Here is a 550,702-nt window from a genome sequence, read left to right on the forward strand (position 1 = left end):
ATTTACAAAGTTAAGTGGAATACACAGATTACAAATGCCTTAAGGCTTACAGAATCTGAAAATGATCATATATTAACCCATTCTTGATTTATAGCTTAGCTGGATATAAAATTAAAATTAAAGATAATTTTTTCTACATGCATTGAAAATATTACATTTACATTATGTAGAGAGAAATGAGAGAGGGAAGTGGGTGGGGGTATGAAAGATGGTGGACTGAGATAGACATCATTACCCTATGTACATGTATGATTGCACAAATGGTATGAATCTACATTGTGAACAACCATAGAAATGAAGTTGCACATCATTTGTATACAATGAATCAAAATGCAGTCTGTAGAAATAAAAAAAGCATTTTTCAATTTGTTCATTTAAATTTAATTTTTATTCCATTGCAAGGTAGCTTTAAACAATTTTTTCATTTTGACATTTTACAGTTTGTAGTATTTCTAGATATGTATTATTTATTTTACTTACTCAGAGTTACTTGATCTTATAACTCATTATTTTCTTCAGTTTGGGAAAATTTTTAGCAATTAGCTCATCAAATATTGCTTCTTTGCCATTCCCTCATCTCTATTTCTCTTAACTGCTTTTCCATTTTTTTAAAATTTTGCTTTCTAGATTCATTCCTCCATAACATCTTTCAATTTGTACTTTTTTCCTATAAAGTTTATTCATTCTATTATTATAATAGAGTGTATGTCCAAAGATGATCACGACTCCCATCTCACATGATTTTTGCAATGAGACTGCCATTCACATCAGGAAGAGGTTGAGTCCCGGTTTCTTCGCCATGCATCTGGGTCAGTCCCATGATTTGACTGACTGATGGACTATGGCAGAATTGTCACTGTGACCATTCCAGTTCGTTAAGAGGTCTGGCACTGTTGCTTTCACACTTTCAAAGAAACCAGCCACTCTGTCCTAGAGAAGCACAGTCTAGACTATTGAATGCGGAGACATCATATGGAGTGGGGCAAAGGCGAATAGTAAAACTCTGAGGCAAGTGAATGGAGACTTCCGGGGCTGGATTGTGGCTCAGTGGTAGAGCACTTGCCTAGCTTGTGGGAGGCACTGGATTCGATTCTCAGCACCGCATATACATAAATGAATAAAATAAATGTTGATCGACCTCTTAAAAAAATATTTAAAAAAAAAAAGACTTCCAGAAGCTTCTAGCCCAGCTTAGCCATCAGTGAGAAAACTGCTACTGTCAGAAACCACTACATTTGGGGATAGTTTCTACACTAAATAACACAAGTAAATGACCTATGCAATAGATAATTGACAGAATTACATTTTATTTCAATGACTATATTTTCATTCCTAAGATTTCATATCTAACTGCTGTTTCATTTCATTTTTGTCTATGCAGATCAATAATTATTGCCTTTTTAAAATGGAAACCATACCTCATTCAACTCTTTGATGATCCTAAACATACTTATTTTAAATCTTTCTCATAAGGAGTAAATTCCTGCTTTGACCATTAATTTTGTTGTCTGTCTGTTCTAGCATTTGATTTCTTCTTGACTTTGGGGGGATTTAAAATACACTCTGAAAGGCTTTTTCCTTCTCATTTTAAACCCCACTTCCATATTTCTTCTAGTCTACTGATTTTTCATTTGCCTCATGCAGCGCTCCAGAGCCCCATCACAGAGGTTTGGGTCCTGCTTATAGAGCTATTACAGATTTTGCAGATTTGGTCACAAAATGAGGGCTAACTTGGCTCAGTTATTGGTCATGATTTTGTCTGTTTCCTTTTGCCTCACTAAGCCCATAGCTTCCTCAAATTCCAAAGCAGAGGTTAGGTACAGTGTTTCTATTTTTAAACCTCCTTTCATAAGGAAGGCAATCCCATTCCAGTCCCTCACCTCCTTCCCCATGGACCCCACACTTTACCCTACAATTTCCCAGATTCCAAATATAAATGCTACTAGACCAATAAATTTGGAATTCATCCCAGTGTTGTGTTCTTAATACATTCCTGGTTCATAGACACTTTATATTTTTGAATATGGCTCTTTCTCCTTCTTTTTACATTCTATTATTGAAATTTGTTTGGGCCACAGGGAATGATCAAATCATACATTTACTATGCCTCCTGAACTAGAAATCCAAAACACATGTGAATGGAAATATCTTTGTTGTACAACAAAATTCTTTCTATGTTAGGGTCTTTGGCAAGACTTTCTTTACTATTGACCTCTGTTTTTCAGGACTCACATGATTTAATTGATCCTACATGGATCATCAAGGATAATCTCCTTACTTGAGGGTCCAGAATCTTAATACCTTTGCAAAGTTCCTTCATGGCAGTATGTAGATTAGGGTTAGATTGAATAACCATAGGATAGGAATCTTGGGGGAACATATTTGGGATTCTGTTTATCACAGTAATTGATAACTGAAGATGTGTAGTAGGATGAAGAAAATGTTAACTGAAAACCAGAATTGAATGTAAGAGGTTTTGTCTTCTAAAGAGGGTAGAGGTAAAAAGGAATGAGGAGATATAATTCATATTAAAAAAAAAAAAAAAAACTTTATATGCCACTAAATTCCTTTAGAAACTGATAACAGAAGATTGCTACTAAGAGGTGAGCCAAAATGGATAGAAATCTAAATTACTTAGCATAATTACATGAGGATAATTGAGGTGTTGAGAAAGGTCTTTGGGGCAAGAGAAGGTTCAGGAGTTGGAGTTTACAGGAAAATTGCCCATGACCTTTTGCTTTAACGTGAGACCTTCACATTGACCCAAACCTTCAGTAAAGGCTGCCACCATAAAAATATCTTCTGGTATGGGTCATAGAGATGGCAAAGAAAGAGGTCTAGTTGTTCATCTTGGCTTGTGTGGAGCAGTGGCAAAAGGAAGTCAAGAGACAAGATGCAAGAGATACAAAATGTTGAAATTAGAAACTTGGAACTTTAGAATGACAACCCTCAATATTCAGTTATTTATAGAGGACCTGGGGCTTACCATAGGATGGGAGTTTGATCCCATGAGCTTCAGAGAAAACTCTAGCCTCACATAAAATCTGAGCTACAGTTTTAGTTCTCAGTCCTAGCATAATGCTAGAATCACCTGGGAACTATTAATTAAAACTCCCAAGACTTGGGCTACAACCCAGAACAATTAAATCAGAAACTCTTGAGGTGAGACTCAGGCATCATTAGCATTTAAAGTTTCCTTGCTAATTCTAATATACAGCCATGGATGAGAACCACTGATTTAAACTGTGGAATTCTCTTTAAGGAAATCTTTTGTACAATGGTGACTGGAAGAGAAGTGAATCAATGAGCTGTTCAAAGAAACGGGAAAAAAAGCAACACTGAATCAAAGGTACAGAAGATGATTCAATTCTGCAGTAAAATTGAGTACATGAGAACATAAAAGAGACCTGTGATTTTGAATAATGTGAAGATACCATTTTTCTTTATGAAGTTTGTTAGTAAAATGGTGAAGACAAGATTCAGGTTACAAAGTTTTGAAGAGCTAATGGAGAGAAGGAAGTAGAAGTAAATGTAGATTACTATTTGAAGATATTAAAAGGGATGAAGAGACAAAATAGAGATAATGACTACAACTGTGACTTTGAGCAACAAATTAAGCAGACAGCACAATGCCAGGAGTAGGCTTTAATAAACCCCAAACGAACCCTAATAGCAATTCTGACTATTCTGACTATTCCTCACTCTACACATAGTTTTATTTTTTAATTAACATCTCCTTTATTTCACATACTTATCATTTTTTCAGACTATATATATACACATATATATATTTGTTCTAATTGGTTATACAAGGCAGTAGAATGCATTTTCACACATTGTACACAAATGGAGCATAACTTCTCATTCCTCTGGCTGTATATGGTGCTGAGTCACACCCGTAGTCTAATCATACATGTACATAGGGTAATAATGTCTGTCTCATTCTACCATCCTTCCCAAATCCCATTTGGGTTTTTAGGATTGGCTTATTTCACTTAGCATGATATTCTCTAGTTTTATCCATTTACCTGCAAATGCCATAATTTTATTCTTCCTTAAGGCTGAATAATATTCCATTGTATATATGTACCACATTTTCTTTATCCATTCATCTGTTGAAGGGTATCTAACTTGGCTCCATAGTTTAGCCATTGTGAATTGAGCTGCTATAAACATTGATGTGGCTGCATCACTGTAGTATGCTGACTTTAAGTTCTTTGGGTATAAACCAAGGAGTAAAATAGCTGGGTAAAATGGTGGTTCCATTCCAAGTTTTCTGAGGAATCTCCACACTGCTTTCCATAGTGTGTGCAACAATCTGCAGTCTCACCAGCAATGTATGTTTTTCCCCATGTTCTCCCCAACACTTATTATTGCTTGTATTCTTGATAAATACTTATTCTAATTGGAATAATAATTGCTCTAATCTTAGAGCAGTTTTGCTTTGCATTTCTCTAATTGCAAGAGATCCTGAACATGTTTTTGTATATTTGTTGATCAATTATATTTCTTCTTTGAAGTGTCTGTTCAGTTCCTTAGCCCATTTATTCATTGGATTATTTGGTTTTTTGGTGTTAAGTTTTTTGAGTTTTTTATATATCCTGGAGATTAGTGTTCTATCTGAGGCACGTGTGGTAAAGATTTTCCCCCATTCTGTAGGCTCTCTTTTCACTTTATTGATTACTTCCTTTGCTGAGAAGAAATTTTTTACTTTGAATTCATCCCATTTATTGATTCTTAATTTTACTTCTTGTGCTTTAGGAGTTTTGTTAAGGAAGTCAGGTCCTAAGCTAACATGATGAAATTTTGGGCCTACTTTTTCCTGTAGTAGGCACAGGGTCTCTGCTCTAGTGTCTAAGTCTTTGGTCCATTTTGAGTTGATTTTTGTGCAGGGTGAGAGATAGAGGTTTAATTTCATTTTGTTGTGTGTTCATTTCCAGTTTACCCAGTACCATCTATTGGATAGGCTATCTTGCCTTCAAGTATGTTTTTGGTGCCCTTGTCTAGTATGAGATAACCTTATTTATGTGAGTTTATCTCTGTGTCTTCTATTCTGTACCATTGGTGTACATGTCTATTTCAGCACCAATATCATTCCAATACCTTGCTTTTTTTTGTTATTATGTCTCTGTAGTATAGATTAAGATCTGGTATTGTGATGCCTCCTGCTTCACTCTTCTTGCTAAGGATTGCCTTGGCTATTCTGGGCCTCTTATTTTTCCAAATGAATTTCATGGTTGCTTTTCCTAATTTTATGAAGAATGACATTGGGATTTTAATAGGAATTGCATTGAATCTGTACAACAATTTTGGTAGTATGGCCATTTTGACAATTCTACCTATCCAAGAACAAGGGAGATCTTTCCATCTTGTAACATCTTTTTTAAAATTCTTTCATTGGTATTCTGTAGTATTCATTGTAGAGGTCTTTCACCTCTTTTGTTAGATTGATTCCCAAATATTTTATTTTTTGAGGCTATTGCGAAGGGGGTAGTTTTCCTAATTTCTCTCGCAGTGGATTCATTGCTTATGTATAAGAATGCATTTGATTTATGAGTATTGATTTTTTATCCTGCTACTTTGCTGAATTCATTTACGAGTTCTAGAAGTTTTCTGGTGGGATGTTTTGGATATTCTACAATGTCATTGGCAAATAGTGATAGTTTGAGTTCTTCTTTTCCTATTCATATCCCTTTAATTTCTTTCATCTCTCAGATTGCTCTGGCTAGAGTTTCAAGGACTCTAGAAGAGGTGAAAGAGGGCATTTCTATCGTTCCAGTTTTTAGAGGGATAGCTTTCAATTTTTCTCCATTTAGAAAGATGTTGACCACGGGCTTAGTATAGATAGCTTTCACAATGTTGAGGTCTGTTCCTACTGTCCCTAGTTTTCCTAGTGTTTTGAGCATGAAGAGGTGCTGTATTTTGTCAAATGCTTTTTCTGCATCTATTGAGATAATCTTATGGTTCTTGTATTTAAGACTATTGATGTGATGTATAATCTTTATTGATTTCCATATGTTGAACCAAACTTTCATCCCTGGAATGAACCTCATATGATGACATTTTCTATTTCATTGCTTGAAATTTATCTGTTTAAATTCTGTATGTCCTCCTGTTTCAGTTTGGGTAGACAATATATCTCTAGAAATTTTTTGTTTCTTTGAGATTTTCTATTTTATTTGAGTATAAATTTTCAAAATAGTTTCTAATTATCTTCTGTATTTCAGGAGTGTCTTTCATGATATTTGCTTTTTCATCATGAATTTTAGTAATTTGAGTTTTCTCTTTCTCTTTGTTAGCGTGGTTAAGGGTTTATCAATTTCATTTATTTTTCAAAGAACCAACTTTTTGTTTTGTCAATTTTTTCAATTGTTTCTTCTATTTCAATTTCATTGATTTCAGTTCTGATTTTAATTATTTCCTGTCTTCTGCTGTTTTTGGTGTTGATTTTTTTTTCTTTTTCTAGGACTTTGAGATGTAATTTTAGGTCATTTATTTGTTGACCTTTTATTCTTTTAATGTATGAACTCAATGCAATGAATATTCCTCTTAGCACTGACTTCTTGGTGTCCCAGAGATTTTGATATGTTGTATTGATGTTCTCATTTACCTCTAAGTATTTTTTAATTCCTCCCTTATTTCTTCTTTTATCCATTCATCATTCAATAGCATACTATTTAGTCTCCAGGTGTTATAGTAGCTTCTATTTTTTGTTTTATCATTGATTTCTAGTTTCATTCCATTATGATCTGATAGAATGCAGGGTAGTATTTCTGTTTTTTTGTATTTGCTCAGCATTGCTTTGTGGCATAACATATGGTCTATTTTAGAGAAGGATCCACGGGCTGCTGAGAAGATAGTGTATTTGCTTGTTGATGGATGAAATACTCTATATATGTCTGTTAAGTCTAAATTGTTGATTGTATTATTTAATTCTATAGTTTCTTTGTTTAGTTTTTGTTTCAAAGATCTATCCAGTGGTGAGAGAGGTGTGTTAAAGTCACCTAGCTTTATTGTGTTGTTGTCTATTTTATTCTTGAAATTGAGAAGGGTTTGATGTATATAGATGCTCCATTGTTTGGGGTATATATATTTACAATTGTTATATCTCGTTGATGTATGATTCCCTTAAGCAGTATGAAATGTTCTTCTTTGTCCCTTCTGACTAACTTTGGTTTGAAGTCCACTTTGTCTGATATGAGGTTGGAAAATCCTGCTTTGTTTATACAGTCCACGTGAGTGATATGTTTTTTCCCAACCTTTCACCTTCAGTCTGTGGATGTCTTTTCCTATGAGGTGAGTCTCTTGAAGACAGCATATTGTTGGGATTTTTTCAAAATCCAGTTTTCCAGTCTATCTCTATTGAGTGATGAGTTTATGTCATTAACATCCAGGGTTATCATTGAGATATATTTGTACTCCCGGTGATTTTGGTTTATTTTTGATTTTTAACTTGACTTACTTTCTCCTTTGCTTGACATTTACTTTGATGTAGTTCCTCTCTTTGCTGGTTTTCATTGTTTTTTCTCATTTCCTCCTCATGGAATATTTTGCTGAGAATGTTCTATAGTGCATGCTTTCTAGTTGTGAATTCTTTTAACTTTTGTTTATCATGAAAGGTTTTTATTTCATCTTCAAATCTGAAACTTAATTTTGCTGGATATAAAATTCTCAGTTGGCATCCATTTTCTTTCAGAGCTTGATATATGTTATTCCAGGACTTCCTGCAATTGACAGTCTGGATTGAGAAATCTTCTGAAATCTGAATTGGTTTCCCCCTTATGTAATTTTTTAAATTTTTTCTCTCATGGCCTTTAAAATTCTGTCTTTATTCTGTGTGTTAATTGTTCTCATTGTAATGTACCTTGGTGTAGGTCTACTGTAATTTTCTACATTTGGGGTCCTGTAAGTCTTTTGTAGTTGATTTTCCATTTCTTGCTTTAGATTTGGGAAGTTTTCTGATATTATGTCATTGACAAGATTGTGCATTCCTTTGGTTGTATCTCCAGGCCTTCGTCTATTCTGATAAATCTTAAATTTGGTCTTTTCATGTTATCGCATATTCCTTGTAAGTTCTGTTCATGGTCTCTTATCTTCTCTGTACGGAAAACTTTGTTTTCAAGAATATATAGAGTATATACTTTATCTTCATTGTTTGAGGTTCTGTCTTCTGAGTGGTCTAGTTGGTTGGTGATACTTTCTTTGAATTTTTAATTTGGTTTATTGTTTCCTTCATTTCAAGGATTTCTGCTTGATTCCATTTTATGATGTCTGCCTCTTTATTGAAGTGATCTTTCACTTCCTGTATTTTCTCTCCAGTACCATTTTTTATTTCAAAGATCAATATGTATTTTCTAAACTCCTTCTCTGACATTTCTTCTACTGTGTTGTCTATGGGATTATATTGTTGGAACATCTTGGTTTGTTTGAGGTGCTTTTTTCCCTTTTTTTTTCATGTTGTTTGTGTGTCTTCTCATCTAGTGGTATGGATCTGAAGCAGTACAGTTTCTACTTTGTAGTCTTATAGTGTCCCTGAAGGCTTCCAATACCTCACATTTAAGGGGGAGAACAATACAAACAATATACCACCTTAAACCAGATGGCTCTTATTAAGGGTTTTATAGTTCTGTTGCCATAAACAGAAATGAAGTATTTAATTTATTGTCTACAATATAAATAGTATGTTTGCTAAAAGAGTTTACCATTTCAAATGATGGACAATTAGGGAACAGTAATATAAAATTTGGTGTTCATGAGAGAGAAGGAGAGAAGATAGGGTAGAAATTTATTGTAAGAGCAAGGGAGGTTGGTTATTAGTATGGGAGAAGTGAGAAAGAGAATCCAGGGAGACAGATAGGTGAAAGAAAAATTATATACTGATTTAAAAAAACAGTTAAAAATATAAAATTACACAACAAAACTGTAATATGCTATTCAGACATCCCATTCCTCAATAAATTGATGCATGAAAAATAGTTGGATTCATAAATGGTAGAGGTGTGAGAGAAAAAAAAAAGGAAAGTCTCAATGGAAATTGAATGATTGCTTCTTTTGGTTTTCAAATATTTTCTTAGTTTCCCTCCTCTGTGGATAGGGGGGATGTCTGAAGTCTGATGTTAGCTCCAGTCCCCTGTGTGCCAGACCGGTTGGGAAGGTGTATGGATAATAAGAGGCCCTTCACACCCTTTTCCATCTTTCCACCTGATGTAGCTGGCCCCTTTTGTCATTGCACTTCAGGACTCACTGAGCAAGAGAAAACCCAGTTTTCTACAGATTCTTCAACCTGTACTCCCCACAGGGAACTGTTCTAGTCCCCAGCTTTCCATAGGCTTGCCAAACCCCAACTGACCCACACAAACCCAGCTGCAATCTGATGGACCTGTGCTTCAGCTTCCCCAGGTCCTGTCTAGCTGCAGTCCCAATATCTCAATGTCCTTTCAACTTGCAGAGAGCCCACCAGGGACGCACTCACACAAAGAAGCAACTCTGCAAAGAGGCAGACAGATAAAGACCTGAGGTGCCACCAGACCTGCAGATACCCCAGTATATCTCCAGGCCCTGACCTGTGTCCCAAGATGAAGGTGCACACCCCAAGATGGTGGTGGTGTTGGCAGCAAACCTGCTAGTCCTGGTCAGTGTCCCAAGATGGCAGCAGTCACAGGTAACCCAACCTGCGGGCACTGTAACAATGAACTTCCAGGCAACAGCAGGTAGCGGGTGATCTAATGGCAGTCTGTGGGCACTCTGCAGGTTAACAGGGAAGGGTGTGGATGTCAGGTGGTGGGTGATGGGTGGGTGAAAGGCCAGTGATGGGCAGGCAAGAGTGGGGCAAATGGAGGATAATAGGCAGCAGTCAGTAAGCAATCTGTATTCAAAAGGCAGGCAATATCTTGGCAGAGGGAGAGTGATCACAGTGGAAGAATGGAGGGTAAACCACGGGGGATTGGTGGGCAGTGATGAGTGTCTTGCCGAAAAACGATATTTCCTCTGTTTGAATCCCAGGTCATCAAGTGACAAGGAATGCATCTTCCGTGTAGTCCAACCCACATGTTGTTTTTAATAGTCATAAATGAAATGGTTGGGAATCATGTTTATTCAAGAATGAAAAAATGCTTTTTTATTGTTCTTCATAGGAGAAGAAGAATAGATAACAATAGTTTTGCAGCACAAAATATATTTAGCTTTAATTTAACCAGCATAACTAGTATTTATAAGTGTTGGTGGTTTCTGTGATTCTGTTGAATCTATCACAAATTTGTATAGATTTCATAATGTTGAACACCCATCAGTAATAACTTACTGAGTGCAAGTAAATAATTTATGTCAATATATGAAAGACTTGAGTTTCTAGACTTCTAAAAGAGACTTTCCTCCTAAAATACAGAGCCTATTAATATAAATGAAGCTCCCTTTGACAATGTGAAGAGCAAAGTTGCAGCAGAAGGTCTTCAACCAAGTCTGTGATCTGGTTAGACATGAGTTCTTCTTTGCAGTCACCTTCTGTAAACAGGCCCCTGACTCATCAGTCTCTGCTCTAAACTCCAGATTATAGAAGATGCCAGTTCCCTCTTGCTGGGTCTCAATGTATGTATGGGCCCTGAGGGAAATGATGGGAGGAAGGCAGGAATGACAGTAACTATGTACTTATGTGAGGCACTGGTACAAACAACTGGACTCAGAATGTCAATCAGGAATTTTCTAAAAAAAATAATTATTCACACAAAACATGCGACTTATTTGTATTTCATGATAAGATTTTCTTATCTCCAAAAAGCCCCTTTGGAACTCTCTCTGCCACCCAGGACCCACTGGATCTTGCCCACCCAGAAAGACTTTTCTGGTTTCCTCTTGAATAAATTTGTCCTTCTGGAGAGGAAAAAAAATTGTCATTGGATTTACAGTTTCTTACTGTCCTCTCTAGTTTTATGGAAAAAAGTCAAAGAGCCCTTGGGGAGAACAACTGTTCTTGACAGACCCTGGAGAAAGGACACTCAAGGTTTCCCAGAGGAAGTAATGAGATGCGCTTAGTGAATAGTCAGCCATAGCCAGTCCTTGCCTGTGGGTTAGAATTCTAGGGGCACTGAGTCACACATGAACAGCAAACAGCCTCTCAGGGATGCTCATTGTATAAGAGAGATCCTTTAGATAATATACAAATAAGGGATCTCACTTGAAAAATCAATTACCAAAAATAATTTGATATTTGATGGAGACACTCAAGTGGAATTTAAACAGAATGTCAGAATATCTTTAGTGTCCACAATACCATAAATCATATTTTATAGATAGTGTCAGCATGTAGACTCTAGAAAGGCCTCTTTTTCTGAATTTGCAGTACTTTTCTCATTTTCCTTTGTTTTGTGGTGATTGACACAATCTGTGTCCTGGGTACTATACATAACCTGTCTTATTTGATCTCCTTACATGACACCATGTAAAAATGTACGTCATTGTTTATAGAAGAGTCAATTGCGGTTTAGATGTGTTGAATTGTTTACTCAAGGCAGCAAATTAAAAGCAAAGGTAAAATTTTACCTCAGTTCTATTTTGGCTCCAAATAGATTGTTTCAGTTCTATTTGTTATATTTCATTACACATATTACACTAATTTTCTCTATATGTAAAGGAGCTTCACAAATACATAAGAAGGGCTATTTTCAATCTGCTGTGGCAGCAGAATTTCAACTCAGTGCTGAACAAAGCTGTTACATTACTGAAAAGGTTAAAGGAAAGCTGAAGGTAGCTGCTGGTGAAAATAGAGTTACAAAGAGGATAAGAACCATGGTGTATTAGTCATATAGGTGCATTTCTAGAGAGATAAGGCACACCGTTATTCTAAGAGTAGGGGCACAGGGAAAGGAATGATAGGAGAGTGAAACATACATTATTACCTCATGTACATGTGTGACTGCATGACGGATGTGATCCTGAAATATGTATAATCAGAAAAATGAGAGAGTACACTCTATTTATGTATGAACTTTCAAAATGTATAAATGCATTCTACTGTCATGTACAACTAATTAGAACAAATAAAATTTTTAAAAAATTTTTTAAAGTAACGGGTCAAACATAATACCCTGGATTGACTGAAGAAGCAATTTTCGGAATATTAGTCTGAATTTATGAGGTTGATAGGGAGGCTGCAAAGAATAAAAGCCATCTTACTGACCAACATCAGAAACCGGAGAGGATCCCTGTTCTTTTCATCCTGTGACCCTTGGCAGAAAGTGCAATAGAAGTTTAAGAAACTGAAATTGTTGTGAAGTGGGAGAATAATAAATTGCAAAATCTTAATAGGGTAAGTGAATTCATGACCTGAAATAAAAACAATATAGCTCTTTATTTTATATTTTAAATGTGTTATATGTTAAATTCCTTCATATAGTCAATACTGTTAGGTGTTGTGTAGGTGAACGAGATAAGCAAGGCACAACACTTCTTTTCCAAGAGACTATAATATCATTAGTAGGCAAGACATAAAATACCACAGTGCATAATTTAATGCCAAAATAAAATGTACCAATCATAAAAGCTATAAAATTCAGAGAAGAAATAAAGAAATGAGAATTGAAATATTCATTCACTCAACTAAAATACTTATTGAAAACCTCCTGTGGGCCAAACACTGTATTATAATTAATGCTATGACTAACCAGTAAAGACTTTCAACAGTTTGGAGGATTGAGGTGAACTTGTAAAAACACGAAATATTTAGTTAGGTAGGTAAAAGTGCAAGTGCTTTTCTAAGTTAGTAAAAATTTTAAAAGTACCAAATATATTATAGCTTTAAGTACTTCACGTATTAATTCATTTACTCCTCACAAGAACTCAATGAAGTATCTACTATTGGTGTTCTCATTTTACAGAATGAGAATGAGAAATGAGAAGACTCAGAGTTCAAGCAATTTACTCTTTAAAGCACACACATAGAAAGTAATATAGCCAGATTTCAAATGCAGCAAGTAGAAGATTTAATGACTTTATTATATAACTTTCAGGTCTCCATGTTAGGAAGACCTTATTATACAAAGACTACAGTATTAGCAAGCCTTAGTAAGTGTATCACCAGAAGTTTGAGTAACATCCAGTCTCTTTTCTTAGGGCATGGTTGTTCTGATTAATCTCTAAGGCAATGGCTCTCCATTTTATGGTGCATCCAATAGCATCAATACTTCTTAAAACACCCAATAGTTGAAATCAGTCCCTAAAGTTTTCAAGTCAGTGGCTCTGGTCTAATACCCAGGTGGTGCTGATGCAATTGGTCTGAGGATTATATTTCAAAAAACACTGATTAAGAAAACATATTTCGGGCTGGGGAGATAGCTCAGCTGGTAGAGTGCTTGCCTCACAAGCACAAGGCCCTGAGTTCAATCCCCAGTACCGCAAAAAAAAAGAAAACATATTTCCTACCTCTCCTATAAAAATTACATCTGCCTTCCAACACTGAACATAGAATTGGACACCTCTGTTTGTACATCTTGGAAATCTCAAGCTCCCATGGCCCATGCTGTGTTCTCACTGAAAATATACTCTTTGTTTTTTGCCATCTCTTTACATCATAGCACAAGTTAACACTTTATTACATTAGAAGCATTCTTAATCCCTTTCCCATCTGCCCACATCCAAAGTATTGTCATGTTTATTTTTTCATAACTTCCAATAGGCATTTAAGTGCTACTATGCTCTAGGCTGATTTAGACTGAAAGATGTCAACATCCACAAAAATCACCACCCGAAGATCTCTCCAACTGCAGTAAGAGAGAATGCCACCTTAACAGGCTGGCAGTGATAGAAGAGAGGGTGTTCACAGGGTTTGAGGGTCTGGTTCAAATACCTTAGGAATGAACCTTCAAAGCAGAAAGTGTATTACAATTAAAGGACTGTAATGACATAACTGTTTAGGATTGGCCATCATAGCAAGATGAGGGACTTGATAAGTAAACTGCAGTTTGATAGGTAAGCTATTCATCTAAGTGAACAGACTGTTATCTCAGATAAATTGATTTACCCTAGGCAAATAGTGCAACTATTTATTGGTTTGCTGTCTTATCTTTCTTGGGCAAATGTTTCCTGTAACAAAACACTAATTCATGTCAACACAGGTATCCTCTGTTCTCAGTCCTAATGACTATGTCACACTGATGTAGGTGATCACAGTTCTCAAAGACATCGTGTCTAATATTTAAGGAACCTACCTGCTGTTGAGAAAGCAGTCAATCCAATAAACATTCCCTTGTTAAAATTAACTTATTAATAAGGTAGAGAATTACCAAAAAAAAGGGATTACCTGCATTTTCTTGTGAAAGTCTTCACAGTGGATGTAGCACAAACTTTGAATGAATAAGGGAATGAGGAAAACACAGTCAAGGTAGAGTAAGAGGAATATGCAGAGTTCCAGATAAGAGATATCATGATTCATCTCCTTCTATCTGTACTCTGGAGCATCTGTTCAAGTCCTTCTCTTTTTTAGAATTATTTTGAAATTCTTCAAACTGATCCCACTGTGTCTAGTGTTATGCATACAATCTCACTTCATCCTTTGTTCTCCTGTATGTAACCCAGACATATTATCTTCAGTTCATGGTGAAAGCAATGTGTAGAACTCATCTGGGGAGGGGAGAAAATGGTCAGAAAAGTATGCTGGCTGTGTAGAGCCCACAAGGTGGCTCCCTTTGTTTCCCAGTCCTCACAGGAAAGGTGCAGAGACGTCTGCTACTCCAGGGTAGAGCCATGGTATTTACCCTTCTTTTTCACTAGTGAATCCAAATGTAAGGAATACCAAGAAGACTTAAACAGGTCTTTACTTTAGGTTTTAGATGGTAAAATACAATTTGTACAAAGGGACAAAGTAGGGACAGGATGAACTTTGGATTGCTTTGCCTCCCTTATTTTATCTATTTTCCATGCTTGTAAAGGAGCAATAGGGATCCCTTGCCTAGACCCTCAGCATATCTCCATATAGACATTCCCCGTCATCGATCCTAGGGACTCCTCCCTTCTTCTTCATGCTATCCTCTTCTCGCTGCTCCTGTGCTTGGAGTTTTAACTTCCTCTTCTTTCCTCCTATCAGATGAAGACCTGCTCCCAGCAATTACTACACTTCTTGGACCTCGGAAACCAATGTGGTCTCCCAATTGCATACTAGGGTTGCTGGTTTTGAGTTGCAAGTGAGTGCCTATCTATTTCTTTACCTGTTAAGGAGAGAAAGGTAATTTCCATTTCTGAAGAGAAGGAAAAGATATTGGTTTGAATATCTGCTTTGCCCTGTAACTTAATTTTATTTATTTATTTATTTATTTTAGAGGTATATCTGGGGAAAAAAAAAAACTTCCTGATCTGCATGGGTTCATCTCCAGCCTCTAACAGTCACCACCAGGTCTCTGTATGAGATTAATTATCCCCTCTTCTAGAGTAGTAACATTTAACTTTATTTTGGTTTTGCTTTATTAAAAATATATATGTGTCTCCCTACCAGGCCAAGTAACATTAGAAATACTTCTTCCATTAACCTAGCTTTGGAAGGTATCTTATCCAATCATCCCTTCTCAATTCCTGACTTCCTATCCTTCAAGTACAATGGGAAAAAATAAGGACAGTCCTCACTACATAAACAACCTTTAAAACTCTCTGAGCTTTCTCATTGCCTGTGAAGAGAGCATAAGGCCAGCCCCAACAGCAGTCATTACTCATCTCTAACCAATTTCTTTATGAGGAAATAGGCTTATTATAGCAAATATTTAAGAGAAGTCAAAAATATATGGACTTAAGCAAAATATTCCTATTTTTAAAGCTTGGAACAGAAAGTTCATAAAAAGAAAATCATGTCTTCATTTAAAATCATCTAAATTTATTAGAGTGCAAGTTCCTAAAGAAAAGTCCCCTCCCTCTTCTGTGCTATCACTTCTGTGCCTTCTACACATTTTTGTTATTATTGTTAGCTTTCATTATTGAATGCCTACTTTGTGCCAAAAATGATAAAGCAAAAATTTTTTAAGAAGAAAAAAGTAGTACAAAAGTGTACGCCTGTAATCCCAGCGACTCAAGAGGTTAAGGCAAGATGATCACAAGTTCAAGGCCAGCCTCAGCAACTTCATGAGACTCTCTCTCAAAATAAAAAACAAAAAGCCTGGAGATGAGGCTAGTCCTTAAGCTCCCCTGGTTTAAAACAAAACAAAGAAAGCAAATCAAGAACCAGGATTGTAATCAAAACCTGCGTGACTCCAAATTCTAGGTATCACCCACTACCGTATTCCTCCTCCCATTTCTGCATGAATTATTTATTTACAATAACTTCCCTCACCCTTTAATTGGGATTAACTGGCAATAGGAGCAATGATTTATTCATCTCTGCATCACCAATACCTAGAATTTGCATTCAACAAATATTTGTTGAACTAAAGCAAACCGTATTTTAAATGCAAATCTTATCAGTTTCATTCAGTATTGCTCTATCTTCTTTTTATTGGTTACTTCTTGGTATTCATCTAAATATATTTTCTTCATTTTACATCATTAAAAAGAGGTCCAATGTGATGCTTTTCGAATTCAATACCCTCTTTTGGTAAGAAAACAAAGACAGGATTGTCATCATTTTAATAGTGATATATTTGATTCAAGCAAGCATTTTCTGGGCATGCTTTAGGAAGCAGAATATTAGCTCTCCAAATCCTAACTTCCAAATCTTAATTTAGTAAGAAGAGATCTCAAATTTGGGAAAGAATTTTAGTCATCAAATTCAAGCAAACATACTTAAGTTATAGTTGGCATGTTCTATGTCCTGAAAAACAATTTACAGTTGGGATCTAATTATAATTGTTTTATTCTACGAGCTATTGATTATATGTGTGTTCTTTGTGTATGGGAAGGTGACCCAACTTATCCACCATTGCTAAGACATAAATACTTGTGTTGTTTTCAACTAGGAGGAACAATCTGTGCTCAATCATTAAACTATCTCCCCAAGTTTCCTACAAGAGAAAAGACCTGACCTGAAGGAAAGAGAAAATCTGACTTGATGAAAATTCTCAAGTGAATGGAATCTACGCCTGTAATCTTAATGCACTAGGCTCAAATCCAGTATTTTATCACCTTTACTCTGCCTCTGTGCCCCTATGAAATCCAGCATATTCTTATCCATAGGTTAGTTAGGATTCTCAGCATAGGAGGAAAAGGGAATAGGTGAGGAGAAGGAGAGACTCTCAATTAAGAGGCCATTCTGAATATCAGGAGGACATACAGAGTTTTTCACCATGTGATTCTGATCAAGCATCTCCTTGATGGGATGACTCCCAGCCTCTTTTTTCCACTGTCCATGCCCCATAAAGAAGTTTTATTTCAGTGGAGGATTTAGGTACAGAGTTCTCTAGGGGACATTCATTTCTGAGATGGAGTTGAATTACATGTGACTAGATTACTTCTAAGAGAAGAGATTTGCTTTGAAGTATTTTTTAAGAGTAACTCTTCTGAGATACTATAAAATACTTCAGTCTCAACATTTTGGTAAAAAGAGGTAAGAACAAGTATTACATTCCAAAAATGGAAAATGACGTTCTCTAGGAGTGTGACAAGTATTACTATTCTCATTGCAATATCACAGGCAGAAGCCTTCCTTCTTCTTCTTTCCTCAGAAGGCCTAAGTATGGTAAGAGTTTGTCCCCTAGCCCACCCACTTAATCACCAAGAATGTCCCCCCAGTCTTTTATCTTTTTATGCTGTTCTGAGAATCCTCAGAAGGAAGACTTCCTTACACATAATGAGTCATGTCTGGAACACTGCAATTTTGCTGTTCTAAATTTTGTAAACTAAGGGGCAGGTGAAGTCATGATATTGAGATTCAAGTAAAATTTGGTTTGAACAAAATGCAACATCTTCAGATAACTCCAGGAATCCTTGCATTGCTACAATCTTAATGTTACTGCTACTGCTTGCAGTGCCTCATCATCTCAGCCTGCCTGCAGGTGGTCTATGCTCCAAGCCCCATTAAGAAACTCCTTGGACTCCCCACACAGTGATGGTGGCTCCCACTGAACCTCCTTGCTTTGGAGAAGTGGTTCTGAAAGTGTGGCCCAGGGACCCCAGCATCACATGACCTGTAAACTTGCTAGAAATGTAAATTACTGGGACAGAGACCAGACTTTCTGAGTCTGAATCCCTAGGGGTATGTCCAGAAACCTATGGTTTAACAAACCCTAGTGAATTCTGATGCTCAATAAAATCTGAAAGTCTCTGCTTTAGAGCAAAACTGTTCAAAGTGTAGTCCACAGATATCAGCATCAGTTTGACCTGGGAACTTATTACCATTTAAATTCTCTAAGTGGATTCTGAGTTTACAAAATCAGAATCTCTAGATTTTGGTGTAACAAGCTCTCAGGTCAAGAGAGCTAAAGTTTGAGATGCAGTTCCTTAAGGCAGTTCCTTCTGTTACCCACTCCTGAGGTTCCTCTTTTGTCTCTTCGTAACATAGGAACAGAGGGATGGAGACCACAGTAATATGGTTCTTCCTGATAACTTTATCCCTTTCCTTCACCTTCCCACTGCAGGTAGATGCTGCTAAGTTTCATATGATGGTTCAAACACTAGTAGGTCTTGCAGCTGAGTCCTGCCTATCCTGATGTTTCATTTTTTTTCTCATAAAGAAATATTTCTCTCTAGAGACCAATAGTTTCCCTAAAGATTTTTTGACAGTTGAGAAGGCTTTGCCTGATCAGTGCACAAAGAAAAAAAATTTAATTCTGGGATAGACACTAGGAGATAAAGTTTGTCAAATCACACACAAACCACATTCATGAGTCCCAGTACTGACTGAACCAGAATGCACTGTTACAAATTGAAGGCTGGAAGAAATATTCAGAAAGGAATTACCATAAGTGAATACACTGAGTTTGGTTTGACTTTGAAAATTGTATTGTATTTGCTGAGAAGGCAAATTTTCAACAAGAAGAGAAAATATAGAAACAATAAGAAGCAAAGAAAGAATTCATTATGGCTCCAGTTTTTCTTTCCAAAAGGACACAAAGTGGAAGAAATTCATTCAAAATAACCCCGGGGACTTTATATACATCAGGAAAAGAGACTATTGATTTGGAAGGCTTGGAGGGCTACTTTGAGAACAGGTACAAGATAATCACGTAAGAGTTAAAACAAGAAGATAGTCTCCTCTGAGTCAAAAGAAGGCCATACAGAGATTGGGATTGAGTCAGCCTGGAGAATTTCAGTTCTCAAATGCAATTTATTGAAATTATTGCTAGTTATTTTCTAGTAGTTCATTTCCAGTACAGTAATCTCATAGTCAGCTTCATCAATGGCTAACAGACATATTCCATCATTTTTCAGTTATTAAGTGTCTTTCTTGGAGGGAATTTGCCAAATTTAAAGATACTTTGTGCAGTCTGTCACCTGGAGAACATGTTGATATCAGTATTGGCATCATGAGTACTGACTTGGATTATGACTGTGTTCCCCATCAGAATTCTGGGCACACATTAGGGGTATAATAAATAACGAAAAATAAAGGTATTATTTGATGTTTATTGAAGACAGAGAGAAACACACACACACACACACAAAGAGAGAGAGAGAGAGAGAGAGAGAGAGAGAGAGAGATGTGAAAGAAGTTTTCTGAGCAAACTCCAGTCAATATTTTATCAACTCTATATTTCCTTAACTGCTTTCCCTATGCTTTTCCATATTACATAAAGCTTCTCTAAAAATTTTTCAGACTCTATTTCCTTTTCCATGAAAAAAAAAGCCTTCTTTATCACAGTTAATCTGATTTAGGAAAGCAACAGTGTTGCTTGTCACACAAAATGGTAGAATCTGTGGTCTAAGCACATGCTGTCTGTTTTTATTAGCACAGTAATATAATTATTTGGGATATAGGAATGATTAAAATTTGCATAATTGAAGAAATAAGGCAAAGATGGTCAATTAAGATACACAAATTATTTTCCTAGAACTCAGAAGAAACAGGAATTATTAAAACCAACCACAACAGCTAAATCAACTGCTAATGACCAGATGACAGAATAACACATCATTAATACACGTTGGGTTTCACTACAGTCTTTAAAATGTGTTCTCTTTCTTTCATTTGTATATTCTTGATGATATGTGCAAGTAGACTTCTGAAATTTTTTCTTTAGAATATGCATTAGTTTCAGTATTTTGGGTCCCCAGAGTCTCAGGTTCATTCCCTGGGAGTAGTAAGTTTGTGCACCATTGAGAATAGAGAATTGGAATTGGGAACATGAGGAAAGGGAATAAGTCATAGCACTGTTCTCTAAATTGTCAAGAACTGAATCTGAGTACACAGTTTTAATTCTATCTATCCCCCTAAAATGTACTACATAAGTCTTACACACTGACTTTTTATATATAGGGGTCATAGCCTAGTATTTTTTAAACTTTTACTTATCAGAGATGGGAAATTTATTATAAAATGTCAAACCTCAGAATTCTTCAGGAACCACATACCAACAAATTTCTTGCTGAAGAAAAGCGTCCTCTAAGGAAAATTTAAAAGGGGACCCAGATGAACAATTTTTTTTCACTTTGGTCAAGTAAGTCCTGATTTCAACATGTTCCACAGTTCCCCAGAGCTGAGAAACTAAACAGTTCTACAATATCATATTTCAAAAGAAGCACAGGGCTTAGTAGCTAAAGCAGTAATGCGATTTTTATCTCACAAGTGTACATCTCCTGAATAACACTGTTATCCAAAAACAATAAACTAGTAGGTACCATTCTGTGTAACTCAGTAGGCTAGCTTGATTGTAGATGCAAACCTACCCACTCCACTTCAGTTGACATTTTGTATGGACTAGAAGAATTGTGTGGTGTGAGATCAATAAAGAAGTAATTAAAAGTAAAAGGCTCTTAATGATTGTAAATGAAGCTGAGAACACAAACTTGAATCTCAATAACCTAGACTTATGACTCTTAGAGCCAAGGTCTGTTAACATCTGCTTCTTGGGTAAGAATGTTTTTCTCTCAAAATAACAGTGCAACATGAATCAACGGCTTCCAAAGGAACTATTTCCTTAGGTCTCAGACTTGAAAAATCTCATTGATCTTTGGTGAAATCTCAGTTATATAAGTAGGAAGTTATTTTTAAAGCCATGCCAGATGCTACAGTTCCTTCTCATTGCTCCCACATGGATGTGCCCTGTTTATTTAGAATGGAGCCAAAAGCTAGCTCTGAAAAAAGAAAGTTAAGCAAGACTCCCTGACAAACCAAGAGAACATATTTGCATGGAATAAATCCGTAAATATTCTTTTTAGTTTTATTACTTGAATGTTGGCTTTGAACTGAAAATACACACATACAGACACACCACCACCACCACCAGAAAAAAAAAAATCTCTTCAAGAGAATTTGTTTAGGAGACACATGGTTTTCATTCTGGAATTGACAATAGGAATTCTTCTTAATTTAAATCATTTTTATAGTCTCCTATTGAGACTAAAACATTAACAAATACACTACAATTCTAGCTCTTCATTTTTCCAGGAAAAATAAATAAATAAAGTAGTCCATGCCATCAGAAATAATATTTAGTAACAACAACAACAACAAATGGTAATTGATTTAGTGAAATTTGAACTCATGGTTTGAATACTCATGGTTTGAAATACTATGCATTTTTTCTATAGCTTGGGATTAATATTTGATCAATAGTAAACTAAAGAAGTGCATGGTTACCAGATCTCATTGAGAAAGTAATATCTTACTTTAGTGTATGTCAAAGATGAAATATTAAAATTATATAGACTTGTCTAATGTTTCTCCAACAACCATATTTATTCACTGTTGTAGCTCTAGTACCTATAAGAGTAGTATGTATAGCTTAGAAGTGTTTGACAAATGAATAAAATGAGGGACAGTACCTCAGTGACCAGAACAATCTCAGTTTCTAAAGCCATAAGATATCCCTTTTTTCTTTTCTAATAAGTCAGTTGGTAAGTATCTTTGCTGTATAAATCCCATCATTCTCCACTATGAAGTTTTGTTATATCACCTATTGCTGCCTCAGACATACATGTTATGATTAACAAACACCATATCATACCATCATTTCCTATCTATTTCTGTGTAATACTACTGATACTATAATTTATCATATTTTCATTTAGCATTATCACTGGATTTTTCAATAAAATTGAATCACTTCTTTGCTTAAGAATTTATAATACCTTTATATTCTTAGGATAAATGTCAACCTCCTTACAGAGGTCTATAAAGCCATGCCTGATTAGATTTTTACATATATTCCTCCTTGATATCTATGCTGATCTTTTTCACTTTATAAATTCTGGCTTCCAATAATGACCTAGTAACTTCTATCAGTTTATCCCTCCTGCTGATAATACTTAGAAACTTGGGTGGGAAAAAACTAGGGTTTGAAGGCACTGAGAAGTGACAAAATTGATGTAAACTAAAGGAGATTCAATCTCTGAAAGAAGGAAGTTGAATTGTTGAAATGCACAAATATATACTTTTCCCCCATGGTACTACCCATTCTACAGCCCAGGGTTCATAGTACTCAAGCAAAATACTATTAGCTTGAAAATCAGAGGTGAGAACTAGGGGCTGCCAGAGTGACTATATACTGAGAGAATAAAATTCTGGAAAGGAAGAGAAAACCCCACTCCAATCCTTGGCTGATTCCTAAACTTTAGATTTGTAGAATCTGACTCCAAGGAGTTTGGGAGAAGGCAACTGTTACAGACTTTAGTGAATGTCCACTATAGGACAGTTAAGATTTAGGAATTAAGGATTCTGCCCAGTGGCTTGATAAATACATTAGAATTTTTATTAAAATTCCACAAGAACCACATTTTAGTATTAAAGACAGAAGTCAGGACTAAGTAATTCACCAATAATTAAGCTACCTGATGAGGGAAATTTACACTCTTCAGAGGAAGGAAATTGAACCCAGAGTTTCTATAATGTATTAATACAATATCCAGTATGCAACTAAAAATGATTAGACATGAACAATAGGGAAAATATGCTCTGCATCAAGAGAAAAAGAATAGTATAAATATATAAACCAATTGCCTATTATAGTCCATAACAATTTCAAAATAACCATAATAAACATGTAAAAGGTTCTGAAAGAAAATTTGAGTATAATGGATAAAGAGACTAGAGAATTTCAGGAGTTACATGGGAACTGGTATTTTTTAAATGAACAAAAATTTTGAAACTGAAACACATACCCAAAATAAAAAAAAATTATTGTCTGTAACTCATTATCATTGGAAAAAATAGAAAAAGAATCATTAAACTTGAAGACAGTCAAGAGGAATCAGTCCCACTAAAGCACAAAAGGAAGCATAATGGAAAACATAACAAACTCAGAGAGAACGGGGCAAAAACGTATGTATATATTTATTATTTGTTTATATATATGTTTAAATGCAGTTATAAACTTAGTCCAATTTGAAAATCTAAGTATATTATACAGGTAATTGTGTTCGATCTTTTCTGAAAGTGATGCCTAGATGCATACTGGGAATAGTTAATTTGTCTGTGGCAGGGGGGATAGATCAGGGTCCTTGGGCACAGAGTTCTCCAATCTGTGTGGCGATCATCCTTGTCCACCTGAATGCAGTCATTCCTTCTGGCACTAAAGAGTAGCCTGTGTTTAGTGGAACTCAGATCTGTTATGGGCAGACCTAAGCTGATGAGGCCTTGCCTCAGCTCCGGCTCCTACAAACTCTCATGGTCTGCCATGTTTTCTTCCAGGCTATGTGTCTATTGGCTCCATGTAGCATCTGCTGCTGGAGTAGACTTGCTGACTCAGTTCACATAAATACCACACTGGAACCTGAACTTCACAGCCTCCTTCTGAGCACAGAATGGTCTGACTGATGTGGTTCTGGCTCCAAGATTATATAGGCACAACAAGAGAGGTGACAACCTTTCAGAGTCCCAGGTAGGGAACTTCTTTCCACTTCCTTCCTTTTTCTCCCCAGCACCTCCTTTACTGGTTTTTGTTTGTTTGTTTGTTTGTTTGTTTGTTTGTTTTTGTTCCAGGGATTTAACACAGGGGCACTTAACCACTGAGCCACATTCCAGTCCTTTTTTATATTTTATTTTGGGACAGGGTCTCATTTTGTTGCTCAGGGCCTTACTAAATTGCTAAGGCTGGCTTTGAATTTGAGATCCTCCTGCCTCAACCTCTCAGCTGGGATTACAGGTGGATACCACCATGCCTGGCTAGTATCTGTTTCATATTTCTTTTCCAGCAAATTCTGATCTCTTCCTAGACATATGAAACTGACTAGGACAAAAAATAAGAAACAAACAGAAACAGAGAAAATAAAACAACAGAAAAAATGCACAGTAAGACTTTTCAAAATGTTACTATTACTCAATATTTTATTTTAGTATGCAGTATGGACAAAGCTGTAGGGTATAAATCTATTTCAGGATAATTTTGATAGTCAGGTAAATCTTGAAGCCCTTGGCTGCTACCTCCCTGGTATTTCAGTATTTCCTCCCTGGGATTCTCTGTTTGAGAAAAGGTATAGCTATGGTCATGAGCCTCATATTGGTTTATGAAAATTATTCTTTTCCCAAACTCTGAATCTGTCAACATGTCAAACTTAAGTTTCTTAGGAGAGAAGTGAGAAAAATTTGGAATAAATAGCATCTTAACCTAGAAATTTCTTTTCTCAGTCCTTAACTGTTACCTCCTCTGGGTCATTATAAGCTGTATTCAATTGCATTTGTATCAAGCCTTGATTTGTAGGTCAAATTATCAGACTAAATTATGTTTGTTTTAAATTCCCATGTATGTGTTTATTATTGAAGTAATTCTTGTTTTCTTTTAAGAATATGTTGTCAAATGAACCTAGTAATAAAATTTCAAAATTTACTTATGGTAATCAAACAAAAAAAGATTAAGCATAATGATTAATGGTATACTCATTTAGAGACAGGTGTTCATGGGATTTAACTCAAACAAGGAAAGATTTCAACTTACTCGTTTTGATTATATATATGTATATATCACAGAACACACCCCCTCAGGAGCATTGAATTTCAGATGCATTGTCTTTGCTGTTTTATTAATGACACTATCTGGTGGGCTTCAATGAGTCACACAGGGATGCAGCAGATTCCTGTCTTTCCTTAATGTCTTGCTCTAGTTTCCATCAGTATAGCTGGGTTAGAAAACAACACATGCACATAAACCTTAGGTTGATGTAGCAGCTTAGTTTTATGTTTATAACTAGTTCTAAATATTTAATGTATAGGGTACTTTCTAATTTCAGAAGAAATGTGAAGGCAATGTTCCTGAAGTCCTGCAAGTTGGTCTACCATTTTACATCCTAAAGTGAAGGATTATGGTTCAGTTGACTTCAAGTTGACATTAAACGGTTCAGAGGAAATGAAACCCTTTCAGAGAAAACTTTTTTTCCTGAAAAAGGATAACTTTTTAAACATGGATTTTATTTTCTATATGGTAACTATAATATTTCCTGTGATGACAAGAACATGACACAAAGTTCAGTGGCACTACAAGAAACAAAGTTATTTCTCAGAAATAAGGTATAGTATCTTTTATTAGATAAATTGGAACTATTAGAAAATATTGAAAAACTTTTCCTATTATAAATCTTTTCCTATTATTAATATATTATTGTGAAAATAGTTATTGTTCTCTTCCTGAAACTTTGACATCTATCACCATTTGTATTCTATCTTCACATAGTTAATTTAATAATACTAGACTAAAAAAATTAAATATTCACTGAACAAATGGCCTAGGTCAAAAAGGAAAAGCAGAATGAGTTTAAAATTCACTATAATAGCTCTTTCATCTCTTAACGTTGTCAACCTGGAAAACCAAAAGCTCCAAAGTTTATATAAGAAAAAAATTATTTTAAAACTGGTTAGAATTGTTTTAATGAGAAAAATCCATATCTCCTTAAGATAATAGGACCAATTAGGCATAAAAAGTGGCAGAAGACAGCCAGTTTCCCTCTCTAAAAAGCATTATTATAGTACAGGTCCTGAGGGGTCTTTGACTAACACATGCAAAATAAGAATTTATTTAGGTAACATCAAACTTAGCTATCCTGGCAGAATAAACAGTAACATTTCAGTGCTTTAAAAAAAGGGAATTTCCCCTTACATTATTAAAAACTTACATCTCACAAACAATTCAGGAACCAGTTTTCCAACATTTTTCTTAAATCACATTTAAGGCACTAAATCCTACAAATAAGTCTAATTAGCATAAAAGGAACACATTTAATGACATTTTAAATATAAAACATCATTGAAATCTGAGGTCTGGCCAGACACGTACTTAAAATTGACTAAACTATTTCAAATGCTATGTCTTTAAATTAATTTATGTTGAACACAGTGGGTAGCAGAGTCAATTCTGGTTGCCATGACAACAGACACTGAAAATTTAAAGATCCAGCAGCAGGCTCAATTCCCTGCAAAGAAGACTATTTTACATTAAAATTACATGCCACTGCAACAGTTTCAGTGAAACATGTTAAACAGATACACATGCAAGCCATCTTTTTTTAAGACAATTTAATTAGTATATGAGATACAATGTTTATCATTTTAACTTAAATTTCCTCCTAGTTAGATTTAAAGGGTGAATTAGAATCTAAATTTCAGAAAGCAAGCAACTAATTATGAAAATGCTCCACTAGGGGAAAAAGAAAGATAACTGAACTGATCATGTAGCAAAAACACTATAGAATATCAGTCTATAATATTTGCTTTGCAAATTTGTCCGTGGCTGGTGGGCCATTCTCATAAGATAGAAACTCAAAAGAACAATCATGACAATAAAAAAGGTAACATTCATTCACATGAACACAGTGAATTTTTTTAGCTTGATAAGATGCACAATGATTTCTCTAAAGAGTCCTTTAATTGGCTGTAAAATTACTGGATTTGAAAACGATTGTGTTTTGCATCATTCCAATACAGTTTTTATGAGGTCAAGGCTCATCAATTCTACCAGATAAACATACCCACTCATGTAGCCCAAAAAACAGTCACCTTGTGCATATAAACCAAATGGAGGGAAACGAGATGTGAGGGCCTGTCAATCAGTGGGTGCCTAAGAGGAGAGGAAAGTGGAGATCTCTGGAAGCAGCACTCCTCCCTGTCCCTCCTTTCTTCGGAGTAGGAAGGGCAAGGGGAATGCCTGCTGGGTGATGGTTAGGCAAACATCATGATAGCCCAGTTTCCCAGTCAGTGTTTAAACAGGTACACACAGACACACACACTCCCATACACACAGACATTCACACACACGCACACACACTCACAGAGACACTAACACACACTCACAGTCATACAAACACACTCTCACACATTCACACATTTTTTCAGGACTGGCCATTTTCCTGTTGTTTAGTCTGTTAAAGTTTAATGTCATTCTTGAGCTGGCTCATTCTGAGCCACTGATTAAAATTGGCTCACTCTGTGGTGTCCCTGATGATAAGAGTTAATTCCATTTGAAATACAGATTTCCTTTTGTATGTTCATTTTATAATTCTCAAATTAGATTCTTTAATCAAGTTTCATTTTTTAAATGAGGAACAGGAAGTGGGGAATATTATAGAAAGGAAAGATCTACCTTAAGTAAGTCCCCTACACTAAAGATTTCCTGAACACATAACCAATTAAGTCTATGAAAGATCTCCATCATGTAGAGGATATTTATTCAGTTTGTTTACTCTATTATTTTTAACAGGGATGCCACAAAATTCTATTTTATTTGCCATCCAAGCTTTCCTATTCTACAGAAGACAAGAACTGAAAATAAACACTATTTGGATCCAAAATGTATGACATCCTTGGAATACAAACTATATACACAAAAATCCATGACATTTTTAGAAATGGAAAATCAAACTCAAAATTGCTTCTCCACCATGCAATTATAGGATGTTTATTAAGTTGAAAACATGTTCATCCTTAAAATAAATATTACCCATGGTGATTCAGAGGAAGAAATATCTACTAGAAAAATATATATACTATCAAAATATTAAAACTCATTTATGTAATGTAATTTTTCATTTGTTCTTTTCAAGTGGTTTGAAAATAGTCTGCAAAAATTCAGTAAATTCAGAACTACAAACAAGATACTAATTTTGTATTTTTAAAACACTCTGTGTAATCTAAATGGAACAGTTTGTTCCATCAAAACCATTCCTCAGTCTTCAAGAGTCCTCTTCAGATACTTAGGGGCCTTGGACAGGCTCCAACTATAATAGTTTACAATGACTTTTCACACTTATCAGTGAGAACATTTAAAGATGTGCTACATGGCATAAGAAATTATTTTTATCTAATTTGTTCCTCTTAAAAATCATCCAGTGTCTATGTAAAGTAAATAATACAAAGCTGTTTAACATTACTAATTAGATGTTACTGTTGAAAAGATAATGACTCCCTCTAATCATTAAGAAAAAATCAAAATATTTTGAATATCTGAACTAGCGAGGCTTTGTAAGGAATACATTCTCAGAAAGGGTATAGAACTATTCTAATACTGACCATGCAAACAGAGTGAGAAGACATATTAAAAATAATTTTTAGGGGGCTGGGGAGATAGTTCAGTTGGTAGAGTGCTTGCCTTGCAAGCACAAGGCCCTAGGTTTGATTCCCAGCACCGCAAAAAAATAATAATAATAATAATAATTTTTAATGTGTCAGGAAAGATTTTGTGAAAGAGGTTGCATTTGTTCTAAAGCTTGCATTTTCAAGTATGGGGGCTTGCACAAACAGAAGAGTAGGAAGTGAGTTGGTACAAAGACATGAAGTGGGGACATGTATGCTGTCCCAGAGATCCTAAAAGAACCTGTTGGCGAACTGAAACCCTACCCAAGAAATTTTCAATTCCCAGAATGAAGAACATGAACTTTGTTGTTTTAGCAAGATTTTGGAGCCAGAAATGACAAGATATGAGGTGCTCTTTGGTAAAAGAAAAAAAAAATTCACATGACAAAAATCTATAGATAGCCTATAGTGGGAAGTCATGAATTAAAGACACATGTTAACACAAGTGAAGCTAAAGCATCTAGTTTAAGGAGAAGATAGCAGAAGGAACAGGGCAAAGGGAATTTACAAATATTGCAGAGGTAGAATGAAGAGGATTTGGTAACGGCCAACTTAAGGTTCCCTTCTCTGAGGGTTAAGAGAGCTAGTGTGTTAAAGGAGATGAACCTATCAGAGTAGAAAATGTTCAGTCACTGCATTCTGGAAGTGCAGAGCAATGGGTAATGTCTTCATTCTGTCTTTAGCTTGTGTAAACTTCCTTTTGATTCCTCATCCCCACTCCTCTCCTAAGAAGGCAAAAAGTGAACTAAATAGACAAATATTTAAAGCTTTGAAAAATTCAATAATTTAATAATTTAAATAATCAATAATTTAAATAGAACCCCAATAAAGCTCTTTTTCTTAGACAATCTCACCTCCCTTTACTCCATAAATGGTGAATGGGTGTATGACAGAGAGTCATGGGGAACTTGTTATAAGTTTTGTGGTATTGGGGATCTATAGGAATTCTTATGCTTTCTTTTCAATCTCTCATCATCCTTGGGTGAGGTCCCCAGCTATCTTATTAAACTCTGTGGACCTCCAGTGTAGAAGCTACAGAATTTTTAAATTTGATTTTAATTCTCTTGGTTCAAATGATGCTCTGGTGATGGTTCATAATTAACCTGGGCTGCTTTAAGCATCTACTATGGAGTCTTTAGAGGTCTGTCTTGGGCTTTGGCTATCCACTCAGCAACTCTTGCTATGGAGTCACCCCCTGCATTGCACTAATCCATTTTAGAAATTTCCTAAATTAGATTGTTGTGACACAAAGAAAACAGGACAAGTTGAGAAAGCTGACCATTAGGACTCGTGTCAGTGATCATGAAAAAGGCATCAAATATATTTGAATATGATTCAGCTTATGTCAGTACAGGGAAGTCTGTTAGATGATGGAGGAAACAAGAGTCCTTCTCTATCCCTATAGTATGTATCACACTTACAAATAAATCTGCCCCTCTCTAGATCAAGTCCAAATAAGTGATAATCTGAGAAGACATGTAAATGTTTCACTCTGTTTCTGAAATTATTCCTCTCATAATATTCTAGGGTCAGAAAGAGGCAACTTTTCACTTGTATTTCTTAATCATTAGAAATTAAGGAAGAGTTTCTTACATCATAGCCTCCTTCTAGGCTCCATCTAAGCTCCATGCAGAGCAAAAGCTGAGGCCTCCATCTTGGGGGTAAATATGGCAGCATATTGACAGGATAGTACAAGATATTCTGACATTAATGTGACAACAGAGGGAACCAAAGGAATTTATAAAATCTTTCCTCAAGACAACAATCTGGCTTGCAAGGATATTAATTTGCTGTACAATCCTATTTTGCATGGCAAAAGCTAAATAATACCTGAATATCTTAATCTCCCAGAGAGAAGGGTGCTTCAAGTAGACTAGGTGGAAGTTTCCTACTAGGAAAATAACAGATACGGCATATGCTACTTGAGAATGACTCAAAATAACATCTTAGTCTATTCAAACAAAGATTGAAAAGCACAATTGTGCTGTATTTAAGACTAGATGTAAGAATAGGAATAGAGAGCTTGGTTTTCTAGTCAGCAGGTTAAATAACTTAGTAAATTTTCATTGTCAATGAATTGACTGACTAGTACACAAATTGAAGTTATTAAAGAGAAAGGAGAAGATTAGGACTGGAAATACTTAGTTCATGTTAATAACATGTTCATGCCTCCATATCCTTTATTTCTCTTTGTTTTGTTTTCTTCCTATATGTCTTTATTTCCTTTAAAATCAAGTTACCTCAAAACTAATCCTTAATTTCTCATTTACCTGTGTTTCTCTCCAATATGAAGATAGAAAACATTGCCCAAGCTGAAAAATTTAATTGTATGAGCTCCCACAATATTTCAGTGCCATATTGGAAGCACCACAAACCACCAACATATTCAGTCAATTAAAAAAAGAAAAAAGCGTGTTGACATACTTCACTTCTCTATGCCTTCATTTCCTCACCTCTGAAATAAGAGTAATAGCATATGTCCTTGTCCCACTGAACAATTGTAAGAATCAAACTAAGGTCAGGTATTGCTTCTGAAAATATTTTGCAAGTTTTTAAGTTCTGTAGCCATGCTTGGACATTATTATTTTTGCTTCTCTACCTGTAGCTGGTGCTGAGTACCCTGCCTACATGCCTTCAGGTTTTTTTTCATACCCAAGGTGATGGACTCAAAATACCTCCTCTGGGAATAAGAGAAAGATCAGTACACTCAGGGAAAGGATGAAGTGCCAGTATTGATCTTAGACGTAGCCCTCAATGACAAAGGAGAAGCTGGTGGTCAGAGTATCTCACCTTCCTGAATTCTGAGGTAAACCTACTGCATGGCCACCCAGAGCTCCACAGGAGGGACGCACCAGTTTAGCCACTGTAGTAGTCTGTTTGGTGACAGAGTCTCCTTTGACTTCCTTTACTTCCTGCCTAGTTTTCCCACTCCCTTGCTGCTATTTCCTGAGACGACCGCATGTTCTTGAACCTTTGTTTCAGTATGCTTCAGGGGCAAACCAAATAGAGGCAATTCCTCTTGATCATGCCCTGCCTTCTATGTCTGTCCAAGAGAAATCTCTGATGCCTGTAGGCCTAAACCATGTAGAAATTCAAATCTGAAATGGTCTCATTTCTTCTTTTTTAATCTTTCAATTAAAACCAGGATGACAAATTTTCTGCTAATAAAATACCATGGGTGGTTTTTTCCCCTGAATGACTCATCCTTCTGCCTAGCTGACAGCAAGATTTCCCAGACCGCTTTGAGAAAGTCACCGAGCTCTGAGTCAGCCCCCTCTTCCCAGATAAATAATGAGTTATCAGGTTCTTCTGCTCAGACCTGTTTATATAAAATAATAACTTCATCTGAGTAACCAAACATCTTTGTTGTCTAAGGGTCATGGAATTTTAAAAGAATCAAGTTTCCTAGAGTCATTAGTCCAAACTTCATATTGTTTTCATATTTCTATGAAAAGGAATATTACTAAGTCCATTCTTTTTATCAATAGAACACACTTTCTCAAAATATGTTTTTTAAAGTATTCATTTTAGATAGCCAGCTTCTCCAGGTTCTCCGAACGGAACTGGCCCACTAGTGAGAGCCTTTCTGACCAGAACAAGCTCCGAGTCCCGGAGCCACTGCAGCGCAGCGTACTCCGGCAACGAACCAGCGGAGAGCCTCGATCCATAAGCAGCCTCTGGGATCAGGGCAGGGCAGCCAGAGACCTCTTCAGGCGGCTCTGCCCACTCCGGCTGCAGGCTCTCTTCACGGGGCGATCCAAGATGGCGGCCTAGAGGGAGACTGCACCCCCAGTCGCTCCAGAACCCAGGAGTTAAGAAGGGGAGGCATTGAGAGACTCGGACTGAAATAGAGCCACAGGTGAGTCTGCCCACTGGGTAAAGCTCGGCCCGGGTGGCAGGCCCAGATAGAGGTGGCTTATTGGAGCCGGGCAGGGCAGTTAGAGTCTTCCCAAGGTAGCCTTCAACACTCCAGTGGTGGGCTCCTCCCACACGGCCAGCTGCACGGTGCAGGACCACAGTGAGAGCATTTCCGCACAGAGCCAGTTCCAAACCGTGAAACCAGTAGGGGGCTAGGGGCAGTTTTCTTCGGATGAGCTGCTTTATCAGATTCCTCCAAGACATCAGGCTACTGAAGGCTGGGAGGTGATACACTGGAAATCTACCGGGACACTATAAACCAATAGCGGAAAACTGCAATATCTCAGGGTCCCACTGACATCTGACCAATATGAGAAAACAAGGGAAGAAAATGTCCCAAACAAACCAGATACTACATCAATAAAACCCAATGACAGCACAGCAGAAGAAATGTCAGAAAGGGAGTTCAGAATGTACGTAATTAAAACGATCAGGGAAGCTAATGAGGAGATGAAAGAGCAAATGCAGGCATTGAAGGAGGAGATGAAAGAGCAAATGCAGGCATTAAATGATCGCACCAATCAACAGTTAAAAGACCAAATACGGGAAGCAAGAGATCATTTCCATAAAGACTTAGAGATACTGAAAAAAAACCAAACTGAAATCCTTGAAATGAAGGAAACAATAAACCAAGTTAAAAACTCCATAGAAAGCATAACCAATAGGATAGAACACCTGGAAGACAGAACCTCAGACATTGAAGACAAATTATTTAATCTTGAAAGCAAAGTTGGCCAAACAGAAAAGATGGTAAGAAATCATGAACAGAATCTACAAGAATTATGGGATATCATGAAAAGGCCAGATTTAAGAATTATTGGGATTGAGGAAGGCTTAGAGAAACAAACCAAAGGAATGAACAATCTATTCAATGAAATAATAACAGAAAATTTCCCAAATCTGAAGAATGAAATGGAAAACCAAATACAAGAGGCTTATAGAACTCCAAACATACAAAATTACAACAGACCCACACCAAGGCACATTATTATGAAAATACCTAACATACAAAATAAAGACAGAATTTTAAAGGCCGCGAGAGAAAAGAATTAAATTACATTCAGAGGGAAACCAATAAGAATATCAGCAGATTTTTCAATCCAGACCCTAAAAGCTAGAAGGGCCTGGAACAACATATACCAAGCCCTGAAAGAAAACGGATGCCAACCAAGAATCTTATACCCAGCAAAACTTACCATCAAATTTGACGATGAAATAAGATCCTTCCATGATAAACAAAAGCTAAAGGAATTTACAAAAAGAAAGCCAGCATTACAGAACATTCTCAGCAAAATATTCCATGAGGAAGAGATGAAAAACAACGATGCAAATCAGCTAGCCTAAAGGAATAGCCAAATAAAGGAGAAACCAAATCATGCCAAAAACAAATATGAGTCAATTGACTGGGAATACAAATCATATCACAATAATAACCCTGAATGTTAATGGCCTGAATTCATCAATCAAAAGACACAGACTGGCAGATTGGATTAAAAAGAAAAATCCAACAATATGCTGCCTGCAAGAGACTCATCTCATAGAAAGAGACACCCATAGACTAAAGGTGAAAGGATGGGGAAAAACATACCATGCACACGGACACAGCAAAAAAGCTGGAGTATCCATCCTCATCTCAGATAATGTGGACTTCAAACCAAAACTAGTCAGAAGGACATTAAAGAAGGACATTACATGCTGCTTAAGGGAAGCATAAATCAGCAAGACATAACAATCATAAATATCTATGCCCCGAACATTGGCTCATCCACGTACGTCAAACAAATCCTTCTCAATTCCAGAAATCAAATAGACCACAACACAATCATACTAGGCGATTTTAACACACCTCTCTCACCACTGGATAGATCGTCCAAACAAAAATTGAATAAAGAAACTATAGATCTCAACAACACAATCAGCAATTTAGACTTAACGGACATATATAGAATATACCATCCAACAAAGAACGAATACACTTTCTTCTCAGCAGTACATGGATCCTTCTCTAAAATAGACCATATTTTATGCCACAAAGCTACTGTTAGCAAATACAAGAAGATAGAGATACTACCTTGTACTCTATCAGATCATAATGGATTGAAATTAGAAATAAATGACAGAATAAAAAACAGAAACTTCTCCAATACCTGGAGACTAAATAATACACTATTATATGATGAATGGATAACAGAAGACATCAGGAGGGAAATAAAAAAATTCTTAGAAGTAAACGAGAACAAAGACACATCATATCAAAATCTCTGGGACACTATGAAAGCAGTACTTAGAGGAAGATTTATTTCATGGGGTGCATTCAAAAAAAGAAGTAGAAATCAACAAATAAACGACTTAACACTACAGCTCAAAGAACTAGAAAAAGAAGAGCAGACCAATACTAAAAGTAGTAGAAGACAGGAAATAGTTAAAATCAGAGCCGAAATCAACGAAATCGAAACAAAAGAAACAATCGGGAAAATTAACAAAATAAATAGTTGGTTCTTTGAAAAAATAAATAAAATTGATAAACCCTTAGCCACACTAACAAAGAGAAAGAGGGAAAAAACTCAAATTACTAAAATTCGGAATGAACAGGGAAACATCACAACAGACACGAGTGAAATACAAAACATAATTAGAAGCTATTTCGAAAATCTATACTCCAACAAAACAGAAAACCTCGAAGACATCAACAAATTTCTAGAGACATATGAATTACCTAAACTGAACGAGGAGGACATACACAACCTAAATAAATCAATTTCAAGCAATGAAATAGAAGAGGTCATCAAAAGCCTACCAACAAAGAAAAGTCCAGGACCAGATGGGTTCTCAGCCGAGTTCTACAAAACCTTTAAAGAAGAGCTCATTCCAATACTCCTCAAACTATTCCATGAAATAGAAGAGGAGGGAACCCTCCCAAACTCGTTCTATGAAGCCAATATCACCCTGATACCTAAACCAGACAGAGACACATCGAGGAAGGAAAATTTCAGACCAATATCCTTAATGAACATCGATGCAAAAATTCTCAACAAAATTTTAGCAAATCGCATACAAATATATATTAAAAAGATAGTGCACCACGATCAAGTGGGTTTTATCCCAGGGATGCAAGGTTGGTTCAACATTCGGAAATCAATAAATGTCATTCACCATATCAACAGACTTAAAGTTAAGAATCACATGATTATTTCAATAGATGCAGAAAAAGCATTTGATAAAATACAGCATCCCTTCATGCTCAAAACACTAGAAAAAATTGGGGTAGTGGGAACATTCCTAAACATTATAAAGGCAATCTACGCTAAGCCCATGGCTAATATCATTCTAAATGGTGAAAAACTGAAAGCGTTCCCCCTAAAAACTGGAACAAGGCAGGGATGCCCTCTTTCACCGCTTCTATTCAACATCGTCCTTGAGACTCTAGCCAGAGCAATCAGACAAATCAAAGAAATTAAAGGGATACGAATAGGAAAAGAAGAACTCAAACTATCCCTGTTCGCTGATGACATGATTATATATTTAGATAACCTGGAAATTCCACCAGAAAACTTTTAGAACTCATAAGTGAATTCAGTAAAGTAGCAGGTTACAAGATCAATGCTCATGAATCCAATGCATTTTTATACATAAGTGATGAATCTTCAGAAAGAGAAATTAGGAAAACTACCCCATTCACAATAGCATCGAAAAAAATAAAATACTTGGGAATCAATCTCACAAAAGAGGTGAAAGACCTCTACAATGAGAACTACAGAACACTAAAGAAAGAAATTAAAGAAAACCTTAGAAGATGGAAAGATCTCCCATGTTCCTGGATAGGCAGAATTAATATCGTCAAAATGGCTATACTACCTAAAGTGCTATACAGATTCAATGCAATTCCAATTAAAATCCCAATGATGTACCTTGCAGAAATAGAGCAAGCAATTATGAAATTCATCTGGAAGAATAAAAAACCTAGAATAGCTAAAGCAATCCTCAGTAGCAAGAGCGAAGCAGGGGGTATTGCAATACCAGATGTTCAACTCTACTACAAAGCAATAGTAACAAAAACGGCATGGTATTGGTACCAAAATAGACAGGTAGATCAATGGTACAGAATAGAGGACGTGGACACAAACCCAAATAAATACAATTTTCTCATACTAGACAAAGGTTCCAACAATATGCAATGGAGAAAAGATAGCCTCTTCAACAAATGGTGCTGGGAAAACTGGAAAACCATATGCAATCGAATGAAATTAAACCCCTATCTCTCACCCTACACAAAACTCAACTCAAAATGGATCAAGGACCTCGGAATCAGACCAGAGACCCTGCATCTTATAGAAGAAAAAGTAGGTCCAAATCTTCAACTTGTTGGCTTAGGATCAGACTTCCTTAACAGGACTCCCATAGCACAAGAAATAAAAGCAAGAATCAACAACTGGGATAGATTCAAACTAAAAAGTTTTCTCTCAGCAAAGGAAACTATCAGAAATGTGAAGAGAGAGCCTACAGAGTGGGAGAATATCTTTGCCAACCATACCTCAGATAGAGCGCTAATTTCCAGAATCTATAAAGAACTCAAAAAACTCTACACGAAGAATACAAATAATCCAATCAACAAATGGGCTAAGGAAATGAACAGACACTTCACAGAAGAAGATGTACAAGTAATCACCAGATATATGAAAAAATGTTCAACATCCCTAGTAATAAGGGAAATGCAAATCAAAACTACCCTAAGATTTCATCTCACCCCAATTAGAATGGCGATTATCAAGAATACAAGCAACAATAGGTGTTGGCGAGGATGTGGTGAAAAAGGAACACTCATACATTGCTGGTGGGGTTGCAAATTAGTGCAGCCACTCTGGAAAGCAGTGTGGAGATTCCTCAGAAAGCTTGGAATGGAAACACCATTTGACCCAGCTATCCCACTCCTTGGCCTATACCCAAAGGACTTAAAATCAGCATACTACAGAGATACAGCCACATCAATGTTCATTGCTGCTCAATTCACCATAGCCAGATTGTGGAACCAACCTAGATGCCCTTCAGTTGATGAATGGATAAAGAAACTGTGGCATATTTATACAATGGAATATTACTCCGCAATGAAGAATGATAAAATTATGGCATTTGTAGGCAAATGGTCGAAATTGGAGAATATCATGCTAAGTGAGATAAGCCAATCTCAAAAAACTAAAGGACGAATGATCTCGCTGATAAGCGGATGAGGACATATAATGGGGGGTGGGAGGGGCTAGCATTAGGTTTAGGGTTAGGTTTAGAGTTAGGTTAAGGAGGGTGGCAAGAATGGAGGAAAGAAGGACTTTATAAAGGGAAAAGAGGGGTGGGAGGGGTGGGGAAAAATATAATAAACATCATTACCCTATGTAAAGGTAAAAAAAAAAAAAAAAAGTATTCATTTTAACTGGAAATCACAGCTCTAATTATGAAGTTATGAATATCTGGCTTCATATCCAGGCTATATCTCTCATTAAAAATGACATCAAACTTATCACTTACCATCTTACGCCTCCATGTCTTCTTTCCTCAAATGAGAAATAATAAAGTAGTTGGGTTTTACAATGGTAATTAGGAAAAAATGAGAAAAGGTTTGTATAGTACATGTATAGTAAGTGTTCATATTAATTTCTTAAAGGTCTGCTAATTCTTCTTTCAATTATCTAAATAACATTTATTGAGCAGCTTACTGCTAGGCCCTATGATGAATACAATTTTCTATCCTCTTTGAATTATGGTCTACTGGAGAGACAAAAACACTTCTTTAAGTTAGTAAATAACTGAAACACATAAATCATATAACATTCAATATATTACTGCATATTAATATTAAATTGGATAATAATTCTAATGAAACCTGTTTTATTGAATATAGCAACAATCCAGTGCTATCTATAATTTCTATGCTTTACAGACCATAGTAGTATTCATATACTTACTCTATACTCATCAGATGAAATTCCATAACCTTGTAATTCTTAAAAACCCTACTCCTTTCCTTGACTAGAGGGTTAATATTTGGATGGTTGATACTGAAGAAAATGAGAATGAGAGTGATAGTCAGCCCCGCGTCATGGTAAACGTGAAGATAAAATTATGGCCATGTAAAGTTTTATAATTGTCCTAGAGAAGTGAAGTGCTGAACTTCCTAACTTATCATGCCATTTCACTAATTGTCATAAATTGACACCAACTGGCCAACTGAGGGCTGAGAATTTTAATATTCTGCTGCCAAAAGTATCCACTAACATATTGCGTTGATGACTGTAGCAAAAGGTCACCCTGCTTCGGGTACTAAAAGTATCTGGCCTGTTTCATTCTGGTCTAAGAGAGCATTTTGTGTCTGTGTGGCATGCTCTTGACCCAGCTTACCCCAAACCTGCTAATTTCCATAGCTCATCCTCACATGCCATTCCTTAAATGGGGAGCACACAGCTTGCTCAGCCTCTGAGACCTCTCTCACACCCTTCAGGATAAGCAGGGTGTGATTTGTGGGATCATTCATCAGAGGATGATTCTGTTGATGAAGTGGCTCAGGCTCCACCACCAGGTTTAGTCAGGTGTTTAATTAAGACAAGAAGAGATGTAGCTGACACTCGTAACTCAACCATAAAGCATTTATCATATTAACAACACCCAGCCCTCAGACCTAATTTTTAAACTGTTTGTTCCTGATGCCCTATGAGAACATCACCAACCTTATTGGAATGATAAAGGGATGTGTCTCAGCACTTAGAAGATTCATAAAGCTTTTGTGCTAACCCTGTCCTCTTACCCTTACAAAATGGAATGCTTAATTTTTCTAAGAACCATTTACCTATAATACATGCATTTTAAGAAGTTATTCTTACTCTGGGAACAATTCTAACCAACTTAATCTCAATTCTTCAAATCTCAGGTACATCTTTCATAATGACAACCATGACTTTATTTCTACCCTTGAATAAGCATTACATTTTTTTTTGTGAATAAAAAAAGATCAATTCCACAATTAAACATAAAGCTGATCATTTTAATTCTAGAAGGAGCTTCTCTCAAAAGACATTAGAATATTCATGTTTGAAGAGACCTTAGGCTTTTTCCAATTATAAATCCAACCTATTTTTTTTTTTTAGGGTGGATAAATACCAAAAGAATAGGAAGAGGTGACAAGAGCCAAGGAACCAACACCACTGACTCAGGGTTGTTATTGTTTAAGCGACAGGGATCAAGGGAAAACACACAGCCCTGAGAGACACAGGACCAGGAGGTGCCAGTTGGTCTGCACAAAGCAACAGGTTGTTTACATCCCAGACCAACCCTCAGGATGTCCTCCATGGAGTCATCGTGTTGTCTCTCACAGGTGGCTTTCACAGGGTGGCTAAGGATCAGGCTCACAGTGTCTTACCCCAGTTGACTAGTATAGACAAGAGAAGGTGCATCTGACAAGTTTAGGTATGTACAGGGAAGAAATAAGATTAAATAATTCAAAATTATCACTGGCAACTCAATTGTAAACGGGTAGAGGGAGAACTGCAAAGGGACAATGGGTCATAGAGACTGAAGATTTTTAATCAAGTTTTTAAAAATTTATGCCTGTCATGCCTGTCACCTACATAGCACACTACATAGACACACTACATAGACACACTACATAGACAACTACTATGATTCACTAGCCATACCTGCACTGCTTAAATTTTAAGTCCTTCATTTTACAAATTAGAAAACTGAAGCTCAACTTTCCTAAAATCTACCTACTTTTTTAGTAAGCAGCAGAGCTGGATTATAGTCCAAATTTTCCTGTCTCAGGTCCCTTTCTTACTTGGCCTTGGCTAAGGTACAACCAGGACCTGAATTATTTTATAGTTTCTGAAAACAATTACTCCTTTTAATTTATACAGTCATCCTAGTGTCCAGGCATTACAATAGAAACTTTCTATAATATCCCATGTACTTTCACAATGGTTTAAATGAGATGGATGCTATTTTATCTGTATTGCTTGAATAAACCATGGTTGGTGTGTTGAATTATGTGCAGCATAAAATCAAACAACTAGTAAGTGGTAAAACCATATCTTTACTTACATCTGTCTAAATTCCTCTAGAAGAGTCAAGTTGTGAAAACTGTGGCCAAAAGATCTTACTTCACTCTTTCTTTCTTCATCTCCATTTCTATTGTCTTGGCTCAAGACTAATCTCATTTAGGCTATTGCAATAGCTTCCTAGCCAATCTACTTTCATCTGTGTTTTGCTAGTCCAGTTTCTATAATTCAACACTGTGGTTTTAATATGCATAACTCATTACAAAATTCTGTTGCTTCCAAAGTCACATAGTTAATAAGTGTCTGAAAGAGAATCAGAGACCCTGGTCTTTTGAACTTTAGCAAACTTAAATTGAAAAGTACTTGTGATTCACTTAGGTTTATTCCATGAATTCAAGGATGGTTTGCCTTAGAAAATCTATTATTGTAACCAAACACATTAATGGATTGAAAAAGCAATACAATAATTTCAATAGAGTAAAATATTTTTTAAAATTCAACCTCAAATCATAATAAAACTTTTAAGCTATTGGAGAGACATCTCCACTTATATGGTTATTTCAACACTATTCACAATAACCAAGATAGGGAATCAACTTAGATGTCCATCAACAAATAAATGCAAAAATAATATATATATATATATATATTTGTGAATATATATAATGGAATATTGTTCAATCATAAAAAAGGATGAAATTCTGTCATTTGCAACAACATGAATGGAACAAGAGAGCATTATATTAGGTGAAACAAGTCAGATACACAAAGATAAATGGTGAATGTTCTTATTTTTATGTGAAAGCAAAAAATTGTATCTCATAGAAGTAAAAAGCAGAATAGTGGTTATCAGAGCCTGGGGAAGTATGGGGCAGTGTGTAAAGGAAAGAAGATGGTTGACAGTGCAGTTGGGTAGGAGGAATTACTTCTAATGTTCTATAGTACCGTAGGATAACTATAGTTGATAAGGAGTTGAATATTTCAAAATATCTAAGAGAAAGGTAACACAAACAAAATGATAAATGCCTGAGGTGACACTACTAATTACCATGATCTGATCATCACACATTTTATGCATTTATTCAAAGGTCATAATGTATCCCCATAAATATGTGGATTTATGGGATACATTAATTTAAAAAAATATGCCTTAAAGCATTTTAAAATTTTGGGGAGTAACCTTAGAATGAGCTGGAGTTAATGACTTGAAGTTTCATTCTAGAAATCAGTGACTAAATCTAAATATTTAAGAAAATATTTCATTGAGAATTTGATAGTGTTCTAAGTATCCTGTAAAAGTACTTTTACCTGGTAACAGTGCTTTAAATCACCCTCCACATGAAACAAATTATTAAGTAGTATCTTGCAGCCCAGGTTCATCACCCTGTGAGTCTACACAGCTTAGAAGTTCAACTTCCCTATGTAAGTCAGTTTTATACCTGGGGGCTTTAGTCTGATGTGATGGACATGAGACAAAAACAAATACATAAGAGAAAAAGGGATGGGGAGAGGAGATATGAAGATACACATAAATTGTGCGACACTTTCTTAATGGGGCAGAGTTGTTACCAGACCCAGGTCTGGCTGCTTGCCACTTGAAAGCCAAGGCTCAGGAAATGAGAGTTGGTGGACAGGAAATCAGTTTCATTCAAGGAACAGAACCTGGAAAATGGAAGGAGCTATTAGCTGTCATCCTCAAAGCTCCATCTTAGAGAATGCTGGTACATGACAGGGGTTTTATAGAGAGTGGAAGGAGGTGTAGGGGGAAATGAGCAGGAAAACTACAAGCTGGTCAGCATCTTCATCACCCAGGTGTTGCTCCTTTTTATTTTTCTTCCTTCTTTTTCAGCCAGAATATGCAATGGTCATCAACCTCCTGAAGCCAGTTCCTACAGGTCTTTAGAAAGATATTATTTTTCTGCAAGTTAAACCTCATAGCAATTTACATGCTCTGTGTTAATTGATGCACGAAACTAAAAAATAAGGAGGGGCGTTACAGATTCTGATGTAATCTGAAGGTCAGGAGATGATCTGGGTTCATAAATCCAAAAGAAGTTTATTTAGCAGTTATCATCTTAATCATTTGAAGTGGAACTTCTCTTCAGAATTTAGAATGCTGAGGAAAAGAGAGGGAAGTAACTTTGCCAAGGACAACTCACAAAGGAGTGGTTGCTTTTATAAAGTCACACAAACTACTTTTTGTCACTGTTTACTTATGACTTTTTAAGCAGTCATAGTCTAAATCCTATAGTTTGATCTTAATTTTTACTTCTCAAAAAATAAATTTCAACAGAAAGATCACATCTAAGGTTCAAAAATGCAATCCTCCTTAGGGATAAAGGAGTTTTTAAAAATAACACCTGTTTCAAAATTATGAACCTAATTGCAAACCATGGTAGGGGAGAGTTGGCAAGATGGTGGAGTGGAGGTACATGAAGGATCTCAACTCTTCCACAGTTTGAAATCAAAGCAATGACAAAAAAGCTGATTAGGGAGGTGGTGACAAGGGAATGCACTGAGATACAATATTAGACAGTCAGAGACTTAAGGGGGCTCAGAAATTCTCCTTCCTGGAACACAAAATGCAAAATAATTCAATAACTCTGAAACAACTAGGTTCAGGTCTGGATGGAGGGTAACTAAGGGGCAAAGGGAGAAGCAAAGATGACAAGCTTGCCTCAGGAAACTAGCAAAGAGAAAATCAAACTGAGTTAATCTAGGGCAGGAGCCACAGATCCACTTGGTGAACAAGAAGTACCCATCTTCTCTCAATTTACTGGTAGAAAACTGTTAGAAAGTAATGTTGTAGAGACCATGCCTAAGCTTACAGCTCTGGAAGGAATTTAAATCTCCTAGCTTCACCCCCTAGATAAACCACAGAATATTGTTAAAGGGAACACTTTTGAAATGGTCCATCTGAATTACCTGTTAGTTGGAATCACTGTGAACTGAAGGCTGCCCATCACCCACCAAAAAGTCTCACAGGGCACCCCAACCACAGGCCACCCCAAGTGCCCTACATCACCATGCAACTTAGCTAAAACATCTCTGTTTCTGAGGTCAACATACTGTTAAGTGATAGGATTCTTCCTGAGTTTTTCATGTGAGAGACATCATGCTCAGTAACAACACCTTCATATGTAGATCCATCACTTATAGAGGGTTAAGCACTTTTGTAAGACATTTATACGTATCATTTCATTTAAGCCTTGGGAAAATTCTCTGAAACAGATATTATCCTGCCCACTTCCCATGTGAGGAAATGAGCACAAAGAGTTATTTCCAGGACTTCTAACTGGAAAATAATACAGTAAAAAACCAGGTCTTCAACCCATAACCTGCCTTTTAACTGCTAGCCTATGATGATGCCTGATGTGAACAGTGACCAAAGTGACTGCTTTTCATGTTCGTTTGATGGCATTTTTGTTGCAATGCAATTTCTAGCACAAGATCCAACCTAGACCTTTCTGAGTACATAGTAGGTGCTCTTCTGGTTCCTTATGTCAATAGTGCTCCACGCACCCCTAAGATGTATTCTCAGATGTTTCTAAGATAATTTTCTCTTATGTATATCCCTCAGATGGTAGGATATTCAAGAAAAAAAAATTGTCATGATTCTCTAATACGCCTCTGACCTAGAAAATCAGGTTTTACTTGATATATAAAAGGAAGCCTGATTCTGATCCCTAAAGATATTGACATTGGGATTCTATCCACCAGTATTGTCCAGGCAGATAATAGAAGTGGCTTTGACGTTGTGTCAGCTAGGAATGCTTTTAGCTACCAGTAGCAGAAATTTCAACTGACAGAAGCATAAACAATCAGGGTTATTTTTCCACCATTGAGATATCTAGAATTATGTGGTTCTGGCATTGTTAATGTTGCTCAGGGATGCCATCAGGCATATAAGATCTTCTTGTCTTTCAGATTTCTAGCTCAAATATATTGATCTCAGTCAAACCTGTTATTTCATGGTCTCAAGATGGCCACAAGAGTTTCATATCATGCTGTGTTCAAGAGAGAAAAAAAAAGTTTTAATCTAACCCTTCTTGCTTCAGATTTTAAAATACATCTTTTTGGTCACCTCTAGCCAAGAAAAGTATGTGGGTTACCAGCTTCTAAGAGGTAGACAGCAGAGATGAAGGTGGGAATGTTTGTGGGGTTGGCCAACCAAGCATTCGCCATGGGAAACAAGAAGCACCACCACATGTCTCTATGTTGATGTGAACTCCATCCTTCCTCTCCACAATTAGGTCTGGAAATGCAGGAAATAGGGAAGGAATATGTATTCTCCATAATCTTACAGACACAGTGTTTCTTCCTCACTGCAGCCCAATATGTCATTTTTCACAGAGACCAGTATTCATCAAATCCCTCTTTACTGTTTTTTCCAGCCCTGTAGTGAATGTAAAACCTCACCTTCCTCCTTTCCCTTCCTTCACCAACAACATGAGAAGGTTCATATTTGAAAGTCCTTATTAATTAATAAGTACATAAGAAGTATGAAAGAGAGATCCAAGATGGCGGACTAGAGGGTGACTGCATCGCCTGTCGCTCCAGAACCCAGAATTCAAGAAGGGGAGGCATTGAGAGACTCGGACTAACATAGAGCCGCAGGGCGAGTCTCTCCCACCAGGTGAAGCTCAGCCCGGGTGGCAGACCCGGACAGGGGCAGCTTCTCAGAACAGGCCAGGGCAGTGAGAGTCTTCCCCAAGCAGTCCTGCTCCCTCCGGCAGCAGGCTCGTTCCACAGCCAGCTTCTTGGAGCAGGCCGCCCAGTGAGAGCCTTTCTGCACAGAGCCAGCTCCAAGTCCCGGACCCAATGGTGGGTCCCAGACTGCAGGCAGCTTCTGGGACTGGGGCAGGGAAGCCAGAGACTTCCCCAAGCAGCCCTACTCCCTCCAGTGGCAGGCACGATCTACAGCCAGCACCTGGGAGCAGATCTGCCCAGTAAGAGCTTTTCTGCACAGAGCCAGCCCCCAGTCCTGGAACCAGTAGTGGGCTAGGGGCAGCTTTCTTCAGAAGCACTGCATTATCAAGTTCCTCCAAGACTTCAGGATACTGAAGCCTGGGAGGTGATACACTGGAAATCTACAGGGACACTACAAGTCAAAGAGGAAATCTGCAATATCTCAGGGTCCCACTGACATCTGACCAATATGAGAAAACAAGGGAAGAAAACGTCCCAAAAAAACTTAGATACTACATCAATAAAACCCAATGACAGCACAGCAGAAGAAATGTCAGAAAGGGAGTTCAGAATGTACATAATTAAGACAATCAGAGAAGCAAACGAGAAGATGAAAGAGCAAATGCAGGCATTGAAGGAGGAGATGAAAGAGCAAATGCAGGCATTAAATGATTGCACCAATCAACATTTAAAAGAGCAAATATGGGAAGCAAGAGATCATTTCAATAAAGAGTTAGAGATACTGGAAAAAAAAAAACAAACAGAAATTCTTGAAATGAAGGAAATAATAAACCAAGTTAAAAACTCCATAGAAAGCATAACCAATAAGATAGAACACCTGGAAGACAGAACCTCAGACACTGAAGACAAAATATTTAATCTTTTTTTTTCTTTTTTTTTATTATAAGCAAATGGGATACATGTTGTTTCTCTGTTTGTACATGGAGTAAGGCATACCATTTGTGTAATCATAAATTTACATAGGGTAATGTTGGTTGATTCATTATGTTATTTTTTCCCTTTCCCCACACCCCTCCCACCCCTCTTTTCCCTCAATACAGTCCTTCCTTCCTCCATTCTTGCCCCCCTCCCTAACCCTAACTATAACCCTAAAACTAACCCCTCCCATTCCCCATTATGTGTCATCATCCACTTATCAGTGAGATCATTTTTCCTTTGGTTTTTTGAGATTGGTTTATCTCACTTAGCATGATATTCTCCAATTTCATCCATTTGCCTGCAAATGCCATAATTTTATCATTCTTTATGGCTAAGTAATATTCCATTGTATATATATGCCACAGTTTCTTCATCCATTCATCAACTGAAGGACATCTAGGTTGGTTCCACACTCTGGCTATTGTGAATTGAGCAGCTATGAACATTGATGTGGCTGTATCTCTGTAGTATGCTGATTTTAAGTCCTTTAGGTATAGGCCAAAGAGTGGGATAACTGGGTCAAATGGTGGTTCCATTCCAAGTTTTCTAAGGAATCTCCACACTGCTTTCCAGAGTGGCTGCACTAATTTGCAGCCCCACCAGCAATGTATGAGTGTACCTTTCTCCCCACATCCTCGCCAACACCTGTTGTTGCTTGTATTTTTGATAATCGCCATTCTAATTGGGGTGAGATGGAACCTTAGGGTGGTTTTGATAGGCAGAATTAATATTGTCAAAATGGCCATACTACCAATAGTACTATACAGATTCAATGCAATTCCAATTAAAATCCCAATGACGTACCTTACAGAAATAGAACAAGCAATCATGAAATTCATCTGGAAGAATAAGAAACCCAGAATAGCTAAAGCAATCCTTTGCAGGAAAAATGAAGCTGGGAGTATTGCAATACCAGAACTTCAACTATATTACAAAGCAATAGTAACAAAAACGGCATGATATTGGTACCAAAATAGAAAGGTAGATCAATGGTACAGAACAGAGGACATGGACACAAACCCAAATAAAAACAATTTTCTCATACTAGACAAAGGGGCCAAAAATATGCAATGGAGAAAAGATAGTCTCTTCAACAAATGGTGCTGGGAGAATGGGAAATCCACATGCAACAGAATGAAACTAAACCCATATCTCTAACCGTGCATGAAACTAAACTCAAAATGGATTAAGGACCTCAGAGTCAGACCAGAGACCCTGCATCTTATAGAAGAAAAAGTAGGTCCAGATCTTCAACATGTCAGCTTAGACCAGACTTCCTCAACAGAACTCCCATAGCACAAGAAATAAAAGCAAGAATCAATAACTGGGATAGATTCAAACTAAAAATATTTAATCTTGAAAACAAAGTTGACCAAACAGAGAAGATGGTAAGAAATCATGAACAGAATCTACAAGAATTATGGGATATCATGAAAAGGCCAAATTTAAAAATTATTGGGATTGAGGAAGGCACAGAGAAACAAACCAAAGGAATGAACAATCTACTCAATCTAATAGTAAGAAAAAATTTCCCAAATCTGAAGAATGAAATGGAAAATCAAGTACAAGAGGCTTATAGGACTCCAAATATACAAAATTACAACAGACCCACACCAAGGAGTATTATTATGAAAATACCTAACATACAAAATAAAGACAGAATTTTAAAGGCTGTGAGAGAAAAGAATCAAATTACATTCAGGGGGAAACCAATACAGATATCAGCAGATTTTTCAATCCAGACCCTAAAAGCTAGAAGGGCCTGGAACAACATTTACCAAGCCCTGAAAGAAAACGGATGCTGACCAAGAATCTGATACCCAGCAAAACTTACTTTCAGATTTTTACAACGAAATAAAATCCTTCCATGATAAACAAAAGCTAAAAGAATTTACAAAAAGAAAGCCAGCATTACAGAACATTCTCAGCAAAATATTCCATGAGGAACAGATGAAAAACAACGATGCAAATCAGCAACAGGAGAAACTAGCCTAAAGGAATAGCCAAATAAAGGAGAAACCAAATCATGTCAAAAAACAAAAATGAGTCAAATGACTGGGAATACAAATCATATCACAATAATAACCCTGAATGTTAATGGCCCGAACTCATCAATCAAAAGACATAGACTGGCAGATTGGATTAAAAAGAAAAATCCAACAATATGCTGCCTGCAAGAGACTCATCTCATACAAAGAGATACCCATAGACTAAAGGTGAAAGGATGGGAAAAAACATACCATGCACACGGACACAGCAAAAAAGCTGCATTATCCATCCTCATTTCAGATAATGTGGACTTCAAGCCAAAACTAGTCAGAAGGGATAAAGATGAACATTACATACTGCTTAAGGAAAGAATAAATCAACAAGACATAACAATCATAAATATCTATGCCCCGAACATTGGCTCATCCATGTACGTCAAACAAATCCTTCTCAAGTCCAGGAATCAAATAGATCACAACACAATAATACCAGACAATTTTAACACACCTCTCTCACCACTGGATAGATCGTCCAAACAAAAATTGAATAAAGAAACCATAGATCTCAATAACACAATCAACAATTTAGACTTAACCGACATATGTAGAATATACCATCCAACAAAGAACGAATACACTTTCTTCTCAGCAGTACATGGATCCTTCTCTAAAATAGACCATATTTTATGCCACAAAGCTGCTGTTAGCAAATACAAAAACATAGAGATACTACCTTGTATTCTATCAGATCACAATGGATTGAAATTAGAAATAAATGACAGAAAAAAAAAAAAAAAACTACTCCAATACCTGGAGATTACATAATATGCTATTATATGATGAATGGATAACAGAAGACATCAGGAGGGAAATAAAAAAATTCTTAGAAGTAAACGAGAACAAAGACACATCATATCAAAATCTCTGGGACACTATGAAAGCAGTACTTAGAGGAATATTTATTTCATGGAGCGCATTCAACAAAAGAAGTAGAAATCAACAAATAAACAATTTAACACTACAGCTCAAAGCCCTAGAAAAAGAAGAGCAGACCAACACCAAAAGTAGCAGAAGACAGGAAATAGTTAAAATCAGAGCTGAAATCAACAAAATTGAAACAAAAGAAACAATCGGAAAAATTAACAAAATAAATAGTTGGTTCTTTGAAAAAATAAACAAAACTAATAAATCCTTAGCCACACTAACAAAGAGAAAGAGGGAGAAAACTCAAATTACTAAAATTCGGAATGAACAAGGAAATATCACAAGAGACACGAGTGAAATACAAAACATAATTAGAAGCTGTTTTGAAAATCTATATTCCAACAAAACAGAAAACCTCGAAGACATCAACAAGTTTCTAGAGACATATGAATTACCTAAACTGAACGAGGAAGACATACATAACTTAAATAAATCAATTTCAAGCAATGAAATAGAAGAAGTCATCAAAAGCCTACCAACAAAGAAAAGTCCGGGACCAGATGGGTTCTCAGCCAAGTTCTACAAAACCTTTAAAGAAGAGCTCATTCCAATACTCCTCAAACTATTCCATGAAATAGAAGAGGAGGGAACCCTCCCAAACTCGTTCTATGAAGCCAATATCACCCTGATACCTAAACCAGACACACATCAAAAGAAAGAAAATTTCAGGCCAATATCCTTAATGAACATTGATGTGAAAATTCTCAACAAAATTTTAGCAAATCACATACAAAAATATATTAAAAAGATAGTGCACCACAATCAAGTGGGTTTTATCCCAGGGATGCAAGGTTGGTTCAACATCCAGAAATCAATAAATGTCATTCACCATATCAACAGACTTAAAGTCAAGAATCACATGATTATTTCAATAGATACAGAATAAGCATTCAATAAAATACAGCATCCCTTCATGCTGAAAACACTAGAAAAAATTGGGGTAGTGGGAACATTCCTAAACATTATAAAGGCAATCTACACTAAGCCCATGGCCAATATCATTCTAAATGGTGAAAAACTGAAAGCATTCCCCCTAAAATCTGGAACAGAGTCTGGACCCCTGCGCTGGGAGGTGCCGTTCAAGGCTAGCCTCTCGGAGCTGAACGCCCAGTGAGAGACTTTCTACATAGAACCAGCCACAAGCCCCCGAACCAACGGAGAGCCTCGATCCGCAAACAGCCTCTGGGATCAGAGCAGGGCAGCCAGACACCTCTTCAGGCGGCTCTGCCCACTCCGGCTGCAGGCTCTCTTCTCGGGGCGATCCAAGATGGCGGCCTAGAGGGAGACTGCACCCCCTGTCGCTCCAGAACCCAGGAGTTAAGAAGGGGAGGCATTGAGAGACTGGGACTGAAATAGAGCCACGGGTGAGTCTGCCCACTGGGTAAAGCTCGGCCCGGGGGGGCAGGCCCAGATAGAGGTGGCTTATCGGAGCCGGGCAGGGCAGCTAGAGTCATCCACAGGCAGCCCTGCGCAATCCGGCGGTGGGCCCCGCCCACACAGCCAGCTTCTCCAGGTTCTCGGAACGGAACTGGCCCGCTGGTGAGAGCCTGTCTGACCAGAACAAGCTCCGAGTCCCGGAGCCAGTGCAGCTCAGCTTACTCTGGCACACAAGCAGATTCAGGGTCCAGACAGGGCAGCCAGAGACTTCCCCAAGTAGTCTGGACCCCTGCGCTGGGAGGTGCCGTTCAAGGCTAGCCTCTCGGAGCTGACCGCCCAGTGAGAGACTTTCTACATAGAACCAGCCACAAGCGCCCGAACCAACGGAGAGCCTCGATCCTCAAACAGCCTCTGGGATCGGGGCAGGGCAGCCAGAGACCTCTTCAGGCGGCTCTGCCCACTCTGGCTGCAGGCTCTCTTCTCGGGGCGATCCAAGATGGCGGCCTAGAGGGAGACTGCACCCCCTGTCGCTCCAGAACCCAGGAGTTAAGAAGGGGAGGCATTGAGAGACTGGGACTTAAATAGAGCCACAGGTGAGTCTGCCCACTGGGTAAAGCTCGGCCCAGGTGGCAGGTCCAGATAGAGGTTGCTTATCGGAGCCAGGCAGGGCAGCTAGAGTCTTCCCAAGGTAGCCTTCCACACTCTGGCAGTGAGCTCCTCCCACACGGCCAGCTGCATGGTGCAGGCCCACAGTGAGAGCATTTCAGCACAGAGCCAGTTCCAAATCGTGGAACCAGTAGGGGCCTAGGGGCAGTTTTCTTCAGATACGCTGCTTTATCAGATTCCTCCAAGACAGCAGGCTACTGAAGGCTGGGAGGTGATACACTGGAAATCTACAGGGACACTATAAGCCAATAGTGGAAAACTGCAATATCTCTGGGTCCCACTGACAACTGACCAATATGAGAAAACAAGGGAAGAAAATGTCCCAAACAAACCTAGATACTACATCAATAAAACCCAATGACAGCACAGCAGAAGAAATGTCAGAAAGGGAGTTCAGAATGTACGTAATTAAAACGATCAGGGAAGCAAATGAGGAGATGAAAGAGCAAATGCAGGCATTGAAGGAGGAGATGAAAGAGCAAATGCAGGCATTAAATGATCGCACCAATCAACAGTTAAAAGACCAAATACGGGAAGCAAGAGATCATTTCAATAAAGAGTTAGAGATACTGAAAAAAAAACCAAACTGAAATACTTGAAATGAAGGAAACAATAAACCAAGTTAAAAACTCCATAGAAAGCATAACCAATAGAATGGAGCACCTGGAAGACAGAACCTCAGACATTGAAGACAAATTATTTAATCTTGAAAGTAAAGTTGGCCAAACAGAAAAGATGGTAAGAAATCATGAACAAAATCTACAAGAATTATGGGATATCATGAAAAGGCCAAATTTAAGAATTATTGGGATTGAGGAAGGCTTAGAGAAACAAACCAAAGGAATGAACAACCTATTCAATGAAATAATATCAGAAAATTTCCCAAATCTGAAGAATGAAATGGAAAACCAAATACAAGAGGCTTATAGAACTCCAAACATACAAAATTACAACAGACCCACACCAAGGCACATTATTATGAAAATACCTAACATACAAAATAAAGACAGAATATTAAAGGCCGCGAGAGAAAAGAATCAAATTACATTCAGAGGGAAACCAATAAGAATATCAGCAGATTTTTCAATCCAGACCCTAAAAGCCAGAAGGGCCTGGAACAACATATACCAAGCCCTGAAAGAAAATGGATGCCAACCAAGAATCTTATACCCAGCAAAACTTACCTTCAAATTTGACGATGAAATAAGATCCTTCCATGATAAACAAAAGCTAAAGGAATTTACAAAAAGAAAGCCAGCATTACAGAACATTCTCAGCAAAATATTCCATGAGGAAGAGATGAAAAACAACGATGCAAACCAGCAACAGGAGGCACTAGCCTAAAGGAATAGCCAAATAAAGGAGAAACCAAATCATGCCAAAAATAAATATGAGTCAATTGACTGGGAATACAAATCATATCACAATAATAACCCTGAATGTTAATGGCCTGAATTCATCAATCAAAAGACACAGACTGGCAGATTGGATTAAAAAGAAAAATCCAACAATATGCTGCCTGCAAGAGACTCACCTCATAGAAAGAGACACCTATAGACTAAAGGTGAAAGGATGGGGAAAAACATACCATGCACACGGACACAGCAAAAAAGCTGGAGTATCCATCCTCATCTCAGATAATGTGGACTTCAAACCAAAACTAGTCAGAAGGGATAAAGAAGGACATTACATGCTGCTTAAGGGAAGCATAAATCAGCAAGACATAACAATCATAAATATCTATGCCCCGAACATTGGCTCATCCACGTACGTCAAACAAATCCTTCTCAATTCCAGAAATCAAATAGACCACAACACAATCATACTAGGCGATTTTAACACACCTCTCTCACCACTGGATAGATCGTCCAAACAAAAATTGAATAAAGAAACTATAGATCTCAACAACACAATCAGCAATTTAGACTTAACGGACATATATAGAATATACCATCCAACAAAGAACGAATACACTTTCTTCTCAACAGCACATGGATCCTTCTCTAAAATAGACCATATTTTATGCCACAAAGCTACTGTTAGCAAATACAAGAAGATAGAGATACTACCTTGTACTCTATCAGATCATAATGGATTGAAATTAGAAATAAATGACAGAATAAAAAACAGAAACTTCTCCAATACTTGGAGACTAAATAATACACTATTACACGATGAATGGATAACAGAAGACATCAGGAGGGAAATAAAAAAATTCTTAGAAGTAAACGAGAACAAAGACACATCATATCAAAATCTCTGGGACACTATGAAAGCAGTACTTAGAGGAAGATTTATTTCATGGGGTGCATTCAAAAAAAGAAGTAGAAATCAACAAATAAATGACTTAACACTACAGCTCAAAGCGCTAGAAAAAGAAGAGCAGACCAATACCAAAAGTAGTAGAAGACAGGAAATAGTTAAAATCAGAGCCGAAATCAACGAAATCGAAACAAAAGAAACAATTGGAAAAATTAACAAATTAAATAGTTGGTTCTTTGAAAAAATAAATAAAATTGATAAACCCTTAGCCACACTAACAAAGAGAAAGAGGGAGAAAACTCAAATTACTAAAATTCGGAATGAACAAGGAAACATCACAACAGACACGAGTGAAATACAAAACATAATTAGAAGCTATTTCGAAAATCTATACTCCAACAAAACAGAAAACCTCGAAGACATCAACAAATTTCTAGAGACATATGAATTACCTAAACTGAACGAGGAGGACATACACAACCTAAATAAATCAATTTCAAGCAATGAAATAGAAGAGGTCATCAAAAGCCTACCAACAAAGAAAAGTCCAGGACCAGATGGGTTCTCAGCCGAGTTCTACAAAACCTTTAAAGAAGAGCTCATTCCAATACTCCTCAAACTATTCCATGAAATAGAAGAGGAGGGAACCCTCCCAAACTCGTTCTATGAAGCCAATATCACCCTGATACCTAAACCAGACAGAGACACATCGAGGAAGGAAAATTTCAGACCAATATCCTTAATGAACATCGATGCAAAAATTCTCAACAAAATTTTAGCAAATCGCATACAAATATATATTAAAAAGATAGTGCACCACGATCAAGTGGGTTTTATCCCAGGGATGCAAGGTTGGTTCAACATTCGGAAATCAATAAATGTCATTCACCATATCAACAGACTTAAAGTTAAGAATCACATGATTATTTCAATAGATGCAGAAAAAGCATTTGATAAAATACAGCATCCCTTCATGCTCAAAACACTAGAAAAAATTGGGGTAGTGGGAACATTCCTAAACATTATAAAGGCCATCTACGCTAAGCCCATGGCTAATATCATTCTAAATGGTGAAAAACTGAAAGCGTTCCCCCTAAAAACTGGAACAAGGCAGGGATGCCCTCTTTCACCGCTTCTATTCAACATCGTCCTTGAGACTCTAGCCAGAGCAATCAGACAAACCAAAGAAATTAAAGGGATACGAATAGGAAAAGAAGAACTCAAACTATCCCTGTTCGCTGATGACATGATTATTTATTTAGAGGAACCTGGAAATTCCACCAGAAAACTTTTAGAACTCATAAGTGAATTCAGTAAAGTAGCAGGTTACAAGATCAATGCTCATAAATCCAATGCATTTTTATACATAAGTGATGAATCTTCAGAAAGAGAAATTAGGAAAACTACCCCATTCACAATAGCATCGAAAAAAATAAAATACTTGGGAATCAATCTCACAAAAGAGGTGAAAGACCTCTACAATGAGAACTACAGAACACTAAAGAAAGAAATTCAAGAAAACCTTAGAAGATGGAAAGATCTCCCATGTTCCTGGATAGGCAGAATTAATATCGTCAAAATGGCTATACTACCTAAAGTGCTATACAGATTCAATGCAATTCCAATTAAAATCCCAATGATGTACCTTGCAGAAATAGAGCAAGCAATTATGAAATTCATCTGGAAGAATAAAAAACCTAGAATAGCTAAAGCAATCCTCAGTAGCAAGAGCGAAGCAGGGGGTATTGCAATACCAGATGTTCAACTCTACTACAAAGCAATAGTAACAAAAACGGCATGGTATTGGTACCAAAATAGACAGGTAGATCAATGGTACAGAATAGAGGACGTGGACACAAACCCAAATAAATACAATTTTCTCATACTAGACAAAGGTTCCAACAATATGCAATGGAGAAAAGATAGCCTCTTCAACAAATGGTGCTGGGAAAACTGGAAAACCATATGCAATCGAATGAAATTAAACCCCTATCTCTCACCCTACACAAAACTCAACTCAAAATGGATCAAGGACCTTGGAATCAGACCAGAGACCATGCATCTTATAGAAGAAAAAGTAGGTCCAAATCTTCAACTTGTTGGCTTAGGATCAGACTTCCTTAACAGGACTCCCATAGCACAAGAAATAAAAGCAAGAATCAACAACTGGGATAGATTCAAACTAAAAAGCTTTCTCTCAGCAAAGGAAACTATCAGAAATGTGAAGAGAGAGCCTACAGAGTGGGAGAATATTTTTGCCAACCATACCTCAGATAGAGCGCTAATTTCCAGAATCTATAAAGAACTCAAAAAACTCTACACGAAGAATACAAATAATCCAATCAACAAATGGGCTAAGGAAATGAACAGACACTTCACAGAAGAAAATGTACAAGTAATCAACAGGTATATGAAAAAATGTTCAACATCCCTAGTAATAAGAGAAATGCAAATCAAAACTACCCTAAGATTTCATCTCACCCCAATTAGAATGGCGATTATCAAGAACACAAGCAACAATAGGTGTTGGCGAGGATGTGGTGAAAAAGGAACACTCATACATTGCTGGTGGGGTTGCAAATTAGTGCAGCCACTCTGGAAAGCAGTGTGGAGATTCCTCAGAAAGCTTGGAATGGAAACACCATTTGACCCAGCTATCCCACTCCTTGGTCTATACCCAAAGGACTTAAAATCAGCATACTACAGAGATACAGCCACATCAATGTTCATTGCTGCTCAATTCACCATAGCCAGATTGTGGAACCAACCTAGATGCCCTTCAGTTGATGAATGGATAAAGAAACTGTGGCATATTTATACAATGGAATATTACTCCGCCATGAAGAATGATAAAATTATGGCATTTGTAGGCAAATGGTCGAAATTGGAGAATATCATGCTAAGTGAGATAAGCCAATCTCAAAAAACTAAAGGACGAATGATCTCGCTGATAAGCGGATGAGGACATATAATGGGGGTGGGAGGGGTTAGCATTAGGTTTAGGGTTAGGTTTAGAGTTAGGCTAAGGAGAGCGGTAAGAATGAAGGAAAGAAGGACTGTATAAAGGGAAAAGGGTGGGAGGGGTGGGGGGGAACGGAAAAAAAAAGAAACATCATTACCCTATGTAAACGTAAAAAAATAAATAAAAAATAAATAAATAAATAAAAATAAAAAAAAAATAAAAAAAAAAGAATGTTTCCTCTTTATCTTTTTTATAAGTTTCAATGATAAATGGATATTGAATTTAATGATACTGTATCTTATATTCTGGGAAAATATATCTTGGTCACAATGCTTGTTTATATTTTATTTAGAACGTTTTTCATCTATATTCATGAGTGAGAATGGCTAGTAGCTTTCCCTTCTCTGATTGCTCTTGTCAGGTTTTGTTATCTAGGTTATTCTAGTCTTACAAGGTAATTTTGGCACTGCATCTTATTTTTTTATTTTCTGGAAGAGTTTTAAACCTGTTATGATTTACTCCATAAACATTTGGTGTAATCACCAAATATCCGAGTGTACCTAGAGTTTTATATCTAGGAAGAATTTTAATTGCTGAGTCAATTTAATGGGCCTATTCATAGCCTCTGTTTCTTGAATGATAAGTTAAATTTATCCAGAAATTTCTCTATGTCATCTACATTTTCAAATGAAAATACATGAAGTCTCTAACTTCTTAATATCTATATAATCATCCCTGTTCTCATGCCTGATTTTGGTGAGTGTTTCTTCCTTCTTTTATAGATCAGTTTTTGCCAGGACTCTCTCTCTTTCAATAACTTGTTCAAAGGACCATCTTTTGACTTTCTTGATTATCTCTCATGTATGTATTATTTTATTGACTTCTGTTCTAATCATTATTTTTCTTTCTAATTTCTCTGGGTTTAGTTTACTATTCTTTAATAATTTCTTAACAAGGATGATTATTAGATCATTGATTTTTTTAGTCTTCTTTTCTAACAGATATATAAATACTATATCAGCAGCTACCCACAAGTTTTGCTTTGTTGTATTTTTAACATTATTCGGTTCTAATTTTTAATATCCACTGTGATTTCATAATTTACTCATTAGTTATTTAGCATTGTTTTTCTTGATTTCTGAACTTATGGGAATATTGTACTTGTTTTTTATTACTATCTAATATAATTTCACTATTGAAAATTTTATGGGATGTGTGTTTGAAAAGAATGTGCACACATTGGCTTCTGGTTAGGTCAGTTTTGTTAATTATATTGTTTAAATCTTGTATATTCCTTCTTTTTATATTTTATTATTCTATTAGTTACTGAGAGAGATGTAATAAAAATTTCTCACTACAAAAAATAAAATAAAATAAATAAATAAATAAATAAATAAATAAAATCTGGAACAAGGCAGGGATGCCCTCTTTCACCGCTTCTATTCAACATCGTCCTTGAAACTCTAGCCAGAGCAATTAGAGAAACCAAAGAAATTAAAGGGATACGAATAGCAAAAGAACTCAAACTATCCCTGTTCGCTGATGACATGATTATATATTTAGAGGAACCTGGAAATTCCACCAGAAAACTTTTAGAACTCATAAGTGAATTCAGTAAAGTAACAGGTTACAAGATCAATGCTCATAAATCCAATGCATTTTTATACATAAGTGATGAATCTTCAGAAAAAGAAGTTAGGAAAACTACCCCATTCACAATAGCATCGAAAAAAATAAAATACTTGGGAATCAATCTCACAAAAGAGGTGAAAGACCTCTACAATGAGAACTACAGAACACTAAAGAAAGAAATTCAAGAAAACCTTAGAAGATGGAAAGATCTCCCATGTTCTTGGATAGGAAGAATTAATATTGTCAAAATGGCCATACTACCTAAAGTGCTATACAGATTCAATGCAATTCCAATTAAAATCCCAATGTTGTACCTTACAAAAATAGATCAAGCAATTATGAAATTCATCTGGAAGAATAAAAAACCCAGAATAGCTAAAGCAATCCTTAGCAGAAAGAGCGAAGCTGGGGGTATCGCAATACCAGAACTTCAACTCTACTACAAAGCAATAGTAACAAAAACGGCATGGTATTGGTACCAAAATAGAAAGGTAGATCAATGGTACAGAATAGAGGACATGGACACAAACCCAAATAAATACAATCTTCTCATACTAGACAAAGGGGCCAAAAATATGCAATGGAGAAAAGATAGCCTCTTCAACAAATGGTGCTGGGAAAACTGGAAAACCATATGCAACAGAATGAAACTAAACCCCTATCTCTCACTCTGCACAAAACTCAACTCGTAATGGATCAAGGACCTCGGAATCAGACCAGAGACCCTGAATCTTATAGAAGAAAAAGTAGGTCCAAATCTTCAACATGTCGGCTTAGGATCAGATTTCCTTAACAGGACACCCATAGCACAAGAAATAAAAGCAAGAATCAACAACTGGGATAGATTCAAACTAAAAAGTTTTCTCTCAGCAAAGGAAACTATCAGTAATGTGAAGAGAGGGCCTATAGAGTGAGAGAAAATCTTTGCCAATCATACTTCAGATAGAGCGCTAATTTCCAGAATGTATAAAGAACTCAAAAAACTGTACACCAAGAATACAAATAAACCAATCAACAAATGGGCTAAGTAAATGGACAGACACTTCACAGAAGAAGATGTACAATGAACAGATATATGAAAAAATGTTCAACATCTCTAGTAATAAGAGAAATGCAAATCAAAACTACACTAAGATTCCATCTCACCCCAATTAGAATGGCGATTATCAAGAACACAAGCAACAACAGGTGTTGGTGAGGATGTGGGGAAAAAGGTACATTCATACATTGCTGGTGGGGTTGCAAATTAGTGCAGCCACTCTGGAAAGCAGTATGGAGATTCCTCAGAAAGCTTGGAATGGAACCACCATTTGACCCAGTTATCCTACTCCTCGGCTTATACCCAAAGGACTTAAAATCAGCATACTACAGAGATACAGCCACATCAATGTTCATTGCTGCTCAATTCACCATAGCCAGATTGTGGAACCAACCTAGATGTCCTTCAGTTGATGAATGGATAAAGAAACTGTGGCATATATATACAATGGAATATTACTCAGCCATAAAGAATGATAAAATTATGGCATTTGCAGGCAAATGGATGAAATTGGAGAATATCATGCTGAGTGAGATAAACCAATCTCAAAAATCCAAAGGACAAATGATCTCGCTGATAAGCAGATGATGACATATAATGGGGGGTGGGAGGGGTTAGCGTTAGGGTTAGGGTTAGGATTAAGATTAGGGTTAAGGAGGGTGGCAAGAATGGAGGAAGGAAGGACTGTATGGAGGGAAAAGACACGTGGGAGGGGTGGGGGGAAGGAAAAAATAACAAAATGAATCAAACAACATTACCCTGTGTAAATTTATGATTACACAAATGGTATGCCTTTACTCCATGTACAAACAGAGAAACAACATGTATCCCGTTTGTTTACAAAAAAAATAATAATAATAAAAAAAGAAGTATGAAAGAATGTACAGCCAGTGAGTTAACCTTGGAGGTTGTCACTAGCAGATAACAGGGATCCTTTATGCACATACATTTCTGTAGCACTTAAATTTTTATAGAACCATATATTATTTTTAACTTATGAAAACAATGAAGATATAAACAGATAGCTAAAAAATTTCTCATTAGCTTTCCGTGTTATCGGCAGAGTAACCCCAATTCAATTATGTTCCTAAAGGCCTTATTTTCTAACTAACTTTATGGTTTATCACTGTGCCTTCATCAAGATATTCAGATATTCTTTAGTAATGAGCAAGTTTGTGTGACTTAATCCACTTGCACTTTAGATTACTATAGTGTTACAACATTTATAAGCATTCTGATCTCTTGCAAATTAAATGCAATAACTTACTCTGTTAAGAAGTGTTTGAGTATCCCAAAACATTCTGACCTTGCCCAAATTTTGCTTGCATTTAGCTGTCAGTTTACATAGTTGCAGCTTATAAAAAGTGATTTCATTGGGCTTCAGTATAAAACTGGGTCTTCTTTAGGGAAACATCCTAAACCCTGTGCATCAAGTTGGATATATTTATTTTGATTGATTTACCTGGTAATTTTTCCTAGAGCTTTTCATTTCAGTGAATTGCATATTAGTATATTCTCTAGTCTTTGGTTTCATATGACAGAAACAACTGCAAATTTTGTCTAGTTTCCTCTTCCTGGAGATATGGTGGGGCAACCTCATGAAGTCACAAATTACCTAAAGGATGAAGGTAAAGGGTGGGTGAGGTGGTGCATGCCTATAATCCCAGTGGCTTGGGTGGCTAAGTCAGGAGGATCTTGAGTTCAAAGCCAGTCAGCCTCAGCAAAAAACTATGTGCTAAGCAACTCAATTAGACTAATTCTCTAACTCAATTCTCTAAATAAAATATAAAATACAAAATAGGGCTGGGGATGTGGCTCAGTGGTCAAGTGTTCCTGAATTCAATCCCCAGTACCCAATCCCTCCAACAAAAGATGGATGTAGGGAAGAATAATGCTATTGGCCACAAAAGAATTAGGGCATATGTGTTCAGCTATAAATACACAAGGATCACACCAAAAAACAATAACATGGTTTTGTTTAAAAGGCTATTCCCAAATTTGTCAAAAATCTTTTCTTTCACTATCCATACATGAATAACTTTGTTTTTCTTGTTTTCATGCCAAGGGGATACCAGATTCATACTTTCTTATTTCTATGGTGAATGTAGGAGGAAAGGTGGGGATGGGGAACATTTCTCTGACTTGCCAAGAAAAAGAAGTTTGACAATCTCCTCTTAATACTTTCTTCTATATTCTGTGTAGAAATTTTATTTTCCTTGTCACCATAATCTCTAGTGAAATTTTCTTTTTCTTAATATTTTGTGTTATATTTTTATAATACCCACATGAAATATAAAGACAAATGTACCATAATAAAACATTTCTAGTAATTTTAATTATTCTAAGTAATTGAATAATAGAGATTATAAAATAAAAGATTTCTGAATGTCCAAAATAGATACTCAAATATTCAAACCCGCTCTTTTTTGATGTTGTTGTTTGTGGTGCTGGGGATTGAACCCAAGGCCTTGTACATGTTAGGCAATTGCTCTACCATTGGGCCACATCCCGAGCTCTTTAAGTTTCTTCTAGACTTCACTCAGATGCTATTTACTCTATCTGACACCTACTTCTTTTTTTTTAATTTATTTTTATTGTAAACAAATGGGATACATGTTGTTTCTGCTTGTACATGGAGTAACGGCATACCATTTGTGTAATCATACATTTACATAGGTAATGGTGTTTGATTCATTCTGTTATTTTTTCCTTCCCCTCCACCCCTCCCACGCCTCTTTTCCCTCTATAGAGTCCCTCCTTCCTCCATTCTCGCCCCCCTACCACCCCCCATTATGTGTCATCATCTGCTTATCAGCGAGATCATTCGTATCTTACACCTACTTCTGTCTCCATCAGTGATGATGATAATGATAGTAAGGAAGATTCTGACAAAAGCAATACATCTAAGCACTATGATAGTAAAGTTAGAGTACTTGTAATCATCCTAACAATCATTTTAATTACACTAAGACTAGACATTACTTACCCTTATTTTACAGATGAGAAACTGAGATTGAGAAATTAAGTAACTCACCCAAGCTCCTAGAGGCAAAGCCTGGCTTTACCAGGGCTCTAGTGTACCACACTGCCTTCCTAATCAGCATTATTATTCCACATTTGTGCCCTTTGTTTTCTGTTTTTCTGATGCATTTTTACTCATAAAATGAATGGTCTCTTCCAAATTTATGACTATAACCACCATCCGAACTTAATGATACTGGAACAATCTTCCAGTTCAACTTTCTGTCTGAGCTTTTACAGATGTGTTATCTTACTATCTCTGAGGACCTCTCTATTTCGATGCCCTACCTCTACCTCAAACTCAACATTTTCCAAATTAACACTTTATATTCTCTCTCTCTCTCTCTCTCTCTCTCTCTCTCTCTCTCTCTCTCTCTCTCTCTCTCTCCTACTCCATATCTTTCTTATGGGCAATGTCACATAACAAGTTGCCCAAGACAGGAGATACCCTTGACATATCTCCCTCCTTCAATCTTCACATTCAAACTGAAGTCTGCTAACCTACCTCCTTAATGGTTCTTGAACACCCATATCCATTGTTTCCTCTCCACTTCCACTGCCAATGCCTCAGTAGCCTGGTTTACTGCAACAGAGTCAAGATTTTACTCCTGATGCCCCTCCAGACTCATCCTGAACTTTATAAAACTTTGTTTAAAATTGCCGTGATGTGACAGATGGCTGATTAGAGGTGCCTGGATCACTTCCGTACACACAAAAGAGCACCAAACCAAAGAAAAAAAATGGTTTCACTAGTGTTTGAGGCAGAGTGCTACAGTGCAGTGTGGACATGGCAGAGACATTGCAAAGCATGGAGACACACGATGGTCTTTAAAGAAGGGAACTAACCCCACAGTGTCTCCCATCCTCTCTCTCAGCCTCAGCTCTGAACCAAGAGGGATTTCACACTATAGAGGAACGGTAAACAGACATTCTCCACTAGGCCCCAGTCATGCCACAGACATGTGAAGCATTTGCTGCTGGAGAAGTTCGCAGCTCTCATAGTCCCTGAGCCAGGTTTGAAAAGCTACAAGGTACCACTGCATTGCCCCAGAGAATATAGTCCACATTGTACCCTTCCCCAATAACTCCTGCTTCTGGATCCCAGTAGACCCCTGAAGGTCCTGTGAAACATCCAGGCAGTTGCCCCCAACAGCTCAGTCAGCCCAGTCTTGCAAAACCAGCCAGGTGGTCCTGCCCAATCTCCCACCATTCCAGAAGCAGACTTGAAGTCCCATTCATTCATCTTCAGCCCCAAGAGGCAGCCAGGCAGTCATTCCGAAGAAGGTTGGCTCACAGAGGCTCTGGACTCTGCAGGTATTGTGCCCACTCACCACATCCCCAGGAAGCAGCTGAGCAACCTTCCCCGAGTGACTCATCCCACCTAGGAACACAGAAAACATTCAACCAGTCCCCATTCTCCTGTGGTTCCAAGAAGGATCCAGGCAGCCAATTCTCAGAAACTCAGTCCACTGAGGCCATGAGAAACACATGGGTAGTATGTTATCCACCTATTCTCAGTCCCAGGAAGCAACTGGCCAGCTTATCTTAAGAAGTTTGATCCTAAGAGTCCCCAAGAAGTTTCCCACATAGCACTCAAACAGGCATTTGAGTGGGCTCACTGGTGTAACCTAGCCCCCACATGGCCCTCAGAAACTGACTGGCACCCCACCCTGCACACAGGTACACTGGGTTGCACTCTCTTGAGTTCCATCCCAACTTGGCCTTAGAAACTGACAAGCATCACACTTTTGTTGGCATATCAGCTGTGCTTCACCTCCACAGGCCCACCAGAGCAATCCCACTTCCAGGCAACCACAAACTAGCAGGTGCCCAACATCAGCAGTCAGTTGCATTACACCCAGAAACACAAGCAAACTTGTGCTCCTAAGACATTCTAGCTAGAAGCATAATCTCACTACCCCTGCCTCTTAGGCACTAAGACAGGCTCAAATATCACAAACACTGATTACAGATGACTAACATGTCAACCTTCAACCAAAACCAACACAGTCTAGCCAATCAATACCCTAGCACACATTACCAGGATGAAAATCCACCCTATAAATTTAGTAGAGGCACCTGATCTGCCAGATATACAAATACCAATGTAGAGACAGAACAAGCATGAGAAAATTAGGTAACATAATATCCCCAAGGAAAAAGAATAATTCTCTAGTAACAGACCTAAAGAAGAGAAAATGAATTAATTGCTTAACAAAAAAATCAAAATATTTTAAGGAAACAGAAACAAGATGATATGGAGAAGGAATTCAATGAGGTTGGGCATGGTAGTGCATGCCTGTAATCCCAGTCATGTGGGCGGCTGAGGCAGGAGGTTCACAAATTCAAGACCAGTCTCAGCAATTTAGAGGACCCTCAGCAACTTGGTGAAACCCCCACCTCAAAATAAAATAATAAGGACCAGGGATATAGCTCAGTGGTAAAATATCCCTGGTTCAATCTCCAGTCACAAAAAGAAAAAAGAACAGAAAATAAAGAAATTCAATGAAATCAGGAAGAGAATTCTTAACATGAATAAGAAATTCAGCAAATATATGGAGATCATTTAAAAGAACCACAAAGAAACCTTTAAGTTAAAGATACGGTTAAGAGCCTTAACAGTAAACTGGATCAGAAGAATTTCTGAGTTTAAAGTCAGGCTTTTAAAATAACCCAGTCAGACCAAAAACAAAAAACAAAAAACAAGAAAGCCTATGAGACTTCTGAGACACAACTAGGCAAGCAAACCATCACTTTATTGGTATTTCAGGGGAAGGAAAAAAGTCTTAGAAAATGTATTCAATAAAATAATTACTGAAAAAAATCCAAAATCCCAGAAAAGATAAAAACATCTGAGTCCTGAAAGCTCATAGTATCCCTAATTGATCTGGCTAAAAAATATTTGATTCAAAGACATATTATAGCCAAACTGTCAAAAATACAGAAGGGAGAATTCTAAAAACAGCAAGGAAAGTTCTTCAAATCAACTATAAAGGAATCCCTATTAGAATAACAATTGGGGACTGGGGTTGTGGCTCAGTGGTGGAGCTGGCCTAGCATGAGGCCCTGGGTTCAATGCTCAGCACTACATAAAACTAAAATAAAGGTATTATGTCTACCTACAACTAAAATATAAATTTTAAAAAAAGAATAATAATTGATTTCTTAGTAGAAACCTTCCAGATCAGGATAGAATGGAATGACATATTCAAAAGAGAGAGAGAGAGAGAGGAAAAAAAAAAAAAAAAACCTGCTAACCAAGTATACTATGCCCACCAAAACTATCCTTTAGACATGAAGGATAAAGTCTTTGCAAAGCAAGCAAAATCTGAGGGAATTCATCACCACTAAACCAGCCTTGAAAGAAATGCTTAAGGGAGTCACATATTAGAAGTGAAGAATGATGACTACCATCATGAAAAAACAGCAAAGGACAAAACTGGCTAATACAGCAGATACACAAAAGAGAAAGGCAAGAGGATCACCTCATCAGTGGGGAAAATCGCAAACCACAAACATAGATGATAAAAGAGAAAGAAATTAATACGGGATATATAAAACAACCCCCCCCCAAAAAAAATAACAATGCCAGAGGTATGTTGTCACTCATCCATAATAACCTTGAATACAAGCAGAGTAAATTCCCCAATTAAGTTATAGACTGAATGGATATATTTTAAAAAAAAAGACCCAATGTCATGCTGCCTACAAGAAAATCACTTCAATAAGAAAGCACCATATACTGAAAGTGAAGACAAGAAAAATATGACATAAAAACAGGAACCAAAGGCAAGCAAAAGTAATTATACTTATGTCAAATAAAATAGACAATAAGTCAAAAACAGTAAAAGGAGATAAAGTAGGTCACAATTTAATGATAAAGGGATCGATTCAACAAGAGAAAATAACTATTATAATTATATAAATTCCCAACTCTGGAGCACCCAATTACATAGAGTGTGCCTGTATTAGATCTAAAAGGAAATACAGATTTATAATACACTAATAACTGGGAACTTCAACACCCTACTTTCATCAATAGATACATCATCCAGATTTAAAAAATCAACAAAGAAACATGGGAGCTTAACTATTCTATATACCAAATGAACCTAACAGACATTTACAGAGGTTTCATTCAATAGCTGTAGAATAAACAAAACCTATGAGATATAGCAAAAGCAAGTATGTCCTATGGGATATACCAAAAGGTAAGTTTATACTTACAAGGGCCTGCATTAAGAAAAAGAGAAATTTCAAATAACTTAAGGAACTTAAAAACAAGAATAAACCAAACTCCAAATTAGTTGAAAGAAAACAATAACAAAGATCAGATCAGAAATAAACAAAATTGAGACTAAAGAAAAATACTAAAGATGAATGAAGAGCTTTTTTTCAAAGATAAAATTGATGATTCTTTAGCTAAAATAACCAAGAAAGAAAACACTCAAGTAAATAAAATCAGAGATAAAAAATTAGATATTACAACTGATACTACAAAAATACAAAAGATCATAAGGAACTTTTACAAACAACTATATGCCAACAAGTTGGAAAACCTAAAAGTAATGGGTAAATTTCTGTACTTATATAACTGGCCAAAACCTAAACATGAGAACATAGGAAACCTGAATAGATCAATAACGAGTCATACGATTGAATCAGTAATAAGTCTCCCAATAAAGAAAAGTCCAGGAATGGTTGACTTCACCGTGGAATTTTATGAAACCTCTGAGGAATTAACACCAATTCTTCTCAAACTATTCCAGAAACTCAAAAGGTAGTGAACTCTTCCAAACTCACTCTACGAGGACGTCATTATCCTGACACCAAATCTGACTAGGACACAACAACGAAAAAGTAAATTACATATATCCTTGATGTACATAATACAGAACTCCTCCCCAAACTCCTAGCAAATAGAATCCAACAGCAATAAGTTTATTTACCATGATCAAGTGCAATTTATCCCACAAATGTAAGGATAGTTCAAAATATGCAAATCAATAAGTGGAATATGTCATCTCAATGGAATGAAGGACAAAAACTATATGATCACCTGAAGAGATGCAAAAAGCATTTAATAAAACTCAATTTCTTGATGAAAAAACTCAAAAATAAAGGTATAGAAGGAATTTACTAAGTATTTTATATGACAAATCCAGAGCCAACATCATACTGAATGGAGAAATGCTGAATTAACTTACTATAAGACCAGGAAAAAGACAAGAAGATCCATTTTCACTAGCCTTATTCAATATAATATTGGAAGTCTTAGCACTAGCAATAAAGAAAAAAGTATTTTTAAAAACACATGTAAGGAGGAAATAAGAAGGTCAAATTATTCCTTTTTGCAGATGACATGATTTTCTGTATAGAAAAACCTAGTTTCCACCAAAAAAAAAGAAGATAAAACTGGTAAGTAATTTTAGTAAACTCAGTAAAGTTGCAGAACATAAAATCAACATATAAAAATTAGTAGCATTTTTATACTCTAATAACAATCTTGCTTAGAAAGAAATTAAGAAAATTATCCCATTCACAATAGTTACAAAGAAAAATACCTAGGAATAAATTTAACCAAGGACATGAATAACCTATAGAATGAAAAGTATAAAGCACCAATTAAAGAAATTGAAGAGAACTCTAAAAATTGGGAAAACATCCATGTTTACAGACTAGAAGACTGTTATTAAAATCCCTGTACCACATAAAGAAGATACAGGTTCAGTGCAATCCCAATCAAAGTATCAGTGTCTTTCCTCATAGAACTTGAAAAAATTCAAGTTGAGTAAAATTCATTCAGACTCACAAAAAAAAAAAAAAAAAAGGAAGGAAGGAAGAAAGGAAGAAAGAAAGAAAAAAGAAAGAAGACAAACAGCTAAAGCAATCCTGAGCAAAAAGAACAAAGCTAGAGCAAACCAATCCCTGACCTCAAGACACACTATAGGGTTATATAACCAAGATGTCCAGAATAAAAACCAACACATTGACCAATGAAAACAGAACAAACAACACAAAAATAAGCCCACACATCTACTGCCAAGTGATTTTTCACAAAACCCCCAAGGATATACATTTGGAGAGAATACAGCCTCTTCAATAAATAGTACTGTGAAAACTGGATACCCATATGAAAAAAAAAGACTAGACAGACCACTATTTCTCGCCCTAAACAAAAATAAACTGAAAATAGAGTAAAGACTTAATTATATGATTTACAAAATGTTTAACCTTTGAAACTACTAGAATAAAACCGGGTAAATGCTTCAAGATATTCATCTGGGTAAAGATGTTTTCGATATGCCCCCCAAATCCACAGGAAAGAAAAGCAAACATTTACAAGTAGATTTATATCAAACTAAAAAACTTCTGTGCTAGAAAAATAATCAACAGAGTAGACAACATATCAAATGAAAATATTTTCAAATTATTCACCTAACAAGGAATTAATATCCAGAATATATAAAGAACTTAAATATCTCTATAGCAAAATAATGATAATAATATGATTTAAAAATGGGCAAATATCTTAGAAGGCATTTCTCAGAAAAAATGACATACAAATGACCAACGGGTTTATGAAAGAATGCTCCACATCACTAGTCATTAGGGAAGCGCATATCAAAACCACAGTAAGATATCATCTCACTCCAGTTAGAAGAACTATTATCAAAAAGACAAAACAACAACAACAACAACAAAAACTGGCAAGTGTGTGGAAAATGGGAACTCACATATGTTAATGGCAACATAAATTAGCCTAGCCATTATGGAAAGTAGTATGGAGTTCCTCAAAAAGCTAGAAATGAAATTACCATATGATCTGGTAATCCCACTACTGGATGTATATCCAAAGTACTTGATATCAGTATGTCCAGGAGACATCTGTGCCACGTTTATTGCAGTACTATTCACAGAAGCCAAGATATGGGATCAGTCTTAAGTGTCCATCAACAGATGAATGGAGAAAGAAAATGTGGTATATACACACAATGGAAAATTGTTCAGCCATAAAATGTATGAAATTCTGTCATTACAACAACATGAATGGAACTGGAGGATATATTATATTAGATGAAACAAGCCGGGCATAGAAATATAAATACTGTATGTATATGTGAAAGTTAAATTTTTGATCTCACAGAAATATTGAAAATAGAACAGTGATTACCAGAACCTGGGAAAAGCATGGGGAGGGGAACAGATAGAAGATGGTTAATGGGCACAGAGCTGCAACCTGGTAGGAAGAGTAACTTCTAATGTTCTATAATACCGTAAGATAACTATGGTTGGCAACAATTATTTGAATATTTCAAAACAGAAGGATTTTGAATGCTTCCAACAGGAAGGAATGATAAATATTTGAGATAATAGATCTGCCAATTGCCCTGATTGATCATCAGACATTGTATACATGTATTGAAATGTCACACTGTTCCTCCTAAATGTGTATAATTACTATTGTGTCAATTAAGAATAAAGATATAATATATTAAAAATATTTTTAAATATTAAACCTCTTATGAAAATGTTTTCATGTCTTAAAATCTGAAAGTACTGTGGAACAAATTTTCTAAGTTGATTCTTAAACTGAATATAATATAATTGCACTATTACTAAATGCTTTCATAAAACTAAATTTTACAAAAAATATTTGTCATAAGAATTTTTAAAATAGAATTTTTCTTTCTGGTTATTTGTGCACTGTGTACCTATAGTCAAAGTATCTTCATGTTTTATTTTTTACATTATCTGGCCTCTTGCCTCACCCTTGAAAAGTCCTTTTGCTTCAAATGGCTGCCAGAACAATGTTTTCTAGAATGTTAACCTGATTTTCTCAGAGTCCTGCTTACAATTTTTTGATGACTCCTTATTACTCCATGACCAAAATCCAAAGTCTCTAAAGGGAAAATCTGAGACCAGTTTCTAGAAAGATAACTGATAACCAGCCCTGAATGACAACTCCTGGGTGTCATTACTAGATGATGTTCAAAACAATGATCTAAAATCATGCAATAAAGTTGGAGATCTATTTGACATATAGAACCTCAGATATGAAGAAGATCTTTTACAGAGATTTCCTGCTGAAGCATTTTATATTTGTGAGTTCTTAAGCAAGTAAACACCAATAAGTTAGAAAATTATGTCACTGTACATTTTTGTGTGCATGTGAGATGGAAAAACTTACATGGAAAGCTACATGAATTATTTAAACTACATGGATTAGACTGGAATAGAATAAGAGATTAAATCCATGTCATAAAGAAAAGTAAACATTAAAAGATTTAGACAATTATTTATATAGCACAGGAAAAGTGAAACTATGAAATGTAAAAAAACAAAATGTTCCCCAGTCATTATCTAATCTAAATGTCAAAACTAGAGGCTAAGTTTCAGATTTCTTCAAAGGTAGATTTTATCTCATCTGCACATATTTTTTAAAAACTTCCAAATATTAATATTCTAAGCCCTTTCTAAATTTTACTCACACACTGGTATCAGTTCATTAACTTTTGTTGGTCTGCAGCAAGACAAATACAAAATTGAGCATAAGCTTTTAGAAACTTTCATAGCAATTTGGTGATATTATCAAATGTGTATATAATCCAAGAATGAAAAAGTGGGAGTCCTATTTCTGTTTTTGAGTTTCCTATTTTATTTAGTACTTCATTTCTATTGTACTTTACAAAATTATTAGCCACAACCCACTGGAAATTTTTTAAAAATCAATCTTTATCACAGAGAGTGAAATGCATTGTTCTGATTTAGAACAATCCCCACTCCTCCCCCATTCTTATTCTGTGCCAATTTCACTCAAATGTCAAGACTCTGGTGACATGAATATGATCCCTCCTCTCTCATTTGATTAAAATTCATTTACAAACGAGGCTGCAGACCAACAGCAATTATTCTAAGCATACTGCCGAAGTCTCAAAGAACCTTATATCTCTCCGAATATGAACTCACCTGGTGATTTAAATTTCTATATCCCTCAACAGACCTGCAGCAAAACAGATGTCTAACTGAAAGTTGTTGTTAGTGCATCCTGGCTACACTTAGACACACATCACGATCTGCCTTCTTCCCACTGGACAGTGAGGTCAGAATTCATGCAGTTGCAAGGAGGCCTAGAGAGGGCTAGAAGAAAGTTCAAACAGCTGAAGGATGTTGCAGGTATACGTTAAGAACCATTCTAATTCTACCCTTCTTTTCTTATCCATCCTCCAAACGAAGCAATCATCTAATTCCAGGTGCTAAGGGCTTGGTTATAATTTTCTTTACCATTTCAGCTTACTGAAGCGTTTCACATCTCTGAACACCACGGTGTCCTGATCTTCCAGAGCAATTACCTCATCCACACCCAAGACACATCCCTTACTTACCTACCAGCAAAGCTGAGAGCAGAAACCTCCCCTAAAGATTTCCAGGTCTTCTCAACAGCATTAATTACAAATGTAATCACCTGGCTTTTCTCCCTGACCTGTCATCATCATGATTTTTAAAGTCCTCTTCCATCACTCACTGAATTCATCTCCAACTATTGCAAGTAATGAGAGTGCAGAGTTCAGATTCCTGGCCATACATATGGCAGTTGGAAAAAACAAATCAAGAATAAGGAAGAGCCAGAATACTAATCCTTCAACCTTAATTCCAGATCTAAATCCATGGGTGTTTTGGAAATGGGTTATGAATTTTAATTCTGGACAAATAGCACCATAAAATATTGGGCTCTCAATTCAGAATGAAGACATGGGGTGGGGAGGGTTCCCACATAATACCTCCAAATATGCTAGCACATAGAGGTTCATGAAAAAATATTTATTTGGTGAATGAATTGATGACTGAATGAATCAATCAATAAGTGAAATTACTGTAGGACTTGATTGAAAGTTTTCTCAAGGAGATTATTTTCCCAAACCGTCCCTACTCTACTGTATCAGTGCCCACTTCATGTCTACCATGATAGACATTTGCTGTCATTTCACCATCAGTTACCAGAGTGCCCAGTGTACTGTGGAGCACTGTAGACCTGGGGCACAGAGGGCAAATGGGACTCCACTGTGGCTGGCAGGGGACCCACCTTGGGAGCTGACAAGTACATGGAACTGACTAACAATCTTCTCCAAGTAGACACAAAGCTTATGGGCCAACTTCACCCAGTCTTGCCAAAGTTGTGTAGATAAATAGCATGGCTAAATAAAAAAGTCAACAAATAAATAAATGTTTCATATCTGAGATTTTGTTTTTATCTTCTTTATTTCACACAATTGTCTGATTTCAAGGGCATATCACCTAGGGGAAATTAATTTCATTTTCACTGATCATAATAAACCCACATTGTGAGGAAAGTCTAAAAGAGTTACCCTAACTAAAAAGTTGGTCAAACAACCCTGGCAAAGAAATGACAGATTTTATGGCCACACTGCTTTCATATACTGCCAGGAAGCTCAGTTAGGATTGTAGACAGATTGCAACTGTTTATACAATATAAATGGAGTCATTCCTTCTTCCAACCACTAATAGTGCACTAAAAGTGTTTTACAGAGAGAACAAAAAACTTCTAATGCAGTCTAGGTAGCCTGGAAGACTAAGAATTTTCTGATGAACCCATAGAATAAGATCACAGTGTTTTCAGAGCTACAAAGGTTTCCATACTTGCATACCATTATAGGTTTGTATCAAATGACCACAGGGAAGAACGTAAAGTTATTTGTTTCCATCTTGTTCTAAGGTGTTTTTATTACAAAGTCACTTGTAAGTTGTGCGATTTTTACTCAATTGTGTGCAGCCAGCATGGAAATGGCTGAAAAGGTAGGAGGTCAATTCTCCATTATCCTTCCCACTTCATCCAGCATTTCAAAACTGACCTACATATGATACTTTCTTGCGCATTGAACAACAAATTGATTCAATTTCTGAGGGTACCAGCAGCCAGGCCTTCCACCCATCCCTAAGGTAAGCCTCATCCACAGCTGAGGAACTTCTGTAAAGTTTGAAGAAGTCTTTAGAATCTCTGCTACAAAGGAATTGCAGATGCCTGAACTTTTAAAATGTGTTATTTTGTTTACTCTATGTATATTTCAGAATAATCCAGGATTTCTGCCACAATTTTTTACAAAAAAAAAAAAAAAAAATAGAATGAAAACACTGGACATCAAATAGTCTTCTTAGTTATAACTCAAACTTAAGTTATCAGATTCTTACCAAAAATTGGTCTCAATGGCATTTGAAGAGACTCTGAGTATATTGGTCACCAAAGTGACTGTCAGTTGAAAGGGGCGGGGGTGGTGCTGCAATGTTAAAGATAAAACAATGTGCCTACCCTATGTTAGCTGTCTTCAGTGAAAAGACTCTGGCTAGAATTCCCAAACCACAAATTCTACTAGATAGATGCCCCAGAAGCCCACGTACAAAAGACACTGGAGGCGAATCAATTCTTAATTTCCAGCTAAGACTACAGTTCCACACCTCTGGGTCATCTTCTATTTCCATGAGCCCAGTTGGGATTTAAGGCCTCTTTTGGCCCTTCAGGTACATAGTCTGCACAAGCCATGATCCCTTGGCTCTACTGGTTCCCACTGCAGAGGAAGGGCAGATCCCAAGCCAGGGTATGTTGCACATCTGACTACACACCTTAGGAAGAACCCAAGCAAAAGGGGGACCTGCAGAAGACACATCATTTAACTTCTTTCCTAGCCTACACTCACTAAATCTTTGTTTAACTTACTTCCGTAATCAAACGCCTTAGAACTAGTAAGGGCAGTAAGAGGGAGGAATCTTGATGGGGAGGTAAGAAGAGGAAAATAAAGAGATGGAGCAAACTGTAGATTGAGAGTGAGCACTCTCGTTTACTCTCCTCTCTGCTGACACACTTTTACAGACTTGAGAGCAAACATTCCACACTTTTTTTTTTTTTTGCCATTAAGCAAAACTAGTGTAGTTTCCTCAATAATTGCAGTAAGTGAAGCAGAACTGGCTTAAAACAGACCATCCTTAAAGTTTGCTGAATTGAATTAAGCAATACCCAATAACTCTAAGCATAGTGTCCCCATCAGTAAAAAAGGTACGTTGAATAATTTTCTAAGATCCCTTTTTCCAAATTTTTTAATTCATAAATTCTATAATGTATAAATTAGTAATCTTTAAAATAACCACAAATATAAATTTAGAAGTTTTTAATCATTCTGCAACATCATGCAATAAATTTTAATTTTATCCTCCTTAATTTATGCATAAGTGTTACAGATGTTTCCCGATTTTCCTCTCTCAACCATAATTTGATTAACATCTCCTGTACGGTTATCTTATTAGTAAAACAGCCCTCAATAAATGCAAGATTAAAAAAAAATTTTTAGACTTCGATAGACCTTCATTTTGTTCATTTATTTACATGCGGTGTTGAGAATCAAACCCAGTGCCTCACACATGCTAGGCACCTGCTCTACCACTGAGCCACAACCCAGCCCCTAAATGCAAGACTTTTAAAACTCATAATATATTGTCAGTTTCCAATGAGTATCTGGACAGTTGTTTTATGATTTAAAGCATGGGCAACAGGTATAGTATAAAGTCTAGAGAGGAAGATATTGATTTCTCCTTCCAAATGCCTGATCTCTGAACAGCAGCTGTATGAGGACTATCTGTAAAGTCATTTGAAATTTTCCTGTGCTCAATGATCCTACTATAGAGACGGTTCTCTGGATAACAAGAGGAACAAGAAATTTTAACAGACTTGTTTCACAATAATTTTAAGAATTAAGAAAAAAGACCCAGCATTACCTCTCTTCCAGTTTAGGTTTGCTTTTACAAGTCCTATTATGCTGTGGAGGAAGTAACACACAGATCGGGAAGACCAAAGGCTGTACAGAAAGCAGTAGCTATATATATGCTTTCCTTCTCCTTGGGATAGTAGTTGTCCCAGGCCCACTATAATCATAGAACACAGTTATGAAAGAATCGCAAAAAAAAACAGAGTGAGCTTAGCTCAAATACTGCCAACTGTTAACACTAAACGCAACAGATTCTAATGGCGTGCTCACTCCTAGAAGTACTAGGAATTTTAACGTAATATCCCATTTTTAGGTAAATAGTAGACAGTAGATAGATAACCTCTTTAAAAATAACCATTGAGTCATGCACAGTGGCATGAACCTATAGTCCAAGCTACTGGGAAGGCTGAGGTGGGAGAATCACTTGAGCCCATATGTTCGAGACCAGTCTGGACAACATAACAAGATTTGTCTCAAAAAAAAAAAAAAAAACAACATAAAATTAAAAACAAAATTGTAACCTTTATATAGAGTATTGTGGAAATATTTGTCAGATATATGATTAGAGGAGAGGGAGTTTTCATTTATATTTTGTTCTACTGTTGTAATTTTTTAAATGCTATCGGTTTGGTCAACTTTGCTTTTATTTTCAGCTATCTTCCTCTTCTCCCATTTTTGTTCAAATGCAACATCTGAGGTGGGGATCTAAAGCACCTATGCTGGTGCTTTTCTTATATAGAGACCAGCTAGTATTAAAAGGGAGGAGGGCCCAGTGATGCAACTGAATCCCACATTCATTTGCAATTTAAACTTCAGCAAAACCTAAGGCAAGAAAATTATTCTAATCTTGTCCACAGCAGCAGCATAATTTCCTATCAGCACTCTAACTCCAACACCATTGGCAGCCTCTGATAACAAGGCATGGACTCTACAGTATGTGCAAGTCTTTGGTGATAAGATATTACTGAGCATAACACAAACTTTTATCGTTATGACTACAGTTACACTTTCATTAAAAGACTATTCTCATCAAATGTTGAAAAAGTAAGTCACATTGGCTGGTTAAAAATTTAAAAAAAAAAAAGTGGTAGTGCAAAAAGGTCTTTGTCCTGAGCTCTTTCCTTCTGTTTATATTTAACTACTGTGTATTGAGGGACTCACATGTGTTGTGACAATGCTAAACACTTAACATGCAATTCTTTTTAAATCCTCACAACAACTCTCTGAGGCTACTAGTGCTATCACTTTATTTTTAGATGAGGAAATTGAGGCCCAAAGTTAAAGAACAGAGTAGTAGTGCCAGGGTTCTCTGTCAACCACCCATTCTCTTAATGTTTGAGCTGCTTTCCAAAAGAGAGTGTATTCAGTATCAGGCTTTGAGCTTTGGATGGGCCCATTTAACTCACATTAGCTCTGAATGACTATAAATGGATTTGTTCAAATTCAACTGTTCACATTTCTCAGGACCTGAGAAAATTGGGATGTTCCAGATGTAACAATAAAAGTGAGCTACCCTGGTAAGTGCCTAGCAATCTTAGTTTTTCCTAAAAGGGAAAGACAGGTATATTTTTATGAACCTTAATTTTCAAGGCCTTCACTTGTATGAGTATTTTCATGACCCTGAGAAGTTTTTAGTGAGACATTTGTATGAGTTCTATATTTGAAAATTTGCTAAGTAAGTTATTTTAACTACAAACAAGTAAATCAGTTGTCTCTTTCCCTTCCATCTTCCTTTCTATCATATTTTCCTATGTGTTTGGTGGCACAGAAGTAACCATGAGTATTTTGAGACTCAGCTAAAAGAACTTTCAAATGCAAATTCATTTAATATAGGTTCCTACTGACTTCTGTGTATACATACTTCTGATGCATTGCTAGTCATCTTTGTGCAGGACTGACTGAATGATGATTCATCTGCAGGAAAGTACAGGGCCAAAGGTTTATTGTGGTTTAAGTATATGTGTAATAGAGGAATGAGATTTTAAGGTCCAGAGTCAGAAGTTAGTCTATGAGACATTCTTCTAATCATCAGACATGAAGAATTATAATAAAAGGAATTGATCCTTATGCATGAGTAATCAAAGCTAATAACCTCTCCTGTTGTTATGGTTTGAATGTGAGGGATCCCCCAAAAGCTCTTGTGTTAATGCAGGAATGTTCAAAGGTGAAATGATTGGATTGTGAGAGCTGTGACCTAATCAGTCTAGCATAGTTAGAATGGACTGACTGGGTGGTAACTGTAAGCATGTGGGTAGAGGAGGTGGGGGAGTGGGGGAGTAGCTGGAAGGGTTTATCTTCCCTACAGCCCTCGTCCCTTTTTGCTTCCTGGTTGTCATGAGGTGAGCAGCTGCTCTGTTGCACCCTTCCACCATGATGCTCCACCTCACCTCAGTCCCAAAGTGATAGAGTCTATCAACCATGGACTAATGAAAATGTGAGCCCAAAGTAAACTTTTACTTCTCTAAATTGTTCTTGTCAGGTCTTTTGGTCACGGTGACAAAAAACTGATTTACACACCTACCATAAATGTACTTTATAATGTAGTATATATAATTATAAATGCATACTTTTATAAAACAGTGCAAAAAAAGAATATGTCAGAATTTCTGTGTTTGTAATGGCAAAAAAACTGGAGCGGTACTACAAGACATCAATATCCATGAATAAAAAGTCTTATGTTTTATATATCCCAAAGTATGAGGTAAAATAACAATAAAAGTGATGCCTTGTCCTAATGAAGACCAGAGGTTCCAGATGAAACAGTAAGCCAAAATGCTACCAACGCAACAAAACACCCTGAAGATATATTTATTTCTATGACCAACCTCCAACACATATTTATTCAGTACATGTTATATGAGAATAATTGGCTTATGCAATTATGTAGCCCATTACAGCATAGCATCAATTCTGAAATGCATTCCAATTCCTCCTGTATATTTCTTAGCTTCAAATTACTGTTTTTTTTTTCAGAATTATTAAGCACCAAAATTAACATAAAGAAGGAGGTATTCAGGTAAATTCACACACATACACCAAAAGAAAATATTTGTGATATTCATTGGTTAATTTTTTATTATACTTTTTCTTATTCTTTTATCCTTCTAAATAAATGGTCATTTTGAGACTTAATATTCATTCATAATTTTAAATTACTTTTTTTTTTTTTGTGGGGTGGGTGTTCTCACCAAATTAAATTTCAGACCACACAAAACCTAGAAAACTGCATCTGCCTTTGGATGAAACCAATTCTGTAGGTCATTACACCTGACCTGCAGGGGTGGGGTTAGAATGGAACATTTTATGTGAAGACAAGTTCAGAAAATTGTTAATCCAATATGTACTTCTATAAACACTTATCCCAGTAATGAAATTCTAAAATCTCTGAAAATGTAAACGTTATAGCTTTTATTTGGCATCAAATTTGTTTGGCCTCAAAGCCTACCTAGAATTGACATGAGGTTATTTATAATCTTAATTGATCACACTTAGTATGAATATTTATATAGCTCAATCCCAGTGCCTCACAGGTATTCCTATAACTGTAGCTCTCTTGTACCAAAGTGGAATTTTCCACCACCTCCCCTGCCTGGTTCTCTAATTTAATAAAGCTTATAACAAAAGCATCCAGCACACATTGCTGCCAGATTCTTTTATTTTTACTCCACTTGTCTTTACCAGTAGGATCCAATATGGACTCCCAGTTTCACTGCTTCTTTCTGGGGAAAACATGGAGCAGGAATAAATATTAGAGGGGTAACTGAACAATTTTATAGTGAGTAGAGGCCAAGATATGTGTATATAGCAATTTTTCTTCTCTATCTTCCAGCTCTATCTTCCTCCTGTCTGGTAAAAAAAATATGCCAGATTTTGACATTAGTTTCTTGACAATCTTAGTTTTCAGGAGTATTATCTATCTTCTTTTTTGTTTCTGCTACTCTTGGGAAATGAGATGTCCCCAAAGCCCCTGTGAGAATATAGAAGGTGAAAAGATTATGAAAGCTATAACCTAATCAGTGGAAGGATCCATTTGATGGATTAGTAATTTAAATGACAGGTGAGGCATGGCTAGAGGGAGTGGGTCACTGAGGGCATACCTTAGAGATTATGTATTTTGCCCCTGGCTCTTCATGCTTCATCTGCTTCCTGGCCATCACAGACTGAGCAACTTTCCTCTGCCACACCCTCTACCTTACCTAAAGTCCAAAGCAATGAGCTGGCCCAAGGAGTGAACCTCTGAAACTGTGAGCCCAAATAAACTTTTCCTCCTCTTAATTGTTCTGGTCAGAAATTTGGGTCACAGTGAAGAAAAACTGACTAACACAGTCTCTAATGACACTTAGCGGAAACATGAAAGAAGTTGCACCAAGTGCTTCAATTCAGATATCATTTGAAGTGAAATTTCTTCTCATTTTTCATCACCCTGCAAGAGACTATAAATTCCTATCTTGTAAACTTATTCATTTTTTTATTATCTGACCCTAAACTCACCCTTTCTGATAATGCTTGACCCAACTAGTCAACTTTGTCTTTACAAAATTTTGCATTGACACTGCTCTAAATTCTTATGAAATCCATAGACTTTTTAAAAGTCTGACTCATTCCATTTTCTTCTGGGAAAATTGATTCTTTCTGCATATATAACTAGGCTGTACTGTTCTAGCCCTTGTCTTTCACACATTTGTAAATAGAATACTTTTCCAAGTGAGATCTCAAGACTCCTTCTCCAAGATGTATATTGTATTATATTCTAATCTTACAGTCATCTCTCTTGCCTCATGGAAAGACTGTGGTTCTACTTTCTTGAGTAAACTAATTTCCTAAGTCTCTTTTCTTTCTTCCCTGTTCAACTAGCTGATACATTTGACAGGTGATGAGACATTTATGCTTCCCTTTGCACAGCGCTGAATTATTGTTGGGTCAAGGGGATAAGAAGTAGGTGCACCTTCCCCATGATCTTTAGTTTCCCTTCACTAGTTGAGTCAAGATCTCTGAGGTCTTTTCTTAGAGTAGAACCATGAAATGAAGGGAGCCTAGGTCTCTGAACATTATGTGGAGGAAAGGTCCTTGCCTGAGTAAAACACCTATATTGGACTAGTAGGAGGAGGAGAATTAAATTTCTATTGTATTATTTGGTATCGCAACTATCTTTAACTAAGTTAGGTGTTGAGGCTCTTTCTATCCTTTACCTTGTATCTGGATGCCATGTGCCATAGATACCAGGCATAATTATCTCAACAACCTTACATCCAGCCCCAGCAAATTTTCATCTCTTATTTTGAAAACATTACTCGATTTTACCTTATTTCAAGCTGTATTTCCAATGTGAGGTTGAATAATAGAAGGTTCCAACATTCCAAAGAATAATGGCCTATCAAGTCCTTGCTGTCTGAAATCTTTTATTTCACCAATGTCTCAATTACCCCTCAAGGATGCCACTCATCAACCATTCCATGAAGGAGAAAGACCTTTTACAACATTAAAGTGTGTTCAAACCACAGTAGTAACAACAGGCTCAATTTCCATTAAAAGATCAAGACAAAAAACAAACAAAAACACTTCTCCCTTGCCTTTAGTAATTTGAATATTTGGCAGTGCCTCAATTGTTTAGATACTCAGGGTATCCCTTTTGTCTTATGATGGTTACAAGAAGTTATAATTAATACCCAAAAGGTATTAATATCATGCTTGCTCCTTTCTACAAACCAAATTCAGATATGCTAGACAAAAGGGGATGGCTTAGATTTGTTCATCCTCACAAATATTTTTTTCACACACATAAGTTATAGAGCAAAGGATAATATTCACTTCAATTTTAAGTCATGGCTGTGTCCCAATACCTTACTCTTGAAATCTGGTCTCACCATTTGATACTAAAGTTGATGTGTGAGTGGTGCTACTGGAATTTTCTCACCAGTCAACTGTGCTTGTAAGGGAAAAAAGAAGTCAAGTAAAATCTTACAAGCTTTGATTATCATCCAGTGCTTCTGCCACATAGCTGCCCTTCCCTACTGCTCAGCCTTCCAAAAGACACCGTGGCTCCTATTAGGCAAATGTGGCGCCACAACAGTTATTATAGGACGGAAGAGGCATTCATCCCTGGAATATTTTAGCAAATGAATCACAACAGACTGATGCTGATGGCATAACTCACGTTCTAAGGCCAAGAACAAGAATTACATGGTTTATTTTAAGACAGCAGAAGAGTAAAAAAACAGACTGAAAAACATATGATACCCTCTAGCTCAAAGCTCCACAAACAGCAATGGCATTTGCAAAGTTCCACGTGTCTTCTCAAATGTGGTTTGTTTTAATGTGTGTTGACATCTTTCTCTGTGTGCAGAATAACTGGAAGAACAACAGTGTGTGTCCCCCTCCTCACCTCACCCTTTCACTACAGCGTGTGAATAATAGGGAATGAACCCAGTGTGTGTATTTACTTTAAGCAACTATCCACCATGAATGGACAGTACGATATGGTTTTCCTTCAGTTATTCCAAATTAGTATATTACATGCTTATTTATTGAACCATTGAACCAGAATAATGAAGAAATGACAATAACAGAGGCTCCTTATATTCTTTTCTGGAGAAGAGGCAAATGAGATAGACAAAATTTTATTTTCCAAAACAAATAAATGGTAAGCAAACTGAATGCAGAACTTATAGCTACACAAAGAACTAGAACTTCAACATGTCATTTTAAAAATAATGGAGTGAAAAAATTAAAGGGCTCTAACATGAAACAAATTTGGGAAGAGAAAGAAACAACATGCCAAGAACTGTACTGATTAGGAAGTGGGCAATTTAATTTCTTCAGGAGAGTAAATCTCCAGCATGAATTAATTTGCTTCACGCTGAGTCCTGCTGGTTTTTCTTCTTTCCTCAATCACTGTTTATTTCACAAAATCAGCACTCACCTATCTTCTCTGATTATTTAATTTCAGGAGGATTTTCCTTTCACAAAGCAGTTAGCACAGCTAAACCTGACTCTGCATGCAATGTGTAAACACATTATAATGGCCTGCCTAAGTGTCGGGATTATTTATTTCATTTTGGAGACAACATTGTTTGGATGCTCTGCTTCCCCTCCAGTGAAATCTCTCCATGAGATTCCTGACTCTACTTCCCACTGTGTGCATCTTTCATTGACATTTACCAAAGGCACGGGCTCTAATAAAAAAAAAAAAAAAAGTCAGGAAAGTAGTATTCAAATCATGATATATATATTCTTATTTCTAAAAGAGATGGATCTTGGACTATCGATGATGGAACTAGTAAATAATACAAGAGACAGCATTTTCAAATGAAAACGATCATTGATTTCTTCATTCCTAACATCTCTATGGATGTTACTCTTCTAGGTTCCCATTTTATGCATAGGGGTCAGTAGAAAAGCAAGATTTATTAAGATTCAGGCATATGGCATTTAAAAAACGAAGCTAGTATCTCAATAGATTTCTCTTGAAGAATACTTAAATAAAGTTAATTTGAAATACTGTACAAGCACTTAGAAATAAACAACTAAAAATCCTCTAAGAATTGTCACATAGTTTGTTTTTCACTTTGCCTCAAGGACAAGCATGACGCATAGAACCTTTTCCTTTTATCTTTATTTCAGCTTCTTTACTGCTTCTGATTAGTGACCTCAATTGAGACTCATTTCTCATTGCAGAGACTGCTAATGGATTGTTTGAGCATGAATGTGTCAGGATGGAATATTCCTTGTTCCCAGATCCAAAACAAGATTTTTCTACCCCTGTCCATCCTCCCCAGAGTTTTAGAGGACAATGATCAGGTTATTCAAGATGATAACTCTGTTTTCCATAAGACTTAAAAAAAGTTCCACTTCATTATGTTTCATGCAATGATATTTGTAGTTTTTATATTTAATCACAGGCTGTCAGCCTGCCTCAAATTGTGCCAAGGCATTTTCTTATCAAAACTTATCACAAAAAAGATATGATCATGAAATCGAAGATTCATATAGATCTTTACAGTGAACTTTAACCATGAGATAAACTTTCTGATTATTAGCCTATTTTGATTACACTTGTATTTTTTACACCATGCTTTGTCATTTTAAAGACATGAAAATGCTGCTCATTGTTGCTAGGAGATAGGTGGCTATGGCAACAGTGTGGGGCAGAGCCAGATGGAGCGCCTCAAGCATAGTCAGGTTTAGGCTCTTTCTTGATCTTCAAATGTCTCCATGGCAGTCCTGAGCAAGAAAGCCCCAAATCACTGCCTCTTCAGCTTGCTTCAAAGATCTGCCACATGGTTTCTCCTCACATGTCAGCTCTCCCCATTAACAAGTGTCTTTTTGTTGCTGAACTATGCACTGCAAGGTTGTCTGAGAAAGAAAAAAATCGCTGCATAACAAGGGGGATTATCACTACTTAACTGTGTTTTCATACTGTTATTAATTTAGTTCCGATCTGGTGCCATATGCTTCCCTTCGTCATTCCACTGCACTCCTAGTGACTCTCATGAAGTTCCATGCAAAGAATGAAGGCAACATATGGTTCTAATAGTGGTTCATGTGTTCCTCAAAGATTTATGGCTGTCCTAAAGTCGTTCATCATTATCTTTAAGCCACTCCCATTTCTTCAGAATGGCGCATCTTCACTGACTCAAAGGACTCCTTACCACGGTCATACCTAGTAAGGAAATGCTTCTTTTTCTTTAAAAACTTGGAATGAGGTGAAAAAGATGAACTTCTTCCTCTCATAATCAAATAAAAAGGTACCAGGTTAAAGTAATTGATGTCTATAGAGATTTACCTAGTTTTCTAAAAATAATCTGCTTGTTAGACAACAAAAAAATCTAACGAGTTTACTCATTTTCATCATGTCACTTCTCCTCAAATAACTAAGACTCTCTATTACCCACCACCTCAGATCCAAACTCCTGGGCCTGGTCATCCTCCATTAGCATAATTTAATCTGCTCCACCAAAGGAATAATTACCTGTCCCTTCCCACCCCTGCATAATCATTTACACAGATTATTTCTGTATCTTTGTTGCTGTCATTTCCCAAAATGTCTTCTCCATCATGAATATTCATTTTGGTTCAAATACTTATCAAGTACCTATTAGTTACCTGGCACCTCTGCTAAGTGCTATTTTCTAAAGAAGAGCATAATGAGAGCTCCACACAATCCAGGAAGGGTAACAGATTCATAAAAATTAGAAATGGATATTACTTTTTAAGTGCTTGCTCTATGTAGTACTTATTTAAACACTATTCCTTATTTGATGCTCTTGACAACCCTATGTCAATATTATCATTTGCAGCTCACAGATGAAGGATTCAGGCTCAAAGAGTTGAAACAACTTGCCCCAAATCAGAGAAACAGGTAACAGTGAAAATTAGACTAGAATCGGTCTATCTCACTTCAAAAATGATAACCACTCCAGGCACAGTGGCACATGCCTGTGATTCCAGTGGCTCAGGAGGCTGAGGTAGGAGGATCACAAGTTCAGAGCCAACCTCAGCAAAAGTGAGGCGCTAAGCAACTCAGTGAGAACCTGTCTCTAAATAAAATACAAAATAGGTCTCGGGATGTAGCTCAGTGGTGGGGTGCCCCTAAGTTTAATCCCCCAGCACCCCCCTCAAAAATATAATTACTAATCTGACACAATATAGCATTCTTACTAATATAACTGTGTGGTGTTCCAGGCTAGGAGCTGCTAAGGAACAGCTCCATCCAGGAATAGAAGGGAGAGGGGAATCCACAAATAAGAAGTTTAACAGTGAACATAGTAGGAAGAGGACATTTTAGTAAAAAGAATAAATTTAGAACTTGAATTTTTTTAGCTTTTTTTAATATTAGTCCTCTCAACTTTCCCACTTCTCTCTTTCAAAGTGAGATCAATGTCTACCTCTTCCTCAACATCAAAAATCCTCACATTTCCATGGCTCATGTCATTCTCTGCTAAACTCCAATGGAACTTATTGTGCAGCAGCCCCTCAGGCCTGGATTAGTATGATCTTATGCTGCTCTCAATTTTCTGGACCATATAAATTTTGAGGGTAAGGGACATACCTTTTATCTACTTTGTATCTTTCAAAGCACCAAGAACTATGCCAGAGACACACAGATGCTCTGCACCCACAACTTATTGGCCATAGTAGCCTTTCACATCTGTATCATGCTTTAGTGTGTAAATTCTTTGATTTTCGAAGTCTCTGTAGATCCTTATGATAACCCAGTGAAGTATGCTGACTTGCTCTTTTAAGTTCCCATTTTACATATCAAAGGAAACTATAATTGAGTAATTAATTAGGAAACCCAGGGTCACTAAGGTGATAAATCAATCTAAGTTCTCTCCCTACTATGAAAATAATTGATAGATGAATTGACTGCCATGTTTTAACAAATATATCATTTCATGTTCACATTAACAGCGCTATACCTAGAATGCAAGTTTCACTGTCTTTATATAGATATCCAACCAATTTTACCTCAGAGAAAGGAACTATAAGATATTTTACTTAACTAAGTCAACCATTTGGTACTTGAACCTAGAGCAAAAACAGAGATTTTGAAATTCTGGGTCAATTTGCATGGTAGCTATTCTCGTCCACATGAAATTCCTGGATGAACCAGATTAACAAGCTTCATACTGATTGTAAACAGCAGGTGGGTATTTCCCAGCCATCTGCTGATTTCTCCAGTTCAGAGCCCTTGAGAAAGTCACTACCGTGCTCATGAATGAACTGAATGGTCCTGTGTATTAATCAAAGACAGCAGGAAAGTAACCAAATTTGACCCTCCCCACAGAACGCAGGGTGCACTGTCAAAGCCCAGAGGAAGGGTACAACATAGGATTAAAAGTTTCCTCAAGGCACAGTTTGCTTTTCCCACAATGAAAATGTCCCTTATCAAGTGACCCTAGGACTGATCACTATAAACACACATGTTGAATAAAGACCAGAGCCTAAGGGAGGCCTTCGTAGAACTCTCTTACCAAAACACAGCTTTATCTCCTTGAAAGTCAGACTTGAAGTTTCCTTGCCATTTTTAACTCGTGATCTAGCAGGTTAACATTATAATGCATTCTCTAGGCTCAGAGGGCTCCTTGATCTCCCATCCAGCCTGTTCTTCTCCCTTGACCCAGAAATAATCCTTCCACATGGACCACTGGGTCAGAATTCAAGGGAGGCACATGAGTGCCACTCGTTGGTGATTTTGTTCAGAACCTTATGACCCTCAGTATCACAGTGGGTCTGTGTTTAGCATTCCCTCCCCCAATTCCCTCCTCCCCTAGTTCACATTGTCCTGCACCTGCTGTTCTCCCCACTCAGTAAAACAGCTTGAGTGAAGGAATTTGTTGTTGTTTTAGATATTTTTTAGTTGTCAGTGGACCTTTATTTTATTTATTTATATGTGGTGCTGAGAATCAAACTCGGTGCCTCACACATGCCAGGCAAGCACTCCACCGATGAGCCACAACCCCAGCCCTGTTGTTTTGATCTCTTCATCGCCTCCAGAATATTGACACACTATTTAATACATAGTATCTGTTCAGTAAAAATTAAGTATTTACTAAAGGTAAGGTACTGTATTCAATTGAAGAAATATAAAACTAGTTAAGATTTCATTTTTTAAAACTTTTTTATTTGGCTTTTATTTATACAGACTGCATTTTGATTCATTGTACACAAATGGGGTACAATTTTTCATTTCTATGGTTGTACACAATGTAGATTCACACAAATCATACATGTACATAGGGTAATGATGTTTCTCTCATTCCACCATCTTTCATACCCCCACCCCCCAATTTCCCTCTATGTAATCTAAATTTTCTCCATTCTTCTCTTACCCTCAACCCGAACCCCTATTATGTATCAAAATCCACTTATCAGGGAAAACATTCAGCTTTTGGTTTTTTGGGATTGACTTATTTCACTTAGCATGATATTCTCCAGTTCCATTCATTTATCTGCAAATGCCATACTATCATTCTTCTTTATGGCTGAATAATATTCCATTGTGTATATATACCACATCTTACTCCAATTAGAATGGTTATTATCAAGAACACAAGCAGTGATAGATGTTGGTGTGGATGTAGGGAAAAGGCACACTTTTACATTGCTGGTAGAATTGCAAATTGGTGCAGTCACTCTGGAAAGCAGTGTGGAGAATCCTTAGAAAACTTGGAATGGACCTACCTTTTGACCCAGTTATTCCACTCCTCAGTTTATACCCAAAGGACTAAAAATTAGCATGCTACAGTAACACAGCCACATCAATGTTTATAGCAGCTCAATTCACAATAGCTAGGTTGTGGAACCAACCTACATACCCTTCAACAGATGAGTGGATAAAGAAAGTGTGGTATGTAAGATTCAATTTTTTAAATGTTTGGCAAATATTCAACCTCACTACCCAATGACAAAAAAAAAATCCTCTTTCTTTTTTTTTTTTTTTTTTTTTTTTTTGCTGCTGAAGCAACAGCAACAAAAGCTATATCATCTTATTTTTCACCTATATGCTTAAACATTTTAAAATTTCTGCTTCTTCCTGTTTTTTGCATCAGTTTTTTAACTTACAATGGGACTTCTCCATAGTCCACACATGAGATCTACCACTCACCATTTCAAGAGTCACTTTATAAGAAAATTGCCATAGCTATTCAATTCTGATCAAATTCTTAATGATAAGCTTCATGACCTGCTCTGGAGACAGAAGTTCATATCTTTGACTTATCTCAGCAGTTTTTCATATTTCCCCAGCTCCTGCTTCTTTGGTCCTAGTAACAATTTCCTCCTATTTGGAATCTCTCAGCCCTCCTCCAGTCCACGCAGCAGGCCCCATGGTCCCAGGGCAGAGCATCCCCCTCTGTTGGCCATGCTGCTCATGACTGTTCTCTCCTCAACCAACTTTGAATGGGACTTCGCCCTGTCTGATAAGTCTTCATTTTCCTCTATTATACTAAGTAAAAAAACAGCTTACATAAAAGAATTCTGATGTTTAAAAAGTACCAGGGTTATTCTTATTTTTTCCATCAGTGTATTCCTGGTTTTATTTTATTTTTTGAAGGGTGAATGGGTGAAAATCCTTTCTGGATCCACACTCCTTATCGGAAGAAAGGCATTAATTTGTCTTATGAGCACATCAGTTTTCAAAATGCATTTTTCTTACACTGGATTCTCTGTCACTTTTTTCTGTGAAAAATACATTATTTTCTCTGTGGGAAGGCCATGGCGGTAGGAAATGTAGTTAAAGAAGAACACACAGTATGCATCCATGTCATCCTGGAAGCTATTGATTGTGCTTCTCTCTGAGCTTCCACTCTTTCAGTTTCAAGCTGTTATAAAAGTTACTATCCACAGATTACTAAAGAGAGTCCCTTGAAGTGGTCTGATCACTTCCAAATCAGTCAAAATCTGTCTTTTAAAGATGATGGGAATATTTTGTCTTAATATTTAAAAATATATTTTATTAGAACCAACTTTTATAGTAGTATGGATCTGTTTTGTAAATTGTATTCTCAGACCCTTTATTTATGACAAACTGAAAATAGAAATAGTAAATATAAATGAAACTGCTATGGTCTGAATGTTTGTTCTGCCCCACCCCCTGCAAATTTATATGATGAAATTCTAATTCTCAAGGTGATAAGTATATTGGGATCTCTGGGAGTGCCCATATAAAAGAGACTTCAGAGAGATCCCTCATCCCTTCCACCATGCGAGAACACACTGAGAAGATGCCATTTGAACTAGAAAGACTTTCCAGCCTCCAAAACTCTGAGAAATAAATTTATGTTGTTTATAAGCCATACTAGTCTGTATTAGTTTGTTACAGCAGCTCAAACAAAGACAGAACCTTTAGAAACTCCTTGCATCACATTGTGTATCTATTTCTATTTGTTTCCCTATCACCATCCTATGCAAGGACAGAATAAGCACTAAGTAAATCTCTATGTTCTTTCATTTTCCTGTGCAATCTCTGATCATGAAAAGTATAAGCAGAAGAGATTACCTAAGAGCAGATAAAAGATGGAAATTAGGCAAAACAAAGAGGTTGTATAATCTTTACAACAGACTGATTGATTTAAAATTAGTAATATCTTTGTTATTGTTTTATAGATTAATACATCTATCTGATTTAAAAAAAAAAAAAAAAAAAAAGAGTTCATTAAGGGCAGGGAGATGGCAAACAAGAGTCCCTGGGTTCAATTCCCAGTACAGGCGGGGGAAAAAGCAATAGTACATTCTAAAACATACATCTAGAAAAAGTACTTTTTAAGTTATCAGGTCTTACTGTTATTAATCACATTGATTTTATGTAACCTCTGAAATGTTTGGAAAAATAATCACTATAGGTGTGAGTGTGTTTGTTTTGCTTTGTTTTGTTTTTGCTTTTATGTGGTATTGGGAATTGAAACCAGGGCCTGCTGAGTAAGCTCTCTTCTACTGAGGTACATCCTCAGCCCTTTTTATTTTGAGATAAGATCTAAGTTGCTCAGGCTGGCCTCAAAACATATGACCCTTTTGACTCAGCCTCCTGAGTAGCTAAGATCACAACTCTGCGCCACTGTGCCCAGCTACTACATATTTTAATCTTTTTTGAAAATGATATACAAAATGGTCTTTTGAGGAAAGCCATCCATGGCTTGTATGAGAACCAAGCTTGGCTGAGCCATTAACCAGTAGGATCTGGCCTCAGGAACTCACAGTTATTTACAATAACCCAGTCATGTGGTCATCCTGCCTTGGCTCACCACTGAAGTTCAAATACAAAAGAATTAGATGTGGGTGTGACCTGCTAGAGGTCACTCCCCATCCTGTTTTTTGCAGAAGCTCCTCCATGTCCCTTTTTGATCTGTGCTCCTATAAATAAAGCAAGCACGGGCTTCTTTTGTTAGAGCCAGACCCTTTTGGATGGCTCAATCGGTCATGCCCCTGCTCTTAAGATAATTCTGTCTTCGTCGTTATTTCTGGTAAATAAATTTCATAGCTTTTATTTTGCAGCCAGCCGATCCCTCTGACAGGAACCCTTTCCCTCACACACATAGGACATGCCATGAGAGTCTTTCTAGCACAAAAATTGGGTTTTAAACTGGTATTGATTCATATGAATGACTTTGATTTTAAAACTTAAGTTGGAAGCTAGGCATGGTGATGAGACCTGTAAGTCCCAGCTACCCAGAAAGCTAAGCCCAGAAGTTCAAGACCAGCTTGGTCTCAACAAAAGGAAAAAGAACATTGGTGTGTTTGTTGACCTGAACAAAATTTGTTTTGATTCCTTTCAATGTAGTGCTTAAACTATTTTACTGGTAAGAATTCCAGGACAGTCTGTAGATTTTCTAAGAAAATGAGCTTGGCAGGTAAACCACTAAGTCAGTTTGTACTCTACTAATTGATTAAAAACTAATAGATTCTATTTGCCACCTAATTTTCTCTTTACTTCTCAATAAAAATGAAAAAAAAAATGGGCAGATTCATTCTGTAAAGGATTAAAACATATTTCCAAATGAATCTTCAGGACAATCTAATTTTAAGAAAATACAAAGTGGACCTCTTTAATCCTGAGTAGGCTAACCATATGTTCTGAATATAAAAAGTCATAATTTCAAATGATTTATTTCTAGAGGTATTCGCATTTTTGGTTTAATATATATGATTACTCTACCCATGATTGTGTGGCTTGATTTTGGCTGCCTCATTTTCAATTAGAGCAGAAATTTTTATACCCAATAGCTAGAGAGTAACATGTGCCAACTATGAGATGAGACAGATCTTGGATCATCTTGTAACTTTCTGTACTATAACCTTATTATCCTCTTATATTGACAGTTTTTGACCATACAAATGAATTAAAAGCTTTCTAAAGGCAATTCATCTTCACTCTGCATACTAAAAACAAGCAAAGTGGTAGGGTACAAAGTTACATAACACCCTTAAAGGAGTTTAATTCAAAATGGTCAAACAACTTTTTAATAGAACAATTAAAGTTATGTTATTAAAATGTCAAGTGGTTTGGCAACTTTTCTCTCTCATGCACCAAGATATCAGACTTCAAAGCCAGTGAGTTAAGACTCCATCAATAGTTAGCCACAGGAACTTTGTGAAACAACATCTAGTCCTTTGTTTCCTCAATGGCAAAATGAAATAAAGAGTTTATAAAATTGCCTGCAACTTTGAAATGAGATGAAGAAATGTGAAGAGGCCAGAGACACTGCCTGGCATATACTAGACACTCAATAAATGTTAGTTTGACTTTCCCCATCTCCAAAATACTTTAGTAATATGTCCTGTAAATATAGTTCTGACCTTGAATTTTGAATAAACCCCTAACTTTGGAATACTTTTTACAATTAGAATACCAATCTTGTCAATAAGTCGAATGCCCTTCTGTGTGATTGCAACAGCAATGGAGGCTGAGGCAGGAGGAACACAAGTTCAAGTTCAGCCTCAGCAACTTAGTGAGACTCTTGTCTCAAAATAAATAAATAAATAAATAAATAAAAAGGAGTAGGGATGTAGCTCACTGGTAAAGTGCTCTTGGGTTCAATCCCTAGTATCAAAAAGAAAAAAGAAGTCCCCTTGGCTTCCGAAACAATTTTGTTTGCTACACTCATGCACAAAGTTTCTTTTACAGGAAACAAAATCTAGAAGATAAATCCAGAAGTATAAATCCCTGAAGAGAGATAACACCATAACTTGAATTCATACCAGGTTTAGAGGATTGATAACAATGACCACTTTTCTGATTGATGTGGGACGAGCAGGGTTGATAATAGCATGAGGGAATTGCAGAGAAGTAACCTGGGCCCAGAGGTGGGTCTAGAAGGGTAGAAAATGATCTCAAAATAAAAGATAAAGACAAATTTTCAACAATTTTTCCTTCAGCCCAAACTCTGCAAAAGGAGATATGATATACATCACAATGGCTTTACAAAAACAAAAACCTTTTGTCTGATTGTGGTAGAGAATCTAGTTTAAATGCAGACTAATTTTGATAGTCACCACATTTTCTGTTGTTGGTCATCAGACCAGAACCTCAGTGTGATTGGAGATGGCATAACTGGAAACATGCATGTGTCTACAGTAGAATAGGCTCTGCCAGAGGCTGCATTAGCAAGTAGAGTTGTGTGTGTCTTTAACATCATAACCCAGTGTTACAAAAGGGTGCTTCAGGTCTGCCTTCCCCAGGGTTTAAGGAATAAACAGTAGACTCTTCAGTGGGATTTGCAGAGAACTCATGGAAAGTCTTAGGTATCAAGGCTTCCAAACCAATTGGTGTTTCTAACCCTTGACACTGTGAAATTGCTAGTGGTTCCCCTGGATGCTCTGAAATTATTCTAGATCCACCACAAAGGTAGCCAAAGAAAGAAGCAAAGGAAGGAAGAGTTTTGTATTGTTTTGTTTTCAAACCCATATCAATGACTGTTTGTGGCATGCTTCAGCCCAAGACACATAACCCACTGATTTAGTCAAGAGCAGTAGCCTGGTGGGAAAATATCAAATGATTTAAGCAAATGCTGAAAGCACCAGTCTGTCAAACTTGAGCATTTATGGTCTTTGATTGCAAACTTACAAAGAACAAAGACCATGTATATATTCTGAGCCAGCATTCTATGGATACTCAGGGAATATTAAGCAATAACACTTGATTGTAGAAAGTCTTTAAACGTCCTCTCTGACAGTCAGGCTAGGATCCTTAAACTATAATGCATATTTTATATTCATTCTTAAGTCAAGTGCCTTCCTGGTGGTAAAATATTCTTCCTCTTACCCCCTGAAGTTAATAAAACCTTAGCTGTCCTTCAGTTGGAAGCTAAATATAATTTCTTCTTCGAAACTTTCTCTAGCTGATTCAGCCCGCACTTACAATTTCTCTTGTAATTAAAGACAATATGATGATTTAGTGCTTTGCACTTGCATTTGTTACTTTTTGCTGTTTCTTCTTCTTGACCTTAGATCCATTCTCTCAGCCATGTTTTCATTTCATCTTGGTGTGGACTATGCCTAATCATTCTAATGCCAATATCAATCCCATTCATTCTCGACCAGTAGTATATGATCATTTAAAAAATGTTTTTAAATTGATAATTTAAAATCTGTTACATTTTCCAGGTCCACATCACCATTGGTTGTAGATGGAATGCCACTGGTGCCCTGACCCTCAGGAGATAGAGCCTATGGGGAGGTGAAAAGTTAAATGAGATCATACAGTGAGGCATGAAACCCATAAGACCATTGTCCTTATAACTAGAGCTGTCCCTCTCCACCATGTGAAACACAGTAAGATGGCTGCCTGCAAGACAGAAAGAGCACCCTCATCAGAAATCAACCAGCCATACCTGATCAAGGACTTCCAACCTCCAACACTGAGAAAATTAATTTTTGTTGTTTAAGCCTCTCAGTCTTACAGTATTTTTCTCTGATAGCCCAAGAAAAGTAGTATGCCATTAAAGAAAAATTTTAAAAGCGTGTTTTAAGGAAGCAACCCACAAATCCAATATGTGTGTTTTCAATATGCATAATGTTCAAAACCATAAGAAATCAATTCTTTAGCTGAAGTATAATAAAGAAAGAAAATATTTGCACAATTTTGTCTTTTACTTTCCGTAATGTAGTGCCAATTTTAGAAAAGATCATGAGAGTAGCTAAGGATAGCCCTTAAAAATGTATGAAAACAAAATCAAAATAAAAATTTAAAAAAGAAAACCACTCGTTGTAAACAAAAATCACTATATAACATTTATTTATCTTAAGAATAACTTCTAAAAAGTTCTTATAAGAAATACTTCTCTGACATTGGTATGAACAACAAAAATCTAAGATTGTATTAGAGCCCCACACCTAACAGTCTTTGGTGACCAGTAGGGGGCAGCAAGGCACATCAGATCCTTCCATGACTAGAACTTGAAGGAGGCTGGCTAGGGTACCTAAAAAGTGTCTGAGATCAATATGAGACATGGCAGCATCAGATATGCAGGAAAAAAAAAGTCAGGACCTGGCACAAATAGGAGGAGATGGTAAAGAAAGAAAAAAAAAAAAAAAACACACATGTCAAAATTTCATGCACACCAATGTAAAGCTTGGAACTGTGAAACTGTGAACATTTATACTTCCAAAACTCAGTAAGTCTCGGCAATTCCTAATTCTCCTACTAACTTGCTAAAATTATCAAGGAAGTTTAGAATTATCCTACTCTGATTTCTCACTGTTTAAACAGTGATTTTTATTTCTCTTTTACTCAATGCCTCCAAGCTTGCATGAAAAGTAACTCCACAATACTTTGAATAGTTCGGTCTATGATGAAGGGTAGTTGACCATTTTCCCCCTATGTAAAGAGAAGAGGCATTTCCAGTATTGCTTAAACTACACACACACACAAAAAAAAAAAAAAAAAATTGTTTGGTTCAAAAGTAGACTAGCCTTTACCTATCAGTGTGTGCCCAGAAAACTAGATCCTGAAGGAAATTAAGCCAGATCTAAAAGATCTGAGGTAATATAATTCAGAAATAATTAATTTCTTATTTGTTCTACTACATTAGAATAAATTACTATGCATTTGGTACATGAAAGAAGTCACTCTTTTGCTAATCAGTCAAAAAGCTTGTGATCTGATAAATCAATTTACTCACCTTAGCCACAAATTAATACTTTTACTTTAAATTGAGCCAACTTTAAATGTTTCTGTGTATAATGCTTTAGTGCTGAAAAAATTATATATGTCTGGTAGCAAAAGAGGGGTCAGAGCCTATTTTCTGCAGTATGTATGTACAGCTCTGACTTTAAGTAGAAATTGAAATTCCTTGCTCTTTTGCCACTGAACAAAATCCAAATGCTGCTCGTTAGAACAATCAAATTCCACTCATAATCATGATCAAAAAAAAAAAAAAAAAAAGAGGAGGTGGGAAGAAGAGAGAAGAATACATGGAAAGGAAAGAAAGGAGAAAGAGAAGAATAGGAAGGAGAAGAAGCAAGCCAAGAAACAAATACCATACCCATACATATTACATCTCACTATATTAGAACTGATGCTAAATTTTTAGAAACAAAGTTTACAGGTGTAGTGATGTTAATTTTATGTGCCAATTTAACTTGACTAAAGGATGCCCAGATAATTGGTAAAGCATTATTTTTGGATGTTTCTGTGAAAGTGTTTTGGGGAGAGATCAGCACTTAGACTGAGCAGAGAAGATCACATTCACCAACATGGGTGGGCACCATCTAATCCATCAAGACCTGACAAGAATAAACAGGTGGAGGCAGGGCACATTTACTCTGTTTGAGTTAAAAAAAAAAAAAAAAATCTACCTTCTCTTATTCGCGAACATCAGTGTTCCTGTTTCTCAGGTCTGCAGGCCCAAATTGGAACTTTCAGCACTGGTCCCTCTGGGTCTCAGGCCTCAGCTTTAGGCTGAAAGTATACCACTGAATTTCCTGGATTCCAGCTTGCAGATGGTACATCATAGCACTTAGTATCCCTAATCATGTGAGTCAATTCCTCACCATAAATCTCTTTATCTATCTATAAAGATCTGAATGGATGGTTAGATAGATAGATAGATAGATAGATAGATAGATAGATAGATAGATACTCTTTTTCTCTGGAGAACTCTAACACACATAATCTCTCATCTCCCTTTTCTGATGTCTGACCATCTTAGTCTCAGGAACATGAACAAACTCTTCTGTTAGGACTAAGAAAAAAGATTTCCTTTCAAGACTTGATTTCAGCCTGCAGTGAATTTTTATGACCATGTTATTAACCCCTGAAAAATGGGATTTATAATGGAAATACTGATAGATTCTAAATGGTAGCTGTGCTGGCAGGCACCTATATATTAGCCTTAATAGTATTGAATTGTGAAACTAAAGTGATTGAAAACCTACTAACTTTCACTTAAGTAATCCCTGCTTCACTAGTTTTTGATATTACCCTCATTTGAATGATTTTTCAGGTTGTTCTAAAGACTAGTGTCCTATATTTGCAGGAACAAGAGTTACAACACTATAGGGTTTTGTGAACATCATAAACTTAGAACAGCATATTTATTTCTGAATGGCTCAAGATTCTGTGGTCCTTTTCTATTTAGGAAATTAACCTGCATAAAAGTATCAAGTTCTCCAGCCATAAATTCTATAGCCTGAGGCCTTTCTTCTTTTCCTCCCTTTTTTATACATTTTATTCATCCTTCTAGTGGCTCATTGAACAACTGAAGGGGCTAACAATGTAATTTCATGAACAGTGACCAAAAAGAAAAAAATATATATCCTTGACTTGGGTGGATAAGCAGACTCTTCACACTGTTAGTAGAATTACAGCTGGATGCCAGACTTTCATTGGCTTGATCTTATTATATAACCTACTCCCTGCAACTGTCTTCTATTATGGTCTCCTTTATGCAACCTGACAGCCCGTGTACAGATGTAGCAGTAAATAAATGCAACCAATGCTTAAACAAAAATTTTCCCTATCATCATGTTTATCAGGATAAATGTGTTGCCAGATATATTCTTCCTGAGTTGATATTAGCAGAGCATGGCAAATGTCATCTCTCCTTCCTCAAGGGGCTCTTCTGAAGCTCTCATTTGGCATTTAAAAACATTGAACATGGTTGAATGGATCCAGATGCATTCTCTAGCCGAACTTACAGAAACATGAAGAACAGCTTCATCCTATCAAGTATTATATTGTTTCAGGGCTATTCTGATACAGTAGGAAATCCAAAAGCACTTTGTCCCTGAACCAATTGTAACATACAGCACAGCAAGAAAAATCAAATCAATCATTAGAGAAATTTTTGAAATTCCATACTTAAAAGCTTTGGGGAAGAGGAAAGCCATTTTTCATTGATTGTTACATTTTTCAAGAACTACGAGAGCAAAATCATGTAAACATCATGGATTGAGAAATATGTGAGTTCTGATTTCAGATGTATGTGTTCACAAATCGAACACAGCATAATCAGAAAAGAGCAATAGTTCCAGGATGCAAGAAGTATGTTTATAAAGCTCCATGACAAATACTATCCTAAAGGGAATTTGCATGGGTTAAATTTTGCCTTATCCTTTATGAGCCACTAGGAACAATACAGGAATTTCAAGTAACCACCCAGCTTTCCATTTTCCATCACTGAAAGGCTTACCCTTTGCGTGCAAACCTCTAGCTGTGGCTGACGGCTGTAAGCCCATTATATTTCAACTGCCATCTGGCAGCAGAGATTCAATCCATTGCTTCAATCACAGTGGCCTGGCTTTTCTAGCTCTGGGAATTGCTCTAAAGTGCATGATTTAAATGTCTTCACTGTCAAATTACTGTTGTTTAGTTCATCAAGATAAATTTTAAAACCCATGGGAAAAAAATATGCCCTAAAGAGTATTATTTGTTGTAGGGAAGAAAAGTGTTTGAAAATCAATGGTTGCTCAGAGCCCTCAAATTAGTTTTATTCATAATACTAGGTTTTCTAAGTGTGAGGTAACAGAATAATAATTACCAAATAAGCCAAATGCTTAATGTGTAAAAGACCCAATTCAAACATTTCTGTAGGAAAACACAAGTTTTGAATAATGAGATGCTTATAAAATCCTCACCTTTTTGTTCATTAACCTCCCCAAGATTATTTCTCACTCATTTTGTATTACTTTTCTTGGGCTACTGCTTTGTATGAGGTACCGTTAAAAGCAGTGAAAATAGTAAAACATAAAATAAGATGCAGACCTTGCCTCATAACTAGTAAAAGTAAGAAAACAACCTTTGATTTGTAGCATATTTTAAGTCACTACTTTTTTATTGGTGAATATTAAACACACAAAATGGTACGTTTGTTGTGGCACATTGGAACATGTACATAACAAATCGGTCAATGTCCTCCCCAGTACCTCCCTTCCTTTTCCCTTCCCCCTCCTCATGCTCCTCTTTTTCCACCCTGTTAGTCTCCCTTCTAAATTCGTGTTCTCTTTTTTCCTCCACTAGCATTGGCATATGAGAGAAAACACATGACACTTCATTTTCTGAATCTGCCTCACTTTGCTTAACATAATATTCTCCAGTTTCATCCATTTTCATACAAATGACACAATTTCATTCTTTTTTTTTTTTTTTTTTTTTTTTTTTTTTTTTTTTTTGGTACCAAGGATTGAACCCAGGGGTGCTTAACTACTGAGCCACATCCCCAGTCCTTTTTATTTTGAAACAGAGTCTCACTAAGTTACTGAGGCTATCTTTGAACTTGCAATCCTCCTGCCTCAGCCTACTGAACCACTGGAATTAGAGGCATGTGCCACCAGGCCCAGCTCATTCATTGCTGAGTAAAACTCCATAGTATGTATGTACACACATAATACATATATATGTATGTTTATGTCATATATATTTTTCACATTTTCTTTATCTAGTCATCTGTTGATGGACACCTTATCTGGTCTAATTCCATAACTAGCTATTATTAATTATGCCAGAGCAATTAGGCAAAACAAGGAAACAAAAGAGATACAAATAGTGAAGGAAGAAACTACCTTATTCCTGTTTGCAGATATGATCCTATACTTAGAAAACCCTAAAGATTCTACCAGAAGACTTCTAAAGCTGATAAATTCAGAAAAGTAGCAGGATACAAAATCAATATACAAGTGTCAAAATTTTTTCTATACACCAATATTAAATCCACTGAAAAAGAAATCAGGAAAACAATTCCATTCACAATGCCATCAAAAAAATAAAACAACTAGGAATAAATCTAACCAAAGAGTTGAAAAATCTCATCAAAGAAAATTAAAGAAAACTGAAAAAAGAAATTGAACTCTGGAAGTTAGACAGATGCCCCCATGTTCATGTATAGGCAGAATTAATATTGTTAAGATGGCTTTATTAACAAAAGCAATCTGTAGATTCAATGCAATCCCCATCAAAATATCAGTGCTATTTTTCACAGAAAATCAATGATTTTTTCACAAAACTAGAGAAAACAATTTGAAAAGTAACTACATCTTTATCACAAAAAGAAAACACCTGACAGTGGGGAGCCAAGAAAATCATGGCAACTAACTTTGTACAATCATGCCCTGTTTCTGTTCGGTCCCCCTGAATACCAATAGAGTATACCACCAGAGGACACCTACAGTTGTTCTCAGCCTTTTATTTACACAGATGTGTCTGAGAGATGTGATACACTCCTATCAGTAATTGTAACGCATTGACTTTCATGGCATGCAAGAGTAGGCAATGGGAAAGTATCAGACTGTTCACAACACCTGTGTTTGAAAAAGGTTGGAGAGCTGGTTTTGTACCCATCATCTCCCCTAGGAATCACTGGTCTGCCAGGTAGGACTGAACTGTGTGAAAGGGATGAGTTTATATGTGTGCCCCTGGTATAATTAAGAGTCACAGTTATAAAGTTAGCTATAAGTATAAATCTGTCTACTTCCCTGTCTCACTCCAGGGAATCCATATTTTCTGTTTGTGAAGAACATATTCTCTCTCTTATCTCCTCACATTACTCCTCTCAATAAGCTTTTTGGCTCCAGTATTTCCTAGGTTTTACAGAGAACAATACAGGCAATTTTCGGATTTGGGATTTGGGGGATTCTTATTCCACTTCTGGGAGAACTCCTGAAGAACATCTGGAAAAGCCCAGTACTCTCAAGTTTACATGGGCCAGATATCTAGGGCTAGTCAGAAAATGAGCCTAAGATATAATATAGGAGGCAAGTTTGAGTAAAATAAATATACAGATGAAGGACTGGAAAAAGAATAAAAGAAGAGATAAAAACTATCATAAGTTATTACATTTAGTTGTTAAATTGGAATCTCTCCATTGGGTTGTAGAAATAAGGAAGGGAGAGAAAATAAAGAAAAACATAAGTGAATGAAAACCTTCCATGAAAGACATTGTTTAATAAAAAGATATCAAGGAGATAAAATATGTCCCTGACTGTCTTCACTCTCCATGTAGAGTTAGGAGGGAGATTTGACTATTTCATTATTTCTTAGCCCTTCTGTAGTTCTCAAAATCTATTTGGACAATGGCAATCAACTGGACTGTTTAGTGACAGGTCACATGGCAGACCATGTGCCAGCTCTGATCACAAGTCTGCCCCCCATGTACGTCTGGCAAAGACCAATGGCTTGCAATTTGGTGGACCCCTTTGACTCCCATGTCCCCTGTTGTTTTATGCTTTTGACTTTTGCTGGCCCCTCTGATAGGACAGCTTCTCTACCTTCCTTTCTGGCTGTTTCTTAAATACCAATCAAATCCAACTACATGACATCTCCTCTAGGCAGCACACTGTTTCACCAGGGTGAAAGTCTTCTTTCTTTATATTCCACAGCAACCTAGATTCACCTGTGTCTCACTCCTTGTTTATATTTAAATTATCAGTTTGCACATTTGTTTCTTACTACAGACCTGAAGCTCTTCAAAGCTAATGAGCTGACTGCAATGCCTAGGACATAACTGACTTCAGAAGAGCTGTATTTTAGTCTTTTTTCCTACTAAATTAAAAAACAACCATTAGGGGGAAAATTTTCCCATTTTAATGTTGAAAAAAATTGTGCATTAGATAATGTTGGACATATTAATGAGATTCTATGACCTTATACTCCTAGGCATCACAAAAATGAAAACTCAGATATTCTCAAATCTGAAAATTCTCAAGCTTATACAGCCCACACCCATGTCTGCAGTTATAACCTCGGGAGGGGTTCTGAACTAGGAGTTGAGAGAATTCTCCGGAAAATGCTCACTGACTTCACCTCTTCCATCAATTGCTAGTTGAACAGCCATGAGCAAGCTATGGAGCCACTGTTGCCTCAGTTCTTTAGCTATAAAATGGGGGGGGGGATTGATTTATTGTGAGGCTTAAACAGGATAACATATGGAAAGCACTTATAAACACTTATTACTATCACCAATGTTGCCTTTATTTTCCCTTACAGCAATTTTCTGCGTGTTGTTTCCATTGATTATAGCAATCAGCTATTTCCACTGCTTAAATTACTACACATCCTGGTAATCGATGTATTGTTAGCTGCCATTTTATAGATGATGATATTGATGTTCAAAGCAATTAAATATATTACACATAGTGACACCACTAGTAAGTGATGGAGCCAGGAAATAAAGCCAAAACTGGGCAGTTCCAAGTCTAGTAGTGCTTAAAATGCCCAGTTGCTTTCTCAACTCCCTACAAAAAATAGAATTATGCAGGTGTTATAAATTCTAGAGACTCCTAGAATGTGGCTATATGATTTCAACCAACCTAGAAAATACTTCTACAAAGCACCAGCTCTGAAACTTGACAGTCCTAAAAGAGATAATATTTGGTTCCATGATCAGAAATGAAATTAATTGTTTTAGTCAGCTTCTTTTGCTGCTATCACTAAAAGATCTGAACAGAACAATTTTAGAGGAGGGCAGGTTTATTAGAGGGTTCACAGTTTCAGAGGTGGTAGTCCATAGAAGGCTAGCTCCATTCCTCAGGGCTCAAGGTGAGGCAGAACATTGTGGCAGGCGAGTGTGGTAGAGGGAAGTGACTCATGTGATGATCAGGAAGCACAGAGAGAGAGAGAGAGACTTCACTCTCCAGATAAAAAAATATATACCCCATAGCCATGCCCCCCCACCACTGAACCACTTCTTCCAACCACACCCCACTTGCCACCAGTTACCACTCAGTTAATCCCACTAGGGATTAATTTACTGTTTGGGTTAAGGCTATGACCCAATTATTTCTCCTCCAAACCATCTTACATTGTCTCACATGTGAGCTTTTGGGGGAAACCTCACATCCAAACCATAAAATTAATGAAGAGCAAATATTTCTAAGAAGTAACACATTCATGTTTACACTGAAGTGTTAATGACAAATTTCAAGCTCTTTTTTGAGAGCAATCTTAGTAGAAAGCATCAAGAGAAAGAGGGAAGTATAAAAAACAATGTTAAAGCTGAAGACATAAAAGTGAAAGGTAATTTTTAAATATCAAAATAGTTGTTTTTAACGTCCCTTTTGAAATTATTTCCGATGGTTTGCTAAATCTATGAAAACTCTGCCATAAGCATGCTCAACAGCACACATATCCATTCATTCCAAATTTTGAACATCTTATCAAGGAATACAACTCTTTTGAAGACCAACTATGTACTAGCCCAAGGATCCCTGGGTCAGGGCTAATGAGGCCATCACAGAGATTTTGCAGCAGATATCAACATGGGGAAAGTAAGGATTAAAAATATGAAGGAGAATAGTCTTCCCATTATGGTTTTTGACTTTTTTCTTCTAACTTCCCCATGACCAACAGGTTAGGAACTAGGGACCTGAAGCAAATAATAATGCACCTCCCATAACCCTAATACTCTTTCCATTGTGCTTCAAAATGCAGGATTAAAAATGGCTTTGAACAAGTCTTACTTGACCACGTGTTACATTCTAATGAAGCTTAAGAAAGGGAGTATAGCACTGAACTTTGCAGATTATATAGTCACTAATTGTCTTGAAAATGTGAGCGAACCCTCAGGATTCCCTTTGTTAGATATAATAGAGTCTTTTTTCTCTCACCATGAGCCCCCTTTCCCTTTCTCTCCTCTTCTAGTCTCAGTCTACATCTGCCTTAGTACTACTATTGAACAGGGATCACTAACTCACTCTTCTGCACTTGTCTGCACACTATGAATTCTAAGAAAGATCTCCATTTATTCATTTCATTAGACAAGCCAAACTCATATGACATAAGAAGTTAAGGCTAACTTCCTTCTATGTGGTCTTCCTTAGAAACTTCAAAGTTGAGTAGATTGAAAGAACAACTTCTTATCCTTTTAAATTCAGGTCATGGAACTTGTCTAGTGAGCACCCATGAGGATTAAGATGAAACCATTGATTCCAAATATAAGACATTACTCTTCAAATACTTTGATACCTGTCCTTAGTAACAAAAAACTGTGTCACAGCCATCAAACCATGGTAAGCCACAAGCCAGGCTGCTGTGGGGGGAAAGAAAGCTAGCCATATGGTGATTCTGGTTTCAGTGCAATTTTGCAGTCTTAAAATTATAATAAATAGAGTTGTTCCATTTTTATTAATAATTTGTGACTTTGCTCTGAACCAAAAGACAGATGGGCAGGAATGGAACAAACAATGTAGCCATTTAATAAGTGAAATGGCATAAAAGCATGCGCTAGAATTTTGCATTTTTCTTGTAAAGAACATTTATATGAAGCATTTACAAAGTCAGAAAAATAATGCCCTAATTTTTTTAAGAAAAATCACAGTTCAAGAAGCTGTAGCAGCCTGTCATTTAAAGAAGCATCAAGCAGATGTTTCCCTTATTTCCAAATATATTTAGAATTCTGAGGGAAAACCACAAAGAGTGTTTTATTATGCACCTGTCATGGTCAACATCTGGCACCAGCTCTCACCAATCCATCAATCCCAGGATGTGGTGCCCCCTTCCAGCTCACAGAGATACTGTAAATAAACACACAGTATAGAGCACTACTTTTATTTTTTTTTATTTTGTTTTGTTTATAGCAAGAAAGAAGCAGCAAAGAAATCAGAAAAATTCAATTTGTACCATTTGTGAACTATTTGGTAACTGTGCCTCCTAAAGAAAAATTATAAATGTAATTAGAGGCAGTAGATAAGATAATTTAAATCAATCTTAAGAGAAGATAAGTTGTCTGGGACTGCCAATCCACCAGTTACTCTTTTGACAGTATTTTTTAGCTGTTAGATGTCCAGCAGTGGGTCCTTGGTTATACAAGTAAAATATGCATGGTCTTTATTCTCATGCATTACAAGGGATACACTCAAGAAGCTGTTATAAAAGTCTGTAAATGAGAGGTCAAGACCTACAGCTGATCTTATTTATGAGACTTTCATTCATGTAAACTGGGAGGAATATTTTTCAGGCCCCAGCACAGGAAATAAGGGAAAACTATCTACCAATTATTCCAGGAAAAGAGAGATAAATCAAATTTCATTACAATGAACATAGTTGTCATTCAAGTTATTTTTTTTTTTTTTTTGGAATCTGAATAAGTGGGACATTGACTGAACCTCAGAATTTTCTTTTTATGAAAGAAAAAAAATTCCCATATTCTTTATTTCTTTGCCACAACAAATGTTTTAAGGTTACTTTTTTTGATTAGCTAAAATTTTGTTGGAAATTTCAAGTAAATTAAAGAAACTAACTTGCTTTAATCAATCGTTTTTCCATTGGGGGTAAATTATTTGCAAATATATAAGTGGTATTCTAAATATATGTTCAGGACATACAGAAGTGGAGACATCGTTAACTCATAACAAAAGCAAGGACAAGTATGGCTGGAACAAGAGACCCGTGCACCACTGGAACCCCTTTGTTCTTTCATCTCTGTTTCTTTCTGTAGATTGGCCACCACACGATTTCTTCTGAAGCAAGCAAGTCTTTTAATGCTTCAGGACATCGAACATTGACCAGCTAGCTCTCGACTCATACTCATTAAGGTATTCACCTCTGACTCATCCAAGAAAGAAGCCATGAAGCAGTGTCAGGAAGGAAGCTCAGTGGAGATCAGTGGTGATAGCTGAGGTGGAAGTAGGAGAGAGAAGTTCTTCAGAGGTAAGAAAAGTTGACTCTCCAAAGAAAAAGATGCAAAACAGACAAGATAAGAAATGTCTTGAACACAACTTAAATACCTTAACTTGTTTTCTGGTATTGCAACTACTTTTATCAGAGCTTTATAGTTTCTATGCACAGTATAATTTCATTTGTCTTTTAAAAAAGAGTCCTCATTTCCTCTTACTTTGCTGTTTTAGCACAAAGTAGATTACTTGTGATTGGAAGTAATAGAAACTCATCAGGGGTTATTTGATTCTTCCTATTTTATAACATTTTATTTGTTCTTATTTTAACCTCAATAATAGTGTTAAAATACATTTCAGATTCTTAGCTATTGTAGTGATAGTTGTGTAATTACTAAAAAATATGCACTGATATGCTGGTAATTAAATACAACATATTAGCGATTTGGGCCATCTCCAGTATAGCTTATTTCTTCAAATGTTTACAGTGAACCTAGATAAGGAAATGTGCTCCTAAAGTATTCGAACAGACCTCTTTTTATAATGGGATTTCTTGCTATTATTGTTATAATCAAAATGTCTTGTTCAAACTGTATTCTCTGCCATGATTTGGAGGGGAGAGAATATACTTGTGGATAATTTTGGGTTTCCAAATGGCAATTCTGATTCAAGTTCAAATTAGAATTGACTCAAATGAGTGAAAATCAGTCCCATTATTTTCCTTTCTACAATGCTGTTCACTCCCATGTTTTTTATATCATGAACTATTCATTCCCTATTTTCTTTACTTTAATTCCAATTAGATTCATATGCTTAACTTCTAATTTCCCAGATATGCCATTTTTAAATTCTTAAGGTCTAGATTAGATTTCCAGTTTTGAACCTTGCAGTATAAAAACCTGTAGGGGGTCAAGACAGCTGAATACAATTAAGAGTGATTGGCCTGATTCAACAGTGCAAACAGCAAGCCTGATAAGAGGTTGGTGGCTTTGTCAAGCAACTAAAAAAGAATCAAATTACTTAGTAGCTGGAATGAAACACATTAATTTGGAAAAAACGAAGACTGGTGATAAAATAAGCTCAAAACTGAGGTGTCAACATTTATTAAGATGTACCACAATGTGCCTTCTTTGGACCCCAAAAGATACAATATGCCTATTAGAAAGATCTGGGGAGACATGTTCACCTACAATGAACCAAAGCCTACCAGATATTGAGTGGGGATTGGAAGAACTCCCAGTGTAACTACAGAATCCCTGAGTATCAGAATTTACTGAGAAAAATGGAAAACTCTTACAGATACTTTTCAAGGATGTCCCTTGCCACTGTATGAAGACTAGATCATAGTAAAACAGGTGTAAAAGCAGGTGATGATGGCAATACAGGAGATGAGTGTTGACCAAGTCTGGACGGTACTGTTCTAGCACAGGGCACTGTTAGTCCTCTTGACTGAGGATGGTTCTAGCCAACCCCTGGAGTAGGTAGTGGCAGGATAAGCCCAATAGGTTTGTTCCACATCCAAGAGATTTACTTACTTACTATTGAACTGGCTATAGAAATAGAAAAACAGAAACCATACACCTGAACTTAAGAAACTTGGTTGGGGAAGTAGAACATGTATTTTACTGATAGATAATACAGACTTAAAGATTATATAGCTTGGCAATACCACAAGCCCAGTGGAGATACTCTCCTCCTGAAGTTAGAGGACGAGGGAGAAAAGACATTCTGGGATCACTGCCAGTTAACTGTTGTAGAGTCAAATCCCATTTCTCTTCTTCCTTCTGAAATTTCTGATAAACCACCCAAGAAAGTGAATCTAGTTGGAAATTTTGGAAAAGCTTCCTGTGTGATTATATCAGCCCTGAGGTTAAGCACCACAAAGTGACAGCACCTAGAATTGTAGGATATTCTTTTGAGAACTGTGTTCCTTATTTCAGAATTAAAAATCGATGTAAAGTTAACACCTCATTGTGAGAGACTAAATATAGGAAAACTGAAGAGTGGACAAAGAAAATGAGTAAAGCTTTCAATTGTATAAGAAAACATATGTAGATATATATACTTGCCATGTCTGAATTGTCCCCCCAAGTTCATATGCTGGAAACCTAATCCCCAAAATAACAATGCTGGGAGATGGGGCCCGGTGGGAAGTGTTTAGGTCATGAGGGCTCCACCCTCTTGAAGGTTTAATGTCACTTTAAAAAGTGCTTGCAGGAGTGGGTTCTCATTCTTCCACTTTTCTGCCATATAAGAAAACAGTTTGTCTTCTTGCCCTTCCTCCTTCCACCCCATTAGGATGCAGCAAAACATCCCACAACAGGTGCCTGCACCTTGACCTTAGACTTCTCAACTTGACCTCTATGAGAAATAGATTTCTGTTCTTTATAAATTACCTATGGATGGTACTTTGTCTTAGCTCTTACTGGAGGAATCTATGCTGAGGAAAACCATGATCTCATTTTAATTTTAGGAGAACCCCTCTAGCTATGTTGAGGACAGTCTGTAATCATGGAGAGAAGAAACAATGCCAGTTTCAGAGGCTATTTCAGTAAACCTGAAGTGATTGCATTCTGAAGAGTTCATTTATTAAGCAAGTGGGAACAGAATGAACTGAGACAATAGCTATAGATAGGTCTTGATAGTGATATATGTATTTTTTCAAGTGGGGTTGCTAAAACAAGATATGACAGACTGAGTGGCTTAAATAACAGACTGTTTCCTCACAGTTCTGAGACTAGATGTCCAAGATCAAGGTCTAGTGGGTTTCTGGTGAGGGCTCTCTGACTTGCTTGATGACCTCCTTCTTGCTGTCTTCACATGGCCTATGTGCATGCAAGGAGAAAAAGAGAGCACTTTGGTGTCTTTTTCTCTTCTTATAAGGACATTAATCCTATTGGATTAGGGTCCCATCATCAAGGCTTCATTTAACATTAATACCTCCCTAATGGTCCTATCTCCAGACACATCGAGGTTTAGTGCTTCAACATGAATTTGACAGAGACACAGTTCAGTCCATAACAATATACAACCATAGGCACCAACATATTCATGCCTGTTGAGATCCATATATGCCTGTCTATATAGATACTGATATTCCTACTATAGGTGACCCAGTAGGTGAATAAATGCTTTAAATCATTAGATCAAAGCTAATTGTTAAAATTTTTCTCACGCGTTAATCTTGTCACTCTTGAGGAGGAATCGATTTCACTTTGACTATATTTAATTAATATAAAACCCCAAGAAATAAATCTTATTGTGTGCTTGTCCAATAACTAATTTTGGGAGGAAAAAAAAACTGACTTAGGATGACTGCCAAGTTACACAGAGTCCGGGTGTACCTCAGGAGGGAGATTCAAGCAAAATCCACCTCTGTCTCAGGGTCCTTTCCAATTCTGGACAAATGTATTATTCCTAATAAATCTTCCAGTAAATGTGCCTTTGCTCACCTTCCTCTGGCACAAAATGATAATTTCAATGATCTCTGTCCCATTCCCCAAGTTCTCCTTTGGATTTTTGTGTCAGATGTTTGTACCATTCAATACTGTTTTCCTAATTTAAGTCTTAATTTCAACCTTAATTAGCTTACAATTTACTAAAACGAACTCAACTTGCCATTTTTAAGCTCTTGCTTTAAATTCATCTAAATCCTTTTGCATTATACATGTTATGCCTCTTTTTTCTTCCCACTGAATCTTATAAATTGATTATCATATGAATATTTAAAGGAAGAATTTCAGCATCTCTCTCTTTAGACTTTCTGTCTTATAGATAACAATGATTCTGAAATATGTTCATGATAAATCTTCCTTTGAAAGGAATTCAGAGAATTTTCATTTGGAAGGTATATTAAATTTAGAATATCAGCATTCTACATTTACGGATGAAGAAACTGTGGTCAACAGAGATTCCAAGGCTCACTCCAAATTACCCAGGCACTTAATGTCAAAGTGAAAACTAGAACTTGTGTAATTTAACTCCAAATCAAAGAAATGTTTTATTAAGAAGAGGATCCTGATGAATTGTTCTAAAAAATAATTACTAATTTCCTCTAGTAGAAATCTAGATATTTATATTTCATCCCATTAATGGATTACCACTGAGAAATTTTACATGATGTTTTTTCACTTTTCTTTTGTTGGCAAAGTGAAGGAGAGGCTTCTCAATCACCTTAAAGGAATTTAGAGATTTGTAGTCCAAATACTGTGGGGGCAGTAACAGTTACAAATGGCATTCTGTGGCCTTTTTTTTTTTTTTTTTTTTTTTTTTTTTTTGGTATACACTTCCTAAGAGCAGATTTAATAGATACTATTATATTAAAACACATAGAAAGTTGTTCAGGCAAATAACAATGTGGAACATACACAGAGATGATGTCCTGGCCAAAAATTCAATTCAAAAATAATGTTTATAGAAATTAAAATTTCACATACTATAGTGATTCCTGCATATCCATGATTATAGCAGAACAATTCAAAATAACCAAATTATGGAACTAGTCCAGGTGTCCACCAATGGATGAACGGATAAAGAAAATGTGGAACATATACACAAAAGAGTTCTAATCAGCCATAAAGAATAATAGAATTATGTCATTTGCAGGTAGATGGATGGAAATTGATAATGTTATGTTAAGTGAAATAAGACAAACTCAGGAAATCAAGGGTCATATGGTTTTTCTCATATGTGGAAACTAGAAAGAAAAAATGAGGAAAAGTGGAGATCTCATGTGAACAGAATGGAAACTGGCAAAGTAGAAGAAGGGGACTTGGTGGGGGAGGAGGAGTGGGGAAGGAGGAGGCCCTGGACTGAAACTGACACAATTACATTGTTTTGTTGTGTGCGTGTACAAGAATATAACAACAAATTCTGCTGTTATGTATCATGATTATGCACCAATAAAAAGAGAAAAACAGAACTAACTTTTTTTAAAAAACAGAACTAACTTTTCCACTCTAAAGAAAAGAAACTTACGTTTCAGTGAAGTTAAGCTTAAATTTTATGATCTGATTACTATAATAATTAACATGAAAATAATGATAGTAATGGAGATGAAATATACATGTATGGAAATTTCACAATGAAATTCATTCTTTATATGATTCATATGTACTAATAATTATAATAAATATAAATTATTAAAAATAATGAAATAGAAACAGTTAACACTAACATGGTGTGAGAGGCACTATTTAAACATTTTACATTTATCTGGTTCCCAGAAAAGCCATATGGTACAATGCTACGACCATTGTCCTTTCTTTTTTCCTTGAAAGTTTTGGGTTTAGTAGAAGGGGAGTAAAATTTTATAAGATCAGTGGAAAAGAAGCTAAGAGGAAGCTATGTACACATGAGAAGAAAATCCCACTCAAAACAGCTTAATCACAGTAGAAATATGTTGCCTCCTATAAACCAAAACCTGGTTTTAGGGACTCAAATGATGTCCTGAGCACTGGTCTCCCCATCTTTTGGGTCTGCTTTTCTATGAGATAGTTTAATTCATATCATCTCTTTCTGGAATTCCTACAAAAATCATTCACACTTATAGGTTTAGATTTCATCACTTTAGCAATCCCCCCAAAGAAAGAACTTCACTATTCCCATCATCCAATCATCAGGATAGCATTATCACATTTTCAGGAGTTTCACTGGGCCAAACCGGGTCCCTTTGGCAATCACTGTAACAATGGAGCTACAATATGATTCACCCCAAATAGGTCACACATCTATTCCTAATGCCAGTCATCCTCCACAGAAAAATCAGCTTCTATTACTTATGAAGGGAGAATGACCCTAGAAACAAAAAGCTGTCATTCCGTGCAGCATTGAAATTTGTGTATATAAATGTAGAGCAAGGGTTTGGGGTTGGGGCTCAGTGGTAGAGCCCTTGCTGAGCACATGTGAAGCACTGAGTTCAATCCTCAGCACCACATAAAGACAGAAAGAAAGTTATTTTAAAAAGCAGAATAAGATAGAAATCATAAAATTTGTATAAAGGCAGGAAAAACAACAAAGTTAGTTTAGCAGGTGCAGAAACATGTAGAAAAAAAGGAAAAATATAGAGTATTTTATAAAGGATACTCCTGTAGCCTCACAGTGAGGTTTAAGTAAAATAAGTTATGAATTTTATTATATGTTGGACTCTATGTAAAGTAAAAAGCCTCATTGTATTAGCTTCTTCACCTAACATGCTAATAACATGTAGACTAAGTTCTAAAATCCAATTCAAATTAACAACAAAACTATGAAGCACCATGTTAGTAACTGGCTGATGAAAAAGATCCACAACCAACCACAATTCAAAACAGACCATAATGAGAACAATAACAATAACCCTGATAAGAGTTCTGTAGGGTGAAAAATCTGAGTAGATTACTAAAGAGATACAGAAGGAAGGCCACAGAAGAAAGGTGCATTAAGAAATGGCATCTAAACTAAGCTTTGAAAGATGGGCAACATCTAGACAGGAGCGATCATGGGACAGTGTTGATGGTAAAGAGAACAAAGACAAAGAGATTTAAAGTGGTGAATAGTGACTTGATAGGATGCTTGAAGGAATTAAAAAACAAGATAATGTTGTAAGTATAGTTGGTGAATAGAATGTGGGTGAAGACCTTCAAGCACTGCAGAGGGTGATGATCAAAATTGTCCTATAGGAGAAACACTCCATATTCAGTGTGAAGCATGAATTGGAGGAAGCAGTCCAAAGGGAAGGAATCCCACTGAGAGTTTATGGAAGGTTTATGGAAGAATGTAATGGTAGTGTAAAATCAGAAGTAATAAAGCAAAGAAATGAGAAACTGGGAGCAGGAAATATTTTAGAGATAGACTCCAAAAGACTTGCTCATGATTAGTTGTGTGAATTAAGAGAGTGAAAGGTAAAACATTTTTAAAAGTAGGCACTCAGAAGTATGGTGACACCATTAATGCAAGTAGACACCATGGAAGGGATCATCGGGCTGTGTGTGTGTGTGTGTGTGTGTGTGTGTATGTGTGTGTGCATTAGTAGAAGGAATGACCCCACTAACAGTTTAGAGATGGTAAATGTATGCTGGGAAATTACTGCATGAGGCAATTGAAAAAGATACCTTTCTGCAAGGTACAAATGTTAGTATGCAATTTATGGCACGTGTAGGTGTTTTAAAACATTGTTTATGTTTTCTAGTCACTAACACAAGATTAGACTCATACAAAATACAGATTTAAAAACCAACTAAATCTGTCTTTATTTCCCTGATTTCATCTTCTTAATAATATTGGACCCCTGCCATTTAGACCTGCTGTTTTTTCTTGATAATAAGTCTAAGCTTTTAAGAACCAATTTTACAATCCCTACACAGTTTGGTTCATTTTGTATCATTTCTAGAAAACTAATTCTTGACTTGTGCAGTCTCCACTATTTTTTTTCCTCTAAAGACATTGGAGAAGTAAATATTTATTGAATATGCCCTTATCATCTGACACAAGCTCTCCAGTGTGGTTTTAAAACACCCCGTGATTTCTTTAATCTTAAAACTAGCCAGGGGGAAAAGAAATGTTGGAGGTGATTACTTGAAATTGAATATTTAAAAAAAAATACCAGGCACTTGTTTTGGATAAGACTCCAGCTGAACAAGGAAGGCAAGCAGAGGAACTGGCCATAGTATGCTTAGGGGATGATTTCAGTGACTACAAAACCCTAGCAAGGCTTTGACCTCCATGTTCTCCAATTGGGAATACTCCCTGAAGAATTCATCCCAGGTTTAACATGATAAACAGCATGACTGAGATGAGAATGCATTGGGGAGCCTGAAATGACTCTGGGTTAACTGTTAAAGCTGGAAACCTCATTAAAGCTGTAACTTCCTTCCCATGACTGAAGATGTTGGGGAATTAACTGAAGGCAGACGCTCTCAGCAAATGTGAGCACAATAGCAACAAAGACAAATCAACCAAGAAAGGAACAGGGGCCACAGGGTGTAGGGAAAACTATGAGACAAAGGGTCAAAGAAAGAAAAACTTCCCCTGATAAAGTAGGATTTTATTTTTTAAAAAGGAGGGAGAAATCATTATTCCACATATAACAGACCATGTTGGCTTCCTTTCCAATTGCCTCTTCCTCTTCATTCTTGCTCATAAAGTTCCAATTTTTTTAAGGTGCCCACTTCTCCTCATGTGACATATAATTAATCTTAATGAGTCTACTAATATGAAAAAAAGTTCCATTTTCTTCAGATTGATCAACTTAAAAATGAACATGTCACAAAATTCTGACCACTTGGGCAAGGAGAAATCCACTGAGTGGCTTCTGGTTGAGGTTTCCTTGCTGGTAAGGAGTACGTGAAAGGTTGCCCTTTAACCCCATATTGTTTTAGATGGCGTCAAGTATTACCTAGAACTTGAACATCATCATCTCATTACCATTAGGGATGTTAGTTAAAGTCAGAGTCAGATGGCAGAACACAAACCAGGGGAACTTGGGTTCTTGAGGATTCCATTTAATTGCTGCAATAACCCATTTGGAAGCCACCTGTGTAATGACTATAATTTACTTTAAAAGACTTTAATGCCTACACTGATACTATGAGTGTGTCGGAGATTCGCAATGAGCTGCAATGCAGGAGCTATAAGCACGCTCGCCAGATTCGCTGTCCAGGCGTGGTCAGTGAGCACGGCGATCCGGAATGCAGGAGCCCTGCGGGAATTTTCATCCCAAGCCTATACCCAGAGGCGCCCCAGTAAGCATTTCTGCTACCTCTGTCTTGCTCAATAGCCTACATTTTGCTAATTAGCATACCAAATGTCAGAAAAAAGCTTTTAGTAATAAAAATAGCAGCCCGTTGACTATCATAATGAAGGTTAAATTGGGCTTTTATAGGTGAAATTGAAGGTAGTCAAGTCATGTGAATTAGATAAAATAATTGCATACACACTTCCTACACTTGTTTGAATAGAAAATAAGAATCTAACAGGTCAATCACCACTTAACAGCATACTCTACAAGGAAACATTAAAAGACTTTCCTCTATGACTAAAAAGAAGACAAGGATGCCCACGTTCACCACCTTTATCCAACCTAGTACTGAAAGTCCTGACCAGAGTAATTGGGTAAGACAACGAAGTAAAAGATATCCAAATTGGAGAGGAGGACATCAGACTGTCCTTGTGTGCAGATGACATAAACTTGTATATTGAAAAGCCTAAAGACCCCATAAGGAACTGTCAGAACTAATAAAAAAAAATACTAGTAAAGTTGTAAGATATACAATCAACACTCAAAAATCAGAAGCATTTCCATATACTATTTTTTGTTTGTTTGTTTTTTTAATTTATTTTTATTGTAAACAAATGGGGTACATCTTGTTTCTCCGTACATGAAGTAGAGGCATACCATTTGTGTAATCATATATTTACATAGGGTAATAGTTTTTGATTCATTCTGTTATTTTTTCCTTACCCACACCCTCCCACCTCTCTTTCCCCTGTATACAGTACCTCCTTCCTCCATTCTTGCCCCGCTCCAATCCCCCATTGTGTGTCATCATCCACTTATCAGTGAGATCATTTGTCCTTTGATTTTTTTTGAGATTGGCTTATCTCACTTAGCATGATATTCTCCAATTTCATCCATTTGCCTGAAATGCCATAATTTTATCATTCTTTATGGCTGAGTAATATTCTATTGTGTGTATATATATATATATATATATATATATATATATATATCACAGTTTCTTTATCCATTCATCAATTGAAGGACATCTAGGTTGGTTCCACAATCTGGCTATTGTGAATTGAGCAGCTATGAATATTGATGTGGCTGTATCTCTGTAGTATGATGATTTTAAGTACTTTGGGTATGGGCCGAGGAGTAGGATAGTTGGGTCAAATGGTGGTTCCATTCCAAGATTTCTAAGGAATCACACTACTTTCCAGAGTGGCTGCACTAATTTGCAGCCTCACCAGCAATGTATGAGTGTACCTTTTTCCCCACATCCTCTCCAACACCTATTGTTGCTTGTATTCTTGATAATCGCCATTCTAATTGGGGAGAGATGGAATCTTAGGGTAGTTTTGATTTGCATTTCTCTTATTACTAAAGATGGTGAACATTTTTTCATATATCTGTTGATTGCTTGTACATCTTCTTCTGTGAAGTGTCTGTTCATTTCATTAGCCCATTTGTTGATTGGGTTATTTGTATTCTTGGTATAGAGTTTTTTGAGTTCTTTATACATTCTGGAAATTAGTGCTCTATCTGAAGTATGATTGGCAAAGATTTTTCTCACACTCTATAGGCTCTCTCTTTGCATTGCTGGTAGTTTCCTTTGCTGAGAGAAAGCTATTTAGTTTGAATCTATCCCAGTTGTTGATTCTTGCTTTTATTTCTTGTGCCATGGGAGTCCTGTCAAGGAAGTCTGATCCTAAGCCAACAAGTTGAACATTTGGACCTACTTTTTCTTCTATAAGATACAGGGTCTCTGGTCAGATTCCAAGGTCCTTGATCCATTTTGAGTTGAGTTTTGTGTAGGGTGAGAGATGGGGTTTAGTTTCATTCTGCTGTATATGGATTTCCAGTTTTCTCAGCACCATTTGTTGAAGAGGCTATCTTTTCTCCATTGCATATTTTTGGACCCTTTGTCTAGTATGAGAAAATTGTATTTATTTGGGTTTGTGTCCGTGTCCTCTATTCTGTACCATTGATCTACCTGTCTATTTTGGTACCAATACCATGCCGTTTTTGTTACTATTGCTTTGTAGTATAGTTGAAGTTCTGGTATTGCGATACCCCCTGTTTCATTCTTCCTGCTAAGGATTGCTTTAGCTATTCTGGGTTTCTTATTCTTCCAGATGAATTTCATGATTGCTTGCTCTATTTCTCTAAGGTACGTCATTGGGATTTTAATTGGAATTGCATTGAATCTGTATAGCACTGTTTGTAGTATGGCCATTTTGACAATATTAATACTGCCTATCCAAGAACATGGGAGGTCTTTCCATCATCTAAGATTTTCTTTAATTTCTTTCTTTAGTGTTCTGTAGTTCTCATTGTAGACATCTTTCACCTCTTTTGTGAGATTGATTCCCAAGTATTTTATTTTTTTTGAGGTTATTGTGAATGGGGTAGTTTTCCTAACTTCTCTTTCTGAAGATTCATCACTTGTGTATAAAAATGCCTTAGATTTATGTGCATTGATCTTGTAAACTGCTACTTTACTGAATTCACTTATGAGTTCTAAAAGTTTTCTGGTGGAATTTTCTGGTTCCTTTAAACATATAATCATGTCACCAGCAAATAAGGATAGTTTGAGTTCTTCTTTTCCTATTCGTATCCCTTTAATTTCCTTGGTCTATCTAATTGCTCTGGCTAGAGTTTCAAGGACGATGTTGAACAGAAGTGGTGAAAGAGGGCATCCCTGCCTCATTCCAGTTTTTAGGGGGAATGCTTTCAGTTTTTCACCATTTAGAATGGTATTGGCCATGGGCTTAGCGTAGATGGCCTTTACATTGTTAAGGAATGTTCCCACTATTCCTTTTTTTCCTAGTGTTTTGAGCATGAAGGGATGCTGTATTTTATCAAATGCTTTTTCTGCATCTATGGAATTAATTATGTGATTTTGACTTTAAGTCTGTTGATATGGTGAATTACATTTATTGATTTCCAGATGTTGAACCAACCTTGCAACCCTTATCCCTGGGATAAAACCCACTTGATCGTGGTGCATTATCTTTTTAATATATTTTTTATGCAATTTGCTAAGAATTTTTTGAGAATTCTGCATCAATGTTCATTAAGGATATTGGTCTGAAATTTTCTTTCCTCGATGTGTCTCTGTCTGGTTTAGGTATCAGGGTAATATTGGCTTCATAGAATGAGTTTGGGAGGGTTCCCTCCTCTTCTATTTCATGGAATACTTTGAGAAGTATTGGAAAGAACTTCTCTTTAAAGGTTTTGTAGAACTCGGCTGAGAATCCATCTGGTCCAGAACTTTTCTTTGTTGGTAGGCTTTTGATGACTTCTTCTATTTCATTACTTGAAATTGATCTATTTAAATTGTGTATGTCCTCCTGGTTCAGTTTAGGTAATTCATATGTCTCTAGAAACCTGTTGATGTCTTCAAGATTTTCTATTTTGTTGGAGTATAGATTTTTCAAAATAGTTTCTAATTATGTTTTATATTTCACTCATGTCTGTTGTGATATTTCCTTGTTCATTCCAAATTTCAGTAATTTGAGTTTTCTCTCTCTTTCTCTTTGTTAGTATGGAAAAGGGTTTATCAATTTTGTTTATTTTTTCAAAGAACCGACTACTTATTTTGTCAGTTTGTTCTATTGTTTCTTTTGTTTCAATTTCATTGATTTCAGCTCTGATTGCAACTATTTCCTGTCTTCTACTACTTTGGGTATTGGTCTGTTCTTCTTTTTCTAGGGTTTTGAGCTGTAGTGTTAGGTTGTTTATTTGTTGATTTTTTTCTACTTTTATTAAATGCACTCCATGAAATAAATTTTCCTCTAAGTACTGCTTTCATAGTGTCCCAGAGATTTTGATATGATGTATCTTTGTTCTCATTTACCTCTAAGAATTTTTTTATTTCCCTTCTGATGTCTTCTGTTATCCATTCATCATTCAATAGCATATTATTTAATCTCCAGGTGTTGGAGTAGTTTCTATTTTTTATTCTGTCATTTATTTCTAATTTCAATCCATTATAATATGATAGAATATAAGGTAGTATCTCTGTCTTCTTGTATTTGCTAACATTAGCTTTGTGGCATAATATATGGTCTATTTTAGAGAAGGATTCATGTGCTGCTGAGAAGAAAGTGTATTCGCTCTTGGTTGGATGGTATATTCTATAAATGTCTGTTAAGTCTAAATTATTGATTGTGTTATTGAGATCTATGGTTTCTTTGTTCAATTTTTGTTTGGAAGATCTATCCAGTGGGGAGAGAGATGTGTTAAAATCACCTTGTATTATTGTGTTGTGGTCTATTTGATTCCTGAAATTAGAAGAATTTGTTTGATGTACATGGATGAGCCACTGTTTGGGGCATAGATATTTATGATTGTTATGTCTTGTTGACTTATGCTTCCCTTAAGCAGTATGAAATGTCCTTCTTTATTCTTCAAAGTTCTGACTAACTTTGTCTTGAAGTCCACATTATCTGATATGAGGATGGATACTCCAGATTTTTTGCTGAGTCCATCTGCATGGTATGTTTTTTCCCATCCTTTCACCTTTAGTCTGTGGGTATCTCTATGAGATGAGTCTCTTGCAGGCAGCAAATTGTTGGATCTTTCTTTTTAATCCAATCTTTGAGTCTACGTCTTTTGATTGATGAGTTTGGGCCATTAACATTCAGGGTTTTACTATTGAGATATGATTTGTATTCCCAGCAATTTGACTCATTTTTGTTTTTTGACATGAATTGGTTTCTCCTTTATTTGGCTATTCTTTTAGGGTAGCTCCTCCCTTTGCTGATTTACATCCTTGTTTTTCATCTCTTCCTCATGGAATATTTTGCTGAGAATGTTCTGTAGTGCCAGTTTCCTTTTTGTAAATTCTTTTAGCTTTTGTTTATCATGGAAGGATCGTATTTCATCGTCAAATCTGAAGGTAAGTTTTGCTGGGTATAAGATTCTTGGTTGGCATCTGTTTTCTTCCAGCACTTGAGAAATGTTGTTCCAGGCCCTTCTAGCTTTTAGGGTCTGGGTTGAAAAACCTGCTGATATCTGTATTGGTTTCCCCCTGAATGTAATTTGATTCTTTTCTCTCGCAGCCTTTAAAATTCTATCTTTATTTTGTTTGTTAGGTATTTTCATTATAATGTGCCTTGTTGTGGGTCTGTTGTAATTTTGTATATTTGGAGTCCTGTAAGCCTCTTGTACTTGATTTTCCATTTCATTCTTCAGATTTGGGAAATTTTTTTATATTATTAGATTGAGTAGATTGTTCATTCCTTTGGTTTGTTTCTCTGTGCCTTCCTCAATCCCAATAATTCTTAAATTTGGCCTTTTCATGATATCCCATAATTCTTGAAGATTCTGTTCATGATTTCTTACCATCTTCTCTGTTTGGTCAACTTTGTTTTCAAGATTAAATATTTTGTCTTCAGTGTCTGAGGTTCTGTCTTCCAGGTGTTCTATCTTATTGGTTATGCTTTCTATGGAGTTTTTAATTTGGTTTATTGTTTCCTTCATTTCAAGGATTTCTTTCTGGTTTTTTTTTTCAGTATCTCTAACTCTTTATTGAAATGATCTTTTGCTTCCCACATTTGCTCTTTTAACTGTTGATTGGTGTAATCATTCAAAGCCTGCATTTGCTCTTTCATCTCATTGTTTGTTTCTCTGATCATTTTAATTATGTACATTCTGAACTCCCTTTCTGACATGTCTTTTGCCATGCTGTCATTGGATTTTATTGATGTAGCATCTATGTTTGTTTCGGACATTTTCTTCCCTTGTTCAGGTATCTACCCCTCTAGTAGTGAAACTCTATTGACTTATAGTATCCCTGTAGATTCCCAATAACTCACCTCCTAGACTTCAGTAGCCTGAAGTTTTGGAGGAACTTGATAATGCAGTGATACACAAGGAAGCTGCACTTCTAGGGATGGTAGCCTTCAGGTGGGGTATATTTCCTGCTGGTGGGAAGAAGCACCTCCATTTGTTGACTGATGGTCAGTCAAAAGGGGGACTAGACTGCAGGCTGGGTCACGTCTCGTCTGGGCCTGTGTCTCTGGTTCTACCACCCTGGTGGGAACACCTCACCTGGTGGGGAAGACTCACCAGTGGGGATGTCTTGCTGGGCAGCTCTCCTTTGAGAAGTTCCCTTGGGTCCAGATCTACCACCTGGGCTGTGCAGCCCTCCTCTGCGACATTCCCAGGGATCTGGACCTACCCTCTGGGCCAGGAAGCCTCACCCTGCAATTGAGACTCTCACTGGGCAGCCCTCCTCTGTGACATTCCCTGGGGCCCAGGGAACTACCTCCTTGTGTGGGGGGCCTGGTCCTGCGAGAGACTCTCTCTCTGAGTGGCCCTCCTCTACAACATTCCCTGGGGACTGGACCTACTGCCCAGGCCTGGGACCCTCGCACTGCGTCAAAGCCTCTTGCTGGGTGGTCCTCCTCTACAATGCTCCTGGTTGTCTGGATTCATAGCTGCAGTGGGGGAGTCTCACTGGGCCACTCTACTCCACGAAGCTCCCTCCATTCCAGGACTACTGACCTGTCCAGGGAGCCTCACCCAGTAGGAGAGACTCACCCAGCGGCTCTGAGTTAGTCCTGAGTCTCTCAATACCTCCTCTTCTTGAATCCTGAGTCTTGTCAAAGGACCTCCAGTCTCCTGTAGGTGTCTCAGGAAAGGAGCCACCCTTCCGATGATGATGGCCACACCCTCAGGAATAAATCAAAATCCTGCACCCTACTCCAAGAAGCTGGGGAGCCCCAGCGAGGGTGTGCTGAGTCAATACAGAGGCAAGCGCAGTGTCCCTCAGCAGTAGGGAGGCAGGCAGGCTCAACAATGGCATCTGACCTCAGCTTGGGGGTCAGGCGGACCAGCTAGCTCAGCAATGGCATCTAACTGCCTCCATACACTTTTAACAAGCTGTATGGAAAAGAAATCAAGAGAACAATCCCATTGACAATAGCTACAACACACACACACACACACACACACACACACAAACAAACAAATTAAAAAAAAAACACAAATACATAAGAAGGCAAAAGATATCTACAATGAAGACTATAAAACATTAATGAAAGAAATCAAAATGGTCACTAGTAAATGGAAAGATATCCCATGGACTACAAGGATTCATACTATTAAAATGTCCATACTACCAAAATTCATCTCCAGATTCAATGAGATTCTTACAAAAAACCAGTCATTCTCTACAGAATTAGGAAAAAAATTCTGAAATTCATATAGAACTGCAAAATACTGAATAGTCATTATCCTGAACTTTTTAGAGGAATAAAGCTGGAGGCATCACACTACCTGACTTCAAAATATACTACAAAACTAGAGTAACTAAAACAGCATGGTATGCACATAAAAAAAAAAGAATTAAAAAAAAATAAAAACAGAAACACAGACCAATGGAATGAAGTGGAAAGCTCAGAAATGACCCCACTGATTTGCAGACAATCAAAAATTGACAGAGGAGCCAAAAACACACAATGGGGAAAGGAAAATTTCTTCAGTAAATGCTGAGAATGCTAGATATGCACATGCAGGGTAATGAAGCAAGACCCTTATCCCTCACCAGTTACAAATGTCAACACAAAATGGATTAAAGACTTGAATTTAACAAGCAAAAATTCCCAAATGAGATGACAAACAGCTGAAAAGCTTCTGCACAGCAAATGATACAATCTATACAGCAAAGTGACAGCCTACAGAATAGCAACATATTTACAAACTACAACTCTACGACTGGGACAAGGGGCTAATACCCAGGATGTAAAGAATCCACACAACTCAATGGCAAAATAAGCACCAAATAATCCAATTGTAAAGGCTAAAGATCTAAAGAGACATTTCTCAGAAAAAGACACACAAATGACCAACAGGTTTGTGAACATGCTCAACATCAGTAATTATCAGGGAAATACAAATCAAAACCACCCAGGTTAGAATGGCTATATCAAAACTACAAAAAAAAAAAATAGCAAATGCTGGTAAGGATGCAGAGAAAGGGAAACTCTCACACACTGTCATTGGAAATGTAAGTTAGTACGCCATTGTGGAAAACAATACGGAATCACTACTGAGTAGGTACCCAGAGGAACTGAAATCAGCATGTAGAAGAAACACCTGAACTCCCATGTTCTTTGCAGCACTATTCACAATAGCCGGGCTATGGAATTAGCTGAACTTTTCATCAGTGAACAAATAGATAAATAAAATACGGCATACATACACAATAAATACTATTTAGTCACAAAAGGCATGAAAGTTTGAAATTTGCAAAAACATGGGTAGAACTAAAAGACATTATGTTAAGTGAAATAAGTTAGGTACAGAAAAACAAACATTGCCTGATTCACTCATTCATGGAATCTAAAAATGTTGGTCTCAGAGAAGTTGAAGCTAGAATAGTGGTTACCAGAGACTTGGGAGGGTTAGCAGGGAGAGGGATGAGGAGATACTGATTCATTTGTAATGATACAGTTACATAGGAGAAATAACTTCTGCTATTCTTTGGAACAACAGGGTGAGTGCAATTAAACATAATGCATTGTGCATATATCAAATAATCTATGTAATATATTACTGCATATATCAAAATAGAAGTGACTTTGCACTCATCATCAAGAAATGATACAGTGATAGGTAAATTAATTACGTTGAACATTAACCAATGAATGCATGAACCAAAACATCACATTATACCTCATAAATAACTGAAAATATTATATGAATACAAAATAAAATTTCTCAAACTTAAAAAAAAAAATCTAGCAGGTTAGAAGCTGTATTCATTGGAATTTAGCACTAGGCTAAATTCTTCAACAACATAGTCTCTAGCAACAGAATCTAAAATTCTGGTTGCCTGAAACCAGTTGTAAGGATAGCAGAATGCTGCCTCAGGAAAATTGGCAATTGCTTTCAGAAAACCTTTGAAACAAGATGATGGTCTGAGATGCTAAAAGGGGAGGGGGGGAGTTAGGACTTCCTCAAACCTGTCCAGCATGGTATACATGCTTACTAATAAATGCATAGTACAGTAAATATAAGGGTGCCAGTGTACTTAGGTCACTTGGCAACACCACCCAAACTTAGGGCTGCTTATTTTGAGAATAATAAATTTTATTTATCATTAAAGCCAATTGATTGAAGATTTCCTACTACTTGCTGATGAGAGCATCCCAGCATATGCCACACAACAACCAATTCACCAGTTATACTGAAATCTAGATTGCTGTTTGAGAGGCATGTGCTATATGAGAAACATGTTTTAAGAGAAAATGCCATGTCATGGGAAATCATGAAATGGAGCTAGAGACTCACCCTGCGACAGCTTTGTTTAGATCACCCAACTTCTCAGAGGTTAGAGTGACAGCAAACATAGCAAAATGAGGATGCATGCTAGCTCTCAAGTCAAATGATGAGGGCTAACTCTGGCTTCTTCTCCTGCTAGCTCTGCGACCTGTCTCTGTGTGTCAACATCCTTATCACAGACTATCATGGTATAGCAAGCTAACATTTATCTGTAGCATTATTATAAAGATTAGCTGAGACATGCCATGTTCAACCCTAGCACAATGTCTGGCATGGCAAGTAAAAATCATCATCATAATCTCCAAAATAAAAGCATTGATCACAGTGGCCGCTGAACTCTTCCTCTTTCTAAAATTTTCCATTTTGCTTTCCTTTTTGTACTCTCCAAAGAGAATATTAGTGAGGAAAGATAAAAGCCATCTACTCTAAGTCCAGTGTCAATCCCTGTGGTAGTCAATGCTAGTTACTCCTTTTCCAAAACATGCATTGAGTGCCTACTATGGCCAGGGTGGGCTATCTTCAAGAAGCTCTCAGTCTTACAAAGCAACCAAGAATACCTGTTTTTTTTTTTTTTTAATATAAATTTTCTGCATGTCCAGCCTCTCTCAACTTTCATGTCTTTCTCAAAATTTATCTTTGATGCAAAGGGGTACTCCACGTAACACAAATCCATATTCTAACTGAGCCCTTCATGCAACATGGAGATTAACTTCCATCCATTTTTTAATGGTAAGGGAAGAAAAGCAGTGACCAATGAAAAACCTTGTAGAGCATTTCAGGAAACAGGAAACTACTGGAATGGCTTCAGTGCCATTGTCCACACCCCAGTTACATATGACCTGACACAGCACACCAGCAAGACCTCTACTGGAAAAATTAAGTTTAAAGAAGGAATATCTAGGATAAGTAATTTCTGTAAAACGTGTGACTCTTTTTTTCCTTTCTTCTCCTTCAGGCCTCAGTTTAAATTTGCTCCTTAGCCAAGAAAGCCAATATTTTCCCCTTAATCATAAAACACTGCTTATAAATTGGTCTCTTTTTATCACATTCATTCTACTACACGTAAGAGCACAGTGAGTTTGGCAACCAGAACAAAGCCTGCATGTGTTTAGAGCCCACACTTGAAACACCATCTGTAGGCAGCTTTTTCCTCTCCAGCTCGTCAGGGTGAGCGGCAAGAGAGATTCATGAGCTGAGATGCTTCATTAACTGGTGGTGACTCTGCCAATACAAAGGAAACATCTGTATCAGCCAAACCTGGTAAAAATCAGTTAACTGAGACTGAACAAGTGCAAGCCAGAATCACAGAGTCCCTAAAACAAAACCAGTGCCTTCAAAACCCCCACTTGACCAACAGCTTAGCATTCATTGTAAGTGGGGTTTAAATCTGTAGCTGCATCTCAGAGATGATTCTTAGGTCTTTAGACTGTTAGTGAACAGAGAGGTTTGCAGGAGAAAACTGATAATCATGAGTCCTGAGCTTGTCCCGGGCTTACTTCACCTTTCCCAATAGTGAGGAAACAATGAAGTATCTCAGGATGGGCCATATTTTGAAATCTTCCTCTGAAATTCACTCTAATAAAAAACGTTTATGATAGGAGGTTTTGTGAACCAAAAATAAAGTTTTAAAAAATCAAACAGCCTACTTTTGCAAAAAATGGAAACATCTTGTTATTCTCAGTGTGGTGTCTGAGTTTATGTTTATAGGAAAATCTAGTTGAAGAATGTGTACCAAGACAAATTGGATAGGTAGAGTGCAAGTCACCCAGTGAATCATGGTGCAATAGTCTATATGAACTTAACAATGATGTATGCTAAGGAAAGAAGTTGGGGAGAGGGGGAACAGGGACTTGTGACTCAAAGTGTGACTAATGCTCTGAACATTGATTGCCAAAGTGCTAGGGTGAACTCTTGATCCAACAAGACCAGGATTAGAGTTAATAGGCTTAGCACAAGTGCTATGGCAGCAGGAGATTTTAGGCTGTGGGTGGCAATCTGAAAGAGAGATCTAGACCAGTTACTATAGGTACAGGAAACAAAAGTCTTAAAATAGCCAAGACATTCAGGCTCCAAAAGAAGAGAGCTGGTGTTAGGACTCAACTTCTTGTGTGCACCTGAAAAGCAAATGGAATACCCAATGGTAAGTGTATCGTTTTGTGGATTGTGAGGAAAGATGCATATGGTGATCAAACAGACACTAAGGGGTCCATTGCACACACCACCAGTTTACAGTAGCAAGATAAATCCCAAATCCCTTTTTGTAGAAGGTGGGAATATCCTAGCATATATATTGGCAGACTTAGCCACTATTGTCTCAGGAACTAGGTAGTTTTAAGCTATCTGCAGCCCCCAGGGAATGCTGCTGAGCAAAAGCTGGAAAGGGAAGGGCTGGCATATCCATCACCCCCAATCCCAGTTCTTATTCCACAATTATACTGACCCCACTCTCAGCATGAATATAATTAAATAACCAGCATAACAAGTAAACTGACATAATTATCAGTACATAGGAATAAGCTACAGTGAGTTCTTGCTTTAGAAAATCATTATGAAATTTTCTTCTCAAATAATTAGAGAAGAATGGAAAAATTTGGAAATAAAAATAATAGATTGAAAAGATCTCCATGTATTATTGGCATACCTCTAAAACTGACTCATAATAATAAGTTTTGAGCTCTAGAAATATTCATCTATTTAAAAACTGCTGGAAGAAAACATCAGTAACTTTTATAATGAGGTCAATTCTCTGTAAGTATGCTGTTCCTGCACCACATAATCTATTGATGATTCAATGTGCTTAACAGGGTGAGTAGCATATGATATATATATATTGATTTTAATTGGCAATTCTTTTGCATCTACCCCTAAAAAGGAGAAAATGGCGTTCCTAAAGTCACATTCAGGAGAGACTATGTCGATTGACTCCTAAGGAGGGGGAAGGGGTACGGAAGGGAGGTTTCAGATAGTGGCAAGATTGCAGAGCTGCCAGAGCCTGGAAGAATGGTTGAGTTTCCTCCTCACCCCCGAGCCCCCAAAAGATGAAATCTAGTTGGATACTGGCAATCTCATCACAGATCCCACATGTGAGTAGAGCAGGGCAAGAGGCAAACACTGACTGTGGAGTGTTGGATGGTGAGGGTCTTCTCACTGACCAGTAGGGAGCAAAGTTGAGACTATCTCCAAACTCTTTCAGTTTGGAATTACTCTGAATGAAAAGAAATCACATTAATTCAAAATAATGAACTTTGAAGTTTCATAATTAGATATGAGCAATTTGGCTCAAAAAATGAAGCATTTTATTTATTTATTCATTTACTTATTTATTTACTTTTGAGACTGGGAGTTCTCTCTAGTGTTGAGCTCTTGGGCTCAGGTGATCCCACAGCCCCAGCCTCCCCAGCAGCTGGGATCACAAGCACACTCCACAGTGAGATCATTTTCTTTCCGCCAAGTTTTAAGAATGTGAAATATACATCCAGTGTCCATGTTAGAGACTAAGAATATTATACACCTTTGTGTTTTAAAATAAAAAGACACTAATAAAGCACCTTAACAGGTAGTAGAAAAAGGGTTGGAGCAAAAGAAGAATTAGGAAATGTAGTAGGATGGTTCGCCTGTGATGCTGTGACAATTCCACACACCCACATAAATCCCAGGCACCAAGACTTGAATCATAGCCAACATGGATCTTGGCAGGATGCATTGTGATCTTCCCAGAACACAGGAGGATGGGAGGATGGCGAGGTGCTACTTGAAAGTTATCTTCCCCTTGCCTTTCTAGTTCTCCGGGAAGGCTGTCATGAGCATTTCTCTCACCATTTCCTGGTGGCATGGTATATGGGGATTTCTGCCCTGGCCCTCTCAGGGTATGGAGGCAGATTACAAAGCCTCCTTGCTGCAGTCTAGAGTCATCAGCCAGCAATGATACATTGCTGCATCACATTGCAGTCATTTTGTTCTTTGGTTTCCATGTTGCCCTTTCTGTTGTATGTAACAAGGATCTAGTAGCTAACAACTTCTTCCTTTTCATTGTCTATATGAGTAATAAACTAACACAAAAATGATTCATTTCTCCACCAGTTGATACAGTCAGGTCATAGCCTTGGCTTTGACTTGTCTTGTGTGCTTGAAAGGAAAATGTGCAGAATTGTTCGTTATTGCAACATCATCTAACTCATTCCAACTGACACAGTAGATGCTAGGCTGAGAGAACAGCTCATGCAAAAAGCATTAAAGGTAGAAGAACTTAATGTGCAGTCCAGAGAGAGTGAATTTGGTAGGATTTAAGTTCAAGTTATGTGAGTGACAAAGAGTAATAAAAAGACAAGGTTAAATAGGACAAGATTTGCTGGTATGTTAAAGGTTTTCTGTTTTATTTTATAAACAAAAAAGAACCCCAATTTTGAGGTAGGGATGGTCAAGTCATGAGCACATGTCCACCTTCATTTCTGTCCACCTGATCCTGTGCTAAGGAGACTCTGTGTTTTAAAAGATCCTTAGAAAAAGGTCTTCAATGATCAGTTATATCCTGTTAAAGAAATTATTAGACATGTTGATGAAATCACATTGACAACTTTTTGTTTTGTACTGTCCAAAGAGAGGTGTTATCCAAAACTTGAATCTGCAAAAAAAACAAAAACAACAACAACAAAAAAAAAACAGAAATGACTACCAAAGAAGAAACATGCAAAGCTATCCATAAAAATAATGTTTCAATAAACCTTCTGTCAAAAGCTGGGAAAAACATATTCAAGAAAATGCTCATTATTTAGAATGCCCACCATGTCTACGTACCTGAAATAAACGAGACACCCCTTGCTAAATGAACACAGTAGAGTGTTCCCTTGAGGCAATTCTGTGGATACTTATAATGAGCAATGATTGGCCGCAACTACCTGGGACTGGACGTTACAGTGTTTTTGTGGAACACACTGAGTGTTTTACCTATTCTTCAATTTTCATTATTGGTTTCTCTATTTTAATGTTTAACAAAATGTCATAGATATAAACTTTATTAAAAATAGAATTCTTTTTGTTCTTTTGTTGCTATATTCCAAATTAAGTCAATGAAAGTTGAGATCATGACAGGAAAACACTTTAAGTCAGGGTAAAGTAAAGTTTCTAAAACTGTGCTGTCTCCTGCCCACATAAACAGAGTTAATAAGCCTCAGAAAAGTACCTTGGATTTATTTTTTATATTATGTCTGCAGAAAACACTAAGACATAGATTAGGCACAATAACAATGAATGGGCAGGACTGAAATTTATAAACTATTAATATCTATTAAACTCCTATGTTAGACTTTGAGTTATGTGCTTTTCCAAAAAATGTGAACAATTTCATTTAGTCCTATGAGACTCTCCACATATTCTTTCACAATTTATTTCATGTTCTTTTAATTGGAAGATCTTAATACTAGAAATTTGAGGAGAAAGAGGAAAAAAAATAACCCTAGAAAACACACACCCTTGCATATAAAAACATGAATTTTGGCATTTGATTTGTCATAAAGAATGAGATGCAACTGTATTAATGAATTTAAGAAAACATCTAAGATAACACTTTTAATTGAATATCTGAGGGCACTTCCATAAAATATACTTTTCTAAAAGAAAAATTATATTTATACTGATTTTCCATATGAAACCATATTCTTTATTGTGATGCACAGTCCCAAAGATTTCATAATTGAATATGACCAAGAATGGACCTATTTCACACTTCCATTATTACTCTTTTAGAAAATTAAAGTTGTCACCATCATATATAAGGGTTTGTAGCAAGTTTGCATTGACCTATACTGAGAAATAAACTAGTACAGAGCCATCCCAACCATGACTGATCCAGGTAAACCACAGCAAAAAGAAATGAAACCAAAGAACACCGTGAACAGGACACTTTTTTTTTCCAGTACTAGAGATTGAACCCAGGGCCTCACACATGCTAGGTATGCACTCAACCACCTAACTATGTCCCCAGCCCAAGAAGAACAATTTTTCACCCTGCTCCTGGCACACTAGCCTCAATTAAGTGCTCTGACAGAGAAAAATGACCAAAATCTCACATCGGCCACTCAGTTGTTAAAATTTCCTTTAGTTTTAAATCAAATATCTTAGAAGATTACAGAATATTTATTCATTTATTCACTCAACAGCAGATTTTTATTGAGCCCCAACTATACACTGGGCTCAGCCCCAATTTAAAAGTCTAGGGACTGCTCCTGAGCTCATTTTTGACAGAAGTTCCAAAACCATGGTAAGGAGCCTAAGAAACCTGAACTCTCTGCTCTTAAATTCAGTGAGTTTTTAAGAAAACATCTGTGATTCAAGAAGACAAACTCCACTGGCCAGTTTCTTAGTATAATTTCCATCTTTTTCTAATTATCACTAGGTAGAGTATAAACACCTCCATGAGGTGAGTCAGCTGATTAGAATAAAGACGTGGTCTCACCTAGTCCACAGAACATGTGACAAAGAGATGATCACTGATCCAAAGAATTCCCTTGTATATGTTTGGTGATACTCCAGATTTCAGAAATGAAGGGAATGTGGAGTTCTATAATTTATTAACAATAAAAGCACAACAAAAAAGTCACTGTAATTTATTCAGTATTTTATTTATTTACTTATTTATTTATTTATTTATTTATTTATTTATTTCAGTCACTGTCAATTGCTTCGTTTATAAAGTCCTGACTTGTGTCAATATGGAAAGATATCCCTTGACAGCATCATATGGGCACAGCGCACTTTCACTGGAAGACTGAATATCTTTACATCTTCACTGAGACTTCATAGCATCCCCGTGGAGCAATGTAGGACCAGAGTTATCTTACATGCATGGCTAAATAAACACACGTCCATGAAAAGGTCACCTATCTATTTGACAAAAGAGTCATTCAAATATAGATTATCATCAAAGCAATCATTTAGAACAAGAGTTCTTGACCAAAAGTGTTTTTGCCCCACAAGATATTTTGCAATGGAAATGTTTTTGATTATCACAATTGGAATAGTATTACTGACACTCAGTTGCTAAAGGTCAGGGATGCTGCTAAACATCACAGGAGGCAAAGGACATTCCCCAAAGCAAAGAATCTTCTGGCCTCAAATATCAATAGGTCCATAGTTGAGAAACTCTGATTTAGACTAATGGCACCAAGAGTGCTAATTAACAAGACTCCATCAGTTATGTCCATCTGGGCTTCTGTGAGTGTAACTGGAATAAGGAAAAGTTATACACAAAGTAATTATTTTTCTCCTACTGAACATGTAACCATAGCAGTCACCAATCACAAATGGAAGTCTTACAAAAATTCTGTCAAAATTCAGCAGTAAAAAAATCCATTTTTAGGGGTTGGGGTTGTATCTCAGTGGTAGAGTACTTGCCTAGCATGTGTGAGGCACTGGATTTGATCCTCAGCACCACATAAAAATAAATAAATAGAAGTATTGTGTCCATCTACAACTAAAAAACATTTTTTTAAAAATCCATTTTTAAAAGGATATCTCATAGCCTTATAGCTATACAGTAAAAATTGTTGGGCTCCTACTATGAGAAACAGATTCTAGAATTTTTTATCATCTGTACTCATATGAGCAGCACATATTTGATTTATATATTGAATGTTCATGATGTACAGAGTCCTACAGCAATTTGGTTGAAATGAAACTTTTTAAATTATTTTTATTTTTACAGACTACCTTTTGATTCATTGTACACAAATGGGGTATAAATTTTCATTTCTATGGTTGTAGAATGTAGATTCACACCATTTGTGTAATCATAAATGTACATAGGGTAATGAAGTCTGTCTCATTCCATCATCTTTCATACCCCGTCCCCTCCCCTTCTCATTTCCCTCAATGTAATTCAAAGTTCCTCCATTCTTCTCTTACACCCCACCCCCAACATCCATTATGTATCATCATCCACTTATCAGAGAAAACACTTGACCTTTGGTTTTTGGGAATTGGCTTATTTCACTTAGCATGATATTCTCCAGTTCCATCCACTTACCTGCAAATGCCATAATTTTATTCTTCTTTATGACTGAATAATATTCCATTGTGTATATAGGCCCGAATCTTCCTCATGTTGGCTTAAGATCAGACTTCCTTAACAAGACTCCTAAAGTGCAAGAAATGAAAGGAAGGATCAAGAAATTGGATGGATTCAAACAAAAAAGTTTTTCTCAGCAAAGGATACAATCAATAATGTGAAAAGAGAGCCTACAGAGTGGGAGAAAATCTTTTCCACATGCAGTTCAGATAGAGCACTAATCTCCAAAATTTATGAAGAACTTACAAAATTTTACACCAAAAATATAAAGAACCCAATCAATAAATGGGTTACAGAACTGGACAGACATTTTATAGGCAATTAACAAATATATGAAAAAGTGTTCAACATCCCTAGTAATTAGAGGAATGCAAATTAAAACAATTCTAAGATTTCATCTTACTGCAATCAGAATGGCTATTATCAAGAACACAAGCAATAATAGGTGTTGGTGTGGATATGGGGTAAAAGGCACACTTGCGCATTGTAGGTGGAGTTGCAAATTGGTGCAGTCACTCTGGAAAGCAGTACGGAGATTCCTCAGAAAACTTTTGAATGGACCCACTTTTTGATCCAGTTTTCCCACTCCTCAGTTAATACCCCAAAGACTTAAAACCAGTATACCATAGTAATGCAGCCATGTCAATGTTTATAGCAGCTCAGTTCACAATAGCTAGATTGTGGAACCAACCTAGATGCCCTCAATGGATGAATGAATAAAGAAATGATGAAACTAAACTTTCAAAGAAAGGAAGTCATGTACATGCCACCACAGAGTCCACTACCCTCACCTGTGCTACATAGTATAATGTTGTGAGAAGAAAGTTAAACTTCTGCCACATGTCATTCAATTAAAGGTAGGGGTGATATAGCCTCATTGAAACCTCCAAAGCGATGTGACTATATCACCAACTCAGAGATTATTAAAGATTTGACTCAAGACTTGACACTTTCCAGACTGTTCAGGCTGCTATAACAAAATACCCTAAGCTGGGTAACTTATTAATAACAGAAATTTATTTTTCTCAGTTCTGGAGACTGGGAAGTCCCAGATCCAGGTACCAGCCAGTGCAGTGTCTAGGGAAGCTCTCTCTCTGCTTCATAGATGGTGCCCTATTGCTGAATCCTCACATGGTGGGAGGGATAACACTGCTCTCACACACACAAGAGGAAGGAGGGGCAAGGGAATTCCTGTGAGCCTTTTACAAGGGAAGTGATCAACTCCCAAAGGCCTCACCTCTGACACCTCCACACTGGGAACTAAGTTCTAACGTTCTGGGAGACACCCATACTCAAAGCAAAATCCAAGAAGGTCTTTTTCTTTGTTTAAAACCTAGGCCCAAATTCTCCCTTTTAGAATATGGGTAGAAATAGCATTTTAGGAAGGTTCTGGTGAATTTGAAAATGCTTCCCCTAAACACACATACATAAATTTGGAATTATTGTCATTTGTAGCACATTGCTTACATGCCAAGTTACTATTCTCACTCTGATGTCCAATTTTTGGTTATTACATAGATTTCCATTATCTGACTTCAGCATTTTAGAACTGAGAAGTAATAAAAAGATTTTAATTCTTCCTTCTTTATTTGGAAGTAAAAGAACATCATAATTCTATTTTTTATTATGAAGATTTCTAAACAACTCTAAGATTTCATCTTACTGCAATCAGAATGGCTATTATCAAGAACACAAGCAATAATAGGTGTTGGTGTGGATGTGGGGTAAAAGGCACACTTGCGCATGTTGACTGCTTATATTTCTAAATATAAATGCAACTTGTTTAAAAAAAACATAAAAAAGAGAGCTCTGGTTTTTATGGAGAAAAACTAGACGTTCAACTCTTTGTGTTCAGTCTTAGAAAAGAAGCTACCACCCTTTGAATGCTAAACCAAGGGTCAAATTTGTTTCTGAACCACAATTCACCATTAGATAAAATGCATTGGCAGGCATCATATTTGATTTCAGTTCTGGGTCAAGATATTTAATGGAATCTTAGAGATTAAGGAAGATAGGAATCATGTCATGTATATCAGAAATTGAAGACATAGTAAAAGGGATAAAATAACTTGTAGAAATACGGTGACTTTAATCTTTTTTGGATACAAGTATATAAAAATTGTGTACATATTTAACAAAGATTTAAACAAATATTTAGCCGTTATGAATAAATATTTACTAAAATGATTATCATCGTTGCTAAATTTGTTCAATGATCCACTGAGTAATTTTTCACAATATTTATATGTGTCAAGCCTAGTATATAACACATGCAGTACAGTACATTAATTCTCTGAAGTGTCTCGTAGGTCAATGGAATAATAAACCTCAGGCATGCATTATAAATATGGAACGCTGATGTGACTTTCTTGTGACTCTAAGCCATATGACTTCTACCCTGAAAATACTGAATGATTTACACTTCAAAGACAAATTATCAACGTACAGATTATGCTTCTCAATGTCAGGAAATGTGAAATAACAATAAGGCATTGGTCAGAAAACCATATTTCTCCATCTCATTCAGACATGAAAATAAACCCTAGAATTTAAAGAGGAAATCAGATTGTTTGAGAGCATTTATATTTGTGCCTCTTCTTTTGTTCCAGTTTATTTGGTTTTCATGAGATCCTCTTATAAGATATTCTGAGAACCTTTGCTGTAGAGTGTCTTTTGTTTTCTTGATCTAACGACATGGTGACCGGGGAGAAGAAACACAGTTCACTTAAGATAATGTAAAATGTCTGGCTTCCACAAATTATAGAATTAATGACTTTTGAAAACTAATTCCAGGACTAAAGAAATTCTTCAGTGACTGATAGGGGAAAAAAAAATGTCCGGTTGCTAAACTTGTCAGCATTTATCACAATCTGAAAGATTCTAATGATAATGGATAGATTTTGTTTTTTAATTCTACAAAAGAGTGGGGGAGGGTGTAAACTGCCTCTAACATGCCCTGTAAATGCTTAGTAGGAAACAAAGTAAGAAAGCTCAATACCAGCACATCCTAATATCACAGAAAGTTAGTGGATTTTTAAGAACACTGCACATGATTTTTTACACATTACATTCTTTTGATATCATTGTTATGGTCATACTCACCAGTTTATCAACATTCCTTCCACGATTTTTTACTGAACATCTACTCTGTGTCAGATATAATTGCTAGCCTTAGCAATACTTTCCGTGCCCTCTGTCTTACTTCTGATCTCTCACTTTTCATGACTTCTAGGAATGGTTGTCTTGTCTGTTTTCTCCACTAGATTTATATTTCTTTCTTTTTTTTTTTTTCTTTTTCTTTCTTTCTTTTTTTTTTTTTTTTTTGCGGTACTGGGGATCAAACTCAGGGCCTTGTGCTTGCGAGGCAAGCACGCTCCCAGCTGAGCTGAGCTATCTCCCCAGCCCTAGATTTATATTTCTTGAAAGCAGAATCACAGTCAGCAGAGGACTTGCCAGAAACAACTTCTCACTGAAGGAGATACTTAGACAAAATTTCAAAAATAATTAATGGTCATATAGTATCAACAATGATTAAAATATTTAGAAGGTGGAGAAAAAGAGGAAGGGGAAATATGAAGAGATTGGTAACTGTCAGCATTTTGTGCTTATTTTTCCCATGTAATCTTTATTATAACCCTATGAGGTGGGTAACATTACAAACCTTGTTTGAAAATTAATAAATCAAAATGAAAAGTGCTTGGTCAAAGTCACTCAAGAAGTAAAAGAGAGTGGATAGAGAGGTTGAAGAATGTTCTAGCCAAAGAATGAAAGCATGAGCCAATCATGTGGCCTCCAGCGACTTGCCATGACTGGACCAGCATTACCCCAAGGGGAATGTGGTAGGCACGTCATCGGATTACCATGAATGCTCTCCATGGACTTGGTTGTTGAGAATTTACTGTGAGTGACACAGGACCATGATCGTTGCTCTATAAGGACTACCTTTCTTCTCACCATTATTCTGAGAGAGAGAGAAGATACTATTTTTATTTTGGTTTTACAGATGAAAAGCTATCTTAGTTTAAAGAATTTGCCCAAAGTGACAAAGCTAACAAGTGGCAAAGCAGCAATTCGAGCCAGATTTGGCCAATTCCAAGGTCCATGATCCAAACCTGACTGTGTTTTAGCCTCTTAATGAGGCTAAGGACTTAGGGGAGGCCAGAGCAGGCAGTGCCTCCTAAGCCAACCCAAACAGTGAGAATTTTGTTTGAAAGTCACATGTAACAAAATGAAATTAAATCCCTATCTCTCACCCTGTGTGAAACTCAACTCAAAGTGGATCAAAGACTTAGGCACTAGAACAGAGACCCTGCACCTAATAGAAGAAAAGGTAGGTCCAAATTTCCACCATATCGACCTCGGATCTGATTTCCTTAACAGGACTCCTAAAGCACAAGGAAGTAAAATCAAGAATCAATAAATGGGATGGATTCAAACTAAAATGCTTCTTCACAGCAAAGGAAACAATCAACGTGAAGAGAGAGCCTACAGAATGGGAAAAAATCTTTACCACATGCACCTCATATAGAGCATTAATCTCCAGGATATAAAAAGAACTGCAAAACACCAAAAAAAAAAAAAAAAAAAAAAAAAAAACCCAAACCAATAACTGGGCTAAGGAACTGAACAAATGCTTCACAGAAGAAATACAATTGATCAACAAATACATGAAAAAATGTCCAACATCTCTAGCAAATCAAAACTTCTCTAAGATTTCATCTCACCCCACTCAGAATGTCAATTTTTTATTTTTCTACTTTGTTGTACATGATAGATCATAAAAAAATGGAGTGTAATTTCTCATTTTTCTGATTATTCCTATTGTAGGATGACATTGATCATGCAGTCATATATGTACATGAATGCTTTCTCTGAGATGTGGACACTAATTCACAATGGGTGGAGATAGGGAAGAATAGAGTTACTTTAGATTAGGTAGAGAGGAGTGAAAGGGAGGGGATCTGAGGGTAGAAAGGATAGTAGAAGGAATCAGACATTATTACCCTATGTACATATATAACAATATGACCCACTGTACATCATGTACAACCAGAAAATTGAGAAATTATACTCCATCTATATATGATATATCAAAGTACATTCTACTGTGATGTATAACTAGTTAGAACAAATTAAAAGAAAGAAAGTAAAAAGAAAAACCAAAGCTATGGGGAAGCAGTGATAACATGCAAGCACAGCAGTAGCATGATCATCTTTAATATGTTGAAAACAGCCAAAGGAGAACAAAATTTCAACAAAGTTATTGAAATGTCAAATTCTATAGGACAGATTAAGTAGTGTGAAGGAAGGAGTATTCACCTATTTGAAAATCGGGGCCTATTAATAAACTCATAGATTTGAGTGTGTGCTGGGGCAAACCCATCTGACACACTCTGACAATGTTATGAAGAGAGTGTTGGAGCACAGAGGTACTGCAGGAAGTAGACCAATTAGGAACCTACTACAATGTACCTGGTAGAATCTGCAGTGCCAGTTAACAGTGGAAATGTGAAGGAGGTAAAAGAGAAACAGCAAAGAAAGAAGGGAAAGTCTAAAGTTTGAAGAGAATAAAAGGAAACACCTTGGGTTGCTCCTGTATTCCTGGTTTGAGAAACTGTTGGAATGACCTGGTCATTCACTAATAGGAAATATAGAAGATTGGAGATTTAATATTGATAATATGTGTAAAAGGTGTCTGTGGCCCACCCACCATGTGGCATTTAGGGGTGGCATTCAGGCATGTTCGTCTGGATCTTGGAAGCCAGGGATCCGAATTATAGACATGGATTTACGAGTCCCTGACATATAGGCAGAAATCAAATGCTTGAACATGTTCCATGAGGACAACAAAGAAGAAGAAGATGGGGAGAACAGAACAGTTAAAGAATGCTGAAGGGAGAATATATTGAAAACAGCCAAAGGAGAACAAAATTTCAACAAAGTTATTGAAATGTCAAATTCTATAGGACAGATTAAGTAGTATGAAAGAGGGAGTATTCACCTATTTGAAAACCAGGGCCTACTAATAAACTCATAGATTTGAGTGTGTGATGGGGCAAACCCAGCCCAGGAATGTGAAAAGGAAAATTGGAGATGCAGAATGAAAATGGAATACTTTTCCTTCAGGAAACTTGACTGTAAAGAAAAAATATAAAAGAAAGGGCAATGCTACAGTGTGTAAAACAGAGATATTCTAGGGTGAATTATTAAATTCCAAAAAGCATAATGCACAACAGTGAATATAGCAGGCTTTGCTTGTAAAATTAAAGGGGGAAAGTGAAAATATGGATTCATACATTTGCATTTACATAAAGAAATACAAATAAGAAACTAAAAACAAATGCTTATCAAAAGTGGCAAGAAAGGAAAAGACTCGATGAGAAAAGGGCTGGAGATGAGACTTCTCAGTGTATATCATTTTATATCACAGTGATTTTTGAATAACCATGTCACTATTTATAAAAGAAAAATTAAACAAAACCTCGTAGTTTTACTCCTAAACTTTTCACCATCAAATCAGCCAATGTTTCAGAAGAGCTGTTCTCAGTCATAATACTCAGAAGCATTTGTCTCTCAGATATGGAGTATTCCTTATAATAATGTATCAAATTTTGAGAATGAATTTTAAAATAAATTATTGCAGAACCAGGATTTTCCCCAACTTTCTCGTGCACTTACTATGATGTTTGCTTTCTTGACTGGGAAAGAAAAAAGGAGACTTTACAGCTGCTTCCTAGGAGTTTGGAAAAGCAGCACTTTCCACCTGAGTTGTCTGCAGGGCAGTCCAGTAAGCTGGACAAGCCTTGGGATTATGATTCTCGTGTAAATAATACGGTCACATAAATCGCAGAAGGGTAACAAGTTTAGCAAATGTGCTCCAGGATTCTTAAGAAGAAGGTGTTTAATCTACACTTTTGTAATTTGTTTGTATTCAACGCTTAGAATGTGAGTGATCATCCCTAGGAATTTCCACTACCAAAACAGGAAGTTCAAGGGCTCACCAACACATTACACTATTTCAACAAGGACCTCTGCTGCCCGAGTCACTTTTGCTCCAGATCTGGGAAATTCTTGGACATAAAAGCCCAAGTCTTTGGAAATATATTTTGCTTTTTAAAGAAAAAAAAAGGAGGGTGGGTAAGATATTTACACTTGAAACCAAAAAAGTTCCACAAACATATAATATGTTTAGTGTCATTTCCAACTAAATTCTGAGGAAAAATACATTTTTTATAGATGTTATTTGCTTATTAGTCCCAAATACTGAGTGCTTTCAACTATGCTGCATACAACTCTCAGCTACTGAAATTTCTGTAGCAGACATTTTCCTCTAGAAATACAAAATAAATAAATAAAACCTGCTTCAGTTCGGTTTGAATTTATCCTAGGCAGTGGCCTTAATTTAGAACTACAAATTAATGTGTCTTTGTATTCCTATCCAAAATCTAAAAGAAATTGATCAATGAACAAGTGAGAATTTGCCCCATAATGGAAAAAATTGCTTTACAGTACCAGTTTTAATATGGCTACTTAACAAGTAAAAATTAAGGATTTGAGACTAGATTAATTCTATAGCTCTCACTGACTTAAATAGTCCATCTGGGGCTAAGAAACAAAGCTGCGTTTCTGACCCCAAGAGGTCCTTATTCATGAGATCAGCATATCAAGACATGGTATTCACTATATTGACAAGAAAATATGACCTTAAGCTATATGTCTTGCTAAAAATTTTCAGAAACGTATTCTTCAACATAGGAGAGCATTCCATGATGCAGAGTTCTGAGAATTGAAAATCTTTTTTGTTCCCCAAGTGTTCCTGAAATTCAGAAGTATTATCACAGATGGAGTAATATAAAGTTTCATTTCACAATCCAAGTTGAAAAGTACCACTGGGGTGAGAAGGGATAGGGAGGGATCAAAGCATTTAACAGTGTTCCTCTAAGGCAGTCTGCGACTTTGCCCTTTTTTAATTGAATATTGAAAAATCTTTAAAAAAAAATCCACACAGTTGGAAGAAAATAAGTTTTATCTCTTTATTAACTTTAGATGCTTCTCTCAGGAAAGAGAGATTGTTGGCAGAAAATAATGAAAACACAAGGGTTTGTAGCGTGTGCTAGAAGAATTGCTCATGAGACAATAAAGGTGAAATGCAGATAAGGACTGTCAAGATGTAGCCTATTTGCTTTTTTTATTTAAAGAAAATTGTTTCCATTCCATTCCTATCCGTCCTGGCTATGAAGAAACTGTCAACCCAGAGATCTGGAAACTCCAGTTAAATAATGTAGACTTAATTACTTTGGTGCCCTTTAGGCATCTAATGCATGCTGTAGATGATTGCACTGTCACTTTGAGACTGGGAGGTACAAAATAATTGGTCCATCTTCAAAAGACATGGCCTTCACTAAACTAGCATTCTTAACTTTTAGTATACAGAATACTGGCATAAAGGAGGTTGATAATCTAACTTACAGTGGATATGTGCATACAGTTAGTAATTGTAAGCATTGTGTCACTTTGGGGTATTTTAAAAGAAACAGATTTTCCTACATGAAATTGTATCTTAGTCCGTTTTTGTTGCTGTAATATAATACCACAGACTGTGTAATTTATGAAGAAGAGAATTTTTTTCCTCACACTTCTGAAGGCTGGAAAGTTCAAACTTGAGGTTCCAGTAACTGGTATGGGCCTTCTTGCTTCACCCTGGCACAGAAAAAAGCAGAAGAGCAAGAGAGAATGAGCTCTGCAAAGTCAAAGAGGAAAGGAGAGTGACTCTTCTCCCACAAACCCTTTTTATACCGTCATTCATTTGTTCTTGGGCTCTACCCTCATGACCTAAATACTCCCAAAAGACTCCACCTCTCAACACCACTGCATTGGGGATTAACTTTCACACACAATAATATTGGAAGGGACTCAATAAAATCTTAGCAAAGAGGAACATTTTAACAGTCAAATGATTAAAGGAAAAGGAAGGAACTTCCTGGGTCATCTCTATGAAGTACACTGAGATTACAATATCAGATATTTCATGTTTTAAGACACAAATATTTCATTTTAATACATATCAAGTTATAATGCATCTTTCACAAAAGAATCATTTTAATGGACAGCTTTATTTTTTTCTTACTTATTGATACCTAAAATAACACTACATTTTTGTGATCATGAAGTCTGGTAGATTACAGAATTTTTTTTTCCTCATGTGGCAAAAGTCATTCACAATAGAGTATTGCTTATTTTGTAGAATGGGTCAAACACCCAGGTGTTTTCTCCCTAAGGCATACTGATAGCAAAATACACCAATATCCCATGGTATGCTGAATAATGACTTCTCAAGGATGTTTGTTTTCTAATCCTTAGAATCTGTGACTGTATTACTTTACACGGCAAAAGTGATTTTTGTAGATGTGGTTAAGAATATTGAAATGGAAAGATTATCATAGACTGCATGTCTGGGTGGGCCCAGTGTACCAAAAGTACCCTTTTAACAAGGAAGCAGAATCAGAATTAGCAGGAGGCTTAGTGATGAAAGCAAAGGTTCAAGTGGGAGGAAGGGACCAGAGCCAAGGACTCGAGGGGTCAGTCAGAAGTTAGAAAAGGCAAGGAACCAAATTCCTATCCAATGCCTCCAGAAGGAACACAACTCTACTGACACAGTAACTTTACCCTGTGAGGACCAGTTCATATTTCTTACCTCCAGAACTGTGAGATAAATAAACTCGTGTGGTTTTAAACCACTCAGTTTGTGATAACTTTTTTCAGTGGCATAGGAAATTAACACAGTCATTTATAAGGAATATCCACTGAGAGGAAAATACTTTTCTGATCCTTCTAGTTGCTGTCAGTACACATGCACATACTGATAACTCTATTCCTATTTTACAAAATAATGAAGAGTATTTGTTTTGATTTGGGTCTGGAATGTCCCCCAAAGTTTCATGTGTTGAAGACTTGCTCTCCAATATAACAATGTTCCATAGGGGGCACTTTGGAGAAGTGATTAGATCACGAGGGGTCTATCTCAACAGTGGGTTAATCCACTGAAGGGTTCATAATTCAATGGACTGTTCAGAATAATGGAAACTGAGGAGGTGCTGCCCTAATTGGAAGAAACATGCACTGGAGGCATGTCTTTGAAGGGTATATCTAGTCCTCTGCCCATTCCTTGCTTTCTGTCTCTGCTTCCTGGCCACCATAAGTGAGCAGCTTTGCTCTACCTTGTGCTGCCTGCTATGATATTCTGCCTCACTACAAACTCACAGTGATGGAGCTAAGCAACTAGGGACTGACCCCTCTAAAACCATTAACCAAAGTAAATGTTTCCTCCTTTAAGTTGCTTTTCTCTGATATTTTGTCATAGTAATGGAGATTTGATTAACACAGCATCAAAAATAAAAAGGATGAAATGATAGGTAAATAGAAGGATAGGCATATCCATGTATATATACTTATATAATGTATGTATTTATAAATATATATATATATAATAAAACAAAATATAGTGGCATGATAATCATGGAACCTAGGAGATAAGCATATCCATATTCACTGTATAGTATTCCATTCAACTTTTCCATATTTTAAGTGCTTTGTAATGAAATGTTTGTGGAGGAGTAATGTATGTTTGACAGCCTTAAAATAGAGATGATGCCATTTTTCATAATTTGAGTATGAAGTGTCCCCCAAAAGTTCCTGTGTTAACACAGGATGTTCAGAGGTAAAGATTAGATTATGAGAGCTGTGACCTCATTGCTCTGTCCGAGTTTGAATGGACTGAATGGTAACCGTAGGCAGGTAAGGCATGGCTACAGGGGGTGATAATGGGGTCATGCTCTAGAAGGGTTCATCTTCACTGCAGCCCCTTTCCCTCTCTCTGCTTCCTAGTGACCATGAGGTGACTGGTGCTCTTCTGTCACACTATTCCACCATGATGTCCTCCCTCACCTTGGGCCAAGAGCAATGGAGTTTGCCCACCTTGGGGACTAAATCTCTGAAAGCCAAGAGTCAAAATAAACTTGTCCTCCTCTAAGTTGTTCTTTTCCAGTATTTTGATCACAGGGATGATGAGCTGACACACCATTGACAAAAGCAGTTTTTAGTCAAGTTACTTTTCAAAAATAAAATTCTATACACAGGAAATTGGGTTAAATTACAACTCTAGTAATTATTGGAATTTTTATATATGAACTAGTAAATTTTAATGAAAACTATGACTATTTGCCTTCAATAAGAATACAATAGGGGGTCTGGGGGTAGGAAGAATAGCAGAATGAATTGGACATTATTACCCAATGTGCATATATGACTACATGACCAGTGTGTCTACATCATGTACAACCAGAAGAATGAGAAATTATACTCATTTATGTATGATGTGTCAAAATTCTGTCATGTATAACTAATTAGAACAAATGAGAAAGAAAAGAATTGAATGTTTCAAAATAGCTAGTACAGAGAACTTTGTTACCAAAACAAAGAAATGATATATATCTAAGGTGATACATATGCTAATTAACCTGATCTTAACCTTATATTTTGTGTACATATGTTGAAATGTTACATTATGTCCCTTAAGGATGCACAATTACTATGTGTCAAAAATAAAAATTGGTTTAAAAAGAATAAAATACTTCTCAAAGTATTCCAGGAAATAGAAAAGGAGGGTACCTGACCGAACTCATTCTATGAAGCTAATATCACCCTCATACCCAAATCAGGCAAAGACACATCAAGGAAAGAAAATTTTAGACCAATATCCTTGATGAATATAGATGCAAAGATCCTTAACAAAATATTGATAAAACATATCCAAAAATATATTAAGAAAATTGTGCACCATTATCAATTGGGGTTCATCCCTAGAATGCAGGGATGGTTTCACATCCATAAATCAATAAACATAATCCATCATGTCAATAGACTTAAGGATAAGAATCATATGGCTATTTCAATTGACACAGAAAAAGCATTCGACAAAATACAACACCCCTTCATGCTCAAAACAATAGAAAAAATAGAGATAGTAGGAACATACCTGAACATTGCAAAGGCTACTTATGCTAAGCCCATGGCCAACATCATTCTTAATGGAGAAAAACTGAAACCATTCCCTTTAAAAACAGGAACGAGACAGGGATGTCCTCTTTCACCACTTCTATTCAACATTGTCCTTGAAACTCTAGCCAGAGCAATTAGGCAGACCAAAGAAATTAAAGGGATACGAATAGGAAAAGAGGAACTTAAGCTGCCACTATTTGCTAATGACATGATTCTATATTTAGAGGATTTAAAAGCCTCATCCAGAAAACTTCTAGACCTCATCAATGAATTCAGCAAAATAGCAGGCTATAAAACCAACACGCATAAATCTAAAGCATTTTTATATGCAAGCGACGAAACATATGAAAAGGAAATGAGGAAAACAACTCCATTTGCAATAGCCTCAAAAACAATAAAATACTTGGGAATCAATCTAACCAAAGAGGTAAAAGATCTCTACAATGAAAACTACAAAACATTGAAGAAAGAAATTGAGGAAGACCTTAGAAGATGGAAAGATCTCCCATGTTCTTGGATAGACAGTATTAATATTGTCAAAACGGTCATACTATCAAAAGTGCTATACAAATTCAATGCAATTCCAATTAAAATCCCAATGACGTACCTTACAGAAATAGAGCAAGCAATCATGAAATTCATCTGGAAGAATAAGAAACCCAGAATAACTAAAGCAATCCTTAGCAGGAAAAATGAAACAGGGGGTATCGCAATACCAGAACTTCAACTATACTACAAAGCAATAGTAACAAAAACGACATGGTATTGGTACCAAAATAGACAGGTAGATCAATGGTACAGAATAGAGGACATGGACACAAACCCAAATAAATACAATTTTCTCATACTAGACAAATGTGCCAAAAATATGCAATGGAGAAAAGACAGCCTGTTCAACAAATGGTGCTGGGAAGACTGGAAATCCATATGCAACAGAATGAAACTAAACCCCTATCTCTCACCCTGCACAAAAATCAACTCAAAATGGATCAAGGACCTTGAAATCAGACCAGAGACCCTGCATCTTATAGAAGAAAAGTAGGTCCAAATGTTCAACTTGTTGGCTTAGGATCAGACTTCCTTAACAGGACTCACAGCACAAGAAATAAAAGCAAGAATCAACAACTAGGATAGATTCAATCTAAATAGCTGTCTCTCAGCAAAGGAAACTATCAGCAAAGCGAAGAGAGAGCCTACAGAGTGGGAGAATATCTTTGCCAACCATACTTCAGATAGAGCACTAATTTCCAGAATCTATAAAGAACTCAAAAAACTCTACACCAAGAATACAAATAACCCAATCAACAAATGGGCTAAGGATATGAACAGATACTTCACAGAAGAAGATATACAAGCAATCAACAAACATATGAAAAAATGTTCAACATCTCTAGTAATAAGAGAAATGCAAATCCAAACTACCCTAAGATTTCATCTCACCCCAATTAGAATGGCGATTGTCAAGAATACAAGCAACAATAGGTGTTGGCGAGGATGTGGGGAAAAAGGTACACTCATACATTGCTGGTGGGGCTGCAAATTAGTGAAGCCACTCTGGAAAGCAGTGTGGAGATTCCTTAGAAAGCTTGGAATGGAACCACTATTTGACCCAGCTATCCCACTCTTTGGCCTATACCCAAAGGACTTAAAATCAGCATATTACAGAGATACAGCCACATCAATGTTCATAGCTGCTCAATTCACAATAGCCAGACTGTGGAACCAACCTAGATGTCCTTCAATTGATGAATGGATAAAGAAACTGTGGTATATATATACAATGGAATATTACTCAGCTATAAAGAATAATAAAATTATGGCATTTGCAGGCAAATGGATGAAATTGGAGAATATCATGCTAAGTGAGATAAGCCAATCTCAAAAATCCAAAGGATGAATGATCTCACTGATAAGTGGATGATGACACATAATGGGGGTGGGAGGGGGGCAAGAATGGAGGAAGGAGGAACTGTATAGAGGGAAAAGAGGGGTGGGAGGGGTGGGGGGAAGGAAAAATAACAATGAATCAAACATCATTACCCTATGTAAATGTATGATTACGCAAATGGTATGCTGTTACTCCATGTACAAACAGAAACAAGATGTACCCCATTTGTTTACAATAAAAATTTTTTTTAAAAAATGAAACAAAATAACCAAACAAAGAGGAAGTGCTTGAGAAAATGAGTTCAACCCTTCTGACCCTCAATCATGGGAGGAAACAGCAACAAGGTGCTTTGACCTAGAACTTGCCACTTTCCAGAACTGTGGGAAGTGGACTGCTATTGTTAATAAGTTACCCATTCTAAGGTACTGTGGTCACAGGGGCAGGAAGGGACCCAGGCATCTGTTAGGACTCCTTAGCTGGTTCTAGGTTCTTGGCTTCCGTATTTTATGCTTTATCACTTTGAATGTATCAACCCTGGGCCTTTGGCCATCCAGGGTTTCTAGAGCAAAATCTGATGAGAACCTTGTGGAGAAAAGCTGAGAAATGCTCCCTCCCCCTCAGCCCCATAGATGTTCGAGCCAAGTCCTAGAGCATCCTAGGTGACAGAGCATTTAGTGGGAGCATCACCATGTGAGCGAAGTGCTACCTCCCTTTGACACCAATCATTCTGAGATGAAGAAGTAGGAATTGAATTCTTGGAGTGTAGATATGATGAGGCCTGTAAAGCCCAAAGTGAGTAGAGATTTTCATCAGACTCCAAGTGAAAAGAGCCCTGAAGGATCTGCCAAGTTTGAATCTCTGAACATGTAACTCTCAGTGTGCACACCCCCTGCAACAAAAAGCTTGTGGGGTCCTTTCTTATTCTTCTTATGAGAGTTGGACAGGTCCTGGAGGCCCCGAAGTGAGATGACCACTGGGGGTTCCTGCCGGGTGTGACCGGGTCATTGCTTGCTGTGACCTCAAAGGGAGCCACTGTGATGGGAGTTCAGCCACTGGCCATATAAGAGGGTGGCTGCAACTGGGTTTTTTGTCCATAAGTACAGGAAGCTCTTGGTGGTGACCTGTTGGACTCCCAGATAGTGAGCATTTTTGGTGGTTGGTGGTTGGTGGTTGGTGGCTGGTGGTTGGGGTGGTGGTTGGGGATTGGGGGTGGTGGTGTTTTGCCGTTGTTTTTTTGGTTTGGGCTTTTGTTTGTTTGTTTCTTTTGTCTTTTGGTTGTGGGTTTGGGTCTTTTGTTTGAGTTTGTTATTTTTTTTTAAGCTAGCATCCTTAGTTGTCATTATGGCTTTAGGATGTGCAGCCAGTGTAGTCAGACTAGTGTAGGGACACAGGGGCCCAGCTCCTGCTACGATGCGGCCCTCACCGACCACTACCAGGTCGTGAGGGAGCTTGGTCAGGAGGGCTTCAGCCAGGTGCTTCTAGCCCGCCATCTCCTCACCGGGGCAGAGGTGGTGGTGAAAATCGTGCCCAAGACAGAGGGAAACCAGCCCGTCCTACTGGAACCGCAGTGGTTGATGGCCCTGGAGCACCCGAATGTGATCCGGCTGTTCCAGGTCATCGAGACCCCGAGCAACATCTACATGGTCATGGAGCACGCAGGTGGGGGAGAGTTCCGGTGCTGCATCCCAGCAGCAGGTGGGCTGAAGGAGGAGAAGGCCCGCAGGATCTTCAGGCAGATGGTGTGTGTGATGCGCCACTGCCACGACCAGGGCATCGCGCACCTGGACCTCAAGTCTGAAAACTTCGTGGTGGACAACAGGGGCGGCAAGGTCAAACTCATAGACTTTGGCCTGAGCGCCAGGGTCCAGCCTGGGCAGAATCTCAACAGCTTCTGGGGCACTCTGCCTTACCGTGCCCCTGAAATCATCCTGAAGCAAGAATACGAGGGTCCCCCGGCGGACGTGTGGAGCCTGGGGGTCACCCTCTTTCTTATGCTCACAGGGAGATGCCCGTTTAAGGCGAGCACGGCCAAGAGCCTGCAGAGGCTTATCGTGCAAGCCAGCTATGCGCTCCCCGCGCACCTCTCCCAGGAGGTCCGCAGCCTCATCCAGCAGATGCTGACGGTGGACCCCGCCCAGAGGCCCACCCTCGAGCAGGTAATGGGGCACCCGTGGCTGAGCCAGGGCAAGGAAGCTCCGCCCGGTCCTTGCGGCCAGCCACTGCCCACACGCCCCGACCCCACCATCATGACCATCATGTTTGACATGGGCTTCGACCCCTACAACGTCTGGGTGTCCCTGGACCAGCGGAAGTTCGATGAGGCCATGGGGACCTATCTTATCCTCCTGCACCAGCGAAGCCAGGGGGCGGGCTGTGAGCTCCAGGTGAGGCCTGTGCGCCGTCCAGTGGTCAGGCCTCGCCCAGGTCCCGCGGATCCCCCCAGCACGCATCCCAACAAGTGTGCCAGCGAGCCTGCCCTTCCCCGGCCCTGTGAGCAGCAGCAGCCCGAGGAGGCCAAGTCTTTGGGGCACAAGGGCACCGCAAGTGCCAGTGTGCCCGCGATTCCTCTGCGCTTCTTCCATGGGGACACACCCCCTCCCAGCCCAGCCTCCAGGCCAGACCCTGTGCCCCGCAGGGCTGACCACCCCAGGCCCAGGCCCTGGAAGCTCTTCAGCAGATGGGTAGCACAAGGCCCCAGCTCGTCCTCCCAGGGTGCCTCCTCAGGCCAATCGGTTGACGGCCGCAGGGGCTGGAGGGCCGTCACTAGGAGGATGGCCACCTGCATCCGGCAGCTGTGCTGCTGTGCCCTGCTTCGGCGAGCCCACCTCCAGAAGAAGAGTGGCACCCATGCAAGGAGGCCGCAGGCGCCCTAGGCTCTAAACCACAGTGGCTCCAGGGAACGTGCCCTGATCAGACAGACAGACCGACGGTCGGCCAGAAGACCCCCAGCTCTGAGCATCCTGACATGGTGGACGGGCACCTGTCAGGGCTGCACTCAAACAGCTTCAGCAGTGAGGCGTGCCACCTGGCTCCAGCTTCCCCATTCTCAGATACCAACCCACAGCGCATCTGGATCCCCCAGGACTCTCCTCTGCCCCCACCTGCCACATACATCAGAAACTCTCTGCCCTCAGACACTCCCCCCTGCCCTGCTCTTCCCTGGCCTTCCTCCATGGCTTCTGGGATAGCAGACATGCTTCTGAATGAATTTCTCTTCCTCACAAACTGTATAATAAAATTGATGTTCCAAAGGAAAAAAAAAGAATAAAATATGTTTTTAACTAAAAAATGAATTTTAAAATGGTAAAGCAAATCACATGAAGAACTTAATATTCACTGCAAGGTATGCTTGCAGATATTCTTATGTTAGAAAATAATTATAAAAGAAGTTTAACATTTTCCAGTCCTAGTGGGAAAACTTGAAGTAAAAATTGCCTTCTATACTCTTCCACTTTCTCCACCAGTTTCTACTCTCTCAATTCCTCTCCATTCATCCCAATTTTCTCTCAGAGTTGAAAATGAACACTTAATTCTTCACACCAGTTCTTTACCAAATAGATGGTTTCATTTTAACAGGCATATCTTAAAAATTCTAGTGCGGTAAGCACCTGCATTGAATGACTAAATAATGGCAGAGTTCCTGGTACTACGATGTGCCATAAGACATCTCTGAAACTTCAAACATTGAAGCCAGTCTTGCCTCCAAAATCTTTTCATACAGTCAGCAATGCAGCCTCTACAGCCAGTAGCTCCTGCTACCTGGTTAAAAAGTGAAATCCCACAGAAACGGTAAGGTAGGCTGATGTTCTCTGATTGCTTTCATGTCCATTTTGTCCTGCTATGTTCATAGTCTACAGTATTACTTCTTTGATTTTAGGAAAAGTAAAACATAATAAATAGGAACAATAAAGCATAAAACTTTTTATCCCCCTTTAAATTCAGTAAGTAATTTTAGTTACCAACCTTAGGTCTCAGTTGGTTAATTGCATTTACTGTTTTTCATATTCCTGCTACTGGTTTCATTGTATCTATCATCCCCTTGAAATTGCCTGTAACCTACATTAGAGTACCTTCAGAAATTAGCCAATTAAACAAAGGCACAGACCATTAAGTAACTTAATTGTTTATTCAATGGACTTTTCCAGTTTATTTTTTTTCTATTTTAAAAAAAAAATCACTTAGATGCACAACCAATATGTAAACTTCTGCCTCATCTCAACTGGAAACCATACTCTATTATTATAATACCTCTTCAGTATCATTCTTGATTACTCTTGACAAGTTTGTTTCTTCTGTGTTTTAAACTGAGCTCTTCTGAAAACATCCCAGTTAAATTTTCACTTTCATTACTAATAGAATGCCTGCCCCCCACACACCCACCCACCCATCTTTCCCTCTTTCTTTTTAATTGCATTGAAGTAGATTTCTTAGCTGGGCCCCAAATGCTGCTCAGCAATTCTTATTTCACTCTAACTGATACCCTTTTGCACTTACCAAAGTAACTGTTTGAAAATGCATCTCAAGGCACCTAACTCACACCTGTCATCCTTATTCTCAGTCAATAACTTTGTCATACACCTAAATCACAAATACCAAACCCCCTCTGAAGCGAATTCTTATTGTGGTATTTAGAATGATATTGCTGTCCTGTTTTCTAAGAAACTTATTCTTTTTAACCCCCCTGTGATCTTATGGCAGGAATATCATCCCCTTCGAAGACTAATTCTTCCACTACTTGGGGGAAGAAATGCTCTTTTACCTGCAACATTTAGTGTACATGAACATGTCTTCCCTTTACACCCATGGTACACCAGAAACAAGGCTTGTGTTTTTAACCTGGCATTGCTGAAGGACTAGGAATAACGAAAGATTAAAAAAAAAGTGTGTGCAAAGACAATGCAGCCACCCCTCCTTCAGTTGATGGCTCCCTCCAGAGTCCCACTTTCTTGGATTCCCGTTAAAGCCTGACAGCATTCAGGAGCACACACTTGAATGTTGCCCTACTAAAGAATAGACCAAACAGTGAGTAGACAGCAATGTTTTCTTTTCTTCCCAGGGTCAACTTCAGAGTATTTTTTCTTCTCTCAACTGGTGCTTGAATTGTTCACTCTACCATGACATCACTATGTGTTTTAACAAGCCACATGGTTTTTTTCTTTTCTTTTCTTTTCTTTTCCCCTAAGTTCTATACATACCTTTCTTATCCTGGTTGATCATCTTTCTTTCTTCTTGGAATGTATTTCCTCTGCTGCTGGTTCTTTCAAAGGTCTACCCTTTCCTGAAGCACATGTTCAACTTCCATTTCCTCTACACAAGCTTTCTGGCATCTCCCTACCTTCTAATTGGGCCTATTCATTTTTCCTCAAATGCAGAAAACTCTTGGTTTATGTTTTATTTAGTTGTGTATTTGGCTGCCCCTCTCACTAGACAGAACTCTTGGATAGTGAGGACTTTTTCTTTCTGTGAACAATTCCATATAACTTACCAGAGTTTGTACTTATAGGACATATACATACTAGAAAATCTGCTAAGAACTTTAAGTGCATTATCTCATTTTATTTTTACTATATCCATAAGAAATAGTTTCTATTATTAGCCCATGAATTGGTTAAATAAAGAAACAGAGAGGTTTGCCCACATTTGCAAAGACAATAAGGATGGAGTCAGGCTTTGCATGAATGTGTCTAGCTCATTTTCCTGCTTTTGTTCACTACATGAATCCCCTCTTGCACTCCATGCATGTAATTGGTCTTGAAGCTGGGTTGGTGCATCTTTTGAAAAAGCAAGATTAAATTTTCTCTCTTAGCCACATTCCAAAAGAAAGAAAGGATTGGACTTTTTTGAGAAGGTCACTTCAGATCCAAGACTGCAAGTGATTTACAGGAGGAAGCATGGTTTGGTTTCATTTGGAATATCTGCATAAGGGTTTTGACCCTTGATTGAAAAGCTACTGTTGAAAAAACAATTAATAGGTAAAAACTTAAAGATCATACAAGTCTACTTACATTTCATTATATACATATACACTGCTAGCCACACATTCACACATATACACACTCACTCACCCACAACTAAGTTATGTTAACAAGGCTCCAGTGGAGTGCAGCATGTTACCATTTTATGTTACATTATCAGAGTGACACTGTCCATAGTGTCCTACTTTCCAAGCTCTTAAGTTAATACAAAGCTATATTTTGCTGCATACTTATTTTTAAGCTGATACATAAAACATTAAACATATTACATTATACATATTAATGTGGTACCATGTAACATTTCCACACATGTATATGTTGTCTAATGTTTACACTAGGTTGAACATGTCTATCTCCTCATCTCTCATTTCTTCATGGATCTGTGGTATTCTCAATGAATGCCTTAGCATGTTAACCAAAACAATGTAAACCCTCATTTTCTTACTAAAAATAAAAGATGATTCATATACTTGATTGAAAAAATGTGGAAAGAAATGAAAACAAGCAAGACAAGTTGCTGGTGAAATTCTAAATTTTCTTTGAACACAAGGAATTGAAGTCAGGCACAGTGGTACATGCCTGTAATCCCTGGAGCAACTCAGGAGACTGAGATAGGAAAAGTACAAGTTCAAAATCAGTGTCAGCAACTTCGGGAGACTGTTTCAAAATAAAAAATATAAAAGAACTCGGGAAGTGGCTCAGTGGTTAAGCACCTCCAGGTTCAATCCACAGTACCAAAAAAAGAATCTTAAAATGAATTAAAATGTCTATTTTTTCTTGTCTCAAATAATTAGGGAAGAATATAGTATCAAGACAATAGCTATCAAGTCCATTCAGTTAAATTGAGCTTTATGAAACTGGAATACAAAAATATACAAGAGGCAGAAAATAAAGCTTTTTATTGAATGGGCAATTATAGTTGAATATCAAATGTTTTTAAGATATCTCATTTCCCAAATTGTTTCCATATAATTTTTTTAGTTTTCCTTTGAATGCAATTTAAAGCAAGACTGGAATTGTGAAAACTGCTATATCATGTGCTCTACAGAAAAATATTTTTTATAATCGTTTATGGTAGATATAGATAAGAAGCACTGTACCCTCTTTCCATCACCTTTCCTGTAGTTCCTTGCTTATGAAGATAATACAAAGATGTTATAGAATACAGAAATCTTAAACACTGCTTTAGAATTCATATAGTTTGTATTTTATTGACTTATAAAAATCAATTTGTTCCTCTCTTTAATATTAGTGCCTCAGCACATCAATTGAAAAGAACTGTGTCCTGATGGATGGAGAATTTGGGTCTCAGCAGGATTCTTTTTCTACTAGATGCAATGAAACTGTGAATGAACTATTAGGATTGGAGGGTGGACTGGGGAGAGGGTGGGACACAAGGGTGAGGGATTGCCAGAAAAGACATCATGAAGGGTTCTTAAGTCTGCAGGAATTGATGGGATAATTTCCATCCTTTAAAGAGGTCTTTGAAAATTTCCATGCTTTCTTGTTACCAGCAGGGTCTTCTGTTGAAATAAGATAATTTTTGTGTTTGTGTACCTCAGAAGAGCAAGATTAGAACACAACCAAATTGGTACATTTATTTTAAGGTGCCAACTAAACAAAATAACAGCCTAAGTGAAGGGCAGAGAGAAGTGGCAAACTTTGCAAATGACATGAATCGGATATATTGTTAAATATTATTATGTGGATGTTATTTATATGCTTAAAACAAGTATTTGTATAAGAAAATTACATAAAACATGGCAAAGGTGACAAAATTTTACTGGCCAGTACCTAGGGGAGCAGAACTTCCATTAAAAATTTCTGAGTTAGAAGCAATTTGTCAATTACATGACTAATGAGGTGCATGGATCTAAAAATATTCCCAAGCTTCATAAATTAAAGGGCTCATTTTTTTTCTGAGAAAACAACAAAATTGAGGGACAAAATTCAGGGCATGTAATGAAGATGCTGCTATCTAGTTTCATTAAATAAAAAGATTTATGCAAATATTAGATATTAAAATATACATATATTTCATGGGTTTCATTATCCAACCCTCCACATAGCCCAGTTTCCTTTAAAAATGTTTATCTTGTTGAGTTTATTATCCAGATTTATATCCCCATGTGGTTTAAGCAAAGGCCTAGAAAGTTTTATAAATGCTTAAAATATGGCTCATCTCACTGCAGTGACAAGAATGCCAAAAGAGAAAATAGAAACAGACATTGCATTTTTCATCAAATATTGAAATAGAGATTATCTATGAAATGCAATTTTTCCCCAGGAGCTTCTGGAAAGTGATTTGTATGTATTTGATAGAGATCTGAGCATTGTTCGCTGTGTGGGTGGGTGGTATATGTGTGTACACTTGCACATTTTAAACAAAACATGCCATCCTGTTCTCAGTGTTCTGGGCTTCCTGGAAAACTGACCACAGTCCCTCCCCCAGAAAGCGCTGTGCAGGCATATAGAGCACAGTAGCTTGCCAGGTGAAGGGCAGGCATTCTCAAATGCCCTCTTTTTTTCCCATTCCCTGCTATCCTTGGTGTTCTTTTAGGCCATTCATGTGAAAATTCTGAGTTGTCTCTTTTAGAAATACCACAAATTTTAATCACCTACTTATCCAATAGTGAACACCTGCTCACCTAACCAAGAAGCTGCCTCCCAGTTGTCTCGTGAGCTTGTCACCTTGACAACCTTCTGTGCTTCCCCTGTTTCCTCTCAGTTATGTATAAATTCCCAGCTGCTCAATATAGTGTGAGACATGACAGTATTTCATGTCTTATGAATTGCAGTATAGTTCTACTTAGAATATAAAAGTAAAAGGGGATAAATTTAAGCAGTAGTTCTCAAAATTCTTTCTCTATGAATCCCTTCTTATTCTAAAAAATTACTGAGGATCCCAAAGAGGTTTTGTTTATGTGAACAGTATTTATTAACATTGTCTTACTTTGTTTTCTGTGTTCTAACACAATATCTGAGACTGGGTCATTTATAAAGGACCGAATTTTATGTGGATTCACGGTTTTAGAGACTGAGATGTCCAAGATCAGGTGACTACATCTGATAAGGGCTTTGTACTGCTTCATAACATAATTGAAGTCAGTTGGAAGTGGGAACAAGGCACGTGCACAAGAGAGAAAATTGGGCTCACCCATTCTCTTAAGGAACTAATTAGTGTATTCAGGAGGGCTCTGCCCCCATGATCCAATCTTCTCCCACAATACCCTACTTCTGACATTGCTGCATTGAGGAATTAAGGTTCCAACACACGAACATTTGGCAGACACACTCAAACCATAGCATATATTTATTATATCAGAAAGTATAAGTGAGAGATTTTTTAAATACCTATTAATTCATTAAATATATCAATCATAAGCTCATTACATGATCACATATGTAATGCATTTATGGAGGCAAACTATATTTTCCACAACAAAAGAAATTTAAAGAAGAGTGTCACTATTTTACATTTTGGCTAATCTCTTTAATGCCTGACTTAATAGCTAGAATCAAATTTAAATTTTGGCTTCTCCTATCTCTGTTTCCATAGTTAATCTCTTATGATCATGTCATAGAGACAAAGGGAAAGTCCACTATACACTTGTGAGTGGGCAAATAAATGCCCATTATAGCTTGATCTCATTGATTATGGGGATTTTTATATTCTGTGCAACATAATCCAAAAAGAGTCTCAGAATCCCTCAGGTTTCCCTGGATTACACCTTTAAAATCTTTAGAATAAAGGAGCCTAAAAAAGGAACTATTGAGAGTGTAGTGCAGTGCCTCTTAAAGGCAAATAAAAAATGGAATTCTTTTGAAGTACAAATAATTTTATGGACTTTCCAACTATTATCTAAATCATCTCTAATATAATATTTGTTCAAACTAAAAACTAGGTGGACATTTCATTGCATACACATTTGGACAACTATTGAACTAAAATTCAAACTTATAAAGCAAGTATGAACAAAATTATAAGTATAAGATGATTCAGAGCTTTAACACTAACATTATCACAACTAATGTTTGGCTGAAACACAATCGTTGCTTACAATTTGAATATAAAGCTCACTGCTCTAATAGCAAGGTTCATAGGATATATGTGTACTATCATCTGCCAGGTGTAACACATCACCTTTTCTTTCCCTTTCTCATTAAAACTCAGGTACATCAAATTGAATAAATCATAATCCTTAATTAAAATCACATTCTTATTATTGGTCTATTCATGGTCCTCTTTCATTTAATTAGTTGTTTGTTAAGTAAATTTTTATAATGATCATAGTCTTACAGTAAATCCATCACTCAAAATAAAATTTAATTCGTTGACAATAGTTTACATTTAACAATATGATCTTCCCAATCTGTTTCCTAGGCTCCTTCTACTCAGGCAACCATCATTCAAAATTTTGAGCTTATCAAACATTTTGTGTTTGATTTTAAAAACATTTTAAACCTAAAATAGTTTTATATTATATACATAATTTTATATATTCCTAAAAAGGTGTATTTCTGTGTTCCAGAAAAGCACTATTGTTGTTTTATCTTCAAAGAAAGAATTATACACAATCTTTGGTGGTATCATTTTTTCAGTTAATATTATATTGCTATGATCTACCCATATTCATATTGATTTAGGAAAATGTTGCTTTTATTAGTAAATAAGAGAAGATTGAAGTATCTAGTTTCTGTGTTACATTTTCACTACTAGTTTAGAGTATGAAAATTTGATCAAAGCACCTTCCCTTTTCAACTTTCAAATATATTTTATTTTCAATTGGTACATGATTATACAATATAGCAGGTTTATCATGGCATATTGGTAGAAGCATATAATGCACTTTGACCAATTTCACTTCCTACTAGCTCCCCTTATCTTCCCCTACTGCTTTCCTCATTCCCTTCCTATACCTTAATAATCTTCCTTATGATTTCATGAAATCCTCTCCCCACTCACTTTTCCTTCTAGCTTTCAGATATAAGAGAAAACATGTGATGCTTGTCTTTCTGATCTGGCTTATTTTACTTAACATGATACTGTCCAGAATCATCCAAATTCCTGCAAAATGACATAGTCTTCTTTCTTTTCATGACTGAATAAAACTCCATTGTGTATATATACCACATTTTCTCCATCTGTTCATCTACTGGTGAATACCTAGGCTGATTCCATAACTTTTCTATTGTGAATTGTTCTTTGATAAATATGGATATGCATATATCACTAGAGTATGCTGACTTTAATTCTTTTGGATAAACACTAAGGAGTGGTATATCTGGGTCACCTGGTATTTCTGTTTTCAGCTCTTTGAGGAACATATATACCAATTTCCATAGTTACCTTCCCAGGGGCCAACTTTGTACCAGGTGAGAGATAGGGACCAAATTTCACTCTACAACATACGGTCATCCAGTTTTCCCAGCACTATTTGTTAAAGAGGTTGTCATTTATCTGACACATTTTTGGCACCTTTGTTGAGAATCAAATGACAATATCTTTATGGGTTTGTCTTTGTGTCTTCTATTTTATTCCAACTGTCTACATGTCTCTTTTCATGTCAGCACCATGTTACTTTTTGTTATGACTCTGTAGTGTAAGTTGAAATCACATATTATGATGCCTCCAGCACTGGTCTTTTTGCACAGGATTGTGCTTTGACTATTCTGGGTCTCTGGTTCGGCCATACAGAATTTAGGACTTTTCTTTTTCTTTTTTTTTCAGTTCTGTGAAAAATGTCATTGGTATTTTGATGGAGATTACACTGCATTTTAAAATTGCTTTTGGTGATATGCTCATTTTAGCAATATTAATTCTGACTGTTCACAAACATGGAAGGTCTCTCCATCTTTAACCATGTTTCCATATTTTCTACAGTTCTTTTATCAGTATTCTGTAAAGGTTTCTCTTTTCTTTGGCAAACTTCATTCTTAGGTTGGTTGGTTTGTTTCAAGTTATTGTAAATAAAATTGTTTTCCTGATTTTTTTCTCAGCAGGTTTGTTATTGGTATATAGAAAAGCTATTGATTTTTGTACATTGATTTTGTATCCTGCTAATTTGCTGAGTTTTTTTTTATCAGCTTTGAAAGTCTTCTTGTGCATCCTTTAGAATCTTATAGGAGTAAGATCATATAATCTGCAAATATACATAATTCAACTTCTTCCTTTCCTATTTGTATTCTTTATATTTCCTTCTCTTGCCTAATTGCTCTGGTCAAAATTTCTAGCACTATATTGAATAGAAGTATTAAGAGTATACATCTTTGCCTATTCCTGATTTTAGAGGAAACATTTTCAGTTATTCCCCATTGAAAATGATGTTGGCCATGGTTTTGTCATATAAAGCCTTTATGATGGTAAGTTCCTTCTAAACGTAGATTCTTCTGGGCTTTTATCATAATGTGATGTTGAATTTTGTCCAAGTCATTTTCTGCTATTGAGATGAGAATGTGATTTTTGTTCTGGATTCCATTCATGTGGTATTTTACATTTGCTAGTTTGCATATATGGAAGCATTCTTTTTTTTTATTGTAAACAAATGGGATACATGTTGTTTCTCTGTCTGTACATAGCGTAAAGGCATACCATTTGTGTAATCTAAATTTACATAGGGTAATGTTGTTTGATTCATTCTGCCATTTTTCCCTTCCCCCCCACCCCTCCCACCCCTCCCCTCCCTCTATACAGTCCTTCCTTCCTCCATTCCTGCCCCCCTCCCTAAACCCAACTCCAACCCCAACACTAACCCCTCCATTGTATATATATACCACAGTTTCTTTATCCATTCATCAATTGAAGGACATCTAGGTTGGTTCCACAATCTGGCTATTGTGAATTGAGCGGCTATGAACATTGATGTGGCTGTATCTCTGTTGTATGCTGATTTTAAGTCCTTTGGGTATAGGCCAAGGAATGGGATAGCTGGGTCAAATGGTGGTTCCATTCCAAGTTTTCTAAGGAGTCTCCACACTGCTTTCCAGAGTGGCTGCACTAATTTGCAGCCCCACCAGCAATGTATGAGTGTACCTTTCTCCCCACATCCTCGCCAACACCTGTTGTTGCTTGTATTCTTGATAATTGCCATTCTAATTGGGGTGAGATGGAATCTTAGGGTGGTTTTGATTTGCATTTCTCTTATTACTAGAGATGTTGAACATTTCTTCATATGTTTGTTGATTGCTTGTATATCTTCTTCTGTGAAGTGTCTATTCATTTCGTTAGCCCATTTGTCGATTGGATTATTTACATTCTTGGTGTAGAGTTTTTTGAGTTCTTTATACATTCTGGAGATTAGCGCTCTATCTGAAGTATGATTGGCAAAGATTTTCTCCCACTCTGTAGGCTCTTTCTTTGCATTGCTGATAGTTTCTTTTGCTGAGAGAAAGCTTTTTAGTTTGAATCTATCCCAGTTATTAATTCTTGCTTTTATTTCTTGTGCTATGGGAGTCCTGTTGAGGAAGTCTGGTCCTAAGCCGACATGTTGAAGCTCTGGACCTACTTTTTCTTCTATAAGATGCAAGGTCTCTGGTCTGATTCCGAGATCCTTAATCCATTTTGAGTTTAGTTTCGTGCGTGGTAAGAGATATGGGTTTAGATTCATTCTGTTGCATATGGATTTCCAATTCTCCCAGCACCATTTGTTGAAGAGGCTATCTTTTCTCCATTGCATATGTTTGGCCCCTTTGTCTAGTATGAGAAAATTGTATTTATTTGGGTTTGTGTCCATGTCCTCTATTCTGTACCATTGATCCACCTTTCTATTTTGGTACCAATACCATGCCGTTTTTGTTACTATTACTTTGTAGTAGAGTTGAAGATCTGGTATTGCGATACACCCTGCTTCACTCTTTCTGCCAAGGATTGCTTTAGCTATTCTGGGTTTTTTATTCCTCCAGATGAATTTCATAATTTCTTGCTCTATTTCTGTAAGGTACATCATTGGGATTTTAATTGGAATTGCATTGAATCTGTATAGCACTTTTGGTAGTATGGCCATTTTGACAATATTAATTCTTCCTATCCAAGAACATGGGAGATCTTTCCATCTTCTAAGGTTTTCTTGAATTTCTTTCTTTAGTGTTCTGTAGTTCTCATTGTAGAGGTCTTTCACCTCTTTTGTGAGATTGATTCCCAAATATTTTATTTTTTTCGATGCTATTGTGAATGGGGGTAGTTTTCCTAATTTCTCTTTCTGAAGATTCATCGCTTATGTATAAAAATGCCTTAGATTTATGTGCATTGATCTTATATCCCGCTACTTTACTGAATTCACTTATGAGATCTAAAAGTTTTCTGTTGGAATTTCCTGGTTCCTCTAAGTATACAATCATATCATCAGCAAATAGGGATAGTTTGAGTTCTTCTTTTCCTATTCATATCCCTTTAATTTCTTTGGTCTAATTGCTCTGGCTAGAGTTTCAAGGACGATATTGAATAGAAGTGGTGAAAGAGGGCATCCCTGCCTTGTTCCAGTTTTTAGAGGGAATGCTTTCAGCTTTTCACCATTTAGAATGATATTAGCCATGGGCTTAGCATAGATGGCCTCTACAATGTTAAGGAATGTTCCCACTATCCCTATTTTTTCTAGTGTTTTGAGCATGAAGGGGTGCTGTATTTTAGCAAATGCTTTTTCTGCATCTATCGAAATAATCATGTGATTCTTGACTTTAAGTCTATTGATATGGTGAATGACATTTATTGATTTCCTGATGTTGAACCAACCTTGCATCCCTGGGATGAAACCCACTTGATCATGGTGCACTATCTTTTTAATATGTTTTTGTATGCGATTTGCTAAAATTTTGTTGAGAATTTTTGCGTCGATGTTCATTAAGGATATTGGTCTGAAATTTTCCTTCCTTGATGTGTCTCTGTCTGGTTTAGGAATCAGGGTAATATTGGCTTCATAGAATGAGTTTGGGAGAGTTCCCTCCTCTTCTATTTTCTGGAATCCTTTGAGAAGTATTGGAATGAGCTCTTCTTTAAAAGTTTTGTAGAACTCGGCTGAGAACCCATCTGGTCCTGGACTTTTCTTTGTTGGTAGACTTTTGATGACTTCTTCTATTTCATTACTTGAAATTGGTCTATTTAAATTGTGTATGTCTCTTACATTGCTGGTGGGGCTGCAAATTAGTGCAGCCACTCTGGAAAGCAGTGTGGAGATTCCTTAGAAAACTTGGAATGGAAACACCATTTGACCCAGCTATCCCACTCCTTGGCCTATACCCAAAGGACTTAAAATCAGCATATTACAGAGATACAGCCACATCAATGTTCATAGCTGCTCAGTTCACAATAGCCAGATTGTGGAACCAACCTAGATGTCCTTCAATTGATGAATGGATAAAGAAAATGTGGTATATATATACAATGGAATATTACTCAGCCATAAAGAATGATAAAATTATGGCATTTGCAGGCAAATGGATGAAACTGGAGAATATCATGCTAAGTGAGATAAGCCAATCTCAAAAAACCAAAGGAAGAATGATATCGCTAATAAGTGGATGATGACACATAATGGGGGTGGGAAGGGTTAGTGTTGGGGTTGGAGTTGGGTTTAGGGAGGGGGGCAGGAATGGAGGAAGGAAGGACTGTATAGATGGAGGGGAAGGGTGGGAGGGGAGGGGGGGAAGGGAAAAAATGGCAGAATGAATCAAACAACATTACCCTATGTAAATTTATGATTACACAAATGGTATGCCTTTACGCCATGTACAAATAGAGAAACAACATGTATCCCATTTGTTTACAATAAAAAGAAAAATAAATAAATAAATAAATAAATAAATAAATTGTGTATGTCCTCCTCGTTCAGTTTAGGCAATTCATATGTCTCTAGAAACCTGTTGATGTCTTCGAAATTTTCTATTTTGTTGGAGTATAGATTTTCAAAATAGCTTCTAATTATGTTTTGTATTTCAGTCGTGTCTGTTGTGATATTTCCTTGTTCATTCCGAATTTTAGTGATTTGGGTTTTCTCTCGTCTTCTCTTTGTTAGTGTGGCTAAAGGTTTATCAATTTTGTTTATTTTTTCGAAGAACCAACTATTTATTTTGTCAATTTTTTGTATTGTTTCTTTCGTTTCAATTTCGTTGATTTCAGCTCTCAGTTTAACTATTTCCTGTCTTCTACTACTTTTGGTGTTGGTCTGTTCTTCTTTTTCTAGGGCTTTGAGCTGTAGTGTTAGGTCATTTATTTTTTGAGTTTTACTTCTTTTATTAAATGCGCTCCATGAAATAAATCTTCCTCTAAGTACTGCTTTCATAGTGTCCCAGAGATTTTGATATGATGTTTCTTTGTTCTCGCTTACCTCTAAGAATTTTTTAATTTCCTTCCTAATATCTTCTGTTATCCATTCATCATATAATAGCATATTGTTTAATCTCCAGGTGTTGGAGTAGTTTCTGTTTTTTACTCTTTCATTAATTTCTAACTTCAATCCATTATGATCTGATAGAATACAAGGTAGTGTCTCTATCTTCTTGTATTTGCTGACATTAGCTTTGTGGCATAATATATGGTATATTTTAGAGAAGGATCCATGTACTGCTGAGAAGAAAGTGTATTCGCTCTTGGTTGGATGATATATTCTATAAATGTCTGTTAAGTCTAAATTATTGATTGTGTTATTGAGATCTATGGTTTCTTTGTTCAATTTTTGTTTGGAAGATCTGTCCAGTGGTGAGAGAGGCGTGTTAAAATCACCTACTATTATTGTGTTATGGTCTATTTGGTTTCTAAAATTGAGAAGGATTTGTTTAACATACATGGATGAGCCACTGTTTGGGGCATAGATGTTTATGATTGTTCTATCTTGCTGATTTATTCTTCCCTTAAGCAGTATGAAATGTCCTTCTTTATCCCTTCTGACTAACATTGGCTTGAAGTCCACATTATCTGAAATGAGGATGGATACTCCAGCTTTTTTGCTGAGTCCATGTGCATGGTATGTTTTTCCCCATCCTTTCACCTTTAGTCTATGGGTATCTCTTTCTATGAGGTGAGTCTCTTGCAGGCAACATATTGTTGTATCTTTCTTTTTAATCCAATCTGCCAGTCTATGTCTTTTGATTGATGAATTCAGGTCATTAACATTCAGGGTTATTATTGAGATATGATTTGTATTCCCGGTCATTTGGTTCATATTTAAAATTTTTGACACATCTTGGTTCCTCCTTTATTTGACAGTTCCTTTAGGATAATTCCTCCCTTTGCTGATTTTCTTCTTTGTTTTTTATTTCTTCCTCATGAAATATTTTGCTGAGAATGTTCTGTAATGCTGGCTTTCTTTTTGTAAATTCTTTTAGCTTTTGTTTATCATGGAATGATTTTATTTCATCGTCAAATTTGAAGGTAAGTTTTGCTGGATATAAGATTCTTGGTTGGCATCCATTTTCTTTCAGAGCATGAAAATTGTTGTTCCAGGCCCTTCTAGCTTTTAGGGTCTGGAATGAAAAATCTGCTGATATCCGTATTGGCTTCCCCCTGAATGTAATTTGGTTCTTTTCTCTCACAGCCTTTAAAATTCTGTCTTTATTTTGTATGTTAGGTATTTTCATTATAATGTGCCTTGGTGTGGATCTGTTGTAATTTTGTGTATTTGGAGTCCTATAAGCCTCTTCGACTTGATTTTCCATTTCATTCTTCAGATTTGGGAAATTTTCTGATATTATTTCTTCAAATAGATTGTTCATTCCTTTGGTTTGTTTCTCTAAGCCTTTCTCAATCCCAATAATTCTCAGATTTGGCCTTTTCATGATATCCCATAGTTCTTGGAGATTCTGTTCATGATTTCTCACCATCTTCTCTGTTTGTTCAACTTTGTTTTCGAGGTTAAATATTTTGTCTTCAATATCTGAAGTTCTGTCTTCCAGCTGTTCTATCCTATTGGTTATGCTTTCTATGGAGTTCTTAATTTGGTTTATTGTTTCCTTCATTTCAAGGATTTATGTTTGTTTTTTTTTCAATATCTATAATTCTTTATTGAAATGATCTTTTGCTTCCTGAATTTGCTCTGTTAACTGTTGATTGGTGCGATCATTCAATGCCTGCATTTGCTCTTTCATCTCATCGTTTGCTTCCCTAATCATTTTAATTATGTACATTCTGAACTCCCTTTCTGTCATTTCTTCTGCCATGCTGTCGTTGGATTTTATTGATGTAACATCTAGATTTGTTTGGGGCATTTTCTTCCCTTGTTTTCTCATATTGTTCAGGAATCAGTGGGTCATTAAGATATTGCAGATTTCCTCTATCGACTTATAATGTCCCTGAAGATTGCTAGTATATCCCCTCTTATCCTTCAGTAGTCTGAAGTCTTGGAGGAGGTTGATAATGCAGAGCTCCACGAAGAAGCTGCCTCTCTAGGGGTGGTGACCCTCAGGTGGCGTATATTCCCTGCTAGTGGGCAGAGGTGCCTCCACTTGTTGACCAATGGTCATCCAATGGGGAACTAGACTGCGGGCTGAGGCAAGGCCTGTTTGTGCCTGTGTCTCTGGTTTTACCATCCCTGTGGGAAAACCTCCCCCAGCCAGGAAGACTCACTCGGTGGGGACGTCTCGCTGGTCAGTTGCCCTCCTAGAGGTTCCCCTCAATCTACAACTACCGCCTGGGCTGGGCTGTCTTCCTCTGCAACGATCCCAGGGGCCCGGACCTACGTCCTGGGCCTGGGCGCCTCACCCTTCGCAGGCGAGTCTCCTTAGGATGCCTCTCCCAGAGAATCTGCCCGCAGCCCTGGAAACTTCGCTCCGCCCCTAGGCGTGTCTCTGTGCGGCTCTTCCAGCAAGAAGCCACCTAGCTCCTGAGACCCTGCTCTGCACCAATCGCCTGGCTATGCAGCCCCTCCCCTGAGCCACCACCTGGAGCCCCGTACAATAGCTCCGAGACACAGAGACCCGCCACACACCTCCTCCTCTGGATAGCTGCCCAGTTTCCGACGCAGTCACTAGGAGTCCAAGCAACTCACTTCGGGTCTCCTCCTCCCACCAACCACCCGTAGCCCTTGGCAGTCACTCCAAGTCCAAGTGACCTGCCCTGTTCCTCCTCCTCCTCCTCAGGGTAGCCCCCCGGGTGTTCAGGAGCGGTGGCTCCGAGACCAAGGGACCCACCGTGCTCCTCCTCCAGGCAGGCCACCGGTGTTCAGGAGCAGTCGCTTTTAGTCCAATCAACTCACCACTCGCCTCCTCCTCTGGCAACCACCTGTGGCTCTGATGCAGTCACTCCTAGACCAAGTGTCCCACCGCTCTCCTCCTCCAGGCAGGCCACCAGTGTTCTGGAGCAGTCATTCTGAGTTCAAACAGCTCGCCATGAAGCTCCTCCTCTGGCAACTGCCTGTGGTTCTGATGGAGTCACTCCTAGACCAAGCGACCCGCCGCGCTCCTCCTCTTCCTCCGGGCAACCCCCCGGTGTTCAAAAGTGGTCGTTCTGGGTCTAAACAGCTCGCCATGCAGCTCCTCCTCAGGCAGCCACCCGGAGCCCCAATGGTTGCTCAGAGTCCAAGCGCTGTGCTGAGCCGCCTCCTCTATGATGATCCCAGTTGTCCGTGTTTACCGCTCCAGTAGGGGGGAGGGGCGTCTCGCCGAGCAACTCTACTTCACAAAGTTCCCTGCGTTCCGGGGCTACTGCCCCATCCGGGACACCTCCCCAATGGGAGAGACTCACCCGACGGCTTTGAATTGGTCCCAAGTCTCTCACTATCTCCTCCGGAAGCATTCTTGTATCTCTGGAATGAAACAAATTCCATCATGATGTATTATTTTTTAAATGTGTTGTTAAATGTGTTTTCACATATTTTATTAATGATTTTGGCATCTATGTTCATCAAGGATATGGTTTTGTAATTCATTCCTGATGTCTCCTTATCTGCTTTTGGTATCAGGGTTATGCTGGTTTCATAGAAAGAGTTAGGAAGCATTCTCTCCCTTTGTATTTCCTGAAATAATTTGAGGAGCATAAATAATTTTAATTATTTTCTAAAAATTTGGTAAAATTTGGCTGTGAATTCTTCTTGTACTGTGCTTTTCTTTGTTGGAAGGTCTTTTATTACTGCTTCAATCTTAAGGTTTGTTATTGATCTGATTAGGTTTTTCTTTACTCTCTTGGTTCAACTTTGGTTGTTTTATGTAGTTAGAAATTTATCTCTTTTAGATATTTCAATTTATTGGAATATAAATTTACAAAATAGTCCTGAAGGACCCTCTGGATTTTAGTGGTGTCTGTTTTATGCCACTTTTTATTCGCTAATTTTATTAATTTGGGTCTTTCTCGCTTGGTTAGTGTGGCTTAAGGTTTATCAATCTTATTTATCCTTTCAAAGAATCAACTCTGTTTCATTAAGCTTTTGTATTATTCTTTTATTCTCTACTTCATTAACTTCAGCTCTGACCTTCATTATTTCTCTCCTTCTACTGGTTTTGAATTTGTTTTTTTTTTATTTGTTCTATTTAGTCATACATGACATTAGAATGGATTTTGATTCATTATACACAAATGGAATGCAACCTTTCATTCTCTGGTTGTGTGTGATGTAGAGTTACACCATTCATGCCATCATACATGTATATAGGGTAATGATGTCCATCTCATTCCACTTTCTTTCCTACCCTCTTGCCCCCTCCCCTCCCCTCATTCCCCTATGCCCAATCCAAAGTTCCTCTACTCTTCTTTTACCCCCTGCTCCCCTTTATGTATCAGCATCCACTTATCAGAGAAAATATTTGCTTTTTTGGGACTGGCATATCTCACTTAGCATTATATTCTCCAATTCTATCGATTTACCTGCAAATCGTATTCTTATTTAAGGCTGAGTAATATTCCATTGTGTATTTATACCACAGTTTCATCCATTCATCTCTTGAAGGACATCTAGGTTGATTTCACAATTTAGCTATTGTGAATGGAGCTGCTATAAACATTGTTGAGGCTCTATCACTGTAGTATTCTGATTTTAAGCCTTTTGGGTATAGGCCCATGAGTGGGATAGCTGAGTCAAATGGTGGTTACATTCCAGGTTTTCTAAATAATCTCCATACTGCTTTCCAGAATTTGCATCCCCATCAACAATGTATGAGTGTACCTTTTAAGCAACTCTTATCTAATACAATAAAATAGAGATACTACCCTGTACTCTATCAGATAATAATGTAATGAAATTAGAAATCAAAGATAAAATAAAAAGTAGAAGCTACTCCAACACCTTGAGACTAAATAGTATGCTATTGAATGATGCATGGATAGCAGATGACATCAGAAAACAGATAAAACAATTCTTAGAGGTAAATGAGAATACTAACACAACATATCAAAATCTCTGGGACACTATGCAGTACTAAGAGGAAAGTTCATTACATTGAGTTCATTCATTAAAAGAATAAAAAGTCAACAAATAAATGACCTAACATTACATCTCAAAGTCCTAGAAAAAAAAAGAACAGATCAAAACCAAAAGTAGTAGAAGACAGGAAATAATTAAAATCAGAGCTGAAATCAGTGAGATTGAAACAAAAGAAACAATTCAGAAACTTGACAAAACAAAAAGTTGACTCTTCAAAAAACATAATTGAAATTGATAAACACTTAGCCACACTAATGAAGAGAAGGAGAGAGAAAACTCAAATTACTAAAATCCATGATGAAAAAGGAAATATCATGATGGACAGTATTGAAATACAAAAGATAATTAGAAGCTATTTTGAAAATCTATAATCCAACAAAATAGAAATTCTCAAAGACATCAACACATTTCTAGAGACATAAATCTACCCAAACTGAATCAGGAGGACATACAAAATCTAAATATATTAATTTCAAGCAATGAAATAGAAGATGCCATCAAAAGCCTTCCAACCAAGAAAAGCCCCGGACTAGTTGAATTCTCAGCAGAGTTCTACATGACCTTCAAAGAAGAACTAATATCAATACTCCTCAAAGTATTCTATGAAATTGAAATTTTTCCCTGTTTTTCTAAGGATTTGAGATGCATCATTAGGTTATTTATTTGAGATTTTTCTAATTTTTTCATGTAAGTATTCATAACTATAAACTTCTCTCTTAGAACTGCCTTCACTGTATCCCATAGGCCTCATATGATGTGTTTCTATTCTCATTTGATTCTAAGAATTTTAAAATTTCTCCCCTGTTTCTTAGATGACCCATTCACTATTCTAATGTATATTATTCATTCTCAGTGTCCTTATATGGTTTCTGTAATTTTGCTTACTGTTGACTTCTAATTCATTATGATCTGATAGAATTCAAGGAATTATATGAATCTTTTGGATTTGTTGAGGACTTGCTTTGTGATCTAATATATGGCCTATTTTGGAGAAATCTCAATTGAAAATGAAATTGTGTTCAGTTATTGTTGGAGAAAATATTCTGTAGATATCTTTTAAGTTCATTTGATCTAAAATACAGTTTAACTCTGTATTATCTTTGTTGATTTTTTTGTTTGGATGACATAAAGCAGACAGAAGTGTATTGAAGTCACCGACTATAATTGTACAGGGGTCTATGTGTCCCTGTATGTCAAATAAAGTTTTATGATATTGGGGTGCATAAATAATTACAATCATTATATATTAATGTTGGATTGCTTCCTTTAAAAATAGATACTGACCTCATTTGTCTCTTCCAATTTTGGTTTGAAGACTGCTTTATCATATGAAACAATAGCTACTCCTGCTTGCTTTCAGATTCCATTTTCATGGAATATCATTTACCATCATTTTACTTTCAGTCTGTGAAGGTCTTTGCCAGTGAGGTTGATTTCTTGCAGAAAACATATGGTTTGGTCTTGTTTTTTATCCAATATGCCAGTATATTTCTCTTATTTGGAGAATTAAGACTATTTACATTCAGTGTGATTATGCAGAGATACGTACTACTTGCTGTCATTTTGTTTTACTTCTAATATTTGATTTATTTCTATTTTACATTTGCTTGTCTACTCTTCTGATAACATTGTACTTTCCCATTATCTCCTAATTCTTTTTATCTTCTTTTTTTAGAGTATCTTCTGCAATTCTGGCTCAGTAATAACTAATTCCTTACATCTTGTATGGTTTGTATTTCTCTTTCAGTTCTGAAGGAAACCTTTGCAGGCTATTGTAATCTAGGTTGGTAGTTATTTTTCTCCTAGAGCTTTAAACACATAATTCTATGCACTCCTGGCCTTCAGTTTTTGTTGAGAAAACTTCTGTTATTCTGACAGGTTTGACTTTATAAGAGAATTGGTGCTTCTCTCTTTCAGCTTTTAAAATGTTTCCTTTATTCTTAGTTTGTTTTTCATTTTTGCATTTTAATTATAATATGTCACGGAGAGGTTGTCTGATTATGTCTATTTGAAGTTCTGCATGCCTCCAGTACCTTCATGTTAGTTTCATTTCCCAAATTAAGGAAATTTTCTGCTATTAATTTACTGAATAAGTCTTCTGTGCCATTAGTCTACCTACATTTCTTCTTTGAAAGCTATGGATCATATATTGGTTATTTTCTTGTTGCCCTACAGCATTTGTATATTCTGTTAATAGTTTATTATTTTTTTCTTATTACTATTGAAAGTTCTAGTTCATTCACCTTCTCTTTGAGCCTGATATTTTCTACTCTGCTTAATACTTTTATTACAGAAGCTTTCAACTGAGTTATTTATTTGACTTATTGTGCCTTTCATTTCCAAGTTTGGTTCTTTTTCAGAATCTCTATTGAAATGTTGTTTCATATTTTCTATGATTATCATTAGTTCATTCCTTACTTATTTCAAATTTATTGATCACTTTAACCAAAATTAAAAAAAAAATTCATTAGCATTTTCTCTACCTCTATATCTATAGATTCAATTGTTGGTGAATTTTGAAGTTTTGGGGGCATCTATTACCTTGATTTCTCATGTTACCTATACTTCTATTTTGAAATTGCCTCTTCTATTTGGATGGATATCTCTAGCACTGTTATGTGAGGGTCTTCTTAGTAAGTTGCTTTCTTTTTACAAAGTGTCGCCTGCTTATGTTTTATCTCAACCTCAAAGTACCCACTCAATTGTTTAAATGCTATGATCAATCCCTAACCCCACTTGGAAAGAAGAGCATAATCATCAGTTAATAACTATATCTTGAAAGCAAACCATATATCAACATACGATAAAAGCTTATTGAAAATGTGTTCTACAACTCTGTTAACCACAAGACCACAAGGGGAATAATAACAAAGAATAAAGCAAAAAAAAATTAAATAACAAAGAAAGTAAAATCAATATTAAATATTAATAGAAAATAGAAAAAAAAGAGGGAGGAATAAAAGTATAAAAATAATACAAAAGTGTGGGGAGGGAAAGAAATTAAAGAAAAATATTTAGAGAAAGACAAAAAGAAGGGGAGACAACAAAAATTAGAAAAGAAAAATCTGATTAATGAATTTTTTAAAAATAAATTATATAATATGAAATAACAAGTAGTGTCAGGAGGTCAAACAAAACAACATAGAAGGCAATACAAACACAATTAAAAACAAATATGAAAAATTCTAAAATCTCTATTCTCCAAGGTGTTCAACATGAATAAACTTCTTTCTGGCACTTCTAGTTTTGAAATTCACCAATTATCCCAGGTGTGACAAATGTTCAAATGTGTAGCCTGTGATTGGCTCTGGACTTTGAGGCAGGAACCAAACCACTGGGATGTTGGAGTGTGGGATGGGGGCTATAATTTTCTTCCTGCATCTAGATTAGGCTCTTGCTTCAAAAAACTGGACAGGGTTTAGATACAATAACCTATCTGAGCACCTAGCTTCCGCCCCTTTCCCCCTCCCTCTCTCCCCCTCTCTTCCCTTGCCCCTCCCCTCTCCCCCTCATCTCTCTTCTCTCCCCTCTCTTCTTCCCCTCTCCTCCAGTGCAAACAGGCAGTCTGTATGTTCTGCTGGGTATGAACTGGTGGGTCTTTTGGAGAATGTGCCACCCCAATCAGGTGGCTGGATTCACTCTGATGTGAGGGACAATTTCATGTACTTATAGGAATTTCTTGATAGAGGGGAGATTCACCTTGTTGGGGGCCATGGGTAATCACAAACACTTCCCCTGCCCTCCTCTGGTGTAGATCTAGACTGTTCAGGAAACTGTCCAGCCGGGAAGCTTGTGGGGCCCCTGGTATTGCAGAGAGACTGGTGCTCCCTGCCAGCAGACTGAATCCTCTCTGGTGTGTGCATTCAGGAATCCTCAATGTGCCAAAAGAAGCACCATGGGGGCTGGGAGGAGAGCAGTGGAATTGAACCCACTCAGTTCTCTCCAACCTGGGGGTGGGATTCAAGGCTCACAGCCGTTTCACTGAATAAATCATTAACCCAACTTGTTTACTAGGTCATTCCTCCATGACCACATTTGCCTCCATGTCTAAGGAAGATGAAGATGCAAGGAATTATGCTTCCCTAATGTACAGGTTCAGGCATGACTCCAACAAGATGGCTCTTCACCACAATTCTCCATTTATAAATTGAGAAAAGTGGAGTACTTTTCACATGTCAGTTATCTAAGCTTTTTCTGGTTTCTCTAAATTCTGATTGATTTTCTCTTCTGACACTGCTTCTGTAATAATCTTGTCAGGTATGCCACTTTTTCTCTCTGTGTGACTCCTCTCCCCTGACCTGCCCTGGAACCATGTTGCAGGTTCAGAAATGATTAAGTCTTTCTCACTCTGTGTTCCAGTAACCAGAGACTCTGAGTCTCTCCAAGTTCTGACTGTCTAATATTGAACCTTGGAACATTCCCTCAGTCATCTACCTTATGAGTAGCTATTCTCCAGCTATTTTGGCTATTTTGATTAGTGAACCATACAGGAGTTGGGACCTGCACCCTGCTTCTGCACTTCCATCTTGCCTCCCTCTTGGGGTTCATCCATATTATATTGCTGCATGGTACTGCACTTCATGCATTTTGCCTGCTATGTAATAGTCCATTGTGTGAAAACTCAGCCATTTTCCTATTAGAGAACAATGGGTTGTTTCTATTGTTTTTGCTGTTTGCTTTTCTGAACATTTTTATTCATGTTTTCTCTTGTACATGTGTAAAATGTTATTTCTTCTACCATTTTTCTCTATTCAAAGTATAGCATGCCCTTCAGTTGGCTCAAAATCACTATGTTGTATAAAAAAGAACAGATGGTAATTATTGTTTTCTATTGACAGACAATATTCAAATAGTTCTGCATATATCAATGCTTTAATATTTACACCAACCCAACCCTATTAAATGAGTACTAATATTTTCTCTATTTTACAGACAATGACTGGTAACCTTAGGGTAGAGTATGCTATAAAAGGTATTACCAGGATGTCCAGAACTCACATTCCAATTGTAAAGTACCATTCTTTCTTTCTCCTTGGCTCACAGGAACAACTTATGATAAATATAAACAGTAAAGTCACATGGTAGCTTGTCTTCAACCCATCCAGATAAGCTAAAATATTTTTGCATTAATTATTTTAAGTTATAATTGAAAGAAAAATGAAACTTTAAAATTCACATATAGTTTGTGGTCACCTTTAAAATACTTTCGTAAACTCTATTTTGAGAAATGATGTTATGGCATGTCTGATTGGGGTTTTTCTATTTATTAAATCAAATATCAGATACAGAACTAGTCAAGACTCAGTATTTTAAGGAGCCCAAATCCAGCTGAAGTTATCATAACAGTAAGTTAATTTATTTGCTTATACACTTGGATAGGATGTTGAGTAGATCAGAAGGAAAGAAAAGGAGGGAGGGAAGGAGTTGGTAGGAGAAATACACAAATCCACAAAATGACAGTTGGAGAATTTAACTCCCTTCCCTCAACAACTGACAGAAAAATTAAACCAAAAATAATCAGTAAGATTCAACGAACACAATCTGTAGGATCTAAACGTCTTTTATAAGACACTCCACACAATAGAACACACATTGTTTTCAAGTACTCATGGAACATATTCTAAAATAGATTATATCCTGGAAGTAAAACAAAGATCAACAAATTTAAGAGACTTGAAATTGTACAGGATATGTTCTTTAACCAGGCTTGTGTACTAGAAAACTCAAAATAAAGAAGTTAATTATCCCTGAATTAATATACATACTTAAAGCAATTCCTATCAAAATCCAAGCAAGGGTTTAATAGTCAATATTACTAATACATGTGTATAGAAACACACAAAGAATCTTTTTGTTTTAGTCATCCATGGACCTTTAATTAATTAATTAATTAATTAATTTATATGTGGTGCTGAGGATCAGACCCAGGGCCCACACATGCCAGGGAAGCACTCTACCACTGAGTCACAACCCCAGCCCCACAAATAATCCTTATGATTTTTCCAAAATATATATGGAGAAGCAAAATTATTGGACTAACTAAATAGAATTTTAAAGGAAGAATGAAATTGAAGAGATTAGTCTGCTTGAATTGAGGACTTATTTTTATTGCTGCAGTAATCAAAACTGTATGATAATGGCAAAAAGATAGATACCTAGATTCCTAGAGCATAATACAGAAATCTTAAATAAAAACACACTAATATATTCAACTTATTTTTGGCAAAATCAAAATATAACCTTTAAACAAATGGTGCTGGAGTAATTGGAAGTCCATAGGCAAAAACAAAAACAATAAAGGAAAAAATAAAAATCTTGATCTGTGTCTCATACCTTGTGCAGAATTAAACTTAAAATTATCAGTGAGTGAAACACAAAACATAAAGTTATAAAACTTTTTTTTAAAGAATAGGAGAAAATCTTTCAGAATGCAGAGCAAATAATTATTGAACTCAAAATCAAAAACAATTCATAAAAGGAAAATTTGATGAATTGGACTTCATCAAAATTAAAAAGTTTTCTCCTAAGAAAAACTCTGTTTAAAGGATGAAAAGAGTAGCTACAGCGTGTGATAAAAATATATCACTATTACCTGATAGTGGACTAGTATCTACAATATATAGAGAATTCTCTAAATTTAGTAGAGAAAAATCAAACAATTTCATTATAAAATGGACAAAGAAAATGAAGTCTTTTTAGTGAAGAATATACAGATGGCAAATAAGCACATTGCTATGGTTTGAAAGTATCCCCAAATTGTATGTGTCGGAAAGTTAATCCCCAAAGACATATGTTAATCGTGTTTGATAGGTAAGCCCTTTGGGAAGTGACTGGGTCATGAGAGATCTGCTGTCATGAATGGATGAGTCCAAGGTTTAATGTATTAGTAGATCAAAGGCTTATTGCACGAGGCTTTGTTATAGAAGCAAGCTGTTTGTGTCTTGCTTGCTCTGCCTCGCTCTGTGATGCCCTCTGTCATTTTATAATGCAGCAAAAAAGGCCTCGCCAGATGTTGAACAGATGCCAGTACCATAATATTTGTCTTCCCAGCCTCCAGAACTTTGAGTCAAATAAACTTGTATCCTTTATAAATCTCCAGGTCTTGATATTTTGATAGAACACTAGAAAACATATAAGACACACGAAAAGGTGTTCAACATCTGTAGACATTGGAGAATTGTAAATTAAAACCACAATGAGAAATTACGTACCTATGATAATGTCTAAAATAAAAACTAGTGACAACATCAAATACACAAATAGAGGGAAACTGGATCACTCACACACTGATGAATGGAATGTAACAGAAAAAAAATTGGCAGTTTCTTAAAAAACTAAACATGTAATTACCATAAAACCTATGAATTGTACTTTTTGGCATCTGTCCCAGAAGAATGAAGACATAAAATCACACAAATTCCTGTCCATGAAATGTTCATAGCAGTTTTATTTGTAATAGTCAAACCCTGAAAACAACCCAGATGTCTTCAGTTGGTGAATGGTTAAACAAACTAGGGTACACCCATACCTTGAAATACAAATAAAGAAAACAGAATAAACTATCACTACACCTGTCAACTTGAATGAATCCCCAAAGAATTACACCAACTGAAAGAAGCCAGTCCAAAAGGATTATATACTGTATGATTCCATTTGCATAAGCTTCCTGAAATACAAAATTAGACAAATGTAGAAGAGAGTTATGGTTGTCAAGGACTGAGCAGAGTGTGGAGTGGAATCAAGTTGGATGTGGCTATGAATGAGTACACATAGGATCTCCATGGTGATGGAAATGGTCTGCATCTTCATTGTATCAAAGTCAATATTTTAACTGTTGTTTTGCAACACGTTACCATCAAGGGAACTGGGTAAAGGACATATTAGTACTCTGTATTATTTCTTACAACTGAAAATGAACCTATGATCACTAAAATAAAAAGTTAAATTAAAAATTTTTATTAAAAAACTGACTTCAGGATCCAAGATGGTGGACTAGAGGGTGACTGCATCTCCAGTCGCTCCAGAACCCAGGATTCAAGAAGGGGAGGCATTGAGAGACTTGGACTAAAATAGAGCCACGGGTTGAGTCTCCCCCACTGGGTGAAGCTCGGCCTGGGCGGCAGGCCCAGATAGTGGCAGCTTAACAGAGTAGGGAAGGGCAGCTAGAGTCTTCCCCAGGCAGCCCTGCGCACAATGGCGATGGGCTCCTCCCACAAGGCCAGCTTCTCCAGCTTCTCGGAGCAGGCCTCCCAGTGAAAGCCTTTCTGCATAGAACCAGCTCCAAGTCCCGGAGCCAGCGCAGTGAGCTCCGGCCCGCAGGCAGCTTCAGGGACCAGGACAGGGCAGCCAGGGACTTCCCCAAGCAGCCTGGCTCCCTCCAGCGGGAGGCACCTTTCAAGGCTAGCTTCTCAGAGCAGACCACCCAGTGAGAGCCTTTCTACACAGAGTCAGCCACAAGTCCCCGAGCCAATGGAGAGCGCCGACCTGCAGGCAGACTCTGGGACCAGGGCAGGGCAGCCAGAGACTTCTCCAGGTGGCCCTGCCCCCTCGAGGTGCAGGCTCTTTCCACGGGGCGATCCAAGATGGCAGACTAGAGGGTGACTGCATCTCCAGTTGCTCCATACCCAGGATTCAAGAAGGGGAGGCATTGAGAGACAGGGACTAAAATAGAGCCACAGGGTGAGTCTCCCCCCACCAGGTGAAGCTCAGCCTGGGCAGCAGGCAGAGATAGGGGCGGCATATCAGAGCAGGGCAGGGCAGCTAGAGTCTTCCCCAGGTAGCCCTGTGCACTCTGGCAATGGGCTCCTCCCACAGGGCCAGCTTCTCGGAGCAGGACCCAAGTGAGACCCTTTCTGCACAGAGCCAGATCCAAGCCCTGGAACCAGTAGCAGGCTAGGGGCAGCTTACTACGGGAGCACTGCATTATCAAGTTCCTCCAAGACTTCAGGCTACTGAAGGCTGGGAGGTGATACACTGGAAATCTACAGGGACACTATAAGCCAATAGAGGAAATCTGCAATATCTCAGGGTCCCACTGACAGCTGACCAATATGAGAAAACAAGGGAAGAAAATGTCCCAAGCAAACCTAGATACTATATCAATAAAACCCAATGATAGCACAGCAGAAGAAATGTCAGAAATGGAGTTCAGAATGTACATAATTAAAATAATAAGGGAAGCAAAAGAGGAGATGAAAGAGCAAATGCAGGCATTGAAGTAGGAGATGAAAGAGCAAATGCAGGCATTAAATGATTGCACCAATCAACAGTTAAAAGATCAAATACGGGAAGCAAGAGATCATTTCAATAAAGAGTTAGAGATACTGAAAAAAAAACAAACAGAAATCCTTGAAATGAAGAAAACAATAAACCAAGTAAAAACCTCCATAGAAAGCATAACCAATAGGATAGAACACCTGGAAGACAGAACCTCAGACATTGAGGACAAAATATTTAATCTTGAAAAAAAAGTTGACCAAACAGAGAAGATGGTAAGAAATCATGAACAGAATCTCCAAGAACTATGGGATATCATGAAAAGGCCAAATTTAAGAATTATTGGGATTGAGGAAGGCTTAGAGAAACAAACCAAAGGAATGAACAATCTATTCAATGAAATAATATCAGAAAATTTCCCAAATCTGCAGAATGAAATGGAAAACCAGGTACAAGAGGCTTATAGGACTCCAAATATACAAATATACAACAGACCCACACCAAGGCACATTACTATGAAAATACCTAACATACAAAATAAAGACAGACATTTAAAGGCCGCAAGAGAAAAGAATCAAATTACATTCAGGGAAAACCAGATTTTTCAATCCAGACCCTAAAACCTATAAGGTCCTGGAACAACATTTACCAAGGCCTGAAAGAAAACGGATGCCAACCAAGTATCTTATACCCAGCAAAACTTAATTTCAGATTTGACGATGAAATAAGATCCTTCCATGATAAACAAAAGCTAAAGGAATTTACAAAAAGAAAGCCGGCATTACAGAACATTCTCAGCAAAATATTCCATGAGGAAGAGATGAAAAACAACGATGCAAATCAGCAACAGGAGGAACTAGCCTAAAGGAATAGCCAAATAAAGGAGAAACCAAATCATGTCAAAAAACAAAAATGAGTCAAATGACTGGGAATACCAATCATATCACAATAATAACCCTGAATGTTAATAGCCTGAACTCATCAATCAAAAGACATAGACTGGCAGATTGGATTAAAGAGAAAAATCCAACAATATGCTGCCTGCAAGAGACTCATCTCATAGAAAGAGATACCCACAGACTAAAAGTGAAAGGATGGGAAAAAACATACCATGCACACGGACACAGCAAAAAAGCTGGAGGATCCATCCGCATTTCAGATAATGTGGACTTAAAGCCAAAACTAGTCAGAAGAGATAAAGAAGGACATTACATACTGCTTAAGGGAAGCATAAATCAACAAGATATAACAATCATAAATATCTATGCCCCGAACATTGGCTCATCCATATACATCAAACAAATCCTTCTCAATTCCAGAAATCAAATAGACCACAACACAATAATACTAGGCGATTTTAACACACCTCTCTCCCCACTGGATAGATCTTCCAAACAAAAATCGAACAAAGAAACCATAGATCTCAATAACACAATCAACAATTTAGACTTAACCAACATATATAGAATATACCATCCAACAAAGAATGAATACACTTTCTTCTCAGCAGCACATGGATCCTTCCCTAAAATAGACCATATTTTATGCCACAAAGCTACTGTTAGCAAATACATGAAGATAGAGCTACTACCTTGTACTCTATCAGATCATAAAGGATTGAAATTAGAAATAAATGACAGAATAAAAAACAGAAACTTCTCCAATACCTGGAGATTAAATAATACACTATTATATGATGAATGGATAACAGAAGACATCAGGAGGGAAATAAAAAAATTCTTAGAAGTAAACGAGAACAAAGACACATCATATCAAAATCTCTGGGACACTATGAAAGCAGTACTTAGAGGAAAATTTATTTCATGGGGCGCATTCAACAAAAGAAGTAGAAATCAACAAATAAACTACTTACCACTACAGCTCAAAGACCTAGAAAAAGAAGAGCAGAACAACACCAAAAGTAGTAGAAGACAGGAAATAGTTAAAATTAGAGCCGAAATCAACGAAATTGAAACAAAAGAAACAACCAGAAAAATTAACAAAATAAATAGTTGGTTCTTTGAAAAAATAAACAAAATTGATAAGCCCTTAGCCACACTAACAAAGAGAAAGAGGGAGAAAACTCATTACTAAAATTCAGAATGAACAAGGAAATATCACAACAGACACGAGTGAAATACAAAACATAATTAGAAGCTATTTTGAAAATCTTTACTCCAACAAAACAGAAAACCTCGAAGACATCAACAAGTTTCTAGAGACTTATGAATTACCTAAACTGAACCAGGAGGACATACACAACTTAAATAAACCAATTTCAAGCAATGAAATAGAAGAGGTCATCAAAAGCCTACCAACAAAGAAAAGTCCGGAACCAGATGGGTTCTCAGCCAAGTTCTACAAAACTTTTAAAGAAGAGCTCATTCCAATACTCCTCAAACTATTCCATGAAATAGAAGAGGAGGGAACCCTCCCAAACTCATTCTATGAAGCCAATATCACCCTGATACCTAAACCAGACAGAGACACAAAAAGGAAAGAAAATTTCAGACCAATATCCTTAATGAACATCGACGCAAAAATTCTCAACAAAATTTTAGCAAATCGCATACAAAAATATATTAAAAAGATAGTGCACCGCGATCAAGTAGGTTTTATCCCAGGGATGCAAGGTTGGTTCAACATCAGGAAATCAATAAATGTCATTCACCATATCAACAAACTTAAAGTTAAGAATCACATGATTATTTCAATAGATGCAGAAAAAGCATTGGATAAAATACAGCATTCCTTCATGCTCAAAACACTCAAATTCCTTAACATTGTAGAGGCCATCTATGCTAAGCCCATGGCCAATATCATTCTAAATGGTGAAAAACTGAAAGTATTCCCCTAAAAATTGAAACAAGGCAGGAATGCCCTCTTTCATCACTTCTATTCAACATCGTCCTTGAGACTCTAGCCAGAGCAATTAGACAAACCAAGGAAATTAAAGGGATACGAAGTGGAAAAGAAGAACTCAAACTATCCCTGTTCGCTGATGACATGATTATATATTTAGAGGAACCTGGAAATTCCACCAGAAAACTTTTAGATCTCATAAGTGAATTCAGTAAAGTAGCAGTTTACAAGATCAATGCACATAAATCTAAGGCATTTTTATACCTAAGTGATGAATCTTCAGAAAGAGAAATTAGGAAAACTACCCCATTCACAATAGCATCGAAAAAAATAAAATACTTGGGAATCAATCTCACAAAAGAGGTGAAAGACCTCTACAATGAGAACTACAGAACACTAAAGAAAGAAATTCAAGAAAACCTTAGAAGATGGAAAGATCTCCCATGTTCTTGGATAGGAAGAATTAATATTGTCAAAATGGCCATACTACCAAAAGTGCTATACAAATTCAATGCAATTCCAATTAAAATCCCAATGATGTACCTTACAGAAATAGAGCAAGCAATTATGAAATTCATCTGGAAGAATAAAAAACCCAGAATAACTAAAGCAATCCTCAGTAGAAAAAGTGAAGCAGTGGGTATCGCAATACCAGAACTTCAACTCTATTACAAAGCAATAGTAACAAAAATGGCATGGTATTGGTACCAAAATAGACAGGTAGATCAATGGTACAGAATAGAGGACACAGACACAAACCCAAATAAATACAATTTTCTCATACTAGACAAATGTGCCAAAAATATGCAATGGAGAAAAGATAGCCTCTTCAACAAATGGTGCTGGGAAAACTGGAAAACCATATGCAACAGAATGAAACTAAACCCCTATCTCTCACCCTACACAAAACTCAAATGGATCAAGGACCTCGGAATCAGACCAGAGACCCTGCATCTTATAGAAGAAAAAGTAGGCCCAAACCTTCAATTTGTTGGCTTAGGATCAGACTTCCTTAACAGGACTCCCATAGCACAAGAAATAAAAGCAAGAATCAACAACTGGGATAGATTCAAACTAAAAACTTTCTCTCAGCAAAGGAAACTCTCAGTAATGTGAAGCGAGAGCCTACAGAGTGGAAGAATATCTTTGCCAACCATACTTCAGATAGAGCACTAATTTCCAGAATCTATAAAGAACTCAAAAAACTCTACACCAAGAATACAAATAATCCAATCAACAAATGGGCTAAGGAAATGAACAGACACTTCACAGAAGAAGATGTACAAGCAATCAACAGATATATGAAAAAATGTTCAACATCTCTAGTAATAAGAGAAATGCAACTCAAAACTACCCTAAGATTTCATCTCACCCCAATTAGAATGGCGATTATCAGGAACACAAGCAACAATAGGTGTTGGAGAGGATGTGGGGAAAAATGTACACTCATACATTACTGGTGGGACTGCAAATTAGTGCAGCCACTCTGGAAAGCAGTATTGAAATTCCTCAGAAAGCTTGGAATGGAACCACCATTTGACCCAGCTATCCCACTCCTCGGTCTACACCCAAAGGACTTAAAATCAGCATACTACAGAGATACAGCCACATCAATGTTCATTGCTGCTCACTTCACCATAGCCAGATTGTGGAACCAACCTAGATACCCTTCAGTTGATGAATGGATAAAGAAACTGTGGCATATATATACAATGGAATATTACTCCGCAATGAAGAATGATAAAATTATGGCATTTGCAGGCAAATGGATGAAATTGGAGAATATCATGCTAAGTGAGATAAGCCAATCTCAAAAAACTAAAGGACGAATGATCTCGCTGATAAGTGGATATAATGGGGGGGTGGGAGGGGTTAGTGTTAGGGTTAGGGTTAGGTTTACGGTTAGGGATAAGGAGGGTGGTAAGAATGGAGGCAGGAAGGACTGTATAGAGGGAAAAGAGGGGTGGGAGGGGTGGGAGGGGTGGGGGGGAAGGAAAAAAAGTAACAGAATGAATCAAACAACATTACCCTATGTAAATTTATGATTACACAAATGGTATGCCTTAACTCCATGGACAAATAGAGAAACAACATGTATCCCATTTGTTTACAATAATAAAAAAATAAAAAAAAACAAAAAAACTGACTTCACCAAGAACTTTTGCTTATGTATAAAATATCTCCTGATATAAATATATATATATATGTTATATATATAAAATATTGGAAATTATAACAGAAATTTAAAAAATATTTTTATTATGCCTTTAAAAAGAGCAATAATAAATCCACTGCTCGTTAAGATAAATTCCATGTTTTACGAAAGAAAATTTCTAGAACAAGAAGTTTAGTGAGAAGAGGGGTATTGTTTTAGGTATTTGCAAATCTCTTCAATGCTGAGTTAAAACAGATGGGTGAATTATCCTCTCTGCTTCTTCATTCAATTTCTCAACATACATTAATTTGGAGTATAAGAAGAAAATGTGAACTTATGAAAATATGTAACTGGAAAAGAACAGAGCATTTTCCTAGCTGTTGAAGTTAATTTTTGTATTCTTTCTTTACACTATACATAAATTCAACAGGTGTTAGCTTCTTAGAGTTTGGTGGTTTACTGATATCAAAAATAACATCAATGAATATTTACTACTCTTATGTGAAAATCTGTTGGTCCATCTTGAATTTTAATTGGATCTTTTACCCAAGAATGACCTCATAACATCATGAGTTATCATTTGAAAAATATCAGTGCATTAAATTCTGCAAATATCTCACATGTTGATATATTACATTATACAATATCAAAAAAATTGTTAATACCATCACTGACTTTTTAAAAAATGTTTTCAAGCATTGACAAATACAAGTTTTCAAAAACTCAAATTTTTAAAAAATTGTATAGCTGTCATTTTTCCTGAAATCACAGGTCCATATTGTTCATTTGCTTTAAAAAAATGTCAAATTCCTAAATTAAAAGCTATATTTTCTCTGCTAGTAATTTTTTTCAAGTAAAAATGGTGTTTTCTTTCATGGAAAAAGTTACTGTTTCAGCTTACAACACAATCATCCAAGTGTTTCTCTTCAAGACAATAGTTCTACATCAGTGTGCAGAAGTACTTCCTCAACACTTCACTTTTTTTTTTTTACAGTGAACGTTAAAAAATATGTATTTAGGGCTGGGGAGATAGTTCAGTTGGTAGAGTGCTTGCCTCGCAAGCACAAAGCCTTGGGTTCAATCCCCAGCATGGCAAAAAAAAAAAAAAAAAGTGTATTTAATAGCATCAAATGCAATAAAGATATTTTATTCCTGTGTCTATGTCATTCTTAAATAAAATAGTGTTAATTCATTTTAATTCAAGTTATGTAGGGCTATGAAGGAGACCATAATTATGAACACAGTTTGATGCTCTTATTTGATTCATGTTAAGGCACCAGCAGTTTTACTTATCATTTCTTTTGCATCATCATTGAAATTGAAACACAGCACAAAGGTTAAGTAGCTTCTTAACATTATTATTAAAGTGGTTTTGAGTTCATGGACCCCTGAAAGTGTATAATAGACCCCCAGTGTCATAGGGACAGACACTGTTCTTGAGAACATATATTTTGTTTCTTTGTTCCATCAGTGTTAGCTCTTTAATCTGTTCCTATTCTAAGCTCATAGAATAGTAATTGACACATGGTAGGTGTCCAGTAAATATTTGTTGAATAAAAAAATGAATGAATGATGCTTTGTTGAATGCTTTGTTGAAATTTCTTTACCACTCAAGCAGTATACAAAGATAATAACTCATTCATATATCAGTTAATTCACCTCAAATCATTCAAAAAAAGAAACTTCTTGTTTGAGGGCTAGTACATAAAGTCAGATGCAAACAAAGGAGTAAACATAATATATATACAAAATAGATAAATTCATAAGGCAATCCTGAAATTATGTGTTCCTTCTTACTGCCATCTTTCATGTAAGTCCAAAGGAAGATGGTAGTAACCTTTTTGTAAGATGAGGCAGATGGTAAATTTGTTACATATTAGGGACTTTATGATTTCATATAAGAATCTTTTACTCTTTTAAGATTATCCTGGGGGGAAAAAAAAATGCCTGTGACAGTATTCCTTTGGTATTATTACTCCAGTGTTTAATATAGTTATCATGATTATCTTTACTTTTATTACAGATTTAATATCAGTAGCTAAAACTCTCCATATTAGGTCCTATATTTTAGTAAACTGTGACTTTTTGTTCTAAAACAGGCCACTTCTTCACCTAAAATACAGGGAAAGAGAGTTAGTCATATAATGTAGCTATTGAATAAAAAGCAAAATTTAATATCTTCCACCTTAAATAAAATATACATCATTCACAGGCAGAAATGGACAGTCAAAAGAGCTGGGGGTTCAAGCCAGGCATGGTAATACACGCCTGTAATCCTAGTAACTGGGGAGGCTGAAGCAGGAGGATTACAAACTCAAAGTCAGCCTCAATAACTTAGGGAGGTCCTGTCTCAAAACAAATAAACAAACAAAAAACAGGAAGAAGGACTGGTGATGTAACTCAGTGGTAAAGTTCTCTAAGATTCAATGCCCAGTATAAAAAGAAAAGTTGGGGTTCAAAGGAACAAAATTGAGGTTGGAATCCTACCTCTGCTCTTTTCTAGCTTTGCTAAGTTCCCAAGTGAATTTCAGATTTATCTAATTCTGAGTTCCCTCATATATAACATTAATTTAATTTCAAAGAACTTCTCTATTTTACTGAAGAAAAAAATCAACGACTTTATTTTAATTAATTACATTATGTTTATTTTTCAATGTGAATTACATTGGTTATAGCTAAGTCAACTTAAGTCATATCAATATTTGAAAAGAAAAATTTCCCAGTTATGAATATTAAAAATAAATGAAAATAGCTCTTATTTTGAGAATAAGGAATATTGGAAATTTAAACAATTATTTCCTATCTCCAAATGAATGAGCTCCAAATTATGCATGTTCTAAGTTTTCCAATTAAATCAGAAAAAAATAGCATTTTCAGATTCAGATAGCAAATTAAAAAAGGATTAATTGCAATTTATAGACCACTGAAAAAATATCTTATTGGACATTTAATGACTATGTTTAAAGTAATATATTTTGTCCTCACTTTAAAATATTTTTTGCATGTGAAATACATCTATCCTTTATGTACTCAATTACTCCCACAGCATGAGACCATTCCCAACACAGGCACATGAGAGTAATAACACAAAAATACTGTTTGTTTGAAAGTAATAGGTGCACTCTAACATTCTACCATACCAACATACCTTTAATGTCTCAACATTAAAAAGGCTCTTTATGATTATGAACTAGCAATAGTGTACAAATGCTCCAGTATATAGGACTGATTCAATTACTTAAAACATTAAATGCATTGGGAAATCTCTATTTTTGTTTTGCATTTCTCACAAATGCAGAGAGAAAAAGGCTATAGGGATCATTTCTTGTCTTAGTCAGAGCACCCCTGTGGAGAAGATCCAAGCGTGAAGTTTCCTTTGAAGTGAAAGGAATCTCCACACTTAGATCAGCTCTGAGGGTATATAGAGGAGAATAAGAAACTGGCCTCATGAAAACAGACATTAGCATTTAAATGAGGCCAGGCTTAAAAGAAAAATTATGCATCAAAAATGCTAATATTCAAAAACTAAGATACAATTTTTCAATAATCTGAGGTCAAACTGCCCTGTATTAGGAGCAGGTCTTTCTTATGTCTAACACACATGCGCACACACATACACACACACACATACCAATGTTCAAAGAGCTTAAAGATTAGGTCAAAGTTAAGGGACCTATGTTATATTGAAGTATCACAGATGCCAGATATTCCTATAATGAGTACACACAAAAGACTGGCATCGTCCACAGTTGGTAATGCCCCAAATACTGGTTTTCAGTCAGCATTTAAAGTTGGTGGACTGGAAAAAAAACTACACAAAATAAAAATATCATCACAAAAATGATATTCCTTAAGAATTCAAGCACGAATCTTGCTGATATGGATAAATCTAGCATGGAAACATCATCTTCTTTGAATGCAAAATGTACCTGCCACCTATAAAACCAAAATAGAAATTAAAATCAGAGTTATTTTAACAGTACTTGACATCTGTCAATCCAATGCTAGTCTTTAAATAACATCATTCAAGTTTCTGAACTGAGCTAGGCTGAGTTTAAGTTCTGGTTCTTGATTTTGATATTTACACATAGAAAGTTAGCTAACTATATAAGGACATGTAAATGAAGCACCAAAAATTCTATGAGAGAAGAGAATCACAGCAAGCTAAGATGGTTAGAAAGGCTTCCAAGGATGGAGAGCCCTTAGCCTTGGCAGGATGAGGTGTTGAAATCTCCTATAGAGAGGGAAGTGCAAGTAATTTTGGAAACATGCTGGAACAATAAGTTTATAAAGGAAGAACCTCATTTGGTAAGATTAGAACAAACAGTCCTGTCAGTCTCCATGAGAAATGAAGAAGAGGCATTTTGAGATCAGAATGTGGAGGGCTCTCTATGCCAAATCTCTCCCAGCAAGTTATTGACTCATTGAACAAACACTGCAGGCCCAGTGGTGAGGAACAGATCCAAGCTACCAGATAACCCTTGATTCCCTCTTCACACACCCATCACACATCGTTGTCTAGTCTCTTTGCACAGAACGTTGCATAATCGATGAGCACACTTTCCAGAAAGCAAGTTCCTTTCTTAGGAACTTTTCTCCTTGCATACATCATAGATTCATATAATATGAACTCCCAAGTTGTATTTGAATGGGTGACTGAATACTATACTCAGAGTTGAAAGGCTTCAGGAATGCAGATAAAATATCAGGGAAAGTTTCACAGAAAAGGAAGACATCAATGAGACTTTGAAGATTGAATAGTACCTAGGTGCAGAGAAGAAAGGGATGTTTTCTAGGTGTGTGTTGGGGGGAATGTTAGGAAGAAAATTTCAAAAGCAAAAAAGGAACATGAATTAGTGGAAGGGACTACAAAGACCAGCCTATTTAGCACTGAGTTTTTGAGAAGTAGTGAATATGAAAACTGTTGAAAACATGTCAAGAGTTTGGATTTGTTGACGTAGACAATAAGTTGCTATAGCAGGTTCTTGAGTAAAATTGGATTTAGACTGTGAGAAAACAAATGCTGAAGGCAGCACTTTAGGAAAACCAGAATAATGTTAGTGGGCAGGATCGACTGATTTGGATGAAAACTAAAGGCAGAAATACCAATTAAGAATCTTTTTAATTAGAAAACTAGTAAGGATGAAATCAGTGAATTCACTTCAGAAAAGAACTTGACATTACCTGGTAAAACCACACAGGCACATAGTTCATGGCCCAGAAATTCTATTCTCCAAATGTGTACTGTTGAGAAGTGACACACAGAATCTTTCTGAAGTTCTAGCAATATACGATGTCCTATGCTAAATGTGTTTATATGAGTTTACTTTGTTATTATTTGGCAGTATAGTTACATTTTATATACCTTTTGGTGATTATGATATATCTCACAATTTAAAAGATTTAAAATAATAATAAGAACACAATCTCAAGTAATGATAGTGGATAGGTAAGGAAATACACGAGTGAAAAGATGCCAGTTGTAGTCATTTGAGTTAGATAACAAAAGTCAGTTTTGTACTATCAATACTAGAGCAGAGGAAAAACATTTGAATTGGTAATGCTCTAGTGCTATTACTTAGAATTGTAATGAAAGAACAATTCCTAAATTGTTTTGCCTAAACTTCTTAATAAGAAGGAAGGAAGGAAGGAAGGAAGGAAGAAAGGAAAAATCTTATGTAGGACTGAGCATGAACTACTAATGCAAGCCAGCATGTTTTCATCTACTTAGAGGTTGAATGCAGTAAGGCTTCCCAAGTATGTTGACCTATTCCACTCCTGTTCTGTTCTACCAATTCCATTCATAGCTATTGTTGATTCCTTAACTACAGAATTTATCTTTCACTTTCTAAAAATATTTATGGAAATTGAAGATTTGGAATATTCCTCCCTCTCTGCTACCTTCTTTTTACCTTCTTTTCTCATACATTGTTAGCTGTGCACAAATCAAATGTTAATCCTGCACAAGGTGCTGACAGTCAAAGACAGGCATAATCTTAGTTCTAATACTAGATTTAGTGGATATATTTCTTTTCCACTATTACTTTAACCAATTTCCACAAACTTGGCACCTTAGAACAAACTAATTTTTTCTTACACTTTCATATGCCTGAAGTCAAAGTAGGTCTTACCAAGCCAAAATCAAAATGTGGGTAAGGCTGTGTGACACTGATATCCTTGTCTATTTAGGTTATTGGCAGACTTCAATTTCCTGGTGTTGTAGGACCAAGGACCCTATTTGCTTCTAGCTATTGTTTTGTGGTTATTTGAGATCTACCCATCTACCTTGGCTTGTGGCCCCCTTTGTCTTCAAAGACAGCAATGGCTGTCAAGTCTTTCTTGTGTCTCATCTCTGCTGATGATTTTTATATTGTTAAATCTTTCTGTCTAACTCATCTGCCTTTCTCTTCCCTTTGAAGAATCCATGTAATTAGACTGAGCCTACCATGACAATCCAGGATAATCTTCCCATCTCAGTTCCGTGATCATCACATCTACAAAAGTGCCTTTTACTATGTAAGGTAACATCTTTCCAGGTTCCAATAGTAGGCTGTGAACATCTTTGAAGTCTTTTGTTTCTACCTACCATAATGGCTTTTATTTATTCATTGCAGAAAGAATCAAAAAAGTATTAATGCATAATAATTCTACAGAAGAGTTAGTTTCATTTTTGCATATTTGTACATACACAAGGTATTTTCATCAATTTCATTCCCCAGTACTTCCCCTTTTCCTCTCCTCCTCCCTCCAACTGATCCTGTACCTCTACCCTACTGGTCTTCCTTATATTTTCATGAGGTTCCTTTTTCCCCCCTCTCAAGCTGGATTATTTCACTTAACATGATGTTTTCAAGTTCCATCCATTTTTCTGCAGATGACATAATTTCATACTTTATGACAAAATACAATTTTGTTGAGTATATGTGCCACATTATCTTAATCCATTCATCTACTGAAAAACACCTAGGCTCTTTCCATAACTTGATTCTTATGAATTATGCTGCCATAAACATGGGTATATATGTATCTGTACAGTATCCTGGCATTAGCTCTTTTCAATAAATACCAGAGTGGTATAGCTGGGACACACGGTGGTTCCACCCTTGTCTATAAAAGCCACATTCTTATTAGTGTGCAGTGATAGGGCAGAGATTCATGGAGAAGCCATACTAAGAGGAGATTACTTACCGGTTTATTCAGTATATTTCTCCATTTCTTTTTTGAGGATGAGAGAAAGATAAATGAGGGGAATACACAAAATAGATTCAACAATAAACATAGTAGTCATTCAATTAATGGGAATTAAAAGGAAATCTGCAGAAGTTCTCAATAATCCCACACTCAGTTGCCTTCCCTCTAATACTCTAACGATAATCGAGTCATCCAGTCTCCCACCTAGTAAGACTGATAGCGGCCATCCAGGCCTGCTTTGTAACAGGTTCCACTTTCCTGTCAATTCAAGAATCATGACATGTTTCACAAGTCGGTCCCAGGATGTCTCCCTACCTCCCATCTGCACTGCTACCCCAGGCTCTTCTGCAGGTCAGTGGTCATCATTTCCCACTGTCACAGCAGTGAAATGGTTGTCACAGCTCCTTCCCAAGCACAGACCCACACCTTCTCTTAGTTCTCTAAAGCTCAGCAAATACCAGGCTCTGTGGTTGAGAAAATGAACACAATGCAGGCAGAGAAACTTAAACTTAGATATTAATTGTTTCTATTTGCTGTATCCTTTACTTACACCCTTATACAATGATTCCCCCATTGACTATCTCTTCCTAATTGCTCTGCTGCAAGGACCAACCTAGCTGCCACTGGCCAGAGTGTGCTTTGCACAATCCCTTCATACCTGCTTCAGGTACTAAGGCATCCAGTGCCTCAGTTGTCTTGTCCTGAGAAAGTCCTGGTCTTCAGAAGGGTATAACTTCCACCAGTGTCTTCCCACAGCACAATACCATCTCACAAATGACAATAGCATAATACCTGGCTGTTTGAGCATCAAGAAAATTCTGGCTTTTAAAAGAGCTGGGTCTTACAGCCATCAATGTTTTAGAAACACAGGTCTTACCTTGAATCCCAAAGCACTCCCTTGTATTCATTTTTGCATTGTTTTTCTCATATAATTATTTCATGTGGGAGAAATCTTGGAGTCCTCTAGGCCAACTGGTTTCTGTATGATGGAAAAACTGAGACCCAGAGAGAAATGCACAGCACACAGCAGTTTGCAATAAACACACAATAATGAGGATTATATATTGTGACTTCTTGTGTGCTATTTTGAAAAACCTTTTCTATTTATGACAAAACCAAAAGACTTTCAATATTCTTATGTGATTTTCCTCTGCTGCTAAATATGACTGAAAAATCTATGTCATTTTTTGTACATCTGGGGATTTTTCTTGTTCAAACCAAATCTCTAATGCCTTACCACTAAGAACCTAAAATAGAGACACAAATCTACAGCTGCAAAATGAAAAAAGAATACAAATATATTAACAAAGAAAACTATTTATGTAGCAAACATACTTTAGCTACTGAGAAGATACAAAATGTTATGACAAAGGAGGAGGATTATGCCTTTTAAAAATAATATTGATCTTTTCTCCAATAATAAATATATTATGTGCTTATTTTAGAAAATCCAGAAATGTATAATGTATTTTTCATAATTTGAAAAAAATGAGATTATTCATGCAAATATTTTAAAAGAATTTATCAGTCCTTCAATTTGATTTACATGTAATAATAACTTTTGATACATACCTTTCACTGAAAAATATGTGTGAGTCTCCTAGCCCTTTATATTAGGAAATTAAATTACTCATCTGGTGGGGAATTAATTCTCTTTATTTCCTTTTTTGCGGGGAGGATGGCTCTGAGGATCAAACTCAGGAACTTGAGTATTCGAGGCAAGTCTTCTACCACTGAGCTGCTTTCCCAGCCTCAGAATAAACTTCTTTATGGAAACAAAAACAAAAATCAAACTATGAAGCAGTGTCAGAGACATCAATTTCCAGAAACTTCCAGTGAGTCAGTGGCTATTTTAGCCCCCATCATTATCACACCAACATCTCCAAATCAGACAGTGGAGAGAAACAGTATTCACATAGACTTTACCTGACCTTGTAATCTCTACTGTCCTCATACTATTTGCTTATTAGACTTCTCAAACACAATAGTCCCTCTTATCTGTGATTTTTACCTTCACGGTTTCAGTTATCCATATTTAACCATGGTCCTAAAATATTTAATGCAAAATTCCAGAAATAAACACTTCTTAAGATTTAAATAACCTTTATGAGGTATACTGTTAGAATTATTTTATTTTATTATTAGACTCTTACTAATTTATAAGTTGAACATTCATTTTTTTCAGAATCAAATATTTTGCTCTTCATTAGTGATGAATCTACATATAATTGATGGTCCAGGTTATTCTTATAATAATTTTGTTTCTAAACCTTGGACTTTGTAGAAAGAATTAGTTATAAACATGTATCTGTTTTTAACTGCTAAATTAGCTAATAGGTTAATAGCTCAAGGGGATTACTTGTGTGACTTACAAGATTTAATTTCCCCCAAGTCTGTTTTTCCTTCAGTGATCTATGACTTTGATTCTAGTCACAAACCCACCAAATTTAGGTCATGGATTTTTATTGAGAACCAGTGTTGCTATCATAGATACCTAAAGAAGGTAGAGAGAATATGACTTGGTGTGGAAAACTTATCAAAATAAATTAACATCTTTCTTGATTTAAAAAAAAAGGTAGGGCTGGGGTTGTAGCTCAGTGGTAGAGCACTTGCCTAGCATGTGAGAGGCACTGGATTTGATCCTTGGCAGAACATAAAAATAAATAAATAAAATAAAGGTATTGTGTGTCCATCTACAACTAAAAATATTTTTAAAAAATAAAAATAAAAAGGTAAAGAACTGCTTGTAGTAGGTAGACCAATTCATATTTAATATTATAATTTTAAATAGAATGATTTTATTTTTATTCGCTAAGTGTTTACCAATTCTTGGCCCTACCACACATAAAAATCGCCTAGGAAATTACATAAATACATATCATCAGGCTCCACCCCCAAAGAATCTTGCTTATTTGGTGTGAGGCAGGGCTCAGACATCAGGATTTTTAAAGTTCCCTAGGTAATTCTAATGTGTGGATAAGATTGGAGAATCAGTATGTCTAGCTACTAGGACTGAAACTTAATTTTCTCCTCTCAATAATGGCATTGTGTGAAATTAGAAGGACCAGTACCTGGAGAATGTGGGATATATGAATCATAATTAGACTCTCTAAGTGTCAACCACAGTCTGGGTAGAGAACACCTGTGGAGCAGAAAATTAAAAATGAAAGATGCCCTTTGTACCATGATGATAATACCATCTACTCTCTGGGAAGCAATTAAATGCTCCCTTTAAGAATTTTTTTTTCAAGGCTATTTAAAAGTGTCACAAGAGAAAGTACTATGAGGTATTCAAGAAAGCTCTGTGTACTTAACCTGGCAGAGTTTTCTACAGAACATTTTGGTATTTTATTTATATACGCATCATGCAGTAAAAGCAGGGAGAATGGAGTTTGCCTGAGAAAAGAGAAAGTTTTCACATTTGCATTAAATCAAGGAAGTTTGACTTGGTCTAACTATCTCTTATTGCACTTTTCAAATCTTGAGGTCTGTTTGATGCATAAATTTCATAAGAGTCTAGCCTCATTTAAATGATAATTTATGTCCTTCAAATACCATTTCTAGCTTTGTTCTTCTGGAATACCCCTGAAGCTGATCAGAATGTGGTGATCCCTTTGTTTTCAAAGGAAACTCCATGTTCACATTCTCCCTACAGGGGTTAGTAGAGTGAAACAAGAATAGTTCCATAGTGTTTCTTCCAGTTAATGAGGAAAAATTTTTTCTCCTATATATATCATGATAGGTAATTGAATTAGTACTCTAGTAGGAAAGGTTTGCTATTTCATACTCCTATAGTTTTTTCTTAACACCATGAAATTAAAGACATGCCAGCATGGAGCTGCATATTCCTGATCATTTTGAAATAAGCAGTGTAGTATATTATTTCTTTTATGTGCTTTTATACCACATGCTGTGCAAGATAATTGATTCCATGACAGATGTCTATATTTCAGAGGAAAATTTACTTATGAAAGAACAAATATGTATTACTTTAACATAGGGCTATTCATTATGTGGCCCACAAGGTAATTTTTGATGACTTGTAAATTGAAATTAATATTTTCTTTTGTCATTCTGAATATGCATAAGCAAATGTGACTGAGTCAATTAATTTGAAGCTTATTTTACTATATTAGTATAACTTTATGTTCTTAATCAAGGTTGGGTACTCTTAAATTGTGTTTGAAGTACTGTAGAATGAGGAAGAACTCACTTTTAATTCTTTTCAGAAAAGCCTGTGGACCTGAGAATTTCTCCAGTTGTCCAGCATAAGGTTCTGACAATCAGATTCATCCTTACAATGAATGGTATGACTATCTGAAAGGTGTAAAAATAAGAGATATGGGAAAGAGTCTTTATGAATCTGCCTGTACTCTTTCAATTCTGCTTGAAATGCCGTTCTTTTCCAAGACAAACACTAGAAGGAGGGGATAACATCTGAAGTTCCTAAAGGTTTTGTATGAGGTAGATTGGCTTGGAGACCCAAGTAGGCAAACTAGAAAACAATTTCCAATTGGAAAACAAAACAAAACAAAACAAAACAAAACACCAAAAAACAAAAAGTAGAGCTGATCATGGTGGTGTATGTTTGTAATCCCAGTGACTAGAAAGATTAAGGCAGGAGGATCACAAGTTTGAGATCATCGTTAGTAACGTCACAAGATCCTCAGCAACTTAACCAAGACCCTTTCTCAAAATAAAATGAAAAAGGACTGAAGATGTAGCTCAGTGCCCCCCTTGGCTCAATCTGCAGTATCAAAAAAAAAAAAAAAATTATGGAGGAATAAAGGTACATCTCCATGTACTTTGAAACACTGCCAAAGACCAATGTTGTTGCCTGTAAATAAATCCTCCCATTCTTTATAGCTACAGGAATTTTTCTCAGGAAAAACTGAACCTTTTATCCCCATGAGCTGACTGAATAGTTTTTGTAATAAGACTATACATACTATTAATATAAAATTAAATTAATGGAGAGATTCTCATGTTCAGAAAAGATCTAAGTTTAATAAGGTCCTTCTCAGGTATGATTTTCCTTTTAATAAAAGAATGAGAAACTTTGTTCAGGTCAGTCTCTTCTGGCCTCTTGAACTTTCAGTGTCCTAGCCTTTTTGTTATTCCAGGAAATAAGGGAATAAAAAGAAAGTTTACAATTAGTTGAGTGTAGTCTTTGAATGTAAACTGGGATAATAAGCGTTGCTTCTGTAATGACACTTCTAGAGTCAGAGGCAATCTCAGATGGGTAGAACTCTGAGAACATGGGGAAAGGTGAATTCTCACCCAAAGTGGATGCTAAATCCATGTCTATGTCTGACTTGTGCACAGACTGAAATGATCTGAGGTTGTGTAACACTCAGGCTCTGGGTTTGGGGACAGTTTCATTAGGCATAGGACTGGTTCTCTGCCAAAACTGTGGCTGTGCCAACCAGGACTTGAAAGTATGAGAGATGTTTACCATCAGGTTACATTTAGAAGTTTTATTCCAATCTCTCCCACATTTAAAAATGCAGTCACCCATTGAATAGGAAAATTATCTTGAAACCACAATGCATTGAATTGAACTTGAAAAGCAACAAATCAACAACAAGGAACTTCTACCCATCCATATTTTATCCTGTCACCAAAAAATGACTTAATTTTTTAATAGGAGATAAAGGCATGCAAATTTAGTAATGGTGCATACCCTTAATGATTAACCCATAACTTCAGATTTAAGGGAGAGTTTCAAGTGTTGGTTTTCTTTTATAATTCAGGCCAGTGGGAAGGAAAAAGTGATTTGGAGATACCTAAAGCTGAAGCACAGTCCTGGGGTCGGGTAACTGAACCAGCTCTGTGCCTTCTTGCAGCTTTCCTGACCTTGTTTCCAGAATGAATTTCTCATCGCTGGCTATGAGCCTGGGGTCCTCAACCCATCTTGGAATTTAGGCTGAGAAGTGGAGATCCAGGAGGCCTGTTCTAGGCCCCACTAGTTTATTCTTGCCTCTGCACAGCTCCTGGAAATTCTGTTGGGAGGCAGTCCAGATTTTCCCCTGCAAGAATGGGTGGTTTCCCAGTGGAGATAATGGATTTTCTTTCCGGGAACTTCCGCATTGTTTGAGGAATCGACCTCTTTCCCCCTAACTATCCTCCTTAAGTTGGCACTTTACTTGCTTCTCCTCCAACAATGGCTTCATTCTCATCTTCATCAGTGTCCCTCTTCCCAGCCTCCCCCAGCCCTGCACAGCATGCAGATGGCATGGGAGAGCTTGGGGAAAGGGAGGATAAAAAACTCTGGGAGAAAGAAGCGGCAGGCACTGGGGAGGGAAGAGGCGCGATGAACACTCAAGTAGTTACCTACCTTCAGAAGGGGAGAGGCAAATACCTGCCCACAATTAAATGCATATCAATTTGTGTGTGTGTGTGTGTGTGTGTGTGTGTGTGTGTGTGTGGCGGGGACTGGGGTGGTTGTCAATAACGCACATTATCAAGTCTCTAGGCTATAAAACCTTCAGGCTGGACCTCCCCACTCCTGCTTTCTTCTGCAGCGGGTTGGAGTTGGCCTGGTTTCCATGTTCCCAATTTAGGGGTAGAGGGGATTGTGTGTGCGATTTGGGCACTTTTCGAGGTCAAGGTTTTTCAGAAAGGGATGTGCAGACGGAGGTAGGAAGCCAAGCTAGGAAATCACCTCTGCCCTCCCGGCCCTTTGGTACAGGCAGGGAAGCACTGCGAAGACCTAAGCGAGGTGGCCTGAATCCGGGGACAGAGCTACAGGAGGTGGTGTGTATAGAAAATCCATCTCTTCTAAGGGTTCAAACCCGGTGTCTGAACTGCCAGTTCCGCGTACTCTTTGGCGGAGCCCCAGTTCGGAGCCAGAGCCCGTGGGGAGGGTCCTTCGTTCCCTCGGGAAACGTCCTCCTGACCCGGAGCAGAGCGGAGGGAGAGCCGGACATTTTCCTCGGCCTCTCTCGGGCAGCTGACGTGGCTACCTCACAGGGCCGCTTTTAGGGACAGTGACTCGAGCGGGTCAAAGAGAGACTTTCAGGCCGGGCCTTCACTCTCTTCCCTGGGGCCCTGGGGCGAGGGTTCCAGCTCGTGGCCACCTCCTGCCGGCACGTGAGTCCAAACACATAGGGCGCCCCGCTCCCTGGCAAGCTGCGCGAGCCGCGGGCGGACTCCACTGGGCTGTTCCCCAGCCCGCGGGCCCCGCGCGCAAAGGGGCAGAGGCGGAGCCGAGCGGCGGGCGCGGGGCGGGGCGGGACCGGAGCCGCCCCGGGGGAGGGACCCGGAGCTGCCCCGGAGTCGAGGGCGAGCAGCGGGCCGGGGTGGGCCCCGCGCGCGCCGGGAGGAGGGAGTGCCCGCCACCGCCGCGGTCGCCGCGTGCTCGGCTGTCCCCGCCCAGAGACCCGGAGCCTCCAACTAACTCCGCCCGCCGCTCCGCCGCCCGCTGGCTCCGGCTTCCGTCCCGCACCGAGCCCGCGGTCGCGCAGGTTGGTGCTGCCGCCGCCGCGGGGCGGACAGGGCAAGGATGAGGGTGGGAGCGCGGAAGCGGGTGCGGGAAGTTGGGCAGATGCTGGGCCTGGGACGAACATCCTGCTGCTTCAGTTGCCTCCGCCTCCTGGCACTCGAGGCTGTAGTCGATTTCCTCCGGGGCTACCGGGTCGGGGGATCCAGCGTCGACCGAGCCTCCACGCATTCCCCAAACCTCTCTCTGACCATCCGTCAGCACCACTAGTTCCCTGGCCAGTGTGTGAGGGATCACCCTCTCCTACCGTCCTTCTCACCTTCGCACTTCTCCTTGTGTCCTCACCCTATGCTTTTTCTACCCCCAGTTTGGACAACTCTCCGCGACAGCGGGAAAGCCCCCAGTCTTTCTGGCCCGCCCTTGAGACTAGTTTGGGGCCGGTAGGGTCCGGTAGGGGCTGTCGCGCAGGTAGAGAGCAGCAGCCTGGAGAAGCGACCTGGGGTGCTGGAGTACCGGCGAGTGCCGGGAAGCGTGGAAATTCCCTGTCCTCTTTGCTGTGCCCGCCCAGCTCTGCTCTTCCTGCGATTTCTCCACCTTAAGAGTATGTGCAATACACCGGAGAAGGGCGATCGCTGAGGCAGAGTGGAAAGTACCCGCCACTTCAGATACTAGTTAAGACTGGCTTCAGTTATCTTCCATCTGTGTGGCCTGTGACCCTATGCTTCGGAACTTAAGTGTTGTCATCTGTAACATGCGCATCTACTCTGCCCGCGCCCGAGGTCCCTTGTAGAGATTCACTGGGACGATTTAGGGGTATTATATGTTTTTTGATCCAAGGTCTTTTGTCTGCTGAAACTGCATGCTGGCTGATACTGTGTCCTAATTCTGAGTTCAGGTGGTTTGGCTGAGATGTGATTATGTTTCTCTTGATGTTTTGGCCAGTGCCTCTGTTGGGCTAAAAGACAGATGTTCCTGACGTTGATCTTAAGCGTTCAGATTTGAAATCGTCCCTTTCTCACCAAACCCTATGTACAAAACTTATACATCTTATACCTATATAGTCTTAGAATTTTAAATAGCAGGAAGATCTTATTGGTCTCAGTACTTGGAAATAAGAACTTCGTTTCAGATACTTTCTGTTCTTTACTATGTCCTTTGTGTCCCAGATTTAAATTTACTGTTAGTGTTCATAATTCTGGAAGAAGACTTTCCTTTTCATAAAATGATTTCAGACAGCTCAAACTAAGTATGATGTATCCTGTGTCAAGTTTCAGTTAATTATGGGCGCAAGAAACATTGAAAAGCAAGATGGCCTTAGAATATCATCTTTAGACTTGGTATTAAATGACCAAGTTCTGTCGTTTATGCATTTCTAATTTAATAAACAATCTCATGAATTCCTATATTGTACAAGGCATTTTGCTGTGTGCTTTACAGATAGAAAATTATGGAATGTGATCCTTGCCCTAAAGGGCCTTCAATCTAATTTGGAAACATCGTTTTATATTTTATGTGAAAAGCAAACATATTCTAATAACTATGTGGCAAATAGAATGCTAAGAATGCATTCTATAAAGCACTTTTTAGATCATAATTTGGTGAATCTGCGTGGTAGATTGGAGCAAATATCAGATTTCCTAAGGAGGTGCTTTATTTTTTCTACTGCTTTACCACTGAGCTGCATTCCCAGCCACATATTAATAATATGTGGGAGGCATTTTCTTTTCTTTTTTTTTTTTAATTTGTTCTAATTAGTTATACATGACAGTAGAATGCGTTTTGACACATTGTACACAAATGGAGCACACCTTCTCATTCCTCTGGCTGTACATGGATACAGATAGTGTAATCATATATGTATATAGGGTAATAATCTTGGTCTCATTCCACTGTATGAGAGGTATTTTCTAGAAGAAAATTTCAAATGCTTCTACTTCATCAGATAAAGGTACACTTGGAAATAAAATTCTTTTTTTTTTTTTTTTTTTTTTTTAGAATACAAGCTTGGAAAAGTATCCTATACATATATTCTGGGGTCATCAAATATTAAATGCTGTAGTAATTTCAACCATGAATTCATTAAACAAATCAATAAATTTATGGGACCTACATGCAATTTTTCCTTAGCTTTTTGGGAAAGGAAATTTTAATGCCTAGAAAAGTATTTGGAGGTTATTTGTAAAATTTTTGTTTGTTTTATCCCCTCCTTCCTTTTTCCTGAATAAAAGTTTTAATTGGCTGGAACTTGAACATCTAAGTGCCTAATGGATGTTAAGTTGACTCTGTGAGTGTGACCTAAAAAATTAAGCACAGTAGTAAACGTTTTGTTTTTAAAACCACTTCTTTTTTCTTTGGCTTAGGGCAAAGGATGAGCAAGAATTCCACGGAAAAGATTGACCAGGGTTCTTTCCTTCCCAGCTAGGCTGTCTTTCACATGACATTTCTGATGTTTTCACCTACTGGCTTTGTTGAGTTTCTTAGGGTTTATGTACCACTGAACTTTTGATAGCTTTGATTGAGCACATACAGTAAGGCATGGCAGGCTGAGGGGCAGACTGAGGGAGATAGTGATAACTTTACACTTGGCCTTACTGTGCGGTACCTTTGTTTCTCTTTTTGCAGAATGTCACTGCCCTGGAAACTGTGATTTGGTATAATAGTTGTGACTGTTGAGCCAGAGAACTTCATTTTACATAACTTTCTTCACCTCTTTAACTCTTTTAGGGAAGAACTAATTGTTAAAAGTGCATAAAAATATCTCAAAAAATAGACTGTGAATGAAGTTGTTGGTAGTGTCAGTGCTCTCAGGTCTCCTGGGAGAAATTTTAGTCATCTAGTATCTCTTACTATTTACTGTACTGTTATGGACCTTTATCTTATGCAAGGTTGAACAGCTAGTTGGTGGCAGGAGTAGGATTATAATTCCAGTCGATTGATAAAATCATTCTGTGGTTTACCCTTATATTGTGTGACTTTATCTCTTCTGGGTCACATTAAAAAATCTCCATTTTTAAATTGTATATGGTTAATAATTTTCTTTGGGTTCCTCAGTTTTCTCATCTCCCAAATAAGAATAATGGAAGTAATTGCCTTAAAGGACTGTTGTAGGGATTAAGTGAACTAGTTATGAGAAGTGCTTAACTCACTGCCTGTTTTCTTGTGCGTAGATACTGCTGTACTACACAGGGGAGGGGGGTAATGGTATTTCATAGTCCCAAATTTTGAAAATATATAATATTTAAAAATGCACAAACTTACACATATTCCAAATAATTTGAAGTAGCCCTTCTTCAGCCAATTTGTGTCCATTATTTATTGAACAAGTGTTTATTGAAGCCAGATATGGTGGCACTCATCTGTAATCCTAGCTATTAGGGGCTGAGCCAGAAAGATCCCAAGTTTGAGGCCAATGTGGGTAATTTAGTGAGACCCTATCTCAAAATAAAGCTTTTAAAAAGGTGACTATAGATCACTTCTCTAGCATGTTCAGGGCCCTGATTTTATTCCCCAGTACCATCCTGGATTTAGTCCCCAGTACCACCCAAACCCAATAATAACAGCAGCAAAATCACTAAGTGTTTATTGAGTTCTGTGTGTTTGACTCTTTACTAAATACTAGCACATAGTGATGTCTGAGACAGACATAGTTGTTCCTTAATAAAGTAAAAGTCTAGGAACAGATGCCTATTTATTAGCATTTTCATAAAACTGTGTTATCTGTGCCACAATAGGGATAGTGTAGGGAATCACAGAAGACATGGGGAATATTAGGGTCCTTGGTGGGTGAGCATAATACACTTAATCATCTCATCCTGGTTTGGTTGGTGGTGGTCAGTGGTCAAGAAAAACAATCCCAGAGGATATGAATCCACTAAGACTTGAAGCACCTCAAGAATTTGGAGGGTTTAAAGAGTGTACCATCTAGATCAAGTAGATTAGAAATCAGGTGAATAATATAAAAGAATACATTAAAAAAGGGGGGGGGGAGGAGCAGAAGGGAGATGTATGGCAACCTGAAGAATCCAGATTTTGTTTAAAAGGAACAGTAGATACTCATCTTTAGCCAAGTGTTGTCAGGTTGGGATGTAGGCCAAGTGTTGCCAGATGCCCAGATTTTAAAAGAGTAGCTTAAAATTCACATTTTATAATTATGAATCTCCCAAAATGTGAAATGGCCCAAATGCTTTTTAAACTATTATGCGAACCAAACCAGACAAATTAGTAATTGAATTTCAGTCCAGGGCCACCATTTTATCATCTCTGCCTTTAAGGAAGTAAAAGTTTAATGTGACTAAAGGTATGTATCTTAGAAGGACAAATAAGGGAAGTGTCTACAGATAGAGGCAGCATTACATCATTCAGGGACTTGTTGGACTTGCTGAGGTGAGCAATGTGTGACATAGAAAGGACAGTAGATGACATCAAAGATTGAAACAGGAGTGCCACAGTTAGATTTATATCTCGTGATAAGTTCTGGCTACTGTATAAACAATGCCTGAGAGGAGGAAATACGTGAAGCATTGGAAAACTTGCAGAAGTCCTAGCAAGAATTAACTATATTACAAGCAGGGTATTCAAGCAGGATGGAGAGAGATGGGTAGACTTCAGGGGTGTACGCTGTTGGAGACCACTCTCCATTAGTCACTTAGATTTGTGTATGTCTTATGAACAAAGGAATTGCTTTCATTGTAGACTTTCTTCTCAAGGCCATTTAGATGTTAACTAGCCTTAGAAGATAGAAGTCTTTTTTTTTTTTTTTTTTTTTCCCTCTCCTTTGGAGGAAAAGGCAGCTAGGCATATTATCCAGTATAAAAGATGCAGATACCATAAACTCAGGGTTCAAATTATTTAGTATATAGGTGTCACCTGTCCCTTCACATCATACTATGAGAATTGGGTGTGTCAGGGAATTGGCACAGCTATGCTGCTACTCCTATTACTGTTATTTTTATGAGTAACATAGTCTTTCGTCTCTGATCCCAGAAACTTTTGTCTTCTCCCAACATCTGTGAAACTGTGGCATGCTAATTTATTGACTTGCAAGTAGGATAAAACCTTAAATCCTTAACAGGTTTTAGGAGCCTCTAGTCACATTGTTTAAATTTAAATTAACTAAAATGTAATAAAATTTTAAAATGTCAATTGCTCAGTTGTACCACCATGTTTCAACTGCCTAATAGCCACATGTGTTGAGTGGTTACTGCACTGGGTAGAATAGACAGAGAACATTTCTGTTATTGCAGAAAGTTCTATTGAATATTGTTTATTTAAAGCTTCAGTTTTTTTTGTGTTGATGGGTGAACAGAGGCAATACAAGTTGTTGACTTTTGACAACATAAGCATAGTGCTAGTCTTCATGTTAAGATTCACAAGTGCTCCTCTAAATAGAGGAAATATTTCAATTTGTATATTATATATAGTTTTGGAGAAAAGGTACAGATTTCTCTATAATGTCTGTTTGAGAATGTGTAGCAACAGAAGTTCCACATATGTATGATGCTACTCAAAATCATGTGACTGAGATTAGAATATGTTCAGGAAGGAGTTTGAATTTCTGAACACCATCTTGAGCTTCATCAACTAGCTATCCCAAACACAAAAGGATTAGGGTCTCATATTAGTAGTGAAGTTCTAGAACATAGCCAGTCTAATGGTACCCAGGCAGAGTATGCCGCACCTGAGCTTTTCTGGCCTGGACTCACATAAAGAAGCTAAGACAGAACAAGATTCCCAGATGGCTTTTATTTAGGGAGTTTAAGAGGACAGCATCAAGAAAGAAGGGAACTGGACTCAGAAAATTAAAGATGTAATATTTTAAAGCCTAACTTTAAATGACACAGCAGAGTTGTTGGGAAATGCCAAGAAACAGAAGCAACCCATCCATGTCCCTTTACAGATGGGGGAAGCTCATTATTGTGAGGGCATGGACCATGCGTACTGGGAAATGAAAGCACAAAGAATGAGAGCCCAGCTAAAACCACAGCTACAGCCAGGAAAGACAGTTTTTATCTGCACTGAGTGTGCCGTGGACTTCTAGTCAGGTACAACACAAAACAAAGGATAATGGTAGAAATATGCAGAAGTGACAGCTGAGGACCTTATGAAAAAATCCTGCCACCACCTGCTATCTTCATGCCTAAAACTGCCCTATCATAAATTTCAGATATTGGGGATTTCATTTACCTATGCAAAAAAAATTTACTTTTAAATAGTACTTATTTCATTGAAGTTTTATTTATATGAAGACTAATCAAAACTTCCAAAAATCTGAGTTTTAGATGATAGAAGTTGAGCTTATTTTTTTAAGCACTTACATAACTCAGAATCTGCTAAGGCTGTCTGTCACCTTTTGGAACTCTTGAGGGGAACCTTTATAAAGAGATGCGTTAATTTTGAAGAAGCATGATAACTGTTTGCATGTAACTGGAGGCTTCTGTAGTGTTTAAAGAAAACTGGTGGAGGTTACAAATGAACTTCTTGTTCAGTAATTATGTCAACAGATTCTTATTTTCAGAGATAATCCTCAAATTTCAGTATATTTGGGAAGAGTAGAGGTCATGAGCTAATAGGGTTTGTACCAATGTAGTCTTTGCATAAAGCCAGCATTTGTTAATTAGTGAGATTTCACTTCATTTAGATTTTAAATGCTGCCTTATTAAATGTATTCTTTTTCCATTGTGAATTTTGAAAGCTCATTTTTGTAGGGATGGTAAAGGCCTGTTATTTCACCTACAACCCCCCTTCGAACCCCCTGAATCTGTCCAGTGAGTTGTTCAATGTGCTTTCATTTTTCCTTTCTGTTCTGTTAGTTCTTATCAGTGCTCTAGGCTTGTATTTCCTTGTGCCTCCATTCTTGTCATATAAACAGCATGAAATTGGAAATACTCATTGTTGTATTTTTGAAGATCAGAATTTTCACCAGCTTCATGCTCTCCTTTCTCAGGCAGGACGTGATAAGTAAGTCATCTTTGGAAAACTGATTCCAGTAAAACTGGAGTATGCTGTTGAAACTGTTGGTGCCCTCCTCAAAAATAAAACCAGGAGACTTGCTGTTTATTGCATGAGTCACTGATGAGTTCAAATGAAAGGAAACAGATTTTTTTTTCCACACTCATCAGTGTTCCATCTTGTTTTAAAAGAAGCCGAAAATAAGGAAATAAAAGTAAACTAATAAGCTCTTTCTTTCCCCCCAGAGAATTTAGAATTATATAGGTTCTAATGTTTGGGAATGAAGCAATAACAATGGAGGTTAAAAAAATCAGGTCTTGTCCTTTAACCCATGTAGTGTTCAGAACTTTTTAGCGTGTACATTTTCTTAAGCTGCACATGAGTAACTTTAATCAGGAGCAAACTGGATTCTTTCTATTATATGCCATTTTCTCCATGGCCCTTGCCTCACTTAGCTATTACTGTATGCCTAATTGACCACAGTGAAATGTCTTTAAAACATTTTCCAGGGAACTAAGGACTTTTGGGAGATTTTTTTTTTTTTTTTTTTAATAATGGAAAATGCTAAGGAGAGGAAAGTTTGGATGGTTTCTCTGGATAGATAAATGTTTCCAGAGCAGACTGATGAGTTAAGGAGCTGTGAATAGGATATGTAAATGTAACCTTTCACCTAGTTACTGTCACTACCTAAGTCATAATTAAATTGTTTGAACTGGTTCTTGTCTAGTTCCTTAATGAAACAGATTCTCTTAGGCCCATTATTTTCCAGTCAATAGTCAGGGCTATTCCAAAGTTTGCATTGTCCTGGGCTTCCCATCTTTCCTTTTTTTTTTTTTTTGGTAGTAACTCAGTGTCATATAATAGATTGTCACTAATGTCTTTGCCTTCAACTTTACTTCAGTATTTGCAGAAAGTTTTTATATCTGTGTATTTGACATTGACATTGATTTCTAGCATTTTGGTTTCCAGTAAAGTATCTTCTTTCATTTAGTCAACAAATATTTATTCAATGGCAGCAATGTGTGAACCTCTATTTTTTTTTTTTTTTTTTATCCTGGGGATCAAACCCAGGCCCTTGCACACATGCTTGGCAAGTGTTCTACCACTAAGCTGCATTCCCACTGGGAATCACTATGCTTGATTCTAAAGATGTGATAGTGAGTAAAAAGTTCATGGTCTGTGCTATCCTGGAGTGAAGAGTCCATGAAGAAGACACTCACTAATTAGACACAACAATAACAATGACTGGTAACTACATAGTTGCAAACAAAGGTAAATGCTGTAAAATACAGCAATTTGATTGCATGAGTTTGCATGATAGAAACCAAAGAAAGTGACATTTGATGAATACCTGAAGTGTGAGTAGAAGAATATGAGAGAGGGTAGGAAGAAGAGTCTTCCAGAAAGCAGAGGTCACTATCCTTTGTACAAAGGACCTGTTACAGAAAGGAAGAAGTTCAAATCAACTAACTGAGGAGAATCAAAAGGAGAGTTGAGTTAGATAAGGCTGCACCTAGGCTGAGGCCAGTCCATGCAGGGTCTTGTTGTCCATGTTAAGAATTTAGTTTTCATTCTGACAACAATAGATAATGCTGGTGACTTGATGTGATTTATGTTTGATGAGGTTGTTTGTGGAGGAATAAATTGGAAGGGTGCCTGAATGTCAGTGGGAAGAGGTTGGGTGGCTGCTACATTAATCCAGGAGGAAAAGATGGCATGTACTGATGGTGCATATTGAAAAACAGCTACTGAAGATGGCTCAAAAATGATTTGAGTATAATATCACTTGAACTTGGGAGTAGGATGGGATGTTTTTATTCATTGAACAAACATTTTAGTGAGTTCCTACTTAATACAGAGCTCCGTGCCTGGCTCTGGGAATAAAACTGTGAACAAGATATATAAGATCTTTGTATTCTTGAACTTATGCATTCATAGGAGTGACAGATAATCATTAAAATATAGTTTGGGGTAATAATAAGTCCTATAAAGAAAGAAAAATGCAGCAGTATAATGGAATGGAAAATGGCAAGGGAGGGCCTTCTTAGGATAATCAAAAGAGACATTTCTGAAGAGGTAGTATTTGAGCAAAGACCTAAATTATGTAGGGGAACTAACCATGCAAAGAGCCTCTGCCTCACAGAGGGAACAAATACAAGATGTCCAGGCTGGTACAAGAGGGACCCTGCCATCAGCCAAAGACTACTATGAAGGGGAAAAACGTATCAAAGATGTCTTACCAGTAGTTGAAACTGAACACTTCTAAATAGAGTCATTGTCTCTTCAGTCCTAAGTAATTTTTCCTGAGCCACATACTGCACTGGCCCCAATACCATGTTATTCTGCCACTCAGGTGGTTTTAATGTAACTGCTAGAAAAAACTCCTTTATCATATCACACCCTGCTGAAGAACTCACAGTGAGAACTACATTTCCATCCTGTCGATGACGACTTGTTGTCAGTGCAATTAAAGGGCCCCAATCTCTTTCAATCCCATTTCCCATTACAACCGTTCCTCAACTTTTGCAGTAAACTGAGTGAAGGTCTTCCTGCAGTGTTTGTTTCGACTTCCTTATGATTTATTCTTTTTCTCCTTGGCGTTGCATTTACTCATCATGGAGCCTCTTTTCTTTCTACAGTCTATTTCCATCGCTTCCTTCGAGACTTAGTATCACAAGTTATAGGTTGCTTTTTCTACCAATTTCTTCTGATGTATTCCATCTTACCATAATCCTTGAGCCCATCAGCCTACTCAGTCAGTCTGTGATACTATTTTTGTCTTTCTTCCTTGAGCCACTTGAAGAGGCACTACTTTTAAGGTGCCACCAGTGTTTCAAGTTAAAATATTTATGAGTATATTCTCTCTTCCTAGAAAAGATTTGGCATCGCTTTGCCATGTAGACAGAGGATTGAAGGGAAAATTCACCTCCACTCTCTGAAGGTTTGCTGGAATAAACTGACAAAGGTTAAATAGGAGAGAAGGCCTACAAATTTATTATTGTGCGAAAGGGGAAAAGGCATAGCATGAGGTATAACTGCAGGCTGCGATCACCCACTGGCACAAAATTATTCAGAAAGTTATTCACCTCCTTTTCTACATGGGAGAGAGAACAGGGAATACAGGCATAAATTTTGAAGGCTTACAAATGATTATTAAGGAAATGAATGTAGATAGTCTCTTTGGAATTTGAATGAGTTCAAAGGACAGACATTATCTTGTAATGGAAGTTGGTCCAGGTATGGTTATATCCCTTGGTATTCTTTTCCAAGATAGATAGCTGGCTTTCAGGATGGGGATGGAGAACAGTCTATTCTTAATACAGATTAGGAATTTCAAAGACTTTCTCCTTACATATGGGTGTGCAGAAGCAATACAAGGTTTTCCTTTTGATCAAGTGTTCCACATGCCCAACAGGTCATATTAGGGATGTTACGTTTTAGATATGAGGTGTCCTCCAAAAGCCCATGTGTGAGACAATGCAAGATTTAGAAGTGAAATGAAGGAGTTTTGTTAGCCTTCACCTAATCAGTACATTAATCCCATAATAGAAATTAACTAGATGGTAACTGTGCAAGTAGGGTGTGCCTGGAGGAGGTGGGTCATTGAGGGTATGCCTCTGGGGTATATGTTTTGTCCCTGGGAGTGGTACTTTCTCTGCTTCAGGATTGTCATTGTCATGGACTACTTTGCTTTATTGTACCCTCTGCCTTGATTTTTGGTCTCACCTTCGGCCAAGAGCAATGAAATTGGCCATCTATGCACTGAGACTCCTGAAACTGTGAGTCCTAAATAAACTTTTTCTCCTGTACATTGTTCTTGTCAGGTCTTTTGGTCACAGTTGTGAAGAGCTGATCAAAACAAGGTAGTATCATTCCCTGGGGAGAAAAAATGGACATTGGGCAAACATTCAGTTCTCTGAGAATCATGTTCCTTTTTGATAAAATGAAGTTAATAATCCTCCTCTTTTACATTCCCAGTATACTGGGAGGAGTGAAGTACAACATGTAGAATGTGTTTTAAGCAAATTCAAACATTGTTTTTAATATTTTAGAGAGCATATTTCCTATCCCCATCTGACCTGCAAGGTTTTCACACCTCTTCTGACAGTGTGGAGCCATATGTGTGCCTCAGGAATTCTGTGGCGCATCTGGTGCTTCCACCCACACTGTGCAAGCTTCGGTCAATTCCATCTGCAGCACATATTTCCTGAGGCTGCTGGAACAAAGTACTACAAACTGTGTGGCTTAAACAACTGAAATGTATTGTCTCATAGTTCGGGAGTCTAGAAGTCAGCTGTGGTTTGAGAGTGTCCTCCAAAGAGCATGTGTTGGAAACAAAGCACCGTACAGTAGTGTTGGGAGGTGGGACCTCAAGGAGGTGGGGCCTCATGGAAGTCCTTAAGTTCTGACAGCTACCATCTAAATGCCAGTTAGAGAAGAGTTTGAGGGTGTGAGTTCAGTCTCTTACTTTCTCCATCCCTCTCTCGTCCACTCACTTTCCACCATGGGATGGTGCAGCAAGAAGACACTTCTTGGACTTCCCAGCCTCCAGATCTAAGAGAAGTAAATTTCTCTTCTTTATAAATGCCCTAGTCTGTGGTACTTCTGTTACAGCACCATAAAACAAACTAATACAAAATCCAAGATCTACATACTGCATTTAATTCCTTCTGAGGGCAGTGAGAGAGAATTTGTACCATTCCTCTTTCTTGCCTCTGGCAGTCTCAGGCGTTCCTTCTCTCTGTTTCTCCACATCAACATTACGGTCTTTCTTCCCTGCATCTCTGTCTCTGTCCAAATTTCCCCTTCTTATAAATTATATAGTCATATTGGATTATGGCTCACTCTAATTGACCTCTTCTTAACTTGGTCATCAACAAAGACCCAATTTACACTGGTACTGCAAGTTAAGGCTTGAACATCTTTTGGGGGACAAAATTTAACCCAAATCAGCATGGTGCAGTGTACATACAAAGGTAATTGCAAACATGATGAGTTAGTTCTGTGTGAAGTAGTCCCCCATTACTACAGTGATTCACAGAGGAGAAAAACTAGGTAAAGTGCTATGATACAGCATATGATATATATGATATAGAGCAAAATAAATGAAATACTTGATAAAAATTACATGTAAGATTCTGAATGTTCATATGTACTTAGAGTTATGCAAGTTGTGTTAATTTTAAATTGGTATAAATTAGAGTAGAGAAGTCTGGTCAAGAAAAAAGAACAAAAGAACCTATTCATTTTTCTTCCAAATTTTAATAGTATGTTCAATTATTATACTTATGTCAGTGGAAAAATATGCAACTTGGGTGCTTAGTTATATAATCTTTTATATAATCTATGTAACTTTGTATTTGAATTATTTTATTGCTTCAATATATTTTTTTTTAACCTTCTGTGCTTTTCTGTGACTTTCTGAAAGGCCACAGAATATCATCTGACACAGACTGACCCCTCTCTGCAAACACCCAGAAGGTGTATGGCTATAAGAGGCCCTTGCCTTATTTGATAAAATCTCATTCCTCTCTTAGACATAAAAATCTCATTACTATTATGTACTTTCGTACCAGTTACTTTTAGTTTGTTTTTATTTTGTGTTATTTTTAGGTAGTGCAGAAAGAGTTTGATATATTTTGATCTGTTGATATTGGAGAATATATAAGCACTTCTTTTGTGGAATTTTATCCAGATTTGGCAGGAAGAAGTCCCATTTTACCTGGCAAGCATGAATTGATCTTCATAGGGCCTCTAATTCTGGCATTAGGACAGCTTCTTGGCATTGGAAAGGTACCTGAAGCTGATGTGCTATTTCCTTATGTACCTGGCTGACCAGTTTAAAAGTTTAACTGTTTTTTTTTTTTATTTTTTTTATTTTTAACAGACTGGCACATAGATCACATCTCAGAAGGCTATTATAGGAAGTCATTCAGATTTAGTGAATAGAAATTGAATACTTGACCTTTACCTTGAAAAGTAGCAGTTTTGTTGTCAACCAGAAGAGCTTTCTTAGTGCATTTCCAACATTCCAATAGCTATGTACTATGGAAGGTTTATAATTGCTATACTTTTCTTAATTTTGTTTCATTATTACTGCTGCATGGAGATAGTCACTAAAGGAAAACAGCCATAGACATTATTCCTGTTTATTATTTTTTTATAAAAAATTAAAACAAGCAATGAATTTCATATTTCACTGCTATTGTAGAAATAAATTTCTTTTTGGTATCCTATCAAGTAGCTGTTACCTGGGAAATAACCATTTCGATTTTAATCTTTCAAACCAAACAACACTTTTTTTTTTTTTTTTTGAAACTATAAAGGAATGAGGAGTTATATAAAAAGGATAACATAATGATCAGGGCAATAAATAGTTTCTATAATAATAATAAATATTAGTCTTCATCATCCTTCCTTGCTTTTAGGTAAAGTTTTTGTCATAAATAGTTTCCCTTCTAAACACAAATTCCAAAAGTGCCTGAAGTGTTGATAACATCAGCCATAAATGAGGTGAAGAAGTGATTTATTATGGAGTTTCTTGGACCTCTGGGAAGATGTAGGCAGAACATTTAAAATAGAACATATTTGTTCCTGTTGTCAGGAAAGACAGTTTAAAAATTTTTGTTTTTACAATTGTCCTTTGTTATTCCAAGGTGAAATATCTATGTATGTATGTATGTATCTATCTATCTATACACACATACACATATACATTTTCTTTATTTCTCTTAGAACATGAGTTTCAAGCTACACCTAGGACCATCTGGTATTTAGTGCAATCTCAGTCTCCAGTAGAGGTCTTTGACCTTGTGGTGCATAGCCATCAGGTCCCGTGGTAGTCAGTCATAACCACAGTTGATACCAGTTGTCATATTTGATGAATATCCTACATTTTCCCTGAGATAGAAATACAAAAACAGCCATATGTGAAAACTACAGAGAACTTTTTCTGAAGTGGTTGAAAAGGTGTGGACTCTAGAGTTGTATACCTGGGTTCAAACCCATGTCCAGCATTAACCAGCTGTGTGACTTTCGCCATGTGATTTTGCCTTCCTATTCCTTGATTTTCTTACCTCTGAGTTTGAATAATAACACTAATAATTAGTAACAGCCAGCCTTTATGGTACATATTATGTGCCAGGCACTGTTCTAAGCATGTCACATATTTTTAACACACTTAATCGTCACAATTTCCCACTATTAGTTTCATTTACAATTAAGGAAAATGAGGCATAGAGAGGTTAAAGTAATTTTCCCAAGGTCACTTAGGTACTAAGGGGTTGAGCCAGGATCTAAAGCCATAGAATCTGACTTGGGGGACCTGGGTCACTCTGCCAGCTTGTTGCGTGGGAATAAATGGGTTCATTCATGCAGTGCCCTCAGAATGGAGTCCAGCATATAGACAAAGACAAAACACAATGGAGGCAACTATTCCCTCTGTGATTACTGTAATGGTAAGGACTACTCTTACTACTATCTGCTTTGATTCATACCTTTGTTTTAATAATAGTTAACAATTTCCCCAAATACTCTCTGTAGTTTGTGAAAAATGACTTTAATAGTGTCTCTCTAGATTTTTTGTTTGTTTCAAGGCAATAATACTTGTATTGGTTCTCATGAGTTTATACTTGCTTTCAAACATAGTATTTTAGCATGTCCATATAATAAAATATCTTGGTATAGTGAAGCCATTGGAAGGTTGCCACTGCACAGGAAAAAAAAACCCAAAAAACCAAAGAGTTTTGGTTGAGGTTATAAACTGCTGGCCTTTTAATTCTCTCCAAAGAAGTTGAGGGAGGGAGGACCTGTAGCAATTTAAAACCTTTACTTTTTAGTAAGATGTATACTTGATTCCAGGAGATAGAGCCGGGGGCTAACTGGGTTCAATTTTAGTCAATTTTTTTTTTTTTTCACTATGACCAAAAGACCTGAGAAGAACAGTTTTAGAAGAGGGGCTCCTGGTTTTAAAGGTCTTAGTGCTTAGACGGCCAGCTCCATTGCTCTGGGCCCAAGGTGAGGCAGAACATCATGGCAGAAGAGTGTAGTGAAGGAAAGCATCTCAGAATATGGCCACCAGGAAGCAGAGAGACACTAAGCTTCGCTCACCAGGGACAAAATATACATCCTAAAGGCATGCCCCAGTGACCTTCTCCTACAGCCACACCCTACTTACTTACAGTTTTGACTCAATTAATCCCTATTAGGGGGAATTAATGCACTAATTAGATTAAAGCTCTCATAACCCAATCATTCCACCTCTAAATTTTCTTGATTGTCTCCCACATAAGCTTTTGGGGGAACCTCATATCAAAACCACAATAGGTACAACAAATTAGAACAAATAAAAAAATTTTTAAAACCACAGTAGGTACTATACTACCTAATAAGCTTTTATTCCCCCATTTCTAAAAATTATATTTGTTAAACTTTTTTATTGCTTTAAAAAATGAAAACACCATTTATTGATAGGAATGAAATTGAAATTCTTTGTCATCAGTGCTTTATTCTAGGAAGGGAAAAAGAGGGAGAGGGGAGGGAAGAGGTCCTGGTCTTAAATCCCAATCCTGCTAGGACCTAAGCTCCCCAGTTCTGTCCTGTTAGCCAAAATGGCTTTTCATCTATAGACCACCAAACTTGGTGATGCTTCTGACTGCTTCCCTTAAGAGTTATTGTCTGTGTACTTCCTGGCTTAGTCTGGAGATTTCCACTGGAGGAGGCTGGAGTCAGGGGAGGGAACTTCAGAATTCTGAGAAGAGAGGAAATTGATGTTTACACTGCTGCCTGCTAGGATTTTTAAATCTTTCAGAAACAAATTTGCTCTTTAGGCCCCAAATTTTATAGAGAGAAGCCCAGTGCCAGTTGGAAAGCAGCATTCTGGAAAGGTTCTAACCCCAAATAACTTTGAGGTCCCCTCAGTAGCTGTGGTGTACCAGAAGTCTGTGACTGTGTTTAAAAGAAGAAATATTAGTTCCTAACCTGTTGAACTAGGGACATCATAATGTAATAAAATTTCTCCCATTTATTGAGGGTTTTGTGGAAAAGAAAGCCAGTTTCCTTCTGGCATTAGGCAGTTAGGTCAAGTCTCCCTTTCTGCCTCTTGGCAGCTCCATGATTTATACAGATTACTGAGACTTAATGCCTTACTGTTTTCATTTTAAAAACAAATATGTTGGTGCCTACTTCATACAGTATGTTAGTCGTGATTATTCTTTGAGGTAGTACATAAAAAGTGTTTATGCATAGGAAAAACTTAGCACATGGTTAATTGCTTGGAAAATATTAGATATTATATTGTATGTGTACCTTACCTGGTGTACCCCTAATGTTTTATATGACTCTGCCATGTAAAGCATCATCGCTGTCTTATGGAAGAGAAAATTGTGATTCACAAAGATTAATTGCTTTTTTTGAATGTGAATTCTTTGTCCAGTGCTATATTCCTTGTCCCTAAGCTTGTGTCCACCAACACAATGCTTGTGAGAGAGACCAGCCAGGGAAAGCAATTGATCTTTTTCTCAAATTATGTCCTAGAATGCTTATGCAATTTAAGATACACACACATGTTTCTCATACTTGTGAAATGTACCATCCCCTTTTGAAGGAAAAATCCTTATTTCAAATTTGACTTAGTTACATTTGTCAAAATGTTAAATATATTCAAACATGGAGTAAATATCTTAGTTAATAGCACTTACACAGTTACAAAGTAAAACATTTGTCAATTAAATGGCTACCAAACCATGAAACAAATACAATTTGAGTAACAACAGTAACTTTTTTGATAAATATTAGTTTGCTGAAAGCAAACTGTCAATTTTGGGTTCATCTGCACTTGAGATGGAATGTATGTTTAATTTGCATCTGCATTTTGATTTCATGATATTAGTGTATCATAAACATTTGCATATCTGCAATTTCATGTGATTCAACCTAAAAAATGTCTTTTTAAAGAAATATGTTAAAAATTTCATAGTAATAATTTCGAGGTTAGAACAACAGGACTTCAGGAATAACACTTTTAATGGGTGTTACCTATAAAGTTGGAAAGCTTTTTTATTACCTGGGGAGTTGAGACACTGGCTCAGTACTTAAGCATAGACCTCATGCTTCCTAATCTGAGACCTAACTGTACTGCATGGAGTCTCATATTCTGGGTTTACACTGCTTATTTTTGAGTGATTGATTATTTTGCTGTATTGGGAATTGAATCCAGGGCCTTGCACATAATAAGCAAGTGCTATAACTCTGAGTTAAATCTCCAGCACTGCTACAGTGTTTTTTTAAATATAAAATAATCTATGAATTTTGCATTTCTTTGTGATAAACTAGAATTACTGTGCCAACGAGTATATACAGTTCTTGCTTTGTGTTATATTTGATTGCCACTTGCCATGTACAATGCAGAAAACCCCATTTACCATACCCCATATAGAGAATCAGCAAACTTTCTGTAAAGGAGCAACTGGTAAATATTTTAGGCTTTGCAGGCCACACATGGTCTCTGCTATAACTATTCAACTTTGCCGTTATAGCACAAAAGCAGCCGTTTACGACACATTGACTACACTTTATCGAGGGACATTGAAATTTAAACTTTTTAAAATTTTCATGTGTCACAAAGTATTCTTTAAATTTTTCTTCAGTGATTTGGAAACCCTTCAGTTTTAGCTTGAAGACTGCAATAACAGCAGCAGGGCATTGGCTTTTGGGCCCAGTTGGTGGAGGCCTGGCCTGGACAACGTTTGATACTCTCCCTTTTCTTTTTATAAGAGTAAGGGGTGATTAAGAGAGCAGCTCTGAAGTGAGACTGGCCTTGAAAGGAGACCCTTTTGTGCCTTTTTTTTTTTTTTCATCTGGAAAATAAAGGAAGTTTTTTCTTTCCATCTCAAACAACTGTGAGAATAAAAAATTAGTATGGACATTTAATGGCTCAAATGATGTGTAGACAGAATAAGTAGTCTGTGACTCAGCTATAACTATTCTTTAATTACTGTTTAGATTGAACAGTTTTTATTGTGTGTTTATTGAGTATTTTAATTTTTTCATTTTTTTGTGACTTCTACATTAATATCCGTGTTTTACATATTGGTACACAAGAGCTATTTATAAACTATGTTAAGGTTATCAATCCATTCATTATCAGATATTTTGCAATTCATTTTGTCCTGCCTTTATCTTTTTATGTGGTGGATTTTATTTATTTATTTTTATTTAGAAATTTTTAACTTCTTCTTTTAAATATACATGACAGTAGAGTGTATTTTGACATATTATACATACATGGAGTATAACTTATTTTGATAAGCATTGCATTCTTGTGGTTGTACATGATGTGGTTGTGCATTCTTACATGAACACAGGAAAGTTATGTCAAATTCATTCTACTCTCTTTTCTGTTCCCATCCCCGGCTTCTTTTCATTCCCCCTTGTCTAATCCAGTGAACTTCTATTCTTCTTTCCCATCCCATCTTGTGTGCTAGCCTTCACGTAACTGAGAGAATATTTGGCCTTTGGTGTTTTGGGATAGACTTATTTCAGTTAGCATGATAGTCTTAAGTTTCATCCATTTACCAGCAAATACCATAATTTCATTCTTCTTTATGGCTGAGCAATATTCCACTGTGTATATATACCATATTTTCTTTATCCACTCCTCTGTCAAAGGGTATCTAGGTTGGTTCCATAGCCTTAGCTATTGTGAATTGGGCTGTTATAAACATTTATGTGGTTTATGTGGTGGATTTTAAATAGTGTTTTTATTTTTATTTATTTCAATTACTAAAGATGATATTTCAATAAGTACAATTATTGAAGATAAATTTAGTATATTTATCTTGTGTTTTTATTTTTTAAAGTTTTTTTTTGCATTCTAGTTTGTTGTACATGACAGTAGAATGCATTTATACATTTTGATAGATCATACATAAATGGAGTGTAATTTCTCATTTTTCTGATTATACATTATATTGCAGGATCACATCAATCATGCAGTCATATATGTACATGAGGTAATAATGTCTATTTCACTCTACTATCCTTTCTACCCCTTACCCCTCCCCCTCCCCCTCCCCCTCCCCCTCCCCCTCCCTTCAATCCCCTCTACCTAATATAAAGTAACTATTTTTCCCTATCCCCTGTCCCCTTACTGTGAATTAGCATCCGCATAACAGAGAAAACATTCAGCCTTTGGTTTTTTGGGTTTGGCTTATTTTGCTTAGCATGATATTCTCTAACTCCATCCATTTACCAGCAAGCCATAATTTCACTTTTCTTTAAAGCTGAGTAATAATATTCCATGATATATATCACATTTTCTTTATCCATGCATCTGTTAAAGGGCATCTAGGTTTGGTTGGTTTCATATTTTAGCTATGGTGAATTGAGCTACTACAAACATTGATGTGGCTGCATCACTGTAGTATATTAATTTTAAGTCCTTTGGGTATAAACCAAGGAATGGGATAACTGGGTCAAAGGATGGTTCCATTCCAAGTTTTCTGAGGAATCTCTGTAATACTTTCTGTAATGGTTGCACCATTTTGCATCATACATTTGCAACAATGTATGAGTGTACCTTTTCCCCCACATCCTCACCAACATTTATTGTTGCTTGTATTCTTGATAATTACCATTCTGATTGGAGTGAGATGAAATCTCATAGTAGTTCTGATTTGTATTTCTCTTTTATTTTTATAAGATATTCTCATTCCAAAATCAGATAATATTTGCCTATGTATTTATTCTAGTTGTTTTATAATGTCACATTTTATACTAAACTAATCCTGGAATTTAATTTTATGTATATTATTATATAGGTATCTAAGTACATTCCTTTTATATATTTTTCAAATTCATTTAACATCATCAGGTGAATAACCATTTCTTCCCTGCTGATTTTAATAGTACATTTATTAGACTCTTGACAATTTGATTAAATGGAATATAGCTTGAAAAAAAATTAAAGTAGGGTCATCAATACAACACTAATCTGTTCTACACATATTTTTATTTGGTGTAACAAAGAATTTTGGGTTCCTTTAAAAGTTTTGTCTGTCTTTAAAATTTTAAAAATATTTTGGTGAAGAATACATAACAATTAACCTTAACCATTTTAAGTGTGCTGTTCATGTTGTTAAGTATATTTAAGTCATTGCAAGTGTCTCCAGAACATTTGGTAACATTACCACACCAGATAACAGTTTGTATTTCACACTGTTGTATAGGGATTGTTTATAGGACTCAGCAAATTTTCATTGTTTTTCTGTATTGGACACACCTCTTATAACTACATCTTTAGTGGGTTTTGTGTTTGTTTGTTTTTTGGAATTTTGTGTGGAGTTACTTCTTATCTCTTGTACCCTTATATTTTATAATTGTTTTTTTGCAGATATGCAGAATAGTTTTTTGGTAGGGGGCATAATTTTATTGTGCAGTTGTTTTTTGTGTATGGAACTTTATCTTACTTGAAACAAATATATTTTTAAAAATCACCATGTAGCAATAAAAAACAGTAGTATAAATTAGAAAAGTGATGCATGTGAATTCACTTTTAATCTAAAGAAAAAGAGTTTTCTATGAATGAAGATTATTCAAATCACTTTCTAATTGAGGCCTACTTTGACTACACTACTTAAAATTGCACACCTTCACCTCTAATTCTTGTCTACTCCCTTCTTTTTCCCATAGAATTTGTTATTATCTAAGATATATTTACTTATCCCCCAGCCCTGAGTCTGTCCCTTCTAGTATTGAAATTTCATTTGGTTGAGGTTTCTACCAGTTCCCTGGATCTAACAGGTAATATAGAAATATCAGCTGAATGAATAAAACTTTAGATGGGCAATTAGTATTAAAGTGGATGTTTTTGAAAATAAATTGACCTAAGTTGTTTTGGAAAATGATTGTTCTAGAGAATTTAAAAGTGAACCCAAATGAGGTATTTTTTCCTTCCCAGAAGGCATCTATGGGTGAAATGCACATTAGAAAACAGCCTTCCAGCTGAGAGGTATGTGATTTATACTTGAATATGTGAAGAACAAGGAATGTTGTCCCATGGCCTATTTTACTATGTGAAGGTATTTCCTAGCCCCAGAAATAGAGAACATAATGACTTAAGACCTCTTTCATTTTCCCTGCAAAGTAGAGGTCACTGAAATTAATGTTCTTTGTTTTTATAGATGACAAAAAAGAAGGAAATTTGTTTTGCTAGATCAGAGATTAATCTGGGATGGTTTTGTTTATTTTGCTTCTGTGATGTTGTAAATGGAAGGTCATTTGCCAAATTTCAGTCTGCCCTAAAGAGACCTGCAGTCATTTCTTCTTGCAGCAGCACTGTGTCACTTGTGTCTTCACACATGAATGGTATTTTACCATCTTGAGTGTAAGCAGGCTGGACGTCAAGTAAACACCTCGGATCCCCACTAGATAGAAAAACGGAGAAAGCCTATATTACAGAAAAATTAAAAAGGAGACTTGGGAGAACTGCCTTTCAGCTCTCATCGCCCCATAAGTCTTTCCTATGATTTGACTTGTTTTCTTTAGTACTTGCATATTACTCTTCTGCAGTTTCCTTGATTTTGCCCTATTGTGTTTATGTGTTTATATTTGTTCTGTCTCCTTCTTAGGTGGTAACATTGTCAAAGGCAGACAGTTTGTCTTCTACTTTACAATTCCCTCTAGCATTCTGCCCAGTATTTTAAACAAGAAGCACTCAATTAACATTTGCTTAACAAGTAAACAAGAGGGAAAATTAAGGTTTCAGGAAGGAGACTGTAATATTATCAAAAATCATATTAAGGAGTCAGAGTAATCAAAACTGGCATTTGGTCTCCCTGGCATTTAGAGTGAAATGAAAACTGGACCCCATATGAATGGATAAAATGAGTTGTGGGACTGCTCGAGTAGATGATTATTATTGTTTTCCTTCCAAAGCCTGGTCTGTGGCATTTTGTTCCAAAGGAAACTTTAGACCTGTGGTGATTTAATCTTGCCAAATTAGAAACCTCTGAAATGAGTCATTCTCGTTTTCATTTAGTTTGTTTTTACATGGAAAAAGACTGCATAGACAAACAACAAAATGAATGAAGCTTGCTTTTCTGGTGGGTTGGTGATGGCAGCTTTCTTGGTTTGTCCTTGTCATGGTTCCCATGGTAATATTCTATATGCGGATGCTGTGCAGGTCAGGTTTATGTTGTGTTTTTGGAAGGAATATTTTGTACAAATTTGAATCAGGCCAACTTTAGTACTCAGAGATCTACTGATAGGATGTATATAAGATCAGAATAGAAAAGAATGGCCTGTCCTGTCCTGGAAAACCCCCTGGACTTGCCATCACAATCTTGAGGGCTTCTCTTTGGGCTTCACTCAGCTTCCAGAAAGTGAAAGAGTGGTAATCTGTGTAAAGCTGATCCTCAACCTTACTGGATCCAAACAGTGACTCCTTTTTTAATAGCATATGCTTTACAGTGCCCTCTGGACTACCAGGAAATGAAACCAATATACATTTTAACTGCCTACATGCATAATTAAAAATATATAATTCTTAATTGTAATGTAAGAGAAATAAAAGTCATGTATAACAAAATATTTTAATATGTAAATGTTTCATTATGATTACATGAAAGACAGAATGAAGTGTTCAAAAGCTTGTGCTTGTAGGTAGACCAACAGTAGCTACCCATGCAGATTGATGTATCTTTGTTTTATTGACTGCTCAAATACCACAAATGGCATTGTTGCTGATGTGATTTTTTTTCCCAAAATGATGAGCAGCTCTAGGCAAAGTTCCAAATGAAACAAAATATGTCTTCTTTTGATTCATATAGTAGTTTCATTTCTAAACATAAGGATTTTTAAACCATGTAAAAAATTCTTATTGTGAAATAGGATTGTGATTTAGATCAGAGAATCACAAAGAGCTTTATCACCTATATGATTCATGGGCCCTTTGGGAGTTGAGAGGGTATGGTAAAGTACTTCATTCAGAGGGATTGTCCTCAACATTGCATGATGTGTCTTTGAATTGGACCTCTGCCTTCTCAGTCTAGCAACCCTGTCCCCACCCCAGCTCTAACAATTGGATTTCTGAGTCACCCAACAAGGGGTTGTAACCCCTTCCTCCCAATGAAAAAAACATTGCTCTAAGGCAGAGTTTCTCAACCTTAGCACTTCAATCTTTATCATAGGGACTTTCCTGCACATTGGAGGATGTTGAACAAAGTCCCTGGCCTGTATGCACTAGATGCCAGAGTACTTACTGACCTGTGATGACAAAAATATAACTTTAGCAAAATTGCTGCAGGGTTGAGAAGCACTCTGAAGTCTCTATGAGCTTCAAAAATTTGTCATTAGAGTGATATAATATTTGTTAATGTAGATTAAAAACATTGCACACCACACTAACAGACATTATTAATTTTTCTGCAAGACTCATCTAGTAAGGAGAGCTTTTAATAATTCCTCATTCTTGTTTTTCTGGTCATTTAACACTGGGATTATTTTATCATCTGGCTTTAGAGGGGTGGAAAGTATTTACAATATAAGATGCTAAATTTCATACTATGAGAGCATAGGGAACTGGAATTTCAAGAAAGACTGCCTCAAGGTCATTTGGTAAGTAGAAGTTCACTGAATTTCTTTCTGACAAGTTGAACGTTAATGTTAAAGGTTACAAAATCAGAATTTTATTTCCTCAAGAAATATTAGAAATTCACTGGGTACCTTTTCATTTTACAGATGAGAAAAAAACTAAATATAGTCACAGCTTACTTATGAGCTGGGACTTTAATTCAGGTCTTAAGTGCCCCTGTGCTGCTCTTTATAATACAATGCAATGCTTCTCAACCAGGGTATATTTGTAAAATATCCTTAATGTTCTGCAAGCTCTGAACCTTGATAGGAAATAAAAGAAGAAATTTTTTTTTTAAAAAAAACTTGATTTTTATTACACATGCCAAGAAAAATAAGGGAAAAGGTTAACTACCATCTGTAGGGACTTGCATTTATTCATTAAGCCAGAAATATTTGTAGTGCTAATGCAATAACAATCCTTCTTGTGGAATAGATGATGTTTTAAGAACTATACCTTTTTAATGCTTACAACCCTATGAAATAAATACCATTATTATCATCCCATTTATGCAGAATAGGTACTAAGAGTTTAAAAACCTGCCTGAGGTCATGCAGGTAAATGACTGAACTGGGATTTGAAGATGGGCAGTCTGTAGCTGGTCACCGATTCCTGTCTTCTTGCGTCAAGACTTAAACGTTGAACTGAAGGATAGATTGGTATTATATCCTGTCCTTGCAATTGACACTCTCAGGAGCTCAAACATTTGGAGGATTGCAAACCTGAACTCTTTCAGAATGCATTATATTTTTTTCAAAGAAGAAATAATTCTTCACACTTCTTCAACATTTACACCAAAGATGAACTTGCTCTTTATAGGGTATAAGAACTTCTTTCATCTCTGAAGCACAGTAAAGGAAAGCTCTGGTATGAAGTTCATAGCAGGAAGAAATCAGGATCAGAAATGAAAGGATTGTATAAAGTCATTTTCCTTGTTTGTTTCACCCTTTGTTTTTCCCCAAGAGGAAGGAGAGATTTTGAAATCCTTTATTGCAAAATGAGTTTGAAATAGACACAAATAATATATGTGATTGACAGCCATAGGAAAGAAAGAAAAAAAAAAAATCCAACCCTTAGTTCAGTAAGATGCTTGAAGGGAAAAAAAAAAATCTATATTTGTTGAAAAATGAGAAGTAGATGCAAACATTTCAGACATGGTATTTAAAAAAATATCATCACACGTTTAGAAATATTTTCAAAGTCAATATTGAGTTCTTAAGTTGCAGGTCATGGAAAAGCCAGAATCAATTAAGTACTGTCTTCCATGAGTGTATGTTTTCTTTCTCTCTCGAATTTTATTTATTGCTAGTGATATTGGTACAGGTATGATGTTGGCTTTTTTAATCCTATCAGGCATTTTTTTTTTTGTAGAGATTATGCTTTCATTAGAAACCTCTTTTTTAAGTTCTCTTTTTATTCTACTATACTTTTCAATTTGCTGTTGTATCAGAGACACCAACAGGCATTCATGCCCAAGTTTTTAGTTTTTAGTTGGTAGTAGCACTTTATACCTTCTCAAAGATGGAAACTTGGTAGAAACATTGTACGCCAGGGTGTATTTCTGTGTGCGCGCGTGTGTGTGCGTGTGTGTGTGTAGACAGGTATACAAAAGCAGGGAAATAGCCCAAATAAAGAGAAAGTCTTCCTTTCACGATGATCTCAGCTGGTATCTCCTATAACATTCAGTTCATCCATTTTATATTGAAATTAATGTTTAAATTTGTTGTCAGATCAGGATGAGCTACATAATTTTGGGGTCCAGTTAAAAAAATGTGGGTAGGGTTGCCAGATTTAGCAAACATAAAGAGAAGATGCCCCATAAAATTTGAATTCAGATAACAAATATTTTTTGGTGTGATTATAGCCTAAATAACACAGGACAATATTGAGTATTATACCAAAAATTATTTAAAATAATTATTGCATAGTTACACCATTACTTTCAGAAAAAGCGAACATTAAAACTCATCTGAGTTGTTAACAAATATGTTTCCTGGTCATTAAAGCTGTACATTTTTTTCACTACCATTATCAGTATTTAGAATCATCCCTTTAATTGGGCCACCTATAGTTTGTCTACCGTGAGACAAGCTATATAGTAAAATGAAGCCTGAAAAGAACGGGGTAGGAAAAGGGAATTTGCAGATTCCAGACTCTTTCTCAGGCTGTTGAGTTTTAGGAAAGAATATAAATGAAGACTGAGCATCTAGAAAGCAATTCTCTTAAAATTACCTCTGTGCTGTTTACTCCCAGGAAAGTCTTCCGGCATCTCCCGGGATAGGCAGTGTAGCAGTTTGAGGGCTGTGGTCAGAGGGGAAGATGCTTGCTGGAGGGTGACAGCCTCATAAAGACCTAATCACAGGAACACTTGAATGGTTTACTTTTGCTCTTGGATCAAGTTCAAAATTCTGTTTTGGAAACAAATGGGGATTGGCTTACAGAGTTGAGAGTTCTCACCTTGGATTTAAATTTTTTTTAAAAAATCATTCATTCAAAGGATTATACAGTATATGTACTAAATTTTTAACACATTTAATTCCTTTCAAGTTGAGCCAAAGATATTGCACTTTGTACAAAAATATGGTCTCTTTCTATTTGGTTTGTTTGTATGAAGTTATTTTTAGTAATTAGAATTTGTAGACTATGTTAAGCTGAAGTGGTGGCTCCTCTTGGAGGGCACTCACCTAGCATACACAAAGAATTTGTAGACTATGTTAACAGAATTATGGTAAAACAGAGTTTACTTTCTGTAAACTTATTGTTCCTTTTTGGTTCAAGCTTATACCGAGTACATCCATCTTCAGAGAAAGAACTGTGAAGGGAAAAACAAGAATAAATTTTTTCATTGCAGCTATTAAAGGAGGCAGTTTTGTGTCACGATTAATCTCGCAGGTTCTGGAGCCAGATTGAGTTCCTCCATCCCTGCCTCCCTACACAGAACACACAGAAGCTGTGACAGGTTACTTCAGCTCTCTGCCTCAGTTTGGTCCTATGCAAAATACAGAAATTAGTATTACCATCCTAGGGTTTTTATAAGAATTGAATGAGTTAGTACCTACAACAGTACTTTGAGTAGTGCTTAGTATTTAGGTAGCTCTCAATTGTAACTTCTTACTATTATTAATAATACCTTTTCAATTGTTGATATTTCAACTTTTTTGTGATTGTCTTATTTTCTAAGTTGTTGCTATTAATAGTTTCTGAGTTTTTTAATGTGATTTCTTTAGTCTTATGAACTTCTGAACATCAATGGTAATGATTACAAACCACTGGATTTCTAGGAATTGAATTCTGAACCATTGGATTCTGCCAAGTGTATCAGCCTTGGGCCATGTACTTGACTCTATTGGACCCCCTCCCACCCCCCCGCCCTGCCTGTTTCTTGTTCAGTCTTCTGAGGAATTCAGTTCCTCCATGGAGAAAATATAGAAATGTACCCAAAAAACATCATATAATTCAGAACTATATCGAAATTAAAATTTACCTTTCAGTTTATATAATTATTTTATAGCTTGAAGTTGGGGGCTTGGGAAGGTACTAGGCTCAAATTCTTCATGACTTTGTCTTATTCATCTTCATTCTGAGCATGGTCAGTAGCAAATCAATAGTTTACAGGAACAAGCAAATTACTACTACTTTGATGTGTGGCATAAAAGTCAAGAATATATTGGAAAAATTCTGCATCAAAAGTTTTAAGAAAGAAAACTGTCAAACATAATGTGATTATCAGTAGTACCAATAATGATAATAATGATGAATCTCAACAGATACAGTTGACCCACAGAGTGTAACAAAAAGGCAGTGCCTCTGGAAGCAGAGAGGAATTGTACTGTACCATCTGAGATTTGAAAAATTAAGACTGTTCATCATTGCTCTTGAATTATAAAGATTTCTATATCACTTGCTATTTTCCTTTAGCCTCCAAATCATTATGCTGATGGAAAGGCCAGGACAAGTGCTTCATCTTTAATTTTTTATTCATCCTCCTCAAAACAGTTTCACAATCACATTTTTTCAACCTATTTCAGTTGGAATGAGGAGCTGGCAGAAGAGGAATAGATATAGCTTTTTGTATTTGTATGTCTAGACCCTACGAGGCCCACACAGCTTTTTAATTGGCACAAGATCCAGTCGTGTTCTAAATATAGCTACCACTATCCTGTGCTACTTGGAGTTCTTAAGTTCTGGCGCTGGTCCATGGTTGGGACAGATTTCCTGGTCTTGTAAAACATGCCACTCCATCCTCTTAAGTACTTAACTCTAAGCACGAATAGGAGGACCCCAATCATTTTACTCTAAGAGAGAACCATTATGCAACTCTCACCAAGGAACTTCATTTTTCGTAATACTCCTGTGGTGCCCTTCAATGGCATAGATCCCTTGGTAAATGAATGGAAAATCCAACCAATTATGACTTTACAGAGATTTAAAGAATAATGTTATCTATTCTCAGGAAATGTTGAATATTTCCAGTATTTATTTATAACTTCAGTCTAAAGAATCAGAGATTTTTAAAGTAATGATTTAGCCTGCATAGTGAATATGTGGGTTGGGATTTATTAAATGGTACATGAATGGTACAATTCTAGGTTGCTACTATCACTGTTGGTAGATTTGGCAAAATAGATTAATTTGCTTTTGATTAAAATCACATCACATCTTTTATTCTTCCTTACTGTAAAAATAGTTAAGGAAAGTCCTATTTTAGTTCATTTGCACTTATACAGGTCCAATTGACTTCAATGTTGATCACTGAATTCTAGTAACACAAATCATATGTTTGATGTGTTGGATGAGAAATGAACAAATACAAAGTAATTTTCTTTTATAATTTAATCACATAATTCAGGCTGCTTTAAATTGTTTGTTAACAAGGTGTGACAATTTATGTATTAAAATAAAAATTTATAATAAGAAACTGCCCACATACTTTATTTGAAGGGTAATTACCCTTCGTAGACTCCATAGCTCATCTGCTTTGATGAAGGTGGCAGTGAGTTATTATAGTCTTTACTTTGTCAGAAAGACTTTAATAACTTCATCATGTCACTGGTGTCTCAAAGTTATAGATCGTATGCAAGGCATAATAACTCTTTTTCTTTTCAGTAGAAACTACATTTCTCTTCACAAGTGGTCAGTAATTCACAGTTAAGAATTAAAAATGATAGCTTTGTGGCTCCAGATTTTATTTTCATCCACAATAGAGACAAAATGCCTTACTTATAGTTACATAATTTAAGAAAGTGCAAAGAATGCTCATTTTTTAAAAGTAAAAAGGAATCCTTATTTGACACCACCAAGTAACAGATGATAGCATTTGCATTATGAGCCAACTGTGTTACATACTTTTTTGAGAGTATCAAATCAAATATTGAGTTTGGAGAGGGTCATAATTTCATCTGAAGCATGTTACTTTGTTCTCGTTCCATTTAGCTGGAATTCTTCTTATTAAGTAACTATTATCTTAACAGCAAAACTATGAGCATGGTGGTGACATTATTAAAATATGTATGTGTTATCTGGAAAGTGAAAGGAAAGAATGTGTTAATAGTTCAAGGGGAATGTAACAGCCTGTGAGGACAGATGTTTGGTAGTTAAGTGCCCTGATGGTTGACACCATCAGAAGTTAGCAAGAATGAGGTAGGTATGGGAATAGGATGAGTATTTAAGAATGATATTACTACAGAGTAAAGAACTTTTCTAGAAAAAAACATTGACATCTTAGGGAAATTTACCTTAAGTCATAAGTATAGGTTTAAGCAGTACTTTTTTTTTAAATTTATTTTTATTGTACAAATGGGATACATGTTGTTTCTGTTTGTACATGGAGTAACAGCATACCATTTGTGTAATCATACATTTACATAGGGTAATGATGTTTGATTCATTCTGTTATTTTTTTCCTTCCCCCCATTCCTCCCACCCCTCTTTTTTCTCTATACAGTCCCTCCTTCCTCCATTCTTGCCCCCCTCCCCCATTATGTGTCATCATCCGCTTATCAGTGAGATCATTCATCCTTCGGTTTTTTGAGATTGGCTTCTCTCACTTAGCATGATATTCTCCAATTTCATCCATTTGCCTGCAAATGCCATAATTTTATCATTCTTTCTGGCTGAGTAATATTCCATTGTGTATATATATATATATATATATATATATATATATACACACACCACAGTTTCTTCATTCATCAATTGAAGGACATCTACTTTGGTTCCACAGTCTGGCTATTGTGAATTGAGCAGCTATGAACATTGATGTGGCTATATCTCTGTAATATGCTGATTTTAAGTCCTTTGGGTATAGGCCAAGGAGTGGGATAGCTGGGTCAAATAGTGGTTCCATTCCAAGTTTTCTAAGGAATCTCCACACTTAAGCAGTACTTTTAAGTCATAGGTATAAATAGTACTTTTATTTTTAACTTGAGTTTTCAAAATATACAATTAAAGAAAATAAAACGATTCTTTTGCTGTTAAAAACTCAATATGGAGACCAAATTTGATGGTAATTAAGTTTTTAAACATCAAAAAATGTTTACTTAAATTTGTTTTTAAAAGTAAACTCCACCAGTAGTTGGTTATCTGGGTGTGCGCCCTCAAAATTGAAAACAGGGACTCAAATTGATATTTGTAAGCCAATGCATTTATTGCAGCAGTCTTTACAATTGCCAAAAGGTGGAAACAGCCAGTGTCCATCAACAAATGAATGGGTAAACAAAATGAGGTTTATACATAGAATGCAGTACTACTTAACATTAAAAGAGAATGAAATTCTGATATCTTCTACAACATGGATCAACCTTGAAGATATCGTGCTAATTGAAATAAGTGAGGCACAAAAGGAAAACCATGGGATGATTTCTCTTACATGAGGTAGTTGGAACAGCCCAATTCATAGACAAAAAATAGAATGCTGACTGGCAGGGCTAGAGGGCCAGGGGAATGGGGAGCTGTTGTTTAATTGGTACAGTTCTGATTTTGGAAGATAAGCCATTCTGAAGATGGATAGTGGTAATGGGTCCACACTTAATACCACTGAATGTATAGCTAAACATGGTTAAAATGATAAATTTTAGGATAAGTATACTTTACCAGAATAAAAAAAGCAAAACTTACAAAAATGAAATTATAAAGTAATAAAAAGTTTCCAGTGATTTAGAGAAGAAGTTAACAAGACAAATTTAAGGGTTAGCTAATTATTCATATTTACAAATATTCAGTAGTTATTATTAGATTAAGTTTGTGAAAAACACAGTTCCCTTATCTTCTGTATGATCTGGAGAATGGTTTTCCCTTAAGTACTTGACATAATTCTTGGAACATGGAAAATGCTTAATAAATAGTTGTTGATTCATACTTGTTCCAGAAGTTATAGACATAGCTTAATATGCAATTAGCTTAACTGTAACTCTTCAAGTCTATTTCCATGCTTAGTGAATAGTTTAGAAATAGCAATAAACAAACAACCACAATGTAAAAAAAAGGTATCATACAATACACTAAATTATGGTAACTAATGTTTCTTAGCTGTTGCAAAATATACCATAAATCGTTGTTTTTGATATAAAAAGTTCATCACCTGAGAAATGAACAGCTATTTTGACTCCAAGACTATGTTGAGGATCAATAGTGCAATTTTCCTCCATTTTATAGATTACAAAGAATTTAGTGAGATTACAGTGGGACTCCTGGCCATCTTGGTACTCGCTTTACTGTGATGGTAGCTTTCTCTAAGTCTCTGGTTCTTATGAGGATGATCTGACTATTCTCCTGGGAATAGATCTGAATGGAGAGGGGTTAAGCTATCTTAATAGTTTTGTATTAGTTTCAACATCACTGCTTTGTATGTCTGCATTTCTAAAGGCATTGGGTCCATTTTAGCTTCTTGCAGGAATATAGTTTTCATTGTTATTAGTAGTGTTAATTCTAGATATGAGAAACTGCACCTGAATAAGAAGTTAATTTTCACTTTTCTGAGCAATTATATTTTCCCCTATTATTTTTTTAAGTATTTTTTTTTTTTTTAAGTTGTAGATGGACACAATACCTTTACTTTATCTATTTTTTATGTGGTGTTGAAGATCGAACCCAGAGCTTCACATGTGAGGGGCAAGTGCTCTACCACTGAGCCACAACCCCAGCCCCTCCTCTATTGTTTTCTTGAATTATACTTGTTCATTGTGGAAAACTGACCAATACAAAATATAAACCACAAAGAGGACAATATTTTTAAAATGATCCAGGGCTAGGGTTGTGGCTCAGGTGTAGCGTACTTGCCTAGCATGTGTGAGGCACTGGGTTCGATCCTCAGCAACACAAAATAAATAAATAAATAAATAAAAGTCCATTGACAACTAAAAAAAATTCTTTAAAAATTATCCATAATTTCATCACCCAGTGCTAAACATTTGTTTATGCATTGTATTGTTCTGCTCATGTATATGTGAACACATATAGATATGAAACTGGGAGATGTAAAATTAAGGTAATGTTTATTTTGTGTTGTAGCCTGAATTTTTTCAGTAAGCATTAGACAGTGTTCATTTTCTTATATCATTATATGTTCTTTCACAGTTGCCTTCTAAGGAGCTGCACAGTGTTTGTCTGTACTAATCCGCTATTGGGATTTTAGATTTTTTAAATTATAAATGGCACTACAATGAAAATATTTTAGATTATCTTTTGCTTATCTCTATTTTCTGAAAATAAATTTCTAGAAATTAAAATAAGTTAGAGGGTATGAACATTTTTCAAAGTGTTTGATACATCTATGCTAGTTTGTCCTTCAAAAAAACCATGTGGGTTTATACTTCTTCAGAGCTCTATGGGAGAACACTTATTTCATTTTTCTTAAACTCTGAATTTGAGAACTGTAAAATAGTAACCATTATTTTAACTTATATTGGTGACTTGAGCACCTTTTATGTAATTTTGGGGTTTGTGCATTTTTACAAGTTCTGGTTAATGTATTGCTGTGTTTCTCTTTTATACTTGTAAAATTTGTTTATTTATAAAAGGTAACCCAGTAATATTTTTTTTTGCAATTAGTTTTTCTCTAATGGATTTTTCAGTTTACAATATTTTCCTATGTGGTACCAAGGAAAAAAGAAACAAAATAAATTTAAAAAACAAAAACTCTTTAGATAGTTAACTATTTTACTTGACATTTGTTTCTGAATGGAAGATAAATATAGCAAATTCCCTTCTTTCAATTCCTAGTGAGAAAAACATATCCTGTCAGCCAATTAGTTGTAAAGCATTCAGTCAGATAGTAGATAACCAAGTAACTTCAGATAGCTTGTCTCTAGGGTTTTATCTAGAACATGCTGGGAGTTTCTTGAAGGAAAGTCAGCTATGGTGAACATTTCAATTTGGAAATGTTCCATTACTCCAAGTATTGCTGAAGCACAACACCAACTGTCATTTTTCCTGGGCAATATGCAAACATTAAGAGAAGTTGTATTCATACTAATGAGGAAGATAATAACAAATTGGAGATTAGAGTCATTTATTTTTTTAGTGTTAATTTTATTTAAACACGGTATGTGGGGGCAGAGGTTGTGGCTCAGTGGTAGAGTGCTTGCCTCGCACATGTGAGGCATTGGGTTCAATCCTCAGCACCACATAAAAATAAATAAATAAAATAAAGGTATGGTGTCCATCTACAACCAAAAAATAATTAAAAAAAAAAAAACAGGGTTTGTGTGAAATTTGAGAAATTTATTTCAGACGTATGAAACTTTATTGTACGTGTATATGTGGGTTTGTGCATATGTTGGAGGAGATAGGAATTAAATGCCAAAAATCACAATGTTAACAAAAATATTTAAGGTGAATGAAATCTTTATTGTTATAGTTGCTCTCCAATCCAATAGCGATTAAAATCATGTGAAAAGACTGTGGAGATTACTTTTAAAACAGATACTTACCAAGCTCCAGGAAATGAATATATTTGTACAAAAAGCACTTAACAATTGCAGGCTGTTTCTTTTTTACTTACCAAAATTTTCCTGGCAAGGGCCCATTAAACATCTGGTGTACTTGGTAGGCACTCTGTTAAACTTTGAAGAACATATAAAATGATGGTGACCCATCTCCCACTGATGGGCAGTGTGAAGAAGTGGAGTGGGGACAGGGTACTAATGTGGAAGGCTGGTGGGAAATTTGGACTTTCATGTCTATTCTCAATGTAGTAGATAGAAGTGCTCCCTATTTAAAGGAACCCCTCAAACCATAATTTTGTCAGGTGAAGAATTTGTCAGGTAACAGAATTATGATTGGATTATCGTTCTCATCAATCGAAATGTAGCTTCGCAGTTTTGTTGTTGCTGTTTTGTTTTGTTTGGTACTGGGAATTGATTGAACCCAGGGGCGCTTAACCCTTTAGCCCCATCCCCACCCCTTTTTATTTTTTATTTTGAAACAAGGTCTTGCTAACTGCTTAGGGCCTTACTAAATTGCTGAGGCTGACCTTGAACTGCCTCAGCCTCCTGAGTCCTTGGGAGTACAGATGTTCAACACCATGCCCAGAAGCTTCACAGTTTTTGAGACTCATGATGGTTTCACTGTCTGATGTTTGATTATGAGCAGGACATGTCCTTCCTGAGTTCATCTTAGGGGAAAAAACAATGACATGAAAGCCTCAGGTGGTGAAGTGGCTGATCTGTTAAGCTGCCAAGAGCGGTTTACTATTAATCAAATAATACTTGAATAATAATACTTTTTTTAAACCTCTAAAAATTTTCCCCTTTGGCATTTTCACCTTGGTCTTCAAAGAGAAAGCAATTTCTTTCTACACAAAAATAATGTCTTAGTCCTACTTTTTCTTTTTTCCTTTCAGGGTTTTTATAATGTTCTTACCACACAGAAAAAAAATAAAAGATAAATTAGTGAGATGATGAATTTGTTAATTAACTGAATTGAACCTTCCTATAATCTATAATAGATCAGAACATTACATGTACCTAACAAATATACTCAGTGGTAAAGTGTTTGCCCGACATGGGTTCGATCTCAGCACCTCATATAAATAAATAAAGGTCCATTGACAACTAAAAAAAAAAATTAAAAAAAAAAAAAAAGCATTTTAAGCAAGGTACATGGCTTGCCTATAATCCCCAGTGGTTTGGGAGGCTGAGGCAGGAAGATTGCAAGTTCAAGACTAGCCCCAGCAATTTAGCAAAGACCTAAGCAATTAATTGAGACCCTGTCTGAAAATAAAAAGTAAAAAGGGATGGGGATGTTGTTCAGTGATTAACCGCCCCTTGGGTTCAAATCCCTAGTACCAAAAACAGAAAAAAAAAAAAATTTAAATGTTAGTTACCTTCACTGAATATGTGAAACCTTCATAGAATACCTAAGATTATTTGTGTTTAAGAAGTCTAGAAAAGCCTGACACTGTGGCACAGGCCTGTAATCCCAGCGGCTGGGTAGCCTGAGGCAGGAGTATCCCAAATTCAACCTAGGCTCAACATCTTAGTGAGATCCTAAGCAACTTAGAGAGACCCTATCTCAGAATAAAAAATTAAAAGTTTGGGGATGTGGCTCAGTGGTTAAGTGCCCGTGGGTTCAATCTCTGGTTAAAACAAAACAAAACAAAAGTGCTAGAAAAAAGAGATCCACATATAAATCTCTATATAAATTCAGTAATTTTAAGGTGTCTAAACTTTTCTGTTTTTGACGTTTAAATTAAAAAGCACTTGTAATTGAAAATTTTCAGAATATTGACACTATTGGAAAATATTTAAAATAATTGTTGGTTAAGTACAGTATTTTAAGTTATTAGATACATAAAACTAAGTTTATATTGAGTACAGTAAAATACTGTATAGTATGGTTGTTCAACATATTTTATATTTTGAAAATTATTTTTAAATCTTTTACTAGTTCATTTTTTAAATGAGAAAGAATATTTCTTATCACTGTCTAAACTCTGAAATACAACCATAGCAACATTTTTATCCTTGATTTATAAACAAAATCATTTTATCAATTTTGCAAGGAATTAGAGTTAGAGCACTTTTTTTTTTTTTTTACAGTTAGAATAAAACTCTTTAAAATTCAGGAATATGTGAAACATACTGAATGCTATATGTTCACATATTCTTTCACATATTGAGACTGTTTTAAGAGATTATATGCACATTCTCTTTTTAAAATTTGTTGATCATGTTTATGTAATTACTGATCTCTTTATTGGGGGATTTTTTTAAAAAATGCATTATTTATTTAATGCTTTTGAATTTATAATGTACTTGAAGTGGCTATTTATATTTACGTCTCAAAACTTCCTGTTCTATGAAGTTAATTTAAAAGATCATTTAAATATGAATTGCTGGTACAGGGTATCTCCCATTTCCCTAAAATTGGGGAGTCAGTGTCACACAGCACTGACCAGTATGACCAGGTCCCACGGAAGGGGCAGAGGGAGCGAGGCAGGACGTTCCACAGCCTGGTGTGGAAGGATGATCTGGGCAAGTGGAAAGCTGTTTTCCTGGAATGAATTGCCAGAAGTCGGTTCTTACTGATTCAGATATATTTTTGACCAACTGAAGGCAGGAATTATTAAACCCAGTGCTGAACGAAGAATTCCAAGCATTTTGAAATATGTGGTTGCGTCAAAGACATTTTTCTTTCCTACTCAGAGAGAAAATATTATCATTATTATTATTATTAAATTAGCTGATTCTTCCTAGCCTATATTATTTTCAGGATAGACTTTAAGAAAGATTTAAGTTTTATAGAAAACAGAAGACATTTTGATTAAATAGGAAATGTAGTGATATTTACAGTTAGGCCTATTCGTTTGTCAAAAAATACTGTGTATAAAGATTATTAATTCATATTTATTTATAACACCTAAAATGTGACTATGAATATATATATAGCATATAAAATAAGAATATATATGTATACATATACATATGAATATATATACATAACATATAAAACATGACTATGAACATTCTGTTGTTAATTTTTTCATTTGGTAACATTAAACTTCAAAATCTGGAATCTTTCATGAGAGTGACAAGGTTATTTCCATTGTGTTGTTAACTTAGATTCTCTGACTTTTCTCAAAATTGAAGAAATATTAGCAGGTTTCTCCAGAGAGTGACAAATAAATAAAGAGGAGAGTATTTGGAAGAAAGATAGGGTATCCTACTCTGGTACTTTTTCAGTTTCTTCTTTTCACTGTAAACTTCCTTACATGAAACTCAAAAATTATCCCAGAGATTTCTGTGGGAACCGAATTGAAATAAGAAGTTTTAAACTGCTGTCTAACCTCTATGCTGGTAGTGCTCATTTTTGAGTACTGCTAACAGTTTAAAAGTGCTTATCAGAGCAACTCTTACCGCTTTAATTTGTGTGCACAGATTGCTGTTAGTATCGTTACTATCTGTTTTGTATCAGGCTTTCTAGCTAATTTCCTTGTTTATTAGCTAAATGATTTTCTTAATGGCCACCCTTTTGACAAATGTAGAAATCTTAGCTGCTCTGAGAGAGAAAACTGGAGTTAAAAACTCCAGTGAAGGGATGAGAAACATCTGTATTCATGCTGCTGCCGTGGTGTTGGTGTGAGAGAAAATCTGTTTATTGACCTTGATTCTTGACTGAAAGTCACAATAATATGCATAATTTGGCCTTTCTCCACAAAACAAATAGCAACTGTCTCCAGTGAAAGCAGGGAATTCAATTTCCTTTGCTTTGAGTGTGGAAAAGGAACTCTTTCCCAACCTTATTATCAGAGGTTTAGTGATTTTTTTTTTACTGAAATATTTTTTCATAGAAACATTTTGAGTTCATAGTTTATTAATCATGAGTTATTTAGTTTAATTTTTTACTTGCATATATACTTGCAGATTTAGAGGTCTACAATATTGTGTTTAAAAAAGGTATGTCTTTTGTTAAAGGATCAAACCCAATGATAGCGATAAGAAGTTCCATGATCTGATGATAGATTTTGGGTTCCAGTCCTTGGAAAGGACCCTGAGCACTTAAATCAGGAGTCAATTTGAGATTTCTTACAAACTAAATTAGATTGATTAAGTTCAATAAGTGCAACACTTGCAGAGCCAAACTCTCTGGAGCGAACAGTCTGTGAGTTCTTCTGACCATTCATGAAGTCAGTCTTTAAGAGTTACCTTGGATCCATGTGGGGACCAGGTTCATAGGAGAATAGTGTAGGACTCTTATAGACCTATCAGTGCTTCCGTGACTAATGAATCTACAATAAGTAAATACAAAATACAATAAATAAAAAAAAATTGGTTTATTCACTTACTAGTTGCTATCCAGAGTTTGGGCACCTAGATTGGGTATTTACAGTTCCACGCAGCAAAATTCATCTTTTTAAGTAAGGCAAGAACAATTGAGCTTCCTAATGTTTTAGGTCTGGTAGGAGTAACCTTTACTTTTGCAAACTTGGTTACATCTATTATCTCTTTATTTTTGTTTATTAAGCACTACTGAGCCAAGTAAGATTAGAGAAAATCGTGAAAGAGAAAGCATTTGTCACTATTCCATCATTTCATTTGACACTTTTTGAACTTTTGCCTCCTATGTTTTCTTTCCTTAGGTTGCCAAGCACATTCAGAACCCCACATTCCACATTTTTCATAAGAGAAACTGTAAGTTTCTATTCTTAAACCTTATCCACCTGTTACTTGTGCTGATTACTTAACCCCTGGTCTCAGTTTCCTTATTTGTAAAATGACAATAAATATTCTCTAAATCATAATATTATTATTAGGATTAAATGCATTAAGGTGTCAAAAATTTAACTTAGTACTTGGTTGTCCAAAGTCCTGAAAAAACAGTTATTGAATAATTACTAATAGAACCTATTAATTAAATACTTCATTGCCAAGTTTCAAAATATTAAATAACATGAAAATTTTTAATTATTTTAAGTGTTCAGACTTACAAGTATGATGATTTGCTTTTTCTGGGCAAATATACTTGTAAAATGTCTTCAAAATGCAAAAGGACAATTGGGTCGATCTCCAGAAGATTATTGGCATATGAGAGAATAATCCTAAGAATCCCAGGAATCAAAATGAGTCTCTTACTGGAAAAGAAGACAAAAGTAGCCACATAGTGTTGAGCTGGTTGGTTATTTTATATCTTCTATAACTTTTGTTTCTTTCAGAGTTGATAAGGTGTTTTTAAAATCAAATATGAATGTTCTAAATTATATGACTATTATCAGATATTATTTTAAAGTTATTTTCTGGTATTGTGAATGTCTTTCTTTTGAGACATCACATTTTTATAAACATTTAGAATATAACCTCACCCATTTTACTCTGAGAATACTGTATGCAAAATAATTTTGAAGGACATTTTATTTCCTAGCATGTATTTTCAGCAGGTGGCTAATGGCTTTTGACCTGCTGTAGCAGCGTACAGAACTGAATGTCAGATTCAATATTTTTTTAAAAGATGCATTTTCATTTTGCATAATGAAGCACAGTAATTTTTTTAGATTGCCTTACATATTTTTCCAAGTAGTTGTTGATTCAGTGGTGTCAATTTAGTAGGAAGTGGAAGAGAACATTATTAATTTTCCAGCATTCAAGCTTTAAGAATATTTAAAAGTAGGGTTGCTAAATGTAAATATTTTGATAAAAAATATCAGATTTAACACATTTATATTGTAAAATCATATAAAGCACATGGTATCAGCCTTCCATTTTTCCCATATCTTTCAATTGTTCTTATGAAAACTCACACATTTTAATCCAACCACATTTTTCTTTAGTGAATTCTATTATCTATTATTTCTGTTGAAATATATACAGTATATTCCATGGTCTATTTTCACACAAACTTTAAAAATAACACATACTAAGAAATAATTCTCTATTTTTGTGCAAAAATAGACCATGATTTATACTTTATAAGTGACAGCAAGTTCACAGTTCCTAGATTAGCAATTTCATATCATCGTGTTAGTTTCAAATTAAGTACTGGTACTAGTTTTTATACAGTAGTTTTTGCAGCCATGAACCACATTGGTTGGACTTCACTTGGACTTCCACTTAGGTGGAATTTTGTAATGTAGCTGTGCATGTAGTTTGCTTAGTGCCCAAAGTATCTTGCAGTGTGTGTGTGTGTGATGTGGGAAAATGACAATGTGAAGAGTAATGTTCTGCATACTGTATACATTACAGCTGGCATTTTGCCATTGAACCATATAAGGGAGGAATATTATCTGTGGGCTTTGCATTTAAGGCATAATTTCTGAGACAGAGTTCTAATTTTGTTTATTCCCTTAGGTAATTACTGGTTTTCAGCATGCAAAGGAATTTTATTATTGGATTTTTTTTTTAATGGTTAAACTTGTATAGTAGATGTCCTTTCTTTAAATTTAGGCACTAAAAATTCTCCCACATCAAAGTAGCTTGTGATTCTCATTTGTGGCTAGAGTGTTAATCATCTTTCGATAATGCTTTGAAGTTTGCTTTTTTCTTTTTTTTTTTCTTCTTAACTCAGCATGGGTTCATGAATAAAACTACTTTGTTAGGTATAGTGTATTATTACGGTTCCTGCCTATGGCTCTTGCTAATAAAAATTCCATTTCTATTTAGTTCACTGGAATCAAATCAATGTAGTATAAGTCATACATTTTTCTTGTTATGAAGCCCTCCCTCAGAAAATAGGGAGGAAGGAAAGCATGGTGGGTGGATGGGTGGCAATAAAGGTAATTCAAGGTTAAATATATTTTAGCATTCCTGTCCAAATCGTGTTTACTCTATAATTTATATATGAGTCTGAATCCTCACTGTCTTAAATCCTTAAAATTAAAATTCCTATTCTTTAGAACCAAATTCCTCAAAATTCCTATTTATTAAAGTATGAATTCGCTGTTGTGTAGATGAAGTAGCAATAATAATAATGACAGTAACAGTGTGAGAATATGTGTGTGTGTGTGTTTAAAAGCAGCTAGATAAGAAGCTGTCAAGAATAGGCGTGGTGATGCAACTAGTGCTAAAATTACTTGGAATTCTGACAATTGCTAAAATTAAGTCAGCTTGCTTACAAGATTACCTAATCACTAAGTCAAATAGGATTGCCATTTTAACAAATAGGATGTTTTTCATTAACGTCAACCCACAAAAAAATTGTGCCTGTACACTTTCTTCAGAATTAGTATATGAATTTAGAGACCAGAGAATGTGCCAGAACTAGAGTGATGATTGTTCATGATACTGCATACCTGAGCCAGGTATACTAGACTCTGAGGGAAAGAGTCTTGAGATATATTTAGGGAAATACAAAGAAGGAGTTTATTTTTGTACATTTCCATGCTTATATCACAGTGGGTTGGGAACATGACCTCCAGGTTTCGATACACTCAAATTTAAAAGGCTGGTCTACGTAGGCATATAAATTATTCTCTCTGAGCTTTAGATTTCTTAACTATTAGTAAACAAAAACAAAACTGCAAGTTCCAAGCCTTGGAAATCGTTACCATTTGTGTACTTTGTATATATGAAGCACAGAATCCTTCTTTACACAAAATGTCAAGAAGTTCCTATAATTTCATAGATGTTGGCAGTACATGTGAGACTTATTTGCTCTCCTTGAGAGAATCCAACCATACCCATCATTTTTCTTTTAATTTTACTGACAGCCTCCCTAATGCAAATATTAACTCAGTTACTTGAAAAGGTGGGAAGGGAAAGATTGCTTATCTGTATTTTAAGTAGTGTGCTGGGTGCTTTGTGTTAAGAGATTTGTGTTAAGTAGGAGACTCCCAAATTTATCTTTCTAGTCTTAGCCTTCACCTAAAGCTCCATTCATGCATCCCTGTTTTACTTAGTTTCTTGATTTATCTCATGTGTGTCTAGACTTCCTGTGTTCACCACTCCATATACTGTAGCCATACTGGGCTTCACATTCCTTGAGCATTCTAAGCTCATTTGTGTCTTGGAACCATTGTTTTTGCTAATTTCTATGCCTGGAAGACCCTGTCCTTTTATTTATGCTTTTTTCCTCCTTCTTATTCAAATGTCTTTTCTCCTGACACTGAGATTTTCTCTGACAACTGTGTGTCAATCATCAACCCCCTGGTCAGTGCTTATCTTCTGAGTCCTTTTCTAGTTACATAAAATTGTTACTTATTTCTTTAATTGTTTATTGTTTTATCTTCTGCACTGAAATGCAAGCTCCCTTAGAGCAGTGGGCTTGCGTGGTTTGTTCAACACCATGCCAGTAGCTAAACGAGTGCCTGAATCATAGACATGCTCTCAACAACCTTTACAGGTGTGATTGTTCTTAATTTTGTGCTGACAAAAGTGGGGGCCAGGGAGGTTAAGTAGCTTGCCTAGAATCACAGAGATCAGTGGTAGGAGAGCTGGATTTAGAATCTGTGCCCTGAAAAGCTAGGCAACATTTCCTCCCTTCTCACAGTTGAAGGTCAGGGATGTTAATGGGAGGGAGGGTCTGTGTTGAGTTGGTGGAACTTCTTTGAGTCCCTGGCTGGCCCTTACTGTCTCCTCAGCCTTGCCAGACAAGAACTGGTCCTGATCATTTTATCCTCTGGGATCCCTAGCTTATCTTCTTTTCCCTTTTCCTTTTAGACTCAGTTTCCGGGACATGCATGATTAATATTTTACAAGAATGCATTCAATCCCTTACTGCTTGAGCAAAACAATGAAACACCAGATTTTAAAGAATCCCCCAAGGGACTAGAATCTATGGTTTTGAACCCAGATGAAATTTTCCACCTGGCCTGGGTTCTACCTTTTCATATATTTACTGTTTTCTGCTCATTGCTTACGTGACAATGGTTATAGCCTTCTTTTGGGAGTTTGTGTTAATAACACAGATATGGTTTTGATTTTAACTTGCTTGTTTTGTATTTGACCTCTAATAACTGGAATGTTCCACCCCTCTACTCTTCCTTCCAGAGCAGCGCTGAATCTAAGCTATTTATATTGTTTTAACCAGATATAGAATAAAACATGCTTTCTTATAGTTTGCAGTATTATGTATAGTATATATTATAGTATCGTATATATAAATTATATAATACTATAGTATTTTTAATATATATATATATATATATATATTTGGATAGATGTATATAAATTATGCGGGAGCTTTTTTTTTGAAAAAGAACAACGACGACAAAAAATACAAAACCAGGGCAGTTGATTAAAATGGGATCCTCCACTGCATAGCCTAGCAGATTATAGAGGGAATAGTTTACTGGTACTTTTTAACTTGAAGAGGGACATTTGGTGTATGTTGCTGCATTTGACCTTTTAGAAGCTATTGACATCAATTGGAAACTGCTAGTAAACCTGCCTTAATCGGTTAAGCAGAAGGAATCTTAGCATTGTGAAACTGACTGGCTGATTAATTTAAATCCAAACGTACACAGTCCCGCCTGAACGCCTTTTGCAAGACCCTTGCACAAAAGGGCTTCATTCAGAAGCTGCACAACCCGCATCCTGCTGTCAGACCCTTCAGCCCTGTGGGTCTTCTTGTCATTCTGCAGGCATCCTCCTTAACCCCTTAGGCTTCTTTTTATTTCACAGAAAACAGTGTCTCTGCCTATATCCACTTAAACGCTCTACATTTCCCTCAAAGTTTCTTATTTGTGTCCTAGGGAAAAGGTATTTTAAATTCCACTAATTGAGAGGCTAAAATAAGAATTTATCTTAACTTGCTTCTTTAGAAAAAGTATATTAGAATTTAATCCAGTACTACTTCCTCTGGGTCCTGTAATCAAAATTAGAATCATGAAATGTTGAAATAAGTTTTTGGTATTAAAGTAAGCCATCATCTATAATTCCTTTGACTTTTAGATTCAAAATATTGAAGGCTTTCTATTCTGTTTTTAGTTTTGGAAAATTATTGAAGTTAATTGACTCAGGCGAATTTAAAGGTATAAGGATACAGTTCTGGGCTTTAAATGAAAGCAAAATTAAGACTCCATAAGGAAAAAAACCTTGAGTATTTTCAGTCTATGGCAAGGACTGAGCAAAGTACCCATATGTTAGGCCCTCTGTTGGTCTGGTTGCAGAAGAGGACAAATATTATAAGCAGTAGACATCCAGGTAAAGAACATATTGGGAATCAGGTACTTGGAAGTTTTGTGGCACAAGAGAAATCATGGCATCATTTCAAGCCTATGTTTTCATTTTCATTTCTGAAAGTGAAATTCTGACTTCTCCCTCCTTGTAACCATACTGGATTATTCAAAAGTTTAAGTGAAACAATTTAATTTTAGTACACAGAAAATGAAAAATATTGAACAAGTGTTTATGCAGTGAATGCCAAATGCAAGGCATAGTGATATATAGAGAATAAGCAGTGAATATAGACTCTGTCTCTACCTTTAAGCAGATTGGAGAAAGCAGCAAACAAAATAAGCATTAATAAATATGCAATGTAGTATTTTTGTGTGTATGCCAGAGATTGAATCCAGGGCCTCACACATGCTAAACATTTTCTATCACTTAGCATATCCCTAGCTCCACAAATATTTTAAGTGCAGTGAAGTGAAAGAACACTGGAAATTCCAAGGAACCAATTTCTGATGGAAGAGATGAGATGGATCTTGAGGTCTGGTAGGGTTTGGATTGGCAGGGAGAAGAGACAAGAGAAATGTGAGGGTTACATGGGGTTAATAGAAAAGTAGATGTGGAGTACCAGGGGCAGGGAACAGAGCAAAGTCCTCAGTAGGACAAGTTCTGGGACATATTAGGACACTAGGTTCTCTAATTGTAGCTCAAGGTGCTGAAGCAGGGCAGTAAGTCTGGCAAGGACAAGCCTTAAGTTAAAAATGTGAAATCTGCAATTGATACGGTGGCCCACAAAGTGTTTTAGCGTTTTTGAATTTTGGTGGTTATATGAATAAAGCAGTGTTTTATGAAGACTAATGTGGGACAAAGTGATGCATAGAACAATTTAAAAGGTGAGGCATTCTGAAGCCAGGGAGACCAGTTAGGAGACCAGTTAGGAGACCAGACATTATGACATGCCTGACAGAAAAGATCTAAGCTAGAGGGGCAGCCTTGGGGCCAGACAAAGAGGAGACATTTGACCACCAACTGGGTGTAAGTATGATGGAGATTCACAACCTTTTTGCCACTGAAATTTTTGTGATACTTCTTCAACAAATCGATATGAATTTGTTTTAATTAAAAAATCAAAACCCAAATGCTAATAATAAAGTCCCAAATACCACTGTTATTTTCAGTCCTTATAATATGCTTACCCAGAATTAGGAAAACATTCTGTCAAAAGCAGAGCAGCCAAGAACATTGCTCCTTTGAGCTAAAAGGAAGTTCAACATAAATTGTGAAGCAAAGCTAGTTTAGGATTAAGGGTGTTTTGTGTTATCCTTAGAAAGGTGATTTGGGCAGGGAGCAGACTGGCTACTAACTGACTAGTCAAGGATTTAGAAATTCCAGCCAAATCTCCCCTCAGGATTGGGACTTTAACCCCCATTTGCTTCTGAATTGGCACTTGCCAACATGAATTCACATTAGCTTAAGAACAAGTTAGGCTCAGAGCCTTTTTATCCCCAAACGTAAAGGCTAAGGTGGTTGCCTGGGAGTTAGAGGTAATATATCATAGCTAGGCAGTTGATGAGGTGATTTCTTTGGAAAAACATGCTTTTTTATTTTATTGTGAAAGGATTTTTTACCTTCTAATTTTTGTTTTCTTTCAGTTTGAGAAATTATAGTCTTGTTTTGATGTCTGTAAAGCCTCAGGACCTTCTGTAAAAAAGAAGTGAATTTTCTAACTATAAGTAAATAGCAGAAAGATTAGTAGAGTAGAGGGAAGAGAATGGGGAAGGGAAGAGGGAAAGAGAAGGGAATGAATTAGAACAAATTATATTCCATGCTTTTTAATTATATCAAAATGAATCCTATTGTCATGTGTAACTAAAAAGAACCAATAAAAAAAAGGAATGAATTTTTGAGGTTCAGGAGAGATAAAAGGTGTACAGTTATCCAGCAGGAACATGCCATAGCTCAGTGAGGCTGCTTCTGTTCCTGGGTGAATTTCTGCCCTGCTCCCAGCTCTGTGTGCCTAACCTCTGGACCTTGTGCTGCTGTGGGTGGCCTAATGTGGGTGTGTATTGCACAGGGCCTCTCTGTTGTTACACTTGAGAATCAACACAACAGAGGTAGAAGATTTTGTTCAAAGTTTGCATCACGCAAGTTTATGATCTTCTCTAAGGCAGTGAAATTGCGCTGACTAAAAAAATGTAATGGTGTAGCATGAGCAGATAAAATATGGACTAGAATATGTCACTTCTGTTTTTGTAGATTAAAAGGAGAATGAAAATGAATTAGAGAATGGAAGCTGAAGAACTTTCTGTTTCTGCTGGTGGTCTCTCTTTGTTCCTTCAGTCTTTGGTAGTGTCATCTCTCTCTTGGTTTGGTCTTATTTTGGGGTTTGCTCGTTTTCAAAGTAACTTTAAAAAAAATCCAGCAAACTAGCTTTATTGTTGAACCATGCCTTTATGACTGTCTAATCACTGGAAAATCATTGCACCTGCTCCCTTTTGTGTGTATTGCCTAGATAACCTTTATTTACTTCTTACATCCTAATTCTCTGTTTAGACAGGTGGATCATGTCCTCCTGAGAGTTGTTTGAAACCACCTTAAAATGGTAGAATCTGGTCCACTGACGTTGTCATTGGTCCTCTCTGAGAGCAGGTAACCAGGATTACAAGTTCAGAATATATTTAGATTAATTTCCATTTCTTGAATTGCAATAGTAATTCATATTCATGATTTCAAAACTTTTAAAAATATAAAAGCATTTTATATAAAAATTGGAAGACTTCTCCCTCAAACCTAGTCTGCAGTTGAAATTGCCAGAAGTACCACTTCTAGCAGTTGAGTGCATATTCTAGATATTTTTAGTTCATATTCAGATAAACAAGTGTATTCATTTTAAAGGAATTCACACCATACATATCTTACCAAACACAGAAAGTATATGTGTGTATCACTTATATCATGGTAAACTTGGTGGATTTTTTTTCTTAATTTCAGGATAGCAGGAGGAACAGTGAAAATATAGTAGTAATTTCATTTAGTTGGAAAGCTTTTTCCCTATACCTAAGTTAAGGAAGATTGAATTATGTTTTTTTGTGAGGGCTGACTTTAGTGTTTTCCCCTTCTTAATCATTATAGGAGTGAAAGGACCAACTTGTCAATTAGGTTAAAATTCTCTACATTTTTCTGAATTATAAATTTATTCCGTTGGATTCCATTTTACTATTTTTGAAGCAGTATTATTGTTAGACATTTGTACACTATTTACTCACAGGGGAAATATTAAAAGACAGGCTTAGCTTCATCTAAATTGAAATAGAGATAATAATAGTTTCTTTGAAATAACTGAGATCTAAGTATATAGTACAGAATGACAACCTTCATTTTTTATTGTCTTATGAATACCGTAAGGAAGATCTGCCAAGTTATTTGCTTACCTTTACAATTACAGTATTTACAATAAAAATTAGACCATGGTATTGTTTTGAAACATGTCAATCTGGTATTCACAGAGAAGAAAACAATAGTTCTCTTAGTATAGGTGATGGATTATATACTTATTAATGTGTTGCATCTGATCAAATAAGCGTGGTTTATTATTATAGACCCAGTTTGATGTTGAAGCAAAGCTAATTTAAGCAATTAATTTAAACCTGCTATTTTTAAGAGGGTTTGTATTCTTCTGAATGTGGTTGACAAATACAGGGAACGACAAAAGAATCCAAAGGAAAGATTTAAATTATGTTTACTTTGGGAGGGGGGTCTTCAGAACTAGAAGCAATTCTGCTTGTGATAGAAGAGATTTTTATTAAGAGAACTGTGGCAGCAAGTCTGTGGATCTTATCAGGGTTTTATCTGGGTGTCATAATTAGGCATTTCACTGGAGGTGTTTTCTGGATAAGTGATGTATTGGCAAGTATTTACTGGAGCTCAGAGATAAATGGAATGGGCAGCTGCTGCCTCCTGGAGAAGTAAATAGAATCAGTTTTCATTGTTATCAGTACACTGACTTCCGAAGGCAGAAGGCACTGAAGTGGGTTTTCCTTTCAAAGGGAATCAAATATTCACCCTCAAGGAAAGGGGTATTTGTGATGTGATAATATTAATGCATCTCAAATGAGAAAAAACATCTACGAATACTTAGGCTGTTGCTACCTGGGAGCTTTATTTATTGACCTGTGCCTTTGTCACAGCCTCAGATGTGAGACGAATGTTGCTGATGGAATCATATAATGGTATTTGTCATTAAAAAGTCACATCGAAATTAATAATATCAGAATTCATTGAGTCCTCCTGCTCTGTGTCACACTTGCTGCCTCTGTGACAACCTTCATTTCCTACTTAGCAAATCCAAGTCTGGTAGCTTGAGCCCCAGGAAGTTGTTAAAGCAATTAAAGGCTTCTGTCTCCCAGCACATTGCTCGGTTACCATAGTATCCTCTGCCTCCAAGTCTCTCCTGATGATGTCAGTATGCATACAGGGGTTGTTCAGAGCATCTACGTGGGGATGATTCACCCCGCAATAAAGCCCCTTTCCCGTTGCTTGCTTTCCAGTGTGATTTCAGACATCCCTAGCAATGGAAGGTAAGTGCCTTGTTTTGCATAGAATTGCAAGAATTACTAAATACCTCTATTATTCTGTTTCAGGTTTCTTGCTTTCTAAGATATACTACTAACTGAAATCTTAGTGTATGGGAGAATTTCAGCCAGTTACCTAGAACAGATTTGCAATTTGAACTTAAAGTGTTTGTGTATGTGTGCATGAACACGTGGAGTAAGCTTATAAAAATAACTGAACACACAATGTAATGCCTGCTACTCTCCCTGGTAAGTAGCAGTAACACACAGCAGAGCCTTTAATTCTAAACTATTTGAAATGTAAATATCTTAAAGTATTTTGACAATGTCACAGGGCAACCCAGGCTTTTTTTAAGTGTGTGAATTAAACACTTAAATATTTTATATGTTTTATCCAGATTAAACAATGTTAATGTTAATATGGGAAGATATTAGAAGTAACAGCATATTATAGTGATTTAAACTTACATTGTAGGATAAAGATTTAGTTATGGGAGATTTTGTGAAGTTCAAAGTATATTGATAACCATCATTTCATACTTATACTTTTATTGCTTTCTCATATCTCAGTTTGGCAATAAAAACAATGTTTCTATTATTGTGTTGAATGAAATTTGTGCTTCATAAAGTTTTTCTTAAATTCATGTCCACCCTTAAGGCTGGTTATGTTCAGCTTTATGAAAAGACTACTGTAGAATCACAGCATTCACACAGGAGCTATGAGGTGATATTTTCCTTGAGAAGTTAATTATGTTTACATTTTTCTCCTATTGTATGTCTCATCAATAAACAATAAATGATGAGGCACACCAAACCAGTTTCTTCTGTCAACCAGTTTTCTCAATCTCCATTCTGAGAGTTCTGTCTATATTTCCTTTCCTTGTTTTCCAGTGGACTATTTCAGTATATTCTGTGAAGGATATAATATGAAGTTTAAAAGGGTATAATAGGTAAACACAGTTTCTAATTGATACTTTTGAAAGAAAAATAAGAAAGAGTGAGTGGGGTGGGGCATGCTCTGTAGCGGAACCATTATTCTGTGTGGAAGGTAGCTAGATGGCTTTGTTGAGAGGTAGGTTAATGGTTTGGACTGTCCATTTCTAGAATTTTGTCTTTTTGGAGTCTTGTGGGATATACCCTGCTCTCTATAAGTTTGCTGTGTTTCTGCATGAGGTTATGTTAATGGACTGAGGGTACTCTTCATTTTTTTTTCTATAAAGAATCAAATATACAATTGAGAGAAAGAGTGGAAAACAATGTTAAAATTTCAAATTTAACCACTAGTAAATTATAGCTATGTCTTATTTTAAATGTCATAAACACTTATTTGAATTTCTGTTCTGAAAATATGCTAAATTGATTTGACTTAATTATTTCACTATTTTGGATAGTTAATTTTGAGTGTGTTTGAAAATTTGTTAGTTTATTGCTGTCAGAAAAGTTTTTAAAAAAATATAGAAAGAAATTATGTTACTACCTAATTTAGATTATGGTAGATTAAATATTAAAGAAGTTGAATCAATCTGAAATGTTGGTGTACTTTTAAAAACTCATATTGAAACACGTTCATAATATTTGTGTTGAAAACTAGACTAACATGTTCTAGGCTAAATTATAGCAGGTTTTTGAGCTTATTGTATTAATGCTGTAGATAGTATAATTTAACCTATTGACGAAATGTATTTATAATTGAAAAATACTTCTGTGGCTTTGAACCCTCAGAATGTCCATGAAAATATTCTTCTGCTGCCTTGACCAATACAAGTAGTACTTATAAAGAATGTACTTCAAAGTTTAAAATTTCCTTCATGCTTGAGTCAGGAAGTGGTTCAAAGCAATTCTGGAAGAGTGATTTAAAAAATTGGTTTTGGAAAGTTTTCATTTTATTTTTATGCAATAGTAAGAATATTTTATGTTTTCATATTTAAACTTGTTCCTGATGAAATATGTAAATACCATGTCTCTATACCTTACGAACATGAAAGAAATGAAATATAACAGAAAAGGAATTACCTTTGCCCTCACTAGGCACACAGCAGGTTAAATGGAACCAATATCAAAAGAATTAAAGGAAGCTGTATGGAGAACATAGACAAGAAAATAAACACTTTGTCCAGTGATAGGAAAGAGTTGTGAGGGATTGGTTCAGTACATTACCCAATGATCTGTGTTCAGAGCCTGGAACCTGAGCACATACTCTTTTATAGGCCACTTTCCATTTTTATAACACCAGACTCCTAGTAAGAGTTCACACTTTTACCTTGCCAACTTTTAAACTTATTTTCTCCCACAAAAGTAGTGATCGATATAGTATAATAACCAGGGAGGTCTATTAGTTTTCTGTTTTTGGCTGTAACAAATTACCACAGAAGTGGTGGCTTAGAGAGTACAAATTTATTTTCTTGGGATTTTATTAGTAAGGAGTGTGACACATCTCAGAGGACTAAAAACATCAAGGAGTCAGTAGGACTGCATTTCCTTTCTAGAGACTTGGGAGAAAATCCATTTCCTTGTCTTTTTCCAACTCTAGGGGCTGCCTACATTCCTGGGTTCATGGCCTTATTCTCTGTCTTCACAGCTAGCAAGTGGAGACCAAATCCCCTGCTGCCACCTCTCTGGTTCTCTGTAGCCAGAAAAGCTTCTCAGGGAATTAGGATATGGACACCTTTGTGGGGGCAGTATTCTGTCTATGACAGAAGGAATACAAAATGCATAGCCAATTTTATCAACCTTAAATTCACAAATCTGATATTTTTACTGAAAGCAATGAATTAAGTAGTGATTGCCAATAAAGAATGTGAAATTTTAACCTAATTCACTGGATGCTATCACCCCCAAGGATATTAAAATGCCTCAAGATAATTAATGAGGGAAAATCAAATTAGAAATGTTTCACCAACTCAACTGTTCAAAACTCTGAGGTATGGAGACACTATTCTCCATTTAATATTTTTATTGAGAAGCTTACATCAGATGAAGTTAATTACACAAAGCCGATTTGGGACTGCAAAAATTCTATTAGTTAACTCCTATGTGAATGAGCCTAGGTTTCTTTAGAGACTGAAGGGTAATGGCTAGGCCACTAGAGATCCAATGTGAGACCTGGTAACCCTAAGTTCTGAATAAGACTGTTGTTCATTGATCTGGCATGAATCCAGATGAGTCACAAGACCCAGAAGATGAATCTGACATGGTTTCCTAGGAAAGACACAACATATTATCATAATCAATAATTGTAGAGTTGAGGCCAACAACTGCAAAATTTTCTTTTATTGTTTATATCCTGGATTTATCATAAATTTGAACTGATTCGTCAATGGGTCCGTCCATACTAAGCACGAGGTAATTTGTTGATAGTTTTTTAATCTTTCTAAACACTAGCAGAAAAAGATGTAGAAGAGAAACTACTGTAAAGGTTAGTTTTAGACAGAAAAATTCTAAAATTACATTTTGCTCTGGTTCTCTGAAGAAAACGAAATGAAAGAAAATGGTTTTCCTGCTTGCATTCTTCTCTCTCTTTTTTTTTTGAAAATCGCTTTCGAGGGAAAGACTAAATAGTAGCTTATCACCTTTGCTTAGAAGACAAAGGGAGGGTTTGTGAAAATTACTTTGCAAAAAGTACTTATTTTGACTCTGACTCTTTTTGTTACCATAGTAGTGCAGGAAGCTTCAAATGCCAAATCCGGTTTTATACCATCAAGGTTTTGTTTGTCAATCAGAATATCATCTTTAAAGGAGAGATTTTAAATGACAATGCAATTAGAAAAATCAGATCTGCAAATTATATAATTTAATAAATAACAAATAGTTATTCATCTATAACACTGTGAATAAAAATACATAATTAGTTGAGTGTTCTACATTATGAACATATTAAGCTCATTTCACTGTTAGTTTATTTTATCGATAGCATATACCCTTTCAAGTGCTAACATAAAACCAAAACCCCAAAACCTTTAAAAAGTGCTCATATTTTTAGAAATATACAAAATATTCAATATAATACTGATTTTCTCCAGTTCCAGTAAATTAGAGTGAGTAGAGATTAAATCTATTTCACTTAAAATAAAAAAACACACCTCAGAGAGCAGCTGCCTTCTCTGAGATAGAAGAGACTGTTTAATCTTTAAATCATTTTGAACTGGCTCAGTTGCCATACTAATCCTTTTTTACTTTGTTAAAAATTATCTTAAAAGTTTATCTTTCAGAGAAATCAGAGATAAAGGAACTAATGGAAATGAGAGTTTTGAGGTTTTTGAATCTTACTTGGTCAGTGGGTGGTCGATAAGATGGAAGGAGACTTCAAAATCAAAAACTTCAAAGACTGTTATAATTTCTCTCTATTTTGAAAACTAACTCAGAATTTTGTTTCTTGAGGGAGTTTTCCCCAGTAATGGCAGTAAAGTCAACTACCAAGGAAGTAATGGCACTAGCAAATTATAAGTCTTGACTGCCCCAAAGTCTTTGCAAATCTGAGAAACATTATAAGCCCTCTGCATTTTCCTCCCTGATCTTGTATTTGGTTGTTTTTCTTAATTTATTGCTGCTTTGATCTTACTTCTGTCTGTAAAACAAAGGGAAGCTTATTAAAAGGAAGAAAAGCACTTACTGAAATTGTTTTCAATAATTTGAAACAAATTTATGCTATGGAACTGAGATTCTATAACTAGTGCAAATTTTGTTATTAATTCCTCTAAAATAGTTTTTAGAGAATTAACAGAAATAAAGGCTACACTTTCTGCAAGCAAAATCTTGTGGCCTATGGCAAAGAAGAAGAAGGGTTGAGTTGCTGAACGTTAAAGGTTGCGAAGGCTAGGAACAAGTGCTTGCAGCCTTGTGCTAGAGGCTTGCTGTGACCAGCACATGCGGCGGAGCCAGGTGGGAAGCTTAGGGAGAACTGGACCCATGCCTGCTGTTTACTCTTTGCTCAAGTTCAAGTCCACTTTAACGAAAAGTCAGGAGCCTGTAGTGGAGCCTGGAGGTTAGTTCCTAGATGTAGCCACATCCATTCTGGGAAATCAAGCCACTCCTAAGTGTGTTTACTCCATACTAACTGTGCAAGAGAGGGGAGTCAATTGAAGACTCTCAGCCCAGTGTTCAATATTCATAAGTCAGGTACTGAGCTTACCAACTAAAAAAATTTCATAAATTTAAGCCTTCCACTCACAAATTTATGCCAGTTTAAACTAAAAAATTTCTCAAGAGTCTCCCTAGAGAGAGTGACAGAGGAATATGATCTATCAATTGTAATATTAGCATATAACAAGAGTCAGGTGGCATTGTTTTCCTTATTGGAAAGGTCAGTTCTGTCCTCTTCAATCAAAATGCAATCGTAGTAATTACTATTGAATGCCCTCCCTTGCGTGATGGTGCGCTGTGTACAATACAGAATTAATCAAAGGACAACATGACCTCAGATTCCAAGGAGTTTCAGCCAAGAGCATGACTATGTGGAGAATAACTTTCTCATCACTTAACCATTATTCTCTTATTTTCATGTTTTTTTTTTTCCCAAATGATAAATTTCAATTAAGAGATGATAAATTTATTTTATTTGCATTTAAATAGTATGTTTTTCTTAAAATTCTGAATGAATTGATTATTTACCTGATGGCAGATCTATTGTTATTCTGTTAACCTTTGTATCCCCTGACTTCTTTCAGTCCCATTTACCTGTGAAACTCGGGTTTTTCCCAAGTGTTCTTTCTGTGATAGAATGTTTCTCTCTCTTTTCCATAAACACCTACAGGTGCAGCTGGTGTCCACTCAAATACAGTTACGTTACGATGAGCTATTCCAATCTTAGTCCTTCTTTTTATTCTTTTTTTGTCTTCCTTCAGGCTCCTTGTAACTTTTATTTTAAGCAACGGCTCCTTGTAACGTTTATTTTAAGTATCCAACTCCTGTTCATTGAGCACGCGCTGAGTGTACTGCCACATTGAGGCTGCTGCCCCTTGTTTCCCCCACTGCAGATCACTGCTGTACAGTTATCAGAATTGCCTTCTGATGGGAGAAGGTAGGAGAAATTAAAGGAGAGAGTTGACAAATGGAAGGGACATGGTTGGTTACAGAGCAAAGAGACCAAAGATAGAATTTTTAACAGGAGGAAGGAACCTCGCACAGCACCGAGATTGTGTTGGGAGATTGGAGTCCTCGTGGCAGCTGGAGGAGGGGAAGCAGCAGCGTCAGCACAGTGTTTTTGAGTGTTCTATCAGGCATGTTATGGAGTGAAATGGATTACTATATTTACACATGGAACTTACTGCATGAAATTGCAGTTTATCCTTTTCAACTAGCTAAAACCCAAGTGGAAAAACCTCAAGACCTTACATTTTCTGACATTGCTGCAGCTGTTTCACTCTCCTGCCCATCTTCTGGCCACCTTTTCCCAATCTTGGATGCTAAAGTTTGAAAATGAAGTCCTTATATTCATTCTACTTAGACATAACTGTGTTTCCTAAATTTAAAAAAGACATTTATATGCTCTGAATCAACACACAACAGTTTTGTTAGTTATCTAGAATCATCTCCGTGTTAGCTTTCTGACGGTTTCCCAGGTAAGTTGAAGTGTCATTAAAAGAGTGATTGTACAGAAATAATAATTTAAAATTTGTCCAAACTTAGTAAAATGTTGATAGTTGGAAGAATTTACTTTTTTTTGGGTCAGTTTATGTTTTATTATAACAGTCTACTTACTGATTTGGTTTATAATCCAAGTCTTTTTGTGTCATGAAAGATATCTTGCTAGTAGTTATCTACTTTAAAGTTTCAATATTTGGAATTTCTTTCCATCTTTGCAGTAATGTCAAAGGAATGTAGTGTTTGGGGAGCAATGAGGTCTTGTGTCTAGAGCTGGTGAGCTATGTGAGCTTAGCAGGAGATGAGGGCAAATAGGTAAGGGAGTCTGATCCTGCAGGGCCCTAAAGGCCCCTGTCAGAGAGCAAACCGCTGAAAGTTTTGAGTACAAAGCAACATGGCCTGACATACCTTTCTCAAGACTTACCTTGCCTGTGCTTCCAGACAAAACTTAGAGGCCAAGAATGGAAGTGTAGGCATCAGTTTGAAGAAACTGAGATCATCTTGATGAGAAGTGACAGAGGACAGGGGAGCAGTGGAGAAGAGGGGTCAGATTCAGAGTGTACTTTGGAGCTTAGAGTGGAGAAGATTTCCTGAAGGGTCGGATGTGAACACACAGGGAAGAAAGGACTAAGGAGGACTGAAATTTTTGGTCTGGACAACTTGTAGGGTACAGTATCTATATAGCAGATTATAATCCCACTGTGATATTTCCTGATTGTTTTTGATGAAATATAAAATAGTTCATACTTTTTTAGTAGGATCAAGTTTTTTGTTTGTTTCAAAGGTTATGAATGTTAAAGAATTTACTTTCACTCACCTGTCACTCCCCAGGACTCTTTTTTGTCCTCCTGTTTTGGTTTGAAATTCTCCCCTTTCTCAAGGTAAAGAATCTTTTGTTTTCTGAAATGTTTATTTTTTGCTATAGTGGATTATGATTGCCTCATCATGTTATTTACTTGGACTCTTGGTTGCAATTAAAAAGTGCTTGAGTCATGTATATTTGTGTAAAAGGAAAAAGACCTTTAATGTAGCAATATAAGAAAGCATGTAATGGAATATATTCTACTCCAACATTAGTAATTTGGTTTAATAAATAATCTGCTGTGTGGAAAACACATTTTCTTTAAAAAAAATAATTATGGTTGGTTGGAGTAGGGAAAAGACATTGAGTGATGTGACTTCTAGTCTTGCAAAAATTAAAATAAAAAAAGAGAAGAGAGACTAATAGTCATTGACAAAACTCATTGTACTGCATTGGTTATCTAGTCCTCTTGGTAAGCTGATGAGAGAGTATTTAATTAGGAGTCAAGTTTATGATAATTACAAAGTGGTGGCAATTTTAGGGTTATAATGGTTGTCTTTGACCAATATGTTTTTATAACATGCTGAAAGTCTAAATACACTCAGTTCTACATAATCCATGATTATGGGCATCTGATAATGAATTGATATATGAATTCTATAGTACCTCTGAAAAGTTACTTAAAGCAAGATCAAGGTTTTATAAGTGCTATGAATAGAAAGCATACAGCATCTGTGCTGTGCTGTTCATTCTGGGCATACATCTGAGAAAAACGAGAAGGTAGATAGCATTAACGGCAGAAAAGTGGTGAATTACTTGGAAGAAACAAATGATTATTTTAGCAAATGATAAGCATTTCCATGTGATTTTGTAAGCTTTCTCATTGTTCATTATAAAAAAGAAGTATTCAATTAATTAAAAATAATTCAATAAATAATTATGAAGGAACAGAATTCTTCAACTAATTTAAGAAAGCATCTTCTCTATGGCATCACTGAGAGCTGCCATTTGTGTCACATGTCAACATGCTCAAGTCTTGAGTCTTCTTCCATCCTGTTTCCTGCTTGACCTTCACTCTTTCCTCCCTCTGTTTTCTCACTGCCAAAATGCTACCCACTTCTCTTTCCATTCCCTTGAAACTTGCTTTAAACCTAAAACTGTTCTGTAAAAAGTCACTCATAACTATCAGATGGCTAAATGTAAGATTTTCCTTTTAGGCCTTATCCCAATGACCTCTTGGTAGTATTTGACTCTGGAGATCAGCATTCCAAGACATAGTAGGCATGAAGAAGCTTCATGAATTCTCAGGTGCCTCTGCCTTTGCTCACTGCCACTTCTGTCTAGTTGGTCCTTCCCTCTACCTGATTTGTCTGAGAGAAAGTCTCCTTATTCTTCTGAAATTCCTTGAAGATTAATTCTCCATTCTTTCCGCCATGAGTCAGGCACCCAGTCATTGAAGGTTTTATTATATGTGTGACTTTTTAAAAAATTTTCAGCCACTTCGCTAGACTCTGGATCTTTTTGTGCAGTAGTCATCTTTATTTCTCCTTATAGTCCAACTGTGAATGTATAATAAACACTTGATAAATACATATTGGATAAACCAATTCTTTTGTTATGAAGCACATTTAGAAATCTTTTCATCATTAGAATATACACACACTCATATCTCCTTTTAAACTTCAAAACATCTTTTTAGATTGTTATGAATTTCTGAACTTACTTTCTAATCTTTAATAACTACTATATAGTGCAAGTGAGAAGGCAGAAGAAAACATGGAGATAAAACAAAATGGAAAGACAAGGGGGAGCTTTTCCTCTTTTTTTCTTTTTTTTTTTTTTGGTCCTGGGGATTGAACTCAGGAGTACTCAACCACTGAGCCACATCCCCAGCCCTATTTTGTATTTTATATAGAGACAGAGTCTCCCTGAGTTGCTTGGTGCCTCAAATTTGCTGAGGCTGGCTTTGAAGTCTCCATCCTCCGGCCTCAGCCTCCAGAGTCACGGAGATTATAGGCATGTGCTACCATGCCTGGCTGAGCTTTTCCTTTTCAATCCCATCTGTATCCTTTCTTGTTTCTTTGCATTTCCCAGACATAAATAGATGCTGAAATCCTCCAGAAAAAAAGTGCAAAGCTTAGGTCATATCTGTGGTATTGTGTTTTCTGTTCACAGAGTGAGGCAATGAGTTCTAGAATAAATTTATTTATAAAAATAAAAGAAACAACCTAATATCATTTGGGAGAAAATGGATAGGCTGTCACTTGATAGAAATTTTTTAAAGTGGTGATATTTCATTTAATAAAATAAATTTTTATAATCATATGAATATAATGTTTTAATAAACATAATGTATGCAATATATGATTATAAGAATATAGTAATATAAATTTATTAAATTTTTCTACTTTATTGAATTTTATTAAGATGACTGTTAAGTAAGCCAAATATTTCAATGATATTTGACTTTTTCAGATATCACTTCTCCACTTTTCTCTATGTAACTACAGTTGCCTTAAAGAAAGAATATGGCACATAACACTGCAGAAAAATAGAAATATTGTTTGAAAGGACATTCATAGTGTAACTGATTTTGTTCTTAATTGGCAGTACTCATATTTCTTGATTTGGGGGCCAGTACTATATATGGGAATTTCTACATTCATTTATGAAAGGAAGTACATGTTACGTCTCTTGTACTCTATGAAAATGTGCAGCTCTGGCAGTTACACTGGATGGTTTTGCTATCGTAATTAAAACACAGATGGAGCTCTTTTCTTTCCCAAGTGTTTGATTGGCAGACACTCTGTGATCAACACTCTTCTCTGCTGAACACATCAGCACCATCTGCCTTCAGTCTGCTTAGAGAGGGTGGTCGAAGTGGAATTTCCTCAGTCTCATGTGAACCAGCTTAAGTAGAGTATATTTCTTGCTGAAACCACCAAATGCTTTGTGAAAAATTGCATATAATATATAAAGTTTTTCATGACAGTTAGTTTGCAACTTAATGAAATGTTCATTAAAATGTGTTTTTCAAACAAAACCATAACTTACTTTCTCTGATTAAAATATTTAGAGCCTAACTTTAAATCACTATGTCTTCTTTTCAAAGAATATTATTTTTTAAAAAAAATTTAATACCTTTATTTTATTTACTTATTTTTTTGTGGTCTGAGGATTGAGCCCAGTGCTTCACACATACCAGACTGAGCCACAACCCCAACCCCAAATCATTATATTTAACAAGTTAAAAGTTTCTAAATAAATGGAGCTTATGGGGCATTTTGTTTCTACTGAGATTGTTAGAGGCGTTTTCAAGTCAGGGTCCTGTGTTTTGAACAGTTAGTATGTGCTCTAGTTCCAAATTGCAGTACTCGAGTATGCTTTCTTCTAAACCTGACACTAAAATAGTTTTCAAGAATATGCTAATTAAAATTTTTATAACTGCTCTAGACAGATTGTGATAAATGGTACTTCTCTGTTTAGACATCAGGTAAGAAATGGATAAAATTTTATGTTAATACAATTTTGATGCAGATAAGTGAAGGTAGGTTGATTATTCTGTAGAAAAAGATACATTTAAAACATTGGAAGTACTGATGCAATGATATTTTTAAGAAGACGAAGAATAAGAATTATTTGATTGTTCTAGAAACTGTTTTGCAGCATGAGCTTGTGATATAGTCTAGATTTGTGACACACATTTGTACTATGCCTAATAATATGAATTCTATATAAAACTACCTAATGAAAAACTGTTTTGTGTTCACCCTTCCCTGTCCAAATCACATAAGTAATAATGATTGGCAAGATGAAAAAGGTGCTGTATAGTACTTTTGGGAGAACTTGAACAACTTAATTTTAAACTGCTCTACAGAGAATGTTAGGACAAAGAATAAAGAGTTAGATTGAAAAACATTCTGAAGAACAATGGAATATACTCATTACTTATGGTTCTTATGGAAACTCACAGTAAAGAGCTGGAGTTACTTTTGGATTTGGGCAAGAATTTGAAGATCAGTTTCACAAAGTTAATTACTTCACAGTGGAAAAATAAGATGAGTTTTGGAAGTGAACCAACAGAAAAGAGGAAAAATAATTGTGAATGCGCAGAAATGTTTCATCTTCTATTACCAGACTCCTTTAAGGATAAACTTTGAATTAGCTTCTTATTTTGTTTGAATATATAATCACCTCTATTCAAGCTTGGAATTTTTTAAGGTAAGGATTAGAAGTGGAAAAGGAGAGAGAAGAGTTTTAACTTTATTAATTTTTTTAGTTTCTGTAGAAAGTATTTATCTTAAGGAGCCTATATTCTCATAAGTGGAAGGGTGTGAGTAATTTTGTATAAAAGACTGGGATAATTACTATAAATGAAGTGGAAGTTCAGGGAAGGAAGAGACTTTCCAAATTAAGAGGACTGAGAGCACCTGGACCTGTAGTTTGTTCACGTCACTTCTCCTAACTGGGGCTGTATTCTTTCCCAATCTGTTTCTTCTTTTTGTGCCAGTTTTTGTGTTGATATTTACCATACAGTTTATATTTGCAAACACCCATTTTATGGTGACTATAAGTATGATATGAATCTCTAAAGAACTTCACTAAGATGTCATTTGGTTAATAACAACCAAAATTTATTGAGTAATTACTGTATGGCAGACACTTTTCTTTCTCATTTACTCTCACAGAAACCCTATGAAGAAACACTATTTTCATTGACTTATTTCACAAATGAGGAAATTGCCTGATATGACTCAGATAATCCAGTAGAGGGACTGGGATTACTCAGGCAGACTGGCTCCAGATTGCTTTGCTCCATTGCCATTGAAGTACACCCTGCTCTTAGGACTGTCCTGAATGTGAAGAGTTAACACACTACCACTCACATGCCCAATCCCACCCAAGGACTGGGCATCAGAGGATACTTAAGAAGATACCCCAGGCTGAGAAAGTCAGCTAAATAGAGGGAAGAAGAGATGAAAAGAAAAATTACCATAGGAAGAGAATGGGTGGAGAAGCAGACCATGTAGCACACAGCATACCTGCACCCACCTGGGCACAGTCACCTTTGCCCACACACAGACTCCACTGTGCTGGTCCACTTGGGTGCCTCTACCCCATTTTGGTCTGTGACCCCTCCACTTGTGTCCAGTCTAATGGACAGATGTTCACCAGAGAGACAAGGCAAGGCAAAGTTGTCCTTCGTGGAGAACTTTCCCAGTTAAAAGGGGTCTCTGTATAGCTAGAGTAGGTATTCAGGGAATGAGGAAAAGTGAGTCTGTCTTCAACCATGGTAGAAATGCAGTGCCTGGAGGGAGCCTGGGTTCCTTTGTGTTAGCTCCAGGCTTTTCACTTTCTCTGGTTCTTTGTTTCCTTGTGGGTAACAGGAGAAAGCTGGGCTAGATTTCCCACCAGCTCTGAAAGAGATTTGTGATGCTAAAGAACTTCCTGTTCTAGAGACACAAGAAATGTATGTGAAAAGTTAAATATAGCTGGGGTGTGGGGGTAGAACACACCTGTAATCCCAGCCTCTCAGGAGGCTGAGGCAGAAGGATTATAAATTTGAGGCCAGCCTCAGCAAATTAACAAGGCTCTAAGCAACTTCATGAACTTCGCTGAGACCCTGTCTTTAAAAAAAAAAAAAAAAAAGGACTAGGGATGTAGCTCAATGGTAAAGAGTCCTTGAGTTCAGTCTCCAGTACTAACCAAACCAAACCAAAAGGTTAAATATAGGAAAAACTGGTCAGAGTTTGCCTATAAGGGTGGCATATTGATTGAAGAGAGTTACCTACTGTTACAGTGGTTACACAAGTACATGATTTGTTAAAACTTAAATTGTATGTGGAAGATGTACAGTTCATCCTGTGTGCATTTTATTTCAACAAAAACACACAGCACAGAAAGACATTTAAGTAAGATAATGGTACGGTTTAAAAATTTTACCTCAGAATCAATGTTAAGGTTCCAATGAATAAAACTCCAAATAATGATTAAAGCTTCATGAGTCAGGCTACATTATCAAGGTGGAAGATGGAAAATGAAAGAGGTCTAAGAAAACTCAGTGATAGACCCTGCTTTTTTGGTGTATGATAAACTGTTAATTTATTTTCCTTAACTGTTTTTGTTTTCTTACAATATTTATGAGACTAATTTGACTTTTCTTTTACTAAAGTTGTATCACATTTTTTCATTGTTGTATTTCTAAATTTTGCTGAATTCAAATCTGATAGTGACTATGTGAGTCTTACTGGCCTAGACAGTTCCCACCACATAGTTAACATTCAATAAATATTAGCTACATGGAATCATTGGATTTACAACATTATTTATGCTTTGACATGGTACTTAGTTTTCTGTTTAGCCAATTTAATGTTCACCTACTCTTTTATGCTTTTTCTATAGTGATGGTGAATTAGTATGTTTTATACTGCTTTAAATTTTTCCTTTATCTCCTTTCCTATTTAAAACTCTTATCTTTGATTAAAATCTTAAACCATTGCTTCACTGCCTCTTTTGACCCCTGTGGTCAACTGTTTTATCCACATGTGCAGATAGCAAAGTAAGAGTGACACTGATGGAAATAAATTCTTTTATGTCCAGTTTAAAAGAAAGTAAGTGACAATTTATGTTCTACTGGGTTAAATGCCATGAGTCTTAGAAGATAATATAATGAAAAATGCTCTGTAACAAAATTTCTTGCATTCAACAAGATGGAAAGATTAGAGGAAAGGTAATAGTTAAAAGAAGCTGGAATAATACTCAGCTTGAAGATGGAAGTATTATGTATGAAATAAGGGAAAGCATCAGCATCTGGCTTGCTCCTGGACTCCTGACATTCTACACTATCCTAATGCCATCCACAAAGTTCCCTTATCTAGATTTTGCCAAGTTCTTTCTGGGCTATGCCAACTTGTCATTTGGGGACTTTCAGTTCCTGAAGTTCTTAAAGTCTATGCTCAATGTTACTTGATTCCAGACTCCAAAAAGCAAACCTCACCCTCAAAAGTGAGGGGAAGAACAAAAAGAATAATAGCAAAGACTTCAGAAATTGACGCCTGCTGGACAAAATTGAGGAGGACAAAAGACACAATCCAAGAATTGAGCAAAGTCTGATCCAGGAAACTTACCACTGACTGCCCATTCCCCAGCAGGTGAAGGCATGCCCGGACCCAGGCTCAGGCCAGCAGGGAGGGGAAGGATTGGGGCTCAGGGGTGTACATGATTATAGCTCTAGCTCTCAGGAGAGCTGCCAAACTCTGTGCAACCCAAGAGACTTGATTTGAGTTGGGTTTGATATCTAAAGGGATCCACATCAGAGTTTAAATAGAGAAGGAATAGATTATGGGCAGTGTAATATCTGAAGTCATGGGGATAAAAATATGGGATTAGGAAACTTTATAAAGAAAATAAACAAGTTTCTAAAGTACTCTGTACCAATTTCAAATTCTTGATTTTTTAATAGTATAGTTCAGTGGGAGACTAGAATGAAGTCTAAGCCCCAAGATTAATGAATTCCTAAATATGCATTCACATTTAAGTCTCTCCCTCGTAAAGAGAAGCCCAATACTACTCCTAATTTCAAGACTCCTCGATTTTAATGACTGAATGCCAAGATCAGGTTACAAAAACTGCAGCCTATTATAATGTTTCCATTTAATTTACTAAATCCCTTTTAACATATTCACATAATACAATGGCTGAATGTGTAATGTAATTTGAGGATATTATTAGAAATCCAAAGCAAAGTTCTTCAGCCAGCCAAATAGCCCTCTGATTCCCCACTGCCAACCTTCCAGAATCTGATTTAGGCATATTTAAAACTCTCCATATGTGTGTGGTAGAGGTTATTTTTATAGAATTGCACAATACTGAGGTGGAAAAATACTCAAAACTTATCTCTTTTAAATGGAAAACTTTGGTGGGAAAAGAGGAGGAATGATGAAGTTTAGGAATTGTAGGAAAGATAGGAGGAAATATAAGAGAAAGCTTTAGCTACTCAAAAATAGTTCTTTTATGTTTTAAATTTTATCACCAAAGCAGAGAGTTTAAAGAACATCAAAAGTGACAAAAGAGAATAAAATGACAATCTCTATCGGGCAACATAGAATTGAAACAGAGTCATAGGTGCTTTAAAAGTTTTACTAAACTTCAGGAAGAATGTTACAAGAAAATTAAAAACAATTAAGCATGAATAATATTTAAAGCTGTATTGTAATACCCCTACTTTTTAAAAATCAAAAGTTAAGAATATTTTTTTCTTTTTTAAAATTTTTAAAAATTTTTACAGACTGCATTTTGATTCATTGTACACAAAGGGGTACATCTTTTCATTTCTATGGTTGTACACAATGTAGACTCATACCATTTGTGTAATCATACATGTACATAAGGTAATGATGTCTATCTCATTCCTCCATTTTTCATACCTCCCTGCCCTCTCATTTCCCTGTACATAATTTAAAGTTCCTCCATTCTTCTCTCACCCACCACCCCCATTATATAACATCATCTACTTATCAGGGAAAATATTTGGCCTTTGGTCTTTTGGGATTGGTTTATTTCACTTAGCATGATATTCTCCAGTTCCATCCATTTACCTGCAAATGGCATAATATTATTATTCTTTATGGCTGAATAATATTCCATTGTGTATATATACCACAGTTTCTTTATCTATTCATCTGTTGAAGGGCATCTAGTTTGGTTCCACAATCTAGTTATTGTGAATTGATGTGGCTGAATTACTGTAGTATGCTAATTTTAAGTCCTTTGGGTGTAAACTGAGGAGTGGGATAACTGGGTCAAAAGATGGGTCCATTCCAAGTTTTCTGAATAATCTTCACTCTGCTTTCCAGAGTGGCTGCACCAATTTGCAACTCCACCAGCAATGTAAAAGTGTGCCTTTTTCTCCACATCCACACCAACATCTATTATTGTTTGTGTTCTTGATAATAGTCATTCTAATTGGAGTAAGATGAAATCTTAGAGTTGTTTTAATTTGCATTTCTCTAATTACTAGAGATGTTGAGCACTTTTTTTCTGTATTTATTAATCACCTGTAGATCTTCTGTAAAGTGTCTGTCCAGTTCCTTGGCCTATTTATTGATTGGATTCTTTGTATTTTTGGTGCAAAGTTTTTTAAGTTCTTTATAAATTTTGGAGATAAGTGCTCTATCTGAAGTGCGTGTGGAAAAGGTTTTCTCCCACTCTGTAGGCTCTCTTTTCACATTATTGATTGTGTCCTTTGCTGAGAAAAAGCTTTTTAGTTTGAATCCATCCCATTTATTTATCCTTGTTTTGATTTCTTGTGCTTTGGGAGTCTTGTTAAGGAAGTCTGATCCTAAGTCAACATGATGAAGATTCGGGCCTACTTTGTTCTATTAGGATCCCTAAGGATCCTAAGTCCTTGATCCTTTTGAGTTGAGTTTTGTGCAGGGTGAGAGATAGAAACTTAATTTCATTTTACTGCATATGGATTTCCAGTTTTGCCAGCACCATTTGTTGAACAGGTTATCTTTTCTCCATTGTATGTTTTTTGGCTCCTTTGTCTAGCATGAGGTAACTGTATTTATGTGGGTTTTTCTTAAGATATTTTATTTTCAATATATGACCATCATTTAGGACTTTGGGTGGGAAATAATTAGATGTGAAAGATTCAGACTTTCCTGCATTTGCAGCTTCGTTCCTGAGAAGGAATACTGGAACAGATGTCAAACTACAATCAGGGTGAGCAATTAAAACAATCTGAAGGCACACTTAACTAGGAATTAGAGTTAAGGATTCTCTTCTTTTCATTGGCATTTTCTTCTCAGAGACAGTATGAAGAAAGAAATGAAATATGACCCAGAATCAAGCTCTAAACTCTGGTGGTCTTGTGTTTATGTTTACTTAACCCTTCTAATCCATGCTTATAGGTTAATTTATTAATTTCATTTCTTTAGTGCCTTGCTAATGCTGATAAGCACATAGTCTACCACTGAGCTATACTCTCAGTCCCTATAGGTTGTTTTAGTAGACCTATTCTCATACATACTTTATAGAGCAGAGTCTGGATGCATGATAATCAAGTAAAAAAAGGGAACTAACTGATCTCAAATATACCCCGACCATGAAAAAGGTGCCAGTTCTTCCTCTTCTCTATTTATGAGAAAAATACTTAAACTTCAGTTATTTTATCTTAAACCTTTGTGTGTTTCTAGTTTATTAAAAAATTATTTAATTTAGCATATTTTTGTCTTATCATAGTTAGGAGCATTAGAAATGGAAACATTTAAGATGACGTCTGTCTTATTTAAAAACTACAAAACAAACAGATGGTGTAGAGAAGCAGCATTAAAGATACTACTTGATCCTTAATTCAAGACCATACTTGATGCTACATCTGGAAGAAGCGCTATGCCAAGAAAAAAACTGTTGAGTTAAATTCTACACTATTCATCAACATTTAATGAAATAAAAGTCAGGTGTTCATGAGCATTGTATGTGAAACCAAATACACCTTCTGGGGAAGGCAGTTCTGCAAACATTTCTAAATCTGTAGTATTAATGTGTAGGACACTTAATAAACCTATGTAGAAGAATTTTATAATGAATCCAACCACAAAGCTTTATATATACATTACTGTCATCTTAGTCATTCTCTGCACAAATGGAAGTTGTCATTTGTAATAGTCACAGGGATAGTCATTTTGTGCTTAAAACTTCCTCATTCAAAACATAGAATTGCCAAGATTTGGTTTTAAATATTTTCTCAACACTTATAATATATCTTATAGTGATTAAAAAGCTAAGTATAATTAATTGGTACCATGTATAACTGTGATAGCTGGCATGTGGTTACATTTCCTGTTACTCAAATTACTGTTTTGCTATAACCATTTTATTTGTGAAAGTTCTTATGTTTCTTGTTCAATGAATGCTGTTTCTCCCCCACCCTAATCTCAGTGAGAAAAAGAAGACTTCAAAGCAATGTTAAATACAGATGCCAGTGTTTTCCTAATTGATTTTAAGGGAGTAGAAATAAGTCATTTAAAAAATCTATGAGCTCTCCAATTCATTTTTTTTTCAATTATAAGCATCAGGAAATTTAATGTTAATATAATAATACTATTAGAAGTGTGCTGTATATGTTCAACATTTTTCATTTTTTTTTTTTAAATTGAGAAATGTAAAATTTCTAGAATGAGGATTTTGCTGTGGTGTAGATCTGTTGTGTCCCACCCACCCCCATTTTTATGTGCTGGCAGCTTGGTCTCCAGTTTGGCTGTTGAGGTGTGGGAATTTTAAAAGGTAGGTCCTAGTCGAAGGTTATTAGGTCATTGCAGGAACCCCCCTCAGAAGAGATATATGTTGTTCTCAAGGGACCCAGGTTAGTTCCCTCCAAGCAAGTTGTTATAAAAAGAGCAAGCTTGGCCCTTGAATCCTTCTGGCTTCCTGTCTCACTATGTGAGTTTTCTCTCCCTCTTGCACCTTCTCCTACCATGATGCCACCTCCCATCTTACCATGCAGCCAGAAGGATCTAAGAGTGCAACTGCCTAATCTTGACTTCCAGTCTTCCAGATCATAAGCCAAATATGCCTTTTTTCCTATATTCTGCTCAGGCTTAGATATTTTGTTATAGCAACAGAAAATGAACCATATTAGACTTATTCTATATGTAATTTTTTATTAATTTTTAAATTTGTTCTAATTAGTTGTACATGACAGTACAAAGCAATTATGCATTCTGATAAATCATATATAATATATATACATTTTTAATGTTATAATCTGTATATTTAGGGGCTGGGGTAGAAAGCTTGCCTAGCAGTGTGAGGAACTAGGTTTGATCTTTAGCACCACAGAAAATTAAAATAAAGACATAATGTCCATCTATAACTAAAAATATTTTTAAAAATTAATCTGCATATGTAGCATATTGTTACTAGATCTAAACTTAGGTTTAGATGCCAAATTAGTTTTCTGGTGACCTTGCAAGCTGATAAAATGGTCAGGAAATAGGAAATTACCCACCTCTGATATAGATACTCTGCAAGCTTCCTAAGATCCAAAACACTGAATAACTGAAGGGGAAGTACCCTGACTAACCCAGCATTGATGCTTTAGGGTACCCAGTAGACTTCTTTTTAAAAAAATTTTTATTGTTTTCAGACTGCATTTTGATTTATTTTACACAAATGGGGTACATCATTTCGTTTGTATGGTTGTGTACAAGTAGCTTCATTCCATTCGTGTAATTATACTTGTACATAGGGTAATGATGTCTGTCTTAGTCCACCATAGTAGACTTCTGACTTGTAATATCTCAACCTCTTGTGTAACTTAACAGAAAAAGAAACAATCTCATTTAAGTCTTTTTCACCTAAATGAATTTGATTTCTAATAGTTTCATTTTAAAAATGAAACATTTTGATACAGATCTTCTAAGAAGAAACCTTTAAAAATGGATCTCCCATATGGATAGTTTTAGAGTCTATAATATTGTTACCTTTACTTCAATATTACTAGTTTTAGATTTAAAATTAGAAACTGACTTTCAGTGAGAGATGAAATATCCAACCCACATATATTCTTAATAGTTCAGGAGAATAAAATCAGAAGAAAATCTAATATAATCTTAATGGGTACCTGGTTGTTCACTGTTGGCCTGTGTAAGATCAGTTATCAAATGCCAGATTTTAATGTCATCATGCTATGTTGGAAAGAGTATTTAATGTGCAGTCATGAGGCTGTGGCCCAGAGTTCAAACACAAGGAATATGGACGACACAAACTTGTCCAAGTCATGTAACCTCTTTGAGCCTCAATTTTGACACAGGTAATAAGAGTATATATGAAAATAATCCTACTTTCTACAGTTGAGTTTTATGATGAATAAATGAGATTCTTATAAAATTGATTTGAGCTATGTAAAATCTGAGTTTTATTTAAGAATCTGCCAACTTTCTGGCCTCATAGTCTCAGAAAAATTACTTAACTCAGTAAAGCCTTGTTGTTCACAAATATAAAATGAGGATAATAAGAATATAGTGTTTGTAAACTGCTAGAGAGTAAGAAGTCAATAAATGGTAGTTACTATTATTATTTTTAATAAACCTCCATAAATGTGTTTAGTGTCATTGGGAGATTTAAAGCGACATAACAAAATATCATCTAAAGCTTATTCCAGTTTCTATATGAAAACTTGTTATTTCACATACTTTCTTATAAATAAGAATAATCTTTAAGCTAAATGTTTACGTAGAATGAGATAAGTTCTCCTTAAACAGATAATGCCCCCTTCGTATGTAATTTTTTTATTTTTCTGATATAATGAACTCAAAGAGGAATAGATGGTCATGACCCTTTCATCTATAGTTCGTTACAGTTCATAACAATTAATTATAGGTTGTTTTGTTGGCATATTTTATATAAAGCAGGAAGAGCTTCTATGACCCTCTTGTATGACATTGAATAGAATTTTTAAAATTTTGAAAGGAAAACATATTTGAGGGCACTATGAGCTATGCCCTCTTCACAGAACATATTTGAGATGCACTTGAGATTGTACAATCCATTTAGAGGTAGCCTTAAACCTTTCCTTAGGTAATGGGATTAACAGCTCTGTTGGGACTACAATTCTGAAAGATACAAATTTATTTCTAAATGTTCTGGCTAGTAATCTTAGGCACCTTGACCAGTCTTACATTGTAACTGCCACTCTTGGAATAGAAAATGCAGACCTCATACCTCTCTCTCTCTGCTAGGTTAGGAAGTTCAAAAATTTTTACAGGAAGGATTCAGTCTTGAGAAAGTTAACATTAGCTTCTTCCCATCTTTATTCTCCAATTACAGTATAACTGAAGCAATGTGATAAGTAACCTGAGTTTAGAATACTGTGATATGTAGATGCTTTTATAAGCCATTCAACCATGTGTGAAAAGTTTTTCTTTTGATGCCCTTACTTTTTAGTACTTTTAAAAGAAATGTATGCTAAGAATTATTTTCAATTTAAGCATGTTGACTGATAATAAAAAACTTCTGAGCCATTTAGTTTGGGTAGAATTCAACATACAAGGAATAAAAGGCAAGAACTACTTGACTTTTCTCTTTCCTACCATCTTCAGAAAGATATCTCTTACTTTCCCAAAAGGACACTATAGGTATGTTGTGACATTATAGTTGTAGGAAAATAAAGCAAGATAAAATCTTAGCAAACTTGTTCAGCACACACTCCTGATTATATTCTAATATTCCCCCTTATTTCTAATTATATCTTCATGATATGAATAATGACTAAACATTATAAATATTACTATTTTAAGCAAATGCCTATGAATTTTAAACATGCCAAGTCCATTTTCAGAAAAAATGGATTTTTTTTATACCTAGGGTTCCAACAGAATGTAAAAATAAAAAAATTGATATCTTTTGAAGATCACTATGATTTTAATATAAAAATCAGTCTGGGACTGTATTGAGTACTTACATGAAAAGCAAATGTTGTTGCAGTGTAAAACTTTACATGGTATTTAATTTTTTCATTTGAAACTGTTCTCTATTCTAAATGTTCTGTTTATTTCCCATTCTTCTTAGATATACTGTACTGACCATAGTTTCACCTTATGTTGCTGGCTTCTGGTCATAACTGAACACTGTGCTATAGAGACCACAAGGTGTACTCCAGGGAACATGGGCTTCAATATCAGAGCCCTTATCTGCTCCCTGCTCTCTCAGACTAGTGTGAGTTACTTATCCTCTTTCAGTTTGCAGATGGATATTCAGTTGAATATCCTCTTTCAGTTTTCAGTTGGATATTCAGTATCCAAATTCATGATAGATGGAATTGGAAATGCAGATGTAGTAGGTTTGGGTTTAGAGTTGAATATTTGCTAACTATTGACTGTGATATTGGTAATGGTTGTTTGCTTTTCACTTTTTATTCTACAAAACATACTAAGTCATGTATTCTCTAAGTTAGTTTGGTACACCTCTCAGCCTAGGCACAAAATATATTTGATTTAATCATCTGTATTTGCTATAAGTTCCTACCTCTTAGAGTTATTTGAAAGACTCTAAGATATATAATAATCCAAAGAACTTAGCCCACACTAAGCACTCAGTAAAATGAGCAATTTCTAACACAATGATGCAACCCCTGTGATAGAGTGGGTACTCTGAAATTTGGCTGAAAGTCATTTTTTGCAAAATCTGTCTGGATACTCAAGCTTTCAATGGTTGTAATTAGCAATTCAAATTGCTCAATTTTGAGAATATATTCATACATATGACTATCTGGGATATTTAATATGCAATCTTTAAATAAAAGAGCCAAATATGAGCAAATAAGAGCTTTGTGTTTTTAGAAAATTGTACTTGTGAGAAATAATTTTCAGTATAACTTCAAATTTATAGAGATATTGTATGTTACCTTTAGAAATCTCAGTATCTCGAAAGAATACTAGTCCCTGTTTTTGAGTTTTTGTAGTACTAGGTAGATGGGTCAATATTGATATTGGGTTAATCTGGTAACATGTATAGATGTCCCGACCCGCGGGACATCAACGTGGAACGGCAAACCTAAGAGAGAAGGAATGAAGGGACAAGAGACGCAGGGAGAGACAGCAAGACAGGAATTCTGATCAAGCTGCAAATTTTTATTGTTCACACAGGGGTATTTATATGCTCAGGGAATGAGGGGTATGACGAGGTGCAGCCTGGTTGGTTGTGTTCTTCTGCTGGGTTCCTGATAGGGTGCAAATTCGCGCTGGCGGGAAGGTGAAGTTCGCGCCGGCGGGAAAGTGTAGTCCCGGAAGAGAAGCCGTGGGCGCCATAGGCGCCATACTGTCAGAATTATCAGCCAGGAGGGGGGAGGGGCGCTGCTGCTTATTGTAAAGGTCAGAATGTTCTCAGAATGAGAACTTCTTGGTCCCTGACATATAGATATCGCTTAGTCTACCTTCTCTAGGTAAATATTTCTTTTTTTCATTTTTTTTTTTTTTTTTAGTACCAGAGATTGAACCCATGGAACATATGTTCAACTGCCATGCACTGATGTGACTGTACTAGTTTTATGAATTGCATTCATTCTGAAAGATCTATATCAATATTGTACAGTTGTTAAATATTTTGAATATTACCTAGAACTGTTTATATCAATATCTGCATCCCTGTCTTCTCACTTAAAAGTAACAATCTTTTTTTGTCTTTCCCTACAAGAAAATTGAAATGAGATAATTCTTATTGCTTTGGTTAAATCTTTTTTTAAAATATTTTCTTTTAGTTGTAGATGGACATAATACCTTTATTTTATTTTTATGTGGTGCTGAAGATTGAACCCAGGGCCCCACGCATACTAGGTGAGCACACTATCACTGAGCCCCTGCCCTTGGTTAAATCTTTCTGTAGAACTATTATCTGCTGGGTTGTGGCTCTGAACTGAACCTCAAAACTTTACACAGGAAATGGCATCTTACCACCAAAATATATTGTTGGACACCTTCATCATTGTTCATTGAGCTTGTCAGGGGTTTTGTAGATATAGAACTATTTGTTCATTTTTTTCCATGACATTTCTTTTATTAGATCTTTAATCCTTGAATTTCCTTTTGGTAAAAAGATATCCTAGATATATTAAACTACAGAGGTGGAGGTCTTTGTGGAGATTTGATGATATTCAAAATCAGATTTCAAAACGAGTATTTTAATCACCTTAGCCAATTAACACCATAATCTGTGATTGGACACTGTCAAATGGTCAAAGACCCAAGTTTGCCAAGAATGTTGTCCATGCCTGTTTCCTGTGGTGTATTGCCTATTGCTGAACAATGCTTGTCATTTATTCATTTAATAATAGTGTACATGAAAAAGTAAGCATTTTTGCTTTGAAAAAAATGGAGGACCTAAAGGAGTGTCATAAATGTTACAGGGACAATCCTTTTGTTAGACATTCAGCCTCTTCCTCTGGTATTTCTTCTTTTGTATGTTTTGCTTTGTTATCTTAGAGTCTTTGAGTTCAAGGAGATAACTCAGAAGCCAACTCTCTCTCTATCTATAGTTTAGAATATGACGTGTATTTTGGTTAAATTACTAAGCCAGGATGAATAATAAGTCTCAACTTTCACGTCATCATAATCAGTGAGGATGCCAGCTGCTTACAGGCAGTAGATTTGACATTCTTCAATTAGATCAAAGTCACATAGATAGTTTGTGTGGTTTGTGGCAGATCCCAGAGTAGTATTTTGGTTTGGATATAAGGTGTACCTCCAAAGCTCCAGTCATTGCAGGAATATTCAAAGGTGAAATGATTATGAGAACTTTAACCTAATCAGTCCATCCTAGTTTGAATGCACTGACTGAGTGGTAACTGTAGGCAGCTGGAGCATGGCTAGATACAGTAGGTCACAGGGGATTTCCATGGAAGGCTTCATCTTCTCTTCCCTCCTCTCTTTCTCTCTACTTCCTTGTTGCCATGAGAGGAGCAGCTTCCCTCCATTTTACCCTTCCCTGATGATATTTTATCTCACTTTGGGCCCAGAGTAATGGAGCTGGCTGTCTATGGACTGAGACATCTGAAATCGTGAGCCCCAAATAAATGTTTCCTCCACTAAAGTTATTTTCAGGTGTTTTGGTCACTATAGTATTAAGCTGACTAAAACAAAAATTTGCATCATGAGTGGGGTTGTTATTGTGACTAACCTGACCATGTGTTTCAGAAGGCTTTAGAGTTGGTTGGCAGAAGGAATGTTGAAAAGTTTGGAAATTCAGAATGAAAAAGCTTTAGAATGTTGTAAATGGAGCTTAATGAGTAATTCCAGTTAGAGCTCAGAAGACCACCATGCCAATAGGAATGCAGACTGTGCTAATGAGTTTTCAGAGGAAAAGGAGGACTCTAATAGGTACTGGACTGGAGACCACTTATGTTATATTCTGGCAAAGAATGTGTCTCTGCCCATGTCCTGAGATCATGTATTTCACAAGCTAATAGCAGAAATTAGTTTCATCCCAAGTGGTGCTAGTTTTGCAGGAATGCAGTATGCTAAAGTTAAAGGGTCATGTAGACTTCCATTGACATTTCAGGAAGACCTGGGAGGCCAGGCAAAGTGTAGCAGGATTAGAGTCCCTGCAGGCTGCCCCTATGAGGGTGATGCATGAAATTGTAAAGGTGAAGGTGAAGCTGGAATGGAGACCCCAGGAATTAAGAAATTTCAGTAATGTGTACTTTCTGCTGAGAAAGTCTGCCAACTGTGGAAAGAGCCAGGCTAATAGAGAAGCCATGTGCACTGCAACCAGCAAGGCCAAAGGGGCAGAACTACTTTAGCTCTTTGGAAATAACATCTTGAAGCCATGTGTCCTAGATGCTGGGTAGAATTGTGGGATCCATTTGCTCAGTGGGATTTCAGTCTTGCTGTGGCCCTATCTCTTCTTTCAGTGCCTCCATTCCTTCTTTTTGTAATGGAAATATTTACTCTATGCAACTGTATATTGAAGATAGGTAACTCGCTTTTGATTTTTGTAGGGACTCACAGCCAGGAGTTTGCCTTGAGTCTTAGAGAAGACTTTGGACTTGGCGTTTTGGACATTGCTATAACTGTGAAGACTATGAGACTCTTAGAGATGAACTGAAAGCATTTTGCTTTATGAGATGGACATGAGCCCTTGGACACTAGGGGCAGAATGTTCTAGTTTGAATGTGAAGTGTTCCCCAGAAGCTCCTCTTAATACAGGGATAGTTAGAGGTGAAATGATTATAATATGAGAGCCATAACCTCATTGGTTCATCTTAGTTTGAATGTACTGAGTGGGTGGTAACTGTAGGCACGGGAGGTGTGGCTGGAGAAGATGGGTCACTGGGGGCATGCCCTAGAAGTGTACATTTATGCCATAGCCCCTTCCCCATTTTCTCTGTTTCTCTGCTTTCTTGCTGCCATGAATGAGCAACTTTCCTACACCATACCCTTCCCCAATGATGTTCTGCCTCAACTTGGGTCCAGAGCAATGGAGTTAGCTGCCTATGGATAGAGATCTCTGAAACCATGAGCCCCAAATAAACTTTTTCTCCTTTAAGTTACTCTTGTTAGGTATTTTGGTCACAGCAATTCAAAGTAGACTAAAACAAGTAGAAACTAGTTTTTAAAATTTCTAATCTCATTTTCATTTCTCTTAGTCATTTTATTATAATCCTCATGGAAACCTTCACATTGAATGCATTTGTATAACCTTGTAATTCATTATGTAGGCATGAAAAATTAAGACTTTGACATTTTCGTTATCTGCAAAAAAGTGAAAATTATCTTTTAAAAATACCATGCTTATTATTCATTTCTGAAAACAGAAAAGCTGTGTGAAAGAGAAATTCAGCTTCATATGCTTATCTTATAATTATGACCCTTCATTTTTGAGCTTTATGTATATATGTACATACATATTTAATGCCATCAGATTTTTAATTTTTTTTTTTTTAGTTGTTAATGGACCTTTATTTTATTTATTTTTATGTGGTGCTGGGGATTGAACCCAGTGCCTCACACATGCTAGGAAAGCACTCTACCACTGAGATACAACCCCAGCCCCATGCCCTCAGCTTTTTTAAGAATGCACTTCAACATGAATGGAATTTTGAGAAAATTAGTTTGAATATTTATAAGTCATTGCCAAAACATGCATATATTTATGTATACGGAATAGAAATATGTTTATCAATGGCTAAGAGTAATTCCTAGTATTTTGATGTTAAGAATAGTGTAACAGTGTTTCATACAGCTTTTAAGCCCAGTGGGTGTAGTTTGTGTATTTCCCTAGTTAATGTTGTTGACACACAGTGAAATATCTAACAATGATGATAACTCTTTCCCTATGCAGTTTTCACTTTGACTAGGAAAAAATTTACTACTATGCTAATGTGGTATAATTTTTAAAGTATGTTAAGATACTAACTGAATTTCATGGCATTCTATGACAGTATTTGCATTTTTATAGGAGCTAGTCTCCTCCCCAACTCCCCATTCCCTGTTATGCTAATACACTCAATGCATCAGTTATACATTTTTCCTACGCCATGCTCTATATTCTTCACCTTTCTGCCTTATTACCAAGTAGTACTAAAAAGTGTGCTTTATATTGAAATTCAGGCTTTACAGGTGGTCTCATGGCCATTTCCTTCACTTCTATTGTGCAATGGTTCTTTGTAATCTGAAAGATTAAGAAATGTCCAGTTTTAACCATGATTGCAACTTGCCAAACTTTTGAGTGCATTGGTATTTGAGTCGTACTTTGCTCGCTATGTCAATTATTTGGGAGTATATTATAATAGTTCTTCTCTTAACAAGGAGTATATAAAATATCACTGGAGCTATTATCCTCTTAAGGCCAACTCAACACTGACCATACCCACATTTTGGACAAGGCTAAGCTGGTTTTTGTAGTTTCCTGGGAGTTTGCATGTTTGCTTCCTCCCAAATTATATCCCTATTTTCTTTGATTCTTATATACCACCATTTACTCTGAATTTGCACATATATGTATGTATATGTATTCCCTGCAAGAACCAGTTGGAGGAATAAGTCCCAGGGGATTTATTTACATGTACGTGTTACAAACCTCACAACCTGTGCACATAACCAACACCAGACCAAATGGGAGGGCAGAACTGCACAGGACCCAGGGGAACAGCCTTTGAGTCGAGTCATGTAGTCCTGGTTTTAAGTCTTTTCTCTTAGTCAATCTGTCACTACAAACAAGTTAAGGCCAAGATTCTGTGACTTCACTTAGACCAATATTTCCTCACCTATAAAATGGAGATAGTACATATTTAACCAGAAGAATGAGATGTTATACTCCATTTATGTATGATGTATCAAAATGCATTTCTACTATCATGTAAAACTAATTTGAAAGAATAAAAAAAGAAATAGAGATAGTGGTATTTTAACTATAGTATTAAAAAAATTAAAAGAAAATTTTTATTTAAAAATTGAGCAATTTTTTGATATTTAGTGCTTGAAAAGGAATTTTTTTGTGGTCATCATATCTTTGCCAGGTACTTTTCCTGTTTACCTCCTATTGTTGAGGGAAGTTTAGAGGCTGGGCTGATAATATTGTGCCAGTGCCTGCATCTCTCTCTTGCATTATTTATAAATGTTTTTCTTTAATGATGCTAAAACAGGGATTAATCTGTATTAAATCAAGTATTCATTAATTGAAAATATATACCTTCATAGAAGAAGTATGTTTCTACATAAAATACAAAACTGCACAAAGGTGATCCGGGCTACAGAATTTTATGGAAGGGGGTCAAATTTCATATGAATGACAATTCCACTTTTCTGTTCCAATATGACCATTGAGATAAGATGCCATAAAGGGATGTTTCATTCCAGGATGCATAACCCTGCAGCAGTTTCTGAAAAAAATCATAATTTTGGCAGATTCTTTTTACAAGTTTTTAATTTCCTAGAAGAAATTGACATTTCTTAAAAATATTTGATGCATTAGTGCAAATATTTGAAAGACAACTAGGAACTTGATTCCATCACATTCTGGTGAGTGGATCCCAAAATTACGAAAATGAAGGATGCTGAATTCCCTATGTCCCCAGGAGCCTATATTTTCTGAGAACAGATTCTACATTGAGCTATTTTGATTATTTAGTAAGCTGATATGGTATAGTGGCTAAGACGCAAAATTTATTTTTATATGTTTATGAAAGTAAAATGCAGAGGCATTGATATCTTCTACTTGGTATGGTAATTTTGATTTCATATAGAGGAGAATCAAAGACATGTAACTGATTTAATAATTTGGGTTTTTAAATTCTAATCAAAATGAATTTGAAATGTGCTCTTTAAACCTGCATTTATATTTGACCAAATGAAAAGTTTTGTGAATATGTTGAAACTTTGCTGAGTTTAATGACAGCTTATTGATTTAGTACTAGGCACAATTTATTTTATTTTATTTTGTGCTGAGATTTAATAAGAGAAATTTCATATTTTCCTCATATGATGTCAAAGTTGTATATCTCTAATTTAATGAATATTTGTTCATGCTGGTCTATGTGTGAGGCACTGTGCTAGGTGCTAGGGGAACACCAGTCAACAAAACATAAAAATGCTCACACTCACAGAATTTGCATTCATAAACAATGTAATACATAAAATACGTCATGTCATAATGGAACTGAGTATTTTGGACTCATAGAAGGGGATGGGAAATGCTGGGAGCTTAGGGAGGGTTGCACTTTTAAATAAGAGGCTAGGAAAGATTCATTGAGAAGGTGACAGATGACTGAAGACCTAAAGGGAAGCAAGAAAGGAAACCATTTTGATACATGGGAAATATTCTTGGCAGAGTTAACAGCCAGTTCAAAGACCCTGAAGTAGGAGGCTGCCTGCATGAAGAAGAGTAAGGAGGTCATTGTACCTGGAGGAAAATAAGCAAGAGGAAGGATGGAAGGTGGGGATAGGGCAATGGGGAAGGCTCTACCTTGCCTGTCAGTGTAAGGAAGGCTTCAGGATCTTAGTCTGCACCAGAGAAGCCACTGAGTGGTAAGTAGAGGAATTATATGAACTGCTTTGCCTTTTAAAAGGCTTACTATGATTGCTGTGTGTTGAGAGCAGATTATAAGGTGACAAGGGCAAAAGCAGGGAGATGAGTTAGTAGGCAATTACAATAACCCTGGGCATGCAAAGATGGTATCTGTCTACTTACTGAGCATTTAATGCTGCACATAATGTATACAGAGACCAAGTGCAAAAAGACCATTTCTGTTCACTTTTCAATCTCTGAATTTTTTCCCATGCAGTTCAAATCTTCCATGGAATGGGAAGAGAAAAAGGAATTACATGTTTTACATTTTTTAGATATTACAGTCAATGATATTAATAACATGATATTAATATGATAGCAATAGTATAACTACAATGTTATAAGATAATAATATGACAATATTAGTATGATAATTATTAATAACATACATGTATATGGCAGTTTGTAATTTTTATGGCATTCTTATATATACACACTTGGCCCTCACAGTAACACAAGAATAATAATTTTGAGAATTATAAGAGTACCTAGGGTCACATAGCTAGTCCCTTCTCTTTTCAAGATTGTGCATATTGGCCTCAGTGAATATATACAAACCAAGCAATGATCAACAGCTATCTATTTGTAAGAGATGAGATTCTGGTGCACTTCGAGGAATGTACTTAGCTCTTGAATCATTAAAGAGTGTATGTCTTCGGTGGTGACTGGGTTGTCAAGCTGAAAAAAAACTTAGCTGTTATTGAAATTGAATTGGTGTAAATTGTTCAGAGAACATTGTTTTTAAGTTGAAACATTTGTAATTTTCTCCTTTCAAGTTCAACTTTTCTTTTTGTAGGATTCACGTATCTAAAGATGAAATAGAAAATAGGTGTACTAAAACTGGAAGGACCCACCCTCCCCAAATGTGGAGGGAATTATAATACCAAAAGGTATTTAAGTTTTGCTGAGCAGGAATACTAGGTATGGTATTGCCTTGTATGTGTCAAAATATTTTAGGCAAAGATGATTTCACATTGAAATTTAATGAGGCTCATGACATTATACTTTTAACCTAAGGGATGCATTGAATACAATTAAAATGTTCAAATGATGCCAAAGAAAATAGCATAAGTAGCTGTTCTGTATGATTTAATTTAAATTTAAAATATATTTTGAGTGTTTCAGAGAAAGAATGAAAGATGATAGAAATTGCTCTGTTATAGAAGTCGAGAAAGCAGAGCTTATATTTTGTATTCAAAAATATATCATATAGCAGCTGCTGCAAAATTTGAATAAAAAAATCTGAATGGGCAAATATGCTTCTAGTCAAGGGAAATAATATATCCTTTGAATTGTGTTCTTGAGTTGCTGTTTGTCTAGGAGATTGAATATTTGAATGTAACAGCAGTAAAATGCAAAAAAGGCAGATTAATATAGTGATGTTTGTGAAAAAAATTAAGTGCCTAAGATAGAAATTCAAATGTGTGGTTCACATAACAGTAATCCATTTCTTTCTTACAAATATGATTATTGAAAATACCAATATGTTGAGAAGTTGCTTATTTAAAGGTTTCAAATTTAATACTCTGTTAAAAGTTTTTTTTTTTTTTTTCCCACTTTTTAGTCAAAATAGCAATATAGGTAAAATGTAATTGATGTTCTGGCTATCAATCTGACACACTTCTGTGATATATGTACAGCATGATGGATAGTCTTTCCAAATATTCCTTTTGAATGCTGTGGTTGGGAATGGCTCTGGGACAGTTGAGGGACTAGGGCCTTGGGTGATATTTGAGACAGTGGTTTATTGATCTCTATTACTGTCCTTTTTCATTGTGCAAAAATCTTTACATTCTCCTTATTCCCTCTCTCATTTTCCTTCCTTTTGTCTTCCTTCATTTCCTCCTTTCAACAGTATTATCGACTACTTACTATATGCCAGGTGTTATTCTATAAGCTATAATCTCCCTACTCCCTTGAAACTTGCCATTCATGAGGAAGATAGACAATGAACAACTTAAACAAATGACAGTATTCACTGTACTTGCACCAAGAACAAAATGAGAGAGAGAGAGAGAGAAAAAAAGGCTGTTATCAGAGAGGTGAAAGAAGACAACTCACTTCACAGGGAAGCTGAAAGTTGAATGATAAGAAAGAACAAACTGTTTTCTCCTTCTCTTGCCATTTTTCCTTGACTGTAGCCGACAGAGTCACCGGAGCCTGGGTGCATTCAGAGCTTTCCATGTACCCAGAGTTTATGAAGTCAGTGACATGCTGTGCCTCTGCCCTCCCCCAGGTGTATGCCAAAGACGTTGAGACTGTCTTTCCCTAGTATATTTTCACTTTCTTACTTCCTATTAAGAACCACTAACCACTGTGTGTTTTAGGTTGTCCTGATCCACTCACCCCTGCTTTCTCTTAGTAACACACAACATGTTATATTTGTTGTACTTCTAAACCATCTCTCATTGACTTCCCAGCCATTTCCAAAGCACCACACCCTACTTGCTCACAGTAAATGCCAGGTAAGCATAATTTCTATTCTTTTTTTATTTCAGAGGCCAGCACAATGTCTAAAATCAATTAGTTTCAATAACTGTGTTGTATTTTTAAGCCAGACTAATAAATTGTTTAAGCTTATAGCACTTACTCCTTTGATAACTCTAACCCACAAATGTATTTTTCTCTTTCCTGATACCTGTGATTAATTAAAAACATAAAATATGAGTTAATTTGAATAACAATGCATTCTTATCAATGAAATGAAATGTAAAAGATTCATTAATGACTACTTTCCTCTCTTTCACTATTTATACTTTTTCTCAGCCCAAGAGAACATAATGCTGAACCACATTTAGACTTAATCAGGAGAAACATCAGAGACATGTAGAAAAACAACATAATTATATAAGCACTTTTAGACTGCAAAGTGAAATTAGATGAGTCATTTGATGATATGTATGATTCATTATAATGTAATCAATTATGTGGTTCACCTTAAATTATAGTGTAACACTGAAAAAAATCTCATGATCCTAAATAATATTTTTTGTAGTTAATGGCAGTGTACCTTTAGAGAAATTAGTGTAGATATTTATAATTTTTTTCCCAGAAAATTTTCAAATTGTCATTTTATAATAGTATTTTAAAAATTATATTTTGATGGTTTAGTCACACATGCTTTTATTTTTTGGCCTATTTCTAAGAGGGAACAGAGTTGATCATATTGAGCTCATTTCTACAGGTTTGATTTATTTAAAAAAAATTATGAAGGTGGGGGTCTAACCTAGGGTTTTGAGCATGTTAAGCAAGTGCTATACCACTGAGCTGTACCTGAAGCTCTTACAAGTTTTAACACTGTTTGTTACCATTTCTACTTGTAAATATTTTTATAAAACTGAACATGTGTCACTACTTTGCAGATTAGTGGTCATTACCTCAAACATCATGGGTATTTTCCCACTATTTCTAATAGAGTCTTCATACATATGATTTCATAATTCTTATTAATTCCAACCTTAAAGAGTGATCATTATGCTCTTTGGATATGGATTATGCCAAAAAAGGGTGGTGGTGGACACAAACAACACAAATTCTTAAGTATATTTTTGTAAAACTAGCTATACTTATAGAACATTTTAATGTTATTATTCCTAAAAACATGAATTACTAAATAATAAAAGATAAATTGAGCTGAATATAATGTAGAAAGAGAAAGAAAAGATATGAAGATTATTTAATGAGGATTTATTATTTAATGAAGATATGAAGATTTATTTAATTATTTTATGTTTTCTTTATGTGTTAACTCCTAAGGCTATAGTTGAATGATTGTCACCACTGTAGTTGTATATTGAAGGGGGCCTTTTTGTTTAGTTTTTAATTTACTGTGAGTTTGAAGGGAGTAGTTATTTCATCATGAATTTTTGTCCATTATCAGCACACAAAAATAGGAAGGAAACAATGAGGAAAGGACAGACTTACAGTTTCTCCTTCATGTAATTTATTAGTGATACACATAGATCATGAATCTCCTTAATTCTTGATTAAAAATCTTGATTAAGATGGAAGAGTTTCTGGTTGTTCACCTTTTAAATATTCTTTAATATGGAGAGTTGGCAGTGATGGATTGACTAATATGTAATAAATATGGAATCAAAGATCTGGAAATAATCCTTGAAATATCACCTTTAACTCCCTGACTCTCAGAAGAAATGCACTGAAACATTTGAGTTTCTAAGGATCTTATAGAAAATTTCATTACTTTTTAAATTGTGACATATGTCAAGCATACAGATGTTTATCTAAACCTCAGACAATTTGGAGAATAGCTATGAGTGCCTAAAGAACCACCACCACGATCAAGCAATGGAATATTACTAGTATCCCAGATGCTGTTTCCTGATGAAACTTCATTTGCTTTCTGTTAACCAGTTCCCCTTGTTTTCAGAGTTTGTGTTTGAGGATGCCATGTGGAATCATTATTTATTTTTCTCAATTTCAAGGATGTATTGGTAAGAGTTAAATTCCATAGAAATCCTCTCTAGGCTAGAGGTAATTTTTAATCCTAGCACTTTTAAAATTCATTTAGTGGGCTGGGGATATAGCTCAGTTGGTTGAGTCCTTGCCTTGCAAGCACAAAGCCCTGGGTTCAAATCCCTAGTACCAAAAAAAAAAAAAAAAAAAAAAAAAAAAAAAAAATTCATTTAGTGACTGGAAAAGTATATCACTTAGGAAATTCTGCAGTTTCATTTGGTGAATAAGGTGTGGGAAGCATCCTTTGTCCTGTGTTTAAATGCAGAGGTTTCAGGTAAAAGTTTTAGAGGTTTGGGTGGGTGGGGTGAGAGGGATTCTTGGATTGGTACTGATTAAATTTATCTTCATGTTGATATAGCAAATTCAGTAGAACTACAATCAGTTGTAGAAATGACAGAGTAAAAGGATGCTACTAAAATGCAATTCTCAATAAGACATCAGACAAATGATTTAATAGTAATATAATTAGGTTTTCTGAAGAAAAAAAGTCTACTACCATTTCTGACTAGACACTAGATCTTTAAATGTACACCCCAGTGCTTTGCCCATAAAACATATGTTGCTTTGCTTCGTTTGGAAGACACTTCATGGTGTTCCAATGTACTTCTTAGGCTGATTTCTTACACTAGCCTCATTTGTTTGTTTTGTATTTATTGTATTTTTAATTATTAATTATTGAGAAGATACTTTAATACTTTAAAAGGAATTATAAACATCATTAAAATTGTGCTGGTGATGAAGAAGCATATATGGGTGCTGGTTTCATCAGTTAAAAAAAAAATTCCCCTGGGAGAACTGTTGCCAAAATAAAATAATCTATTATCAGTTTACTGGAACAGGAAAAAAATACAGCAAATTAACCAGGCACAAGTCTATATTTTCTAAAATAAGACAGAAATGCATCATCCTTAATCAAATATATTTATTATAATTAAAGAGTATAATAAGTGCTTCCCCTCTCACATATCCCCCACACCATTCTTCATTTTTATTTTCCCTTGCCCTTTATGCTCACTCTCATGCTCTGTAGCAGATGTGCTTCATAATCATTGATGCCAAAGCAAAACTGCTATCAACCAGAGATGCGACACTTCACAAAGAGAGTTGCTTTGGCATTCCAAGACACACAGGACATTAAATATGGGGTAAAACAGAATCTTTCTTCTTGACTATGACCTATAAAGCATAGATGTTAGTGTAAAGAAAACCACTACACAAAATATCTTCAACTTGTAGCTTTGGATGATATCAAACTCCAGGGTTTGTAACATATTACTGAAAATTTTGTCTTCTCTTTGTATTTTGAAAAGAAAATCAAGGGAATTCAGTATGCTGTACATTTATTTTGAAACCACTTGTCTGACTTCAAAGGCATCTCTGAATGGAGTATATTCTTTAGCATGTTACCATGCCATGTGTTTATTATCCCTAGCTGGGGTGAAGAACAAAAACTAATCAATATCCTATCCTAGATTCCTCGCTGGGTGTCTTGAAACCTCATCTATTGGTTTCTCGTTTCCTTTTTACTTTTCCTGGTTGAGATTATCCCTAGTGAAGGTCTCTCACCTCCTACACACAATCCTTTAGGAAATTCTGCTGTCTCTACCTTTAAAATGTATCAAGAATCTAAACATTTTTGTTTTCTAAACTGCTACCACCCAGGGCCAAACTACTTGGATAACAGAAAAAAAAATAAAACAATACTCTAATATCCTTGTTTATGACCTTGCTGTTCCCTTGAGTTCTTGCTCAACCAAGATGCTAAAGGGATCCTTTTAAAACATGCAGTCAGTCATGTCATTCCCCTCTCAGACTGTGGTGACTCTTCTGGTGCAAGCCAGACTCCTGGCAATAAACTAGCGAGGCTTTGCAGATCATGGTCCATTACCCACTGGACCTGCATTCCTCACAGCTATTGCAGCACACTTTCCTCTTGGGGCTCCTTAGCCCTGGCCCTTTCATCTGCCTGGAGACCTCTGTAGGTATCCACTTTGCCCACTCCCTCACCACCTGAGTCTCAGTCAAATGTCACCCGTGAAGTCCTGCAGTTTACCCTACCCCTAACCCAGCAGGCCCTCTCTCCATTACCCTGCTTCATTTTTCCCCCATGGTAATTTTCACTAAAGACTGTATTATTAACTCACTTGTGTGTGTTTATTGTCCATTTTCCTGCTAGAATGTAAGCTATAGAAGGGCTGAAATGTTTATTTTGTTCAGTGATATATTTTAGATACCTGGAAACTACTAAGTAAGTGAATAGATAATTATTAAATAATTGATGACCCACCCCCACTGCTTTTTTTGTTCTAATTAGCTACACATGATAGTAGAATGCACTTTGACACATCATATATAAATGGAGTATAACTTCTCATTCTAATGGTTGTACACTATGTAGAGTTACATTGGTCGTGTAGTTATATATGCACATAGGGTAATAATGTCCACTTCATTCTACTATCCTTCCTACCCCCAAACCCTTCACTCTCCTTCACTCCCCTCTGTCTAATCCAAACTACCTCCATTTTTCCCTAGCCACCACCCCCTTTATTGTGAATTTGCATCTGCATATCAGAGAAAACATTTGGCCTTTGGTTCTTTGGGATTGGCTTATTTCACTTAACATGATATTCTCCAGCTCCATCCATTTACTGACAAATGCCATTTCATTCTTCTTTAATATTTATAAAACAAATCAATACTTCTTGTTACTTTCTCTCTTTCAGAGTCTCATAGCCCCACTTACCTGTAGCTAGACAAATAGACTCAAGGCAGTATTAGTTTCCTTAGATGTAACATTCTAAACCACTCGCTAAAACTGAAGATTAGAAAGAAAATGAATCTTAAATGTGAATTTCTTTTAATTATTTTTAAATAATTATACACCTGTGCTTCTGTCTCTGTTGTAAACATGACAAATATTTTTCTCCTTTGATTCCAAAAAGGAGTTGCTAAATCAAGGGAGATATTTTCCGTCTTAGATTTAATACCCTTCTTGATTTTCATGTGATTTTAAGTGTAATACAGTTATCCATTAATTTATAGATGTGAGTTGTAAAAATCTCAGGATAAATGCAGGATAGTGCTATGTAAGAAAAGAGATTATAATTCTTTCTAGGTTTAGAAATAAAATAGGATTAAAATAGAAAAATTTTATGAGCAAGATTAACTTTAAATTGTAATCATAAAATATGAAAAGCATTGGTTTATGGCAATATTTAGAAACACTAACTCCATATATCATGGTATTGTTGAAAAATGTTATTATTTAAGTCAATATTTTAATTTAAAGATAATTAGAATTCCAAATAATACTATAAAGATCTTATTTAAATTAATGAAAAAATATAGATCAGCAGAAAATGCAGTGGATGTTTAGGTTGGGTATTAGAACTGGTAGGTAGATTAATAACTGAAAATTTTTACCAAAAATTGCTGATCAATGAAAAGAGGAGTCTATTAATTCAGTTTTATCTATCAAATTAATCATAATGTCAGATACTAAAAAGCTGGAAGGGACAGAAATACATTTGATAAGGGAATCAAGGACTCAAGCATCAGCCAGAGCAATTAGACAGTCCAAAGAAATTAAAGGGATACGAATAGGAAAAGAAGAACTCAAACTATCCCTGTTTGCTGATGATATGATTTTATACTTAGAGGAACCAGGAAATTCCACCAGAAAACTTTTAGATCTCATAAGTGAATTCAGTAAAGTAGCAGGATATAAGATCAATGCACATAAATCTAAGGCATTTTTATACATAAGCGATGAATCTTCAGAAAGAGAAATTAGGAAAACTACCCCATTCACAATAGCATCGAAAAAAATAAAATACTTGGGAATCAATCTCACAAAAGAGGTGAAAGACCTCTACAGTGAGAACTACAGAACACTAAAGAAAGAAATTAAAGAAAACCTCAGAAGATGGAAAGATCTCCCATGTTCTTGGATAGGAAGAATTAATATTGTCAAAATGGCCATACTACCAAAAGTGCTACACAGATTCAGTGCAATTCCAATTAAAATCCCAATGATGTACCTTACAGAAATAGAGCAAGAAATTATAAAATTCATCTGGAAGAATAAAAAACCCAGAATATCTAAAGCAATCCTCAGTAGAAAGAGTGAAACAGGGGGTATCGCAATACCAAATCTTCAACTCTACCACAAAGCAATAGTAACAAAAACGGCATGGTATTGGTACCAAAATAGAAAGGTGGATCAATGGTACAGAATAGAGGACACGGACACAAACCCAAATAAATACAATTTTCTCATACTAGACAAAGGTTCCAACAATATGCAATGGAGAAAAGATAGCCTCTTCAACAAATGGTGCTGGGAGAATTGGAAATCCATATGCAACAGAATGAAACTAAACCCATATCTCTCACCATGCACGAAACTAAACTCAAAATGGATTAAGGACCTCAGAATCAGACCAGAGACAGTGCATCTTATACAAGAAAAAGTAGGTCCAGAGCTTCAACATGTCGGCTTAGGACCAGACTTCCTCAACAGGACTCCCATAGCACAAGAAATAAAAGCAAGAATCAATAACTGGGATAGATTCAAACTAAAAAGCTTTCTCTCAGCAAAGGAAACTATCAGCAATGCAAAGAAAGAGCCTACAGAGTGGGAGAAAATCTTTGCCAATCATACTTCAGATAGAGCACGAATCTCCAGAATCTATAAAGAACTCAAAAAACTCTACACCAAGAATACAAATAATCCAATCAACAAATGGGCTAAGGAAATGAATAGACACTTCACAGAAGAAGATGTACAAGCAATCAACAAACATATGGAAAAATGTTCAACATCTCTAGTAATAAGAGAAATGCAAATCAAAACCACCCTAAGATTCCATCTCACCCCAATTAGAATGGCGATTATCAAGAATACAAGCAACAACAGGTGTTGGCGAGGATGTGGGGAGAAAGGTACACTCATACATTGCTGGTGGGGTTGCAAATTAGTGCAGCCACTCTGGAAAGCAGTGTGGAGACTCCTTAGAAAACTTGGAATGGAACCACCATTTGACCCAGCTATCCCACTCCTTGGCCTATACCCAAAGGACTTAAAATCAGCATATTATAGAGATACAGCCACATCAATGTTCATAGCTGCTCAGTTCACAATAGCCAGATTGTGGAACCAACCTAGATGTCCTTCAGTTGATGAATGGATAAAGAAACTGTGGCATATATATACAATGGAATATTACTCAGCCATAAAGAATGATAAAATTATGGCATTTGCAGGCAAATGGATGAAATTGGAGAATATCATGCTAAGTGAGATAAGCCAATCTCAAAAAAACCAAAGGACGAATGATATCGCTAATAAGTGGATGATGACACATAATGGAGGGTGGGAGGGGTTAGTGTTAGGGTTAGAGTTAGGGTTAGGGAGGGGAAAAAGAATGGAGGAAGGAAGGACTATATAGAGGGGTGGGAGGGGTGGGAGGAAGGGAAAAAATAACTAAATGAATCAAACAGCATTACTCTATGTAAATTTATGATTACACAAATGGTATGCCTTTACGCCATGTACAAACAGAGAAACAACATGTATCCCATTTATTTACAATAAAAAAAAAAAAAAGGACTCAAGCATCTGTGATGGGTCGAAGTGAAGTAAATAAAATTTAATGCAATAGTGTAGAACTATGGAACTGTATAGTTAAGGAACAGTAAACCTGTGTATCTTAGAAACATCCTCATAATTCCTTTAGCTACCAGGAAAAAAAAAAAGGATGTAAATGTGAACTATTTTCATGGACACTCAGCACACCCAAACTGTAACTAGGATTTTTATGCTTCGTTTTCAAGAGCTACAATTTAAAAAGGACCTGGATAAAGGAAACTCTTTCTGAAAATGCTGGCCAGGATAGGAAACAAAGGAAGAAGGAAGAGGAATGAAATGCACTATAAGAAGTACTGTACTTCATGTACATGGTGTCTCAACTAATCCTCTCAACTCTGAAATTTTATTAATATCTCAACTATACCAATAATTTAGTGTTTTCAGATAAAGTGAAATAATGATGATTAACTTCATACAGTCTGGAGGATAATGGGTTCTTAAACTATCTGCTTTTATTTCTCTGAGTGTCTACAATTCCATTAGAACTCCCTTACTCCAAAGCCATAACAAAAAGTCACTATTATAATTATTTCATTGTTTATTTGTATTTTAGAGTAATATGTTATGAAATTATAATGTCATAAGTCTACAATATTTTCAATATACTTTCAAACATTTGAATATCCTCCTAAGAACTCTTTAGAGTGAATATATGTCCAGTTTAAACATTAGGAAAGAATTTCAGTGTATTTGTGGCTGTCCTAGAATAAAATATCTGGTAAATGATAGAACTGGGAGTTTGACCAAGGCCCTTTAAATTCACTGCTCTTTTTATTACATAGAAATTAATAAAACTGTCAACACAGACACAATCTTGGGAAAATAGTTCAACAAAACTAAAAAAATAAAGAAAATCTAAAATATCTATAGCCAATAAAGGAATTTAATTAGTTATAAAAACTTATGTATCAAAAATGCCAAAATGCCTAAAAATTTTTACAGGAATGTTTTCTAAAACTTTTAAAATACAAACAATTCATATTTTATGCCACCTGATGCAGAGACTAGAAAAATGTTTGCTTTCCAAGTTACTATAAGACTTGCATAATCTTGATATCAAAACCAGAGAAAGAGGTACGGCAAAATTAAAGACAAATCTACTTGTAAAATTATGTGTAAAAATCTCAAGTAAAATAATGAAAACTAAGTCCAACCATGTATTTAGAATATGTGATATTACCAAAGAAGTTTTATCCAATGAGTTAGAGAGTAGCTCAATATCAAAATCTATTAAGATTATTCTTGATATTGATAAACTGAAGGAGAAAAAAACTCTTTATTTTCTTAATGGTTTTACAAAAGCATGTGATAAAATTCCATGTCCTTCATAGTAATAACTCTTTAGGAATAGAAAGGACTTTCTTACAGATACAAGTTATCTAGAAAGATTCCTGCTGTCTCAGGAATATTTGTCTAGCCATGTTGCCTTTACAATCAGAAATAAGACATGTGTCTACTCATACTGCTTCTGTTATCCATTGTACTAAACATTCTAGCCAGAGCAATAAAATAAGAAAAATAAAACTTCAAATAATCTGTATATCTAAATTAAAATATATTTATATATTATGTATACTTTTATATAAAATCAACACATTATAATTAATGTGCTTCATTTTCTTTGAACTAACAGTGATCCAACTATTTTTCAATGATTGTGTTTAAAAGGGAAGGTTATTAGATAAATCATCTATATATGTTGCATTATGATTTTATAAAGAGTATCTTTATTTCTATTCAGAAAACATTGATATTGATGGAAAAAAGCATTGACAAAATGAAGTCTAGAGAAAATGGTGGTGTTGTCTTGAAAACTACCTCCAACTTTTTTCCCTTTTTTGTGTTGGGAATAAACCCAGGGCCTTGTTCATGCTAAGTGTGCACTCTTATCTCTGAGCTACACTGCAAGTCCTCTTGGAAAAAATTTTAAAATTCTTCAGTGAAAATATATTGCTTTGGAGATAGTTTATTTTCATAGCAATGATAATTTCAAGAGGAATTTTTGTACAAGTAGTTATAATACATTGGATTCCACAGTATTCACTCTCAACTGTATATAAAAATCATAAAATAGGGATAGTGGTATATAATTTGGGATAGAGTTCAGCTGCATAGAACAAAACAAGTGAAAATGTCTTCAGCATGTAGAAGTTAATTTGTGTGTCAAATGAAAGAATTTGAGGTGTGAACTGGCATGTTTTTTCACATATTCATTAGGGACCCAGCATTTATCCAGTTTACCACCCTTCCATCCTTATGCTCTAATTCCTGTCCTCATGGTCTAATCCAGCTGTTAAACCTCCAGTCATCTTGTGCCCTTTAATCCAGCAGCATAGAAGAATGTGCAGAGATGGACCCATAGACAAAACTTTGTCACATGACTTTATTTATCTGCATGTAAGGCTGGGGTATGATGTACTTTAATCCAGCAGCAATATGACCAGCTGGAAATTAGGGTTCTTTTGATGAAAGTGGAGGAAGAGAAAAGGGGTACTGTAAAGCAAGTGTCTCCATTATAGATGACTATTTTCTTTAATAAATGATCTCACTGAATTGTTGAAAAGTTAGAAGAAACTTACCTTAAAGGTTAGAAGAAAAATTACCTTATCTCTTTCTATATGGGAATAGTGTGTCATTGAGTTGATTTTTTTAAAGATATTTTTGTTCTCGTACATAGTAAATAAACTAGCATGAAAATAAGAAATAATGCACATAATAAGCTTCATTAAAATTTGCTTTTTTAGAGTGAAATTGCCTAATTCAGGCAATTTATGTTAACAAATTGTACTTAGCACAGTTGTTGAGTTAGTACTAATATTTTTTCAGGATAAACATTTTTATTTGTATTTATTATGAAATTTGTCCTCTGTACTTGGAGTAATAATAATAGCACAGTTTATTTATATTTTCCTAGGACCCAGAATTAAGGCTTACTTTTCTACCAGCTCCACCTGCTCATTCTCAAATGTCGACAAATATGTACACATACACACACACACTGTTGTTTCTCTTCTTTGGAGCATAAGGATCATTATTTCCTCATTATTTTAAAAAACAAACCCAAACTAGTTATCTGAACATGAACAGCTTGTGGTTTTTCTGTCCTTTGTAGATCTTGGCAGTTTGTTGAGTGTACACAAAGACTTAAAAATTTAAAGGTTAAAAAGGAAATATGTGAATTTAACTGCTTCAGGCAAGTTTAGGACGCATTTGCAACCATTTATCTGAGTCTTCATTTCTTAACTTTACCGAGAGACATAAAAGAAGAATTGTCAAAATATAGAGCACCCCAAAATTATTTACAATGTTGATCATAAAATTTCACTAGGGCTTTTTTTTTTAACTTTTAAAAATCTTTTTAAATATAAGCTGGGAATAATAGTAACCAACAAAATATTGTCAAATAAGACAAGTGGAACTTTAGTAGTCAAATGTCAAAAGATGTCCATTATAAAGTTAAAGCCTGAGAAGAAATTGAATAGATAAATCAATGAAACAGAAGAGAGAGCAGAAAAATATTCCTTAATTTATATAGGTGCATAACATGTGTCAAGATGAAAGGACTTAATATGGCACTCAGAAATTAGGGGACTGTGCAAAATGAATGGTGATTCCTGTTTCCTTACACCTTTCCAGTAGATTCAATAGTTACTGACAAAAATGAATCAGAACCGTGACTCAACTAATCTCCAAGTTAAGCTGTGCTATTGTGCTATAATCATGCAAGATACAGGAAAACTGAGTGAAGGGCATGTGGGATATTCTTGTATTATTTTTCCCAACTATGTGTGTTTACAATGACTTAAAACAATCAAGCAAAATGGTTCTGTAAACTCAGGGAAAAGAGACAAAAGACTCAACAGTGTGCAGTTAAGTAACTTGCCTAGGTTCCAGAGCAAATGAGTAACAGATGAACTCAGGGTTTTAATATCTGTTTCCACAGCATGTGCCACCTTCTGGAAGGTCCCACGGTTGAAGTAAATGGTAGTAGCTTTAACATGTAGCAGAGCCCATTTCTCTAGACTGCTAAGAAAATTGAGGTCAAATCTTTCTTACAGTCAAACTCTTCTCAACTTAGGTTAACCAAAATATCTAGTAATGCTTCTCAGACATTAAAAGATCATCTGGGGATCTTGATAAAATGCCAGTCCTCATTCAGTCTTGGTTGGGATCTGAGACGCTGCATTTCTAATAAGCTCCCATCTGACACTAAAGCTGTGGTCTGTGGATCAAATATTGAGCAGCTGTTTGTAACTAAAATGACTTTTTAAATGGCTTATGGTATGGGGTGTAGGTCATTGGTAGAGCACTTGCCTGGCTTATCGCAAAGAGCATTTTAGATGTGGTTAGGATGTTATATTTCATGACAAATGGAATGAGAGAGAAGGAAACCATTGTTGGGTTATCATTTAAGTATTATTATCTCTCTATAAGGAAAGAAAGAATGTTATTTATTTAACTTTTATGCTAATAAACTATATTAGTATATTTTATGCTTTTATTTGGTAGAGATTTATGCCATTGAAATGAAGATCAAAGAGAGTCATTTTGAGTGTTCAAAGAGAAATACTCAAAAATCAAAAGCATACTGTTGAAGTGACACTATGCAGTGAGTTGCTAGAATAATAGCTGTTTTTTGTAGATGTAATGTCCACTTTCTAGAATTGTGCATAAGGGGAATTTCTGATAAGGTAGACATTTATTGTCTGAAACTTCGAGTGTCATCAAATCTGATGGCTCCATTTCCATCCATTTAAGTGTTTAGGGATTTGATTTGTCCTGTTAGCAAACTAATTAAGATCAGAACGTTCATTGCTTCCCTTTATTCAGGAGAATGCATGTTTTCCCTTTGTATTACTGAATAGCATGAAAACATTGTGCCAGTCTTAGATGCCCTACTTTCAAAGTCATTCTTTAATTATTAATGCTTTTATCAGTCTTTATGAAAAGTGCCATGTTTCTAGAAGTAACGAAAATGTGATACGTCTTTATGTTATGATGGGAAATTAATAAATGAGGATGAGAACCAGGGAAATGAAGTGTGAAATTGTGTGGTATTTCAAAGTGTGAGCTTCCTTTATGATCTATATTTTATGATGTACCAACTCACATTTGGTGATGCGTTTGCTCATGGGTCAACAAGCCCTTAGGCTATAGGAGTTTCTTTAAAACATCAGGTCCAAGGGGAAGAACATGGTATAACTATCCTGCTGACCAACTGTAAGACTTGGTTCCCATGGAGTGTTGTGCTGATTTTCTCCTTAGCACAAGTTGATGAACTTTTCCTTTTCCTTCTCTTTCTCCCTTAAAATAGTCCCCAAAGGTAGAAATAATATTGATACACACAAGTTAAATAGGAATTTTTAAAAAATTGACACATACAACTACTATTAAGAAACTCATTTTCTCTCTGTTCTCTGTAATCTTACCCCCAACCTCCACTGTCCACCTCACTGCTCAAATGATGCTGTACAACACACATGTGATCCTATTACCTACAGATTGAAGACTAAATACCTAGTCGTAGATCATGAGCTCCTTTTGTGCATTGACTGCAGTCCTCTTTGATCTAATTTCCTAGTCCTCCCCACTGACAATGTTCTTGTGCTCTGGCTATACTTAACTACTTACAATTTTTAGAATTCAGCTTGCTCTCTCCTGTTTCAGGGTTGACCTACAGACTATATCCTCTATTTGGGATGCTTTTTCTCCACTGCTACCTGAATACCTGGTGCTCACCTCAGGTGCTACTTCCTCTTTGAAGCTGTTTCAGTGAAGCCTATTAATTATAATTAAAAAAATTTTTCTGTGAATAAAAGAGCAGGCCACTTCATCCAGAATAGGGCAGGAAACAGAGCTAGGACTTTGGGGATGGTAGAGGACAGTCAAGAACCAAGCCTGCTCCTCTCCTCTCTTTAGGTATTGCATGACTTCAAGTTCTTTTTCTTCTTTATCTGCTACATTAATCTCTGTTCATTTGCAAAATGATGTTCTGACCTCCCTACTCTACTATTACTTTGGGTTGCTCTTGGCTTTGTTTTGGCACATCTTTGTCAGATTGGCCCTGATTCTACATGAGTCTAACTCAGTTAGCTTCTTCTTTCTCAGTTCAGATTCTCAGGCAGATATGTGGGTGGGTTCAGTTAACTCAAATGATCAGTTAGGTAGGGCAGGGGAATGGGATCATATCTTATACAGGTCCCATTTTTCAAGATAGAGAGTATGATTGATTCCATCACATAGAAGTGAATTATCCTTTCTTTCTCCAAAAGCCTATTTTATCGAGCTCCTAAACATACATTTTTATTTACCCTCCACTCAGAGTGTCTAAGGTACTCAGATTTTAAGACATAATGCTTTGCCTCATATTAAGAAATTCTCCAAATTCTGAGCTTGTTTTCCCTCTCAGAGTTTCTGTGCCAAGAAAGAAGAGCATCTCTATGTTTTTGAATGGGCATGATCTCACCATGATCATTACAAAACGCTTGATTTGGTTGGCACAGTAGACTCAAGTCTTTGTTATTTGAAAAAGGAATATTGCAATAAAATTTAAAAGAAAATTGGATTTTTTTTATCCCTTGTGCTGTGAAAAATTATCTACTTGAATGAGCTAAAGATAGTAAGATTACATTTAGGTTAATATCATTCAACTCTCTAAACTACTTCTGAAGACTATTCCAGTGAGAGTGGTTTAGATGATAAGGGGCAAAATTTCTAGGAAAACTTATTTAGGTGGAGATATCCTAAAGAAACTCAATTAAAGCTGAAATTGGTCAGAAAATTATGTTTTCTTTTTGAATACATAATACATTCCACAAATTCTTTCATAATGCCCTATTTTAAGAAATTATCTTATAAAGCATCAGCTCTACAATGGGGAAAAGAAGAGCATGGTGAAACTTCTATTGATTATTGCCATTGAAAAATATTGATTTTTGAGGGTTCTGTTCCAAACAATCTGTGTGATCGTTTTGACAAACCTCTTCATGCTGGGATTTGCAGGAAATGTCAGTTGATTTTCCTCTATGGCTGTAAGAAACAGGGTGTACCTAAAGACAAGAAGAACTATATATATTTTTTTAAATTATACACACTGTCTCCATTACCACCTTCTTCATTTTTCTAATCCTTAAGCTAGAAGTCACCAAACTTGATTGCACATTACTAGTCCCATCAATACAAGGAGGATGTTGATCCCTCTCTGCTTTTCCCCTATGATTATTTTTGGCATTCTATTAATGTAACTTACCAACTGTTGTATCTTAAAAGATGAAACACCATTGTGACCTACTATATGCAGCAAAGGAATAGATGACTAAGGTGTCCTCACTTGAAAGGGTTAACACTTAGCTTGGAAGTCAGACAGATCTGGGATCCTTGCCTGAATATTCTGCATGAAAAGATTTGGAGTAGGGCCTAGTTCTATTTTACACGACCCCTTAGATTATGCTTATCTGTGGGCAAGTTTGGGAAATAAGGAGGGAAGATTTTGTTCTCATTTTCTTCATTGATAAAATAGGGGATTAAAAGAAAATGAATAAAGTGTGAATAAGAATACATTCATGAAAGTTCCCACATGGGGCTAGGAACATGATAAGTACTTTGTAAATGGTAGCGCTCCTTCCTTTCAATAAAGCACAGAAGACTGATCAGAATCCTAAAGAAAGTAATAATTAAGTGTGTGGAAATTCAGAACAGAAGGAGAAAGAACTTACTTCTACTGAATAAGGAGAGGAGTTCCCTGTACTGGACTATGAGAGGTGATGTGCACAGTGGGTTTATTGGGCAAGACCTGGTATTTTATTGAGCTTGATGTCACAAAATTTGCTTCTAAGTCCTGGTTTTCCCATTCAATAGCTAAGAAATCTGGAACCTGTCACTTAACCTCATGTGCATCATTTCTCTCACTTATGTGCCAGAGATAATAGGATTGGTGTGAAGCAGTGAGTGACTCACTCATTGACTCACTTGTTTATTCATCCTACACATGTGTTTGAGTACCTGCCATCTGTCAGGCCTTGTTCTGGGTGTGAGAAATGTAACTGTTGAACAAAACAGCAGCAGAGCACCATAGTGCTCAAGAAAGCCAAAGCATCATTATGGAGTAATAGAGATTCTGCCAGTCCTGTTGCCTAACTTCTATGTTACTACCATGACAAAGGTATGTTATCAGAGCTTTAACTTTGGCTAGAACCATAACAGTAAGATCACAGAGCTTAACTGGAAGAGATCTCAGAGCTCTAGGTGATATTTTGGATGTTTGCTCATTTGGTATGAAGTCAGTAGAAGCTGATGCACAGTGAGTGTGATGTACTTTAGTTTTCTAGATATGGTGATTGATTTTCCAGTGTCTAATCCAGGCACATGCTCCTATTAAATCTATCTTGTGAACCGGGGCTCACATGGTGAAGTACTTTGTGGTGCTCAGACTTACTGAGATTGGTCATGGAAAATAACAGATTCACATAATGTGTATATGTGTGTTTTGAAGGAAGGCACTGGCAAGGAAAGGTGAAGGTGAAGGGCAGGAGTAAGGATATAATACCATAACTTCATCGTCATCAGGCACAAAATCGAGTTTTAAACCGTAGTTGGCCAATACCTGGTTGATTACTGTCAAGGTAAACATAGTGGTACTGACCATTTTGTTCTTAGTCTATTGCCTATTTATTTTACTAGAGATCCTTTTTATATACTTGGCATTAGTATAAGAATCTGGCGGGGCTGGAGTTGTAGCTCAGTGGTAGAGCACTTGCCTAGCATTTGTGTGTCACTGGGTTTGATCCTTAGCACCACATAAAAATAAATAAATGAAATAAAGGAGAGAAATGATGCACATGAGGTTAAGTTCCAGATTTCTTAGCTGTTGAATGGGAAGAAATAAAAAAAAAAGAATTTTGGATAAGTGCCATAACCAGTTTTTCCTCCTGGAGTGTTTTAATAACAGAAATAGTTAAGAAAACTGACCTTGGTAATAGCAAGTAGGGGGAACTTCAGGAACCCAAAGACTCTTTACCAATGAACTGTATCGCCAACTCTTTTTATTTTGAGACAGGATCTCACTAAGTTGCTGAGGCTTGCCTTTGACTTGAAGCCTCCTGTCTTAGTCACCAGAGTCACTGGGATTACAATTGTGTACCATTGGATGTTTATGACCTTTTAAGTGGTTGAACAAATTTCCAAGTTTATCTTATTGTCATTGTTATAGAAAATAGTTTCCTGCCTTCTGAGAACAAAAATACCATGTGGAAAATGAATAAAGGTGCACAAAACAATAGCAACTTTTCTGTAGGTATAAAAGACAGTGCATGGTGCACTCCCTGATACTTTTTGTTTTTCTGGTTCTTTTGAAGGTTCTGCTCTTGCCAAGGGCCAGGGATGGATAGTAAGGATATACTCACCCATGGATATTCTCTTGTCTGGACTCAGTAGGAGTCAGGGAAACTGAATTGTATGCACTGTGTACTCATGAGACTTTCTCTTGTCACCTTGCCCTGCTTCAGTGTTAGCCACTGACTAAAGAGGAATCTCAGTGTAGCATTGTTGGAAGTGGGTAGGGAGTGGGGAATAGCAAGGGGCTAGAAGATTATGTAGCTATGACTGGTTTCCCTCACACATCAAAACACAGCCTTATACCTTCATGGTTGGCTCTGAGCTTTTTTTAATTACCCGGATACCACATTTAGGAATAAGATAAAGAATCCTAGGTCAATGCCAGTGGAATCATTCTTCAAAATATCATTGTTGTAGACCAGTCTAGATGTTGTTGACCAAATTCAGTGAAGACCTGAGGAAGAAAGGTCAGAGAGGTTGAGCATAATCGTCAGACTTGGGTCCCACATTGCCCTGAGGACATCCTGTTGGATTGGGACTCCTTATCAGTGGGACATACTGTGCATCAAATTAAAATGATGGTCAGACTGATGAAAGACCTTGCATGCCCTGCCTGTTGTACAGTGATCAAAACTTCTAGGTCATGGTTTTCAACACTGACCCTCACCCCACTTGCATCAAAAATGCATATTCCAGAGTCTTGTCCCACCCTATTAAATCTGAGTCAATAAACGGGAACCCTAGATCTGTATTTTAAGCTCTGTGGGTGATACTTAAATTCAAACAACATCGTCGTTATGTGTGGTTTCAGGTATCAAACTCAGATTCAGAGGTGATCTGAATCCCAAAGACTTTCTGTTAAAAGCCTGTGTCCTGGTCCATCTAGACCTAAGCAGGGAGACTTAAGTGAGAACAGTATTGACCTGAGAACAGAGGAACTTGAAAAAATTACACACGAATCATTACCCCCAGAGGTTCTGAAATGGGTAGATCTGAGCTTAAGCATGGATAATATTTTTTTTTTTTAGCTTCATAAACCTTATAGTTAGAGGATTTCTGTGCCAAGCAAGTTCATGACTTCCCTTAACTAGTCTTTAATTTTGTCTCAGAAACAGGATACAAAGATGTTCCCATGCTCTTAATGTGCCCTTTGACCTTTCAAAAATACTTTGGATAGCTCAGCAAATAGACATAGTCTACACTTTGCCACTGCAAGATTGATTGAGTATATTGGACTTTTTGGAGCAGTTTCTTGTCTTTTTGATTGATCTGCTGGAAAGAAAGTTTTTAAAAATAAAATCTGCAGCAGTCTTTCACAGTTAGTGTCTTCCTTTTTCATCCAAGAATCACTATGAAATAAAGAACACAAGAATAAGTTTTGCTAGTCTCCTTTAAATACTTGTAATTAGAATGAGTGCTGGAAAATTCAGTGTCAGAGCAAGCTTGGACATGATGCACAGACATGAATTAGCTTGTTTCAAGAGCAAAGTCAAGAATATTTTCTGCCCATTAGTGAATCCACACTTATACAATTCTCAGGTCTAGTTCTGTTACTAAATTTAAAAGAATTTAAACAATTTGCCTCTTTACCTTCCCTCAATTCATAATTTCATCAAAATACAGTCTAATTGCATACCAGATGGCAAGGACTTCCAAAACAAGCCTGAACAAATAGCTACAGTGCACATATTTTAGATCTATAAATATTTCTACAATTTCAATGGAATTAAATAAGATATTAAAATGAAGAGGACATGTATGGTAACATTTGGACCACAGATGAAACACTTTCTGTTTGCTTATGGTTCCGAAAGCATTTGTTTTATTTTGTAACATCTATTTACACCTTTGTACTTAGGTTGGCAAAATTAAATAGAAACTAGACATTTTCTATTAAATGAAGCAATGTACATGTCAAGGTCATAGAGTGGTGGATGTCTTAGCTTAAAAGCTGCCTTGAAATATCAGCAACAAAAAAATAATTGTAGCTGCATTTTTCCACTGTCTTACTATTTATAAATAAGCATTTAGTTGTTTTCCTAAGAAAGAACACATTATTTAAAGCTCTTGTTGATTACTAAAAGGTGTTTCTGAGGCCTTCTGGTATCTTTTGCCACATAACAGAGAGAAAAGTACCCAAGTTTTGATCTTGTCAGTACCATTCAGTTGAATTTTCAAAATTCTACATCCACTCATGTTTTTGTCCTGTAATTAGTGTATTGAGTCCCTAAGCACTGTGTCTCGCCTAGAAATATTGAAGTTGGTTCTATAAATTTTGGACTATGTAGTTTAAAAATAGGTAACATATAATGTAAATATAAAAATTTAAAACTATTTTTAATTGAGTTTTTTAGTCATAATAACATTAGGATACATTTTGACATAATCATAAAAGCCCGGAATATAATTTGCCCTAATTCAGTCCCCAGCTCTTCCTCTCCCCTCTTCTTCTCCCCTTGCTTCTGTCCCTTTACTGATCTTTTTTGCAATTTATTTATAGTTTTTGTGTTTGTTTGTTTTTTAATTAGTATCTTGTGGATATACTTGATGTCGGGATTCACTTTGCCATATTCATGTATGCACATACGAAAATTTGGTCTGATTCATTCCATTGTTCTTCCCTTTTCCCATTCCGCTTCCCAATCCCTCAATCCCCTTCATCTACTCTACTAATTTTCCTTTATTCTGGTGAAATTCCCTCTCCCTTTTTTTCCCTTTCTTTTTCTCTAGAAAGTCAAAGGTGGAATGTTTTCTCTGATAAACAGAAGCTAAACCAAAATGAGAGGTGGTGGGTGCTATCTATTCTTTTCAATAACACAAGCTATAGAAAGTAAGAGTCAACATGTCTTATGGACAGAGTGCAGAAAGGCACACCGTGCTGGCATGGTGTATGTGGCCTGGGCATTCATCAGAATACTGGGCAGGTATGGGCGGTGTTACAGGAGCAGCTTCCACCTTCCACGGGAGATGCCTTAGTGAAGGTCTGTGGGGTGATCCCTTGTCGCTGGGTACATAGGTCCTCTCCAGCATGCTGCCCTTGTCCACCTTTTACCTGAATGTGTGCTGCAGGATTAATGCAAGCCTTGGCTTCCTCATGGAACCTTTTAAATTATCCCAGCCCTAAGGCAACTGTCCTTCTTTGTGATTTAGTGCTTATTATTTTTGACCCAGGGCGTTCAGCTTATGCTCCCCTGAGTTTTTAGTTTTCTTTTTAATTATGTAATTAATGAATGGTTCAGTGGTGTGTTTCTTTTTTTTTCTTGTATCCAGAAGATCAATAAAATGCTTTTCCTAGAAAGACATTATATTGGGTGTTTTAGAAATACTGAACTAACAAAACTGGTGAAATTTTATCCCTAATTCTGCTCTGAACTTAGGGAAGCAACTTTGAGCACAGTGTGTAACTTTGATTCTTTCCTTGGCTACTAAATGAAGGAATTGAGCTAGATAATCTTCAGGTAATCTATTTTAAAATTGTATCTCTAGGACTTCAGGTTCAATGTGGCATGTTGAGTACATGATTTTTATCTTCTGCACTTCCCTAAACCCTTCTAAAATGGATGGTGAAAGAAATTTAAAAGTTATAAGCCTACAAAGATGAAGAGCATAGGAGAGGTTTCCTAGCAAGTAAGGGGGAAAAATGACTGAAAGTGGGAAAAAAAAACCCCTGAAATCTCAGTACAGCAAGAGCTGTTTCAAATGGGTGCCTATCCTGAGGTAAGACAAAGAGGCAAGATGGTCTGCCCCACACACCACGTAATATGCTCCAATCTTGACTGTATCATGGAAGAGTAGTGTTAAAAGAAAAATGTTTGGCAAATTAAATTTAGCAATGTTTATTTGAACAAAGAGTGATTCATGAATCATGCAGCATCCAGAACCTTCCAGAAATGGTTCAGAGCACCTATCAGCTTATATGGGCAGGACTCAGATGCAAATTAGAGAAGTCATTTGATTGACTACAGCTAGACAACTATCTTATTTGATGATGAGCTACTGTCTGTGATTGGCTGAAATTCAGCTGCTTCTGAAGGGGTGTTACACTCTAAAATTAGGTTTCAATTTGTTTTTACACTATTGTTTTACACATTGTAATGTAGGATCTTAAAGAGTGGTGACAGCTTCAAGCTGATGACCTCATGCTAATTTTAAAAATGTGGGTGGGTTGTTAAATGCAGTTGGAAACAGATATTAATGTGAGAGTCCTCTCCAGCAACTACCCTCTGCCCTGGGTCCTAGATTATTGGAAGCATCTTTCACCCTTTCAAGAGATGGGAAGATTCTTCTCAGGAGAATTGAAAAGCCAAAGGCAGAAAGGGGGAACCATTCATAGACTGGTTTATAAGGGCTCCACAAAGAAGCAGCCAACGTGATGCTCATTCATCCTTGGATGCAGCACCAGATAGCTTGTTAGTGTGTCTCTAGAGTAGGGGTAGGAGAAGGGATGGGAGAGGGAGGAACTCAGCTGCAATAAGCAACTTAGGAAGTAATAGAAAATAGAGGTAAACTAGAAAGTACAGATAATGGATAAGGTTAAGGAAATTTCTAAAAAACAAAACAAAACAAAAAACAGGACAAAACAAAAAGTAGAAACAAAATGGTTGGAAATTTTGAGGGTCATTCCCACAGGACCAACCCCAAATAAGGAGTTACGAAGAAGTTAAGAGAAAAAAAAATGAGAAGTTATCAAAAAACAGGTAAGAATATTCTTTATTGTTTCCTTCATTTCAAGGATTTCCATTTTTTTTTTTTTTTTTTTTTTGAGAATCTCTATCTCTTTGTTGAAATGATCTTTTGCTTCCTGCACTTGCTCTTTCAGCTTATTGGTATTATCATTCATTCATTGCCTGCATTTGCTCTCTTATCTCATCCTTTGCTTCGCAAATCATCTTAATCATGTATAATCTGAAGTCCTTTTCTGACATTTCTTCTAACATACTGTCATTGGATTCTATTAATATAGAATCTAGATTTGTTTGGATCATTTTTTTCCCTGGTTTTTTCATGTTGTTCATGTATCTTCCCCTCTAGCAGTGCAGATCTGGGGTATTACAGTTTCCCCCCTATAGGCTTATAGTGGCCCTATAGGTTTCCAAAACCCTTTCTTTAAGGGGAGATCAGTATTAGCAGTGCCCAGTTCAGACACTATGCAATCCTAGACCAAATAGCCCCTGTGAGGACAATAATAAAATTGTCATAATAAACAGAATGAGTTCAAATATTATCTTCAGTAAAACAAACAAATTTGCAATAAGGTCTGCAGTTTCAAATGGAGGACAAAGAGGATGCAGAGGGATGTAGAATGTGGCTGCTAATGGGTTAAGAAAAGAATATACATCTTCTTCTGTGAAGTGTCTGTTCATTTCCTTAGCCCATTTGTTGATTGGATTATTTGTATTCTTGGTACAGAGTTTTTTGAGTTCTTTATATATTCTGGAAATTAGTGCTCTATCTGAAGTATGAGTGGCAAAGATATTCTCCCACTTTGTAGGCTGTCTCTTCACAATACTGATAGTTTCCTTTGCTGAGAGAAAGCTTTTTAGTTTGAATCTGTCCAGAAGAAGATGTATAAGCAATCAACAGATATATGAAAAAATGTTCAACATCTCTAGTAATAAGAGAAATGCAAATCAAAACTACCCTAAGATTTCATCTCACCCCAATTAGAATGGCGATTATCAAGAACACAAGCAACAATAGGTGTTGGAAAGGTTGTGGGGAAAAAGGTACACTCATACATTGCTGGTGGGGTTGCAAATTAGTGCAGCCACTCTGGAAAGCAGTATGGAGATTCCTCAGAAAGCTTGGAATGGAACCACCATTTCACCCTGCTATCCCACTCCTTGACCTATACCCAAAGGACTTAAAATCAGCATACTACAGAGATACAGCCACATCAATGTTCGTTGCTGCTCAATTCACCATAGCCAGACTGTGGAACCAACCTAGATGTCCTTCAATTGATGAATGGATAAAGAAACTGTGGCATATATATACAATGGAATATTACTCTGCCATAAAGAATGATAAAATTATGGCATTTGCAGACAAATGGATGAAATTGGAGAATATCATGCTAAGTGAGATAAGTCAATCTCAAAAAACTAAAGGACGAATGATCTCGCTGATAAGCGGATGATGACATATAATGGGGGGTGGGAGGGTTGGCATTAGGGTTAGATTTAGGGATAGGGTTAAGGAGGGTGGCAAGAATGGAGGAAGGAAGGACTGTATAGAGGGAAAAGAGGGGTGGGAGGGGTGGGGGGAAGGAAAAAAATAACAGAATGAATCAAACAACATTACCCTATGTAAATTTATGATTACACGAATGGTATGCCTTGACTCCATGTACAGAGAAACAACATGTATCCCATTTGTTTACAATAAAAAAAAAGTGGAAAAAAAAAGAATATACAGAAGTTCTAGATAATAGAAAGGGTGAGAGTGTAATCAAAAGAAATTGGATGTTAGCATGCAAAAAATGGAGAAAGAGACTCTGAGGGAACAGGTAAACAAAAGGAAAAGAGAGCATGAAAAGTAAAGAAATAAAAAATTTTTTCAATAAGGAGAAAAAAGAAAATCTACAGTATAACAGTCATACAGTAATGAAACCTCCCAGAGTTCAGTAGCCTGATACATGAGAGGTACCTGACAATGAGCTTCAAGCCTCCAGCAGGTGTCGCAGGATGGGATTTGCCCCACCTATAGATTGGAGCTACGGCTTTCAGGATTATCCAAGATGGCCACTCTGGCTTCGAAATGTGTTGGCAAATGGGGAGCTGCAGCTCAGGGTGTGGACGTGGTCAGCTGGAGGTCCTGGAGGCGGGGTGCAGTTGGTCAGGCAGGGGTCCTGGAGGTCGGGTGTGTTTGGTGTGGTTGTGGGATCCTGGAGGCCCGGTGCAATCAGTCAGTCTGGGGTCCCGGTGATAGGGCGCAGTCAGTTGGTCTGGGGGTCCTGGCGGCAGGGAGCAGTCAGTCGATGTGAGGGCCCCAGAGGCAGGGAGTGATCGGTCGGGCTGAGGGATCCTGGAGATGGGGCTTAGACAGTCCGACCAGGGGTCCTACGGGGCCTGGCTGTTGTCACAAAATGGCGGCAGCCACGTGTAATCAAACCTGCAGATACTGTAACAGTGAACTTCCAGGCAACAGCAGTCAGCTGGTGCTCCACTGGCGGTCGGCGATCAGTTTGCTGACTATTGTCGGACGATCGGGAGGTGAACCTTGTGCGTTGGGTGATGGATAGGTGCAAGGCAGGTGATGGACAGGCTAGAGGCAGGCAAATGGCGGATGATAGGTGCCTAACAGTGAGCAGTCTGCACTCAAAAAAGGCGACGATATGCTGGCAGACTGCAGGTGATCACAGCAGACAAATGGGGTAAACAGCAGGGGATCGATAAGCAGTAAAAACTGCCTTACCAAGAAAGAGATATCCTCTGCTTGAAACCGGAGTTACGGAGCGACAAGGAACGCAGCCTCCCTCTAGTCCACCATCTTGGAATCCCCAGAATATTCTTTAATATTGTAAGTTTTCAGATTGAAAAAGCATAGCTGGATAAATGAGAAACACCCAAGAAAATGAATGAGAAAGGACCTATATTAGGGTTCATCAATAAATTCAGGATAGGAACCTAAGGAAAACATATTAAAAGCTTCCAGTGAACAGAGAAGAGAGATTGAGAGATACCACAAATAAACTAAAAGAAGTCAGAATGGCATCTGGAGTTTCAACAACAGGATTTTAAGTAAGAAGATAGAAAAGGAATAATGTCAAAATTTTTAGAGGAAATGATGGACTTCTCAGATATAAGGGTAGAAAAAGATATTCTAAACATGGTTGAGGAACTGCCCTACGTCTTGAACTCTAGTAAGAAGAAAAAGGTGTGTGTACAGGAAAGGTAACAATCATGGGGTACTACTTGTCTCAGGGGAGAACAATATTTATATAGCTTTAACAAGTCAAATATTGATTAAACCAAAACTTGTGACATTGAAAAGCTGGTGAATAGGAAGGGAAGTATAAGAGCATTCAGTCCTCATCTTCCAACATAAAAAGTCAATAAATATTGTATAGAATTGTTAATCGGTAAACCAGAATGTTAGCACAGTGGGGAAAGCCAAGGTAAATGCCAGAAGATCCTGTTAACAGCCAGCCAGAGTTACAACTGAAGAACAGGATTTGGTGCATTTGAGCAGAGGACTGCTGTTTTCATGGCAGATTTTTAGTAACTATTTCACTTTTAATCTAGTATACATACTACTATGATTTAAAAAAAATTTTTTTTAATAATTATTTCCTTTTTTTTTTTTTGGCACCAGGACCAGGGGTGCTTAACCACTGAACTATATATCCCCCTTTTTATGTTTTATTTTGAGATAGGATCTTGCTAAGTTGCTTAGGGCCTGGCTAAATTACTGAGGCTGGCTTTGAACTTACAATCCTCCTGCCTCAGCCTCCTGAGAATTATTTCCTATTTCTAAGCCTGATAAATACCCAAATTTTCTTAGATTTGATTATAAATAACTGTGTCGGGTATTTCTTTGTATTCCTTGTTCCCATTTGTTTGCTTAATATTTATTGAGTATGTCAACATATTGTGTGTTAGGAACAGGCATACAACAGTTGGAAAAGGCAGGATGAAGCTCAATGCTCAGTGGATTAAAAGAGAAAAGAATCTGCCTCTGCCCCTGTGTTTTTTTTTTTTTTTTTCTTCCAAACTAGAGATGATTGATTATATCAGGCCTCAGCAAGCATAATGCATAGAAGTAGGCACTGAAAATCATACCTAACTTCTCTGACTGACATGGACTTCTTCATAAACTCCCATCCTGCCAGGTAGTTAGGAGATAATTAAACTTTCCCATTAGAAGTATGTGACTCTTCTACTTTAGTGTTCTCTTTTTTAAAAATTTGTTAATTTTTACAGACTGCATTTTGATTCATTGTACACAAATGGGGTACAACTTTTCGTTTCTATGGTTGTGCACAATATAGATTCAAACCATTCGTGTCATCGTACATGTGCATAGGGTAATGATGTCTGTCTCATTCCACCATCTTTCATCCCCCTGCCCCCTCCTCCCTCCCTTTTCTCTATTCTCTTTTAAAGTAAATTCAAGTCTCTGTAAGAGGCTGTTCCACCTCTTGCCTTCTTCCTTTCTAAGGGAGCCTCTGGGTTCAGGCTAATGGTGTAGCCTCACCTTCTAAGCATATGCTTAGAAGTCTCTGGAAGAGGGAGAGTGGGCTGAATGACATAATTTAGAACTAACAGTTCATTTCTGTTCCTCCCTCATTGGCTAAAAGAAGTCATGTGACCACCTGGTGCCTAGTACTCCTCACTCCCCTACCCAGCCGGGTCTCAAGCTACAACAGTTGTGGGATAATACCGAACTAATGTTCTTTTACAGCACATGTAGCAAGTGGGGGTGAAAGCAAATTTACCCTCTGAGGTTCCCTGGAATAAGATGGCAAAGGTTGAATAGGAGAGAAGACATACAGATTTATTAAAATGCAAAAAGAGAAAAAAATCACAAATGTGTGATTACCTATTAAGCCACAAATTATTCGGAAGCTTATATACCTGCTTTTTCTTTAGGTGACGGGGAGAATAGAGAATATTAGAGAAACAGTAGATGTGTTTTAGGGCTTTGACAAATAGTAGGCTTAAAGAATGTACAGGGGCCTAGGACAAAGTTCTGTTCTGAGTAACACATACAATGATTTGTAAAAGATTCTCTTTGAATCTGAACTAAAGAAGTGTATGATAAAAGTCTGTCCATGTGTGCATACTTCATTCTCTCCTCCTGTGATATGAGTTAGTGAAAACTCAAGGAAGGTACCAGTGTTAATTGTTTTCTTCCTTTAGGAGTGGGGGCAGATCCTAACTATCAACAGGAGCCAGCAGAGGAAAGCCTCTTCAGGCATTTGCTGCTCCCTAAACTCTAATTTCAAATTATCACCATACCGGGGGGCATATTTTTGGGGTTATAGTTCCTGTACTTCTTCAGTGCCCTACAAAAAATCTGATGTTTGGGAAATTTTGATACAAATAATAGAGAGAAAAAGAAATATTAAGAGGCAGAAAGCAGAGCAGTAGTCAAAGATTCAAATACATTAACTTGTCGAGCACATTTGAGGGATGGGAAACTTAAATTAGCAGATTCCATTTTGGGAATGCAAAACAGAACAATACGTTAGTTGGATCTGCTGGAGCATAGGAACATAGTATTTGGAGAACCTAAAACTAACTATGGGGAGAACTCTGTTCATTAATCAGATGTGCTCTCCAGTTAGTTTAGAAAACTCTATTTCGTGTGCATAAACATGCGATTGCTCCACTTCAAAATTCTTCTCTAATTTGATTAGTGTTGACTTTCTCCTTAGGAGGAAAATTCAAATACAGGAGGTTTCAGGAGTGTAAGTGAACTGCTCACGTTGTGTGCATATGTATTCCATTTTGATTATGTGTTGGAACATGTTGCATAATTAAACTTAAATATTTTAATGATATCTCATTTGCTCTGTCCTTGGAGGATAATTGTAACTCAGTAAAGAATTTCCCTTCTAGTGTGATTTTTTTTAATATAACAAAGGCAACTTTAATGAACCTTTATCTCATTATAATGTAGTACCAATGGTAATTTTAATGTCAAAATAGAAGGTATAATCTATCCTAACTGCTATTCTGTTTTAGGAAAATAATTAATGCTGTTTATTTAATCCATTTTCCTGATTTAAGTATAAACATTTGGTTAAGATAAAACAATGATAAAAATTGTTCACCTCTTTGATAGCAAGGAATTTTTAAATATTTTGTGAAAAGTATCTTTATATTTATGAAGTTTCAGAAAAAAGAAATAAACTAGATCATCTTAAAATGTGGATTTGGCTAATTCATAGTGAAATAATAGTACTGTTGTAGTATATTTAAAAAACAATTTATCTTGAATTCAAGATAAATTCAGCACATTTTAGTTCAATATTATTAGGTAAAGAGGAAGGAATCTCACTTTTTTCTCTTAACATTGTTAATTGATCAAAAATTTAAAGTGTATTTTCCTATGATATTTGAATTAACTCCACTCATTTAACCATATCATTCTTTCATCTCTTTCAACTTCTCTATTTATTCACAGATGAAGTTACCATGAAATAAAATACAAATTCCACCATACCAAAGAGCAGTAATTAGCACAATATATTCATATTCTCTTGAATGTACATTCAGTACAGCTAGTCTAGAAACTGCCTTCTCAGTTGGTATCCATCCTTGAGTCAATGATGTGATCGTCTGCACCAGCTGCCATGACTGTGAAAATGACTGGCCAGTCAAGCACAGGCCACGCATTTTAAATGTATTGACAGAGATATAAGTTTCCCTGAAAATTGTATATGATCAGCTTTTTAAAATCATTGTCAGCAAATTGTGGGGTCTATTGATTATTTTTATAGTTTTATTTCATTACTGGAATTGTAAAAGTTTTGACAATGATCTTAATGTATTTTTAAGTAACAGTAAATATGATCTCTATTAAATCTGTAAATATTGTGTCTTTATGAATAGTACATTTAAAGGTCCTTTTCTTTTGAGTGATTTCTGTTTTTACCAAATCTTTAGGAATATGCCATTTTAAATGTGGTAACATTCTTGAGGTGGGATTATTGGAAACACTATTTGCCTTATCGATAATTTTACCTATTGTTATGAGTTAGTTGTAACCTGATCAGGAAGTTTTTTTTTTTATCTGCATGATTTTGTCATTGAAAGTTATAACCTCAGCATTATAGAAATTCATATGAATTATGATGGGAAGCAAATTTTTAAAAATAATATTTGTGCTTGTATACTGATTTTTAAAAGTCTGTTTCAAAAGAACTGTCTTCCAGCAAAGGAATTCACATGCTCTATCTAGGAATAAATATTGAATTCAAGAGAATCAAGCAGATAGCAGTAGACTTGACTATTCATATAGCATGTAAGACCCCTGTAACATTTAGTTGTATATGGCATTTCATCTTTTAAAATGCTGTAAAAATCAACTATGTTACACTTCTTGTCAATACTCCTCTAAGCAAATAGGCAAGTGCTACTAATAGGATACTGTCTCATTAAAATCCCAAGAATCTGCCATTTTATGTTTTATTTATGTAAAATTTTTATTTTGTCAATATACAATATAAATATATATTACAAAATACAAATTTTATGATAAATAAATTTACTTTCATTTATATTTTATTCCATAAATATCTAACTGCATTTGGAATTTGAATTCATGTTATTTACTTCCACTGTGGATTTCTTTGAGCAGTCCCAATTTGTGGCTAAGATGCATGGTACTTGTCAGTGCTGGCACCCACTGAATGTTCCCTAATACCCCTGACATACTGTTGATAATTCCATTAGAATATAAATGATTATTTCTCATCAGTAGAACAAATAATTTAGGTTGAGATTTTAGTTATATTTTGACAGTTACTGCGTTTGCTCTCAGTTTTAGTGCTAGGAAAAGTGTGTGAGGTGGGGTCTTTTGAGCCCTGTTTTTTTTTGATGCTTCAATGACTGTTGTAAAGTGTCTGCCATCTGAAGATGTTCTAGTACTCTGAAATGTTGCTTGAAGATGAGATATAAATAGGTTCATAATGAACAATGAAAAAATAGAAAGATAAAAGAAAGATAGTAACTTATGATCATTCTGGTGATTACTTCCCAGAATTTGCTTGGTTTTGTTTCTCACACAACCCTCTGGTGGAGCATTATCAATACCCACTATTTTAGCAGGTGGAACCAAAGTTTAGAAATGTGAATGAATCTCTACAACAGTACTTAATGCCACAATTTCTGACGTTAAGTGCAAGTCTGCACCCTCTGTTTCATATCAGTGGTGTTTATCTTTTATTTCAGAATCCCCTGGAGGAAGGAGTTTTGGGGTGAGAGGAGTCCAGAGTCACTGGCAGGAAGCAACACATCTCACACTTAGGTGTACCTTTAGTCTCACTTATGTATGGTATGAAATACAAATTAATTTCAAAGCATTATTGAATCAGTAGTAATTTAGTCTTTATGTAATTTCTTAATAACTACCCAAAGTACAGCCTCTAGTATGGCCTGGTGGTTAATAACTCCTGCCTTCAAAGTCAGCCGAACCTGTGTTTTAGTCCCCACTCTACTGCTTATCACAGCAGGACAAGCAAGTTCCTAACCTCTTTGTCTCTGTTTCCTTATCTGCAAAGTGAAGACAATATTATAACATAGCTCAGAGAATACTGTCAAAATTAAATGAAATAATACATGTAAAGTACTGAAAACGGGCCTGGCATATAGCAAATACCCAGCAATTGTTAAATATTATCTTATTTATTAATAGTGTCATTATTCTAATATATAAGACCAAAAAGTGCCCTTATTTTAAAAAAAGAATTTTTCTACCTTAAAGATATAAAGGCAGGAAGCATTTCTCCATACCATACTGTCTTGAGTCTTTTTTAAAATTTTGGTCAAAAGTGGCAAACACAGTTAAGCTATTTTACATTTGTCTGAGATGTAAAAACTCAACTTTTAGTTACCATATAACTTAAAAGTTAAGGCATGTAACTTCAGTAATGGAGAGAGAAGGCAAATGAGATCAACTAGGAGTACCCAGGCCTGGCTCCTGGAATGTTACTGCTGGGACTGCACTCAGTGGGTCTCTTAGGCCTGGAGGATCATGCGCCTCCTCTTTTTTTCAGCTTTCAATTAAGTTCTAGAGTATATTGCAAATCACTATGGGAAACCTTGTAAAGAGGATTAAAAATTGGGAAAGAGCAAGCCACTCTTTAAGTACCTTGTTAAATTGAACCACTTCTTCCTAAGCTCAAGACAGCAAGAAACAGTTTAATAGCAATGAAATAAACCCACCACCTGTTTGTGCAGCAGCATCAAAGAGTTCTAACAAACATAAGAATGCTTTGATCATTTTCAGCCAGAAGAAAATTATGAAGCTCTTCACTGATAGTTCATGGGGAGTTTGAGGACACTGATCAAAGAAAACTATTATTACTATAAACTAGAAATTAAAATATCTGTCTATAAGCTACTTCAGTGGCTCACAGTTCTTTCAATGGTGAATTGCACATTTAAAAATTCAAATGGTCAACTTATAATTAAGCTAAATTTTAATCTAGCTGTTATACTCTAAAGTAAATATTTTTTAAGCAACTGTGTTCTCTTGTGTTAGTGACTTTCAAATTACCTAGTTGGGATGATTGAGGGGGAAGTGTGCAGTTATTGTTTTGTAGAATCCCTCTAGGTTACTGCAAACCCAATTGAGCAGAATTATATAAGTAAAAGTGTTTTGACATTCATTCATGGTCTTTAACAAAAATTCCCATAAGTTTTTCAATTATATAATAGCATTACATGATTATAGATTTCACTTTAAGTACTGTAATTATATAGCTGAGAGGCTTGAAAAAAAAGATAGCAAAACTTTTATAATGGGAAGGGGTGTGTTTATGGGCATTTTATTGTACAGATTTGAACATTTGAAATGGAAAACACAAGAATCGTTTGGAAATATGATTCTCTGCTATGGGAGAAAATGCTTCTCTGTGAGTAGCACAGAAGCAAAAGATAAAGTTCAGTGTTGTTTAAGAGTGAAAATCTCGACATTTCCTGTAGATTTTCTTAAAAGAAAAATACTTAATTTGTAGCCTCATGTTCTGGGTCTGAGCCAGTTTGCATGTGTAGTTAGTAACTCTTGCCTCTGAAGTCATTGGAAGGCATTTAACAAAATTTAAATGAAAATACATCAGGAGTAACTATGCTTAAGGATGTATAGTTATAAACAGGAAAAAAAAATCACAAACATCTCATAAATAATGTATTGCTCAATGGCAATAAAAGGAGGAAAGACAGAGCCCCACTTTCAAACCACATCCAGGGGAGCCCAGTACACTTAATATTTGCCCTTAAATGCAGTTTCCTCCCGCCATTCTATATTAATTTCCTCTTAAAAATAGAATCAAATACTAACACAAAGATCCACACTAAATAGTTCTGCAAAACAAGGCTAAAGGCCTGTCCTCCAAATTGACAAGAATGTTGAAGGGAGAAACAAGGTGATAGCTGAGGAAGTGTTTTGTCCTCTTCTTCTGAAACTACATTCTATGTGATGATCCGAGCTTATAAATAAATAAGATAACCTGGTGGGCAAATGAGTAGAATACAAAGGAGCTGTTCTACCTCTGTGACATCATCAGAAACTATTGAATGCTTTTTCTGTGCAGTTCAGTAGTCTCTTGAGAACACGCCAGTGCAGTCCTTTGAGCTAAAAGACGTGTGCTGTTTGGAATGCAGGGATCTGTTTTATTTTACAGTAAAATATGCTAGCACTGAATTTAGATACATGTGTTAGGAAGTAACATTTGTATTAGTCAAAGCTGAGAAATTTAATTATGAATTATGTCTCTTGTTATTTTCCCCATGGATGTATTTGTAAGACCAACCAATTGGATATTTAAATGGACATATTGAAGGGGTATCCGGAACTAATTATGGAAACCAAAAATAAATTAATAATAAAATAAATGCATAAATAAAATGTATATTTTTACTGTTGGCAAGTTCTTATTGCAGTAGTATCATATGCTGAATGGTACTCCTGAGATTTTTTTAGCATATATATTCTAACAGGTACCCAGTCAATTTTGACTTACAAGGAAAGGATACTTCAAATTGGCTACATACTAGAAAAAAATGAATCCCAAATAAATCCATATGCAGAAAATGCCATTCAATTTGGTGTCTTGCTAATGAATAGTACCTTTTAAAAAAGAGAAAATTTAGCATATTTAAGTGAGTCAAATTCTATGATATACATAAGATGAAGTTTATTTTCCTATGTTAAGAAAGGGTGTCACATCTCAGGGATCACAGCACAAGTGATTTTAAGGTATTATCTAGTAATGTTAATGAGGAAAGCTACCAGTGTACAAAAACAAAACAAAAACAAAACAAAACAAAACAAAAAACCAAGCAACTGCTCCTGAGTGCTGAACACTATGTGCTGGTGGTTAAAACAACTACTTTTTGTCACAGGATGGTGGTTTGAAGAGGTCTACAGGAGACCTCTACTCAGGCCTTCCAAGTTCTTGACTCCACGGCAGAAAAGAGTTTAAGAGTCAGGCCTTAGCAAGAGAGGAAAAGATTTATTAGAAGGTGAAAGATGAAAGTATGCACTCTCAGAGAAAAATGTGGGCGATCTCTAGTGAGATGCACACCAGGGCTTAAATCAGGTTCTTATTAGGGTTCAAAATTAGACGGAATATGTATGATTCAAAGGGGCTGAGATTCTCTAGTGACTGGGAAATGTTGAGCAAAATTGTGTTTTGCCCTTAGGGTTTCTAGTTTGGTATATAGGTTTCAGCTTAAGTCAGTGTCTCTGTTGGTCCAACAGGTAATTGGGCAAGAGGGTTACGGTCCAATCAAATGTTTGCCTCTAGCCTCACAGGTTAACGATCTCTTTCTATGGAGGTCTTGTTTCTCTTTTAATACATTCCAGAAAACGTAGAGGAAATGGAAAATTACAAAGCAATTCATGGGCTGTTTTGTGTATCGTTACTTGGGGATCCTTTTCTGTCCCTTCGGCTCCATTGTCCAGCTCACAAGTTGTTTGCTCTATATTTTAACAGAAATATTTTTCCTTTAGAGATTCAGTGTTCTCTCTATCCCTAAATTTCTGTCTCATTTTGATCTCAGATTGTGAGAGCAGAGAGGGAACAGTGGAGACTGTGGCAGTCTGCAGACTGCTGGCCGTGTCTGTAGAGAAACAATGCATGCATGTTGCCCTGTGGGAATGAGGGTTTTATGTGAAATCTTTAATTTTAAATGTTTACTCAGAACTCAGTGTCAGGGAGGAGGTGGGGAGACCCTGTTAGCCATACAAAATAAACTTTTGGAACAAGTTTGAACCACAGTCATATGCCTCTGATTTGTTTTCTTCTGAGTGATGTTTTTAAGGTAGTTGAGGAAATGTTAATGTTTCCTTTCATAAGAATGGCAAAGAGAGTAGGTTACATCATATAGTTGAGTAGTTAATGGCTTAACTGTGGTTTTGGATTGCTTATGTTTATATCCTAGCTGTGTACCCATAGCAAGATTGCTAATTCTTTCTGTATCCCAGTTTGCATTTCAGTAAAATAGGAAGTATAATGCAGATTTCATAGAGTTGTGAGAATTCAGGTGAACTGAAGTATACAAAGTACTTCTTTAGCACTATGCCTGGATATAACAATTGCTCATTAAACATTAGCTATTATTATTTTATAATAAAATTGTTCAGAGGATTTGCTTATTTATTGCACTTAAAACATCTCCTACTAATGTGAAGGGTTTGTTTTGTGTTGAAGGGTATGAGTTAAAACAAGTGTTAGCAAGTTAGAATTTGAGTCTTTGCTCTGCCACTGTGTAACCAGAAAAAGTAAATTAATTTTTCTAAGCCTTAGATCTATCATCTGTAAAAGGAGAATAATAATCCATATCTCAAAGTCATGGAATTCAGTGAAATTATATACATAAAATCAATGCCTAGAAAATGAGTCAATAAATATCACTTGTTACGATTTCTGTTTTTGCATTCTTTAGAAGTTCCGTATTTAAAAACCACATTTAGTCATTTATGTCTTATTTTATGCATTGAAAGAAAATGACATTACATCTGATTTCCACGTTAAGTGTCATCTTAATGAACCACATTACATTAGTGTTCCTCAATCAGGATGATTTTACCCTTCAGAAAACATTTGAAAATGGTGACATTTTGAGTCAATGCAACTGAGGTCAACATTACTGCCATCTAGTGAGTGGAGGCCCAGGGTGTTGCTAAATGAACTGAAATTCTGGACAGCCCCCTACAACACAGAATTGTTCACCCCAAAATGTTAATAGTGCTGAGCTTGAGAAACCTTGCATTACAGTTATATAACCACTATAATGTTTCATTTGAAATGTTCTTACTAAGTGAAGGGCAGGGAGTTCTTTTTCAAGATACGACATAACTGTCAAATAGAAGTTAACTTGTAAATTGAAATCTATACAATCAATTCAGTAAAATATTTTCACATGCATATATACCTATTTTCTTCTGGCTACAAAAGAAGCAAACAGGTAAAAATTTAAAAAACTACCAAAGTAAATGAATAGAAAGTGGTTTTTCCCATATAAAACCACCAGGAATGCAATAGTTTGAGTTTGGTACCTCAGATTTTTAAATCATGTGTATTCTTTCTATAGTTTATTTATTTAAAATTAATATCCTCCTTTTACCTTCCTGAATAATATAGTCCGAAAGCCATTATGTGAAGCAGAGAATGTAGATCTTTAGGAAAGTTGACCAGGCAGGGGGTTCCAGAATCCTAAGGGAGTAAGGAGATAGGAATATCATAGAATTGGTGACCTGATATGTTAGCTTTCTGTTACTTTAGCAAATACTTGATATAATCAATTCTAGATAGAAAAGGCTTATTTTGGCACACAATTTTGGAGGTTTTAGTCCATGGTTGGTTGGCCTTGTTGCTTTTGGGCTTGTGGCAAGGTAGCATATCATGACAGAAAGTGCACGAAAGAGCAAAGCCATTTTACCTCATGGCTAGGAACAAACAAGAGAAAAACAGGAGTAGTTTGGGGTCCTTTTTTCCCCTTCAGTGGTTTGTCCCCTGTGACCGAAGACCTCCTATGAGGCCTCACATTTCAACGTTTCCACTACCTCCTACTATGACCAAATTGGGGACTAAGCCTTCAATATGTGGACCATTAGGGGACACTCCAAATTCCAACTATAGCACCTGGTATGGGATATTAGAGCCCAAGCAGGGTGAAAAGGGCATCCCAGGATAGAGTGCCATTGAAAGACCAAGTGGGATGAAGAGCACAAGGAGAAAGATTTCGTGCAAGGTTTGAGCTCAGAAAGGAGAGGGGCAAAAATCAAGGAGGTGTACAATTATGATGGCATATGTCAAGCAACACAAATGCTAGCTGGAAGGAGCCATGATTGAGACAATTTGAGTATCAAAGTAAGTTATGTAGCAATATAAAGTTAACAGATTAAAACCCTTGAAGAAATAGGTAACGAGTCTGTTATAATAAATAAATGAACAAACTGAAAGTTCGATAAGCAGAATATTTATAAAGATAAAAGTCTCTCCCCCAAAAAATATTAATCAGAAAGGGAAAAGTGTAACTGCACAATGAAAAAGAATGGTAGAAACCTCCTGAATCAACTTGTCAAATTTATCATCATCAGTAATGAGACAAGTCAAACTCATGCTACCATCTGCAGAAAAGCTGTGAAAGTCAGCTACCAAGAAGATGATCCTCACTTCATAGTGTTTATGTGCTTAGGTATTCTTCTCGCATACCAAGGGCTGCTGATATGAGTAACCAACAAGATGCTACAGTAATGATGGTATGTAACTTCTGATGCTATATCATGAAAGTCATCGTGTATTTGGGAAGCCAGCTGCCATGTTGTAAGGACACTCAAGCGGCCCTAAAAAGAGAACCACATAGTGAGAACATGTTGTTTCTGCAAGCATCCAGCACTAATTGCCAGCTACATGAGTGAGCCTTCCTCATAAGCACGTCATCTAGCTCCCATGAAGCTCTCAGATTACTACTGCCTGACCAACATCTTGACTGCAGCCTCATGGAAAAACCACTCAGCCAAGCTTTTCCTCATGCACAGAAACTGTGTTAGATAATACTTAGTATTTTCAACTACTACTAAGTTTTGAGGTAATTTGATGTAACAGTGATTCCTTGAGTGGAACCCAGCATTGCTTTCTGTGGTATTCCTGCCCAAGATGCATAGCCTGAACCTGGTCCTAATGAAACACAAAACAAACACAAATTTAGAGGCATTTTGCAAAATAACTACCTTATAATCTTTCATAATTAGAGTTAAAGTCATGGAAGTTAAAGACAGGCTAAGACAATGTCCTGGAGTGAAGGAGACTAGAGAAGTGACAATTTCCATGCAGTGCCTAATTCTGAACTGGATCATTTTGTTTATAAATGATATTGCTTGGCAAAGTTTAGAAACTGAAGATTAGATGATTGTAAAGTATCAGTGAGAAATTTAAAATTCTATGGTTGTATTGAGTTACACAGTTAGATGCATTTGTTTCTAGGAAGTCACACTGAAGTTTCAGGGTATTGAAGCATCAGATCGGTAGCATCCTTCTTTTAAATGGTTGCAGGGAAAAAATGGTTATCTATACTTGCAACATTTCTGTAAGTTTGGGATTAAAACTTTATGCAAAAAGAAAAAAATAATATATCACAGAATATTCTCTAAGCTATAAAAGCAGACCCATATTGTCCTTTTTAAAAGAGATTCATAGTATTCTGGCTACAAAAATACATATTTTTGTTACCAGTCTCCTATTCATGGACATTTAAATTGCTTCCAGTTCTTTGCTATTGTAAACATTCAGTTCTTTGTTGTTTTCAACAATGCTGCTAACTATCCTTATAAACATATTGGTTCCCTGGTTCAGTCTTTGCCCAAGAGTATATCCCCAGAAGTCAAAATAACTCTGTGAATGGATATGCATCCTTTAATCAGTTTAATCATAAGTCATACTAGAAAAACACATAAAATCTGCTTAAAAGAAAATGAAACTGATAATTTGGTAGTTATTTTTTGCTTTTCCCCACTAGAAAATAATTTCTGTAGGAGTGAGAACTTTATCTGTCTTGATTATCATCACCCCTAGCATTCAAGCACTCGATATGTATTTATTGCGACAATGATAACAGTAATCATTTATTACATGCCTGACACTGTTCTAAGAATATTAATCAGCTATTCCTGGCAATGGCCTTTATGAGATAGGTAGTATGATTATTTCTGTTTTGCAGATGAAGAAAAGGAGACAGAGAGTCAAAGTACTTGCCCAGCTCAGGTGACTAGTAAATGGAAAAGCTAGGTATCAGACACTTTTCCTTCAGTCTATAAGTAGCCATTATGCTATACTGGTTCACTTTTGCTGAGCAAATAAATCCATGAATGAATGAATGGCCAATATATTTATTTGAATCTTTAAACAATTACAGATTTCAGCTAACTTTTTTTTTTTTTTTTCTCTTTTTTAAATGAAAATTAGAGGGAATAGATTGCTCACTTTGTAAAAGCCAAATTGGTTTTATGGTCCTCTGGACTAACCTGTACTTAGGACCTTTTAATAATGCTGCACCTAGAATTAACATCCACATGGGTATCTATAAATCATTCTCCCCTGAAGAATTTATGGAGATGTAAACAATATTTGCTTGGTATTATCAGTAAAATAGTAAATCTGGGCCTGTAACATGAATCTAGGAGGAAAGACTTTTATTACTTGCTTTTCAAACACATACTCTGCTCTCAACTTGTGCCCCTTTGCCCCTGCTGTGCCCCGTACCTGGCATGCTCATTGTCCACCTCCTGCAGTAGAAACTGTAACGGTCCTCCAAGGCCCTGCTCAGTGGCCGCTGTTCTATTGAAGACTGCTTTCATCCTTTCCTTTTTTCTTCCTTTCTCTTGAAGTTTTCTTTTCTTCCTTAAAATTCCCTGAGTCCTTTTTAAAGTACTCCTATAGGAGAGTACTTTCTAAACATATCTCGTGTTAATTGTGCAACGTTCTCATCTCTCAATGGACTATATTCCCTTTTAGTTTTATTGATCTTATAAAATCCCAATATGTATCACATTATTTTGTATCAAATATGAAATTAAGTTTTTTTAATGAGTCAATGAATGATCTCAGGAAAATATGTTGTAAAGTTTTAAATTTTTAAATGAGAGATGAATAAGATTTTTGAATATTATGTGTTCCACATTATCAGGAATTAAAACAAATGAAATAAAATTTTTTTTATATGATGGATTTGTATTTTGTCTTAATAAGGCATCAAGAAACAAGGATGATTATGACCTTTCATTTCTATAATAAAAGGTGTTCTATTCATGGCTACAAATATCAACCTTGCTTCTACCCACAACTTCAATTCCCTTTTCTTTAAGTGAGTGGTTTAGGGACATCAAAGGTAGTAAAATCAATCAAAGAGATAAGAGAAGTCCCCCTCCCCCACAAAGCTAGTTCTGAAGGGTGTGCTTCTGTTAGAGAATTTTAATAATAAATTTGTTTTCAAGTGTTTGTATAATACCAAATCTCCTTGCCAACTGGAGGAAGGACTGTCTTTAAATCCTGTTCTGAATGAAATGATAAAATATAATCCTTTTCTCACATTTATATGTAACAACTAGGGGATGTTAAGTATTGTCATTCAACAGGATTCTACTTTGTTTAGAGCAAAGGCAATAGCACAGCTGTTAGACCCTTTGTTTCTCTTCCCCCTAGAGTTCTTTTCCTTTACCCACAGGCTAAAGACAAAGCTGAAGGTTTTTGTTGCTGAAAGCTCAAACAGCAAACCAAAGAGAAAGTTCAAACAAATATTATCAATCTTTTAAAAATGTCATTGCTTATGTAAATTAACTGGGGTCCTTGGGTGCTGGTGAACCTCAAGCCTCTTTGAATTGGTTGGATATTAAATTATGTTTTTTTAATACTTTTAATTAATTATTTTTATGTGGTGTGTAGGATCTACCCCAGTGCCTCACATGTGCTAGGTAATCACTCTACCTCTGAACTACAACCTTAGCCCCTTAAATTGTTTTATTGGTATTTGGTGTATGTCTTCTATGTGGAAAGTACTGACCATATAAAATATCATTAAATTTAAATTTAAGCTTAGTTAGTACTTTTTTGTTTGTTTCTCTCTCTCTCTCTCTCTCTCTCTCTCTCTCTCTCTCTCTCTCTCTCTCTCTCTTGTTTTGGTTTAACTTATTATGCTGTAATTTCCAGAGGACAATTAAGAGACTATAGTTCAGCATGTCTGTATGATCTTACTGGGATTTTTCTTCCTTCCTTTCTTTTTAAATTTTTCTTTGTTCTTTTGTTTTCTTATTTTTTTTTTTTTTTGGTACTGGGGGTTGAACCTAGAGCATCTTGCATGTTAAACACATGCTGTACCTTTGAGCTATAGCTTCAACCTCTGATTTTAGTTATTTATTGTTATTCATCTGGCCAAATGACTTGACATTCTCTGAATCATGTTTTTAGTTACTAATTAAAATAAAACTTTTAAGAAATCTTTTTTCCTTTAGAAGTATTTTTACATTGTGTATCACACATTTTAAAAGAATGCTTTCTGACTTAATTCACAGATTTGATACAGAATCTGAGCTATATTCAGATCAACAGTAAAGTCAAAACATGAATATTTTAAAATTTAACCTAGTTGAATCCTCTTTAATGAAATACTGAGAATCCACACTAGTTTTGTATGGCTTTTCTAGTAGCAAAGGGAAATTTCCCCTAGGTCCTCTGAAGGCTCCTTGGAATAAAGAAAGATTAAACAGGAGAAAAGGCATACACACTTATTAACTTGCCAGTGGGGAAAAATCACAGCACGGGACAATCACAGGAGTGTGATTACCCACTAACTCCAAATTATTCAGAAACTTACATGCCCTTTTTTTCTGTAGGGGAAGGCAGCATGAGGGAATAGATAATTTTGAGGTCTTGTAAATAATTATTAGGTGAGTGGTCCCAGAGAGAATCTTTTGGAATTTGCATCTTGTCATGGGAGTCCGTCCAGTGTGGTTACATTCCTTAGTCTTCTTTGCTATGATAGTGGGGTTTCAGGGTAAGGTTGGTAGTTAATTGTGTTCCCTTTTTCAGTTTGGTCTTGGTGTGTGAGGGAATTCCAGAGAGAGCCACTCCATGTGCTTGTTCATAGAGGAGCAAGAAAGGTTAGAAGCAGCTTGGTTCTGAGGCTGCTTTTAAAGATTTTAAATTTTCTTTAGATCAAATAGTTCAGTATGCCAAGCAAAACACCATATTTTGGTGGTAACCTGCTCTGAGCCCTAACATCTCTCAATTATATTAATAGGAAGTTCTTGATTATACTTAGCCTTTGTAGAAAATTCATTTAGAGCTAGCTGAAATTCTGTTTTCCCTTATCCCGTTTTGTAAATAAACAAACTTTATTTAGGGAAGAATATCTTTAGGGAGGCAAGCATTCTACCTGAGAAATTATTACTTTGCATATTGTAATTATTACCTTGTATATTACCTTGTATATATTAGATTTTTAAATGAGCATTTAAATATCACGTTAGCTGCCAAGTTTTGATTTGTTTTAAAATAATTCCCAGAATTTGGGCAATTACTTCTGTGGCTATTCTTGGGAGTTCTTGACAGGGGGCATCTTTATTCTCTGTAGCTCTGGGATGCATGTATATGAACATGCCTTTGTTCTCGTGTTTTTCTATGGATTGTTGTTGTATACAAGTGCTTTGTCCTTGCCCCTCATTCCCCCTTGTGCTGTAGTAGATCATTTATGCAAATAACTTTGTTTACATTGAGCAGAGGTTTTGAAGTGCTTTTTGGGGGAGTACTAGACCGAGTAAGAAGAGATCCAGAAAGTGGGGTGAATGTGAGTGAGGGTTAAAAGAGGAGAGGTAAGAAACATACAAAAAACCGGGAGTGGGCCAGAGGGAGGAAGATAAGCAGAAGGCAGAAGAGGGGCTATGCTCTGGGGGTTGTGAAATCTTGGGGGCTTGTGGTCGGGGAAGGGAGATCAACAAACCAGCCTTTTCCCCAGGTTTGGGCTCGAGCTTGTGAAACTACTAATGCATTAAAGAACCTCAGCTGGGATTTGCTGAGGACAAATGCTGTAATGTGTTAGTCATCCATTATCTGCTTCTATTTTTGCAGGTTCTGAATGATGACTGACGCGCGTTTGTGTGATAGCCCTTACAGTCCCTGTCATTCCGGAGTGATAAGGAACTCGCACGTCTAGCCCCAGCACCAGGGCGAAGCAGCAGTTCTGGAGGAAGGCAGGCTTCCGCTGGCCGCCCGGGCAGAAGTACCGCCTTCCCACGGGTTGCTGCCCGCGGCTCGTGACCGAGACACCTCGCCGAGTCCAGCTCGTGGCTCTCGCAGGCAGCTGGCGTGTGGCCGCCGCAGGACGCCCGCCGCGCCCGGGCCATGAAGTAGCGGCTGCCCGCGGCGCCGCTGCCTAACCGCCCGCCCCAGCCCCGCGCTGCGCTGCCAGGTCCTCTCCCGGCGGGGCCGGAGCGGCGCGGACATGGCTGGCCGCGCGCGCCGCCTGCTAGTTCTCCTCCTGGCTTTGCAAGGCAGCTGCTTGGGTTTCAGAAGCCCACTTTCTGTCTTTAAGAGGTGGGTGTGTGTGTGTGGGATTTTTTTTTTTTTTTTAAACAGGCAAAATACTGTTTGGGTGGTTTGTGCATGCTGTTTAGAAATGTATCCACTTTTATGAACAAGTGTTGGCGAAATATACAAGGTTGATTTTCTCTACAGAAACTATTTGGAATTTTAGCCCAGTAACTTCTTGTAAAGTCTCCCTTGCAGAAAAAGCCCTCTGTCTTATAGCAGAACTGCTGCTCTGGCTTTTAAAACTCCAATTAGAAGTTGTGATTTCCAATACTAATCACTCCCTCTTGGGGAGATATTTCGGAAAGTACGATATAGTCATATAGACTTGAATGCCTTCCTGTTTAGAAAAGCTCGAAGAATAAAATATCAAGATAGATCAGTGGTTAGGAGAAGATCATGGACTGTAATCGCTCACTAAGAAACATTGAGCTGTATACACACGCCTCATAATTACCATATTAAATATTTATGCACTTGTACATTTGTAATTCACAGCACAGTCTTTTATTTCCTCCTCATATAACTCTGCCTTCTAGCAAGATTATGATCAGTCTTTTGTTTCTGACTTGTAATACCGGACACTCACAAAATAGTTCCAAAAAATTTTACTGGGTTATGGTTAATATTTGCCATTGGAAAATTGGCATGTGTATGATAATTAAAACTTCTAATGTATTAATACTGTAATAAATTTTCCTTTGTTAACTAGTATCTTTATTAACTAGAAAAAATGTATATGTTGACAATTTTTATTGAATCAAGTTTTGAATGTAGCTGCTTGATTTGATTTGATTTTGTTTATAAGTTGGTTGTATCTTGTTCATAGACAAAATGCGGTTCTGAGTGTGTTTGACAACATTGTATAGTCATCACATCTTTAGAGCCTTCTCTAGGCCTGTATTAACAATCTTTAACCTTAAGGTCCTAGAATTCCTGTACCCATTGTGTTCAAGAATGTTGAAACTGTCTTCTTTTTCAAGGTTTAAAGAACCTACCAGATCATTTTCCAATGAGTGTCTTGGTGCCACCAGACCAATAATTCCTATTGATTCATCAGATTTTGCATTGGATATTCGCATGCCTGGCGTCACACCTAAACAGGTGAGAGATATTCCTTATTTAATTATTAATTGTTCTATATACAATCTGTAATTAAAGTAAGGAAACTATATTTCTAGATGCAGTTGCTTTTGCAAAAGTAGGCATTTGCTTCAAGTCCCCTCAGGTAGGACCAGAATAATTGAATATTATAAAAGGGGTAAATTTTTCAAAGTAAATCTTTCAGTTAAATTTGTTTTAAAATTTTACTCATATTATTATTTGTTGTTTGAAATGGAACCTTGTAAATTTGCATGCTGGAACTCTCCAAGGAGTAATGTCCTTTGTAATGCAGCATGCAAGTCTGCATTAAAACATGAAAAATTATTCCAATAAAAAATGATATTGAGCAGCTGCAACTAAGAGACTACTTTGTTTAAATATTCTTCTATAGCAGCTACAAAGTGAGAAATAAAAATTTGTTTACCACCACGAATTTGAAAAGCAAAACATTCTACACTTTTAGAAGTTAGGAAAACTGTTCTTACAGGTGGCTGATTGTGTTTCCTTTAGCCTGACTTGCCTGTTATAAAGACATTTTGAAGAAATTATGATAGAGCTCAGACAAATATCTTATAGAGCATTTCAAATGGAACTAAGTTGTTGCTGGGGCTATCCCTATTTCAGGTACACACGAGAAGCTCAAACCCACTGCTGTCATGTGTGCAAGGTGTTTCATTAAGCAAAAAAAGGCCAGAATTAATTATGTTTTGCAGCCAGGCAGTGCAGGGATTTATGTGTGTCATTAAAAGACAGTCCTCTCCTTTTGAAGGGCTGCAGAGACCTGGATGTTGAAGAGCTGCAGTGGCTGATGACTCATTGTTGCAGAGAACATTCTATTTTTCTTTTCTTTTTTCTTCTAGTTTTGGGAAAATAAAAGTATTCTACTTACTGGGAAGAATTCTTTTTAAAACTAGCATTCAAGAATTCTAGAAATGACGTGTGGGCCCCCACCCTTAGCAACTAAGGATTGACATTCATTTACTTGAAAACTTGTGTATGATCTAATGTCTATAAGTAACTACCACTGAGAGACCTTCACCCTCTCCCTATTCCCAAATGACCATGCAGGTGACTTTTATGTGCATTCAGTTATTAGTGTTCTGGGCTTTAATTTCATAAACTCTTTATTTGATATTTAGCCAAGAGGACTGTGATGACATTAAGATGAGGAGAGAGGAACAGCCCCTCCTTTGTAAAGGGTGCCTCTTCATGTCTCTTCTCACTCTTAAAAGTCATTTTCCCCCTTTATGTGCTTAACCTTAACTTATATTACTTCTTTTAAAATAATTGGTCTTTAATCTTTTCCCACAAGAATATCATTGTTTTAATCAAATAGCCATTTATTGTTGTTATTATTCTGCTATTTTTTCCTTATTATTATTTAAAAGTAATAACATTTAAATTATTTAACAACTATAATAATAATAGACAACTCCATTGGGATCAATAATCTGAGGAAGAATTACTGGAATTGATTACAAAAATGTGTAACAGCTTCTTTTTCATAACACAATATGTTGATTCATTTTTATAATCATATAATTATTAAAATAATTCCATTGGAAAATAAGATACATTATTGAAATTATCACTTTTTACTTTGCACTCTCTGTGTTCAACTTTGCTTTGTGCAGTGTACATTTGCTGGTTGCCTTCTCAGTTTATTCAAGGAGCTAGTTTTCTTGTTGTTCTTTCTCTGAGACCTTGTGGCTCCCAGGAGCTATTTACTGAGGCTTCAGAGTTGGAACAGTGAACTAGTATCAGCAAATGACTGCATCTTACCTCCCCTTCCACAACGATTGGTTCAGGAAAAGGTTTGTGACCTAGATGAGCCCAATCAAAGCTCAGGATTTCTGCTGGGAATGTATATTTCTGTTGCACAAGCATGATAGGTATGTAGTTCTAGGGTCTGCTAGTGCATGAAGGAACCATGCCTAGACTAAAACTAGTACCAGATAAAGCAACACAGAGTCTGGAAGAGTGTATTTTCTTGGTTACATAGGTACGTACAAAATTTTCAATTATGTTTGCCTTTCTTATTTTAAGTAGGTTAAGTTGCATTTGTCTTACTTGCATATAAAACTATCTAGTAAATGATCCAGTTGCTCAGCCAGAGCAGCTCAGAACTGCTTGTTGAATATTTCTTCCACATTTACTAAACTGTTCATTGATGATGTGCCATAAGTACTTGATTTTTTTTTTTCTGGCTGACATGCAGAGTATATATCTTGTAAGCTCTCATGGTAAATGATAGACTTGCTATTGACTATGCCCAAGGGAAAGAAGGATATAGAACCCACTGGGACCTCCTCTTTCCTCCTGAACTTGGTATTCTTGGTGAGGCAGACCAAGAGCTATGTTACTGTAAGTTGTTTTGGTGAAAAAAAAAAATCTATTCTTAAAGCACAAATAAAACTAGAGTTAACATAGGTCTTTAAAAGGAAAGGTGATTTTTAAAAATGAGGAGGGAAAAAAATTATAAAGTATTAGAGGGAAGAAACAAAAGGTGTAGGGGAAGTAAGAAGAGTTGACCAAAATAACAACACAATGAAATGTCCAAGAAAATAAAATGGTAAGAACAAAAATTAAGGGAAAGATTCAGGAATAACCAGAATATGAAAAGCAGAATATTTTTAAAATAATATAAGAAAAAAGAGGAGTAAGAAACATGCAAAATCTAGGACAGATGTTGAGGAGTTAAGATGCTTGTTTTTAAATGATAGAGGATCAATCAGAGCAACAAAACATAAAGAAAAAGGAGTACAGGAGCAAGAGCTTCCATTGGTAATTCAGTCAGACCAGGTTGATCAAAGAACCATATTCACTCAACATATTTTTTTATAAAGTACATCTTAAGTTTTGACAATAATGAAAACTACATCAATGCATATGACGTGAATCCTTTCTTTGGGAAAGAGACGTTTAGGTAAGCTTAGATAGAAAAACAAGCAAATGTAGAATAGAGGTGGAGAGAACTATAGACATACTACAGAGAGTACACCTCTGTAGCTGATTTTCCACATGGAATACAGTTGTAGGTTAGTGTCTTATCAGAGGATATCCAGTGTGTCAGGCTTCCATATTAGTCGGTTCAGCCATATCACAGAACTTCATAGTGGCCATTAACAATTACTCCCATTAAACCTGATTTGGTGAGTCCAAGAAAAGTAGTTTATTTTTTATTATAAAATCAAAACCTTTTTAGATGTTTTAGAACTTTTAATATTCTTTACATATTCAACATAAAATACTGGTCATAGGGGCAGGTAGTACAACTCAGTGGTACAGCACATGCTTAGCATACTCAAGGCCCTGGGTTCAATCCTCAGCACAAAATAATAAGTAAATAAATAAAATTATTTAAATTTCTGATAGTAGGAAAACAATAGAGAAAAAGACTTAAGCAAAGATCTGGAAATCATAGTATCACTCAAGTCAAGTACTACAAAGAAAACATTCAAGTGAACAAAGAATAAGGGTGTTTAGCAGAGATATTTAGTTTAACAAAGAGCAAACCAATAAATCTTTCCTTCTACCTGTTGAAAAGGGAGTAAAAGTGAATCACGGGACTTGCAGATATCTTTGGTAAAACAGCTTAAAAAGGGGGAGGTAAGGATTGGAAGGTACAACTGTTGCTAATGTAACAGTCTCTTCTTGCGCAAGGTTAAGGGCTTAACAAATTTGAAAGTCTCTATGCATATCATTGAGAACTGTATTATCTGAAATACAAATGCACAGAGATGCAAACTATACGGTGTTAAAAACAGACCTTGCTATATAAACACATATAGTGTATCAATTTAATCTCTATGAGAATAACAATATGAAGACATACAGTATCAATTTTAAATCAAAAAGTTCATTCTTTCTCTAACATGAAAAAATTAAAATAATTTCCATTCTCTTTTTAATATTTATAAAGTTTCTGTTAATCTGGTTTTTCAGGATTTGGGAAGATTGGCAAAAAGAGTAGTGACTTTTAAATAATCTCATATAGAGGTAAAGAGAAGACCTACCATCCAATGCCATTGGCTTCAAATGTAGCAGAGCCACAGAGTGGTCCTATCTCGAGAATACTCTTTTCACCCTTTTTCTTCCTCATCAGATTCCCTTACTCACCTAGGGTCCTGTGAACTTCTGTTGTCCGCACCTCTCACATTAACAAACAAAACAATTTGATAAACTGCCAATTCATTCATGATCATAATAAAGTACTATCATCAGTTTGATGAATGAACTATCCCAAGGGTGTTTGATGTACTTTAATTAACACATATTAATTGTACAAATTGATGGGCTTAACTGTGACATCTCCACACGTGCAATATACACCTCCCTTCTGTCTTCTTGTCCTCCCCCTTCCCTCAGTCCCCTTCTTAGTTCCTAATAGTCCCTCTTTGGCTTTCAGGTCATCTTTTATTTTATTTTAATTTATTTCTCAAATATAAGAGAAAACATTTGAGACTTCTTTTTCTGTGTCTGGTTTGTTTTGCCTAACATGATGTCTTCAGTGCTATCCATTTTCCTATAAGTGACAAGACTTTATTCTTCTTTATGGCTGAATAAAGTATATTGTGTATATTTTCCTTATCCATTCATGTGTATTTTCCTTATCTCATTATCTGTTGACAGGGCAACTATGCCAATTCCCTATCTTGGCTATTGTGAATAGTGCTGGCTGCAATAAACATAGACGTATAGCTATCAAGAGCGGGATAGCTGGATCACATAGTAGTAGTTCTATTTTTAGTTTTTCTCCACATCTTCATCAGCATTTTAAAATAAAGTAAATAAAGGCATAATTACAATGATTTTATATAAAATTTCTTGTCAAATAAAATCTAGGAGTTAGAACACAGGCCTTGGGCCAGGCTGATCACATTCTTGTCCTGGCTCTTGCAATGTCAACTCAGGCATGTTTCTTAACCATGTGCCTTCATCTTTAGAAAGGGTGATAGCTTACCTACCGCAGGGTATTCTGTGGACCAAGTGAAGTAAAATTGCCAAACAGTTTAATTGCCAAACAGAAAATGTCCACTGGTATTGTAGTTATTAGCGTGTTGAGGGAAATGTGAACAAACCTCAAGATGAGAAACCACTCACCCTTCAGTCATGACTTCATCGAAAAAGTAAGATGTGAAAATAATTTTTAGAGATAGGAAAGGTAACCAAATGAAGAAAAATAGGAATACAAATGAGGACAAGAGAAGCCTGAGTTCAGTAAGTGAGGAAGCAGATCCTTCAGTGTACCAATTCTAAAGTAGATATTTTCAGTAAAAACACACTTTTGATAAAAGAGTGAAGGGATGTTGAGAATGGATGTTTTTTCCTCAGGTTTATATACATCTTTTATACTGCTTGGAAGAGAAGTTCTCTAAAGAAGTGTCCTGATGAGGTTTTTTAAAAATATATATATATATTAGTTTGAATCAGCCTGGATTTATTGTGTCTGCTCTCCTGAGGACTATGTGCATTGACCTTGTTTTTAAAACAATGACAACATCAAAACATTCTTTTCTAATATAAGTTGTTCAAATCCTAGGTTTACATAGCATTTTATTTATTTGCTGTTTGGTCAAGATGCAGTTCCTCTGCATCTTGGCTCAAGAACATATAAGTGCAAACTAATTTATAAAACATAATTTTACAGAATTAAATATTTTCTTTATGTCTATTTTCTGTAAATTACATATTAATTACATTTCTTTCAATTTCTTTTCATTTGGTGTTTTCCTCACTTGCTTTGGGAATAGTTTGAGAACTACAGAGAAATACACTGTTTCTGAACCTCTTGGAAATTCTTGTTTCATTCAGTGTTTGTTTTTTTTTTTTGAAAAGTCACAGATCATGCTCTGAAATCAAAAGAGCATACTTCTCCTGTGTTTCTGAACACAAATATCTATCTCCAGGAAAAAGAACAATTCACAGTTTAAAGATCACATCAGATAATACAGGTTGAAAAATTTGAAATTAGAATATCACGTATTTAAAAATAATGATTGAAGAATATAGTCATTGAAATAAAACAGAATGAAAAAAATACTTCTACAAAAATTTCTCATAATCTTTCCACTGTATTTTGCTGTTTTTTCCTCAGTTGAACGATCTTTTAAAATTGTTACTAGTATACTTTATTTCTTGCCTCCACAATGTATTGATAATCACATAATAAGGTTTTGCTTTCTGCCCTTAAGGAATCAGTTTTAAAATATTAAGGTATAATCGTAATTTCATTTATAAGCAGTACCTGTTCAGAATATCTGTTTTATCAGAGATAATATACAAATTAAATGCAGAAATTTTTTAATCTTAAATTCAGAATACTGATAGGACTTTCTCATATAAAGTCAGTTGACCGGAGTGTGGTATTTGTTTATTTTGGAGGGTATTGTAATACATGTGTTACTAAGGTTTTCATCACTGTGACCAAAATACTTGACATAAAGACTTTAAAGAAGGAAAAATGGCTCATGTTTAAAAGGTTAAGACACGTTGCTTTGGGTCTCATGGCAGAAGGGAATGGTGGAGGAAAGCTATTAGCTTATGGCAGCAGGGAATGAGGGGGAAAGAGACAGAGAAGAAGTGGCATAGGGACAAGAAAAAAATCCCTAAAAGTATGCCCTTCCCCTAGTGACCTACTTCCTCCAACTATGCCCACCTGCCTACTGTTTCTACACCTTCCCAGAAGGTCATCCAACAATCAATAAGTTATACATTTTAGCTCTTCAGAGGTTGTTATTTCCTCAGTTCCAACTCTCTAGTTATTAGCATGTAATCTTAGCATTCTTTGAAAGTTAAAGTTTGAATTTTATATTGGGGATGAGAATAAAAGAAAGGGAAGCACCCTGCACTCCTATTTCTCCATTTCCCCTTGCAGACTAACTTAATTTTGAATTTTAACCTCATGGTGGAAGGAGAGAAATTTAATCTGTGACCATTAGCAGGCTCTTGGGTACCATAGAGTCGTTATATGTTAAACTCACTTGGGAAAACAAATCCATTCTCTTCCTAAAGCAGCCATACAATTGCTGAGAAACACCTAAAGAAGATTCCCACTCTATTCCAGGAAAGCTGTGGATTTCCTGACCTCTTCTGCAGTTAGAGGCCATGTTCCATTCTACCTTCTCTAGTCCTCTGAAATGTTCACCACAACATCCTTCCCTTTTTCTAGTTCAGCCTATACATTAGAATGGAATGGCAAGTAGAGGTTGCTTTTTGAGTCAAATTTCCTTGATTGGGAGAAACTGCCTGGAAACTGTTAAGAAGTATTGAGAGACCACATTTGGGCTTGGTGGAGAAATGTACAGATACATGAGTGACATTTCCCCCGAGAATGACAGACAGAAGTGGTGGCTCCACTTGCTGGTCTTTGCCCTTCCTGCATGAGCACATTTGTGTTGTCAGAAAGAAACATTGGGCGAGGATTGAGTATATCACATCAGATACTACAGGTCGAAAAATAAACAGGTCATTACAGATACTACAGGTCTTAAAATGAACATGAGTCATACCTCTTAGTGTTTACTTTTCCTCCATTCTTTTCTTTCTTCCTTCATAAAAGATAAAAGAGCAGAGTGTTCTTGCTATTGGAGGAGGAAAATTGAGAAATATCCTAATTTTGGATTGGCATTTGCTTTTTATTTAGAAAGACTTAGGCAATACATATAAAATTCTAAGACTTGTGAAAAAAACAACAAAAGATATTAAAATGCTGTATATCCTGCCCCCTTACTGGATGGAGTAATATTATCTTCATTTTACCAATTGTAAAACTTAATAGTGGATAAAATTCAGTGATTACTAGAAAGGACAGCGACCAAGCCCTTGTTCCATTATTTAGCTGTCTCACATTAAATTGACTTTTTTCATTTGCTGTTTTGAAAGCTTGGAATTGGTATCATTTAAAATGCTTCATGCCAAATTCTCAAATTATATTTATTTGTATATTCACTCCTTGATTTATTAGCAAGGTCCAATTATGTAGATTAAATAAAATGCAAAAATGTTAACTGGCTCTTGTAAACTACAAATTAAAGTGGTATGTGGTTCATTACTAATTATTAAAGTTTAAATTATGATGCTTCATTTTTATTTTTACTGAAACCTTTAATGTCCACTTAGGGAGGATATAATTGAACTGTTAACAGTTTTCCTTTTTGAGAATAATCTAAACATGTTACATCTCTTTTTTCAGTACCTCATATGATTGTATACATTGACTAATTTCCCTTTCTTTATTAGGATACTAGAAAAGTAGCTATGATATAAGAGACTTCATTATCACCATGTATTTTCACAATAAGATTAAAGATTCTTTTTGTTTTGTTTCTAGTAAATTTTTTAAAGCTGAAAGCATATTTTTGAGTGCTCATTATGTAACACTGTTGTTTTGAGCATTTTACATTGTCTCATTAATTCTCATTAAAAAAATCTGTGTTCAAGATTTTATTATCCCCATATTTTGTATGAGAAATTGAGAACCAAGGACATTAAATAAACTGTATGTAGCCAAATAGACCATAAATGGAAAAGCAGGACTTAAATACTTATTTACTAGAATCTGAGACTCATTTTCTTTTCATAATTTGCCAATCTGTTAATGGCCTATCTGTGGAGACATCTAGTAACTATTAATAGTCCACTTTATCAAATTACAGAATAGTATATACCTTAGGTACCATAATGGTCAAACATGTAAAATAAAAATGACATATAGTAATAGAATGTTAAAATATATATAGTTAAAATATGTATATGTACACATAAAATGTTACTATATGTATTTTTATGTATACATATATATTTTAATTATAGTAAAAATAGTAAAAATATATAACTCTCTTTTGTAAAACAAATACTGGCTCCATCCTACATTCTTGAATGACTTTTTCTTATATTTTCTCATGTCTGTGAAGAAAGAAATGCTACTATTCTGAAATCTGTTGAGATAATTCTAAACAATTGACTATTATAAGATACCTTCAAGCAACCTAGCTTAGTTTTTTAAACACAATTTTTTCATTACCCCTGTTTAAATCTAAACCAGAGATTAGAAAATTATTTCTTAAAGGTCAGATAGTAAACATTTTCAACTTCTGAGGAATAGCCTCTGGTTTCAACTGTCTTAGTTAGAAAGCAGCTATAGATAATATGTAAATGATGACTTGGATGCGTTCCAATAAAAAACTGCATTTACTAAAACAGGCAGCCAACCCACAGTCTGTAGTTTCCCAGTCCCTGATCGAAGCAATTGCATATGCCATTTAGGCTAATAAATGGATTTAACCTTTGGCATCTCATGAATTGTGTCTTCTGATTTACAGAACATAAAGAATAAAAATATCAATGCAAGGTTAACAGCACTTTAATCTTTGTTCCTTAGTTACCTATTTATTCACTTTTGGTGAGTAATGATCATAAACCAGAGTTCTCTTATTTGGAATATTGTATTTCAGTCTTCTTCATCTCAGTAGATGGCAATTGTAGCGTTATAGTTCCTCTAGGCTAAATACACTAGAGTCTTTATTGACACCGCTTTCTTGCTCATGGCCTATATAAACAATATGCCAGCAAATCCTATTGCTACTACCTTCCAAATAATCCAAAATCTAGCCTTCTCTCACCACAGCCATCTTTCCCACTCTGGCCCAGACACACTCCTTTCTTTCCTAGGTAGTACGGTAGCTTTCCTATTGGGCCTACCTAGTACCTTTGCATCCTGAGAGTGTACTCCACATAGCAGTCACAGAGATACCATTAAAACTGAAGTTAGATCACATCACCCTTCACCTAAAACCCTTCAAGAGTTTCCTGCACTGCTCACATTTAAAGCCAAGTGCTATATGGTGACCTCAAGTCCTCCATTTTTCCTATTGTCTTTTCTCACTTCTGTCTCTTAGCTCTTATGTCTGTGTTGAAAATCAGGTCAAAGATACAGTGTAGCAAGAACATATTTTAAACAGTAATGACTGTTGTAATAGGGAAAAGAATCCAGTGTGAATTAAACTCAACTTCAATTTGTGTAGAAGTAACTGGGCATTTTAAAGGTAGAATTAGGAAGTAGTAGGAGAGAGACACACGAACCAAACCAGGGCTTAATAGAATCAGGGAAATAAAAATTACAAACTTTTAGTTGATGTAAATGTGATTAGGACAGCTGTTTTGCTAGCTGGCAATTATTGAAGTTATGATTCTGTCCAACCATAAAGACTGGGAGACACAGACCTTATTTTCTCAGGTGTTATGTGAAACCAACATAAAACTTAATTTTATGACAGGCTTGAGTTTTCACAAGCAGATACTTCAAGGAGGACTGGGTCATCTTAAGGAAGTAGTGTTGAATTGTCAGATATTAAATTATTATTTGTTTAAGTCTTTAGAAGCCAAAGTTAAGGCCTAATTGAAGGAAGGCTCAGAAGAGCAGAGCTGGAGTTTGTTAGTCATTCTAGGTACAAGACAAATCAGAACTCTTGTTCCCTACTTACTGGTCAGTTGATGTTACACAAGAACTTAAACCATAATATGCTTTAGTTTCCTCATCTGTAAAATGAGTTCATATCTGATAGAATTATGGATTAATGAATTAATATGTACAAAAGTAAGTAAATGTAGTTATTATTATTTCTGCCCTGAAAGACATAATGGATGAGTTAAGGCATGTTTTCAGTAACTAATGCAAGGCCCTAGTACAGTGCTACTGTGGTAAATACCTTAGCATAGTTGAAAGAAAGAATTACAGAGGCCCTACCTGAGCATGAAGAGAGTGATTGCAACAGTTCTTTAGTCAGAAGTGTAATTATAATTTTCCAGAGCACCTTATAGAAGTAGTTAGATTCTAATTTTCTCTCTTGCTTCTTTAGGAAAATCTTCATAGAGGCAGGAGAATTTGAAGGACGTAGTGCAAGGCATACAAAGAGATTTGGAAACCAAAGTTTAGAATCCTTATAAAGGTACCATTTTAGGAACAGGAACATAAATAGATGAAGCAATCAGACATTCTCCTTATATAATTTTATCTTTAAAAAAATCTAGTGATTATTAAGGGTATAATTTACTAAGAGGCAGAACAGTTACTTACCTTATGTGCCAAACATCATCACAGTCAAACATGTAAAATAAAAATTTGGAGTGAAGTTGGCTAAAATATAATTATGGAGGGATTTTTTGTATATCAAATAGATCCTAAAAGGCAAGTTTACAAAGCATTTAAATATTAATCAAAAGAAGAGTTCTATGCATTTAATTCAGAGTATATAATTTAATAATAATAAGCAAAATTTATATTTTAGCAAAAGTATACATTCTTTTTGATTGCATATGGAACATTTATTAAAAAATCTCATAGCTGTACATTTAAGAAATTATAGCTGTCTACAATAATTAGACATTTGTATTCCCATTCTCCAAAAATCAATAAAACTAGAAATATACCTTGAAAAGATGTCACGGAAAACTTAACCACTTAGAAATTAAGGACTATTCTTCTAAATAATCCTAAAACAAGGAAAAAAATCAAAACAAACTGGAATTGTAAACAGTCTGGGGAGTGTGAGAAGAAAAGTACTTGATAATAAAATCCATGAACTCCTGCTAATGTAATCCCCAGAGAAAAATAGCCTGAATTCTTTTATAATGAAAGAGCATAACAAGTTAAGGTATATAAATATTCAATAAGGAAAAAAGACAATAAAACCAAAGAAAAAAGGGAGAATTAATAAGTAAAAAGCTAAAGATAATAAATTAAAATGGAAAGCAGTAAATCGATTAAGAAATCATTTCTTTGAAGCATTCCTTAAAATGGATAAACTCATGGAAAATATAAGGATTAAAAATGCCAGGCTGGGCGTGGTGGTGCACACCTGTAATCCCAGAGGCTTGGGAGGCTGAGGCAGCAGGATCCCCAGTTCAAAGCCAACCTCAGCAATAGTGAGGCGCTAAGCAACTCAGTGAGACCTTGTCTAAATAAAATGTGAAATAGGGTTGGGGATATGACTCATAGGTTGAGTGCCCCTGAGTTCAAGCCCTGGTTACTCCCACAAAATGCCAAAAATGTACATTATTAAGAATTATAAATGATAAAGAAAAAACTTTAGACAGTTTTGGGTGCAACTGTGTAGTGGTAAATTCTATAATTTTAAGTAAAAGAAAGATTTTCTAGAAAATATTTAATATCTAAATTGATCTACGGAGGTATAAAAAACTGAACAGCACCACTAAATAGAAGAGACTAGAAAGGTTAAAATGCACACACACACACACACACACACACATACACAACAACTTGTAAAGATGAAAATTATCCAAGAACAAACAGAATTATTAAAAACATATAAAAGAAAAAGGGTTCTTATACCAAGTATGCCGAGAGGTACTATAAATTATTGAGAAGGTAAGCAAACCTAAAGAAAGTAAAATAAGAATATCAATGTTAAATGAATGGAATGACAAAAATTAATCAAATTAAAATTAAGGAAGATGTTAACATTTTTCATCTATTAATTTGGCAAAAACTTGAAAGAGCTGTGATAGGGAGAGATTTTAAGGGTGAGAAGACATGGGCAGTCTCTTACATTGCTAGTGGTATAGAGTTTTAGGAATTTATTATCTAGAATTACCTTTTATAGTAAAAATACATCCTAAAAATTGTGGGAGATCATTCTGTAGTATACTATACAGTAAATGAAAAACTGAGTTACATCCACATCCTATGCCCTAGAAGTATTGCCATCATACATTAAGAGAAGCAAACTACAAAGTCATATGTGAGGGGTGATCCCATCTTAATGAAAATAAATTGCCACGAAATCCTGATATTTGGTTAGATGTTTATATGGCCATGGAGGAAGTTGAAAAGAGGCACCTCAGGCTATAAACCTTGGTTCCCTTGGAGAGGTAGCAGTGGAAGAGGGTGACAGGAGGTTTTTTGGTATATATCTAGGTCATTTTATCAATGAAAAGATAATTTTTATTTTGTAATCATTAAAAATTAATAAAGAAATAATGTTATAAACAAGAAGAATAGAGCTAGATCTTGTGTCTTTTTGATATAAACCCCTAATGTTTTAGAACTCTCTAGAGGGTTTTTCCATACAGTGTCTCTAATTGATAAATTTTTAATTCCTATTCCTCTGCTATGCAGTAGTGCTATTAAAAGAGTCTGATTAATTAAAGAATTTAGGAAATGTGGTACATGTTTAGAAACAAATAGACACAGATTTGTAGGGTGTCATTCTTTGATTATAGTCAGCCTAAAGGTTATCTGTGGGAGGCAACCATGCCTGTCTTTCCACATTAGAAAGAAGAGTGATTCTCTTTGCACTTATTAGCCACCAGAAAAATCCTCTTTGTTTCACTTATTTTCAGATTTATGTAGTCTGAATTAATATTTCAATAACCCTATTCAAGAAAGACATTTGGAACCATTCCACATAAATGTTGAATTCTTTAAGCATAAGTGCAGGACACACTCTTTCAAGGCACAGATTGCTTTTCACAGATAATGTCTTGTACTTAATCATGTATAAAGGGACAATCTGATATACACATTAGAGGAGTAGTTCTGTTTTTGCAGGCAAAAGTCACCCCATCCAACAAGCTCAGAGCATTTTAGAAGAAGGTCTATAAAAGTAGCAAGTACATTTCTGTCGTACAGTGTGTCATACTCCCACTCTCAGCTAATCCACTATTAAATGAAAACATTTGCCATAGCAACATTGATTTACAAAGGGCAAACGATGATTCTGAAAGATTGGAGTATTTCCTTTAGTAGATTTCAGATGCGCACACAGTTAACATTTCAACAACCTTATTTAATAGTTCTATGTATAACTGAAAAGGCTTGACTTGATTGATTGATTGTTGTCATTTGGAAACAGAATCTAAGACAAAACAATACACTCTTAACAAAAACTGACAACAAATGAAATACAAGCAGAAAAACACCACTAAACTATTTCAAACTTCATTATTTATGGGAATAAAAATTATTTCAAGTGGTAAGCTGTACCTAACTTACAGTTAAATCATTTGCTTCTAATGAAAGGATCATTTTGCTATGAAAATGCAAGTGCTCTTTACCTTATTATTCTACAGTTGTTGACACCAGTAATAATATTTAGCTTCCTCATGTTGGACATGTTAGAATATTAATATTATCTCCATGTATTTTTCATAAATGCTCAGGCAATATTCATAGATATTTTACTGTTTCAGTTTCATCTACTTGACTCAGACTATAAGGCAGACATAGTTGATACAAAGAGGATAGATTGATAGCTTGAGTAAATGTGGGTATTAAAGAGGTGATGCTAGTGGGGTCAAATGAGTTTAGAAGTTAACAAATAGTACCTTTATTGTTTCTCTGCTGTCATAACCGCTCTGTAATACAAAATAGAGACAATTGTGCTCGGGGGTGAGGAAATTAAGTTCCTGCCCTAAATAGCTTTGACTTGAGAGCAAAAATTTATCTTACTCAACATGAATTCTTTGACTCTGCCAGAGGTAAATACTGTTCTATCTTCTACCTATCATTTATTTAATCAACACAGTAAGCGTGGGTCTGGAAGCCCAGGGTTGCTGGTATAAGGGGACTTCAAGTCCTTCAATCAGTTATGGCAGGAGTCAGTTGAAATAAATAAGGCGTTTCATACCGTTGCTGCCCACAGTATTCCCTTTCCACTTTGGTTTGTGATGACCTGAAAAACCTTCTGCAATAGCCAAAGAGATTTGAAGCACCACTGAAGCAAATAAAAGCCAAATCTAGCTCTGTTTCAATGCTTTCAAGTCTGCTGCTGTCTGAAGACTCCCAAGTTTATTGGAAGATTGTGTCTCACTTATTTCCTCACTTCCCTGTCTCCTCAACATGTATTCTTTAGGATCTAAAAATGTCAACTGTCAAAAAAATTGTGAATACATTGATATAGAACAGTTTCTTTGCATTTTTAAAAACAAACCCTCCAGAGTGTATGTATTAGAGTTAAGAATTTTATAGAAATTCACAAACCTGTGATTCACTGTCCTGTTTACATTTATCATGTAGAACGTTAATTAAATCGAGAATGATCTTTTCATTGTGATAGTCAGTTCAGGAATGAGAATAAGCTTTTTCTGCAAGATAAATTAAAATCTTCTCGTGAAATTCAAGTATATGTGTTAATACTAATAGAGTTAATTCAGGCACATAGGAGAAAATAAAAATCTTCTTTGTGAGTGTGTGGTGCTAGGAATGGAACCCAGGGCCTCTGCATGCTGGACAAGTGCTCTACCACTAAGCAACACCCTCAGCCTCAGCAATTTTAAAAGTGTACTTGCCAAAGTATCACAATGTAAACAAGACTGATTTTTCCCAACTGATTCTAAATATCAGTATGCTGAATCACTTCTTGCCCTTCTCCAGGTTTTTATCAAATGATCTTATGTTATTGTTCTTTACAAATTTGTTTTTCAATATTTAAATGTCAGTCTATATAATGTACCTAACCTATTTTGTATTGCAATGAATACAACCTTGCTAAGTCATCATTATTTTTAGTATTACTTCTTTGGGAGGTGACAGGTCTGAGGTCTGTCTTAATATCCACCATTCGAGGAATATCTATCTTCATTTCATGTCTTCACTAAAGTATTCCCACCTCTTTCTTCAGATGAACTTTGAGGAATACTGTTAATGTAAATGTCTTAGAAGTGTTCTTATCGCAAAAATGATAGCTATGTGAGATAATGCATTTGTTAATATTGCCAGGTTTAACCATTCCACCATGTATATGTGCTTCAAAACAGCATGTTGTCCATAATAAGTACATTTTATCAGGCAGTTTAAAATAAATAGATAGGTATGATTTCCTTGAGAGAAAAGTCCTGCCTATCTGACATTCATTATTGTATCCTCTAGGCCTAAAACAATATCCACTGTCTAGTAAAGATTTGTTGAATAATTTTTAAAAAGTAAAGAAAATTATCTTCATAATAAGAATATTCTTTGCCCTTCCCCAACAGCTTCAAACACCCAAACACACTAGTGGCTGTAGCACTGCTGTGTGAACACATGGATTGTATAGTATAGTCCCTTGCTGCCACAGTCTTCAACATAAGAAATATTTTTAAGTTCAGTGATTTTATTCATCTTCTGCCTAACTTTATATCTTTGTGTGATTCTTCTTATTTTTATTTTATCAGCTTTTACATTTAATATACTTAAAAATTCATGAATTTGAAGTATACAATTTGACGAATGTTGACATGGTGTGCAGTCATGTAACTACCACCATGACATGATATGAAACACTTCTATCACCCCCAAAAGTTTTCTTGTGTCCCCTTAACCTCCCCTCATTCTTTGCTATCATCCGTCTCCCCTGACAGCTACTGATTTTTCTGTCACTATAATTTGGCCTTTTCTAGATCTATATTACATAAAAGTGTAATTACAATGGTAATAGTCTTTTTTGTCTGACTTCTTTCACTTAGCATAATGCTTTTCAGATTCCTCTGTGACACTGTGCTTATCATTTGTTTATTCCTTTTGATCTGGAGGAGTAGTTGTGGAGGAGTCTGCATTCTAATTCAGGCAGTCTGGCTCCAGAGCCTCTGCTTTTAACCATTAAGTTATTACGTTTTTCAGTCAACATAATTTTGTTAATAGTCTCTGAAGATGCTCTTCTCCTACTAAAAAATCTTCAGTGACTCCTCATTCTGACCAAATACATTTCCTGTTCCATAACCAGCCATTGAATTTCTGTTACATAGCCCTCATCTCTACCATTTAAAATATTCCCTACCTGTTCTTTCCCGAATACCCCACTTTCTACCACAGTTAGTCCATTTGCAGATGGGAACCTCTTCATATTATTTCCACCTGTTTAATTTCCTTGCCCTGCATCTTTACCTGTTGAAGCCTTACCCATTCATTAAGTTACAGAATGTGTGTTCCTATCCCCATCAACCCACCTAATTCCTTCAAACTGACCTTAGTGCCATAACAATTTGTACACTCTCATAGATCCACTGTATTGACACTTGCAATGATCAGTTTTCATGATTTGAATCTCCCACACTAAAGAGTATATGAAACCAATGACTGCATCTTATTCATACCTGTGCATGTTTTGGTCAGTGTATGCTCATAATGAGCAAACAGACATCACAATCCATATTTAAAAGAAGCCAACTTCTTATCTGCTCTACACAAGAGATACTGTTTTCATAGTATTGTATATTGTGTCTTGGACATGGAAGCTACTCCATAAATATTAATTGATTCATAGATCTTCCTTGAATCTATACCTAGCTGTTTATTCTGCTCTTGGGTATCTGTAGGAAAGCAAGTTTACTGGTGACCCATATACTGTCTGTCTATATTCCCAGTGCTTTGCAAAGTACCTGATACTTAGCAGGCATTTCTAGGTAGTTGCTCAGAATAGATGTGTATTGATTGTGTTCTTTGGTCAAGGAGGCAAGCTATTAGCAAATACAGATTGATTAGGTATGTAGATTTCAAAGGAATTTATAGTAAATATCTTCTTGTTAAAAATGGTTGAAACATGTTAGACAGTTTACCTCCTTAATGGTCCAGTTTTTTGGTATCTATAGTGTTTTTCATGTCTTCCTTTGAAAGGTCATAAAATCTGTTCCATTTCCTCTGTCAGTTATGCTGGTTTCTTTTAGTCCCCCATACCTACTATACCCCCTTTCCAGAGTCTTGGTTCTGTTCTTGCTGTGATTGCTTTTCCCTTCCTGTTTGTTAGGTGTTTTTTGTTTGTTTGTTTGTTTGTTTAAGATCAGTCTTGCTATTGCCCAGCCTGACCTCCAACTCTTGGGCTCAAGTAATCCCCCACTCCAGCCTCAGCTTCCTAATGCTAGGAGTATAGGTCTACACCACCATGTTCAACTCCTTCCTTCCATTTAACCTGCTTAATTCCTTCTCATTTTCCAGATCTCAGCCTGAATATTCCTTCTCAATGAAGCTTTTCCCAACCACCTCCCCATTCCCTTTACCCCTCCTACTCCCCTGACCCTCCCACTTTTCAGAAAGCTGTCTGCTCTTATAACACCCTATGCCTCTTTCAGCATACCCTGTGTAACTGCCTCTGTTTCATCAACAGACTACAGACTGTATGGGGACAGGAAACACATCTGGTTTTCTCATTGGTTTATCCGCCTTTTCTAGTCCAGTATGTGGCAAGAGAAGGCTCAGTATATTTTTTGTATACATAAACGTGGGACATATGGCTAGTTAAATGGGTGAGTTACTACCATTATCCTATTAAAGACTTAACCAGGTTGATAGTGTTATAGTATGGATCTTAGAGGTCCCCCAAAGGCCCTTGTTTTGAAGGCTGTTGGCACCCTTGGAAGGTGGTGAGGCCTAGTGGTAGCAGTAAATTAGGTCATGGGGGCCTGTCCTTGAGTGAGATATTGGGACCCTTCCCCTATTTTTTTGCTTCCTGGCTACCATAAGGTAAACAGGTCTCCTGCCACAAAGTGCTCCTGCCATGTCATACTATGCTGCCACAAACCCAAATCAATATGGCCAAACAATGATAAACTAAAACCTCTGAAACCATGAGCAAAGATTATCATTTCCTCCTTAGGTATTTTGTCACAATGGTGAAATGCTGACTAACACAGACAGCAACACCTAGTTAGTATTCAGACTCCACTGCATTCTCTGTGCCTTTGTATCTTCATTATTCCTTCTTGGATCCATCCAGGTTGTCTTCCTAAAGAAATGCACTCACGATTTCATACCCCAGACCTTACTCACTCGCATGACTAACATCACATCTAAACAAATCTAAATTCTAATTTAGATCAAATTAAAATTCTCTCATCTAAATTAGAAAACATTCTCAAGTCAAAGCTAAATTTCCCCCATCTTGCAAGGGCTTTCATTATTTGTCTTTATTCATTCTATCCAATTTCCATTCTCAGAACTTCCTAAAATGTATTTTCTGTGCCTCTTAGTCCAGTTATTGTGCTGTCTCTGCTTCTACCACATTTACTCCTACCTTAGGGTTTCATACAAACTAATTTTTTCAGCTCATCCTACCTCTCTCTCTGTTTATGGAAATTCTTCTTCTACTGTGCAGAGGCTTAACTTCTCTGTTCAGGGCTTCTAAGATGCTGAGAGAAAACTAGGTCACTTCCTTTTGCTATGAAGCTTTCATTTTATACTTTTTAAAATGCCAAAGCAGAAATATAAAAGCAGGGATGTTTTTAATGTGCTGGACAGTATCCATTGACTTCTCCAATTGTATTCTTTTCCATCCTATTCTAAGTTCCAAGAGGCCGACCTTTATGGACCACATAGGTGGGCTATCTTGCTCTCTGGCTTCTCCTTGACTTCAGTCTGAAGTAGGAACTGGCAGCGATCAGAGCAGAAGGAAGTCAGACTGTTTCCCTGGCTCCTTTTTTGTTGGGAAACAGATTGACAATGACTGGATTTCTCTTCTGAAACCATAGCTCCCATCATCTTCTCCTTTATCCATAACAGTTTATGGTTTGGATATCTCTTCCCCTCCTTAACTCCCATGTCTTTGGATAGTAATTGATTGCTGCTTTATAAATTCCTGGTACATAATGACACCCCTTAGGTGCCTCTCATAATGGAGCCCACATCTTCATCCTTGGTTCTTTGGTTCAATTCTCCTCACTCATTATATTTGTGACTCCTGTTTTCTAAAGAAACATGGACTGAATCATTTAAATATTGACTTTAAAAATTAATACTTTAATTATAGAAATGGTACAGGGTAATAATATGGTGCTATTTATATTATAAGATTTGTAAAATGAACTAGTTTGTTGTATATTACAAGTGGCTAAGTTTGCATGCAACATGAAAGTTGCAAAATGAATGTCATCATTTTCAATCCTGTTTTCTTTGACTCTGTGACTCTTGGAGGTGACAAGATCCTCTGTGTTAGGTCTAGCCAAATGGCCTTCCTTATGTACCCTGCCCCACTCAGGTTCCATCTAAGATCATCAATCCTCTGCTCTCTCCCATCTCTGAACTATTATCATTTTCTAGTCTTTACCACAAAGCTTAACGTTTCAATATTTCCTAATGGCAGACTTTGTCTACTCCACTGGTTTCTAAAATTTGGGGGATAAAAGAATTTTTGATAATCAGTTTTATACCATAGGGGTAAAGTTTATCAAATTAATAAATATTAATTGTGCAGTTTGTTGTGCATTGATCGGTAGCAAAGATTATTGGGGACAAGCTATGCTATTTTTATATTTTAAGCATTGTTGAAAATACTCATAATATATACAAAATTGAAAGGTTGTATAATGAACCCCACATTTCCAGCAATGATTATCAAATCATGGTCAATCTTATTTTATCCCTAAATCTCTACTTTGTTCATTCCCTAGCACACACAATGAATTATTTTGAGGCATAGATAAAATTGTTTTGTTTCATAGTATTTTAGTACTAAGTTGTAAAAGATAAGTACCTTATTTTTATTATAACCACAGTCAAAATTATTATCTTTTAATATTATCAAATATCTAGTCAGTATCTTTCTCTGATTATAGTATTTTTTTTTTTAATGTTAGTTTGTTTTCATCAGGATCCAAATGTAGTTCACATGGCACATCTTATTGAAATGTCTCAAGATTCTTGAGGATCACTTTTCTTTCTGTCCTTGGAATGCATTTGTGAAGAAACCAGGGTATTTGTCTGATAGAGTATCCTGCATTTTAGGTTTTACGATTGCATTATTGTAGTATCATTTAACATGCCCTTTTGTCCTTTATATTTTCTTTACTGGCACACCCAGAAACTTGCCCAGCTTTAGTTTAGATTTTTTTGTAGAATATTTTATAAGTGGTACTATTTATTACCAACAGGAGATACACAATATAAGATTATCTGTTTTCTTGTGATATTAATACTACTCATTACATTAGTAATTGTGAGATTGAGGACCTGGTATGGTGGGACACACCTGTAACCCTAGGGGCTCAGGAGTCAGGAGCAGGAGGATAGTAAGTTCAAGAACAGTCTCTGCAACTTTGTGACACTTTGTCTCAAATAAATAAAGAAGACTTGAGATCAGCTCAGTTCAGTGGTAGAGTGCTGTAGGTTCAATCCCCAGTACTGCAACAATGATAAAATATTGCAAGATCAATAATCTATTATATGTAAGATTTCCTACTAGCTAACCACCTGCTAGTTTTAGCAGCCATGAGTGATTATCATTGCCTAGAGTCATTAGAAGTTGCATATGATGAATATTCTAATTTTGCCATTCTTTCTCAATTTGTCAATGGAAATACTTAAGTACAAAGAAACTCACCTTCATGAACTATTTGATCACTCTTAAACACAGTTTATATTGTTAATACTATTTATGTTCTCTAACTACTGAATACAAAAGCTTACCTTTTTTGTTTTGTTGTGTTTTGTAGACAGGGGTCTTACCATGCTGCCCAGCTAGTTTCCAGCTCCCAGGCCCTAGGGATCTTTACCTGTCAGCCTCCCAATTATCTGGGACAACAGGCATACACAACCATGCCTGGTTTCAAGTTTTATAGAAACTCAATTGTGTAATGATGATAATCCTATAATTCAGGATTATTTACTTTTATTTTACTTACCATGCATTGTGTGCATGTATGTATGTAAGCCTGAGAAAACACTTTTTTTAAAAAAAAAGCTAACTTTAAAACATCGAATTTACTTTTTTTTTTTTTTTTTGGTCTGGTATTAGGAATTTTCCAAACTGGCTTAAAGGATATCATGTACTGAAGTGCAATATTTATATTTACATATAAAATAAACTGATGACAGGCAAAAACATGTCTGGAAAATGGGCATTAGCAGTTTCCAAAGCTATTTGGTTCATTATACTAATAATTCCATTAACTATATGGCAATATCCTCACCTGAGAGTTTAGAAGCCAACTTTGATAAAGTTGTTCCTTCTCTTGAATTATTAATATGGTCTCTGAATAGAGGTTGGAAAATTATAGTGGGATAAATTTGGTTTGATAGCTATTTAAAAAAAAAGCAGAAATAAAGTGCTTAAAGGAAAAATGACTCAATGCCTGGGAACTATTTTTATAGGAATGGGCCCTTTATGAAAGGTTATTAGTCACATACACAACAAAATTCAACAGTGTAATTCAACCAACCTTCACTGTGTCTATGCCCGGTTCCTATGCTTTGGTGGTTTTGGAGAATACAAAGAAGAATATATTTAGACTTTAATTCTTAAAAACGCAGTTCAGTACCATGAGACAGACTAACAAAAAAACTTTGTAACAATCCATTGCTGAAATAGAGATATTTATTACATGCAAAAAATCCATAAACATTCCAAAGAATATTTTTGTATTTGATTTTATAGTTCCTCTTAAAAGTTCAAGGCAAAGGATGCAAATCTGTTGAAATGTTTCCTTTATGAGTGGGACGTCTAAGGAAAATGAATACGTCTCAGAATCACAATGGGAGGTAGAAAGAAACAGAATGACTTTGCCCTTGATCACTGTAGTAAAATACATGACTACATCATTAAGCATAAGCATCCCATATATGTTGTACCCTTTCTTTGAAGGAAAAAAGATCAGTTTTTCGGAAGACACATTTGCCTTATATTCCCTTAGATATGAATTGACTTTTCATTTTTTATTTTCCCCAAGATCATCAGGCTTGCTGAAGGAAGAATTGGCATTTTATCTATTCTTTTCCTCTTATATCTTAGTATATAGCTTTGTCCACTAGTAAAGAGATGCAGCAGAAAATATATAAATGAGTGCATTTAATTAGCATTACTATTTTGTAAGGACAAGGATTCCAAATATTCTCTACATTTCAGGTTAATATACTGAAATGGGCTCGGTTGTTCAATGATCATCTGCTGCTGGTTATACTTAAATATGATGATTTTGTTTTGTTTTTTAAAATGTGTGACTGGACCTCATGGTTGCCTACTCTATAGATTATCTCCTCCCTTCTTTCCTGGCCTGTTACCCTACTTTTGTTCCAATATTGGCCTTCCTTAGCCCAAAAAGACAGCCTTGATTAGACAAAGCCATTCATTGGCATTCTTTCTTCCTTTGTTGACATTTGCATTGGAAATTGGAACTAATTGCATTAGTTCTGGCCACTCAGATAAGGGGAAGTCTCCTGCAACTGAAGTGCTTCTGGGAAAGTTTTCTTCTTGAGTAGGTCCTTAAGGAAGAGACTGTCCCTCCACTGGCTTTTAAAAGTTGCATTTGTGAATGTGATACTGGAAGCTATTGCAATCATGGTAGCAAGAAGAGAGAATTTTCCTGGTGTGGTTGCATAGGCCTATAATTCCAATGACTTGGGAGGCTAAGGTAGGAGGATAGCAAGTTCAAGGCCAACCTCAGCAATTCAGCAAGGCCCTAAGCAACTTAGCGAGACCCTATCTCAAAGTAAAACAAAAGGGGGGGGGGGACTGGGATGTATCTCAGTGGTTAAGTGCACCTGGGTTCAGTCCTCAGTATAAGAAAGGAAGGAAGGAAGGGAGGGAGGGAAAGAAGGAGGGGAATCCTAGAAATCAAAAGCAGTGGGATGAATATGGCAAAACTGAAAGATGGAAAGAAAATGATTACTGATCAATCGTTGAGTTACTGGATGAAACAATCATTCCTCTATCTGTCCTGTGTCTGGACTTCCCATTATGTGAGAGAGAGAGTACATCTCCTCTTAGTCTAAGTAATTTCAAATTGGTCTTCTGCAATTTCTAACCAAATGCAATCTTGGTGGTGCTACACGTTTTCCTAAACATCTTACATGTGACATCACATAAGGTATTCTATTTAGTGTGGTCTTGGTGCTAGAATGACTCTATAACTCTTTATCCTAAGGACAAAGGGCTGTTTCTGATAAAGAAACTTTTATAGCACTATCAATGCATTGCCATTTTGTTTTCTTAAAATCATTGTGCCAATTTTAAGTGCCACTGAAAATGAAATAGAAATTTAACCATCTTTCAAGCTGAAAATTCTGCTAATAGTTGCCAAAAGTACATAAATACAGTTGAGCTTTACAAAACTATTTTTGTATTTTACATCTTCTCTTCCACAAGAAATCTATCAGGCAATGCATGTTATGCTAATACCAGTTACCAATGCCTAACTAATAATAGAAATGCAAATAATACACTCGTATCTTAATTTACAAAATTTTTTTCACATATATGTGTAGCAGAATTATAGTTTACACACTATTCTTCAAAAATGCAAAGAAAATTAATATTTTTCTTCTAAAAACTGGTCTAGTTTAGCATCTTAAGCCCCTGACCTCTGGGTAGCAAGGGAAGAACCTCAAAGTATCAATAACTCACTCTATTCTGGTTCTAACAATCAGCTCAACTTTTTGTTAAGCTCTTTTCTCTTCCCCCTTTTTTATTTGTCAGTCTAGTATCTGGGTGTTTGGAAAAGAGTGGTCCTAAGCGTGGCCTTGGGCAATGGAAGAAGTCTCAAATGAGTGGAGTCCATTAGCTCTGTTCCCTCAGTTGGTGTCAACTCTGACAATTGTCACTTTTTAATTAACCTCTCTTTGGCCAGACTACTTTCTTTTACTTTCTTCTCCTACCTGGAAGGGTATTTCTCTATGTCACTTTCTCTCTCTGTCTCCTTCTTTGGGGCCAAAAACCAATGAATTACTTGACAGAAGAATATTAATATAACAGCTTAATTATTTTGAAATATTAGTTTCCTTATAAATATTTGATTCCATGAAGATCAGAGCCTGTGTAGAACTATCCTACTTACATGAATATGCTAAATTCTACTGTATTGTTACTTCATACTGCCTTTTTTTGGCACAAGAGATTGAACCTAGGGGCGTTTACCACTGAGTTACATCCTCCTCTCTTTCTTTACTTTTTATTTTGAGACAGGGTCTTGTTAAGTTGCTTAGAGCCTTGCTAAATTGTTGAGGTTGTCTTTGTGATTGTGATACTTGTGCCTCAGCCTCCCGAGCTGCTGGGATTACAGGTGTGTGCCACCACGCCTGACCCGATTACCTCTTTTAATCTTGTATATATTTGCTATTTTCTTACTTTTTCATGTGAAGTGTCCCTTTTGTAATATATTGTTTATTAGTTCTTAATGCACTATAAAAAGTAAAACTAGAGTGTGCTGAGAGGGCAAATCAGGTATTCAGGTTTCTAAGTTTTTAACACCACTAATCTATGGAACAGAAATAGTTTCCTGGGTTGAAAATCATTGGGTATCCACTGAGTGTCACTACTTTGTGGCATCAGACACTGCTTAAACTTCTGATAGTAGTGTTCTTCAAATAACTTCCTTTCCATTGCTTTATTTTCAGTATTTGGGGTTTTTTTTTATTAGTCTCATGTCTCATAGTTTTTCTTAAGTCTTCTAAATCTCTGTGATTTTTGTTGCTGTTGCTGTTGTTTGATTTTTCTTTTCATTGATGTTCTTTCTTTCTTCTCTTTTTCCCAAGTCCCCCTTGGCCCTGTGGCCATTACTGAAGAAGCTGGTGGGAAAACTTTGTGGTGGTTGCTGAGTACTGTTGCTGCAGGCATTTCTTCACTGGGCCATGATGTAGATGACAGTGCTAGAGAGGCTGTGCCCAAGTAATGGGGACTGTGAATGCACCTGAAGTTTCCCATGGCCTTGAGAAGAACATGAGTTATGAGTTCCGTCAGTTATAGTCCTTAGAAGAGGACTAAGAGGGAAGATCTGGGCTTTTAAAATAAGGGAGTTGTGTTCATCCAGACAAAACTCATGCTTGGAATTCTATTTTAGTTCATAGTCACCCCTTTTCTCTCCCATCCTTCCTTTTCTTCCCCATTGTCCTTCCTCTACTCTGCTAGATTTCCTTTCGCTTATCTATTTATGAACATTTTATTGATTCTTCTTACTTATATATAAAGGTGAAATTTCCAACTAGTATAAAGCTCTAATTTAAAAAAAATAAGTTAGGAATATTAACAAAAAAGTAGATGTCCAAATGTTAATATTATTTTGTAGCCATGTCAATAAGGGCACTGCTAACTTATGGATTTTGATTGGTGACACTGTCAACTGCTGTCTCTTTCCTGAAGCATTCTCTTCTATTGGTTTTCATGACACAAGACTGCTGATTTTCTCTAAGCTCCTAGGCCATTGTTCCATAACCAGCCAATTCAGAGCTCTGTCAGTTCTCTTTTCTTTTTTTTCTCTACTGTCATTCAGCAGCCTCCTTTATATACAGTGACCAGTGACACCCAACTTTTATGTGGCATAAATGTTTATCTTCAGACCAGACTTTTCCTCTGAACTCCAGACTTTTGGCCCAAATGCCCCATTGACATTTGCATGTTCATTTTTCAAAATCTCCTCAAATTCATCAAGTCCAATGCTAAATTTTTGATCTTCACACCTTGTTGTCTTGTGTTTTGCGTCTCAAGATACCACCAGTACATTCAGTTATGCAAACCAGAAGCCTTGTACTCATCCTTGACTCTGCCTTCCTATCTTCCACTCAAATTCATTTCCAAGTCATATCTGTTTTGCCTTTTAAATGTCTCCAGAATCTGTCTTATTCTTTCCTTCTCTATTACCATCACCTGGTTTCAAACTACTGTCATCACTTTTCTGAATAACCATATGGCCTTTTTACTGGTTTCATCTAATTAATCTTATCCATGTCAGTTTCCTACAAAAAAAATTTAATGGGCTTTCTGTTACTGCCAAGAAAAACAAAACAAAATACCCAAAGTCCTTAACATGGACTTACAGGTACTGTGTTGTGTACCACATATGGTTTTCCAGTTCAACTTTCAAAATATTCCTGTGTCTATATGTACAAAAAGGTCCTTGTTTTCTCAATTACACCATGTTCTCTCCATGTATAAGGATCTGACATTGCTAACTCTCTTCCCCCAGATCATTTCCCTGAATTATTGGGTTTATTTTAGCAGCCTGTACCTCCCTCATGTAACACAATGTTAAAAATTTAATATATATTTGTGACTATTTCTCAGCTAAGCTGGTAGGCTATTAGCCTTAGGCATATAGAGACTATATGAACTTTTGCTCACTATTTTTTTTTATAACTGCCCATTTATTAATTTTTTTAATTTTTTATTTTTACAGACTGCATTTTGATTCATTGTACACAGATGGGGTACATCTTTTCTGTGGTTGTGTACAATGTAGATTCATACTGTTCATGTACTCATACAGGTACATAGATAGGGTAATGATGTCTGTCTCATTCCACCTGTTTTTAAAATGTAGTCCAATATTTGGTTCCTGGGAGTTGGTCAAATTTTATGTTTGTTAACTGTAAGAAAATATGGGTAGAAGAATGGATTTCTGCATGGGTGTTAAGGGTTGGATATGAGGTCTTCTAAAGGTACCTATATTAATAGAAGAATATTTGGAGGTGAAATTATTAGATTATGTTGGCTATAACCTAATCGGTCTATCCTAATTTGAATGGTCTGACTGGGTGGTAACTGTAGGCAGGTGGGGCATGGCTAGGGACATGGTTCACTGGGGCATGCCCTGGAAGGGCACATCTTCCCTGTGGCCCCTCCTGCCCTACTTCCTGACCACGAAATGAGCTGTACCTTTTCTCCATAAAGTGCTGTCTCACCTTGGTCCCAGAACAATGGATTGACCATTTGTCAGCTGAGACCTCTGAAACCATGAACCCCAAATAAACTTTTCCTCCTCTAAGTTGTTCTTGTCAGGTATTTTGGTCACAGCAACAAAAAAGCTAACTGAATCAGAAATTGGTACTGAGAAATAGGGTCATTGCTGTGCCTAACCTGACCATATAATGCAGAAGCCCCTAGGACTGGTGTTTGGGGAAATTTTTGGAAAAGTTTAGAGATGCTAACTGGAAAATTTTTAGAATGTTGTAAGCAGAATTTAATGGGCAATTCTGTTGAGAGCTCAGAAGACTAAATTACCAATAGAAATGTGGACTGTACTCATGGGGTTTTGAAGGGAAATGAAGACTATTGGAAACTGGACCAGAGGCCATTCATATTATATTCTGTTAAAGGACTTGGCTACCTTTGACCATGTTCTGAGACTTTGCGTAAAACTGAATTTAAAAGTGATGGATTAATTAATCTGATGGAAGAAATTTCAAGGCTGCACAACCCTCAGTTTAGTACCATGAACATTTCTGGCAGCTTTTAGCTAAGTTTACTATGAGAATCAGAAACAGAGAACAGAACTTACAGTCATTAAAAACTTAGTTTGGCCAGAAAAGGACACATAAAGCTGGGACCAAGGAAAGTGTGTTAGTTGAAGAGATTGCAGCCCCTCAAGGGATGTGAAGTACTTTTCACAGAGACAGTAGGAAAGATGCCTTAAGGGCATTTCAGGAATTTGCAAAAGCACGCCCATTGCAGTCTCAAGGATATAAAAGGAAAAATTCCTTTGATAAGAGCTCCTGGGGGCACCCTGCTTTCATAGGGGGGCCTAGGAGATTATTTGACCATACTGAGTCATGCAGGCACACAGAGGCTGCTGCAGCCACAATTCCAAGGGACCCAAGTACTGCACAAGCTGGTAGCAGACCTTGGTATCATCCATGAGGTGCTGGTTCTGCAGGAATGCAGGATGCTAAAGTTAAGCAGCCATAGAGGCTTCCACTGAGGTTTCAAAGGAAGCCCTGGGAAGCCAGGGAAAGTCAGAGTCCCTGTGGGCTACCCCTGAGAACATGATTCATGAAACTGTAAAGGTGAAGCCAAAGCCTGAATAGAGACCAGGAATTAAGAGATGCCAGTAATGTGAACAGTCTACCCAAAAAGCTGCTGGGTGCAGAGATACCCAGGCTAAAAGAGAGCCCATGGTATAACCAGCAAGGCCAAAGGGCAAAGCCCTTTGGAAATAACATCTCACAGCCAAGTGTTTTAGATACTGTATGTGGAGTTATGGGCCTGTTTGCTCCACTGGGTTTTGGCCTTGCTTTAGTCCCATCCCTTCTTTCTATGCCCCTATTTCTCCCCTTTGGAATGGGAAAGTTTACTCTGTGACACTGTATATTGGAATTTGTAACTTTTAATTTTTTCAAATTCTCACAGTTAAGGATTTTTCTTGAGTCTCAGAGGAGAAGTTGGACTTGGACTAGAATTTTGGACAATGTTGGAACTGTTAAGACTGTGGGACTCTTGGAGATGGACTAAATGCATTTTGCATTGTGAGATGGACATGGGCTTTTGGGGGTCAGAGGAGGAATGTTAAGTTTGGTTATGAGGTGTACCCTAAAAGTTCCTGTATTAATGCAGAACTGTTCAGAGGAGACTGATATATTGTGATAGCTATAACCAGTCAATCCGTCCTAGTTTTAATGGGCTGGATGGTAATTGTAGGTTGTTGCTGCCTGCAGCAACAATCCCGCAGGAAGGAATCAGAGGTAGACTGGGAATGAACTACTTCTATTTCCTTGCTTGCTTGCTTGTTTGCTAGTTTATAGAGGAAGAGAGACTTTGCTTAGAGGAAGAGAGACTTTGCTTAGAGGAAGAGAAACTTTGCTTAGAGGAAGAGAGGCCTGCTTAATTTTAGAGGTGCTAAACTTTCAGAGAGCTACGCTTTCAGAGGTCTACTGCTTCTTCTTAGAGGTGCATCCTGCATTCTGCATCCTAAAGGTGCGTGCTAGAGGTTCATTCTTAGTCCCGCGTTCTGCAATCTGCAACCTGTGACCTGCGACCTAGAGGTGTGTGCTTAGTCCCGCGTTCTGCAGTCTCCTCCCAGGTGAAGAGAATGTCTTATATACACTAAGGCAGCCAATCAGCTTAGGATTAAGTAGCACGATTGGAGCACGCGCCACGGTACCAATCAAGAAAGAATGAGGAACATCTGTTGACCACTAGCACAGAGGAGACGTTAACTAATCAGGCAAAAGGTCATAAGAGATCACGCTGTGTTAACACTAATTATGCGCCACCTCTTGGCCCAATGCCAGCCACCATCTTAGAGCTGCTTAAACATGTCTCTACAGTAAGTAATTGTGGCTAGAGGAGGTGAGTCATTGGAGGCATTCCTGGGAAGGGTGAGTCTTGCCTGTGGCCTCTATCCCCCATTCTCTCCTTCCTGACCCTACCTACCATAAGCCATGCACTTTACTCCTGTGGACTCTTGTACCATGATGTGCTTGCTGCTTCACTCTGGGCCCAGAGCAGTGGATTTGACCATCTGTGGACTGAGACCTCTGAAACTGAGCCCGGAATAAACTTTTCCTCCTCTAAGTTGTTCTTCTCAGGTATTTTGGTCACAGGAATGAAAAAGCTAACTAAAATAATTTATGTTAAAGAGATTAAAAAATAGTTACATACTGGGGCTAGGGATATAACTCAGTTGGTAGAATCCTTGTCTCACCATGTACAAGGTCCTGGGTTGAATCCCTAGCACCACAAAAAATAAATAAATAAATAAATAAATAAATAAATAAATAATTTTTTTAAAAGAGAGGTATGTATTGATAAAATACTTATGGTAAGATATATTAAAATAGACTAAGAAGAATTAAAATAGAGAAGACCAATTTTTTTTTTCAGATGATTCATTTTAAACTTCAAGAGAATAAAATATACCTTAATTAATAAAGTAGTTGACAAACCCTTTCCAGTCCAGAGCTCCTCTTCTAGAACACTATGTTGTTCCAGTATCAGATGTAAGCCATTTAACAAAGAAACATGATGCTCGAGGTAGTGATTATGGAGCCTCTTCCAAATAGATCTGATAAGTACAGATAGATTCTAATCATTTATGCTAGAAGAAAGGAACCTGAATGTGAATTTGTAATGATGGTGCAAATTTCAGAAAATCAACTGCTTTCACATTCAGGGAAACTTAAGGAAAAGCATAAACCATTCGCTGAAGGTTGGGGCAGATCAGCAGTAGCCCCTGTTCAGAACAGCCCAGCTTCCCTTGCGTAATTCTACCTCCTGCTGTGTAACCAGGAAGCCAAGTGAGACTCCACCACTATCATCAGTGTATTGTGTCATACGCAATTAATTATAGACCACTATTAGTGTGTTCCTTCTTGTTTACTTATAAGTGAAAGTGTGTGAAAGCCCTAAGACAGCTGTTCTCTTACCAAAATATTTCTTCCACTACCATTTGCTCATTCACATTTGTACTAATTCTCACAGAAGAGCCCTTGCCAGGGAAGTTGCTTCCATTTGAGCTACTTGGCATTGAGAAACTTGTCATCATCAGCCACAGTGTGATTATAGTTTAAAAATGCAAATGGGATTCTGGGACAAATCAACTGAAGTATAAAATTCATATGAAAAAGTGATGCTGTTTAAAACCCTAATTAAGCAGCATCTATAATACAGGTTTCAGTTCAGCCTTTCTTAAATTGTGAGTTTATTGCCACCAAAGAAAGTAGATATGTACAAAATTTAGCAAATATTTATAGAGCTTCCAGTATGTGCCAGATATTATTCACACTGTTATAAGAAGATTACATTCTAGATTCCGATAAACATTGAAAAAGTTGGTGTGAATGGAGCTTAACTTAATGATGAGGATAAGAGTGAAGCATTTTGGAGAATCATTTGGAATGTTTTAACATAAAACATAAACATTATGTTTTAACATAAAGTTCCAGAACCTGACAAGTATAAACTGGCCACACACACATATAAATTAAATATATATCTATTTAATTATATATATATATATATATATGTAATTTCTATAGTAAAGACAAAAGAGAAAGGAAAATAATAATAAACTGCATATACAAGTGACATTCTAAGGAATTTCATCTACAAAGAAGTATTTTAAATTCTGGTTTTAAAGGGGTAACTTTTAAATTGAATTTTTCACTCCAGAAAATTTCAGGCTTTTGAATAGTGTTCCTTTGCTCTAACTTCCTTGTGTATTAGGATGAAGTGGAGAGGACATATTCCATTTGAGTCAATATAAGCTCATTCAGTGTGTGTGCAAGTCATTTTGGGAAATGGCAATTTGACTCTATTACCTATTTGTGTTATGTGCATTAGTAGATATAGATACAAATACAGATACAGATATCTGAGCAGGGGATTTATTAGGGAAAATGACTCACAACATTATGGAGACTGAGGTGTTCCATGACAGGCTTTATGCCAGTTGTTGGCCATGGAATATCAGTAGCATGACTTAGTGCAAGTTCAATGCTTGAGAACCGAGGGATAGCTAGTCTAAGTCCTAGAACCCAGAAGGCCAGAGGGCTTGGGTTCTGATGTCCAAAGGGAGGAGAAGAAGAGTACATCCCAGCTCCAGGAGAGAAAGAGAGATTAATTCACCTTTTCTCTCCCTTTGTTCTTTCTGTGCCCCCAGAAGACTAGATGGTACTTGCCACCATGAGGGTGGATCTTTCCCACCTTATCCACACAGACTCACACACCAATCTCTTCTGGTAACACCATCACAGAAACACATAAAAACAATGTTTAACCACCTAAGTATTTCTTCATTCAATTAAGTCTAAAATTAGCCAACAAGTCTATTAAAAGTAAACTTTAAAAAATAAAATTCCAATGACTTCTTTCTCTTATAGTCAAATCCTATCCAGACACCTGATCTCTTTCTGTACTTTTCCTTTGTTGGACTAAGAGCGCTGAGATTTCTACTTGTTCTTCACAGAACCCAAGTAATATAAACCCAGAATGAATGCTGGGTAAAAACATAGGGCTTTATGTGTCCTGATCAGTGCATCTGGATTGAATTTTTTATGTGCATGAACCCAGGTCAGTATAGAGGTTTATACCCACTCTGAGAAGTTACTCTGAGGAACAAAGTCACAGTTGCCACCATCAGATAGTTTCACTGGCTATGTTTTGTTGTTATTGTGTATATTTAAGGACTTTTAAATGATGTATGTTTCAAGTGTATAGCATACTGTTTCAATGTGCATTTACATTGTGAGATTATTACTACAGTTAAGCATATTTATATATTCCTCATTTTCCAGTTTTTTTTTTTTTTTTTTTTCCGTACAGTTCTGGTTATTTAACACGGGTTGACTGTGACAGGTTACTACAGACCATACTATCCACAATATAGTATTTCTAAAGTTTATAGCCTATTTACAGAGAACAACCAATTTGCAAATAGCCACAAAAATAAGCAAAAGGGTAAAATCCAGGTAAAACTGGGTATTATTGTCTATGTGCACTCCTATATGTGGTCACCCCATTCAGTAGTCTCCTTTAAAAAGGCAGTCTGGGGGATTCTTTAAGCCTGCACAATAAAATGGTATTATCCAATCAGCATAAAATCATAGTGCTCAACACTAGCATCTGAATGGTACCTTTGGTTTCCCAGAACAAAAATTACTGGGTTTATGTTAACAGTTTTCATGTTCAATAGTATACAGATGGTTTTGTTTGTTCCATATTAATTTAAATAAGCAGTTGATTTTATTAACTTCCACGGCATCTCTGTCTCATCAGTGACTAAATCAAAATAAAGAATGAATTTCTTTTAAATAGTTTGAGCAGGATATTGCTGAACACTGTAGCCTATGAGAGACTGCTTGGTTAAAAATGGGTAGTAATAGAATATTATCAGGAGTTCTTCAGTAATAGGAGCTCTCCCCACTCCATTTGTAGCACACTATCTTCTTTTGTCAGAAAAATGTGTGCTTTTCTTGGATAGTTCCCAATAGCAGCAGTAAAGAGCATCAGCAATATCATATCCCTCTTGATTCAGATTTGGCTGATGTGCCAAAAATGGATAGCACTGGGAGTCATGGCTATGTAGATTCATATTATTTCTCCCTTTCTGTACATCTGAGCCTTATGTTAGCAGTTTGAATTCACAGTATTTTACAGACAGTCCCCTGGCACTAAGCTCAGATACAGTGTTCTTCCCACAGAGAGAAGAGGATTCATGATGATGATATATGGAAAATTTTGAAAGGCTGCACTGGTAGTTAGGGTTGAATTATAGAAGCATCCTTTCTGGGACAGTGAGTTCCAATGAAAAGTGTATTGTAATGGACAGTAAGGTGCTGTTTTTGTGTCTTCAGAAGGTGCTAGGAAGAAGCATTGATCTGAGTTATGTATATGTGTTCAAATTACTTTGCAGAAACAAAATGGTGACAAAATTAAATAGCTGTGACTTTAATGTAGTCCAATGCAAATTTTCAACCTGCTTTTGTGAAATGTTCTCACAGCTATCGAAAATTTAAGGGACTTGGACTAAAACTTTTTGTTAAATTTTATGTGACTGTAATTCTCCAATTTCTTCTATTAGTCAGGTAAACAACCAAAATTGTGTTGAAGAATTGACAATATTTTTTTTTCGAACATTAGATAAGTTTGAAAAATAACTTTTTAGTGACTCTTTTCTGTAATGAAAATAGAAGCGCTTTAGAGAACTGCATACAAATTTCATCAATTCTGAGATAGTTTTACTGCAAATAAGTTTCTTATCTTTTTTAGTTTTAGTTTTCCATCTTTAAAACTATGTAATAACCTACCTCACAGAATTATCTTGAGAGTAACTAAGATGGAAATTTTTTGAATAAAATGAGGCTCGATGAATGTTTTCCCCTTAGCATGGTGTCATTTGCTGCATTCTGATAGTGTACTCCTATCATTTCAATTTTTTAACTGTTGTTAAGTGGTTGAGGTCATAAAGTCAAAGTACTTTTAAATAGTGTTCTTAATGTTCTTCATGTGAAAAATAAAAATCCAACTGGTTGCTTGCTCCTATCAGTGATGTAATGATTTTATCACTTGAGGAACTATATATATATATATATATATATATATATACATGTAATATATGTGTATATTTTTTGTTCTTTTTAGATATACATCACTGTAGAGTGTATTTTGACATATTATACATACATGGACTATAACTTCTAATTAGGATCCCATTCCTGCGATTATACATGAAGAGTTTCACTAGCTATGTATTCATATATGCACATAGGAAAGTTCTGTCAATTAACTGTATTTTTCAACTTTTCTTCATATTGTTGCATTTAGAGTCTGTTTAACAAAACATTGCTTGATCACAGGGTTTGTGATAGTTAACACATGAATACACATTATTATAGAATTAAAATTTTAAGATGACTGCTACTTGTAGCACAGAATTTAAATTTAAAGTAACCACCAGTTATTGTTGACCTACTATAGAAGTTAACCTGTACTGATAAAATAATATTTTAAAATCATCTGAATAATCTTTCTTTACCTATGCTTTAATGAGCTCATAATAATTTGGCAAAGGCTATTGTCCAATTCGTACACTAACAAAATACATGTCTTATTTTTAAAAGTTCTTCATTTGCCTATGAGGAATTGAGGAAGTTTAATTTTATTTAAATATTAAATATAGTCTCTTGGTTAGAAAAATAAAGGCATGGAGATTTTAAAAGACTAGCCACAATTGCAATTTAAATAAATTAAAATTTGATGTTAAGAAGGTAACAAGAAAGATGTCTCATTATCTCTCATGGTCTTGAAGGCATAAACCTGAGGATTTTTAATCCCAACTCCAGCACTAACTACCTGGAAGCTTTATGTAAAGGATCCATATAGTTTTCTTTCTGTGAATCAGTTTCCATTTCTGTGAAAAACAAAAGAAGGTACAATGCCTATTAGACCTATTCACTTCATAATTATAATAATAGAATGAAGTAATTTTTTTTAAAAAGTGCTTACTCATATCCATCCAGTCTGAAAAGGACAGAACTTGTACTTGAGTCATCTTTAAGGCTTAGCTTTTCCAGTTGAACTGTGTAAATGACCAGAGCTTATTTTCTTTATGTAGATCTTAAGCTCTCACCTTAATTCCATAAACCAACTCAAGGTAGCAAAATATTCCAGAACAAAATCACAATGTCTTGTACAGTTGCAGAGAAAAGAATAAATTACTTTTTGCTATTCTCTGTCCTATTGAATTGTGGTCTTCAGAGCTTTTAGCTAAAGGCAAATTATTGATTCGATGCAGAGTGCATTTTTAAATGTACTCATATTTAGAAGAAAAAGGTTTGCTTTCTACTCTTCCAACAGAATTAATTTTTATCTTGAAATATGGAGCAGAAAAGTAAAATATTAAGTAAGATTGTGATGGTGCATGGTGGACCTTCTAAGGAAGACTGCTCTCCCAAAAGAATTGTGTAAAATAGTGCAATTCTGGACAGGGCCTCCTTCAGGTCAGTCTCTCTCTCTCTCTCTCTCTCTCTCTCTCTCTCTCTCTCTGTAATTTTGTTTTGTTTTCAACTGACTTAAGTAACTTAGGAAAAGAATAGTTAAAATCTGAACATTTTTTTCATTATTAAGGAAGTTATAAGCCAAGAATATAAATAAGAAATTCCCAATTTATTCTATCATTTTAAATTGAGCAACTAATGGTAACAGCAAGAATTACAGTATAAAACTGATCATTTCTGAGTATAAATAGCCATTTTATATATTATGTGTATTATATATAATCACTGTGCTTAGTTTTATGGTTTTTGGGGATTTGTTTTTTGGTTTTTGTTTTTTAGTGGTGCTGGGAATGAAACCAGAGCCTCAAGCACACTAGGCAAGTGCTTTCCCACTGAGCTACACCCCAGCCCTGTTATTGTTTTTATCAAAAGAATCAACTTACTGAATTTGATGTATCTACTTCAGGTGTACAACTTGCCTATTCCCAAAAGTTTTAACTGGCTTATCATAAAATCAAAGATAGAGTAAAATCAAAAACAGTTCAAATTAAGAACTTTGGTTTCATTTACATCTCATCAAATTTTGATCTTTTTCTGTTATAAATGTATGCTTAGCTACTCTGTTTACCTTTGTTTTTATATTTGTTTTAAAGTCATCTGTTCATTGCTTTGAATGACCTGTAATGCATTAGTTAAATGGTCTGTGTTCAGATCCCAACTGCTATACTTATTAGTAACAAAGACAAATAAACCCGACTCTAGTTAAAGTGGTAGGGATGGATTTTATTCAGTCATGACAGTTGCAATAGGAAAGAGTACCTAGTGTGTATTTAACCTTGCCAAAGCAAAAGGGAAGAGACCTTCTAAAGATTGGGGTATGTTGAGGAAATCACGCTGAGAGTTGTGAAAAGGGTTGGCATATTTGACTTTGGGTTTCTTAATTGACTCTTATTGAGAGGAGAAACAAATTTTACAACAGGAGGCAGTATTGTAGGTTAAAGCAAGGCATGGGGAGCTGAACAGTTACCTTCTTGAATATAAGAAGAAAATTTTGGATAATGGAAGATTTACATATCAGAGTAACAAATGATTTATAGTTGCATGCTTTCTAAAATAGCTGCTTTGATAGGGGACTCAGGAGCTTATGTCTGTGTACCATGTTTTCACTGAAACAAATTTTTCCAGCACATATTTGGCACATATTTGAACCTGTTTGCTTCCCAACACAAAACTAAAAATTATGTTAAATTTACAATTTTTAGTTGCTAACCAGCATATTTCTCAGGTGATGCAGTGATCAAAGACATGCAGACTTGAGCCATTAGAAAGTATGCTAGTATTTGTCCAAGTTTCTTAATTAATGTGTATGTGTATGGGGAGAGGAGCCGACAAAATGATTTGAACTGAGAGTCAAGTTTTTAAGTCCAAGGTTGCTGCTTGGTGGACATGAGGCCTCAGCAGAACAGAACTAGCTGTTCTGTTCTAGATACTTCCAAGGAGACAGTCTGTTATTATCTAGAATATCTTTGTAGAGCTACTTAACCTTGGTTTGCCTCAGTTTCCTTGTCTGTAGAACGGGGATAACAGTATCCAAGTAATAGGTGTGTGTTTTGAGGATTACAGTTACTGCATGTAAAGTACCTAGAATACACCTAGTGACTTCTCAATAAATGTTTGTTATTTTATTATTATCTTTAAAATGAAGTTTACGCATCTCTCTACCACATATGATTGCTTTAGTTATCAAATGGCGTACAAGGAAAACATTGAAAATCACATCTGACACATAATAAGCATATTGGCTAGAAATAGCAATAGTAACAGTAGCAGCTAAAGGAACCACAGAATGTCTTTTGGTTCTGAATTATTGCTCATGGTGATAAGGTACAAGAGAATCTTGGGCTTATTATATTATTTTATAACAGACTAGGCACATTTTGAAATGCTATTAATTCAAAAGGTTAGAAATATATTTATCAGTGATTGCATTCATGATTATAAGATCCTCCAGTGCTGTTTTGCCTAAACACTTCATTTCTCCAGACTACTTGTGGTGGAACCTCTTTTTGTGCAACCTTCAATGTTTTTCAGACTATTTCCTCATTGAGAAAATAAAGTTGAGTGTAAATAATTGTAAAGACTTTCACGAAATTAAATTATTTCCCCAATTTAAAAAAATGACACATGCAAAAATTGTAACACTGAATTGTGTCATGGTAATTTTTCAAATTTCAAGATATTGGGCACATATTTGAACCTGTTTGCTTCCCAACACAAAACTAAAAATTATGTTAAATTTACAATTTTTAGTTGCTAACCAGCAAATTTAGAGAAACTCACATGATCTGTATCCATCTTGGTGGAGTCTGTTGATTACAGCACTGTGAGTAATAATAATAATCTATGATGAATTTTTAAATGAATACAACCTGTCTTTCCATTTGGGTATATGGTCAGTCTTAGCACATTCCTCAGAGTGTGTGGATTTCCTTTAAGGAATTGGAGTGCATGGATCCTAAAAAGTTTATCTCCTTAATTTGAAATTTTTATCACTAAAAATTTATGCTTCCTTCCTTTCTGTTTTTAGAGATAGTGTCTCACTATGTTGTTCAGGCTGACCTCGAACTCCTGGGCTCAAACCTCCTACTGCCTCAGTCTCCCCAGTAACTGGTGTGCACCACCACAGCTTGCTTACTGAAAATTCTTGATGTTAATGTATTTGATAGTGGAAAAATTACCATTTAAATGGAAGACCAATAACTGGAAAAGAAGGAATAATTTGAATTAATGTTGATTTCTCCAGGATATTCTGTATAATTTTTAAATTAAGGGAGAACAACTAAATGCAATATCATATTTATGACCAACTTCTATTCATTGTATTAGTCTAATATTCGGGAAGTTAAAGGTATTTAATTTTGCAAATAGCAAAGATTGTCAAAACTAACTTACCATTTTCAAATCAAATACATTAAACTGTCCCACATATTATATATAGGAATCTAATATGCTGCCTTTTAACTGTAACAATACTCATGATAATTAGCTTTATAAATAGGATCTAAAATTGTTTGGGAAAGAATCTTAGAAAAGTGTTTAAGGTATCTACATTCTAGATTTAGCCCTTCTAATAACCTACCACCTCGCCCCAAGAAGGCAGCCTCACCTGCCTGGACCAGTACAATTTTTCCAGTTATTAAGGTCATGCATGTAATAGTTATTGTTTCTTTCTTATTAGCAGAGTTTAATTTGAATTTTGTATCTTTCTTTCTTCAATAGTCGGATACATACTTCTGCATGTCAATGCGTTTGCCGGTGGATGAGGAAGCCTTCGTGAGTAAGTATTAATTGGATGGTATGTGTGGGAGGGGGGTGGCAATTGTAGGGAGAACAGCTATTTGAAATCAGTGAAAGGTTCTCTTTGATGGTTATGAGCATATTAATCTTTAACTGTCAGGTTCTAAAATGCATTTATCATGCTTAATGCAGAAACAAACTAGAGACAGCCACTGAGAGACAAGATTACAAACTGTATCTGGAGAGATTCATGACTAATAGTAGTTAAGGAGTTGCATGCAGATGTCAATGGTCACCAATACCATGTGGTCCCATTTGGTATAGTATTGGCTTTCTGTCTATGGATGAATGCTTAATTCCGCTCCACTCAACAGACTATATATTTACCTGCTGGTTCGTGCTATAAATCAACTGCACTTAGAACCATCATTGGGGAATGTTAAGATTTTACCTGTCAGACAAGTAGGTGGATCAGAAGGATTCGAAGGAGGGACATAGAAAAAATAAAAAGGAAAGAAGAAAGGAGGAAGGGGGAAATAAACAACATCCATTCTGCTGTTTATATTATCGAGTAAGAAGACTCTTTAAATGACAGGTCCTTCCCCAATGGAACCTTTAAATCAGATAGGAAAAGTGACAAAGCACCATCTGTTTCCATCTAGGTTGTTTTAATTTAATCTTCCCTTATGACAGACTTTTAACTGTTTGGGGAAGAGGGATGATTGGAAAATTATTCAAGGATATATTTTTTTTCCACTTTACTTTTCTGTTTTGAGGTGTTGATTTTGAAAAGTGATGGTAATGAGTGTTGTATTCTGGTCCCTCGAAACTAATCTTCAAGTGGACTGAAATGGCAATTACGAGAGTTGTAAAATGTCTACCACATAGCCTTGGGGCAGTCTGAGGTTGAATTTTCATGAGGTATTCCCCATAGGAATGGACATAATAGACCTGCAAAGCCAGCACAACATGCATTTATTTTTCCCCATATTTTGGTGGCAATCACAACAAAACACACAACTCTTAACAATACTCTCTAAACAAAATTGCCTCAATAGTTAATCCCTTAAGAATGAAAGTCATGCCATAAGAACTTGAACATTGTTTTGCTTAGTATTTGTACATTACCAAGGAAGAAGTTAGGAAGGATGGTGCTCCCAGATCCTAAACTAAATAACTCGAAAGATAGCAAAATAATATAAGTTCCTAGTTGTAGTTCTCTGAGTAACCCCAAAAGGGATTTAGAATTTTAATTTGTAATTAAATATTAACAGTAAAGCTTTTTAAAATTTCACATTCACAGTTTGGCAGCCTGGGAGAAAATAATATTTACTCATAAATGGAATTTTACATGAATTTCTTTTCTACTAATATTATATTTCTTTGTTGAAGTTCAGAGGTAGTCTTAATTCCTACGATTTCATACTTGCTTTGAAGAGGAGGCTGCCCTACACACCTGTATAAATATGGTAGTCATGTGTCACAGCAGTATTACAGTTCTCAAATTGACAGTTACTGGCTTATTTCTGGGGGCTGGACGTAGTATATGACTTCAGGGCTAGTGCCTCTAAGGTCTATAAATATATATCCTGGAATGTGTTATTGCTCTCCTAAAAGAAATGTGTTTACTTTCTCATAGTTTAAAATTGTAAAATACAAGTGAACATATTCAGTCAAACCAAATATTCACAGGAAACACACAAAGGGCTGTATTAGAACCAGGATTCTAGATGTTTCTTTATTTTCATAGGTAACTCTTTTAAATGCTCTTCTAAGAACAGTAACTGTTTTCAATATTTTTTCTTCCTTTCTTTATTGCTGAGAGAATTGCTTGAATGCTAAAGATTGGGTTACCTATCAAGACGGGTTGTTTCATCTTCAGTGTGAGTCCTTTAATGTACTACCTCCAGGGTATTTGCCACAGAAGTCTAGATGAAGCCAAATTAAAACTGGAAAATTGAAAACCAAAGAGAAATACTAATCAGTCATTTATATAAAGGGATGAGAGAGGGAAAGGGGCTTGGCTATACAGGTTTACAGGGGAGGGGATTATACATAACTTTCCAAAATCTTACTGTGAAAGTTTTGGTTGTGAGTTAACCTGGACTCTTCCACTTCAAGAGTGGGTGAATAGACATTGACAGGGAGACATGAAGCTTTAGCCTTTTTGTGGCTTACCCCAAATTCCAAATTTCAGAATGCCTTATTATAAGATTAGATAATGCTTTGTTATGAGATTAGGTTAGAAATGAAGCATTGTGAAGAACCTTAATATTTTATTTATTTATTTATTTAGTGTGTGTGTGTGTGTGTGTGTGTGTGTGTGTGGTGCTGGTCATTGAACCCAGGGTCTTGTGCATGTGAAGCAAGCACTCTACCAACTGAGCTATAACCCAACCCAATATTATATTCAGTTTTTAAAAATTTTAAAAATAGTACTATTTGCTCATTCTTAAGGCAATTTTATATCTTCTGCTTTCATTATCTGTATTTTGAATATCAGAAGGAAATATAACACAGGATATGGTGGAGAATACAAAGAAAACATTTTGTTTGACTTTATTTATTTATTTTTGGCCATGGGCTGGAACCCAGGAACACTTGACCTCTGAACCACATTTCTAGGCCATTTTAATTTTTTATCTTGAGAACAGGGTCTTACTACATTGCTTAGAGTCTTCCTAAGTTCCTGAGGCCGACCTTGAACTTGGGATCCTCTTCCTCAGCTTGCCCAGTCACTGGGATTACAGGTATGAACCACCATACCAGGCCTGAGTCTGGTTTTGAACTTGATATCCTCCTGTCTCCTCCTCCTGGGCCACTGGAATTACATAGTACTGTGATGTACAATAAATTAGAACAAATAAAAAAGTTCTTTTTTAAAAAAAAGCAGCAGTTTATTATGACTAAGACAAATATTCTTGATAGTGTTAAGGTCAGAATTGCATTTGAATAATGCACAACTTTGGCTTCATGTTTGTATGTCAAAGTTATGTAACCCATTTTCAATAAATATCCTTCTTACTTTTGAGAAAATACCATAACAATCATCATGGAATTTATGTGTATATGCTACATATGTAGCAAATGTACATGTAGGCATGAAACATGATGAGTCTATGTATCTGTGTTAAAATATTAAATATGAATTAAAGTGGGTATTTTAGTCTAATGAAAATAAAAATTTTTATATTTTGAACAAAATCATAGCTTTTCCTATGCATTGCTTTTGTTTACTGTTTTAAAAAGAAATCACAAAATTGGAATGGGTAAAGGTTGGATAAAATCTGCATTTGACCACTGAACTGTGTTGCTGTCTAAAAGGTGTTTTACGGACACTCAGAGGAATTGGCTCTGACAGCAGCCCACTCAGCCAAGAAATTTGACTGTCATCTTCATCCACTTGCTTTCCCTCACTTGGACAACCAGTAAATAAATGTGTCTTTTCCTTAGTGAATGATGGCAGATCCCTATCTATCAAATTGCACTATACAAATGAGATAGATGCCATTGAATTTAGAAATAGATGAAATTAATCTAATGATTCATTGCTTTTCGTTTTCTTGGTCTTCTCTCTTGAATGTAGAACAGTTTCTACAATTGCAGAATTGCTGTTAGGTTTGAGTATTTCCAAATGTGACCTTTCTTAAACAAATTATATATTCAGGTGACAATGGGATACTTTGAAAACTGGAGGAATGGTCTAATTTTAAACATTCTTGTGAGTCACAGTAAAGACCAAGGTCTAGCAGAAAACATTGTTTATATCCACATTTTATGGCTTTGATAGCAGTAAATAGAAGGGCAAGAATGTGTGTGTGTATGTGTGTGTGTGTGTGTATGTGTGTGTGTGTGTGTTGGTTCACACATGCACACGTGCGAACACCCATCGCCTGAGCTCTGTCACCTTTCTGCTACCAAATAGTTGACTGAGTATCCTTCCCCTTCTCTTTACTAGAATTTTCTCCAACATGAATAATAAATAGTCTTCTGTGACTCACATGACCATTGAGATCCTTCCAGCAGGCACCATAGGTAGCTTTTTCTGGTTTCTTAGTGAAAGCTGCTTGGAAAGAACTATTATTGATGATGTAAATAAAATACTTCATACCAGAGGTCTCTGATGAGTGGATAAACCCAATTTCCTTGGTCATAATCATGAAGGAGAAGTTATTACTACATACCTTGTGTCAGAGTCTCAGTATGTCTTGAGTGCCCTCAAACCTTTGGTCACCCAAATGACAACCCCTAATGACTCCCAGACTTTTTTCAGGTAATAAAAAAGGGTGAGAAGGACTGAGGCTATAGCTCAATGGTAGAGCGCTTGCCTAGCATGTGTGAGGCACTGGGTTTAATTCTTGGCTCCATAAATAAATAAAATAATGGTCCATTGACAACTAAAAAAATAACTTTGAAAAGGGTGAGAAAAGGACTAGGAACCATTTTATTATATTTTATAAGCTAAGAGAAGGAATTTCCTCAATTAGATACATCTGGCAGTCACAAAGCTTGTTGACATAGCTATTTTAATGTAATGATTAAGTATCAACCACCTAGTACAATGACCATTTCAGAAAGCCCAGGTTTAAATCAAATTTGATATGTAGATGTCCATCAGTGGAAGGAGTTCTGATATTTTGATCTCGGTCACCTTTCTGCTACCAAATAGTTAGTTGACTGAGTATCCTTTCCCTTCTCCTTACTAGGATACTTCTTTCTGAAGTGTCCATTTCTGTTATTTCAGAAAGAGCTACTTTTTAGCTCTGAAGAGATCATGGTAAACTCATCTACTCAGAGAATGCCACTGGGGAGACTGGCAAGTTTTGATCAGGATTGGGGAAGATGGCCTATTGGTTACACAGAGGAGTGGAGAATAATCTAGGACCATCAGTATGAGAACAAAGAAACACACTGGGCACAAGGACATGAGACAGCATCATATAGTGGCTAAAAGAGCAAGCTCTGAGCCAGATGACTTTACGTTCAAATCCCAGCCTCACTTACTAGATGTTTACCAGCAATATAAGTCACTACACACCTCTTTTCTCAAAGCTTATGTGTTTGGGAGGAAAAGGGACCAGACTCAGGGTCTTTGTTAGAAGTAAGTGGATACTTGGCATGGGACAAGCCCCCAGTAAATGTTAGCAGATGTGATTCTTCAGTAAGTAGGACTGACATATGAGAGTGAAGAACTGGGTATAAGGGTGTTGTCATATGGAAATGTGAGCTCGGAAACCGATATATTATGTATGACCTTAAAAGCCAAGAAGTGGGATATGGATTTGATTCAATAGGCAATTAATAGTCCCCTATTATAGGAATTACATTACAAAAATAGAGCTTAGTGATGTTTATGCTCTTTTATCTTGTGTGGCTTGGCTGATAGTCTCCTTATTAATTCTTAAGTTAGTTCTGGTATATACTAACATAAAGTTCAATTTTAAAAGCCTATCACCTAGAAGTTTTGTTCCTACTGTTGGATTCCTTTACTGAGGCATAAGGATTATTTCATTTTAATTTAGTTCAATTTATAGGCTTGATGAGGTGTCTTATTTCTTGGTTAATTTGGTAACAGCAGCTGAAGGTCCTCATGAACTACATTAAGGATTCTTTATGAATTGTATACTATTGACCATGCTAGCAATAGTTAATGATACTTTCTCTATTAAGATTTCTGATTAAAAATGTTCAAGCAAAAGGTCTTTGCTGTAGTGTAGAATTGTTTTATGGTTATGGGGGAAGCTAGCAGAAGATGATATAATATGCCATTGCTGCAAGTTTTTAACATGCTGGCAAATGGACTGTAGTGCTCTGGGCTTTACATTTATCTGTATCTTTTTGGCCCATCTGCAAGGTTATGAACATTATGGTTGATCATATCATACACTTAAATTATAATTTAGAACATTACTATCTTCAGTTCCTTTGAACACTTTTTGAAGTATAAACTTTATTTTTGGAAAATTAAAAAAAATGTTTAAGGCTATAGTATGAAGATTTGAGGGCCTGTAATTTTTTTATCATGATATTTCTTTTGTGTTATTGTTTATTAAACCTTACACCTTCCAGTTCTCCTAGTTGATTATGGCTTCAAAGTACTAGCAACATTAGGAAACTCTTTTTTTGCAAATGTAAACATAATCTCTAGATGCTCCATATGTATGTCCAAATCTGACCTCAGTCCTAAAAGGCTTATGTGACGTAGTAGAGTCCCAGTGATCTCTTTTAATAAAACAATTATAAAATGTCAATTAATTTTTTTAAATTTTTATCTTCAAAAACTTCTCATAATTTATTTTTTCCCACATTTTAAAAGAGTAATATAATCCCAAGTTAACTGAGATTAGTTAACTAAAATCTGAGTATGCTCACACAATAGAATATATTCAGCCATTAAAACTGTTGACTACAGTCAGAATCACCTATTACTCACCTCTGACTCATGAAGATTTGATTAAGATATTGATGGGGGATGGGAAAGGACTGGTCCAGGATTAACCCTGGGCACTTTATTTTTAACAAAAGCCATAGGTAATTCTAATGCACACCATAGGCTAAACAATACTACTGAAGAAAATAATTTACAACCAATATACTAAATAAACCACTTACTGTGTATAATGATTCCACTGGGAGGAAATAAGAAGTTATAATGATTATCTCTAATGTTGCATACAGGCAACAATTCTAGAATGGAAAGCCAAATGTGAGTTTGTTCAGTAGGTTAATATCCATGGTCTACAGTATTCCTCCATTATATATTGTTAACTAAAAAGGGTATTGCAGCCATGCTCAGTGGTAATTTAAGATTGGCTATATATGCATGGGTGTCTCCATCATTGCTGGTTCCTCCACTTGGCTGTGTGAGTTCTTCATAGTTCTTCCACATCCTGAGAATGACAGATACATCAATATTTGACATGTACATCTGGATATCTCCTTGGAAAGGAACAATGGAAAGCCAAGCGCTAAAGGAAACTCTCTCCTAAGTCACGTTATTGGAGAATTTTATGGCCCTTGTTGTAGTCTGATGTTAGCTAAAGGAGGCAATACATCCCAAACAACCTCATTTACTTAGAACAAATTTTGCTTAGAACTCCAGAAAATAGACCTACTTTTCTCTCTGCTCAATATGTTGCCCATACGTATACTTTCAAGTCTTTCATTTCAGATGATGCTATCCTTAAAGAAATCCTCCAAACTGCACTTTCGGTGCATCATATTTCCTTTAATTAGTGTGTCCGAGTTACTATTTCTGGAGTTTGTGTCCTTCAACGGTATTTGATTCCAAGGACTTATCTATAGAATTTACCCTGATCTTACACATAAGATGATCTGAACTGCTGACTCCCATTGAGACTGAAGTACCATTTCCAGTTAAGCAACTGTCATTTCTGTATTGAGTTGGAAAAGGTGGTGGCACTTTTAATCTTACCAGATATAATATACCCTCACATTCTCACAAGGCTGCTTTTTGAGGTGTTTGTCACCATCCCAAGGCTGCCTTTGTTTATTCTGCCTGTCAGAATTGCACACTTAAATGCAGTTGTTTTCATTATTGTCCTCTGTCTCTCTTCCCCTTGGATCTTTTTTTTTTTTTTTTTTTTTTTTTTGGTATTTCATGGGAGAAAAAGAAGGAATTTCTTTTAAGATGTGGTTTCACTTTTTCTGTACTCTGTTATGCATTGTATTGAAATCTCCTACATAGTCATAAGTGTATCTTGTGCTCAGTGGACTTTATTCTTATTTTCAAGGAGTGGGATCTTATTATTATTCCTGTAATAAATAGGAATGGAGCAAATTCAGAAGTGAACCTGTCAGACAAATTTTTTCCCACCTGGTCCTTCCCACCACAGGCAACAGGCCTTTCAATGAAATCCTCTAATTACTGCATTATTTTAAAGCATCTTCGATTTGTTTTATATTTATTTTTGATATGACTTTCTTTTTTACTGGAGGTATTTTTCACTTCAATTTTTGATGAATTGTACTTTAAGCTTAATTATATAAATACTTAGATTAACTTTTTTCTTAGGATATGAACAAAGGTCATAAGTTGCATGTTTTCATCTTGTACCAATAATTTATTTAGCAATTAAATTAGATCTTGACTATCTGGAGAAATTTGAGAGTCAGTGAAAATAAAGTTTCAAGAGAGGGAACTGAAGAATCTTCTTTCATTGTTGCTTAAAGACTTAGATTTGTTTCTCATTTTAGAAATGGGAGTTAAACCTATCTCATAGGAGTTCAGTGTGGAGCAAATAAATGGTACTTAAAAGATTATGTCAGAATGAGAAAAAAATGTGGTTAGAGAATTTGCTCTTTGAGTAATTAAGATGTACCCTTTACTTCACAGAAGACAGTGAAAAGATTCTTTTCAGTAAACAAAAAGCCAGGAAAATTCTTTTCTTCCTATGAAAAGCCTTAGAGATTGTATGTGTTGTGTCTTTTTGATCTATTCCTCTTCCCACAGATTCTTTCCTGAAGCTTTTGCTTATTAATAATTTTATTAAGTTACTGATGACTCACTCTTTTTCCAAAGAGGTTATTTTGCCTTTTTTCAAAGCAACATGCACATAGAATTAATATTAAAAAGATTATTGGTGTCTTCTGCATGGTCCCAACAATTCAGGGCTTTCCCTATTGCTTTGCCTTCCCTATGGTTTTATTCATCTTTGGTGCTTTTGTCCATCCTCCCAGATTCTGGGTTGAATCTTTGAGTGGTTCCCAAGTAGATAGTTCTGTGACCTCTTACTTGATGAAGAGTCACATAATTTCAGCTCTGCTGGATATTTACGCCTGAGTTCATAGCTGATGCCTGAAACCCACATTGTTTTGCATCTAACAGGCTAATTCTTGGAATAAATTACACTTGACCAGATTAGTTTGTGACCAAAATTTCAAGGGTGATTCAGTGATGGGAAATCTGTCTACCTCTAATAAGATGATCACAGGGAGGAGATTATGTAAACATCCACATGGGTTATGAAAAAGAAGAGGAATCCGCCTCTTATTTGACAATTCCTCATAGGTTGGTGGAGTGACAATTTTAAAGGAGGAAGTAAAAAGCCAGGTGCCATGGCACTCACCTGTAATCCCAGTGACTCAGGAGGATGAGGCAGGAGGACTGCAAGTTCGAGACCAACCTCGGCAACTTAGTGAGGCCCTAAGGCCACAGTGAGACCCTGTCTCAAAATAAACTTAAAAGGGGGATGGGGGTATAGCCCAGTGGTTGAGAAACATTGAGTTCAATTCCTGGTACAGGAAAAAAAAAAAAAAAAAAAAAGAAAGAAAGAAGATACAGAGATACAGTAAAATGAAAAAGTTTAGATGTCCATAGGGTGATTAAGCAATTTGATAAAATTAAATATAAGATTACAGATCTGTCATGTACCAAAATAAATTTGAGGTGAATAAATAACAAGTAACTGCCAGGTCCTTCTGCTGTAGGGCTTTTGCAGTTGTCCTTCTGCTAGGAAAGATCCCTGGGAGGATTGTGGAAGTAGGAAGGAAGTCCAGCACTGAAGTTCAGAGTGGTCTGTGAGATGGAATCACTTTTTTTTCCTTCTGTTTCTCTTACTAACAAACTTAGGTTTGGTATCAATATGATTTTCTATGATTTGTGAACTGTTACAATATCCAGTTGATTCTTTCCTTCCAAGGCATCTTCAGTTTCCTAGTTCTACTCTATTCTTTGGTGGTAGAAAACAAAATTCTGGCTTTTGGTTATTTTTGTATATTATTTTTAAAATATTTTTCCACAATTGTAGTTGTACATAATGATGGCATTTGTTATTACATATGTGTACATGCACACAACATAATGATATGATTTGGTCAATATTATCAATTCCCAGCATTTCTTTTGTTGATAGACTTCTTCGTGATGAGGCTTATGTTACACTATTTTCAACATTCTCTCTTTTCTGTTATTTTTTTACTACCTTTTTTTTTTTTTTTTTTTTTTTTTTGCAATGCTGGGGTTTGAACCCAGGGCTTTCAGCACTCTATCAACTGAGCTATATCCCCAGTCCTCCTGTTATTTTTTAAATGATGGTATGAAAACCTGAAATTTTGGGTTTTAGACTTTAAGTTGCTATTTTCAGTGCAGTCAATAAACATCTTTTTATTCCCTCTGAAAGTTGTGAGTCAAGTCAGCACACAGTAAGGCCCCTATGTTTTCTGATCAGCTGCACTTCACAACTGTGTGCCACAGTTTGATATAGAACATTATTTGATAAATACTCATGTCTCAGATATATATTTTAGTGACAAATGATGTTTTCCTAATTTTGTTAAACAGAACAAAATAGCTAAAAGATGCAGTTTTGTACACATTTGAGACCTGAGGTCATTTATGCTAGCATCTTTTTTTTTTACTGAATTTTTTTATCATTATTACAGCTTCATGGTTATACACAGTAGTTGTGTTCATTCCAGCAAACTCATACATGCATGGAAATTGATTTCAATTCATGATCCCCTCTTTTCCCTCCCATCTTTCCCCCTCCTTCTCCTTCCTCTGCTCTACTTGCCTTCCTTTCGCATATCTATTAATTTGTATTTTACTGGTTCCTTATGTAAGCTTATTTTTCCCTCCCCCTTTTCTTTATTTTACTTTAACTTCCACACGTGAGAGAAAACTTTCAACCTTTGTGTTTTGGAGTTTGGCTAATTTCACTTAGCATTATATTCTCCATTTCCATCCATTTACTGGTAAATGCCTTAATTTCATTCTTTTAATGACTGAGTAGAACTCCATTGTGTACATATACCACAATTTCTTCATCCATTCATCTATTGACGGGTGTCTGTCCGTGTTGACTTCATAATTTAGCTATTGTGAATTGTGCTGCTATAAACATTGCTGTGACTGTGTCTCTGGAGTATGATGATTTTAGATTTTTGCGGAAAATATGCAGAAATGAGATAGCTGGGTCATATGGTGGTTCCATCCCTCATTTTTTGGGAATCCTCTAAACTGCTTTCCAGAGTGATTGTACTACTTACTCTGCAGTCCCAATGACAAAGTATAAGATTCCTCTCTCCTTACAACCTCACCTGCATTTGTTGTGGTTTGTATTCTTGGTCATTGCTATTCTGACCAGAGCGAGATGAAATCTTAGTGTGGTTTTAATTTGCATTTCCCTGTTTGCTAGAGATATTGAATATTTTATCATGTTTTTATAGGTCTTTTATGTTTCTTCTGTTGAGAAGTTTCTGTTTAGTTCTTTTGCCCATTTGTTGATTGGTTATTTGTCTTTTTGATGTTACATTTTTTGAGTTCTTTGTGTATTCTGGATAGCACACTAGCACTTTTATATATAAAGGCAACTCATAAACTGCTACTGCATGCTGGCAGCTTTTTACCTTAGAACAAAAAAAGGATGTGCCAAACCCCTACCAGGAAAGGGAGCTCAAGCTCAATATTGACCATAGATAATAACAGTTTTTGAATTTTTTTTTGTTTTACTTCTGCACTTATTTTTCCTTAATTTAATATCTTGCAACCACTGTTATCAGTAGAAAAAGAGAAATGTCACTGTATAAATTTCAAAATCCTTTTAACAAGTGCACTGAACTGACTAGGACTTAATTTCACATTTTCTGCATATTTGTGTAGATATATTTTCCACATCTTTTTTTTTCCTGATAAATAATATTTTCACATAGATCCCAGTGATTACTATTGTCATTTTAAGGTAATAAATTTATGTTATGAATGCTTTTGCTCATGCTTTGGCCACTCACTGTGATTTCCATTTCACTGAACTGTGGTACAGTGTTCTCTGGTCCTTAGCACTCTGCTGAAATCCGGACAGAAATGCAGTGTGGATTTGTATAACCTGCAGCTTTCATTGTATGCCCCCATGATACTCTCACCACTTTAAAGGGGGTCTTCCATTAAGAAGTGTATGTACATGAAGTATTCAGCCTATTGATTATTCAGCCTACTGTATCAAAGGGTACTATTCTACTAAATAAAATGACTGTCAAGCTCATCTTAAGGAATAGATAATTTATAGGACTGGGATATTCTATCATTAGAACATGGAAACATCTTTGTTACACAGGTATTCAGTGCTCCAAATATAGTCTTTTGTGACATTGTGGGTAGAAGTACAACTTGTATTCACATTCATGTATCATTCTTTATAACAGTTGACTTCAAACCTCGGGCGAGCATGGATACTGTCCATCATATGTTACTTTTTGGATGCAACATGCCTTCCTCCACTGGAAGTTACTGGTAAGGATAATGCATTCATGGTACATAAGGGTATAGAGAATGTGTGGGTTTTATAAGTACCAAGCCCATTTGTGCAAGTATTTTACAACTGATTAATAGGTAGATTTTTTTTTTCACAAAAAAGCATTGTTCATTGGCATTATGTGGTTATTATGGTTTATCACAGTTACTTAGTCTTCCATGGAACATATATACTGGTCTTTGTCACTGATTTAATAAATAATTGTCTGTTGTCATATACATGTCCAGCAGCAGAAGGCTTAAAAAGAAAGTCTGAAAATTTATAATATTGTACTCACTGATTTAATAAATAATTTGTCTATTGTCACATATATGTCCAGGTGCAGAAGGCTTAAAAAGAAAATCTGAAAATTTATAATATTGATACTATGATGTTAGTTGTTCATGATTCTACCCAAAGAGCATGGTGATTCTGTTCATTGAGTTCTCTTTTGTCCCTGACACTGTATGGTGATTTGACATACCATTTCATGCAAATATCTCTACAAAGCAGAGACAAGAAGACACTTTCCAGACAAGAAGCCTCCAGCTCTGAGAGATTTAGTAACTTGCTCAGGGTAACACAGTTGGTTATAGATCAGGACTGAACCCTATTTTTTTTGGTTCCAAATCCAAAGTTATTTCCTTTTTATCAGATTGACTCTTGTCATTATTGCAGTTTTAGAAATTATTTTAATCACTCTGATGAGTTTTAATTTTATATCATGAACAATTAGTAAACCTCTATTGTATGCATGTCCTAGTCTGAAATGGTATTAGATACTATGGAAAATTCTAGAATAGATATGTTTTTACCGCTACAAGTTTACACCATAATTATGGCCTGAGATCTTCCCTTTCTTTCTTTCCCTTTTTTTTTTCTTTTTCTCTTTTTTTTTTTTTTTCTTGAAGATCAATGAAGTCCAAAAAGAGCCAATCATTTTGAACCTCATATTTTTTCCTGGTATTCAGAATCACTGTTACATATTTAACAGTCCAGAATGACTAGAGTGCTTTGCTTTGCACTGAGAAGGGATCATTTTTGATGTCCTGTCCCTACATAATCATGTAGACTGATAGACCTTTCACTGCACATCCTAATATTCATTAGTCTGCTGCCAGGCATACAGCAATGGCTTTCTAGTCATTTTTATAATAAACAATTATAATATGTATTTGAAACTGTTAAAAGTACAGGGCAATTAGTGGAAATCTCCACGGACCAAGTACCATCAAAGCATTTGTTAATAGGCTTAAGTTATTTGATGAAAGGGGCATATCACATAGGATCCAAACTCACATAACTGGGTTTATGTAAAATTGAACTCAGCAAATCACAGTTAATATCCTTTGATATCAACATTCCAGTCTTTGCTTTTCAGTAAATTTTTGTAAATAAAATTCTAGGATTAAAAGATTATTCTGTGACAGACTTTTCCGAATCGTATTCAGAAAATCATAGCTTTGTGCTTTAAAAATATTCTTCTGAAATTAGCAATATTTACCTTTGGATTAGAATTATTGAAAATTGACAGAAGAGATGTAAGCTTTTAAAATCTGTTTTAGCTTCATCTCCATTGAAGGGAATGAATGAGAAAATAAAATAGCACTTAAATGCTATTATGGATCTAATTGTTAAGAAAAATTATATTAAATTAGGACTTATTCAGTTTTCATGGAATATCAAAACAAGAACATTATTTTGGCCCTTTAAAAATATTTATTAGTATATTTAAATATATTATTTTGAAATTATGACTCTAAAATATATTGACCAAAGGCTTCCAAGTATCGAAGAAATACAGACGGAAAAAGAAAAACCAAAGAAAATATATAGGAAAGTGTAAACAGACATTGTAACGAATTTGCTATATATAATTTTGCTAAAACTACAACTTAAAGGGTAACAGGGAAGAAGGAGAGAGCAGTAAACTAACTGGCTACATTTCCTGGGTAGACTGTTTAGCCCATTTGGGGCAGAGTTGGTTTCTCCATTTTAGCACAAGATTTACACTAGATGACTTATAAAACTCTGCTCTAAATTCCATAATTCTGAGGATATACATTGCATACTAATGATGAATCAGATAGAGAAAAATTATTACCAGCAGTGGTTGCTCACCTCAAGCAAGCAGCTCACTCAGTTTTGCAGTTAGTTGCATCATTGAGTAATTAGAATTCTTGATAACACTACAGCCATATCAATTTAAATGGAATGTAAAATACCTTCCTGCTAACCAATACTACCATTTAATCTATAGATTTGTAATAATTGGTTTTATAACCGTAAAGCAAGGACAATAATTGTTGCTATTATTCACCTTCTTTAAACCAAGTCCAGAGCCTTTATTTAATATTCCAAAGTAGATGTAGGACCTCCTCAATATGCAGACTAGGAGATATGCACTAAGTAAAACTGTTTTGGTGACTCTGACTTTATAATTAAGCCTTATTTTCCATTTAAAGATAGTTATACATTGTTATCTCCCTGTTTTCCCCCAATATTTGGTAAAATTCATGTCCCTCTTAAAGAATTAGAGCTCACAGGATATTTCATGAGTGGAACTTTTAGGTTGCTTCACCAGAACATCTTCACCTCCACCCTCAGTGCCTCAATCTCAGTCCTGGAGACACTCAGGTGTTTTCCTATAGTTTAGTCTCCTTTCCTCCCACCTGACTTATAATACTAATAACAAAAATCTATCAGTGTCAAGTGTCTTGCATTCTTTCTTTAAAATTTTTGAGTCATGAAATTTATCACACTCATTTTACAGTTGCAAATGTATTCTTCAGTTGTTCCAGGATATAGGCAGCATTTAAATGAAGACTCCCAAACTTTCACATATATTTTTGGGTATGATTTTTATAATGACTTCTGATGCTTAAGAATGTCAAGAACTCATTTCTGCTCTAGAGAAATCTTTGGGGAATACAAAACTATTTTAACAAAAGAAGAACCCATTAATAAGATATTTGAACACCAAAATGAAAATGTCAAACTTGAATTTTCTCTCTTCTGCATTTCTTAGGCTATCCCCCTACTCCCCATTGCCTTTTCACTTGAGTGTTCTGTTTTCATTGCCAGCAGGTTGGCAAATAGGTATGTCTTTAGAGAAGATGCTTTTTTCTGAAATTATGAAGTTATAATTCATCCTGTGTCTTCAGGCAGCACTTTTAATATGAAGGCAAAAAGCTATTCTGATGATGCTTCACTGTTGTGCTGCCCTCCTTTGCTCTTTGTAATTGCCTCGTTCTACTGTTCATTAAAATATATTTACAGTTATATTAAGTTTACATGAAAATAGTAGACACAGCATGAAGCAGTTTTCATTATGTAGTCATTTTAATTTTAAAGTTTTTTTTCTTCAACCGGCATTCTGGTCTTTTGTGTCTCATTCCAAATTAGCAGCTCACACTGGTAATGTGTCTAGTTAATTATGTACATGTGCATTTAAATTGCATACATTGATGTGAACCTTTTAATATACTGTAGGGTGGTCCCTTTATAGTTAGAGTGGGCCTGATGCTCAATTCCAAATTAACATATCTCTGGAGGATGCAAATAAGGACCACCTGATTGAAAAGCAGCGGCTCTGCTGACCCATGTAAAGGAGGCAATAGAACCTGTCACATGTAAACCTAATACCTCCTTTCTTAGGATTTAAAGAAGAAGATACATAGGGACCCATGGAGAGAGTAACAGCACCAAGAATTGGAGCAAGTACAGTGATAGCACGATGTGTTGGACTTTGTGCTTGCAGACTTAATTCAAAGCATAGCTATTTTAAGTTCCCCTGATTTGTTGGCTGAATATGAGCCATTCATGAGCAAATGCTCTTTGGGGCTCCGTGTGTGCACGTGTGCATTGGGAGAGACCCCAAGAATGGATCCCAGGGCTTTGCACACACTAGGCAAATGTTGTACCCCAAACCATATTGCCAACCCCTCTTTTGGGATTTTTAGGGAAGGTAAAGAAATGAAGATGTTGAAAACTGGGCAGTTTGAATATAAGAATCTATTACTGATCACCTCTAGAAAATAGTAAATTTTTAGTAGATCTTGGAAATTAAAATATTACATCTCTTTTCTTTGAATATTTTGTGTTTGCTCTAACTTTTTAAAAATGATGAGTGGTAAGCCACTGAGAGTTTCAAAGTTTAAAAATTGTGATGTTTTTTCATATAAATTGTTTTGGCATTTGGAGTAACTTTGAGTGCTCTCTTTTTTCTAAATGTGTGATTGAAGGCTTGTACATTTTCTAGTGAGCATAGGATGTAGGGCTTAAAGCAGCACTGACAAACCTCAAGAGTGTGTGTTCCAAATATGGGGAAACCTGGATACTATTTCACAGTACAGTGATAGATAAGTTATGTGCTGTGTATTCAAAAAAGGTAGAAGAAAGCATTTTGAAAGTTTTTAGCACAAAGAAATGATAAACATTTGAGGAGATAAATATACTTAATTTAAACATTATATGATACATATGTGTATTGAACATTACATGGTACCCCATTAACATGTACAACTTTTATGTTTTTGTTTATCAGTTAAAAATAAAAAACAAGGACTAACATATCCACAGGATTTGGGGAGAGTAAAAGTATGAATCATCTCATGGCAAAATAATAATGAGAGCAAAAACCAAAAACACAGAGTAATATACTGAAAAAAAAATACATTGGGTGGATTAAAGTGAGTGGGCTTCTTATATGTCCAGCCTTGTACTTGGATGTGATTGTCTATGCATAGCTAAAATTATTTTTAGATCTTGTAATTAATATTTGATTTAAAAACTATCTTAATGACACTTTGACCAACTAATCAATACAAATCAAAGATGGCTTCTACAGGTTGTTTGATGTTTTTTTTAAAAGAAGAGTCCCAGCTGGTTAAATGAGGCTATTTCCAGCTGTTCCAACTTGGACTCATTCTCAAGCTAAAGCAGTAGTGCTTTACCATCCTAGGAAGCTTTAGCTTAAATCCCTTTCAACTGCTTCTATTTATTAACCACCTGCTGTGTCTTTTAAATGCCACTATCTCTATAGGGTTACAGATGCTGATGAGGAGAAAAGAAAAGTAGCTAAAACATATAAATATATGTAGAAAGAATCCTGTATATGAGACACCCTGCTTGGTTGCTCTTTTAAATGACTTTTTTCCCCCCTTAGTGATGTTATTTTCTAGGTAAGGCTATGACTCAGTCGCCTCCCTCATGATGGTAATGATTCGTTGGTCAAGAAGGGAGAAAGGTATTTGCATATGCTGCCTTTATGCTCCCTTTCCAGATCTCAACTACTGTCATCCATACACTCTGGCAAGTTTTACAGTGTCTTCTGCAGTCCTCTTTGTTTCTTTTGCCATATGAAACTTCCAAAGTTAAACACAGATAGCATCCTTCTCAGAATAAATAAAAATAATACAGTCTCCAAAACTGTACTATCCTTTGTTATATGCACTATAAAATGTGTCTTTGAGTGCAGTAGCAAAGTTTGGACATAAATTTCTACTCACCTAAAATTAATTGTCCATTTCCTTTTTCCACCTTCCTATTGTAAGTTTCATTATATTTCAGATTGAAGCAGAAAAAGTAGATCAGTTCATTAAAATACAGTTATCTGCTTCTGACTTCTAGTCATCAATAATTATGTTTCTTAGCTTAAAATTGTTAGGTGTCTGGATTGGAGGAATTAATAGGAACTGCTTAGTAACTGCCCAATTCTTAGTAGATTGGTGTCAACTTTAATAAAATAGAATGCTGTGGTTGTTACCATTTTGACAGTTTCAATAAGAACAAACTATAATTTTGGATGTTCTTTCCTCAGTAGACTAGCATCTCTATTAAGGTCTTCTTTCCTCAGAGACTAGCATCCGTGTTAAACAGAGTAGCAACATCATAGTACAGTCATGTATTTAACACAGAGCCAGGACTTTCAAATCAGAGTATCTTGGGTTCCAATCTCAGTCCTGCTTCTTAATAGTTGTAGTAAACATTGGCTAAATGATTTAACTTGTATTGGTCCACTTCTTCACTTATAAAATGGAGTTACTAATTCTGCCTTATTACACCATGATGAAGAATAAATCAGGTAGTATAAGTAATGTACTTGGTGTAGTGCTGGGCACAAAGAAATGACAGCTGTGAATATTAGCTCAGTCCCTAATAGTGGTAGTGTGTATTAACCAGCTTCTGTGTGCCAAACACTTTGTTAGGCACTGAGAATACTTGTCTTATAGCCTCTGCTCTTAGGGATTTTCTTGCCTCTCTAATTTCATTGGGGTGAGGGAGGGAGTGCAGGGGGTAGTTCCTGTGGTGCTGTTTATCAGGCTGGCACTTCTTAATCACAGTTCTTATTTAACTTTCTAATGAGGTATCCTCTAATTGCTTTGTTAATGCATACCCATTGCATTGAAGTGCACATGGGACTATCTGAATTGGGAAAAATATTCTGTGGGTTTATATAACAGTTAGTGATATTTGGATACCTGGCATATACCAAATGCAATTTTGGTAGGGCATTGTACTTGTACCATTGATATTATATCGTGTTTCTCAAAGAAACTTTCTAACTTTACGTTAATTTTTCTGGTTGTGTTTCTGGTAGATACCTAAAATTGGCACTGAGGCCCAACAACTTGAGGGTATGACAATGTTATTCACTTGTTTATTTGACTAAAAGAAACAATGAGTTATCACTTTTGATTGTCCCTGAGTGACCTTGGATTTTAAATAGCCTTTAACAGATACAACCAGAGAGTGCTTTAACTGCCAGTCATGCTTTATTTGGATAATTCAAAATGACAGACTAGCACTTTTCAGTACTTGGCACAGTCAGAATATATTCATGCCATCCAAATGGTTTCCCCATGGATTAGAAGTGAAAGGGTTCTATAGGAAAGGTCCAAGAATCCAGAATTATCTTATTTTCAAATGTTAATTCTCGTTATTTTTACTATGAACACTAAGAAACCACAGGGGAGTTATGTGAACCTTTTCACAATTTAATTGACTTAATCTAGAGGAACCTAGAGGAGAAGGTACTAGAATAAGAATAAGAAATCTGGTTGATGAGCCCTGAAATTACAAGAGCCTTTGATCAAGGGTTACACTGCCTCCTAGCCTTAAAACTTTCTTACTGATAGATATCCACTGAATTATCTTGTTATATATGCATACGCGGATTTGTAACAACAGATTCCATTATTATGTATAATTACAATGTACCAATAAACAAAGTCAAAAGAAGTTTTTTTTTAAAAAAAGCCTCTTCTTACAAATAAAAATAGTAATAATCACCTCTATTTTTGTAAGTTTGTTTGTTTGTTTGTTTGTTTTAAACCAAAATACTCAATACTGTCTCCTGTTGATAATTTTATGTGGAGAAAATATGATACCATTTTCATTTAAAATGGAAAATGGAAATGTGAAATGAAGAAGTCCAGGATTTTATCCAAGTGCTCTTTGCTGCTGGGTTGTTATCAGTTGTAGAACCTATTTCTTTTGGCCTCTTGTTTTCTCCCTTTATTTAATCCTCTCATTCATTTAGTTTTAGAATTAGTTTCAATATCCCAGTATCCTCCAGTGAGTCATTCTTTACTCTGTCTTGAGTTTAATGCATTAAAAAAGAAGGAACAGTTTTTAAAATGAAGCTGCCATTTGCTTTTTGATGCCCTTCTTTATCAGAAAAAAAAGAGAACAAAATGAGAAATCATTGTTTCTTTGTGACTAAGTCAGAGCAACTTATTTCATGTAAAATTTGATTTTAGAATTCTAAAATACACATACAAATTGCGACTTAGTTCAGATATGCAACTAATCAAAGCTTATCCTCCTATAACATCCTCTGCCTGTAAATCAATATCATGAGTTAAGACAGAAGGTTGTAGGACAGCCAGAGCTATGAATCACAGTTTGGCTGTGTGACCTTTGAAGTCGCTTGAACTCTCTCAGCTTATTTAGTTTTAAAGTACCATCTCTTTGTTGTGTTCATATGAGACTGACTATAAGCTGGAAATAAATACCAAGAAAATAATACTAGGAAAATAATAATTCAAATGTACTGGTGCTGTGCTTTAAAGTTTTTAGTCTAAAATTTTTAAATTCATTTTTATACTTGACAGTGCAATACAATTTCAATCAGTTCAGTTCTTTAAGTACTTGTGCATGGAAAGTAAAAAACTAACATATAAGCAAACTTCACCATACCTCTGTTGAACATTTGCTAAATGTAAGGCAGGATTGCAGGTGCTGGGAATTCAGGATGGAAGGCATGGCCCTAGACCTCAGAGTACTCACAGCCTGACTGGAGAGAGAGGCAAGCAAAATAATAGGTAGGACAAGCAAGGGGTGGGCCCTGAGATTGTTTCTCTGAGGAGCAAAATTAGAACCAAATCTTGAAGAAGGGGTGTGCAATTTTTTTCTAGGCAGAGAACTAGAATGGGTATTCCAGGCAAATGGAACAGCAGAGAAGAGAGAGATTAGAAACTGGCAGCAACTTGGCATGACTGAGGGGGTTTTGCCTGGAGATATAACAAGGTCCCAGATCTTAAAAGACCTTATGTGCTAGTCTTCCATGCTGGGATTTTATTTTGACATTATTTGGGGGAAACACTTGGAAGATTTTGAGCCAGAAAATGACATAATCAAAAATATAGCTTAGAAACATTTACTAAAGCAGTTTTCTCTGTTATATTTCAATCTGGTTCATTCTAGTCATACATTGAAAATCAACTTCCATATCAGAGGAAACAATTATCTTGTTTAACCTAAGTCTGTCATCACTTGGATGTTAGACACTTGTATACTTATGATCTTTGTTGAAAGCTCTGAAAATTGCCACCCAGATCTTTTAGTAGCTCACAGCAGTAAGATACAAAGTTCATCACATCTGACAGTCTCATTTCTTGTACTATGATAGCATGGGGCCAAGAAGGAAATTTGTGCTTTTGGTTACTGTCCAACACCCTAAGCCTTTTAACACAGTTGGCATGAGGATGTCATAGACATTTGTTCCAAAGTACAATTCTCACATGATAATGATCCTTCATCATAAGTATATTGCACTCGACATTGAACAGTAAGAAACTACTGGTTGATGTGTTTTACATTGCACATTACACAATCTCTTTCTGCAGCTGATTTATAGAAGCAAGAGCATTGGCTAGGCATAGCCTTATTGGAACCTCCTGGCTCTGGGTCCCTAACCTCCTAAGTCAGATGGACAACATAGTTGTCTGCTTGACTGCCTATGTTTCAGCCCCATTTCTATCTATAAACATAGGAGTCCCTGCCTCTGAATATGAAGGAAGTTTTTACTGTGGTTTTCATACTTGTGATCCAAGTGTTTCCCACTTTTCTAAAATCCATTTTAACCTATTTAGAAAGCCACTGCAGTCTGCCTTCACTTCCCTCCAAGGACATGGGCAACACACAGTTTTTCCTGTGTGAGCCAAATTCCACCCAATACATTATGTTTGTACTTGTCCTTGATAGTCTTCAGGGCTTTCAGATCTACCAAATTTCCTGCCTCTGACACAAACATGTAAAATCAGCATGAAAATGTAGTCTGTCAATGTTTTGAACAAATCACTTCCATAACAAGACAATGAGCTGTAGTGTCATTAGACAAATATGTGTGAGTTTGAGTCAGCAACTAATCATTTATTAAATTGAATCTATCAGATATCTAATAGCTGTACTGGATGTCTTACTGCCTTGCATGCTTTACCAAAACAATCCTATCAGAGAGTTTCCATAAAGGAATTGAACTTAAGGGCCTCTACCACACCCAAGAGTCATAGCTATTAGGGGTGATCCTGGAGTGGAACTCCAGGAGTGTCCTTGTGTGTGAGTGAACTTCCCACCATGCAACTCTGTCCTCAACAGTGAATCTTTAGATAAAGTGAATGTTCTGTTAAATAATGTTTTGCCCTTGTATAAAGCTCCAAGGTTTATAATTTACTTTCACTTGTATCTCATTTGATTTATTAAATAACTTTGTGAGGTAAGTATAATTATTCATGCTTTACAAAACAAGTAAGCAAACAAACAACAACAACAAAAACTAAGGCTCCATAAGATGAAGTGACTTGCACAACATTCATAAACTTTTAAAAGGTTATACTTTCAAAATTGAGAACCCCTTCAGTGGGGTACACTTGTATTGCTTACTTTATGAGGGTAGGAATTATTTGTTGCTCTGACCAAAAATTAACTGACTGCAAACTAATCTCTAAGGGGGAAAGTGTATGACATTTCTTTTGGTCCACTTCCAGATTTTCACTGCATTGGTGTTGGTTTATGTAGTCTTTCTATGTAATGCTTGTTTTTCTATCTGATTAGATAGAGTTCATTCCACATATGAACATATCAAAGTATAAATTGTGCATTTACTGTACAGGATTTAGACAATAAACAAACCAACAACAACAAAACAAACAAACAAAAAACCCACCTCCCATTTTGGAGGTGCCTTTTTTCACATAGAATTTTTTCCAGGATTCATCAGGATCTTAAAGCTGATAAGATTACAGTAATGATACATTGATGTACTTTGCTTTCAAATACCTTCCCTGATGTGTAGTATTTATGGAATTCACTACTTGAATATTCATTATAGCTATTTATCTTTTTCTTCAGGTTTTGTGATGAAGGCACCTGTACAGATAAAGCCAATATTCTATATGCCTGGGCAAGAAATGCTCCCCCAACCAGACTTCCCAAAGGTACAATGGAAGCTTCTTGAAGAGTCTCCTGTGTGCTGTTTGATTCTGTTTCTGAAGTACTTTAAAAAATTTTTTTTATTTGTTCTAATTTATTGTACCTGATAAGTAGAATGCATTTATACATTTTGATAGAAGTATTTTTTGATGGTCCTTTCCAGTAGTTGATAATATTCTATGTTGTAGTATAACACCAGTAAGTTCTTGTATCAGCTACTTTGTATTGAAAAGGTTTCATTTAGGTAGTTACTTTTTCTCTACTTATCTTTGGTAAGTAATTTGTCCTCACAACAGTTTAGATTGAATTAAAAAATAACCAAGTATACCTTAAGCCACCTTTGGCCTAAGGCACACTGGCTCTTGACAGCAGGAGCATTTCATGAGCCAAGAGAGCTAGGAATTAAATAAATTGCTGTTTCAGCAAACAGATTTTGTTTTTTTAAATATAGTCCTGGAACCTAGATATTTAATGTGATGCCAAACCTCAGCTGGCATTTTGACTTAACCTCTAAACTGTTGATTGCTTCCAGTGTGTGAGTGAATTACCAGACTCTCTTTTATTACCTGGATGTTTCTTAATATTAAAGGGACAGTGTGGTTCTTTTACTGAATAGGTCTGCCATGGTTTGGGGATGGTCTTGTGATCTTCTCTTGCCTCCCTAACTTGGACCAGCATCACTAATTGACATCTGTTTTGCATTGCTTAAAGTGAGCTTTAGGATTCTGTCGATAATTTATCATGTGGCTACCACCAAACAAGTTTAAACACTAATAGAGTGTTTAAAATCTGTCATCCTTTTTAGAGCAGATGGAAATTTTCATTTTCTCTGCCTGAAAATCTTTTCTTTTTTTTTTTTTTTTTAAAGTTCACTAGTAAACTCTATGTCTCTTAACAGTAAAACTATTTATTATAGAACCCTTTTGATTCCAAAAATTCCATGACATACTGGACTTTGTAACTTAGTTAGTAACTGGTTTCCTCAATGACATTTTTATAGATACCTGTTTTCATATGGAAAGAAAAGTGATTCCCCTGTATGCTCCTAAGAAGTCTTTTTCCTTTACTAATCAGAAAACAATATGAATATATATGTGTATCTATACATAAAACAAAATGAAAGAATGGTTTGTGTATGTCTTTTAAATAACCATCAAGGACAAAATTTTTGTTGTTGTTTTTGTGTTTCAAAGTCAGTGAATTGTGTGGTTAAAGTATAAGTGATTACTCTGGTTTTGAGGTGAGAACTAGCAAAAGAATTCCATCAGAACTTTGAAATGACATATTAGAAATCAGAAATGCCTAGTTCATTTCAGTTTCTGTATAACATAATTTAATATGTTATATGCTATTTTATTTCCCTTTGGATATCATAGATCAGCAAGGCAAGATTATTAGCTCCATTATAAACTTCAGTTCTAAAATATTAATTTATCTTTTATAAATTTTTAGGTGTTGGATTCAGAGTTGGAGGAGAGACTGGAAGCAAATACTTTGTACTACAGGTACACTATGGGGATATTAGTGCTTTTAGAGGTAAGTTTTTAAATGTCAGACTGAACATAATAATAATAATTTTTAGTAATATATTGCTTAAGTAGGTTTACTATTATCCATGTGATAAAATGAAGATTCGCTTACACTTTCTGCTCACTAGGGACACCTGGTTTTTGTTTCCTTTAATTTGGAATTACTGAAGGAATGACTTTTAAGTTTTCCTAAGTTTTCCTGTTATGCAAACATGCATCCAACTGTGCTTTTCTCTTAGATCAACATTATAGAGTTGTTTTGCTTTCCAGTATATAACTTATCTCCCAGCTTGTTCTCCAATCAGAAATGTCACTCATTCCAAGCAACACTACGAGAAAAAACAGGAAGGGACTGGTAGTTTATTTATGTTACTATGAGCCAAGCATTGGGAGAGTCTACAGGTTCTGCAGTGCCAGGGAGGTTCCCAGACACTCAGGCAAATGCCAAGCTTTATGTATAATCCACACATGCCACTCCATGAACTCATCGTAGTCCACAGCACAGACCCCACCAGTCTATGCTGGGAGACTTGACTAAGTACTCCCAGATACCTGTTGGCTCTACCCGTGAGTATTATGCACTTTATTTGAATGCCCCTTCTCTCATTATAGAATCATTAACATGAGGCATGGGCCCTGTTCCCAAGGCAACCAGCACCGATGTTTGTTATCCCTTCTGCTGCATTTAGCCACCTTGCAGCTGCATTCTGGATTCACACTCTTGTGTCCATGAGAGTATAAATATTAAACAGACTTCTCTTTGGCTTGTTGGCTTTTTTATTGTGTCTTGCTGAATTGTATGCACTTTCTCCTGTATTCTCTAATTGTACATTATAATTCTTCTGACTAACCTGATATATTTCCTTTCCCAAATACATTATTTTTCCATCTGGCTACAAAGTCTAGAAGTAGATGTCTGTCTGAGTCTATGAAACACCCTCTGGGATCTTTCCTGAGAAAGTCCCATGTGGGAAGATCCTTAGATTCTCAGCACTGAGAACAAGCACAATAAATGCAGTTTTCCTCCAGAAAAATAGTGTTGAAAAGAATATGTTTATGTAATTGAAAAACTATAATTAGCACTATAGCTGCACATATTGTCAGTTAAACAATCTCCTGTGGACCAGCTTGTGAACCTAACTTAAAAATAAAGCTTGTTTTATATTAAAAGTATACTTTTGAGTTTTACACAAATAGTTTTCCATTTTGGGAACAGAACCTAATCTTAATTTGTCAGAGCTCTGTAGTGCTGAAACTAGGATTTGTTGAAAATACTGTTTGTGTTTGAGAAACAAAAACAGAAATTATCTAAAAACTTACCATGCTGGCTTCCATGGAACAGGCAGATTCTAAGACTGCTGACTTCTAAAGCATTGACAAAATCATAATTTTTTTCAAAATGGCAAGATGGCTTTCCCAACCATGAGAACTAAAGCAGCTCAGTGTACCCCCATATACTCTCCCAACCCCTCACTGCTACCCTTCTGTAAAACCCTGTGCTTCACTTTTCATTCTAATTCCTCTTGGTTTTGTAGCACTTCTAATAGATGCTGTGTAGATACCTGAGAGAAAATGGATGATATATACTAGTATTTTTTAAATATATTGCTGTAATAATTTAATTTCTTACTGATGAGTTAATTTTGTTTTATAATTCATGTTTAATCTAGGGATAATAAAGTACTAACTTTAAATATATAAACATAATTCTTTATTGTAAGACAGATGAGAATCTTTATGTAGAAATTTTTCATTTTCTCTTAAAAACAATTTTTCTAAAAGAAATGATATATAAGGTAGAATGATTACTAGTGTTTGAATTCACAAAACATTGTAATAAAAAGTAAAAGAAAGAACTTCATCCACGTAATTCATTCAGTATCATTAGGTCCTGTCTTGCCCCTTAAGCTGTGTGTGGTTTAGAACAGTAAATAATTGCATGAGAAAATATCAAATCTCATTAAAAACATGAAATAGCATTTTACAGTTATTAAATCGGAATTGGGTGAAGATTGAATTCTGAAACCCAGAACTGTGAGGGTTTTAGTGACTCTGGTAGTTTGGGAGGCTTTATAAATTAGTATAATGTTTTAGAAAGCAATTTTACCATTCCATATGCATTTAATATATAATAGTAAAATCTTGCTCTAGGCTTCTATTCTAAAGAAAGAGATATTTTTCCTATCCAGGAGCTACCTATCCACAGCTCTTTATGCACCATTAACTATTAATATGAAAAAATGGAAAGCAAACAAATGTCCTTTAATAGGGGACTGGTTAAATGAATGGCAAAACAACATATTTAACAAATAACAAAATTTAATACAGAATATGTAAGAGCATATGTATGCTTGTATGTTTATAAGGATTGTAAGGAATAAGGAAAAAAGGGAGACCGTTACAAGCAAGAAAGATAGGAGTATGTGAATTTTTTTCCCTTTAAAATATTATAATGTTACCTTTATAATTACATTTTTAAATTCCACAAGCTGTAGCACCTTGTTACATACTTCAGTATCTGCTGGTTAGTATTTTGCCTTCCCACATGACAACAAAAAGAATTAATGTAAATTTATATGTGCCTGATTTGCAATAGGAATGGCTTGTGCTTTAAATAGGTTCTATGTTATAATTCCATACTTATCTCCTTATGTACCTGGAAGTAGGAATAATATCATCATATCTTATAATTATTAAAAATGCATTAAATATACACCAGTGTGGTGGTGCATGCCTATAATCCCAGCTGCTCAGGAGGCTGAGGCTGGAGGATCCCAAGTTCAAATCCAGCCTCAGTAGCTTATTAAGGTTCTAAGCAACTTAGCAAGACCTTGTCTCAAAAGAAAAAATAATTTTAAAAAAGGACTGAGGGAACTGAGGTTGTAGCTCAGTGATAGAGCGCTTACCTAGCATGTGTGAGGCCCTGGGTTTGATCCTCAGAATCACATAAAGATAGGTAAATAAAATAAAGGTAGTGTGTCCACCTACAACTAAAAAAATTATATTAAATAAAAAATTTAATTTTTTTTAAAAAGGCTGAGGATGCTGCTCAGTGGTTAAGCACCCTTGGGTTCAATCTCTGGTACCAGGAAAAAAAATTAAATATATGTATGTGCATTATGTACATATATATATGCATTACATACACATATATGCATTATATACATATATGTATACATGTATACCCATGTACACAAATATAAGTTTTCACTGTTTTTAGTACCAGTGTCAATGAAGATTAGAACTTGATGATTTAAGAACTATCGATGATAGACTTACATATATGAATTGTAAATCAGAAGAATACTACTAGAATACCACATTCTACTGAGAAGTGGAGAAATGTTTGGTTTAGGGGAATGAGCATTTTTCCACACAGGGACGGGTTTTAGGAATTTGAGAAACCCAAGACTTTTTTAGAATAAAGCACCAGCAGGGAAGATATTCTCAAACATGTGGGAATTTGATAAGAGTTTCAGAGAAAGCATTACCTGAAACCAGCAGGGTCCATCCTGAATGGACTATGTTTTCTATTTGTAGGAAAAGATTGGTTGTGAGTTCTGTGGGATTACATGAAATGTTTGTTTTATTTTGTTTGTTTTTGAAATTGCACAGAATGTAAAGCTATAAAAAGCTCATTTAAAAATAGTCAACTTTAAGAAACACCATATCAGTCACCGTGTTGGGCCTGTGCTGGTGCTGGGTATACTAAACTTCCTGCCCAGCAGAATCAACTGTGTTCCAGCTGGCGTGACAAGTACAGAGGGAATGTGTTTATAAGCAACAGCAGAAGTGCTGTGGAGGGGCAGGAGCACCCAGATCTACCTAGAAGGGTGAAAGGTCTGAGAAGGCTTCCTAGCAGGTAGAACCAGAACGAGGTTTCAAAGAGTGTTCAGGAGCTCCCAGATAGGCAGAGGCAGGGTAGGAGTCACATTCCAGATGAAGGTAAAAAACATGTGCAGAGATATAGAAGTGTGGGCTGGGGAGATAGCTCAATTGGTACAGTGTTTGCCTCACATGCACAAGGCCCTGGGTTCAATTCCCAGCACCGGGGAAAAAAAAAAAAAAAAAAAAAGAAAGAGAGTGAAACAGCCTCCTATACCCAGGTAACTCTTGGCAATTTGGCATTACTGGAGTAAGAGACGGGAAGGGAGTAGAGGCAAGAAGTGAGAAGAAAGGTCAAAGGAGTGTACCTGGCCACTAAGATCCCTAGTAGAACTTCATTCTGAAAGCACTCACAGGGTTCTTTCTCTAAGAAGTATTCTGATCAGATTTTCATTTCATAGTGCTGTTCGCTTCTGGGCTAGAGCCTTGGAAAAGCTCCCAGCTCTGTGTAGAAAGGATTGGGTGTACAGGCAGCCAGAGAGAGCCAGATTGGGGACTCAGGAAGGTCAGAATGATTTCTTATTCAAATGTGGGCTTCTGAATTTTTTTAAAAAATTAACATTTTATGTAAACAGAATATAGTCTATTTAGAAGTGAAATTCCCATGGTAGCATGGTACAGGGCTTGGTGATCAGACCCCTAAATCCAGATGGTGACAGCCTGGGAATGGCGTGGGCTAGTTGTTTTGCCCTCTCCAGGTTTGTAAAACCTCTCTTTGCTCTCCACATCCATAAATTTGGATCATAATGGTTCATATAAAGGTACCTGGTAAGTAATAAGATGTTAGTTGTTGTTATTATAGCCCCTGCAAACAGATAAATTACCCCAATGCAACTGTTGGTCAAAACTGCCCATAATATAGAGGATGTTGGTTACTTCCTGTGGATATTGTAGTTAGTTGTTGTTCAGACACAGTACTGTGTTCATGTTTGTCATGTTGCCAATAGAAGTTTCCTAGGTACATGGTGTTTCCTGTTCTCCACAGCAGTTTTTATTATTCTTAGTTCAGTTACACAAAGGGCAAAGATGAAGTTCTTGCCCATTTAGGAAATAGAAGAAGAGTGGGAATCTAGGATTCCACTTGGTCTCCCCACCCGAGTACCCCCACCACCAACATACACAGTTTTGTTTGGTTTGATTTGGTCAATTTCTTTTTTCTTTTTTTTTTAATTTAGCAAAGTCTGTTTGCTTTTTGGGTTGTTTTCTTTTCCCGCAAATTTTCTGAAGAAAAATTTCCCCTGAGATGTTATAGAATGATGCTGAATTTTTTTTTTTTTTGAATGTTTCAGCCCAGGGGAATCTTACAAAAACTGCCTTCTTATTTCTGGCATAAACTTCCTAATCTCCAACAATAGTACGGTTCTCGAATTAGAAATCCTATGTGTTCACCAATTGAAGTTGAAATGATATTCTTAGAATGGAGGTCTTCCCAAGCATATGGCCCTATTGTCCTTGGTTGGCAAAATTTCCAAGCTATCATCCGCCTACTGTCGTTAAGCATTTTGTATACATAGGAAAACTAGGTATTGTCTATGACACCACACAGACACACACACAGGTCTTGCTTCCATACCTTCATCAGAGCCCTCAGTGTGCACCTGCATTTTATAAATTGTAACAAGTTCCTGGGAGTATAGCCAAAAAAGATTGCTTTTCCTTAAAGTGAGTGTTTATTACGTACATTCAAAATTAAATGAGTCAAACTTAGAAATCCTATTTTCAACTCTCCTTGATGTGAACCTTAAAAAGTTCAGTCTCCAAATTTCTGGGGTTATATTATTAAAATTATATCATAAAATTTTAGTTAGAATCCTTGGGGGATGATCATTTTCAATAGCTACATTTTCCAGAAAGCTATAGTCTTAGCCCTATAAGTACTATAACTTTAAAGCATTTCAGATAGAAGTCTTTCTAAAATATATTATATGTCTTTTGAAAATAAATTAAATAGCATATGTTAAATTCCTATAGTTGTAACTAATACAGAGCAGATTGGCAATAAATGTTAGTTCCAAATCTTGCTTATTCCCTTTCCTCTTTCTTTAGAATCTTGGAATGCCATACTGAATGTTCACTATTGTGCTCTGATTTCTCTCAAATTTTTAGGAGTACACAGACTTTTTTCCATGGTGCAGGGCTTATTGCCTCCTCCTATCTGCTTTTCTGTGCTTTCTATAACCTCCTTTTTTGTCAAGCTACTACTTCAACTCATTTTAATTTGAACAGTATGCCACAAGGAGACAAAGAATAGTAAGGACAAAAGTCTGCCCTCATGTAGCTGCCTGTTCATGGGATGAATGCAAATGAAATAATGGCTGTGACCCTGTGAGCCAGTACAAAGTAAGGGCAGTGAGAGAGGGGACTGAGAAGCAGCCAAGATCACACCTAGATGAGATATGCAAGTTGCAGATTGATTTCTTAAGGGCATCCTTCTTGTTCTAAATTTATGCTTTACATTTAGAATCTAGATAACTTTCATATAGGTTTTCTTGTTTTGTTTTAGCTTTTTTGTTTTTGTCATTGTTGTTGTTGTCCTTTGGAAATTCAGAGTAAACTGACTTGGAGCCCACATGGGGAACCGTTTGCATAAAATCATGGGAACATTAGTGCCTGGACCTGGCGACCTTCAGACTTGAGTTTCTCTTGCCCTACTGCTATTATGATCCAGTTGGTTGTGGCTTCAGCATTGTTTGTGCAGGTGGATATTCCTGGACACAGTTTACCCCTGTGCAGGCACACTCTCATGTGTGCACACATAAGAGGTTCCCATCTTTCCACAACAGGAGTAGTAGAGCAAGCAGGCAGGAATGCTCACAGTGACAGGAGGAAGGGGAAAGAGGACTCCAGAGGAATTCTAATTCCACTGTGGCTCCAGCTGCATCACTGCCTCTTGCAAGGCTACTGCCAGCAAGCTATTGGAAAAAGCTTTGAAATTGTGAGCCTAGGAAAAATCCCTTGCTAATGCATTTTTGAACAAGATAGAGCAGAGATCAGTGGCAGGGCAGCTGCACTTAAAATTATTTCATTCCAGTATAAAGCACACTATTCTGACTTCAGTGTAAGCATTTGAGTGCTCCTGACTCCCTGATACCTGATTGCAAATTTGGTGGGAAACTGGGTCAAAGATTGCTCCCCAATGTTTCCTTGGTTGTCTTCCCCGAATCTGTACAAGTACTTTCTGCCTGCTTGCTTTCCAGCAAGAGAAACCAAGCCTATTTTTACTCAATCTGCAGAGTGAGTGCTACTGTGGGTCAGAGTATTTTAACCTATATATTTTAGAGCATTAGGAATTGCTTTCCATATGTAAGATTCTTCTTTGAAATTGCAAATGTTGAGGATGGGCCTTATTAATTCTCATCCCCAGCTGAAATGCCTGAAAGTCATTGAATCTCAGCACTGAAAGAGAGACATAGATGACACCTGCCTAACACTGAACAGGTCCTTGCCTGCACAGGACCCTGACATGCACATGGGCCAGCAGTCCTGACCACCTTCCAGAAAACAGAGCATTCCAGAGTACACATAATGATTCCATGTTCTCAGTTCCAGGAACAGTAGCCCTACTTAAACAAGCTGCATCCCTGGTTCTCAGGAAGAGTACACTTCCCTCAGTTTCCCCTTTCTTTCCTGAGGCTGTGCTGCTCATGCCATCTGCCAGGTTCCCTCCCTTCCCTCTGCAACTGCCACTTCCAGTTTCTCTAATATTATTTGGTAAGAGGACATGAACCTTTATTTAAACATTTTGGGCCAGGTGTGGCTTGGAATTAAGAATTTCTAACATTTTTGAAAGGTACTCTAGTGCATAAATTATGAATACATAATAATATTCTATCACCTCTGTTAATGTGAAGCACCATCCCTAATCAAATACACTAATATTCTAATAACAGAATGTTCAAATATTGACCCCAAAAGGGATAAGAAGATAAGTCAATCTTACAGTCTGTTTAGGTCAGATTTTGCTGCCAAACTTTTATGAAAAACACCAGGTTTCTACAGCTTTGCCGATTTTAGAATGCAAAAGGGTCGTGTTTGGACAAGGAAACCTATTCTTTAATATTTGGGTTAACAGTTAAAATACTAGCAAGAATTGGAGGAGTCTGGATGTAACTGCATGTTTTTCCTTTAAAAGAAACTTCACTTCTGAAGTTTATTTTTCCAACTTTTGGATATTCAGAAAAGCATTTAAAAAAAAACTAAAAAACTGCAATACCACTACTGCTAAGGAAAAAAAAAATGTCTAACCCTCTTTGATCTCATCTCCCTTTCTTCCCTCACACTCCTCACCCCAACCTCCAGGCAACTACTGTTTATATTTAATCAGCTTTTCATTTGCTTATCTTAATATTTCCTTACCCAAGAAACAACAGACATGTATACATGTGCTTTTTTTCTTTTTTGGACAGAAATCTGACCACATGATCTGAATCTGCTGTTTTCCACTTAACAGTGTGCCCTGGGCATATTTCAAAGACAGCACATGCAGAACTCTTCCATTATTTATAACGGCTCCCTAGTATCCTGTTGTATGGATATACTATAATTTATGTATCCTGTTCTCTATTAAAGGTGTTTAAGTTTTAAGCTTTTGCTATTACAAGCAATGCTCTAGTGAACTTTAATGTTAAGAAATGTGTTATGTAACCATGTATTGCTACTGCAGGGTAGATTTCTAGAAATAGAATTTTGGGGGTCATAGTGTTTTCTTAACAGAGTCTAGCAAATTACCCAACAATGTAGTTTTTACAATTTACAGTCCACAGTGAATGAGCAAGCTCCATATTTTTATCTACACTAGATATTTTCACATATTAAAAATTTTGTGATGGTTTTCTTAAACAAAGGCTGTCCTCATAATGTTCCATTAAAGTGATTTGAATTAAATGAAAGGCATTAATAGAATTACCTCTAAAATATATAGTCTAGATCAAAATTTCTGAAAATCTAATCTAGACCTACTTAAACCCAGACTTGTCTTTGGTGAACATGGAAATTTCTGTCTGAAAATAACCTACTGGATCCGATGCACAAGTAAGGCTCAGGTGGTAGTAACTGGCTTTCACAAGAGGCTTACAAGTGCCAATTGGCAATTTGCAGGTATTTTGTGAGCTGATTGTTAAAAATAGTCATTATTTGGAAAAGGCAGTCAATTCTAAAGAATTATCACCTCCTAATTATTTTACTACATTTTATGGTTATCTGTGCTCTTAAGGGATTTTACGTCTGTTGCATCTGTGTGGTGGAAATACTATAAAGCATTGTGTTGCCACTCATTTCTTTCTAACTCAGTGTTCAATGACATCAAGTTGGTGTCTTGAAATTTAGCTGCACTGTGAAAATTTACATCATGGACATTGACAAATGCTGCAACTCAGACTTCAATCTATTGTTTTGTAGGCTGTCTAGATTGAAGAAAATGATAGAAAAAAAAACATCGATAATGCAGATAATATAAACAATTTTTCTGGTCTTAACAACTCATTGGACAAAATTATAACCATAGGTAGGCTATGGAAGAGTTCAATAAAAATCAAGGAAAGAATTCTGTGAAATTCAACTGTTTGTAATGGAATTCACAAGACATAAATTATTGTATATTTTAAATTTTTAATAAACTGTGTGCTACATTTTTTTTACAGTAAAAACTACAATAAATACATATATTTGTGCATGATTTTTCCAGGGGAGGTGGTGTATGACCAGCATACCACTGGACCCAGGATTCTGAAACTTTAACAAGCTTCCCCAGTTGATTTTTATACAAACTAAACTTTAACAACTGGCATTCAAATATTTCTAGTAAGGATGGAAGTCTTTTTTTTTTTTTTTTCCTGTACTACTGGTGTGCCAAAGTAATCTCCTGGGGCATAGGACATGAGTTGAATAATTTGCATTTACCAAAATAAGTTTAATTAAATCTCAATTCTCTTAAGGAATAAAAGGAACTTTGAAAAAAGAAAATGCACTTAATTACTGTCTGGTTATTCACAAACTTATTTTCACTTAGAAATTTGAAGGAGAGTTTATTTTTATTCCTAACTTTTACACACAATTTGGTCTTTGGATTTTAAAAATATTATAATAAAAGGCACTTACAATGCATATGTAACTTTCTTGGAGATTCCCCCTTCTTCACATTTAATCTAGATATATATATATATATATATTTTTTTTTTTTCTTTTTGTAAACAAATGGGATACATGTTGCTTCTGTGTTTGTACATGGAGTAAAGGCATACCATTTGTGTAATCATAAATTTACATAGGGTAATGTTGTTTGATTCATTTGTTATTTTTTCCCTTCCCCCCCCACCCCTCCCACCCCTCTTTTCCCTCTATACAGTCCTTCCTTCTTCCGTTCTTGCCACCCTCCCTAACCCTAACCCTAAATAAGCGGATGATGGCACATAATGGGGGGTGGGAGGGGTTAGTGTTAGGGTTAGGGTTAGGTTTAGGGTTAGGGTTAGATATATTTTTTGAACAATGGGCCAAAATAAGTTATGTCCCTGATTTTTTACATTTTTTAATTTTTGAGTGAAATGTATGTAGTAACAGAGACAAGACAGGGAGAGAAAGGGAGAAGACCACGGAGTTAGCTGAGAGAGGAATGATTGACAAGAAAGTACCATTCCACATACACAAATTCTGCAGCCTCTTAGACCTTTTCACTTATAGGGAAGGGGTTGAAACCTGAACTGAGAAGGCATTGTGGAAGTGAAAACTGACTTTTCTTCTGAAAAGAAAGGAGTAAGGTGCTCGCTTCGGCAGCACATATACTAAAATTGGAACGATACAGAGAAGATTAGCATGGCCCCTGCGCAAGGATGACACGCAAATTCGTGAAGCGTTCCATATTTTTGAATCAAACAACATTACCCTATGTAAATATATGATTACACAAAATGTATGCCTTTACGCCATGTACAAACAACATGTATCCCATTTGTTTACAATAAAATAAATAAATAAATAAATAAATAAATAAATAAATGAAAGGAGTAAGAACGATACATCTATGTCTTGTATAAAATTTATTTTTCAAGCACCTGTTTTTAAAATCAGAGACTAAGAACAGAGAGAGTTCAGGGTAATAGAATGAGAACAACATAACTAGAAGGGACCATCTATCCCAGTCCCTCCATTTTACAGAAATAAAAATCAATGCTCAGAAAGGTTACCTGACTTGCCTAGGGTGGAACAGTTACTAGAACATTATTAAAAACCAAAATAATTTAATTTGTGTTGGATTTCTAGTTTATGTGTACCAAAGATCAAGCTCTAACAATATAAAACAAATATGTAATGGAGTCAATGTTTTTAAAAGTCCTTGGGGCCATAGTTACTAAAGGAATGAACTCATGCACAATAAATATGAAGAAAGATCAGGATGATTTACCTCCTCTCATTTGTGCCTTTTCATTCTGATGTATTGAGTAATCTGTTTCCCTTATCATGTAGGGATATTTCTAAATCATGATGCTCTCTAATCCCACTGATCTCAGAATTATAATCTGATGTTCTTCATGTTTTTCTAGTTTTCATTGAACACAGGCAGCTTGATGTGAGTCATGCGAATAATTTTTAGGACTACTCAGTACCTCTTAAACGATCTAAAAGAAGTCTATTATCCTGCAGCACTTTTAGCTCTTGCCAGTCTCATCATGTAAATGTGAGCTCTCGGATTCTCTAACTTCCTGCATTTCAACTGGGTTAATCATCATCAATATGGAAGTCTAAATGGTCCTTATTCATCTCATTTATTTCATTGGGCACCTGTTTATTTTAATGTCTAAATATGGCCATTAAACCTCCTGATTACATATTCATTCACCTAGTTATAGAAAGATATGTAAAGCACTGCATTATCTTTTCTTTTTAAGAATATATTCAGAATATTCTTTATCTCTTAAAATATGGGGTGTTTTTTAAGCAGTTCAACACAAAATGATGTATTTAGGGGAAGAAATTTACATGCAATCTAGTTTTTCAAATTTCTCTCTATTTTTTGTTTTTGAGAACGTCTTATGTTTTACCTTCATTCATCCTTTGCAACTTATGGTTTTTATAACTTTTTTTTTTTTTTTTTAAGTACCAGGGATTAAACCCAGGGGTCTTAACCATTGAGCCATATCCTCACCCTTCTTAAAAGTTTTTTAAAATTTAGAGACAGGGTCTCTAAGTTGCTTAGGATCTCACCAACTTGTTATGCCTGGCTTTGAACTTGTGATTCTCTGCCTCAGCCTTCCAAACCATTGGGATTACAAACATGTGCCCCCACACCCAGCACAATTTCAGTGTTTTTTTTTAGTCACTTGTTATTAACTCCTTTTTACAGCTTGGAAATAATAATCATCAATTAATTCCACTTAAATCAAAGCAAATAGCATTTTCTTTGACTAAAGGGAATTAAGAGAAGAAATGAAGTTACTTGCCCATTGACTCACACAAAATGTAGAGAAAATGGTTCAGTTTTAGAGAAATCTCTTTCCCTTGTGAGACTCGTCGTGGTATTTTTTTTAATGACCACACATACCCAGCAGGCTTCCTGCCCTTCACCCTGTCCTCGCTGCTCTCCCCATGGTCACAGTATTTTTTATCATGTTCTAGGAGCTTTGAGGAAAGAAGGAAGTCATTAGAGAGAAGTGCTGGGGTTTGCACATTCCATTTCCCACTTTACAACTAATTTCTTTTATGTTGTTAGTTGACTGTTTAATTTTATAAATGGAAAGGGTACCCTGAATAAATAGATATTTGACCTTAAAAATTATTTGATGAAATAATTCAAATAAAACATTTAATAATATTTGTACAATGTTCTGTTAGCAAAATAAAATAAACCCTACCTGGACCCAGAAAGAGACCCTCCTATCCTCTCTATCTCTCCCAACAGAAATATTTGTTCTTTCTTTGTCAAATCAGGAAAACTTTCACCTGTTCTGCATTTCTTATCTTTGCACATTAATTTCCATTCTTTCTTCTTGTAAGACTATAACTCCTGCTTCATTTCTTTTTTTTTTTTTTTTCTTTCTTTTTGCTTCTGTTTATTTTTTTGCTTCATACCTTTCTAACACTGTTTCTTTGCAGGCATTTCTTGATTCCTAAATTAGAGGTAGTATACTCTAGTTAATAATTGGACGTAAAGTAAAATTTGTGCAGTAACCATAGACCTTTCTACACTGACATCTTACACTGTGAACACTTGCTTAATGTCTGTGAAAATTTTGAGGCAATATGGTTCACTGAAGGGTTTAATATTTTTCCATTAATGTAGTATTGATTCTTAATATTTATATATTATCTTTAATCCAAAATACTTTATAAATGTTAGTTCATTAACCCTTACTGCACATTCCAATATAAATATATTGAATGAATGAAAATTAATACTAAATCAAATATATGAACTACAGTGTTCCAAGTGTCATCCTTAATTATTACCAGCAACTATATGCACATATAATTATATGTAAATTAGATGCTTTGGATTATCTTTTTCACCCAAAAACCAAAACAATATAAAATAGTATTTTAAGTTGATGAAGACAATTGATTGGACTTAACTTTCCTATGCTCACATATGAATACACCACAGTGAAACTCCATATCATGTACAACCACAAGAATGAGATCCTAATTAGAATAAGTTATACTCCACGTATGTATAATATGTCAGGTATATCTAAAAAGATCAAACTTAAAAAAACATATGGAGCTGAAAAACAAAAATGTGGCCACTAATTTTAGTTTGAACTGAACTTTTGAGAAAACACTCAAATTAAATTACAGCTTTTGTAGAATATAAATTTCCTATTTTCAAATCACAATGGGATGGTTTTACTTGCAGGTTACCCAACTTTTTTTTGAAATCACTCATAAGCCATGAGTTTAACTTAAACAAAAGAGAATTAACACATCAATGCACAAAACAGTTAAGAATTCCAAAGGGTATGCATTATTTAAAAATACCCTCAAGATCATTCAACAATTCAAAATAGAGCATTTTATATGAGAAATATGTTTTCAGCTTTATATTTAAAATTGTATTTAAAATGGTTTCTGTGATCCACGCTCTTCAGGTCACTTTTTATTCCATGATTTATTTTGTTCAGTATTTTCTAAATGGTTCCTGGACTTTTGCAGGTATATTCTAGTCTCAGTGGAAAGAACAGACAGTAATTGGGAAAATGCAAAAGGAAATTTAGATTATCATTTAAAAGTGGTTTTTATATATTAAAAAGAGAAATAAGGAAGCAAAAATATTAATAGGACTTTTGACTGAAAGAAAAAGAGAAATTTTTTTTTAAAAAACAAATACTTTTAATAGCCAGATATAATATTTAAAACTATCAAACCAAAACTTATGAAGTGAGTGGACAAGCTAGTTAAAGGTGCCTGATTTTAGCTGAAAGACAACTGTTTCAAACAAATATATGTTTAACTATTGTGCATCTGTAAATATAAAAAGCTAAAATTCCACACCCTCAGAAAGGAGACAACAGTGAAGAACTTTGTTTCTTGACCTGGGTGCTATTACTTTAGCATGTTCATTTTTTTAAATTTTGAAAGCTGTATCTTCTTATATTTTTGCTGTTTTATATATTATGGTTCACTAAGGAGTTAAAAAAGCTCAAGAATTTTAAAACAGTACAATACTTTTTAAAACAATACTTTATTTAACTAGTTGGTGGATTTTGTCTTTTCATTTTACTCCTCTGGACATATGACTCTAAAGCAGTTTCATTATTCAGAGTGAAGAAATAATATTAATTCAAACTTCATTGTAGATTCTTCATGTTGTTATTTGCATTCATAAACGATGGAAACAGGAACATGCTCTGACACTAGTCTTCCCATAACATTCTCCTCTCACCAAGTGATTATAAAAGCAGGGTGGTAAGCCTGCCTGACTTCCATTTGATCCCTTTTGGGAACAGCACAGGCCATCATTTCTGAAAGTTGTCTTCTTACAGGATGGATAAATGCATTTTCTCTTCCTTGCCACGAGGCAAATGGAAGCTAGCAATTTCTAGTCCCAAAGCAGTGAATACCAAATCAAAAGAGGCTAACTCACTGCAGTGACAGCTTCAAAAGGAATTCTTTTTTGAAGATTTTTTCTTTTTCCACTGTGCTGGTTTATTTAGGACTGAAGCTTGTCTGCTCAGCCAGCTTTCAGCAACCTCCAGGAAAACCTCTGTGTAGCTCATGTCACATATTAACAGTGCCTCCATTTCACTTACATTTTACAAAGTAGATATACATTTGCTGTGATAACTTGAGGTGTTAGTGCTTTATGAATAGGGATTATTTTATCTTAATGTATCTGTCACTGGAGAGTCCTAATACTTTGAGAATATGTTTTCAGGGATCAGTAAATTCTACAGGAGAAATTTAGTAACTCAGATTATGTTTTGAAGAAACTATAATTTAAAAAAAAAAACTGTAGAAGATCCATATCCTGGTTAATTTGCATGATTATCAGTACTGATAAGTGATTTGGAAATGTGTTTGTGGTCCAATTACTACCAAAATCCAACAGAGGAGGTGCATCTTATCTTCTCTAAAACCAAAGCTACATTCAACATTCCTTTGCCACAAATGAGCATAAGATAAGTCACAGATCTGCTGTTTCCATACTTGGTTTTATTTCTTACTGGCCTCTTAAGCCTATGTCCATCTCTGCAGCAGGATTTCAGTTGCACAGAAATAATCACTTTTATATAACTACACACTTAACTACTTAGGAACACCTTTTAAAAACAAAACGAAACATGACATGACTCAACTGTCAGCAGTCTATGCAAATGCCAAGGAAACTAGACGTGTTAGATCTATTAAGAAATCTCACTCTTCTTTCTCCAAAGGGATTTCCAGTCATTTTTAATTATATGAAATTTTTCCTGACTTTAGAAATTAATCCCCAAATAATCTCCTGCTATCGATCACCTTGGGAGCCATGATTTTGTCTCAGCAAAACATCATCTGTCCCATTAATTTAATGTTGCTAATTTAGAACAAAGAACCATAAGGTAAAAATCAAGACAGCTTAATAGTCAAGTAGTTATTACAATATCTATGTACATACATTATTACAAAATTATTGATGATGGCTACATTATCTTTGATTCATTTCCATTTATGTGCTGAGGACAGGAAGAAAGCAGAGAATGAGTCCTTTAAATTATGTTCAGAACACTCTGGGGAAGGAAGATTGAAGGGTGTGATAGAGTTTAGAAGCATTTGCTTCCAAGTTTTCTAGAGAAAGTTTCTGTTGTTAAAAGATGTTTCTGCTTTGTTCTTTTAAGATTTATCAATGGTTACAGGCATGGTTTTTCAGTACTTCCATAGGGAAAAAAAATTATTATCCAAAACTCTGGTTTTGGATAGTAGGAAATGGGTGTTTTATCCCTTACTTTGTACCTTCCTGAGAGAGTGTAGTGAAGTGAAATCTACTCTATGACTAGCTTTCTGAAGGACTTTACTAATTAGTGGGATATAATTTGTAATAATACATTGGTTCCCTCAGGAACAATGGTTGGCCATTCTTTTATTAAAGCAGGAAACAACCAGGACAAGATGAGCTCATGAAAGATAGAGGGCTATCTCTAGAGGGAAAAAGTAGGAGAGACCAACAGACTCTAAGAACCTAAGAGGTAATAGGTTATTATCATGCATTATTCCTCATCCTTTCTTGACTACTTATCTATGAATCCAAGCAGGAACTACATGCTATTATTAGAAAAGCAAGCTAAATAGTTTGGGATGGATAACCTCATATCCCATGCATTCTCCTCCCATTAAGAGAATTGAACTTCCTCCTTAAGTGGATATCTTTACATACCACTGGCTACTTATTCACTCTTGATTAATTCCTTTGCTTACCTTCAAGATATATTCTCTTTCTTTCTTTCTTTCTTTTTGGCGGGGGGGCAGTGTCCAGGGATTGAACCCAGGGGCAGTCAACCACTGAACCACATCCCCAAACCTTTATATGTTTAGGATATTTCACAGATAAAATGCCTTGAAACTCTCTAGAGTTTCCCTTTATTTGGAAAAAAAAAAAAAAAAAAAGAGAGAGAGAGAGAGAGAGAGAGAGAGAGAAAGAAAAAATAAAGAAAACATATTATTCATTAACATTAGAGGATTAAATTTGAGACCCAGGTGTGTCTTCAGTTACCTAAACTACTATGGACAACACCTTTAATCTCTACAGCTTCTTTTTTCTTATCTGTTATGCGTAAGAGTTGAACTCCTCCATCTCCAGGGTTCCTTTCACTTCTGAATTCTATGAGTCTATATATTTGATGAAATACCTTGCTGTGGTTATACATCTCTGCTTCAGCAGAGAACAGTTTCTCAGAAAAAGCAAGCTGAGACCCTTGTGAAGCAGCCATTCAGTTTTCATCTTGCTCAAGATTAGATTCTGATTGAATGCTATTTTAAAGTCTCCTTCAGTGTCTAGAGATACTTGTTTCTTTCATTATCAGACTACTTTTTAGAAGTCTTAACACTCAAACGCCAGTACTGCTATACTGTCCTATGCTGTGATGTGCTTCTGAGGCATTATTAGTTTTGTTATTTGACATTTCTTTAAGTTATTCTTTCAACTTTTCCATTGTATTCAACATTACAAAAGTTTCTAGTACATACATATGACATTGTAATGGAATACAATAATGAAATACCCCTCCCAGTATCATCTGATATCTGTCTATTGAATGAATTTTCATCTCCATCTCCATATTGAATCCTTCTGGCTAAAATTCTGTCTTACTGCAAGAAAAAAAAAAAAAAAACCATGAACAATTCCTTTAACAAGGATATCTTTCACTCAATTCTCTGTAAATACAGAACATTATTACCTAACAGCCAGTATTCACGAGCATGCCTTGGGAGAGAGAATGAGCCTGGAGCCCAATCCAATGAAGATAGTAATTTACTTTGAACTAAGAAAATTAAAATAAGAATAATTGAAGCTATGTTCAAAGAAGAGCTGTCAAGGCTTTTGCATGTTAATAGTTGTACAATAATTTCAATATCAGCATAAAAAGGGTCTTACTCTCTTTTCTGCAAATGTAGGATCCCATTGAACTGATTGCTTCTTTTCCAGAACTCAGAATCAGTTTGTCCTGAGTCTGATCAAGGGGAACTTTATTGCTGAAAATCACGGAAGAATCTTGAAACCAGACATTGTCAACTTCTTCACAGTCCCAGTAACTCTAATTCAAGAATTTCATTTTATCCAGACCATGGCATCTCACTAAAATTTCTTTACTTCACTGATGACTCTGTTCTGTACATTCTCAGTTTAGACCTTTTCTGGGAATATCTGTTTTGTGCAGTATCTTTAAAATAACAAATTTCAATTGTAATTCCTGTTAGCACAAAAAGATTGGGCAGGACACAAACATCATGAGTCATCTCAGCTGTTTATTCAGAGGGTTGAAATGGCACCCGTGGACCCACTCTCCTGGGGAAAAATGAGCCACTGAACAAAGAAAGGGACTGGATTTATATAGGTTATTTTGAGGGGTGGTCTATTGAACATATCAGTTTCCTTAGGCACTTGAGCTTTTTGAGCGAGGTCTGTGGGCAGCGCCTGAAGAGGGTTTACTTTGGAGGAGACTGATGCCTCCCAGAGACTATCTCTCTTGAGGAGGATAAAACACCTCCTCCCTGTCTGCAACTGGCTGGCGCCTGGAAAACATTTGTCCTGGGAGATGAAGGCTGTCAGTTCATGGCCTCCACTTTCACTCCCTTTTCTCAGGCCTCATTGTCTTGGGAACCTCTCATTCTCCATATCCATTATTCCATTTTCACATTGTCTTTTTACCTTTTTGCTATTCCCATGTTCCTTTCCCCTTTCTTTCTATTTCTGTATTGTAAGTTGAAGAAATTGTGTGCTTTAATTTCTTCCATTAAAGATATTCCAGACTTAAAACAGAGAAAATGTACTTCTTAAAAGTAATACATTCATATGCTAAATTTTTGTCAATAGAAGGAGTAATAATCCTTAACATTTACTGAATTTTTCCTAAGATCCAAATATAGTGCCAAGCATAAGTTAACATCTCACTTATAGCTTAGAATATCTTACTGTTATAAATATTGATCACTAGAGCCTAGAGCTGGGCATTGTGAAACATGCTTGTAATCCCAATGACATTGGAGGCTGAGACACAGGATCACAAGTTCAAGGTCAGCCTCAGCAACTTATCAAACTCCTCAGAAATTTGGCAAGACCCTGTCTCAAAATTTAAAAAAAAAAAAAAAAAAAGACCAGGGATATAGCTCAGTGCCAAAGTGCCCCTAGGTTCAATCCCCAGTGCTGTGTGTATATAAAATGTTATTATATATATTATATGTTATTACACACACACACACACACACACACACACACACACACAGTTTTAGATTAAAGAACTCAATTAGCTCCTAGCTGAAAACTAATGATCATCTTATAAGGTATTATCCTTTGGTCAAATAACTATGTATGTTTGAAATACATTAATCCCAAACTTTCTACCTAACAAATTTGACACGTGGAATTGTACAATATTTATATTGGAATATAAATCAGGGGGATGACTTTTGGGCCATCCTCAGGCATGAGTCTGGCACTTACTGCAGTTCATGTAGCTGGTGGGGCAACTCAAGAGATCCAATGGACTGGCTATGTCTACAGAAATGTCAAAAATCCAGAGAGCTTATTACTGGATGACAGTTAGGGCTGTGGTACTAAACACGATCATCTTCTTAATAAAGATAGATATATATGCCAAGTCCTGGTTCATGATGTGGCAGAACTCATCAGTGGGGACACATTACCAGCAGACAGTGTTCCCAAAGAAGAAAAACATAGACAAGAAGAGAAAGCTATGAAACATAACCCAGCTTCTACCAGAGGACCTCAGAAAAGAACTCTGAACTTTAGGAAATGTGTAAGATTCAGGCTAGTGTAGAAGCCAAATTTTGTGAAGGAACTGGACCAGGATAAGATGATCCTTCAGGCATCTGAATATAAAGATATTGAGAACAAACCTGTGAGCCTGCAAGACTTCTACAATTACATAGCAGGAAACTCCAGTCACCCTGGTATAGTCCAGCTTGTTTCTGAACCTGAGGCACAACAGAATGCAAACATAGCTGTGCTCCTGAGATCTGTATTGCTGCATTCTGAACCTATAACATATATTTTATTTCTCTAATTCAAGACATTGCATTGTGTTTTGGACATTGTTGATCTGGTGATTTCCCTGGATGTGAGTCTATTTGTTTTCAGTTATCTGAACTTGAGTAAGAAATGTGATATAGTTCGGGCACTGAAAGAAGCTACAGAAAAAGAAGTGATCATGGAAACACCATGGGTGAAAACTGAACAATACCTTTTTTTTTTTTTTTAATGAACCACCTAAGTAAATACTAAACACCTTAAAGATTTTTAAAATAAAACATAAATCAGTAGAATAGTTTTCTTCCTTTTCTGCCTTTCATTCACACACAGTTCTATAATTATTTTAGACCATTTTTTTTTTTACTTTGCTATTCGTATATTTTTTAAAAGGATCTTATTCAATCTTTCTGGTCTTCTGTTATAGATTAACTTTTCCATTTATTCCTTCTCTTTTTCTGTCTCTCTTTTCTTTTATTCTACTCCCAGAATGTCTTTCCAACCATCTTTTTCAGCCAGTATATGATTTTGATATTCTGAGTTCATTTTCTGTACATTTCTTAATATCTCAATTCTGATTTCTTTTTTTTTTATTTTATGTGGTAAAATATTAGCAGAATATGTTGGGTTGCTATAACAAACTTTTTAAGTACCATCCATTTTTATGATGATGCATATCAGAGACAGATTCATATCTAGACTGATGAATTGAAATGAGTAAATTCTTATGAGGTTTCATATCTTGTGGCTCAAGCACTGCATTACAACAGAAGATCAAAGTCAGAGTATGCTGCAAATCATCAGTGATATATGCAAAACTAGCTGAAGCTTCCAAGTTCACTAGAGTAAATCGAGGGTAAAGGTTATGAAAATAATAATGCATCACTGTCAAAGGGATCATGTTGAAGTTAAAAGGCCACAGTCTTCATGCCAAACACCAAGGCCAAAATATGCTTCTCACCAAAGTTTTCACCTGCTGTAGGAGCAGCTGTGATTCTAGGAGCACTCCCCACCCCCAGACCACCTTGTTTGATAGAGTGCAATTCTTATTCTGTGTATGTGCAAGAATTGTGGGCCCTTCAGGTCAAACTGTAGAAAGATGTATCAGAAGAGACAGAATCTTTACAATAATAAAATTTGATTTTGAAATAGTGAATGTATGAAAATCAATTAACTTTGAGAACGCCTAAAATGTATGTAAATATGCTTTTTAAGTTTTTACTTTGGGATAACTTTTATAATTTTGTTAAACTAAAATACCGTTATTGAACCACATATATGTTAATCCCTTGCATAAACAAAACAATTTTTTAAAGTCACAGTTAGAATAGTGATTCTGCCACCCCAGAGTTAAATAATGATGGATTTCCTAAAGCATTATCCATAATATAAAATCATATCTACACACACATGAGCACACACATTTATATACACCCCACAATATTTAGAAATGCTTTGAAATAGTGGGTAACATTGACCAAATAAGTTTGATGGAAGGAAATAACTTGGGCCATTATGCAGAATCTGTCTAGTATGATTTCAAAGTTTATGTCTTTGCTAATTTTCCTTCTATAGATTTAAATTTCTAGAGCTTTTTGTAAAACAGGGTGTTTACTTTGATCTCTGTGTACTCAATCCCACACAAGATTTACTACATTTCGACAAAATTATGTTGTTAGAATTGAGTTTTCCTTACAAGTTGTTGTTGAATGCAAGTTTAGAATTTCTGTGCTTCTTGTCCAGAATCTGTTGATTGTCTCATATTACTGCTTGAATTTTGACTGTTTTGTTATCATTGCTGATGTCTTTGACTTTCTTAGAGCATATAACATATAGTTTTTAAATACAATGGAATTAATTTTTTTTAAAAGAAGCACTGGTATGCTTTTGCTGTGTACTGAATGGTGGAACTGTGACTTGTCTTTCAAACTTGAAAATGGGAAGCAAATACCCAACAATTACATAGAAATGGCTATGGTTTAATTTGAAGAAAATCTGATAAGAGAATTATCAATGCCTTTAAAATTTGTTTCTAATTTTTGTGCTTTAAGGAAAAGCTACTCAATTTAGACATTTCTAATAAATAGTAATATCTAATAGGAAGATGCTTTGTTTTATTGCACCTGGTAATAGCTACCTGTCATGATGCTGTAATAACTTTCCTGCTACTCTTAATTTGGTGACAGCTTTTAGCCTTAATAATAAATTTCTTCAATAGTTCCTGAAGTATGTTAGCTTACTTATTAATTTCTTCCATTTAATTTTACACAAAGTTATAATAAAGAATGATTTGCCAAATTGTATAATAGAAATCAAAACATGAGCCAGGCCACTGTGGTACCTGCCTGTAATTCCAGCTACTCAGAAAGCTGAAGCAGGAGGATCACAAGTTCGTGACCATCTTTGGCAATTTAGGGAGACTCTGACCCAAAAGAAAAAAAAAAATTTAAAAAGGGCTTGGGATAAAGCTCAGTGGTAGAGCACCCCTGGGTTCAATCTCCAATACCCCTCCTCCCCAAAAAATCAAAACCTGATTCACTTGATTAATTCAATGCAAAGATATAAAAAGAATCCAAAAGACAATTTTCAGTACACTCTGAGCTTTTTGCTTGCATGTATGTCGTGAAGGAGTCTCCCTGGTTTTATGTAATTATAATAAAAACCTTAAAAATCTGACATTCAGTAATCAGTAAATAGTGTATAGGGGCTGGGCGTTTTATATGATCCTGATTTCTCTGCACACAGAATAAAATCCAGACGCTGAGTCCACTCTGTGTGGCTTGTACTCCAACTTCAGCTTTGCAACCACCTTAATTCCCTTTATTACAGTGCTTCTTTCCACAATGGCCCCTCCTGTCCCACAGGCATACCCAGTTCTTCTTTAGTCCTTTACTCTTCCTTCTACCAGGGATGTTCTTCTCCAGGTCTGTGGTGCCCCCACTTCCCTGACTCTAGTAGAGAAACAGCTGCACAGCGTCACATCCTACTGAGTACACTGGGTGACACTTTCTTGTTTATGTATTCCGTATTGGTTTTTCCCTATATGTCCTGAACCATGAGAGCAGGAAACTAGTATATATTGTTTTTCTCTGTATCCAAGTGTACTGCATAGGGCCAGGAGTACACTGGCTGCTCAGTAAGTTCAGTTTAATGGGTGATTCTTATTTCTCAAAATAACTTTATAATGCAAGGTGTTTTTAATACACATGAAAAAATGTTACCTGCAATGAACTAAGCTAAATAAGTAAGCCCCTGGAGTTTGACCTTCACCTGGTGTGAAGAAATGGTATACTTTCCACCATTCTTTTCTGATCAGTGAAGATATTTATATGATTATCAGTAAGGTCATTAGCTAATCTTTTGAAAGTAGTACAGACAAGACATATTTATTAAATCGCATGTAGTACATATAAAAAAGCCTTCTCAAAAATGAAACTTTTTTTAAAAAAAGAAGGAACTACTCTATAAGCCTTTTTATATTTAAAATCATGTGATAAATTTAAGATAAATCTGTGGTTATCATTCATTAGTATCATTGACTTTCTCCTTCTTTGAAACTCACTTGAAATTATGGAGAAAAAAACTCTCCTGAAATAATTATGGAAATAGTGCCTCCCTAAAACTGCCTTAATTTGTTAGAGATTCCTTTGTAAAATTAAAAATACAAAAAGAATGACTAAATATAAAATGCTTGTCTTTTACTTCCTATTTTTAAGATCAAAATTAATGTTATACAGAGAAATTCCTTTTGTATTTTATTTCTAAAGACTTAAGTATGATTTGTTGTGTTTTTTTCTCTATTTAGCTAAAGTAAATCAAAATATATCTTCTTAGTTACCTGTTATTATATATTTCTATATAAAGCTACCTTATCTTTTCTCACGGAAAAATAACTGAGTTAAAAAAAAAAAAAAAGACCACTAAAATCTCATTACATCTGCTGATATTTATTAGTACACTTTACTTCTTAGTGTCTAGTAGAAGTCTATCAATCTTGTACATACACGCACACAATAATTATTTGTATAAAAACTCTAAAATTCAAAATATAAACTTTTATAATTACTGAGATAAAGCATGAAGTAGGAAAAATTTAATCACTATGCAAATATAAGAAATGAATAGTGTCTTACTAATCATGATCTCTGTGATGGAGGGTCAGCAAGTTCAATAGAATTTGGATGGGTATTTTGTATTCATACTTTATTTGCACTTGGGGAAGGGAGAGAGAGGATTTTTAAGAAGTTTAGGCAGTTTTGACAAAGATAAAAGGGGTACTCAGAGGTTTTTAACTGAACTTCAGGTATAAAAAGAATGCAGATCAGGTGTTTATTTAAAAGGTAGGAATGTGCATGGCCGAGAATATGAGAAAAGGTAATTTCTATATATAAATTTGAGACATTAGACTAAAAATGATAATACCATGCCTTCAGAACCCAAATCGTGGGCTATGCAAATTATCGAAAAGTACAAAATGCAATTGTTTAGTGTCCCATGGAAAAAGTCTTTCAGTTGATCAGCTTTTTTCTGGGTGTTTTAGCAATATAGATAATGCAGAGAAGTAGCAACAACTCTTTTCTGTGAGTTGGCACATCTGCAGGAAAGCCCATAGCTGATGAGTTGATGAGTCAAGAAATACCCAAAACGTCATGAACTGGAAGTTCTTTTGTTTCTGTTGGTGGTTGAAGGAATTAATGAATATGAAGTACTTTGTATAATCATAAAGAAAATGTAACATTTTTAGGTGTTGTAACTACTTATAATTTATTAGGTTCACATCTCTTTTTCTGATTTTGTATTGAATATGTGTGTTTGTGTGTTTTCAGATAACCACAAGGACTGTTCTGGTGTGTCTTTGCACCTCACCCGTCTGCCGTAAGTCCCTCTAGTTTTCTTTTCTTTTTCTTTTTTTCTTTATATTTATTCTTTTGTTGTTGTTGTTCTAATTAGTTACACATAACTGTAGGATGCATTTTGACACATCATACATAAATGGAGTGTAACTTCTCATTCTTCTGGTTGTACATGATGTGGAATTATACCAGTAGTGTAGTCATATATGTACATAGGGTAATAATGTCCTATTCATTCTATTATCCTTCCTACCCTCAACCCCCTCCTCTTCTCTCACTCCCCTCTGTCTAATCCAAAGTACCTCTGTTCTTCCCTAGCCCCTCCCCCTCTTACTGTGAATAAACCATGTGCATATCAGAGGAAACATTCAGCCTTTTTGCTTCTTTGGGATTGGCTTACTTCACCTAGCATAATATTCTCCATCTACATCCATTTTCCTGCTTATGCCCTAATTTCATTCTTCTTTAAGACTGAGTAATATTCCATTGTGTATATAGGCCACACTTCCTTTATCCATTGTTGAAGGACACCTAGGTTGGTTCCATAGTTTAGCTATTGTGAATTGAGTGGCTATAAACATTGATGTGACTGTGTCACTGTAGTATGCTGATTTTAAGTCCTTTGGGTATAAACCAAGGAGTGGGTCAGATGGTGGTTCCATTCCAAATTTTCTGAGGAATCTCTGCTTTCCATAGTGGTTGCACCAATTTGTATTTCCACCAGCAGTATATGAGTATACCTTTTTCACCACATCCTCACCAACATTTATTGTTTCTTGTATTCTTAATAATTGCCATTTTGACTTAAGTGAGGTGAAATCTCAGTGTAGTTTTGATTTGCATTTCTCTAATTGGTAGAGATGTTTGAACATTTTTTCATATATTTGTTGATCAATTGTATTTCTTCTATGAAGTGTCTGTTCAATTCCTTAGCCCATTTATTGATTGGGCTATTATTTCAGGGGGAGTGTTAAGTTTTTTGAGCTCTTTACATATCCAGGAGATGAATTCTGTATCTTTTTTTTTTTTTTATTTTTTTTTTATTTTTTTTTTTTTTACGTTTACATAGGGTAATGATGTTTCTTTTTTTTCCCTTCCCCCCCACCCCTCCCACCCTTTTCCCTTTATACAGTCCTTCTTTCCTTCATTCTTACCGCTCTCCTTAGCCTAACTCTAAACCTAACCCTAAACCTAATGCTAACCCCTCCCACCCCCATTGTATGTCCTCATCCGCTTATCAGCGAGATCATTCGTCCTTTAGTTTTTTGAGATTGGCTTATCTCACTTAGCATGATATTCTCCAATTTCGACCATTTGCCTACAAATGCCATAATTTTATCATTCTTCATTGCGGAGTAATATTCCATTGTATAAATATGCCACAGTTTCTTTATCCATTCATCAACTGAAGGGCATCTAGGTTGGTTCCACAATCTGGCTATGGTGAATTGAGCAGCAATGAACATTGATGTGGCTGTATCTCTGTAGTATGCTGATTTTAAGTCCTTTGGGTATAGACCAAGGAGTGGGATAGCTGGGTCAAATGGTGTTTCCATTCCAAGCTTTCTGAGGAATCTCCACACTGCTTTCCAGAGTGGCTGCACTAATTTGCAACCCCACCAGCAATGTATGAGTGTTCCTTTTTCACCACATCCTCGCCAACACCTATTGTTGCTTGTATTCTTGATAATCGCCATTCTAATTGGGGTGAGATGAAATCTTAGGGTAGTTTTGATTTGCATTTCCCTTATTACTAGGGATGTTGAACATTTTTTCATATATCTGTTGATTACTTGTACATCTTCTTCTGTGAAGTGTCTGTTCATTTCCTTAGCCCATTTGTTGATTGGATTATTTGTATTCTTCGTGTAGAGTTGAATTCTGTATCTGAGGTGCAGGTGGTAAAGATTTTCTCCCATTCCATATGCTCTCTCTTCACGTTCTTAAGAAGCTTTGTAGTTTGAATCCATCCCATTTATTGGTTCTTGATTTTACTTCTTGTGATTTAGGGGTCTTTTTAAGGAAGTCATGTGTAAGCCAACATGGTGAAGATTTGGGCCTACTTTTTCTTCTATTAGGCACAGTGTCTCTGTTCTAGTATCTAAGTCTTTGATCCACTTTGAGTTGAATTTTGTGCAGGGTTAGAGGTGGGAGTTTAATTTCATTTTGCTACATATGGATTTCCAGTTTTCCCAGCACCATTTGTTGAAAAGGCAATCTTTTCTCCAATGTATGTTTTTGGCACCTTTGCCCCATATGAGCTAACCATATTTATGTGAGTTTGTCTCTGTGTCTTCTATTCTGTACCATTGGTCTACATGTCTGTTTTGGTGCCAATATCATATTGTTTTTGTTACTGTGGTTCTGTAGTATAATTTAAAGTCTGGTATTGTGATGCCTCCTGCTTCCCTTTTCTTGCTAAGAATTGCTTTAGTTCTTCTGGGTCTCTTATTTTTCCAAATAAATTTTATGGTTGCTTTTTCTCTTTCTAAGAAGAATGTCATTAGGATTTTAATAGAGATAACATTAAATCTGTATAACACTTTTGATAGTATGGCCATTTTGACAATGTTAATTCTACCTATCCAAGAGCATAGGAGATCTTTCCATCTTTGAAGGTCTTTCTTCAATTTCTTTCTTTAGTGTTCTGTAGTTTTCATTGTAGAGGTCTTCCACCTCTTTTGTTAAATTGATTCCCAAATATTTTTTGAGGCTATTTTGAATGGGATAGTTTTCCTAATTTCTCCTGCAGTGGATTCATCACTGATGTATAGGAATGCATTTGATTTATGGCTGTTAATTTTATATCCTGTTACTTTGCTGAATTCATTTATTAGTTCTAGAAGTTTTCTGGTGGATTTTTTTGGATCTTCTAAATAGAATCATGCCATCAGCAAATAGTGATAGTTTGAGTTCTTCTTTTCCTATTTGTTTCCCTTTAATTTTTTTCTCCTGTCTAATTACTCTGGCTAGAGTTTCAAGGACAATGTTGAATAGAAGTGGTGAAAGAGGGCATCCTTGCCTTGTTCCAGTTCTTAGAGGGAATGCTTTCAAATTTTCTTTATTTAGAGTGATGTTGGCCTTGGGCTTAGCAATATAGCTTTTATAATGTTGAGGTATGTTCCTACTACCCCTAGTTTTTCTAGTGTTTTGAGCATGAAGAGGTGCTGATTTTTGTCACTTTTTTTGCATTTGTTGAGATGACTTTCTTGTCTTTAAGTTCATTGATGTGATGAATTACCTTTATTGATTTCCACATGTTGAACCAACCTTGCATCCCTGGAACTAACCTCACTTGATCATGGTGCACTGTCTTTTTAATATGTTTTTGTATGCAATTTGCCCAAATTTTGTTGAGAATTTTTTCATCTATGTTCATCAGGGATATTGGTCTGAAGTTTTCTTCCTTGATGTGTCTTTGTCTGGTTTTGGTGTCAGCATGATACTAGCCTCATAGAATGGGTTTGGAAGTGTTCCGTCCTTTTCTATTTCATGGAATAATTTGAGGAGTATTTGTGTTAATTCTTCTTTGAAGGTCTTGTATAACTCAGCTGAGAATCCTGGTTCTGGGCTTTTCTTGGTTAGTAGGCCTTTGATGGTGTCTTCTATTTCATTGTTTAAAATTAATCAGTTTTCTTAAATGAGCAACAACCTTAAGGTCTTTGAGAACTATTGTGGAAGGCAAATTAACCCAGACTCAGTGGCATAAACCATGAATATTTATTATCTCGGCATCCTGGTCAGGAACCTGAGCACAAAGTAGCAGGCTCCTCTGGCTGGTGTTTTCTAAAGGGTCTGCAAGCAGAGTTTCTCCTGGGGATTCAGTCATCTCAAGCCTTGACCCTGGAAGAGTCACTTCCAAGATCACTCACATGGTTGCTGGCAAAATTTATTGCTTTGCTGGGTGTTGGCCAAAGGTCTCCCTCATTTTTTTTTCCCATATGGGCTGTAAACAGTGCAGCTCACATCATAGCAACCGGCTTCCATCACAGAATGTGTATAAAAAAGCAAACAAGGGATTACATGAAAGATGAAAGCCAGAATTGTTTTGTAACTTAATCTTAAGAGGTGGCATACCATCATTCTTGACATATTCTATTTGTTCAAAATACTTGAGTACCCTTATTTGTGCCCACCCTCAAGGGGAGGGAGGGAATTAGATAAAGCATGCACGTCACAGCTAGGGATCATGACAGCTTTATTAGTCAGGCTTCTCCAAAGAAACCTGAATTAATAGATGAACAGTGAGGAAGAAAAATAATTTTTTAAGGAATTGGCTCATGCTCTTGTGTGGACCTATAAATCCAAAATCTGTAGGGCCAACAGAAAATTTTAGGGAAAGGTGGAGGTTGTTGCCTTTTTGGATCCAAAGACAATTTGTAGACAGAATTTCTTTCTTTTCAGGGGACCTCAATCTTTTTCCTTAAAGTATCTAACTGATTGTATGAGACCTGCCCACAGAATGGAGAATAAACTGCTTTACTTGAAGTCTAATTTAAATGTTATCACATCTAAAAAATAATAATAATCCTTCCTTGCAACGTCTAGACTAATGTTTGACCCATCAACCAGACACTATAACCTAACCAAGTTGACACAAAATTTGTCATAACTGAGACCATTTAGAGTCTATCTTCTATTATCTACCTCTACTTCTGATTGGTTTCATTTTAATTTTCACAAAAATAACATTCTATAAACTAATGTATTGAGATATATCCTATTTGGCCAATGAACTAGTTTTGGCATTATCACATTATTTATAAAAAGATTACTTTTTTTCCTGCAGACAGCCTTTAATTGCTGGCATGTACCTTATGATGTCTGTTGACACTGTTATACCACCAGGAGAGAAAGGTGAGTAATGATCTCTTACTATTTCCATTACCTCATCAACTAACCTATAGGAATGAACTTACAGTATATTTTTTATCAACTTTTAAAAAAAATGACCAATATTCGTATCTTAAAAATAAGCTCTTTATGGTCATTGTATTTTAAATAGATTTAATGTTGTTCTAAACCAATGATTTATTAGCTTTGCTATCTTTATTTATTGGAATGCTAAGAATTGAGACTCATGGGCAGGTAGTAGGTTGTATAAATTAAAGAATAAATCGAGTATTTTATAAATCAATCACCTATTTTTGAGGTGCAAAAGATAAACTACATAATGTGTGGCAGCATAAACTACTTTGTGGGAAGGTTCAAAATCAAGAGACTTCAAATTCAACACCAACTCAGTCTTTGAACTTAGATATATGAATTTCTCTACTTGTAAATTGAAATAATAATAGCATTTTTCCTAAACTGACAAAAATCTATGAGAATATTATTATTTATCAGTATATCTAAAGACCCTCTAACAAAAGTGTCAAATTAAATATTGTTTATTCTTACTGGTAATTTTTAAAGTAAATATTCAGTATGGTCTCTTTGTTTGGTCCATTTATCTATTATAAAAGAAATTTATTGCACTTCCACTATGAGTTACACTATAAGGAAGGAAAAGCATGTGAAATAGCCTCTTATCAACAGGAACCATTCAGTCTAGCAATATTAGTTATTTGCATTCAATTTTTCAAAAATCTTTGTTCTAAAAATAAAAGTCAGTTTTTGAGCTTCTCAACTGGATAGATTTCAAGGTAAAGATAACAAATTGATTAAATTTGTTTTTTGTGACAGGGTATTTTGATTTGTGAAGTAGGATGTTCTTAATCTGTCTTGGTGAAATGTTTGGCACAGGATAAGCGCTTACTATCTGCTGGGATTGAGTGCATGTTGACCCCAATGCCTGGCACCTTGTGATTAGCTCACTTTTAGACAAGAAGAATGTCATTTTCCAGTTGAATAGTGACTTTTGCCTGTGTTTTTCTTTCTCACAGTGGTGAATTCTGATATTTCATGCCATTATAAAATGTATCCAATGCATGTCTTTGCCTATAGAGTTCATACTCACCATTTAGGTAAGAACCTTAAGCTACATGTTAAATCATAAATATTTACCATTGTGCTTGCTAGTGCTGTAAATGTAAAATATTAATCATACTTGACCTTAAATCTGTTTCAGTCAAAGAAATTTTAGCCAGTACCTTGAATTTTTTATGCTGTTTCATCATGTTATTTTCATAAAGATACTCATTATTTGGGATTCTGAAAAGATTCAGGTTTTATTTTTAAAAAGGAAAGTAAATGTGCTTTTTGCTCTTCTGTGGTTTTATTTCATATGGTGACAATTTGTGTTTATTTTTAAGGTAAGGTAGTAAGTGGATACAGAGTAAGAAATGGACAGTGGACATTAATTGGACGCCAGAGTCCTCAGCTACCACAGGTGTGTAGAATCTAATTTAATTTGGAGAGGAAAAAGTACTAATCAGCAGCAAGTAATTTTTTAAAATCCTTATGTAGTACCTCGTTCTTTTCTCTAGCATCTAACAGTCTCCAAATTTTCCTTTATGAGAATCTGAGCTGTATAACCTGTTTTACAACTTCCATTTGGGTGCTTCCCTTATCAGTTCTCTCAATATGATCTGAACATGTTAGTGAAGTCTTTTCTGTCCCATCATTTAGTCATAAGTGTTTCAGATAGCTATTCTGTTATTACATTTACTGTGTTTTATGGAATGCATTTGTAAATATGCTTTCAAAGTCTGGTACTCAGTCGTAAAGTGAAATTGATTAATGAGAGGTGAACGCTTCTAGACAGTGAGTATCTGTGTGTGTTTCTGTCTAAGCTTCATCCTCTCCATATGCAGTGCTCCAAGCCTCACATTTTTCAAACATGTGGTTCTGGGTTTAATTGGTAACTTCAGTGGATCACTGTGTTTGTCTTCCGGGCAGGCTTTTTACCCTGTGGAACACCCAGTGGATGTTAGTTTTGGTGATATACTAGCGGCAAGATGTGTATTCACTGGTGAGGGCAGGACGGAAGCCACACACATTGGGTAAGATTCTGCACTTGCCATTATTTCAACAGACTTTTTTAGCATAAGGCATGATTACAGGTGACAGTTATTCTTGTGAATGAATTATGTTCATTTTTGTCCTGTCATGGACAATTAGAACAAACTAACATTTTATCATTACAACTGGATAACCCCCAGAATATGCTTATTTTTTTGTGCTTTCATTATTCCTGCTTCAATAATATCTTCGGCATTATACCTCTCCTTTATATAGTTAGAAAACTATATATTACTTCTTCAGACATAAAAATGAAGAAAATAACATGATTATGAAAGGCTTGTTTTTTAAGTAAATAAGGTTTGCATTTGGTCATCCTCACAAAATATTCAGAAATATGTTGTTTTTCTGCCTGATAAACTTCTGTATGTTTGATAATTTCCAGTTTTTTAGCCTACCAAATGAGGAGAATAATATGCAGCACTTTCCAAAAGGGGAAATCAAATAATTTTCAAAATACAATTCTCAAAATGCCAAGCTTCCTTGAAATAATTATGCTTTATAGTGCTAAGTGAAAATTTCAAAGTACTTGTGAACTCTTTCAAAAAAGGTAAATAGATCAAAGATTTAAAAATGAAAGACAAAGTTTCTTATCATGCTTTTTGTTAGAAAAGCATCAATGAGTCTCCTCTCTGTGTTACACTATGTTTTAAGGTATTTACTGAGGCCACTGGGAAGCTCTTGATCAGAGAGAAGTTAAAGTAAGGATCTGAAAATTTGGATTAAAATGCACTGAAGAAGACTCTTATGACAGCACTAACTGTAGTTGTAAGTGGAAAGGGAAAAGGTACTGATGCAAGTTGGAAATGGGTATTTGATGAGGATGAGAAGGATTTTATGTCACTCTAAAAGATTTTTATTTTAATAAGCACCAATTTTAAAGCAAAATATAGAACAAAGAGAAAAACATTCTCAATTTATATTAAACAAGATGCTTTTCAACAGCTTTGCTTTTGGAAAATGTGATAAATTTTAGAAAGAGACTTAAAGAGAGCAATATAATTATTAAGTTCCAGAAAAGATGAGTGTAATAAAAGGGTTGATACAGTAAGCATAATGAGATTTGAAAGGAGGAATCTGAGAGTTCACTTCTTGACATTATTTAAATTCATGGGGTAAAATGATTCAGAGGGTATTGATCAGCTTTCTCTATTTTATGTTAGTGTAGATCCACAGGAATCTTACCTAAATGCCATTGGTTATTTTATTCACCTTTGAAATAAGAAAATGAAGTAGTAAATAAATCTCTTTCAGACTATGTATTGGTTTATAAGTGTGCAAAAACTAGATTTCTTTTTGCCCCAAGGCAAAAATTACAATTTTGGGGGCTTATAATTTTGGCCAAATTCTATCTTTTGCATTTCCTCTGCAAGGTAATATCAGCCATAGAAATTAATGACTTGTTATAATACCAGGATGGGAGGCCAAAGTGATCTCTAGAGGCCTCTTTCAGTTTGATGAGTCTAGAGTAATTCTAGTCTATTTTAAAATGTGAGTTTGCTTTAGAATAATGCCTTAAAATGACTACACTAATCTAGCCTTGTATAAATCTCATGTGGGCTAAAAGAAACACCATTTTGTAATGTAAATGAAATTGAAAGGAATTATAGGAAATTAAGTTATTGGGTGAGTCCATATTCTGAATATTTAATTCATACTGCTGAAGCAGTTTTTCTTTTTTTTTTCCCAAATAGAATGGTAAACTAATAAGACAAGTTTGAATAAATTTAGACAGGAATAAAAATTCTTATAACAATGCAGAATAATTATAGCATTTAATCTGCCTTTTACTTTTAGGAAAGTAATAGCAGTAATACATCTCTATTTTGTAAAATAATAGGTACAACCTCCGAAGGGCACTACAGGGTCACAGTTGATAATGTAATCAGCCAAAAAAAAAAAAGAAAAAGAAAAAGAAAGAAAGAAAGAAACGAAATATTTTATGTTTTGTATTAAATTAAATGATACTCTGTATATCTCCCTATTTTCTTTTTCTCCCACCTCCACCTCCACCCCACGTACATCAACATGTACTTCCACTGGATACAGGCTTGAGCCCAGAGCCTGAAACACTTAGTTAAAAGTTCCACTTCCTCAAGGGTAGTGTGGGTCCAGTCAGTGACCCCTCAGTGTACCGGGAGAACTATCAGCTTCAAGTTTTAAACCTTTTTGTTCTGCAGCCACCTGAAACTAGGTTTTACAGAAAAACTGGTTATTGACAGTCGCTTACTAGAAAGATTTTCAGTTCAGTGATACTTTTGTCCAAACTAAAGGAAATAAACTCTGTAATAAGCTGGTAATTTTTGAACTAGAGAAAACTTTGCTCAGGTGGAGTAACCATGATTGATTAATAAAAAACAGTTTTAAAAATAGGTACCAACTTTCTCATACCAGGGTTTCATCTCAAAATACCACACTGAAAAATAGGTAGATTTAAGAACCACCATTTGAGAACCTATGGATGAATAAATAAAGAAAATATGGCAGTTTTACCCAATGGAATCCTATTCAGACTTTAATGAAAGGGGAAATTCTATCATTTGCAACAAGATGAATGAATCTGTAGGACATACAAAGTAAAATAATCCAGGAAGAGAAAGACACATGCCACATGATCTGTCTTATAGGTAAAATCTAAAGAGTTGAAGTAGATGGTAGAGTGATATTTACAGGGACTGGTGGGGATGGAGAGGGATCAGAAGGAAGAGAATGAGTGGTTGGTCAGAGGGTACAAAATTCCTGATAAACAAGAGGAATCGTTTTGTTTTACAACAGAAGAGTAACTATAGCCAACAGTATGTGTATTTTTAAATAGATAAGAGTAAATTTTAAGTATCTCACCATAAAAAGTGATAGGTATGCAAGGTGATGGGTATGTTTAATTTTTCTACATTGTATATATATATATATATATATATATATATATATATATATACACACACACACATATATCAAAACATCACAATATACCTCATGAGTTGCTATAATTATGATTTGTCAATCAACAGTAATACTAACAAAAATATTTTAAATAGGCAAATTTAAGACAAGATATATTAATACCTATACTTAGTGGTAAAATATATCATCCAAATATGTTTTTTAAACAGTAAATATGAATAGCATATCTTAGACAAATATATTGCACTAAAGTATATAGTGATTACAGTACTAATTAATCAGTGAAGGAGCAATATTTTGTGCCTGACTGCATTACATATTTTATATTCAATATGAGGCTTTTCTAAATTCATTTCAAATGTTTAGTCAAGTTTAAACACAAAAAGAAAGAATTTAATTAAGTCAACCAATTAAGCTAATTAAGTCAGCTAGTCAGCCTAAAAGTTTATAGGCTGAAATTTCAAATTAATTCTTGGGAACAGGTTGATAGTATTTACATATTTGGCCAATTATTTTGGTCATACTTTTCATTTAAAATGGATCATTTCATGAGAATATGAACATGAAAGAATATGACAGTGTCTAAAAAATACTCATGTGTACCAAATAGTATTTTGAAGTACATTATGTGCAAAGACATAATTATATAATAAATAATAACTCAATGTGTAAGTTTAAAGGCACCATTTTTGTAAAATTTTTTTCTTTATTTTTTTCATGTTTCATTTTAAAATTACTATTACTCATTTTAGTTATTTTCAAGCCTGGCTCTGTTGATTTAAGAGGCCTGGCTAGGAGTAAGGACTCATTAAACTAGTAGACTGTCACCACCCACACCCAAAGTGATACATTTCATACTACTTGGTACTCTCCTAAATAACTATTAAGTATCTTTCTAATATATTTTTATAAAACCCCTGACAGAAACCTGATAGATGTCAGTTGACCAACTGATACACAGAGATATAAATATTTTTCAGAAATACTACAGAAAGTATATAAATTGACCTAACTCATTATTCAGCAGTATGATATTTTAAAGGTAATATATTATGTCATAATAAGTTGCAGACATTTATTAAGCAAACTCATTCATTCTTCTATCATTTACCACATATTTTTAAAAATTTTATTATTTGGAGGCTTATCACACTGTGTCAGACTTGAAGCTTTATATTAAGCATGCCAGTATTAAAGAGGAGGTTATCATGTAAGCACTTTATTGTGAAGAGGATGAAAGATGGTGGGATACAAGTGATGCCTGCAGCCATCATTTCAGAGAGTCATGCTGACATTGGGGAATGTTAAAAAGGCCACGCAGTGGAGCCAAAGGCAGACTTGGGAAACACACCTGCCCCAGTGCTTCTGTAGATCATTCAGATTGGCAGACTTGTATTACTTATGTTGATCTCCATGAAAAATAAAAATGTGTGTGTCAAAAATCCTTCTTATAAATACAGAAAGTGATAGGTTGAAAGTAAGGGTCTTTTTGTTTTTGTTTTTGTTTTTTGGTAAAAGAAAGATGAATGTAGAATAAAATTGGCAAACTGTGATGCTGATACTAAGGATGATTTGAATCGTCACACTTTTAGCATATAATAGTTTCTCTGTCAGACAGGAGCTCAGAGTTACCTTGACTACAAGTCCAATTATAGATAGGAAGGAATAAAGCAAGACTCCTTTCTTTGTGTTTAGCTCTTTCAATGAAATTTTTCTTGTGAAGACAAAGATTCGTAGATTATTTGAGCAACTTAATTTAGTATCAAAGTATCAGTATCTCAAATGAACTATATTGGTGAAATGATTAGGATGTCTCACCAAATATGTTTGGAGATGAATATATTTATGACTGTACAATTAACATAATATGTAATTGAATTAGCGTATTGTCTATATTTGTGGATGCATGTGTTGACATATCTGTATACTTTTCACATATATATGTATATTTTTTTTCTAAAAAGTTAATTTAATGAATGGCAAGATAATTCACTTTGGAGGAAGTAACTTGGAGCATTAGCTTATATTTTTATTTTTTGTTTTCTCAAATTCACTAATTAAATAATAAAGTTTGATAATAAGTTTGACAAATTGTTATATTATTTAGAAAGTTGCAGCTTTCTTTTTGCTGCAGTTAACTGAATTTTTCAAACATGTATCTTGTGTTTGCTATTCATTATTTCTAAAATCGTAATTACTGTCTTTCTCTCCAATATGTTTTTAAATTATTCCAAATTTATAAAGTTTTACAAATTTTTATGTCATATTCTGCCTTATTATCACTTTCTATAATTTCCTTTAAAAATAAAACTGGCGTTGACTGATTTGATGATGATAGGAGTTATAAATGACTTAATAAGAGTAAATTATTTTCCTGATCATTACTTTGGTTGATAATTCCACCTAGCACATATTTCACAGTTTAGTTCTTTGTTCTCCGATTACCTTTTACTTTTTTGAAATGGACTCTTTCAGTACAATTTCTTTTCAAATGAATATTAAAAACAAGTCCTCCAAATAGACATGTGACAAGTTTATAAACACCAAAATTATATGTGGGGGAATATATATTAACAAGATATTCTAGTTAGTTATTTTGAAACTCTATGATATTAGTTGCTTTTAAAATTTCTAATAGAGTTTTCTGAAAATTTAAATTGTATGTTTTGGATGGATGGATGGATAAATAAAAATAATATAAGTAGGTATTATATGTGTTGGTCTATATATAAAGCATGTTCTATTTCTAGATACACATCTGTATGCATATCTATGGCATTTGGATAGTTCTATGTAACTGGACTACATGCACACACCTCTATTGTGTATGCAATTGTTGTGATCTAAAAGTAATAATAGATTTTTTTCCGTTTGTCTACAAACTACTTAAGAAACCCTTTTGGTTGGTAACTTCTAACCAGTGCTAGGATTATATTCCTACATAGGTAAAAATTAATTCATAAGTATCATTGTACAGTTTTTTGTATTTTATGAAAACACAACATAATAGCTCACAGAATAAATTCTTTCCATTTCTACAACAGAAGACACTCTGGCCCAGTAAACCAACAATATTTAGACCAGCGGTTATACTTTCTTGTTTTCTTTTGTTTTGTTTTCTTAACAATGAGGAAAGAGCTCTGAATACTGGTTATCACCTATGCTGCTGTGGGTGTGGATACCTTTCCTGTGAAAGTGTGAGCATTGCTGTTCCCAAACAGCGAAGCTATATGAAGATTTGTTCATGGATTAGTTGCAAGTTTCACATATTCACATATGAATTTATTAAAATGTTTCCTGTCATTAGTTTAATGCTTTTAAATGATTATTTTGCTTTTCCTTCATGCCAGAGGATTCAGTTTCTAAGCAAGAGTCACATTTTAAATTCCTTTTCCTCCTTGGTCTCCAGTATACTTCTTCCTTTTGAACAGGGAGAGGAAGTATAGAATAGGGTGAGCCTCAAGCTTATTATTTTGGCACTAGACATTCCTTTTATAGCACATAATTTTCTGACCAACTCTAAAACCATGAAAATGTGATTCTTAGGAGTGGTTGTTTTGACACCATGAAGCTATGTGTAGTGAACCTGTGTCTATTTGGGGTTGCACTTCACTATTTGCTTATATTTCATGGGAGAGGCAATTACAGTGACAGGTATCAGATTCAGAGTGAGAAACCAAATGATTTCTAAAGCATAAACAGAGCTTCTCATGACAGGGGCTTATTCCTGAGGTCTCTCAGGGGCTCTACATTTTTGAAGCTTAGAAAAATGATATCCCTGCTTGGAGAAGATTTTTATTTTTTTATTTCCCTTGCTGATGTCATAACTGTTACTATGGAGAAGTGAGTGTTGCATGACATTGTTGGAAAAATAAACAGTGATGTATTTCTGTAGAGCAAATAATCCACCAAGTAGCTTGTTTTTTATTTGTACAAGCTTGCTAAAAGCTGTCAGAACTAATAGCAAACAGGAAATATTCCTTTGCCAGAACTACTTTACTCTATAAAAGTGTTCTAAAGGTGTACTGAGCAATTCCTTCTTAATAACAGTAAAGAGACTAAAATACATAGTAGCCCATGTGAACTAAAGAAGAGAACATGCTTTGTAAGCTGTGAGACATTATTTGTACTACTTGGAACTTTTTTCTTGGAAACATCCACACCATTTTGAAATCTATCTTTAACACTGAATCATTCCACTGTGTAGCATTACCCCCAGTCAGGTCTGAGAGAAGAGATTAGTGTTGATTTCATTCTAAGTCATTCCTGAGGTGTTTTTCTTCCCTGAGGTAGCAGTCTAGTTTTGACATAACATCAGGGATACTTATGACATCTTAATGTGGTAAATGGTTCTCAGTTCATCTGACCCTGATGGAGGCTGTTGACCAAAAATAGGGTTCAAGATTCTTGGTGTTAAGAAAAAAAAACAGTTTTATTATAAATACCGTATGTCTGTTGACCTATTCTAAATGTTACCATTAAGTGAATACATGATTATTTACGAGAAAAGGAACTGCCCAGTCTAAGGGTTTTATCAAGTGGAAGAGAACTGAAGAATAAAAGACTTTAGAAGAGAAAAGAAAGTATTTCTCAACTACTGAAATACCATTTCCATGTGTGTTGTTGTCTAATATCCCTGGACTGATGGTACATTGTTAGGTGGAAATATACCTCTGACGATGTGCTTCTGACATTGAAAATTGATGGATTTTAATGAAAACTATAAAACAAATGCACAGTATCCCCACCATTGAACCCATTGTTGACAGATTTACTGCTTGCATTTTTCTTGCATTAAGAATGTATTTTATGTGAATGGCTGATTTGTTGAGTCTACTGTTTTGTTGTTTTTTGCCTGCAGTGGCACATCTAGTGATGAAATGTGCAACTTATACATTATGTATTACATGGAAGCCAAGCATGCAGTTTCTTTCATGACCTGCACACAGAACGTGGCACCAGATATATTCAGAACTATACCACCAGAGGCCAATATTCCAATTCCTGTGAAGTCCGATATGGTGATGATGCACGGTCATCACAAAGGTGAGATGGGTACTTAATGTAAAGAAGCATAGGCTTTTGTGTTTCATATTTTCATAAGTGTTTCACTTGACTATATGATTAGTATTTAAAATCATCTTTATTTCCCTCTTCAATCAACTTGTGTATATGTATTCTTATTTCCTCTTTCATATACTGTCTCCCCTTTCTGACATATCTCCATCAAAACACTTAAAAAGAAAAATATCAACCAGCGATGAAACTAATTCATTTTGGTAGCTAATCCCATAAATGTAGACCCTTCTTCATTTTAATTCATATTTTCTAGTTTCTTCATCTCATTCCTCCAATAGCCACACTATTTATGAATTTATAAATTACCAGGTTCTAAAAACTGCTAGTTTGCCAATGAAAATGGTTATCATATCCAACAATGCCTTAAATTATCTTGTTTAATAGGCCTTTTCAAGCAATGAACAAATCTTGATATTAATAATCTTGCTTTTTTGGTCTCATTCTTAGAATTGTCCAGTAACTTATTGTTCATCTGCAAAAATGGTCATATTGTCATTCCTTTAGTTTTAAAATTGCAAAACCCACACCCTCTTTTATTGCTGACATGTTATAGAGTTTTGAAGATTCAATCTTAAAATGCCAGAGCAGCTTCTTACTTCTTTCTACTGGATATTTTTTATGAGAGAAGATAGCATAGCAATCAGGTATTTCTTAAGATGCTAATATATTTATAGAAAATGCCTTAAATCTCTTAACTTATACTTGGAATGTTACTAAATTCAATTTTTAAAAAACATGAGTAGTTCTATTAAAAATTTTTTAAAATGTAGTATCATTTATATATCTCTGAAAAAAATAGTTGACTAGTTATTATGTCAGAAGTCTGGTAATTGGTAGTTATGCTGGGGGTGGAGAAGGTTGTGAATTAGAGCATTTCTACTATATAAATTCTTAATACTGTAATAAACACAAGGTCTTGAATAATATTTTTATATTAATGGCATAATTCCTATGAACTATTTAAAGTGTATAATATATGCTGCAAATTTATGCTTCATTTCTTTGATCCTTTATAGAAATAGAGAACAAAGATAAGACTGCTTTACTACCACAGCCAAAACGGGAAGAAGAAGAAGTGTTAGACCAGGGTATGTATGGTTATTTCTGTAAACAGACTTATAAAAGTATTCCTTATTCAGGTAGCCAAATTGTAAAGTCATGAGATATTTTAGGTCTCTTTGTATCAGCCTCAAATCCTATTATTGATGTTCCTATGTAATGCATAATTCATAAGGAAATGGTCAATTATTGCACTTGGTCTTAAAAGTAAAATTCATTAGTGTAATTTAGTTCTTTAGGTTTGCTATTGTAACTTTTATGTATAGTACAAATAAGTGCAAATATAATCATGAAAAATAATCATTGCACTATTTTTGAAATTTAATGACCTTTACCAATTAAGTTCTAGCATATCTTGTGTGGTATATTTGCTAACTACATTTTGAGGTTCAAGAAAAAGAAATTCAGAACTAAACCTGCATCTTGTCCTTATAAGACACTCTTCTCTGCCTTCAGCAAGGTAGGAGGGATCATTGTCTTATGCATCATAGTTCTGCGTTAAGGTGCCATCTGATGAGTCAGGAAAGCACCATTGGGCCTCTTTTCTATTTATTTAAAGGGAGAATGTTTGATGTGCATGTGTCGATGTGTTAACACTGAACAATTACTCTCATGATCTTAATTTCTTGCCAATTGTTTGGAAGATAGTGCTTTATGTTAGGGTGTTGGAGTATATTATCCTATCAAGTGATTTTTGGCCTGAATTTTAGCTTAATGTTAATACAAACATATATCTACTGACAACGTAAAGCATACAAGATATAGAATTTTTTATTAGCAGCATATAGTAGTTTCCTATTTCTCAGACATTGTCAACTGCAATTGGAATTCTTCCAAATGTATTCTATTAGTTCTAGGTCAAAGATAATACCTGTGCCCTAATTGTATTTGCAAAATGAAGAATCTAAATTTTTGAAACAAGGAAATACACTCTTGAGGACCATAAGTTAAACTCCAATCTTTAAAATCTTTTAAATTATGTAGAATATGTTCTATATTATCTTACTCTAACAAACTAACCATTTTAAAAATACGGTTTAGTTTAAAGTCATTTCTGTTTGTATTAAGTCGAAACTAGGGAGATGATTTTATACTAATGGGCTATTGAATACAATTTAAAATAGCTAATTGTATACACCCTGTTTAGATATTTGTAAGGATGTCAGTAATACCAACCTAAATATATTAGTGTTAACAGTGTTTACTGCAGTTGTACCAAAGTTTATTGAGAATAAAAACGAATTATTTTAACATTGTACACACTGTTTGAACCCTATGTCTTTAAAATAATTTGAATTATCTTAAAATTTATTTCCAAATACCAATATATATGACATAATGTGGAAGGAGATCACCATTTAGTAGATACATCTCATAAAATGATACATTTCTATGGTTTCATGGTGCTGGACTATGGTTTCATAGTTGAGTTGATCAAGGGAGACATTGATACCTCTGAAAAGTCAGAAACCCAGAGGATTTGTGAGCAAAGCAATGTTAGATTTAATCTTTTCTTTTCCAACAGTAAGATTTAGGAGATGTCATATATGCCTGCAAATCAAATTCTTTAAGACACTTTCATATTTTGCCATACATTTACCCTTTCATGTTTTATAGTACATGTAGAGGTTTAAATGTACCAAAACTCTTATTGGTTCCAGAGAATTATATGGTCATATATGAAATATTTCCCTATAGGTTCTTTTTTCTTCTACTTATGAATAAAAATTCTGTAAATAAAGTGATATAACTTGAGAAGGAAAAAAGCATTATTCTGACTCAATTTTCATACTCTAGAAAATAAGCTATTGAAATTAACAGATCCATCAATCACCTCCTGGGTTATGTGAAGACAATACTTCACCAAAGCCACTTTGGTGGCCAGTGTAGTCTTTGTATTAACCTGCTGGTCCTTGGGAACCCAACAGCTGAGAATTTAAAGAGAAGTACAGAAATATAGCCAATGCACATTTGTATAGCTAGTTCCTTTGATGTGCTAAAGAAATCAATCTATCTCCTTAAAACACACAGGACAAATATACTTACTTGTACTGAAAGAGTATGCAGAGATATTTATTTGCACAAGCATCTATATTCATTCCTCAGGGGTGTCAAGTTGGCCAAATAGCTGATAGGAGGACTCTAATCATTTAAGTATATTATGCAGTGTATGTTAATTTTTGAAGTAAGTCCTCAGTCTTAACCCATTGTTTTATTTTGATGCTCAGCCCAAACAACTTGTGTTCAGGTGTTCCTCCAGATTGTATTCATTCTTTTAATGTATTTTAATCCTGGTACATCAAAGTCCCGAATTATTTCAGTTGTTTTATTCACAAACAAACAGATATAATCTATGTTGGTCCCATAGAACATGTCAGACTCTGATAAGAAACAGAACAGTTCTGAAGCAGGAAGAAAAAGACTTAAAACACAAGAGGACATGAACTCAAAAGCAAACTCTGTACCCAGGGTGCAGTTTGTTTGCAAATGATATAAGTAATTCTACCTGGATAATAAAAACTATATATATGCATTTTATCTATTTATAAATTTTCTATTTTAATGCATAAGAAAGTCTGTAAGAAGATGAAGGTTAAGATATAATAAATACTATTAAGAAAGAAGAGTTAACCTTTACTAAAATTGTGAAAAATGAGTTGGGGGGAAGATCTTATTTCTTAAACTGAAATAAAGAAATGTAGCTGTGCACAATATGTGCATGTATAGAAATGTTACAGTGAAACCCATTAATTTGTACAATTAATATGATTGAATAATTATAATAAAAATAAAGAAATGTAGTTGTGCACAGTGGACAGGAAGTTGTGGGTATGTCCAATACAAGAGAAAAAAAATCCAAAGAAACCAAATAATCTTTTTAACATAGGTTTATCTTGTTATCCTTTTTTATCTTATTTCTCCAGGAAAAAAACTAAATGTTTTCTTTTCTCTGAAATTCTTGTCAATAAAATTGCTAACTATAAAAGTTTTGCCAGAGTATTAATTTAGAATGGAAATTAACTAGCGTTTGTAAAAGACATCTGAGTTGTATGAATTTATGTAGTGTTTCCTAGCCTCTGCTTATTCACAAACCAACCTTCAACAGCATCTACATCTGTTCTCTATAGAAGAAAGTTTGATGTAAGGCAAGTGTATCTGAGATTCTATCTCAAAAGATATAGTTACCAAGACACCAAAGAAACATCATTATAAGACAGTTTTACCTTTCAGGTTGCCTTGGGCCATGAAACAATTGGAAGAATATTAATGAGGCTTTAAGTAAGTCTGCAGGGATATTTTTAAAAAATAATGTTTATTTTTACCAATTTAAAAATAAAATATTCATTATAGAGATAATTATGTCAAATATGAATAAACAAATAAAATTGATAGTACACAGATATGTAAGTGAAAATGTATACCTGTGTATGACATATATTATAGACACATATATACATATACACATAATTTTAACATTTTAGATCATAATAAGTATACAATTTTGTTTCCTCTTTTAAAAATATTATATCTTAGCCAGGGGCAGTGGCTCACACCTATATTCCCACCAATTCAGAAGGCTGAGGCAGGAGAATCACAACTCAGCAACTTGGTGAGAACATCAGCAACTTAACATGACTGTCTCACAATTTTAAAAATAAAATAAAAAGAACTGGGGATGTAGCTTAGAGGTGAAGCAATCCTGGGTTCAATTCCCAGTACCCCCCTACACCAATTTTTAAAATTATGTCTTGCATATTTTCTCCAGTGGTAAAAATTATTGACAGGAATGATTTTTAGTTGCTCCATAATTGGTAAATATTCCTACTGATGTTAAAATAGGCTATATGTATATAGGTGAGCTTCTCTGTGAAAAAATTGATGATGTCTGTCTTCATGCAGAAAAACACTAATGAATATTCAAAACAAATGTTACCATCTTTTAAGAACATTGTAAGTGGAGAATTACCTGTGTATGTAATAAGTACAATAAATTAAATAGTAAACCCAATTGTATGGTGATTCTGGGCGGAGGAAATGAATCCCAGGAAGCTGTGTGGAAAGCAAAGGTAGTGTGAGGTCTGCAGAGCAAACACACACACACAGTGATATCACTCACTTATGTCTTATGGTTGGCACTTTTTGGTAACTACTGTACATTTTGTAAATTCTCTTTGTTTCATATGCTTTATGATTTCTTATATAAGTTTACTGTATATAAGAGCTTTCTACCAACATTGTTTAGGCAAAGAATAGGGACTGAAACTAAGAAACTTGACAGCTGCAAGCAAGAATCTACATAACTACATCTGAATCTAGTGTTTCGCTTCTTTAAAGTTCAGAATATAGATGTAGTGGTCAAATTTGTGTCAGTTATACTGGGAAGATTCAGTGTTTTTAAGAATTCAAAGCAGATCTGAAAGGTAGTGTCTACAATACCATTGTGTCCTTGTTATGGTGCATTATGCTCTGGACAACATTTCTTTTGCTGCAGAAAGGGCCTTTACCATGTTTTATTCAGTTTGCTCCAAACTCTTCTCATTGTAGTCTTTGTGCCCTCACATAATCAATCTTTCCACTCAAAGGTCAGCATAAGCTACTATATTCCCAAGGCAGGGAGAATATGACAAAAATACAATTTGTAGAGGGAAAATACTCCATGACCCCAGATAGTTAAAGGTCTTCAGACACCTTCTGTGAAACAGAATAATTTCACAGTGGTTTTATGCTAACAAAAATGAATTACCATTGGCATGTTTTATCAAATAAGCAGAATCAAGGGAACTGGTTTGCAAATTAAAAGCACAACAGCATACTGTAAGGTTTTCTGAAGTAACCATTGGTAAACATTTACAGGAGGAGTAAAACAAAGGTGGAACTTGGTAGCTAAGATTATATTTCTTTGCCTTGTTTGAAATGAGACATTCCCTTGTTCCCCTAAAAGAGGACAAGTGATTTTAGTATCATATTCTCAGCAAATTCCAAGTACTCTGCAGTTTTAAAGAAGATAACAATTCTTGTGTGTAGTCCCATTCACCAAAAATTTATCTGTTTGTTATGATTTATGAGCAGCTCACAAGTCTTTATTTATTGAACTCATCTATCAAACACAATTCCAAATACCCCCCAAGGTTCTGGGAAGCTGACTGAATGCTGTTTTGAATTGGTTTCCTAATAATGAAATAGGCAGATGTGAACCATCATTTATCACACGGTTGAGCTTTCTGATACAGATCTGTGTGCACAGTAGTTGCAAAAGCCATCATCTCCTATTTTCTCCTATTTTGCATTTTTCTCATTTTCTTAAGAAAGAGAAAAACCCACTTCTGATTGTTTTTCAATCAGATGAGTCCTATAATGGGAAAAATAATATAATAAAGTTGACTTCTCTTGTGATCCTTGAGCTAGGCATGATGATGATATGTTTTATTTCTTTAAGGCTTGAGAATAAATGTGGTAATAATAACTAATAAGTAAATAATCAATAAACCAAATTGACTTTACCCAGAAGGGAAAGTCAGTCGTGACTGAGTCATAGAACAAAATATTAAAATCTAAAATGGGATGCTTTTATTTTTCCATTGCTCACATCTCTCTTATTAATCAGTTGGGTTGCATAGTTCTAATCTCATTAGCTTGGTTATGTGGCATGTTTTGTCAGTGGTTAAACTGCTGATGAGCATCCTATTTACTCTCCATTTACCATGGAAATCATAGAGCAATAATAAAAGCTGTTTGTTTTGGGTAATGAAGTACTAGTTATTTATGTGGGAATAAGAATTTATATTCTGGAAAGTTATGAAGAGTTTTTTGCTTATTTTTAAAAGTAAAACAGCTGCCACAATTAAGAGTTTATATTGTCCAAAAATTAGAGATAATTTTTTTTTCTCATCCATTAATTTTAAAGTATTTTATTTATTAAAAAAAACTCATAGGGCAGTTTTTCAATATATGTTTCCATTTAGTTAATTCTCATCATGGTCAAGAAACTAAACCAGTGAAATTCCCCCGTTGGCAGGAGGGAACAGTGAATGGTCCTTGCTAAATAAAAAATGCCCTTTGATCCATCCAGAAGGTGGTTGATGCAGGCACACGGCTCACAGGCTGGAGTTTAGTTGGTTGTGCCTGGATTCTTCTTTTCTCGACACTTTAGCTGCCACTATAGTTGTGTTTCTTAAACACCACACCCACTCAGTCAAGTCACTTAAAAGACCAGAGACATTTCTGCCTATTATAAGATAAGAATCAAAATGTGAAGGGGTTGTTGGGGAAAATAAATGGGAATTCACTGCAGTATAAAATCATCAAGGAAGAAGTTTTATCTACTGATACAGAAACAAAGGGTGATATTTTTAACAAGTTATTTTTCATTCTAGAATCATTAAAATATCTACTATGATAGGATCAATACTAATCACTGGGAATAGGACAGTGAATAAGAAATGAGAGGTTTTTATTGCTTTCATATAAAACTACTTTTGTATCCTGTGATTTACACCTTTCTAGAGGTAATTTAAATGTATAAAAGCTATGTTTAGAACATTGTATAGGATTTGATCATAAATGTAAAGTGTCATAACCATTGTAAGTAAAAACTATTGAAAAGAGCAAAAACTCTTCTATAATTTTTTTCTTTTTTATCTTTTTTTTGGTGGGGGATTGTATGAAAAATTAAACCCAGGAACATTCTGCTGCTGAGCTACATCCGCATTCCTTTTTTAAATCTTTATTTTGAGGCAGGGCCTCGCTAAGTTGCCCAGGCAGGCCTTGAACTTGCTGTCCCCCTGCCACAGCTTTCTGAGTAGCTGGGATTACAGGTATATGCCACCATGCCTGGCCCTTCTACTTTGCATATCCATTAAAATTAGTCATTATTCTTGAAGCCAATTTTTGTGCAGATTGCTGTGATATGTATGTATTTGACTAGTTTGCAAGATTCTTATTATATGGATGGGTTAGAACAAAGAGAAACATATTCAGTTAAAGAATTAATCCAGCTCCTGAACTGAGAAGAAAATGAATTTAAAAAGTTTAAAAAATTAGTAAGATTGCCAGATATTAGGTGAATTTGTATGCAAAAGTTTAATAGTACAGGGAAGAGAGAATCCTAGATTCGCTACATTGAGCAGTTTTAGGTTTATTTGTCAGTTTTCATTACTATAACAAAATACCTGTGGAAAGGTGACTTTTTGAAGAAAAAGGATTTGTTTATATAAGCTCACACTTCTGGAGGCCTAAGAGCCCACATCCAATGATGGCTTTCCAGATGACTGAGTCCCAGTACAGAGCATCACATGGTATAAGAAGTAGAGCACACATGTGTGCTTCTTCTGGTCTCTCTTTCTTTGCCTAAAACCAGCAATATCCAATCATAGTGGTTCACACTTAAATACCTTCTGCTCTTCTAATCATTTCACATAGCCTCATCTTCAAACACAAGTCAGAATTTGTTTCCACCCTCTTAATACCTTGGGGGATTAAATTTCAACACATGAGCTCTTTGGAAAACATCCAAACTCAACTAGAAGGCAACTGTCAATAGGTCTCTCTTCACAGAACCCCAGTTCAGCTTCCTACTGGTTGTGCAGATCAGTACTATGCCTTTGGTTTCATCATCTAAAATGAGGACAGTAATATTAACTATTTCATAGAAATTACTTAGCAAAGTGACAGGGTCTGCTAAGCTCTCAAAAATATTAGCTGCTGTTATTATTGTGCATAGTTTATAATGTACTTTTCATGTGTTATTTTTGTTGACAGTAGGTGTGGTAAGAAGCACCACAGTTTTCCTATGACTCCCATTTTATTCTTTGTATAAATATCAATAAAACCCTTTTCCTTCTCATAAGTGTTCCAGTTTGGGAAATAAATTATAGGGTAACCTTAGCAGTTGGTCTCTGATAGAATTAGGGATAACCATCCTGAAATACATATGTCGACAGAGCTGAGGAAAACCTATCTGTGGAACAGAACCCAGGAGAATCAGAGGCAAGGTGCTGTCAACCACAAGTTAGTTCCATCGCAGCTGTTCTGTTTAGATTTGTCTTGGCTTGTTTGTGGTACCATGGATTGAACCCATGGCAGTCTACCCCTAAGCTACATCCCCAGTCCTTTTTATTTTTTCTTTTGAGACAGGGTCTCCCCAAGTTGCTGAGTCTGGGCTGGAACTTGCAATCCTTCTGCCTCAGTCTCCTGAGTGTCTAGGATACCAGGTGGGCACTGCCACACCTGGTTAAAGCAGCTTTTATAACATTGCAGAAGGTTTTAACCTCCTAAGGTTAAAACCCAACTGGAGATCTGTTCTGAGGAAAGAGACCAGTCTTTGATTATGACAGTTAAAGAATAATAAGAGTTCCAGTAGAGTACAGGTGGTAGGGAAAGAAATGATCACATTGACAAATCAGTATAATTTAGACTTTGTGATTCATTGATGAAGAGACCCAGATCCAGTTTTTTGGATTGATTGGTTCAGAAAAACAGTGTCATCCCTCAGAGAAATAGTATGTAAAAAAATATGAAGAGAAGATAAAGAACTCAGTTTTATACATAATAAATTCATCCATATGCCTGTGAGATAGACATGCAAGTGGAAATTTTCAGAAGAAAATTTTATGTACCAGTTTGGTGTTAGAAGAACTCCAGATTTTGAAGCCATTTGCCTGGAGGTGGTAGCTTACGCCTTGTGAGTGACTGGGATTACATAGTAAGAAGAAACTGTAGCCAGGAGGAGAAATTTGCTAGGAATAGATGTTATGCAATGCCTACATTTTTCTAAAATAGGCAAAAGATAAAGAGGAAGAAAAGGTATCTGGTGGAGCTTGGTAAAGAACACTATGGAAGGGAAGTTTCTAATGGCACCTCTCAGCCATCCTCCATGTCTCCAATTGGCCAAGGCAATAAGTCTTTTGACTTTAGCAGTCGGAATCTCTCAATCCACTCATAAAGAAGCCATATAGTGGTGAAGAAGGAAGTGAAAGCAAATGTCTTCAACTTAGGGAAAGAAGAGAATGTGAGGAAAAGGAAAGCAAAAAAGCAATCCTTCACTGCCCAGTATGGTAGACACTAGGCACACATGGAGGTTTAAATTAATTAAAAGAAACTAAAATGTGTAAGTTCCTCAGTTACACTAGCCACATTACAAATCCTCAGTAGCCTCCTGTGACTGGTGGCTATAATGTTGAAAGAGCAGACATAGAATATTTCCATTATCACAGAAAGTTCTTTTACACAGTGTTGGAACTTGTAATGGAAATGGCAAGATGGAAGAGTTTGAAAGATACGTTGTGTCAGAGGAGGATCTCTCCCTACCTCCACATCACTCAAGATAAGCCTGTTAGTGTGTTTATAGCCTGCGAGACAAATGTGAGGCAGAGAAGTTGTATTAGAAAAGAAAAGAGAGCACACAGGAAAGTTTAGGGGTGGGGGCAGAGCTACCACCCAGAACACTTGAATAGAAATAGTTCCTTCTCCATAAACAGATGTAAAACAATGAAAAAGTGCAGATACAGTCTCCTTAAGCAAAGTCAGGAAACAAATAACTATAGCAACCATAGTGACCTGTTGAGAAAATAGGGTGCTGTAAATTTAAGAGTATTTTTTCTTTTTTGCTTATTTACAACTTTCCTATGTACATATATGAATATACCACAGTGAATTTCATCATCATGTAGACCCATGAGACACTAATTTTAAAAAATCTATAAGAAAACAGCAAAATGATCAGTAGAGTATAGGAAGGGAACAGAGGGAGGGAAGGGAGGGGCAGGAAAGGGAAAGTACTGAGGACTGAATTAGAACACATTTTATACCATGCTTTTATAATGATGTCATAACAAATCATATTATTATGTATAATGAAAAAGAACTTATTAAAAAAAAAGAAAAATACCAAAAAATAAAATAAAGTTCAGTAGAGAAAAACATAAAAAAAGAAAATCCCAATACTTGACTAGGAAGTAAATATTGACTTAAAATTTTAGGTAAGCCATAGTTAGCAGCAGATGCATGTTGAAACTAAAGTTTGTCTTTTCTGTTAGTAATCAAAGAAGCTACAATTTAGTGGCACCTGCTTTATCTTGGTATGCCCAGAACTGGGTATTTTAATTAACTATCTTTAAATCCACAAAACAATTCTCAAAAATAGTTATTATCTTTGAGGTTAAGTAACTTACTTAAAGGTACAGAATAACTACATTTATTAATAATTACATTTATAACACTATCATATAACATTTATTAATATTAATAAGTAGGGCTTCACAAGTGTGAAATGTAGACTAGCAGGGGACAGTTAAGACTACAGGAAAAGACCAGAGAACTCTAGGTGCACACAGCAGACACCCCTAATTTGAATTGTCGGGAAAGCATTTTGGATGTAAGTGGCTCCAAAGAGCTGCAGGTTGAGGAGCCAGTTGATTCGTGGGAGGGAGTCATCCAGGTTGAGAGATGGTACAGGGATTAGTCAGCCAACTTCCTCAGTTCATGTTCTGCTCCATCCATTGTGTTCATTAGAGGTGTTTCTTAAAGATCTTAATATGCCTAAGAAAAAAGAGTTAGCATTTCAAGATTCCACAGGCCCATCTAACTGGTAAACCTGAAGAGGGGTAAAAAATAAAAATAATAAATAAAGCAACTTACTAGGCTATATATAAGAATGTAAGAGATAGCCATCTAGTGGTCTCTCTCCTATAAAAGTATTTATAGAGATTCTATTCTGAGCTGTGTTCTCTACAAGCTCAGTGCAACCTTCATGCAGCCAAGACCATTATATTGTTTTAACCATTTTTGCTTTCCTAACCCAATGATAATTGTAATGACAATTTCAAAGGAACTAAAGTGATTTGCATTTAGTATTTTATCACCACTTTTATATTTTTTACTAACAAAGCTGAATGATTGCAAGTTCTGAGCCTGTATTCCTGCATCAGTATTAGCCTCATGACATTGATTCAGGTTTTTAAACTATGTTTTTTTAATCTCTCCCTGAAATTACCTTGTGTTTTGTTTGCTATAAATGTCTTATTATACAAGCATATTAAATTGTTTATATTTAGCTTGTGGGACAGAAGAATTTAGCAGTAATGAATTAATTTTTCTTTTGAGAAACTGAATGCCACCTGTGGCCTAACTAGTTTGGTTGAGTTATAATTTGCTCATTTTACAGAAATTAGCCCTATTACTTGGTAATTATTTTCTGATTGAATATTTCACCTGGGATAAGCTGATTTCATGCACAAGAATTGAAAACCTACTTGGAATCATTAGATAACAACTATATGTAAACATGACAGAATTTCTAAGCAACATTTTGGAAAGTCTTCATATCCCTTTGCACCAATATCTTAATATAGTCTTTGGTGGGATGTATCATGGCTAAACCAGTTACCACTTTCATTTCCAAATATCCACTAAAAAGGTTTATAAATGTTATATGATAGTGTTATAAATGTAATTAAAAAGTAGGTAATAGGACTCTATAGTCCCAATAATTTCTTTATTAGCAGCGATTAAAACAGGGTGAGGATGAAGAAAGGAAGAACTGGGGGCTACCATAAGAGTGATGTCATGTTTCCCATTCAACACAGATTTGAAGCCATGGATGTAAATGATGAGAATTAAAATGTTTCAAAAACTTTCTGTAGACACACTTTGAACCTGTGATCATATTTGATAAATAATTCATTTTCATGAATTTAGATTATTTCTAAGTTCCCTCCTTACTCTCTATGTCGGAAAGTGTAAAATACATGTAGTGCTGAATCATTCTAAAGGTTTTAGTTTGTTAACCTATTCTTCTTTGTTTCTAACTAACTTCAAAGTCTTCTTTGCTTACAAAATGATTCCCAGGAACTTGTTCATTTCTTATTTAAAGGAAACAAGTAGAACTATTTGCAGTCCAATTACTAACAAAATAGTGATAAAACTGGTTTTCCAAGTGCCAGACGCACACATATGTGATTATTTGTTGTATTTTACAGGATCTTCTTGTAATAAAACATATGTTTATTTCTGATGGCTTAAACCTTAATAGAATCTTAAAAACAAATTTACAGGGTTTGCCTGTGAAGACAACTTTTCTCTAACATAGCTGTTGATATTTTATTTTACAAATTTGATTGACTCTTAACTTTCATATCAATTTATACTGTGAAAGCTGTTGATTGAATTGTACCATGAAATCATATATGCATTTTTTCCTTTTGACTAAAATGTCAATAGGCATAACGTGTGCTCTTAACAGAAAGAAGTATATAAAATGAAAAGTGAAGGTATATTATTCTCTCACTATTTGAGGAATTCTTTGTTTTCTTCCTCCTATACTTGAAAGTTGAAAAGCAACCTTGTCTCTCACTTACTATGAAGAATCAAGAGTTGATATTTTTAAGGCACCAAATTTTGTAAATTGTACAATCTTATCAACCCTCCACCTCTTTATCTCTTCTCTTTTTCCACAGGTGATTTCTATTCACTGCTTTCCAAGCTGCTAGGAGAAAGGGAAGATGTTGTTCATGTGCACAAATATAATCCTACAGAAAAGGCAGAATCAGACTCAGACCTGGTAGCTGAGATTGCAAACGTAGTCCAAAAGAAAGATCTTGGTCGGTCTGATGCCAGAGAGGGTGCAGAACGTGAGGACAGGGGCAATGCTGTTCTTGTGAGAGACAGAATTCACAAATTCCACAGACTAGAATCTAATTTGAGGCCAGCAGAGAGCAGAGTTTTCTCCCCGCCTGGTGAAAGTACCTGGGAACCAGAACACACAGGAGGTGCGTTTAGGGTTTCTTTTAAGTGTGAAGTGCCACAATCCACATTAGCAAAATCTGAAGGGAATAAAAATGTATGGGTGAAAAATTCATCAATAAAAAGGACTTTTTAGAGAAAACATTACTCTGATTAAAGATATCAGATCCCATCCTTGTTGAGGAATTCTCTTTTGGGGTGGGGAAAAGTTCCAGTTTTATATGAATTCAGTGCCTGTTCCATAGATGAACCAGAACTGTAAGGACCAAAAATAGTTGGATCATTTTGGGGGTAGTGGCATATGAAATTCAGGGTAACAAATCAACATTTTCCATTTCACTCAATGGAAAGAAATTGAAAATTCAAAATCTGACTTGTAAATCCCAGTGTATGCAGTACTTATACACTATCTTCTTTAACAGTAATTAAATTTCCCTCAAAGGAATCTTATACTTTCAACATGCTAGTCCAAATGACTTGTAAAATGTAATCATTTTATGACTTTGATTTCTCAAATTCCATTATCAGTTGCTATTTTAATTGAGTATTTATTTCCGAAGGGACCTCCAGTAAGTCAATAGCTATCAGGTTTATCTTTATTTCTAACCAAGATTGGCTTCCATAATTAGAGGACAATACCTTATTCCCTTCAGGTTTCTGTACTGGCGAGCTATATAGATGCCTCATCTTTGTCTTTAATTGTGTTGTGGCCTCTGTGATATTGATTGTGTTTCATGTTACCTGCTAATGTGGAAAGCCAAATAATACAGCATGTGGAGATCATCTCCAAAAAAGTAATGGATATGCATGCATGGCAGCTGTCCATGCGTGGGCTGGAATGGCACAGGCTGCCAGCTTGATGTTTTCAAATTCAGCTTTGCAGGAAGCCATAAATTATTCAACACCCAGCTGATTTTTATTTATAATTGAAAAAAATTAGCATACAGTGCCTTTTGCTCACACGGAAGTTTCAAGCATTGTCCTTTGGGATGCACCTAATGGTCTCTCTCAGATGTTAACTGGAACTTGGACTTTTAACTTCACATTTACACAGGTTCAGCCCTGCTCTAACTTCTTCTTAATTTGTCTAATAAAACTATGTCTCAGGAGGTGGTCTCTGGACCCCCTTACCTAAGAATCACCTAAGGTCTTGAAGAAAAATTTAGATGACAACAGAACTGTCACCTGTGATGGCACTTGTAAGGTTCAGTATTAAGATGTGCAGTGTGTCATGCCCTGTCCATTCCATAAACACAGGATTGTCTGCTCTATATTAAACAGTGAATTTTAACCCAAACCACATGGAATTACAAAAGGCAAAAAGGCTTCTTGGTGAGAATAGGATTCTGTTCAGGAGTGAAACGCTACACGTGTAGCACAGTTTTTTCCATGACTTGTCTTTGTTACTCTTGGGTTTGAAATGATATCATGGTCATTTATAAGCATCAAAAGTATCAACATAAAAATCAGAATTTGACTTAAGGCATTGTTTTTCTGAAACCTGAAACCTGCTTTCTAAGAAAAAATCCTTAAGATACAGGAAATACCTTTACTTGCCAAATCTCCTGTAACTTTTGAGGTAATCACATGACGGTGCTTGGGAGGAAATGTTTCTTCAAGATTTAGTTTCCTTTTATCTTATATACATGAATGAATGGATAATTTTAATGAATCAAAATCACAGCAAAAATCCTAACTACATAATGGAAGTGTACATGTGTTTCTTTTTTGAAATGACTTATTTAATGTTGTTTCAATAATTTCAAAACTTTAAAAGTTAAATGCAATAAAGCAAAATGCATATTAAGGTAATCTATTTCTAAGAGACATTTTCCTAATTCTCTTGCACTGTTTATTATTGCACAATGCAATATCTAACTTTTTATTTGATATTTTATCACTCCTTTGGGTAAGCCAGAGGAAAACAGATCCTTCCATTTCCTTCCATTTTGCAAAAAAAAAAAAAAAAGGAAGTTATTCACATGTAAAGACCTAATAATACCATTATTCTTGGCTCATGGTGAGGCAGAACATCATGGCAGAAGGGCATGGCATAGGAAAGCTACTCATCTTACAGCAGTCAGGAAACAGAAGAAGTGAGATGCCAGGGGTAAAATATAAACCCCAAAGTCATTTCCCCAGTGACCTACTTCCTCTAGCCACACCCTACTTTCCTACAGTTACTACCCGGTAGAATAATTCTTTCAAATTATTAATCCATCAAATGAATTAAAAAAAAAAAAAAACAAGACCTAATAATATATATTGATAGTCTAATTCACGTGTATTTCTTGGGGTATGGGCAAGGGGAATAAGTTTGATAGATATTATTCCATCCTTTCTTTTATGCCCTTTCTTTACTCCAGGCATAGCTGAGAATGGGCCCTAATGGTCTGGAGGAATTTTTTCTCTAAGTGCCTAATTTTCTAGAAGAAATTGTGTTAACTGTAAAGAAGAAAATAACTTGTTATATGAAATTTTACTAAGACAAAAATAGAAGGCTATTGTGTGACTAGATATTATTTTAGCTCATAGTAATTTCAGATATCTTTGAGATATATTATTAGAAGTTAACCTATTTGAATGAGGTCACAAAGTCTGAATTTAAACTTGGACTTAATGACTTCCAAATGTGCACTCTCTAGTTCCTTATAATTCAATAGAATTGAACTTGATTCCTCAGTATAGACATAATTCCCTGGAGTTTTGGAGCCTCACTGCTTAAAAACTGGAGTCTGCCACTCGGGGCGCTGTTCTTATGTCTCCAATTCTTGGAACAAACACAGCCCAAAAGTAGCATTTTAGCAATAGCACTTTAGATGGCACTGACCAGTTCACCAGCTGGAACTGCAGTATGGTGATGGATCGATCTCATTCAGCTGACTGACTTATAGTTCAGACATGCAATCAGCTCAAAAGTCTGGGGTGACTATATGTGGTAGGCCCAGGAATATGTGAGACTTTCAAAATGAGTACTGTTTTATGAAACTTTAGTTTAGTTAGATTCCGCTTGCTTCCACACGCTGTTATCTGACATTAATGTTGGGTTCTCCACATCATTAAGGGTTGGATATCAGCGAGCAAGCTGCATAATGAGCACAGTGGAGAGACAGCTTCCACTTTCACTGTCCTTAGCACTGGTCAGATCAAGATGGTTAAGTATTCTGTTGTCATTGTGTTTCTAAGAGTACAAATATTCACACACAATACAGCATACCCCCAAGCAATTCTTCATTTGACCAACATAAAATTTGGAAACCACTTCAAGGAAGTAGTACAACAAATGTAGCAGACTCCAGGCTTTCTGCTGGTTTTGAATTCCAGCTATACCATTTACTGTGTGGGCCCTTAGCAAGTTTTTTGTTTTTTGGTTTTTTTTGTTTGTTTGTTTCATTCTCTAATCTTTAGTTTTTCCATCTACAAAATGAGGATTATAATCTCACAGGTTTAAAGTGAGGGTCAGATGAGAACATATATGTAAAGTATTTTGAACAGTGGAAAATATAAAGTGTTTAATAGATGTTAGGACACTTTAATAATACTCATGATGATTATTGCTACTTTAATGTCATGTTGAATTGAGTTTCAAAAATTAAATACCAGAGTATAAATATTAATTACTTTATCTTAAGCAGCATTTATAAAAGATTTTTCTTGCAGTGTATAGGAAAACTGCAAAATTTCACTTTAGTAAATTGAGGAAGTGTTTGGCAGTGTTCTATCATGATGGGAGTTTGTGGTTCTTCCAATCTCTGATCATTTATATTGATCTACCTTGGTATTTGCATGTGGCATATGATATACAGAGTAGAAATAATCAATTTGGTCATCTGGGCAACAAATACATTCCTTTTTACACTTCACATAGTTTAGTTTCTGCCATTATTAGTTGAATATCTATTTTGAGATAGAATTAATTGAATGGAAATAAAATCTTAGCTGTCTTTATACCAGTTGCCTTCTGGAAACTAGGCATATTGAACAAGCAATGAAAAACTAGAGATAGCTATTCTAGCTGGAAGACTTTATTGCACTACTATTTATTAGCATATGAAAGACTGATTCAGCATATATTGCAAACCTCGGGATGTTATGAACTACACCTGCATTGTTGACACTTCTGATCAGGTAAGAAGACTCAGAAGATCTATTCTTATGATACATTAAGCTTTTTCATTAATTCCTATGAACAACTCCCTTAATTTTAGAGACCATTCTTATGTCATACTCAGTCAAATGCTTACCTCTAGGCAAGTCTTACAGAATTCGTAGGGTAACATAAGGCATTTTTTGGAGGAATTTTCATCTCTGAAGAGGAAGCAAATAATAATAGCAAACAACTTCATAGCACTTACTTTGAAGCAAGTTAAGTGTTTTAGATTCATTAACTCATTTAATCCCCACAACAACTCTATTTATAAACCCTTTTTAGACAGAAAAAAAAAAAAACCTGAATCAAAGAAATGTGCCCAAAATGCAACAGCTCAAGGAACCTAGAGGCGAAGCAAGGCAGACTAGCTCCTGAGTCTTGTTTTTAATCACTTTGTTATTCTGCATCTCACAAAAATATAAACTCTATAGAAAAGGCCGACAGATGATAGGTAAGAAGATTAATTTTTCTAGTCATTCCATCGTCTCTGTTTGCAATCATAATAACTCTAGGTGTAGATTCCCTGTGATCGTGCTTTCTCAGTCAGTAGCCAGTTTGACCAAATTGAAAATTCCATTTATAATGAAAGTAACTTTAATTCTAAAAATGTTTTTGAGTCCCTAGTTGTATCTCACCTCTCTCTCGCTCTTCCATTAAGTGAAACATTATAATTACTTCTTGTTTTCTTTTTGTCTTTGGTATAAGTATTTCTTCTACAGTTCTAGTTAATTACAGTTATGACTAGCACTTCTGATGAATAACAATCCCTAATCAAAATAAAGCATCTTAGCCAGATGTGGTGGTGCATGCCTGTAATCTCAGCAGCTTGGGAGGCTGAGGCAGGAGGATTGAGAGTTCAAAGCCAGCCCCAGCAATGGCAAGGCACAAAGCAAAGGCACTAAGTGAGACTCTGTGTCTAAATAAAATACAAAATAGGGCTGGGAATATGGCTCAGTGATTGAGTGCCCCTGGGTTCAATTCCCCATACCCACCATCCAAAAATAAAAATAAAGTACCTTTTCTTTACTCAGTGAAAATTGACAGTGTAGGAAAAGCAACCACCACCACATTTCAGTTTTGGTTGAAATGTTCTAGTAATTTTATCAGGCTCTTTTTCCTTAGACTTATATGTGAAGAGCCTTGTTACATTGAAGTTATCATAGTTCTGGGTATGAAATTATATTTTTTCAACTTTATCTACCTCTGGTGGTCCTTATGTAACACAGATAAATGAATGCCCTTTCAAATGCTTATTAATAATTTCATGTGAAAGCAGCATTGATCACTAACATTAATCTCTTTCTTAGAAAGGTGTAAAATTCTTTTAGTGATTTATTGATGAAATTTTAATCGTAGTATTTAATATTTTTCTAACAGTAATAATTTTTCTAAATATAAGGCAGAATTATGAGGCTATACATTTACCTTTATTTATAGTGAGTGCAAGGATTCTTCATAGGATAACAAAACATGTTATAAAGTCAGCTGAAAAACAATACCATTTTAAAATCTTAGGAAGTTTTATTTTTTTCACTTTTTTTCACCTTTTAGAAATCACGATGAATTTATATCAAACCTACTAAGATTAATGGCTGATATAAATTTACCTTATTTTTTAAAAAGTATTATTTCTTCTAATAATTTTTCAAAACAAGATTTTAAAATATAAGTAATTGAACTTAAAATAATCTTATCATTTGCCATCTGAATTTAAAGTAGCTCACACTTAAGAGACAGGGATTGATGCCCAAGGTCATATGTATATGTAAGAAATTTGTATTTAATTTCCAAGATAAAACTGTAAATCTATAGAATTAACTTATTCATGTATTGAATTGTTTATATATATATATAGATAGATAGATAGATATAGAATTTTTTTAGTTGTTGATGGATCTTCATTTATTTATATATGGTGTTGAGAATCAAACCAATTCTTCACACATACCGGGCAAGCACTCTACCACTGAGCCACAATGCCAGCCCTTTGAATTATTTCTTGAAGTCTAAGGGGAAACTAAATAAGACTTTTTAATTTTTCCATGATTGAAAATGTTAAGTAAAAGACAGAGCCCATATATATTTTATTATGTAATTTTTTAGTAAGTATTTGAAATTTTACTTAACTGAAGATTTAAAAATAATCATTCTTGATGGTGGAGTCTGAAGTCTGGCTCAAAGCTGAAGTTGTCTTCCTGTCAAAGGAGAAAATGACACAGGATATTTCCAATACCACTGTAGTATTGTGTGATTCTCAAGTAGTGACAAGCAGGGATGGGAAACGGTTGTATTAATTTCATCTACATATACCACTCTCTTAAATGATTTACTTGATTCATGATCATTTATTCTTAAAAAGAGTAACCTTGAATTACCTAACCAAAAAAATAAATAAATAAAAACAGTGACCCGGAAGCATAAAACTCCTGGGCCAGCACTCCCAGAGGAGAACATGAACTCAGCTAAAGCTGTCCTAGAATTTCTGCCTAGTAACGATACCCAGATTCTTCGAATTTTGAGGCGTTAGCTAGGTAATCCTAATAAATGTAAAGTATTTTAAATAAAATTAAATAAAGTTTGACAACATTTCCATACATTTGGTACTAAAAGAATCAGATTATTCATGGTGTTAGACTTCACCTTCCTTATGCATCACCTTTACCATACTGAAAATCTACCAAAATCTGATATTTCAATAAATATGTTCTAGATATTCATAATGCCTTTCCTCCCTGAAAAATTTCCAACCAAAAATGATTCTTTTATATAACAAACCAATATTTTTTTATAACTGGAATGAAAAAATTAACAAAACAATCCAGGTGTCAATGCTCAAAACAATCCAGGTGTCAATGCTTTTTGCAGACTTTTCAAGCTTTTAACCAGTCTAGGGGTATTTGATAGTTTGAAAATTCACAACCATATTAAAGTTCTTTACATGTTGTGTGTGTGTGTGTATATATATATACATATACATATATACACACATATTTATATATATATATATACACACACACACACATTTTATGTATTTCATTTTTTTATCCCAGAACAAAGAACTTTTGGGGACATTGCATATTTTCTTTCAGAATTAGTTTCTCTGCACCTTCTTGAGTACTTAACACCCTGAACTGGTTGGTGAACCACTGAACAGAAAGGTTCTAGGAGCCATGATATGTATCTGTGATCTTAAATGAGAGTAATTAACCAATTCACATTTTTATTCAGTATCCTCACAGTATCATCAGCTCTGTTCTAAGGATAAATAGAGAAAGGACAAATGAAGAATTATAAGATTATACAGTGTGTAAATACTGGACAACGCACACAGGTAGAGACTAGAGCATAGACTCAGTTTAGTGCATTTATTAGGACATACCATGGCCAAACCCTGTGTGAGACTTGGTGACCAAACTGCCTGAGATGCGATTCCTGCCCTGGAAGAGTTCTGCCTAGTTGTAGTGGTTCTGGCATCTGAGAATCTGATGAAAGTAATTAAGTATCTACATTGTCACCAACTTTGAGATAATTTGGAGTCCCACCAGAAGTTTCAGCAGCTGGCGAGCATGTATAACGTGATGGCAACTAATTAGACACACTAAAACCAAGCTGAGAATGAACAAAGTACAACCTGAGCCTCAAGCAACTTCAAACTAAACCATTTTCTTTGGGGAATGAGTTGTCCATCTATTGAGACATCTTGGTGTCTCTGTAATTCTCAGACCTTATTTCAGGAGTTAACTTTCAAAAGCATAGTTCTAATCATACCACCTCATGCTTTAAAATCTTTAGTGGTTCCCAATTGCCTGTAGCAACAATTTACAACCTTTTTTCCTATTTTGACGATCAAGCATAATAGATGATGCATGCTATTCATCCACAGCTCTATTCACATTCACTGCTATGCCCAGTATTATTTGCCAATTCAAGCATGCCAGCTCTAACTTTGCCCTGATCTCCTTAACTTGAGAAGGCATATCATAATACACATGAGTGAAAATGACATCCTCGTGAGCTCAGGTGTATTTCAAAAGTAAATTGTTCCCCAACTCTGTGCTTTAATGCTACTTATAATGTACTTGTAGTATGCCTTAAGAATAATCATAACATAGGTCAGAACACCAAAGCTGAAAACTACACTTTCATTGTTATATCCTCTTCTCTTGGTGTAGTATATATACGATGTATTTTCTTGTCTGATTTTAAAGAGTTGGCTTATCCTGCACCACCAGACTCAAACAGGATTCCTCTCCTGCTTTCTAAGCATTTTGAAACATATTCTGAAGTTATAAACATCCTGTCTTGTTCTGGGTGGACTATTCTCTGCCCTCTTCTATACTCAGCAAGCTCTACCCCCCTTACCTTTCATTGCCCACACAGATATTGCTGCTCTGGAAGATCTCACTAGTAGACCTTCACCCCATCGAATCCAGCCCAAACTTCAGTCAGAAGTGTAGAACTATGCCTGTCTTCCTGCACTGTGTGTTACAAGTATTTGTTCTCATTGTATCCTATTACATTCCCATCCCATCTTTTAAATATCTCTATTATGTCATTTTATTCATCAAGGCCAAAAAACACATTTTATTTCTTTATCTTTTCAGAATCTGGTATAATGCCCTATAGAAAATACACTTACAAAGTAATTGTTGAAGATACTTCAGCAAAGGCTGTTGGCAGACTGGTCTAGTCTTTCTATTGATTATGCTGTTTTGTTAATTTATATTAAAGAAAAAAATAAATGTGAAAGATAAAAATGTTTTGAGTAAAAAGGTACTTTTTCTTTTTATATATTTGGCACAACTGTTTTTTTTTTTAACTGTTTTTAAAGTATTCATTCTCACCTCGGCATCCTCTCAAGTTTTCAGGAGCCAATCATACAAGCCCTGAGCTTCCCTTCTTTCATCAGTCTTTTTACTATCTTTGAGGATTTCGCTACATGTTGGGACATCCTTCAGAGGGTAGGAAGGAGAAATGAGATGGGAATTGCTACTTTTCATCATCTCTGTTGAAGCATTTGAGAGGGAAAGAAATATTGACACTGATACCATAGCTTTCTCATTTACCTTCATAATTTTATATCCTCAGTTAATATACAAACTCTATACATTGTACCTGTTTATTCATGAGTATGTTTATAAAAGGGACTAACACAGTGAACCCTGGTCTTCTGTGAGGATAAATATTCATGAGAGAATAATGGGGGAACTTTATGTAGAAGAAAATGAGAGGGAAGGGGATATGAAAAATGGTGGAATGAGACAGACATCGTTGCCCTATGTACATATATGATTACATGAATGGTATGAATCTGCGTTGTGCACAACCATAGAAACGAAATTATGTACCCCATTTGTGTACAATGAATCAAAATGCAGTCTGTAAAAAATTAAAAGCTAAATTAAAAAAAAAAAGAAATGAAAATAATTTGGAAATGATTCACTTCCAATGTTTTGGGTTTTTTTTTTTTTTTTTTTTTTTCCTTTTTCTTGTGTTAGACAGCAGTGAAATATAAACAGGCAAACAGAGTGACCCAAAGCTAGGAGAAATGAGACTCATATCTTATGTGTTCCTTATACAATGGATAATCAATGAATGGCTTATTATGAGTGTTATTATATACTGAACATCCAGAATTTACTCAAAAGAGAGAAGAGAGTGACAGACTTGTTGCCCATTCTTGCTATTTATTTACAACATTTAACAGCTTTATATTAAAACAATGCCATCTAGTTGCAATAGTTTTCAAAGTACCAATTTAAAGTAAAAATCACATCAAGAGGGTAGCAGTTAAATTGTCAGGCATCTTACTTTCAAGAAAGAGAGAGCAGACAGCTTCAAGACAGGTTCACAGTCATTTCTCTTATTTCATAGCACAAGAAGCTACTTAGCATGTGCATGTGGTATAATTTATGTAGAGCACGGCTTGACAACTTCTTTGCATCTGACTCTAATGCATGAGCTTCTTATACCCATTGTGAATATGTGTGAAGTTATCCCAGTTTTTGTTTTTGCACTAAATGTATGGGGTTTATCTTTTAGATTTCCATGTAGAAGAGGCACTGGATTGGCCTGGAGTTTATCTGTTGCCAGGCCAGGTTTCTGGGGTGGCTCTGGACCCTGAGAATAACTTGGTGATTTTCCACCGAGGAGACCATGTCTGGGATGGAAAGTAAGTAATATTTTTCCTTCAGTGAAAATTAAAATGCAAAGGAGTGTATATCATTTTTATTAAAGTAAGAACGATGATGAGAAGACTATTATGTTGCTTTTTCATTTTGATTTTGGGGAGGGGGAGGAACCCTATACCAAAAGGGTCTGGTGCATCCATCTGGAGACATGCAAAAACTGGATGGCTCTCCTTATCTGATGTTAGTAGCCAATGATAAGTTTTTCAGGATTCATTATTAACAATCATGTGAAAAGTGATGATACTCTAAGTGTATTGCAATATATCTTTGATTATTTCTTCCCCTCATTCTCTAATTCCAAAATCCAGCATAATGGTTGAATGTATGTTTTATATTTACATATAGTCCTACATATTCTGACTGTGATTTTTATGAGAAAAAAATGTTTATTCTTTTAATGTATGACTGTGATCATTACTAGAGAGGAAATCTTATGCATTTTAAAAACAGAGCACTCTCACCCACTAGTTTATGGAAAAAAGGCAATACCAATTTTCCTTTTCCTTGAAATTACCTCCCCTTCCCAAGGGGAAAATATTAAATGTAGTCCATTTTGTACTAGCTGAAACATTTCAAGACTTCAAAGAAGCTAATCATGATAAACGACCATCTAAGGAAGGTTACTGGTACATTTCCTGTCCTAATGCAAAATGAGTCTGAGGCCATTGGGTCGCTCCATCATTCCGTGGCACGCATAACAATTAACCTTCTGGATACTGTGATTGGAGCAGTTTGGCCATTGCATGTGTGTAGACAGTACCTTGGTCTTTACATTTTTATATAGATTAACTTTGTTACTGAAATTTGCTTTTTTAGTGAGCATCAAAGACTTAAAAAAAGAAAAAAAGCAAGGCTGTCTAATTTCTCTCCTTTTTCCTCTGGGTTGCCCTTTCATTCTGTCTTCTTCTACCTCCTTAGAGGAATTTTTACTGAAAATGTCCAACACTTATTGAATACTTACTATTGGTCTTCCAGTTTTACAAATGTTTACATATATTGGGTCCTAACAGATAGGCTCTGTTATCACTCATTTTGCAGATAAAAGACCAAATATTTTCCCAGTGTCACATTAACAAGTGGCAGAGCCTGGCTTCAGGTCCTTTACATCTCACTCGAGAGGGCCAACTTAACCATGTGGCGATACTGCACTTAATAGGTTTATAAGTACACTCACCTGATTGAATTTTGAAAACTTTGCTCCAAAATTTAACAGGTTATTTTTATTATCCTTATTCATTTATTTCATTACAAGTTTACATTCGAAGGTAAAATTTCAATTATCTTATTAATTTAATCTAATGATTTCTTCTCCTTTCATACTTAAAACTGCATGATTCATTTGGAAGATTGGTGATCTACATATATAACTCAGTTTTCTCTATTTTCAGAGGTGTTGATCAAACATGTTAAACTCACTCTATTACATATACATATATGCAGCTTTCTTTATGCAGTTGAAGATGGAATTTCGGCAACATTTCAAAACAGATTGGTAACTGTTTCTGTTTAATTGTCCATTCTATTTGTCACATTTGCAAGTGAAATCTGAGAAAGGGATTGCTTCAGAGTTCAAAGCAAACAATCAAACTTAAAATTCCCATTCATACATCTCTGTTACATCATCTTCATTGTTATTGAACATCTAATGGTATTTTAACAAGTGCTTTTAAAAGCAAACTATCACTATTCACTGTGTTGTATTCGTCATTTTAATGAATATTGCTATGTTTTCTGCATGGATTTCCAGCCACAATTTACCAGGCAAGAAAATTACAGCCTCATTTTCTCCCATTGATACTGTTTCAGCTGGCTAAAACTAAATTGGACAAAATCCAAGTTTCCATTTTAACATGATATTCATTCCAAGTAAACAGTAGAAGCTGGAATAGTTCTATAGAAAAAAGGGATCCGTAAAGACCAGCTTGGGGTAGGAGATGACACACAACTATGAAAAAGAGCCATATAAGAGCATTTTCTAAAGCTGATGTGGCAGTTCTAGCCGAAGAACTGATTTTTTCCTGGCATCCAATTTTCATCTGGATAACCAGTGTCAGGTAGACATTGATTTCCATTTCATTGCCAAAGCCCTGGTGTGTTCACCCTGGCAAATGGCATCAGCTAACAGGTACTGTTTAAAATATAGTACTTTAGAGTGAACTGCTGATTTTATTCATCAAATCTCTGTTTTTTCTTTCTACTTCATCTTTATCTGTCAGATGTAAGAACACTCATTATCTCTCATTCTCTTTGTCTTTCGGATATTATTGCCTGTTGGCCTCTAGCTGTCTTTGAAATCCATGGTTTTAAGAAAATTCTTCTACAGCCCTCAGATGTCTGCTTCCAACCCACTCCCTGCTTTATTATTCATGAAGAGAATTGAAAGTAGATTACTCTGTAATTATTTCTTTAAGAAAATAAACTTGAATTTGTTCAAAGAAAAAATTAGATTTGACTCTGTTCTTTCAATGGTCATGCATGACCATCCTATTTACCTATCTGTAACACTGTATAAATATATATTACTCTGTATAAATTAGAGTGCATAGTTTTCCTCTCCATTAAAAATCCAAGGATTGTGTGAAGAAGAAAATAGCGTCTTCTAGTAGAATATGATGTGTTAATGAGAGGCAATGGAAATTAAAGATTAAATGGAAATCGCTTTCTTGTTGCTACACTGTTTGGACAGAGTAGTGAGAAATCCCGTACTGATTTGCCTTAGAATCTTTCCTATCCTATCTCTTTTAAGTTCAGAAAATTTTAAGTCCCTTAAGATGGTGGCTTGCTGTAAATCAAACTTAAGCACTTTATATTCCATAGTTCTTAGGAGATGATCATTTTTTTAATGAATCAGACAATGGTTGGAGTTAATAATCCCTAATTAATATTTAGTACCCCAAATTCCTTTGATACCATTGCATCAACTATCTTTATAAGTACTATTACTCTTCATTATTATCTGATAGCCTCTTATTCTTCTACTTAACCTTGCTAAATGAGCATGGCAACTAAAGTAATATTATTAATAATAATAAACCTCCTGAAAATGATTGCCACTTCCTTCATCAATCTAATTCCCATTTTTCTCCCATATGTACCTAACTTCAATATGGCTACTCTAGGAAACTTCTTCCAGCATAAGTAGGAAATGGAAATGCCTATTGCCAGGAGGGAGTAATGAAATTTTAAAGAGCCTCTTGTCTGCCCTGATGTTAGAGCGGCATGGCAGCTCCAGCTCTTTAATCTTTAAAAGCCTCTCAGCGGGAGCTAGATAACGCTTGTCTCAGTAACAGCTGTTCCTGGGTCTCTAGTTTAAAATCTCTCCTCTCCTCGGCAATCAGTCTTGCATCTTGGCCTTTCTTTCTAATATCTCTACTGTGGTTGGGTTGTGCCACGTGGAATTCACGTTATACACCCACTTAACTAAACTACAAGTCTTGCCCCGATTTTTAGGTATTTGAAGTTATGTTCTTTGTATCATTTATTATTTATTCACACAGGTTTGGAAGGGATCTTAGAACTTGAGTTGCTTCAGATTCTGTTACCAGTAGGAGAGAAAACCCAACACAAACTAGTTTAGGTAAAAAGAAAATTTTTTTCATTTGCATAAGCAAAAACTTCAAGGAATATGGTAGCCCAAGCAATATCCCCAGGATCCATTTTTCAGTTCATTTTCTCCTGGTTGACTCCATTTCCAGAATGATTAATGTTTTCCTTCCTCTCCCCTTGCAGCTTCATAATCACATAATTTCACTAGTTTTAAAGAAGAGAGAGTCTATATCCTTGATAGATGAACAGAAAAGTCAAGGTTGAGTCTTTGTAGCATTCCTTGGTCTGATTTATCTATTACATACTTAAACCAATTATTATGGGTGGAGAAATGAAATCCACTCTTTGGCTTAGCCTGATCTATTCTACCCCTTGAACCCAAGAGTACAGTCAATATCATCTAAAGCAAATGGGCTGAGAGTAGGACAACCAAAGAAAGGTTGAGGTCTCATTAACACAAAACAGGGCAGTGCACACTGAGCACCCCCAACAGGAAATGTCCACCAGAGGGTTCATCTCTAGCCTCCCACTTAATGCATCCATTTTTTTCTATAACATCTTCAATACTTGTTCTGTGCTTAAATATTTTCAATGCCAAGAAATTCCCTAGATGTAGATATGTATCTCTGCTTTGGTTGGGTTGTGCTATGCATAGCTCACTTTGCACACTAAACTATGAGTCTTGCCCCTAATTTTTAGGTGTTACATAATTATGAGATCCATCTAGATGTTATGAAGTTCTTCATTGTGTTAAACTTAACTCTGAGTTCGCCCTCATGGAAATAATTCAGATGGATTTACTCCCCTTTTTCCGTGTCAAATATTTGCATTTTTGAAGAAAGATGTATCTTCTGTACATTTAATATTCTCCAGGTCTGCAACCAAATTCATGCTGACATGATTACTTTCATCTGAAGGCACTTTGGTTTCTCAGGGCTTTCATGTGTTTGGTCTAGAAGTAGCCACAATACCTCATATATTTTATCTGTTCAGTGATGCTGTAATTACTTTCTTTGATGTGGATTCTAGATATCTATTAGTATAAAATTATGTTAAATTTGTAATCTACTAAGATCTTTAAATATATTAAATAAAATTGTGCTGACATTTTTAGCAGAAATTTATATTTATACAGTGTTTTTAAAAAATCAAATTCAAGACTTCATCCTAATTGTACTTCACTTTATTAGATTTAGCATTTTTTCAATTGTACAGATGTATTTTAATCCTCATTAGCAAGAGGATAAGCTGTTCCTTTCAGCCTTGTATTAAGTCTATTTGATAAGCATGTCTTTCATATCTCTATAAGTCTTGTTTATAAAATATGAATACCTGAATGGTTGATTTTGCAAGTTTTGTTCATAGAGAATTATAGTCACAAACCATCTCTTCATCCATGCTCGTGGAATATTGCCTTCATCTGTTGTTTTATAAATCTGTTTTCTTCCTAACTTTGAGAAAAAAATTAATTCAAGATTTTCCTCACTTGTTTTCTGGATCCTTATTAAGATATCTGTCTGGGGTTCTGCTTCTCCATCTACAATTGCTTTAACATCTTAAGAAAGTTTTTTTATGCTGTAGATTAAACCCAGAAGTCCTCAGACACTTTTAGGCAAGCACACAGCCACTGAGCTCTCCATTTCCAACCCTCATGCCTTAAGGTATAACTGGGCCTAGAAAGTAGAACTCAAAGTGACTGAATGAATTCCAATCTTCATATCTGAGTAAAACAGTTCTACAAAAAGAATGTTTACATATTCCACCCATTTCTTTCATGTTCCAATTTCTTACTTTACCAGCCATTTTTTTCCAGTTTTATGCCACTTTCTCTAATTCTTCTTTATTTTAATCTTCTTCCATCTCTTCTGCATGTATGCATCAAATTCAAATCTGGGAGGTTTTCCCGTCTAGTAAAGTCAATCCTAGTAAGAGAAAAAACACTTATTTTTAAAGACAGGAGACCCAGATTTGAATTTTGTTTACATTTTCCAGTTTTTGAGATTGTATTAAGATATTTGAACTCCCTGATTCTCAGTTTCCTTGTCTAGGAAACCAAGGGTTTCAATAATTGTCTCATACTGTTGAATGACAAAATGCAGTTTGTTAAGCAACTTGTACCAAGTGATCTTACTTACCGAAAAGAATCCAGAGAGCAGGTGCCGCAGACCTGTTATTTAGCAATTTGGGGTGTTTTGAGTTCTAGATTCATCAGGGCACTAGTCAGTCATAGGTTTCTTTGTCCTCCTCTCTTCATCATTATAGGGAATTTTTGCAATGTGTAAATATTCAGGAGTAGCTGTGTTTAACATAATATTACAATATATTCCATTTAGTCTCTGGTCTTTGTATGATGTGTCTTTGTTCCTAACACAACGGTACATTTCCACCTATTTTCTCACATAAAAACCTATGGTTCTTTCTCTGGTTTCATTATATATGATTTAATAACATTATATTTACCTTCTTTCTTCACTTGCTATTATTTATTTTGCATTCCTTTAATTTTGATTGATAGCACGGAAGTTTATATTCTCCTTAGTCTAGCTCTTTTTGTGTGTGTGAATATAGCAAAGCATTTCTTCTCAGCCTTATCTAAACTGTTTGATTAGCTGCTAATGTGCAAAATCATTAATGGAAAATTCAAACTGCTAAAATAAAGAACAGATGAATTCCAGCCCATAGGCCTCAGTTCAGTCTTTTCAGTTGAGTGCTTTTTTAGAGAAGCAAACAAAAATCATCAGTGCTCCTGGCACTGTGTGAAATGTGCAGGGTATTATTATATCCTGTAAAAAGTTAAATGTGGTTGAAATAAAGACCTCTCTGCTGTTCATAATGTGGGGTAACTGCTTTAGAACACTAAATAGGCAGTTCGCTATAGCAACGGTGAATCCAGCTCCATAATCTGACATGCATTTGTGAACTATTCAAGGGTTAGCTTTCTTTGATTTACAGGAGAGTTTATAAACTATTTTATTCGGCAGCTTGTGTGTGTGTGTGTGTGTGTGTGTGTGTGTGTGTGAGTGATTTTCTCATTTAAGGAAAAAAGTCCATTTCTTTTATTATTTGCCCTATGTAACACCAGGGAGCAGCTGTTCATTCCATGAAACTCAAGCCATCCCAAGTGAAAGGATTAGAACTGGACACCCAATCAATTGAGTGATTTAATGTCCCTTGATACTGTCAGTTTAAACATATAGACGTCTGTTAAAGGGTGTCAACAAAGATTTTAAGTGAAGCAGTCAGGCCTCTTGAGTTGTGGTTTACTCCTTTAAATCTAAATTCTTCCTAAGTATTCTTTATTTTTCTTATCTGTTTCTTATGACTAAAGTAAATTAATATATTTAAACTGCTATTAATATAAGTAGACCATCTTATCTTAGAATTTTGTTTTGTTATGTTTAATTTCCTTTATGTTATTTTTTTTCTTGGTTTGAGGGATTGTTGTTACATGAAAAGATTCCCCAATTAATAAATTTAAGAACTAGTCTAATCAATGAGATCCTCAATGGATATAGAGGAAGCATAGTAGTAATATGTATAAGTAATTATAAAGGTATGGAAAACTGGCTAGTCTGAATCAATACATAAAATGCCATTTTAACACACAAATGGCACGAGTGTACTTTGTGGTAGCTAATGAAACAAACAATAAGGTAAAATTTTAGTCGTTACATTATAATGAGGTACTGGAAAATATACCTTGATAAATTGAGAAAAAAGACATTTTCTGTTGTCCAATTTGTGATGATCAAAATCTGATTTATTTACTGTCTTATCTAGTTTTGTTACTTATTTTCTTTCAGTTACATCACTTGCTATTTCACAATTAACTGTTACATCACCAAAAAGTAGATAATAAAATAAAAGTAGATAATCCTCAAATTACTCAATTGAACTGTGTATAACCACTGCTAGAAACTTGAAGTCTCTAGATTGTAAGTGTAGAGGCCCACAAACAAATTGTGTTTGTGACAGCAAACCATAAATTACTTGACGTATTTTTCCTACATTTGTGAGCAGTACAGAACAGTACCATTGATAAAGGATGTACTTCACTTACCTATTCATCAGCTACAACATTTTCATTTGACCTGACTAGAACAGAACTGTGGATCTGGATTATTTATCTTTCTTCCTTAACACAGCTTTTTTTCTTGGAAGCCAAGCCTAATGTTTCAGATCCATGACTCTGAGCTTACATGACTGCCTGTGAATAATATTTATATTTTGAAATATTTGAGTGTCTAGAGAAATAAGCTGGAGTTATAAGAAATGGTTTAAGTTATAGAAGTTCAGTGTATCTCCTGAGGCAGAAAATCTCCTATTTTCCCCCCATCAATACATTATAGAAATGTTTTTTATAAAAAAAAATGACCAAAGATTTAGGTCTGATGGTGAATATTTAAATGAATAACAAAACAGAGAAAGGGGGCAGTTGTCTTATAGAATTACTGCAACCCCTTCTTGGAGTAAACCAGGAGCAAGTAAATATATTCATCTTCCTGTATGGTTCATCACTGTGTAGAGAAGAAAAGATATGAAGTTAGGTGTGCTGAGTCTGATATACTGCAGTCTTATGAAGATATATAATAGGCTATTGGTCTGCGGCCTTTATTAGCTGTCAGTGGTGAGTCAGAACCCTATCCACATACAAACTGAATAGCACTTATAAGAATTGTGAAGACTTGGTAACTTTCCATGTTACTAAATCCTATGTAATGGTGGAGTAGAAAAGTAATGTGCTATTGTATTCCATGCTCAAGCAAATGAACTGTAGAAATAAATGGAAATTTTAGGAAATAAAAAGGGGAATGGGAAATCTAAATATGATCAGTAGATTTTGTCTATATCAGTGACCTAGTTCTAACATTTCATATAGTTTTACAAAATACTACCAATGGAGGAAACTAGGTAATCTTCTCCGTAGAGAAGATTTGTGTCATTTTTTACAGCTGCATGTGAATTTACAGTTATCTCAAATTTTTCCTTTTAAAAAACCCAGAAAGGTAGTAAGTCCTAATAACCAGAGAAAGTATAATTTTCAAATAATTTATTTAATTATTATATTATATAATATTTCAAATTATTTATTTATTTATTCAAGCACATAAATCATGAGGAATATAAAATTTGAATCTGAAAAAAACATACTGAATAAGGAGGCTTCATCCTATTACATACACATGGCTGGGAAACTTAGAGCATGCTGTTTTGATGTGCTGAACTTTAGTTTTCCAATAACACAGTCAAGTAGGAAGAAAAAGACCATTGATAGTTGAATCCAGTATCTTTGTTCCCTTAGTGAATAATTATGATGTTTTAAGTAAAAAATTCATATTGCAAATACCTTCAGATTACAAGATGAATTTCTTTATTTTTACAGTATCAATCATGAGTGACTGCATGTTTGCTCTTTGCCAGTTTCCTATGATTTAATAATATCTTGTATATTCTTATACATCTAACAAAATTACACATTTCAATGTTATAATGATCCCATGAACATCTTATATCTGTTTTGTTATTGATGCTACTTCCATTTCATTAATTTATGTATTTTTTAGATACTGCTGTGTGGTTTTAACTGCACATAATAGCATATGTAAACAGTTTTACTTAAGTTTTAGGTTGACAAAGCTGAATCAATATTTTGTGTTCAATTGAATGCATCATTAATAAGAACTACTTCAGGGACTTATTATCTTTCAGGAATAAGATACACAAAAGGCTGTAACAGTCAAGAAGCTCAGATAACAATGTGATGAATATTTTTAATGGCAAAGGAAAGTAATATGCAAAATTTTTGTTCTATAGGGACTCCACTTAAGTTCTATAAAAATATCAACTAGCTAATCAATGGATATATGACACATGTGAGCAGTCTGTCACCTTCCCAAATTGCAAATATATCTCAGTAGATATTCAGTGTTATTCAGATTGTTCTTTTATTTATCTGGTGGAACTACAAAATATTAATAATTTTTTCCACAGCATTTTCCAATACTATAATGGAATTTCTATTTTACAGAAATATTTATTAATCATTCATTGACTTCCTCTGGCTGAAATATATATATATATATATATGTGTGTGTGTGTGTGTGTGTGTGTGTGTGTGTGTTTATACACACATTTACACATACACACGTTTATAAACATGTCTATGTGATGATACAATACTTTGTTTTAAAAATATAAGTTGTTCTCTTGGTGTTTCATGCATTTACCTTCATATTACATAAGCTTAGATTAAAAGACTTTGTCATTTGTCCCATGGACCTACACAGTTGTTCTCTCTTATTTGTTGTTTTATTTTTCATGTCTTTAATTACTTATAGTCAACCATGATCCAAAAATATTATATAGAAAATTCCAGAAATAAACAATAAATTTTAATTACATAGTATTCTGAGGAGCCTGATAAGCTATCCCTCTGTCCTACCCAGAATGTGAATCATCCCTGTCTACATCATACTTATGTAGATCTGCTACCTGTCAATAGTCACTTAGTAGATGTCTTGGTTATCAGGCCGACCGCGAAGGTATCACTGTGCTTGTGTTAAGCTAACCCTTCTCTTAGTTAATAATGGCCCTAAAGCTCAAGAGCTCAAGAGTAGTTGTTTTAGTCAGCTTTTTTTTTTTTTTTTTTTTTTTTTTTTTTTTTTTTTTTTGCTGCTGTGACTTAAAGACCCAACAAGAGCTTTAGAGGAAGAAAAGTTTATTTGGGGGCTCACAGTTTCAGAGGTCTTAGTCCACAGATAGCCAACTTCATTCCTTGGGACTCAAGGTGAGGCTGAACATCATGGTGGAAGAGCGTGGCAGAGGGAAGTGGCTCACATGATGATCAGACGCAGAGAGAGAGGCCACTTGCCAGATATAAATATATACCCCAAAGGCTCTCTCCCAGGGACCCACCTCCTCCAGCCACACCCTACCTGCTTTCAGTTATCAGTTAATCCCATCAGTGGATTAATTCACTAATTGGGTCAAGGCTCTCATAACTCAATCATGTTCCTCTAAATGTCTGTATTGTGTCATACATGAGCTTTTGGGGACAACTCACATCCAAACCAAATAGTGGTTATTTTGGCAATTTTATTGCAATGTATTATTATATTTTATTTTATTGTTAATTATTTTTGTTAATCTTTCACTGTGACTAATTTATAAAAATTTCATCATAGTTATGTATGTATAGGGAAAAGCATAATAAATATAGGGCTTGGTATTATCTTTGGTTTCAATCATCCACTAGAGTCTCGAAAGGTTTCCCTCAAGAATAAACAAACTACTATAATTTCTCAAACAGGCATTGAAATAAGTACAATGTTGATGACAATTGTCAATTGAAGAAAATATATTACCAGCAGTTTAGATACAAATATAAACTTAAAACATATATATATGGACATGTATGTTCATAAATTTTATAACACAGAAGGTGCTGACTTAAAAAGCAGAAATTGATACATTCATCTTAAGTTTTTAGATTAATTATTCTATAGTAAAGCTGTTGTGTTATATAGAAAGTTTTCTGTTATTAAGTGTATTTTTAAGAATAAATTGTTTTGGTTTTTAAACATCTTTTAATATTCTGTTTATGTCCTTATAATGTGTCCACATGTACCTATAGCAAGCACCATAACACATTTTTATCACCTCCCTCCTGCTATTATCATTACAGAAAAAGAAAATAAGTTACACTTTGTTTTGCAATTTGAAAGACTATTGAGTTATAAACTTTGGACAGCTTTTTAAAAATTTAGTTATTTTAACAGTTCTAGATGAGTGTTTCTTAAGCTCTGCCAGGGTCTCATAAAAGTACAGATTCAGGTATGGTGGATCTGAGACTGCATTTTCCCTGCAAAGCCAACGCCACAGCTCCATTGAACACCCTAAGTAGCTAAAGGTATATATCATAACACAAGAGACCAAGAATGAAGTCAGTTGCATCCCTTTGGGTCTCCTGAGAATCTCAAGTGAATGGTCTGCATTTCTCAAGTTCACTTGAGTTTCTGGTTGTTTATTTCCATTCTAATTTATTTTGTTTAGCTCTTTTGACAGCATGTTTGTTTACCAACAAAGAGGACTTGGACCAATTGAAGAAGACACCATTCTTGTCATAGATCCAAATAATGCCGAAGTACTCCATTCTAGTGGAAAAAATCTGTGAGTTAAATGGCATATGTTGTTATTAATGCTTGTACTATATTCAGTGTAGAAAATTTACCATTGGATCTTGAAAAAGTGCCCTTGTACAGCTGCCCTTAAGAAAGTAGGAGCCTAATTGGTCCATTCCACCTTTCATTCTCTAAATTGGTGGTTCTAAACCTTGATTGATTATTGGAATCAACTGAGAAGCTTCCCAGAATTCTTCTTTTGAGAAATCTGTATTCAAGTCCTTTGCCCATTTCAAATTGATGAGTGAATTTCAAATAGTTGCCACAAAAAGTATTTGAGGTGATGGATATGTTAATTAGCTTTATGTAATCATGGCATATTATTATTATTATTATTATTTGGTATTGGATATTGAACCCAGCGGCACTGTACCACTGAGTTATATCCCTAGTCCTTGTTATTTTTTGTTTTGAAACAGGATCTAAGTTACACAGTCTGGCCTTGAATTTGTGATCCTCCTACCTCAAACTCCTGAGTAGTTGAGATTGCAGAAGTGCATCACCACCCCTGACTAATTGTTGTACATTATACACATATGTCATTATGTCATATTGTATGTCATAAATATATACAATGGTAATGTGTATATTTGAAACTTTAAAAAAAACAGATTAAAGTCACTGATATACATGGTTAGAGAAATAAGTTGCTGGTCAGCTAGATTTGATGGTAAAAGAATATCCTTCAGCAGAAATTTTACATACTAAATGCATCAAGTAATCAGTGATAAGAAAAAAAAGCATCTCTATTCTCATCTAAATGTGAAGACTAAACAAATATCATTTTTAGCTTTCCTTAGCATGCATGTATAATTTGGCTCTGAATGCACTCATTATTTGGTCTTATTCCTAGATGGCATTTGGCAGCCAAAAAATTTTGGCTGATATTCATGGTCATTGAAAGAAAGGGACACCTGCTTAGAATCTCCTCAACCATTGTAACCTGGCAGCTTCAGGAACTATATCAGACTCCATCTGCTTAGGCACAGGGAAGGCCAGCTCTTTAAAAGGCAGCAAGCAACTGCTTTGAATGCAGCTGCTTGTGGAGATGGTAATGATGAGATTCAGAAATTTCTAGTATTCTCAGATGATGACTCAGAGGCCAGATTCTAATACCAGCTCTACCACTCTCTGTGTTTGAACCTGTCTCTTTGGAGCTGTATCCATTAATCAGAGGCATCCTCAACCCAGAAAAAAATTAAGAGGGAAGGTGGAACAACTGCTGCTAAATCAACTTGGCCAGCAGTAGGGTGTTGGTGTTGAAAGCAAATCATGACCCTCACTTCCTATAGCCAAAACAGTGATCTAGTTCAGTTAATTAGTTGAGATCAGAGTGTTACCATTTTGACCCATGGAGGCATGGACCAGGGTGGGAACTGGAAACTGGTGCCCACACCAGGAGGCTAGAAGCTGACAGATAAGGCCTGTAGATTGTCAGATGTTCTTTGACCAGAACCACCGTCACATATTATCCCTGTATTGATTAACTCTGTCCACATTCCTTAAACCTGCAGACCTCTGTTCACATTCATGTGTAGTTCTTACTCAAGTCACCCAAATTGATTAACTAAATAGATTAATCTTCTCACATGGTTTTCTAGCTCAACACTTCTCTGGATGATCACGGCCCTTCTGAAAGTTGTTTTCTTTGTATTTTATTGTTTTGGGCACTCTTAAAAACTTTAGAGTTATATTTTTACTAATTCATATTAACATATTTTTGCAGTATATTTTAACTGTTCATTCTATGAAAATCTGTTAATATTTCTTTAGACAATTTGTTTTATACATATTTCTAAAATGTTAATATTTATTATCTTAAAACTTGTTTTTAATTTGATGTTGTGTTTACTTTAACATAACATACTGTATAATATTTATAGTTTTTATGTATATAGATTTTCATATGATTGATTAAATGCTGCTTAAGCTTTGTCACAAGGAGGTCTGTTATTATGTTCATTTAACAATCCATTTTCTATAATAATTAAGTATACATTTATTAGCTTATAAATGTGTATAGCTTTAATGGATTAATTAGAAGGATTAATTGGAAACAAACTACTCTCATGTATACTTAGGGAATGGATATATAATTGAGACTAATTTTTATTTTTCAGGTTTTACTTGCCACATGGCTTGAGTATAGACAAAGATGGAAATTATTGGGTCACAGATGTGGCTCTCCATCAGGTAATCTCTCCATTGAGTGGTATTCAAACAGAAGATAGCAGGGTTAAATTTTGGAAAGACTCTGAAGTTCAATCTAGGTCTTTTTCTGTGACTCAATAACTTTATAACCATAGAAATGAAAAGTCATATCCCATTTGTGTACAGTGAATCAAAATGCAGTCTGTAAAAATTTAAAAAAAAAAACTTTATAACAAGAAATGGAACAACCATGTCCTATTCAGTTTGGCTTGCTATTACAGAATACCATAGATTTAGTGCCTTAGGAACAACAGAAATATATTTCTCACAGATCTGCAGTCTGAAAGTCTGAGATCCGGGTGACAGCATGATCAGGATCTGGTGGGGGCCCTCTTCTGGGTTGCAGACTGCCAATTTGTCATTGTATCCTTACATAGTGGAAAGAGAGAGTGAAAGCAAGCTCTTTTGTCTCTTCTAGCAAGGGCACTAGTCCTGTTCACCAGGTCTTCACCCTTTTGACCTAATTGCTTTCCAAAGGACCCATTTCCTAATATCATCACATGGAGGCTTAGGATTTTAATATTTGAATTTGGGAGGCACACATATTCAGTCCATATCAGTTCATGTAGAAATGTTTTTCTTTCCTTACCTTTATGCAAGGAAAAGGTAATATATATATTATCAAGATACTCTTCCCTTTTGGGTTGGAAGACTGCTTAGGACAGTTGTGGAGCTTCATTAGAACAACTTCATGGGCCCTTGGCTTTCTATGTTTGATTTTATTTCCTCTATCCTTGAGTTTTATTTCTATTTCTTATTGTTATTTCTGTCACTTGTGTTTTACCACCCTTATCTTCTATAAATTGAGGCAAGGTCTCTAGTAAATACATATTTATCAATAAAAAATTAAACATTTTGTCCTTTTTTGGAGAAGTTATATTTCAATTACAGAATGGCTTAAGGTCTCACCCCAGAAGATAAGTTTGATATATGTGGCAAAAAAGTGGGAAAATTCGTGAGGGTGGGAATGGGGGAGACTAGAACTCAGAGGGTTTCATTATGAGTCATTAAGTTGTTCTCTCAATGAGCTTCAACATTCATCAGTAAGCCTTTATTGCTGTTGTATTATCTGGAGATCCTTGTAATGTTAACTAAGGAAAGAGAAGAAAGAAGCACAGTGGGGGCAGAATAGCCTTTCCACATACTGGTTTCTATTCACTCTTTATTTACTGGATGGCCTTGAGCAAATTACTTCATCTCAATAGGCCTATTTCTGAAATGAAGGAATCAGATTAGGTGTTTTTTAGGGTCCTATTCAATCATAAAAAGTACCTCCTTTTAAATAATTCTGTGGGAGCTAATTCTCTAATTGCTTGTGCAAATGGTCTTAGTTATTTAGGTGTGTGTCAATAATAATCATAAAAGTAGGTAAAGCTTTCGCTCATGTTTTAAAAGGTATTCAAACTGAATCCAAACAGTAATGAAGGCCCTCTCTTAGTCTTGGGAAGGAGCATGCAACCAGGAAGCGACCAAAATCACTTCTGCCAGCCCACTGATGTGGCTGTAGATCCAGGCACTGGAGCCATCTTTGTGTCCGACGGTTACTGCAACAGCCGGATTGTGCAGTTTTCACCAACTGGAAAGTTCATCACACAGTGGGGAGAAGGTACCCAAAAAGACTCTTCCTTTCTAATTGTAGTATTTAGCCAGTATCACTAGGAACCAGACATTAACCACTTCTCACACTTTTTAGGATGTAATTCTCCCCTACAGTGAAGAAAACAGGGCCACTAAATGCATCCATTTGACTTCATCACACACACACACACACACACACACACACATACACCCGTGTTATGAGAAAGAATGTTTCCACGAAAAAGCTTTATCAAGTGGAGAGAAAAGCTATAATGTGTTTGTAGAAAAGGAATATTATGGAATAAACTTTTAAACCACCTCATTTTTTTTTCTATTTTCAGATGTCTAATGTTTCCTATCACAAATTTGGAAAATTGCAAAACTATAGAGTCAGACTTTGAATAATTTTACAGATTGTGTATATGAGGCTTTCCTTTGTTCCACAGCGTCTTCAGGGAGCAGTCCTAAACCAGGCCAGTTCAGTGTTCCTCACAGCTTGGCCCTTGTGCCTCATTTGGGCCAGTTATGTGTGGCAGACAGGGAAAATGGTCGGATCCAGTGTTTTAAAACTGACACCAAAGAATTTGTGAGAGAGATTAAGCATGCATCTTTTGGAAGAAATGTGTTTGCCATTTCCTATATACCAGGTATTTCATCTTTTTTATGTATGTTTTATTATGCTATACTCTACCCATAAAAAGTATTTGCCTTTACCTGTTTTTTAAAATAAATGTGTTTCTTATTGAGGGGCTAAAGATTCTTTCTATATCATATCTTAATGTGTCCTAAAATTGTTAGCACAATGTAAATAGATCATTTTCAACTCAAGTGCCACTAATCCTTGTACTGAAATAATGAAGAACTCAAAATGATTTAACAACTATTTATATTGGGTTTAAATGTTCCCAAACATTGATTTTCATTTTTCCTTAACTATGATCATCTACTCTGGTTATTACATGATTAATATTGTCTTCATACATCATCAACAGATGGTATATGTCTGATAAAATCAGCATTCAAAACATTTGTTTCATATCTTTTTTAAAAGTAGTGGCCAATTTTTAAAATAAGATAAATATATAAAATAAGTGAGGTTTATGTCTAAATACTAGAAGAAATAACCAATACAATTTTTATTTTTTTTACCATTATTTATTTATTTACTTATGTTTTTTATTTTTACAGATTGCATTTTGATTCATTGTACACAAATGGGGTACATCTTTTCATTTCTATGGTTGTGCACAGTGTAGATTCATCCCATTCATGTAATCATACATGTACATAGGGTAATGATGTCTGTCTCATTCCACCATTTTTCATACCCTGCCGCCCTCTCATTGCCCTTTACATAATCTAAAGTTCCTCCATTCTTCTCTCAACCCCCCACCCTCCATCCCCATTATATATCATCATCCACTTATCAGCGAGATCATTCGTCCTTTGGTTTTTTGAGATTGGCTTATCTCACTTAGCATGATATTCTCCAATCCCATCCATTTCTCTGCAATGCCATAATATTATTCTTATTTATGGCTGAATAATATTTCATGGTATATATATATATAAAGAAACTGTGATATATATATATCACAGTTTCTTTATCCATTCATCTGTTGAAGGGCATCCAGGTTTGTTCCACAATCTAGCTATTGTGAATTGAGCCACTATAAACATTGATGTGGCTGTGTTACTGTAGTATGCTAATTTTAAGTCCTTTAGACTTAAAACTGAGTAGTGGGATAACTGGGTCAAAAGGTGGGTCCATTCCAAGTTTTCTGAGGATTCTCCACACTGCTTTCCAGAGTGGCTGCACCAATTTGCAACTCCACCAGCAATGTAAAAGTGTGCCTTTTTCCCCACATCTACACTAACATCTATTATTGTTTGTGTTCTTGATAATAGCCATTCTAATTAGAGTAAGATGAAATCTTAAGTTGTTCTAATTTGCATTTCTCTAATTACTAGAGATATTGAATACTTTTTCATATATTTATTAATCACCTGTATATCTTCTTCTGTAAAGTGTCTGTCCAGTTCCTTGGCCCATTTATTGATTGGATTCTTTGTATTTTTGGTATAAAGTTTTGTAAGTTCCTTATAAATTTTGGAGATTAGTGCTCTATCTGAAGTGTGTGTGGAAAAGATTTTCTCCCTTTCTGTAGGCTCTTTTTTCACATTTAGATCTTATTGACTTTAAGAAATTCAAAAAGAAATTTGAAAAGTATCTAAACCTAAAAGACAGACATAATTTATATTACAACATAGCATAATATATATTTCCTTAAATAATAAATGCCAAGCAACTTGAAATATAAAATTTATATACAATTTTAAAAATATATGTTGCAAAATATGTCTATACTTGTATTAAAGTAGCATTAACTCTTTATAGTCTTCCCTATAATAGTCACATATTTTATACTATTAAAGGTGCATTCAGCTACTATCTTCCCAAGTATATCTCATTTTATTTAGGACATGAAGTAGATAACTGGATAAGGAGCAAGCTTATCTTCCCCATGAAGGAGAGAGTTTCATTAATAAACCAAAGAAAAACTCTTTTGTTAAAAACCATAGAAAAAATGTGAGGTTCATTTTACCTCACATTTAAAAATTTATATTGTCAGGATCATTCACTTAAAGAAGGTGATCAAGTTAATAGTGAACAAAAATAAATATAAGAAGAAAAATATGAGAAGTTAAATAAAATCTGATTAAAAATAAAATCTTAACAAAAGACATTTTACTTATCTGTATAATATTCAACAACAGTAACTGATGTTGGTATTAATTTATTTTATAGTACAATATGGTAAAAAATTCCTGTAATGCTTAAAGAGAGGTGAAATATTTTCAACAGTGATTTAGGGCTATACGTACTGTTAGTTGTTTTGTAGTGCTAGGGATCAAACCCAGAGCCTGCTGCATGCTAGATAACTGCTTTACCATTTAGAGACATACCCAGCCCCAATGCTATGAATTTTTCAATGTGTTTTAATTCACTGAAAATATAATGTACAAACTTCTGGATTGTTTATTTAACCAAAACATTACTATTTCTATTATTTCAATTGAACATTACCATACTAAGAAATATAATTTTATTATAAAGTGTATTCATAAAAGAGATGATTTATTTCACTTAGTGAAAAATATCTTTCATAGTTCAAAATATGTATCTCATATTTTCAAATTTGAGTTGTTTAAAATCAGATTATTTAGCTGGACATGGAAGTGCACACCCGTAATCCCAGCAACTGGGGGTACTGAGGCCAGAGGATTGCAAGTTTGAGGCCAGCATGGGTAACTTAGGGATACCTTGTCTCCGAATTTTAAAAATATAATAAAAGGGCTAGAGATGTAGTACAGTGGTAAAGCACCCCTAGGTTTTATCCCCAGTACTAAACTAAATTTTATTCTTCTATTTATACTGTACCTTCACTTACTTTCTTTGCATATTTCTTTCTGACTCCTTTTTCAAATGATCCGAAATGATTGACCTAAATAATCTGACTTTTTCCAATTCCTACTTAAGATGCCTATGATATCTATATCTACATGTCAGTATATGTATGTGTCAATCACTATGTATTCCTGATTTCTGTTGTCTTCCTAAGTACAGCAGACCCTCCAATTTCTGGTTTTCCTCTTACAAGTTTAGTTCTTTAACTAGTTTGTCCCTGATCTGGTTATACAGGAGGCAACATTTCTTAGTATTTTGTTTTCAACTTTTTGGCCAATTATAGGGACCACATTAACCCTAAATGTATTCTTTGTGTAATGTCCATGCATACATTTGAAGGCCAGTCAATCTGTATTTTAAAGAAAGACTAACTAGATATGTTGTCACAGGTTTGCTCTTTGCGGTAAATGGTAAGCCTTTCTTTGGGGACCAAGAACCTGTTCAAGGATTTGTGATGAACTTTTCCACTGGGGATATTATAGATGTCTTCAAGCCATTTCGCAAGGTATTCATACACATTGCCCATGTTTTAATTTTCATGAGAATGAAACTGAAATATGAATCTTGAATAAATCTTTAAAAACTTTTAGATAATGTGATAAAACTTTCTTAGCTAAGTCGATAGAATAGTATAGAGTATATATATATATATATATAATATATATTATATACCATATAGTATGCTATTATATTTTATTTAGAATAAATGTCCTGGTTTATTCCTAGATCAATTTCTGCAGATGAAAATGAACTGTGCATTCAGTTCCCAGGTTGTTATTAGACTTTGGATATTATAGCAAGTTTAAATAGATTATAGTTAGAATACCAAGAAATATTCCTTTTCCTTGTTTTATCCAAGTAGTGAAGATGCTACATTTAAATGTACATTTATAGTTCTCTTAGACCTAGCTGAAATTGTATTCTCTTTGTTCTATTGTTATGACTTTGCTAAGCAGCAAGACTTGAGAATAGAACTTCCTGGAATTTATTCAAGTTCCAAAGATTTGGTTTAGGCCAGAGCCTAAAGTGTGGTTTTGGCTTCACAAAAGGTTTGCCACTGTTTGTTCCAGAAACAGTGCTTTTTACGCACATGGTGACTATGGCTCAGTGTTTCCATAGCCTTTCTGTCTTCCCAGTGCGTGTTTTCTACCATGCGATTGCCAGAGTGATCACAATGTTCACATACACTGCAGGAATGTGTTTGTGGTATACCCATTTTGGAAAATTCAGTCAGCTAACATACTCAAATAAGCATTATTTTTCAAAATATGTAGTCATTGATGTTACTTGGATCAAAATGCAACTATCATAAGCTACCAGACCGAGTATATCTTGGTATTCATAATTCTTATATTAATCTTTAAGATACCAAGTTTGATAGATTTTTTTAAAAAGAACTTTAAAGAGCCTTAATATTTTAGAAATTAATGTTAGAGTACTGATGGTCTGGGGTTTATCACATTTCATTGGAGAAGATATGTACTAAGCACCTGCTTTGTGTCAGATATTGTGCTAAATTCTGATGATGACAAACAGTGACAAATGACAGTGGACACAGCCTCTTCCACAGTGGAGCTTTTAGCAAAAGTTATCCAAATCAAACCAATGTGAGTCTGAACTAAGGATTCTAGCACAAGTTTCTGTATTTGAGTTTCTGTTTTTATTTCACAAATAAGATTTGCACAGAAATATTTCTTCTGAAAAGCAATAAGCAATCAAATATCAAATCATGGCAGCTGTCAGAAGAAAATTCATTACATTGATGCTACATATTTTGCTTTCATAGTGTTTCAGATCTTTGCTGATTATGTGATCTTTGTGGTTTTGTCCATATAAACTGACTTCCTCATATCTGTTGGTGAAGAAAGGGAAACCCTTAGTTTTCTTTCAGGTCTTCACTTGGTATTAATAGAGTGTTTGTCTTTTTCTTTTAATGATGGTGTACTGTGTCAACTAGGATATTAACTTTTAATTAAAATATGCATTTAGAAATCAAAACTGTGTGCTAAGCAAGAAGCCAAAATCTAAATGAACCATCCTGTTGTAAGAATCTGAACAACCCTGATTTAAAATTTCAGAAAACATTACGCATTAAAATTTCGGAAAACGTTTAACATTCACCAGACATTCAGCAATGAATGTGTACAATATGGGAGTCAATACAGCAAACTGAAAAGATGAGATTTGCTTTTCCTTTTATGTTCACTCAGTAAACTGCAATTAATTTATAAATCTCTCAGAATTTTCATTTAATTAGATTATCATCATAAAAATTGGGCGAAGGAAATAATATATGTATTGACTTCTGTTTAAGAAGAGATTTGTTTTTCAAGTCAAAGGTCAAGTTTTATATAATGTGTCTTTGTCTCTGTATATGTTCATATCTCCACATATTTCAGGTCTCCCTCTTTCACTATTACATTCTGTAGAACTGTTTTTTACTTCTGAATGTGTGAGCTCTGTCTTTATGTTTATGCAGGGAAACTAAATAATAGGACAATGAAGATAATCTGTGAAATGCTGTCCAAAAACTATGAATAGAAAATCACATTTATCCCTCAGTTTCAGCCCTTAATAATCTAAGGAATGACATGTGGTTCCTCATCATCTGCTTTCTCACACACCCTTCAGATGAAATTTTGTCTTCCTTCTTCTACAAGGAATCTGATGTGAAAAAGAAAGGGCATGATCCTCACACCTCTATATCAAAAGAGGAAAAAAAAAAAGAAAGAAAAGAAAGAAGCAGTAAACCCAGATTCATGTTATTTCTCCAACCTCCACACTGAAGATTAGAATTATAGTATTTGACAAAATTTGAGTTGAAAGACACACACATAAATTAAATTGCTTGTCCAAAGATACATTATATGTGGCATATTTGGATCTCGAATCCAGGTCTTTCTAACTGTAAAAATGTACTTAACCTATTAATCCCTGAGGTATGTTTTGATATGCCAAGGACTATATTAAATGGCAACATAAACTTGGTAAAACTTCTTAGAAAAAAATACTTAAAAGTAAGTAGGTTTAAACATTATTCTTGCATAAAAGTATACATAGTTGTGATATGGAGCAGAACACAAATTCCTTATGAATTTTTAAAATGTGATTTTGTGAGCAGGCCACCTGGGGCTTCTTCACTTGATGCCTCAGGAAGATGCTACCATTCTTTTCTCTTGTCAGTTTTATTTTGCTAGAGGTAACTCAAGAGAGGAGTTTGCACAGCCTGTGAGTAGAAGACTTTTTATCTGTCCAACTTTGGAATCGTATCAAGCTCAACAACATAGTTCCCTGTTTCAGGTGACACACAGCAGTAGAGTAGTTCATTAAAAAGGTTAATCAGATTTCATGCATGTATGATTTTTTTTCAGGATACACCCAACTAGAATGAATAACTATAGTACTCTAATAAAAAATAAAGAAATAAAGGATTGTAGCTGAGTTTCTCTGACTGCAACAGGAATAAAGGTCCTGAGATTTCACCCACTAAGCCTCACCCTGAATCCCTGTGATGGCTCCATATTATTCCCAGTAAAACCCTTGGCTCCCCATATCAGTTTTGGAGCCACTAAAAGAGGTTTGTTGTTATTGTAGACTTGAATTTATGATATGCCATGATTTATTTAAAACAGAGTCATTAGCCAAGAGATAACTCACATATTCTCCCCTCACCTTTACTTCCTCACCATTGAATTTTTTTTCTATTAGGAAATCTGAAGTATTTTACAACTATGTGTTTTGCATAGCAGTTTCTAAAAACATGTTATAATATAGAGAAAAAACTCCCTGTAATTTGAAAGCTCATTGCCATTAACGGAACTCAGATAAAGATGAAGTTTTAATGACACACTTGTGAGCTTTCAACAGCACACCATTTGGATTTCTGACTTTTTGTCTTTCTCTACAAATTTGTCCCAGTTTGTGTGATAGTATGAAGAAATATGCCTCATTGATGTAGCTTTTCAATTTTTCTTTTCAATTAGACAAAACTCTTCCCATTTCTAAAGCATAATGGTATCTGCGAAGCACATATATCTCTGCCAGTCCTGAAATGAGCAAAGAATAGCAGCTGGCTTTCTTAGTGTCCTTTGTACTCTGCACACCAAAGTGGGCATTTGTTGGCTGATGAACCACAATCTTGGGAGTGTTCTGCTCATACTTACTAGACATAATTTTGGGAACCATGTATTCAGGCAGGCCTGCTGGCCTTGAAGGTGAAGGGAATAATCCATGTCCTGACAACTGGTAGACCTCAAGCACTTTTGGAGGCTGCAATAGCATATTTTAAGGAACCAGCTCAGTGACCCTGAGAGAGTCCCATAAAGTGTTCTCCATCTCCTGAGTCCTCATGACTGAGAGGATGACTTAAAATGAAGAAAAACATATTAAAAAACAAAGTTCCTGGATTAGGTATAAAAGTCCAGGAAGTATTTGGAAGTAGCACTCAATTTGCTTCCTCTGCTGACTAAAAATATTGCACACACACTAGACTTCAAAGATATAAAACCCCACTTCACTGCATATGTCCTAGTGTGCATATCAGAAATAATCTAAATGCCCTGGATTGTTGAAATAACCCCTCTTATCAGTAATGTACAAATGATTGTTAAGTTAGCTCACGATAGCTTGATGAAATAACAAAATTACTGTCTGTGTATTTTCACGTGTATTGATGGAGAAAGGCAAATTTAATGATTAAAAGGTAGAAGAAAAACAAAGGCAACAATAAATATAAAGAATTAGGTAGGTAATGAAACACTAGACAGTAGTCAAAAAACAATCTATTATAAATTTTCATTTTTTAAAAGAATTAAAAGCCAGTATTGATGGTTTGTTAGCATTTCCCAATGCTTAGAGACCCAGTGAGTCAAGACCCAATGAATGAATGGATAAATGACTTGGCCTGCAGTTACTTTGGTGGGAATTGTTGTTGCCTTGGTTTGAGTTATATTCAAACTCAAATTCAAGCAAAGGCTCACCACCCAAATGTGTGCCTTCATATTTTGGCAGCACTTTGACATGCCTCATGATGTTGTTGCATCTGAAGATGGAACTGTGTACGTTGGAGATGCTCACATAAACACTGTGTGGAAATTCACCTTGAATGAAAGTAAGTCTTTTACAGTATTGTCCACATTTTCCCTCCATTTTATTGCTTAAAAATATGCAAAACAGGGCTGGAGTTGTACCTCAGTGGTAAAGTGCTTGCCTTGCACGTGAGAGAAACTGGGTTCGATCCTCAGCACCAGGTAAAAATAAATAAATAAAATAAAGGTATTGTGTCCATCTACACAATATTTTTAAATAATATATATGCAAAACAAGTGTGGTGATTTAGCTCAGTGGCAGAGCACTTACCTCAGATGTGTGAAGCCCTGGGTTCGGTTCCCAACACTGAAAAAAAAAAGTGAAACAGAAGCATTTGCATTACCTTCTCTTTTTAGTGATGGTAGTAGGAAATCAAGATATAAGAAATGTGTTAAAAACTCTATTTGGTATGCATTTCAAGAACTAAATTAATTTTTAGAAAGTAGAGAGAAACATCTTTTTTTTTTCCTTCCTGGCAGTTATCCCCTTGTTTCCACAGATATTCCACAGGAAATTCTTGATGTCTGAAGTAATGTCTGTTACATTAAAAGCCAATGTTAATTCCAGCTTAGTTCCAGAAGGAAGCGATGGCTCTGGCAAAGCAGAATGACTTGTTTCCATGAGGCATTACTCCACACATGGCTCTTTAGCTCTCAGGAGCTGCTGAGCATCTAGGGAAGCCAGCATCTGTGTCAGACACATATTATCCCCAACAGGAAGTACTTTGCATTTCCATTTTGACTTTAGCTTTCTCCAAATACTAAATAAATATATTTTCCTATAACTCAGAATTTTGTCTGGTAGCTAATTTACTCTGTCAGGATCTAGCTGGTTAGTTTTGGAATTTTCTAATTGCAATTTGGATATTATTTCTAATTCTTAGGAAGCATACCAAACTAGCCCCTGATTTGAGGTTAGAGACAATAAGTTTTTTAAATATAAGTGCCCTGAATACTTCCTTGACCACAAATATAAATGTTCAGAGAAGCTTTTTAAATACAGTAGTATACAAACAACAGGATAAAGTGAAGATAATGAAAAGAATTGAGGATGATAAATTTGAGGTATTAGGAGGTACAACAGGTATTATTAAGCAGAGAACTAATAAGGACATATAAACTTGATGAAGAAAAGAAATATTAATTGTAACAAGAAAAGAAATCAAACAGTGAGAAAGAAAAGTAAACTCAAGAGTCCAAAGCCTTTAATCAGATGCAACATATGTCTTGGAGCCCAATTTGCTCACCACTGTATTCAGCATTATACTTTGAGTAAAGTTAACTGATAACAAGGACCCAGTTAGAGTGCATGTAGATACCTGTGGACTACTCCACCCCAGAAGTCACTTCAAAGTCCCCCTGAAAATATGGCTTTTACTACCTGCATCTTCAAAGAGAATTCTGAAAGTGTGGTCAGAAAAAAAAGCAAAGATGGGTGGATAATCCCCAATGTATGACAAAATTCAGAATTTTTAGAACAAAAAAAAATGCTTTAAATTTATTTAAATATGGGAAAGACTATAGAAATTTAGCCAATATCTTCATTTCTTTTCTAATAGGAAGATGATTCTTGAACTCACTAAGATTCCAGTCTAAGACCATTTATAACAAACACCCCAGTGGTTGATGCTCAACAGAGATACATATCTGAGTCATCTGGGGAGGATGTTCAAAAAACATGTTTTAGTCAACTTTTTCATTACTGTGACTAAAAGACCCAACAAGAAAAATTTTAGTGGAGGAAACACTTATTTGGACACTCACAGTTTCAGAGATCTCAGTCCATAGATGTCTGACTCTATTTCTCCAGGACTGAAGTGAGCAGATCATGATGGCAGTATAGTGTAGCACAGGAAAGCAGGTGAGGACATTGCACCAGAAAGTTGAGAGAGAGAGAAAGCTAGGTCTCTTCACCACAGACAAAATACAAACCCAAAGGCATGCCCCTATTGTCCCACTTCCTCCAACCACACCTCGCCTGCCTACAGTGATCACACTATCAGGGTATGTTAAGGATCTATCCCTATCGGGGTAGGTTAAGGATCTCATAACCTAATCATTTTACATCTAAACTATCTTGCATTGTCTCAGACATGAGCTTTTGGGAGACACCTCATATCTAAACCATAACAATACACATGGCCAGACCTCCTCAAGGTCTATAGAAAAAAAATAAAAGATTTATAGAAAGAAGAGGAATAACAGTATAAGGTAGTTTGAAAAGTCTTCCCAAGTGGTTTTGAACAACCTCTAATTGATAAACATCATAGCATAACATACAACTTCAAAATAAAAAACCCTCAACATAACCTAGAGCATAATAAATCTGGAAAATAGTACCTTTTGAACAATAAGATTGGCATTGGAGACTAAACAAGGTTAACTTGCATTTTAGTGTTTAACTAGTCAAATCCATTTATATCAGATAAGGAGACTGATAATTCACGATGGCAGAATTAGTCATCAGCTAAGATTTTGGCTACATGAAATCTAACTACTTGATATTTCAGAAACAATGCAATATTATGAACTCCAAAAGGAAAGTCTCATTCATAAAGTTCTTAAAGATACTATTTCAGCTCTCCCTAGGAGATTTTACATAAGATTCATGGACCTGACAACTAATTTATGGTATATGTTGGACTCTTTTCTAATGTAATAATATATATGATGAGTATTTTCCAAATGTTTTATGCTTATTCAGTATAAACTAATACCAAGTTAAATTTTCAAATGTTCTTTTTAAAGATTCTCATTTTTCTCTTCTTGCATTGCTGTTACAGAAATGGAACATCGATCAGTTAAAAAGGCTGGCATTGAGGTCCAAGAAATCAAAGGTTGGTCAGATTTCTCTTATAACTAAAACCAAAGGCTATTTGTGTTGAATTATTTTATGGCTCTTTGATACAACTTAAAAATTATCAATCTAAAAATAAAATACAATCTGGTAAATGATTCATGACTTCTGCCATGTGCTGAGCCCTTAAACCTGCATGTTGCCACTGCTTTTTCTAATAAATGGAGTAATCATAAGGATCTCAAATCACTCATTTCAAGTGATAAAATGTGATTAAGGGTGTAAGAAATCTATAATTAGCAATCCAGAGACATTTAAAAAGGAAGAACGTCAGCCCGTCACTTTGGGAAGCATGCTGACCTCAAGTAAGCAGAAAAATGCTGTTCAGTGTTCTGGAAAAGGGCTTTTCTTAATAGGCTCTAATGTCAAGCAGTGGAAAATATCTATGGTGAGTTACTTCTGTAAGGATAAGAAAAGATTAGTTGTTCCCTAAACTGCTATCCTAGTACTACTCAGTCTCAAAGATTTACCCAGGGCTTCTGTATGAAAAACATGATAGCAAATCCAAGGGAAATGAAACTGCCTGACCTCAGGAGACTTACAGCCTGAGAGGGAGAAGGCAGACAGGCACATTTACCCATACACAAAAAGCACATCATTGGGATATAATATCAGGAATGCAGAAATGGGATTTAGCTACTGGTAAGCAACCACTGGGTTCACTGGGAATCCTTGTTAAATTATTTCCTCCCTTTCCTAGAAACAGTTTATATTTCTACATTTTCTACTATCTGCAGGGTTTTGACATGTCATTTATATAGTTAAGTACTCACTGTGTTTCTTATGGGGTGATCCTATTATTTAAGTAACAAAGTGATTACATTATTAGTTGCCTTACAAATGATTTGCCTAGATATTAAGACGTAACCAGAGGCTTACTTGTTTTCCTTTCTCATGAAAGCAGGTTGAAAGAGATGAAAAGAAGCAAGAACCAAGAGGGAGTTTAGGTATTTTATTTAGGCAGATAAGAAAATATAGCCGGCTCAAAGTTGAAAGGGGTAAGATCATATTATAACCTAAATAAATAGCAATTTCTTGGCATTTGTAGAGATTCTACTCAGTGAGTGACATTCATATCACATTCATATTCCAAAAATGGTTCCAGATCCTTTGTATCATTGCTATATATTAATAAGTATATTTGTCCTGGAATAAAGATCCTGGGAAAGATAATGGTAAAAATAGCTGTCACTTATGGTGTACAAACAATGGACTATATAGAAATTATCACATTTAATCCTTACATCATGTGATAGTTGCTATTATCCCAATTTTGCATTTAAGGACATTGAAGATCAGAACTGTTACTGAGATAATAAGTGTTATAGCCAGGTTTAAAGTGAATCTTTGTTTGATGTCAAACCCGGTGCTATTATTTACTACTGCTATCTTGATGAAAAGAAATGGATTGCACTAATTTATTTACTGTGAGTTCTTCTAAGAAATGCAGGCTGGGAATGGTTGTAGTTTACTCTGAAATCTCTAAAACTTCAAAATAGTCCCAAACTAATTATGTTTAAATAGATCCCACCAAATAGTCTTGATTGTGCTAATTGGTCTCTTGAGAACAGCCCAACCAACCATCATGGCCCCCTTTGGGCTGGTCAATAAAGGGTGAATATAATCTCCTGTAGGCCATTTCCTCTTTTCTCAGTGCATTTGGTCAGAAAACATTCCTGTCTTGACAGAAACCAGCAATTCAAATAGTCTTTTTTTAAAAAAAAAATAATCTTGCATTTAAAAAAAATAATAATAATCTTGCCACAATAATCCAGTTTTAATAGGAATATCCCAATTCAAATGAAGTTATTTTATTCTTCTTTGAACCAGTATAATATGACTCGCATTAAACATTTTAAGATTATATTCTTATTACAAAATTGAATATAAATCATACTGGATCCCTAGATCATATCTTTTATCAAAAGCATAAAGCTCAATTCAAGCAGAGAAGGAGAAACACCTCCCAGATTTTACAGACCAGTGATGCATGTTCATTTCACATCTCCAAATTCAAGATGCCTTTGAGGACATTCATTCCCATTGTGAGTGGTCACATAATCAGAAATGACAGTTTCAGAACCCATGTTCTAAGAGAGTTGCAGGAATAAGAGAATTTGGGATGATTAAAAAAAAAATAGGAAAGGGATTTTAATTTTCAAATAAAGTTATTAGAGATAAAACAGACATCCCACCAAAAGAATAGCCCGCATCCCCCATCCTCAATAAAAGATGATGATGGTGAATCCAACTCAGGAAAATTAAAAACATAACAAAACTCCCTAATGCATTTATTGTCTTACACCTTATGTAGAACAACAAATTGCAGAGGAAGCCCGTTGCATTTAAAAGAGAAACTCACTGTTCTAGATGCACTTTTTATATCTTCCAAACTGCTACGTGCTAGTATGCCATCTAAAACCATCAGCCTTCAGTTTTGTCTGCCATGAATGGGTGGCAGTTTCTGTTTGCTGTATTAAGAATGTCCCTCCTTCTTATCCCAGTTTTTTTCCAGTTCCTTCTGTCAAAGAAGAGAGAGAGGTTCACATACTTGTATGTGTGCACTCACACGGGAATGAAGCTAGCCTCCCTTTCTAAATGCATTGTTTTAAAGAAGTAAAACCTCTTGTATATCAGCTTTTCAAAACTATGTTTATTTCCAAATATCTGTAAAGATGCTATAAGAACTTGTGATATTGTAAGATTTTAAGACATTTTTCTTCTGGATAAAAGGCATCTGGCATCTTAATTTTCCACAAGCCTCAGGTCCTGGCTAATGTAGAGCATTGTCATTACTTAGTCATCAAGAGTGTTTCAACTTAACTGAGATTTTTAATAAAAGAATTTAGGATAAAGAGTAGGTGTAACATAATTTAGATTATTTGTGCTTGAACTGAAATTCATAAGATTCATAAATGATAACCATAATTTTCAACCTATAAAGACTCCTGAGAAGAACAGCAATATTGCTTCTTTTTAAAACTGGGAAATTTAAAAATTGTAGCCTCCTTTAAAAAAAAAAAAATACAGAGCATCTTTTCTTGGGAGTGGTCCTGGGGATGGAATTCAGAAGCACTCAACCACTGAGTCACATCCCCAGCCGTATTTTGTATTTTGAGACAGGGACTCACTGAATTGCTTAGCACCTCCCTATTGCTGAGGTTGACTTTGAACCCATGATCCTCCTGCCTCAGCCTCCCGAGCCTCTGGTATTATAGGTGTGCACCACCACACCTGGCCAGAGCATCTTTTAAATCTTAAATATAACTCAGTTTGTTCCAAAAGTTAGAATGTTCAAGTATTTTTAGTAAATGACAGTCAAATTACCAAAATAGGTGTGGAAATCAAAAATTTCTAGAGTGGTGTGCTTATATCTTAGCAAATCCATTGCCTCGTCTCTTTGTTCTATGAACGCTAAGCTGATTCTTTCAATCTGTCACTTATGTCACTCACAGTTCTGTGCATTTAATGGAGTCAGTTAATTACTCTGTAATATCTGTCTTCAAATAGAAACAGACCTTCATTCCAAAAGCAGCAAGTGCCAAGCTACATCTCCAGATTATGTTTTTTTAATCCCAAGATATAGTTCATTGATTTTTTTTCAGCTTAAATATAGGAAGTTTAAATATAGAACAATTTTTTTCTGTATTTTCTACAGTAAAGAAATAGGAATCACACTTTTACTCCTTGTGGAAACCGAGACTTTAGTTAAATTTGAACCATTTAGGTCTGTGAATCAATCTTTCCCTCACCATCATGTTTCAAGAGCCAGGCTAGTGGACAAAAAGAGAGAGAGGAAAAGTCTGACCTCCCCTTGCCCATAGCATAGGAAAGGAAATAAGACTTTGAGACCATCTGCAAAATGATAATAGTAGTGCCTACTCACAGGTTTGATGTGCAGATTACAGGGGAAAAATGCCTGGCATAGCCTAGGTGCTCAGTCATTGTAATGAGACTGTGGAGTAGGCTGTCTCAGAATGTTAAAGTGGAGAGCTTCAACCTGCCATTCTTTTGTACCATAAGTTATGTTCACAGTGTGTTAGGTAATTTGGGAAACATTCCCTTGGAGAAATGTCCAACAAAGTGTTAAACTAGGTTTATTTACATACTAAACAAATATTTACAAAAGGTTGTCCTGAGTGTTAAGCCACCTATCCTTGTCACTTTATGAAAATCTTCACAAGGCCATAGCATGCTGTCTATATTGTAGGGAAGAAGATAATGCCATGAAATCTTGTGAGTCTTTTGCAAATATGCTTGTAACTTTTAGCCTAGGAAAATTCTTGTCAGCCTTTGCCCCCTACATTTTCTGCACAACACTCATGTGCTTCTTGGGGGCAAGAATGTCGCAAAGCCCAACCTCACTTTGAATTCAGTAGTAGAGTTCCCTGCAGTAACTTCTATGGTTTTATTATGTTTGTTTTTCAAATAGTAGTTTAGGCCTATACCTACTAGTACCTGCCAGTGTCACAGAATAGTTGGATAAGTTATTTCCATCACCAATAAAATAATATACATTGATTTGTGTGCACTTACATTTTGCTGAAGACTATATAAGGAAATCTGTAATCCTATAAATACAAATTTGGTACTTGTAAAGTACCAAAAATTCATTGAACATGAAAGGAGATTCATTAACAGTACAAGAAAAAAATACTTATTAAGCACCTTCTTGATGACAGAAATTTACATGTAACAGTTTTGTGAAGGAGATAGTATTGTCAGTTTTCCAAATGAGATTACTAAGGCCCAGATAATTTAAGTAACTTGCCCAAAGTTATACAGCTAGTATACAGGACTGGGATTTGAGCTCAGGTTTGTTTGACTCCAGCATGCATACCAAATTTTTCTCCAACATGCTTCCTGTGACTTTAACTCAGGAAAATGAGAATTTGTGGAATTAAAGGTAGAACCAAAGAAAACCAATTTGAAGGTGAAAAACCATTTTGTGGAAATGACTTATCACATACCTACTGACAGATTGCTGAATTCAGACATTGAAACATGAAACCCAGGTGCACTGGACTCAGAAGTTCTTTGTGTACAATTGTTGATTTGACTGGGTAGGGGTGGGTGAGAGGGTTCTGGAATCTTTTGAGTCAGTTGAATATTGTGAACTCTTCTTTCCCTGAAGAAACCGAGGCAGTTGTTGAAACCAAAATGGACAACAAACCCACCTCCTCAGAATTGCAGAAGATGCAAGAGAAACAGAAACTGATCAAAGAGCCAGGCTCGGGAGTGCCCGTTGTTCTCATTACAACCCTTCTGGTTATTCCTGTGGTTGTCCTGCTGGCCATTGCCTTATTTATTCGGTGGAAAAAATCAAGGGCCTTTGGAGGCAAGTAAAACGGGCCCCTTGAACTTGGAACCTGCCTTTGAAAGATTGTTGGGCCCAGGAGTTTGGTTGTGATTTTTTTTTCAGTGTCTTTGGTTTTTTTTGTTTTGTTTTGTTTTGTTTTAATGCCCTCTATATTTTTGACGTTATTGTCTGTGTTTCAGATATTCTCTATAATTAGTATCACAGTAGAAAATATGTCTGAAGCCTCTGGAATTTAGATAGTTGGATTATAATTAACCTTTAACATTGCCTTTTAGCAGTTGGCTTAAGCCCAATTTGTATCTCCATACAAGGCTGTAGATAGTAGAGTCAGTATGAATTAGCTGACAGATCAGGGAAGAGAAGATTCCATCTGTTAGAAACAGGCCATTTTCAAAGAACTTAGGTCAGTTATTTTGAGATTGTATTTTTCCTACATCAGCCTGGCGTTAGCTCCTCGCTACATGACTTTGGGCAAGTTACTTAATCTCTCAAAACTGCAGTTTCCTCATGGATAAAATACTTTCCTCACAAAGTTGTACAAAGAGTAAATGGAATAATGTATATAAAGCACTTATCAAACTACCTGGCACCTAGTAAATACTCAATACCACTAGTGATTGTGATGCGTAATAGGGTAATAGCAGATGTTGTCTCAAACCTTAGCTTTCTCAAGAGACCGTGTATTTCTTTTAAAAACTATTTGAAAGTTTTTGAATGGTTATATTTAGGCCATCAGTATTTTACAAGATCATTATCACAGTATAGGACCCAGGAGCTGAGTTCCTTCAGGCATCCAAATAAATAAACAATTGACCCAATTCTTGTTTCCTACTCCTCAATAGCAGTCCTTCTGCTGGGGCCCCAGGTCCTAAGTCTAGAGTCTATAGCTGCATCTAGGAAGGAGTTTGTGGGCCAGTGTGGGAGGTAGCATTAGATCAAGAAACAGCATCATATCCTTTTTCAGGTCAAGGCAGTCATGGCAGAGATTTAGTGCCCATGGCAAAGCCCTGACACAGAAAGAGACTCAGAAACAAGAAACAGAAAGTTCAACTTAATAGATTGTAAAAGGGGATTTTTCTTGGGCTTTTTTTTTTTTTTTTTTTTAATCTGAAGTCATATATCTCTGCAAAAATGTAGTTACTTCTTCCCCAAAAGGACTTCTGTTAAGCCCCTGTATAGATCTGGAACTGTCAAAAGCAGGGCAAGGAAAAAGAAAGCCATCATCTTAAAGGAGCTAAATAAAATCTTCAGGAGAGCAGGAGTTTGTATATCTTATTTACTTGTATGTACCTAGCAAAAATAGCAGTTCTTGTCACAAGGGGATTAATAAGTATTTGTTGAAAGATTGAATGAATAAATAAATGGTGCTCAGAATACATGACACATAAAAGAGAGATGTAAAAGCTATGATGGAGGGTGCTATGTCTGGTGGTAAATGCACAGAATATTAGAAGTACCTAATGGGGACAGATGGCTGGAATTGTGGTACCCAGCCCAAACTGGAAGAGGAAATGACTAAGGAGTCAAGAAAGTTTGGTCTATCATGTTTGCTGTTGAGGGCATATGACATGGCACTGTTCTGTAATGCTGACTTTACAAGATTGTATTGGGAAGGCAGAGACCTGGGTCAAATGATATGAAATTGCCTTTATTCACCCATTTTTTTAAGAAAAAAATGCAGTTTTATATGCTTCAATTTAATACATTTAATTCTAAAAGTAGATCAACCTCTCACTTTTTTTCCAACATTTTTCTTGATGGGTTTCGTCCATGGTAAGATTTTTAGAAATCCTCCTAAAGGACCGTCATTTATTCATCACACACTCATTGTGTTCCACATCACTGTGCCAAGCACAGGCAATACAAACTGGATAAGGAATATCCTGCATCCCTGTGGAACTGAAAGTCTAATTTTTCACTTTCTTCAATCTTAGCAGATGCTTCTTCCCTTTCTGCCAATTTCCTTCCTCACCCACTCTTCTGCCTTTCCTCTGTTATCTGCCTGTTAGCAGGTGATATGACCATGATGCAGCCTCCACTCCTGGTGAAACTTAACAGGAGGACCCTGAGCCTGGCTTTCCTCACCCTTGAGAGAGTGGTGTAAGCAAGGGGAAAAGTACAAGGAGATACGAGCAAGGAAAAAATGAAATCCACTGGGGGTGCTGCCTCCCATAAGAAAAGAGAATTCTTCATGGAGATGGAAGCCCTGCTAAGAACATTTAGTTCACCTTTTGTGCCTGAAAAATACGGTTTCATATTCCATGTCTTCCCTTTCCATAAAGGAGAAATGATGTACATAAATCCAAAGCTTTCTCAGGAGCTGCATGTATACTCTTCATAACAGAAAGAGTAAAGCCTAACAGATATTCCTAAATTGTGGTAGTCAGAGCTTTCAAATTTTACAATTTGTTGGCAACTTAATTCTATCCTATTCTAACAGAATCACTAACATGTATTTATCATTTTATATATATGTTCTAAGCATGCCACATGTAAAGTCCCATCTTAAACCTAACAGATAGACATTGTCTTTGATCCTTCATTTCTCAGAAGAGACAACCAAGGCTCAGAAATTAATATATCAAGATTGCACAGTCTATAAGAGACAGGCAGGAATCAAACCCTTAGATATATCTCAATATCTATACTTCTCAGTAACATATTACCTTTTTCCCCTTAGAATTACATATACATATGAGCCAAGTCTTCCTAATCACATAAGACTTTTGTGTTGAATATTGATTCAGGAAGGTGACTTGGATTCATTTTGAAATGTGCATTCCTTTTTTTTTTTTTTTTTTTAAGCAGATTCTGAACACAAACTTGAGGCAAGTTCAGGAAGAGTACTGGGAAGATTTAGAGGTATGCTTGTGACCTTTCAGAATCCTTCATATTTGGTTCAAAGTCAACAAGCTCATGTCTTTAAAGAGCAAGGAGATATTTCACATTATGTCTCTGAAAATTAAACACCTGGTATATAGCATAACATCCCCCAGAGTAAATGCACAATGCAAACCATAAACTAAACCAAATGTGTGACTCTGGCAGCAAATTTCCCAGTTTTATTTATTTATTTTTTTCACCTTGCCATCCTCTATTATTCTCTTCCTCTGCCTTTTATCTGCTTTCATTTGTCTTCAGTAAATTTTCTGTCACTCCTGTTGTCATGTCAGAGCTTGTCAGGGTGAAGATGACCTTTTCATAAAGTCATTGAAATGAAGAGCTGCCCAAGAGATGCCAGTTCCAGAGAGCTGGACAAAACAGGAGGTGAAAAGTGAATCTGAAATATTCCTGCTGAAACACATGATCCTGTGGAGCTTGTTTTTTCTTTTTTCTTTTAATAAGTCTATGGAGTAATATCTATCTGACTGTCACATTTTTTTTTTTAATATCTACCCTTTCCCAGCTTCTGCCTTTATTTGCCATTTAAGAATTTACAAAGAAACTGACTCACCTGTTGTGTACTTGACTTCAATTCTACATTATTACTTGCTCTCTTTAGGAAAGGGAAGCGGAGGCTTAAACCTTGGAAACTTCTTTGCCAGCCGCAAGAGCTACAGTCGAAAAGGATTTGACCGCCTCAGCACTGAGGGCAGTGACCAGGAGAAAGATGAAGATGATGGAAGTGAATCAGAAGAGGAGTATTCAGCACCTCTGCCTGCACCACCATCTTCCTCCTCCTGAAAACCGACTTTGGTTTAGGTTGAGTGAGATTTACAAGAATGCCAGATTCCTTTCCCTTCAGCACGTTTAAAGTTTTGTGCATTTAATTGTAACCTGTACTAGTCTAGGTGGGACTGTACACATTTTATTTTCTTTTTGTTTGGTTAAGTTGGCTTCTGTTTTTAATTGAAGAGTTTCCTAAAAGTTCATAAGAGTGCCATTGTCCTTGTATGAACATAGAATAGAGAAGCAGTCCTCTTCTTCCATTATAGTACTAATCTAATGATGGAAGTTTGCTCTTTTACATTTTCGAGACTTTTTTGTGGATGTAAATAGCTCCATTCTCTGCTTGGACACAGTATTTTCCCAATAGCACTCCCATTGCCAGCGTCTTTCTTTGGTGCCTTTCCTGTTCAGCATTCTCAGCCTGTGGCAGTAAAGAGAAACTTTGTGCTACACGACGACAAAGCTGCTAAATCTTCTTCTATTTTTTTAAAATCACTAACATTATATTGCAATGAAAGAAAGAAAAAAGTCTCTATTTAAATTCTTTTTTTAATTTTCTCCTTGGTTGATGTATTTCTGGGATGTCTTATTTTTAGATGGTTACACTGTTAGAACACTATTTTCAGAATCTGAATGTAATTTGTGTAATAAAGTGTTTTCAGAGCATTAGCTGTCAGAGTGTATTTTGCAATTTTTGCAGATTTGCAAGGTTTTATATACAACTTTTGTAATAATCACACAAACCACAGATATGGTAAAACCTGTTCAATGTCTTCATCCAAAAGAAATGTGTTGTACTGTGTAAAATTTAGAAAATATTTTGTTATGTAGCAATATAAATTAAAGCCAGGCTAAGAGTTTACATACATGTATAAAACCAGGCTTTCTTTGAAAATTCAGAGGATTTTTGCTTGTAGTGGATCAGAGAGTAAATTTTTTAATAAAAGGTGATAGTAGTTAAGAGGAAACTTGTGTCTCAAATTACATATACAAATGAATCCATCAGCGTAGGTTATTACTGATAGTTTTCTTTTTAAAGAATAGTTTCACTCAAATTCCTATGTGATATGATGGAAGTATCTTACAGTGACTGCATGTTACTTTTCGAATACCTTTTTCATAATCCATCAATGAAATTTAATAGAAACCTGATAATATTCCATTTTAATATAATTGGACCCCAGAACCCTTTCTTCAAAATGCTTACTTACATCACAGGCATCGTAGTAGCTAGAATATTAGATTCAGTTGACTAATGATGTAAACACTGCAGGGTACTTCCCCCACAAAAAAAAATCATATTAGAATGTCTCCTAGCTATATAATTTTTAAAAATCTAATTCAATTTAGGTTTTTCTCCTTATAATTGATACCAAAGAAAGTTTTTGTCACTTTCCATATGTTTACCCCAACTTCTTATTAAAGCTTAATTTGGGCATTGTCCCCAAGTAAAAACTTTACTTATTTTTGATTCCTGTGTTCTTCCTTCTCAAATTAAACATATTTTTTTCTCTCCCTCTGACCATTCCTCTATGCTTTTTACACCAAATCAGTGGTAAATGTAGAATCACAACCACACTATTCCGACATATCTGTACACTTTCGCTGTCTTATAAAGTGTATTTCAACATCAGAATTAATCCAATGCCCAGGACTTGTGTTTTACAGGTTGGCTTTGATGCTTTTCAGATTTTATTGAGAAAGTCATTTGACCTGTACCAAGTCATCTTTTGTAGTGTAATATATGATCATCAGCTCTATTAGTTACATTTTTAATGATATGTACATTTAGTCTTGTTCTTGAGCAGTTTTATAATGACTGAATAGACACAAAGACCACAATAATAAAATATAAGTAGAAAAGAAAGAAAATGGGAAAACAATTATGAAAATGGAAAAATATTGATACAGGATAATTCCTATTATACCTGCCATGGAAACAAACTTGGCTCCAGACTTTCTAGTAGCTCATTAAATAAAACTTGATCCCCTACCTAATTCATGAATCTCTTAAATATTTAGTATTCCTAATGGTAAGATCATAAAAATTAGCTCCAAGTATCTTCTAAAATACAGCACCATGTGATATAACCAAAGTCTTCAACAACAGAGAGTATAGACAAACACATCTTGCAGGTCTGTTCTTGCACATGTCCCTTAACATGAACACATGACATTACAGGAAGGGAAATTTGGAAAAAGAAAGTTCACTAGGATATTATAATCCTGTCTTAGCATGCCATCCTATTCTACTAACCTGGCTTAATTAAAGTTGGTAGATTGAAAATGAATAATCTACATTAACTTCAATCAGTCTTCCCACAGATAATTGTTCTTAGCTAAACTTCATTTATTGAGTCAGAGATTGCACTGCTTGGGAAGTACCCTAGAGGAGTGGGTCCCAGCCCTGAGTTCACAGTACATTCCCCAGGGAATTTAAGAAAAAAAAAAATTGTTAGGCACTTTATCTAGAGATCCTGAGGTATAGTATTTGCCTACAGTGGGATGCAAGTGTAGATTTTGTTCTTCAATTTCTCTAGGTGATTCTAATGTGCAACCAGAGTTGAAACCATTGTCTTTGAGAATGGCTGCCAATTACAAGTGCCTAGCTGTATTTTCACATAGAGTTTACAGATGTTTGGAAAGACATGACAGAATCTGAGGTGTTAGATATGACTCTTGGATAATTAAAATAGGCAACTGACATATTAAAAAGCAAACGAAGACAGCTGTGCTTTCATTGTTTTATATTCAATCATTCAACCATAATTTGAAGAAGTTAAAAGAATGGCTTTTTCATTCACTGGCCCTGAATTATCAAATGTATAAAATCTTTCGTTTTAAACTTCTTTTTAGTTATTAAAACAGCATATTCTTTTCAGAATTCCCATTCATCCTTAAACCTATACCCAGATATCTATAAATAAATACTTAAGACAATGACAATGGAAGTCGTAGACTTTGTATTAGGTCTTATTCCCCAGTCACCTACACAGTAGCTTGAAGTTGATGTAGTCTATGGCAAAACATTTCAAATTTAAATGTGGTTAAGAATCAACAGCAAGCATTTATTTTAAGAGAACACACATGGTTCCATTCTCTTAATTCTTAATTCATTTGGTAGAACCCAAAGATCTGCATTTTTAAGAAGCACCTTTGATAATTTGGATCCACATGTTCCATGGTCCATAAGAAACAAATACTACATAAAATAGTTGAGCATTAAAACATTCATATTCTTAAATATGTGGTCTCTGTAGAGCGATTGTTAGAAGTCATCCACCCCAGTTACTCAAACTCAGATCACAAAAACCCCAGATGTGAGTTATCTGCATGACCAGAACTTAACAGCATCTTCTCCTTTTAGTCCCCTGACACTGATTATTCTACCAGGGAAAATAGGTGCATGCAAGCATTTAAGGTTTTCCTGAGAACCTCCTTTAGAAAAATATCAAAGACAAATACAAATGGGGTCTTCAGCAAGGCTGCATACTAGACTTACTTTTTTGAATTTTTGAATCACATTTATAGGCAAAAGTATACCCATTTGGTGTGTTTTTGCAGCATGGTGATTTAATTAATGGAACACTCTGTAGAATATGTTGATGGCAGATGTGACTCCCCTATATAGCCTTAAATTTTTTTAAACACCAAAGCACAAAGATGTCGGCCAATCATGTCCAAAGTACAGACAAGAAACAAGGTGATGTATTTTCTGTGATCCATAATTCAGTATTCACTGTATCATCACAAACAAGGTGTCTACCAATGAAGAACCAATAGTAAAGTGCTTAGATTTAGACACCAAGACACATCTAATAGGAGTTTTATGAAAACAAGTTTGACTCTAAAACTCTTACCATTTCTGAATAAAAATGCATTTTATCATATGAACATTCTTAAAATGAATAAATTGGTCACTTGAGAATGCTCTAATTATTTCTGAAATGATACTATTTAATTTTCCATGCCTTTAAAAAAATTACTGTCTGGGGCTAAAGATATAGCTAAGTGTGGTAAAATACTTCCCTAGCACACAGTAGGACTTGGATTTGATCCCAAGCAAGATATATATATATATATATTTGAGATATGTGTATACAAATATATACATATATTACTGGGAATTTACACATGATATATAGATACAGATACATCATATATGTGATATATATTTGTGTATGCAATGTGTGCCAATATATATTTCTGGGGATATACACACACACTATATATATACATATATATACACTATATATATACATATATATATACACTGAAGACTATATATATATATACACACACACACACACACACACACACAGAGAAAGCTAAATTGGGTCTTTTTTTTTTTTTTGTATGAGGGATAGAAACTGGGGATGGCTTAACCACTGAGCCACATCCCCAGCCATTTTTATGTATTTATTTTTATTTTGAGATAGGGTCTTGCTAAGTTGTGTAGGCCTCACTAAGTTGCTGAGGCTGACTCTGAACTTGTGATCCTCCTGCCTTAGCCTCCCAAGCTGCTGGGATTGTAGGTGTGTGCTACTGCACCAGGCTAAGTTGTTTTTCAGTTTTAGCCCCATTCTTCTTTGCCTAATAATTTAATCTTCTCACTGGATTTCTCATGATAAAACTTCCTATAGTTATGATTCTTTGCTTTGATTATTTGGAATTAATTCTCTATATTGGAAGAGATTATCAAGCTTGCATGTGGGTAGAACACAAATGTAGTTATCCTACTTCTAGATAAGGAGAAAGCATGAGTAGTAGTAGTATGGTCACATCTTAGGCATTACTGAGTCTGAAAAGAACACTGGGTTAAGTAGTCTGAAATCCCTAGTTCTATATTTTATTATTCTATAAACAATCATACTTTTCAAGCTTCTTTAGTAATAAATTATAACTCAATTCCAGTGGGTTTAAGAACAGTTCTTAGGTATTAAGAACAAATAATGATAGAATAAATAACAATAATTAGGAATTAATAATGTCAAAAAAGTATTATTAATAATTGATTCACATAACTGAATATCCCAGACAAGACTATTTCGGAGACTCAGATGATGCAAATAGGATTCTGCTTGTCTCCATTCCTGTTTGGCTGTATAATATAAGTTTTACTTTTCATGCAGAGTTTCCACCTATGTGGCAATTAAGACAGCAGCCAGCAGCTGTAGGTGTATATCATGCAACCAGCATTAACATTAACTTCAAGACAGTTTTTTGTTCTTTTTACCCAGGAGTGTTCTACCATTGAGCTATATTCCTAGACCTTTTTTATTTTATTTTAAGATAAGATCTTGCTAAGTTGGTAAGGCTAGCCTGGAACTTGGAATCCTCCTGCCTCAACCTCATGAGTCATACATAAGACTAATTGTCTTAGCTTTCCTTTCTAAAGAATTCCAATGTATTGACTAACTGACCTGATTTGAGTGATATGCCAACCTCAGAACTAGTCACTGGGGCCTAGGAAAGTGTGATGCTGGATTAGAAAGGTTTCCACAGACTCAGGGGCAGAATTATGTCCCATAGTAATCACACTGATGATTGAGAAAGATGTGCTTTCCTCAAGAAAATTTGAAATATTGTTGCTAGTTGAGTAAGAGTAGATTTGGGTCAGGGGCTTAGGGTGGGGGTTGTAGATATTCACAACTGTTATAGTAAAACCTTAACCATGATATTTCTGAGATAAGGAGTTTACTGAAATAGCTATTTGTGTGATGTTTATAGTGATTGAGTCAATGGCAATGTATATCTGTAGATAGCCTCAAATGCTCAATAAGAAATGTTGAACTTTGGCTTGTCACAGTAAAAATAAACAAAAAAGTACACAAAAGAGCATGAATGAAAATTTGAGGCCAAAGTATTGTCTTCATACCATGATTTCAACCAAGGTTGATGAAAATATAACTTCCAGTCAAAAACATAGGTATTTGCCTTAGTTACAAAAATAAAGAAACAAATAACATTTGGTGTTCTCAATCCTGTTTATTCTGAAATAAACATGCAAGCATATTATGATGTTCTTTTGTCTCCACTATTTACTGTGAAAAAATGGAAGCTACTGAAATATTGAAGATTATTGCAATGAACCATCCATATACTCTTCCCTTGAACTCACCAGTGGTTAACATTTTGCCATATGTTCATTATCTCTTTCTCATAGATGCACACACATCTAACTTATAGACTTTTGCCTGAACCATTTGAATGTAAGTTGTGCTATGTGTAATTTTTTTCTCTGCCAAGCAATGTGCAATTTTTGTGTAACAAGTATACCCAATAAAGCAGAAAAATCAGAGGAAATGGAAAAAATTATAAACATCATAACTTTGCCCTAAATTCTTTCACACATATCATATAAGACATAGGGCATTCTTCTACATAACCACAAAGTAATTACTACACCCAAGAAGTTTAGTATTGATTCATTATTGTCACCAAATATATAGCCCATTCCAAACTCTCAATGTTCCCACAATGCCCTTTGGAGTTTTCAATTTTTGATCCAGGATCTAATTAAGATTCACAAAATACATTTATTTATCATCTCTCCTTTGTCTCTGATCTATAGTAATTACAATGCTATTTCTAGGGGCATATAAAAATTATTTAATAATCAGAAAAATATGTACATTATTTAACAACAAATGATATGATGTAAGCAAACACAAAATAAGTATAATTTGCTTTTCATTTTTGTATAAAAATGTGTCAAAAATGTTAATTGCTTGAAAGAGACAACACTTATTATTTTAAGGTTTCCAGAACCAATAATCTGAGCATGCTTAACTGGATCTATGCTTCTGGTCTCAAAAAGCTGCAATCAAGTTCTTCCAAAACATCAACAGTTTTGAAGAGTGCAGATCAGTTGTCTTGCAAAACATCTCATAGTCTGGATTCATGTATGTCATGATTGGATTAATGATTATGATTTTGCCTCCATTTTACTGCCTCATATTAGGAGACACATAATGTTGGTTTGCTCCATTATTGGGGATGTTCAATTTGATAATTCAAGTAATATGGTATCTGCCAAATCTCTCCATTTTATGTTCCATTTCTACTTTGTCTTTAGAAAGTAATCAGAGAAAACAGTTTAAGACCATTTGAATATCCTGTTCCCCAACAAACTTTTACCTAATTCTTCTAGTATTTATTATGATCTCTTTCTGAATCTACCACTCCATTTTTTGTTGTTATTCTCATTGTTTTGTTCTGATTTAAAGTCTCTGTGTTTTGCCTAAGCTAGTCTTGAGCTCCTGGGCTCAGATAGTCCTCCTCTTCAGCCTCTGGTGTAGCTAGAACTAGAGGCATCTATCACCACACTTGACCTGAATTCATTATTTTGAAGTAATTTTTAAGTAATGGATTTCTAAATCTATCATTTTATCTTAATTTATTAGCTGGCATTCTTCTGTAGGTGACTGTATCTTCTTACCATCCCACCTTAAGAGAAATTAGCTGCAATGACTGGAGAGCATAAAATGATCCCTTCCTCTTATCCATTCTCCCCAAACTCATGGTACAAATAGTCAAATAATTTTTGTTTTCCAACTTAGTTGCTCAGATTTTTTTATTTGTTGTAATTAGTTATACATTACAGGTGAATGCATTTTGACACATAAATGGAGTATAACTTCTCATTCTTCTGGTTGTACATGATGTAGAATCACACTGATCAATGGGTGGAGCTGGAGAATATCAAGCTAAGTGAAATAAGTCAATCCTCCCCCAAGAAAGGCCAAATTCTTTCTCTGATAGTTGCTCAGATCTTTACCTCTCTTATTGGCAGAAAGTCAATTATTAGTCTCTCAAATTTGGGCATTCCCCTCTTTTGAATTGTAAAACAAAGAAAGGAAACCAAGCTCTCAAAAAGAGACTATGGAGCACAGAATTAGTAGTAGTCTTCCAGATGCAGTAGGGAGCATTCAAGTGTGATTCTAGATTCTGCTGTTGCTTCTTGCTGCCTTGCTATGTTACTGTTGAATATTGTTTATATCAGTCCTACTGGCTACCCTGATCCAGACTGCCTCCCTGGGTGTTATCCATGGCTTCTGAAGACTGAAGTTTTTAGTTGGGTTCTTTTAGTTCACACACAAACCTAAGAGTTCTGGTGGGGGCTGATATTCATGTCTGTGCTTCATGGACACAGAACCACCACTTGCCTTCCCTCCCCATAATCCACACCGGATGTCAAGAGCATTCCCTCTTAAACCTCAAAATCTAGAGTCTATCAAACTTTTTTTTGTTTTGTTTGTTTTTTGGTTATTTGTGATCTGCGTTCCTTTCTAAGATGTTTCCTTCCATGATTCAGGGGTTATTTCTGACACCTGTAAACATTTGTAAATGACAAACAAGCAAAAACTCTTAAGTTCAGGGAACACAGTGTTGAAAGACAATATCCTAGTTCTAATGGAATTTATATTCTAATGGCACGTACATTTTATCTCTTATTCCCCCTTTATTAAGGATCAAAATGTAATCCCTGACTGAGTAGCCTATTCACACAATGATGGATTTTTCAAAAAATATGGTCCAAAGAAAAGAATTGACTAGTTATACTAATTCCAATGCTTCTTTTGATTGAGTTAGTTTCTGGCACTTTAAATTTTCAGTTTATTTTCTCTTGTGTTATGTTTCCCAGGATTCACAGAAATCATGGAAATCATAAGGGGTTTCAAACGTCTAGAACTTTTTTTTCACCTCATTTTCATTTGGAATGAAGTGATCTTTTTTTTAAAGATTCAACCACAGTTCTCAACATTTGTGATAAAATATGTACCCAGATAATCCAATAGAAATGAAATGATGTACTCCATTTGTGTACAATGAATCAAAATGCAGTCTACAAAAAATTTTTTAAAATAAAATTTAAAAAATTAAATAAAGTGAAAGGCAAAGGATTCATTCAACAGACAATTTTTAATATGTAAGACACCAACAAAAGGCACAGTTTTTTGCTCTTGAGTGTCTATAATCCAGTAAAGTAAGTAAACTAATTCTATGAGTATAGGAAGGTGAGATTTGAGAAAAGGAAAGGAGGGTTGTAGGCAAATACTTGTCATAGCAGATGATTGGCCACAGGACTAGATTCTTTTAGAGTTCCAGATAGTTTAGGGACACAGAAGGTAAATGGACTGGGAAGTCATGTTGGTGCAAGGAGGGTTTGAAATTAGAGGAATTTGGATTTAGCTGCGTGTCCTATACTTGAATTTGTAATGTATTAATAATAGTGATAATTTTATCATATATCACATATTATGAGATCTGGTAATAAAAGCTAAAGGATAAGTTTTTGTTTTTTCAATCAAACAGGACAAAGAAAGAACCATACTCATAATTAAAGCTAAAGTTAGTCTTAGAAATTCTTAGGAAATAGGTTGGTGTTTTTTGATAACTTTTGGAAAAAAATTCTTTATCAGATAAATGATTTACAATTTTTTCCCAGTATGTGAGCAATCTATTTATTCTTTCTCAATCTTGTTTTTAATTTTGGCGAAGTTCAATTTGGTATATTACCCAACAATCACAGAATTCACAGAAATCTTTAAGAATATCACTAAAGCTCTGATGTTTTTGTTCAGAAAAGAGGTAAACACCCATGAGACGTCTATCCTCAAAAGCCTGCTTGCTTCTCCAGCCTCATCCCCCCAGACCACCCCACCTCTGCTCCTTCTCTTCCCCACTATTCTCACTCCAAGAGAAGGCCATGTTCAAGGTTGTTCTCAAATGGCCTTGAACTTACTGTCCATCAGCTGCAAGACAGCTTTCCAGCTGCTCAGGAAGACTTTCATACTGAGCCTATTGACTCAAAATTTCCATGGTTAAGACAATCACACAGTATCAGGGATCTCCTCTCTGTCTCTCTCTCTGTGTCTGTCTCTGTATCTGCAACTTTATCACTCTGTCCCTTTATCTTACTGTGTCTCTGTATTTCTAGCTCAAATTTCTGATTTCCTCCATGTTGGCTTCATCCTCTAGAATTTTCTTTCCATGTGGTATGAAAACTGTCTCTGGCAGAGATATCTTCAAAAGTAGAAAGAAACTCCCTTACACTCTTCATATCTATATCACCCCTGACCCCCCCACACACACATACGCAAACACCAAAGGATTCTGAAACACAAAAACACAAGTGTTTTAGCTTTGTTGTCTCAACCTGCATGACGGGTTACTCACTTTCCTGAACCGGGCAGCAAGGAGATTGGAAAAATGACAAATAGACACAAAAGTAGAAAAGGGCCGGGACTTGGTGGATCAGTCAAACTCTGGTGGAGAAAGACTGACCAAGAGCAGGCTGTGTTCATTTATTATATAGGTTTAAATATCAGGATTTATTGTGAGCAAGTGTCTTCAAGATAAACAAAACTGAATTTGTGGGTAATATAGTCCCATTAGATGTTATCAGTTTGCACCCATAACTTTCTACCTCTGGGCAGCTGGCATTTGAACCTAAGGCTATGAACTAATAAATTCCATGGTTTGCACAGATTTCCCCTGGGTATCACCAACAACTGGGTAGTTTTCAACTTGCACTGAAGGAGGTGTCACCTCTGTCTTTGGACAGTTCAAGAGACCCATGATTCATTCACCCTTTTATTTTGTTCTGTAAAATGACAATGGATTTGCAATGATTTATCCACCAGCCACTCCGAGCCAGTCCTTGAAGCCTCTAGAAAATGTCTCTCACATGCATCCTGTGATCATTTCTGAGATGATTCATAGCAAAGAGAATGGGATTACTTTTAGACCACTTGGATTCATACGAGAAGCTTGGGTGGAATCAACTTTCCCTAAGACCCAGAACTTCACAGGAAAAATACTAAACAAAATTCGGATAGAAAGGAAGATGAACTGATTGCTGAGTAGACAACAGCTTTACTATAGGCTGGCTGTAGGCCATGTTTAGAGAATAAAATTCATGCATCAATAGATACCTGCTGGCCTTCCTGAAGGCTCACAATCCAGAAGGATGCATAAATTCATTGAATTTAGTTCAGCTATGGAAGTAAAGCCATACACCTGATGAGGTTTGGAGCAAGGAACCATCAAAGGTATGTGTTGTGGTTCAAAAAGGCATTATACAGAAAAAAAAAATTAAAATGAAAATTGTAGCTGGTTTTTGATAACAGAAAATGCTAGTTGCACATTTCTCCATAGTTATTTAACTTTTAAAATTCACCCTGGAACCTATCTGAAAATTGAATATTGCATCATTTTCTCATTACACCATTGATATTCTTCCAAATAAGAATGTAATGCCAGAGTCATATTAAGAATCTAATAAAAAAACAAAGATTGTGTGACAATTTGTTTTGAAACAAATGCTGAAAAATATTGCATTGGTCCCAAAGTTACTAGAGTAAATACAACTTGAATTCCACATCAGATCTAAAAAATATTGTAGTCATTTACATATGTAAATATTTAAACTGTTTAACATGATATTTTCCTCAAAAACCCACTTACATCCTTTCCATTACTTAGATTAGCATGGATATGTGGTTTATAAATAAAGGTATAATTGATCATTAGCCTGATAATAGAAAGAAGGAGTAAAAGAAAGAACTAGAGGAGAGAGGAAGGAGACATCCACTTACACAGATTCTGCATACAGAGTTCTTCAGGGAGTTATTACCATCGCAGTGAATGGCTGACATCTGGTGGTAAAACTTGGTAAAAAAAATTTCTGTGGATTTGTGCATTCATAAATAGTGCTATTTGGTGAGAAAAGGCTCTGTCTTTAAGAATAATTTAAAATGTTGCTAGTTATACAGTTGTTATATCTGCATCATGCCAAGCATCTAGATACTTGAAAATATCTGGAATGTGAGGTGTTGTATAGATACTGAAAGTATCCACACCCTCTTCATTCATGAGTCACTATTAATACAATGAAAAGGAAGTCCTTAAAGTGTGCTAAGTCTGCGTGTTAAAATCAGAAGAAATATTTGAAAAAAACAGCAACTATCAAAGGAATTAAATGTTACTATATTTTCCTCAGTCTAATTAGATTCCTGGCTAAATTTATATTGATCCATATTGGACGGTTTCTTGTTTAAGTTATTAAAACCAATCAGCTAGCCAACGAACATGCATTGACTGCCTAGCCTGTGCTGAGATCTAAGTAACATACTACAAAGAATTATAAGTAGAACCTGGTTCTTATCCTTAAAAAATTACAGCCTAATTGAAAAGAAATGACTAACAAATAAGAAACAATTAGAGAACCATATGAAACTATATTATCTAGTACAGAAAGTAATTGCTTTTATTTCCTCAGAAAATGAAAACTATAAAGATTGGAGTTACGTACGATTTACTGAAGCAGATAGAATTTGAGCTGAACTTCTAAAAAACAACAAGACAGAAAGTAGAATGCTAAAAGAATATGGAGGAAACTTCAGCTGATGTTGATCAATAAAGACCAGAGGCATGAACATGAAAGTAGTGAACTCATGGAACAGTGCTCTGAAAAAGGGAATAGAATATCTTGGAAAAGAGTGGAACACTATTTGATCAGCTCAGGGTAGAGAGGATTTTTGAAGAGTTTGTTTTTGATTTTGTTTGTTTATGTGATTAGGAATAGAAATCTTTTTTTCAAAGACTAGCAACAAAATAAAAATATTGATTAAGGAAGACAAATGTAGACTGAACACAAGGCTGAATTTTGAAGTAATGGGAATGTCTGAAGGCAGGAAGTTCACTGGAAAGTGTTTGAAGTAAAGTGGTCTTGGAAAGGATGGCTTGGGATATTGCAAAGGGAATGCTGACTGAACTTGGAGACTGTCTGGACATTGGGAAATGTGGAAGAACTGAGTCAAGAATGACTCCAAGCCACTGACGAGATAGCTCAGAAGAAAAGCATCTCTTGAAATTGAAATAGTCTTGAAACAGTGTAAGTAGAAAGCAGATGATTAAACTTAATGCCAAGTACTAAACAAGTCTTTAGTAATTATCAACATAGATGTGATAGTTGAAACCAAACACTGATAAGGATTTCAAGCTCTTCTGACTTGTAGGAATGACAAATGGAAACAAGTTGAGTCTAGCCAAGGCAAAATATTCTCAAAGTGTCTGTGTCTTATAAAACAAATTTACAAGGTTCATAAAGTTTAACTTTCAGAAATAGAGGTAGAATAAGAAAACCATGTTTAATAATAAAAATGATACATGATCCTATAGGACTACATTTTGGCTGTTTCCAACATTATTTTCTAAAACCAGCCTGCTAGAAGACAGGATGAGTGAGAATATAAAGATACATTTCACTTTTACCAAAAATTTTTTTCTGAGGAAAATTTTAAGTTTTTCTGTAATTCATGCATTAAAATTCATTGTTAAATGAATTTGGGGGGAAATATTTTAATCATGTAAGTGCAGAATGTATTCTTTATACTGTGGATAGAAAATTTTAAATCTGGATATACAGTAATAATCTATCAAACCTGAAAAAAAATCTCCCATATAAAAAGAGTCAGTATTCGTTTTTAGCAGGCAACAAAATATAATAATAATGTACCAGTTCATGGTACATGAAATACTATATTACATATGGTTATAGTAAGAATAAATACAAGCACTGCATTTTTATCAGTACTGGTAACTGAAAAGCAAACCTGTATTATGTAATAAACACATTTTAATTCCTATATCATGTATGTCAGTAAAGCGACACCAGAGGCTGAACATCGAAGCGGAAAAGACTTTGATGAATCAGTCCAGTCATTCAGCAAGCAAACAACAATAAGCCCTGGTGGTTGTAGTGAATCAGTATCAAGAGTGCCTACAATACTTTATCTCAAATGTCCAATTGATGAGATGGAAAGATACAGAAAAGTGTGACTCATATACAAGAAAATAAAGCAATACAACTTGAATTTGAGGGACTCAAATGTTGGACTTAGCAGACAAAGACTTCAAAGCACATGTTATGAATATATTCACAGAACTAAAAGAAATCATGCTTAAACAATTAGATAGTGATATAAATTACTTTTAAAATCCAATGCATTTTTATACATAAGTGATGAATCTTCAGAAAGGGAAGTTAGGAAAACTACCCCATTCACAATAACCTCAGAAAAAATAAAATACTTGGGAATCAATCTCACAAAACAGGTGAAAGACCTCTACAATGAGAACTACAGAACACTAAAGAAAGAAATTAAAGAAAACCTTAGAAGATGGAAAGATCTCCCATGTTCTTGGATAGGCAGAATTGATACTGTCAAAATGGCCATACTACCAAAAGTGCTATACAGATTCAATGCAATTCCAATTAAAATCCCAATGACGTACCTTACAGAAATAGAGCAAGCAATCATGAAATTCATCTGGAAGAATAATAAACCCAGAATAGCTAAAGCAATCCTTAGCAGAAAGAGCGAAGCAGGGGGTATCGCAATACCAGATCTTCAACTCTACTACAAAGCAATAGTAACAAAAACGGCATGGTACTGGTACCAAAATAGAAAGGTAGATCAATGGTACAGAATAGAGAACATGGACACAAACCCAAATAAATACAATTTTCTCATACTAGACAAAGGGGCCAAAAATATGCAATGGAGAAAAGATAGCCTCTTCAACAAATGGTGCTGGGAAAACTGGAAAACCATATGCAACAGAATGAAATTAAACCCCTATCTCTCACCCTACACAAAACTCAACTCAAAATGGATCGAGGACCTCGGAATCAGACCAGAGACCCTGCATCTTATAGAAGAAAAAGTAGGTCCAAATCTTCAACTTGTTGGCTTAGGATCAGACTTCCTTAACAGGACTCCCATAGCACAGGAAATAAAAGCAAGAATCAACAACTGGGATAGATTCAAACTAAAAAGCTTTCTCTCAGCAAAGGAAACTATCAGTAATGTGAAGCGAGAGCCTACAGAGTGGGAGAATATCTTTGCCACTCATACTTCAGATAGAGCACTAATTTCCAGAATATATAAAGAACTCAAAAAACTCTACACCAAGAATACAAATAATCCAATCAACAAATGGGCTAAGGAAATGAACAGACACTTCAAGAAGAAGATCTACAAGGAATCAACAGATATATGAAAAAATGTTCAACCCAAAGGACTTAAAATCAGCATACTACAGAGATACAGCTACATCAATGTTCATTGCTGCTCAATTCACCATAGCCAGATTGTGGAACCAACTTAGATGCCCTTCAGTTGATGAATGGATAAAGAAACTGTGGCATATAATTTTATCATTCTTTATGGCAGAGTAATATTTCATTGTATATATATGTCTGGTATTGTTCTCTTGCCATAGACAAACCCCCATCCCACCATCAGGTATACCTATTCCCTTTTTTAGCTTCTCAGTTCAGGGAGCCTCAGTCTCTAAGATTCAAAACCTGAAGGACAAAAGGTCTCCCTGAAGGGAGAGATGTGAAGCTAGTATGGAAAGAGTTGAATTATGGGTTTGCAGAGAACAGAAGACAGGATGTTCTTTGCTGCCCTCAATACCCACCTTATCTTTTCCATTGACACATGATTTTCCCAGGCATTCATCACAATTGGATTAACACTTATACCTATTTCTGGAGTCACACACAGCTTCTTCAGCTCTAAGTGATTGATATTGCTTCAGTAAAACATGACCTTGATAATTTAGGGGTTGTAGTGAGAATTATGTGCAGACTTGAGATTTTTAAATTCTGCTCTTCACTGACAGAATCAAGAAGATTTAGAAGTAAATTCCAGCTATTTTGGAGGCTGAGGCAAGAGGATGCAAGTTAAAGTTAGTATGAGCAACATAGTGAGACCAAGGCTTAAAACAAAATTAAAAGAGCTGGAGAGATAGCACAGAGGTAGAGCATCCCTAAAATCAAACCCCACTACTGAAAAAAACAAAAAATCCTCTCTCTGGTTTGAAATTTGTGAGTTGAGATGAAAAAGGGAAAGTGATATTGGAACAATTTTAGAAATTCTATATAAATTATATTGGGTAGTAAAATCTCAGCAAAGATAAAGTGATACGTGATTGTAATATAAGTTACTGTAGAAACAAACTTTGTACCTCATTCAATTTCCGCCGTCACATGAAAATGACTGCTTATTTGTGGTCCTTTAAATGTGGTGTTAGCATCAGCTTTATTTGTCTAAAAGAGGCAAGAGGCAGAAAGCTCTGCTGCCACCATTTGTAAAACCAGGAAACTTACTTAAGCATTTGTTTGTTCTGCCAGGTAATGTAAATAATGCCATTGAGTATATATAATAAATCACCAGAAACTTCGGATTGTTGCTTCCTTAGCAATGATTAACCAGAAGTGTGTCAGGTCAGGTCAGACCTTTTCCTGCAGCAAGGAAAAGGCCTAGCCCTCCCCAAAAGAACACATATTAACTAAACTTTTGTATTGAGAGTTCTGATATGCATAAATGAATGCTGAATTCTTGTTCTCTGAACTTGATGCTTATATCTAAATGTCCTTTCTACAGATCTACTTGTATGTATAACAATCATCTCAAGCTCAACATGTTCAAAACTGAATTTTTCTTCCCCAAACCTGCTCCTCCCAGGCTTCCTCATTGTAATTGTTTGTAACTCCATCCTTTAAGTTATACAAGCCAAAAACATTTGGAGTCGTCATTTGGCTCTTCTCTTCCTCTAACCGCTTATGCCCAACATATCAGCAGAGTCAAAATGTAACATACAATTTCTCACCATCTCCATTTCAACCAGGGCCGTCATCATCTCTCACCTGAATTTTTAGCAATTGCCTCCTAACTACTCTGCCACTGCCCTTTCTCAGTTCGCTCTCATCGGGATGCATGATTCCCTAAAAACAAGTACAATCATGTCACTCTTCCCAAATGTCTCCAGTTAGTTCCCAATATACTCAAACTAAAAACTGAACCCATAAAATGACTTATAAGGTTTGAAACAATTTGCTCCACCCCCTTACTTTTCTGAAATACTTTTATACTCTCTTTTAATCTGTTCTAGGTGTCCTTGGCCCCAATTTATGCCCCAAAAACACCAGACACGCAAAAATCTTAGCATCCTTGAACTTGTTTCTTCTCTCCTGAATGAACCATCCCCAAGTAAACACATAAGTTCTTTTTTTGATTTCTTGAAAACTTTGCACATGTCATTCTTCTGTAAGTTAATTTTCTATTCCCCACTGTGTCCCTGAATTCATCTGTGAGTTTTACTTTTGGTGGTTGCCATCTACTTTAACTGCTATATAGTATTTCATTGTATAAAAAATTGTTGTACAATTTATAGATCCATTCCATTGCAATGGATGCCTAGGTTATTTTCAATATTTTGCTATTACAAAAAATTCTGCTAAAAACATTCTTAAGATTAGCTCCTTGTGCAAAATCCCTGATTATAGGTTTGTGCATCTTCAACTTTACTATATAATCCTAAATTGCTTTTTCCAAAATAGTTATATCAATTTCTGCATTCACAAAGAAGTATTGTATGCTCTATATCCTTGCTAATACTTTTAATTACTGTCAATCTGGTTTTATTTTCATTTTTCTTGCTACTAATGAGATCAGTATTCATTGGCTGTATTTGTATTCCAACAAGGAACAAATGAAAACTTAAGATAATCAAAGAGATTAAATACAAAGACATACATGGGACATAGGTGAACCCAGGACTATCACCAAGAAAGTTGTTTCCATTCCTAGGCCCAAAAAGACTCATAGAGGGAGAGGTTACTGGAAATCCAGAATAGTCCATAGGGTAAGGGCTATTCTTTGAAAGCAATTGTCTAAGTGAGGAAAAGAACAAGGAAAATGAATATTCCAAATCCATTCTCTCTCCTTCCAATCTTCTGCCAAATCATCAGTGGGAATCCCTATTGATCCTCAGCTGAGAGGAAGAAGGTTATGAAGAAACTTGCTGACAATAAATAGTTCATGGAGACTAGGAAAAAAATTCAAAGTAGGTATAAGGCAAACAAAAGATACTTGCATGAGCAATTTGGTCCTTCTCTTATTCTCTTAATCACCTATTCAAGACTTTTGTCCATTTTCTATTAGGTTATTTATCTATCTTTACATATTAATTTATAGGAGGTCTTCATATGAACAATTATTCATACTGCAAATAAGATCAGTCAGTCTTCTTTTAAATCCTTATGACTGTTTTAGTCAGTTTTTTTGCTGCTCAGTTTCAGAGGTCTTAGTCCACAGAAGGCCAGCTCATTCCTTGGGGCTCAAGGTGAGGCTGGACATCATGGTGGGAGAGTGTGGCAGAGAGAAGCAGCTCACATCATGATCAGGAAGCAGAGAGAGACTCTTGTAGCCAGATACAAATGTACACCCCATAGCCATGCCCCCAATGAATCACTTCCTCCAGCCACCCCCCACCTGTCTCCAGTTACCACTCACTTAATTCCATCAGGGATTAATTCACTGATTAGGTTAAGACTATAACACAATCATTTCTCCTCCAAACCTCGCATTGCCTTACACGTGAGCTTTTGGGGGACACCACATCTAAACCATAAGAGACTATTTTTTTCCTTGTAGTAGTGATACTTGTCTTGTTCATTTTTATGCTTTCAATGTTTTCTTCATTAAATATGTATTTACTATAATTTTTTTTCAAATAGATGCTAATATTCAGCAAATACTCTTTCTGCTTCTAGTAAATTAAGAGGCTAAAGAATATGACCCCACAAGCCAAATACAGCACTATGTCCTATTTTTGTAATACAATTTTATGGAAAAATAGTCACTCCTGTTTGTTTAGTACCTGTGGTTGCTTTCAAACTAGATTGGTAGAATTGTTTAGTGTTAAGAGAGACCATACAGCCCACAAAACTGAAAATATTTACTATCTGTCTAGATTTCTGAAGAGAATGTTTACTAAATAGATAATAATGTGCTTTTTCTCTATTTGTCTGTCCTTGTGGTTTTGCTGGATTTCTCAATTTGTCCACTTCAAATTTATTCTCTGTCCTTTTTTGCTCTTTTCTAGGAAGCTGATCTTTCCTGAGTGCATCCCAAGCCCCTTCGTGTAATCATACATGTATGTCTGTTTCATTCCAAGTTTCTAAGGAATCTCCATATTGCTTTCCATAGTGGTTGCACCAATTTGCAGTCCCACCAGCAATGTATAAGAGTACCTTTCTCCCCACATCCTTACCAACATTTATTGTTACTTGTATTTTTGATAATTGCCATTCTGACTGGAGTGAGATAGAATCTCAGTGTAGTTTTGATTTGCATTTCTCTAACTGCTAGAGATGTTTGAACATTTTTTCATATTTTTTGACCATTCATATTTCTTCTTCTGAGAGGTTCCTCTGGTCATTTGTTGATTGGGTTTTGTTTTTTTTGGTGTTAAATTTTTAAAGTTCTTTGTATAACCAGAAGATCAGTACACTGAGGGGCAGGTGGCAAAGATTTTCTCCCATTCTGTAGGCTCTCTGTTCACATTCTTGATACTTTCCTTTGCAGTGAAGAAGGTTTTTAGTTTGATGCCATCCCACTTATTGATTCTTGATTTTACTTGCACTTTGGGAGTCTTATTGAGGAAGTCATCCTAAGCCAAAATGTTGGAGATTTGGACCTACTTTTTCTTCTAGTAAGGACAGGATCTCTGGTCTGATACCTAGGTCCCTTTTTTTTTTTTTAATTGTAAAGAAATGGGATACATGTTGTTTCTCTGTTTGTACATGGAGTAAAGGCGTACCATTTGTGTAATCATAAATTTACATAGGGTAATGTTGTTTGATTCATTCTGTTATATTTTCCATTCCACCCACCCCTCCCACCCCTCTTTTCCCTCTATACAGTCCTTCCTTCCTCCATTCTTGCCACCCTCCCTAACCCTAACTCTAACGCTAACACTAACCCCTCACACCCCCCATTATGTGCCATCATCCACTTATCAGCGAGATCATTTGTCCTTTGGTTTTTTGAGATTGGCTTATCTCACTTAGCATGATATTCTCCAATTTCATCCATTTGCCTGCAAATGCCATAATTTTATCATTCTTTATGGCTGAGTAATATTCCATTGTATACATATATACCACAGTTTCTTTATCCATTCATCAATTGAACGACATCTAGGTTGGTTCCACAGTCTGGTTATTGTGAATTGAGCAGCAATGAACATTGATGTGGCTGTATCTCCGTAGTATGCTGATTTTAAGTCCTTTGGGTATAGGCCGACGAGTGGGATAGCTGGGTCAAATGGTGGTTCCATTGCAAGTTTTCTAAGGAATCTCCACACTGCTTTCCAGAGTGGCTGCACTAATTTGCAGACCCACCAGCAATGTATGAGTGTACCTTTCTCCCCACATCCTCGCCAACATCTGTTGTTGCTTGTATTCTTGATAATCACCATTCTAATTGGGGTGAGATGGAATCTTAGGGTTGTTTTGATTTGCATTTCTCTTATTATTAGAGATGTTGAACATTTTTCCATATGTTTGTTGATTGCTTGTAATCGTCTTCTGTGAAGTGTCTGTTCATTTCCTTAGCCCATTTGTCGATTGAGTTATTTGCATTCTTGGTGTAGAGTTTTTTGAGTTCTTTATAGATTCTGGAGATTAGTGATCTATCTGAAGAATGATTGGCAAAGATTTTCTCCTACTCTGTAGGCTCTTTCTTCGCATTGCTGATAGTTTCCTTTGCTGAGAGAAAGCTTTCTAGTTTGAATCTATCCCAGTTATTGATTCTTGCTTTTATTTCTTGTGCTATGGGAGTCCTGTTGAGGAAGTCTGGTCCTAAGCCGACATGTTGAAGATCTGGACCTACTTTTTCTTCTATAATCTGCAGGGTCTCAGGTCTGATTCTGAGGTCCTTAATCCATTTTGAGTTTAGTTTCGTGCATGGTGAAAGATATGGGTTTAGTTTCATTCTGTTGCATATGGATTTCCAATTCTCCCAGCACCATTTGTTGAAGAGGCTATCTTTTCTCCATTGCTTATTTTTGGCCCCTTTGTCTAGTATGAGAAAATTGTATTTATTTGGGTTTGTGTCCGTGTCCTCTATTCTGTACCATTGATCCACCTTTCTATTTTAGTACCAATACCATGCCATTTTTGTTACTATTGCTTTGTAGTAGAGTTGAAGATCTGGTATTGCGATACCCACTTCTTTCTGCTAAGGATTGCTTTAGCTATTCTGGGTTTCTTATTCTTCCAGATGAATTTCATGATTGCTTGCTCTATTTCTGTAAGGTATGTCATTGGAATTTTAATTGAAATTGCATTGAATCTGTACAGCACTTTTGGTAGTATGGTCATTTTGACAATATTAATTCTGCCTATCCAGGAACATGGGAGATCTTTCCATCTTCTAAGGTTTTCTTTAATTTCTTTCTTTAGTGTTCTGTAGTTCTCATTGTAGAGGTCTTTCACCTCTTTTGTGAGATTGATTCCCAAGTATTTTATTTTTTCTGAGGCTATTGTGAATGGGGTAGTTTTCCTAACTTCTCTTTCTGAAGATTCATCAATTATGTATAAAAATGCATTGGACTTATGAACATTGATCTTTTATCCTGCTACTTTACTGAATTCACTTATGAGTTCTAAAAGTTTTCTGGTGGAATTTCCTGGTTCCTCTAAGTATATAATCATATCATCAGCAAATAGGGGTAGTTTGAGTTCTTCTTTTCTTATTTGTATCCCTTTAATTTCTTTGGTCTGTCTAATTGCTCTGGCTAGAGTTTCAAGAACGATATTGAATAGAAGTGGTGAAAGAGAGCAACCCTGCCTTGTTCCAGTTTTTAGGGGGAATGCTTTCAGTTTTTCACCATTTAGAATGATATTAGCCATGGGCTTAGCATAGATGGCCTTTACAATGTTAAGGAATGTTCCCACTATCCCTATTTTTTCTAGTGTTTTGAGCATGAAGGGGTGCTGTATTTTATCAAATGCTTTTTCTGCATCTATTGAAATAATCATGTGATTCTTGACTTTAAGTCTATTGATATGGTGAATGACATTTATTGATTTCCTGATTTTGAACCAACCTTGCATCCCTGGGATGAAACCCACTGGATCATGGTGCACTATATTTTTAATATATTTTTGTATGCGATTTGCTAAAATTTTGTTGAGAATTTTTGCATCGAAGTTCATTAAGGATATTGATCTAAAATTTTCTTTCCTTGATGTGTCTCTGTCTGGTTTAGGTATCAGGGTAATATTGACTTCATAGAATGTGTTTGGGAGGGTTCCCTCCTCTTCTATTTCATGGAATACTTTGAGAAGTATTGGAATGAGCTCTTCTTTAAAGGTTTTGTAGAACTCGGCTGAGAACCCATCTGGTCCTGGATTTTTCTTTGTTGGTAGGCTTTTGATGACTTCTTCTATTTCATTATTTGAAATTGGTCTATTTAAATTGTGTATGTCCTCCTCGTTCAGTATAGGCAATTCATATGTCTCTAGAAACCTGTTGATGTCTTCAAAATTTTCTATTTTGTTGGAGTATAGATTTTCAAAATAGCTTCTAATTATGTTTTGTATTTCAGTCGTGTCTGTTGTGATATTTCCTTGTTCATTCCGAATTTTAGTGATTTGGGTTTTCTCTCGTCTTCTCTTTGTTAGTGTGGCTAAAGGTTTATCAATTTTGTTTATTTTTTCGAAGAACCAACTATTTATTTTGTCAATTTTTTGTATTGTTTCTTTTGTTTCAATTTCGTTGATTTCAGCTCTCAGTTTAACTATTTCCTGTCTTCTACTACTTTTGGTGTTGGTCTGTTCTTCTTTTTCTAGGGCTTTGAGCTGTAGTGTTAGGTTGTTTATTTTTTGAGTTTTACTTCTTTTATTGAATGCGCTCCATGAAATAAATTTTCCTCTAAGTACTGCTCTCATAGTGTCCCAGAGATTTTGATATGATGTTTCTTTGTTCTCATTTACCTCTAAGAATTTTTTAATTTCCTTCCTAATATCTTCTGTTATCCATTCATCATATAATAGCATATTGTTTAATCTCCAGGTGTTGGAGTAGTTTCTGTTTTTTACTCTTTCATTTATTTCTAATTTCAATCCATTATGATCTGATAGAATACAAAGTAGTGTCTCTATCTTCTTGTATCTGCTAACAGTAGCTTTGTGGCATAATACATGGTCTATTTTAGAGAAGGATCCATGTGCTGCTGAGAAGAAAGTGTATTCGCTCTTGGTTGAATGGTATATTCTATAAATGTCTGTTAAGTGTAAATTATTGATTGTGTTATCAAGATCTATGGTTTCTTTGTTCAATTTTTGTTTGGAAGTTCTGTCCAGTGGTGAGAGAGGTGTGTTAAAATCACCTACTATTATTGTGTTATGGTCAATTTGGTTTCTGAAATTGAGAAGGATTTGTTTGACATACATGGATGAGCCACTGTTTGGGGCATAGATGTTTATGATTGTTATGTCTTGCTGATTTATGCTTCCCTTAAGCAGTTGGAAATGTCCTTCTTTATCCCTTCTGACTAACATTGGCTTGAAGTCCACATTATCTGAAATGAGGATGGATACCCCAGCTTTTTTGCTGAGTCCATGTTCATGGTATGTTTTTCCCCATCCTTTCAACTTTAGTCTATGGGTATCTCTTTCTATGAGGTGAGTCTCTTGCAGACAACATATTGTTGGATCTTTCTTTTTAATCCAATCTGCCAGTCTATGTCTTTTGATTGATGAGTTCAGGCCATTAACATTCAGGGTTATTATTGAGATATGATTTGCATTCCCGGTCATTTGGTTCATTTTTTAAATTTTATTTATTTATTTATTTTGACATGACTTGGTTCCTCCTTTATTTGCCAGTTCCTTTAGGATACTTCCTCTCTTTGCTGATTTGCTTCTTTGTTTTTCATCTCCTCCTCATGGAATATTTTGCTGAGAATGTTCTGTAATGCTGGCTTTCTTTTTGTAAATTCTTTTAGCTTTTGTTTATCATGGAAGGATTTTATTTCATCGTCAAATTTATAGGTAAGTTTTGCTGGGTATAAGATTCTTGGTTGGCATCCATGTTCTTTCAGGGCTTGAAAAATGTTGTTCCAGGACCTTCTAGCTTTTAGGGTCTGGATTGAAAAATCTGCTGATACCCGTATTGGTTTCCCCCTGAATGTAATTTGGTTCTTTTCTCTCACAGCCTTTAAAATTCTGTCTTTATTTTGTATGTTAGGTATTTTCATTATAATGTGCTTTGGAGTGGGTCTGTTTTAATTTTGTGTATTTGGAGTCCTATAAGCCTCTTGAACTTGATTTTCCATTTCATTCTTCAGATTTGGGAAATTTTCTGATATTATTTCATTGAATAGATTGTTCATTCCTTTGGTTTATTTCTCTAAGCCTTCCTCAATCCCAATAATTCTTAAATTTGGCCTTTTCATGATATCCCATGAATCTTGGAGATTCTGTTCATGATTTCTTACCATCTTCTCTGTTTGTTCAACTTTGCTTTCAAGGTTAAATATTTTGTCTTCAATATCTGAGGTTCTGTCTTCCAGGTGTTCTATCCTATTGGTTGTGCTTTCTATGGAGTTCTTAATTTGGTTTATTATTTCCTTCATTTCAAGGCTTTCTGTTTGTTTTTTTCCAATATCTCTAACTCTTTATTGAAATGATATTTTGCTTCCTGTATTTGCTCTTTTAACTGTCGATTGGTGCGATCATTCAATGCCTGCATTTGCTCTTTCATCTCATCATTTAATCCCTGCATTTGCTCTTTCATCTCATCGTTTGCTTCCCTTATCATGTTAATTATGTACATTCTGAACTCCCTTTCTGTCATTTCTTCTGCCATGCTGTCATTGGATTTTATTGATATAACATCTAGATTTGTTTGAGGCATTTTCCTCCCTTGTTTTCTCATATTGTTCAGGTATCAGTGGACCACTGAGATATTGCAGATTTCCTCTATTGACTTACAATGTCCCTGAAGATTGCTAGTATATCCCCTCTTATCCTTCAGTAGCCTGCAGTCTTGGAGGAAGTTGATAATGCAGTGCTCCACAAGGAAGCTGCCTCTCTAGGGTTGGTGACCTTCAGGTGGGATATATTCCCTGCTAGTGGGCAGAGGTGCCTCCACTTGTTGACCAATGGTCATCCAAAGGGTAACTAGGCTGCAGGCTGAGGCAAGGCCTGTTTGTGCCTGTGTCTCTGGTTTTACCGTCCTTGTGGGAAAACCTCACCCAGCAGGAAAGACTCACCTGGTGGGGAGATCTCGCTGGTCAGTTTCCCTCCTAGAGGTTCCCCTCAATCCACAACTACTGCCTGGGCTCGGCTGCCTTTCTCTGCAACGTTCCCTGGGGCCTGGACCTACCTCCTGGGCCTGGGAGCCTCGCCCTTCGCAGACGAGTCTCCTTAGGCTGCCTCTCCTCAGAGAATCTGCCCGCAGTCCTGGAAACTTCGCTCCACCCCTCAGCTTTTCTCTGTGTGGCCATTCCACCAAGAAGCCACCTAGGTCCCGGGACCCTGCTCTGCACCTAATCGCCTGGCTATGCGGCCCCTCCTATGAGTAGCCACCTGGAGCACCGTACAGTCGCTCTGAGTCCCAGCGACCTGCCACACTACTCTTCCTCCGGGCAGCCACCCGGTATTCTAGTGCGGTCACTAGGAGTCCAAGCAACTCACTTCGCACCTCCTCCTCCCTACAACCACCCATAGCCCTGGTACAATCACTCCAAGTTCAAGTGACCCGCCATGCTCCTCCTCCTCCTCCAGGCAGCCCTCTGGGTGTTCAGGAGCAGTTGCTCTGAGTCCAAGTGACCCGCCATACACCTCCTCCTCTGGGCAGCCCCCCCTGGTATTCAGGAGTGGTCGCTCTGAGTCCAAACAGCTCGCCACGCACCTCCTCCTCTGGGCGTCGCCCAGAGCCCCGGTGGGTTGCTCTGAGTTCCAGCGTCGTGCTGAGTGGCCTCCTCTACGATGCTCCCAGTTGTCTGAGTTCACTGGTCCAACCGGAGGGAGGGGTGTCTCATTGGGCAACTCTACTTCACAAAGTTCCCTGCGTTACGGGACTACCGCCCCATCCGGGACGGTTCCCCAACGGGAGAGACTCACCCGGTGGCTTTGAGTTGGTCCCAAGTCTCTCAATATCTCCTCTTCTTGAATCCTGAGTCCTGGAGCAACATGAAATGCAGCCACCCTCTAGTCCGCCATCTTGAAACACCTCGATACCTAGGTCCTTGATCCACTTTGAGTTTTGTGCAGGGTGATATTTCATTCTACAACATTTGAATTTCCAGTTTTCCCAGAACCATTTGTTGAAGAGGCCATCTTTTCTCCAAAGTATGTTTATGGTGTCTTTGTCTAGTATAAGATACCTGTATTTATGTGGGTTCGTCTCTGTGTCTTCTATTCATACCATTGTTGTTCATGTCTGCTTTGGTGCCAATACCATGCTGTTTTGGTTACTACAGCTCTGTAATATAATTTAAAGTCTGGTATTGTTGATGCCTCCTGCATCACTTTTACTTTACTGATTTTTTTTATTGTAAACAAATGGGATTCATGTTGTTTCTCTGTTTGTACGTGGAATAAAGGCATACCATTTGTGTAATCATAAATTTACATAGGGTAATGTTGTTTGATTCATTCTGTTATTTTTAACAGTATAGAAAAACACATTTAAATGACCATTTTAGTCATTTAAAATGTACAATTCTGTGACATTAATTACATTCACAATGTTAAGCAAACATCACCACTATTTATTTTCAACCTTTTCCTTATTCCAAACAGAAATGTTTTAACTATTAACAATTAACTTCTCATTTCCACTTCCTACTCCCAGGTATCTGCTAATCTACTTTGTTTCCATGAATTTGACTATTCTAGATATTTCATATAAGTGGAATCATTCATTATTCTTCTATTGATGGTCTCTTGGATTATTTCCACTTTTGACTATTGTGACTACTATAATAATCCTTGGCATACAAATATCTGTTCAGGTCTCTGCTTTCAATTCTTGTTTTGTTTTGTTTTGTTTTGGAACCGGGTATTAAATCCACAGGTGCTTTACCACTGAGCAACATTCCCAGTCATTTTTATTTTTTGTTTTAATACAGGATCTTACTAAGTTGCTTAGGGCCTCACTAAGTTGCTGAAGCTGGCCTCAAACCTACAATCCTCCTGCCTCAGCCTCCTGAGTTGTTGGGATTACAGGTATAAGCCACCATGCCTAGCTCTAATAAACTTCTTTACTCATTTTAAAATTGAGTTTTCTTTTTGCATACCTATTGTAGAAGTTCTTTATATATTCTGTATACTAGATGTTTTTTACATTAAATTTTTAAAAATGACATCTACTATAATTACCCAAGTAAATTGAGTGATTAGTAAACATATTTTATGATTGGTCTGGGTTAAAGAAGTCAAATGGTAATGTAGTATTGATAAAGGCCAGGCAGATTTGCAAACAACTTGCTTTAAGCTATGAACAAGTCACACAAACCATCATTGATTATCACTGTTTATTCATCACATAAAACTGCAAAGTGAATAATATATATATTTGTAAGGAGGAATTTTACACTGGCAAAGCAAAAATGAAGAATAAAGAACTGCCCATAAGCCCAAAGGCTATAGGATTTATATTACTATACAGAAAGAAAGCATAATATTGATAGAACAAAACCATTATATGTAGTATTTTCCTTCCTAATATATGAAAGTGGTACAGCGGAAGGAGTGAAGAGAAACCAGACTCTTCCCTTCAGTCTTATGTCAGAACAGAAGCCTCACGGAGGTGCTGAGTGAGGGTTATCATCTGCTATCTGGGTATCATACAGCTATCCAGTAGGCCAAGAATTGACTCTCTGGTCTGTTCCTCAGAAATTCCTTCAAAATTTGCATAGGGTGCTGGGCATGATGGCTTACTTCTGTAATCCTGACAACTCAGGAGGTTAGGCAGAAGGGTCGCAAATTTGAGGTCAACCTCAGTAAATCATTGAGGTGCTAAGCAACTTAACAAGACCCTGTCTGAAAATAAAATTAAAAGAACTTGAGGATGTAGCTCAGTGGTAAAGCAACCCTGCGTTAACTCCCTAGTACCAAAAAATTAAATTTAATTTAAAGTTTGAATAGGGAGGTGATCAGATAAGGGAAATTCCCTGGGCTCAATACACCTTAACTGCTAAACAATTTATGGGTGGTAAATAAAATAAAGGAAGCAGCATTAATGGTAGTAAATAAATAAGGGGTGAGGAAGTCATTGAGGGATTAGAGGAAGTAGAGGAACCATTTGACCTGGGCCTGAAGCTTAGGGCAAGTTACTCCTTTAAATACTTTTAATGGGGTGGCATTTAATTAATCTTTGCCTGTTTAATATCAGTTGTAACCTTGTACAAAACTAACATTTCTCTCTCACTAGTAATGCATTTGTAGAAAACAAAAGTTTGAAAGTAGTTTGTTTTTTTAATGCTTATTATGATTTTCAGTTATTAAAAATGTGGTTAGAAACTACAAAACTGGAAGTGGCCAAGTCTTTTTAGGTCTTTAAATAAAATGTTCTGTTACACCTTTCTGCACTAACAGACAGACAGAATAAAATCATAGATTTCGAAGTTTTAAGATACAGATCCTAGTAATATGTCTATGCAAAAGACTATCAGTAAAAATTTAAAATTAAATACAAGTGAAGAAGTGTGTTCATAAGAACTATTGGTCATTGTTCACTATCCTACTGGCATAAGTAAATTCTAGGAGGGAAGGTATTTTTGTTTATAACTGACATAACTTCAGTATAAAAACCATTCCTGGAACTGGCATTTAATACATACCTTTTTGAGTGTATGAATGAATTCCATAGCTAAAAATGTAGTGATTTTCTTTTATAAATTTCAGCAAATTATTTTTACATGGTCCTATAAAAATTTTACACCTGAAATGTTAATCTTGTTTAAAAATAACTTCAAAGAAATTATTCTCATGCAAAATTTATTTTTCTTGTAACTCTGCATCTCTATTTCCTTCTATATCATGTTTTTAGATATTCATTAAAACACCACAAGGTGGCATAAAAACCTCATAAAGATATTTCCTGATTCGTTTTGGTCAAAAGTTTTAGGTACAGAAAATTTACCTTCAAGCCAGGTAAGAGGGACACTTCTAGAGGAGGAGGTTGTGTCCTGCTCTAGCTTATTTATACTATTTCCTCTAGGCTACAATCCCATGGCACAAGGACATATTCCTCTTCAACATAAGAACCTCTCCAGGGTTTTTCTGGTCTGTCCTAGAGACTGAACAACTGGAAAGTTCATTCCAAAGGCCTGGGCTACTGATGGAGCACCTCTGCAGGAGCTGGGTCAGTTGTCATTAGCAGAAGACAGGGTTAGGACAAAAAGGGTCCTCTTGAGACCAGCTCCTCTTGGGTTGCCACTCACTGGTGTAGGGCTTTAAGGAGTCCACAAATTCTAGGACTCTTCACAAGGTGTATTTGCTGAGGTAGGAACAGTTAGTTTGATTTATATCTTCTAAATATTTAGCATGTGGTATGTGGACCTCCATTTTCACCCTTGACATGGCCCTGTGAATGCTACAACCAAGACTATGTGTATAAAATCTGTGGGTATTTCCTGTGCATATTCGTTTACTTAAAATTTGTGTTTAGAAACTTTGCATTAGAATTCTGAAATTTCACTCATAAAATCAGCATCTTATTTGAATAGCTAATATTGGCTATTTATCATGGAGTAAAAATAACTTTGATCATAAATTTTCTACAATTGAATTTGCAAAAAAGATGAGTGTGACAGCTGATATAGCTATCTGTTAATATTCTTTTTTTTCCCCTTGCCTACCACATCCACCTTCTCAGGCAGTAGCATTGCTTTTATTTTGACATGTTATCCCCTTTGTGGCTATCCTGGTCCCAGCTACTCTCATTCCAACCCTGAACCACATCGACTTGTCTTTTCTTCCACATTTGACCCCTCTAAACAGTTCTCAGACCAGCTGTGGTTTCATCTCTCTGCCTAAATCTTTTATGTGACCCTGGAGGATCTGACCCCTATCTATCCAGATTCATCCCTGTATCAGATCAACAATCCCATCATTTTTCATGCCTCTGGCTTTCGCAGATATTAGTCCTTCTGTCTGGAATGCCTCCCCCTATCCCCTGGCAGTGGTGACAATGTATGATAGGCAAGCACTTCACCACTGAGCTATAACACCAGCCCTAGGATTGTTCTTTTTTTGTTTTTATTTGTTTTAATTAGTTATACATGACAATAGAATGCACTTTGATATATCCTACATAATGGAGTTTAATTTCTCATTCTTCTGGTTATACATGGTGTAGAATCTCACCGGTCATATACTTACATAGGTGCACAGAGTAATAATGTCTGATTCATTCTATTTTCCTTCCTTCCCCCGTACCCCCTCCCCTCCCTTCACTCACCTCCACCTAATCTAAAATAACTCTATACTTCCCTAGCCCCCCAACCACATTGTGATGGAGCTGGAGAATATTATGCTAAGTGAAATAAGACAATCCAAAAAACCAAAAGCCAAATGTTTTCTCTGATATCCATTAATATTGTGGTTCTCCTCTTTCAGAATATGCTAGGGCTGTACTTCCCTGTCCTTAGTATTAAGTGTAGCTGTGTAGCTAGTTTGGTTTTTTTAAAATCTGTGTTTCAGAATCTATTGAGATACAATTCACATACCATCAAACAAATTTTAAAAATATGTATTCAGGAGCTACATGAATAAGTATCAATCATGATCTAGATATAATACTGTTTAGATAAAAAAGAAAACTTTGAAGTTGTTTTCTATACCTGCTTTATTTCTTAATATAAGTTGCTGTTGAATTCAGAATTATTTTACTACTCCCCATATTTATGTCCCAGCTCTGAGGTATAATTGAAAAATAAAAATTGCAAATATTTATAGTGTACAATGTGATGTTTTTTGCTTCTGTTTTTAATTTGTTCTAATTATTTATACATGACAGTGGAATGCATTTTGACACATTGTACACAAATAGAGCACATCTTCTCATTCCTCTGACTGTACATGGTGCAGAGACACACAGGTTGTGTACTCATACGTGTATATAGGATAACAAGGTCTGTCTCATTCCACCATCCTTCCTACCCCCCACACCCCCTCCTCTCCCCTCACTCCCCTCTGCCCAATCCAAAGTTCCTCCATTTTTTCCCTAGCCCTACCCTGACCCCATTATGGATCAGCATCCACTTACCAGAGAAAACATTTGACCTTTTGTTTTTTGAGATTGGCTTATTTCACTTAGCACAATATTCTCTAGTTCTATCCATTTATCTGCAAATGCCATAATTTCATCCTTCTTTAAGGCTGAGTAATATTCCAGCGTGTATATGTTCCACATTTTCTTTATCCATTCATGTGTTGAAGGGCATCTAGGTTGGTTCCACAGCTTTGCTCTCATGAATTGAGCTGATAAAAACATTGATGTGGTTGCATCACTGTAGTATGCTGATTTTAAGTCCTTTGGGTATAAATCGAGGAGTGGAATAGCTGGGTCAAAAGGTGGGTCCATTCTAAGTTTTCTTAGGAATTTCCATACTGCTTTCCAAAGTGGTTGTATCAATCTGCAGTCCCACCAACAATATATGTGTGTAACTTCTTCCTCACATCCTCACAGGGTCTTTGTTCTATTGCCTAAGTCTTTGATCCACTTTAAGATGATTTTTGTGCAGGGTGAGAGATAGAGGCTTAATTTCATTTTGCTGCATATAGATTTCCAGTTTTCCCAGCACCATTGGTTGAAGAGGCTATCTTTTCTCCAATGTATGTTTTCAGTGCCTTTGTCTAGTTTGACATGATCGTATTTTTGCAGGTTTGTTTCTGTGTCTTCTATTCTGTACCATTGGTCTACATGTCTATTTTGGTGCCGATACCATGCTATTTTTGTTACTATTGCTTGGCAGTATAGGTTAAGGTCTGGTATGGTGATTCCTCCTATCTCACTCTTCTTGCTAAGGATTTCTTTGGCTATTCTGGATCTCTTATTTTTCCAAATGAATTTCATGATTTCTTTTTCTATTTCTATGAAGAATGTCATAGGGATTTTAGTAATCTGGTATTGCATTAAAACTGTATAATGCTTTTGGTAGTATGACCATGTCTTCTTCTATTTCTTTCTTTAGTGCTCCACAGTTTTCATTGTAGAGGTCTTTCACCTCTTTTGTTAAAGTGATTCCTATCGCGTTCCCTGCCCGCAGAGAAACACAACACCTGGTTGAAGTTTCAATGCTTTATTGCGCGCTGTTCTTCTGCTTCTATTGTTTCTTTTTCTTATCTTATTTCCTCTCTCAGCAGGGAAGTTACAGACCTTATATAGGTAAAACCACCAATCAAAGGAGAGCACACGAGGGAAAAGCGTGGACAGATACAGAGAGCCAAGCAGGGCATACCGAGATCATGCGTTGTGCATGAGACCAGAGAACCAGTCATAAAGACTTCCTTAAAATGATGTCAGATGTTTGTGCAAAAGTTAACTGCTCTGGCTCACTGCCAGGCACCATCTTAGCCACACCTAGGGCCAGGGGTCCCGGGTACCCCGACAGTTCCCCCTTTTTTCTTTTACAAGAAAAAGGCTCGGGACCGTGCCTGTCTTAGGCAGAGTGGTCAACCACCGTCCTTACCCGTCATCGGATAACTGCAGAGCATGCTACAGCTCCTGTCTTAGGTTGGTACGGGGTCACCTCCTTCCTTACCCGTATGACTACCGGTCCAGCATCGTGAGCCATACTTGTGGGGAACTGCCGGCCTCTAGGGCAGTCATGGCCTGATGAAAGATAATCCGATCCCTGTTTTGGCTGGCTCGTAGACGCACAAACAGATGAGTGAGGAAAAGGATACCAATGAGGAGAAGCAGTCCCAAAGTGCCCAGACCTGCCCACTGTTTTACAAAATCGAAAGCAGAAGAAAACCATTTAGCCATCTCAGATACAGAAGCAATATGTACCCCAGTAGAATTAGCTTTGACAATTTCGGCTCTAAGTTGTGAGGTAAGATTATCAAATTGAGATGACCAAGTAGAAGTAAGGTAAAGTGACAAATTACTAGATAACTTAGCTGCAGTGCTGAAATTATCATATACAATAGGGGTAACACAAACAGCTCTTAAAGAGTAAACACATCCCAGTCCCAAAAGTTCTTGTAATATGTCCACTTGTTCTTGTAATAGGTCCACTCTTTGATTCACCAGGAGTAAGCCTGCCCTTAAATGTTGGTTTAAAGTCTCTTGAGTTTGTAAGGCAGTAGCTGTGTTTTCAGCTAAACGGTTGACTGCAGTCGCTGTCTGTATAGTAGTTGTCAATGCAGCAGCTGCAGTCGCGGCAGCCGCCGCCGATGCAACAACGGCTGCAACCACAGCTGCCACGATGCCAAATTGTCTTTTATTTCTTGATAGTAGCACTGGTAATTCTGCATCTGTAACAGAGACTGGGATAGGTAGGAAGGTAGGGATGCGCATTAAGACCGCGCGGGAGAAATTGGTAGCATTCCAACATTGAGAAAGGTAGCAACTAGATTGAGAGCAATCAAGGGTTGTGTTATTGGAAATATTGGTTAGTAGAAACATAAAAGGAGGGAACACACAGGCTGGAGTGGATGAGAATGTAATGTTTTTAGTACAGTTAGTATTAGTTTTCGCTCCAACATTTTTTCCGCTCCACGTCGAAGAGTTCCATTCGCATTGTCTAAAAGATCCTCCTTTAAGTGCAAAAAGAGGTTGTAAGTTAGTATATCCTGAAGTCGAGGTGAATAGCAACCAGCTATCAAAAGGATTAACACGCTCCATGCCCATGGCGTCATGATCAGCAAAATTATCAGTGGTACGCTGGGAAGTAAAATTTGGTGTGAAGAAAAATCCATGTTGAACTGGGGTCGCTCGCTTTGTATTTTGACAACCTGTCCAAATGGGAGGTGTGGAAAATTTTGGATTACATGGAGGAAAAATTCTGGGAGTTTTAAATCCATTAGTGGGAAGAGGTAATTTGTGAGGTACAAATCCTGTGATCAAGGTAGCTTTCCCTTCCCAGTATGTCCTTGATATGGTTATTAAATTATTATTGGCAAACTGAAGACCAAGCGAACCATAACCATGGAGCGGAGCATAAGAGGATTCCATACTCTTATAAAAGAGACCCTGTACCTGCTTTTGGAGAACAATACAAGGGCTAGAGTTATTATTACTAATAGCATTATCCTCAGGTATATCAAAGCATAAGGCTCCAGGGAGGGAGAAAGCGGAAGAATTATATGGTTGAGTCTCTGGATCATAAAGTGTAGTGGGTAATCCTGTAGCCGCATTGGTGGTGATCAACGGAGGGAGTAGAGAGGAAGTATTAGTTAACGGCAAAGGATATGGCCAAGCTTTAACTATTGCCCACAGGTTCCAGGTCTGGCTGTCCGCTTGTGTCTTTGCAGTTATGGGAAGGCTCACTATCGTGAGGAGGAGTAGTATCACTTCCATGTTGTATAGGTCTGGTCAGTCTTTCAGGAACCCAGATCGGAGTTTGTTGATCCTGTGGAAAAATACAAACAGATCCTCGGACCCAACGTAATACTGGATCTGGTCCTTTCCAGCAACCTGTCAATATGTCTTTCCACTTGGCCCATGTTTGAGGGACAGGGGAAAGGTTGCTATGGCGATCAGCTGCTGAGTGTCCATAATTATCTATAGTCAAAAAATTTAAAATAAAAAGAACCAGATTAATTTTGTCCTTGGGAGATTTAAAAGAGGCTCCTATTCCCCCTTTTTGTTTATTAAGACAATTTTTTAAGGTGAGATGTGTCCTCTCGACTATACCTTGTCCTTGTGGATTATAGGGAATACCAGTAATCAATTGAATATTAAATGTTTGTAGAAATAGCCGGAAGCTTTTGGAGGTATAAGCAGGACCATTATCTGTTTTTATAACTTTAGGTATGCCCCAGCAAGCAAACGCTTGTAGGCAGTGTTGAATGACATCTTTTACCTTTTCTCCAGAGTGAGCAGAAGCCATGATGACCCCTGAAGCAGTGTCTACTGACACATGTACATACTTTACAGTACCGAATTCAGGAATATGAGTTACATCCATTTGCCAAACATGATTAGGTAACAGTCCCCTGGGATTGACTCCAAAAGATTGTACTGAGATCAAAGGAGCACAGTGTTGACAATTTTTTACTATTTGTCGAGCCACACATTTAGAGATAGGAAATTTTCTACTCAAGGTAGTGGAATTTACATGGAATTTCTCATGAAAGAGTTTTGCTTGTTCCTCTATGGAAAAAACAAAAACAGATTTGGTAGCCATATCCACCAAATCATTTGCTCTAGCCAAAGGTCCCGGTAAATTAGAATGAGCCCTAATATGTCCTATATAGAATGGATGTTTACGCTGCAGAATAAGGTTTTGCAGTGTAGTGAAATAGGAAGCCACGGTGGATAAAGAAGAAATACATGGCACAGTTTCAAGAACACTTAAAGCATTAACAACATATGAACTATCAGATAGGAGATTAAACGGCTGATTATCTGTTATTTTAAAAGCCAACACCACAGCTGCAAGCTCAGTAACTTGTGCCGAGTTGGATTGAACTATTATAGTATGAAGTTGATCATGAACAAGTGCAGCGCCTACTCCATTTTTAGATCCATCAGTAAATATAGTTATACAATTTTTAATAGGTTGGGCACTAGTCACTTTTGGAAAAATTATGGGAGTAACTTTACAAAACTGAATCCAAGGATGTTGGGGATAATGGTTATCAAACTGAGCTGAGGTGGAACAATATAGTACTGACCAATCATCAACATTATTGCTTAGCCATTTAATTTGCTGAGTGGAATAAGGGGTTATAATGATAGAAGGATGGATTCCAAAGACAGTAATGCAAGATTCTTTTCCCTTAAATATTACTTGAGCAACAGCTTTGGGATATGATTGTAATATTTTAGCTGGAGAACTAGGAAGATTTATACTCTGTAGAGGTCCCCCCTGCCAAATTATGCCAAAAGGACTATGTTTTTCTGGGATGATGATTAAACTCAATGGTTGAGTGGGATCACAGCGATCAACATAGCATTGTTGAAATCTGTTTTCAACTAGCTGTAAAGACATTCGTGCTTCGGGAGTAAGCTTTCTAGGTGAATTTAAGTCAGGATCACCTTTTAGTATATCAAATAAAGGTTTTAATTCTCCTGTGGATAATTTTAAATAGGATCTAATCCAGTTAATATCACCTAGGAGTTTTTGAAAATCACTTAAGGTATTTAGCTGATCTGTCCTGATGGTCAACTTTAATGGCCTGACTGTAGTAGCAGTAAGTTTAGTACCCAAATATTCTTGGATCTCTCCTAACTTGTAACTTTTCAGGGGCTATTGTTAACCCCCTTTCCTTTAAAGCTTGGGTCATGAATTGTAATGCTCCTAACAACACTTCTTTCTCTGGATGGCAAATAAGTATATCATCCATATAATGATAAATCAACAATCTCTTGAATTTTTGTTTAGTGGTTGTTAATGCCCTATCCACATACATTTGACACATAGTAGGACTGTTGGCCATGCCTTGAGGCAATACGGTCCATTCATATCTCTGATCAGGTTGAGCGTGGTTAAGAGAGGGCAAAGTAAAAGCAAATCTCCAACAATCCTTTTTGTGTAAAGGTACAGAGAAGAAGCAATCTTTTAAATCCAGTATAATTGTAGGCCAATTTTTTGGCAATGCAGAAACAAGAGGTAACCCGCATTGGATAGACCCCATAGGAAACATTTGATCATTTATAGCTCTCAAATCATGTAATAATCTCCATTTTCCTGATTTTTTCTTTATTAAAAATATTGGAGTATTCCAAGGAGAAGTAGAAGGTTGTAAGTGACCTGATTGTACTTGTTCTTGTACTAATTTATGAGCTGCCTCTAATTTTTCTTTTGTTAGGGGCCACTGTGGGATCCAGCGAGGCTTATCATCTTTCCAAACTATAGGAATTGATGTCATTACAGTGGCCCCTATGAAAAACCCAGACCCCTGAAATCATTTTTTGGTGGAGGCAAGGGAAGTGGTTGTAACGGTCCTTGATAAGATTTTCCCAATCCTTCACTGTCCTTATACTCCATTTTTTGTAACATATGTTTGACCGGGGTCCCTTTATAAATATGGTCAGTGGTGAGTTTTATGTCCATTTGTTGTAAAACATCTCTTCCCCACAAAGAAACTGGCACATTACACACATATGGTTGGAACACCCCAGAATGACCCTCTGCATCCCTCCAAGACAATGAGGAAGCACTTTGATTAGGGCTCTCTGCCACCCCTAGACCTCTCAAACTTTGAGCAGCTGTAACTAGTGGCCAATGTTTTGGCCAGACTGACGCACTAATAATACTTTTGTCTGTTCCTGTATCTAATAGACCTGTAAATTCCATATTTCCTACCTTTAAGTTTAAGAGAGGTCTCTGTCCCATATCCATAGTAAGATTTATTAAAGTAGTTTCTGTTGATCCAAAACCTCCTTGTCCTCTATTTGTATTCTTACTGGGCCATAGAGAATGTCGACTAGGCAATATAAGCATTTGTGCAATGCGGTCTCCTGGAAAGATAACTGTAATGCCTTTTGGTGAAGAAACTAAAGCTTTAACTTGACCTGTAGAGTCAGGATTGATGACCCCTGGATGAACTACAAGCCCTTTTAATGTTGAGGAACTTTTGCCTAATAATAGCCCTACACTATCTTGTGGAATTTTTTCATGCCAATCTGTGTCTACCATTTGCACCCCCATATCTGGAGTTAATATGAGTCTGGAGGTGGCACAGATGTCCAATCCGGCACTTCCTGAGGTGGCTCTACGCTTCCCTTCTCCGTTGGAGGATACCACTGTCGAGGAACTTGTTGGATGACCCCGTATATTTGTTGTGGGCCCCGGGGAGGGCCCTGCCTCCCATTTTTTTGCAGCCTAGGATTAGGCCCTAGGAAGTTACCTTCCTTATCTCTTATTGACTGGCAACCACTACTCCAGTGATTTCCTTTTTTACATCTTGGACACAATTCTGGTCCAGGTCCTGAGCTACTCCCTGCATTGACATTGCCACCTTGGGTCAAAGGTGACCTTTTATTTGGACAAGCGGCCTTGAGATGTCCCATTTGACCACATGCAAAGCATGATCCTGAGAGTCCTTTGTTTGTCCTCTGATTAGAATTTCCTTGAGCCTGAGCAAGTGCAGCAGAAAACATAGTAGTCTGTCTATCTATAGCTGCTACAAATGCACTGCTCTGTGCAGAGGTATCATTTATATCTTTACACACTCTTAGATAAGTAGATAGATCCTTGTTTTTCCATGGCCTAATGGTGTCCTTACACCATTTGTTAGCTTGCTCATAGGCTAATTGTTTTACTAGAGGCATAGCTTGGTCTGCATCCCCAAAAATGCGTGATGCAGTTTGAATCAACCTATCCACAAAGTCTGCATAGGGTTCATTGCTCCCTTGAGTTACCTTGGACAGCTGGCCCTGTAGATCTCCTGTACCCTGCAACGTTTTCCAGGCTCTAGTTGCTGCAGTGGCAATCTGGGCATACACAGCAGGATGGTATTGAAGCTGTGCTTGGAGAGTCTCATATGGCCCTGTACCCATAAGCATTTCTATGTTAAGTTGAGGGTCGCCTGCAGCTGCATTATGCCTGGCAGTGTCTGCAGAAATTTCTTGCCAAGAAGTCTTCCACATAAGATATTGTCCTCCAGACAGAGTGGCCCTAGCAAGGTTAACCCAGTCTTGAGGTACTAGGTTTAAGGAAGACATAGTTTCTACCAGAGCAAGAGTGAACGCTGCTTGTGGACCATATGTACTTACTGCCTCCTTTAGTTGTTTAACTATTTTAAAATCTAAAGGTCGATGATATCTTTGATTTTGAGCATCCTCAAAAACTGGATATGCGGCAGAGCCAAGATGACTCCATGCAGTGTGTGCCTCACAGGGTAGTGTTTTAGGAGGAGCTGGAGGCGCCGAGGGAGCTACAGGCGCTAGGGGGAGCTCTTTACTTATGTTTAATTTTTGTACTTGTTTTTCTAGTTCCTCTCCAGAAAGTTCCCCTTCCGAGTCAGTTCCTGTTTCTGAAATCTGAGAGCGACACGATCGTTCCTCTTTTATTTCTTCCAAAACCTGACTGCCCTCAGTCAGAGGCTTCACAAAAGAGTGTTTTTTAGTTTCCAAACAACTTTTAACAAGGGACCAGATGGCCATGGTACCCACAGGCAGAGGCTTTTGTTTATCAGCTATGCGGAGGTCCTCCCCTAAATGTTCCCACTGTGGAATATTTAACAGCCCCTCATTTAAAAACCAGGGAGAAACTTTTTCTATAGTATCAAGAAACGTCCTGGCTGTCTTTGCCTTTAACGGAGTCCCATTTTTCTTTAACAATTCTCTCAGTGGCTGTTGCATCTTAACTTTGGACATTTCAGACCCCATAATTAATTTGCTGTGATCACTTTTTGTATACCAGTTTCAGTTCACTGGACCGCGTTCCGCTTGGTCCGGGTTGATTGATGGTGGCCTTTCACACACCACTTTCACTTTAATATCTCTAATGTGGACCGCTTTTTGCTTAGTCCAGGGTGTAGCCGCCTTTCGCGTGCTACTTTCACTTTAATACTTTTAAGGTGGACTGCCTTTCGCTAGTCCACTCTGAGCCGCGTTTCGCTTAGCTCTGTCTCCGGACTGCCTTTCGCTAGTCCACTCCGAGCCGCGTTTCGCTTGGCTCTGTCTCCGGACTGCCTTTCGCTAGTCCTTACTTTCACTTTAATCGGACCGCATTCCGCGTGTCCCCGGACCACCTTCTGTGTGTCCTGACTTTAATTGGACCGCATTCCGCGTGTCCCCGGACCACCTTCCGTGTGTCCTGACTTTAACTGGACCACATTCCGCGTGTTCTGATAGTCGCTTTACCGCGAACGTCAAGGCTGCCTTTATCACTCCTTTTTTATTATTTATAACATTAATCTCTAAAACTTACCTAGGTAGTTGCTATTGGTTTGTTGTTTCCCGGGTCGGGTTTCGGCACCACTTATTGCGTTCCCTGCCCACAGAGAAACACAACACCTGGTTGAAGTTTCAATGCTTTATTGCGCGCTGTTCTTCTGCTTCTATTGTTTCTTTTTCTTATCTTATTTCCTCTCTCAGCAGGGAAGTTACAGACCTTATATAGGTAAAACCACCAATCAAAGGAGAGCACACGAGGGAAAAGCGTGGACAGATACAGAGAGCCAAGCAGGGCATACCGAGATCATGCGTTGTGCATGAGACCAGAGAACCAGTCATAAAGACTTCCTTAAAATGATGTCAGATGTTTGTGCAAAAGTTAACTGCTCTGGCTCACTGCCAGGCGCCATCTTAGCCACACCTAGGGCCAGGGGTCCCGGGTACCCCGACAGATTCCCAAGTATTTTATTTTATTTTATCTTATTTTGAGGCTATTGCGAATAGATTGTTTTCCTAATTTCTCTTGCAGTAGATTCTTCACTGATGTATAGGAACGCATTTGATATGGGTGTTAATTCTATATTCTGCTACTTTGCTGAATTCATTTATTAGGTCTAGAATTATTCTGATGGAATTTTTTGGATCTTCTAAATAGAATCATACTATCAGCAAATAATGATAGTTTGAGTTCTTCTTTTCCTATTCATACCCATCTAATATCCTTTGTCTGACTAATTGCTCTGACTAGAGTTTTAAGGACTATATTGAATAGAAGTTGTGAAAGAGGGCATCCCTGTCTTGTTCCAGTTTTTAGAGGGAATTTTTCAATTTTTCTCTATTTAGAATGATGTTGGCCTTGGGCTTAGCATAGATAGCTTTTGCAATGTGGAGGTATGTTCCTACTATCCCTAGTTTTTCTAGTGTTTTGATCATGAAGGGGTTCTGTATTATGTCAGATGCTTTTAATGCATTTATTGAGATGATCATGTGATTCTCGTCTTTAACTCTATTGATGTGATGAATTACCTTTATTGATTTCCACATGTTGAACCAACCTTGCATCCCTGGGATGAACCTCACTTGATCATGGTGCGCTACTTTTTTAATATGTCTTTATATGTGATTTGCCAGAATTTTATTGAGAATTTTTGTGTCTATAATCATCAGGGATTTTGGTCTGAAGTTTTCTTTCCTTAATATGTATTTGTTTGGTTTTAGTATCAGAGTGATACTGGCCTCATAGAATGGGTTTGGAAGGGTTCCCTCCTTTTCTGTTTCATGGAACAATTTGAAGAGTATTGGTGTTAATTTTCCTTTGAACGTCTTGTAAAAGTCAGTTAGAATCCATCTGGTCCTGGGCTTTTCATGGTTGGTAGGCTTTTGATGGCATCTTCTATTTCATTGCTTGAAATTGATCTGTTTAAATTGCATATGTCCTCCTGCTTCAGTTTGGGCAGATCATATTTCTCTAGAAATTTTAAATGTCTTTGAGATTTTCTATTTTATTGGATATAAATTTTCAAAATAGTTTCTAATTATCTTCTTTATTTTAGTAGTGTCTATCATTATAATTCATTTTTTCATTACAAATTTTAGTAATTTGAGTTTTCTCTTTCTCTTCATTATCATAACTAAGGGTTTATCAATTTTATTTATTTTTTCAAAGAACCAACTTTTTGCTTTGTCTATTTTTTGAATTTTTCTTTTGTTTTAATTTCATTGATTTCAGCTTTGATTTTAATAATTTCAAGACTTCTGCTTTTTGTGTTGATTTGTTCTTCTTTTTCTAGGGCTTTGAGATGTAATGTTAGATCCTTTATTTGTTGACTTTTCATTCTTTTAATGTATGAGCTCAGTGCAATGAACTTTCCTCTTAGCACTGCCTTCATAGTGTCCCAGAGACTTTGATATGTTGTATCAGTGTTCTCATTTACTTCTAAGTATTTTTTAAATTTCCTCCCTGATTTCTTCTGCTGTCCATTCATCATTCCATAGCATGTTATTTAGTCTCCAGGTGTTGGAGTAGTTTCTATTTTTCACTTTATCGCTGATTTCTAGTTTCATTCCATTATGATCTGATAGAATGCAGAGTAGTATTTCTATTTTTTGTGTTTGCTAAGAGTTGCTTTGTGGTATAACATATGGTCTTATTTTAGAGAAGGATCCATGTGCTGCTGAGAAGAAAGTATAATTGCTCCATGATGGATGAAATACTCTATATATGTGTAAGTCTAACTTGTTGATTGTATTATTTTGTTCTACATTCTATTTCATTTTTATTTGGAAGATCTATCTAGTGGTGAGAGAGGTGTGTTAAAGTCATCCTGTTTTATTCTGTTGTGGTCTATTTGATTCTTGAAATTGAAAGGGGTTTGTTTGAGATACATAGATGCTCCATTATTTGGGGCATAAGTATTTATGATTATTATGTCTTGTTGATGTATGATTTCCTTAAGCAGTACAAAATATCCTTTTTCATCCCTTCTGACTAACTTTGGCTTGAAGTCCACTTTATCTGTTTTGAGGATGGAAACCACTCCTTGTTTACACAGTCCATGTGAGTGATATGTTTTTTACCAACCTTTCACCTTCAATCAGTGGACGTCTTTTCCTAAGAGGTGAGTCTCTTGAAGAGACTTTATTGTTGGATCTTTTTTGAAAATCGAATCTGCCAGTTTATGTCTTTTGATTGATGAGTTTAAGTCATTAACATTTAGGGTTATTATGGAGATATGATTTGTAGTCCTGGTCATTTTGGTTTATTTTTGGTTTTTAACTTGATTTAGTTTCTCCTTTGACTTTGCGTTTAGTGTAGTTCCTCCCTTTACTGGTTTTTATTTATTTTATTTTTTTTCATTTTCTCCTCGTGGAATATTTTGTTGAGAATGTTCTGTAGTGCAGGGTTTCTAGTTGTGAATTCTTTTAACTTTTATTACAGAAGGTTTTTATTTCATCTTCAAATTTGAAGATTAGTTTTGCTGGGTATAAAATGAATGGTTGGCATTCATTTTCTTTCAGAAAATGAATATATATATTATTCCAGGACCTCTAGAGTTGAGGGTCTGTGTTGAGAAATCACCTGAGATTCAAATTGGTTTTGATTTTTTTCTCTCGCAGCCTTTAAAATTCTATCCTTATTGTGTATGTTAGTTTTCTCATTATAATATGTTTTGTTGTGGGTCTGATGTAACTTTTTACATTTGGGGTCCTGTAAGCCTCTTGTAGTTGGTTTTCCACTTATTTCTTTAGGTCTGGGAAGTTTTCTGATATTAAGTCATTGAAAGGAATTGTACATTCTTTTGGTTTGTATCTCCAAGTCTTCATCTATCTCAATAAATCTTAAATTTGATCTTTTCATGTCACCCCATAATTCTTGGAAGTTCTGTTCACGGTTTCTTACCATCTTCTCTGTATGATCTACTTTATTTTCAAGAGTATGTATTTTATCTTTGATGCCTGAGGTTCTGTCTTCCAAGTGGTCTAGTCTGTTGGTGATACTTTCCATTGGCTTTTTAATTTGGTTCATTGTTTCCTTCATTTTGAGGATTTCTGCTTGATTCCTTTTTATAATCTCTGCCTCTTTATTGAAGTGATCTTTCACTTCCTGTATTTTTTTCTCTGATACCATCCTTTATTTTGAAGATCAGTTTACCTATGTACCTTCTAAACTTCTCTGATATTTTTTCTATTGTGTTGTGTTTGAATTCTACTGCTGGAACATCTTGGTTTGTTTCAGGCACTTTGTTCCCTTGTTTTTTCTTGTTGTTTGTGTGTCTTCCCATCTATTAGTGTGGATCTGAGGCAGTACAATTTCTACCCTGTAGTCTTATAAAATCTGAAAGACTTCTAGTACCTCACCTTTAAGGGGGAGACCAATATTATTAGCAGCACCCAATACATATAATATATAGCCTTAAACCAAATAACTCCTATTAAGCCATCTACAGTTTTGTTGTAATAAACAGGAAGATGAATTCAATTATTGGCCTCAAAATATAAACAGTATGTTTGCTAAAAGGATTTCAAATGATAGACCAAGTGGGGACAGAAGTTGTGTAGAATGTGATGTTTATGAGGGAGGAGAGAAGATAGAGATAAAAATTTATAGTAAGAGCAAAGGAGGAATTAATAGAGGTTGGCTGTTAGCATGAGAGAAGTGAAAAAGAGAATCCAGGGAGACAGATGAGAGAAAAAATATATATACAGATTAGAAAATAATTAAAATTATAAGAATACACAACAAAACTATAATATACTATTCAGACATCTGATTCCTCAATAAATTGATGCATGAAAAATATTAAGTTCCAAAGATGGTAAAGATGTGAGAGAGAGGGGGAAAAAAAGGAACGTCTAAATGGAAAATTGAACATTTGTTTCTGTTGACTTTCAAAAGTTTCTCAGTTTCCCTTCTCTGCAGATAGGTGGGGTTGTCTGTCTGAAGTTTGATGGTGGCTCCAGTCCCAGTGGGTGGTAGACCAGTTGACTGGGTGAGGTAATAGCAAGATGCCTTCACACCCTCTTCTGGTCTTCCCACCCATTTTAGCTGGCCCCTTCCATCCCCACGCATTTCAGTACTCACTGAGCTGAAGAGAGCCCATTTCTGTCCAGTTTCTCAAACCTGCTTGTCCCCTGGGGAAATACCCCCAGTCTCCAGCTTTCCATAGGCTTGCCAGGCCCAGACTGGCCCACACAGACCCAGACACAATTTGACAGATCTGGCTCTTCCTTGCTGGAGTCCCAAGATCTCAGTGTTGTTACAACTTGCAGGGAGACCACCAAGGATGTGCTCACACAAAGCAGTGACCATGCAAAAAGGCAGCAAAATGGCAGCCACTAGCATATCCAGCAGGAAGACCTCAGGTGCAACCAGACCTGCAGGTACCCCAACAATAGATATCCAGGTCCTGGCCAGTGTCCCCAGATGGTGGTGGTCGTGGTGGCAAACCTGCAGGTCTTTTGATCCTGGACTTCCAGGCCCTGGCTGGTGTCCCAAGATGGCAGTGGCTGTGTGTAAATAAACCTGCAGGTATCCTGACAATGGACCTCCAGGCAGCAGTGGACAATGTCAGCAGGCATTCTGCAGGTGATGCACAGGTGAAGGACGGGCCATGGGCAGGAAGAAGGTGGTCAAATGGGCAAACAGAGGGAGTTCTGTGGGTGAATAGTGGGCCGACAATCTGCTGGCAAATGACCAGTGATTATGGCAGGTGAACAGGGAGCGAACAGTAGGGGATCACCGGCCAGCAAGAATGTCCACCTTGCAAAGAAAGAGTATCTCCTCTGCTTGAATCCTGAGTCGGGGAGCAATAAGGAATACAGCCTAATTCTAGTGCACCATCTTGGATCACCCCCACAATGTGATGTTTTGATATAAGCACACACTGTGGAATGATTACAAACTAATTAACATAACACCTCACATAGTTAATCTGTGTGTGTGTGTGTGTGTGCGTGTGCTAAGAATATGTAAGATCTCTTAACAGTGCAATGTTATTATGGCTACCATGCTGTACATCAGATCTCCAGAATTCGTTCTTCCTGCTTAAGTGATACTGTCCCCTTTTGACAAGCATCTTCCCACTTCCTCCCCTCCCAGCCCCCAGCAAACACCATTTTGCTTCTATGATTTTAACTCTCTTAGATTTCACATATAAGTGAGATCATGCAATATGTGTATTTGTGTGTCTTACTTCTCTTATTCCATCCAGGCACAATATGTTGAAATGGCAGAACTTCCTTCATATATAAATATTGGTAGGAGGGATTGAACTCAGGAGTGTTTAAACACTGAGCTATATCCCCAGTCCTTTATTTTCTAATTTTTTTTTTTTTTTTTTTGAGATAGGGTCTCACTAAGTTGCTCAGGGCTTAGTAAGTTGCTGAGGCTAGCCTCAAACGCTTGATCCTCCTGCCTCAGCCTCCTGAGCCGATGGGAATATAGGCATGAGCCACGATGCCTGGTAACTTCATTTTTAAGGCTGAAAAATATTCCTTTGTATGCATTAGATATTACATTTTCTTTATCCATTCATTCACTCATGAATAATTTTGTTGATTCCACATCCTGGCTACTGTGAATTGTGTCGTAATGAACATGGGAGTACAGATATCTCTTCAAAAGGTACTGATTTCAGTTCCTTCAGATATATATCCAGAAGTGGGATTGCTAGATCATGATAGTTTTGAGGAACTTCTATACTGTTCTTAATAATGGTTGCACCAAATTACATTGTCACCAAAATGTACAAAGATTTCCTTTCCATACCAAAATTGCTGCCTTTTTTATAATAGTCATTCTAATAGCGGTGAGATATCTCATTGTGATCTTCTTTCATATTTTTCTGATGATTTGTGATGTTGAACATTTTTTCATATACCTGTTATTTATTTGTCTTCTTTGAAGAAATGTCTATTCAAGACCTTTACCCAATTTTTAATCAAGTTGCTTTCTTGATACTGTATTACTTGTATATTTTGAATACTAACCCCTTCCATAGTTTGTCTCTTCACTTTGTTGTTTTCTTGCTGTGCAGAAGTTTTTAAGTTTGGAGCAATTCCATTTTCCCATTTGTGCTCTTGAAGTGTTTTTGAGACCAAATACAAATATCATTGTCCACACCAATGTAAAAATGATCCCCCATTCCCTTTTAGTAATTCCAATTTTAGGTATTGTATTTAAGTCTTTTATCCATTTCGAGTTGATTATTTTATACAGTGTATAAGAGTCCAATTTCTTCTTTTGCATGTGGGTATATAGGTTTCCCAACATCATTTACTGAAAAGACTGTACTGTGATGTGTAGTTTTGGAAATTTTGTTAAGGATTTTTGGGGGCTGTGCCAGCCAGAACGGCACCTGATCACATCGGAGGTGGGGAGGTTAATTAACATAAGCACATTCAGGTGATTTATCACTGGCCGTATTCAGTTAAGTCCACACGTACAACGTGTGCACAGGTGTTCCCCAGCGCGCCTGCTCGGGCCTGCTCATTTTAATCCTTGCCGTGATAGGGCAGCTGGCTCCTCACCTGATTGCAACTGGCGTGGCCCCGCCCTCCGCCTCCTGGAGGGAATATAAGTGGGCGGTGGGCGGGAGCGCTACAGTAAGAGCAGCAGCTAGCAGAAAGAAGCGGAGTAGAAGTCACTAGCAGAAAGGAAGAAGAAAAGGCAGCAAGCAGAAAGAAGCAGGTCGCAGAGAGAAGCAGCAGGCAGCGGCAGAAGGCAGATCACAGAGCAGAGAATTGAGAACACACCTCTAGATCACAGATAGGCAGATCGCAGTACCTGGGACACATCACTAAGAAGCACCTCAGATAGACGCACCCTTAGTTCACAGGATGCAGGACGCACCTTTAAGAAGCAGCAGCAGAACTAAGAAGATATAGATCTCTGAAAGTGTAGTCTCTCTTAAGCAAAGTCTCTCTTTCTCTCCAATAAGCAAAGCCTCTCTCTCTCTCTCCTCTCAAAGCAAGTAAACCTCATTTCCTCTATCCTCCATAAACAAGCAAGCAAGCAAGGAAGTAGCTCAGAAATAGAAGTAGCTCAGTTACCAGTCCACCACCCATAAAGACCTGTGCAAATTGTTGCTGCAGGCGGTGACAAATATCCGTGGATTTGGTACCGCAAAGAGTCAGCGACAAAGGATCAATTAATCATAGATGAACAGATATATTTCTGGGCTTCTGTATTCTGTTCCTTTGGTCTACACGTCTGTTTTTATGCCAGTGCCATGCTAAACGATTACCACAGGTAGATGGTTGGTATATTTTGACAAGTTGCTTTTTTCTTGCTGCTTTCAAAATTGTCTTTGACTTTTTAGAATCTGATTATGGTACACTTAGAAGATATCTTTATATTTAATGTATCGGAAGTGTCTTGGGATTCATGAATCTGGATATTTCCTTCTCCAAATATGGGAAGTTTTCCTCCCCTGTTTCTCTGTTCCTTTTACATCTCCCATATATATTTTTTGATTCACTTAATTATCCCTTAGGGTCTATACATTTTCTTCTTCACTGTTTTTTCTCCTGTTTTTCTGACTAGGGAATTTCATATGACCTGTATTTGAGCTCACTAATTCTTTTCCTTGATTCTGTTGTAGAAAATCCCTAAGAAATTTGTTTCTCATCTCCAGAATTTGGTTGTTACTCATTTTTTTCATGTATTGAGTCCTCCTTTATTTTCTTTCTTTCTTTTTTTTTTTTTTTTTGTATATCACTGGGATTCTTTTAGACAATCATTTTGAATTCTCTGGCAGGCAGTGTGTGTGTGTGTGTGTGTGTGTGTGTGTATCTCCAGAGATTATATATATCCATTTCTTTAGAGTCAGCTATTGGTGCTTTATTTTGCTCCTTTGTTGGTATAATGTTTTCCTGATTATTCATGATCCTTGTAGTCTTTGTTGGTATCTGTGCATTTGAAGTAGGCACCTCTTTCACTTTTTATAGACTATGTGGAAAGCCCTGACTATCCAGAGATTCTGGGTGGGCTACGAGGTGGCATCCTTAAGTAGCGTGGCTTGGCACCTAGGTTTACCTAGGTTGGCACCATAGAGCCGTCTGGTATCAATGTCTAATTAGACTGAACCCTGAGCCACAGAAGCCATTGTGGAGCACCCTTGTAAACTGAATAATTCAATGGATTTTAGTATACTCATATACAGTAAAAACCATCACCACTAATTTTAGAATACTATCATCATAAAAAAATTCGGTACACGTTAGCAGTACGTGACAAGGTCTGACCATTGTAATGTTAGAAAAACACGCGTAACATTAGAGCAAGCCTTTTAAGATCTAGTGCTTAGTTCACCATGTTATCCTCCCTTTGTCATGATGAATAGTGTCACTCTAGGGGTGGAGCACCATCACACATTTAGGAGTGAAAATAAAAATGGAGCCAAGAATGATATTGGCCAAATTATATTGTTATGTTGTGTGCATGTATGAACACACAATAACAAATCCCATCATTATGTATAACTATAATGCACCAACAGAAAAATGTGGAGAGAAAAAAAATGGTGCCAAGCCCTTGACGAATCAAGAGGGATATGAACAAAAAACTTTGCTGTTTCAAGTTACTAAGATTTTGGAGTAGAAACAGAATAACCTAGCCTAATATGAATCATATACATAGGAGAAAGGTTTGTTCGATGAGAAATTTTTTTTAAAAATTCATATTTATTGTAAACATATGGGATACATCTTGTTTCTGTTTGTACATGAAGTAGAGGCATACCGTTTTTGTAATCATACATTTACCTAGGGTAATCATTTTTGATTCATTCTGTAATTTTTTTCCTTCCCCCCCACCCCTCTTATCCCTCTATACAGTCCCTCCTTCCTCCAATCTTGTCCCCCTCCCTCCCCCATTATGTGTCATCATCCGCTTATCAGCGAGATCACTCATCCTTTAGTTTTTTGAGATTGGCTTATCTCACTTAGCATGATATTCTCCGATTTCATCCATTTGCCTGCAAATGCCATAATTTTATTATTTTTTATGACTAATATTCCACTGTGTATATATATACACCACAATTTCTTTATCCATTCATCAATTGAAGGGCATCTAGGTTGCTTCCATAATCTGGCTATTGTGAATTGAGCAGCTATGAACATTGTTGTGGCTGTATCTCTGTAGTATGCTGATTTTAAGTCCTTTGGGTATAGGCCAAGGAGTGGGATAGCTGGGTCAAATGGTCCATGAGACATTATTTAGAGGAGGTAGAATTTTTTTAAACTGTTTAAGTTGTAATTCTAAAATGACTCAATACTAACTGCTCTCTTAAAATGAATCAAAAAGGCTGTCTCAATCAGAAGATTACTGAAGGAAAGTCACTTCATTTGAGCTGAGAAAAGTATGCAATCACTTATATTTATCAAGCAGAGGATATAATATGAATACAGAATTTCATCATAAACTTTGCCCTGCTGATGGGAGCAGGATAGGTATCTCTGTTTGATTAACTCTGAAAACTATGGTTTCTTAAGATTTCTTTCTCAAATTCTACCTGAGACTATTTGGACTATAGAAGAGGTCCTAGATTTGTTTATTTCCCCCTAATCATTTATCTTTCAGCTTATATTAGACATGACTTAAATAAGTATACCCCAAATGTTCACTTTCAATATCACATATTGTGAGATATTTGATAATAACCTTAAGATAGACTCTATTCATAACAATGCTACATGCCTAGTTTTTTATTACTCATCTTCACAACAAAAAACTATCTCTAGGCCTTTTTCCCTCTCATCCTCTAATCTTTGTAACAAAGTACCACAAACTGGGTGACTCAAACAACTGAATTTCATTGTCTCAACAGTTCTAGAATAAGAAGTCTAAGATGAGGGGGTTGGTTCTTTCTGAGGGTTGTATGGAACCCTTTAGTTTAGTTTCCAGTGGTTTGCTGTCAATCTTTGGAATTTCTTGGCTTGTAAAAGCATCACCTCAATCTTTACCTTCATACGGCATTCTCCCTGGGTCTCTGTCCAAACTTCCTCAAAGACACCAATTATATTGGATTAGAGTCCATCCTATTTCAATAGACCTCATCTTAACTAATTACATCTGTAATAACCCTATTTCTGAATCAGGCCACAGTCTGAGGTTATGGGGGTTAAGGACTACTCCTTAACTGTATTCAGAGTTCTCCACAAGACTTCCTACTACCTTTTCATCTTATCTTCCCTTATCTTACTACTTTACACCAAGGCATTGAAGATAACAAAAAGTCCTGTCCCTCCGCAAATTACTGAAATACTTTTCTCTCTTTGCACATGTATTCTGCTCTAATTCTTTTGTACTCACTCACCAAATACTATCCATTTTCAAGGACCAGTTCACATGATCCTTCTTCCATGAAGATAAACTTCTAAGTTTTCAATCTAGAAACATCTTCTGTTTTTCTGTTTTTGCCTTCACAAGTACATATTTGTACTTGTCTCCTGAAATTTAGCAGGTTCTTACTTGTAACTTAGGTTGTACATGTCTTATATGGTCTATATTACTTACTGGGCATTAAGTTCCTTATAAGGATGAAGCACACATCTTATTCATCTTTTAATCTGCTCACACCACTTTACATGGTGCTTTATAATACTTGTTGAACAAAGTTGTGAAATCACAGAATTCAGTTTGAAACACTGCTGATTTCATTACTTACTTATTTTAAATATCAATAGATCAATAGAAAAAATCTTATCAATAGATGCTTTGGATTTCAATAAGTAATATAGAAATGAACAAATGTTTTTGAGCCAACATATAGTTTCAGGCCCTAATCTTGAACCTATCTAATAAAGTAGATAATTTGCAATTATCAATATTGTGGAAAAGTCCATTAAACAACCCGAGTTTTCCTCTATGATATTGTTTTTAGAAGTTCAAATGAAAAGAAAGCAGTTTTATTTCATTCATATTATAGTTCATCCAATATTTATTAATCCCATTCTAGGTAGTTAAAATTTGTTTTACAAAGGAGAGAGATTCCAGAAAAATTAAAACTGAAAATGTGGTACCAACAACAGACAAAAGTTTGAGAGTTCTGAATTAGAATTTAATTCATACGAAGCAAAGGTGCTTTGTCTATTCTTTATTTAAAAGAAAAACTGAATTCTTCTTTCACCTACACATACACACGTATATATGTGTAAGTACACACACACACACACACACACACACAGAAAACTCAAATGTAGCACAACTTTATATAAATAAACTGTTATAAAACAAAAATTCAGGATTTTGTCATTACAGTGTCAAGACACTTCCATACAATTGAATGGATAAAATATCAAGACTCAAGAGGTTATACATTCTAAACAAGCACTTGAAATGAATTTTGGTATTTACTAAGTTAAGTACTCAAGGACTTGGTTTGAAGTGTCCAACAGACTGAAAGTCTGCTTTTCAAGAGTACCATGATCTTCTATCAATGGAGAAGTTTTGGCATTTCTATATTCTAACAGTTCACGATCCTTGCTTGATGTTAGTAACTCATTATCGACTATACCAATAGCTGCATCTTCTACCAGAATATTTGCTTGGTACGCTCCAACTGGAATTTCAGGCAATCCAATGTAGTCATGATCTGTCACTACTGAACCTTGCAAGAGATAAAGGCTGTCTGAAAGAAGAGACATAAGTTTGCTTTTCACAATTATAATTAAACATCATTTTAAAATTAAATAATGTTAAGTGAAGAACAAAAATAATGAAAATTAACTATCGAGATTAACTTCTGTAGAGTACTCTTATCCAGTAAATATATAGATCAAAGAATAAATAAAAATTTATACATCACATACACACACACACACACAAACACACACACATACACCATGATCAAGGATTTTAAAACAGCCAAATTTTTCTATTACCTTGACCTGTCTTTGACAGATATTTTTGTGTGGGGGACAGGTGGTAGGAGTGGTACAGATTTAAAAAAAAAATTATAAAACTATATTTTTGATGATGATGATGTCCTTAATATGCTTCTGGCAAAACATTCCTGAATATATTATTAAGGTTTGAATCATATTTTAAATGGAATTGTTACATCCTTACAAGTACAATGTTAGATAATTCTCCAGTCTTTTTAGAACCCACATTAGGAAGATAATATCAAATTATTATAATGTAAAGATATAAAACAGACTATTGAAAATAAAGTTGCTAGAATCAGATTTATGTGATAGGAATGTGTAAGGCAGGTTTCAATGAAATAGCTTTAAAAGATTAGCTTAAGTCTAATTCTTAGGAAATTTTAAGTGTCTACCTAATTTACACTGAAATAGGTACAGGGAATCTTCTTTTTGGCATTTTTTAAATATTTTTAGCAAATTTATCATTACCCTCAAGAAAAATGTATTTAAAATGAATGTTAAACTGAAGCAAAGTAGCAGTATCTTTTAACATAAAGAATAATAGAAAAGGATTCCTTCCTATCAGATACATTAATTCATTACAAAAGGCAGTTTTCTACCACATCTGATTACATTCCTATTCCTGCCTTCTTTTCTGAATTTTCTAAAAAAACATAAACAGATTCTCTTGAAATTTTTATTAGCTTAAAGAGTACTTATACTTTAAGTTCAAGAAATAGCGTAAGAAAGATTATATGCCCAATGAGATTGAAGATCAATGAAAGTTTATCAGACCAGAAAAATCTGCTAGCATATATGGGGAAATGATCCTATACTAAGTAATCCAATTTAAAAATTTATAAATTTCAATAGATCATAAAAATCTATGCTATCAATACATCACATAAGCAGGCTTGGCCTTATAGTTAGCCCAGTTAATTCTCCCTGAAGCAAAGTGTGCTTGGTATTTTAAAGAGGTTTTCCAAGTTTAATTTCACCAATTCTTATTAATGCAAAAGCAGTGATTAGATTGAAAATGACATTAGGAAGATATACAACTTATGATGGAATAAAATATAGATAATTGAAGGTGATAAGAAAATATAGGTATTCTAATATGGGATGAATTGATAGATAAGAGGAATATATCTGAAAGACAAAATATAAATCACATACCCCATGAGAAGTATTAGGACTAACACCAGCAAGAAGAAAGAAAAAATAATCCATGAAAATGAAATATTTTCAGTGTGTTGACAGAGGTTCAACATCAAAGCTTGCTTATTAGCTTAATGTTAATACTAGAGTGGGAGAGGTAATAATTTATAAGAGTACTTCAAAGGTTAGGTATGGTAATAGTAATGTTGGTAAATTACTCTAGTAATAGTCAATGGAGAATTACATAGGTTCAAAGTTTGTACACTGCTGTAAAGTTATTAGTGATCACAAATATGATAGATTAAAGAAATTTCCAAGGACATGTTCATAGATCTTTGATGAAAGTTTTCTGCCTAAAATTTTTTCCATACAGATAAGTGGATTGTTCTACTTCTGAAAAATATACAGAGTAAATGTATATCAATAGGGGGTAGTATGCCTAGATGATAAGCTCTTCAGAGCTGTAACTTTGATTTACTGGAAATGCATTCAGAGACCTTGAGCTTAAGCACTCAAAATTATTCTAACTTTACTAATATCACCTATTAGTAAGAGGAAAGTTTCTATACGTATGCAATATAAATAATACAAAAACATACACATTTTTCCTTTTAAATAAGTGATAATCTTTAAACTACCTTACTGTAATAAAACTGTAGAGAACAAGGATTATACTCAGCAATTTTGACACAAATCATTTTATACACAATGGAGAACTACGCTGAAGATATCTAAGTTTCAAATTCTACTATGGCTCAAATCCCTTTCAAAAGAAATGCTCTTTAATTTTGATAAAGATTGTCAGAAAAGAGACTCTGAACCTCATACATAGGTTGATCTAATATTTTGGGGATATGGAGTTATATAAAATATAGCATTAGAATAATTTTAATGTATTTCCTTGTACTTTTTAAATGTGTTCACTAGAAAATTTAAAATTACATGTTATATAGTTTTTGTGATATGTATCTATTAGACTACATTAATCTACAACAACCATCCTGAGTTAGGGATATAGAAAAGAATGTGAAGTTTTTGCCCTCAAAACAGAGAAAGACAAACATACCATATTAAAGGACGTCCCTACTCAGTTATGTTACACAATAGTCTTAACAAACTTCTTTTCTCATCCTTTTAATTCAGTTATGATTATATGATTTGTTTAATGAAAGTATCATTTCAGTTTTGATCAAACTGAACACTAAGTCTTTAGCTTCTTTGAATCTGTATTTTCTAGATGTTGCAGGAAAACGTTATCAGTTGTTTGATATACTTTTTTCTTATGTAGTTTTATGAAATAAAGCAATAAGATTAAAAAATAGATTTTAATATCTATTTTTAAATAATACATTAAAATGAGTTCTTTTGGATATAGGTTGCCCAAATGTATGTCAAATCAAAAGTTGAATTATTCAAAGATATTGTTTGCATTAAATTCAACTCAAGGACTCCTGAAAAGCAGATTGTATTTTAGGGAAATACACAATAATGGAAAAAAAAAAAAAGATGGCAGAAATCACATTTATCTTGAATTTCTGCAAATAAGAGAAACACACACAAAAAGACCAAAGACTAATTAATCAAGAAGCAGATTCTAGGATGGCCAAATCAGAACTCCCTTTGGTTAACACAGAAAATTAAAACAAATTCACCTATCAGTCTCAGATTCCTTATGTGTATGCTAGTAGTAATATTGTAATTTTCTCATATTACTGAAAGAAATGTCTTCGGAGAATTTAATTGTGAGGCAAAACTTATAATGTTTAAAAACTTTTGTTCCCAATTCAGGTCAGACATATTCAGAAGGAGCAAAATATCTGAAGTTCTTTCTGAGAAAGTCTGTGTTAACAAAAAACTGAAAAAGAAACAGATCCTGGTTAGAGGGATATTTTAAGTGTAAATTTTGTATTAAGGAACGTCAATACATTAGAAGGCAGCAAGTCCTGAATATCAAAGATTAAGGAAGAAATCTTACTAAAAAAAGGGCAGCTTGTAACTATATAATCTCTTTTTTTTTTTCTACACAACTTGTGGAAGGGAGAGATTATAAAGGGTAGCTGGGAACCAAAAGGCACAGGAATGAAAACACTTATCTACTAACAAAGAGAATGAAAGTACTTGTGAGTTTTCAGAATTAGAACATAGTTAAGATAAGTTTCCTGACTAGAATAACTGTCACAAGAAGGAAAAGCACTAAGAGCTTTTGACAGGAAAGTTGTGGCTCAGATAAGAAGCAGAGCTGAGCTATTATTACTGAGCAGCTCCCAAGGTCTTCACATTCAAATACAGGATAAGAGTAGGTTAGTTGTTGTTATGGCTCTTGTTGTTATTTATTTAAACCTGTTAAATAATTTATGTTGTTTAAAAATATACTATGTTGGCTGAGTATGGTGGTACATGCTGGCAATCCCAGCTACTCTGGAGGTTGAAGCAGAAAGATGTTAAGTCTGAGGTCTGAGCAACTGAGCTATCTCAAAATAAAATAAAAAGGACTGGGGATACAGTTCCGTGGTAGAATGACCCTGAATTCAATTCCCAATGCCACAAAACAAACAAAAACTATATTGTATCATCCATTAGCTATTACTTATATTTAAATATTATTCATGCTTTTCTTTATATAAAAACCATAATTACTGCCTAAGTATCAATTAACTCTCTCTCAGTCATCTGCCCCAGAGAAATTCTAGGGAGCAGAAATATAAGGACAAAATAAAAGTCTTGTTAAAGTAGGGGACTTAATCTGAAAGTCATGGCAAAAATGTTATTTAACTAGTTTATGAAAGAAAAGGTTAGAAAGATCAGCTATCTTGATTATTAAGACTCAGTCATATTTGGGGATAATTATTACTATTTAGAGTACAATTACATCTTCTTAGAGCATTGTGGGAACAACCCATTCTGCACCCTCACCTGTCCCCACTCATGACATTTTTAAGTCCCTTATTTATTTATTTCACAACTAAATTCTGTACAGTGTTTGTTTTTGGCATTAATAATTTTAGTTGCTATTTTTCCATGCTAAAATGAGGCATCAAGTGACTAACAGGGTTGGAAAGCAAACAGAAAATAGAATCCTGTTGTGAAATAGGTTCAGTATCTTCCACATGAATTACAAAAAACACATTACAAATCAAAATAAAATCTTTCAGTTCCAGAAGACACATTTTAATAAAACAGACTTGGGATATCTAAAACTATTATCAAATTGTATAAAAGTAACAAAAGAAAAAAAACTTAGCCAAAAGAGGTAAGAAAGATTTCTGGTATTTTAAATTTCTCTTTTCAAAGTACAAATGCACAAACATGATATATGTTTACCTTGTTCACTGGATTCTCTTATGTAAGGCTTAAGGTGGGACATTTTGATAGGTCTTTTAAGCCTAGTTCCAGTATTGTCTCTGAGGACAGCACATCCACTTTCTGTAATATAGTCTATGACACAAGGACCGACCCATTCAGATTGGAAACGACCATCCTTCCACCAATTTTTCCTTTGTCTTAAAACTTCATGACCCACTTTTAAATGAAATGGATTTAATTGCTTTGGTTTCTTTTTAACAATGATTTTGCTTTTATTTAGGTCATCTAAATTGGTGTTCTCCATCTACAAGTGCAAAAAAAAAAGACGAGTTATTTCTTGAAAGCAAAATCAGATAATGATAATATTATAAAAAAAAGGTTATTTATTGAAATACTACTGAAAGGTAGACAAGAATTCCATTCAATTCTTAAAGTGACATTTCAAAGTCAGTATTTTTATCCTTGTTTTACAGAGAAGATAAACTAAAATAGTTTATTCATTTTCCAAAGTTGAAATACTGGAAAATAGCAACAAGACTACAGATTTGAATACAGTTATGATTCCAAAATTCTTAATTTTCTCATTACTGTCTCCAAAACTAGTAAGCATATTATTTAACCAAAACAAGTGGAACTTAACAAATGGAACCATTTTGGTTTAAGGGTATAGCATGTATATGTGCATGAACATGTGTACATGATGAAATTTTAAGAATATCACTTTTTACAGTTCTATAGTTTTTCCACTAAATACAGTCACCTGGATCACTGAAGTTGTCTTAGTCTCCATTATTTTATCAGCTTCTTTAATTGTATCTAGAATTCTGGCAAACATATTTGTATTACCACTGTCCATTTCATGAAGATTATCTGAAGTCTCTGGCATGTAAGGATTTCGGTTAAACATTTGAAAATATGGTGTATTTTTAGTAGGTTCCTATTTAAGAAAAATAAACAGCAAATCTGTAATAAGATATTTTTTCTAGTCAAGAAATAATCATATCTCAGAAGTACAGAATTATATAAAGGCACATACCAAGTGAGTTACATTAAAAGCAAATGAAAGAGCTGATAGGTGCTCATCCCAGTTGTTTGGGTGGTCAGCACAGTGTTTGGAAAGAAATGTTTTGATTGTGCTGGGTGTGCTTTCAGTTGGATTAACAGTTCCAGAGGCATGAGGAATTATAATCTGTTTTGTGCCAAATAATCCATATAGTTCATCATTGATCTGAAAAATACATAAAACAAAGCTGACTTTTTAACATTTGTATTTTTCACTGATTTAAAAAAGATTTCAAAAAGAATTTGAATGTTATCCTTTTCACTGACCACAGTACATTCTAAATAGAAACATACATACTGCCAGGCATGGTGGTGCATGCTTGTAATCCCAGAGGCTATGGCAGGTGGACTATAAGTTCAAAATCAGCCTGGACAACTTAGACCCCATCTCATAATCAAAAATTAAAAAGGGCCAGGGGTATAGTTCAGTGGTGGAATGCCCCTGCAATCAATTCCTAGTACTTCAAAAGTAAAAAATAAAAATAAATTGTTATATTTTACTTAAAATAGTAGTTACTACTGACTGAGTCCTCTGTGTGTGATGGTCAACACACCAGATGCTTTACATTATTGTCATTAAATCTTAAAATGATTTTCTGAGGTGGTACTAACCGAACTTCAAAGACAAGAAGTTAAAGCCATGGAAGGTTAATTGCCTTATCACACACATACAACAAGGACATGGAAGGTCAGGATTTAACACTAACTCTGTATTCAAGTAACTTTTTAATTCAGTTCATATATATGCTAGGTCACATAATCCAGTAAATAGGCAGGCATCCTTGGCCAAGTGACTCACTTGACTCATCAGTAAAATGATGAAAATTCTTACCCATAACTCCTATAAGGATTAAACAAGTTGATGTTTGTAAAGCATTTTAAAAGAATTCTTGCACAGTAATAAGAACTTTATTACTTTTAAGTACTACGTTATTTTTGTTGTTATTATAGTTATTATGTGCATGGCCTAAAAGAGGTCAAAATGAGTTTAGAAAACTTATAAAATGTAAAATAACTATTCTTCCTGCCTCAACCTCCATACTTCGTCCCCCTTGGTTTTTTTTTTTTTTTTAATAGACTCAGTACCTTTATTTTATTTATTTATTTTTATGTGGGGCTAAGGATGGAACCCAGTGCCTCACACATGCTAGGCAAGCACCTTACCACTGAGCTACAACCCCAGCCCATTTCCCCTTATTTTTAAATGAGTTAACCTTTGGCTAATAAATTTGTCTTTTAAAATAGTTCAGACAAGTATTATCAGAATAACTAAAATTGTAAAGTTAACAAAAACAATTATATTTCCCAAGTTCCCTATAAGGTAGGAGTGCTTGTGAAATACAATTCTGGCAGAAAAAGATATGTTAAATTTATTGCATAAACTCAGCTAGTATTAGGGGTTTTTTTTGTTTGTTTGTTTTTGCTCACTGTCCTCTGACTGAAATGTAGACATTGTGATCTGCACTCTGGCATATTTTGTGCCTAAAATTGAGAGTCACTCCCCAAAGATGGAAGAACAGAAAGCTAGCAGCATGGGTTCCCAATGATGCTCACAGCTATCATTCTATTCTTGTATATCCTGAGTACAAAACAAACTCTTCTTGCAATTTATATATTGGAGAAGGAAGAGGGATTCTCTGTTACTTGCCACTGAACACAATTCCTTGCTGATATATTTCAGTATTTATCTACTAATTTCCTCCTTTTAATTAAAAAGTAATTAGAAATCTCAGAGAATAGGTGTTACTGGAGTCAGTTTCAGTCTGAGGACTTGATCTGTGGTTTTAAATGACCCATGGAAAAGGCTTCAATCCCTTTATTTCAAAAGGTTGCCTGGAAATGATCCAGTGAATACACTTCTGAAATGCTATCTTGACATCCTTATCCCATCAACCTTTTACCTCAACCATCTAACCAGATATACTATCAGTCATTATAATTTTGGTTTTCTATGACACTTTTTTAAAAATTAAAGAAATCTTTCCATTGAAAGGTTTTTTCTCACATGACTAGTGTAACCTCACATCACATACACCCAAAGAATGGGATCCTAATTAGAAAAAGTTATACTACATATATGTATATTTTAAAATGTACTGTCATGTATATTTAAAAAGAACAAATTTTAAAAAGGCTTATTCTCTTCCTTCAGAGGTTTAAAAAGGTTGTCTTTTATTGAAACAACTTAAGCAATACTCTATGCTGAGATATGTTAGAAACATCTGAATTTTTACTCAAATGTCTAATAAATCTCCCATGTTGTGTATTGTTCTAAACTTACTTCAACACTCTAGCAGTGTTTTCTGCATTTGCTGACAAAAGAATATTTTACTTTTTCACCACTATACTTCTGAGAAATATTTCAATTTAAACACAGCAGAAAGTACAAGTTTTCCCAATCATGTGTGACTTTTTCTATTTTGTCATAAAGAAACCTCACAAAAAGACTTATAAACATTTATTATCTTTAGTAAAATGTTAAAGTTACATGACTTTAAGCATGGTTGGAAAAACTGCTGGCTAATCATAATGGCTTTTATATTATCATTAGTGAATTTCTTTGGCTTTTTTTGTTTTCTTTTTTTGAGAAAGGATCTTGCTATGTTATTCAGGCTGGGTTCAAACTCTTGATCCTCCCACCTTAACCTCTCAAGTAGCTGGGATTAGAAGTGTGCCCCTCATTGCCTGACTTCCATTAGGTAATGGACAATAAGTACATAAAAACTACTAGCAAAAATTGATTATTTAAGAATAAAATAAAAATGCTTTCAATTTGTGATTTTATATATATATATATATATATATATATATATATATATATACATACACACACACACACACACAATTTTATTTTCATTATTATTTTAGTGCTAAGAATTAAACCCAGGACCTTGTGTATGCTAAACATATGTTCTGCCACTGATCTATTACCCTGGCTACAGGTGTTATATTTTAAAATGGATACTGAGTTAGGATGTAAATGCTTATTAAGTTATCTGTATAGACCTGTGCAGAAGTGAGTTAACGTGGAAAATCTGAGACTCCTATCCTTTGAAAGTCCTCCTTATGATGGGTGTGGTATCACACACTGTAACACAATAGTGGTAATACACACTAGTGGCTCAGGAGGCTGAGGCAGGAGGATGGAGATTTCAAAGCCAGCATCAGCAACTTAGCAAGGTCCTAAGTAACTGAGATACTTTTTTTTTTTTTTTTTTTTTTTTTGCGGTGCTGGGGATCGAACCCAGGGACTTGTGCTTGCAACAAGCACTCTACTGACTGAGCTATCTCCCTAGCCCGAGACGCTGTTTTTAAGAGAACCTAGATTCATTCCCTAATACCAAAAAAAGAAAGAAAGAAAAGAAAAGGAAAAAAAAAAAAAAAAAAAGAAAATCCTCTTTACAAGGTTGGCCCTTGGCTAATGCCTAGATCTTGGACTCTGGTTCTCACCAAAAGTTCTAACCATTTTTTGATAAGGGTGGCTAAGTATGCCTGAACAGTTTATACAAATCATGTGGCTTTGCTAAACATTTTTCCTTCTGAGAGTTTGCAATTTTGTTATATGTCAGGCAGAGGGTGCCTATGAGAAGAGGCCCCAAGAAAAGCTCTAGGCACTGAGTCTCTAAAGAGTTTCTTTCCCATATAGGCAATATTCCACATGCCTCATCACAATTCACTGCTGCAGGAAAATAAACACATCCTGTGTAACTCCACTGGGAGAGATCTTAGGAGTTTATACAAGCTACTATTTCTTGTATTTCTCTGACTTCTCCCCATATACCTTTCCTCTTTGCTGATTTTGCTTTATAGCCTTCCTCTGAATAAACATCAGCCATGAATATGCCTATTTGCTGTGTCCTCCTAGTGAATCATGAGGATAGTACCTAGTAGAATATGGGACCAGTCTTAGGGATGCACACACAAACCCTAACTCTTAGTAAATACAACTTTAGGTATTTCTTTTGGACTGAGACATCATAGGTACTGTGAACTAAGAAAGTCTAGCTAATTCTGATTATTCTTATAAAGTAACCTGTCACTTATGAAATTTAATACTTTTTTTTTCTTTCTTTTTTTATTTGTAAGACAGAGTCTTGTTATGTTGCTCAGGTCCATCTGGAACACTTGGGCTCAAGTGATCCTCCCAACTCAGTCTTCCAAGTAGCCAGGACTACTGGTGTGCACCACCATACCTGGTTTAATTATAAAAATTTAAAATAGACCTTAAGTTTAATAGTATTACATTTCTCTTTTGGACTTTTCATGTATGTTCTTGCCTGCTTATCCTTTCAGATGAACTTTAGGTAAGAGACCAGGACAAAGGGAAAAATAGCTTTCAATATTGAATACTCTCATTCATGTATAAGATGTTCCACCTAGTCAAGTCCCCCTTTACCTGTCGATTATAAATCTTTATGTTTTTATTGGTGTATTCTACTTATATATAATAGTAAGGTTCGTTCTAACATAATCATACATGTATGGAACATAATTTGCTTCTTTTCCCCCTGCTCCCCTTCCTCTACTTATTGGTTTGCCCTCTTTTTTTTTTTTTTTTTTTTTTTTTGATTGGTACTTTATAGATACATGTGAAGGTGTAATTCACTGTGGTATGTTCATATAAATATATAGCATTATTTGGTTAATTTAATTCTGTAATTTCTCCTTTTTCCTGTCCCTTCTCCCTACCCCTTAACCCCCTTCCTTTTCTCCATAATCTCTTCTACTTTCATGGGCTAGAAGCAAAGATTATTTGGTCCAACTTTCTCATTTCAGTTTGATGATTCCCAAAAATAGGTTTACAAATACCTAGTGGCACAATAAGTACTAAAATTCTAGTCTCCTAATTTCCAGTACAACTACACTTGTACTATAGCAATTTATCAGAACTTATTAAGTACTCTATAATGCACAGCGCACTGTGTGATAGCCACTGAAGGGCAGTAAGAATATGCCCTCAAACCTAAGTAGTTCATCCATCTTACCTGTTGAATGAATTCATCTCTTTGGTCCATTATTATTTTCTGAGGAGGCCCATATAAGAAAAATATATTGATGATAGCTTTAGAAATTTCTGATGTTGAAACATCACATAGAGGCAAAATCATAACCCATTTTGTAAACAAATCTGTCATGATTATAGCATATACATGACTTCTGTTGCTTGTATGAAAAGGTCCCATGAGGTCAACAGTAACTATGCTCCATGGATTCTCCACCTTGAGAAGGTGTTGTTTAGGTGCTAGAATAACTGTATTTTTTGCCACTTGGCAATGCTGACAAGCATATACCTACAAAGAGTAAAACAATAAAGAAAATAAAGACAAATGTTAATATAGTTTAGATCATATAAAATCAATCTTATAAACCATAATTTTGAAATGGTTAAAAGGTATTTTGCATCTTGAAAGATGAATGGTTGGACTAAGAATAGCAAACTAAATTAAACCTTTCACTGAGAACAATAAGCAAATATTAATTGCTACGTCTATCAAATGACCATCTTTTAGGGTTTTATTCATGTGGAACATAATTCTGATTCACATTCAATAAATATTTATTAAACTAATAGATCTTAAAGTAAGTTTTTCTATTATTTTACTTTTTTATTGACAAAATTGTACATATTGATGGGAAACTGTATGATGATTCATTTTCTATGATTTTAAATATGTGATAGTTTCTATATGCAAAAGATGTTACTAAAGTTATCACTCTTAAGATGTTCATTCATTCATCTATTCCAAGAATATTTGTTGAAATATAATTTCAATAAAACAACATATATAGATGCCAGAAATTTCTCTAGGTCCTTGTGGACAAAAAAAGGGGGTTCAGTGAATAAAAACAAAGCCCATGTTTTAGTTAAGTGAGGTGAGAAAAGATCAATGATCAATTTATGGATGGTGCCATTTTTCAATATACTTCTACAATTTTAGTTTGGAAACCAATTTCAAACCTACTTCTTAAGAAAATTTTAAAAAATGATCTTACTACAGTATAGTCATAGTTACTTTTGATCAAAATTTCACTTATTCACCAGATTTAATCACAAATAACCTCCGATTATTTCAAAAGATCATATCCATTCTCAAATGATAAATGTTCAGTAACCCAGATTTCACTGCATGATTATAAAATAGATGGCAGGTTCACGATTTGATTTGGCTTTAATTTGGTTTGGAGTTTCAGCCATGTTGGACACTTTCTACCTCAAGTTGGAATAGAAACAAAAGCTAAGAGCAGAAACTGGGTCTAATTTATGAAAATATTCTCAAACATACAGAAAATATGACTGGCATTAAAAATGTAAGGATTTAATCAAAGGACTTTCAGTCCCATTTAAATTCTGTCTACACAAAGAAGTTCGGTGATGAAAATCTGGTTCTAAATCATCTATACAAATATGGCATTTTCAAATGTTTAAACAATACTTTGATTTCAGTTCAAATTATAGTTTAGTGATTTAAAAGAATTGTGAAGGGAAATAAAACTCTTTAATTAATAATTTTTTTGTACATAAACTCCCATACAAAAAGTCTTAATGAGAAATGTTACCCAGAATAAATCTGGAGCAACAATGAATTTTGCATGTTTATTAAAAAGACATTACTCAAAATATTCTAAATACATAAAGCCATACCCACTGTTTGACATCATTGGTCACAGAAGTCCAGTAGTAATTGGATTCCACTAAAGTGAGGGTTCTGGATATGCCATGATGAGCTCCAGTGTCATTTTCATGGCATTCTCTTAGAACTTTCTTTTTTTCCTCTTCTGAAACAATTACCAAACGATTTTGTTTCCTGTCTTTTCCAACATAAAACAGCTTTTTTTCTAGAATAAATGATACCAAAAAGATAAAACTGTACTTTTAAGGAAATTTACATAGTATAGATAATCATAGCCTTATCTTCAAACTATAGGGGTACTGAATTTACAAAATCTTTCTCCACTTAAAACAATGTTTATTTTTAATGATGCTACCATACAATCTGAAAAGTCCTTAGTTGTTACACATATTAGATATCTAGGAAGAGCCCTAGCTGCTTTAATTCTGTAGTTATGAATACAAGCAGAACTAGCTTATTTACCAAAGCATGTGATAACTGTGACAGTATGAAATTATCTATGGGAGAACTCAAACTAGGAAAAATATGTGCAGATGCCTCCTAAAAATGGCATAAATTAGCAAATGATTATATACAGAAAAGCAACTTCCTGGAACAGAATTTTCTAAAATATTGCAGTTACATAACTGCAGTTTTGTAAGTAATCACCCCTCTCTGCTTTTTCTATATTTGAATAGAAGGTAGGGATGATGGAGAGGAAAAAGCTAAATCTTTAAGTTGTTTTTTTTTCCTGCATTACTGAGGATGGAACCCAGGGTACCCTACCACTGAGCAACCTCCAGGACTTTTTTTATTTTTTTGAGACAGGAACTGACTAAATTGCTTAGGATGGACTCAAACTTTAACTTGCCAGTGGCTAGAATTACAGGGTTGTACCACTGCACTGAGCTAGTTGCATTATTTTTTTCTCTTTCCCTTTTTTTTTTTTTTTTTGGTACTGAGGATTGAACCCAGTATTAAATTAATAAATGAATGAATAAATGATTAAATAAATGAATAAATGAATCCTCACTTTAAAGGTTCTAAGAGGTAATGGGTCTGCTTTCCTTAGGCATATGGAGTTATTGATAGGAGTATATACAGGAGACAAGAACAGGCAATTATTTATTAAAATTTTCCTGACATGCTTTGGGAAAAGCTGAAAGTACCTATGGGCAAAACAATGAAACTAAAGCACTGACATTCATTTAGCTACTGGGTGACTGTACTTGTTAGCTATTATTCATCCCAAACTTCTCTTCCTCTTTGGAGGAGGGGGGGAAAAGGGAAAAATTATCAAAAAATTATCATGACCTTTCAAGATAAATATCGGACTGCCTTTCAAACATTTAATCTATTCAAGGGAATTCAGGATCCAAAAATAAATATAATTCTGATAATATTTTATAGCAGTAGGTGGACCACAGAAGTGAATATAATTAATTTCTTCCATTTCTTCCTTAGTAAACAAACTAGTTATCTTTGTTAGTCATTTCATATTAAACATCAAATAAGTTCCTCATTGACAGTGGCATAAGTGCTTAAAAATGTACCATCTAAGTAGGAACTACTGAAGTACAAAGGAGGGAGAAATCAGTTAACTCCCACACAGGCTTTTATCTAGGTTTTATTCAATTTTTCATGGTATCTCTGTTTATAATTTGGAAGGCCCTTCTTATGCTTACTTGCCTTCAGTTAGTTTCAGTGTGATTTTGCTTTTGACTGTCATCATCTTAATTGATAATTGTTTAGCAACAACAAATTACCACAGAAATTATCAGGAATCCACAAAAAACACATGTGGAAAAGAATCTATAACTTATATTCAAAACTTGGACGTTAATTTCACCTTTGAAGACAAATTTTTTTGCTGCTCTTCTAATGCCACTTCTCTCACTTGGTAGTGTAGTTGAATGATATTCACCAGTTCGCTTGTAATATGCAATCTGTTTAAGATGAAGGTCACCATTTTTTCCACTACGGACCATCGTGAACCTAGGTAAAAGGTAATTAAAAATATTACTTAAATAATAAGCTAATTCAGTTGCTATTTTAGTTCAGGCTTCTGGCACATTTCTGCATATGAATTCAGCATTCCCAAAATATTTCTGGGAGGGAGACAATTGCAGTACAGAAAAGGAATAGAGTGATGATGTATGTGAACAAAAATATTCAAAAGCTATTTTTGAGATAAATCATGAAAAATTATCTTGTCTTTTTGTGTGATAAGAAATGCTGAACATTTTCTACATACTGGGGGAAAAAATGAACAAATATACTTTGGAAGGTTTGGTTAGTTCTCTAAGTGGCAACAATGAAAACGTTACTCACATAGGTTGGTCCTGTTATGTGACATTCAAATAATAGATTATAAGGAGAGAAATGTAATTTTATATTACTTCTAAATATATTCATGATAATTGCAAAATGCAAAACCCCCTCATGTTCAAATCATATGTTAAATATATTTTGTAAATGTTCTAATGATACATGACACAGAAGATATTTAGCAGCCAAATCTCATGCATTCTTCTGATCTACATGTAAACTATTTATCTTGAACAAAAATGAGTTGTGGCCCTATATGTATTTTATCAATATTATATAAAGAAAAATCTGGCTATACTGGCAAAAACAAAACCAAACTCTTTTCTATTATAGACTACAGGTAACAGTGAACCTTCTAAAAAGAAAAAAAGCTTTTATTTCATATTTTCAGTTAAAAGGAACTAGTCTATGTTATTCTGTTTGCTACCATGCTCGATCCTCCATATCCACTTTTGGCCTTTCTCTCCTGTTTGCTGTGCCCTAGGAAACTGAACCTCACATGCTGCATTTATCATTTTCTGATTGGAAGTGTCAGTGGGAGATAGTAGCAAGGCAAATCAGAATGCAGGAGAAGAAAGCGGTCAGAATATTTATTTACAGGCTCTTTTCTTAGATAAAGTTGCAACCCTTTACAAAGAGTACCCATCAGGGAGCCTGTACTCCTTGTCTCTAATTCTCACTGGAAGTCAAAATCATTTCTTCTCCTTGACACTTCAGTCCTACAAGAGGTAACTATTTTTTGCTGCTTTTAAGCTCCAGGTTTCTTTGTCCCTATCCATACCTCTGAAAAAAAGAGTTTCATTAAATTTTCTTTGAAATCACAGGAGAATACATCTTTAGTTTCCTGCTACAACTCTGACACAAATGATTTTAATTTCAAAATTTTAAAAAGAATATAGATATTTTCTGACCATTGGAGGATCTAGGGATGAAACAAAGAATATATTACTATAAAGAGAATGTTGGAACAAAGCAGAACACAGACTATGCCTATGAACCACAGCTTAAGTTGTATAAGTCTCTTCCCTATGATACAGCTCTTTGAACATCTAATTACACTTTTCTGGTCTATGTACAACTTCCAGAGACAATACCAATGCAAATCTAACATCCCTTAATCTTAGGTTAACATGAAGTATAAGCTGCTTAAAAGTAAAATTTCTGTAATGCTTACATAGTCCCATTAACATCTAAAAAACAGGTCAGTTTTCTACAAAGTACTATCAATCAGTTGGTTCTATGTTTAATTCACTTTCATGTAAGTATATAATTATTTCATTTTATAAAAGATTGTTGTACCCCCAAATCAAACAATGTAGCAGATTTCAGCTTCTGAAACACACTAAAAATGAATGGATCAGATTTTAAGACCTTCCATAAAAATAAGTTAAAAAAAGACATTGTAGGACTACTGTGAAAATAGATGAATGGACCATTGAAACAGATCAGGGAATGCAGAATTAGATCCATACATGTAAAATCAATTAGTTTACAACAAAATATTTAATATAATGGGGGAAGATGCAGTCTTTTTAGTGACACTGGAATAATTTTGTAACAGTACAGG

At 35.8% G+C, this 550,702-nt stretch overlaps 2 protein-coding genes, 1 non-coding gene and 1 pseudogene across 12 annotated transcripts; all 4 read left to right on the forward strand.

Moving 5' to 3' along the window:
- Positions 1 to 145,796: 145,796 nt before the first annotated feature.
- LOC124986351 (sperm motility kinase 2B-like) lies at positions 145,797 to 147,317 on the forward strand. Its single transcript, XM_047554754.1, has one exon. The coding sequence runs from the start codon at positions 145,797 to 145,799 to the stop codon at positions 147,315 to 147,317; it is 1,521 nt and encodes a 506-aa protein (XP_047410710.1).
- Positions 147,318 to 194,451: 47,134 nt separating this feature from the next.
- Pam (peptidylglycine alpha-amidating monooxygenase) lies at positions 194,452 to 483,068 on the forward strand. 10 transcript variants are annotated; one of them, XM_047554878.1, is made up of 28 exons: positions 194,452 to 194,650; positions 232,782 to 232,833; positions 317,019 to 317,483; positions 318,461 to 318,581; positions 357,982 to 358,039; positions 370,162 to 370,249; positions 380,886 to 380,971; positions 382,419 to 382,502; positions 407,375 to 407,423; positions 412,191 to 412,258; positions 413,287 to 413,367; positions 413,656 to 413,732; positions 414,242 to 414,345; positions 422,127 to 422,311; positions 423,361 to 423,432; positions 435,856 to 436,167; positions 446,334 to 446,463; positions 458,081 to 458,197; positions 460,329 to 460,401; positions 461,815 to 462,025; positions 462,444 to 462,644; positions 465,856 to 465,971; positions 470,477 to 470,576; positions 473,337 to 473,390; positions 478,545 to 478,748; positions 480,743 to 480,830; positions 481,539 to 481,592; positions 482,233 to 482,328. In XM_047554878.1, the coding sequence occupies exons 3-27, from the start codon at positions 317,392 to 317,394 to the stop codon at positions 481,543 to 481,545; spliced, it is 2,778 nt and encodes a 925-aa protein (XP_047410834.1). In that variant the 5' UTR covers positions 194,452 to 194,650; positions 232,782 to 232,833; positions 317,019 to 317,391; the 3' UTR covers positions 481,546 to 481,592; positions 482,233 to 482,328. The 10 variants fall into 10 exon arrangements, with proteins under 10 accessions (XP_047410834.1, XP_047410830.1, XP_047410833.1 ...); XM_047554874.1 differs by lacking the exon at positions 480,743 to 480,830 and having other exon boundaries at positions 482,233 to 483,068; XM_047554877.1 differs by lacking the exons at positions 480,743 to 480,830; positions 481,539 to 481,592 and having other exon boundaries at positions 482,233 to 483,068.
- LOC124987773 (U6 spliceosomal RNA) lies at positions 393,133 to 393,239 on the forward strand. The gene has a single exon (XR_007109282.1). It is a non-coding gene; the product is annotated as a U6 spliceosomal RNA (small nuclear RNA).
- On the forward strand, positions 399,611 to 402,585 carry LOC124986896 (5'-deoxynucleotidase HDDC2-like; annotated as a pseudogene).
- Positions 483,069 to 550,702: the final 67,634 nt, after the last annotated feature.

Source organism: Sciurus carolinensis, chromosome 6 (assembly GCF_902686445.1).
Source record: "Sciurus carolinensis chromosome 6, mSciCar1.2, whole genome shotgun sequence".
Classification (NCBI taxonomy): Eukaryota; Metazoa; Chordata; class Mammalia; order Rodentia; family Sciuridae; genus Sciurus; species Sciurus carolinensis.

What these genes read in the sequence shown, in the direction of transcription:
- Pam (XM_047554874.1), top strand. Translation starts at nt 317,392, where the DNA reads ATGGCTGGCCGCGCGCGCCGCCTGCTAGTTCTCCTCCTGGCTTTGCAA. An exon ending in GGATGAGGAAGCCTTCGTGA is followed by an intron (nt 358,040 to 370,161) that starts GTAAGTATTAAT and finishes TCTTTATAACAG; the next exon opens with TTGACTTCAAACCTCGGGCG. An exon ending in TTGCACCTCACCCGTCTGCC is followed by an intron (nt 407,424 to 412,190) that starts GTAAGTCCCTCT and finishes TTTTTCCTGCAG; the next exon opens with ACAGCCTTTAATTGCTGGCA.
- LOC124986351 (XM_047554754.1), top strand. Translation starts at nt 145,797, where the DNA reads ATGTGCAGCCAGTGTAGTCAGACTAGTGTAGGGACACAGGGGCCCAGC.